General features: G+C 44.2%; 2 protein-coding genes across 6 annotated transcripts; both read right to left on the reverse strand.

The window, feature by feature from the left end:
• Window positions 1-3,689: 3,689 nt before the first annotated feature.
• Window positions 3,690-100,317, reverse strand: LOC148507512 (uncharacterized). Of its 3 annotated transcripts, XM_088445993.1 has the most exons (14): window positions 100,010-100,317; window positions 83,132-83,222; window positions 80,345-80,411; window positions 78,512-78,566; window positions 71,580-71,711; window positions 65,837-65,971; window positions 63,737-63,776; window positions 59,357-59,412; window positions 50,751-50,839; window positions 47,361-47,453; window positions 41,053-41,133; window positions 27,853-27,960; window positions 25,239-25,338; window positions 3,690-3,897 (listed from the first exon to the last, which is right to left on the reverse strand). In XM_088445993.1, the coding sequence occupies exons 1-13, from the start codon at window positions 100,122-100,124 to the stop codon at window positions 25,261-25,263; spliced, it is 1,140 nt and encodes a 379-aa protein (XP_088302119.1). In that variant the 5' UTR covers window positions 100,125-100,317; the 3' UTR covers window positions 3,690-3,897; window positions 25,239-25,260. The 3 variants fall into 3 exon arrangements, with proteins under 3 accessions (XP_088302119.1, XP_088302120.1, XP_088302121.1); XM_088445994.1 differs by lacking the exon at window positions 47,361-47,453; XM_088445995.1 differs by lacking the exon at window positions 27,853-27,960.
• Window positions 100,318-171,985: 71,668 nt separating this feature from the next.
• Window positions 171,986-419,166, reverse strand: ACSL6 (acyl-CoA synthetase long chain family member 6). Of its 3 annotated transcripts, XM_088446003.1 has the most exons (22): window positions 419,030-419,166; window positions 300,998-301,218; window positions 275,671-275,785; window positions 270,165-270,229; window positions 263,535-263,636; window positions 263,348-263,447; window positions 259,118-259,296; window positions 255,754-255,786; window positions 254,732-254,783; window positions 252,659-252,732; window positions 240,016-240,093; window positions 239,873-239,950; window positions 236,373-236,507; window positions 230,268-230,402; window positions 216,711-216,806; window positions 201,021-201,093; window positions 188,718-188,806; window positions 186,006-186,122; window positions 184,950-185,093; window positions 184,539-184,640; window positions 182,293-182,364; window positions 171,986-172,620 (listed from the first exon to the last, which is right to left on the reverse strand). In XM_088446003.1, the coding sequence occupies exons 1-22, from the start codon at window positions 419,100-419,102 to the stop codon at window positions 172,480-172,482; spliced, it is 2,274 nt and encodes a 757-aa protein (XP_088302129.1). In that variant the 5' UTR covers window positions 419,103-419,166; the 3' UTR covers window positions 171,986-172,479. The 3 variants fall into 3 exon arrangements, with proteins under 3 accessions (XP_088302129.1, XP_088302128.1, XP_088302127.1); XM_088446002.1 differs by lacking the exon at window positions 240,016-240,093 and having other exon boundaries at window positions 419,030-419,164; XM_088446001.1 differs by lacking the exon at window positions 239,873-239,950 and having other exon boundaries at window positions 419,030-419,164.
• Window positions 419,167-576,716: the final 157,550 nt, after the last annotated feature.

The raw sequence follows: 576,716 nt of genomic DNA on the forward strand, positions 1-576,716 counted from the left end.
GTACTCACCGCGTTAGGCTGACAGCAGACTCTCCAGCTGCATCTTCTTCCTGCGCTGCTTCCTGTTGCGGCTCTGGGCGGCTCTTCACAGCAGTACAGGACTTGAAAGCAGTATGCCGGCTTAACTACAGAGGGTGCACCAGAGCCGGATTAAATAAACTTTATATTGAAAAGTGCAATTTGCTTGCTGGAACTCGGGCCCCCCCTAGCGGCGGGCCACATAGCAACTGCACCCCGTGCACCCCCTGTAGTTACGCCACTGACACTGTATCCAGCCTGCACTGTATCCAACCCACACTGTATCCCATACTATATCAGACCCGCACTATGGCCCTGATTCAGAGCCGCTCACAAAAAGCGAGCGCTTGCTCTGAATCAGGGTGGTCGCTTTTTTGGGGGGAAAACCGGCCTCCTGGCCGCTCGCTAAGCTGTCACCCACAGCTTTTGCGAGCGGCCAGGTGATGGACATGACCATCGGGCTTGCGACAAAACCCTTGTGGTAGGGTCTTGTCTGCCACAAGCCCCGGTGAGTTTCTTGCTCTAATAGAGCAGGAAGCTCACTACTGACATCACAAGTGATGTCAGTAGGGCCACCCCCAAATGGCAGGCGTTCCTTCGGGAATGCCTCAGTTTGGCCAGCCACCCCCCCGACCCACCTACAAAATGGGGCGAGCTGTTGATCAACATCGACAGGAGCCCCGTTTGTAGTGAGCCCCGGAGCGAGTGAATTTCTCACTCGCTCCGGGGGTCGCGTGCGCAGTGCCCCACCATCGACCCACTTGCGAGCGGGTCTGTATGAGGCGCTATATCCAACCCACACTGTATACTAGACTGTGGGCCTGATTCAGAGCCGGGCTTTTTTTTTTTTTTGGATCAGCATCTTGGCCACTCGCATAGCTGCCGGTGACCACCCACAGCTATTGCGAGCGGTCATGATGATGGTCGCGATGGTCAAGACCACCCACAGCTATTGCGAGCGGCCATGATGATGGTAGCGATGGTCAAGACCATCGCGACCATCGGGCTTGCGACGAGACCCTTGTGGTAGGGTCTCGTGGCCGCAAGCCCCAGAGAGATTTCGGCTCTAACAGAGCCGGAATCTCTCCACTGACATCACTTGTGATGTCAGTGGGGCCGCCCCCAAACGGCAGGCGTTCTCATGGGAACTCCTCTGTTTGGGCAGCCACCCCCCCGGCCCACCCACCAAAGGGGGCGAGCTGTCACTCAACATCGACAGCTCCCCCCCTCTTTGGTGCGAGACCCGGAGCGACGGATTGCCCGTTGCTAGCCGGGTTTTGCGCATGAGCGCGACGGAGCTCAGCGCTTGCAACCGGGTCTGCATCAGGCCCTGTATCCTGCACTATATCTGACCCGTAGGTATGGAATGCCGTTTTTATGGTTGGGGAGATTTTGGGGAACTGCTCAACAAAAAGGCTGATTGAACGAGGCATTACATGGGCATAGAATGAGTCATCAGTAGCCCAGCACCCCCAGGAGGAAAATACAGATTGGGCACTGAGAATAGGCATGTGCTGGGGGCACATGTCTGCTGTTGCTATTTACACATGGTTTAGGGGTTTTTGTTTGCTGCTTGTTAACTACGACTACTTGTTTTGAGTAAGGATTTCAACGCACGATTTTTAGTAAATTCCTGTGTTGTATTGTTTTCTATTGAACATACTTGCGAGTTAGTTTGATTGGCTATTGCTAATACATTATTTCTGTTTACAAATGTTTTGCAAATTAGTAACTACCAAATGTTTGTGCTGCTCTGTTGGTTGCTTGGTTTAGCCAGCCAGCCTTTGGCCTATGTTGGTGAACATTATTGTGATCTGAGAAGTGGTCAAAATTAACTGGAAATTTAGGTTATTGAGGTTAATACTACTGTATGAGCAAAAAAAGGCCCAAATTATGTGATTTTAGCAGGTTTTATAATTTTTGGAAGAAAATACAGATCCAAAACTAAAACACGCAAGGGCAGTTTTGCAAAACCAAATCCAGATCTAAAACCTCAGAGGAGATACAGATCCAAAACACGGGGGTCAGCGCACATCCCTAGTATTTTATGGTGTTAGGTCTGGTTTCATTTATTTGTTGTGATCAGCTGTCAGTCACTGATTATTTGGTCACAATTTATTTTACATGAAGTCAGCAGATCTGAAAAAGGGTCACATTAAAAGGGGCCTATCCACTAGGCGACCTGAAAGACTGAGCGTCTAGCGTTCAGACCTTCAGGTCGCCGAGGTGCGGTGCCCGCACTGAACGGCGTTCACTGAAAGTCATTCAGAGAAGGAGCCCGACCTCATATCTCTGAACATGCCGAACCTGACGAGCATCGCTGGTCCTTGCCGGCTATTCATTATCCGACTTTGAGAACAATGCGACCAAAACCTCCTGGGCAATGGATAGGCCCATTAGGGAACACAAACATTTTACTCACTCAACAATTTTGGTTTCCAACTGTTGGTATCCGTTAGGACTTTACTCTTATGTTGTATTTCCAGAAGAAATGCATTTACCTCATACAACTTAATATAAATTTTATATATTTTTTTTTTTACAAACATGCATTTTACTGTGAACAGAAACTGTAAATATATTGTAAGAGTTATAAAGTGCAGCTTAAATGTTAAGTCTTCGATTCCTGGATTTTTCTCAGGTAGGGAGGGACAAACAAAGTGCTAAATGTAGAACAATGAGAACATTTCAATGTTCTGCTGGAGAAATATACACGGGTTACAGACACCCAGCGTGATTAGTCAGTCACTTAAACAATGTCATTTAATTTGCCCACAATAAGATTAGATCACTTTGAATTTAAATCTGTCCATTAATTTTTCTTATTCTCCCCTCAGCAGGAAGTGACTTATTGAATGAAATATTGCTACGTGCACATATGTACGGCACCCAATCTTACAAGTGCAGTTTTAAAATTAAAAACAAAATGGGTTACAGCATTTATGCATTAAGCATTACCTTAATAAACCCAACCAAAAGGTGAATTTCCACAATGAGTCCCCTCAATCCTTTTCTTTGGAAGATGATACAGCATTCCTCTCAATCCAGCAGTCCCCCAGGTATCGGTCTACGCTTTCCTCACTTCTGTAAATAGTTTGGACATAATGCCCATCTCAGTGAGCTTTCCATTTGTTTTGATGGGAAGTTCACAGAAGAAGAGTTTAAACGTCACCGCTGTTAGATAATCAGCAGAAGCAGGGATGAAGCCATTGTGGACCTAGGGGGATTTGCCCGGTCAGGGGGGTGATGTAGCTGATGTAATAATGGTTATTGTTCATTAAGATTAACAATAGTAATAAGTGCTTGAATGCATGGTCACATAGTCTCTATGTCAAGTCAGTCCAGTCTTCATGGATTGTTAATGAACCAACATTTTCTGATAGATATGAATGCTCTTATATGTTGTTGGTAACAGTTTTAAACTATGCTTTAGGGGAAAAAGTGTCAAACATGTGGACCAGTGACCCACATACCTGTTTATATTTGTCTCTCCACAGGAAGCACATTGGAGACAAACACACCTAAAATTGCTTAGACAAAAGTTATGAATAGTGCATTACGGGTACAGCAAAACAAACTATGAGACATCAGTGAGTCCCATGCGAGACTGCCCGATGTTTTAACGTAGCAGTCTCTTACTAGGCAAAACCAGGTTGATTTTTGCCTACTAAAAGATTGCTATCTTAAAACATCAGGCAGTCTTGCACAGGACGCGCCAAAGTCTTAAGGCCACAGCTTATTACATTTAACCCTATATCTATTAGCAGATTGACTGGAGGAGAAGGCGTTCCTTTCACTATATTGTCTTATATCTTGTGGGGCCGAGTTTCTCATAATCCTAGGTACTGCAGGTGATGGATCAATTTGGTTGAATGCTAACCTAAAAATAAAATGGAGAACTATCAGGGAACTCCCCCTACATGATGTGTTTCAGCTTAAATGCAAATTAGTACATTTTCAAATAAAATAAAACAATCATTAGGCACTTAAATTGAGTACCTAGTGATTATTTTATATGTAAATTTGCTCCATTGTAGACATATAGGAACTACAATAAAGGCAGCTGAAAAACTTTAAAAAACACTTAAAAACACAACATTTTTTATTGATTGCATATTAGTAAGATGGCCGCTATAATCACATCCAAACTTAAAGTTACAGTAACAACTACCATTTAACAATAATTAGAATGGACTCCACCATCTTAGCCATAGGAATGTGTCTGGCCATTCTCCTCCTGGGTTCATCTAGTACCTTATACAAACTAAAATGTACATTTGTCAGGATGTGTGTAGCATATACAATCAATGACAAGAGACTTTGGGGGGGGCGGGGAATCTAAGATGGGCACTTTCAAGAATTGCTTCAGTCTGAGCTCCATTAATCAATCACCATCTCGTGATCTACAGATCTGAAAACTAAAGTTGGGCACACACTGGAGCAATGGACATTCGTTCAGACGGAACAAATGCAGGTTAACAGTGATTGTGCGTCCACACTGGACGACATTAATGAATAATGTAATGATCACCATTACGTCCCTCATTAACAGTACATTGGCTGGTAGCAATATCGCTAGGTTTGATGTGCAGCACATCAAACCTGGCGACCGTCACTAGCGACTACGGAAACGTGCAATTGCCGGTACACACTGGGTTATGTAGTTATATAGTCCCGACATTGCACCAGTGTGTACCTAGCTTTAATTCAGGAGAGAAAGAAATGAGGAGTGTGGGTGGTGTACTGCCAGACCAATTGTATGGGGATTTGTTCAACCTTTATTATTATTTACATCATAATATACACACACATACTCCTTTCATAATTTTGTTTGTATACACTGCTTCTGATATGGTCTTTACGTCTGTCTGATGGCTGACCGGGAGGGCACCTGCGTTTATTTGGCTAATAACCAGACATTGAGGAGTGCTACCTGCTGTAGGACATTATATATACACAGTGTGTATATATATATATATATATATATATATATATATACACACACATATACACAGTATTATAAACAGTATATATACACACACATATATATATATACATACACTGTATATAAATAATTTATTTATTTAATTATACAAGAAGCAGATGGCGGGACACTCACAGGACTTGAAAATATATATTTATAAATATACACGTGCTCGGTTTTACCCATATTGTACATGGTACCAACTGCATGGAAGTCAGGGCCGGTACAAAGCGCTCAGAACTGGAGAGGCGCTGCCGCTGTCTACTCCATTTGCCGGGGGCCAGCTGAGATTTTGTTACCAGCAGACGCCTGCCTCCCTGCCTACAGCGGCAGCCAGAGACTGGAGCTCACTCCTGAGCTCCATCTTCTGGCTCCCGCAGTGGTTGAAGGGAGAGACGTCATGACGTCTCTCCCATAGTTCCGAGGAGAAGTCTTATAGCAGTGAACGCAGGAGCAGGGCTTAAGGCAAGTATAGTTTTTTTGTGTAAGGGGCACTACTACTGGGCCATTGCATAAGATGCACTAATAATGGGGGCATTACTACTGGATTGCATTAAGGGCCCCACCATTGGGGGCACTGCACTGCACAAGGGGCACTACTACTGTGGCCATTATGTGTATTAGGGGTACTACTACTGTTGGCATTGTGTAAAAGCAGCACTACTGTGTGTCATAACATGAATAAAGGACACTACTATGTGGTGTAATGTGATTCAGGGGCACTATGTGCGTTGTAATGTGAATAAGATTGTAGTACAGTGTGGTTTAATATGAATTGGGGATACTATGTGACCACACCCCTTTTGTGGGGCACGTTATCCCTTTATTGAAAAAGGGGAGGGAGGGCGAAAATTTATAGTCTGCAGGGGAACGTCAAACACCCTAGCACTGACCCTGATGGCAGTATCAATGCTATATACTGGTATGTATACAAAAGAAAGACTTTTGCTATTGGCGCTAACAATAATATACTGTAAATCTGAGTATCTAGCAAATAAAAGTATGGGAATTTAGTTCATATTTTGATCAAATCATTTGAACTTGCAGGCCCCTAAAAAGTGTAAATGTTTTGATAAAAATATGAACTAAATTCCCATGCTTTATTATGTTGACTGCAGAGCCTCTGTGATTTTTGTATAAACCAGTGGTTTTCAAACTGGGCGCTCTGCCACCCTGGGATGCCACAGGTCACTTGCAGGGGTGCCGCGGGTTAATGGTCTAATACCAAATCACTGCCATAGGCAAAACCAGTGATGGTGGCTGCCAATCGTGACATATGTGGACAAACAGAAGTACAATCTTGTCCCCCACCACATAACGGACCTTAAGGATGACAGAAAAGCATAAATTACTTCATTTATTCATTTATGGCAAAATAAACTTATGTACCTTTTTAATGTGTGTATTGTTTAAAGCTTTAAAAAGTTGAATAGAAGGAGGAAAAATTACAGATAATGTATGGGGCATGAAACAGGAATAAAAATATAATGCTATGAATTGTCTGAGGGAGGGGGCCCCAAACTGGGATATTGCATAGGGCCCCATGAGGTCTAAATCCAGCTCGGTTTCGAGACAGTACAGAGGCTCTCTGCTTTGTACAGTTAGTTATCTTTCCTTGTTGCTTTTGTCTGATAACGGTTCTTAAATCTGGTCTATTATTCATTAATGGACCTAATGCATTATTCATATTGTTGTCAATTTGATTTACTTAGAGAGACTGTTTATTCATTTATTTGCAGTAAACGCAGCCCTTAATATGGTCTATACTATCTCCATTAACGCCCTATATTTATGATGCGAGTAATACATTTCTTATTGATATTTTAGAACCTCCAGTCCTTATCCTCTCCCAGGAACTGGACACCGTATTATAGGCAAGTAATACTATTCTATAGCTACCTTTAATAGTTAATTTTTCTAATCCTTAATTCGGAAATAATTTCCGGGGCATTAATAACAGTTGATCCTTTAGATTTCAGGATTCCATAATCTTCCATCTTTATTTGCAATGTTTTGCATTGTACAGCGTGTGAATCGTAGCTCTCTTCGTATACAGGTGGACTACTTAGTGCATTTGTAAATAGTGATTAGTGTATGTACAATTGCCCTGATTCAGGTACAGACAGTAGTGAGTATATTAATGCAATTTTCCATTTAATCGTAAAACAGCGCATGCACAGAACCCGTTCTACACATGCACAGAACAGGTTCTGCGATCTCGCTCACAGATCCCCCATGACTGACATGCTGCAGCGTTTGAGGGGCAGAGTGGCGGGCGTGTCTGCCAAGGCCGGGGTCTGTTTAGCAGATTTCCTGGCATCTCAAGCTGCCAGCCTGAGTATGCTAAAGCTTGCTAAGACTGAAAGGAACTGCCGCTAACAAGACAGACGGTCGCGATGGTGATCCGATGCAGCATCTATGGAAGCTGCACTCTAATCACTATTGCTGTCAGGCGGTGTCTGCTTCCTCCTGCAGTATTTACCACACATTACCAGGGCTCATTAACCCACACTCACCCTGCTAGCACTCATTAATTGGAATTGGACTTGATTGTTGGTGTCTTTAATTATTCTTTGGTTCTCCTTCCTACTTGTATCAATTTAACGGAACATTTATTCCAATAATACTGTATGGTCATTGCCTTCATTAAAACAGTGAAGCAACATTGTTCATCACGATTATCAACTGGGTCTGGTGTTTCTATAGTTTTAGTATTTTCTCCCCTTAAATTCCAACATAATTGCTATGGACCAATCAGTCTCTGATGTTTGGTGTTTTTTTTCAAGTTTATGTTATCAACCAGTTATTTGTTAAATTGTCACCTGTTTTGAGGATGTTTCAATAGTTCTGTAATTAGGTCTGAATACTGTATCTCTTCACTATTTGCAAAAACCTCTACGTGAAGGGGCGAAACATATTAGAGGACCCCTGAATATCAGCACTCCCAAGTGTGTCAAGTGCACTGGAGTACTGGAATACTTTCTGGACTTAGAAAAGATACAGCAAGTCGTTACTCCAATCCCACTGGGCTGTTATTTTATTCTGGATACACACACGTGGCTTTATCAGCTGTTCAAGAACGGGAGGCAGAGAGACTGCTGGTGCAGTGTATCCCGGCTCAGAATGCCACTCACTTAACGCCGGATAACCTAAATGGATCCAAGCGTGGTAATTATACAGGATTTGGGATAAGACTTTTTATACCACCTCGTTAATTCTGTCTTAAAAAGGAACTGAATGCTTCGTTTATATTCCATTCCACACGGATTTCCATTTACCTTTGGACTCATTTCTTTATGGATCAAACACCAGCCTATTAGAGTCTATTCCAGAAGGCCCTACAAAGACCTTTTAAGGTCATTATTATTGAGATATCTATATAACTGTGGATATTATTAGTTATATTGTTATTTTTAAATGAATGTGATGTGTGGTCAAATATATGCAAAAATTAATAATTTAATCACATTTGATATAAGAAGCCCTGACTCATATTTCTGCCATCTTACAGTCTGGTAGTGTGTTTTTAATCAGCGCAGTCTTGTTTGGTTATTTGCATTTTTGTTTTTCTAGGGAATCACAATCCCTGGAGTTTAGATTTGCAGCTGATTGTTATATTACCTCCACTTGCAAAGTGGAAGGACAAAGAAGCACTTAGTCAATTGTAAATATTCTTTATGGTTCATTAGCGCCGATGTCATTGGTTGGTTAATATGCAGTTTGTGGCAGTCTTTTTCTGAACAGATCTATTATTATGTTGCCATCATCTGTTATTAGGACCATTAGATCCAGGGAGGGGAAAGTTTTTTTTACTTATTTTAGAAGTAAGTCTTTGGTTTAAGGAGTTGTTAATCTTTAAATTCCATAAGGAAACTTTTTGGTCCCTCCCAGATGATCTTATTCATCTATATAGCAGATCCATGGGTTCATATGTTTGGTATAATGAGTGATAGGAGAGAGAATTTCTTTAACGAAACAAAAAAACCAAAAGGTACAGGTTGGCATATGTGGGGGCACAGTTCTCCTCCATCGCTGTACCTCATATATGTAGGAGAAACCTCTCATTAAAAACAAAATAACTTTATAAAACAACTAATGGAGTGTTTATTGGCCCCAAAGTTATTAAATTCATTTTATTGCTCCATACTTAGAAAATACTTGATGACATTGATTCCTGCTCCTTTGTAGATACTGGTATAAAGTAGGGATGTGCAGGCTCGGATAGGTTCGAGTTTGCACGTGGAGTTCGGATTTTTCCCTCCAAAAAAACAGAACTCAGAAAGAGGCAAAACGTCATCTTACATGGACGAACATCATAATTCCTGGACAAAAGTCCAGGAATGATGATGTTCGTCCATGTAAGATGACGTTTTGCCTCTTTCTGAGTTCCGTTTTTTTGGAGGGAGAAAAAAGAAATCCACGTGCAAACTCGAACCTATCCGAGCCTGCACATCCCTAGTATAAAGTGACTCTACATCATATCTGCAGAAGCATGTTTCTGTAATTTCTCTCAGGTCTTGTATTTTGTTTATGCAAAGTGTCTTTTGCATATGAAGTTTTATTAAATAATCCCCAAAGATGTAAATCATCAAGTTTACTCACTTTCTTGGTGAGCCCTCCTATATCGGACACTAAAGGCCTATCTGGTGGGTGGGTGTTGTTTTCTCTATCTTTAGTAAAGTGTGGGTGTAGAAGGTTGGCATTTTAGGATTTTCCACCCAGCGGAAGTCATCTTTGTTTGTTATTCCCTTTTTAATCAAATGCCTGTTTTTAATTATTTAATAATTTTTCCAGTAATTCTCTGTGGGGTTGAATATTATATGTTTATAACATCAATCAGTTGGCTTTAGATCTCCTTTATGATCTCATCTGCATATAGCATCTAATCTGAGAACAGGATAAGGCTCAGAGCACATTCATACTACTATTTGGGCTGTGGAAAGTCACTCTCTTTCCCCAGGGACTATCTCTTTTACCAAGATCCAGTAGGGAAACTTGGGGATGATAAAAGGTTGCACGCAATTCCATTTTGAGGGCAGGTTGCGTGAATTTTGTGTATAATCTGTACCGATCATATGCAGTTATGAGAGAAGCTGAGTAGTACACATCTCAGTCACATCTCCACTTGCAGAACTGGGTGGCAATGGAGTTTGCACATGGGCTAAGTGCAGTGAGGGTGTGTAGGTGGAATTTCAGGCTATGCTTAGTTGTGCATAGGTACAGATTTAAGATGTAGCTCTTGCACCTGGTAAGGGTCTGGTGCAAGTTTGCTTTGATAGTGATGATGGCTACTTTCACCAGTGGATGAATAAAATGTGTGAAACTTTGTATACAGGCAAATATCTGAATTTCTTTCAGTGCGTGCAGTGTGAGTGCAATTGCAACTGACTTGCATTCTCCATGTGTTTAACATCTGGTTAATAATAAAATATTTGCACTCATATCCAGCATAGCTCCAAGTCAATGGCAATGGACAAACACTTACCCTTGAGGACCACTATTTGCCACACAGTATTTGTATATGCATTGCCAGTAATAATCACCAGCTAGAACTACTCAATTTTCACATTGCTGACTTATTTTATGGAATTTCCAAACTATAAATTGGTAAGTTAGCCATTGGCCTCACAGGGGTGCATACAGCGTTCAAATTCATTTGCATTAAAAAAAAAAAAAATGCTCACAGAACAAACACAATGCAAAAAAACCCAACAAATGTAGGCATAGTGGGAAAAAAAGGGGCGATTCAATTCAGCATGATGTAAATAGCGCTAGGAAAAATTTTACTGGAGCGATTCAATTGTCCCCATCACGTCCAGCACTCAGTCAGGAGATGTCTGTCACCGCAGGTGTTTAGTTGCGACAACTAGCATTCTCCGAATTAAGTGCTGGCCTCGATGTGGTTAGCGGCATCCCGCCCTTAAGTCGGATATCTGGTCGATCCTCAGGAGGGTGCGAGCAGAAATCCTTTAGTCAGTCTTAACAGTGCAGTCAATAGAATATCTTTTCACATCACAATTAATTGAATCACCCTCAAAGAAAGCAATATAGGTTAATAAATATCATTTGCTTATAGAGTACTATTTCCCAGTCCAGTCATAGCTGATAGTAGATTATTCCATATCATGTAAAATGGGTTCAGTGACTAAATGAGCACTAAGCATATGAGTAACAGCCTCCGAGGCAATAGGCAAGTCATGATCTGCCACAGGGGAATGAATAATGGAACAGAAGTACATGGAGGTATCTAAATGAGAGAGTTAGACTTGAACTCCATTTTGTGTACTAGTGTTACCTGAGGTATATACACATCATGGAGTGTAACTGCTCACTACAATACATTGGGAGGACAATAAGACCCCTGAAGAACTGCATATCAGAGCACTTAGAATATGAGAAAAGATATTGCTGACCACAATATTTCAACTAGTACCACAAATAAATCAGGAGGAAAGGCAGAGGGGGATTACATTAGGACTATGAATAAAGAAAAAATTCTATTGATTTACACACTGGGCATTGTGTACTATGTCACTCAAAGGCCTAAACATTGACAATGAGGCCAACTCCTTCATTACATCACGCCACCTGATGCTCATCTTATATCTACAATCACTGCCCCATGTCTATTTGCCCCCTACCAAAAGAGGGTGCAGAATCACCATATTTTGCCACATTCAATCCAGAAACCATGATCCTGGCCCTATATTGACCACCAACGGCACTATGTTGCCTATCATGCCGCCACCTTATTAATCAGATGCTCTACAGTTAGTGAGAATTATATGCATATCTAGACACAGCGGACACAGATACAAACAATATAATGTCATACTGATCCCGACCAACATTTACCTATCCCTGGTGGGTCACCATCTCTAATTGAGAAGTCAGACCTGATCAACCTCATGACAATACACACCAAGATTTTCCAAAGGATCTCTATTCATATGGATTAAACTTCCCTGACCTAAACAGACTGTGTGTGTGTGGGGGGGGGCACTTATAGACTAAATAATCAGTAACTGTGTATATAAATTGAAATGAAATATTTAAAACAAAAATGATTGGGACTGCTATGCGGAAGCTAAAACACAACATGGCCATGTTAAGATACCGTGTCATTGACCATGTACCACCGTCTTTGCGGAGGGAGGTCAGGTCAAAGAAACTTCTACAACTGGAATGTAAGTGGATCTTTCGGTTGGATACAGTGAGTCCGAGAGGTCTTAATGAAGCTTTGAGTCTAAGTTGTTTCTTATAGATATATTTATGTTTGTCATTCATGTTTGCTGGGCTAAGTGGGGGCAAGAGATGTTTATGAACTAGGAGACATAAATAGCAGTCCCAATCATGATATAATTGCCACCATTTTTGCTTACACTAAATATTTCAGTACAGGTGACATAGATCACCTTGAGACTGTAGTGCTTTAATAGTCTGGTATGTTAGAATATACGAGCACCAAGCTAGCTAGCGGCGTTATTCAGAGTTCATAGTCCTAGAATAACACTGCAGTAAAGTATGATACAGGTGGGGTGCATAGGTCACATGTTTCAACACAGATCTGTTTTTAAACATGATGCACTCAGTACTGGATAGAAATAGTTAAAGATATTACAGGTATGGTCTATACAAGTTTTCCAACACTATATGTATATGTTCACAGTTATACATCATAGATTTTATAACTAGCAGTTTTTCACATCCAGATGGACAATACCTGTTCTAATAGATGCAGGATGTATTTTAAATATTTTTAGAATTTCGTAGTAAATTGTTGTGTTTAGATTGGTGTCCTCACACTTTATGAATAGTGTCTCACTGCACTGCAATGTTTTTGATACATGGACATGTAGTTGTTGTATAGTTTATTTTGTTAATCATTTTTAATGTTTCTAAAAAATGTTTCACCTTGTTCACAGCGTCCATGGCTCACGTCTGTGGGACTGTGTAGGTATTCGTTGCTATGGATGCGTAGACACCATGGAAACCCCTGCTCCCCGGGTCAGGCCCGGATGACGTAACTTCCGGAGAGACTTCAGTTCCAGGACCAGAGGCGCGGCATGTGCAGGACGCCGGAGACCCGTGGGAGGACAGGTGAGTCTTTATTTGTTATGTTATATAATGTGCACTGTTTTTATCGCAGTTGTGTGTCCTGACGAAGGGGTGACTTACCCTGAAACGTTGGTCCCCAATACACGGTTTTTCACAAGTCTCGGAGTGCCTCCTCATTTGGTTGGATGCAGTGGGGGTATATTATCCCAGAGAAAGGCACCCAAGCCGGTCATTGAAAGGTTACAGCTGCCTTCAGAGTGCCAGGTTTTTGGATTACTTACACATGCATACATACTATATACACACATATATATATATATATATATATATATATATATCTCCTGACGAAAATCTTTATGATTGAAACATCGAAGTGAAATTAGAGGTTTATTTAACCCTGCTTTAATTGTATTTCTTCCGACGAGTGCCGCTGCCTCTTTTTGTGACAGAATGTTTATACCTTATGCGGAGGGCACCGACTTTACATTTGGAATCTGAGTGCCAGGCCTTTGCTACTCATATATATATATATATATATATATATATATATATAAATATATATATTTTTTTTATTTTTATTTACAATAAATACAATAATGAAAAGCCATTCAGTTGTTGAACAGCCATTGAAAGTACTGATTCTTAATATGACACATAACAGAAACTAATAAATTATGTAAAAATCATAATGGTATAAAATATGCCAGTGTATCCAAATCTTAAATAGGAGAAACAGTCTGGGATGAGTTGTTATATATTCATCCGTATAATTCAGTTTATTTATTTATTTATTTTAATTCTCCAGAATTTCTATGCCCTTACTATGGGATAGTAACCCACTCACCTAAATGTAGTTCGGAATCGTTAACCTGGTGTATAACCAGTGGTTAAATAGTTAATTTCTACATAAGTATATAAGTTGTAACACACACCTATACCCCTTGCTAAGCCTCTTTGAGCCTTGAAAAGAGATTGTATTCATATAGTTGCAGTCTATGGACAGAATTGTTAGATATAACCTTTTGGGGTCAAATAAGCCATAATTTGAGGGGCCCTAGCTTGTACCTGCCATCTGTATAATGAGCCATTCATGCCTTACATGTTCTTATCAGTAGTTAGCCACATTCCATTGTAAGATGTGTAGAGGTGCTAAGCATTATGGGTAACTGTTAGCGATGTCCATATTCTACACAAAGGAGCCTTGAAACAGTTCATCTCCAGACATTAGGATACGTCATTACTGTATTTCTTTGTCTGGTAGTATATATTTTAGTGCTTATGGAGCATGTGCAAGAGAGATAAGTTTGGTCAATGCTACGTTGGACCATTCAGTGCTTGGTACAGTACCTAGTTTGTAACTAGTATGGGCTTAATAACCGGAAAGTCACCTCCCCAGACTAGGGTACATAAATCAGAGGTACACAAAGGTTCTTAGCTCGTGCATGGATCTCTAAGGCTGCAGTTAGGATGCCTGCAATGTAAATTGAACTACCTGGGCGTTATTGAAACGAGGGCTCCCCAGATAAGTAGAAGTACATCTTATATTGGAGATGATGATTTACCAGTGTCATCTGAATACATAGACAAAAGTTGAGTATACTGTATACTTTGTATGTTGTTTGTTTGTTTGTTACTTGTAAATAAAGTGTGTTCATTTGTACCTCACTCATATTGGTCACATGTGTAACTATTTATTTCGATCAGAACAAAACCCACAGTTATGCACTGGTGTATACAGGTTAGCTCCTCCACTTCCCCCTTTGTCCTTTTAAATGTCTCTCCTTGCATCCTGGAAGAACACAATTAGTAGGACATTCTATAGGACATGTAAATTATCGGTGAGTATAATCCACTATTTTCATCTTCGTTACTCCATGGCAGCCCTTACTATGGGATGTACCCAAGCAGTATACTGGGAGGGCTAATAATCAGTTAAGGCAAAGTATGTGCCCACTCAAGTGTAATTTATTTAACTGCCCAATGAAGAACTCTACTTCCAAAGTGGGTGTCCATAGATGGCTTTCAATCATGCCCGAGCCTTCTTTGCCCATGGGGTCTACACAGCCCTAGTCTAGTGTTCCTCAAGAATTTTAGGTACCTTACGTCCTTTTATTTTATAGACAATTTCATTTTAAAGTGGTTTATTTAGTTGGTCCGCAGCCTTTTCTTATTCCTACTGGGAGAACAAACAGGTTTGTCTTTCAAAAATTCTTTTACTCTAAATAGGTAAATAAATATTGCCCTTACAAGATCAAACATATGTAATTGCTTCTCTTCATCATCCTTTGGCTGAGTGAAAACAGATGGTAGCTGTGGCCGGAGGCAGGCCACACGGGGTTAATGGCTGCCACAGCACTGAAGGGGTTAACCCCCGTGCTGTGCCGCCATTTTTAAAAGGACAAAAAGGCGCCAGGCGCCCACTGTAATGCGCTGAGGGTTGATAAGCGTGTTTTTTAATGTTTTAAATGTCGCGGCCAGGACCTGCTGCACTTGGGGAGTGTAGGTAGAGTGTGTCATGGCCGTTGCGGGACAGGGAGAGCCAGCTACCACTGCGACCAGCGCTGAAACCGTTAAAGTGGACAGTTTAAAAGCACACTGCACATGGTTCATAGTAAACTGTATTAATATACACATTTTGCGGTAGAGCACTGCATCTGCAATGCATTGGTGTATAAAGTGAAGTAGTATAGTCTATGACATGTTTGAATATATTTTTTGTATATAATATGGGTTTAAATGCACTTATAGAAATGTAACATGTCCTGACCTTTGGAGACAAACTGCTGGTTAGACATCCTCACCTAGGGATGGATATGGTAATTACCCTAGCCTGGCAGTGGAGGGTTAGGTGTTGACTGAAGAAGCCTTTCCTTTGAAATGCGGGCTAGGGAGACACCTGTGTGTCTGTGTACAATACCCCCGCAAGTTTGGGGAAAGCAAGTTGTTTGTGTTTAGGAAGCTTCTATGTTGTATAAGAGCTTAGAAGGTGCTAAGACTTAGAAAGCCCAAACTGGTTTAGTCATAGACATGTGAAAAGACGAAGGCAATAGGAATTTGCATTATATATACCTTTTCAGAAACAGTATATGCTAACGCCGTTTGTGCTTAGGAAACCAAATGTTTTTGGGTGGTATCAAGAAAATTGATTTAATTTCTGTGAAATGTAAGACGTATTTATTTATGTTTTCTGAGATAGCCTGATTGGCTAGAAGGAACACAGGGTGGATTTGCCCCCCTGTGATGTTATGTGTAAGAAAGACATAAAAAGAGGGACTGTGAGCCCTGTATGTGTACAACCCTGTAACTTCTTTGAGGAGAAGAGCTGCTGATAAGATTCCTGTATGTGGTACATCCTTGTGAATCCTGTGTGGAGAAGAATTGCTGTAACATCTTGTATTGTATGCTGAAATTCTCCTTCAATCCGAAGGGAGGGTCTTTTTTAAGACTGAGAGCAATAAACACCTTTGCCTTTAAATTCTATTACATCTTTATCCTGCGACCAACAGAATTGCGCAAAACGCTATTCCGTTCTCCTGCTGATCTGGGTAAGAGCTCCGTGTCTCCAAGTTCAAGCCCTCTGCCAAGCTACCGTGCAGACCTGGTCCATTGCGAGGGATCAGGTGGGAACAGCCGACACCAAACAGGAGGTGTGTCCGCAGTTAGTCAACGCATACACAGCAGAAGTGGTTCCAGGTGCCTAGGCAGGAGCCTGATTGTACGTAAAAAGCGGTTCCAAATGCCGATGGTAGAGTTTGGTGGTGGCAGCATCGTTACACGCCCACAGCGCAGTGGGTGGAATCAGTGACAGGCGGTCACTGACGGTGAGTGGGAGTCCAAAAGCGCTAACCCGTGACCAGGGACGGCCTAGGCGAAAGGCGTCCGGTCACAGTAGCATAATCTCCTAATTTAGGTGGAAAGAGGATACTACTTTAGGTAATAAAATTGGATTTTCTCTCAGTACAACCCTGTGTGGCATGATATTCAAAAAAAGCCTGTAATTCATTAATTCTCCTGGCTGATGGCTGATGCGATCGCAACCAAGAATACCACCTTCCAAGTCAGGTATTTCAGAGAAGTTTCCTGCAAGGGCTCAGAGATTACGTTAAGGCATTCAATTAAGTTTAGATCCCATGGGGCTAAAAATGATCTTATCTGTGGCCACATTTGCTTTTTTGGCAGATAGAATCTTTTAATGAACTCTTCCTCTGCTAGCCTCCTGTCCAGAAGGATATGTAGAGTGGATATCTGTACTTTTATTGTTGATGTGGCTAGTCCTTTCATAAAGCCTGTCACGCTGGGAGGGGGTTTTCTGGAAGCTGAGGCCAGAGGCTGCGGGAGGAAATGGAGGCGAGGGGCCTGAATGTACGACCTCCGCATCCACAGGTCTTGGTCGTTGGCGAGACCTAGTCAAAGGTGCGGAATCTAACCCACGAGATGGTGTTCACCAGTGACCCCACCAATCGGGATATGGGCTTGAGCTGCACCTCGTAAGCAGGTTGCGGTCCTTTGACTAGGTGACCAAAGCCTGCGGGAAAAAGGAGAGACGAATACTCGTGGCCCAAAGGGTCTGTGCCAGTAAGGGGCACGTAGGGACACTGTACTTGAGGTACAAGGAAGTGTGCACTGCGGACACACTCTACCGGGTTGTCGGTTAGAAAGAGTGCACCACGGTGCAATACTGTAACACGTAGGTAGGGACCACAGAGTCCAGTAACGAAGTGGGTAGTGGTACTGGAGCCAGCCAGAGATTATGACACTGGAGAGGTGGGTACATATAACTACACTCAGGCTGTGATGGTAAAGCACTGGTGAAATGGATAGTATACTGCACACAGGCGGCGGTGGTAACGCACTGGTGGAATGGCGGTATACTGCACACAGGCGAGGTGGTAACGCACTGATGAGATGAATGATATAGCTGTACACAGGCTGAGATGGTAAAGCACTGATGAGATGAATGGTATAGCTGCACACAGGAATAGATCACTGGAAGCAAAGGAACCTGGAACGAGAGACCACTAGTAACACTAGCAGCGACAATGGTTGTTCAGGCAACTACCTGATACACAGGAGCCGGATATATACCCCTGGAAGCCCACTGATTGGTCCACAGCGTCAGCTGACCAGCCAGACTGTCAGGGAAGGAAGGATAGTCAGAGAAGGTAGTGTCATGGCGGCGCCCATGACAGGAACTCCGATCCCCGTGCACCAGGCCGCCCGAGACACCAGCATCAGGGAGAATGCTCAGCACCTCCCACGTCGCCGCACCAGCCATCCGACTGCCCAGGAAGTCAGAGGAAGCCGGCGGGACGATAAGGGACGGCCAATCCCCGGCTGAACTCTGACAAAGCCATAATGCAAGAACTGCAGGACCTGTGAAGTCTCTGCTTTCATAGGGTCAACCTTTGCTCCTGTCCAGCAAATACAAGTTTTCCAAATTCTATGATATGCTTGTGAAGAGATTCTCTTTCTTGCCTGTAACATGATCTGAATTACTTGATCAGAAAGTTCTTTGTGTTTCAGCAATATATGCTCAACGTCCAAACCATCAAACTGAGGCCTGCTACATTCAGATAAAGCAGCGGCCTCTAATGCAATAGGTCTAACCTTATTGGTAACACCCAAGGTTCTTTTATTGCCATTTCTAGAGCAATTGAGAACCATGCTCTACTCAGTCAGTTCCTGTTCTTCCCTGATTTTCTTCAATGTGTGCGTTATCAAAGGGAACAGAGGGAACGTATAACCTAGATGAAAAGTTTATCTTGGTGAGAGAGCATCTATGTCCTGTGTATCTGGTAGATGATACCTGGAGAAGAATTGAGGCAGCTTTGTATTCGAGTTTGTTGCTATTAGGTCTATTTCTGGACCACCAAACCTCTTCACTATGGCCTGGATGATGTATTCAACTCCAATTCTCCTGGAGGAATCTGCTTTCAGCTATGAAAGTCTGCTATAACATTTTCTGTGCCTGACACAGAGTGCTGTACGAGAACCCAGGTATTTCTCTGCCCATACCATAATTTTCGTTACTTCACCAATGAAACTCTGGCTCTTGGTACCACCTTGGCGATTCAGGTAGGCTACTACTGCCACATTTTCTGAAAACACTTTGAGATTTGCTCCTTTCAGATGATCTTGGAAATGACTTACTTCTTTCCATACTGTTCATTTCTCACTGGTTCAAGGAGAGCAATTTCTCTTGTAGGGGTCCACCATCCTATGTGCCGGTATGCAGTTGGGAAGCCAGCGGACCTAATCCCATCAGCCGGCTTCCCGACTGTCATATCCCAGCAAGGGTCTGAAGACAGGCGTCGATATGCCGATGCCTGTCATTAGACATACGCCGGGAGCCTGATGCCCAGCATCCAGATCGAAGCAATGCCGAGCGCGGATACCCACTGGGGGGGTTAGGTTTAGGGTTCCTGGGGGGAACTTAAGGTTAGGCACCCCCCGGGAGGTTAGGGTTAGGCACCCCCCCTGGGGACTTAGGCTTAGGCATCAGGGAAGTGGGGGTTAGGTCTAGGCACTTATAGGGGGATTAGGGTTAGGTACTGGGGGGGAGGTTAGGACTAGGCACCCCTTAGGGAGGGTTAGGGGGTAGAATTAGTTTAGTTAGGGATTTCCACTGCTACCGGGATGCTGGTGTTGGGATTCCAACCGCCGGACATACCGATTCCGATGTGCCACCCATCCTAATAAACTTGCATCTGTTGTTAGCGAAATCTATCTGTTTTTTCATTTTACGCTTCTCCACCAAGGAAGGGACGTCTTTGTGGATCCTTCAATCATATGTGATAATATAGAGGCAGTTTTTTGCAACTGTACTTTAAAATATTCCACTGTATTGCTCTCATTTGCCATTTTGCCCATGGAACTATGTCTATAGTTGATGATAGCATGCCCAGAAGACAAAGTTTTGTGCGAAGTTGGATTTTGTAGCACACCTGCACTAATATGGATAGTTCCTAGATTTTCCTGTAATTCCATATTGTAAAGTATCTTTACACCTATAGTAGGAGTTGTACCTGTGGTATTAGTATTAATGGTCTTTTTTCCCAATTTATAATCCAGCCTTAGAATTGTAGAAATGTTAAAGTACTATTTGTCTTGATTTTCCCAAGACTAGTATATCGTCGAGATATGGCCAGACTGATATTTCTTGTTTTCTTATACATGAGCCATGAGAGAGTCACAAGAACCTTTGTGCATATTCTTTGTGAGGTCACCAATCCGAATGGTAGGCATGTAAATTAGAAGTAATCACCTAGTACAAAAAATCGTAGGTAGCTCTGATGTTGCTGGTTGACTGGCATGTTACAGTAGACATCCTTCTAATCTTTTTAGGCTAGAATTTCTACTTTCTTTATTTCCACTAAAATAATTTTCAGTGTTTCCATGCAAAATTGCTTTACTAGGACAAATTAGTTTAGATCCCTCAGATCCAATATTGTTCTGAAGAGGGTTTTTACTAGGAGCAGAAAAAATAGAATCCTCTTCCTGGGAGGTACAGGCTATCGCTGTGGTCGACTGAGTCTGCAAACAAAGCACAATGGACCTTGGTGTGGAAAGAAGCCATGGCTGCTACATCAAAGCACTTCGTATGCAGATTCAGACATACACATATACAAGTGTCGCATATCAAATCAGTGCAGGTTATTGCATCAGTTTGTGTCCAAGACACATTTTTGAGCTACAAATATGCATAAAAATATGCTTGGCGCAAGCAGAGTCAGACGGGTTCTGGTACACCAAGAAGGGTTGTTTGATGCGGCTGCAGCAATAGTGTATGAGGACACATCTGTAGGTCTGGTGAAAGGACTGCCTCATCATTCCGGAGTAATACATTCTATTGTACTGGCAACCTGAACTGTAACTTCTGGCCATCCTAAACTATTGTCTTGAAGTCGGCAAAGGATATCTAGTCCACTTATCTTGTTGTAGTCTAGTAGACCTGCCTCCTGTCATGTTTTTGTAGCATGCAGATGTGTCCACATACATCTATCTTCTGTGCGCTACAACGCATGAGTGCCATGTGACTCGTAGCGCCAAGCATCTTTGCGTGCATACAGTATCATTTTGATCAGCAATAGCGGTCTGTGCATCCTATTTGCACAACTTTGCAAATAAGACATTTTAAAGTGAAAAAGTTGCCCGAAAAGATGCTCGGTGCTACGGAGTCAGTTATTTAACACGCAATGAGGCTAGTTGTATGTGAACACATCTGTAGAGTCAAGTTTGTTATCAAATAGCAATAAACCTTCATAGGGTAGTGTTGCTTCGAGTGTGATAAGTGTAGCCATAATGCTCCACTAAACCAGATGCCTCAGATCTTGCCAAATTTTTATCTCATCAAGTGAAGCCTCACATAAATATTCAATAGTTTTCTGCATTCTCTCTAAATTTCTGAGCAAGTATTGTTTTGAAATTCTTTCTAAATCTGTGCGCATAGATGAGCTCTACAATCTTAAAGCCCAGGAAACTGAAGCATTACCCCTTCCCAAGTTCTTCTTTAGAGATATGCAATTTTTTCATCGTTCAATCCATTGCATCTTTAAATAACGCTCTGTCCTCTAGAGAAATGGTTGTTCTAGACATCAACTCTGCAACCACAGCATCCACTCTGGGTACTGCATACTGATTAGGAAATTTCTCATCCTTCACAGGATACATGCGTTCAATCCCAGCAATACCGCCCTGCCGTTTATCTAAATTCTGCCAATCTTTAACCACAATTTCTTAATTATGTTTACCAGAAATACTCTACCTCTTTTTGATCTATTCTCAAACAGGTCCTGTTCATCAGAGACATCTTTATAGTTAATGGCTCTCAAATCCCCACAAATTTCCTGATTGTTCACTGGAAAAATACTCAAAATCTTGTCCTAGACCAATCTCTGAGCAAGCTGCACCATATTCATAATCAAGGCTCGTCTGGGACCTGGATTTTTAGACTCTTGTAGAGCGAAGAAGACTACCTTAGAGACCAATTATCTTTTCAGCCACTCCATAAGCTCCTGAAGCTGGCTAGCTGGCAAACAGATGCAGGATCCTGTATACATTCATCACAGAACACCATTTCCCAATCTCCAGTTAAAGATTTATCACAGGCTGCACATCTATTTGTTACATTCTTCATCTTTAACAATTTCTTTTAGGTACCATTGCTACAGGAACACCGTAGATTAAGACATACTAGCATCTCAATATCCTTCACTAATCTAATAACACATCTAAGTACCCATCTAATGAGGATTTAGCTCGCTTGGAGGCTGACTGGTTGTTGGGGAGAAAGCTCGTTGTCCATTGTGCTTGCTTGTATCACAGGAAACCACTGTGTATATATCAGAGGACCAGAGGCAGCTCATTTCCAGTGTGTGACGCCATATTTATTGCCCTCTGACCTCAGTCAGTTTTGGCGCATGCGTAGACTGCCCCACAAGGTCTGCCTAAGTCATCGGTCACCTCAGTGTGCTGCTGTGCACTGTTGCAGACATCAAGTATGATTGGGACCGCTTCTTCTGACACCGGCAACCCAGTTGCTGAGTGGCAGGACCCAGCGCCATGCAGGCCTCCACATCAGACAGAACCAGGGACTCCAGTTCCGCCCCATCATATCCAGTGTGATGCCCCTGGGGTGCTACCCCACCACAGACTACGGCACTAGAAGGTGCATTGTTGGGCAAAATATATGAGGCAAGTCCTAACAGAAAACTAACAAACTTCTCTACTCTACTGCTAGTGATACAGGAAAAGAAGACAGAGGGGGTAGAGTAGGAGCTACCCTAAATACACCAGGAGTAGCAGTCTCTGTGGAAAAACTTCCTGTCTACATCTAGGTGAATGGGTTACTACCCATGCTAAGAGGTGCCATTGAGGAGTGAAGAAGAAAAAAAAACGTATCTCTCAAATCTGTTACTGATATTATAAATACACACAGATCCTGGTTTGATACCATGTCAAGTGTCAATCACCCAGTGTAATAATGATGATAATACTATCAAAAGACATTACTAATTTCCATGTTCTTTATGTGCATACTGTATTAATCAGATCAGTGTAGCAATGTGTGTAGATTGTATAAAGCTGACTCTACAATAGTGCAATTAGAGTAGTATAGAAGTCTGGGGGTGATCATGTCCTTTCAGTTTTCCCTCCTGTATGCAGTCTGGATAGGAATGTAGATAACAGCACTTGTTCTAGGAGTAATTGCGTCCACTCAGTAGTTGCATGTCGTCTGGATAAATGCTGCTTAGCCTTAAGGAGATAGTTAATCCATATGTGCTGATGGGATCTGTTTCCATAATCAATGGGCATCGGAGAGTGCACCAAAAACCGAATAGTCAAACAAAATGGGTAGTCCAAGACTGGACTACGATTAGCATTTCTTGGACCCTTTAGGAGTGTAGACAACTTATATTGACACTAATAAATTCCCCTGCTGCAGACATACAAACTTTCTCGTAGGAAAAGTGTATGTAGTAAGAGCTGTAATGCGTTGGAGCCAGAATAATCCTACGGTTCTACACGAGGAACACTGTTACAGCCACGATACATCATTATGAACTGCTAATATGCCCCTACAAAAGGTGCCAAGGTTGCAGTACCACTCTGATTTGAGTTACCCACAGCCAAGCAAGGGCTGGGAAACGACTGTGATAAAACTACCACCCACCAGCTAAATTGTACCTGCTTACAGCAGCAGTGCCCTTGCTGAGGGCTGCAGTATTACTCTGATTAAGGTCACCCATAATTGAATGCACTTACCGATGCCGGCACCCCCACCAGCCACATCCAATATCTGTGAATACACACAGCGGCTAGTACATGGGTCTTCAGCCTTTGGCCCTCCAGCTGCTGTGGAACTACAGATCCCAGAATGCCCTGCCACAGTTTTAGCATGCTGTTATATGAAAACGGTGGCAGGGCATGCTGGGATGTGTAGTTCCACAGCAGCTGGAGGGCCAAAGGTTGAAGACCGCTGGTCTAGTGTGTATGAGCCTTAAGACTTCTCGGGTCACAAGGGGATGGATACAATACAATCAGTTGGCGGATTCACATCGGTCACACTGAGACCCCTACAGGTCAGCCAGTTATCACCGTCAGAATACAAGACAAGTGCCCTAAACCCCTGATTATCAGATGAATTTTATGGTATATTTGTATGTTAATTCCTATATAGTTACATTGTTTACATCCAGGTTGCAAAAATTTAATTCAATTAAACTGCAATTTCCTCAATTACAACTTTCTTTGGTCTGCGATATTTTGTATCAAGGGTTTCATTACACAAGAACTGCTGTTGCATATGATATACTGTAACGATACTCATGTGATACAAAGTTCACAAAGGGATCAGTACATTGTATCCCACCCTGCAATAAACAACTGGTAGCAGTGCTCAGAGGACCACCAGAGATGTGACCAGAGAGGCTGGGCACCTCATTGCACTCTCAGCCGCTCCCCTAACTGCCAAGTAACACAAGCACAAACAAGAAAAGCTAAGAAGCAGAGTTCTCACTCTCACTGTTCAAATCTCTGTGCAATGTTTAACAATTGATAGAGTGGTGCCCCATTAAACAAACAGTAAGGAACAACCCCAGAACACCAACAAATACCAGAAATTGTAAATTCTAAAATAGAAGGTAGCAAAATAAGAAAATAAAAATCTGCATAGGTACTTTCAAAGGAAAATAAAATACAATACATATGTATAATATAAATTAAATATTATATATACACACATACATATATACACACACACACACTGTATGTGTATATATATATATATATATATATATATATATATATATATGTGATTTATTTTTTTCTTTATTATTTTAATTAAGTGTTATACTTCTGGCTAATTAGACCCATAGTAATAAAATTTCACCATATTTAAGGCAGGAGCTTCCAATGAACCTATGAGTCAAATGACAGGATCAAGCCTCATACACAGATGGCCAAAGCAGACCACTGGGCACTAAAGATGAATGGCTGGATCACTTTCAGTGCAGCCTGTTTATGACACTGGAAGAGGACTTCACACGCAAAAGGTTAATAGCAGTAAAATTCTAATGCCATTTTCCACCATGTAAGCTAATGATTCTACATATTTAAGTAGTAAGCAGATCACATTTATTATTCAATTATTAAGAGTCGTGTGGATTTATTTACTTTACCTATTATTTATTTGCAGTTGAATCACTTTTTAGGTCTTTTATTCAGGACACGAGGCTTCACAGTAGGACTGCAGCATTGTTCTCTGGGAGTACATGGCTCCTGAAAGTAAAAAAAATGAAAATGACATGTCTGTTGCCTGAGGCTTACCTACTCTGGTATTTACTGTAGATTGCAATCACCTTCAGTGACATTTATGAGAGAAGAACAGAAGACAGCAACACAGTCAGTGGTAACAATTATTATGCAGTATCATATTTTTTATGTGAGTCAGTTTACACGAATGTCTCTCAATGCATTTACGTGCAGCCTTTAGTGATACAGACACACTTGGGACACATGAAGTAAACTGTGCTGTTACTCGGAATATCATCTTTCTAACACATTATAGAAAAAGAAAGTAACCGAATAGCTGCTATAGGCAACACAACAGTTTCCATTAACCCATTTGCTGCAGAGGATGCATACTGTATACATTAGGACTGCAGAGGATGCATACTGTATACATTAGGACTGCAGAGGATGCATACTGCATACATTAGGACTGCAGAGGATGCATACTGTATACATTAGGACTGCAGAGGATGCATACTGTATACATTAGGACTGCAGAGGATGCATACTGTAAACATTAGGACTGCAGAGGATGCATACTGTAAACATTAGGACTGTAGAGGATGCATACTGTATACATTAGGAGACTGCAGAGGATGCATACTGTAAACATTAGGACTGCAGAGGATGCATACTGTAAACATTAGGACTGCAGAGGATGCATACTGTAAACATTAGGACTGTAGAGGATGCATACTGTATACATTAGGAGACTGCAGAGGATGCATACTGTAAACATTAGGACTGCAGAGGATACATACTGTATACATTAGGACTGCAGAGGATGCATACTGTATACATTAGGACTGCACAGGATGCATACTGCATACATTAGGAGACTGCAGAGGATGCATACTGTAAACATTAGGACTGCAGAGGATGCATACTGTATACATACTGCAAAGGACTAGGCCCACTCACCCTGAAAAATAAAAAATAGAAAATGAAAATCACCTGTTACCCATTGTGCCAGACTGACTGATGCGGACTGCATGCAGCTACATCCAGTAATTGGGAAGTGACACCATCACGCAGGCATCACTTTTCAAGGAAAAAAAAAAAAGTATGGAAAAGGGTGATGGGTGGAGGACTTTATCTATAACTCCTCCACTCTGTTACCTACAGAGATTGGAGACCCCTTATTTCAAAGAGGAAAGTCCCCACTTTCAAACCAGGTGCCCCGATAATAACTAATGTCTGCTGATCAGTATGGTCATCAGAAACTAACCACTAAACGATGGAAAAATGGAGTCCATGGATCAAGAAAGATCTCGCAATCGGGGGCACCAACTTCAGAAAAAGAAGATTATCTTTCAAAGATCACCAGACAACAGTATGAAAAAAAATTTATTTTCCACAGATGGGGGAATATAAAACCCAGATCTCTCCCATCTAGTGTCAAATAAAAAAGGATCTCTCTTATGGTTTTCTAGCTTAAAAAAATAGTAGCGCTAGTTGTTGGGCTACCATATTATTGCTATACTTAGTAAGTGTTAAAGTCAATATGTAAAAAAAAAAATAAAAAAATTTGAGTTATAATTTTAAAGTGCCGATTTATTTTTGTGAAAGCTTACCCCATGAATCCTGCTTATTGCTATTTTGGAAAGACAAATTAATATTGAAGCAAGTGTTTAATAAAAAAAAATAAAAAAAAAAGTTTACTGTTGATTCACTTTCTTTAAATTTCACTAAAAAAAACTTTTTTTTCTCCATTTTGGTTCCATTTTAAATTGATATGCAAAAAGACTAGAAGGTACTTTTTGAAAATGCAATGTAGTCTGAAAAAAAATTAAATAACACATGCTTTTTTTTTTTATAAAAAACAAAAACATCAATATTGAAATATAACGAGCGCAAATGTTGAGCAAACCCATCATTAGTGAAGAGTTAACAGTCCTGCCTATGTTCTCACAGTTTACAACAGGGATGGGGAACCTTTTTTCTGCCAAGGGCCACTTTGATATATATACCATTATTTGTGAGCCCGATGTAGGCAACACCCCCTCTGTGTGACATCACATGGGGGCGGGGCCACAATTGCCGGTTTATACAGCAATGCCCGGAGCATTGCAAGGGCAGTGGTGTGACCGTCTAAAGCATCCTAACGATGCTCCAGGTGGCACAGCTGCATAGATTCTGGCTGCAGGGTGCCATTCTAGGCACGCTGTTAGCCAGAGGGCCAGACCAAATGATTTTGCGGGTCTTACACAGCCCCTCAGGCTGAGGTTCCCCATCCCTGGTTTATGACAAACTATGTGACATTATTGCAGCAATTTGGAGCCTTTTCCATTTGCATGGCGTTATTAAAAGACAGAAGTTGCCATACACACTTTTAGGCTCTACCTCTAATGGAGTATGTGAGGCTGTCTTAATGCCAGGTGTATTTAAAACCTTTATCATTTAGAGTTAAACATTATAGGTCTAATTATTTGTGTTTTCATCCAATTATGTGATGTATAATAAATTGTGTTGCAATGTGAACTTTTTAATGAGAAAACTAACCTTACAAACATTTTTGCCAGATTTACTTAGCAAACGGATAATAGGATGATGGATGAACATCCCAGTACTCTTTTCAGACAGTTTTTTTAAAAGAAGCGATAATTCAGCCTGTAAAGCACAATTACACCTAGAGTTAAAGATTGCATACAAACAGCAAACAAATTTGACATACTGCATATAATATTTATTATATTATTAAACCACTGGTAGGAAACCGGTTTCACTTCAGAGGCCGCAAAGTGCAGCCCTCTAGCATTCAAAAAGGTTGTATGTTTATTTTTAATCTTAAATTAGTAAATTTGACAGAAGTCTAGAACATATCAGCCTGTATTTTAAAAAAGCATTATAAGCTATAACAAACAAATATGCCAGCAAAGCAGAAATGAGCTGGGGAGGCAAGTCAGAAGGCCATATGTGTCTCCAGGCTGTATGTTGTCTATCACTGCATTAAACAGTAACTCAGTCTACATAATGATTAATATAGATCTAAAATCTTGGATTTTTGTGTTTAAATTATTTTTTCAAATTCCCTGGGGGACACTGGAACAGTGGGGTACAGCAAACAGTGCAAGAAGCTTGGACACTGTAAAATATCCACACCCCCACTATCTCCCAATTCACTGTTTCATGTTTACATTTTTTGTCTAAGAAAGCCCCCCAAAAAAGAGAGAGACAGAAGGGGAGAAAGAACATTGTCTAATCAAGAATAAAACAGATAGAAGAAAACAAGAGAGCGTCCAATGTGCCCTAAGGAATCAGAGAAAAGCATTTAATTGAAGTACAAAAATCCCATTTTCTCTTTCATTATTCAAGGACAATGGAATGTGGGGACGTTCTAAAGCTCTCTCTAAGGGTGAGAGTGCTATTGTGCAGTGAGCATTTCCTTACACCCGAAACTGGCATCCCTGTATGTAAAGGTATTAAAACTATAGAATTTTGTGAACATGCACACACACAAGACCAGGTGGCCGCTCTGCATGGCCAAAGCCTACTGAATTGTCACCCATGAAGAGACCACCAATCTAGCAAAATGGGCACTAACAATGCATGCCAAAAAATAGCTAGGGCGCCAGTAGACGTGTATGGTTCACTCTATCTGCTGGTGTTCAAAGCTGCACACTTGGGTCTTGCCAAACCACCAACAATCAGACAGAAAAAGGAAAGAAATGATAAGTGACGCTAATATCACACAGCAGATGGCATAAAAAATGAGTTTAAAAATTAAATAACCATAATCATAATACACATATGCATAAAAATAGATTATCCCTTATGAATTCCCGGGAATTATTATGATTATGTGTATTTATTGAATAAATTCATTTTTTATGCCATCTGCTGTGTGATATTAGCGCCACTTATCATTTCTTTCCTTTTTCTGAATAACAATGCATGCCCCTGATGAATGATCAAAGTAATCCAACAGGTGGTGGTCTGCTTAGAGTCTAGCCAACCCAATTTATGACAATAATAAAGGACAAAAAGATTGTCCGAACCAAGTTAGTCTTGCAGGCAGAAGTCTTAAGCATGCAGACAATGTCTAAAGATTGAAGAGAGCCCTCTTCATCTAGAACCAGCCAAAACTACTACTTCCTGATTCATTTAGAAACTAGAAACCATTTTTGGCTGAAATTATGGTATAGCCCTGAGAACAGACCTATCCTCTTATGTAACACCAAGAAGGGTGATCGGTAGTAGAGAACTTCTAGCTCCTACACTTTTCCTTGTTGTGGAATAGAAACACTATTTTCCAGGTAAGTAGCTGTAATTTCACAAAGTCTAGGGATTCAAAGGGTGGATGTTGCAGAGCACTGAGAACAAGATTCAAAGGGAAAAGGCTAACACCCTGATTCAGACCCACTCGTGAGCGGCTGTCCGCTCGCAAGTGGGTCGATGTTGTGCACTGCGCATGTGCACGACGGCGGGAGCTCCGTCGTGCGCATGCGCCAGACGCGAAGAGCGAAGGACTTTCCTTCACTCGTTGTGTCTGATCAAAGGGGGCGTGCTGTCGATGTTGATTGACAGCACGTCCCCTTTGGTGGGCGTGCCCGGGGCGTGCCTCCCTGACGGGGGCGTTCCCAAGGGAACGCCTACCGTCAGAAGCCGGCCCACTGACATCACTAGTGATGTCAGTGGGAGTGATTTTGGCTCTGATAGAGCCAAAATCACTCCGGGTCTTGCGGTTGAAAACCTCAACCGCAGGCTCCGGCTCGCAGTTTCGATGGTCGCGATGGTCACGACCATCGCGGCCATCAAACTGCACGCTCGTATAGGCTGTGGGTGGTGACCCACAGCTATACGAGCGTCCAGGAGGACGCTCCAGAATTATGGAGGGCGGCCCTCATTCAGAGCGTGCGCTCTGCTCAGAGCGTACGGCTCTGAATGAGGGCCTAAGATCTCCGTCGGCAGGTGATTTCCTGGCCTCTTTGTTGCAGATGATATGATGCTGCGCACTTGGACGCAGCTCGCATAAGTAATGCATGGAGGAAGCATGACCATAATAGTGCTATCGTAGCTGCTAACATGTAAGCAGCTGCTATAGCACTTGCGTCCTTTGCTGAATCACCCTCAAACTCTCTGGAAGATCTGTAACTTTAAGAAGTGGAGGTATAATCATGTATCCAGTGCTTCTTGCAAAAAAAAAAAAAGAAGCACTACCAGTCACAATGATGATGTCGGGAACTCCTTTCATTCCCACCAGCAAAAAAAAGTCATAGTTCCTTGCAGAAAATGGCTTCCTTGCATTTAGTATAATTTGGACGATGCTATCTGACAACCTCTTGGTTGTCAGGATTGTTACCTCAATAGCAATTCCATTAAGGATGAGACAAAGCCAGGTGCTGGCAGGGCTATGGCTAAGCCGATCCAGTCGCAGGCGAACACGCCACAGAGGAGCCTCTACCATATCCAGAACGTCTGAATACCTGGATTTCATGGGCCAGTCTAGGGCCACTAGAATGATGCAGGCTTCCTCTTTTTTATGGATTTTGTACCCTTCATAGCAGTGCTACAAGAGAGAATAAATCAATCACAGGAAATAGGGAATGCCTACCGTCAGAAGCTGGCCCCACTGACATCACTAGTGATGTCAGTGGGAGTGATTTTGGCTCTGATAGAGCCAAAATCACTCCGGGCCTTGCGGTTGAGAAACTCAACCGCAGGCTTCTGCTCGCAGTGGTGATGGTCGCGATGGTCAAGACCATCGCGACCATCATCCTGCACGCTCGTATATGCTGTGGGTGGTGACCCACAGCTATGCGAGCATCCAGGAGGACGCTCCATATTTATGGAGGTGGGCCCCGATTCAGAGGGAGCGCTCTGGTCAGAGCGTCCGGCTCTGAATCAGGGCCTTAGCCCTGTACACAGCTACTGCCTCAGACTCTGGCTCCTAGAGTCTGAGGTAAATCCATGGCTGGCTTTCCAGGATTAGAAGGACATCAAGAAGGAGGATGTGCTGTTGTCATGGTAGCTTCTCCTTCTTGGATCCAGCAAGGAATGGAGCTCACCAAGAAAATCACTCTCAGGAATCGTCCACCTGCCTACGGGGGCTTTTATGATTGGTAAGCCACTTTGCATTGTAGCGACAACCAGGTCTTCATCTTTAACACTAACTTCCAGCACCATAAGAGGTGATTTTAATCTTTATTGGCTCCCACCTGCAGCTGGATAGGGAAGCCACTGACCATGCTGCCTCCTACAGAGCGTAGTGTTGAGCAGCAGGTTAGAGACTCATGTACATGAGAATATGCATCTATTTATTTTTTTTTAAAGTCAAATTTTTATTGGCTTTTTACATAGTCAACAATCAAATACATTGAACATGACAATGAATGTGAAATAAATCATATCTAGATTATAGGTACAGATACCATTCAATGTCATTAAATACACAAAAGATGAAAGATAACACAATGTGATATACAGTCAACAAATAAATGTTGATTGAAACTCTTCCATAGCTAGCATAAGCTGATGAGTATCATTCAAATTTTGCCATTTAACCAAAGTATAGCAGAACAAAATGAGGGGAGGGGAAGGTGGGTAGAAAAAGAAGAGATACATAAGGGATGATATCGGTTTAAAATTACAACTATATGGGACAATGTAAGTGTTATGAATCACTGGGAAGAGTCACAGGAATTAAAAGTTCATCATTAGAGGTGTGAATTGATTAAGAAGCTTTGAGGAATCGATTGATGAGTCAATTAATAAAGAAGCTTTGGAGGACTTGACTCGAGTGTGGCCAAATGGCCAAGTTGCAGCCTTGAGGGCTGATATAAACTTGGCTGGTGGCAGCCGTGAGGGCTGATGCATACTTGGCTGGTAGCGGCCTTGAGGGCTGATGTATAGCAAGGAATCTACACAGATGCTAGAGTGTGGCAGAGGGCTGTATTCAATTTGTGGTGAAAACATCAGTTTTCACCAAAAAACAGTTGGCAACAGCAACAGGTAAAAAAAAACTTGGAGAAAAAAAAAAAGTTTTCTCCATCCCAGACCAGGAGAAAAAAAAAAGCAAAATCCCTATTTTTGGCTAAAACTGTGGGGATTTCTTTCAGAACCCTTTGGACACCCCTCCCTAATGATAAATTACTGAAAAAAAATTGTAAGTTGCGTACTTTGGTGAAAAATTACCGCACAAATTTTGGTCAAAAAAGAAAAACATAAAAAAAAATATAGAAAGCTATTTTTTCCAGGAAATTACTGTTACACGTAAATTGGGGGTACGATAAAATGGGTGCAAGTATATTTTCATTTCGTAAAAATGCAATTTTAAATTTTTTTAAAAAACAGCCTGCGACTGTGTGCGATATTTAAAACATTTAACGCATCCATACTGCCCCCTCAAAAAAATCAGACCCAATACGTTAAAACCATTTAACAATTTTTTCCTCCCAAAATTTGCACAGCAGTTTTTTTCCGCCAAAGTGTGCAACTTAAAAAAATTTTTTGGCAAGTCAACTTTTTTTTTGGGGGGGGGGGGGGTGTTCAAAGGGTTCTGAATGAAAGAAATCCCCACATTTTTAGGCAAAAAATTGAGATTTTGCATTCTTTTTCTCCTGGCCTAAAATTTTCTCCAGTTTTTTTCCGCCTGTTGCCGTATTTTTTATTTTTTTTTAAACTGCCGTTTTCGCCTCTAACTGAGTACAGCCCAGAAACTGCTCTGATGTGAATAATTGAAATTCCATACAGACTCAGTAGTGCAGCAGAGATTGCTGTGATGTTAATAATAGAATGTAAACACAGATGCAGTGCGATAGGGACTGCTGTGATGTACTAGTAGAAAGTCCATATAGACAGTGAAGTGCGGCAGAGGCTGCTGATATAATTAGCGGATTGTCCACCCAGATGCTGCAGTGTGGCAGAGATTGCTGTGGTGTTACTAGCAGATAGTCCACACAGACGCTGAAGTGTAGCAGAGACAGTTAAGATACACGTTGGACACGAGGAGCTGGAATATACAGGAACATGAACTCACTCACAGGAACCGCAAGCTACATACTGAACGCTATAGCCGGCATCAGAGGAGAGAATCAGCGGAGGTAAAAAAGGAAGAAGATCCAAATCGGTGCAGGGAGGAGGTGACGGAGCTATAAGGTAGGAGGACCTCATGGAGCAGCAGCCGGGCGTCCTAGTCTCCTAGCATCAGGCACGAGAGAGCCACCTGGAGTACTGGGCCATGATGCACTAAACGGAAAATGCAGTAAAACCCCTGTGTAACGCATTTTCCGTATGCATTAATCACCTGGCCACCGGGCTTCGATGTGGAGGGTAACGCCAGCTTTAGGTGGCGTTACCCTATAGAAGCCTATGGGCTTCTACCGCATCTCGCTGCTAGGAGGGATCCGATCAGATCCCTCCTAGCATGCCCCGCGGCTGCCGCGTCACTCTGCGCATGCGCAGATGGACTCCCGGGTCATAAACCCGGAAGTCCACTGTGCAGCAGAGATCGCTAAGGACAACTCTTATCGGAAGAGCTGTCCTTTGCTGTACTGATCGCATATGTGGGTGCATATGCGACCAGTACCAAAGCGATGTCCGGCGGTGTTAGGCGGTAAGTGTTACTGCATCCCGTCCCTGATGTCAAACAAGACATTACAGCGGCTTATGACAGTAAGAAAAGAAGTCTCACATACTGTGGCATTTATTTATAATAAATGGAGCATGACTGGAGTTTGACTGAAGGTTATGTTGTAGAAGTAGGGGGAAGACCAGTTTAAGAAGTAGGGCTTATACTATGAGAAAGAAATACATTAAAGAGTGAGTCAAATGTTAGCTTCAAGGCATCTATATAGAAATCAATCTGTAGATTCAAATACAGGAAATATATGTGGTTTTGCGTAGAGATATCTAAGCTTTCTATAGATTTACCCCATTTGTTATAAAAAAATCTTCACTCCTTTGTTTATATCAGGAAGTGTAGATATCGAAGTAAAGTAACTGTAGAAGTTTTTGTTGTAATTCCACAATAGTGGGAGCTGATTTTTTCATCCAATTGTTGATTATTAATTTCTTTGCAACAGTCATTACTGTTGTTAAAAAAATGAATTTTTTTTTTTTTTTAAGTGTACCTAAACACCAGTTTTGAAAGTTAGCACAAAAACAAGCCAAAAGTGTCCAATGTAAAGTGTAAATTAGAAATATCATTAAGAAAAAAAAAAGAAATTGTTACAAAATCTTGAGGAGACCGGGTCTGATATAAAGACGAGCATGTCGTCCACAAATTAATGAGACTTTCAGCTCGATATTATTAACCAAGATTCCTCTATACAATGTAGATACTCATAGGGTAATTGGCAAGGGGTTCAATGGCAATTGAAAATAACAGTGGGCATAGGGGACAGCCTTGATGTGTTCCTTTCTGAATAGGAAATGGTGATTATAAATACACATTGCAGGACATTTCTGACATTGGATTTGTATATAGCTTTTGCAGGAAGTTAATAAATTGTGAAGGGAAGCCAAAATCAGATAGGGATTGAAATAAGTGAGATCAATGAACTATATCAAAAGCCTTTTCAGTATCAAGAGATAATATAACCTTAGAGGATGTCTCCGATGTCATCTAGGTATATTGCATGCCTGATAACACTCTCCGGACATTAAGTACTGAGTGGCGCCCCCATATAAATCCGGTTTGATCGGGGTGGATTATATGTGGTAAAATGACTTTTAACCCGTCTGCGAATATCTTAGTTAGCAATTTGTAATCTGTATTTAACAGAGAAATTGGGCGGTACGACCCTGGTAGAGATAAGTCGCGGCCAGGCTTCGGTATAACCTTAATTATTGCAGTGTTAAAATATAAAGGCAGAATATTGTGATTTAAAATGTGGTTAAATACAGATACCAGGGTTTCCTTTAGTTGAGGTAAGAGGAGTTTGTAAAAGTCATTCCCCAAACCATCTGGTCCAGGTGCTTTAGCCGGTTTGAGAGCTTTGATTGCAGCAGAGACTTCCTCTAATGTAATCAGATTTGTTAAGGAATCTAGTAAGTCTGATAGTACTTGCGGATATTTTAATTTAGTCATGTATTGCCAGTCAAAGGGTCATCTAGTTGGTTTGGATCTATTGCCAGGTTTGGGGTTGAATATATATTTTTATAAAATTCTTTCATAATGCTGGATATCTGACTATTCAATGTTGTAAGAGTGCCCAAATCTGTTTTTAGAGGGTGAACTAGCATCGGGGTGAGACTTAATAAGCAGTCGGACAGTTTTATTTCCAAATTTATGGTATTAGTAATTAATCGAAAATAAATGTTGTCTCCCAATGTTTGTAATAACTTCAAAGTGTATTTTGGCTAGCTGATATTGGTGTCTATGAGTAGGTGTCTTGGTTTCCTTATACTTTGCAAAATATTCCGAAAGAGAGACTTTAAGTGCCAAATAGGAAGAAGAGCATTTATTTTTTACAGAGGAGACATAGGATATTATAGCTCCACATATTACTTGGCAGATTGCAAAATAAAGGTGGGTCTGAAGTGGCGTAGGGGGTAAATTATTCATCTTATACTCATCCCATATGTATTCTATTTTTTGTTTAAATTTGAGCGACTTGGGTCAGATATGAGGGAAATCTCCATGTACCATAGGAGATTTTCTCTGCAGAAATTCGGAGAGAAAACCAGAGCAATGCATGATCTGAAAATTATGATTGGTTATATATTCGTTTCAGTTACCTGTGGGAAAAGTGTTGTAGAGATCAGGAGATAGTCAAGAAAGGGTATAACGTGCAGCTGATAAGCATGTATAATCTTTTTCAGTGGGATAACACGCCCTCCATATGTCTATTAGTTGCAATCTGGCTGAGAACATAGAAACTCAGAGTTTCGGAAGGGGAGGAGATTTTTTTGAATTGTGGGATTTATCCAATTGAGAGTTAGAGATTAAATTAAAATCACCACATATTATAAGATTTTCAGAGGCATGTGCAGTTAAAGTAGAAAGTAAAATTTGGAAGAAATGTTTGGAGTAGCTGTTAGGTGCATAAACATTACATAACACATACTATATATTATGAATTTTAGATGTGTAAGGTGCAGATGATACCACTACCCAATTCAGAATTTGCAATTTTACCATTTCAGAGGGGACCAAATGTGTCTCTTGTATAAAAACGATGTCTATATCATGTTTAGACAAGTATACCAAAATCTTTTTCCTTTTTGTTGGTGAATTTATACCCCCTACATTCAAAGAGCCTACTTTTATCTCAGTCATATAGCAGTAAGATAAACAAACATAGATCGTCACCAATAAACACATCAATATTGGTAAATATTGGCCATGAGGGGTAACACAAAAGGAGAGAAGACGAACAAGACAAGATCAGGGGAAGGAACATGAAAGAAAACATAGTACAGGTTGAGTCTCCCATATCCAAAATGCTTGGGACCAGGGGTATTTTGGATATCGGAATATTCCGTATTTTGGAATATTGCAAATTATAATGAAATTACTTGGGAATGGGACCCAAATATACACACAGAATGCATTTATGTGTTATATACACCTTATACACACAGCCTGCGGGTCATTTTATGCAATATTTTTTATAATTTTGTGCATCAAAAAAAGTTTGTGTACATACATGAAATTCATTTATGTTTCATATACACCTTATACACACAGCCTGAAGGTTATTTTATACAATATTTTTAATAATTTGTGCCTTAGACAAAGTTTATGTACATTAAACCATCAAAAATCAAAGGTTTCATTATCTCAGTCATGCTGAAAATATTCCGTATTTCGGAATATTCCGTATTTCGGAATATTTGGATATGGGAGACTCAACCTGTAATAGCAACAACAATATAAAAAGGGAGGATAATTCAAGAACAGGAACTTTGAGTGGCTATTTCCATCAAAAAGGGTGAAATAAACCTTCCAACTACTGTATATAGATCAAATAAATCCGGGTAGCATCATTCCGCATTCCTTTCCCGGCTAAGAAATGAAGCTAAGGACTTATATTAGGGAAAGAAAGCAGTTAGGATCTAACAACTTGTATTACTAGATATCAATATTTTACACAGAGAGTCAGCACTTAGAAAAATAATAGTTGTCAACAACTTAGTAGATAAAAGAGATACAGGTTGAGTCTCCCATATCCAAATATTCCGAAATACGGAATATTTTTAGCATGACTGAGACAGTGAAACCTTTGCTTTTTGATGGTTTAATGTACACAAACTTTGCTTAAGGCACAAAATTATTAAAAATAAAGTATACAATTACCTATAGGCTGTGTGTGTATAAGGTCTATATGAAAGATAAATTAATTTCATGTATGTTCACAAACTTTGTTTGAGCCACAAAATTATTGAAAATATTGTATAAAATTACCTTCCGGCTGTGTGTATAAAGTGTATAAGAATCATAAATGCATTGTGTGTTTAGATTTGGGCCCTATTCGTAAGACATTTCAATATGGTATACAAATATTCCAAAATATGGAATATTCCGATATCCAAAATACCCCTGGTCCCAAGCATTTTAGATATGGGAGACTCAACCTGTAGTAAAACCACAACGTGTAGCCAGTAGATATACTGATCATGGTCTGTTCCTCATAAAGAAGAACGTGTGTATATGGAGATAGGCAGGATTAGAGGAGAGGTCCGTGGGAATATCTAGTACAGTTCTGCCATATTATCTTAATTCCAAGATAACAGGACTCTTCGTATGTCAAAGGTATAGAAGAAAAATGAAAAACGGAGGATGAAAATAAGTCAAGCAATAGGCATTCAGGATAGAGTCGGTGAAGGATCCGATATGTCATAATTATTAGCCTGACTTTCTTCCTTTTAATATGTGTAGGCATCATCAGGTGAGGTAAAATCCTTAAAACGTATCACCTTCAAATATGCGGAGTTTGGCCGGGAAAAATTTTTTTTATTACATGACCAAACCTGAGCATATGGGTGAAAATGCCTTGCGGGCTCTGGTGAGCTCTATATAAAAATCCTGAAACAAAGTTTGTTTCCCACCCAAATTATAGATTTTTTTCTTTATGGAGACTGTCCAGAATGATAGTTGAGACATCTAAATAGGGTTACCCTCGGACGGGCATTTGGCGTCTTAGGTGGTGGTCTTACCCTGTGTACTGGTTCCACCACAAGGTCTTTACATTCTTCCACTATCTATAATAAGGATGGAAGAGTGCGCTGCACAAAGTCAGTCAGTGCGGGCCTTTAATGGATGCAGGTAATCCCACCAGCCTAATGTTGTTCCTGCGGGAAGGATTTTCTATATCGTCTAGTTTGTTCCATAGTTGGAAATTCTCCTTCTTTAATCTGTGTACTGCAGACTGAACATCTGCCAAATCTGTGTGTGAGAGAGCTTGTAGTTGTGATGTAATGTCTGAGACGGCCTGCGTCAACAGTGGCCCCATAGTTGTTTTAATTGCCTCTACAATGTCTGCAAATGTGACAGGAGAGTCGAGTGAGCATCGTACCTAAGGCAGGTCTGTGGTCTCTTGAGCTGCTGCAGCCTTCTTTGCAGCTGGGGAGTTAGGAGCAGATCCAGTGCCCGGCGCCATTTTGGGATCGGCCCGGCTTTGCTCCTGGCAAGGCGGTACTTGCTTAGCAGGTGCTGCCGATGAGACGTAGTATTTCTCCATGTGCTTTTGAGCATAGGGGGAACAGGTGTCCTCAGCGTAGAAGCTGCTGTGCAGCCTTGACAAGGAGTCTGTGTCCCGGGGAAGGAGTGGAGTTGCTCACTCCATGCAGCCGGAACCGGAAGTCCTAGTATATGCATGTTTTTACAAAAGAGATGCCGTCACTGCATCTCTGCAGCCCACTTCTTACATCCCAGAAATATCGGAGAGGTGTTCAGTAAACTGCATTGCAATAAAACAGAAACCATAAAAGAAAATAAATGTAATATTACTTGGGCACTTGAATGAACTGAAGAACGAACAAGCCAATCTGGGTATAGGGGGGATGAGACCGGGTTTAGGCAGTTATTTAACAATATAGCCAGGAGCCTTGCACCGTATTCGCCAGAGTCCCCCATGGATGAAGAGGAACATATATGAAATAAACGGGATGTAGTTCAAAATCCCCGTGCGCACAGGGCCAACGGTCGCAATTTCCGACGCCGGAATCCCGACAAGAGTCAGAAGCCCGGCTCGACAATCCCGGCAGCTGCAATCCTGAAGGTAAATTTTAGAGTTAGGATTACGGTTAGGCACTAGGGGGAGGGTTAGGCTGCGGGAGTAAAGGGTTAGGGTTAGGCTGCAGGAGTAGAGGGTTAGGGTTAGGCTGCAGGAGTAGAGGGTTAGGGTTAGGCTGCAGGAGTAGAGGGTTAGGGTTAGGCTGCAGGAGTAGAGGGTTAGGGTTAGGCTGCAGGAGTAGAGGGTTAGGGTTAGGCAGGGGGCGTGAAGGTTAGGCTACAAGAGCGGAGGGTTAGGGTTAGACTGCAGGAAAGGTGGGTTAGGGGTAAGGTTAGGGTAAGGGTTAGTTTACAAAGAACAGTTAACAAACAAATTAACCAGGCAGCCTCCCATGTATAATCTCATTATTCAGCATAACAATACTATTATCAGGAATACATAGGACCTGTCACTTTTGAGGAAGTCAATTCATCTAGTGCACTGTATAGGTGCTAAAAGGTTTTCTTCTTTTGTTTATGCTCAGGAGAGCAGTGTGTGCTATATGCCAACATTTCACATTGATGCTGCTATACTAGGGCTTGACAAATTTTTCTAAAACCTAGGAGCCAGGATGAAATTGTAGAAGCCAGACCCCCCCTTCCTCCGGGGCAGCATTACTGAGCACCTACACCCCAGGCAACCAACCCCCATGGCCACACCACTAACTGGGTACCCCAGGTAAACCACCCTCCCACAGCCACATTATTGGAGTAGCTAACCCGCCTCTCTAGGCAACCAGCCCTCCGCAGCCAAAAAACCTGGCCAAGCAAAGCCACTACCGGCAGTGGCCGAACTAGAAAGTGGTGGGCCCAAATGCAAGAATATGCTTTGGGCACCTCTATGCAGTTCCCCCAGTAGTGGTCCCCCTATGCAATGCCCCCAGTAGTAGTCCCCCCCCTCTGCAGTGCCGCCAGTAGTAGTCCCCCCCGCAGTGCCCCCAGTAGTAGTCCCCCCCTCTGCAGTGCCCCCAGTAGTAGTCCCCCTATGCAGTGCCCCCAGTAGTAGTCCCCACTATGCATTGCCCTTAGTAGCGCCCCCCTATACAGTGCCCTAGTAACACCCCCCTTAATACAGTGCCCCAGTAGCGGCCACACACCCCCGTACAGTGCCCCCAGTAGCGGCCACCACCCCTATGCAGTGCCCACAGTGGTGGTCCCCATATATAGTGCCCCCAGTAGTGGTCCCCCTATGTAGTGCCCCTTTAATCAGTGCCCTCAGAAGTGGTCCCCCCTATGCATTGCCTCCAGTAGTAGTCCCCCTTATACAGTGCCCCAGTAGTAGTCCCCACTATGCATTGCCCCTAGTAGCGGCCCCACCCTGTACAGTGCCCCAGTAGTGGCCCCCCCATACAGTGTCCCCAGTAGCGGCCACCCCACCTATGCAGTGCCCCCACAGTAGCGGCCAGAGAGAGGGGGTGGAGGGGGGGAGAGAGGGGAGAGAGAGAGAGGGGGAGAGAATATTTCTTGATTCAAGTTAAGATACGTCACGTCGGAATGTGCAATCTGTTACCGTACATGTCAGAGAACGGGCCATAACCACTTACTCTAGTTGGAATGGTTTCAGTATCCATGTGAAAGCAGAAATTTTCCTCCTCCTCCTCATTCTCCTCATTCTCGTTAGTTATCTGTAAAACAAATTAGTTACCAAGCTGATAATCATGATTGTTAAAAAGTCGCATTAAACCACTGCAAAAATGCACACTGGATTCCGGCATCCTGTGCGGGGGTCATGTAACTACATCCCATGCACACTCATAGTAGGGCAATCTATACACCATAGTGCATACATTTAATACAAAACATATATAGGATTAGTCCAAAAGCAATATGCAATCCAAAACTTGGATTTTGTTTTTATCTGTGTATTTATTAAATTAATTAGTTTAATCTCTTAGATAATTTGTTTTCAGTGGACAAGTGGAGCCTGACAAATTACTCAGAATAAATAATTAGTCTGTTTGTGATCTATTAGATCAGAAATAGGTACGAGGAGCTCATGGACAAATACGTGGCACAGACCTATTTCCATACAAAGGCCGATGAGAAGGTGATCTAAAATTAACAAATTCAATAACTACAACTCTGAAATTAACTGAAAACGTTAATGCAATACAGTGCGCTCTATAATTACTGGAGTCAAATTGCTGTTGACTTAGGCAGCTAACATAAAAAAAAGTAAAAAAGATGCTAAAACCAATATATGCTTTAATGTTTCATATTAACAGCACTTTATACTGAATCCCACTATCTGAAATTGGGCGGAGTAGGGATATCGGCTTCAGGCTAAATGTAGTAGCCTTAACTAAGATGAAGACACGTCTATGAAAGTAAGCTGCTTGGATGCTTAAATAAAAGCACAATTTAGTCAGAGCATTGAAACTGGCTATATACAAAACCTTTTTGGGGGGTTTACCAAAGCCTTGTTCAGTCAAAGCAATCTGCTATTCATGACATACAATATATTGTAAGACATCCGTCAATGACCTCACTAATAATCTTTATAGTGCTGGTGTTTTGGCATCACAATTATTCACAGAAGGCTTGAACTACAGAATCATAACAGTCGGATTGCTAGGTATGTGGGTGCTTGATACTATATTTGTGCTGTTTCTAGACATGCCTATGCATAGCATTTTTGAAGTTTATGGTAAATGTAGTGTGAGTACTAGCAATAATTTTTTTTTTAAAAGTGGCTCCCACTTTGCTAGGCCTAAACACCAAAAATAGAAAGACCAAAAAAAATGTTCAGCAAGCAGAGGTCTAAAGTATTATAAAAGATTGTGATTGCTGAAAGTCTGGAAGAAAAAAAAGTCAAGATAATCCAAAACATGATCCGATCATTTATTACTTTTGTTTGACACTGGCTCACTGGTCTTTATCAATGATATAATAATCAAATGATTGTATCAGCAGAATGACTTCAGAGGTATAAGAGACTACTTGCCCGCACAAGTAAATGTCTCCTGACTCTCTGGCCAGAGCTTCATGCTTCAAGACAATGAAATGACCCAAGGAGCAACTGAAGTGTCACCCTTTCCATTGCCTTGTAAAAACTAGCATCATTTTTTTTGTATGAGCTGTGCGCACTTTAATAGATAAATATTTTAATCCTTCAACAAGATAAACACCATTAGCTTAGACCAGGGGTTCCCGACCACAGTCCTCAAGGCACACTAACTGTCCAGGTTTTAAGGATAGCCATACTTAAGTAAAAGTGTCTTAATTAGTACCTTAGTTATTTTGTGCTCAAGCAAGGATATCACTAAAACCTGGACTGTTAGTGTGCCTTGAGGACCGAGGTTGGGAAACCCTGGCTTAGATTTTGCTTCAGGCATGTCACTTTTTAAAACTTTTTTTCCTGAAAACATGTTCACTTCCCCGTAATTAAGGAGCTTTTTTAAAGTTAAATTAATCTAGAAATAACACTTCATTTTGCCAACAAGCATGTAATTCAAGATAAAATAATTTGTGTCCCTGTAAAAGTCAGGGTGCAGCATAGGAATGGTTTAAAGTTTGTGAACAAGAGAGAAGAACGTGCTTTGCCAATGTATATAACAAAATTAGATTTTGTTACTCACACCTGGCTACAGAGAACTTATGCTAGTGTGCCCAGCAAGCCATATTATACGCAGTCCTTTACTCTTCCAATGTGCATTCACATCTTAAATGTGTGTGTCCAAAGCATGAAAATGCAATGGTAGTAATTCACAACGCACAAAACTGCCTAAGAAACAGTGCAAAATTCAGTTTCCTGCCACTGCATAGTTCTGTGAGGAAGATGGCAGGGTTTCTGGAGGTGTAACAGTTTGGGATAAGTTGGGCGAGCGAGGGTGTTTCTTGCAAAGTGTGCACAGCCATTTCCGCTCAGCAAAAACACTTGAATTTTGCACAAACTCAAAGCTGTGGAAAATAAGGTATAAAATCTCTTTCTAATAAAAGTTTAATGAAAGCAATGGTTTCAAAGTTGTAGGACTTTGATGTGATGTGACATTTACTATATCATAGGGGTTATTTTTACATTTTTCCAACTGCCCACAATCTAATTCAATCCAGTATTAGGGCATATATATTGAGTTTATACTGCTGCTTTTTCTTGAGGGGTTTCTACTCTACTACTGCATGCTAGTGACCCAGTTTAGGCCTCCTCCTCTCCCTTCACCTATCATAGTTACATTACTATTGGTTGTTCTCCATGTTTGTTTTTCTCTTTGAGAACACTGGCCATGCACATGGGCAGCTTGTACATCTTATTATGTACAGTGATTATATGCGTTTTAAGCTTACTGCTCCATATTTTTGTGCTGCTTTATCCACCAATTTGCATCTGTGCTGAATGTATGACCAAACATGGTTTTGCATTTTGAATAATTTTAAATAAACGCATTTAACAAGAAAAAAAAGAAAAAAAAGAAAAAAAGTACCACAGCTGAGCAGTAAAGGTGCATACACACTAGACGATATGCTCCCTGAGCGATATCGTCTAGTGTGTCCCCGGCAGGCTGTGCTCAATGTCGTTTATGACATTGAGCACAGCCGCTGAACGATATCATTAACGATATCGTTCAGCGCCGGGCTCTCTCCCCCATTCCCTGACATGCAGCAACCTGACGAGTTCGTCAGGTTGGCCTGCATGTCAGCCCGATGAACGATGATGACGAACGACCCGCGGGAACGCGCATCGACGTCATCGTTCATCTTTTTGGGCTTAAAAATGGACGATAAAGTGGACGACTGAACGATAACGATATCGCACCATAAGAGAAAAAAAAGGCACTTGAATATTACTAAATCAATCATACTGTTAGGCCTTCCGCTGCTCTACTCTGCAGTTGCTGCTTTCACATTCCATAAATGTGCATAAGTGTTGAATGGTCACTGATGGGTGATAAGGATGTGTGTGCTTCGGTGATGCCTTATGATCAATTTTTTAAATAATAATTTCCTGTTACCTCACACGGTGATGAACACATTAGTTTGTCTTTCGACTTCTGTTCCACCTTTTTCTCCATCCCATTCACCAAACACAACCTCATTTAATGTAGCCTCATCTTACAGTATCTCAGGCTTTCCCTGAACCAACACTAACTGCTTGTGACATGATCCACTGCTCATCTTCACCAAAACTGCTCCTCTCCCCTGCCCTTCACTGCGCTGGCTGCCCTTTAACTTGCAAGCAAACCTAACCTTCTCTAATATTCATAGTTTTGGGCTGCCATCACAGTTACAAATCTTCAGTATGAAACTTAATGAAAGAAAACTCATAAAATCTATTACAAATGGTACTTTCTACCATCCAGACTACAAAAATATATGGAGTACAGTATCATCACCTCTCTGTTGGAGAAATGGTGGATCCTCTCTGCGTATGTAGTGTTCTTGTTCGAAAATAAAAAAAGATTATAGGAATTAAGGGCTGGACTCAGATCCGCTCGCTAGATGCGTACACTCGCTCGATGTGTATGCAAATTTGGCTAAGTGACAACAAGGTAGGTGATCGCACGGCAAGGCATAAGCATGCCCACTATGTCTTGGCCTGCGATCGCCCTGTGTATGCAGACGCCCACCAGCCTGTCTAAAGACGTCCACTTGCGCATCAGTATATCGAGGACCATCAAAAGCGATCACAGCGCTTGTGGTGGACTATACCCTAACACTTCAGTGTGAAATACATCCAAGTGACGTGTACTATGACGCTGCCTCTTAATTATGCACGCCTCTGAAATGGCGTTAAGACGCTCAGGCACACCTGCGTTCACACCTGCCCGTTACCACCCACAAACGGCTTCTCTTGTTACTCACTCTGCTGGGCTGTCTACGCGTAGTGAGCGAATGCTTCCCGATCTCTGGCACTTGTTTGCGCACTGTGATGCATATGTACAATGCGAAAATCAGCCGGCTACGAGCGAACGCATCCTAGCGAGCGGGTCTGAATCGGGTCCTAAGTTTCCAAACTTTTCAGTTAAATTAGAATTGGGACATTCTCATGAAACAATGGGCCGTATTCAGAGCGCAATTTCCGAATCAGGATTTCTAGCAAACTGATCAAGCCTTGCAGTCTGCACATTAAGCTTAGAACAATTCCGGGCAATTAGGATAGTTCTCACATACATATGGCTGGATGGGTGGTACTGGGAGACAATAGGGCATTCGCAGACAGAAGCGTCAAATGAGCGTGTAGATATAGTTGTGGCCTCCTGCACCTCACAATTATCTGCTGGTGCAAATGCCGATATTAGTTAGGATGACAAGCAGAGGGCTAAAGACAGCGCAGTCACATAGAATACAGGCAGAGGTTCGCATGGGATTTCCGAATCAGAATCAGGCCCAATGTCATTTAGAGTTGATTACCATGGCCCAATCTCAACAGAAGAGATTACATTTATCTATCCCATTATCACTGACTACCTTTTCTTTACCCATCCTTATCCCCCCATTCCTCTTCCAGGACCAATAAAAGTTTAACATTCTATATATAGTTTGAAATACGAAAGTTTATATGATTTGTATTTAAACCATTTTTACAGTATTTTATGTTTGGAATACAAATAGAATTAAAATAAATAACATAAAAGACAACAGCTATAGTTTAAATGCTGTCACCAATGAATTTATTTACTAAACAGCAGCTTTATTGGGATTTATGCCTACAGAATTAAAATAGCATTACTATAAAGTGCAAAGCACATCTGGTATTGCACTTAATATTATTGCCGATAACAGTTTAAAGAACAAAGTATTGTAAAACTCTGTCTTTATTTTTTTTTTTATATAATTTATTTCTTATATCTAGAACGCATAGCTTAGTTTACCATGATGATTGGTTTGGGAGTCACTTAGTTCAAAGATTTTCACTAAATACAATAGTTAGTGTGGCAAAACGTTACTATTAATAGAACAAAAACCTTTTTTTTTTTTTTTTACACCTCTTATGATGATGTTTCGGTCTTAAAGACATTCAACCAATGACTGTATGAATGGTAAATTAGTGCCCTTTTATGTAGAATTATTAATGTTGAAAGCATAGTCAGTTAAAAAAATAAATAAGCCGCAATTTATCATGGTTTAGATCAGTCCAGGACCATTAGTATAGTATAGGATTAAAACTTTGCTAGACATCTTCAACAATTTATGTTGCATTAAGTTTTTTATATATAGTGCAATTATATTATGCTGTACATGGAATCTTAATAATTCACATCTGTCCTTATCCCACTAGAACATACTTAAATTCTCCTGCACACGTACAGCAAGGGTCCTTTTTTCAGCAGCCAGTTAATCTACCAGTTTGTTTTTTGGACTATGGGAGTAAATCTGAGTAACAGAAAAAAGCATAGCGAGAATATACACCACAGTAGAACTCCATACAGTTCTGGTCAGAATGGAAACCATGATCACAGTGCTGTGCCACCATATATCATTTCTTCTCTATACTATAACACAGTGGTTCTCAAACTCGGTCCTCAGGACCCCACACAGTTCACGTTTTCCAAGCCACCCAGCAGGAGCACAGGTGTATCATTACTCACTGACACATTTTAAATGATTCACGGGTGGAGCAAATTATCTCACTTGTGGTTCTGTGATGAGACCTGGAAAACATGCATTGTTTGGGGTCCTGAGGACTGAGTTTGAGAACCTGTGCTATAACATATGTGTGTGAGAGTAGGGGAATCACTGACCTGTGTGACATTTTTAACAGTCAGTATGTTCTGGCCAACTGAATTGCTTAGGACGAATAGCACTCTTTTATTCCTTTCTAGCATTAGATAAGGGTGGTGATCCCAGGCCATTCCCCCCATTTCTCTGCTACATGTAGCAGAATCTATTTTTTCTTTATTTCCGTATCACTTACTTCAGTGCGTGGGATTACAGTAGCCAGGGGACTGCCGAAGGTCACCATTTTCTTGGCTTTGTCCATTTCTTGAGGTGTTAATGTTAGCAGATTCTACAGGAGTAAGAGAGAACACAAAAGGCCTACAATCCCAATTTTGTTCTCACATCTAATAACTTTTTACCTTCAAGTACTAGTATTAGAGATGGAAAAAGTGAGAGGAAAGCACATCAGCATTAAGCAGAGCTCCCACATGGATGACCAAGAAACCAGGTGCACAGAAACATCAGGCTGGATGAATTGCCAGAGACCATGAGAGACAAAAGCTGTACTTAGAAAAATGTTTGAGTGGGTCCAGTACTTCCCTGCCATCAGACACACTGGCCTGACCACTCTAGGTACCATCCAGGCTTTGAACTCCAACTCTGCTGTACCTGATCTAGGGTGCAGTGCGTCTTCTACACTAGGCCCTGGCTTCAGCCTAGCTAGCTATCCACCTCCTCCCTGGTTCCTGTCAAGCCACCCAAATTCTGTTGTTCACCAGTGCCCAGCTTGCAGGATCCTGATGCCACCTCTGGAGTTCTTATCTACCTGTTCCCGGTTTCTTCCTGGACTCCATCATCTGCACTCTGTAAGCCCATGTTCTACTTCCAGATACTGAACCCTAGAAACAGTCAAGCTGGTGTCTGCATTAATGGTCACTAGCCTAACACCCAAACTCCAGGAATCCCGTCAACATACTACTCAGTTTCTCGTTCTTGCCCTTCAGCCCATTTGGTGTAAGCTGTAACCATCCTCTTTTTTTTTCTATTGTGTATGCCCGCGTCATTTTTTTATTTTCCAGCATTGTATACTCTATTTTACCATTACCTTCACTGTACTGCTACATTTATACTGTATTACCTTTTTTTTGTCTCATTTCCTTCTAAGCCACCCTGTCCCCCCACCCATCTCCCTTACAGTCACTTTTCACTTAGCTCTCCCATCTATATTCTCCTCCTAAACTCACTGCTCCATCTCTGGTTTGCTCCCAACACTGCTCCATTTCTTCCCCCTTCGCCATTTGGCCTTTCCTTCTCTCATTGATCTCTCTTCCCCCATAGTCACTATAATTTAGTGTCAGCACTGTCACAGAGATTGGACTGTACCTTGAGACCACCATGTATGTGCCACAGCGAACAGTGCCCAGGAGCTCCCTAGATTTCTATGGTGCGAGCAGTGATTGTTATGGCCTATGTCTTCACTATTACAGGAACGTTTTGCCCTTCGTTTGTTCTGCTCAAACTGATGTAATGGCAGGGGGCACCCAAGGCCGGCATCAGTGTTACTGAACTCGGATAGAACTGTATCATTCAAACGAATTTCATTGTAAGTGAGAAAATGAAATTTCACATAAAATGTGCATGTTTGACGCACACAACTTTTTTACGTATTCTATTTAAAATTGAAGTATAAGTACATTTAATTAGTTCATGAAGGAGGAGACATTTAGCCATAGAAACATTTGTCACATTGCCAACATTCCGCTCATAGGGCCTCAGTCAACAAGGATAGCTAATGTGATCGCAACTGCAATTGTGCACAGTTCTGCTGCGAAAGTATGCTAATAATTGTAATCAAAGCATTCGCACGGACAACATGCAGACACCACTTCTCCTCTCGCACATCCATAATACCTTTCAATCCATCCAAAATATTGGTATCAAAGACCTCACTTATAAATTGCTAACTTTCCTGTACGCAGTGAGCACTCAAGCTGCATATGCCGTCGCAGGGGCTAATTTATGCATGCCACTGTAGCGGTGTTCAAACACACTGGTACGCCTGCGTTTCTCTAACCACCCCCGTCACCACCCCCAAACACTCTCTTCCAGTCAATCACTGTACGATTGATCTGCGTGATTGCAGTGAAGCATTTGCGCGCTGCAATGCATATGCAGTACACAATAATTGCCCATCTGCGTACGCGATTGCAATAGCGATCCTTGCTGAATCAGGCCCATAGTCTCAACATTGAGTGCTCTTGAAGGACAAGATGACCCTGCAGGCTTCACATACTGTACATCTCTGCCCCACTCAGGGGCATTTCAAGAGAGGAGAGAGCCCATGTGCAGTCTCCATCCAGGAGCCAATCCATTCTCTCCGCTGGCTGGCAGCGCCACTGTGGTAGATTCTGGGCTCTTGTCTGTGCCCAGACTCTACAGTGCATGCGCAGGTGAAAATGGCGCAGCAGCCATTTTCCCGGTGTTTCCAAACTGTGCATGTGTCAGGAAAATGGACTCATTGGACACTTTCCAGTTGTTTTTTACAGCGCTGACACCGGCGCTGACATGGGACTCCAGATTGGTAAGTATAATATGGTTACACCGCACACCCTGCACCCATTATAAATATGCCCCTGGCCCCACTCCATCTCATCTAGATATTTTTCACTTCTTGACTAATAGGAACAGTTTTACACAAGCTTGACATATTCATATCCCTGAGATTACTATTTGAAAAATTACAACTGACTGTTTTTGCCATTCTTAAGCTAGGTACACACTAGGATGATGTCGGCCCGATATGTTGTTTCTTGCCGAATCGTAACAACATATTGGCCGGATCGTCCAGTGTGTACGGACTACCTGCGCTCTCCCACACGATATCATCCAGCCGGCCATGCTGCACGGCCAACGATATTGCATGCGGCACCGTTGCAGGTAATGAAGGATGGAACGAGGGAACGCTCCGTCGCTCATTACATCGCTAACTGTGCACCCAGCTTAAGTTGCTTGGGCAGAGGTCATAGATTTGGGCTTTTTGTTATCAGTCTATTAGGTGTTCACACAAACTGAAAGAGTAACACTAAAAGTGGCCAGAATTACTCTTTGAGCTTGATATCCCCTTTATTTTGGTTTTAGGAAGTCTTTGAGGGGCTCATCTGTCACACCTATGTCCATAGGTCCTAACAAAGCTTTCCTGATACATATTTTGAGGAGACTACATATCCACAGTCTGGCATTCGTTTCTCTATAGCCGTCTGCACCAGCTTGTGTGGAGATATAATTTCAAAAGAATGTATCTGAAACCAGGGTGCCTGACATTACGCGACTTTGGGTGGTTGGGAGTAGCAACGGTTACACTCTAAATTTATTTTGACTAGAGCTCTTCAACTCTGAAATAGACAACTAAATTAAAAGTGAACAGGTCTGCCAAGTCATACAAGCCAAGTTTCATAGATAACTTTTTTCTTCTGTGATTAGATATAAAGAACCAAATCAGAAAATTGTCTAAAAGAGACTTGTTCTAAAGTTGCAGAACACAAATGCTGGAAAATTACAAGAAAATAAAAACCATTATACGTCCTTGGGTGCCTTTTACTGGAAATTATTAGCACAGTATGCATTTCCAATAATAAGAAAGAAGTACCTCTATTGTAGACATTGCCCCAGGTAAGGGACTGGACCTCTCTTTTGCAGTGTTTTTTCCTTTCCTTTTAAATTTACATAATGGTTTGCCTAAGTTAATAAGAAAAAAAAAAAAAAAAAAATTTAGCGGTGATCACAATTTTGGTAATAATAAATATTCCAGCAAAACACTTAGTGGTGCATTTCAGTTTTAACATTTTACATTATGACATTTAACAAAATCAAATCTGATGCTTTTTGATGCTTATTTTCCTTATAATGCTTAGCATTGGACAGAAGATCAGATGAGTACAGTTTATATGCACCATACATACAGACCAAATGGACACTTATTTTGGTGTTTAAAGGATGTGCAGGCTCGGTTCTACTCGGTTCCGTTCGTTTTTTTACCGAATCTTATTGGGTATCAGCTGTCACGAGTTTTGGATAGCCAATAAGATTAGGTAAAAAAAACAAAACGGAACAGAGCCTGCACATCCCAATCAATTACCTGTTCTTTTTATTTGAGGACAAAAATATATGCTTTTTCTTCTCATCTACTAGCTAAATGTTAAAAGGGAAAGATGGTCTCACCTTTCTAGTGCCCAGATGCCAATGCATTGCATGTTATACCCCTTTCAGACATACTGAGATACTGAGATTCCCGGGATTTTGGCCTGCCTCGGCCAAAATTCCCAGGTCTCCTGTATGTGTGAAAGGTACCTACCCAGGAACATGTTCCCGGGTACCGACCCTGCAATTGACCAGGGTATTTCCCGGGTCTTAAGTCCCGGGAAGACTACCCTGCTCTAGTGTGAATTGTGCAACCCGGGGATTTTACTCCCGGGCTGCACCAGGCAGCTTCTGATTGGCCCTGGCTCGGACTGAGCCACCGGGGAGGCGACACCAGCGGCGGTAACAGCGCCCGCACCCCCCCTTCCCATACTCAGCGCCGGCAGCACTGAGAGCAGCGGCCCCTGCGGTCCCTGTAATTACCGGCGCTAGCAGCGCCGCCGGTAACAGCACCTGCACCCCCCCTCTTCCCATACTCACCGCCGGCGGCACTGAGATCAGCGGCTCCCCTGTCCTCAGCCCCAGCGGGGGAACTTTCCGGCTGTCACCAGGCAGAAGTGGAGGGAGAGATTACAGCCTCCCCATATTCTCACTGCTGCACGGAGCTGCGCTGGGAAACTACAGGTACAGGGAGACTGCTCTGCTCTTTCACACATGCTGCATACGGGAGAGGGGCTGGGGGGGGGAGAGGGAGTAGGAGCAGATATTTTCAGTGACCTGTCCCTCTGCCACTTTCCCCACCTGTCCCCAGGGATGGACTGGCCCACAGGGGTACAGGGGAAATCCCCGGTGGGCCCCTCTGCCTGAGGGCCCAGCTTCCTTCTCTAGGTGGCAGGTTCCAGACCTCAAATCATACATTGTTACTCTATTAGATGGTCAGTTACCTGGTGGAGTAGTAACCACTGATCAACATGGGTGCTTGGTTCCTTTATATAGATACTACACAAAGATTTGCCTATTGGTTAACCAAACATCTGTGGTGAATGGCCACACCCCTTAAGAATGGGCCCCTACCACTGCATTCCCCTGGTGGGCCCTTCATGCCCCAGTACGACACTGCCTGTCCCTCTGTCACTTTCCCCATCTTTCCCTGCCACTTTCCCCACCTGTCCCTCTGCACCTTACCATCCACTTTACTAAAACTGTGTAAAACTCTGAAAAACCCAGCTCTTGTCTGAATGGTGCTACCCGGGAATTTCCTGGGTAGAAACTATATTGTGAAAGGGGGGTCTAGACCAATTACCCGGGATTTGTCACAGGATTCCCGGGTCTGAGCAGGATATTTCCCGGGTTGTATGTCTGAAAGGGGTATTAGGGTCACTTCCTGGCTGTAGTTTCTTTTGTCAAGGAAACCCCGCTAGTGTCCTCCTCTTATCCAATCCACCCCTCTCGCAGGTGTAGTGGTACTGTGCTGATAGACAGCACTCAGTCTATTAGTTAAGGTAAGTTTAAATAGCTTGCTTGATAGTTCACCTACACTGGTGTAAGTTCCTGCTTCAATGTACTCACCTATGCTCCTGAGGTCTACTCATTGTTGCCGACCGTTCGCTTTTTCCTATATCCTGACTAGTAATTCTTATCACTATGATTTGTTTGCTGCCAGTCTCGACCCCAGAATCTTTAACCTTATTCAGTTGGTTTATAGCCCTTGACTTTGGCATGTACAAATTAGAATGGTTTCATTATATACAATTATTATTGGTGTATATATACATGTTATCCTTTACTGCAGCCAGATTTCACCATCAGTGTGTATTCTATTATAGCTGCACGTATAGGATTCTTTAATACATAACTGTTATGCACCTACAGTTTAACTGACCGCTGCATCCCATCTGTGCACTTCTAGTTGTTGCTATGCTGATAAGGGGCCAAGTGTTATCATATTTTCTGCCTGTGTTCATATTGGACTTATACATCTGATAACATCAAAAAGACACAGTGTCCTAACTACCTACAAACCACAACGATACCTTATTAGTGATAAACATCTAATACTTGGAGCTGAAGTCCTGAGGGCATGCGAGTACCAGTAAGCATGATCAGTTTTAAGCTGGGTACACACTAGGTCAACGGGTCACACTTACCAATTAGTCTGCCCGATGTGCCAGACTTGACAGCTCAAATCGCCTGCCTAGTTGAGCTGTCAATCACTCCCGGGTACCACAACATGTGTACGGGCGATAGGCAGGTCGACCGTACACACCAACAGATGACAGATATATCTTTCAGATATATATCGATCATCTGCTGTGCTGCACAGCAGATCGGATATGTCTGAACGACTTCGTTCACACACATATGTGCTGTATACACCTGGCAATGTACTATAGATATATTGGCTGCTCAAATGAGTGAGCAATAGATCTATCAGTGTGTACCCAGCTTTAAGGCAAAGGCAGCGGCTATAAATAAAGACCTCTATTATTGGCTCTAGAGGTCTTATGAACAATACTTGAGGAGAAGTGATAACATAAAGACAACAAATCGCTGTTTTCCTGAACTGAGAAATTCTACTTCCTCCACTTTAAAGAGACACTATACAGGACACACGGATTTACACTATTTTTTTAAAGTAAAAACAAAACAAACATTCGGAAGACTGTTTGGCAAATAATACGATTTTTACTTAACATAAAATCTCTTCCTTGGAGTCCATCTGGGGGATGCCTTACATCTGGGTTATGTATAGTGGTGGGTGGAGTCAGACACTAGCTAATTGAAAACTGGCTCCACCCCCTATATAACCCCTCCCTTTTCACCGTAAGCTCAGTGTAATATTTAACAAAGCCGGAGGAGAGCCACAGAAAGAACTGAGAAACCAGATATCAGCAGGTGCTCAGATTTTACAGTAAGTAAAAATCGTATTTCATTTATCATCCATGCCTTACAACTGGGTGGTATACCAAAGCAAGCCAATTAAGGGGGGAGGGGAGCATCGGAACCAACTCTTCTAAGAATTCTCCGCCCAACACTGGCATCTCTTGTGCCAAATGTATTGAAGCGGTAACATTCTGTGAAAGTGTGTACGGATGACCAGGTAGCTGCTTTGCAGGGCTGCTCAACCGAGTCACCATGCCATACAGCCCAAGAAGCCCTGACAGCACGAGTCGAGTGGGCCCGAATTGAGGTTGGTACCATCCCATTCGAGGACAAATATGCATGCCTAATGGCAGAACAGCTTTGTTAATGTGGATAGCTGATACCACCTTTGGCAGAAAGGAAGGTTTAGGGCGTAACACTACTCTATCCTCATGAAAACTGATAAGCGGAGCTTTACAGGAAAGAGGTGCTAAATCAGATACCCTTCTGGCTGAATCAATGGCCAAAAGAAAAAAACCTTCAGAGTGAGATATCTCAATTCTACGGACTCCAAAGGCTCGATGGTGCCTTTTAGAGTGCCTCCAAAACTAAATTCAAATCACAAGGAGGAACAGATAGGACATAAGGAGGCTGTATGTGAAGAACTCCCTGCAAGAAAGTCTGAACTTCGGGAATTGTGGCCAATTTCCTTTGAAACAGGATTGATAAGGCCGAAATTTGTCCCTTAAGAATGGATAATTTCAAACCCTTATCCAACCCCTCTTGCAGAAAAGACAAGAGAAGAGACACTCAGAACCTTTCAGGTTTGAACTTGTGTTGTTCACACCAAGAAATATATATCTTCCATATCCGATGATAATTCTGGGAAGTAACTGGTTTACTAGCATGTATCATGGTTTTCACCACAGACTCTGAAAACCCCTTGGCCCTCAGAATTTTGGATTCAAGAACCATGCTGTCAAAGCCAAGCGATGCAAATTGGGGTGACAACATGGACCCTGAAGCAACAGATCTGGATGCAGAGGTAGATGATACGGAACGTCTGTCAACATGGTCCGAAGAATTGTGTACTAATGATGGTGTGGCCAGTCTGGAGCCACCAGAAAGACCAGCCATGCCACCTGTCAAATCTGCTGAATTACCCTTGGTAACAGTACCAGAGAAGGAAAGATGTAACTCAGCTGGAACACCCAAGGTGCTGTCATGGCATCCACCAGAAATGCCTGAGGATCCCGGGACAGAGATCCGTACCTTGGTATCTTTTTGTTGAGACAAGAAGCCATTAGATCTATGTCTGGAGATCCCCATCTGGCAACTATTTCTGCAAACACCTCCTGGTGTAATTCCCATTCCCGTGGGTGCACACTGTGGCGAAGTCTGCCTCCCATTTGTCCACCCCTGGAATGTAAATTGCTGAAATAGTCGGGACCCAATTTTTTGCCCAATGAAGGATGTGTGAAACCTTCCACATTGCTAACCAGCTGTGTGTGCCACCCTGCTTGTTTATGTAAGCAACTACTTTGGCATTGTCTGAGTGAATTCGTACAGGTAAATTCTTTAGAAAGCATTGAGCCTGAATCAATGTATATCAAATTGCCCTTAGTTCCAGTATATTGATAGGAATAGCGGTCTCCTGAACAGACAAAGGGCCTGATTCAGACCCACTCGCGAGCGGCTGTCCGCTCGCAAGTGGGTCGATGTTATGGACTGAGCATGCGCACGACGGAGGGAGCTCCATCGTGCGCATGCGCCAGACGCGACGAGCGAAGGAAAGTCCTTCGCTCGTTGTGTCCGATCAAAGGGGGCGTGCTGTCAATTTTGATTGACAGCACGCCCCCTTTGGTGGGCGTGCCGGGGGCGTGCCTCCCTGACGGGGGCGTTCCTAAGGGAACGCCTCCCGTCAGAAGCCGGCCCACTGACATCACTAGTGATGTCAGTGGGAGTGATTTTGGCTCTGATAGAGCCAAAATCACTCCGGAGCTTGCGGTTGAAAACCTCAACCGCAGGCTCCGGCTCGCAAATTCGATGGTCGCGATGGTCTCGACCATCGCGACCATCACAATGCACGCTCGTATAGCCTGTGGGTGGTGACCCACAGCTATACGAGCGTCCAGGAGGACGCTCCATGAAAATGGAGCCCGGCCCTCATTCAGAGCGTGCGCTCTGTTCAGAGCGTACGGCTCTGAATGAGGGCCAAAGTGTCTGTCCAGAACCACCGCCCCCCAGCCTGTTAGGCTGGCATCTGTGGTGACAATGGTCCAGTCTTTTACCGACAATTGGCAATTGTTCAGATTTGCATCCTGCAGCCCCACCGGAGAAACATCCGGGTCTGCTGTGATAATCTGAACATCTGATTGTTTAAATCGAGGGTCTGGTTTTACCCATCGATGAAGCAAATGGTTCTGTAGAGGTCGGGTGTGAAATCTGTCAAAAAAAAAAAGTTTCTAACGAAGCTACCGTTTTTCCTATTATCTGCATAGCCCCTAGAACTGAGATATGAGAAATCTATAAAATGGCCCTGATTCGGGATTGTAGATCCTGAATCTTTGCCTGCGACGGAAACACTCTGTGACCGAAAAATAACATCTTCTGATATGGAACTAAATTTGAATTGGGAAAATTGATGATGCAGCCCCATCTCTGGAGCATGCCTATTGTAATCTGAAGATGTTGTTGCAATAGAGCAATTGAGGGAGCCATTAGCAACAAATCATCCATATAAGCAAACACATTTATCACCCCTCTCCTGAGTAGGAATGTCACGTGTGCCATAACCTTTGTAAATACTCTGGGGCTGTGGCCAACTTGAATGGCAGTGCTTCAAACTGAAAATGCATATTCTGCAAACCGCAGAAGATATGGATTACCATTCCTTATAGGCATCCTTTATATCTATAGAAGCCAGAAAAACCACTTCCTCCAAAGAACAAATGGCTGACCTTTTTTGACTCCATCTTGAATTTCTCTAAGTGAAGATAAGCATTCAACCACCTGAGGTTGAGAATGGATCGTAATGACCAGTCTGGTTTGTCTACTAAGAAAAGATTGGAGTAGAACCCCAGGCCTTCCTGTAGTACTGGAACCAGAATAATTATTCTGTAGTTGGAAGCGTAGAAATTGCTTGCAAGAGAGCCGTCTTTCTGCAACCATCCACAGGGAGAGGAGTGGAAAAGAAACTTTTTTGAACAGTACCCTCCAAATCCAAAATGTAACCCCTGGTGACTATTCAATTTACCCAAAAATTTGGATTGGAAAGGATCCAATCTTTCCGGAACTTGAATAAGTGACCTCCCACCAGAGGACGGGTCCCAGTCCCGTCACAGTCATGTGGATCTACCTGCAGGCTGACTGGTGCCAGGGCCACCACGTCCCCTAAAAGTCCCTCTTTGGGGACCCTTATGTGCACCTCGGAAAGCCTGAAGGCTTCCTTTGCCTTCATTCCGAAAAGAACAAAACAAAAGTTTTTGTTTTAGGTGTAGTTACAGGAAGGTACAGACTTTTTCCTCCTGTAACCTGAGATAATTTTAATTAACTCTGGACCAAACAAAGAACTGCCTTAAAAGGCATTGCCTCTAAAGCAGGTTTTGATTCTACTGTATGTCTACATTCCATGTTTTAAACTATAGCGAACGCCTGGCAGAAACAGCTAAGACTGAAATATGAGACTCTATTTGAATCGTATCTAATAAAGAGTCACCTATATAGGTTAGAGCTTCTGAAATCTGATCATCTAAGGAGTTAGCTTCAGATTCATCCCGTTTGAAAACCAGTAATCATCCGATTTATCCAGGGACAGATAGCCTTTATCATCAAGATGCTGTCCAGAATTGGCCACAGCGAGACTCCTGACAAGGTGAACAAAGATTTCAGAACAGCCTCATTCTTTCTATCCATACGATCTTTTAGAGTTACAGACTGAGTAGTGGGAATAACCGTATTCCTGATCAACCTAGCAATAGGAGCATCTACCACTGGAGCTTGGTATCCGCTTCCGAAAAAGGATAAAGACTCTTAAATTTTTCGGAATACGAAACTTGGAATCAGGCTTTAACCATGCTTTAATATTCTTTTAATATTTCCTCAAAGGGAAAAATTCTGGGAAAACCGAAACACGTTTAAAGAAATAAAACTGCACTAGTCTCTGGTATAGCTGCCTCCTGTAACTGCAGAGTTTCCCTGATAGTGTCTATCAACATAGAAACTCCTGAATCTGACTGGGAGTCACCCTCTCAGTTTGACGTGTCCTCCCAGTCATAATCCAATTCCCCTTCTTCCTGTGAAGAAGTTGCTGAAGCTTCTTCTTCAGGAAAATCAATAGAGGAATGTGAACGTCATTTAATGGCTGTAACCCCTGCACACGGTATAATTTTATTTAGAGATGTTACCATCTGAGCAAGACATCGTCCCATATTCTGGGCTCTACTGACGGATAAGAGAGGAGGAGCTTGAGTACAGGGAATCCTATTTTTCCTGAAAGTGTCATAATTCACCTATGGTGTCTGCCATAGGCCTAGCCGAATCAATCATCACCGACTGTTCTGTCGATCATCCTGGTGATTGTTTTCCCTGTAAACAACTCGCAGTAGTTATATAGTATAACCAATGATTTGTTTCTTAGAACCCTTGTCTAGCTTATCCATACTGAAAAAGACAAGTCTAGTCCAAACAGATAGCTACCTAAATTCTTATAGAAAAAGTGTAGCCCTGAATGAATAGAAAATACAGAGATTAATGAAGACTCCTATTCACCCATCTGTGAATAAAAAAAAAAAAAAAAGACCAAATTATTTGCCAATAAACCAAAGGTAAAATAAAATATGTCTCACATACACCCCTTTATATTAATGCCTGACTATCAGAAAAAACAGTGCATTTATATATATATATTATATATATACATATATACATATATACACACACACACATATATATACATACACACATACATACACACAGTTATAGTGTCAGACTCCCCCACCACTTACACAGCCCTGATGTAAGGCATTCCGCCAGGTGGATGATAAAGGAATATGCTCAGCTGTAAGAAAAGCAATGAATACGGATGGTCAAAAAGGTTATTTACAAGTTACTTCTAGGTGCAACTGAATAGTCCATACCAGCCGGACTTTAATGTTCAGTTTCCAACCCAAACTAAATAAAATTAATTGCCAATTGGTTACACATTTTTATATTTTCCATTGTTTACAGTATAATAACTTTACTGTTCAGTACCTGATACGAAGGTGGACACAAGGTGCTTTTGAGAATTTTGCCACTGTGACAGACGACTGAAAATAAAGAAAAATGCTTTAATTGTTGCTTCCATCTGCTCGAAAATCTCAATTATTTTAACACCACATTTTACAGATTATGTTAAATGTTATTCCGGAAAATAAAGTCCCTTTCACATAAGCAGGAGATGACATTTTAGTAAATTCCCTTAAACTTGAGAATTTAATTTCCTATGTGACAACTTTTAAAACTGGAGCACAGGTGAAAAATGTGCTTTTACACACAGGAATCAGATTATGTAATATTATAAAGACAGTTTAGAAAATAAAAGCCAAGCCAAAACTCATTGCCTGCTATATATTACACCATTTTGCATTGATCTTACTAAAAAGTATCAAAGTCAAAGTTAATTCATAACACAGAACAATTTAAAGTTGATCATACAAAACAGAAAATGTTACTGAAAAGGTTGTTGTGATATAGGTTACAGCAGTGGTTCCCAAACTGGGTCCTCAAGGTAGCCGAATGGTCCATGTTTTAAGGGGGTTAGGAGCAGGATCTGGGGATCTCGGCGGTCAGAATCCAGACGCTGGCATCCCAGCCAGTTCAGAATGATGACAACCCTAGGTAAGTAAGCCTAACCTAACCCTACCCATAACCCTCCCTAGTGCCTAAACCTAAGCCGACTAACCCTCCCCCAGTACTTCCCTTCAGGATTCCAGAGGTCGGGTCGACGGCGCGGGTATTCTGACCTCCAGAATCCCAGCAGTCAGCATTCTGACCGCATCCGATTTTAAGGATATCCATGGTGGAGCACAGATGGTTACATCAAAAGACTGAGGTGCTAATTAAGTCAGCTGTACCCAAGCATGGTTATCCTTAAAACCTGGACTGTTAGGGTGCCTTGAGGTCTGAGTTTGGTAACCTATGGGTTACAGGCATGATAATATTACTGTGTGAGTTCATTACATTATGGTTTGCATTTATAGCTGTGACCACTAGAGTGCAGTCCCATCCCACATGCATTGACAACAGAAATGTATGGGAAACGGATTAAATAAGAACACTTTCCTATATAAAGCTCTGTCCATCAGTAGAAAGGAAAGGAGACAAAACAAAATCCAAATTGAACAGAAAAACAAAAAATACACACTGATAGAACACTTTTATGAAGAGTGTTCTCCTGACAACTCGTTAGCCCAATGCAGCCATGGCCAATGGAGGTTGATAATTGAAGCTCCCAAGAAATACCAGAATGTAAGTAAACATGATGATCTGTGGCCTGGAAAATAATATAATGAGCGCACGTGGCTCATTTCTTTGGTCTTTATCTTAGAAACACAACATAATCCTGGTATTGTGGGAAGACATAGTACTCAGGTGACACCGGTAGCGAGATGTGATCATTATTAGAGGGAACTCTTCCAGCAGTAGGGTGACCAGATATTCATATCTTAGTAGCTTTGTTAACATTTAATTATTTAGAAAGTCATATTGTTCCAAGAAACCCTCATATGTCTACACAAGTTGGCCTCATGCTTCTTCATGCAACAAAAATGACCACAATTGTAATTTAGCTTACCCCTTATAGACTGCCCTATGCTGTATACCCTGCATCCTCTCGTTACTCATCCACTTATAGCCCCCATTCCCTTGCCACCGTCCCGGAGGGTCACATCCAGCCATTCCCTATATCACTGCCATCCATCAGAAATGTATTCGGTGTCTTGCCCAGTGCCCTGGAATAACCACTAAGTGGTCTCCATTAGATTAAACCTAGCTGCAGTGGCTCCCAAAGTTTAAATAGACTCTGGATGAGACCATCTTATTATAGCAAAAAACCTTAGGCTAAAAGATCGATGCAGACAAAACCAAAGTGCATAACATAAATTAACTTACCATTCAGAAGGCAAGCCCATAGTCTTAAATACCTGGATGTCCTTATTACCAGGGGTCATATCCAACTAAATGCTTCTAACCACTCATTGCTCAAAGTCAATCTGAAAAATCTTACCGAGATGGGAAAACTTTACATATCTTGGACTGACTAAGTTGCATTAGTGGGGTGACTACTGTTAAGAGAGACTTTTAACAAAGGGCCTGGTTCAGCAAAGATTGCAATTGCAAAGCTGCACGCAGGCAGCTTTGCAATGCAATTCTGCAAATGCAGCAGGAGGTGTATGACACCCCATGCTGCATTTGCCGTGACCGTGGTAGATGGTTGAGATGGAGGAAGGCCGGCCAGCTGAGTTAGGGCTATTTCACACCAGCTGGTTTTCACTGGCCGGCAACAAAACAAGCCAAAGGCCGACCGTTTTTTGTGTGAAAACTGGCTGGTGTGAAATAGCCCTAAGCCTCAGCTTACTCAGGCTGGCCAGCTTATGTGCCCAGCAGACTGTGTACGTCCATGCAGTCTCTGGTCTGGCCACTCCCGGAAAACGGTGTGGACGCGCCCCGTTTTCGGGAACCGCGCCTTAATTGTCTCTGCCCGTCAATCAGGCAGAGGCACTCAAGGGCTAGAGTGCGTGTTAGCAGGACCATTCTGCACACTTGCAGAATGGGTCCTGCGCATGCGCAGATTCCCGATGATCTGGAATCTTGCGTGCACTGCTGAATTAGCCCTGAAGGCAGGACCGGGATTCCAGATTTTAACAAAAATTATATATATATATATATATATATATATATATATATATGCACATCTAGCACAGTCTGCCATGTGGCACATATTTCACTTCACTAGATTGTGGGTCCATATAATGAAACCACCTTGACCTTCAATACTTTGGGTGCAGAGATCCTACAGATCCCTAATAGTTAAAAGCAGTCTCTCATTTTGACTGATAGTGGGACTAGGAAATAACAAGCTAACATCTACACCCTCCCGTATGGTCCCCATGATGTGAAATCACTCAGACTATTAAGTGAAATGTAAGATTTGTCAAGAAAAGACACTTCCTCTCACCTCCATCATTACTACTGACTGGTACAAAAAAAGCAGGCATAGTATAAAACTTGAATGGGGTTAACCTTTCAGAATTCACTCATTGAGATCTATATACTGTATATTACTAATAAGTCCTTACCAGTTTCTATAAATAGAACAGTAAAATATATGCTATCATGTAGCACGGATGACTAGTCAAAGGATGCTGTTCATAAGCATCATGGGTTTTATGTCTCAAGGTTAAAAGAAACAGCAAGTTTATATCACCTTACATTACACAAAAACAAACACTGATCTCAAAGTAGTGATAAACATCAGCATTCTGTGTAATCAAGAAGGGCACAAGGGCACAAGGGCACACAGCCAATTCTCCTAATAATCCTTGGCAGTACAACAGAAACATGTTACGTGGGTCTATTTCAGAAGCTCTTTAAAAAATTAAAAGTTTAAAAATATGAATTGCTCCACCCTCTAGTGGCCAAACCTATATATTGCAATAAAGAGTACAGTTTTAGTGAATACATTGTCATTCCCCTTTGAAATCCATGAGGAGCAAGAATTTAGTTTGAAAATGACATAAGGTCCTACTGTACAAAGGGCCTGATTCAGACCCGGACGCTATTTGCTGCCGCTCGCTGGCTAAAAGGGACCGGCTATTTAAATCATGCTCTCGCACTGTGTCGCATAAAGCCGCCCACTAAGTAATAGCTCCCGGCCGCACTATGCGCTCGCACCTGTATAAAGATGCCCCTTTGCCACTCGTAACACACGTCATCTTCGGCAGTTGTAGAATTAATCGGGAACATCGAGAGCCATCGGAGCTACTCGCAGCGCTTGTGGTAGCCTTTTCCCACCACAACATTGCGAGCAGTTCAGGCTAAAATACAACCAAGTAACGTGTGTAATGACGCTACTTTGCTAATTATGCACACCCATTAAACGCCGTTCTGAAGGTCGGGCACGCCTGCGTTCGCACATCCACACCCCCGTTTTCAAGCACCTTCCCCTGTTACCACCCACAAACGGCACTGTCACTTAAAATAGCGGCCCGACTGCGGGCTACGGGCGAGCACTTTCCCATCGCAATGACTGGTTTGCACACGCGCATTGCGACTCATATGCATGCGCAGATTGCGAAAAATCGCTCACTGCGAGCGAACGCAGCATAGCGTCCGGGTCTGAATCAGGCCCAAAGTTCAGTCACTTGCATATAATGCTCCAGACTTCTGAATACAATGCAGGATCAGACTGTCAGAGTTTTGAACAATAGATGATCCATACTGTATGATGCATAAAAGTAAATTATACTACAGAACACATACAATCCAGAAAATAAATCTTAAATTACAGCAAGTGTCTCTACAGGGTTTTGTTTAGTTTTCTTTTAAATCTTGAAAGGTCTTTATGAATGACCTGAATTTGCTCTCAATTACCTTTTGTTTGGATCAAGGGAGGAAACTTTGGTAATGGGACCTGAATATGAAACATAACATACCAAATATATCAGAACAAGAATTTTAAGTTAAGAACTGCAGTTATTTTGCTTTCATTCTTAAACATCTATACAAACCCAACAATACATAGGTTAACTTCTCAAGTGACATTCATAATTACATACAATTGTGTGAATTATAACTACTGTAATTCTAAAGCTGGCTACTCACTATACGACTTTCGTCCAATAGATCGTTAAAACGTGGATCAGAACAATATATCATACATATTGAATAATGGTCCTGAAACAGATGGTTTGCGTACTATTCCGATGTTAGAAGATCAGTGCATGTGTAGAATCTGTACTGCATATGCGCTGGTCTTCTGCTGCTAAATCTCTTGCAGTTCCCCAATGAAACCTTTTGGGGGCGGGGTGGCCAGCGTTAGGGATGTGTCACTAGGTCTGATGCGCACTGTATATGCCGAAAAGGGGGTGTGGTCTAGAATCAGGGTCACAAGCCGTCGTTGCAGCTTGTTACCTTTGCGAGTTCCTACTGTTGCCCGTCTTCCGGGACACCGCATCCTCCAGCCGCAGGGTCTGACATCCTTTTCGGTTGCCAGGGAACGTGGACTGCGGTTGCTGGGAGACCAAGAGGTACTGCAGGACAGACGTACAGCTGCCGACCATCAATCTCTTTACCTGCACGACATTGGTGGAGGAACTTTTATTAGTTTGCCAGACTTGCGTCACCTTGCTGGTTATAGTTTACTCTTTTAATGTAAACCACGATTCCCGTCTGCTCTGTCAGAATTTCTCTTAGCCTGTATTCTGTCGGTTCCTGCAGTCATCTGTCCTCCAGCTGTAATTCCTGCTGAACCACCGCCTGCTCAAGTATTTGCTGCTATTACCATCTGCAGCAGCAACTGCTGCAGCAGCCTCTGCTCGCGGCACGAGTGCTCCTGCGGCAACCACCTGAGCTCACATCTCGGCCATCAGGGCAGCACTCCAGTCCTCAAGGCCGCACCTCGACCATCAAAGTCGCACCTCAGCTGGCAAAGCCACACCTTGGCCATCTAAGTCGCACTATTGTCTTCCTGGCCACGTCTCTGTGACCTTATCTGCACTGCGACCATTGTCGTGACCAGTCTTCGCCTGAAGAACCATCAACCGCTCACCAGAACAGTCGTGGAGGCCTCTACTGTCCCGAGTTGGTGGGAACCTAAGTACTGGTGAGCACAACTAGCTCTATGGGAACAACGGGGGGCTATTATTGGCAGAAGACCTCACCAGTGCGACTCTAGAGGTCTTACACGGCGACTTTCTGGTGATTATAACACTCAGCTACGGTTCTGAGATGGCCATATGAGTAACTTGGACGCAGCTGTGGATCACACAAGCATGCAGGAGACGCCTTCTGCTGCATTAGCATAAGTTACCATCGCTGCCGAGTCCCTAACAGTGTTCAACTCTGAATCAGGCCTCGTGTGTACGCCTGATCCGCCGTTCATTGAATCGTCCCATCTACTGTGCTGTAACATCAGATGGGAAGACTTCACAGCATTGTTACATGCAGCATGCAACAATACATCACACCGCCATACGCTAGAACATGTATTGTGTACGGCGGCACAATATATTGTTGCATCGCATCGCTAGGTTGCAACACAGTATGGTGTGTACCCAGCTTTAGAGATAGTCTTACTTCAACGTCCCCTAGCAACACTTTTTAAAACTTAATAAAGATAATATCCTAAAATATTTACAGATTCTGTACAAAATACACAAAATCGTCTGTAGTGGCGCTAAATATGGTATACAGGAAGCAGATAACGAATATTAGACAATGCTTCTCCCAACCATATAGAAGTAGACCAATTGTGGTTGCAATAGCTCTATTTTAGATTTTGGTCATCTCATATAACCAAATGTGTCAGGGATTTGGCTATATGGTGGGGTGGCAATCAGCACTGCAAAAAATACTGTACTGAGACTCACGGGGAAAAATAGTGCGGTTTACTCCAGAAGCAAAAATTATAGTAAACAAGAAGGTTTTCAAATAATACATTTATACATGATTGTAATAAATACAATGTCTCACTGATCATAGAAATATCTGCTGGTACAATCAGCTCATTGATTGGCATTGCTTTGCTTATTTCCAGAAGTGTAGAATTCTTCTTTTTCCACCTTGTCTGGTCAGGCAGGTCTGCAGCAGATTCACATACTGACTCATCTTCAGTTAAAAAAGATAGAAAATATAGGTTTAAAAAAAAAAAAAAAGTGTCTATTGGTAATGGAATATATACTCTATTAAATAAAAATGTATGCATATAGAAATTAAAAGACAAGCACGTCAAACTATGATGCGTACTAGAATATGTGTAAAAAAATATGTAGAAAATCAGCTCAGAGCCACATGGTAAAGCATGCAGCAAACGACAACCAGAAGCAGTGTGAATAGAAGGGCTTATAGTGACCATCACAGAAACCCAGGGATTAAGCAAGTAGTAAAACCTAACAAAAAATATTTTTAGGTTTCTAATTGGTGAGTGGTTGGCCAAATAATGTTCCAAAAAACAAAAAAAAGAGGCAATCGTCTATGGTCAATAAAACAACAGTAATAAGTGCAAGATATTTATATTTTGTATAAGTCCTTCAAACTCAATTTACTAGAATTAATCATATTTCCCATGGTTAATTTAATATTATTCTAATGACCATGTCATGGAATCATTGCAGTCACGTCTCGTGCCTGTATCCATTATGACATTTGATTTTCCACCGTTAAATAATTGCCTCTTCAATTCTAAAAACATACTTATGTATACAGGTACAGTTTGAAAGCCCCTGGTATATCCTAAATTACAGAACATAGGAAGATGGTCACCTTTGTTTGAAACTAATTATAAGATATTGTTTGGTGAATCAATATGAACGTCAGAAGATAACCCCTACACTAGAGAAAAAAAAATAGAGGCCAAGGATCTAGTAATTAAGGGGCACCCACATTTTTGTCCAGTGAACATCAGCCTGTTTGTCTGCTCCTCCCATTTAGAATGTAAGCTCTTGTGAGCAGGACCCTCTAACCCTTTTGTGCTTCTCCTTACTTTATATTCATATACTTCTTTCACCCCACTAGGGCACCTAACACTTGTTTGCTTATGTTCTGTTGCTTATTTGGGTGCTATGGTCACCAATGAAGCAATGTATATCCATGTCCTTGCCCTACTTTGTATTGGATTGTACTGTAAGTCACATTTTTGTTTATGTACACTTGTAGCGCCATATAAATAATCAATGATATCCTGCACTAAAGAAAACATGCATTTTCTTAATATGGTCAGGAGGGTGCTACATTCCCCATCAATCACATAATGACACCTGCACCTGTGGGATCCCCTCTTTCAAATGATGCAGCCACCAAATAGCAATTTTCTGCGTATTATTACTCTACAGAAAACACAAGTTGTGCCTTGTCACACCAGTACACGTGGGGGCACTCGCATACAAAGAGGAGAGTCCCATCTTTCAAATGATGCAGCCCCTTAGCAGATACGGATTGGTGATCAGACAATTTCACTTCGTGTTAGGCAAAACTTTTATTTTCCATAGGTGTGGGAAGGACACATGGGCCCTCATTCAGAGCCGTACGCTCTGAGCAGAGCGCACGCTCTGAATGAGGGCAGTCCTCCATAAACTATGGAGCGTCCTCCTGGACGCTCGTATAGCTGTGGGTCACCACCCACAGCCTATACGAGCGTGCAGTTTGATGGCCGCGATGGTCTTGACCATCGCGACCATCGAAACTGCGTGCCGGAGCCTGCGGTTGAGGTTTTCAACTGCAAGGCCCGGAGTGATTTTGGCTCTATCAGAGCCAAAATCACTCCCACTGACATCACTAGTGATGTCAGTGGGCCGGCTTCTGACGGTAGGCGTTCCCTTAGGAACGCCCCCGTCAGGGAGGCACGCCCCCGGCACGCCCACCAAAGGGGGCGTGCTGTCAATCAACATCGACAGCTCGCCCCCTTAGATCAGACACAACGAGCGAAGGAAAGTCCTTCGTTCGTCGCGTCTGGCGCATGCGCACGACGGAGCTCCCTCCGTCGTGCGCATGCTCAGTGCAGAACATCGACCCACTTGCGAGCGGACAGCCGCTCGCGAGTGGGTCTGAATCAGGCCCATTGTGCGCTCTCTGCATACTGACCTGTACACACTTGCTTGAAAGAAGGGGGGGTCTCCTATTTTAAAAAATGTGCCCCACTAGTAGTAATTGTCTGGAGATCCCCAGATGACAAACCATATACTAATAACAGGATTTTTTTACTTCATTAAATCCCTTTCTCTGATCCATCTTGTGGACAATGGGCCTCATTCAGCTTGGATTACAAGTCTGCAATCACACGCACCCGTGTGCTGCAAATGAATGTGATTGCAGTGCAATAGCAGCACTATACCAAAGGCGCCTACCAGCTTATAAAGCCACCCACTTCCCATTACATACATCCGCAAGTCAGCGAAAACATTGGTAACATCGGACCCATACGCACAGTTGTGGTTGAGCTTGACCTGTCTCACAAACTGCAAAGCTTCCTGTCGCCATCTAGATCTCTGGCAGCGTATGCCGTCGCTGGTGCTTAATTATGCACTACCCTGTAACTGTGTTCAAATGCACAGGCACATCTGCGTTCCTTCTACCACCCCCCAATGGAACTTCCTGTCAATCATATCCCAGTGGCTTTTCATGTCCTCTGAGTTTGCTGTAGCGATTGCAGCATCCGGTGCGTGCACATGCGCAGAAAGCAAACATCGATCGGGTGCGTACAAACGCAGACTTGCGAACCAAGCAGAATGAGGCCCACTGCCCACCATAGGTTGCTAGAGGGGTCTGAAGGAGCTGGCACATATTAGACTACTAAAACTTTAAAGACAGAAGTTCCTCCCTTCTGCAACCCCTGGTCTTCAGTAAAACTTTAAAAGTAACCCTAAACCAGTGGCAGATCCAGGGTGGGGGCGATCGTCCCCAGCAACACACAGCCACTGTGTACACAGGGCCTGATTCAGAGCCGCTCGCTAGATGCGATCGCTCGCACGATGTGTATGCAAATTGCGTAGGCAGGGCTATTGCACAGCAATGCATTAGCACGCCCAGTATTTCTTACACAGCGATCACATAGTGTATGCAGACACCCACCACCCTGTCTTAAGACGCCCACTTGTGCATGTCATGTCCAGAAAGTGTATGCAACCATCGGAACATCGGGTAACATCGGATACAATCACAGCGCTTGAGGTTGACCATACCCTGCCGCAAGCATTTTGAGCACTTCAGTGTAAAAACAAGCCAGGTGACGTGTACTATGATGCTGTCTTATAATTATGCACACCTCTAAAACGCCATTGAGATGCTCAGGCATGCCTGGATTTGCACCTCCACTCCCACAATTTTAATGGCCAGCCCGTTACCACCTACAAACGGCTTCCCCTGTCACTCTCTATGCTGGGCTGTCTATGCGCAGCGAGCGAATGCATTGTGAACTTTCGCTAAGGTATGTGCACACGCACTGCGATGCATACACACTGCATACCATCGGCAGCAGCGAGCGTTTGCATCTTGGAGAGCGGGTCTGAATGAGCTCCACAGTACTGGCAGCCTCCTTCAGCTATGGTTTAAGTGATCTGCTCAGAGTCAGGACAGGTTACCTAATGCAGTGCACACAGATCGGAGGAGCCCAGGGACATGTCGCACCACGCTGCAAAGGTGCTTAGGTCACGCCCCTTCTCCTTGTTCCTGGTATCAGGAACAAGTAAGTTGCTGGGGCATGTCTGTGTGGGAGGAGGAGTTGAGATAGATAGCCCAAGCGATTGAGCCTCCCAGTGACTGCTGGATTGTGGGTGCTGTCATTAAGGAGATAGATGCATACAACCACGCAGGGCCGGTTCTACCATTATGCATGGTAAGCAGCTGAGTAGGGCGCCACATAGTGGAGGGAGCTTCAGCTGCTTACCATGCGCGCCGCAGGCAGACTGTGTCTCTGTGACACAGCTGCACCGCGTGTGTAGTGCTGACCGGACGGAGTTCGGTCACCACTACACAGTGCCAAACACACAGCCGCCGGTGCCTAATTAGCAGCCAATGAGAGTCTGCCAGACTCTCATTGGCTGCTGCGCCCACTGCCGGAGCCATCTTCTGGCTCCCGCAGTGGGTAATGGGAGAGACGTCATGACATCTCTCCCGTAATGCAAAGCGGCCCGGGAGGACGGACGGAGGAGCCGATAGCGGCTGGAGCAGGAGCAGGGTTTCAGGTAAGTGGTTTTTTTTATTACGTGTGTCTCTACTGGGGGGGGGGGCACTACAAGGGGGGACTACTACTGGGGACACTACAGGGGGGGCACTAGAAGGGGGGGAACCTCCACTGGGGGCACAACAATGGGGGGACTACTACAAGGGGCACTACAAGAGGGGAGACTACTACTAGGGGCACTACAAGGGGGGGACCACTACTAGGGGCACTATATAAAGGGCAATACTGGGTGTATTGTGTCCCAGTTACAGATGGAAGGTATTACAATTGTACCCTACTTGGATGATCTCCTGGTCAAGGGGGACTCTGCTTTCTTGCTGCATAGTCACTTCGGTCGCACTGTTCAGGTCTTGCAGGAACATGGCTGGAGACTGAATTTCAAGAAGTCCCATCTGGTGCCATGTCAATGCATGCTGTTCTGGGTTTGATTTTTGACAACGGTCTTCAAGGGTGTTTATCCTGGAAGACCAGGCCTGTTCCTTTCAGGGTTTGGTCCAGAAGGTTCTGGCATTGGCTCACCCCTCAGTCCTATTGTGCATAGAATTGATTGGGAAGATGGTCTCAACCTTCGAGCAGCATTATCATATTTGCACACTACAGCCGTGTCCAAATTTATTTTGCAGCAGGACAAAAACCCCAAATATACAGCCAATGTCATTAAGAACTATCTTCAGCGTAAAGAAAAACAAGGAGTCCTGGAAGTGACGATATGGCCCTTAAACCTCCTGTCATTTCCTCCTGGCCTTTACCCCCTCCTATATTTTTCTCCTGGCATTTACTCCCTTGTGTTATTCCCCTTTGCCACCTCTTGTTAATTTCTCCCTGGCCTATAGTGAGTTGTGTAATTTCCCCCTGGCTTACACTTCCTTGTGTTATTTCCCCCTAGGCTTTATCAGTTCTTGTTAGTTTCCCCCTGGCCTATACTACTTTTCTCCTGGCATTTATCCCCTTGTGCAATTTTCCCCTGGCCTTTACCGCCTCTTATTAATTTTACCCTGGGCCCTGATCTATACCTCCTCATGTTATTCCCCCTTTCGGCCTTGCAAGTTTTTCTCTAACAAAAACATGGTGCATTGTATACGGTTACAAATATCATATAAGTGATATCACATTAGGGAATCCACATATATATCATATTACAATGTACATTTTTAATAGCTTTGGAAATATTGCATACATGCATGTAGGTAAGAAAATCCAATGTCTGCATTAGTCATATCATTATCCTAAAGGGGATGCCGACGCTTACATTACCGGCGCCATAATACGGACGCCGGTCAGAATCCCAGTGCCAGCATCCTGACCGACCACCGGGATGCTGAAGCTAAGTAACGGGGTTAGGGTTAGGCACTAAGGGAGGAGGATTAGATTTAGGGTGCGGGGAGGGGGAGGTTAGGGTTAGGCACCAAAGAGGGAGGGGGTTAGGGTAGAGAGAGGGGGAGGGTTAGCATACCGACCAATATGTCCTACAAGTTGCATATCAAAGTAAACTTTTCTGCAGGAGATAATATTGAAAAGAGACATTTTTTTTCCTTTTACCAAAAGGATCAAATCCACGGACTGTTTCAGGAGATGAATAGTAACTTTGTGCATCTGAGGAGTCCAGGAGATCGGATGCATCGTATGAAGAAGCCGGTGAAACAGAAGACAAATTGCTTGGCATAGTGAGTCCTATGGGAACAGAGGGTTTTCTAGTTACTGGGCATCAATAGTCAAAATATAAAATGTGAAAAATGAAAGCATAAAAATGAATTGCATATATTAAATAAATTGTACAAATTGGCTTATATTAGTGTTATCATCATCATCATTCACAAATATACTATACATAAATATTTCAGGAATTTATGGTAAGTGCAGATATCGGAGATGAAGTTGTGATATGAACAGCACTGCAGGGGAGGAGAGTCACAAAGGATTAGTGAATTTCTTTGGAAAAATAGCCATGAGACTCAGACCTTGTCAAAGGTAACATGTCTATATTGGAGACATTACATGATATTTTTCTATGCGGATGATGAACCAAGCATAGGAGATGAGGGAAGAGACAAGGGAGTTGTGACTATAAAGCAAGGTTACAGCACCCAGGGGAGATTATCCCTCCAAAAACAGTAAGACCAGATGAAGGGATCGGACCTTCTGCATTTGTTGAAAACAACGTGCACATTTTCAAGTGTCTATGGATTTCCCATTTGTTCAACATTTCTGCCCATAGTTCATTTAAAAACATCACTTTTGTGAAGAGCTCTAGGATAATTATCGTTCTGATTAGAACAATAAATTACTAGTGTGTACACTCAAAATCTGATGTTCTCAAGTTCGTTTCATCGCTAAGAATATCACAAAGTTGGTCAGATCGCGAGTGAAATTGTTCAGGTGGGTACCTAGAGAGTCAGATTAAGCATAAGGTTGTGGCTGAGTAGGTTAAGGTCAATTTTGCAATAGGTGTTATTGGTAGGGGAGTAGATGGTATAATACAGAGACGGGGCATACCTGATCTGAATCAGAGCTGGTGCAGTTTCCTGAAGCCCTCTCTTTCTCTCTCTCGAGCTGTACAAGTCCCATCTATCCTACAGGTGTGTCCTACACTATTGCTGCCATCATGTCAAACAGCCCTTCTCTGCACGCCAGGTACCATCTGACTCTGCTTGTGGCGAGCATCTTTCTCGCCCGAAAATGCATCTTAGATATAAGCTACCACAGTGCCAATAAATAAATGTGTTAGTAGATCACCTCCTCTCCAATGTGGAATCACATCTCACTAGTGCCCCCCTTCCAGTGGATACAGACCCTTCCTCCAGTTACTCTTACCACACCCCCTCTCCTCATGCAGAGGGCAGCGGAGCAGGTCACAGGGGGAACTGATCATCAGTCCCCCAGGTAATATTTGCACTGGAATTTTATTTTACTTTCCAGTGCATGTGCTCCAGAATAACCCATTCTGGGGTGCAAAATTGGCAGTGACGCTGGCAGGGGGCTGGGCATGCAGCAGGAAATTAGTTGTGCACTTGTACACATTGGACCGTATTTCCATATTTTGACATTTCTAGGGGGCGGAGGAGCATGGCACGGCCACATAGGACGAAACCTGGTCATGGAAAGCCCTTCTGGCAGTGGTAGCATCCCATTGGCCATGCCAGTTAAGTGGTTAAGGAACATGTGTGAAAGGACCCCAAATTTCTTAAATGATGGGTCCCTGGGAAGGAGAGATCTACTTCTGCAGTCAACAACCTGCACCAATGTAACTCAGAAGCAAGGTACTATAAGGTTCAGAGAAGAGGTAGTACAGTAAACAACAAAATTAGACTAGTCTAAGCTAGACCTTAGAGATCAGGTGAATGATGGTTAGAAACACTTGAAACCATAGACCAATCTTTCCTTGGAACTGTGAGGTAAACTAGCATCACATTGTTAACAGGCCGTTAGGATTCTGGCAGATTTCCTGGGGCCAGGCCAATATTATGAGGCTTCAGAGAGGTATATCGCCGAAAGGTGATGATCCTGATACTAGAAAAATAAAAAAAAATCAGAAGCCCCAACAATAATGTATGTTGTTATGTCTGAGGGACATAGTCACTGGCTGAAGCTCTCTCTACGTCTGTGGAGATTGGTTGGTGAAGCATCTGAAATATTACTGCCTTCATAATGTAAGGTTTGAAGCTTCAGACCATTACAAATTTCAATAATATCTCCCAGCCACCTTGTTTCTGGTATCACTGAACTAGAACAGAGATCATTGGGATCATTAGGAGTAACAAGCCTGTTCCCTCCAACATTCTTTCTAAATTCCTGGTTTGACAGTACTTCTGTGCCGCAAAGAATCTCATGCTTGTTGATGAACAGGTAGTTTAAACATAAGTGTTATCCAAGGCCCTGATTCAGCAGCGTACGCAATTGCAAATACACATGCATATCACAACTGCGCATGCGTAAAAGCCGCACTGCACGTGCGCTGAGATCGCACTGCGATTTCGCATGCACAGAGGAATCCATCGCAGAGTGAGTGACAGGCTGTCAGTGTTTGGGTGTGGTGACGGAAGAGTGGTCATGGAAACACAGGAGTGTCTGTCCGTTCAATGGCCATGCATAAATTAGCCACTGCGATTGCATACGCAGCTTGAGTACTCACTGCAGTTTCTGTGGCTGGTCAGACCTGGTGTAAATTGTGCGTGACGGGCCAATGTCCGTAGATGGTACCGATGTATACGCAGGAGTGTGAGGTATTATGGATGTGAGAAAGCAGCAGTGGGCATCTCTATGCCGGATGAGTTATGGCAGGCATTAGCATACATTCGCAGCTGCGTATGCAATAGCGATCCTTACTGAATCTGCCCCCAAGACTGTAAAGAATGACATATAATCTGGATTTAGATAAGGGATCTCCTATCCACAGACACATCTAAATAGTGCTGAGGTACAGTTACACTGGTAATCTACTGCTTTGCATAAACCAGAGTGCACAGGGCAATTCCATGTGTTTTTCCCACCTTGTACCATTCTCCCTCAGTTTCCTATCAAGTGATCTTATTTATGGCTTAGCAGTGACTTAGTGATTCATCATTAATGTATACATACTTAAAGCGGGTCAACAAACACATTCATTTTGATGTTGTACAGTACAGACTACACCATTAGTAATAATTTCACTTAGTCTTCATGTGTAAGATGTTCAGTATGTGCATTCTGCCATTCTGTTGGAAGTGTAGCTGCTCCCATTATGGTACCAGAGGTTACAGAAGAGCAGACAAGTCTCCAGGAACTAGATCCTGCAGTCACATGCAACTGATCAAACTGTACTGCTAATAAATGTAACCATGGCCTTATGTTATCTATATAATAAGAAAGTGTGTTTCTATTTGTCCTTTATGCACGGCCAGAGTTTTGGACCTAACTCCACCAAATTTGACATGGTTGTGTAGTTTGACCAGGATTAGATTTTTGCCTAGGTTTAAACTTCATCAGGGCCACACACTGTCAAACAATCCCTAAAAATGGGGACACTATTCTGGGGCTGGCTCAAGTGGAAATTGGCAGTCTGCCAAAAACCTGCATGAAAGCTACAAAAGTATCCTCTTTAAACTCATGGTCTGTGCAAGTCTCAAACTTTAGGATTCATGCAAGTTCATATTAAATCCAGAGTTAGTCGATTTTTAAAGTGACCATATATATTAGTCAGCCCTCTGTTTGCACAAGGGTGTAACTAGAACTTTGTGGGCCACATAGCAAGATCTGAAAGAGGACCCCCCCGCCAGATGCAAACCCCCCCCCCCCAAAAAAAAAACATTTGCCCCCACAGAGCCCATTCAGTGCCACACAGTAGTACCCATTATACCACACCGTAATGCCCTTTACAGATTATGCCACATAGTGGTAGTGTCCTATATAACACATGTGGCAGTATCACCAGTGATGGCACTGGTGAGCAGCAGATTCTGTGTGGGGCAGGAGAGATCTGCCCACACAGGGTAGAAATACTAAGTTTTGCCACACCTATGGGCTAACAAGGCAGACCTACAGTCAGGCTGCATGTGGAATCAGTCCAAGGAGGACTGGCAGCTATAGAACCCAGTGTGCCTGGAGGCCATTGGGGGCCTAAGTCCAGACCTGTAAGAGGCAGGAAGGACCGAAAACTCAGACTGTACATTGAAGGACATTAAAGCAGCTAAGCTGCAGGTTAAGGAAGCCAGAGCCTAAACCTGTAGGAGACAGGGAAGGCCACAAAGATTGACTGATTTTTGCGTAGCCGTGGCAGCCAAGCCAAACCAGGCTGGAGCCGGCGATAGTCCTGCATAGAAGCAGGCAGAGACTTTATTTGCAGACTAGCTGCCCATTTATTTGCAGAATAATCCACTCATCTACCATGCTAATTACCCTGTCATCACACACATTATTCCACACAATAGTGTCCCTTACACATTAAACCCCCCCCAGCAACTCACCTCACCATGACACTCCAGCAGCCTCTCGCCTCCCCCTGCGTACCATCAGCAGCCAGCAGGTGTGGATTTGGTGCTGGGACACCAGCTAATTGCAGCTGGTGCACCAGCAGGCAGTGTAGACATGGACAGACAGCGCCGGCGCAATTTAAATCTGGCTCCAGTCGCGAGCCAATCGGAGCTTGCAAACTGGCAGCCAATTAGGAGCCACCACTGCTGATTGGCTGCTGGTCTGCGAGCTCTGATTGCCTTGCGACCGGCGGCGCTGTCTCACCATGTCTGCCTTTAATCAGCTGGTTTGCCGACACCAAATTAACACTGCTGACACCTGCCCCCTCCCAGTGCCCCTGACTGGATTGACGCCCACCTTGTGTGTGTGACTGAGTGCAGGGGGAGCGGTGGGCCACAGAGGCAGCTCGGGCTCCATAGCAGAACCCCTTGCCCCCACGGTAGTTATGCCATGGTTTGCATGCTTGTTAGCAAATAGTGAGGTCCTTTTCAGGATGACTGGAATGGGGTTATAGGTGAGTACAATGCAAACAAACAAATAAAAACTGCAGTTGTACTTAAGGGTCCAGTCTTCAACACGGGTAACACTGGGTATCCCAGCTAGTGTTAAAATAAAATGGAGCAAATAATGCACAAAATTATTCCAGGATATGCAATGTTGTACAAAAAAAAAAAAAACAGTGTCTCAACCATCATTTAACTGTCCAGATCCTACACCGAAATTGCATGGTTATTTTTTTCAAAGCACTGAAATGTAAAACACAATGTCACATATAAAACATCATGGTACAAACAAATAAAAAAAACTTCAGTATGGTGTTAAAGCATTGAATCCCTGTGTTGTGGTAATACCCAATTTTACACTGGTGAAAACAATTGCAAAATGAGTCCACAACTGTCTTACAATTGCCCATTCATAAGAGAACTATTATATTATACTTTTTCTTGAAGAAAATACCATTTAGGGTATGGTATTATTGAAGTTAGGATCTGAAAGACAGCTGTGAAAATGAAGACTACAGTCTTTCAAAGAAGTTGTAGACAAAGTAATACAAATACATAATTTAGGAGAAAGGTTAAAAAAATATCCAAAATATTTGGATGTCTCAGTACACAATAACAAAAGCTCTGCACAACACTGGCCTGTAGTGTAAAAGTGATACAAAAGCAGCCATTACTCAAAGTGAATCATGTAAAATCACATCTGGTGTTTGCCTATAATATTATGATAGATCAATAGATAGATGTGACCCTAGTTTAGATGTGGGAGAAAATGCTGTGGTCAGATTAGCTTTATAAAAGCAATGTATGGTGCAAATATAACACTGCACACATATCAAAACACAACATACCTACTACAGTGAAGTATGGAGGTGGTTGCATTATGCATAATCTTCACTAATGGATTTGGACAATTTGTTAAAAGAGAGAGGTGGTGCAAATGACATATTGCAAGAGAGCCTGTTTTTGTTTATTAAAAACTGAAGTGTCCAATTATGTAGAGCGAGTGTCCAATTATGGCCCAGGCACGGCAATGATTACAAATTAATTGAGAATAACTAGCTTTATTTGAAAATTGGGGTGAACAAGCATCATTCCACTAACCTGAACAGCCTGGAGCAAATCTGCCTGGAAGAATGGTTCAAAAACACTCCCAAACAGTGTGCAAAGCTCGTACTTACTTATCCCAAAAGACTTAAAGCTGTGTTTGCGTGGAAATGTAATACTTATGCAAACAGCACATTTCAGTTTTCTACTCCTATTAATGCTGGGTACACACTAGACCATGGGTCTTCAACCTTTGGCCCTCCAGCTGCTGTGAACTACACATCCCAGCATGCCTTGCTACCATTTTGATATAACAGCATGCTAAAACTGTGGCAGGGCATCCTGGGAACTGTAGCTCCACAGCAGCTGGAGGGCCAAAGGTTTAAGACCCCTGCACTAGACGATATGATGTACGATCCCGTGGATTGGATCAACACATCGGGTACATCATCTACAGTAGTGTGTATCCATGATATGCGTGCCCTGACCGGTCATTAGCGACATCGGCCGTCGGCCCTACTGCAGGGCCGAAGGGGGATATCGGCAACGATTCCATGACACATCTCTCCCCCCAACAGACCCACCATCGGCAAGTGTGCACTTGCCACATGCCGGGTCCTGTCGCCAGCGATGTCGTGGCTGTGTACCTAGCGTAAGAGTTTTTGTTTTTTTTTTACAAAAACTAGTGTCACATTAAAAGAATTAGGCATCCCAGCATTTTGAAGTACAAAATCAAGTTATTGTAGGATGTGCTATACAGAGTATAATGAGATCATTGTCAATGGTCTGAATAGTTTTGCGAGGCATTGTATATTCTGTAAATGTGCACGTCCTGGGGAGATATTCTTAGTATTTCATTGGTACATTAATAGCATGGAACATATTAGTATATTTGTAGTTATGAGCAGTATGTGATCTCTCTCCAGTACCCTATTGACTAACTAGATTACACTTTACAGTATAGTTTTGAACACAAACCTGATGAGGTCTCGCTGTTAATAAGACTTGTTGTACTCGGACTCTTCTGGACTTTCTACAAGCAACACCAGCATAACCGTCAAATCACAGGAAATACATGCTTTTAATTAAAGCAAATAATAGCAAGCCGTGGGGAAAAAAATAATAATTAGTTTTCCTTTATCAAGAGTCAATAGTGATTTTAGCTGCCCCCTTGTGTTTGGTACTAAGCATTACAAAAGTTCTGTGAATTTTCTAGTCAATGTTGCGCCTTTTTTAGCAATACATCTAAACCCAAATAAGCAGTGGGAGAGGGGGTGCTATGCACTTTCATCATCCTCTACATGTCATTACAAAAGATTTGTAACGTCAAGACTTTAAGTGGATTGATTTGACTTGATCTATAAAACTCAGACTATTTTATTACAGTCAACTACAACACTGAACGCGGTGTTGCCGAACATATGAGAGAACTGACACTAAGGGGTAAATTTACTAAAGTGAGAGTTTTTACAAGCACGTTTTAAAAGTGATGTTGCCCATAGCAACCAATTAGATTCTAGCTATTATCTTCTAGAAGGTGTTAGTTAAATGTTAAGTAGAATCTGATTGGTTGCTATGGGCAACATCACTTTTAAAACTCACTTTTAAAAATGCTCACTTTAGTAAATTTACCCCCAGAGGTGAAAAACATAGTATGGATAAGGCATAGTGGAAGGTATAATATGCTGAGACCCATGTGGTAACTATTCAACCATGAGGGATTCTATCTGCTTGAATTTTGTATCATTAGATGTATGATAATTTGCTTTCCTTTGTGTATTCGCTCTAGTTTAGGACTTCTTTGCTGTGACTTGTCAACATTTAAAAATCACTGGGGCCAATATAATATTTCTTAAAGCAGACAGGACATCCTAAATCCAGGAACCAGAGAAGTGTAATCCCCAGAACATTTTGACTTTCAAAGCTTCTTCACATCTCATCACTTAAGCATCAACCAAAATGCTTTATTTAGGTAAATTATTTCTATTGTATGTACAATATGTATGCTCTTGACATGTTATTGTTATATTGTTGCTTTAATTGCTCTTTAAGGGGTCTATTTACTAAGCATTGAACGGAGATAAAGTCCCCACCAATCAGCTCCTACCTGCCATTTCACAGGCTGTGTTTAAAAATTACACTTAGGAGCCGATTGGTTTAGAACTTGATCTCCGTACACTTTATCTCCATCCAAGGATTAGCAAATAGACCCCCAAAACCATTGTTGTTCTTCATCTATTAGACACTGTCACAGCATATGATCGCATGCTTTTTTTTTTCTTTTTTTAAAAGAAAAGCTATAGGTTTGTTTAAAACCTCTATTACAGGGGTTCCCAAAACGGTCCTCAAGGCACACTCAAACCTGGGTACACACGTAAAGATTTTCTGTACAACCATCCAACTAGATGATTGGTTGTTATTAAAATCTGGTAAGGTATGAAAGCAAATGACAATCAGCAATTTGTTCCCAAACGCCGGAAAATGGACAAAAACTGTTTGAACAAATTGTTTAGATCAAACATTTAACAAACTTGTCAGACGACCATTTTCATCTGTTTTCTGGCATTTAGGAGCAGATTGCTGATCATCATTTACATCATTTACCTAAAAGTCCAGGTTTCAAGGATAACAATACTTAAGCACAGGTGTCTTAATTAGTACCTCAGTTATTTTGATTTAACCATCTATGCTCAAGCATGGTTATCACTAAAACCTGGACTGTTGGTGTGCCTTGATGACAGAGGTTGGGAAACACTGCTCTAATATAAAGCATCTTATTTAATTAGTTATTTGTGCTCTCTTAATACTTACTTCAGCAACATGATCAGGGCTTAATGGCCTGCCTTTCCACCGCACATTTACTGACTCTTCACTTTCACTGCACAATACAAAAATATATTCACAGGCATGAATGCAAATGAGGTTACAAACATCTATTTATAGCAGTGGTTCTCAAACTCAGTCCTCAGGACCCCACACAGTTCATGTTTTCTAGGTCACGTATCAGGTGCACAGGTATAGTCATTACTCACTGACATTTTAAAAGATCCAAATGTGGAGCTAATTATTTCTCTTTTGATTCTGTGAGGAGACCTGGAAAACATGCACTGTTTGGGGTCCTGAGGACAGAGTTTGAGAACATGTGAATTATAGTATAGGACTTCTTATAATGTACAGTGTAAAAACATTGCAGTTCCATTTGTATTCTGTCACCTGCTTGCCTATCAAAAGTATAAACTATTTTTTGTATTCATTAGTTTTCAGCTTTATTTTATTGTTACAGAAGTCTCATTGACATTGACCAGTGCTCATATTTAGCTTCAGTAAGCCAAAAAGCCTAATTAAATTTTAATACTGTTTCTGTGTCCTGACACACGTATTTATGCACTATGGAACTCAAGACAGTGATCAAGCACCCAACACTAAGGTAGGAGATCAATAGTTCTTAGGATTTTAATGATAGAACAAATTATGCAAATTTTCAATTATTTTATTTATGATGAATCGTCCGGTGAATGGTTAAGGGAATTCTCTTAGGGCCTGATTCAGAGCTGAACGCTCTGACCAGAGCGCTCGCTCTGAATCAGGGCCCTCCTCCATGAAAATGGAGCGGCCTCCTGGCCGCTCGTATAGCTGTGGGTGACCGCCCACAGCATATGCGAGCGGCCAAAAAGATGGTCGCGATGGTCTTGACCATCGCGACCATCGGACTTGCGACAGAGACCCTGCGGTAGGGTCTCCCTGCCACAAGCCCTGGAGTGATTTTGGCTCTATCAGAGCCAAAATCACTCCCACTGACATCACTAGTGATGTCAGTGGGGCCAGCTTCAGACGGTAGGCGTTCCCATGGGAACGCCTCCGTCTGGCAGGCACGCCCATCAAAGGGGGCGTGCCGTCAATCAACATCGACAGCACGCCCCCTTTGGTGCGAGACCCGGAGCGATGGAAAGCCCGTCGCTCCCCGGGTCTTGCGCATGCGCACGACGGAGCTCCCTCCGTCGTGCACATGCGCAGTGGGGAACATCGACCCGCTTGCGAGCGTCCTGATGCTCACGAGTGGGTCTGAATGACCCCCTTAGTGTATGTAGAAAATACCAAAAATTATTTTGAGACCATCATCATTACTTTTGCTTATAAAATGTTAGTTCAAAGACTGAAGTCAAATCAGGGCCGGTAATAGGGTGGTTCTATAAATTTGCGCCCTCCTCACCTCTGTCAGGGACACTCAGCTGCCAGCTGTCTCTCTCACTCACTGTTCGGTGGGTCCTCCTCCTGGCATTGCGGTGCACAGCTCCTCCATTGTTCCTCTTCTTAGGCATAGCACACACACACACACACACACACACACACACACACACACACACACACACACACACACACACACACACACACAGAGAGAGCAGGTGGTCACGAGTGGCGTGACATCATCTAGTAGATCACACATGTATACTGCTGGTGCACATGCTATTGCTGGAAGTGGCACTGCTTAGAACATCATAACAAGGATGGAGAACGAACTAGCTCCTCCCACTCAGGGCTGGGCAAAGAAATCAGTTCCTGACCAGGGGCAGCGGACAAAAATTAATTCAGGCAGATCGCCAATCCGCATAAATTTAAGTGTAATTAATGTGCGCAACCACCTGCCCACCCCTTAGTTTTGCCGTGCCACAGGTTCAGCAGTGCAGCTGTAAAGGCGCTCAAAAAAGTAAGCAGGGAGGATGTTTCTCCAGCTTTGCGCCCCACCATGCAATGCTTACCCCACGGACTGCATTGCGCCGGCCCTGGAAGTAAAGCAGCGTACTAACAAACAATGGTTTATTTCTGTATAAAGACTTTTTCTGTGATTAGATAAAACAGCAGACATGCGCTTTATAATCATTAGCTATCCAAAGTCAGAGCCCTGTTGTAATGGTCCACATATCTCTGCATCTGTACAGTGGATGTGAAGGAATTTTAAGGATAAAACAACATTTTTAGTTTTTGGTGAAGTTTAGTGGAGTTCACAGATTTCATATAAAGTTGGACAAACTGAGGATGTGCCATTCACCATAACACACCTCTCTCCTGATACAATTTGGCATGTGTGTGTGAAAGACCAAAGTGGAGGAGCACTGTCACCTGCTCACCCTGCGAGAATGGGAGAGAGAGGAGAGGATTGCAGCGTGGGGCATTTATAGCTTTCACTGATCCCGATGTATTCAAGTCCTATTTGATTTTTCTAAATTAGCCAATTAGAAAAAACAAAATAATTTTCTGGATATTTTTTTCTTGTGCAGTTATTAAGTCGTTAATGGATATTTAATTAGTGACAACGTTGGCATTACAATTATTTCGCAATAGCTCATGACCACCAACATCGTATCTCACACCCTATGCAGGTACGCAGGAAAATATGGGATGGTTTTGTACCATAATTATGGGTGATGTGTGCAGCCGCAAATTGGCAATAACTGAATACCCCCACATATACGGATTCAACCTTTCCACCTAAATGCAATGTATGTAGAGGAGACCCACTGTATATTTTAACACTGCTTTTGCAATAAATAAATAAATAATAACAATAATAATAATAATAATAATAATACCACCACTAACCTTGTGCTTGGTTGGACAATATTTTCCACATTGCTTATCTCAACAATTTCTTTTATTTTCTGTAGTTTTGTACATATTGCATTTTTCCCCTCTAAAAAATTAAACAAGTTGATATTGAAATAAATGAATACTATTTAAAAATAAATAAATACAACAGAGGTTGGGTACTAAAGCTAGAAACCTGGGAGATAGTATACAGAGGACGTGGAGGGAGTCGAGGTTTAGTGATCTGTGGGTGTAGGAGGAGACATGACAACAACATGCTAAAGTCCACTACAGGAAACCTCAAAAACTTTGTGCTGGGTGTTAGATATTAGAAAACAATGTGTTCCAACATACCAGTCTCTCTATTTTAAAGCCCAAGTTGTGACATGAAATCATGCGGTGTGGAGTTACAGGGTTAGCGGGAATTGATCAATGATTGCAGTAAAACCACTATATGTACACAAAGAGTACAAATGCTGATATTTAGTGTAACAAATTGCTTAGTTCCGGTGTTCGGTCACACAGCTGAGTGCCTATGTTTCAAAGAAATCTGGTATGGGGCTACCGTATATCAGATAAGATTAAGATAAGATTAGCTAGCCACCATGTTTATGACCCCACCTCACAGAGGCCAAGAGACGGAAGGTCCCTTTTAAGTCACCAATTTGGCAGCTAAATGTGATGTACAGTATGTTGGATATATCTATTAACACATCAATACAATATAAAGGTAACGGGCCATTCATCATCAGTGGCCCAATAGGAACACCGGATATTCAGCAGACTCAGAAAACGTAAAGTTTTCGGAGTTTGCTTGCGAGAACAAGTATCGCTTCAGATATCGCTTGTTCTCACAGCCCCACTCCTTCCTATGGGAAGAAGTTCTGAATATGCGAAGAGGGATCCAAGCGGATCCCTTTGGCGCCTCCTCACTGACTCCCCGGCAGCTTTGCGCATGCAGGTAAGTAACGCGGCTACTTCTGTAGCAGAGCTACTAATCACGGGGACAGCTGCTTTTTGGAGCAGCTGTCTCCACACAAGGGCAATGATGAATTGCTCTGGTAATAAGTATCCCCCTGCGGCGAGGTGGATACTTCATCATTGGGGGCCATACGGCCCCCAATGATGAATAGGCCCCTAAAGCTGGGTAAACACCTTACAGATTTATCTGCAGATCACGTGATCTGCAGATGATGGTTGCTCATACACACTGAACGGGATGTAGTCAGCATCCTGGCGTGTGGGATGCCGACGGTCTAAACCGTTGGCATCCAGAAGATAATTATCGAGGTGTTAGGGGAGGTTAGGAATAGGGTGCAGAGTTAGGGCTAGGCACTAGGGGGAGGGTTAGGCACCACGGAGGGAGTGTTAGGATTAGGGTGCGGGGAGGGGGAGGTCAGGTTTAGGCACTGGGGGGGTGGGGGAGGTTAGGTTTAGGGCAGGTGTATACACACACAGTGTAACGATTTTGTTACCAACGAGATTATCTGTCATTCTGACACCACAGCCAGCTTACACCAGAGCTCTTCATTCCTGCGGAGAACTCGGTCGAGCCTTGCTGCTTCCAGAACCCTCTCTACCCACCACCCGCAGGGCCGCGCTGGGCATCACACCTAGCAAAGCCCTTCGCACCTCTCTTGATCACCACTCCACCTGCTAGACCCAGGCGACCACGCACCGCCCCCTGGGAGCAACCAACACCAGCTCCACTCACAGCTGTTCGTCCAGCAGCAATCCCTAAGCGATCCACACCAGCAGGCACTCACCAGGCAGCGGGAACAGAACGCCAGCAACGCGGTGCACCAAGCCCCACAGTGCACCAGCAAGCCACTACCACACACAGAGCTTCCTCCAACCGCTGACACCGCAACAGCCATCCTACCACGCATCTGCAAAAGGAAACTAACACCAGCTACCAGCAGCCCAAGCCTTTTTCACCAACAAATCCTACCGGTAGGTAAGTGACTCCGAGACTTATACCCCTGCGCGGGACGCCGCCAGGGTGTACATCCACAACCGCCAGACCCGCTGCCAACCCACCACTCCCCTCCCCCCGAGACATCCTAAGCCTGTTGACCAAAGGTCCAGCAGGGGTAACGTGCCGGTCTATTGAACTGCACGGAAAGGAGCCCCCTAAAAGGGTCCACTCACCTCCCCAGTCTCCACCCACACACACCCCCAAGTGGATCGCTCACCCCACCTGGGTGCCTGGGACCAAACAGGATTAGTACTGTCTTTTTCCAATAAACCCTTTGGCCCCCATTTCTGCCTCTGTCTTCATTTCCTCACCCACCACCTCCAGTCCATTAGACCCCCTTCCCTCCCTACACCCCATCACTCCACAAACAACATCGAACACAAAAGACCACAACACACTATTACTCCAGCATTACACCCATAGGGCGAGCGCACCCTCCGCACCCTCTACCCCATTATATCGTTACACAGGACCCGGTACTCCTGCTTTTAGGAAGGTGCAGCACCCCGACACAAACAATACATCTCACATCCCATCTGCCCATACAGCAGAGCGCAGTTCTAACCCATCATTTGCAGTTCCCCCAGTGGTAATCCCCCCTTTTAGTGCCCCCTGTAGTAATCCCCCCCTGGTAGTGCCCCCTGTAGTAATCCCCCCCTTGTAGTTCCCCCAGTGGTAATCCCCCCTTTTAGTGCCCCCTGTAGTAATCGCCCCCTGATAATGCCCCTTGGTAGTGCCCCCTGTAGTAATCGCCCCCTGATAATGCCCCTTGGTATTGCCCCCTGTAGTAATCGCCCCCTGATAATGCCCCCTGTAGTCCCCCCCCTAGTAGAGAGAGACGTGAAAAGAATAAAAAAAAAATAAACACTTACCTTAAACTCCCGCTCCTGGTCCCGCCGCTGTCCACTCCTCCGGCCGCTTTGCATGGGAGAGACGTCGTCATGACGACGTGTCTCCCATCACCCACTGCGGGAGCCGGAAGATGGCTCCCGCAGTGGGAGCAGCAGCAGCCGCTGAGAGTCTGACAGACTCTCAGCGGCTGCTGATTACACCAAACACGCAGCTGCCGGGCTCCGGCGGCTGTGTGTTTGGCAGTGTGTAGCGCTGACCGAACTCCGTCCGGTCAGCGCTACACTTGACTCGAGTATAAGCCGAGGGGGTACTTTTTCAGCACATTTTTTGTGCTGAAAAACTCGGCTTATACTCGAGTATATACGGTACCATAGTTATTTTGGGGTACATGAAAATGGGTACTAGTATATTTTCATATCTCTAAAATGAATATTTAAAAAAATATAAAAAAAAAAAAAACTTAAAAATACACCTACTGCAGCCTCCTGTAATCTCAAAAACACCTGTCTCATCCATATAGCCACCAGAATACCAGGCCCCCACTTTTTAACCATTTTCCAACACTTTTTATATTTTCACAAGTCATTTTTTGGGGTGTTTAAAAAAAAAAATGTTTACGTTTTTTTTGCCCAATTAGTCATTAGGGTGGGGAGGGGGGTGTGTGTGTCCAAATACCCACATTTGCACCCCAAAAATATGAAATATGGTAAGAACTTACCTTTGTTATCTCTATTTCTACGAAGTCCATAGGGTTCCACAGGATACCTTGGGGGTATAGGTGATGACGTCAGGCATCGGGCACCATAGAGTTAAGTTTTCAGCCTCCCAGGATGCACTAAGGTCCCCCTCCTATACCCCACCCCCGAGCCAAGGCATCTCTGTTATGTACCAAGCCATAGGCCAGAGGAGGAGAAGCAAGAGAGAGAAAAAAAAGATCTGGACACACACAAAAATCACATTTTCACCAGAGGGAGACGGAAAAAAACCGGTGACCACAGTAAAGCCCATCTGCTGCACAGGTGTGACAGGGCGGGAATCTTGTGGAACCCTATGGACTTCGTAGAAATAGAGATAACAAAGGGAAGTTCTTACCATCTCTCATATTTTCTCCATGAGGGTCCATAGGGTATCCTTTGTTGGGAAAGAAAAGGGAGTTGATGATAGTGGGCGCACAAGTAAAGTGAATAACAAGATAAAATGTAACTTTTAATGGTTATTACCTAAAATGAATATCCCCAGTAAGGGGGAATATACAGTGAAATATAAAGTTTAAAAGATTGATATCAAACCAAACACACATACAGATAAAAGAAAGGCAGATCCACTGATGTGTTGTTGTGCAATATCTACTAATATCCAAAAATATATGTAGTTGGAGGGAATCCTTAAATACAATAATTACTAGTATCAATTAATTCCTCTCCATTGTAGATGCTATAAAACATATGCGGCAAAACACTCCTTACCCTCGGATTGTTAAATTTGAATTAGTATACATTATATTTAACATGTCATACTTAATAATCCGTTGTCATAAGGTTGGCAGATCATAGCTTTGATATTATCATACTTATCCAATAAATATGACCTCTGCTGTAATGAGTGTACCACAGAAATAGATAAATTGATTATATTATTATCATCTGTGCGTCACTTCAAGTTTATCATAATGTTACTGCTTACACCTCTTGGCTGGTGCCAATATATCAGGGTGTTGTGTCTCACATCAATAAGGTATCTCTTATTTTACCATTATCATAATCGTTCAATTAGAGTAATACCTATATTATTGTAATAAGGTGGTTATTTCCCAAATATCAGCAATTTGCTGCTAGTATTGCTAATTGTTTTACACCCAAATGAGACATCGACAGCTTTATATACTGTCTTGTTAACTTTTATTATAGGCTGTTTATAATCCAGTCCACAATGGTGTCGGTAGTTTACTGCTATTAATTATATTACATTATAAATAAACAATCACAGCACTATGTGTCATATATTAGCATAAGATCCACATTAATTCTCAATAAAGTGGTATCAATTTATATGCTCCTATAGGTTAGGAGAAAGTAGTGGATTATTTTGCAACAATCTAACACATATCAGCTTGTTAAAGTGTAACATAATTCATGCTACATGTGTCATTGAGGTTACCCTGTATGAATTTTTGTCCAGGGCACACTGCACTCTCCACTGTATTAATGTTACTTTGTCAGTTCAGCCATATATAGAGCTAACTGGATAATAATTGGTATCAAATATATATTAAAAGACTATCTGTTTATTGGCATCCTAGAGCAGTGTAACATACGAAACGGTAATTAACAACGTGCACGCCGCTGTATAGCATCATATATCATTATAATAGAATCATGATTTTGGTACACAACACACAAACAACATGGAGCTGCCAGTAACGCCGACGCGCACATTTCACTGTAAGCAGCTTTTTCAAGGCTGAACCCGATTGTTCAGCTCGACCAGCTATTTATTCAAAAATGAGCCTCCAACCAAACCATATGATCAAAAGAAAATTATGAAGAAAGCTACATTTTTCCCAGATAATAAGATATGCCCCCAGTTCAGGTCTATCTGGACCTAGGACCCGATTCAGACCCGCTCGTGAGCGCTGAGCGCACGCAAGCGGGTCGATGGTGCCCTAGCGCGCATGCGCATGGCAGAGGCTGCTCCGTCATGCGCATGCGCGAGACCCGGCTAGCGACGGGGAAGCCGTCGCTCCGGGTCTCGCACCAAAGGGGGCATGCTGTCGGTGGTGAGTGACAGCACGCCCCCTTTGGTGGGCGTGCCTGCCAGACGGAGGTGTTCCCATGGGAACGCCTACCGTCTGGGTCCGGCCCCACTGACATCACTAGTGATGTCAGTGGGAGTGATTTTGGCTCTGATAGAGCCAAAATCACTCCAGGGCTTGCGGTCACCGAGACCCTACCGCAGGGTCTCGTCGCAAGCCCGATGGTCGCGATGGTCTTGTGATGGTCACCCACAGCTATGCGAGCGGCCAGGAGGCCGCTCCAAGTTTAGGTAGGAGGGCCCTGATTCAGAGCGAGCGCTCTGGTCAGACCGTCCGGCTCTGAATCACGCCCCTAGTATCTAAGGATTTAGATCAATTATTTCTCCGTAGGAGACTTTACCCTGATAATGTCAGTATAGGCAAAAGAACAGCCTTACGTGAAATTTCAAAGTGGCAAGACGTAATAATCAAGCCATCTGATAAAGGTGGGAATGTGGTGTTGTGGCCCAGAAAAATGTATCTTGATGAGATTGAGAGGCAACTCAATGAGACTTTGTGTTATAGGAAACTAATATTTAATCCCATACACAATTATCTGAAACAATAGAATGTAATGATTCAAACAGCATTTAATAATGGCATAATCAATAAACAAGATCATGAATTTTTGAGAACAGAAAAACCTAGGACTCCAACCTTATATCTTCTTCCCAAGGTCCACAAAAATGATAAACAACCACCTGGGAGACCTATTGTCTCAGGTACAGGGAGTCTAACTGAGAAAACCAGCATATATGTGGACCAATATTTAAGAAAACATGTTATTGCATTGCCCTCGTATACTTGTGACACCATGGATGTTTTGACTAAACTCCAAAATCTAAGTGTCAATCCAGGGTTATGGCTTATTTCATGTGATGTTGAGAGCCTGTACACCAGTATCAATCATGATAGAGGTGTAGAGGCAACGAGATACTTTCTCAATATGGAAGCACATTGCAAACATAATGACTTTCTGATTGAATTATTGGAATTTATTTTAACTAAGAATCATTTCACTTGCAATGAATCCCACTACCTCCAGGTTAGAGGGACAGCTATGGGGACAGCGTGTGTGCCCACATATGCTAACCTCTACCTGGGGTGGTGGGAGAAGGCTATAGTCTTCCATGAGGCGATGGAAAGATATACGGACAACATTTTGATATATTTCCGCTATATCGATGATATCCTGATGATATGGGAAGGGCCCTCAGAAGATATCATTAAATTTATGTCCATTCTTAAACCAAAATTGAGGTGTAACAAAGAGGAACCTTTAAGATTTGTTGGTACCTTTAATATCCATTGGAAAAATATTAATAGCATTCTTCAGAAGCACTGGCCAATACTTAAAATGGACCAAGATCTTAATAGAATTCTACCTGACAAGGTTCAAACATGTTGGAGGAGATCTCGTAATATTAAAGATCATCTTGTTCACAGTCACTTCTCTACAATATCGCACAACAGTCGCAGCAAAGAGGGATCTTATTGCTGTGGTTGTTGTAAGGCGTGTAAATATATGGCTCCAAAAGGATGGTTCTATGATAAATACAACTGTAAGTGGTTCATTTCTTCCAACATAACATGTACTACTGTGGGCACTGTATATTGTATGGAATGCCCATGCCATATGATTTATATTGGCAAAACATCAAGACCTTTGAAGGTCAGATTATTAGAACATGTGGGCAATATTCGTAACGCCAATAAAGATCAAGCTAGGTTTAGAACCTTAACATCGGTAGCTAGGCATTTTCATAAATTTCATAACAGTGATCCCACTGGCTTGCAAGTTTATGGTATGAGACACATAAGACTTGGAATTAGAGGTGGAGATCTGGACAGGGAATTGTTGAAATGGGAGACAAAAATGATTTTTCTCATGAACAGCATGCATCCAGTAGGGTTAAATAAAACCAATAGTTATGTCCCCTTTCTTTAATGCATAGATAATTGGTGTTATCCTAATCCTTATATATATGTGTGAACTCGATTGGATTAATAAGGGCACGTTTTTGACACATTTTCTAGTTGGTTTCACGTATTTAAATTTTTTTTTGGTTGAATATCACTTCACCCCTTTTTTCACATACATTTTTAATTGATCACTTTAGGTTGACTTTTAAGTCTAAATATATCCTATTTATTTAAGATTTACTTATGATTTTTTTCACTATAATTACATAGCTGTTTTCCTTCTTGTTTTTGTATATGAAAAGAGGGCATCACATTCACACATTTTTCACTTTATAATTATTATTATTCACTTTGAATCTAATATCACAGTCACCTTTTAGGTAGGTACTTTATTACACACATTCAGTACACTTATTTACATCACATTCACATTTCCAATTGATGAAAAGTTTTTGCAATTTATTTTATATATTGATATTAATCAATTAAGTAAGTCTTTTTTGTAAGGTTAATTTTAATATACACATTAATAAAATTATTATATTTGGATTACGAGTTTTTTGAATGACATTTTGATGGGGATATGGATTGATGATGCTGACTAGTTCTAGTATGGACCATTAAGTGTTAATAGCTGGATGACCCCTCTCTTTTTTAACTACATGTATATCTAATCTTTACTTATTACATCTTCTTTCTTATGTGATGTATTCCGATCATGTGATCGGGATTAATGGCCGATACCCATGATATGCACAGGCATATGTATGTATGTATGTATATATATATATATATATATTTACTTGCTTTTCCTGTGTATTTGTACTCGATTGGGGAATACATATTGGACCCAAGATGTCCATGTAGTTCAATATGTCCCTTATACCATGATATACATCTCTTAGGATTCTGTATATCATTTTCTATATTTTGATCGATAGTTGCAAAATATATGTAATTGATAATCTGATTTACCTACTATCAGATGAGCAATCTTTCGTTGTAATTGGTATATATAATAGATATAAAGAAATATTCTTTCATCCATTGGATGAAATTCCGATCATGTGATCAGCACCAAAAGGAAGAGATTCACTACATTATATCACACTTGAACATTGTAGCAAACTACCCTCCAACGATCGGTGATATACTATGACATACCTCTATTATTGATTGATATCCGCAGGTTATATGCGATCGTTAGTCCCCGCAAAAGTAATAATTGACTATAGTTATACGTTTATACAATAGTTAAAACAAATACATCTCCGTATTCATTTGCCAGATGAATAATTTACTATAGTTATATGTTTATACAATAGATAAACAGACACACCCCCTCATCCATTGGATGAAACGCCGATCACATGATTGACATTAAGGGGGTGGGACTCACTACATAACACCATACTTGAATATTGATGTTAATTATCTTCTATTGGCTGGAAATTACATGTGACTTAGGACACTAATTTGATTGGAGGCTCATTTTTGAATAAATAGCTGGTCGAGCTGAACAATCGGGTTCAGCCTTGAAAAAGCTGCTTACAGTGAAACGTGCGCGTCGGCGTTACTGGCAGCTCCATGTTGTTTGTGTGTTGTGTACCAAAATCATGATTCTATTATAATGATATATGATGCTATACAGCAGCGTGCACGTTGTTAATTACCGTTTCGTATGTTACACTGCTCTAGGATGCCAATAGACAGATAGTCTTTTAATATATATTTGATACCAATTATTATCCAATTAGCTCTATATATGGCTGAACTGACAAAGTAACATTAATACAGTGGAGAGTGCCCTGGACAAAATTTATACAGGGTAACCTCAATGACACATGTAGCATGAATTATGTTACACTTTAACAAGCTGATATGTGTTAGATTGTTGCAAAATAATCCACTACTTTCTCCTAACCTATAGGAGCATATAAATTGATACCACTTTATTGAGAATTAATGTGGATCTTATGCTAATATATGACACATAGTGCTGTGATTGTTTCTTTATAATGTAATATAATTAATAGCAGTAAACTACCGACACCATTGTGGACTGGATTATAAACAGCCTATAATAAAAGTTAACAATATAGTATATAAAGCTGTCGATGTCTCATTTGGGTGTAAAACAATTAGCAATACTAGCAGCAAATTGCTGATATTTGGGAAATAACCACCTTATTACAATAATATAGGTATTACTCTAATTAAAGGATTATGATAATGGTAAAATAAGAGATACCTTATTGATGTGAGACACAACACCCTGATATATTGGCACCAGCCAAGAGGTGTAAGCAGTAACATTATGATAAACTTGAAGTGACGCACAGATGATAATAATATAATCAATTTATCTATTTCTGTGGTACACTCATTACAGCAGAGGTCATATTTATTGGATTAGTATGATAATATCAAAGCTATGATCTGCCAACCTTATGACAACGGATTATTAAGTATGACATGTTAAATATAATGTATACTAATTCAAACTTAACAATCCGAGGGTAAGGAGTGTTTTGCCGCATATGTTTTATAGCATCTACAATGGAGAGGAATTAATTGATACTAGTAATTATTGTATTTAAGGATTCCCTCCAACTAAATATATTTTTGGATATTAGTAGATATTGCACAACACATCAGTGGATCTGCCTTTCTTTTATCTATATGTGTGTTTGGTTTGATATCAATCTTTTAAACTTTATATTTCCCCTTACTGGGGATATTCATTTTAGGTAATAACCATTAAAAGTTAAATTTTATCTGGTTATTCACTTTACTTGTGCGCCCACTATCATCAACTCCCTTTTCTTTCCCAACAAATGATTCATTTCAGTTGATTAGGGCTGCACCCCCACAACTATATGAAGCATTATATCAAGATCATATAGGGGTTTAGAATCATATGATAGAGTGCAGGTATATTTTGTTCCATTCTTTCCCTTTTCCTCTGATAAAGAATCCATAGGGTATCCACAGGATACCTTGGGGATGTCCCAAAGCAGTATCCTTTAAGGGCGGGGACGCTCCTGTGCTGAAAGGAGAATCCGCCGCCCGAAAGAAGCATTCTGAGAGGCAAAGGTGTCAAACGCGTAATACCTCACAAAGTTATGGACAGAGGACCACGTGGCAGCCTTGCAGATCTGGACTGCAGAGGCACCACGTCGAGCTGCCCACGAAGGACCCACAGACCTAGTGGAATGAGCCCTCACAGAGGATGGAACGGAAGGCCTTCATGAAGATAAGCTTCTGAAATTGCCGTACGAATCCAACCTGCCAAAGTTTGCTTTGAAGCAGCCGAACCCATTTTACGGAAGCCATAGAGGACAAACAAGGCGTCCGACTTCCTAAATGAAGAAGTGCGGTCAACATAAATCCATAAGGCCCGCACAACGTGGCCTCACCCACTGAAAGATCAGGTGAGTTAAAAGCCGGCACAACGATTTCCTCGTTGATATGGAAACTTGAAACAACTTTGTGAAGGAATCCAGGACGAGTGCGCAGCATTGCCCTGTTCCTATGAAAAATCAGGAAAGGGGGTCTACAGGAGAGAGCCCCTAGGTAAGAAACACGTCTGGCCGAAGCAATGGCCAGAAGGAATATTGTTTTAGCTGTCAGCCATTTAAGATCCACTGAGCCCAGTGGTTCAAACGGGCGGTCCCTGGAGCGCCCTCAGGACCACAGCTAAATCCCAAGGTGCCACCGGTGGAACAAAAGGTGGCTGAATGCGAAGAACACCTTGCATAAAGGTGCGCACATCAGGGATCGCAGCAAACCTACGATGGAACCAGACTGACAGAGCAGACACCTGCACCTTCAGAGAAGCAAGGCGAAGCCCATGGTCTAGCCCCGCCTGTAGGAAAGCTAACACTCTAGACAGACGGAACTCCCGAGGGGCATAACCTCTCGGTCGACACCACTGGAAGAACATATGCCACACACGATGGTATATTCTTGGAGAGGATGGTTTCCGAGCTCTTAGCATGGTTTGTACCACAGAGCTGGAAAACCCCCTGGACCTTAACATGGCCGTCTCAACAGCCATGCCGTCAACGACAGCCGAGCCAGGTCCGGGTGAAGACAAGGACCCTGTGATAGCAGGTCCGGTCGTAGCGTCAACCGCAGAGGAATGTCCACGGACAGACTCTGAAGGTCTGAGAACCAGCGCCGCCTGGGCCACGCGGGAGCTATCAACAGGAGTGTACCTCCTTCCTGTTTGAATTTCCGGATTACCCGTGGAAGAAGGGAAAACGGAGCATAGAGATAAGCAAACCGGAACATCCACTGGACGGACAGGGCATCCACCAGAGACGCCTTTTCGTCTCTTGTTCGAGACCCGTACACCGGCAACTTGTTGTTGTGCCGAGACGCCATGAGGTCCATCTCTGGAAGACCCCACCTGTCCACCAGAAGTTGAAAGACGTCCTGGTGCAGAGACCATTCCCCCGGATGTACGTCCTGGCGACTGAGAAAATCCGTCTCTCAGTTGAGGACTCCCAGGATGAATACTGCTGATATAGCCGGGAGATTGCGCTCCGCCCAGACCAGGATGCGGGACACCTCTACAAGTGCCGCCAGACTTCGGGTTCCTCCTTGCCGATTTATGTAGGCCACGGTGGTGGCGTTGTCTGACTGGACCTGCACGGGGTGACCTTGGAGAACCCGATGTGCCTGCTGGAGAGCATTGAAAACCGCGCGGAGTTCCAAGATGTTTATTGGAAGCTCCTGTTCTGCCAGAGTCCACCTGCCCTGGAACAAGTGTGGATGGACCCGTGATAGCTCCCCAGCCCCGAAGACTGGCATCCGTTGTTAACAGGACCCAGTTTGCCACCCAAAATGGACGACCCTTCTTGAGATGAGTCGTCTGCAACCACCAGGCTAGAGACAGGCGAACCTTCGGAGTGAGCACCATCATCTGGGACTTTAGACTCTGAGGCAGTCAATTCCATTTGGACAGGATCAATTTCTGGAGAGGTCTGGAGTGAAACTGGGCATATTCCACCTTGTCGAAAACTGACACCATGGAGCCCAGCAACCTCATCGCCGAGTGCAGAGACACTCGGCAACTCTGTAGACAACTGCGTACCCTCAACTGTAAGGCAGAGATCTTTTCCTCCGTCACAAAGATCCGCTGCTGTCTGGAGTCCAATAAGGCTCCAAGGTGCAGAATCCTCTGAGATGGGATCAGGGTGGACTTTTGCCAGTTTATTAACCAGCCGTGACGTTGCAGTACTGCAATCGTCAGGTCCAAATGGCGTAGAAGGAGCTCTGGAGATCCTGCCACCAACAGAAGGTCATCCAGGTACGGCACATGCGGACTCCCTGCAGCCGCAGGTAAGCCGCCATGACCTTGGTGAACACTCATGGTGCTATTGCTAGGCCAAAAGGTAACGCCCGGAACTGGAAGTGATTGTTGCGGATTGCAAACCTGAGGAACTGCTGATGGCGCAAAAGAATAGGGACATGCAGGTAAGCGTCCTGTATGTCCAATGACACCATGTAATCCCCAGGTTCCAGCGCCAGAATGATGGACCGTAGGGTCTCCATCCAAAACTGCGGCACCCGCAAGGACTTGTTGAGGGCCTTGAGATTGAGAATCGGACGGTACGACCCATTGGGTTTCTGCACCAAAAATAGATTGGAATAGAAACCCTGGCCCCTCTGGGAGAATGGAACAGGCACTATAACTCCAGCCTGGAGCATAGTGTGCAAAACCTTCCGCAGTTCCAAGGCTTTGTTCCGGTCTAATGGAAGGCCCGTGGTGAAGAACCGGGATGGGGGCCTGTGCCGAAAGGAGAGGGCATACCCGTGAGAAACCACCTTGTGAACCCAATTGTCTGTCGTGGTTATCGACCAACACTGGGCGAACTGCAGCAGGCGGCCTCCCACTTTGGGATCCCCCAAAGGGAGGCCCGGACCGTCAGGCTGCAGGTTTGTCATCTGACTTAGGGGCCGGATGTCTGGTACTCCAGGCCTGTTTCCTGGGCTTGGCCGATTTCTTGGGCCCAGCCTGTTGGGGAAAAGACTGTGCTTTAGGCCTACCCTGGGCCCTGTAAGGCCGAAAGGACGACGTACCCGAACTTGAAGGGACCGCAGCAGACGGGATGCATGCAGATTTGGCTACCGCCAGAGTGGCTACAATTTTGTCCAGATCCGGACCAAATAGGACTTCTCCATTAAAGGGCAAAGCTTCTAAGCCCTTTTTGGAATCAGCGTCCACCTTCCAAGATCGCAACCATAAGGTGCGATGAGCAGCAACAGCTGCCGTAGAAATCCTAGATGTGAGGATACTGATATCCAAGGCCACTTCATTGATGTAAGTGGCCGAATCCCGGAGATTGTCTACCAACTCGGCCTGTTCAGCCGAACAGTCGGAATCCAAAGACGCCTCCAAACTATCAGCCCAGCGCTCCGTAGCTCTGACTACCCAACATAAGGCCATAGCCGGTCTGGATGTCCCCCTCCCCCGCAAGGGAATAAAAGGACTTTAGGCAGATCTCCACCTTCAAGGAGGACATGGAGGGCATGGGCAAGGTGGCACTTCCCCTCCACTTGTGGAGGGGATTCCCACTTAGAAAAATAATTGTCCGCAAACGGATAAGCCACAGCTAAGCACCTCTGAGGCCGATACCGTTTACCAGGGTGTTTCCATGCCTCCTCTAAATGGTTTACTAACTGACCCAAAAGATGAAACACTGTGGCGTCACCCTTAATATCCTTAAAAAAGGCATATTTGGAGGATCGTCATCCTCAATAACTAAAGCCGTGCAGACTGCCCGAATATGGCCAGGAATATAAACCTTGGACTTAGCGTCCGACTCTTTAGTACGAAGAGGTTCTTGGTCATATAGATCCAGAATATCCCCATCATCGGACGTCACGTCGTCATCCTCATAAGGAGCAGACAGAGACACCACAGGCCGCAACACAGACTCCCCTTGTAACACGTCCGACAAATGCTGTACTGAATTTGTCAGTGAATTAACCCACGCAGGCTCCTGTGAAACCTGGGGAGGGGAAATAGGGAGACTGTGGGGTACCATCAGTTGTCTCGGGAACCCCTGCATGGGTGACGACACCACTGACTGCTGGGACAATCCCATCTGGGAAAACGCAGGTGGCGGAGCTAACTGGCCCACTAGGGTTGTAAGTGCTTTAGCGAAACAAGCCCAGGGCGGTTCCTGTACCGGAGCCGTGACAGTAATTGGCCGCGCCAATAAATAACACTTCCGACATAGCCCCTCCGCGTTACCCTCCCCCTCCGCTATTGGTACATTGCACTTAGTACACATAAGCTGGAGAGGAAATTCACTCTCAGACATAATGGTAAGTATGTGACCCCCCTCACTGATACTCGTTAGCATAGTGGGAGAACCAACCTGCAATCACCGCACCGCAAGGGCTTTAGCAGAGGAAGAGCAGGGACAGTAAAATGGCTGACAGTAGAAAGTGAAAGTACAGGCAGCAGACGCTAGCAGAAGTCACATACAATGCAGAACAAATCAATCCCTGCACTATCAGCGCTGTTCCTCAACTACACAGACACAGAGTCTGGTAGAACACAGCGCTGCATACACAGACCTGTAGTCAACGGAAGAGAGGTATGCCAGGGGACCGCGATGCCACCGATCAGCAGCTTCCAGCAGCATTCACCATGCAAATATGGCCACCGAGGAGCAGAGAGGAGGCCGGCCTGGGGGAGGAGCGCTGCCACAGGACCAATCGGGAGCGCAGAGAGGGCTGTGTGCAGCGGGGGAGGCACCGGCTGTGTACAGGGAAGGCGCGCTCCCCTGGCATGCAATTAACCCCTAAGATGCCGCAGTGCTTGCCGCTCAGCTGCGGCCCGCTGTCCCAGGGGGGTAGTGGAAGCGCAGGTTAGTTACCTGGCTCCACACTGCAGCCAGTCCCCAGGGAGCCCCCTGCCTGGGGACTGTGGACCATGTGCTCAGCAGGGACCCACCGCAGGACCCCCGCTGCTTACCTGCTCCCCTTGAATCCGGCCATGGTCTGAAACATCTGGGGTCACCGCTAGCCGTGACCCCAGATGCTTACTAGCATCCCCGGATCAGTACCGGCGTTCTGGTACCGGCGGGGTGTAGGGGAGACAGCATGGACGTCAGCAGTGACTGTCCATGCTGTACTCCCAGATGTGCAGCCACAGCTGCCTTGAAGAAAAGTTCAGGGGCTATTCTTAGCCCAACTCTAAACATGTGCTCCAACTCCGAGCCGGGCACCAACGAAACTGAGATGCCTTGGCTCGGGGGCGGGGTATAGGAGAGGGACTCTAGTGCATCCTGTGAGGCCGAAAACTTAACTCTATGGTGCCCGATGCCTGACATCACCTATACCTCACGGTATCCTATGGATACCCTATGGACCCTGATATAGAAATAGCGATTTTGCACTTCCAATTGGCCTGCCTATATGTGGAGACAGTTTTGGCCTATTTTTCCGTGTAAAGTTTTCGTATAGGCGACAGCGTCCTGGAACCGAATACGGAGAAAAGTAGAAAACAGGCGAAATGCGCAAATTTGTGAAAACTTTTCTCCAAACAGCAGCCGTGCAGCCCAGTTCTAGATAACGGCAGAATATATCGCATGCGGCCCAGTCACAGATAACGAAGGACGGAACGAGGGATCGTTCCATCGTTCATTAACTCATTCTGATGTGTACCCAGGATCCAATATGTTGGCCTTTCAGACTGACATATCGGATAGGTACACATCACTCAGTGTATACCCAGCTTTAGTTAATATAATTAGAACTTACTATATGGGGAAGATTCAGTTAGCTGAGAGGGTCAGTTGAAACCTGTGGAACATTTAGCTCCATGCATATTTATAGGAAGAAAACCTCACAAACTAAAGGTACAGACACAAATAACAATTCAGGTTTTCTTGCCCATATTGTATTACCACACATGACAGGGAACATTGTGGCTATTTGAATGTGTCATATTAATGTCAGCAGGAAGAATTTGGAAAACAGTGAATTATGGATGATATAGTGTAGTGAATATTGAGCCCAGGTCACCGGATAAAGTTTTTCCACAACTGCATTAGGAAGTAGTCAGCATCACAGGCAGGAGGGAGGTTTTTATTTACTATGCTTCTCCTGCAGGACTCCCTCTGCAGCTGTGGACACTAGAGGGGGAAACATCCCGGTATTTGGACGCTAGGGGGCACAGTCACCAGAAACAGTGGTCACCAGTGTATGTGTACTAGTAATGTCAGAGAATGAGACAGGAGCACGTGGTGCAGATAGGTACAGGTGTCTGTCTGTCTGTCATGGGTCACTCAGTGGAAGAGAGAGAGAAGCGATGACCGGTGAGTACTTATAGTCTGCAGCGTCCTTGCCAGTCTGGGTCTCCCGCCTCTTGAGGGTCCGATGCGGGGATCGGGGGATGACCCGCCCCATCTCCGGTTACGCACACCCGCGAACCTGGACATCACTGTGTCAGCCAGGGACCGCCGCGATACTGACTACCCAGGAGGATCGCACGTTCCCGGATCGCACGTTCCCGCCGCCGCACACCTGCCGCAGGTTATATTTCCAATCAGCCCACTGTCTGGGTGGTTGTACCGAAAACCTGGTAATGTGTGTGCGAGCTAACGGCAAAGCGCCATCTCCTCCCAAGTGCAGAAAGACGGACACAGACAGGTTGGTTACATCTCAACGGATTTAACCAACTTGTTTCAACGCCCATTTTCGGCCGTTGGACACTCGCTCTCTCATACATCGTGTGTGTGTCTGTGTCTGTGTAAGCTGCTCCGGGTGGGCGGCCATGTGCATGCGTGATTTAGAAAAAGGTCGCCAGGTATGTACTGTGGCGGCCGGATGGACATCGGAAGCCCACCTGATGGTTGGGCTACCACCATTGAATCTTTCGATGTGATTGTGATGGTAACCACATCAAAAGAATTCGAAGGCAAAAGATATTTAAATGACTGGTGCTATGGGGCGGAGCCTGGTGCTATGGGGCGGAGCCTTGCGGTTCCCCGTATACGTCACTCTAGGGGTGTGCACAGCACTTTCTGAGTTGCTGGGCAGTCCCCATGCTCCCCCGATACAGTAGGGATGGCCATCGGCAGTGTCCAGTGTGAGTGTGACTGGTGATAATCGCTGCAGAGCCTGCATGTGTCACCTACATCACACACAAGGGATACTTAGATTAGGAAGATGTAACTATTGCCCTGATGAAAAATACATAGGGCAGGTGGACTATTGCTGCGATATTCTCTCCTTTACCACGAATGACCATTGCCATATTCAACTAAAGGATAATGGGTTATATACGTTTTTCAAAATTTAAATTTGTCACCTTTGAACATCACTTGGGGGGATGTAGTATTAAGCCACATATTGTGCCGCCAAAGCTGCTTCTACTTCACTGCTTATCAAGGAAACAGTAATGCAACTTTGACACTGCAGTGGTGTTCTCAAACTCAGGACCAGGGCTGTAACTAGGGTAGTGCCACCAGTGCCATGGCAAAGGGCACCGCAGGGCACTGGGCCTGATTCAGAGCCGGATGCTATTTGCGCTCACTCGTTCAGAAAAAGGGGCCGGATATGTAAATAGAGCCCTCGCTCTTTGCTCTCTGTTGCCGCCTCTATGTCTGAACGAGCGAACGAAACATGCGCTCGCTATTTTTTTAAAAACGCCCCCTGGCCACTCGCATCCTACGTCATCTCCGCTATTTATTAGATTAATCGAGTACATCGAAAGGCGTATGAACTGCTCGCAGTGCTTGTGGTAGCATTTTCCAACCGCAATCATGCGAGCAGTTCAGGCTAAAATACAACCCAGTGACGTGGTCGATGACGCTGCTTTGTTAAATATGCACACCCTTAAAACGCCCGTTTTGACCATTTGGCACGCCTGTGTTCGGATCTCCACTCCCCGTTTTCAAGCACCTTCCCCTGTTACCACCCACAAACGCCTCATTCTGTCACTGAAATTAGCAGGCATTCGCTATTTTGCGAGCACACAATTTCTGACTGCAATGATTGGTTCGCGCATGCGTATTACAACCCATGCGCAGTTGTGCGAACATCGCTCGGAGCGAACGAGCGGCCGCTTACGAGCGGGTCTGAATCAGGCCCACTGTTTGGGTCTGTCAGTTTTCCTGTTTATTATCATTCTCACTTGCAGCTTCCTCTTCTTTTATCCTCAGCATCTCCTGGCCTCCCCAATCTCTTCCCTGGCCCTTCCCCATGAAGCCGTGGCCCTTTTTTATGTGCACTATCTTATGTCCCTATTTAAAAAATGCTCTCTCTGGCACAGGGCACCTGAAAGTCTAGTTACGGCTCTGCTCAGGACCCCAAACAGTGCATGTTTTCTAGGTCTCCGCACAGAATTGCAAGTTAAATAACTAGCTACACCTGTGGATTTTTTAAAATGTGTCAGTGAGTAATGACTACACCTGCAGTGATCGCGCTGAGCGGCAAAATATGTGTCCCAGGGACCCGCCACTTTAAAAAAAATGGGGTCCTACCTGCCCATTTCTGGGTCCCATCATAATTTATGCTTTAGAGCTCCCCATATGCCCCTCAGACCTCTCCACATGCCAACACACTTTCTCACATACCCCTAGAATGCCCGTCTGACTGCAGTACCCATTGACATTAATGGGGACTGCAGTCTGCTGCGGTAGTTAGCCTTCTGCAGGAGATTTCTGTGAAATCTTCTGCATTAGACTGTTCTTACATAGCAGTGATACATAAAATTATGCAGAAACTATAGCTTCTGCATAATTTTTTGAAAAACAGTGAACGTGAGTAGGAGGTGGGGAGTCGGGAACAGGAGGATTCGGGGAGTCAGATTATAGGTGAGGGGAACTGGGGACAGGAGGAGTAGGCAGGAACAAACAAAGGGGCTGGGATGTGGAGGGGAGCCACGTACAGGAGAAGGAGGAGGGTAGCTAGGGACCGGAGGAGTAGGCAGGGAAAGGAGGAGGGTCTGGGTGCCAATGGGTATTGGAGGTGGAGGGGTAGGCAGGGACATGAGTAAGGGTTCATTTTATTTCCCCTTCATCCTAAGGACCTGGATGTGATGTGGAGTGAGGGCGGAAGTGCAGTTCCAGACCCACACAGCGCTGATATGTTGTCTCAGCTGGAGTATCTGGCCACCGATGGTAGAGATTTGTACCCTCGCGGAATCACTTCGCTCGCCACAGGCTTCTATTCGCTTAAAGCTAGATCCCCTTCAGTTTCTATATCCTGACGTCATCAGCTACTGTTCAACGTCATTCCCTACCATCCAAGTGGGCACAGAGGGTGAATATAATTTTGTGGTGAGCGCAGCGAGCCCGTGAGGGGACAAGTTTCTTTTTTTTAGTGAACTGTGGGCAGGGAACCGCTCTTCTGCCCTCACTAGACGTCACTTCCAGGTTCAAGTACAGAAGGGGAAATATACCTTTCCGTTTCTATTCCCCCTCTATGCCCACGTGGATAGTAACTGATGACGTCAGGGTCCGTTCGGTGAAGAGCATCTAGAAACTACCCAGGATAAGGGGCTGGGTGCCACCAGGTATTAGAGGGGGAGAGTAGCTGCAGACAAGTGGAGGGGTAGGCAGGAACAAGAAAAGGGGCTGGGTGCCACTGGCTATTAGAGGGGTAAAGGAGCTGCAGACAGGAGGTGGAGGGGTAGGCAGGGACAAGAGAAGGGGCTGGGTGCCTCTGGGTATTAGAGGGGGAGAGGAGCTGCAGACAGGTGCAGGGGTAGGCAGGGACAAGAGAAGGGGCTGGGTGCCACTGGTTATCAGAGGGAGAGAGGAGCTGCAGACAGGATGAGGTGGAGAGGAGCTGGGGATGAGGAGTAAGCAGGGAAGGCAGGGATTAGAGGTTGAAAGCCGGGGACAGCTGAAGCCAGGCCCGCTGCTGCACTCTACCAACACATTTACAGCAGGCGCCCGGCTGGCTATTGACAGAAACTGTCACTGATGGAATGTCTCCAAAATGCAGGGAGGGGGCGGGGCCTCGTGTCTGCATGGCATGCACTTCTGCCTCGACAGTGGTACATCTGTTATAACCCCCCCCTCACCAAGCCCACCCTTAGCGCTACCTGCTTCAGGGTGCCGGGTGTCATTTTCAAGCCGGTGGCCAGGTCGCGATCTTCACGCCGGTGAGGGGAGGCGGTCCACAGTGTTCTTCGGGGAGGGGAGGCGGCACGCAGTGTTCTTCATGGCTGGAGGGAAGGCATCGGCGGCCCGCTGTGCTCTTCATGCTGGGGAGGGGAGGCGGCACGCAGTGTTCTTCAGGGAGGAGAGGGGAGGCGGCCCCAGTATTTTTAATGCCGGGGCAGTCGACTCGGAGTCGCGCTGGCGCCGCTGACTGCTGAGTGAGCTGCTGCTGCAGCATCTAGGGACATGTAATGGCTGGCTCCACTTCCATTTTGTTGTCTCCCCTGTAGCCGGACCAGGGGAGGCATCAATCATGTAACCAGGAGCCGGGGAGTGGCTGACAACGGAGCCCATTCTGAAAAAGTGAGTCCCCTGTCCTCATTAGTGGGTAAAATACACGCTATAGCGCGTATTTGCGAACACTGCACCTGCGCACCTACTGGGTGACCTGGAAAACATGACCTGTGTGGAGTCCTGAGGATTGAGTGTGAGAACCACTGGTCTAGAGACAGCTCCTTCTGCAAGTCCCATAGCTCCTCAGCACCATGGCCGGCCAGCCCCAAAGCCCGTGTGTGAGATCTTATTTGGCACAGAGTTGGGACAGACGGCACAAGTGTCCTGACTCCTGGGTGCCTTCCCAGTGAGTTACCACTGGACACAGTAGAGATATTGGTCAGGCAATCCTGTCGTTATGTGAAAAACAAGCCAGTAAAGTTAGTTTTTTAAGCTGGCATACCTTCACACAATATGTGCATCAGGTGACAGATCTAGGGAAGCACCAGCAGGGGTTCCATAGTAGCAGCTATGGATGGGCATCAGTATCCGTTTTCCACAGTGGCATCACTACTGGGGTGCGTACCACATCTGGTGACACCAAATTAGCCTAGCTGCTCTGAAATTTAGCTGTCGTCTCTTTGGATGGTATCACCAAGTGGTGGGGATGGATGACTTGTGCATGCACGTGTCATCCAAACTGTTCCAGGAGTCTGGAGAGTGCTGGGTAAGCCCCTGCATGATGAGAATGGGGGGGGGGGGGGGGGAAGGACACCTGGTTGCTGACATGAGACCATGCCGCAGTAACGCACTGGATGATACCACCACCACTGGCCTTCCCCCAAAATATAAATTTCCCGCAATGATAGAGTGATATTTTAGTTGTTTCGGCTGATCTGATCTATGACATGTGGCGTTTCTACTGCTGTAATATTCCATCCTGACTCTTCGCACAGAAGCAGTCTGGTGCCTGGACCTGCTGTAGACTGCAGCTGCGTATGAGCAGCAGCACATATCAGTAATAAAAAATAATATTTTCGCAGATAGGTTTATGTATTGCTTCGGATATGGTGATCCTTTATTGACCTAAAATATTGATATGGGACTTCTGATTGGCCCCTCCTAGTTGTTGCTGTGATGCCTGAGAGCAGGGAGGGCAAACAGCTCACATGGGCCATGCTTTGCAGCAATAGGCTGCATGGCTCCTGTCTCTGCATGGCCCCGCTACTCCTGACTAAGGATGATTAGGAACCATTGATGGACACCAGCCAATGTTAAATAGTTTTACCATTGATGGTGGAGAATTAAATGGTTTCCTGCCATCGATGGTGACCGTGGGTCTAATGGGTATTTTACTTTACTCTTGCTGTACTATTTGTAAGAGCCGGGGCGGTGCTGGGCTGCTGACTGACAGCTGAGCCTGTCAAGTCAGGTATAGAGCGAGATAGCCCATCAGCATCCCAGCACATTGTATGTGTGTGGCACACATACAGTGTGTCAGGATACGGCCGGCCTCAAAAGCAGACTTGACAGGCTCAGCTGTCAGTCAGCAGTCCAGCACCACCCCGGCTTTCACACAGATACAGTGTGTTGGGATGCCGGTGGCCTGCCTCACTCAATAGCTGACTTGACAGGCATGGCTATCAGTTAGCAGTCTAGTACCTCCCCGGTTCTGACACACATTCAGTGTACCGCTATGCTGACCGCGACTCCTCTTCCAGTCCCTCCCCCGTGTCAGAAGTTGAACAAAGCTGCCCGGCTGCAAATGAAACTTCTTAGTTGCATGGGCAATTCTGCACATACGCAAAACTTTAGATAGGCATAACAATCGATAGTAACAAACAATGCGGTTAGGTACTGTCAGTGGTTCATGTCACTGGATGGCCTTGAATATATTCAACATGAGAGTTCTCCAACAGGTAGGTGGGGAGTATAGGGATGGGGTTTAGGTATAGTTTATGGTAGATAATAATAAGACTAAGTGGGTGGGGTAAGTGGTTAATTATTTAATAGGGTTAAATTGGATTACATTTTTTGTTTATGAGACTGAGGGATGTAATTAGGACTTTAATGTACGTAATTGTAATTATATTATGGCTAATTAATGAGATTATGAATAATTATTGCAGGGGTTAATTATATTAAATGGGGTTGTTACTATAAAGCTAAAATAGTTAATGATTTTTGGGAAGGGTCAATTATTGATTTTGGGAATGATAGTTGTAAGGCAATCCAAAATATTTTCTGTATTGTATGACAGCCACACTCCACTTTATATGGCGGTTAGTGATGCTTTATATATTGTATGGCGGCCACTGATGCTTTCGGCATTATATGGCAGTTACTGCCTTCTGTATTATATGGCAGTCACAGTGATGCTCTTGGCATTATATGGTAGTCACTGACGCTCTCTGTATTATATGGTGGTCACTAATGCTGTCTGTATTATGTGGCGATCATATAGGTAGAGGGTGACTGCTGTCGATGAAGGGGAAAAGTGGTGGTCACTTATACCCTTTTCACATTGCAACCGTCTGAAACCCCTTTCAGACTGGAGGCCCGACCCGGCTTATTGCCGGGTCGATGACATCATCACCATCACATGTAAAACTGGCGCTTTGAGATGAGATCATCTCCAAGGGCCGACTCTTCCTATACTGTGAACGGGACCTGGGTCACATTATTACCTGTTCACACTGCATCGCTCAACACGGGTTATTTCAACTGGGTCCTTTCACACTACACAGTGCAATAACCCGGGTTATTGCTGGCAGTGTGAAAGTGGTATTAAATGAATCTTTGCCCTGGGTGAAAGAAAGCCTAGCTTCACCATTGCTTAACAACTTTCCAAACAAGGAATTTGAACACCAACAGGGATCTGTAATATTCTGCAACCTAGTTTCGCCCTCACTTCGGGTAGACTCATCGCAATGTTGCCAATGCCTCCTATATACAGTCAGGTGCATAAATATTGGGACATTGACAGAATTTTCATATTTTGGCCTCTATTCAACACCACAATGGCTTTGAAATGAAACATACAAGATGTGCTTTAACTGCAGACTTTCAGATTTAATTTGAGGGTAATTGCATCCAAATCAGGTGAATGGTGTAGGAAATACAACGGTTTCTATATGTGGCTCTCACTTTTTAAGGGGCCAAAAGTAATGGGACTATCAATTTAAAAGCTATTTCAAGGACAGGTGTTGGCTATTCCCTCATTATTTAATTATCAATTAAGCAGGTAAAAGGTCTGGAGTTGATTCTAGGTGTGACATTTGCATTTGGAATCAGTTGCTGTTGACTCTCAATATGAGATCCAAAGAGCTGTCACTATCAGTGAAGCAAGCCATCATTAGGCTGAAAATCAAAACAAACCCATCAGAGAGATAGCAAAAACATTAGTTGTGGCCAAATCAACTGTTTGGAACATTCTTAAAAAGAAAGAATGCATCGGAGAGCTCAGCAACACCAAAAGACCACGGAAAACAACTGAGGTGGATGACAGAAGAATTATTTCCTTGGTGAAGAAAAACCCCTTCACAACAGTTGGCAAATCAAGAACACTCTCCAGAAGGTAGGTGTAAATGTGTCAAAGTCAACAATCAAGATAAGACTTCACAAGAGTGAATATAGAGGGTTCACCACAAGATGTAAACCATTGGTGAGCCACAAAAACAGGAAGAACAGATTAGAGTTTGCCAAACAACATCTAAAAAAGCCATTACAGTTCTGGAACAACATCCTATGGACAGATGAGACAAAGATCAACTTGTATCAGAGTGATGAGAATAGTATAGAGAAGGAAAGGAACTGCTCATGAACCAAAACATACCACCTCATCAGTGAAGCATGGTGGTGATAGTTTCATGGCGTGGGCATATATGGCTGCCAATGGAACTGGTTCCCTTGTCTTTATTAATGATGTGACTGCTGACAAAAGCAGCAGAATGAATTCTGAAGTGTTTCGGGCAATATTATATGCTTATATTCAGTCAAATGCTTCAGAATTCATTGGCTGGCGCTTCACAGTGCAGATGGACAATGACCTGAAGCATACTGCAAAAGCAACCAAAGAGTTTTTTAAGGCTAAAAAGTGGAATGTTATGCAATGGCCAAGTCAATCCCCTGACCTGAATCCAATTGAGCATGCATTCCACTTGATGAAGACAAAACTGAAGGGAAAATGCCCCAAGAACAAGCAGGAACTGAAGACATGAGCAGTAGAGGCCTGGCAGAGCATCACCAGGGATGAAACCCAGCATCTGGTGATGTCTATGCGTTCCAGACTTCAGGCTGTAAATGCCTACAAAGGATTTGCAACAAAGTATTAAAAAGTGAAAGTTAGATTTAGGATTGTTTAGTTTGTCCCATTACTTTTGGCCCACTAAAAAGCGGGAGGCACATATAGAAACTGTTGTAATTCCTACACCGTTCACCTGATTTGGATGTAATTACCCTCAAATTAAATCTGAAAGTCTGCAGTTAAAGCACATCTTGTTTGTTTCATTTCAAAGCCATTGTGGTAGTGAATAGAGGCCAAAATATGAAAATTCTGTCAATGTCTCAATATTTATGCACCTGACTGTACCAAGTTCATCAGTCACATCATTGAAACTTTCACCAGCCCTTTGCTAGGTGCAGATCCTCCGTCTGAGTATGTCCTCCAATATGAATGATTCAGTGTCTCTATACGCAACAACTTTCAGCAACACACCCATACTACATTACATCAGAGTCTGATTAGTCAACCCCCAGTGAGAACGTAAAACATTTCTAATCTACTTCTTGCTGTGCACATCTGAATTTGTACTGTAACTCTGTATGGACACCATTAGGAACGCATGCATGGAGCAACTCAGATGCAAGCACAGACGAGAAACATAGCACAAGAAAAACAATAAAACACATTGGCCTCAACAGGAAAAAAAATAAAATACATAAGCCTCAATAAAAAGAAAAGAGAACACAATGGTCCTGGACAGGAATAAATATAACAATGGCCCCCACAGGAAAAAACTAAAACACCTTGGAAGAAGAAAATACACATTAGCACTGGGAGACAATGGGGAGTGTATGTTCCTGGAGACATAACAGTCGGGGGGTGGGAGGTTTGAGTGTATGTCTCTGGGTTTCGGGGTACACTGTGTCTAGGGGCTGGGAGGTACGGTGGGGAGTATGTTATGGGGCGGAGGGTGTTTAGTGTATAAAGAGGACCAAGGACAGTCTTAGTAGAAATAGACATTTGTCTACTCTAACAAGAGAAGCACACTGTATACTCTTCCCTTGTTTATAGTGGACTTCAGTTTACCATAGGGAATTGGTGCTTCCTGCAGCTTAGATTGACTGCACTGCTGCAAGTTATTAACCCCCAGAAGTCTCACAAAAGCAGTGCTAGTAACAGGTACCAGCAGCTACAGTATATACCTGGTCTGACTAGCCGGTATCCTGAGGCTGTGAGTAGAAAGCGGCTAAATGCTGGGTTCAGCTGGCTCGACTCTGCTGCCTTATAGTGTCCACTGCCGCTTCCAAGCACCAGAGGGGAGAGGCACTGCTTCTGTAAGCTGCTGACGCCGGCTTGTCAGCACGCTGAATGGGGGTCCCTGGTGCAGGACGCTGTGTGCAGGATGCTGCCACTATGAAGGAAAAGGAGCAGCAGCGCTAACCCTATGCTGCTGCTCCCAGCTAACGCCACCTGGATGTGCCTGCTAGCTGGGAGCCGATGAGAACTTCCGGTTTGCGTTCCACAGTGTGGAACGCAAATCCCGGAACTGCGGTAACCACTCAGGCAGATACATAAATGAGCCTGGGCTGGTGGGCCGGCCTGGTAGGCAGGATGGGCCGGCCCAGCAGAGGGGGGAAAGGGACCGGCCCAGCGGGAACTTACCCGCTGTCCCGGTGGCCAAATCCGCCCCTGACTGCAGAACATTTTTTTCCTGCCGCAATTACTAGTCTATAAATTCTTAAATTTCTACTTCAGGGTCCATAGGGTATCCACAGGATACCTTGGGGTATAGGTGTGACGTCAGTCGCTGGGCACCATAGAGTTAAGCTTTTCAGCCTCCCAGGATGCACTAGGGTCCCCCTCCTATACCCCGCCCCCGAGCCAAGGCACCTCAGTTTAGTTTGGTGCCCGGCCGGCGTCGGGTGCACCTATCGGAGTGGGGGCTAGAAGAGCCCCTGAAGCTTTCTTCAGTGCAGCTGTGGCTGCACATCTGGATGTACAGCATGGACAGTCAGTCCTGACGTCCATGCTGTCTTCCCTACACCCCCGCCGGTACCAGAACGCCGGTACCGATCCGGGGATGCTGGTGAGCATCTGGGGTCACAGCTAGCGGTGACCCCAGATGTTCCGGACCATGGCCGGATCCAAGGGGGACAAAGGTAAGCAGCGGGGTCCCGCGGTGGGTCCCCGCTGGTCACATGGTCCTAAGTCCCCAGGCATGGGGCTCCCTGGGGACTGGCTGCAGCGTGGAGCCAGGCGACCAACCTGCGCTTTCCACTACCCCCTGGGACAGCGGACCGCAGCAGAGCGGTAGCGCTGCGGCGTCCCAGGGGTTAAATGCATGCCAAGGGGAGCGCGCCTTCCCTGTCTCACAGCCGGCGCCTCCCCCGCTGCACACAGCCCTCTCTGCATGCTGCCGACTGGTCCTGTGGCAGCGCTCCTCCCCCAGGCCAGCCTCCTCTCTGCTCCTCGGCGGCCATCTTCTCCAGAACGCATGGTGAACGCTGCTGGAAGCGCTGGACGGAAGCATCGTGGTCTGGGTCCCCCCGCATACCTCCTCCGCTGTGGCTCAGGTCTGTGTATGCAGCGCTGTGTCCTACCAGGCCCTGTGTCTGTGTAGTTGAGTGATCAGCGCTGTTAGTGCAGGAATGGTTATTTCTCTGCATTGTATGTGACTGTGCTAGTGCTGCCTGTAACTTTTCTTCTCTAAACTGTCAGCTGTATTACTGTCCCTGTTTTTTCTGCTAAAGCCCTTGCGGTGCGGTGCGGTGCTGCAGGGTGGTCTCTCGCCTATTTGATACTTAATTGGTGAGAGAGGTCACATACGTGGTGCCATCATGTCTGAAAGTGTACAGTGTACCACGTGCAAAGTACCATTAGCGGAGGGGGAGGGTAGCGCGGAGGGCCTTTGCCGGCAGTGTTTGTCCATGGCGCGGCCTATTACGGTTACAGCACCGGTACAGGAGCCGCCCTGGGCTTGTTTCGCTCAGGCGTTAACAGCTTTAGTGGGCCAGTTAGCTCCGCAGCCCGCGTTTACTCCGATGGGTTTGTCCCAGCAGTCTGTGGTGTCGTCACCCATGCAGGGGTTCCCACGACAATTGGTGGTACCCCACAGTCTCCCTATTTCCCCGCTCCCGGGTTCTCAGGAGCCAGCGTGGGTTAACTCCCTGACGAGTTCTGTACAGCACTTGTCGGATGTGTTGCAAGGGGAGTCTGTGATGCGGCCTCATAAAAGGCCGGTGGCGTCTCTGTCCGCTCCTTATGAGGATGACGAAGGGACGTCTGATGATGGGGAGATTCTGGATCCTTACGATCAGGAACCTCTCCATACTAAGGACGCTGATTCTAAGTCCAAAGTATATATTCCTGGACTTATTCGGGTGGTCCGCACAGCCTTGGTGATTGAGGACGAAGTTCCCCCAGCGGCTAAATCTAAGTATGCCTTTTTCAAAGATGTGAAGGGCGATGCCACAGTCTTTCCTCTTTCGGGTCAGTTGGTGGACCATTTAGAGGAGGCGTGGAAACAACCTGGCAAAAGATACCAGCCGCAGAGACGCCTGGCGGTGGCTTATCCGTTCGCGGATAATTATTTTGCTAAGTGGGAATCCCCTCCACAGGTGGATTCTCACGTGACCCGTCTTGTCCGTAGTGCCACATTGCCGATGCCATCCATGTCCTCCCTTAAGGATGCTACGGACCGCAAGGTAGAAATCTGCCTGAAGTCCGCTTATTCCCTTGCAGGGGGGGCAGCACGGCCGGCTATGGCCATTTGCTGGGTTGCCAGAGCGATGGAGCGCTGGGCGGATTCATTAGAGGCTTCTTTTGAATCCGACTGTCCGGCCGAACAGGCGGAGTTGATTGGCAATCTCCGTGATTCGGCCACCTACATCAACGAGGCGGCTCTAGACATTAGTACTCTGGTGTCTAGAATTTCTTCAGCAGCGGTAGCTGCTCGTCGCACCTTGTGGCTGCGATCCTGGAAGGCGGACGCAGATTCCAAGAAAGGTCTGGAAGCGTTGCCGTTTACCGGAGAAGTTCTCTTCGGTCCGGATCTGGATAAGATTGTGGCCACGCTGGCGGCAGCCAAATCTGCTTGTCTCCCGTCGGCCGCTGCTCCTTCTGGTTCTGGACCATCGTCCTTTCGGTCATCTAGGGCCCAGGGCAGGCCCAAACCACAGTCGTTTCCTCGACAGGCTGGCCCTAAGAAATCGGTCAAGCCCCGGAAGCAGGCATGGAGTACCAGACGTCCGGCCCCCAAGCCAGATGACAAGCCTCCGGCCTGACGGTCCGGGCCTCCCTTTGGGGGATCCCAGGGTGGGAGGCCGCCTGCTACAGTTCGCCCAGTGTTGGTCGACCACTACGACAGACACTTGGGTTCTGGAGGTGGTTTCCCACGGATACGCCCTCTCCTTCCGGCACAGACCCCCGGCTCGATTCTTCACCACGGGTCTACCATCAGACCGGAACAAGGCTACGGAGCTGCGGAAGGTATTGCACACTATGCTCCAGGCTGGAGTTATAGTGCCTGTTCCATTCTCCCAGAGGGGCCAGGGTTTCTATTCAAATCTATTTTTGGTACAGAAACCCAATGGGTCATATCGTCCGATTCTCAACCTCAAAGCACTCAACAAGTCTTTGCGGGTCCCGAAGTTTCGGATGGAGACCCTACGGTCCATCATTCTGGCGCTGGAACCTGGGGACTACATGGTGTCATTGGACATACAGGACGCTTACCTGCATGTCCCTATTCTTTTGCGCCATCAACAGTTCCTCAGGTTTGCAATCCGCAGCGACCACTTCCAGTTTCGGGCGTTACCTTTTGGCCTGGCAACAGCACCACGTGTTTTCACCAAGGTGATGGCGGTCATGGCGGCTTCTCTGCGGCTGCAGGGAGTCCGCATGTTTCCGTATTTGGACGACCTGTTATTGGTGGCAGGATCTCCAGAGCTCCTGTTACGCCACTTGGACCTGACCATTGCACTGCTGCAACGGCACGGCTGGCTAATCAACTGGCAGAAGTCCACTCTCATCCCGTCTCGGAGGATTCTGCATCTTGGAGCCTTATTGGACTCGGGACAGCAAAGGATCTTAGTGACGGAGGACAAGATCTCTGCTTTACAGTCAAGGGTGCGCAGTTGTCTGCACAGCCGCCGGGTGTCCTTACACTCGGCGATGAGGTTACTGGGCTCCATGGTGTCGGTGTTCGACATGGTGGAATACGCCCAGTTTCACTCCAGACCTCTGCAGCACCTGATCCTGTCCAAGTGGAACGGGCTGCCTCAGTCTCTGAAGTCCCAGACGATTGTGCTCACCCCGGAGGTTCGCCTGTCCCTTGCGTGGTGGTTACAGACGACCCACCTCAACAAGGGACGTCCGTTCTGGGTTCCAAATTGGGTCCTGTTGACAACGGACGCCAGTCTTCGGGGCTGGGGAGCAGTTTCGGGTCCACACTTGTTCCAGGGCAGGTGGACGCCGACAGAAGCGGAGCTTCCAATAAATATCTTGGAACTCCGTGCGGTCTTCAATGCTCTCCAGCAGGCACAGCGGTTTCTCCAGGGTCGCCCGGTGCAGGTCCAGTCGGACAACGCTACCACCGTGGCCTACATAAACAGGCAAGGAGGAACTCGCAGTCGGGCGGCTCTCGTAGAGGTCTCTCAGATCCTGGTTTGGGCGGAGCGCAATCTTCCGGCCATATCAGCGGTCTTCGCCAGGACGTTCATCCGGGGGAATGGTCCCTGCACCCGGATGTTTTTCAACTACTGGTGGACAGGTGGGGTCTTCCAGAAATCGACCTCATGGCGTCCCGGCACAACAACAAGTTGCCGGTGTACGGGTCTCGCACAAGAGACGAAGGGGCGTCTCTGGTGGATGCTCTGTCCGTCCGGTGGACGTTCCGGTTCGCATACCTGTTCCCTCCGGTCTCCCTTCTTCCACGGGTAATCCGGAAATTCAAACAGGAAGGAGGGACGCTCCTGTTGATAGCTCCCGCATGGCCCAGACGGCACTGGTTCTCAGACCTTCAGGGTCTGTCCGTGGACAGTCCTCTGCGGTTGCCGCTACGACCGGACCTTCTGTCTCAGGGTCCTTGCCTTCACCCGGACCTGACTCGGCTGTCTTTGACGGCGTGGCTGTTGAGACGGCCATGCTGAGGTCCCGGGGGTTTTCCAGCTCTGTGGTGCGTACCATGTTACGAGCTCGGAAACCGTCTTCCGCGAGGATATACCATCGCGTGTGGCATACGTTCTTCCAGTGGCGTCGACCGAGAGGTTATGCACCGCGGGAGTTTCGTCTGTCTCGGATTCTCGCCTTCCTGCAAGCGGGACTGGATCATGGGCTTCGCCTTGCTGCTTTGAAGGTACAGGTTTCGGCCCTATCTGTCTGGTTTCACCGTAGGATTGCTACAATCCCGGATGTGCGCACCTTTATGCAGGGTGTTCTCCGCATTCAGCCGCCCTTTGTTCCACCTGTGGCGCCTTGGGATTTGGCTGTGGTCCTGAGGGCTCTCCAAGGACCGCCGTTTGAACCACTGGGCTCAGTGGATCTTAAATGGCTAACAGCTAAGACTGTTTTCCTTCTGGCCATTGCTTCGGCCAGACGTGTTTCTGAGTTAGGGGCTCTTTCTTGTAGACCCCCTTTCTTGGTTTTTCATGGGAACAGGGCAGTGCTCCGCACTCGGCCCGAGTTTCTTCCCAAAGTTGTCTCCCAGTTTCATGTTAACGAGGAAATAGTTGTTCCGGCCTTTAACTCACCGGGTCTTTCCGTGGGTGAGGCCTCTTTGGATGTTGTGCGGGCCTTAAGGACTTATGTTGACCGCACTTCTTCGTTTAGGAAGTCGGACGCTTTGTTGTCCTCTATGGCTTCCGTAAAAAGGGTTGGCCTGCTTCAAAGCAAACTTTGGCAGCCTGGATCCGTATGGCTATTTCTGAAGCTTATCTTCATGAAGGCCTACCGGTCCCTCCTTCTCTGAAGGCTCATTCCACTAGGTCTGTGGGTCCTTCGTGGGCAGCTCGACGTGGTGCCTCGGCAGTTCAGATCTGCAAGGCTGCTACGTGGTCCGCTGTCCATACCTTCGTGAGGTATTACTGGTTTGACACCTTCACCTCTCAGGATGCTTCCTTCGGGCGGCGGATTCTCCTTTCTGCACAGGAGCGTCCCCACCCTTAAAGGATACTGCTTTGGGACATCCCCAAGGTATCCTGTGGATACCCTATGGACCCTGAAGTAGAAAATATGAGATATGGTAAGAACTTACCCTTGTTATCTCTATTTCTACGAAGTCCATAGGGTTCCACAGGACTCCCGCCCTGTCGCACCTGTGCTGCAGATGGGCTTTGCTCTGGTCACCGGTTTTCCGTCTCCCTCTGGTGAGAATGTGATTCTTGTATGTGTCCAGATCTTTTTTCTCTCTCTTCCTTCTCCTCCTCCGGCCTATGGCTTGATAACTAACTGAGGTGCCTTGGCTCAGGGGCGGGGTATAGGAGGGGGACCCTAGTGCATCCTGGGAGGCTGAAAAGCTTAACTCTATGGTGCCCAGCGACTGACGGCACACCTATACCCCAAGGTATCCTGTGGAACCCTATGGACTTCGTAGAAATAGAGATAACAAGGGTAAGTTCTTACCATATCTCATATTATTTTTATTGTGCTTTTTAATGTAATTTTATTTGACTGTGAGTTTCTTGCACCAAATTTTTTGCTGATTTGTAATGTGGATGTGATAATAAATTTTCATTGATTGAAACCCGGGATGCAGATATGCTAATAATGCGATTTAAAGCATTTTCATAGTCTGCTTTAGAACTTTAAACATGATGCTTTACCATGGATGTGTTTCAGTAGATCAGACGCGTCTTGATCGAACATTAATAGGTCGACAACTTTAGTCAGACATTTAATTTAGATAGACATAATATAGATCGACAGTAACAATAGTCAGACATTAGTATAGTCGAACGGTACATTAGATCGATATGTAATATATCGAATATTTAAGATCGAAAGGTATTTAAGGATGACACATCTTAGATCAACAACTAATAGACAATGATCCATGATCTAAACAAAACAGTTAGACATTTATTAGAACGACTTTTAATAGATCGACAGTACACAAACAGACATCAACAGATCGAAAATATTTAGATCGACAGCAAATAGTTCGACATATCAAAGATCGAACAGTATTAGATCGAATTAAAATAGCCCTAAATGATTTAGATCGACATATAATAGGTCAACATTTATAATAGATCGACAAATCAAAGATCAATACATTAGTTTTAGATAATCGAAATAGTAATACACGCTGCACGCTAAAAGCGCCTTTCCCGACTCTACTTTCCATCTGTGGAACCACAGCTCCCATCCAGCCCTTACATCCATGCACGTGCAACTGGTCATGCCAACCCCCTAAAGTCACCCTGCACCCCTTGGCTGTAATTGCTGGATGCCCCCATCTGCTGGAACGCACCCCATCATCCACTGCTCTCATCCCCGCTATCCCTGACGCCTGGACATGGGCGCATCCGTCTAGTTTCAGACGCTCCCTCTAATATCAGCTCTCCCCACTCTACATCTGTGGAACTACAGCTCCCAGCCAGCCCTTACATCCATACACGCGCAACTGGCCATGCCAATCCCCTAAAGTCATCCTGCACCCCTTGGCTGTAATTGCTGGATGCCCCCATGTGCTGGAATGCACCCCCTCATCCACCGCTCTCATCCCCGCTATCCCTGATGCCTAGTTTCAGACACTCCCTCTACTAGCAGCTCTCCCGACTATAATTTATACCGTGGAACCACAGGTCCCAAACAGCCTTTACATCTATGCAAGCGCTCGTGGCATTGCTAGCCCCCTACAGTCAACCTGCACCCCTTGTCTCTAATTGCTGGATGCCCCCATGTGCCGACCCTACTTTCAACCCTAATCAAACTAAAGATATATGTTTTTCTACCTTCACATGTAATTTATTTTAAAGACGTTAATTATTATAACCTAGCTATAGATATCATTTAAGTTTTTCATTAAATCAGCAAGCCATTGTTCCTGATTTATATTTCACTACTTGTTAGTTTGAACTTTTAACATTCCATCAATCTCACCTATACTATCAGCCTCCAAATTTGTTATCAGTGTGTGTGAATGTAACCTTAGAATCAATTGTATGCTCCAAGACCTTTATTTACTTTTCTGTACACTATGTTAAAAGGCTGATTTAAAAAGACATATTTTCCCTAATTGAATGTTTAAATAATATGAATAATTTTAGACTCGACCTTTAGTATTGAATTGAGTCTTGCTATTAAAGAAGTTAACTATATTTACAGTCAGGTGCATAAATATTGGGACATTGACAGAATTTACATATTTTGGCCTCTATTCACTACCACAATGGCTTTGAAATGAAGCAAACAAGATGTGCTTTAACTGCAGACTTTCAGATTTAATTTGAGGGTAATTACATCCAAATCAGGTGAACGGTGTAGGAATTACAACGGTTTCTATATGTGCCTCCCACTTTTTAAGGGGCCAAAAGTAATAGGACAAACTAAACAATCCTAAATCTAACTTTAACTTTTTCTCTTTCATCCACTAGGGGACACTGGAGGTGCTTATGCTGGGGTATAGAGGCGTGGTTAGCTGGAGCTGGCACTAATTAATTCAGAAGTGTGAGGCTCCTCCCCCTCTATTCCCCACCAGCCCTCAGTTTAGAAAATGTGCCTTAGGAGAAAATGTAATGCTCCAGCATTACATTTTATTTTATTATTTTATAGCATCTTTTACACAATTGGGTACCCTTCGCCACCTATACCAAAGGTGGGGTCCGGGTACCTGGCGCCCTGACTTTTCTAAAGTTCAGGAAGGAGTGCACAGTGCTTATTCTAAAAGCAACTGACAGCTCCTTATCGCCACAGCACATCTCCACAGCAAGAAGAGGAGAGTGCTGACCTGCCGAGAGAGACTCCAGGGGAGCGCAGTCAGTATGTAGCTGCGCATCCCCCGGCTCATCCACGCTACCAGCACTTGTAGCGTGAGACACATTCTGTATTTTTACAGAGTGCATGGTTTATTAGTGCACAGCGCTGCTCCCTGCCATACCTCTTAAGGTGCCCACACACATCGCGACATTTTACACAATTTGGCCAATTTCGACGAATCGGGTAAAAAAAGTACAAATCGTGAGTTTATACTCACGAGCAGGATGCCGATGCGCATCCCCGCTAGTCGTATATCGCATCTTCTGATCTGCCGTGCTGTAGGCAAATTAGCCAACCATGAACACGATGGACGCCGATCGTGAGGGTTTTTTTCCTCACGATGAATCGTACGATTCATCACACAATGCGGAATTTGACTGACCGAAGCCTGGACACGCCCCATCGCCATCTTGTGCAGCATCGTGTATGGAGCAAGACAGTCACACTTTGGGAGCCTGCACACTGGATTTTTGTTTTGTTGTATATTTGGTGAGTATTTGTACAGTTTAAATGCAACCACACTGACCACCAATATGTGCTCCCCACTGCCCACCAATGTGTGCCCCCAGGTAATAAATGCATGACCCAGCCACCGCCCGCCGTATTGAGGTGGGCGGTGGCTGGGTCATGCATTAAGCTCCCACTGCCCACCAATGTATGCCCCCAGGTAATAAATGCATGACCCAGCCACCGCCCGCCGTATTGAGGTGGGCGGAGGCTGGGTCATGCATTAAGCTCCCACTGCCCACCAATGTATGCCCCCAGGTAATAAATGCATGACCCAGCCACCGCCCGCCGTATTGAGACGGGCGGTGGCTGGGTCATGCATTAAGCTCCCACTGCCCACCAATGTATGCCCCCAGGTAATAAATGCATGACCCAGCCACCGCCCGCCGTATTGAGGCGGGCGGTGGCTGGGTCATGCATTAAGCTCCCACTGCCCACCAATGTGTGCCCCCAGGTAATAAATGCATGACCCAGCCACCGCCCACCGTATTGAGGTGGGCGGTGGCTGGGTCATGCATTAAGCTCCCACTGCCCACCAATGTGTGTAATACCTCAAATAAATAAATAAATAAACACGTTTTTTACAAAAAAAACACCATACATTACATTTAAAAACACACATTATTTAAAGCTGGGGGTCTTCTACCTTTCGGTCTCCAACTGTTGTGGAACTACAGATCCCAGGATGACCTGCCACCCACCTTTGAAACTGTTTTTAGGGCATCCTGGGATCTGTAGTTCTACCACAACGACAGGCCCAAAGGTGGAAAACCCATACTGTCAAACAAAGAAAAACATTATATTACCAAGCAATAAACACATAACATTCCTGTAAAAGAAAACATGATTAGAATACCATAACAAACCTTTAAAAACCTGTAAAAAAGAAAATATTAAAACATTAAAAATGTGAACTATAACAACATTACATTTAACAAAACTAGATAATGTCCATGGATTCAGAACGTGAATTCATTACAGGATTCATTGAAATCCTGCACTCGAAAGACTGTCTGTGGAAGATCAGTTCTCGGAAGTACCACAATAAGTCGCAGAAGTTGGCCGCACTCGAGGAACTGTATCTGATTCAGACCTGAAAACTGTACGGCAAAAGATACAAAATCTCAGGACAGTATACATCAAAGAAAAAAAGAAGGTGGATGACTCCAAAAAATCAGGAGCGGCTACAGATGAAATATATACTCCTGCGCTGTGGTACTACCAAATGATGTCATTCATCAGTGAACAAGAGCCTCAAACGGAATCAATCATCTTGATGTCTGAGCGTGAGGGAGATGAGGAGGTTGCAGAAGTCTTGGTAAGTAGTGACACAGTTTAAACCAAAATCCTTAATGTTTTTGTTGTTAAATCCCAAATGTCCAATTTAGTCAGTAGTTCACAGATAGTCCTCCTGCCATGGTACAGCACCTGGTCCATTGAAATATGTCATGTACTCCTCCCTCACTTCTTTGGCACGTGCGGTGGATGTTGTTGTAGTTGTTGGTGCAGACACAGATGTCAAATGTTCATTGTCCTCCAGGGGTCCTACATCTTCTGGTCTAGCTGGGACTGGTCCTCGTTGAGTAAATTTTCTTCGCAGAAAGTTGTGCAGCACACAGCACGCCATCACGACCCAGTCTATCTTCTCCACATGTAGATTGATGGTGGTGTGGAAAATGCGGAAGCGGTTGCTCATTATTCCAAACGCATTTTCCACAATGCGCCGTGCCCGGGATAGACGGTAGTTGTATATCCTTTTCTCTCTGGTCAGGCCCCTGTGTGCAAATGGCTTCATCACATGTTCATGTAATGCAAAAGTCTCGTCTGCAACGAAAACGTAATTTAGGCCGTGCTTTTTCTGGTCCAGTGAGGGCAGGTTGAGGGTTTTGTTGGCGAGTCTCTGGTAGAAAGCCGTCTTTTTGAAGGACCCACCATCCGAAGCACGCCCATTCTTGCCGACATCCACAAACAGAAATTCGTAGTTGGCATTCACCACTGCCATGAGAACAATGCTGAAGAAACCTTTGTAGTTGTAGTAATATGATCCGGTGTTGGCAGGTGGGTTGATGCGGATGTGTTTCCCATCGATGGCTCCGCCGCAGTTAGGGAAATTCCAACGTTGTTCAAAATCTTCCGCGATGCTGGTCCACTCCTCCACGGTGTTAGGAAACTGTAAAAATAGTAAAAAAGATGTTAAAACATGACTATAATATTTTTTATATCTTTTTTCCCTATATAGACTCCCACCCAAGACCCTGATTTAGCATCCACACCGGACCTCAGTCTGCTCGGTGGCGACAGTGATCCGGAGAATAGCACACAAGTGGAAAGTCAAGTTCCACCTGGACCATCATCTTCTCAACAACCCCAAAAAAAGAAAAAAAAACAAGGCAGAAAGGAGAATTTGACAGAACGTGAGGACCATTTTTTATAAAACGCAGAACGGCTGCTGCAGAAACCCCCAGATGCAATTGATGATTTCACAGCTCATGTGAATAGCACATTGAGAAATCTGGATGCAGATATCCAAAGAAATTTTTTAAGGTTAAACTACGACCTCTTGAGTCGCTCTATGAGCAAAAATATCTCAAATTCGACATACATTGCAGATCCAATGCTATTTTCCCCTGCCCCAAATAAGTATGTCCGCCCCCCCCCCCGCTGCCCAGTTAGATATTACTCCCCCACCAAGCACCAGCACCACCTTGTATAATGCTCTGCTGGATGCAGCAGATGAGTCGCCCCAATATACAGAGATGTAAATTTTTTCTTGATTTTAATATCACCAAATTTTATGAATTCTAATAGGTGCTTGCTGCATGGGATAGGGTGGTGATGACACCATTTGAAGAAGGTCACTACGCACATGGCACAAGTACACATTGCTGGAAGCCGGGGCCGCAATGTGTACTTGTGCCATGTGTGTATTGGCCTGTTCAAACTGGCGTCTGACCCTCCCTATCACATACAGCCAGCTACCTATTGGGATTCATAAAATTTGGTGATAATGTTCTTTTGTAAAGTTGTAATAAAAAAAGTATTTTGCACACAGTTTAATGCACACTTTCAGTTGCCTGCAGGTCAGTGCACATTGTACTAAAAGAAGGCAATTTTTTGCTTTATGTTGAGTAAAAAATAAAAATTTTCTTTGCACAAGAAACCAATGTGTAGTGTTTTTTTTTAACTTACCTTGCAATACTGGTACTGTAGCACTTTTATGTTGGCTTTGCAGGTCTCCGGAATGATGACGCCCAAGGACTGAGGTGAGATGAGTGTCCCAAACTTTAGGTCTTCCAGTGACCTTCCTGTAGCCAGGTATCTCAGGGTAGCCACCAGTCTGTCTTCAGCAGGGATTGCCCTCCGCCACCTTGTGTCCTGTCTCTTGATGTGGGGGGTCACCAGATGCAGCAATTCTTGGAAGTTGGCGTCATCCATGCGCAGGTAGTTCCGATAGTCCTCCGGGTTGTTCTCCTTGATCTCTATCAGCAGGGACATGTGAGAGCGAGTATCCCTTTGTAGCAGCCACTCCTTGGTCCAGCATGCTCTCGTCCTTCTTCGCTGGGCCCTCTTCCTAATCTCCCGGACCCCGGCTTCAGCAACCAACACTCTATACTGATAGGGACGCATCAGTACAGAATTCAGGAACAGGATAGAATGCAGGTAGGTAGCACACACTTGCAGGTAGAATAAACTTTGTGTAAGGCAAGCCAAATACAAAGAGCACAGTAGCAATGTACAGGATTCAGCAGGAATACACCTAGCCTCATCTAGTAGCAGAGCAGAATGTACACAGAGTTTAGGGTGCCTGCTTTTTTTTATACTCCCAAGCTAGCCCCTTCCATTGTTATGGCTATTTAAATCTCCCTCCAATAGTCAAGAGCCTGTTTTATTTATTTTTTTTCAACTCATGATTTGTTATGGCCAATCTCACGATGCGTACGATCCGATAGATCGTGAGATCGTAAGACAGATTGGGTGTCTTTTTTCCAAAATCGTGATCACGACGGCAAGGGAGCTCCCGTGAAAGTTCATGAGGAAATTGGCCATAAAATCGTATCGTGAGCACATCGGTATGTGTGTGGGCACCTTTATACTCTCAGCCCCCAATGGATAGCGCAGCACAGCGGGGCTGACACAGGGAAAATGCAGAAGCCATATTGGACAGTCAGGCAAAGCTTTCACATAAAGAAGGGGGCGGAGCCTATATCCGGGCGGGCTCTCTCTCTCCATACTAGTGGCATACAGCTGTAGCAAACAGCGTGTCTGCCGTTTTCAAAGCTTAATGCAACCTCCGCTGCCCAGCGCTTGTAGTACAGGCTGTGTACATACATGGCACACAGCGCTGCTCCCTGCCTTCAACTCAGCCCCCGCTGGACACGTGTTTTGCTGAGGCAGCAAAGCGGGGCTGACAGGAGATGGTAATGGCTACATAGAAGCCACTTTAGCCACCCGTAGCATGTAAAAGGGGGCGGAGCCTAATCAGACGCTCTCTAATCGGCATGGAGCTGTTACAAACAGCGTGTCTGCCGTCTTTATTAATGCATGCCTGCATCTCTCCCTTTTTAGGTAGTGTTGAATTTGAGTAAAGTGAAGGCTGGATTCTCCTTAAAAGTGAAACAGCTCTGTGGCTCAGAGAGCTAATGCTCAGTACACAGTGTGTGAATGTCCTGGGTTCAGATCCCAGCGAGATAAATTATATACACTAGAAGGTGTATAGTGAGCAGGGGAGCTAATCTGTAGGCTGTGGAGTTGTTTCTCCTCCTCTGTTTCCCACCTATAGTCTAAATACAGTCTGTGTATATTAGTGTCTACATAAATGACAAGCAATAGGCTTCTCAAAAGCGGTTTTGGTTGTTCTAATATAATAACAAACAAACTAAGCCACATGCTACTGGCTCCACATTATGTCATCCTTGTTTAATAATAGTCCCTTCCATGGCTATTTCTGCTTCACCATGGGCCGCTGACGTGATAGCAGTAATGAGTAGGTCTCAACCTCCCTGGGAGCGGAAGGGAAGCACACTGAGTGCGTCACATGCATGTGAGGTTACTTCCTCCGTGCCTCTGGGAGGGGGAAGAGATAGATTCCTTTCCATAATTGTACAATGACGTCATCTGCCAGTGTCCAACGTCATTCCCTACCATCCAAGTGAGCATAGAGGGGGAATACATCCTTGTGGTGAGCGATGTGAGCCACCGTGCCCGCAGCGTGGCGAGCGATGCGAGACCGCAAGGGGCCGACTTTCTTTTCCTGGAAAGTGTGGGCAGAAGCCTCCACTTCTGCCCTCACTCACGTCACTTCCAGGTACAGCTACTGAAGGGGTTTTATGCTCTCCCCTCTGGAAAGGTCTGAGACGAGCCTCTTGCTGCCCTCACAGGGCATCATCTGTCAAAACCAGAGGATATAGGTACTGCGGCTACTGTACCCTCCATTTTCTATTACAAAAAAAAAAAAACCTACTCAAAAGCGTCCTCTGACGACTGTCCTACAGTCAGAAAAGTCAGACGAGGAACTCCACGTTCATGAGGATCCGTGAATCAGAATTTAAAATCTGTTCCTGCTACTCAGAAATTTTTAATCTTTTTGGTAACCAACCAAAAAGGTTGGCTGTTTTTCCTTTCTCACAACAGTTTTTCGTATGGTTTTCAGCGACCTTGAAACAACCGGATAAGAGGTTACAGATTCCTCTTCGTTTCCCCCCCAGTTACCCACTTTTCCATCATAGATAAGGAAAAGAATAAGATATTCTTCGGTAGATGCGTCTGTTTTTCGTCTTTCTAAGAAAACTACGCTTCCAATGCCGGGTGCTACGTTACTTAACAAACACCTCTACACCTCTCTGGCGGTCTGGCAGGTCCTAAATCTACCATGGGGACCCCCTTCTTATCGTAGTTGGAACAACACTGCGATCTATTTATACTACAGGGGTGGGTGGGTTAAACTTAGATCTATATTTGTTAGCGCCTGGATTAACAAAGTGGTAGTTGGCTGGGCGGAGCAGTTGAATACGAGCTTGGACTCCGATACATCCAGAGCATGCAGTCAGATCAGTACTCTCATATCCGCTTCTCCCATTTCTGCCCGCAGAGCTCTCTGGTTGCGCTCTTGGCAGGTGGACGCAGAATCCAGAAGGGCTGTTGAAGATTTACAGTTCACTGGTGATATGCTTTGGATCCAGGAGGCCTTACTCTGGTCCCTCGTCTCAGTCTTTTCATGCGCCACAGCCCTTTCATGGTAAGGGCCGAGGTGCTCCCAAGTAGGCACGGGGTGGCAGAGGTAGAGGTCATCCACAAAAGGTTGCACGACAGGTACAGAACTCGCTTAAGGTCTTTTCAACAGGCTTGGTCAGCAAGAGGCTGTCCAGTCTCTGCAACAATCAACTGTGCTTGTTCCGGTTCCAGTGCATCAACGTGGTATGGGGCTTTACTCAGACCTTTGTGTTATGCCCAAGCTGGATGGTTCAGTCAGAGCCAACTTAAACCTGAAGTCTTTAAACTAGTATCTGAAGATGTATCGTTTCAAAACGGAGTCACTTCAGTCTGTCTTGCGAGTTGGAACCAGCGGAGTTCCTAATTTCCCTGGATATAGTAGATGCCCATCTCCATGTTCCCATTGGGGAACCGCATCAGGCTTTCCTGCGTTTTCCAATTTAAAAAAAAAAAAAAAAATCACTAACAGTTTTGGGCGTTGCATTTTCACCTAAAAGCCTATTATTCAAGGCTCCATCAGAATCTCTTTTCTTGGACCATGCCTACCTGACATACCAGACTCTTATCCAACATGGTTGGATAATCAATTTCTAGAAATCCAACATCAGTCCGTCCCAGAGACTCCAGTTCTGGAGATGATCCTGGATACAGCATTGCAGAGGATTTTCATTCTGGTAGGCTAAGCCAGGATATCCGGTAGCTAGTCCTCAGACCAAAGAGGGTGTCCATGCTTCTTGGTTTACGTCTCTTGGGGAAGATGATAGCTGCTTTCGAGGCATTACAATTCGGACGATTCTACTCCAGAGTGTTCCAGCTAGACCTGCTATCAAAGGGGTCAGGTTCTCTCCTGTATCATCGACGGATCCATTTTGTCCCGGCTACTGGTCTACTCTGGTGGACACAATCCAACAATCTCTTGGCGGCCTGGAATTTCAGAAAGTAACTACAGACGCCAGCCTCAGAGGCTGGGGAGCAGTGGTCCTTGACTATCACTTTCAGGTTCGTTGGTCCCCTCTGGAAACAGTGTGGCCCATAAGTGAGTTGGAGTAATTTACTGTGCTCTGCTACAAGCAGCAAAGTTGCTAAGGTCTCTTCCGGGGAGAGTTCAGTCAGGCAAAGCGACGGTAGTCGCTTACGTCAACCGCCAGGTCTCATGGCCATGCGAGAAGTAACTCAGATTCTCTGGTGGGCCGACAGTCAGTCAGTAATCCTGTCGGCAGTATCCATCCCGAGAGTGGACAACTGGAAAACATTACCTAAGTCGCCAGGACATCCATCGCTAGGGGAAGGGAAGCTTTATCCAGACGTCTCCTACGCACTCGTGCGTCAATGCAGTCATCCTCAGGTGGACCTCCATGGCGTCCAGATTGAATCATCGGCTCCCAGCATACGTGTCAACTACTCGGGATCCGCAGGCGACGGCAGTCAACACGCTAGCAGTCCTACAACTTGGATTACCGGTTTACTCCGATTCCACTAATTCCTTGTTTACAAAATAGAATAAAACACAAGTAGGCCTCAGTCTTCTCGTGGCTCCGAACTTACCTCGGAGTAGTTGGTTCCCGGACCTTCAGTCTCTCCTGGCAAAAGTCCTCTTCCTCTTCGCCCGGACCTTCTGCAACAGGGTCCTTTCGTCCACCCCAAATGAGCACAACTGCATTTTACGGGGTGGCTCTTGAACCGATATTTTAGGACGCAAAAGCATCAGACTCATTTTTATTTTTTCCCACCATGTTTTGCGCCAGGAAACCAGTTACGTTTGTGCATTATCATCAAATTGGGTGGTCTTATATGACAGGGGTACCGGTCGAGGCTTTCCGTCTAGGACTCTGCGGTTGTCCCGTTTTTTGTTTTTTTTCTCCAGACCAGAATAGCTTCTGGCCTGCGATTGGGATCTTCTAAAGTGCAGGTTTCTGTTCTTATTTTCTTTCACCGTAAGTTGCGCCTCATACCTGAGATGCAGCCATTTCTTCAGGGGGTGTTGCGGGATCAGCCACCTTTTCTACCACCTGTAGCTCCTTGGGGCTTCTCTTGGCTTTGGCGTGCAGTGTTTCGGAATGAAGGGGCTCTGTCCTATAAGAGTCCTTACTTTGTGTTTCATGCATATAGGGCAGTACTCAGGACGGTAGCCGCTTTCCTCCCTGAGGTGAGGTCGGCTTCCCACACAAACCAACCTTTAGTGGTGCCTCCTTTGGTAGACGGCTCGGGTGTGTCTTCTACCCTTGATGTGGGTTGAGCTCTCCGTAGTCAAGTGATGTCAGTAATGATAGTCGGCCCCACACGTTCTTTGGGTGCAGGTGCCTCCATTTACAATGGTGCCGTGCGGCCACTTGGTCATTGGTTCACAAGTTTTGGCCGCCTTGTTCTGCAGGTTCCTCAGAGTGCCCCCGCCCGTGGGGAAAACTTTGGGACGTCCCCAGCGTAAGCACCTCTAGTGTCCCCTAGTGGATGAAAGAGAAAATGTGATTTTGGTACTTACCGGTAAATCCTTTTCTCTGATTCCACAGGGGACACTGGATGCCCACCTCAGCACTCTTCACCTGCCTGTTAGTTCCGTATGTTGTATGGTTTTGTTGTGTGATATTTCTCCTTTTTCACTCCTGTTGTTTTCCATCTCCTCTCGGTCTTCATTTTCTAAACTGAGGGCTGGTGGGGAATAGAGGGGGACGAGCCTCACACTTCTGAATTAATTAGTGCCAGCTCCAGCTAACCACGCCTCTATACCCCAGCGTAAGCACCTCCTGTGTCCCCTGTGGAATCGGAGAAAAGGATTTACCGGTAAGTACCAAAATCCCATTTTAATACTTTGTTGCAAATCCTTTGCAGGCAATTACAGCCTGAAGTCTGGAATGCATAGACATCACCAGACGCTGGGTTTCATCCCTGGTGATGCTCTGCCAGGCCTCTACTGCAAATGTCTTCAGTTCCTGCTTGTTCTTCGGGCATTTTCCCATCAGTTTTGTCTTTATCAAGTGAAATGCATGCTCAATCGGATTCAGGTCAGGGGATTGACTTGGCCATTGCATAACATTCCACTTTTTAGCCTTAAAAAACTCTTTGGTTGCTTTTGCAGTATGCTTCGGGTAATTGTCCATGTGCACTGTGAAGCGCCATCCAATGAGTTCTGAAGCATTTGACTCAATATGAGCATATAATATTGCCCGAAACACTTCAGAATTCATTCTGCTGCATTTGTCAGCAGTCACATCATCAATAAATACAAGGGAACCAGTTCCATTGGCAGCCATACATGCCCACGCCATGACACTAAAACCACTGATGTGGTATGTTTTGGATCATGAGCAGTTCCTTTCCTTCTCCATACTCTTCTCTTCCAATCACTCTGGTACAAGTTGATCTTTGTCTCATCTGTCCACAGGATGTTGTTCCAGAACTGTAATGGCTTTTTTAGATGTTGTTTGGCAAACTCTAATCTGGTCTTCCTGTTTTTGTGGCTCGCCAATGGTTTACATCTTGTGGTGAATCCTCTATATTCACTCTTGTGAAGTCTTCTCTTGATTGTTGGCTTTGACACATATACACCTACCTCCTGGAGAGTGTTCTTGATTTGGCCAACTGTTGTGAAGCGGTTTTTCTTCACCAGGGAAATAATTCTTCTGTCATCCACCACAGTTGTTTTCCGTGGTCTTCCGGGTCTTTTGGTGTTGCTGAGCTCACCGGTGCGTTCTTTCTTTTTAAGAATGTTCCAAACAGTTGATTTGGCCACACCTAATGTTTTTGCTATCTCTCTGATGGGTTTGTTTTGATTTTTCAGCCTAATGATGGCTTGCTTCACTGATAGTGACAGCTCTTTGGATCTCATATTGAGAGTCGACAGCAACTGATTCCAAATGCAAATGTCACACCTAGAATCAACTCCAGACCTTTTACCTGCTTAATTGATAATGAAATAACGAGGGAATAGCCCACATCTGTCCATGAAATAGCTTTTGAGTTGATAGTCCCATTACTTTTGGCCCCTTAAAAAGTGGGAGGCACATATAGAAACGTAATTCCTACACCGTTCACCTGATTTGGATGTAATTACCCTCAAATTAAATCTGAAAGTCTGCAGTTAAAGCACATATTGTTTGTTTCATTTCAAAGCCATTGTGGTGGTGAATAGAGGCCAAAATATGAAAATTCTGTCAATGTCCCAATATTTATGCACCTGACTGTATGTTTGTGGATTAATATATCTGCAGTGTATAGATGGAGAATGTTTAGATTGACACCATTTGTCCTAATAGTTTAAATGGTACACAATTTAAATCTAGATAATATAATAATGCCTTTTTTTATTTTAGGCATAAACAATAAATGTAACATTAAAATATATAATATATTATGTAATAAATATATAAGGTGTACACTAAATAATTAGAGAGTATAAATGTTACAAAGAGTATCATCTAGTAAAAATATAGTCTGTAAATTGAAAGTCCACACATTTCCATTATTATTATTTTTTTTTAAAATTATATATACAAAATATAGACTGTTAATAACCAATACTCTTAGATTATTGATATAAGAAACATACACATTAGATAGATATTTGAAATTTCAACATTCAAATTAATAAATGACAAAATAAATGAACAGCAATTCAGTTAAATATATTTAATAATGTATGTAGGTAGCTCACACACTCATCCTTTTAACTAAATGATGATTTCTTTTCCAACTGTTATTAACTCCCCCACCCATTAACCTGCCCACGCAGATATTTTTCTACACTGTACCCTGTTTTTACGTTAAACCTCACAATACTAAGTGATTAGCACTAGACTGATCTGTTTACCACACCGTCAATTGCGCACAGGTCTAGGCGATACCGTCCGGCAAAAACCCCCCTCTCCTCGGTAATAGCAGCTACTCCTGTGTATATTTTTAAACGGATGTGGATCATTAGATTTATACTTGGTACTCCAGTTACCAGAATGACAATGCAGGACAGCGCTTCCTTCTGTCATTAACTACTCCACCATGCAACCTGCCCATGCAGATATTCATTTACACTGTACCCCGTCTTCACGTTAAACCTCACCCCACTAATCGACTAGCGCTAGACGGATCTGTCTACCACACAGTCAATTGTCTGCTATCAGGTCGAGGTGAAAGGTGTCCCTCCACCCGTAATAGTGGCTATGTCTGTCTCCAACCCCCACGCCCTTTGCCTCCGCCCAGCTATACGCGCTGCCTGGTTATATCAGCTGCAACATCTGTCAATAACTCTCCAATCCTCCCCCTTTGACATGTCATCTGATCTGCCCCTGTCAACACCCCATTACCATGTTATCTACGTAATATGGTTCCACTGACAACTACCAATCAAATCATAAAATGCAGGCTCCTTTTTCCCGGGCTTTTCCATGCAGTATAAAAGCTCATTTCCGCCTTAGGTTAGGCGCCATTTTCCTAAGATTGCTAGCTGCCTTTACACGGTGTAACAGCATCTTGGAATTGGCTTTTGACAAGCTCATAGCGTGTGTGCGAAGGACTCGATTGCATACGACACAGACAACTATACGACGCCCATTCCTGAAACTCTCCATTGAAAAGGTAAGTACTTATTAAAGCACTGCTTTTTCTGTGTACCTTTTTTCAATATTTAATCAGTTATTTGTATGTATACCCAATGCAAATCCTTGAATCTTGCGTTACCGTAATCAATTAAATTTGGGGTATATGAAAACGGGTGCTAGCATATTTCAAATGTGAGAAATTAAATGTTAATAAACTTTAAAAAACACCCCTTCAGCAAGCACCTGTAATATAAAAAAAACCTCCCCCCCCCCCATAAAGGCAATTATTTTTTTTTTCTTTTGTACCTCCACTTTATTAAAAAAATAAAAAGGCAATATGTTTTATACTCTTTATTGTGTTTTTGTGTTGTATTTTGTTTAAATTTGCGTGAATGTGTTCTCAAGTTTTTTTGTGTTTTTGCTGAAAGTTTGCAGCTGAAAAAAAAATTGGTGGGGTCCTGTGTATTCATATACAAAACTTCCCTTCATTACAATGTGCAAACTTTATGTTAATTGGCATGTATATACTCTCAGCTACTGTTAATGTGGGTTGTGGTTCACTTTCAAAACTGTCATTGCCATGTTTTCATCATTGCCAGGTTTGAGCTCACTTCAGCCCATTTGCAGGTCCATGCAGAACATGGATTCCCAGGGTTGTGGCCTCTACCTCGGCTATCCTGAAACATGCCTTTTAAGTGTCTTTCCTGTCTTTGTGTTGAGTCTAGCATTGCAAGTGTAATGTTTGCTTTTTTACACCAGCATTTAAATTTGCCACCTGGTGAGGACTTACTGGCCTGTATTTACTCTCAGCTACTGTTAATTTGGTGTTGTGGTTCCCTTTCAAAACTGTCATTGCCATGTTTTCAGCATTGGCAGGTTTGAGATAAAAAATTTTTAATACAAATATTTTTTATATTCAAATTTATTATTATTAAAACACTATTCATTTTTTAAGGAATGTCTAGGGAACAAAGAGACACTCCTGCTTCATTGGAGGAAGACAGACCCAACGTTCCACTGTTGAGGAAGAACAGCAGACGACGACTTCAACACAGCCTGCTAGTGGGTCCGAGCCACGATCTGTCAATCCATCGAATGTAGTTGAAGACCCGAATGAGGGAACAAGCAGCAGAGCGCGTAACTTCACAGAGGAAGAAACCAAGGCGCTTATCGATGCAGTAAGTATGCACAGTTCTCTTCTGTTTGGTGCACAGGCAAAGAATCCACAGATCAAGATATCTACTTGACAACAAATTGCTAAAACTGTGATGGACACTGGAGGAATAGAAAGGAATATTGACAGCTGCAAGAAGAAACTTCGTGATTGTAGGAGGATGACCCAATTGAAGATCAACTTCAGACCAAAGAAGCTGAAGGAATGGGAGAGGAAGACTAAGGAGTACTTTCAGCTTGTTAAGGAAGAAGAAACTCCTGCTAAGGACAGTGCGAAGACAACAACCCGCTCAAGAAGGGAACGAAGGCCAAGTTAGAAAACCAGAAGATACAACACCAAACAAAAGGCGAAGACTCTTCTCTACTGTCAAGAGGCCTGTGGAAGAAGGTATTGCCAGGCCTGTGGAAGAAGGGATTGCCAGGCCTGTGGAAGAAGGGATTGCCAGGCCTGTGGAAGAAGGGATTGCCAGGCCTGTGGAAGAAGGGATTGCCAGGCCTGTGGAAGAAGGGATTGCCAGGCCTGTGGAAGAAGGGTTTGCCAGGCCTGTGGAAGAAGGGATTGTCCGGCCTGTGGAAGAAGTGATTGTCCAGCCTGTGGAAGAAGGGATTGCCAGGCCTGTGGAAGAAGGGATTGCCAGGCCTGTGGAAGAAGGGATTGTCCGGCCTGTGGAAGAAGGGATTGTCCGCCCTGTGGAAGAAGGGATTGCCAGGCCTGTGGAAGAAGGGATTGTCCAGCCTGTGGAAGAAGGGATTGCCAGGTCTGTGGAAGAAGGGATTGCCAGGCCTGTGGAAGAGTGCATCAGCACTGTGGATCAAGAAATTAGAGATTGGCGACGCAACATTCCACTGAGTCAAGAAGAAAGACTTGATGAAAATGTTCCACAAGTAGTCCCAGCAAATCAAGATTCACATCCAGCTGAGCACCAAGCAACAGATCGTGAATGGATGGAACATCAATTCGAAAGACTGTCGCAGAGGATGGAAGAAAATTTTGTTACATTGTCACAGAGGATGGACCGCATTCAAGAAACACAGACTCTACATGCCCAGCTGATGGTCACAATCGGAAGATCAATCGATTTTCTTTCAGCACCACAGGCTCAGTGGAATCAGATAGAGATGACACATTATGGAATCCAGAACATGCTTATCTGGCAACAACAGGTGAATGTCAACAGCACACTGATTGCCAGCAACATCCAACAGATAGCACGAGATAACAGAAGAGAATTTCAATGGTTAAGCACCATACATCAAAACATGACTACAACTTCAAGACAGGACGTGTGTGAGGATCCAACTCCGAATGTGCCAAGGGAACCTTTCCATACACCGCCAGTGGACGTGGAAATAGGAGATCGCTTGATGAGGGAATACCAAAGATTCAGAGATTCAAGGCCTCCGGAATGGGATCAAGAGCCAGAAGAAGATTGCTGAACAAAATTATGATGTGAAAATCTAAAATCATCAAATTAAGGTAGGTATTATGAAACCCAAATCCATTAAAACCAAAAAATATAAAAATATGTGTTTTTGGTTTATCTATAAATTATTTTTCACACCGCCAGCAATATATTGTATCCGGTAACCAAAGGGCGAACTGCAGTAACACAGCATTGCGGATGGTAAATACCTTTTTTATTTTTGGGTGTATTGTCTTTGGGCCTGATTCAGACCCACTCGCAAGCGGCTGTCCGCTCGCAAGTGGGTCGATGTTGTGCACTGCGCATGCGCACGACAGCGGGAGCTCCGTCGTGCGCATGCGCCAGACGCGACGAGCAAAGGACTTTCCTTCGCTCGTTGTGTCTGATCAAAGGGGGCGTGCTGTCGATGTTGATTGACAGCACGCCCCCTTTGGTGGGCGTGCCTCCCTGACGGGGGCGTTCCTAAGGGAACGCCTACCGTCAGAAGCTGGCCCACTGACATCACTAGTGATGTCAGTGGGAGTGATTTTGGCTCTGATAGAGCCAAAATCACTCCGGGCCTTGCGGTTGAAAAACTCAACCGCAGGCTCCGGCTCGCAGTGGTGATGGTCGCGATGGTCAAGACCATCGCGGCCATCAAACTGCACGCTCGTATAGGCTGTGGGTGGTGACCCACAGCTATACGAGCGTCCAGGAGGACGCTCCATAATTATGGAGGGCGGCCCTCATTCAGAGCGTGTGTAATAGTGTGCGGGGTGGAGAAACGCTTTGTTAAATCACCCTGTAAACACCATTTCTACTTCAGGGTCCATAGGGGGTCCACAGGGTTGACCTTGGGGTATAGGTTGGGAACCAAATCCGGGCACCACGCAGTTAAAGCTTTTAGCTCCCAGGATGCACTTGAGTCCACTCTCCCTATATCCCCTCCCCCCAGCCAGAGGCAACTCAGTTTAAGTTTGTGCCCGGCCGGAGTCGGGTCACCGTTACTGCAGGGGGGCTGCTTAGCAGCCCCTAAGCTTATAATTTATTTTCTACTTCAGGGTCCATAGGGTATCCACAGGATACCTTGGGGTATAGGCGATGGCGGCAGACATCCAGGCACCACAGAGTTAAATTTTCAGCCTCCCAGGATGCACTGGGGTCCCTCTCCTATACCCCGCCCCCGAGCCTCAGGCCACTCAGTTTTCGTAGGTACCTGGCCGGACCAGTCGCACCGTACAGAGGGGGGTCTTTTTAAGGCCCCTGAATATTTCTTTGCAGCTGTGGCTGCACAACTAGAGTGCTCCAGCATAGGACAGTCAGTATTGACGTCCATGCTGTCACTCCTACACCCCGCCGGTACCAGAACGCCGGTACCGATCCGGGGATGCTGGTAGGTAGCTGGGGTTACAGCTAGCGGTGATCCCCGGCTACCTGGACTGTGGCCGGATGCACGGGGAACAAGGTAAGCGGCGGGGTCCCGCGGTGGGCACCCGCCGGTAGCACAGTCCTGTTTGGTCCCCAGGCAGGGGGGGCTCCCTGGGGACCGGCTGCGCATGGGGCCAGGTACTGATCCTGCGCCTTCCACTAGACCACCAGGGACAGCGGGCCGCAGCATGTGCGGTACAGCGCGGCGTCCCAGGGGTTAATAGCATGCCAGGGGAGAACGCCTTCCCTGTCTCACAGCCGGCGTCTCCCCCGCTGCACAGTGCCATTCCACAGCGGTCTGAGCGGGCTGTGTCAGCGCTCCTCCCCCGGGCCCTGCCTTCTCTCTGCTCATTGGTGGCCATTTTCTCACTACATGTGCTGGGGATGGCAAACGCTGCTGGAAGCTGATACAGATGCCATTGCGGTCCGGGTCCCTCGCATACCTCTCCTTCAATTAAGGTCAGTGTATGCAGCACTGTTTCCTACCAGGCTCTGGTCTGTGTAGTTGATTGCAGTGCTTGTAATGCAGGATGTTATCTGTGCATTGTAAGTGACTTAAATGCTAGCGCTGTTTGCCTGTACTTTCATTTCTGACTGTCAGCCTTTTCCTATCCCTGTTCTTCTGCTACAGCCCTTGCGGTGCGGTGTTGCAGGGTGTTTATTACCTCACAGTAAACGTGGTTTTTCTGTGTGGGAGGTCACATACGCTCCGTTCACACTCCTCATGTCGGAAAGTGAACGAGGATATCCTCTTCCAGCTATAATGTACTGATATCATGTGCAGTTAGCGGAGGGATATGTAGACGCTGAGGGTTTATGGAGGGCATGTTGTATTATATATCACGCCCCATTTCTGTCACTGTGCCTGCACAAAAAAGGGGACCGCCCTCGGCTGGCTAAGATGCTTACAGCCTTTGTGGGCAACGCCCCCTGCGTTTCCCCATAGGGGTTATCGCAGCCTGTGGTGGTCTCATCACATGCAGGGGTCCCTGGACAGTTGATGGTACCCCAGTGTATCCTGTTTTTCGCCCCCCCAGGTCTCGCAGGAGCCTGTGTGGGTGAATTTATTGTCCAGATGGTATAGCACCTGATGGACGTTTTACAGGGGGAGTCACCATTTCGGCCTTCTAAACGGCCTTTCGGGTCTCAGACGGGTTAAGACATGACGTCTGATGACGGTGACATTATTGACTTTTTCAGACACGAGCCGAGGCGTAGTCTGGGTCTAAAGTCTATATACCTGGCCTTCTACGGGCAGTCCGTGCGGCTTTGGTTATTACATATCCCCCGTGGCTAAATCCAAATATGCCTTCTTTAAGGATAAGGGTGTTGCCACTGTAATTCCTCTATCTGGTAAGGTGGATCATTTAGAGGAGGCGTGGAAAATCCGGGTAAGCGGTTCCAGCCTCAAAAACGGTTGACCTTTTGCATACCCCTTTTGCGGATAATTACATTTCCGAATGGGAGTTACCTTTACGGGTAGATTCTCATGTTACACGCCTAGTGAGGAGTGCTACGTTGCCCATGCCCTCCAGGACCTCTTTGAAGGAGGTTCCAGATTGCAAGGTGCAAATATATCTAAAATCCAATATTCCCTTGCTGGAGGGGCTTCCAGGCCGGCTATGGCCGTGTGCTGGGGGGCCAGAGCCATGGAACACTGAGTAGGTAACTGGATCTCTGCACACTGACTCTCCAGCAGAGCAGGTGGATAGTGGCAAATTCTCAGAGACTTTGCCACGTTCATAATGAGACGGTCTTACATATAGCCTACTCCTTTCCAGAATCTCCTCGGCAGCAGTAGCGGCTTGCCGCTCCCTGTGGTTGCGCTCTTGGAAAGCGGACGCAGATTCCATTTGCAATGCTTTGCCTTTTACAGGACAAGTCCTGTTTGGCCCTCGTCTGGACGCAATTGTGGCCCTGCAGGCAGTAGCTACGTCTGCGTGTCTACCATCGGCTACAGTCCCATCAGGGTCTGGGGCTTTGTCTTTTCGGCCCTGTGAGGCCAGGGTAAGTCTAAAATACAGCTTTCCAAGACAGTCAGTAGCCAGGAAATCTGCTCAGCCATAAGAACAGGCTTGGAGTACAAGACGTCCTACTCCCAAGTTGGACTATAAGCCTTCAGCCTCACGGGACGGGCCTCCTCTCGGGAGCCCCCAGAGTTGGAGGCCGGCTTCTCCAGTTCGCCCAGTGCTGGTGTCTGACCACCACGGACACTGGGGTAAGAGAAGTATTTTCTTGAAAGTATGTCCTCTCCTCCCGGTAAAAGCCTCCCAGACGGTTTTTCGTTACAGGTCTTCTGTCAATTCAGGACAAGGCCCTGTAATTTTTGAGGGTGTTACACTCTATGCTCCAGGCAGGAGTTATAGTACCTATACCGTTGCCCCAAAGGGGGAACGAGGTATTACTCCATCCTCTTTCTGGTACAGACACCCAATGGGTCTACCAGGACATTCTCAACCTCGAATCCTTCAACAAATTCTTAAGGGTTCCTCGGTTCGGGAGGGGGACCCTGCATTCCATCATTCAATGGAGCCTGGGAATTTTGTGGTGTTGTTGGATATATTCTGGGTGACTACCTGAATATCCCTCTTTTCTTAGCACACCAGTGTTTTCCTCAGGTTTGCAGTGGTCGATAAGCATTTCCAGTTTCTGGCATTGCCCCTTGGTCTGGCCTCCGCGCCTCACGGTTTACCAGGGTCATGGTAGTTATGGCAGCCCACCTGCGGATGCAGGGGGTCCGCTTGTTACCCTATCCGAGTGACCTCCTGTTGTTACCACGGTCTCCAGAGATACTTCAGTGCCATATGCAACGGACAATCTCTGTGTTGCTACGTTAGGGCTGACTGATAAAATGGAAATGGTCCTCTCTGAGTCTTCACAGAGGATGCTCCATATCCCAACATCTGAGGATCTTTGTGATTGAGGAAAAGATCTCTGCATTACAGGCAAAGTTACGCAGTTGCATGCAGAGTCGCCGAGTGTCTATTCACTTGGCAATGTGGTTCCAGGATGTCGCTGTTCGACATGGTGGAGAGTACCCAGCTTCACTCTAAAGAACTTGGGCCCTCATTCAGAGCCACTCGCTATTTGCGGTCGTTCGTTCTAAAACAAGGGGTGGCTATTCAAATGAACCGTTCGCTGTTTGCGGTCTGTTCACGCCTCTATGTCTGAACGAGCGAACAAAACTTGCGTTCGTTTTTTTGAAAAATACGCCCCCTGGCCGCTCGCATCCTACGTCATGTCCGCTATTTATTAGATTAATCGAGTACATCGACATGGGTATGAACTGCTCGCTATTCTTGGGGTTGGTGTTTGCTACCACAATTTTGCGAGCAGTTCTGACTATAAAATAACCCAGTGACGTGGTCAATGACGCTGCTGTTTTAAATATGCACACCCATAAAACGCCCGTTTTGACCTTTAAGCACGCCTGCGTTCTGATTTCCACTCCCCATTTTCAAGCACATTCCCCTGTTACCACCCACATACGCCTCTTTCTGTCACTCAAAATAGCAGGCATTCGCTATTTTGCGAGCACATGAATTTCGGCCGCACTGACTGGTTAGCGCATGCGTATAACGATCCGTATGCATGCGGAGTTGGGCTAACATTGCTCGGAACGGACGAGCGGCCGCTTACGAGCGGCTCTGAATCAGGCCCTTGATCCTCTCCGGATGGGATGGGTTGCCCCATAGGATAAAGTCAATAGGCTTTCCCCGGAGGTTTGTCTCTCTCTGGCCTGGTGGCTGCAGAAAGCTCACCTAAACAAGGGACACCCCCTTTGGGATTGCGGACAGGGTCCTTCTGACGACGGACGCCAGTATCCGTGGCTGAGAAGCAGTGACGGGTCCACACTTGTTCCAGGGCAGGTGGACACCAGTAGTTTTTTGCGCTTCCCATAAACATCTGAGAACTCTGAGCAGTATTCAAGGTTCTCCAGCACGCAGGACAGGTTCTCCACGGAAATACCGTGCAGGTACAGTCTGACAACGCCATCATGATGGCTTATGTAAACCACCTAGGAGGTTCCCGAAGTCAGGCGACACTAACAGTTGTGTCCCGAATTCTGGCTTGGGTGGAAGGCTATATCCCTGCCGTCATCGGCAGTGTTCATTCAGGAATCCTCAGATGGAAAGCAGGCTTTCTCAGCCGTCAAGACGTGCATTTAGGGAAATGTCCTCTTTATCAGGAGGTGTTCAATCTTCAGGTGAACAAGTGGAGCCTTTCAGAGATGAGACTCTTCTGATAGACGTAGGTAGGTCCAGTGGACCTTACAAGTTGTGTACCTCGTCCCTCCGTTATCCCTTCTTCCTCCAGTAATAGCAAGAAGGAGGCACGCTCCTGCTGATAGCTCCAGCGTAGGCCAGATGGCACTATTACTCAGATCTTCGGAGCCTCTCAGTTAACACTCCGAAGCTGTTGCCTCTACGCCCGGACCTGTTGTCTCAGGATCCTGGCTGATACCCAGACCTGGGTTGTCTGTCCTTGACGGTGTGGCGGTGGAGACTGCCCTCTTAAGGTCTAGGAGTTTTTCCAGCTCTATAGTTAACAGGGGCTCTGTCCATGCTAAGAGCTCGGAAGTTTTTATCTGCAAGAATTTACCATTAGGTATGGTATACTTTTCTTTCAGGTGTCGCCCTAGAGGCTAGGCTCCTCGGGTATTCCGGATATCCAGAGGTTGGCTTTCCTACAGGTGGGCTTAGATAACGGTCTTCGCCTTGCTTACCTGAAGGTGCAGGTTTCTGCCCTGTTAGTATGGTTTCAGTGTAGGATTGCTACTCTTCCTGATGTCCGCACCTTTGTGCAGGGTGTACGTTATATTCAGCATCCCTTTGTTCCACCTGTGGCTTCTTGGGATTTGACTTTGGTCCTTAGGGATCTCTGAGGACCGCCATTTGATCTACTGGGCTCAGTGGATTTCAAATGGCTTACGGCTAGGACTGTATTCCTTCTGGCTCTTAATTTGGCCAGTAGGATCTCAGAATGGGAGGCTTGGTCATGTAGACCTCCCTTTTTCTCATCTTTCCTAGGAACAGGGCAGTGCTTGCCTTTACTTCCCCAGTCCTGTCTGCTGGTGAGGCCTTTTTGGCTGTGGTACGAGCGCTAAGAATTTAAGTTGACCGTACCAGTCCATTTAGGAAATCAGACTCTCGGTTTTGTCCTTTCTGGTTTCCATAAAAAGGGTTGGCCTGCCACTACGCTAACTTTGGCAGGATGGATTCACAGGTCTTCCTGTTCCATCCTCTATTAAAGCTCTTCCACTAGGTCTGTGGGTCCTTTGTGGGCAGCTCGACGTGGCGCCTCAGCGGTGATTGGCAGCCACGTGGTCATCTGTCCATATTTTTGTAAGGTATTATGCTTTTGATACCTTCGCCTCTCAGGATGCTTCCTTTCGGCGGTGGATTCTCCTTACAGCACAGGAGCGTCCCCACCCTTAAAGGATACTGCTTTGGGACAGCCCCAAGGTATCCTGTGGATACCCTATGGACCCTGAAGTAGAAAATATGAGATATGGTAAGAACTTACCCTTGTTATCTCTATTTCTACGAAGTCCATAGGGTTCCACAGGACTCCCGCCCTGTCGCACCTGTACTGCAGATGGGCTTTGATCTGGTCACCGGTTTCTCTGTCTCCTTCTGGGAGAATGTGATTCTTGTGTGTTTCAGACTGTCTTCTCTCTCTTTTTTGCTCCTGCTCCGGCCTATGGCTTGTTACGAAACTGAGTGGCCTGAGGCTCGCGGGCGGGGTATAGGAGAGGGACTCCAGTGCATCCTGGGAGGCTGAAAATTTAACTCTGTGGTGCCTGGATGTCTGCCGCCATCGCCTATACCCCAAGGTATCCTGTGGAACCCTATGGACTTCGTAGAAATAGAGATAACAAGGGTAAGTTCTTACCATATCTCATATTTTAAAGAGTTTTATTTTATTATTTTTTACTACTCTTCAGAGCGGCAGCATCAGACTGTCCAATGGACGTCTAAGCTGCCGCTCCTACACCCCGCCGGCGCTGCGACGCCAGAACAGATCTGGGGATCGCAGCGGGACCCCAGAGTCTGTACTAGCCGGGCTCTGGAGGACTCCCTGGGCTGCTGCCGGATCGACGGGGACAGATAAGTCGCGTGGTCACCGCTTGCGGTGACCCGCGTGTACATGCAGCCTTATGCCTCCGGTCTCTGGGGACAGACCGGAGGCGCTAGCGGTGGCGGCGGGCACCCCCTCCATGGAGGCATACCCCGCGTGTCCACAGCCCACCAGGGATTATAGCGGCAGCTTGAGCCGGCATCCCGGGGGGTTAATTGCTAGCCAGGGGAGGAATCCTTCTCTTTCTAGCGGCTCCTCCCCTCAGCTCAGCGCGCCTTTCAATACTACAGTCTGGCGTCGCTGAGCTGCTTCCTCCGCGGGCCACGCTTCTTCTGAGGTCTCCAGCGGCCATTATCTCTCGGTGGTGCTGCAGAACTCCTAGGATGTCAGTGAGCCCAGTCCCCCTGCGTACCTGGCCATTTTGGGTGAGTGTACACAGCGCTATAGCCTTCCCAGACACTGAATCTGGGCAGTTGAATGTAGCGACATTGTGCAGTATATTATATGTCATGCTTATGTATGTACAGTATATATGTCTGCATTGTATGTGACTTATGCTAGTGCTGACTGCTTTTTCTCTCACCTGTCAGTGTATATCTTTTCCTTTTCTTTATCTGCCCTAATACAGGTGTACCTGGGGTGGTTCTGAGACCTCACATATATATACTTGTTAATATTTGTGAGGTTTGTCACATACTGTTGCGTGCTGCACGTTGCCATATTATAGATGGAACTGTGTGTTGCATACGCTGATAATGGGTCCCTGCAGCTACTCTTAGCGTTAGTCAGGACCGGTATGGCGCTGCTTAATATTTCCGTCAAGATAGTCAAATATATCTGACCAGGAGATTGCACACGATACTGCACCCAGTATTGCTATCCTACAAGTCATAGCCTGCAGGAATTAGTTCGGAGGATTTTAACTCAGAAAGGTTTATGTATGTGGCGCCATCTGGTGCCGGGCCCCTTGCACGACCCCCTTAAAGGGCGGTTTATTTCTCAGGATCCTCTCCTTTGAGGATCGCCGGGCGGGCCCCATTGTCGTCACTCGTTTGGAGTTACTTCACCATACTGCCCTTTTCAACTCGGGGTATCTCGCAATTTCTTGCAGTTTACCCCTGTGTCACAGACTATCGCTCCCTGCCGGGGTTTTTCACAGTACATGAATTACCTCCGATATCACATCGGTCTGTCATTGCCCTTGCAGGGATTACCACAACGGCCACCCTGGTGGATGTCGTTTTCTACGAAATACTAAATGGCGTGATATACGCCCTGTGGTTACTTCCCAGTGGCTCTGCCGTGAACTGGATGGTGTATTTGGCTCTTTCCCTCTCACATGGGGGGAGCCGATTTCAAGTATTATTATCCCTGCTTTGGGGCTGGTAGCCAGGTTCATTCTGGATATAGATATCCTGCACCTGTATCATACATTTCCCGTTTCTGCCCAGCGGGTGGATCTCATGGCGGGAGTCTGGCTGTCGCCAGATACGAGGAGTCACAAAGGCCTCCTGTTTCCCATTCCCTGAGGGTCCTCACAAGTAATGGAATCTCCTTCTGGGGTGGATTTGTATGTTAATCATCGGATTAAAGGCATTAATACGCCTCCCATTCCAGCCTGGACGGATTTTATGGATCCGTAGGTGGTAGCTTTGCCTGAAATCAATGTACTCGTTTTCAGGGCCTGTTGCCCGTCCTACCATGGCCATCGCATGGTGATGCTTTTGTAACGTTTTTCCACTCCAACACGTCTGGGGTTCAAATGTCTTTTGCCGCTCACATAAAATATGCAGTGGTCGTGTGGGATTACCTACATGGGATGCCGGTCTTCTAACTTTCAGGGTTTCGGCTGCGACTGTATCCGCCACAATACCCTATGGCTACGTTATGGGAAAGCAGAGGTGCAGACTCCTTCCATGGGGAAGATCTTGTTTGGTCCTGACCTTGACAAGATTGTTGCATCATTGGCAGTATCACTAATGGAGAGATACTGTCTTTAGCTACTCCCACTACATTCGGACTAACTCTGTTAAGTCTTTTTGTCCTCAGGGTCAGCCTAAAGGCCTGTTTTTTCCTAGGCTGTCGGCCTCCACGGGGGCCACCATATCCAGTACCGAGCAGTCCTGGACTTACGGACGACCCTGCTTCTACGCCTGAGGATAAACCTTCAGCCTGACGGGACAGGTCTACATCTGGGGAATTCCAGAGTGAGGTACTGATTCTCAACGGCCTCTCATTGCTCAGGCGGCCTCCTCACAGGCGTTGTTCCACGGGCCCTTCTTCAGACGATCAGGGCCTTACATTCCCAGAAAGCTATACAGTCTTGGCGGTAAGCAGAGCTATTTCGGCCAGCCTCACTATCTCAGCGAGGGACTGGTTGTTCTACTTTCTTTCTGGGGAAGTGACCGACTGGTCCTCATTTGCCTATACTCTGTCTCAAATCCCTGAATCAGATTCCAAGGGTGCCTGGACTCAGGTGGAATCCTTCATGCTCCATCATCCGACATTTGGAACCTGGGGATTTTATGGTATATCTGAGTATTCAGGATACGTACCTACGGGTACATACAGAGCCCTCTCATCAGCATGGGTTCAGGTTTGCTGTGCCACAGCAGCATTTGCAAGTTTTGGGCTCTGCCTGTTGGGACTGTCCTCAACTCCACCGGGGTTTACAAGCTTTATGGATTTTCTGACAGTTCACCTGTTCAGTGTATCCGAATTCTCCTTTATCTGGGCGGCCTCCTGCTTTTAGCAGGATCACCGAGGTACTTTACCGCTAGGTCAGGCTAACCATGGCTTCTTTTCGGCACAGATAAGTAGTCAACGGAGAAAAAGTCCTCCCTGCATCCCTCACAGGGTATTCTTCATCTGGGAGCACTGCTAGATTCTCAGAATCTTAGAATTTTTCTGGCGTAAGACAAGATCTCAGCTCTTCAACTTGGAGTGTGCAGATGTCTACGCAGTCGACATATGTCATTACTCTTGGTGATGCGCGGTCTACCAGAGTGTCTACCTTTTGGTAGGGTGGAATGTGCTCAGTTACATTCCAGGCCTTGCATAATTGACTCCTCTCCGGATGGATCGAGTTTTTCTTCCATCGGATCGCTGTTCGCACGATGATGCTCTCTCTGGAGGCAAGTCGGTCTCTGTCCGGGTGGCTATGGCCATCTCGTCCAGGGTATTCTTTGCTACAGACGGTGTCTGGTCCGCATTCGTTTCGGGGCAGCTGGACGTCTGTCGCTTCCGCCCTGCCACTTAACTTGTTGGAACTTTAGGCTGTCTTGGGCCTTCACTCTGGTCTAACCCATATCTCACGGTGAACCTGAATAGGTTCAGTCCGACAGTGTCACAACAGTGGCTTCCATCTAGGTAACACTGGTAGTTGGGTGGCAATGACAGGAATGTCATACATTCTGACGTAGTCCAAGGGTCTTCTCCTGGCCAACTCTGCAGTGTTCATTCTGGGAGCTCTCCGTTGGGAAGCAGGCTTCCTCAGCCGTCACGACGTGCATTCCGGGGACTAGTCTCTTTTCCAAGACAGGTTTCAACTCCTGGTGAGCAGAGGGGGCCTCCCTGAGGTGATTGATCCTTATGGCCTTCTGACTCTATCACACATTGCCGGTGTTACAGTCCAGCTCTAGGAGTACTGAAGCTACCTTCAGTGACTCTTTGTCAGTGAAGTGGTCCTTCCACTTTGTGTACCTGTGTCCTCCGGTCTCCCTTCTTCCTCGAGGTCTTCGGAAGTTTAATTAGAGACGGAAGGGCTTTCCTTCTGGGGGCTCCAGTTTGTCCCAGACATCACTGGTACTAAGATTTTCGGAGTCTCCTCATCGATGCTCCGTTCCTACTGCTTCACTATCTGGACCTGTTGTCTCAGGGTCCTTGTTTTTTCCCTAGACCTGGATTGTTTGTCTGTGACTGCACCCCTACTGTGGTCCCTAGGGCTTCCCTGGCTCTGTCTTCATTGAGATGTTTAGAGCAGATAGGCCAAACTTTGCTGGCATCTGCCACGGACTGTGGCATACATAATTCTTATGGTATCGTACCTGTCGATACGATCCTCCGGTGTCCAGGATTTCCAGATATTCTGGCATTCCTTCCGGCTGGCTTGGGTTTCACCCTCGGCATGGCCTTCCTGACAGTGCGGATCTCTACACTGTCAGTATGGTTAAGATGTGGAATTGCTCCACTCTGGTATCCAGTTCATCCTTTGGAGTGTTTTTGTGGATTATGCTTCCATTTATCCTCCCTAGGGGCTCCTTGGGAGTTAGTAGTGGTTCTTCGTTCCCTCCGGGGACAGTCAATGGAACCGCTGGTTGTGATAGCCATTACATGGTCTATTGCTTTGGCTCTCTCTTTCTCTCAGGGTGTTTATATCGACCAGGTGAGTGTCGGAATTGGGAGTGTTCTCATGTGGCTCCCTCTTCTGGAGGGCATCATGTCAGGGTGTGAGTTGCTCTCGCCCTGTGTTTCTTCTTAGTGATTTTTAGGTTCCATATTATTCTGGAACTTATGGTACGGCCATTCAGTCCCCAGTCCTCTCGGCTGGTGTGGCCTCATTGACTGTGGTCCGGCCTCTGTGGGTTTATGTGATCCGTTCAAGTTCCTTACGGAAATCGGACTCCTTATTGGTGGTCTGAGATTTCTGGTTTTAACAGGAAAGGATGGCCGGCCTATGGCCAAATGTTGGCTGGATGGCCTCGTATGTCTTCTTCAGGGGCCTACACATGGGTAGGCCTTTCTGTTGTTGATGCTTGTTTTTTCTCGGGCCATGTAACCCTTGTGGGCGGCTCGCTGTGGCGCCTTGGCTGTTTTGCCTTGCTAGGTGGCCACGTGGTCTTCTGTCCACACCTTTTTTTTTTTTAAGATTCTAGGCATTGGTTTCCTTTGCCTCTCAGGATGCTTCCTTTTTGGCGGCGGATTCTCCTCTCAGCACAGGAGCGTCCCCACCCTTGGTTGAACTGCTTTGGGACATCCCCAAGGTCAACCCTGTGGACCCCCTATGGACCCTGAAGTAGAAAACAAGAGATATGGTAAGAACTTACCTTTTATCTCTGTTTCTACGAAGTCCATAGGGTCCACAGGGCGCCCGCCCTGACGCACCTGGCTTCATATGGGCTGTGTTACTGGTCACCGGTTTCCCGTCTCCTTTTCTGTGAGAATGGTTCTTGAGTGTTCCAGTTTTCTCTCTCTTTTTCTCTCCTTCTCCGGCCTTTGGCTACTTACAAACTGAGGTGCCTCTGGCTGGGGGGAGGGGTTATAGGGAGAGTGGACCCAAGTGCATCCTGGGAGCTAAAAGCTTTAACTACGTGGTGCCCGGATTTGGTTCCCAACCTATACCCCAAGGTCAACCCTGTGGACCCTATGGACTTCGTAGAAACAGAGATAACAAAGGTACGTTCTTACCATATCTCTTGTTTTTTTTCCGCGGAAGAATAGACGTAATGCATTGAAGATCCCTTTGATGGGCGAACTAGGAGAGGCCTCTCCCAAGATCCACGCAGTGCTAACAGCTTTACGGTAAATTTCCTGTCATAACACGGTGATTTTGTATTATCACAGACTGTTGGATTTATTTACATATCGCCAGCCATGAATTACTAAATAGATCAATTATTCATTAATTAAACACACTAGTCTGCAAAACTGTTTATCATAGTTCGCTGTACACACTGATTCCATTTACTGTCATTTAAGGACACATCATACAGTGGCCAGATTTATAGTTTTAAAGACATTGGACAAAGTAAAATATACTCATATACCAACATATATTTGAAAACCCATTTTTGTATGCATGCTTACATTTACTTAATGTTTTCCTGTGGACATAGTGCTTGTTTTGTTAGTTTTATTGTAATTTATCAATCCCTTACGATCTGATAGTGTTTATTTATCATGCATTGCTTTTATTTAACTTCGGGATTTTTAATAAATCTTAGCCATTATGGCTCCAAGTTTTTGATCATTTAAATATGTTTCATAGGTGTTAGCCACTCCTCCCTGGTGAGCTGCTTCTAGGTCCATTTATCCTTCTTAATTGAAGCGCCTACCCTTTGTTTTGTAATCTTGCATAATGAGATTGCTGTCATTCACAAAATGGTGCAGGTGATATTTCACATAATTGTGGATGTCGGAAAACAGTTGCAAAGTTTGTGGGGACAGCGAGATGAATGGTGATAGAGTGACATAAACATGGGAAGACAGAGCAGTGCAGATGGTTGGAGACCTATTGTTGTGGATAAGAGTATACAGACCAGCACAAATTAGAGAACACACAACAGTAGGAATTGGTGAAGACATTAGTGCGGTTGAGTTGAAAAACAGAGTGGGGGGAGGAGGCAAAGATTCACAGTTGGGGGGGGATAGAGTGGTGCAGATGGAGAAAGATAGAAAGAGTGCCAGAGAGGATAGGAAGACAGTGTCAAGGCTTAGGGGAAGGCAGTGGTGCCGAAACATAGTGGCAGGGATACAGTGCTTTGCGGATTTACAAATACAGAATGGTGCGGATGAGAGAACACAGACTAGCATAGTTCGTAGACCACACAGCAGTAGTGATTGTGGAAGACAGATTGTTGTGGATGGGGAGGAAGATATTGTTGCGGCTGGTGGGGATAAACAAGTTCAGACATTTGGGGGCCAGAGTAGTGCAAATGAAAGAAGAGTGTCACAGATGATACAGACAGCAACGTGGCTGTAGAGAAGGCACGGATGCAGTGTGGATGTGGATAAAAATTTAGTTGCGGATGAGGGAAAACACATGAGCACAGTTGGGAGACCAAACAGGAGTAGGGATTGGGGAATATATAGCAACATATAGGCAGATAGGGGAAGAAAGTATACATGCATAGACAGAGTATATTTTTAATTTAAGGGAGCAGAAGTTTTTAAAATTATAAAAATTATGCAGTTACAAGGATATTAGAAACCTGTGAGAATGTTGTGTTGATTAAATTTGAATATTGTGTTAACTCTGTTGAATGTGTGAGCTAAATAACTGCTGAAACTTAAGTTGCATACACTATGGGCCTGATTCAGAGCCGGACGCTCTGACAAAGCGCTTGCTCTGAATCAGGGCCGGCCCTCTGGTTTTGCAGAACTGCCTCCTGGCCGCTCGTATAGCTGTGGGTGATCACCCACAGCTATAGCGAGCGGCCATGATGATGGTCGCGATGGTCAAGACCATCGTGACCATAGGGCTTGCGACGAGACCCTTGTGGTAGGGTCTCGTTGCCGCAAGCCCAAGAGTGCTTTCGGCTCAAACAGAGCCGAAAGCACTCCCACTGACATCACTTGTGATGTCAGTGGGGCCGGCCCCAGACGTTAGGCTGTCTGGGCAGCCACACCCCCGGCCCGCCCACCAAAGGGGGCGTGCTGTCACTCAACATCAACAGCACGTCCCCTTTGGTACGAGACCCGGAGCGATGGTTTGCCCGTCGCTATCCGGGTCTCCCGCATGCGCACGACGGAGCACACAATTCTGTGAATTTTCCCATTTTGTCAGTGACTGCAATCGCAATCTGTGAGTTATGAATGTAAGGTTAACCACAGGGTGTGATGGCATACTATACCTGTATTACAGAACGAATACTTCCATTAAGGCGTGCACCTACATTTTTTTATTCACTATGAATTTAGGAGTGTGAAATTACTACGGTGATTTATTTAAAAAATTTTATGGATAAATTAGAGTAACGTTATTTTCTTTTTTCCCCTTAAATGTATCTTTCAAATTAGGAACATCTGGAATCATGACTGCTTGCGAGGACGGCAATGAGGAGTAGACAGACGGCTTAGGGTCCAGCCTGCAAGGAAAGAGAAAATTAGGCTGGCACAGAGCAGTCAAGCGATCATAAGCATGTAAGCGTCTTTTTTTTTTTCTATTTTCAAGTGCAGGGGGGAGGGTGCTCTGCCGATACTTGTGATGAGCGGGAGCTGAAAGTGAAGGAGATGGCAGCGTGGAGTCACAAGCGACCCGCACTGCCGGAGTGTGAACGCGCTCTGCTGGTGTTTATTATGCTGGCACAGTGGCGAGTGGATTATCTACCATTCTACCATTTACTCCAACACCAAAGGAGTTAGATTAAACCAGATTAAAAACCAAGGGTTAATTGCAAGCCAGTATTTCGTAAAATATGTGATATTCCACCTAAGGGAGTGGTGAGTGACATTGCTAGCCAGTTCCATCTGCCGGAGATTACCCCCCTGGAGGTGGGGAAAGGTTGCCAATACACTATTATATATGGTGTGTGTATATACATCTATTTTTAAAGAATTAAATCATGTACTCATACATCTTGACAAACCGGACAATTTTTTAGTGTGTATGAGTCATTATTCAGATACACATTTTTTATGAGTTGGGACTTTCTTTTTGGATACTCATTTTAATCATTACTCACTGCACTGATTGTTATAGTTTTTCAGTTCACCTAACATTGTATTTAATATCCTAGGAACTGCAGTTATATTTTGATGATTTTCTGATTACTGTGTTGCCAATAAATTGTCAAAACAGCTTTTAAGGAGTACTTTTGATAGTGGTTGTAAGCGCAGACATTTATTCCTTGTCCATTTGCTTTTCTTAAGGGGTTCTGGCAGTATTCCTTTATGTCAGGCTAGTAATCCAATTATGATCCCTGGTTATAGGGCGCACCACTATATCACTTTTTCTTATTTATATACCATTTAATAAGCTTATGTGTTAGCATATATGTAAAATATATTTGAATATAAGAAACATTTAGTGAAATAAAAGAATATTTAAAAAATTATGTTATGGAGACGTTCTGGGCTCAGATTAGCATGTATTGGGCTCTTTGATAGATTTAACCATCTAGCCAATTGATGCCATCATCATGTCCCATGCATATTTTAAATACATACATGCGCATGTATTTCCTAAATATAGCGTCAATACATTTTTTTGACCTGGAACACTTCGAAAGGGGGTTAGCTTAAACGAAAGAAAATCTGAACAGTATTAGAAATATAAACATTAACATGATAACTGATTTAAATTTTAATAAAAACAATTTTAAACATTTTAAAAATAATTAAGTACCACATTTAGCAAATAGTCACCATGTCGATAATATAGGGTAACATTGTCATTTGAAAAATTTTAATAATTTGTCTGCTATGCAATAATTTTAGCAGGGACGCAAATAGCGGAAACACAAGTTATGACCTAGATTACACAAGCCATTGTTTTTTACATAAAAAATTAATTTGGTTTCTGCTCCTGCACATGCTCAATTATGAATTTTCATCAGTTTCTGTTCGTGCTGTAAGGTAAACACTGACAGGCAAGTACAACTGAAAAACCAGAAAATTTATGTGTCTACAAAATTTCTAATTGCTTTTATAATTTATATTTTTGATATTTTATATTTAAAATACAAATCAATTTTAAATATAATAGCACAAAAATATACATATATACAAAAACCCCAATATATTTTTTATGATTTCACATGTTTAAAGACTAATTAGATGTCGCATGTCACTAGTAAGCAAGAACTAATATAGGGGGGGGAGGGGAGAAATACTTAATGTAATTATTGTAAGTACAGCAAGATAATCTTATTATGATGCTACAACAATTTTCCCGTGTGGAAATGGAGCAGTGTATCAGTTAAGGAAGATCCAAGGGATAGAGCCTCACCACCACTGATACATGAGCTGGGCGTACCATGAACTCACATCTGTCAGGGAATGGAAATATGTATCAAGGTATCTTTCAAAATGGGTGTACCCCAACTCACGTTAAGAAGTAGAGGTGATCCACATATAATGGTATTTTTAAGTCCATTGATCTGATGATCTTTTTTAATCCAACAGGAATCACGTAATCAATATAATCAAATTGTAGAAATTTTATTCCACATTTTCACATTTTTGTTATTGCCTTAGAACTCTTTCCCCATTTTATCATTTACCTTTCTTTTTGCCTTTATTGGGAAGGCACTTGGGGAACAAGATTGGGCTGACACTTTTGTTTGCGCCAGGATTCTACTTAACTTTTGATATATGTTAGCAATGTATGAATGTATATTATCCATGTCCTTCTCCTCCATTGTATTGTATTGTAAATAACTTTTTCGGTTATGTACTTTGTAATGCGCTGCTGTACACTTGTGGGGCCATATAAATAAACTATAAGAATAATAAGCATGAACTAAACATTTTATGTATAATGTTATTGCTCTAGACAATAAATAAATATTTTTTTGTTTAAAAAAGATCACTGGGTATAAATTATTTTACATAGAATACAGAAATATTATTTAAAATATTATATGAATTACTTGTGTTTAAAATAACACACAAAAAAACATGTTTAAATATAATATATTTCTTGTCTTAATTTTTGAAACTTACCTGTGGTGGTGATTTCAAGACATTGGATCATTGAATTTTTTTTTTTCTTTTTTTGGAATTTTTTAAAAATGTAACTTTAAAAAAAAAAAAAAAATAGTTCAGAACAACTAGGACAACTATCATCATTTGCAGCTGGATGATGTATTAAACAAACTTGAGGTGGAAGGCTATGGCCCTTAGATATTCCATTAGATCCACGGTACCATATTGGGAAACACATCTTTGTAGGGCATCTTCACGGGCCTTGTTTTCACGCTTTGGGGGTGTTCGCATCACATTACATGTAACTTTTTCCATTAGGCTGATTGTCACTAGTTGCTCCTTGTGCATAGCCAATATATTAGCTTTAGACCCCTAACTTTTTCTCTCCAAGGATAATGTTCCACCTTCTATGCCAGCCTCCCAACTTGTTTTGTGTCGTTGGAATACCACCAAGCATATTTTCATGGACTGACCACATGCAAGGTGGAAAAATTGGGGGAGATCTTGTTACATTTCTGGTACGGTCTCTAAGACGACCCAATACATAAGTCTCCTTATAATAGTTCATTAATGGTGCTGCATTAGATGGCATTTCTGACTTTAAAACTTCAAATGCAGGAGGGATGTCATCTGTGGGTAGAAATGCTAGGGCTTGAATGTGCCTTAATTTAATTGAAAATCCATGATCCCGTCCATACTGTGAGGCAAGTCCAAAGGCTTGGATCTTTCTCCAAATATTTTGACCGAGATGAAACAGGCAACACTTATGGGTGCTCTCTGGAAAAACTGTCTTTGCAGCTTGGATTGCCGCATTTTCAAAATCAGTTAGTATGAACTGGGGAGCAAACTCTATTTAAAATTAATGTCCATAGTCCTGGAGGTCTTCTAAAAATCGGACATAGCAATTTAGACTTTTGCTACTTAGTAATCCATACACCAGTGGAACAAAACGTTGGGTGCTTTCATCTGTGCCAATCATGGCATGTATAGAGTAGAGTTGTCTAAATACAGTGGGACAAGTCTTAAAAGTCCCATCCATAACCCAAAACGATGCTTCATGAAGTTTCCTCATGTTGGCTTCTGTCGAAAATAAGTGTTCCTTCGTTATGGAAATTGTCACACGCCGCCCTGGAGACCCCAGAATCAGACCCCGTCACTTACCTTTGCGGGCGCTGACCCACGCTGTCTTCCGGCTCCCGCGCTGCGCGCTGCTTCCTCCTCTCTCAGGGCGGTCTTCGCTGTTGTCCTCTGGCGGGTCCCCCTGCTGTGCTCCTTCCACGCCGGCTCCTGCTGATCGCTGGTCCCCGCTGACTGCTTCCACGAAGCGCTGTCCTCCGGTCCATGGGCGTGGCCATCTTGGATTGCCCATGTGACTCCACTACCACGAGGAGTCGTCTTCTTCTCTCTCAGCCTGTCAGCTCCCAGCGTCCACTATAAAAGGATCTCCTATGCTAACACAAGTTGCCAGTGCAACTAGTTTTCTTAGTTTACTAAGTGAGCCTTCCCACTGTGCTCCAAAGGTATTTACGGCTACCCAGCCGCTCCACGTAGCTTCCCTGCTACCAACATCTCCACACGGCTACCCAGCCGCTCCACGTAGCTTCCCTGCTACCAAAGTCTCCACATGGCTACCCAGCCGCTCCACGTAGCTTCTCAATTACCAACGTCTCCACACGGCTACCCAGCCGCTCCAAGTAGCTTCCCAGCTACCAACGTCTCCACACGGCTACCCAGCCGCTCCACGTAGCTTCTCAATTACCAACGTCTCCACACAGCTACCCAGCCGCTCCAAGTAGCTTCCCAGCTACCAACGTCTCCACACGGCTACCCAGCCGCTCCACGTAGCTTCCTAGCTACCAACGTCTCCACACGGCTACCCAGCCGCTCCACGTAGCTTTCCAGCTACCAACGTCTCCACACTGCTACCCAGCCGCTCCACGTAGCTCCTCAGTTACCAACGTCTCCACACGGCTACCTAGCCACTCCAAGTAGCTTCCCAGCTGCCAACTCCTACCCACAGCTATCCAGTCGCTCCACGTAGCTTTCACGCTACCAACTCCTCTACTCGGCTATCCAGCTGCACCAAGTAACTTCCCCACTATCTGCATCCCTATAGGGCTCCTTAGTCACACCGAGGCCCTGATTCAGAGCCGGACGCTCTGACAGAGTGCTCGCTCTGAATCAGGACTGTCCCTCTGTTTTTTTTTTAGCGGCCTCCTGGCCGCTCGCATAGCTGTGGGTGACCACCCACAGCTATAGCGAGCGGCCAAAAAGATGGTCGCAATGGTAAAGACCATCGTGACAATCGGGCTTGCGACGAGACCCTTGTGGTAGGGTCTCGTCTGCCGCAAGCCCTGGAGTGCTTTCGGCTCTGTCAGAGCCGAGAGCACTCCCACCGACATCACTTGTGATGTCAGTGGGGCCGGAACGCCCATCGGAACGCCTCCGTCTGGCCAGCCACGCCCCCGGCACGCCCACCAAAGGGGGCGTGCTGTCACTCACCATCGACAGCACGCCCCCTTTGTAGCGAGACCCATAGCGACGGCTTGGCCGTCACTATCCGGGTCTCGCGCATATGCACGACGGAGCCGGCTCCCTCGTGCACATGCGCACTGGGCCAACATCGACCTGCTCGCGAGCGGGTCTGAATCAGGCCCGTAGTTCCTACCACATTACTTCAATTCCCTAACAGCCTTCTGCACCCTCTCATGCGGAGAAACTTCATCAAGCCTAGTCTCCTCCAGCGAGTCCCTGTGCCGACTAATACTGATCCAAGGCCCAGCCCGGGAACACAGTCTCAAAATCCCACGATTGTGACACAAATTATGTGATACATCGATCTCATCCCGGGAAGTGGGCTCAGCAAGACAATCTTCTCACCTCGATCTTTTAACTAATTGACTGAGAGAATCTCTGTTAGGCATACAAGGTGCGCTAGTAGAGGGCATCTCAGCGATAACAGATTGAATAATTTGCGAGGGTGGATCATTAGATTCTCGAGCCCGTTGTTTGATGGCTGCCTTGGCAATGTTGACATCGTTTTTTTCCGGTTGAGGGGCATGATTATGTTCCCCATGGGTATTCAAATGATGCTCTCCGTCCACAATCGTTGTCTTTGCAAAGCAAGGACAAGGGCCTGTCTTCCTCTCAGTGCAGTGCCAATAAACCACGTCCCCACGATGCTTATTCTTAGCCAGAAGATAGCTGTCTATGTTCAATAACATTCCTCTACGGGAAGGAACCAAACGATATACTGCTTCTTCTGCCATTGCAGAAAATTTCACGAAGGATAAACCAAAATATACTTGATCCGTAGAATGGAAACAGGTAAATTGTATACATGTATGGAAAACTAAGCTTTTTATAACATTAAAAGAAGGTGGAGTTAAGAGCTCCATTTTGATTATTGGACCAATAAAATTAATTTACTTGTAAAACAGAATGTTCCAATAATTATTTGGTGTGGTGGATGGATTTAAAAAATATTTTTTCATTGGCTTTCCAAAAATAGACTTCTACTAGACATACTGACGCCAGAAATAAAAAAAAATTCCATTGACGAGAAAAGGGTGGACTGGGGGTGGGGTTAGTGGATCAAGGTGTCCATTCCAGCACATGGGGGCATCCAGCAATTACAGCCAAGGGGCGCAGAGTGACCGTAGGGGGCTACCAATGCCAGGAGCACTTGCATAGATGTAAGGGCTGGCTGGGAGCTGTGGTTCCACAGATGGAAGTAGAGTGGGGAGAGCCGCTATTACAGGAAGCGTCTGAAACTAGATGGATGCGCCCATGTCCAGGCATCAGGGATAGCGGGGATGAGAAAGGTGGATGAGGGGGTGCGTTCCAGCACATGGGGCATCCAGCAATTACAGCCAAGGGGTGCAGGGTGACTTTAGGGGGCTGGCATGGCCAGTTGTGCGTGCATGGATGTAACTTTTTTGATGGGCCTCGCTTTGTGCATCAGACCATTGTCATGCTACTACTGAAAGTCTTCCCAAAACTGTTGCCCCAAGTTGGAAGCATAATATTCTCTAGAATATTATTATATGCAGTAGCATTTATATTTCCCTTTGCTGGAGCTAAAGGACCCAATCTGAACCTTGAAAATCTTCTCCAGTCCATTATTCCTTCACAAAATTGTACAGTTTGCAGTATGTATTCTAGCTGGATGTGCTCTCCTGGCTTCTGCAAAACCTAGATTTCTCCATCAGACTGCCAGATGGTGAAGTGCAATTCACCATTCCAGACAATACATTTCCATTGCTCCAGAGTTCAATAGCAATATGCCTTACACCACTGACTCGCATCGGCCCATACCACTTCTTCCCACAGATGTGAAAATCCTAGCAAAAATACTGGCCTCCAGGGTTAATCAGGTTATAACCCAACTGATTCATCCTGATCCGACAGGATTTATGGTGGGTAAATCCACAGCGGTAAATCTTCGTCGCTTATTCACACACTTACAGGTCCAGCGTGGGGATGCACAAACTTCTATTATTGTGTCGCTAGATGTCGCTAAGGCGTTCGATTCGGTGGAGTGGGCATTTCTATTGGAAACCATGAAACGATTTGTCATTGGCCGGGATACATTAAGTGGGTAAAGTTACTATATTAAGCTCCAGTGTGTCATGACCAGGGTTTCATGGCGTGGAGGTTTCGGTCCTTGCCGGTGGGGGCGCTGTGGCCAGTGAGGGAGCTGGTGCATGGAGACTGGCAATGTGTGTGTGCGGGGGTCTGCCAGCGCCGGGTCATCCTGGCAAGGGTAAGTCTAGCAGTGTCTCAGCATCACAGGTACATGGGAGCGGCCATCTTGCCTCAGGTCATGTGACATAGTGGGCCTATCCTGATGCGTCTGGTGATTTCTCCAGCCACTTACGCTCTGCTGCTGGGTACTTAAGGGGGTTTGGAGCTCCCTGTAGTGGCCAGTGCAACGTGTATTTCAGCATCAGCTATGAGAGAGTTCCTGCGCTCCTGACCTTAGTCTTGTGCTTCAGTGCTTGCCCTTACTCCTTGTTGGTCCCTGGCTCCCTGCAAACCTGCACCATGTTACCCTGCCTTGCTTCCTGCTGTGGATCAAGTCCTGCTCCTTCTATCTACCCACTCCTCCCTGAACCTGAAGTTCCTAAACCTACCCATTCCTTCCTGAACCTGTTGTTCCCAATTACCTACTCCAGCCTGTATCTGAGTTTTCAGCAACTATTACAGCATTCCCGGATTACCCTGTGCAGTCAACTCTCAGCATTTTTGGATTTCCTTTCAGCCATTATCACAGTATTTCCGGATTCCCTACCCTGCTATTACCACTGACTTACTGGACTTTTACTTCAGCTCCACAGTTACCTCAGTTAATCAAGACTTTATTTTAGTTCTGTCACTGATCTGGACATGCATTTGTTGCATTACTATTGTTCCTTCGGTCACAGATGTTAATCAGTATTCTTGTGCTTGTCTACTAGTATTTACATTAAACAACCCACCTTTCAGTTTAAATCTGTTCCAGTGTCTGCTCCTGTTTCCACCCCGGGTCCACAACAAACACAGATCCTAACACAGTGGCAAGAGTGTCTATAAACGGATTTATTTCTTTGTCGCTTTCACTTTTTAGAGGAACGAGGCAGGGGTGTCCTTTGTCGCCAATTCAATTTGCTATGGCCATTGAGCCTTTGGCATTTATGATTGGAGCCAGCTCTGCTATTTATGGGTTCCAGGGTAGATAAAACTGCACTGTACGTGGACGACATATTACTCTTTATCACGCAATATGATGTTTCTATGCCTAATGTCCTAGATGTTATTGATTTGTTTGGTAAATACTCAGGTTTATTCAGGGGCGGATTGGGCCACCGGGATGTCAGGCCAGTTCCCACTGGGCCGGTCCCCGTGGTGGTTGGCGGCTGCACAGCCCAGCCCTCACCCTTCAATGACTGACCCCCCTCTGGCCCTCCCCCGTAGCGCAGCCGCAATCGGAGCTTAGCTCCTATCTGGCAGCTGAACTGTGCAGCAGCAAGGCCCGCCCTGCAACAGTTTGTCCTCCCTTCCTGCGGTCTTCTCTACGCCAGCAGTCCCACTGCTGCGATTGCTTAGCTGTTGCACTGTGCACAGCTGCTGCGCAAGTGCAGAAGCTTAGTGACACTGTTGCCTGACGGGGGAGCTGCTGCGAATGCCCAGCCGCAGCAGCTCCTCCCATAAGCCTTTGCGGAGCCTGGGCCATGAACACTGACGGCCCTTCCTCCAGCCCCTCTGCAGCCCGCCTCCAGCCTCCTACACATGCACAGACGCAAACCGGAAGCTGCTCTATGTGCAGTGTCCCCCTCCCTTAGCCTCCGTTGCCTGCCGTCAGGCCTCTCTTTCTTTGGACCATCTAATCCTGTTGGGGCTGCAGAGGATGGGGTGTGTGCAGCTGTTCCTGGGACTGAGAGAAGCGGCCCGGGACACGGATGGCAGCGGCTTTCCCAACACACTCTGGATGTCAGCGCAGAGAGAGAACAACGTCGGTGAGCTGAGATGACCCTGGAGTGGAGGTGAGTCTTGTTCATCTTTTTTCACTCCTATCCAGCCCACTTATTTTCACCTCCACTCCCATCCTGCTCCCTGCTCCACACCACTACTCCCATCCTGCCTCCTGCTCCACACCACTACTCCCATCTTGCCTCCTGCTCCACACCACTACTCCCATCCTGCCGCCTGCTCCACACCACTACTCCCATCCTGCCGCCTGCTCCACACCACTACTCCCATCCTGCCGCCTGCTCCACACCACTACTCCCATCCTGCCCCCTGCTCCACACCACTACTCCCATCCTGCCCCCTGCTCCACACTACTACTCCCACCCTGCCCCCTGCTTTCCTCTATTACTCCTGTCCCGCTCCCTGTTCTGAACTACTACTCCCAGCCTGCCCCACACTACTACGCCAAGCCTGCACCTGCTCTGCCATTACTACTACTACTCCCATTCCACCCCCTGCTTCCCACTACTACTACTCCCATCCTGTCCCATGTGTCCCACTACTATTACTACTCCCATCCTGCTTCCCACTACTGCTACTCCCATCCTGTCCCATGTGTCCCACTACTATTACTACTCCCATCCTGCTTCCCACTACTACTACTCCCATCCCAACCCCAGTGGTGGCAGAGTTTATGACATTTGTGCTCCTGGTGCTAGTTCTGGTGGGGGCGTATACTGCCCACCATATTTTTGTTCTTGTGGAGGACAATGTGTTTGTATTTTTACCTCTGGGGGCCAATGTTAGTTCTCTGTAGGGGCCAATGTATTTGTTTATTTCTGTGGGAGCTGGTGTGTGTTTTCTTGTTGAGGCTAAAGTGTTTTTTGTTTTGTTTTTTGTCATGTGGGGCCAATGTGTTTTATTCTTTTCCATGGAGGCTATGTTTTTTCTTTTTTTTTTCGCTGTCGGGTGTCATTGTGTAATTTTTTTTTTTACTGTGGGGGTCAATGTGTTTCTTTTTTTTGTGAGGGCCAATATGTTTTTATTATTTTCCTGTGGGGAATAATGTTTTTTTTTTTTCCTGTCTGGGTTCAATGTGGGTTTTTTTTTTCTGTGGGGGGCAAAGTGTTTTATGTTTTTCTTGTGCATTGTTTTTGATCTGCACATGTGTCTGAGTGGCAGTGCAGGTACAGATGCATGCACCAAGTAGTGTGTTAGAAATGTGTTAGGTGGTTACAGGGGGTTGGCTACAGAGACGCTGAATTGCTCACATTGGAGGCCATACTTAGATGGATGATCTGAGCCTAGCATAGGGCTGTTGAAAGTTCCAATGGTGCGACCGATGGTGGTGTCTAAAGTCTTAGGGATCTTGATGGACCCCCACCTCCTCAAAAGCCGCACCCCCATTAGGGCTGCTTCCATAAATTTCCCGGGCAGGTTTTCCGTCCCAATCCACCCCTGGGTTTATTGATTAACTGGGATAAATCGTGCATTCTTCCCTTCAAAGGAGCTTGTCCCATTAATCCCATTATAAACCTTCCACTGAAATGGGTGGACTCTTTTAAATATTTAGGAATTTGGATATCTAATGTTCCTCAACAATATGTGCCATTGAATATTATGCAGCAGATTGCTTACCTCAAGTCCCGTGTTCCAATATGGGGTAGATTACCATTACCTTTAACGGGTAGAGTTAATCTTCTGCAACCTAAAATCTTGTATATCTTGCATCACTCCCCGGTGTATATCCCTCAGATGATTTTTAAACAAATTGATGGATTACTGTCTAAATTACTTTCGGTTAACAAGAGGGTTAGAATTAAGTTAGACACTTTGACTAGACCTTGTGATTTTGGTGGTCTGGCGTTAGCCCTTTTCAAATTTTACAACTACACTACACAATTAGCACATATATGGGAATGGATTAATGATAAAGCTGCTGACTCTTTTCCTGCCCTTGTTTTGGCTCAGTCCAAATCAGGTTTGTCGCCGTTACAGTTACTCTTAAGTGACAACATGCCCTTAGTTAGGCAAGCCATTATTATTTGGAGCGTTGTCTCGCATGTTTGTGCAGGCAGAGGGCATAGATCTAAATACTCTGCTTGCTCATGCCAGTAGTCTCTTTCTGCTCTACAGGTTGGTGAGGCCTGGGGACGATGGGATGTAGTATCTCATGAACAGTTATTTCACGCGGGAACCCTGAAGTCCTTCCATCAATTACAGCTAGAGTTTAACATGCCCAAATATTTTTTTTTTTCGTTATCTTCAACTCAGACATGCTATTAATGCCCAATTTTCTGATGCTCCTCCTATACAGGAATCTCCTATTAAAACTCTATTACAATCTGCTAGTTCTAGTCGTTTAATATCTGTGATTTATTCTACTTTATTGAACAACCATCATAATTCTGTATTATTATCTATTAAACAACAATGGGAAACTGATATTGGGGCACTTGCAGAAGAAGTTTGGAAAGCAACTCTTGCTAGTCCCCATCTAGCCACCATGTCTGTAAGATATCAGCAGATGCAATTTTTTATAATTCATAGGGTATACATGACACCAGCCCGTTTACTCACAATAGGGGGAAGGACCAATTCAAAATGCCCCAAATGCAATTCATTTGAGGGAAATTTTTGGTATCTTTTATGGTTGTGTCCTGTAGTTAATTATTTTTGGCTAGATGTATTACGTGTTATTGTTTCCATGGGTATACCTCAAGATATTCTTACCCCTATATCATGTAGTGTGGCTGTAATAGATGAAGACACAATTGACAAACACGCTATACGTTACACCCCCAATCATTGCACGCGTGCTAAGGTATGCATAGCAAGGGAATGGATGGTGACTAGTGGGCCGAACTAGTGGTTGCCGCATAAGAAAAATATGTTTATACTGCTAGAAATACTGTGCGTATTATGATGTATGGGCTAGATGGCTAGACTCTCCATATAACCGTACAAGGACAGACTTGTCCAGATTTCTTATGCCTATTTCTGGTGCAATATGATGGATATGTTTCTATATGTATGCAACAAGATTTATGTCTATTTCACCTTGAATACCTTTTTTTTGGCTGGAAGCCCTCATATAATACTGAGTTTCTTAATATTATTAATGTATTGTGTGGCAACCACGTGTTTAAATTGATTGTTACGGCTATAAAAATAATTTTCTTGTTTTTTATTTCTTACTGTGCTGTCTAATTTGGTAAGAATTGAGACCACACATGTACAGTATCATTATATTTGTATTTCTCTTTATTATATACCATTGTAAGCAATACTGTACAAGCGTTTTAACTACTAGTATTGTTTTATTTTGATGTTTCTTTTATATGTATAAAAAAATTAACTAAATTTATTGGATTAAAAATAAGAAAAAAAAATCTAAAGTTAAGTAAGCTTTAGAGAAACAAAAAATTGGCAATATGCCATTCACTACACGAAGTGGTAAGGAAAGATAAGGCCTTTATTTATGACTGGTGGTTCTAGTTGTGATGATTTTAGCCCTTCTGCTTGTAGAAGAGGTACAAAAAAAAAAATTTAATTGTCTCCGAAAAGTCACAGATCCCTGAGGAGAGTCCAAGTGTGTCCGCGGTTGCCATGTGTAAGCCTGACCTTTCTAATACTGTACTTGAAGAGGATCCTCCTTCCACCATTTGTGTGCCCTCTGCAAATGTGGGGATGAGCAGCACAAGTCAACAGGCTGACGTAGAAATCGAAGATGCTTCTGTGGAATTGCACCAGGAGGATGAGGAGGATATTTACATAGTTGGCGATAGCAACAAGGATGATGAGGATGTTGATGATGATGAGCATGTTGATGGTGAGGATGTTTGTGTAAAAACTGTAAATCAGGCAACAGTTGTTGCCCATGGTGGGAAAAATGCCATTGTTGCCATGCCTGGGCAAATGACCAAAAAATCTGCTTCTAATGTGTGGAATTATTTCCACCCAACTTCAGACAACCTTAGCCAAGCCATCTGTAACCGTTGCCATGTAATAGTAGAGGTAAGGACCTTAACCATCTAGGAACCTCCTCCCTGTTACATCACTTGCAATGCATTCATGAAATTGGAAAGGGTATTTAAAATGATGAAGCTTTGGGGACAAAAAACTGAACAACAATAAGTCAAGTGTCACCTAGCTACTCCCTTCTATCTGGATCCAAGCACCTGCAATCACTACCAACATCTGCATCATTATCAAAATCCTCATTCGCGATCAGAATTTGTCCTGCATCCAATTTCATAAGCATGACTGACTCCTATCCGTGATTCCTCAAAAGGATCCTTGAGTGCTATACCTGCTGCTGCTGCTGGGGGTGAATCTTCATCCCAGGAAGGGACCAAGAAGACTACTACTAGTAGTAATTTAAAATAACAATTGACTATTAAACAGTCCTTTTGATAGAGGAAGTAAGTATAACAGCGGATCACTACCACCTTGATGGCTGTGCTAGTATTAGATAGTGAAATAAAAGAAAATGAGGATGATAGTGAGGAGGAAGTGCAAAAGGAGGATGAGGGGGATATTTGTGTACTATCTGACGCTAATGAGGATGTTGATGATGAGGATGTTGTTTGCGTAAATCAGCCACCAGTGGCAGCAGTTCTTGCTCATGATAAAATGAAAGCCAGAAAAGCCATGTCTTGGGTGTGGAATTATTTTAATCTAAATTCTGTCAACAGTTATGAAGGCATCTGTTCCATTTGTAAAGCCAAAGTTAGCAGAGGAAGGGACGTTAACCATCTAGGTACCTCCTCCCTGTTATGTCATTTGCAGTGAGTTCATGCAATTTGTTTAACAAAATTATAATAATTTGAAAATTAATAACAAGCAGTCCAGTAACAGCTACCAGCAGTTTGGACAAGCACATGCAATCTTCACCACCAACACCATCAACCTCCTCCTTAATAATTGAAGGTAGTCCTTCCAAAAAATGTTTTGTGGGGGCCCAAACAAACCAACGAGTTCAACCACGAAAGTGTCAGTCCTAGTGGCTAAAGTGCTTGGTTTGTTAAACTGTGCATGTCCCTTTTAATATCCCACATAAGAGTGGGTGAGAGGGACAATTCCATCTGCACCTCTTTCCTTTACATTTGGCACAATTTGGGGCATTACCGACTGACATTATTATAGTTTATTAAACTGCCATCCAGTCTGCCACTGCTGTGTGGTAATGTTTCATTGATGTCCTTTATTTTTTTTTAAACTGCTGTGCGTTGTGCCGCTGCTCTGTCGCTTACGTTAGCCAGCCAGCTCACTGCAGCCTTTGGCCTATATTGGTGAAAAATAGTGAATTCAATATTGTGAGGTGGTGAAAATAAAAATGATTGTTACTAAGGTTAATAATACTGTAGGAACAAAAACAGGCCCAAATTATGTGATTTTCGTTTATATCATTTTTTGGAAAAAAAACAGAACCAAAACCTAAAAACAAAATACCAAGGAAAAATATCCAAAACTAGATACAGATCCAAAACCAAAACTCGGGGGTTGGCGCACATCTCTAGTAACGATCCATCTAGAGCAAGATTGTGAGGGTTGCAGATTGCTTACAAGAAGAGTAAAAGGCCATGCATTTGTGTCTGAATAAAGCCAAGTGACTCTTGCTAGCAAACAGAGACTGTTGTAAATCTGGAACTGTACTGCAGGGAAAGGTGGCTGCTCTATGCCATGCTGTAATGTTTTCCTGGTTTGTGTTCAGTTATAATTATGCAATGTGCATGTAAGAAATGAAGATTGATATTGCCATTTAGTAAAAGGGTTAATAAACCTTACCTAGCTGATGTTATGCTCCCACAAGTAACAGTGAGCAGTACTTATCCATGCCAAGCTTGCAACATATTGTGAATATAGCACAAATGCAACATTTTGGAGACCTTTTTGCAACATTTTCTAGCCCCAAAGAAGACACATAGTAATCAGTATAGACTGGGGGCCTGATTCAGAGATTTATGTAATGCTGATATTTTCGCTGATCGAGCTATTGTCTACCTTTGCGCATGCGTGTAGGCTGCCCTGCACACACGCGATTGGTGGAGGTAATTGGGGGTGGTTAGGCAAATGCAGGCACGTCTGACCGTTTAAATGGCGTTTCATGGGAGTGTATAAATTAGTATATGGGAAAGATTTCTGGACTGCACAACCTGACTATATATATGATGGGAGGTGCTACCTGATGAGACTAATTGCAGGCACAGAAACAGACAAATCTCAGGTACACAACTCCAAATTATTAATAATATATATAAATGCAATAACATTTTGCAATCAATAGAGGTTTTTAGCATAATCATGGCCAAGGTTATGGGCCTACCCACCATATCCAGGTAACCTCTTTGGGGTAGGTCCCTAACATACTAGGGTTCAAATCCAGAGCGCAGGACCCCCCCAAAACCGGCCCAGCCAAGCTGCCCCAGGGCACCACCATAGTAAGAAAAGTGCAGTGTAAAGAGATAGTTAGGAGCAGCTGCATATATGAGCATAAAAAACTAAATTCAATCATGATATCAATTATTTTTTTAATCGTTGAAAAAATAGTATGCAGCCAACATTGCTGATTACATGTTTTAATAACAAGTTAAATACAATATTGCTCGTTTGTACAGAAAAACTTGCAGTTATCTACAATGAGAATGTTTCTGTTGTTACCAAAGAACACAAATAAATGTATACCATAAAATGTGGGCACATACAGGCAGGGAAGTAATATGTTTCTTGCTGAATTATGTGCTATATTAACTCTAAGAAAGTATTTATTTTGTTTATGTTTTGATACGATTATCATATTATTGTTGTTAAGTAGAAGCAACATGTAAAAAAAATAAAATGTTTTAACAATAAACTGCTTCCCTACGGACTGATCTGTGCTTGTAGTCTAAAACGCTTAAATTATCTTAGTATTTCTACCTAGTGATAGGAAAAGGAGATATAGCACGTGTGAATATTGCCTCATATAGTTACTGTGTGTAAATAAAGCTGATATATCTGGGCTCATTGCATTGATGTTTATTTTGTTATTTTTATAATTTTTTTAAGGAGTTATCCACATTTGTATGTAGTAGAAACAAAAGTGAATTATCTCTTTGCAAGTGCAAAAATTACTACAACAATTGGTGCAACTAATTGTCCTAAGCCACTCAATTATTTTAAAATGATAGAAATAAGTCATTTGTTAAATTTGATAATGTATTTGACTAACATTTCTGTCCTTAAACGGCCCCCATAAATATCAAAGTCAGATGTCACATTTATATTTTAGTAAGATCAGAAACAAACTATAGATACTGTAGCATGTTTAATGACTAAAAAATGCAAACTGATATATTAAAAATGGGGGAGAAATCTTGTGTCTTATTTTCACTAATTAAACATTAATTATTTATCTTATGTCACTACTTATTTTTCATTATCAGTTACTAAAAATTCAAATGACACCTTACCAAAAATGAGTCTACTGTTTGCCTTAAGATATAATAATGTCTTAAGGTGCCCATACACGGTGCGATAAAGCAGCCGATCCAACGGATTGGTACGATTTTGCTGCTCTATCGTACCGTGTGTGGGCATGATATCGGACAGAGCGCGCACCCGTGGGATCGTACATCGCACCCCCTGATCAAACTGCAGGTTCAGTTGATCTGGGGATGTGATCTGCGATCCCATGCAGCACTATGCGGGTGAAGGAGTGGGGAGCCTGCATAACGGGCGGTCGGCCACCCAATCGCTCCATGTGTGGGGACCGCCTGATATGTCGGATGTCTGATCCCCCGTTGCGTCGCACGGTGCATATCGCACAGTGTATGGCCGGCTTTAAAGTGGAAAATGTTGATATAGGTTAGATGTGTAAGTCATATTCTATGTCTGGAAATGCTTCATTTTTGGTATTCCTTAGCTTAGTATTTATTGTTTCATTTTACATGGAAGGAACTGATATTACATATATATGTTATATACATATACATTTCTGCAAAATATAGTGTAGACATAACATATTTACATAACAGATTTTTTCTAGTAGAGATTTACATGCTAATGTATATAAAACCAATACAAAAAGATTGTTACTTGTACAGAAGTGTGGTATGTGATGTATTACACCCTCACTATCATGCCGTACAAGATTGAATTCATTATCAATAATTAGAAAGCCAGTTGCCAAGTAACTATGGCATAAATCAATCCTTGGACATGTGCACTAAACAAATGCCCATTTCAATGTAAAAGACTGACCAGGGGCATATTCTAAATACTGTGGTTTTGTACATACCCTGAGCAATCTAGTCAGCTAATGTTTTTCATAATGATCATATTATACACATCGATGTAATGTACAGATTAATGGGTTGCTCGAGTCCATTAGGGAATTCAGAAGAATGTAAGATAATGGCATATAAAACTTCACTTACAATGGGCCTGATTTAGGGTAAAACATACAAATGTGACTTGTGTACAGGACAAAATGCGTCTGTATCTATGGCGGTATTTTGAGTTGCATATATCTGAAAATATGTACAACTGTAAATCTTGCGCATAGATGTGCCTGTTGCAAAGATGCGTCCCTCATCCTCTTCAGGATACACAAAGACACCGCTCCCAGAAGCTCGTCTCTAGGATATTTGTAAGTCTAACCAGAAGTATTTCTAAGAGGAGTGGGTGACTTGTCTTCATGCACTTACTGTGCTGAACTTACTCATGAATGCCCCAGACCCACCGTGCAAAGTGTAACTGTACACAAGTACATAATACACTCAATTCAACATATAGGCATTTGTTGTACACAAATTCTCAGTACAACATCTTTTCCAACCTCCTCTAATCAGACTCAATGTGTGGATATACTTTACACACACAATTTAAATTTGGAAATGTGTTGGGCACGACAACATATTTGAGAATAATGTTAATAAATACATGGCTGAGCCCATAGCTGACCTTTCAGTTCAAGTAGAGATATTCTACCGGCATTACTATGACTGAGGTTGCTTTAGAACCAGTTAGAAGTTCATGTTTCAGAACACTTTGGTCATTTACAACTAGTAAACATGCAATTGAGTACTGCAAATCCCATTTCCACCCATTTTCCACATTAGTGTCTGTTTTTAAAGAGTACAAAACCATAAATGTAGAAAGATATGTCACTTAAAGATTATATGACACATTATTTTTGGGACTTATGCAAAAATTATGTAGTAAGGACGAGGGGGGGGGGATAATGGAGACAGTGCATTATATGTCGGCATTCACAATTTAAACACATGCATAAAGTTACTAAAACATCTATAAGATGAAAATTGGAGGTGTTGCCCACAATAAAATTTTAGTTAGCACTTTCTAGAATGTACTAGATTAATGAAATCTCAAATGTGGTTGCTATAGGCAACAACTCGTCTATTACTTAAAAAACAGGATGCCTTTTGTCCCCATAGGCCGACATAAACCAACATAATCTAGCGTTCCTGCTAGACTGCGGGCAGGTCAGGGTACGGTAGGGAGCCTCTGTGTGCTCCTGAAAGGGCGTGGCCAGGTGGTGAGGGGCATATCCATGTGACACGCCTCACGGTGAATAGATGTCATGCGCAGTGGGAACACTAAACTCTGATTCTGATCTGTCTCTGATTTTTCTATTTTAAGATTTTATCATAGTAAAATACTGTCATTATGGGCCTGATTCTGAGTTGGGCGCGGCTTTTGCTGCAGCCACATCTGCGTCTTATGCCAATTCCGCAGCCGACTGCGACGTCTCGTCGGTAAATCCATCCTGGTGCGTCTTGAGCAGGTTGTTACTCTAGCAGTCATTGTTTAAAAATGTACAGAAAATGTGCACTGAGGATGAGCAGCCAAATATGTGCTCCGTGCCTCTGTTATTACCCCCACTGAAAGGATTTATATTTCATGGAAAAAAAATATTTTTTTCTATTTGGATTCTAATACATAAAGTCTCTATACAAATAAATGGCAAGTGTGTTTCCCACAAGTGTACAAGGCAGTATCAAATATTATGTTATGTAGCAATACAAATTGAATTGAGTGACCGAGAAAATGTTTGAACACAAATCCGTCTTAAAAGCCAATTGCATTAGGAAACAAGTAATTACAATACTGGATTTGCAGTAGGATACAATTTAACATTAATGAAACCATTCATATCCAGATAGATGTTTTCAGACAAGTTGATTCTGGAACCCTCAAAATCTGATGCTGGGTACACACTAGCAGATATATTGGCCGATCGGCTATTATATCTTGTGTGCGTCGGCCAGTGTGTACCAGTGATATGTCTGTGAAAGACATTGTTCACAGACATATGGCATCGGCTGCGCTGCACAGCCTATTCCCGATATACTGTATCTGTAGATATATTGGGGGCATCATGCTGTGTGTACGGGCGGTCATACGATATCCTGTACACTTGCTTTAGAGGCCACGGAGGGGGACGCGACAAGCCCTCAGCCAGCGGGACCAATGGCCAGATGACAGATGATGGTTGTTCAGTGTGTATGAACAACCATCATCTGCAGATATATCTGTTCGGTGTGTACCCAGCTTTATACTGTGTAGCTGTATTATCATATTAGGCAGACGTTACCAAATATTAAGCACAACTTGTTAAATCACTGAAAACTAGAAAATAAAATGTTATGTAAGTACCTCAAATAATGGAGTGAACAGGGCTTCTGACATTAGCCTTTGTGGACAACATGGAGCAGGTAAAATGAGTTGTGTGCACAATAAGAATGGTAAATACACATTATACCAGCAAGAAATAACTTAATCTGTGGTAAGATTTGCTGTAGGCTTTTTAATACAAACTCAATAGCAGAGGCAATTTTGAAGCAGGGGATATAAATACATTGGTAGCAGTAAACATACCTTGCATAATGGTGCATATGCATGGTCAGATTTGCTAGATCATCGATAACGATATTAATGATTTCATGAACGATGAACAATTTCTGACAGTATTTAAATGAATGATAACGTCCAAATCTGACTGCAAACACAGTCTATTACAGTTATCGTTATCTGACATGAGGGCACGCGCATCGTTCGTCGTGCATGCCAAACATATGAATGATGTAACGATTTTAACAATCGTTATCGTTCATATCTTCCAGAAAATCTGACCGTATGTACCCTCCATTAGATATAACATGAAACTAACATCACAAGAGGCAGACACTGCTGTTTCTGATAGTAAGCACAATTTATGCAGTGACTGATGGGTAACAAAGTGACCTCTCCGAGTGTAACATTGAGGAGGGTCTGTGATGCATGGTTTATTTTGGAAGGGATTCTACCAGTTCATTTATCCACCACGTGTATGTCATGCTACAGGAAGGAGCACCATCTGTATCACTGACACCATGCCATACTACCAGTAACACTGCCCGCCAAGCATGGTTCCAGTCTACAAGTGGATGACTGCTCTAAACCACCTTTCAAAAAAAAATGTCAACACCTAAATACTCTATTGATGTCATTTCATGTGAAGATCCACACTATACACATTACTGCACACAGACACTGACCCCATCTGATCAGTACTGGCCAAGCCATCTGCCGTCTGTTCCTACAGCAGTGGTTCTCAAACTCAGTCCTCAGGACCCCACACAGGTCACGTTTTCCAGGTCACCCAGCAGGTGCACAGGTGCATTCATTACTCACTGACACATTTTAAAAGATCCACAGGTGGTTATCATTATTTCACTTTTGATTCTGGGCTAGAGACCTGGAAAACATGCACTGTGTGGGGTCCTGAGGACCTTGAGAACCTGTGACCTAAAGCAACAAACATATTTATGCGTATACTCTTTTCAACACAAATAATAATTATTATATCTTACAACAAGGTTGTAACCACTAATCTAGATTTTTGCATTAAAAAAGTTAATATTTTTCTAATAAAATTATGTATGTTTTGCTCTCCCCCAAACAATTCTGATGCCTACAACTGCCTATCTTCCCTTCTCAACTCAGTCTACTGAGTAACCATGTTTATACAAAACAGGGGACACCAGAACTTGCTTTACCACACCTTGATGTGATGCATCCACTCATTACACAATAATATGCTCCCTATATAGTATGCTCGCTATATAATATGCTCCCTATATAATATGCTCACTATAAAGGGCTTAAACTTGCTGACATTCAAAAATCTTGTCTGTACAATAGTTTGAACCAGATCAATGTTTTTCTTATTTCAGGTTACTTGTCTACTACAAGCACTAATATGTTTTATTAGAGGGCCAGAGCAAAGCAAAACTCTTAAGTACACAATTACTAATCACCTAATGGCACGTATCCACTACACGAGAAAAACTAGTGATTGAACAATTACGACATCGTAATCGTTCATTAATTGTGCAGTGAATATGCTGGCAACGACCAGTGATGTGCGCTCCCGCTGATCCTTGTCGGCATTCGTCATCGCCTGAACATGCTGGCCAACCTCCCGATAATGACAGGGTGTGCATGTTCGGGGATGAGGGAGGGTGCCTGCACTGAGCGACATATCGTTCAATGTGGGCACATTATCCACTGCACAGGGTGATGAACGATTACAATGTTGTACTCGTAGAGTCGTGCCACTCTCGTGTAGTGGATACGCACCTTTACACTCATAGTTATCTTTCACTGAGGTTAAAACAGTATACTATGAAGGGTTTTGAAATGAATATGTATTATATAAATATACTAACTTTTCATTTACTTGTACATCAGGAAGAATATGATTACTTGCTTTCACACATTAACAAAGCAGGAAACACTGAATTTAATAAATTACAAAGCTCAATTATACTTAATTTTATTTTTTCTAATTATATCTTGACCCCATCCCTCCAGCATGTTTATGTATAATTGTTAAAAAATGCTAAAATCTTTAAGATGTATTAAAAATTGTGTTAGACGTGTTTACTGTAAGACTAAAATGACAGTAGCCAGAGGGAAAAAAACTCACCTACTGCCATTGTCTATTTCATAAAAAAAAAAAGTTTCATGAGAGTATTTTAAATTACCATAAATAAGTAAATGTTTTAATTTCTCATGTATAGCGCCCAGAGATCCTATCACCACTGTAAATAGCTGCCAGTAAGAAGCTGCAATATTCTTATTGGTTCATTCTGTCAGACCCTAATCACAGCTTCACACAACTCCAGCTGTCATCCAGAGTGTGGGAAGAATTACAGAGCACCAGGAAGATGGCTGCATCCTGGACTGGGAGATTCAAAGGGCAGGTTTACTCTTTCTACTGCATTCCTTCAAAAGTTCCAGCATCAACTGTAGGCTCAGCTAACCACATAGCACTCAAGTTTTTACCAAAATCACTATTCATCAGGCTGTAGGACTGTATCTCCTGTGTACTGCCTTGACATCTTTGCTTTGTTGTAGTATATGGTGTGCTTTTATCATGTAACACATTATAGCAATGTAAGGATGACTGTCACACAGTCGTGCCCATCATGACTGTAGACCCAGGAGGTGAATACAGTAGAAAATATATGTGTTGCATTTAACCATATTAAATATATAAACTTACAAAGGGAAATGATTTGAGAGATATTCATTAAAAATATGTCACTACAGCAGTAATTAAGCAACGTGAGCCCTCCAGCTGTATACTGCCAATTAATGATAATGTTTTAAGACCCAAGGGTTGCCTAACTATACGATGCTTCATATACTCAATCATCAAACCTAAAATATCTACTAATACCATTGACAAGTGTATACTATACATATACAATTCAGGGAGCTTATTAGTATGGAAAAGATTTCACATACATTTTGATTGTGGGGGAATATTTTTCCTATGCACAGCAGATGCCATTGTAACATAGTGATCAGCGTATTTTAGCAGAAAATAGCTGATAGCAGGGAACGATAGTTTACACTCTTTAGAAATGCAAATACAATGTCCAATATCACTTTCTTAGTATAATAACTTGCGTAAATATTTGTGATTTCATTAGTAGATTTTGTGTGTGTGGCAACTGTGGTACTGTTGAAAACACCAAGACCTTTCAAGTTTATGGATTTTAGTAAATGTAAACATATGTTATTCATAGCTATTTATGGTGCATACACACGGTCAGATTTTTCTTCAGATCTGAACGATAACGATTTAAAAAATCTTTCATATCTGAAGGAAATCTGACATGTCTGAACGATGCGCATTCCCGATGGTCAGATAACGATATCTGACATCTGATGTGTTTGCAGTCAGATTTGGACGATTCCATTCATTTTAATGCATTCAAAAATTGTTCATAGTTCAAATCGTTGGTCAAATCGTTCATCAAATCGTTCAGATCGGAAATCTGACACATCTGACAAATCTGACCGTGTATGCTCCTTTACTTACACTTTCTAAACGTTTCAACAAAAAAATTAAGCAAAATGTTGATATTGAAATACTGCTTTTGTCAAAAGCAACCAAGTTTTGTAGCAATTGTGGAAAAAATACAATATTTCCAGTTCTCATCATTACCATGCTTGGTATTGCTGATGCAGCAACTTGACTTTAAAGGAAAGAGCAAATCAAACTGTAAATTATATCATTATTATAGTTATTTTATTGAAAATTATTATTTTTTTAATATTTAAACATTTTACACAGCATTTGCATAATGCTATATATAAAAAGGACACCTTTGTCCTTGCAATCCAGGAAACAGGTCAATGTGTTGCTTTGCTTACATTTCGTGCAATGAATCTGACATTATATCATTATTTAACAGTAACTTATTTCTAAAAATACTTTCTGTCCAGAAAAAATAGTGTCCTTATCGGAACAGTGTTAACTTACTGTACTATGTATATTAGTCTTTAGTCTGATGTACAGTAAAACACTGTCGTACCATTAATGCTGTAAAACAATAACTGGTTAATTTAACCTCTGTAATCACTTTTATGCATTCCAAGTACTCTGACAATGAATGTGTTATAGAAGATAAAATCCAAACAGAAAAATATTTGTAACAGATGTTGTATCATATCTGCATGACAACAGACATTTTACTGGCAATCTCCTGTATCCCAGCTTGTTACACAGAAACAGAAGCATAGAGCTCCTCTATCTCTTGCTTGAAGGAATCTCTCAGTTCAGGTCTTTTTGCCTTGAGCGTTGGTGTCAACAAACCGTTCTGTACTGTGAACGTCTCTTTATGGATGTGAATTGCTTTCACCTGGGACAAAACATACAAATTCAATATCCATTTGTGAAGTGTTACAATGTTAAACAGCAGAAATACAATTAGAAAGGTAAGTAGCAGTTTAATTGTTTGCAGATGAGATTTCAAGGTTTTATTGATAAGACAACAAGTATTGTTCAAAAGATTTATATAAAATAAAAATATATTGTGGCATTTGGCAAAGTAAGGATAGGATGACTCCCATGAAAGCAGGTGTTACCCCTGTCGAAGCCGGATAATTGGCTGAGACAGGATCGGTTTAAAATTAAATCTGCGCGATGCCATTTTGCGATTGGCAATTAGACGCCATTTTGCGACTGGCCGCCCAGCGCCATTTTAGTGAATCTCGCCCATTATAAGTACATACGGCGATGCTATTATTTAGCGTCATGCGATTCCCACGCAATAGAAAGAAGTTGAAAGTCCTCACCATATAAATACAGTCACTAAAACATATAAAATGATCAACCCTGCAAAACACGTACCATGGTGTACTCCACAAACACGTAGTCGCACAACGATAACTAGCGTCTTTTCCCAAAACCCCAATACTTACACACTGCACACTTACATAAAAGGTTCCCTAGTATTAAAGTGTGAAATTCAAAGTTTATTCAGTATTATTAATGTTGTGAAATAAATGTAATTTGATATCTAAGGGTTAGTACATGGTAGCAGACCGTGTTTGGTGTTGTACTGATCCACCGTGTCTTTGCAGATTTCCGGTACCATCGGTGAGAATATCGCAACATATGTCTGCAAACTATGGACTATAGAGAGTTAAAGATTAAAATGTACTCTGTAATGTAACCATCTTACAATTAGTATGCAGCGGGAAAAAGGACACAAAGGGCTGTTGGAGGCTGGTTTGTGTCCATTCGAAGTGACCTATGAACTATACTGTAACAGAAGAACCAGGAAGAAGAACCAATGGAATCATGCCAATCATGCTGTTCTATTGTATTGCCTATCCCTGTAAGAGTATATATGTGGGCTATCTAAACTTGGATGCCATTCTTCTTGCCTTGCTGTTGACGGAGGTTTTGTATATTGATGCCGGTATCTGGGTCCAGAGCGCGTGCGTATATAACAACTGTACCTTGGGTCTGTATGATTTATTTGCGCTAATTGTATTTAGATCACAGCATGTAACCATCTGTTTTTATATTGAATAATAACTTTTTGTGCTTTGGAACCACACACAAAGTCTGAAAGCATTTATTTCTTGTGCGACTCACAACGCTAAATAGCGACAATTTTAGAAGGTATAGGTAGGTAGGAATCGATAGGTATTCATACCCCTGTAATAAAATCCATTCACCTAATCTGTATATATTTGGAATCCACCCTCTGAAATCTCTCTCTTGCATAGGGGCTGTACATTTTAGGCATATAAACAGTAAATTTTGTGGTGAATTGGGTAAAATAATGTAAATTATCTTTTTTCCTATATACCATATATACCAAGTTGTCTGCATATAAGCAACTGTTTCCTGGAAACAATATTGTATTCTAATAATCTCATAGTAGCTCACAAATTCATAATGTAAGACCTAGAACTATGTACTTTTCTCCTTGATCCACTAGGGGACACTGGAGGCTTCATACAGTGGGGTATAGCCGTGTGCTAATTTGTCACTAAATTTTAAGTGTGACTAGCTCCTCCCCCTCTATACCCCCCTACAAGCCCAGTCTTAGATCGTGCCCGAGGGGAGCTGGTTGTGTTATACACTTCTCCCACGGGTTTAGTATTAGAGTTAATTTTAATAGTGCTGCTGCGCTGAAGAATAGAAAACTCAAGCATTGTGGAGGACAGGCAGCAACTGCCACTGCCTGTCTACATTGTTGGAGCTGCTGGGGGGACCCACTCGCAACTGCATGTAGTTCGCCTGGGGTCCTCGACTATAGAGACCACAGTCTCTGGGGGTTCGGCTTGCCACTGCATGCAGCATGCATTACGGTCCCCCTAGTCAAACCGCCACTGGCAGCAGGGGCAGTTTAGTGAGTATGCCCTGGCTCCCCGTTTAGCAGGTTAGCCAGGTTTAAGAACTGGGTGTTTTTTTTATAGCAGCAACCATGTGCTGCAGTGATCAGTGTCTGCACTGATGGCTCTAATGAGCGAAGCAGTTCAGCGGTAGTAGCGATGTGTGGGGTCTCCCTCACACAGTGAGTAATCAATAATGATGAAGCTTATGCTCTGCTATAGCAGGAGCAAGTAGCTTAGTGGTTAAGGTGTCTGACTACAGTACACAGCTAGAATACAGCGCGCTTGTAAGCGCCATAGCAGGGGGGGCGGAGCCTAACTCCAGATTCCTGCATCTTCCTCCCAGCTGCCTCAGCGCTTCTCTGAAGTGTGCTGGCAGCCATTACACAGAGGGGACACTGCCTGCTGATAAAGAAAGCTGCTGCATTAAGACTGAGAGCCTACCCGGACTCTGAAAGTGTACAGTGAGGTTTAAGCTTGTCGGGAGAGCATTTAAGGCAGTATAGTAACTACTTTCACTTTCAGTTAGTTACTAGTTGTTATGCCTGGCGTTTCTTAGCACTGCTAGGAGTGCTGTTTGGGCAAGTGTGACCTTATCTGACCTTCTCTCCTGCCTCTCTACCTATCTCAGTCTTTACCTATTAACTCTTTCCACTGCATTTACTGTTGTCTGTGTGGGGTTTGTATGTACAAGGCTGGAAGAGGCTCAAAAGCATCTCAGAAGTCGCCTTCACAAATTGTGCAGACCAGTTTACGCATGGGCAGTCTTCTAACTCCCTATTGTGTGTCAATTGTGATACTAATTAACAACCGCCATCTTGGATGACGCAGTTTACATAGGTTATGTTGCATCTGTCTGTTGAGCTGGTGGCCTCTCGCAAGAAGGAAGCTTCCAGGTCGGCTACTCTAGAGGAACCAGCAAAAGCTATGGCTTTTTCCCATGCCACGGCATCGGGACCCTCTCCACAAGTCTCAAAACAGAGACTGTTACTCTCAGTTCTCCAGTCGGATGATTCAGAGGAGGAAGAGTTGCCCGCTCTAGAAGAGGGCGAATATACAAAATTTGCCTGAAGAGCTCCAAGAGGAGTCTGAACCTATGTCTGAAGGGATAGAGGTGTTATTTTCTGCAAAGGACAAGACGGACGTCTTTTTAAAGAAACAAGGGCAGGCTACTTCTTTTCCAATTTCAGAGGAACTGGATTCTCTTCTGATTTCAGCTTAGGAACATCCGGATAAAGAAATTTCAGATGTCCCGATGCTTATTACCTTCCTATGCTTTTCCTGCAGATAGCAGAAAATCTTGTGAGACTTACTAAGGTAGATCCTTCGGTCTCTCGTCTAAGAAGACTACGCTACCGGTTCCTGGAGCCACATCCTTGAAGGAGACATCGGACAGGATATTAGAGAATACTCTAAAGTCATATTTGCAGCTATAGGTGTGACTCTTCATCCTGCGATATAAACTGCTGGATTAACAGAGTTATTTAAGTGGATGCAGACACAAAATAGGCTGTTGAAGCTCTTCCCTTCATGGGAAGTGTCTTATTTGGGGCGGAACTACATAAATGGATTTCTCAAGCTACTGGAGGTAAGTCCACTTATCTTCCGTCTGCTGCTCCTCCTCCTAGAAGATCCTACTCTGGACCCTCCTTGTGGTCCTTTAGTGCCCCAGGAAGTTCCTGTGGTCGCTTCAGAGGAGGACCTACAACTTCCTGTAGTTACAGAGGACATGGAAAAGCCGCATTAACATCTGCACATCAGGAGGTAAAGTCCACTACCAAACCTAGTGCATTATGGGCTTATCTCTCATCTTGAGGATCGTCTTCTTGACTTCAACGAAGTGTGGACAGACTCTTGTACGGATGCTTGGGTTCGAGACCTCATCACCCACGGAGACAAACTCAATTTTCAATTTCAGCCTCCCCCTTGGTTTTTCTCCATTTGCCAGTTTCCAACGACAGGAGTGTCGTATTACTAGAAGTCCTAAACAAGCTTCTATTCGCACAGGTTTTTGGTCCATGTTCCCAAGTTGCAGGCCGGGCAAGGTTTCTACTCCAGTTCGTTTGGGACTCCGAAACCGGATGACTCGGTCAGACCTGTTCTGATTTCAAGGATCTCAATACCTTCTTGAGGATATTCAAGTTCAAGATGGAATCCCTTCAGTCCATTGTTGCGGGACTGGATGAGGGAGATTTTATGGTATCTCTAGATATCAAAGACGCCTACCTTCACATCCCTATCTGCCTACCTCATCAGGCTTTTCTGAGGTTCGGCATTTGGAACTCACACTTCCAGTTTAGACCTTACCCTTCGGCTTTTCATCAGCCCCCTGGGTATTCATGAATGGTCATGGCGGTGATGGGTCTTCTACGGAAACAACGGATCACAATGATCCCTTACCTGGATGATCTTCTTCTGAGACTCTCTCCAGAGAACAATTACTGCAGAACATTGCAGTGACTCAAAAACTCCTCGTAAGTCAGGGGGGATATTGAACTTTCCCAAGTCTCATCTGCAACCGATACAGAGGCTCCAGTTCCTGGGAATGACCCTGAACACTCTCTGTCAGCAGGTTTTCCTTCCTCAGGAAAAGGCAGCCTCCATTCAGGAGATGGTGAGGACTGTCCTTCGACACCGTCAGGTATCTGTGCATGTCTGCATTTGACTACTGGGGAAGATGATGGTGGCTTTCGAGGCAATTCCTTATGGATGTTTCCACTACAGACCGTTTTCAACTAGACCTTCTCTCCCAATGGTCAGGACCCCATCTTTTTCTTCACCTGCGTGTGAGGTTATGTCCCAAAACTCGGATATTCCTTCTCTGGTGGCTGAACTTAGCATTCCTCTTGGAGGGCAAGCGATTCAGAATTTGGGATTGGACTCTCTTGACCATGGACAAGTCTGAGAGGAAAGGTTCTACGCTCTTCAGCTAGCACATCTCCTGTAGCGGGGCTGAGCAGTCAGAGTTCAGTCGGACTACGCACGGCAGTGGCGTACATAAATCGGCAGGGCGGCACCTGGAGTCGGGCGGAAATTAAAGAAGCCGCATCCCGATCTGGGCAGAAAAGTTTGCAGTGGCGATTTCAGCAGTCTTTATACCAGGCGTCGACTTTTGGGAGGCAGATTATCTCAGCCGACAGGTTTTACACCCAGGAGAATAGGCGTTCCATCCTCAGGTGTTTTCATCAACTTGTCCTCTGGTGGGGTCTTCCGTAAGTTGACCACATGGCGTCCAGAATCATCTATCATCTAAGCGTTCCCTGAAAACTCACCTCTTCAGACAAGCTTATCAGATTCCAGAACCGACCACATAACCTTCATAGCTTCCATGTCTTATCACATCCCCTCTCACAGTCCACACATAACCTCACATATTGTCTTTCTTTCACATACTCCTGACATTTTGACGACATTCCTGTGTGACTGGATCATGCAGCCCACCAAGAAACTCTGCATTCTGGCCAGACCAAATTGCAATATATATAGCACCTATCCTTGTGTATCAATGCCTGTTTCCCTATAGATTGTAAGCTTGCAAGCAGGGACCTCTTACCTCTATGTCTGTCTGTTATTACCCTGTTTTGTTCTATCAATGTTTCCAATTGTAAAGCGCAACGGAATATGCTGCGCTATATAAGAAACTGTTAATAAATAAATAAATAATAAATCTATTACCTCAGTACTGCTCTCGGATAAGAGACCCCGAGGCAGTGGCAGTGGACACACTTTCAACAACGTGGAAGTTATGATTTGTCTATCTGTTCCCCTTCTCCCTCGGATTCTACAGTGCATCATACGGGAGAGGGGCAAGGTTCTCTTAGTGGCTCTGGATTGGCCTCGCAGAGCTTGGTATTCCATCATTCAACGTCTGCGGCTCGACGATCCGTGGCCCCTACGTCTGAGAGAAGACACAGGGTCCTTTAGTCTATCCAGACTTAAAGCGGCTACGTTTGGCGGCATGGCTGTTGAAAGGGCCTTCTTAAAGCGTAAAGGGATCCCACCCAGGGTAATCCCTACTATGCTCAGAACCTGGTAAGAAGTTACTTCGAAACATTACCACCGTATTTGGAAGGTTTATGTTTCAGGGGGTGAATGTAGAGGATCTCCTCCTACAGAATTCAACCCAGCCAGATTTCTGTGTTTTTTTCTGCAAGCAGGTATTTCAGCCGGTCTGGGTTTGGGTTCTCTGGAAGTTCAGATTTCAACTCTGACGGTTTTCTTCCAAAAGAAGATGGTATTGATACCGGAAGTGCAGACTTTCCTGCAGGGTATGATACGGTTACAACCACCCTTTGTTCCTCCCATGATACAGTATGATACGGTTACAACCACCCTTTGTTTCTCCCATGAGATTTGGATCTCGTCCCTTCCTTCTCCTTATAGTCTTCTCTGTTCGAACCTTTGGAGTCTATAGAGTTAAGATTCCTTTCGTAGACGGTAACATTTCTTCTCGCACTGGCCCCAGCCAGGACGGTGTCGGAACTGGGAGCTCTATCCTGTCGTCCTCTATACTTGGTATTTCATGAGGATAGAGCGGGCATCTGTATAAGAATGGATTTTCTTCCTAAGGTGTTTTCAGCTTTCCACATCAACCAACCTTGTGGTACCAGTTTCTTCCACAGGATTCACCTTCATCAAGATCCTTGGATGTTGTTTGGGCTCTTTGTATCTATGTGGAGAGGACTGCAGCCATAAGTAGAACAAGCACTCTCTTTGTTTCGTAGGATGCTGCTCATCCTGGTTGGACAGCTTCCAAACAGTCGCTGGCCTGCTGGATTCGTCTGAACATCAGACAGTCATATAGGGAGCCTCTGCCTTCTCTTACAGCCACTCGTTCAGTGGCTTACTCGTGGGCGGCCGTTCGCGGTGTTACCATGGAGTTACTTTGCCGGGCAACTACTTGGTCTAGCCGGCATACCTGTATTCGTTTTTATAGATTTAACATTGCGGCCTCTGCAGCGCAGTATGGCCGGTCAGTTTAGCAGGGTTCTCAGTGCTCTCCCGTCCGTGAAGAAGAAGGAAACAGGATTTTGGTACTTACCCATAAATCCCTTTCTCCGATTCCATAGGGGACACTGGACGCCCACCATGCACTGTTCCTTCCAGTCAGGGTTGTGGTAATTTTATCTTATGACTGTTAGAGAACTGTTTGACGTCTCTTCTCTTGTTGTGTTACTGTTATTTTCAATGTTCTAAAATGTTCTGTGTTGCTTCACCTCCTCCTCTTCCGTTTGTCTTTTTCTCAGCTCCCCTCGGGCACAGTTTCCTAAGACTGGGCTTGTAGGGGGATATAGAGGGGGAGGAGCTAGTCACACTTAAAAATTTAAAGTGCCAGCTCCCATTTAGCACATGTCTATACCCTTCTGTCTGTAGCCTCAAGTGTCCCTTATGGAATCAGAGAAAGGGATTTATCGGTAAGTACCAAAATCCTGTTTTAAAGAGGACATGTCAGGTTTCAAAATTTGTCTTTAAATAACATATACGGTATGAAACTATGTGGGGAATCAATTAGCAGCAAGGTTATCCAGGGGGTTCATTGAAAACTCCCTGGCCTTACTGGATGAAGTTTTCCTCTCATAATGACCTGTATATATGTTAACTACACCATAAAACACCTTAATGTTCATCAGTGCAATTTGATGGTCCTTCCCGTACACAGTAAGTTCCTTGCCCATCTCTGCACTCAGGGGCAGCTTCTGCCTTTGTGTGCAGAGAATGGAAACAACCTCATACCCATTTAGTTCCACCCATTTTAATTGAATAATGTTTTCTGTTTTTCTTATAAAATTGCTCAGTGTTGAATTATTTATGGTTTAAATAAATCATGAGAATGAGGGGACATTTCATTACATTTGTCACTTTAGTGTGTTTAGTTTGTCAGCCACACCATCTTCGTCTAGGCCTTAAGCTGTAATGAGAAGGTCTACCCTTTGTGTCAGTTTGCTTACGGAATCCCAGCGGTCAGAATGCCAACAGAATTTATAAGTATCATAACCCTTACCCACACCCTCCCTTTAACCCAATCCTCCCGCAGACTAACACTACCCTCCCCACCCCCCTCACAGCCTAACCCACCCCTCCCACAGCCTAACCTTAAGTCTCCCCCTAAACCTAACTCTGACCCTCACCATCAGGATGTCAGAGGTTGGGATTTTGGAGCTGGGAATCGGACTGCTGTCGGGATTCCGGCGCTGGGATCCTGACTGCTGGCTTCCTGACCATCAGGATGCTGACTACATCCCTTTTGTTTCATGTCTGTAATGAACACGAATAGTGTCTAGTTTCTAGTTACTCTATTCCCTCACAATGCCATCACCAATGCTAAATGCAGCCCAGACATTCTGTACATACAGGTTAATACGTACATATATTTGCAGTAAACAGGGACGAAGAGAAGGGGCGGCAGGTACTAAATAGCCAGGCTTGTCCAAGGAGCCCGGCGGGGGCATGGGTGCGCTGTTGAAGAGGACAAATACACCCCTTTGCAGGTGTACATAGTATTTTCCTTTTATTTTTTTCAGTGTGTGTGGCTACACATGTCTGATTTGGCCACACCCCCTCCGTATCACCTGTCATTTGTCATGATGGCCCTGGTAGTAAAACTAATACTTGTAGTTTAAGTTAAGATTCACCAAAAACACACTGAGCATGTGTGAAGTTGCCATTACTGTCAAGCGTGTCATATACACGCTGAAACCTGTATTCGTATAGCTGAAACCTGCACTGCACTGTTACAGAGTCTCTACTCTGTCCTACACAAGAATTTTACGAATACAGGCAAAAGGTGCAGCCATGTGGTGATGGGAGGATGACATCGTTGTGATGAGGGCATGGTTTCATCCCTTCTAAAGAGGTAGGCCCTCCTCTACCCTCCCCTAAAAACAATTTTGAATTGCTGCATGCACCAGTATTACTTGCACATGTCACTCATGTACAGTGAAAAGTGGGACATTCTTCCCAAATTCTAAGCTGTTGGGACAAAGGTCCTGACTGTCAAGAGTGTTGGGACAGTCCATCAGAACTGTGTCTCGCCTATAATTGGACAGGTGGTAGGTATGAATTAGTAACAAAGGGCCTGATTCAGAGCCGGACGCTCTGACCAGAGCGCTCGCTTTGAATCAGGGCCCTCCTACGTGAAAATGGAGCGGCCTCTTGGACGCTCGCATAGCTGTGAGTTACCACCCACAGCTTATGCGAGCGTCCATGATGATGGTCGCGATGGTCAAGACCATCGCGACCATCGGGCTTGCGACGAGACCCTGCGGTAGGGTCGCGCTGCTGCAAGTCCTGGGGTGATTTTGGCTCTATCAGAGCCAAAAGCACTCCCACTGATATCACTAGGGATGTCAGTGGGGCCGGACCCAGACGGTAGGCGTTCCCATGGGAACGCCTCCGTCTGGCAACCACGCCCCCGGCACGCCCACCAAAGGGGGCGTGCTGTCAGTCACCATCGACAGCACGCCCCCTTTAGTGCGAGACCCATAACGACGGCTTGGACGTCGTTATTCGGGTCTCGCGCATGCGCACGTCGGAGCTCCCTCCGTCGTGCGCATGCGCATTTGGGTACCATCGACCCGCTTGCGAGCATCCTGCGCTCGCAAGCGGGTCTGAATGAGACCCAAAGTTCATGGTGATCTGTACATATGCATACATAGCAATTTATTCATAATAATAATAGTTACCTGCTCAAAAGAATGGAGTCCACTCTCTTTTCCTAGTCTCACCATATCAGCCATTATTGCTTTTTTTAGTTCCTATAAAACATAAACTCATAATTTTAAGATTTGATTGCTTTATTTCAATACTGAATTAAATGTTATCTTAGATAATAAGTTTATATACCAATAATTTTTTTTTTCTGGATCTTTGATAAAAAAAATATTTGTAATAAAATCAATAATGTAAAAAAATTTAATACAGCATTCAGCAGAACTTGGTTTATTACATAACAGTTAAAGTGTTTAAGCTGGACAATAGGTACAGGAGAGGAGATGACAGTCTAAGTTAGAGTACCTCTACATGATTGAAGGGGGAGGCAAGGCATGTCTACAGTCACCTTGTCGACGGTGACTCTAGACACGAGAAAGCCAGCGCTGGGATCCCAGTACTGGCTTTCTTGTGCCTACAGAGTGATGGCGCACATCCACTACCCGATATTAATGAGCGATTGCACGATTATGACATCGTAATCGTGCAATCGCTCATTAATTGTGCACAAATCCTGCACTCTTATGTCAGAAACGACCAGTGATGCGCTCTCCTGCAGGACATCAATCATCAGGTGAACATGCCGGTCAATCTGTCGATAACGACAGATTGACCATGTTCACAGATGATGGAGGGTGCCTACACTGAATGACAAATCGTTCAGTGTCGACACTGCAGGGGAACAGCAACGACTGTACGATTACAATGTTGTAATCGCCTAGTGGATGTGCGGCTTTACTGTTAACATAGTGACTGTAGACATCTGAACTGCATCCTGTACTCTCTCCATTCACACCCTGAAGTTGGCTAAACAACGGTCGGGTGGATCAAACCCCTTTGAACACCCAACCGAATGATCAAGACTTTCTCTCAGCTGTTTTCAGGCTGTGAATGATCATTACCATACTCTGAATGACAATCTTTCAAACCAGTTAAGTGAAATGCTTTGCACAATTATCGTGCAGTGTTTGGCCAGCTTAGCTCTTACAGCACTTGCTTTGCAAATAGAGATTGATTAGACACTAACTGCTGAATTTATATTTGGAACTAAAACTGTGGTAATATGAGCTAGAATAAATCGCATTCAGCATAGGTTAAACTGTTACGGATCAGGCCGAAAATATTGTCAAAATCGCATTGTGTACGCAATTGGTTGGGCCATGCAGGCCCCCGTTTGGTCGTCAGTCACATCGTCAGGTTGTCCCTACATGTAGGTCAATCTGACAATGGGACTGACGACCCTATGTAGCGGAATGCGTCTGATGCCGACATATCAGGCGGTCGGGCACCGGATCATGTATTGTGTACCAGCCGTCCAATTTGTCGCCCATGCGATCGTCCGTCGCATCACTGGGTACACACATCGTTTAGTGTGTACCCAGCTTAAGATAACACAAGTTCATGCCATATTTATACAGTATCACATGTTCACATGCTATGTAACAGAAAATAGGATCATGCATTTAATGTCAAATACATTTGTGCTGAGGTCTCAAGATAGTGTGATAACTTGTGTAATAACGATCAGCAGGTTCCAAAATAAATCCTTTTCTCCCTAATGTCACTGTGTGTTCTATATATGAAGCCATCTCCTGCTTATTTTAGAAACTTGTTTTCATTTCTGTATTTTGTCCTGTGAAAGAAAGTGGTGGTTCTTAAACACCTAGGACATAGCTTTGTGTTCCCATTTAACCCCATGACACCCAATGACACTGGAGGAAACTCACAATAGCTAATCAAGGATACAGCCAGTAGGGACCCACTTAATTCAGACCTGCAAGTTCAGGTCTATATCCAAAGTTTCAGTATCTTTATTAAAGACTATCCCCCCCCGAGGAAAGTCTTTAATAAAGAGACTGAAATGTCGGATTAGACAGATATAGACCTGGTGTTGTTTTTATAATCCTTATAAAAGTCCCATGAGTGCCACCTTAATTGTGACTGTATCTTTGGAATATTTATCCCAGGAGGGCACCTGGGCAAGTGTCATCTATCTATCTATCGAAAGAGAGAGGTTATGTTGTGTAACAGTTTATACATTATTATTTCCTCATTTGTATTACAAATGGCCTTAAGTGTCTGTCCTATATAGTAATAGTTTGTTTTCTTTGTTCTATTGAAGGCTACCTCCAAATTTGACAACATACATTTCTAGGTTACTTTTTTTTTTGGTAGCTTAGATAAATCACACTTTTCTTTTTAAAAATACATAGTTTCATACCAAATTGTTGCATAGTTCAACAAATGACCCTTCAAAAGCTCTCTTCTTTGCCCATCCTGGCATCACCTCTGCATCCGGAACAACAATGCCAACTAGAAAGGCCTAAGAAAGAAAGTGTTGGGAAAGAATGAGAACTGCTCTGGTAGTCAAAGGGCAAGTATAACAAAGTTATATTCTTTAGGGAATAAACATATTTTGAAATGTACACATTTGAAACTAGGCCATTTTTTCAACATGTCAAATATTATTTGGAAAACCTTTTTTTTTTAATAAAACATATTTATAATGGAATTTCCAAGAGGATTACAAAGAGTTTTGTTATTATTTTATTAAAAAAAGAAAAATATATTGTACAATCCAGTAATGAAATTAGATCTGAAATGCTCCTACATGAATATGTCACAGACTTACTTGTAGACTGTCCCCATGGACATAAATTTGGGATACAGGTTCACTGCGAATATAGATATTCTCAATTTTCTCTGGCGCTATGTACTCTCCTTGTGCAAGTTTAAATATATGTTTTTTCCGGTCTATGATCTTTAGAGTTCCATTCTGTATGAAGCAGGCAGAAAAAAGACAAAAAAAAGTTTAACTTAAGGTTAAGAGGTCAATGCGTAACATAAAATATGTACAGTAAGGTAATGGGCAATACATCCCTAAGGTAATGGGCAATACATCCCTAAATGACTGCAAGCTACCACCCATCAACATTAAATCTAATTTTTCTAATTCAGTGCAAAGTATAATGCCTTTGTGTGCCCGGTCCACCTTGTTTCCTACCACTGTAAAGTGCACTTTTGAAGATGCACAATGTAGGCCTGCAAGGTCATGCACTTATCTTGAAAACAGGTGAATTTGTAGTAGTAGTAGATAGGTGACCTCATATAAAGCGGTTGCACGCCGCTTTTCAAAATGAGCTTTGCTGAATTTGATTGGCAGAATCACTGCAACATAATGAGACATGCTCATTTCATCATTTGGATACCTCCCCCCCCCCCCCTCCCCATCATTTGGATACCCTCCCTTCATTCAAATTTGCAATGGACAATAGGTGGGCTCTGAGAGCGGGATGATGGTAAAATTAGCATATGGGACAATTTTTTCCAATATTTTTTCTACAATATTGGGAGATACAATATGTACTTGTTTTCTAAATTAAAGGTTATTTATTACCTTCACTAGTTTGGGAAGTTATACTATCCCCAATTAATAGATCAATAGGTGTGGGCTCAGCACCTAGGACACCTTTGTCATTGAGAGCAGAGTTAGGAAACGTGAATCCTACTTGCATAGCATCCAATGGAATAGTGATGTCGGCTGGGTCTTTATAAAATGGATAAAAGTGACGGTACAGGTGCTACACCTGGTCAATAAGAGTTCTGCGCACTGTTATATTAGGGAATATCAAAAAAAAATTAAAGAGTAAAAGAACTGATAGCTCCCTTAATAATAAAAGTGACCTACCGGTAACCACTTCCCAATGTCTCCGGTGTAAAGCCAACCGTCCTGATCTAAGGCTTCCACTGTCTTTTCTTTATCTTTAAGGTAGCCTTTAAAAACATTGGGTCCTTTTACGCATATCTGAAATAAAGGACGCACACTGACTCATTGCCCAGTTGTTCATGTTTAATTTTGTAAGGAAACTTATTTGTTTAGTCTGTCAAAATAGCAGGTTAAAGTCAAAAAGTAGAAAAAGAAGAAAAGGGCAAAAAAGTTAAAATAAACTCAAAACTCAGAGGAGATGGCAACTAGCACTGTCAAGTCATGTAGCCCGGAAGACAAATCAATGATGGTCTTGGATGTTAATGAAGAAACATTTGGGGCTGATTCTGAGTTGGGAGGAAAGGAAAAAAAAAAAAAGTAAGTTTGCAACCAGACAAACTGTTGAATTCAAGGGGTGCAATTATTTATTCATTTATTTATGTTTTTGCATGCAGGGTAAATACTGGCTGCTTCTGCGTGCAGCCCACACTTGCTACACAGCTTTATTTGTAAACTGCAATTTAGATTTGAGTTTGCGCACGCCAATCCCAAATGTAATCTCTGCACATCTTACATGTGCTCCACCTGCAGTGCAGCAGCAACACGGTTTGTCCTGGTGTGAAGTTACTTGTTTTGTTTTTTTTGGCTTTGCTCCCAACTGTTTTTCTAGAATGGCTTTTGATTAAAGCCCTCCACAACAAGCGTTATGGGACAAAAAGGTTCCTATATATGCTGTGATTCTGACACTGTAATTCAAGACCAAATTTTTACATTAAAAAATCATCTTCTATGGGGCAGAAACAAGCACTATCTTACAATTTAGAAAAACGTGTATAGACCAATGTGTTCAATGCTCAGGTTAAGAAGCTATTTGTGTCTATGTATGGGCTCCATTAGCCTGTGTACAGTAAGACACAGCAAGAGAAAGTGAGATACAGTAAGCGGTGTCCAGCAGTAATATGCTCTGACCAATGCAAAAATGTCACTATAAGTGGATACATTTACTGTATGACACATTTGGGATATTTATGACAACTGTTCCACCTTTAGTTGTGTACTTAATATTTATTTGCCCGTAGCAACCAATCAGATGCTCCCATTTTTGTAGGGCAGGTATAAAATAACATTATCTGTTTGTGATGGCCTAACACTAAGGGCCTGTTTCAGAGGTGGGTGCGGTGTCGATGTTTGTGCAGCTGAGCAATTATTTGCTACTGCGCATGCGCAAAAAGACACAAACCCCTACGGTGCATGCGTACCACTGAGTGTATTCAGAGATTGCGGTTACCTATAAGATCTCACTCATTTGAGATGATGGCGGAAAGGAATGAGCGTTCCTGGGAGGGGGCCTGAAAGGAACGCAAATAAAAGGCTATCGCAGGGGCATGTCATGGTAGTGTCACAAAGCGGCTGCGTTCTCAAATGCAGAGCCGCAGCCACAGAAGCCATCTATAGAAAAGTTTAGAAGGAGACACTGCGCCAGCTATAGGGCATCGTAAGTATCAATGGTCATCGCAATGGGGTGCCGATGATGGAGTGTTTGATCCACTGGCGGATTTCCACTGACTACGGTCATTGAAAGTGGGGAGCTTGCAATCTCTGGAATATGCAATTACAGAAGGAGATGGCAGAAACTAGTATTTACATATTTCGCATCAGCGAATCCAAAGGAAATCGAAGCCACACATGCATTACCATCCACCACTGATTCAGGCCCTAAGTGCATTGTTTATTGATTTCACAATTGTATGTCTTTATTAGATTCCCAGCCATTGAAATACTGAGTGAAATTTGATGCTGTGTGTCATGTACCTTTTGGCTAAGATCAGGCATAGTATATTTTGATTCTCTGGCCAGAGAGCTTAAGAAGCTTTGCTGAGTGTATCCTGCCAATGGATAACTCTGAGGTGTGGGAAAATGCACAGTAAAGTCAATCAATCATGGATGACACCAGGCAACTTTTTTGATTGAAAAAGATGAAGCAATTTAAAAATACCAGCTGAAAAGCTAGGGCCATACTCATGACACAAATGTATATTGTCAAGGATGATAACTATGGCACTTATTTCTAATTTGGCAAGGCTCCATTTCTTTTTTGCTGTCATGGACATTTGATGGGTTGAACATTTTGGATATCGCCTCTCTAAACTGTTTAGAGGTTATACTTTACGGGTAGTGGAAGATCTGCTCCAGGCAATAAGCTGTGACTGAATCAATGGAATATATAAAAATCACTGTTCTTGGAGTAGTCATAAGGAGCGTGTGAACAAAGGGAGGGCACAAAGACCTGTGACCGGGCATTTGGTGTAGAAAGGCCACACTACCTTTTGAGAAATGGTCAAATGTTCTGAACCCCAGAAAAACTTCTTTACTTAAAAAAAAATGGATAAAAGCACCTTGGGTATTTACTAAATTACGTTTATTTTTATTATGTAATAATTAGAATAAGATCCTTTTCTATTTTAAGCAAATTAACCTGACAACATATAAAGGTTTATCAAAATGTAGACATATAATATATCAATGGCACTTAGGACTGGATGAAGTTTCTTTATCTTTCTACAGTTACGTAAAGTCTCAGAATGATGAAACTGCAAGGTATTTGTGTATATATAAAAAAGAACAATTTTAGCCACTCATAAGTATGTATTGAAACAAATAAAAATGCTTAAAGCGTCAGAAGCTTTTACATACCTCCCCTTCTCCTTTAGAAGCAAAATAGTTCATCTCCTCCACATTGACTAGCTTGATATAATTACACGGTAGTGGTGCACCAACATGTCCTGTGAATAACATGGATGTTCTGCACTGTATTAGATACAAATATTATATACATGCACAGTATAATTCATGTAACTGACAGTGTTGTATTTTCTACAGCAAAATATCACTTGGGTAAGTCTTGTATGAACCAAACAGTGGTCTTTTGTTCTCAGACTGTAGCAGATTACAAGAGTGGCACCCAATTGCAATACTAGATACACACCTGAACGATTTCACTCACAATCCAACAAACTTTTGCGATTTTCAGAAGGACTAAATAGTATTGAGAACATCAGATTGTGAGTGCACACACTAGTGATTTATCGTTCCAATCCGAATTGTCCTAACATCATCACAAAGGTCGTTTTTAAGAAATGTCAGATTATTTGAAATTCATAGAAACTACAAAATGTGCACAATATCGGCTCATCATTTTGGAGAAATACGTGCAGCAGGTCAGATCAAATCATCTGATCCGACTGACTTTGGAGCGATAATTGGCTCCAGGTGCGGCGTACGCACTCAGATTATCAGACCAAACAGCTGACAGAGGGCTGAGCAGCCCGATTATTACATAAGGAAAACATAAGGAAAAGCAGGGTGGCCAGTGTACAGGTAGAAGGTCAGCAAAATCAAATTAATAATGTTTATAGTTCTAATGGAGAGTGAAACATCACTTGGCTAGGCTGACTGGTTTACACTATTACACTACAGGAATAATAGGTGGTGCACATGAAGTTGGCTAGCTAGTGTGACGCTGAACTACCCCAAAAGCATTATGGATAATGGAGCCTTAAAGTAGACTTACAAAAACACTTGGATGGTATCTGCCTTTTTATTCTTAGACCCTGGTTGATAGGCGAAGATCAGAAGTAGGTGCCCTAAGATTAGCAAGATTTAAAATGTCTGACATCTTGATTGTATTCCTGTACCTTGAGATCCATAAAAATTGATACAAGAAACTTGGCTGATTCCTATCAATGTTTTCATTCTTCTAAGACCCATTTCTTTGACTTTTTTAGACTTTACTATTTGCATTTTCAGTACCATCATTTTTCTTGCAGCAATGAATGTCATAAAATGCCCAATTACAACAGAGACATTTTCCTATACCAGGAAAAGTAACTCTTGGCCTGATTCAGATTTCCAAATAGAGTAGGACATAGCAAGTATGGTAAAACCATGCTGCACTGCAGGTGGGGCAGATGTAAAATATTCAGAGAGATTTAGATTTGGGAGGGGTGATTCCAAACTGAAATCTAAATTGCAGTGTAATAATAATGCTGTCCAGCATTTGTGAGCTACATGCAAAAGCAACCAGTATTTACCCTGCATCTTATGTGTGTAGGTATTCCTGTGTCTGGGTATTCATGTGTAGGTATTCGTGTGTAGGTACTCGTGTGTCTGGTTATTCGTGTGTAGGTACTCCTGTGTGTCAGTACTCGTGTGTAGGTATTCATGTGTAGGTACTCGTGAGTGTCGGTACTCGTGTGTAGGTACTCATGTGTGTCAGTACTAGTGTGTAGGTACTCGTGTGTGTGTGTGTCGGTACTCGTGTGTGTCGATATTCGTGTGTAGGTACTTATGTGTGTAGGTATTCGTGTCTGGATATTTGTGTGGAGGTACTCATGTGTGTCTGTACTCGTGTGTCTGGTTAGTCGTATGTCGGTACTCGTGTGTAGATATTCGTGCTTAGGTACTCATGTGTGTCAGTACTCGTGTGTAGATACTCATATGTAGGTATTCATATGTAGGTACTCGTGTGTCTGGGTATTCATATGTAGGTACTAGTGTGTATCGGTACTCGTGTGTAGGTACTAGTGTGTAAATATTTGTAGGTACTAGTGTGTAGGTATTCGTGTGTAGATTTTCGTGTGTAAGTATTCGTGTGTCTGTACTAGTGTGTAGGTATTCGTGTTTAGGTACTCATGTGTGTCGGTACTCGCGTGTGTGTCGGCACTCATGTGTAGGTACTAGTGTGTAGGTACTCATGTGTGTCGGTACTCGTGTTTAGGTACTCGTGTGTGTCGGCACTCATGTGTAGGTACTAGTGTGTAGATCTTCATGTGTAAGTATTTGTGTGTAGGTTCTTGTATTTATCAGGTCTTCTGCAGTCTCCCCAGGGAGGATTGCAGGCAGCAAAAGAAGATGTAAGTAAATAATAACAATAGTGAAATAAGCCAGCTCAGTTACAGATCACAAACTGTAAAGAAAGTTAATGGTAAAAGTAAAAGATCAGCAATTAAGAATAAATAATGCTAATAGCTCTAATTAAGTAACAAGGACAGTACTGTACATCGAACAATAAATAAGTTGTGTTCATGCCAATATAATCCTTTGATTTGGTTTTTGCTGGCAAAAGGAGAAAGGTCCCCAAGGCACTTATCTACATTCTTCAGCACTTTTGGATAGACACTATTTACATGTGAGTTCATTTTTTATACAATTCTTTTACAGCTTTGCCTTAATCAATCAATGCATGCTGCAGACCGCACACACTTAATCACATGACCGTGCATTATTTCCCAACGACCGAACACTTCCCAGCATGACCACACACCTGAACTACTTCTCACTACTTGAGAGAATACTCAAAGCATTTAATCAATGCCTCACTCTGACAGAAATGCACAATTTAAAAAAAATGGCAGAATTATCACATACCTCAAGGGACCTGACATCAACCCTCACCACAGATGACTGGTACAATGATGATCTCGTCAAAGAACTTGAAAAAGACTTACCTTCAGAATCCGGCACAGCAAACAGTTAGTAGACATGCCAGCCTTGACCCTGAAGAAGCATTAAGCACTTCCTGCCAGTACAATTAACTGTTCAACACATGTTTTCTTTCCAAAATGAACCACTCTTAAAGTGACAGTCATTAATGTTCAACTGTTGCACAGCCTATTCTGAATGTTCAACTGTTATTTACTGTTTATCCAGTTAAATGATTATTCATTAAAAATAAATTCCAATTAAACAGCCTAGTATTAACTATTTTTTCCTCCTATTCTGTATCTGCTTCACCCTACATCATCTCAATGTAGAACAATTTAATCACACCAGGGGTCTTTTTATAAGATAGATGTACCACACTCGGGAGTGCCGTCACACTGTGATACAGGGCCGGACTGGGACTAAAAATAGGCCCTGGCATTTTAAAACACACAGGCCCACCTCAGCGACAGCATCTGGTTCCTGGCACAGACCCATCCCTTTACTATTCCAGACTCCTCCCACTGCTTAGTCTATGCTCTTACACATATAAGTAATATTAGAACAACATAAAAGTGTACAACATTCTCTGCATTAAAATACACACAAAAGAGTGCATCCTGCAGGGGATTTAATCATGTGCCATAGTCAGACATTTGGTATTTGGTTGGCTCTGTTAGGTAAAGCTGGTACTTCATTGGTGTAGATCACACCCAAAGAAAAGGGAAGGCATTTTCCCAATTGACCAAGCACTAGCTTAGCAGTTGTAGAGTATTAGATAGTGATCACTGTAGTATTTTTTTAGGGTAGGGGTGCTGAACACAGAGGACACATTTGTGCACACCAAAGCAGAGCTGTTACTACAGATTTTGGTGCCCCCCTCCATAATAGAAGCACGGATGCTGCCCGCCGAAGACGAGCGCTGAAAAGAACCCAGGTGTGGACTCGCTGGGAATGGGCATGACCACACAATAGCACCCCCATTCAAATTATGCCACACAGTAGTGCCCCTTCATCACATTACACCACACAGTAGTGCCCCTCATTCACGGTACATCACACAGTAATGCCCCTTACGCCATACTATGCCCCACACAGTAATGCCCCTGTTACATTCTAGGAACGCCACTGAAATGGCATCTCTGCGTGTCTAAATTCGTTCTCCATCTCCCGGGACACATGTGCAGTGCATCTCTGATGCATACGCAGGCAGAAGATATCATCCATTTGTGTGCGGTATGGACATAGCACTCACCTCTGAATCAGACCCACTGACTTTTGGTTAATTCTGTCTCAGGAATATATACTAATAGTGAGAAAGTACATTACATACAACAACAATGTGCTAATAATACAGACTACCTTATATATCTGACATAGTTAGAGCTACACTGGATTACTATACTGAAAATAAGGCAGAAAATAGACAAAGATGTACATCATAATGCGTTGAATAAAATATTTATTATATAACGTTACTAATGTCAGCCTAGTTAGCGTTCCCGCCAGGCTGTTTCAGCGGGGCGCGGCGCCCTGCCCTCCTTCTGGAGGGCAAAAAGCACCCTGCCCTCCAGGAGGAGGGCAAAAAGCGCCCTGCCTTCACAGCCTGCGGGAGCCGTTCTCACCCGCGGGTCGCAGTATCCTGCGGGTGGAGAAACATGCGGTGACCAGGTCACCGCCGGAGAATAGACGCCGGGCGCATGCGCCCGGCATCTATTCTCCCTGTCTGCAGGGCTTGGGGGCTGCCCGGCGTGTCCGTAAGTGCCGGGCACGCCCCCAAGAGTGATGAAAAGGGGACACGTCTTATAGACACGCCCCCTTTTCCGATGACCACGCCCCCTTCTCGGTCGCGCGCGCGCCCTCTCTAGCTCCGGCGCCCTGCCTCCCGCCGGTGCATGTGATGAATGATGCATTCCAGCGATAGGAATGTATCTTGCAATGCGATCATGAACGGTAATGTCATGCCCAGATTACATTGCAATGGAGATAATAAATGGAACCCCAAATAAAGTCAAAAGTGGATCTGGAAATTAAAGTGGCCCTGGAAAAATTTCCTGAAGGTGCTCCATGTAGACAAGACAAAATCAACTGTAGGTGGGGCCCAACAAAAAACGTTAGTGGGACTAGCAAATTGTTACCCTAGCAACATTACAAGATGTCAATCATCCCAACAATAGCTTTAAACTACATATGTGGTCAAACACTTCCGATAATCAACAAAAACAACGTCTTAGATAAGTCACTAATGGCAATATATATATATATATATAACAGTAAGATAGTTCTCTAATAGACATGCATCCAAAAATTATGAGTCCTAAAAGCCCTCTATGCCAAATATATCACATCCTTGCCACTCTTAAGTACCCATTACAAGAGCACAGAAATAAAAATAAACACTCTAAACAATACACATCACATATCAATTAAAAATGTTCACATAGAAGATTTATAAAATTTACACTTAATATATGATAACATACCGGAATACCTGGATACTTTATATCCAAAATGTCATTAGATTATTTATATTCCGGTAATATGCAAAACAAAGGGTGTAGGTAAAAGCCAGATCCATGCAAACTATATTGAAAAACCTGATCCAGAGGAAGCATTGAAAAGTGATGTCAGTGGAGAGATTCTGGCTCTGTTTGAGCCGAAATCTCTCTGGGGCTTGCGGACACGAGACCCTACCACAAGGGTCTCGTCGCAAGCCCGATGGTCGCGATGGTCTTGACCATCGCGACCATCATCATGGCTGCTCGCAATAGCTGTGGGTGGTCACTCACAGCTATGCGAGCGGCCAGGAGGCCATTCTAAAAAAAAAATAAAGACCCGACCCTGATTCAGAGCGAGCGCTCTGTCAGAGCGACCGGGTCTGAATCAGGGCCTAATTTCCAACACGTGCACACCCAGAAAACCTGGATCCATACTAAATATAAAGATGGTTCCATACTGAGGACCTGATTCTGAGCCACACACTATGCCGATAAGAATGCAAATGTTTTTTCATGACCGCGCACGTGTCCTGATTGTCTTCCCACAGAGACATAGTATAGGTTTGTACACAGGGTGACAGAATTATATTAAGCATTCGTGTGCAGTGACTGGGAAATAACACGGGCGTGGCAAATCCAACACGTGCAGATGTTGCGTCTTATAGGAGTGTCGCTGGAAGCGGCTACGTACAGAGACTCAGCAGCTTACATAGGAGGCCTTACTCAGATGAGCAGCTTACATAGGAGGCCTTACTCAGATGAGCAGCTTACATAGGAGGCCTTACTCAGATGAGCAGCTTACATAGGAGGCCTTACTCAGATGGAGAAACTGCACCTGCCGTAGGTAATGTAGCAACTTCAGATGCTGCAAGTGGGTGTCTCAGTCCTTGTAAATTTGGGCGCATGCTTGTACACCAGGAAAGAGATTTTTAGCAGCATAAAGATGCAGACATAATTGCAGCAAATGATACAAGAACACCAGCATCTGTGTCAGTTTCAGGGAATGGGAATGTTTAGCCGCCGGTTCAAATTCCGACAGCGGATGCCTGACAGGAGGAGATCCCAACTGGGGCAGGTAAGTATCCTAACTCTCCCCTGTCCTCCTCCTTAACCCTCCGTTAGTAGTGCCTAACCCTCCCCCTAGTGCCTAAGCCTAACCTCCCCCCCAGGGGTGCCTAAACCTAACCCCCCCTCCCAACACCCTAAACCTAACCCTCCCAGGGGGGTGCCTAACCCTAACCCTCCCCCCTAGGGGTGCATAACCCTAATCTCCCAACCCCCAAACCTAACCCTAACCATGCTAGAGTTCCAAATTCTAACCCTCCCCCCCTGTGGCTAACGCTAAGGGCGCCCCAGACTTACCTTCGTTCGGGCTGGCGTCCTCTGCGTTCTGGCATCGGGATTAACATAGGCGTCGGTATTTCGATGCCTATGTTAAATCCCTTGACGGGATTCCGCTGTCAGGATTGAGACCGTTGGCCATGCGGCCGCCGATCTCATAACTACATCCCAGTTTCAGAATCAGGCCCTAAATATATAGAAAAAGATGGATCTATACTAAATTCATAGTAATTCCTCTGTTTCTCCTCCTCTATTTCCTCTTCTAATTCCATCTCTCACTTACCGTTCTCTCATCCCCATATCTCTCCCCATCACTATTTCTCTTTCTTCCTCTGATATTCCTCACCCTCTGTCTCTGATCCCGCTTCTATGCCTCTTCTATCCCTTGTCTTGCTCCTTTCCCCCTCTCACTCTCCTGTCTTTCTATGTCCAAGTCTTTGTTCCCATCTTTCTTATTCGTTTTGTGTGATGGAGAAAACTGAGGTGATTGTGTTACTTGCACTGGGCGTTTTGTGTGATGGAGAAAACTGATGGTGCTTGTGTTACTATACAATTATCTGGCCAATCCACTTAATATCAACTGATCAGCCAGATAATTGTACAGTGTTTGCAAGCAACCGATCAATAAATATAGAATGGTCAGACATGCCAGTGGAGTTGTTACGGGGAGGGTGAGGGTTGGGACACTGGGGATTACAGGGAGGCTAAGGATGGGGACACTGAGGGGGGTTACAGGGAGGCTGAGGATGGGGACACTGAGGGGGGTTATTGGGAGGCTGAGGACGAGGACACTAAGGGGGGTCACAGGGAGGGTGAGGGTGGGGACACTGAGGGGGATTACAGGGAGGCTGAGGATGGGGACACTGAGTGGGGTTACAGGGAGGGTGAGGACACTGATTGGGGATTACAGGGATGTGAGGGTGGGGACACTGGAGATTGAGGATGGGGACACTAAGGGGAGTTACAGAGAGGCTGAGGACGGGGACACTGAGGGGTGGTTACAGGGAGGCTGAGGACGGGGACACTGAAGAAAGTTACAGGGAGGCCGAGGACAGGGACACTGAGGGGGGTTACTGGGAGACTGAGGATGGGGACACTGAGGGGGTTACAGGGAGGCTGAAGATGGGGACACAGAGGGGTTACAGAGAAGCTGAGGATGGGGATACTAAGAGTGGTTAGAAGGAGGCTGAAGATGGGGACACTGATTGGGGGTTACAAGGAGGGTGAGGGTGGGGACACTGAGGGGGGTTACAGGGAGGGTGAGGGTGGGGACACTGGGGGTTACAGGGAGGGTGAGGGTGGGGACACTGAGGGGGGTTACAGGGAGGGTGAGGGTGGGGACATGGGGTTACAGGGAGGGTGAGAGTGGGGACACTGATTGGGGGTTACAGGGAGGCTGAGAGCGGGGACACTGATTGGGGATTACAGGGAGGGAGAGGGTGGGGCCACTGGGGATTACAAGGAGGTGAGGGTGGGGACACTGGGGGTTACTGGGAGGCTGAGGACGGGGACACTGAGGGGAGTTACAGAGAGGCTGAGGATGGGGACACTGTGGGGTGGTTACAGAGAGGCTGAGGACGGGGACACTGAGGGGTGTTATAGGGAGGGTGAGGGTGGGGACACCAATTGGGGTTACAGGGATTGTGAGGGTGGGGACACTGATTGGAGGTTACAGGGAGTGTTAGGGCTGGGACACTGAGGGAGGTTACAGGGTGGGTGAGGGTGGGGACACTGATTGGGGATTACAGGGAGGGTGAGGGTGGGGACACTGGGGGTTATTGGGAGGCTGAGGACGGGGACACTGATGGGAGTTACAGAGAGGCTGAGGATGGGGACACTGTGGGGGTTACAGGGAGGGTGAGGGTAGGGACACTGATTGGGGATACAGGGATGGTGAGGGTGGGGACACTGATAGGGGATTATAGGGAGCGTGAGAGTGGGGACACTAATTGGGGGTTACAGGGAGGGTGAGGGTGGGGACACTGATTGGAGGTTACAGGGAGTGTTAGGGCTGGGACACTGAGGGGGGTTACAGGGTGGGTGAGGGTGGGGACACTGAGGATTACAGGGAGGGTGGGGACACTGGGGATTATTGGGAGGCTGAGGACGGGGACACTGTGGGGTGGTTACAGAGAGGCTGAGGACAGGGACACTGAGGGGTGTTACAGGGAGGGTGAGAGTGGGGACACTAATTGGGGGTTACAGGGTGGGTGAGGGTGGGGACACTGATTGGAGGTTACAGGGAGTGTTAGGTCTAGGACACTGAGGGGGTTACAGGGAGGGTGAGGCTGGGGACACTGAGGGGGGTTACAAGGAGGGTGAGGGTGGGGACACTGGGGATTACAGGGAGGGTGAGAGTGGGGACACTAATTGGGGGTTATAGGGTGGTGACACTGAATGGGGGTTACAGGGAGGGTGAGGGCTGGGACACTGAGGGGGGTTACAGGGAGGGTGAGGATGGGGACACTAATTGGGGGTTACAGGGAGGGTGAGAGTGGGGACACTAATTGGGGGTTACAGGTTGGGTGAGGGTGGGGACACTGATTGGGGGTTACAGGGAGGGTGAGGGCTGAGACACTGAGGGGGGTTATGGGGAGGGTGAGGGTGGGAACACTAATTGGGGTTTACAGGGAGGATGAGGGTAGGGACACTGGTTGGGGGTTACAGGGTGGGTGAGGGTAGGGACACTGATTGGGGGTTACTGGGTGGGTGAGGGTGGGGACACTGAGGGGGGTTACGGGGAGGGTGGGAACACTCATTGGGGATTACAGGGAGGATGAGGGTAGGGACACTGATTGGGGGTTACAGGGTGGGTGAGGGTAGGGACACTGATTGGGGGTTACAGGGTGGGTGAGGGTGGGGACACTGATTGGAGGTTACAGGGAGTGTTAGGGCTGGGACACTGAAGGGGGTTACAGGAAGGGTGAGGGTGGGACACTGGTTGGGGGTTACAGGGAGGGTGAGGGTGGGACACTGATTGGGGGTTACAGGGAGGGTGAGGGTGGGACACTGATTGGGGGTTACAGGGAGGGTGAGGGTAGGGACACTGAGGGGGGTTACGGGGAGGGTGAGGGTGGGAACACTAATTGGGGGTTACAGGGAGGATGAGGGTAGGGACATTGATTGGGGGTTACAGGGTGGGTGAGGGTAGGGACACTGATTGGGGGTTACAGGGTGGGTGAGGGTGGGGACACTGATTGGAGGTTACAGGGAGTGTTAGGGCTGGGACACTGAAGGGGGTTACAGGAAGGGTGAGGGTGGGACACTGGTTGGGGGTTACAGGGAGGGTGAGGGTGGGACACTGATTGGGGGTTACAGGGAGGGTGAGGGTAGGGACACTGAGGGGGGTTACGGGAAGGGTGAGGGTGGGAACACTAATTGGGGTTACAGGGAGGATGAGGGTAGGGACACTGATTGGGGGTTACAGGGAGGGTGAGGGTGGGACACTGATTGGGGGTTACAGGGAGGGTGAGGGTGGGACACTGATACAGTGATTTTATATACATAACTGCCAGAGACCAGAACTCCCTGCACATATAAAGCTGTCGGGTAGATAGTAGCAGATTTAAAAGAAGAAAAACTGCACTCACTTACCTGACTTTTTGGTAGCTTTCTTCTCTTCAGAGTCCAGGACATGCAGCTGTCGCATTGGGTCTCCTCCCCTGCTCCTGCAACAGCGCGCTGCTGATCTTCCTCCGCACTTCTAGTTCTTCACACAAAGCCAGGGGGCGGGGGCCTCGGTCTGGGGTCTGATATGGCCACTGTCAGCAGGCCGCTGTAGCAGGAACATTTCCTATATAGCAGCAGCACAGATGATGGTAATCCTCTGTAGGGGGCGTGTTAGACCTCTGTTACTAGAGGTATCTCTGGCCCTCTAGTGTCTGCTGGCAGAATATGGCCAGTGAACACATTCAGTTGTGAATGTAAAACATTTGTCTTTCCTCAGGCGGCCATTTTGGGAAAGACATTTTCTATAGTATACATGCGAGCGTGCAGAGCAGACCGGCCCACCTGACCATCGGCTCTTCTAGCATATGCCAGAAGTGCCCGATGGCCAGTCCGGCCCTGCTGTGATATATGCACGCCTTAGGTGGTTGAACGCTCACCAAGGCATGCGTATATCAGAGCGCAACCACACACCCAAGAGTGGTATATCTATTACACACACACAAACATATATATATATATATATATATATATATATAGTCATGCAGGGGACTTGAACTCCCATCCTCATACCCCACAGTCAGAAACTCAGCAAATTAGCTATATGCTCATACATAGGCAGCCTTGTAATGCTAACTAAATGACGCTAATTGTAACTGTCAGTTAAAACCATTGGTGATGACAAACATGCCCAGCCTGAGTTCATTGTTGCCAGTGACTGAGCAATGTGTCCAGCTTTTTGGTTGGTGGCACTACATGACCATGTACTCAGCTCGAGTATTGTTTCCAGTGAGAAACATGCCCAAATGAAGAGTACTAGTGATGATGAGTTACTTATGAGTCCACCCAGAGTTTGTAAAATACCAATAGCTGTCATGAAGGTGAACCAACTGATAATATTATTCACTTTTATTTGTATGACAAATTATACGCATTCCCGTACAGAGAAAATAAACAAAACACTAAACATTAACAGAATATAAGATCTCAAATACAGTACACAGTGGAATACTGTAGCATAAATACCAAGCATTCATTTCCTGCCAGAGACTGAGTAGGACAGATGAGGCATGGGTAGAGCAACTCACTGACGCTAGCAGGACTCACAGATGGGAAATAAATCAGTACTCTGTTCCTGTACCCAAATAGTAATGAGCAAGCAAATCAGGGCTGAAGGGGAGCAGGAGATAAGGTAGAGGAAGACCTGGGTGTCCTAGGGAAGAGGAGGGCAATGCCCATAGGAGCTTACATACTAAGTGTGAAGCGAAGAACAGTTTCAGGGTAAATTGGGAAAGATATTGGTGGAGGATTGGAGGAAAATTGATTTAAGAGGAGGACTGGTGCACTTTAATAAAAAGGTATGATTTAAGACTGGGGATTATCCTATTACCTGTGGTAATTTGCCACACAGAATATATGGGCTTTTATCGGGATAAAAGGCCGACGCTGATTATCGGGCTAATTAAATTATTACCATTTCTCGCCCCGAAAATACATAGGATCAGCAAAAAGCTGCGGACCTATGTAATTTTGCGGCAGTGATAGCCGAAAAAAACCTTACTTGTCTGAGATTTGGTTTCACCTGCCCAAGGCAGGCGAAAGAAAACCCCCTGTTAAGTGCCGGCATCTGTGTGAGAGGAGGTCACCATGGTGAAGGAGAGGCGTTGGTCAGAGGAAGAGTGGAGAGGACGAGACGCAGTGCGGATAGCGATGAAATTGAAAATGTAATAGAGGAGCAGTGGTTTACGGCTTTGTAGGTTGAGGAGTTTGAACTGGATTCTGAGTGCGATACGGAGCCAGTGAAGCATGTATCAGAGAGGAATGAAGATGCCTAATGCCACATAGACACACTTTTTTTATCTGACAGTTTTAATAATACAAGTTAATTTCTAAAATATCAACAAAATTATGTGTTATGCAGGATTTCTCTGTGTGTGGTTATGCCAAAAATGTAGGGTCGTGTTTGAAACCCTATGAACACCCGTGATACATTTAAAAAAAAAAAGTCTACCTGATGTCCAGTCCCCAGGTGTGGTAAAAGTGCAACCAGCGGTACATTCTGTCTGTCCGTAGCCTTCATACACCTATGGAAGACATGTTTCTATTAACGTTTTATTTAGTACTAAGCCCCACATATAAATATAAATATATATATATGGAATTGAGAGCAAGAAAGAAGGGGTGCGACATAGTGCATGAAACTGTAAAACAGATTTTATTGCAGACAGCGGATATAAAACTCGATCAATGAATATGCGTACCACAATCAGCGGTCAGATACCACCGCAAGTAATAAAAATGAAGAAGCCTGAATATCATCCGAACGTCTCCGGGGACTCCGTCGGCTATTCGACAAGTAATGGAAAGCAACGCCAAACCACGGCCCAACGCGTTTCGTCATCGACTTCGTCAGGAGGCTGGTTTGGCGTGAATAACTATCATCCCATCTACTTCCACAAGTGTTTTATAATTAGATACTTAAACTAATCAGTATTGGAAACACTATAGGGAAATAGTAGCAGATGTTACAATGTGGGTACTTTAAATCCTAATGCATACATTGCACATTGCATAACATTTATAATTAAACATAATAAATTAAAAAGCCAGCATTTAAATAAATGCAAAAAATACAAAAAATAAATTGTAAACATAATGAAATACTTTTGCTTAAAAATACAAACATAATAGTACAATAAATATGTGCAAAATGCATGAGATAAAATTCATGAGTTAAAATTAAAATAAGAAATACTGGGATATAAAGGAATATGGAATAAAAAATAAGAGATAAACAGCAAAAGATAAGCAATAGATCTACAACAGCAGGCCAATTAATCGCTTAAAAAAGGTGTGATATCATATCCCTCATTTAACCCATTAGGTTGCAAAGTATTCAAAATTATAATCCAAAAGGATTCTCTCTTTGCCAATAAATTATCTCTATTGCCTCCTTTTATATCAATCAACACATGTTCTAATCCCATAAATCTCAAAGTAGTGGGGTTACTACCATGACACTTTTTAAAATGTCTGGGGACACTATGATTATCCTCACCATTTTTTATATTCCGCAGGTGTTCTAAAATTCTGACTTTCAGCACCCTTTTTGTTTTTCCTACATACATTTTACCGCAGCCACGAACCAATAGATATATAACATAAGTGGTGATAAAACCGGATCCATTTTTATCATCAATTACGCTTGATAAGCCTGAAATTGTATTTAGAAGAGCCCGCACTTTAACCACTTAACTGACGAATTCTCTCTCCAAAAACCGCTCCGAAATTGTCGTTTTTTTTTATGATTGAATTAGGTCAGGAACAGCTTTGTAAAACTTATCCAACACGATTTTCTAAAAAAAAAAAAAAATTTTTAAGCGCTGTATACCATAAAAATGGCAATTTTTATGCTATATAGTACAGTTGGCCATCGATAGAAACATCGATTGTGACCACAGCTACCGATGCTTCCTTAACATCGGTTGGGGGCTGCCATCTATATACGTGTGTATATATATATATATATATATACATGCATATATATATATATATACGTGCATATATATATGTATATATATATATATATACACACATATATATATATAGATATACACACACACACATATATAGATATATATATATATATACACACACATCTGTGTGTATATATATATATATATATATATATACACAGATATATATATATATACACACAGATAGATATATATATCTGTGTATATATATATATACATATATATATATCTGTGTGTATATATATATATATATATATATATATGTATATCTGTATATAATATATATATATATATATATGTATATTATGGGCAGTGCTTTTATTTATGGGGTGGGGTTATCGTCAGTGGGGAGAGGCTGCTGATAGAGGGGGTGGAGTGAGGGAAGGACAGCGCTGATAGCGCTACCTTCCCTGCCCGGCGGCTGCTGCTAGCCGGAGTTGGAGGGAGAGAAGGACAGCGCTGTCTTCTCTACCCTGTCCTCTCGGCAGCCGCCAAGGGGGGGTGGGTTCGCCGGTGCTGGGCTGGCCGATCACTGGAGTGATCGGCCCACGGGGAGGGGCAAAGTGTGCAGAGGGACCAGGAGGTCCCTCTGTGATTGGCGGCTGCTAGAAAATGATTTTCCAGCAGCCGCCCATAGAGCTTTTCTGACTGGTCGTATCAGATACGACCATGTCAGGGAAAGCCCAGTCTGGTATGGTCGTATCTGATACGACCATGCCAGGCAAGTGGTTAAAAACAGCCCTGTCACCCAGCCTATTACCATTGTTAAATGAAGGAAAATTAGAGAAATCCTGTCAGTTTATGAGACTGCAGGCTTCTATACATGTGGCAGGTGTAAAGTCTGCCCTCATGGTTTGAACAAGGCAAAATTTTTTACCAGCAGTACAGGGAAAGAATTCAAGGTCAAACATATTATAAATTGTTTGACCACTTATGTTATATGTTTATTGGTTTGTGGCTGCGGTAAAATGTATGTAGGAAAAACAAAAAGGGTGCAGAAAGCTCACTGGGGCTTGCGGGAACGAGACCCTACCACAAGGGTCTCATCGCAAGCCCGATGATCGCGACCATCACCTGGCCACACGCAAAAGCTGTAGGTGATCACCCACAGCTTAGCGAGTGGCCAGGAGGCCGGCTCCAATAAAAAAAAAAAATGCCCTGATTCAGAGCAAGCGATCTGAAAGAGCGTCCGGCTCTGAATCAGGGCCTAGGTCTTTAACGAGTTCTGTTCATTTGGCTGGCTGAAATATGAGGCATCAGACATACCGTATTTTCACTATTGTTGCTGCATAAAATTTAGAGGGATTTTACACAGATCTCTTATTTAAGGTAATACGGACTAGATTTAGAAGTGACTGCACTTGTGTGACCTAGTTTTGAAACACGTTGCTAGAACATTTCTTCATAACAATAAGATTAGACTCAGGGAAACACTGTGGAAATGATGCACAAGGACCAATGAGTCAACATTTCTTGCTTTGATAAGTGTGATGCAAATTAGACTCATGGGAGCAAAACTAATCCATACTGACACCTGAATAATGTACCTTAGTGTCCTGGAAAATTGCAGTAACTCATTCATTTCCAGGGGATGTACTAGAAGCAAAACATGTGGAACTATAATCCTACTAATGAATCAGGTTCAATAACGTATAATATATTGATGTCAATGTTGGCTGTCTTATGTTATAATAGTCTTTATATGTGATTAAATCATTTTTATTGTTTATTGTAATAAATGTATATAAAACATGTTTAGCACTCATGTTGTGAAGGTATTTACAGCAGATCATTGGCCTATACAGTATTGCTTATGAACTGTTTACCCAGCAATCTAGGAATTATGTTAATACATTGACAAATGTGATTTATGTGCGGATGAACAACTGTGTGTCTCAGCAAGTGTCTATTTTTGCATATACTTGTGGGTTTGTTACTGTGAATTTAGGTCACTGTTGTGTTATTGTTTGTTCAGGCTGTAATTTATTTTTAAGCCAGCTGTATAGCTGCTGTCTGCTAGATTTACCTTTACCCTTCCTAAAGAGTACCAGAGACAAAACAGCAAGAGGGAAGATAACTCTATGATACAGTCTAAGAGTCGTATTCAATTAGTTTTGCACAGTTTTCCGCATGCTGGACTTTTCGCCGTCTTCGCAAATTTTCTGTGCGAAAAAGTATCGCGCACATCCCAGCGTATCCCCGTATTCAATTACAAAGCAGCAAAAATGGGCGCGGCGAAACTCAAACAGGCGAAAAGTCCTGTCGTTTTTGGGGAAATCAGCCTGACACCCCCCAAAAGATGCTCTGACATGGGGGTTCACTATGGGTACCCCCAATTAGACCTGCTGAAGGTATTTGAGGTCTTTGAATGGTCTCAATAGGTGCTATTTAGTGTCTGCCAGCAAGTGGTGAAGAATAGCATTTTGCAACTTTTTTGGAGAAAATAAGTAGTCCCATCAAATTTGGGGTACATGAAAATGGGTGCAAGCATATTTTAAAATGTGTAAAGTCAAGCATTAAATAGCGCCAAAAACGCACCTTCAGCAAGCACCTGCAATCAAAAATACACCTCCCCCATACTTGCAGACCCTCCCAAATGCTATTTCGCTAGTTTTTGTGCTTTTTTGGGGTGTCCTTGTGGGTTTTTTGACGCAGTTAGCGTCAAGGGAGTGTAAAAAGGGCTATGGGGGATTGCCGCAATTTTGCACCCCAAAACCCCAATGCTGCACTTTTTTCCACCGGGTGTTCATAGACGAAACTTTTTTGCCTATTGTTATTGATGCCGGCGAAAAGACGCTGAAATTGAATACGGGGATGAATTAAATTGGCAAATTTTCCGGCATTTTGAGCAGCTACAGACATCCGACGCGGGACTTCGGAGAGGTCAGTTTTAGATACTATGGGTGCAGGGTGTGCGGTGCACACGAGACCCCATTATAGATACGCCCCTGTTGAAATTTCTGAGGTGAAAAAATTAAAAGTGTTGGAAAATAGCTTTAAAGTAGTGGGTCTGGTTCTTAGGGGGGCTGTATGGATAGTATGTCTGTTTTAAACATTGCAGGAGGCTGCACCTGGTGTATTTTTTACACTTTGTAAAAGTGCACTTTTTTTACTCAAAAATATAGTTACACCCATTTTATTGTACCCCCAATTTAACGGCAGCATTTATTTGGCCCCAAAAAATGCTTTTTATCGTTTTTCCACTTTTATACAGATATGCATATACCAGCCATTTGACACAATTTAAGAATCCCAAATACTTTTATTACGGCCACTAATACTCTTTTAAAGTGATTTCCTATGTCAGTTAGTGGTCTATTTATCAAGCAGTGAAAATTGTGGAGAAGTGGACCAGTGGAGAAGTTGCCCATAGCAACCAATCAGCTCCTGCCTATTAATTTAAAAAACTGTACTTGATAAATGCTACTTCAAAGCTGATTGGTTGCTATGGGCAACTTCTCCACTGGTTCACTTCTGCACTTTTCACTGCTTTTCACTGCTTGATAAATAGACCCTAAGCCTTTTAAGGGGACACAGACAGATTTCCCCAAAATGTACAGTACTTTTCGCAGTTTACTCCACAAACAGTTTTCATGTGAATGTGTTTTTGCGTATGTTGTAATTGTAATAGGATAATGCGAAAAACGGGAGCGCACATAGACAAAAGATGCAAAAATATCACACCAAAACACACAAAGTGTGTGAAAACTTCACTGACGTTAGCTTTTTGCTTTATTGCATCTAACTGAATTCCCCATAAAGGTGTGATCTGTGGTGTACAGTTTACTAGTACTGCTAATATTTCTCAGTAATTAGGTAATGTTTGTGGGTTGGACCACTGGTAATGTGCCTTTGAGACGCTGACTAACACCTGAAACTGCATTAACTACAGGATGAATGATTTCCTCTGAGGTCATTCCCACCATTGGTTTCTAAGTTTTTGATATCCAGCATGACCGGTGTTAACAAAAGACTGTTCTGGTAAAGTTGCAATGCATGTACAGATGTGTCCACATACATCTTACCTCCGTGCACTACAAGTCACGTTAAACATAACACGTGAGCGGCGTGTGACTCGGTAGCGCTAAGCGTCTTTGTGCGACTTTTTACCTTGAAATGCACACAGAATACAGGCATGCCACATACTTGTGTGTCCTATCTGCATCACGCTACAGAGTCATGGCATAGTGCGACCGAAGGGCTGTTTAATGCGTAAAGAAGTAAGATGTATGTGGTGACATCTGTAATATATATATACTGTATATATGATATAAGCGCGTCACTAAAATGCTTATAAAGTAAATGTTAGTTTCCAGGTGTTTTTATCTATTTTACCTGCACATATATGTGAGCGAGCCATGAATGTTGGCTCATTGGAAAAGATGAAGAATTTAATTGATGTTTCCTTCTGTGTAACAAGGAATCTCAGGGGTAAATTTACTAAGTGGTGCTTTTCAAAATCACCACGTCTTTGGTGGTCTCCATGGGATTTAAAGAGACAATAAAATTAAATACTAAACCTTGCATGTTTTGTATTTAATATTACTGCAACTTTAGATCCAATGGTCAAAACCTCCAAAGACACTGGGACTTTGAAAAGCTCTGCTTAATAAATCCAGGGGGAGATGTATGATGCGGCCGGCTCCAGATCATGGTGAAGTATTTCCTCTTAATGGCTGCATGTATTAAAAGTAGGGGTGAGCGGGTTCGGATTTCTGAAATCCGAACCCCCCCGAGCCCCCCCGATCCGAGTCCGATCCGAGTCAGGCTCGACTTTTCCCGCCTGACTCGGATTCTGAAATCGAGGCAAAACGTCATCTTCCCGCCTTCCGAGTCTCGCGGGTTTTGGATCCTATATAAGGTACCCACGTCGGCGCCATTTTCTCACTCGGCTGTGGACAGTGAAGAGGGAGGGTGGGAGTTAGGGCTGTGTAGTGTAGTGTAGTGTAGTGCTGCTGTTGTCCACTACTTCAAAGTCCATAGGGGCTGGCTGTGTTGTGCTGTGCTGCTGTTGTTAATAGGGGCTGTGTCCACTACTTCAAAGTCCATAGGGGCTGGCTGGACTGTGTTGTGCAGTCAGTTCTCCATAGGGGCTGTGTCCACTCCAAAGTCCTGTGCAGTGGCCCAGTCCTAAAGAGGTGCTGTAGTGTTGTCCAGGGGGTGCTCTGTCCATCAGGGGTGCTCCTCCCAAGTGATAAAAAAATAATATATTTTCTGTGTTTGTGAATTGTGTGCGCAGTAGCCGCACGTGCATCAACAAAGTAGTGCCAAGCGTGCGCCTGTGTCATAAGTAAAGGGCCGGCTGGCTTGACCGTTAAAGGGTGCTGTAACCCCCGAAAGTACACTCCAGTCCAAACCAAAAAAAAATTATTTTCTGTGTTTGTGAATTGTGTGCGCAGTAGCCACACGTGCATCAACAAAGTAGTGCCAAGCGTGCGCCTGTGTCATAAGTAAAGGGCCGGCTGGCTTGACCGTTAAGGGTGCTGTAACCCCCGAAAGTACACTCCAGTCCAAACCAAAAAAAAAATTATTTTCTGTGTTTGTGAATTGTGTGCGCAGTAGCCGCACGTGCATCAACAAAGTAGTGCCAAGCGTGCGCCTGTGTCATAAGTAAAGGGCCGGCTGGCTTGACCGTTAAGGGTGCTGTAACCCCCGAAAGTACACTCCAGTCCAAACCAAAAAAAAAATTATTTTCTGTGTTTGTGAATTGTGTGCGCAGTAGCCGCACGTGCATCAACAAAGTAGTGCCAAGCGTGCGCCTGTGTCATAAGTAAAGGGCCGGCTGGCTTGACCGTTAAAGGGTGCTGTAACCCCCAAAGTACACTCCAGTCCAAACCAAAAAAAAAATTATTTTCTGTGTTTGTGAATTGTGTGCGCAGTAGCCGCACGTGCATCAACAAAGTAGTGCCAAGCGTGCGCCTGTGTCATAAGTAAAGGGCCGGCTGGCTTGACCGTTAAGGGTGCTGTAACCCCCGAAAGTACACTCCAGTCCAAACCAAAAAAAAAATTATTTTCTGTGTTTGTGAATTGTGTGCGCAGTAGCCGCACGTGCATCAACAAAGTAGTGCCAAGCGTGCGCCTGTGTCATAAGTAAAGGGCCGGCTGGCTTGACCGTTAAAGGGTGCTGTGACCCCCAAAGTACACTCCAGTCCAAACCAAAAAAAAAATTATTTTCTGTGTTTGTGAATTGTGTGAGCAGTAGCCGCACGTGCATCAACAAAGTAGTGCCAAGCGTGCGCCTGTGTCATAAGTAAAGGGCCGGCTGGCTTGACCGTTAAGGGTGCTGTAACCCCCGAAAGTACACTCCAGTCCAAACCAAAAAAAAAATTATTTTCTGTGTTTGTGAATTGTGTGCGCAGTTGCCGCACGTGCATCAACAAAGTAGTGCCAAGCGTGCGCCTGTGTCATAAGTAAAGGGCCGGCTGGCTTGACCGTTAAAGGGTGCTGTAACCCCCAAAGTACACTCCAGTCCAAACCAAAAAAAAATTATTTTCTGTGTTTGTGAATTGTGTGCGCAGTAGCCGCACGTGCATCAACAAAGTAGTGCCAAGCGTGCGCCTGTGTCATAAGTAAAGGGCCGGCTGGCTTGACCGTTAAAGGGTGCTGTAACCCCCGAAAGTACACTCCAGTCCAAACCAAAAAAAAATTATTTTCTGTGTTTGTGAATTGTGTGCGCAGTAGCCGCACGTGCATCAACAAAGTAGTGCCAAGCGTGCGCCTGTGTCATAAGTAAAGGGCCGGCTGGCTTGACCGTTAAAGGGTGCTGTAACCCCCGAAAGTACACTCCAGTCCAAACCAAAAAAAAATTATTTTCTGTGTTTGTGAATTGTGTGCGCAGTAGCCGCACGTGCATCAACAAAGTAGTGCCAAGCGTGCGCCTGTGTCATAAGTAAAGGGCCGGCTGGCTTGACCGTTAAAGGGTGCTGTAACCCCCGAAAGTACACTCCAGTACAAACCAAAAAAAAATTATTTTCTGTGTTTGTGAATTGTGTGCGCAGTAGCCGCACGTGCATCAACAAAGTAGTGCCAAGCGTGCGCCTGTGTCATAAGTAAAGGGCCGGCTGGCTTGACCGTTAAAGGGTGCTGTAACCCCCAAAGTACACTCCAGTCCAAACCAAAAAAAAATTATTTTCTGTGTTTGTGAATTGTGTGCGCAGTAGCCGCACGTGCATCAACAAAGTAGTGCCAAGCGTGCGCCTGTGTCATAAGTAAAGGGCCGGCTGGCTTGACCGTTAAAGGGTGCTGTAACCCCCGAAAGTACACTCCAGTCCAAACCAAAAAAAAATTATTTTCTGTGTTTGTGAATTGTGTGCGCAGTAGCCGCACGTGCATCAACAAAGTAGTGCCAAGCGTGCGCCTGTGTCATAAGTAAAGGGCCGGCTGGCTTGACCGTTAAGGGTGCTGTAACCCCCGAAAGTACACTCCAGTCCAAACCAAAAAAAAAATTATTTTCTGTGTTTGTGAATTGTGTGCGCAGTAGCCGCACGTGCATCAACAAAGTAGTGCCAAGCGTGCGCCTGTGTCATAAGTAAAGGGCCGGCTGGCTTGACCGTTAAAGGGTGCTGTAACCCCCAAAGTACACTCCAGTCCAAACCAAAAAAAAATTATTTTCTGTGTTTGTGAATTGTGTGCGCAGTAGCCGCACGTGCATCAACAAAGTAGTGCCAAGCGTGCGCCTGTGTCATAAGTAAAGGGCCGGCTGGCTTGACTGTTAAAGGGTGCTGTAACCCCCGAAAGTACACTCCAGTCCAAACCAAAAAAAAATTATTTTCTGTGTTTGTGAATTGTGTGCGCAGTAGCCGCACGTGCATCAACAAAGTAGTGCCAAGCGTGCGCCTGTGTCATAAGTAAAGGGCCGGCTGGCTTGACCGTTAAAGGGTGCTGTAACCCCCGAAAGTACACTCCAGTACAAACCAAAAAAAAATTATTTTCTGTGTTTGTGAATTGTGTGCGCAGTAGCCGCACGTGCATCAACAAAGTAGTGCCAAGCGTGCGCCTGTGTCATAAGTAAAGGGCCGGCTGGCTTGACCGTTAAAGGGTGCTGTAACCCCCAAAGTACACTCCAGTCCAAACCAAAAAAAAATTATTTTCTGTGTTTGTGAATTGTGTGCGCAGTAGCCGCACGTGCATCAACAAAGTAGTGCCAAGCGTGCGCCTGTGTCATAAGTAAAGGGCCGGCTGGCTTGACCGTTAAAGGGTGCTGTAACCCCCGAAAGTACACTCCAGTCCAAACCAAAAAAAAATTATTTTCTGTGTTTGTGAATTGTGTGCGCAGTAGCCGCACGTGCATCAACAAAGTAGTGCCAAGCGTGCGCCTGTGTCATAAGTAAAGGGCCGGCTGGCTTGACCGTTAAGGGTGCTGTAACCCCCGAAAGTACACTCCAGTCCAAACCAAAAAAAAATTATTTTCTGTGTTTGTGAATTGTGTGCGCAGTAGCCGCACGTGCATCAACAAAGTAGTGCCAAGAGTGCGCCTGTGTCATAAGTAAAGGGCCGGCTGGCTTGACCGTTAAAGGGTGCTGTAACCCCCAAAAGTACACTCCAGTCCAAACCAAAAAAAATTATTTTCTGTGTTTGTGAATTGTGTGCGCAGTAGCCGCACGTGCATCAACAAAGTAGTGCCAAGCGTGCGCCTGTGTCATAAGTAAAGGGCCGGCTGGCTTGACCGTTAAAGGGTGCTGTAACCCCCGAAAGTACACTCCAGTCCAAACCAAAAAAAAATTATTTTCTGTGTTTGTGAATTGTGTGCGCAGTAGCCGCACGTGCATCAACAAAGTAGTGCCAAGCGTGCGCCTGTGTCATAAGTAAAGGGCCGGCTGGCTTGACCGTTAAAGGGTGCTGTAACCCCCGAAAGTACACTCCAGTCCAAACCAAAAAAAAATTATTTTCTGTGTTTGTGAATTGTGTGCGCAGTAGCCGCACGTGCATCAACAAAGTAGTGCCAAGCGTGCGCCTGTGTCATAAGTAAAGGGCCGGCTGGCTTGACCGTTAAAGGGTGCTGTAACCCCCAAAGTACACTCCAGTCCAAACCAAAAAAAAAATTATTTTCTGTGTTTGTGAATTGTGTGCGCAGTAGCCGCACGTGCATCAACAAAGTAGTGCCAAGAGTGCGCCTGTGTCATAAGTAAAGGGCCGGCTGGCTTGACCGTTAAAGGGTGCTGTAACCCACAAAGTACACTCCAGTCCAAACCAAAAAAAAAATTATTTTCTGTGTTTAGCCGCACGTATATATCAAATCGATATAACATAAATGGAGGACCAAACTTTCTCCGATAAAAATAAAATAGAGAAAGATCAAGAACCACTTCCTCCTAGTGCTGAAGCTGCTGCCACTAGTCATGACATAGACGATAACATGCCATCAACGTCGTCTGCCAAGGCCGATGCCCAATGTCATAGTAGAGGGCACATACAATCCCAAATGGCAAAGTTCAGGAAAATGACCTTGAAAAAGACATTTAAATCAGCTGAAGAGAAACGTAAACTTGCCAATATGCCATTTACGACACGGAGTGGCAAGGAACGGCTAAGGTCGATCCCTAGTATGTTCATGACTAGTGGTTCAGCTTCACATGACGATGGAAGCCCTCCTCCCACTAAAAAAATCAAAAGAGTTAAGCTGGCAAAAGCACAGCGAAGAACTGTGCTTTCTAAGAAGATATCACAAATCCCCAAGGAGAGTCCAAGTGTGGTGGTGGTTGCGATGCCTGACCTTCCCAGCACTGGACGGGAAGAGGTGGCTCTTTCCACCATTTGCACGCCCCCTGCAAGTGCTGAAAGGAGCACCCACAGTCCACTTGCTGATATGCAAATTGAAGATGTCACTGTTGAAGTACAACAGGATGAGGATACTGGTGTAGCTGGCGCTGAGGAGGAAGTTGGCGAGGAGGATTCTGATGGTGATGTGGTTTGTTTAAATCAGGCTCCGGGGGAGACAGTTGTTGTCCGTGGGATGAAAAAGCCCATCACGGTCATGCCTGGGCAGAAGACCAAACATTCCACCTCTTTGGTCTGGCAATATTTCTATCCAAATCCGGACAACAACTGTCTTGCCATATGTACCATATGTAAAGGTGAAATAAGTAGGGGTAGGGACGTCAACCACCTAGGAACATCCTCCCTTATACGGCACCTGCAGCGCGTTCATAAAAAGTTACTGTCAAGTTCAGAAACTTTGGCTAAGACCGTAAGCAGTCCAGGGACACCTAAATCCCGTTGTCCTGTTGTATCCAAGCGCCTGCAAACCACACCGTCAACTCCCTCCTCGTCAATTTCCTCCTTAGTCAGGATCGGAAGTAGTCCTGCAGGCCATGTCACTGGCATGACTGACTCTCCTATCCGGGATTCCTCTGGAGGATCCTGCATTGCTACGTCTACTGCTGCCGCTGCTGCTGTTGCTGCTGCTGGGAGTCGTTCATCATCCCAGAGAGGAAGTAGGAACACCACTACTTTTACTAAACAATTGACCCTCCAACAGTCCTTAGCGAGGAGGATGAAGTACGACAGCAGTCATCCTGAAGCAAAACGTATAACTGAGGCCTTGACTGCTATGTTGGTGTTAGACGTGCGTCCGGTATCCGCCATTAGTGCAGTGGGATTTAGACAATTGATGGAGGTAGTGTGTCCCCGGTTCCAAATCCCGTCTAGATTCCACTTCACTAGGCAGGCGATACCGAGACTGTACAGAAACGTCAGAAAAAGTGTCCTCAGTGTCCTGAAAAATGCCGTTGTACACAATGTCCACTTAACCACGGACATGTGGACAAGTGGAACAGGGCAGACTAAGGACTATATGACTGTGACAGCCCACTGGGTAGATGTATCACCTTACGCAGCAACAGCAGCGTCACCAGTAGCAGCATCTCAGAAACGCCAGCTCGTTACAAGGCAGGCTACGCTGTGTATCACCGGTTTCAGTAAGAGGCACACCGCCGACAACCTCTTAGAGAAACTGAGGGAAATCATCGCCCAGTGGCTTACCCCACTTAGACTCTCCTGGGGATTTGTGATATCTGACAACGCCACCAATATTGTGCGGGCATTACATCTGGGCAAATTCCAGCACGTCCCATGTTTTGCTCACACAATAAACTTGGTGGTGCAGAATTTTCTGAAAAGCGACAGGGGCGTGCAGGAGACGCTTTGGGTGGCCTGAAAAATTTCTGGCCACTTTCGCCATTCAGCGACTGCGTGCCGAAGACTGGAGCGCCAGCAAACACTCTTGAACCTGCCCCGCCATCACCTGAAGCAAGAGGTTGTGACGCGGTGGAACTCAACCCTCTATATGCTTCAGAGGATGGAGGAGCAGCAAAAGGCCATACAAGCCTATACATCCACCTATGACATAGGCAAAGGAGGGGGTATGCACCTGACTCAAGCGCAGTGGAGAATGATTTCCGTGTTGTGCAAGGTTCTCCAGCCCTTCGAACTTGCCACACGTGAAGTCAGTTCAGACACAGCCAGCTTGAGTCAGGTCATTCCCCTCATCAGGCTTTTGCAGAAGCAGCTGGAGAAAGTGAAGGAGGAGCTAAGACGGAGCGATTCCGCTCGGCATGTGGGACTTGTGGATGAAGCCCTTCATTCGCTTTGCCAGGATTCCAGGGTGGTCAATCTGTTGAAATCAGACCACTACATTTTGGCCACCGTGCTTGATCCTAGGTTTAAAGCCTATGTGGTGTCTCTCTTTCCGGCCGACACAAGCCTGCAGAGGTGCAAAGACCTGCTGGTGAACACACTGTCAGCTGAAGCGGAACGTGACACGTCAACGGCTCCTTCTTCATTTTCTCCCGCAACTGGGGCTGCCAGGAAAAAACTTAGGTATCCTAAGCAACCCGCTGGCGGTGATGCAGGGCAGGCAGGACCAAGTTTGGACATCTGGTCCGGACTGAAGGACCTGGCAACAATTTCTGACATGTCTACTGTCACTGCATATGATACTGTCACCATTGACAGAATGGTGGAGGATTACATCGGTGACAGCATCCAAGTAGGCATGTCAGACAGTCCATACCTGTACTGGCAGGAAAAAGAGGCAATTTGGAGGCCCCTGTACAAGCTGGCTCTATTTCACCTGAGTTGCCCCCCCTCCAGTGTGTACTCCGAAACAGTGTTTAGTGCAGCCGGGAACCTTGTCAGCGAAAGGCGTAGGAGGTTGCTTCCACAGAATGTGGAGAAGATGATGTTCATCAAAATGAATTATCAGCTCTTCCAGGGAGACCAGCCTCCAGAAGGTACAGAGGGACCTGTGGTGGTGGATTCAAGTGGGGACGAGTTAATACTTTGTGAGGATGAGGATGTACACACTGAAGAGGGTGAGGAATCGGTGGATGAGGAGGATGAGGATGACATCTTGCCTCCGTAGAGCCAGTTTGTGCAGGGACACATTAATTGCCAGCTTGTTTTGTGGGGGCCCAAACGAACCAATCATTTCAGCCACAGTTGTGTGGCAGACCCTGGCGCTGAAATGATTGATTTGTTAAAGTGTGCATGTCCTGTTTATACAACATAAGGGTGGGTGGGAGGGCCCAAGGACAATTCCATCTTGCACTTCTTTTTTTTCTTTGCATTATGTACAGTTTGGGGCCTAGTTTTTCTAACTGCCATCCTGTCTGCCACTGCAGTGTCACTCCTAGATGGGTCACGTGTTTGTGCCGCCCACTCGTGTCGCTTAGCATAGTCATCCAGCTACCTCGGTGCAACCTTTTGGACATGAAAACACTATTGTGAGGTGTGAGGTGTTCAGAATAGACTGGAAATGAGTGGAAATTAAGGTTATTGAGGTTAATAATAGCATAGGAGCAGAGAAACCAACAAATTCTGTGATTTTAGCTGTTTTTATGCTTTTTTTCAAAAAAATACAGATCCAAAACACAAAACCCAGAACCCAAAACACGGAAGGGTGGTTTTGGCAAAACCAATCCAGATCCAAAACACGAAGAAAGATCCAGATCCAAAACCAAAACACAAAAAGTGGCCGGTGCACACCCCTAATTAAAAGTACTTTGCCGAAGAGGGAGAGTGTTAATTCACCTGTTTGGCGAATTGCTTTTTTTTTATTTTGTATGTTGGAACCGACAGCCAGGGACAGTGCTATGCATGCGGTAAAGAGAGCTGCAGCTGTAAAAATCGATAGCTACTGTACAGCTGTCAGAACGATCAGTACCACTGACCGTTCATACATCTGCCTGCACATCGGCTTTCTTATCCTGCTCGCTTCCCTGCATTACTACAGGCAGGAAAACCATAACTGCAGCACTTAACATGCACAGTTACCGTTTTGCCCCCTATCGTCCCTTCATATACCTCCCCCCAATATCTTATACCCAAATACTGACACTCCACTGTTCAGTTCTCTATTTTAACCCCAGTGCATTCCTCCTATGTTTCTAATGCAGAGTCTCAATTGTGCCCCAAAAATGCAGTTTGTTTTCTATAAATAAGCCACAGGTGCGGTTATATGCAAAGTGATAACTATCTTACTGGTGGGCAATAGTATCATAAGTGCCTGGTTTATGCCGAGGACAAGTCATATACATTTACGCTCCACTTGAACTATTTATTTTATTTGCAACAATTGTGGCATTCACTAGGAAATGGTCCAGACACAGGAGGGTGACCTGCTCTCCCGGGAATCCAGAGTATTCCCTCTAACTCCAGAGTCTCCTGGACGTTCAGGGAAGTATACTGTAACTCAGCTGGTCATAAGTGCACAATGCGTCTCAGCTGGCATAGCTACGGATGCACAGGTGTACATATGCCAAAAGTAGCTGTGGGGAAAAAGTGCTGGTTAGAGGTTGGGGGAAAGTTTGTAGAACAGCACATTCTTTCCAATACGTGGTAATGAGATCATTTTGTCATGTGCAGTAGTTGTTTTACACTGTTTTGCATTCGGAGAAATGTGTACATATATGTAACAATAGTGGGTGCAGGAGGTGCTGTTGCTATGGAGCCAGGAGGCTTAGATGTTGCCTCTAGTTTTGAAGTGTTCGGGTGACAGTTACTTGTTACTGTGCGGAATATCCCCCCTGTTTGCAGATGCTCTCCCTCTAGATGTATCTGCAATTTCTAAGGCCATTTCTATATGTTGCAATATGGCCCACAAAGTTCTAGTTATTAGGTATATTCCACTTGTAATATTTAAAAAGAGATAAAGTAGTCTCTGTTACCTGGCATCCCAGAGCTGCCCGTAGAAACGCCAACACTGTGGGAGATGCAGGTGCGGCTCCTGTTACAATCATCCTAACTCGTCCCCCAAGACTGGCCTGTACAGAAGGATAAAAGAAAGTTTAATACAGTATTCTGACCATAATACAAGCGTTTCCACAACCAAATCTATCCTGATGTCCCATATAAATCATTGTGAAGTCAGTCAGATGACAGCTAGAATGTTAAAACTTCATGTATCTAGTGGCAAATGTGTAAGTTATCAATAATTCACACAGAGCTTCACACATGTAATAAAAACCGTACGGATGTCGCCTTTCTCTCCTGACATATGCTATAAATACAGCTAAGCCAAGCAGTAAATTAAGAACAAAATAAATTAAGTGGTAATAGTTTGGACTTTAAGGTGATGTTTCACTCTTTCCACTGTTAATAATCAGATGTACAGTATCAACAACCCCAGTTGGGAACAGATTGATTTTGCAGAAGCAGTTCCATGAACCCTGAAGTGATGGTGCACACACCTAAAGTAGCATTGGGGGTTCTCACTTTGTGTAGTTCGCAGCTGACCCTAAATAACTTTTATTATTAGTTTGTGAAGTAAAGACACGTTCTGCTGCAGTGTACAAATAATGACTATTGAACCACAATAATGAATAATGCAGGGAGATTTAGTGTAATAACAGTCACTAAATAATACAGCACCACAATTATGCTGTGCTGAAAAAATATATATAATTTTTTGGATTATGTTTTGTTGTTATTCCTAAATATATGTACACAAATATATAACAGAGTACTTCTCTTAAAAAGGAAAATGCAATCCCTATACCAGAACTTCAATACAGGTTGAGTCTCCTATATCCAAAATGCTTGGGACCAGGGGTATTTTGGAAATCGGAAAATTCTGTATTTTGGAATATTTACATACCATAATGAGATATTTTGGGAATGGGTCCCAAATCTAAGCACAGAATGAATTTATGTTTTATGTACACCTTATACACACATCCTGAAGGTAATTTTATACTATATTTTTAATAATTTTCTGGCTCAAAGTTTGTGTACATACATGAAATTAATTTATCTTTCATATACACCTTATACACAAAGCCTGAAGGTAATTTTATACAATATTTTTAATACTATAATTTTGTGCCTTAAATAAAGTTTGTATTCTTTGAACCATCAAAAAGCAAAGGTTTCACTATCTCAGTCCTGCTAAAATAAAATTCAGTATTTCGGAATATTTGGATATGGAAAACTCAACCTGTATTTATTAGGTTCTTTGAATCCAGTTGTATAAATGTCATAAGGTCTATTTAAATTATGTTTTCAGTACACAAACTTCACGTGAATTAATCTTTGGGGTGGGCGAGACAGCAGAGGACACTCTTGAATAGATAATTTAATAAATGGTGCACAGTCTAATATCCATGGACCTTATTTATGAAACACATTAAATCATAGTTATCTACGCTTCCAGAGTGTCCGCAAGACTCCCACACAGGCATGCTAGGCTTCCGGATAGTGGGGGAGTGAGTGATGGATGAGGAGCATGTACACTACGTAGACAAAAGTGATTGGACACTGACAGCAAATAGATCAACAAGATTTTATTGACATCAGTACTTTGTAGGTCCACAATGTGCAGTGATTACTGCAGACACCCTTCTTGGCAAACTGTCCACAAGTTCTCGGATCACAGCAGGCGGTATGTTTTGCCATTCCACCTTAAGTACAGTGACCTACTGTGACACTGAATAAGGTCAAGTCTGCCTAGAACGCACCCATCTCGCTCCAATTCATCCCAGAGGTTCTCAGTGGGTTAAGATCTGGACTCTGAGCTGGCCAGTCCATCCGGGTTACCGAATTTTCCAGCATCGCCCTGGAAACATGACATGTGGTTTTGTCGTCCTGATAAAAACATTTGTTATTTCCATAGAACTGCAAGTGCATGGGCCTCCCACTAAGTGTCCTTGCTGAAACCGCCACATTAGTGGCCATTTGGAACTTGTGTGCAATGGTATACATTTAGCTCATGCGGGGGGTGTCCAATCACTTTTTCTTACAAAGTATATAGGGGGGCCAATCCTGGGTCGTTTTTTCAAACCCCGGGATTGGGTTGTTCAATGGGGCAGGGGGGCGAGTAAATGGGCGGACAGGCGTGGAGCTGCGCAGCGTGTCCTTCGACGTCACGTTAAGCACAGCAGGGGGACGGGGCAGCGTCTGAGCAAGTGCTCAGCGCTGCCTGGCATAAAAAAACAACTAAAGAGCACGAAAAAACTCTGCGCTCACTAATCCCTAAATGCAGGAATTGGACGCTCCAATCACGGGTTTCAAATCCCGGCAATATTAGGCCAAAATGGCGGGATCCTGACGATCCGGGATTAGCGTCCCTAACAGTGTATAACACTGACTAGAGACCTGAAAAGGTGACTGATGGAAAAAAGAGTTCTGTAGAAGTGTGCGGTGGTGGGGCACTATGCAGTGTAAGCATAGATGGGGAGCAATGAATGAAATTATAGCAAGGATTTTTTTCTTTATTGTGGGGAGTGACTGGGGTATTGAGTGCTCCTCGGTAAGGACATATTTGTCTACTCTTCTGGAATATCAGGAAGCCTTATGGACTACTGGGGAGGCAGGCAAACCTCTTGTCTCCCGCTGTGCCTTCTAGATCTTTTTTTTTTTATGTTGCCCAAACAACATTTATCACAATGATTTTTTTACTTTGCTCTATTTATTCAGTAACTCATCAAGTAGTGCGGCAGTAATTTCACTGCTCTTTTGCTGCTTTTCTAGCACTGTCATTATTATAACTTTTACAATAAAATGAAAATGATGTTAACTTTAGCCCTGCTACACAATACAGTCACTGGCGGCAACACCCCGGTACACAAACCTCCTCGGACACATAACAAACATCTTTCCTGCACAATATCATTCTACATACTGAAACTAAGGGGCCTATGTATTAATAATTGAGGCAGTGCCTCGAATATCATTCCGTATCGCAACAGACTTCTTCATTTCTAACAAAACTATCCCCTCTGTGACCTACAATTAACTCGCAGGGACAGAGTTTGTGAGAACCGCTGTGTTTGCAAGTTACATCCCGGCCACATCAGAGCAGTATTTCATATTTTCTTAAGACTCTGACTGAGAATCTGACACTGCACATGCGCAGAGTGTCTATTTCCAGAAACCAGACAGGAGATGGCTTGTAAGATAAACCGGTAACGCCATCTGAGAATTATGTAGTAAACCAACAGGGGCCAAACTCCAAAAAAACAAAGCTTTTTGGAGTTTTGTACATAAGACAGACTTGCCTACTCTCCAGGGACAGTGGATCATTACATGTTCCGACCTGAATCTCGTCATCGTAGTCCCGCTCCTCGCATTACAATGATAGTAATTTCGGCTATGATAGTAGACGGACGTTTGTAAAGATGGTCACTTCAAAAGGATAAGGGCTTTGGTGTAAAGATTGTCCAATGTCTACTATCAATCTACAAAGGGTAAGTTCACATACATATTTTATCACTCTGTACATTTTTCATACATATTGAGTCAAATCCTCTTGAACACTTATTAGTGACAGTTAAGACACGTCTGAGCGACCTGTTCTATTGTACACTATATTGAGGAATCCTGTTGAAGGATTCTTGCTGTTCCTGGCTGCATACTTAATCAGCCATCCCTCAAGATAATCTTTGTGCAGGACTTCTCTCTTCATCCAAAATTAAATTTAAGCATCGGGCAAACTAATCCTGCAAACTGCAGTCCCCATTAATCACAATGAGGAGTGCAGGCTGGGCAAAGCCACAATATTTAACGCCATCTTTACTGACATTAACTGTGCTAACCCTATGGGGAGAGCATTGCCGGAGACTGAGGGATCGTCTGATACCTGTCCAGCATGCCGGATGCTCCTCTCCTTCCCTCTGTCACAAATAGGTTCTGCACATCTGCAAGGTCAGAACTGGAAATAAAGTGAAAGTAGTCACGTTTTCATTAAAAAAGTAAAAAAAAGTATTTATTATCGTTGAGATATACGGCAATAAAAATATATATATATATATATTGTGGCCCACTGCCATTAATGATAAAGAGACCTCACAATCTCATCATTTACCTTATAAAAGTACCTTTTATTGATGACCAGTTAGAGAGTTATCTTTTCTGAACAAAAGAATCTGTAGTATTTGTTTATTCTTAAATTGACAATATGGACTGTAGTTGTTCAGGAAATACTTACAATAACTTGATGGTATCCTAATATAGGAAAAAAGGGGGGGATGGGCTGCACATCCTAATTACAACATAATAAGAGGTGCTACCATGCTGAGACCTGTAGTTCTATTGCAGAAAAAAGGGGGGAAGCTGATGCACACTCTAAGTACTAAGAATAATAAATATAAAAAATATATATAATAAACTATCAATTAACATGGTGTTATATAGAGGTTCTTAGTACATGTTTGTCCAAAGATAGCTAGCCCAGGAGAAGGGGTCTCACACCTTCAAGTGTACTTTAACCACTTGCCTGCCTGGCACAGTCGTATCAGATACGACCACACCAGGCAGGGCTTTCCCTAACATGGTCATATCTGATACGACCAGTCAGAAATACCCACTGGGCGGCTGTGGGAAGCCCTTCTCCTGGGCTAGCACTCCTCCTACCTGCCCCAGGTGATTATAATTAGTATGGGTAATTGCATTGCAGTACACACATGTAATGAGCACTATTACAGGTAAGTCCTAGATACATTTATACAATGTGTCAGTATTAGGGATGTTAGGGACCCACCTGATGAGGTCACCGTGACGTGGTAGGTGGGCAAACATCTTTGGCCAAATATGTACTAAGAACCTCTATAGAAAACCATGTTAATTGATAGTTTGTTATATATAGTTTTGATATTTACTATTCTTAGTACTTAGAGTGTGCATCAGCTTCCCCCCTTTTATCTGCATTAGTATCCTAATATCACTGTAAAAAAATGTAGTTTCTTCAGAAAGGCGCACAGTTCTGCCTGATTGTTACATTATAGATTTACATTTAATATGCAATCTTCATTTTTATTAAGCAGCCTTCATTCCTAGAGAACAGACTGGTTACACTATGTACATTTTGTAATTATTTATTGATTAACCGACTGGCTGAGAGGACAGGGAATAAATGACAAATTCTCTGCTGCTTAAATTATTTACTAAGGCTTTAGCAACAAATGAGATTTTAAAACCTAGAAAACCTGAATTTAATTTCAAACTAGTTTAACATTAGTCATACTATATATCGATCTGGTCAGGCAAACTCTAAGCAGGAGAAGTAGCCTCTCTAGTGTCATGGTGGGACAATGGAGAACATTGAGATTTCAGTTAGTCAGCCGCATTCGGTATGAAATCCCGGCTGCCGCATGGTCGGCAGTTCGATTCCCGGCAGTGGCAGCCCGACAAAAGAGGAGAACCCGGCAGCGGAAGCCCGACAGCGCTGGAGATCCCGATCGTCCCTAAGGTAAGTAAAAACTAACCTAACCAATCCCCCTAACCCTCCTTAAGGGTGCCTAACCCTATCCTCCCCCCCAAGTGCCTAACCCTAACCTCCCCCCTCTAAGTGCCTAACCCTCCCCGCTGCCTAAACCTAAGTCCCCCCAGGGGTGCCTAACCCTAACCCTCCCTCCCCCTAGCCTAACCCTAACCCTCCTGGGGGGGTGCCTAACCCCCCTCTAAGTGCCTAACCCTAACCTTCCCCGCTGCCTAAACCTAAGTCCCACGGGGGGGTGCCTAACCCTATGTCCCCCCCGGGGGTGCCTAACCCTAATCCTCCCTCCCCCTAGCCTAACCCTAACCCTCCCGGGGGGGTGCCTAACCCTAAGTCCCCCTCGGGTGCCCTAAACCTATCGCGGCTGTCGGCTCGCGGCGCCCGGCGTCGGGAAAATGGCAGGCGTCTAGATTTTAGACTCCTGTCATTTAACCCTAGGCGGGTTAGAGGAATCGGGAAGCCGGTGGTCGGTATTGCGGCCGCCGGCTTCCTAAACGTATCCCAGTCAGCCTTACGATCCACAGGCATTATCCTTACTGATGTTTTCTTATTCATCTCTGCTTCAGTGATTTATATGAGCCAAGGCGAGGCGGCTGCTTGTGTACAGATCATAACTCTTAATGTAAAAAATGGACCTACGGATGGTACACATGAGCCGCCTATACAACAGATTACTGGAAATGGACAGGAGATTACTGGACATGTTCTGCATTTTCCATTCCTTTTATTATGAAACACATCTTTACAAAAAAATGTTTTTAAAAACTGGAGCCTGCGTTGCCCAAGAGACTGTAGATTGTAGATCCCAGACAGAATGGGATAATTTATGGGTTTTTATGCATGGGAACCACGGGCCTGATTCAGTACGGATCGCAAGAGTGCACACGCACGCACCCGGCCACTGTGAAATTATGCAAATTAATGCGGTTGCAGCACTATACCAAGACGCCTACCACTGTATAAAGCTGTGGACTTTGCAAAAATACGACTCAGCCCTGTCTTGTGTACAAAGACGCCCACCGCCGATGTCTCAAATCCATCACTAAGTACAAAAGATGGAACATCGGTCGCACCAGTGTACTTCTGAGCAGCCCTATAATGTTTTGAATCTCCGTCTCAACTAACACGCCTGGGCCAGTCCAAATGCAAACGAATTTGCAATGGCTGACTAGGACACACCTATAAAATGGCAACACGCCTGCGTTTTTGTAGCCACCCCCCGTTACCTCATCCTGTCACTCTCTTTGTGAATAAATCCCTAATCAATTACTGCATGTGCGCAATGCGACTGTGACACATGTGCAGTGGCAAAAAACTGCTCCACTTTGTCCGACATTGCATCCACCTCTGAATCAGGCCCTTTGTCATTAATTATACGTATGTGTTTCATTCACCTTATTCTCATAAAAAAATCCATGCCAGTCTTGATTATGACTTCTGAAACCATCAGCTAATAGTAGACAGTGAAGGCCATATATAAAAATAATACATTCCCGCTAAACATCAGGGGTGTATCTAGGGGTCCGAGTGCCCCTGGCAAAGTAAGGCACTGGCGCCCCCCTCAAATGATTCAATGAATGCTCCCACAGGAAATAAAATAATACAAATTGATTCGTTGCCCCCACAGCAAGAAAAATAAAAACAAACCTTGATTCCCCCCATCCCCCTACGGAAGACTTAGTGACCTCACCTGCTGGGCTATCACAGATCGCTGTAGAGCCAATGGCAGTAGACCAGCCTCCAGTCACTTCAGAAAGTACAGACCAGTGATTGTCTCCCTCCAGAGAGTCTAGACCAGGCCAGTGGGTTGGAACTTGGCCCCACTTCCTCCTCAGCCCTCAGCCCCTCATCACTGTCCTCAGCTCCTCGTCACCATTTTCAGCCGTCATCACCATCCTCAGCCCCTCATCACCATCCTCAGTCCCTCATTACCTCCCTCAGCCCCTCATCACCTGCCTCAGTTCCCACCACCTTCTTCAATACCATCACCTTCATCAGGCCACATCACTTTCCTCAGCCCACATCACCTACCTCGCACACATTACATTCCTCAACCCCATCACCATCCAGCCCCATCACCTTCCTTAGCCAGCCCCTATCACCTTCTCAGCCCTAAGGCCCATCACCTTCCTCAGCCAGCACCATCAGCCCTCATCGCCATCCTCGCACCTCCCTCAGCCTCTCATTACTATCCTCAGCACCCATCACCTACCTCAGCCCTCATCTCTATCCTTAGCACCTTCCTCATCCAACCCCCATCACCATCCTCAGCACCTCCCTAAGCCTCTCATCACCTCAGGCCCCATCACCTTCCTTAGTCCCAATCATCTTCCTCAGCCCCCATCACCATCCAGCCCCCATCATCTACGTCAGTACCCATCACCGCCCTCAGCCCCCGTCATCTTTCTCAGCCAGCCCCTATCACCCCATCACAGACAGATCCCAAATTCCCTGGCCTGAATCCTCACGCTGCTGTACACCGTACTTCTGTGCTCACCCCCGCAGGTCCCGACGCCGCAGTCAGCAGTGCACCATGTGACCTGACCGCGCCCTGACTCCTACTGCTACATTAGCATGTGTCTTCTCCTCTATTCTCTGTCACAGCACGCATGGTGTGACGTCACACACCACTAAGGGGTCAGTCACGCTACCGCCCGGGCCACCCATCGCTGCCAGATCCAGGCTGATTCTGTCACTCTGTAGTGATTGTGACAGACTCAGTGTGTATGTGTATACTAAGCGCCAGGCAGCCGGGAAATCAGTGGGGCGGGCAGCGGGAATCGGCATGCCCACAAAGGGATGGAACTGCCCGTGGGTGGCGGCACCCCCTCTCATCCGGCGCCCCTGGCGAGTGCCAAAGGAAGATATGCCCCTGCTAAACATATCCATTTTCACACCTAGTGTGTACCCTCCACTATATGTATAGCATTCCATTGAACACCATTACTGAAAAGTCCTTGAATGCCCCAAGATGTTTGGAAGCCTTAATACCAAAATATATGTATTTTCTTAGACAAAGTTTAAAATAATCAGATTCATGTCCACATTTAATAATAGCATGATGGTATTAGGTGCAAAATACAGACAAAAAGCAGAATGCAATAGGAAACTGATTAGGAATGATAGTTTTACAAAGCAACCATTATTTTGTATTAATGTTCTGAGAGGCATGGATGGGACCAACATTGTAAGGGTGTGCTGGTTCCTGTGGTGCTATTTGGAGTTCTCTGGGGTACTAATTTAGTTGGGTCCCGATTTAGATATGTTAATGTTTGTGCGATTATCATGTGGCATAACAGTATGCAATTATATGACCCAAAGTGGGTGCTATTATCAGTTAGCATTAAGAACACCGGTACAGTGACGCCTTGTCGTGGCCTGGTGCTTAAACACAGTATCTCTGGAAATGTATGCAACAAAGATCTCTAAATTTCTATTATGTATTATTTAAATCGTATTACTGGACGTTTGCAGTGTGCTGGGGGAACATTTTTTAAATTTTGTCTAGTCTTAATTAATTGAAAAATAGATATACACCTGGGCCACTCCCGCGACAGGGTCCCTATGCAAAGCAATACAACTAGAACACCTCAAATAAGAAAATGTTGGCAGAAGCGATTTCATCATGGACCAAGTAGCTAGTATTTTATATACGGGACACAAATATAATAAAGTTGCTGGGGAGACGGAGTTTCTCTACAGAAAATCTTTATATTCATACTCTGCAAGATCCCATATTTCCTACGGAGTTGTCCTTATGCTGGGCACACACTATACAATTATCGGGACAATCTGCCAGATCTCGTATTGTCTCGATAATTGTACTGTGTGTGTGGCTGACCAATGTTAAAATATCGATTGGTTGGGCATGCCGGATCGTCTAGCATGCCTGTCCGATGCAATATTCTGTAAGTTAAATGTCGGCCGCATCGGGCAGTGTATGCCCAGCCAGCTGCAGCCAACTACCATACATTTCCTTCGCAGGGAAGGAATGGGGAAATGTCGGAGCGCAGGTATCGGGGCCAATACACTGAGATATCTCACAGTGTATGCCTGTGATATCTGCAGGCTGTCAGATAAAGGGGTCTATTTACTAAGCAGTGTTAGGAGACAAAGCAGTGTTTAGGAGACAGAGTGAAAAGTGATAAGGTGCCAGCCAATCAGCTCCTAACTGCCATCTCACAGGCTGTGTTTGAAAAATGACAGTTGGGAGCTGATTGGCTGGCACCTTATCACTTTTCACTCTGTCTCCTAACACTGCTTAGTAAATAGACCCCAAAATGTCTGCCAGTCTGACAGGCATTTTATCTGGAAATATATGCCCAGCATTAGTAATTAATTAGTAATTAACTGGTTTACAAAGATGGCAACTTTGCTAACTCTATCTAGCTCCTTCTGAATAGTTAAAAAGATTATCATACCTAACAAATGAAATTTCCAGCTCACAAATGGGTTAGAGAATAACAAAAACTAAATCAACAGACAGCAGCATTAAAGTTGAAGCATTGTACCATTTAAGGTGTCCAACATCTCTTTAAGGCTGCTTGGTTTATTAACCCCTTCCAAGCTTGAGACAAGTGGAATTCATCCTCAGCACTGCAAAGGTTCAAAGGGTTGTAGGGGGTATGGCCTAAAAATCTCCCCATACAGATACTATCACTCAGACCTGGATGGGGGAGAGGCTTGATGACATTATGCCTCATCTGTCCAGACAAAACACTATCGACATTTTCAAAAGCCAGGACATGGGGGAGAGAGCATTAAATGTGACCAGCACTCATCGGGGCCAGCTGTGACTTATTGGTAGCTGGTCCCATAGGTAGGTATGCATCCTGATGGCTGACCCTTCCAAAGGGAAATCCACCTTACTACACAAGCAGCACGGAACAGCCCATAGCTGATCAATCTCTCCCCTTCTTCCTCTTGAAGTAGATACATTAACACATTAAAACACAGTAAACGAATTTGAAACTCAGACGCAAGCTATTTATATAGTTCTAACCATGAACTCAGTAACAGGCAGCATCGGAAACACTATTAGTGGATTGTTATAAGTCAGTATTACAGAACACTGCTAAAGCAAATGCTCTGAGAGCAAATCTAACCTACTGTATGCCTAGACTACAATGATTGTTTTGCAAAGGAAACAAAATAGTGTTTTGACATTTCACATTTGCTATAAGTGATCAAATTATGTAAAACTCTATAAGAGTTCTTTCATTCATTGTACTTTATCCGCAGTGCAAATGTAAGCATTTTTTTTCCAGTTAAATACAGTTTTAGTCATCATAGCGATCACTGATCTATATGACCAATAAGTTAAAACCATACTGTCTTTTCCCTCTTGGGTACACCAAAAGTGCCAGCACATACTGTAGTCATACTAATCACTAGTACTAGTTGTCATGATTTGTTTTTGTGAATAGTTTTCACTGTTTTTATTCTGTAAGTTAGGTGAACATTTAAAAATGAAGGATGTGTGTGTGTACTGTATGTGTGTGTGTGTATATATATATATATATATATATATATATATATATATATATATACAGGTTGAGTATCCCATATCCAAATATTCCGAAATACGGAATATTCCGAAATACGGAATATTTTTAGCATGACTGAGATAGTGAAAACTTTGATTTTTGATGGTTCAATGTACACAAACTTTTTAAGAATAAAATGACCTATAGGCTGTGTGTATAAGGTGTATATGACACATAAATAAATTTCATGTATGTACACAAACTTTGTTTGAGCCACAAAATTATTGAAAATATTGTATAAAATTACCTGCAGGCTGTGTGTATAAGGTGTATATAATAAATCATAAATGCATTCTGTGTTTAGATTTGAGCCCTATACCTTAGACATTTTAATATAATATGCAATTATTCCAAAATACGGAATATTCCGATATCCAAAATACCCCTGGTCCCGAGCATTTTGGATATGGGAGACTCAACCTGTATACACATATATATATACACACACACCAGGGAACTTGAACGGACTTATCACACAGAAAACATGATCTAGCTTCCGAGCATGAGTCTGTTGGAGTGCCGCTTGTTCCCTGGTATATCTTCTTTTATGCAGTGCACCTTGGCTGTTGCTATCAGTATTGGAGTGTCATTCCGTATTGTATATACACAGGGCAGAACTATGGGAGACAATGGAGGCACCTGCCGCCGGGCTCCAGCTCTGAAGGGGCACCTCCTCCATTGTTCACAACATATTCACCCCACTTAGGGCTATAACTATGTACCCAGAGTTTACCGTCACGGCTGCCCAAACCCTGGCACCCCTTCCCGGCACCTGAGAAGCCACCATACACTAGTGGAGAGCTCCATGTCAGACCATCAGCTGCTGCCTTTGTCTATATATAGCCCGTCTGCATGCAAATTGCTACACTACAGTATCATCGGCTGTGACGGGGGGGGGGGGGGGGGGCACAAAATTATAACTTGCCTCCGGGCGTCGGGGATGAACTTACGCCACTGTATATACAGTATATTTATATTTATTCACAGTATTATACAGCAATAATTTTGATCCTCTCTGCTTGCTCAATATACTGTATGGAAGTTAACAGCGTGCTCTCTATCTGTACTGTATGCTGGTCACTAGGATCCTGCCATCTTCGTGCTTGGGGTACACTTGTTTCAAATAATGTTTAATGGCTGATGATCTCCAACCAGTAACACCCTATAGTAAAGAAAGTGTTGAGAATTGCAGAGATGGAGGATGTTCTAATCCAGATCATTAGTAAACTTAGGGGTCACCTCTATTGATGAGGTAGGTCATCTAATTTTCAAAACGGTATCCCCTGTTGGGGTATAATTCCTACATATTTTACACATTTCATTCAAACTTGTAGAAAAATACAGCATTATAAATTTGCAGATTTTAAAGTGCAGATTTTATTTTAAAAACATATGTGTAGAGCCCAGATATTTGCTATTTGTAAAGGTCTATTAATGCTAAAGCAAGAATCACAAAGTATTTATTGCTAGTGGTTAGAAAAAAATATACACAATTGCACTTAGGGCCTGATTCAGAGCCGGACGCTATTTGCGCTCGCTCGTTCAGAAAAAGGGGCCGGCTATTTAAATTGAGCGCTCGCTCTTTGCGGTCTGTTGACGCCTCTATGTCTGAGCGAGCGAACGAAACATGCGCTCGCTATTTTGTAAAGACGCCCCCTGGCCGCTCGCATCATACGTCATCTCCGCTATTTATTTGATTAATCGAGTACATCGAAAGGCGTATGAACTGCTCGCAGTGCTTGTGGTAGGATTTTCCTACCGCAATCATGCGAACAGTTCAGGCTAAGACACAACCAAGTGACGTGATCGATGACGCTGCTTTGTTAATTATGCACACCCTTAAAACGCCCGTTTTGACCGTTTGGCACGCCTGCGTTCGGATCACCACTCCCCGTTTTCAAGCACCTTCCCCTGTTACCACCCACAAACGCCTCATCCTGTCACACAAATTAGCAGGCACTCGCTATTTTGCGAGCGCTCGATTTCCGAGAGCAATGACTGGTTGGCGCATTCGCATTACGACCCATACGTATGCGCAGATGTGCGAACATCGCTCGGAGCGAATGAGCGGCCGCTTACGAGCGGCTCTGAATCAGGCCCTTAGTTAATTTCTTGCTATTTCCATAAAAAAGCACTTTTTTGACCATTTTGGATAAATTGTCTTTAGTGTGAGGAGAAATAGGCAAACTAAGGATATTTACTAGAAGTTCAAAGTCTTCTTGTAAAATAATTACCGATATTAATGTTGGAATGTGACCTGTGCAAAAAGGGACAAAATAGGCTCAGCGGTGAAAGGGTTAACAATTTGCTACAAAATAATGTACAGCCGGCACTTTATAACTGTAAAATATGATTATGGTGCATTATGAAAAACTGAAGGATTAAAAAATTCTGCCCTGTAAATTTAGTCCTGATGGTAATAAGTAAAAAACCCCAAAACTGTAACTTTGCCATCGCCGTTAGGGTACCTGGACTTTATTGAAGAGTAGTTTGTCCCACAGGCTGTTATTTCGAATGACTCCTCGCCGTACTTCAGCTTCCTTCCTTCGAGATGCAAATTCAAGAATCCATCGCTTAATGGGTGTATTTGCTTGGCTAAAGATCTAAAACAGAGTAATAGAAAAAAATAATTCTAAAAACAGACACTTCCAATTACATGAATACAAAGACAATTGCTCCTCATACAGTGCCTCAGTGTAGGAGTACATTCAGATTGAGGGCAAGATGTACTAAACGCTGTAATGTGGTAAAACCCTCGATAATGCAGTTTTCTGGGATTTTACCGCATACCCCATATGTTCTAAGCACTGGTGCTTCGTCCCGATGGGTATCGCCATTTTCAGGTGGCATTACCCAATAGAAGCCTGTGGACTTCTTTTTGGGACGCTACCCCGCAGAGGGATCACTCCCATCACCCCCCTGCATCCTCCTGCGCATGCGCAGCAGGACAGCAGAAGGACTTCTGGGTGTTAAATCCAGAAGTCCCTCCTTCCAGGGGCACGGAATGGACAGCTCTTATCAGGAGTGCTGTCCTTTGTGATATTCTAAGTACATACTGCGGTAATCAACCACGATATGTACCCGATGAGAAGCGGGATATACCGCATCGCGAATGCGATGCTTACTACATCCCGCCCTGAAGGTGCAAATAGGTGTAGTGTAAAAGATCGACAGACCTTTTAACTGTTGACTATTTGACATTGTCGACCATCTGGTGTAAACCTATTGTTTGTCTATCTAGACACTAGATCCTCCACCCGGATATCGGTGCAATTTGGAAAATCCATATTGTACCGGGGTGTGTGTGGGAGAAGGTTAAAACATTCAGACAGAGTTGTAGTTGGGCTGGAGAGTCCTGTCACAACTCTAAGGGGTATATTTACTAAAGTGAGAGTTTATAGAAATGGAGATGTTGCCCTTAGCACCCAAATAGATTCTGCTTAACATTTAACTAGCACCTTCTAGAAGATAATAGCTGGAATCTGATTGGTTGCTCTGGGCAACATCTCCACTTCTAAAAACTCTCACTTTAGTAAATTTACCCCTAAGTCACAGTGATACATAATAGCTACTAAGCATTTGTGTGCTACATGGAAACAAAGCTAATAATTTCCCTATATGCAGAAAAAATTGTATTTTGGCAGTCGCCTACCTGTGACTTATGAAAATGTTGCTACAGTCCTTTCCTGGTGCACATCCATGCGTATGAATTTGCAAGGACTGGGACACCCACTTGCAATATTCATAGACACTGTAATACCGCCTGCTGCATCTTTAGATGCCGCCATCGAAACTCGCACCCGCTCTATGGCAAGTGCAGATTTACCGTCTGAGTATGGCCTCCAAAGTGAACAATTGAGCGTCTGAGTATGTAACCAGTTCAGTGACATGCCCACAATAAGCCCATAACACGACCATAAGATGGACAATCTCCTTGCATTTGTTTAGCCACCTGACGGCCACCGCCCATGAACGCGCAGCACTTTTCCAAGACATCGCTGGTTCCATGCGTTTCAATCGCAACAGCACCGTTTGGTGTAATGCATGCGCCTTAGACTCTTGGATTGGTGAATGTGTTTCGGCACCTTTCCATTCCAAAGAAAGAGGCGTTGCTATTATCTTTCATAAAAGACTGTAATACTCCATTCAGAACAAGTATTTGGATCCTGGAGGTAGGTTCATACTCTTAGATAGATGTCACTATTGGTACTGCGCCTTCACCCTGGTTAGTGCCTAGGAACCCAACTTACCTAACCATGATTTCTATACTACTATCTCTGCACTGCTGTTGCAAAGGCCTACTCCTGATTTAATAGTGGGAGTGGACTTTAACACTGTTGATAACCCTCATCTTGATAAATCATCCCAATCCCTTTTTTACTACTCTTCCCAATGGGAAAACAATCTTCTCCTGAGAAGCAGATGCAATATGTCTGATCCCTGCTGTCTGCTCAATCCCTATGACCGCTCCTACATATTTCACTTACCTGTCCACCACACATTCTCCAGGACTGATTATATATTATTGGCTAATAACTTATTTTCTAGACTTTGTTCAATGGCCATTCATGATATTATCATATCTGACCATATCTGGTCTCTGTGACACTTGGGGGTCTATGTACTAAGCAGTGATAAGAGACAGAGTGAAAAGTGATAAGTCTGTGACAAGTGGCAGCCAATCAGCTCCCAACTGCCATCTCACAGGTTGTGTTTGAAAAATGACAGTTGGGAGCTGATTGGCTGGCACCTTATCACTTCCTTATCACTTTTCACTCTGTCTCTTATCACTGCTTAGTACATAGACCCCTTGGTATGGATATGGTGCGGGTCCTCCTTCTTGGAGGTTTCCGTCGTAACTTTCCTCCTTCTTGGAGGTTCCATCGTAACTTCTTGGAGGTTTCCGTCGTAACTTTCTCAGCCTGATACTTTTTAGGATACTTTGAGCATTCTTTGGCTTGACTATGTGGATGATAATCTGTCCCTGTGGAATGATCCTATCCTATTTTGGGTCCCGAGAGGCCACATATTTTCCTACCAGGCCAAGCGTCAGAGAGAATACAGTATAAAGAGAAATACTCCCCCGAAAACATTGCTATGTCCACCGCGTAGGGGTGGCCATGAACCATAGATGGTTTAGCAAACATGAATGGTCTGTGGTCAATGGTCAGTATTTTCACTATTGATGGCCAGCCACCAATACTATAATATTGATTGCTGAGCCCGATGATGAATCACAAATGTGTTTTGCATGTGCACGGATGCAGACTACACATGTGCAAAGCACAAACAGTCAATGGCTCACTGTAGATTTCTCAAAAACTGTTTAAACTGACATACTGTCTATGTGTAGAACTCAGGATAATATATCAGATGTATCTGTATGATAATAGATATGATAATGACATCTGCATAGATTGAATTTCTATTTTTCTGAAGATAATAACCTTCTCAAGAGCTTTAGCACTTCATTCATGCATGAATATCACATCTGAGCTCAGCAGCCAACATTAATATTTATGGTTATAAATTTAAGTGTTAGACTGTTAATACATAATAATTTGGGGAGCACGAGAAAATTGATTGAAACAGTTACTTGCAAAATGTGCTAGACACCTAAAGCAAGAACAGATTATCTATCAAGCTAATTTGGATAAGCTTAGTGAGTCATATAGTAGAAGGGCCTTGGTATTTATGCGACCAGATGTCCAGTATCAGGATAATTTGTTATTGTGTTGTTTTTTTACCATTAATGTATATCTGCCACCTCTCTTGCTGGAGGGACTTATATATGTTCAGATGTTAGCTACAGAACCCTACTGTACAGTGGTTTTAAAAAGTATTCAGTCACATTGTAATTTTTCACATTTTATTTTCTTATAATTGCTTGTGAGAGGTCTTGTAGTTGGTTAGTGCATTTCCAAAGATTCATCATGAAGATCATCTGAAAAAAGGTTATTGAAAAGCACAAGTCTGGGAAAGGCTATAAGAAGGTTTCCAATACTTGTTACATCCTTCACAGCACTATCAAGTCAATCATAAAGCAAATGAGAGAACATAGTATAAGGGGAAATTCATCTTTAACAGTTCATCTTCCAAAATGGAAAATCAATATGAGAAATGCACTTGTAGACCAGGCCTGAACAATGTGATCCTCTTAACATGCTGTGAAACTTCAAGTCACAGCAAGCTCTTGTTCCTGTCAAGGTATAATGGGGCTTATAGTTTCACCTGTAGTAGACCATCTATAGATAGCATTAGCCTGTTGTAGCCTATGGGCTACACTCAAAATTTTTTCGGGAGAGAGATGCCTCTGCTGCCCATACACACATACGTCACCAGACATTGGCGAATGCGCAGCTGGCCGAAACAGAGTTAAGTGATCGCGGACGCCCTGTCCCAGCAACTCAGTAATAATACATTTAGGCGAATAAGGATTCCTTCTTGCTGCGAATTGCGGCTATAAGATATCCTTATCATCCGAGGCTGGCCGCATCTATTAATAAATATGGCCTAAAGTCTTTAATGGCAGAGATGGGAAAAGCTGTTCACCCTCACAAGTTGGCAAAAAAACATTGTTGAAGAACATAAAAATTAGCTTCAGTTTGTAGGACAGCAAGTGGGAAATCCACGCACTGAGTGGGCAAATATTCTACCATATAAAGGGGATGATTCAATTCAGCGGGAATTGAATATCACCGGGAAGGAGCTCCCTGAGCTATTCAACTCAGCACTCTGTTTAGTCCAACTAATGATTTCTTCCTCAGTAGGGTGCGTGTAGAAATCCGACCAAGGTGTCGGCCGCGAGGATGTTTTCCATTAACTGCCTCGCGGCCAGCACTTTATTCGGAGAATGCCCGGTTCTTGCCACTAAACACCCAGGCATTCTCCGACTTAAGTACTTCCCGTCGGAGTAAACATTGCAGTAAATTGAATAGCTCACGGAGCTACCTCCTGGCGCTATTCTACTCCCGTTGAATTGAATCACCCCCAATGTTTGGTGTCAGCCTAAAGCTGGATACACTCTAATACCACTTTCAGACATACGACCTGGGAATTACCCTGCTCAGACCTGGGATTTTCTCCTGTGCAGAATCCAGGGTTTTTGGTCGAGACCCCCTTTCACACAACCCCTTTCAGAAATATAGATGAAGCTGCCATTAACATCCAATTAGCTTCTAGCTATCATTTTACAGAATATCATACATGATAGCTAGGTGCTGATTGGTTGCTATGGTTTGCTAAATCTCCAGAAGGAAAAACACCCAGAGCACACAGCACTATGCACATTATAGTGGTATCCATACAAACACTGCAGGAACAATGAGGAGAAATTGCTGTAACCAACTGAGCAAAGCCAGAAGGCAGATACCCATATGGACTCACTGCTATCTACTAAGGGGCATATTCAATTAGACGCGAAAAGTCCCGTGCTTTCCGTATGCTGGATTTTTCACCGACATCGCTGGTTTTCCATGCGAAAAAGTATCGTGCTCGTCCCAGCTTATTCCCGTATTCAATTAGAAATAGTCGAAAACGGGACCTGGCGAATTCAGGCCTGGCGAAAAGTGCTGTCAGATTTTGGGGAAATCAGCCTGACACCACCCAAAAGATGCACTAATATTGGGGATCACTATAGATACCCCCGAATAGGCCTGCTGAAGGTATTTGGGGTACTTAAATGCTGTCAATAGCTGCTAACTAGCGTCTTTACAGAAGTGGGGAAGAATAGCATTTAGCAGGTTTCTTTGCAGAAAATAAGTAGTCCCAGCAAATTTGGAGTACATACAAATGGGTGCTAGTGAAGTTTTAAAAAATTTACAAAATCCACCTGCCGCAAGCATCTGCAAACTTAAAAACACCTGGGGCATCCTTGGGGAACCCCCCTGGAGTCTATTTCGATAGTTTTAAAATATGTCCCCCAACTTTGGACTTTTTCGCCCCAAAACGAAAGTACTTTTTTGGGGTGATCTAACATATTTTTTTAAACTTTTTTTTACGCAGTTTACCTTTGGGGACTGTCCCAAGGGTGCAGGGGGGTTTTCCGAGGTTTGGAACCCAAAACCCCAATTCTGCACTTTTATTCGACACCTGTTCAAGGCGAAACTTTTTCGCTGGTTCCATTGCATTGAGTTTCCGCACCGGCGAAAACTCCCCGGAATTGAATACAGAGGAAACTTTTTGCATGGCGAAATGATGTCACTCGCGATACTTTTCCACAGAAAATGACTTTTCGCACCTAACTGAATATGGCCCTAAGTATGAAAGCAAGGGGGATGAATACTTTTATAATAATTAACTGTCTTTTTAGCTTGGAAGAATATCTCCTTAGTGTCCAAGGAGAAGAACTAGTTAATATAGTAATATTACAGCCTTCCTGCTATTGTGTGGTGTTTTCTTCCATAGAGAAGGGAATAAAATAATACGTTATGGATCATTAATCTCTACTCTACCTGTTTATCTGCACTATATCATGTAACTAAAATAAGCAAATACGCATGGTAATGGCATTATTCTACATTGACAATTTTCCAATGATTAGAACTTAGATTGATCAGAAAATGAAAACACACCTTGTCATACATTCTATTTAATAGTCTTGGTACAACTGGGAAAATGGTGGGCCGCAAAGTCTTCATGTCATCCGATAAAAGACGAATGTCACCTTGGAAGAACCCAATGCGTCCCCCGTGACAATACACCACCGACTGTTAAGAGAAAAGGATAACAGTGAATTGTAAATATTAACAACTTGTTATGCTAATTGTTAGTAAATAGTGCCATGTACATGTGTAGATACAATACGGTTATATAATGTATCTAGATTTTTCTGCATGGGATCAACCCACTAAAATATACTAGCCATGAAGGAACACTCATATTAACTGAAGTTTACATACTGTTGTTCAAACAAAACTATGATCTCACTTAATGTTTTGGGTGAATTATCTATTAACTTAATTATTATTACACAACAGTATTTAATCATATGAGTATAATTAAAAAATATAGTAGTAGTAAATATAAAATCTGTTTAAAAATGTAAATATACCATAAGCAGCATGTATAGCCACTGCTTTCCGGCGTGTTTTGTATTGAAAAGTATTGCTGTTTAAAATTTCCTGCTTAAAAATGCTGAAGAACAAATGACAGCTGGATTCAGCTCGATGAAGATGTGAAACAACCTGAATAAAGCTGGACACACACTATACGATGTATATATAAAGCGGTGGTGCCATGTAACAATACATTGTGGGCACCGCACACACTGCACTATGCGGTGCATGATGGCGCAAGGTCATTCATTGCATCGTCCCATCTGCTATGGATCGGGGTACACACTATACAATGTGTACGATATATACCCAGCGTAACACTCACTTTGCTTCTGTGTGCCGATTAGTAGGGTCTATGCATCTGGTCCATGCTGTATGCATTACCCTGGATTCAGCTGTGCATCCATGGTGACCCACAAATAATCCAGTATCACAATAGCCTAACTATAAAGTGTGATAATTGTTAGTAAGAAGTGTGCATTAGTGTTTAATAAACACACTAAATATTTTACTTCAATCAGAAGTTGTAAATTTAAAGGGAAACCATTACCTTTCCGAAGACAGACATCTAAGTTTTGATGGCTAAAAACAACATTTGAATTATGTAGGCCAGTGGTGTCAAACTCGGGCCCTTCAGATTTTGTGGACTACATATCCCAGCATGCCCTGCCACACTTTTAGCATGTCCTAATAGCAAAACTGTGGCACTGCTTGCTGGGACGTGTAGTTCCACTGCAGCTGGAGGGCCCGAGTTTGACACCATTGATGTAGGCTAACTGCTTGGAAAAAGTCACATGACAGGCGGAGTCACATGACGGGCAATTCATTTTTGACTGTGTGAATTCTTAAAATGAGCACAACTTTAGTGTGAAATTATTCTGATATTAACAGTGCTGGTGTCTCTTCACAAATAAATATCCAGGAAACCAGCTCGTGGCATTTAAATTTTTTTTTAAGGTGGAGCAGGGGGGGAGAGGTATTTTTTTTAGTAATATGGTGCTGGGTTGTGTCATCCTTGTATGACTCCCCTGAAATTTCCCTTTGCATATCTAGGCACATTTTCAGTATACAAATTTCTTACTTTAAGTACAGATGTGTCCACATACACTATTGCTGCAGTTGCACCAAACAGCACTTCACGGAGCGGCAAGTCCCATACGACTCGGCATGCACAGAGCGTATTTTTCGCATCTTCATAGCCAGAAGGTGCGTCTTAGTCTCAATCCGATGCAGCAAAACCGCTTAACGAGACTGTACTGATTAATGTGATATAAAAAAGAAGTCCACCAGCACTCAGCACATAGGTCAGTAAAGAGATTTGCATCTTATATAATAATTGTAATTGCAGAGATTTCAGGGCCTGATTCAGCAAGTATCGCAACTGGAAGTGAGTGATGACCTTGTCGGGTAGTCGGTGAAACAACGGTGTGCCAGTGCGTTTGAACGCCGTTGCAGAGGCGTGCATAAATTATCCACTTCCTTGCCATAGGCAGCTAGAGTACACATAGCAGTGCGCTGAGGTTAGCAATTCCTGAGTAGGGTCAGACCTCGTGCAAGTGTGCGTGAGGCTCTGATTGTACTCTATGTTACCGATGGTTTCACAGTCTTGCTGCGACTTTGTGCATATTTAAAATGAATTCCTGTGGTGTCTATGATTGAGTGTTGTTTCGCTACGTCTGTGGTGCAAATAATACGCAAATTAAAGTAAAAGACGCTACGGTACATTGCTCGGCACGACTCTTTCTAGACGCATGACGTATTAAAACTTTATGTATGAGGACACATCTGTATGAAGGAGCAATAGTTTATGTCAGATATTCAAAAACTTACAAGTTTGCTCCTACCCATTATTGGACAGCCACAGACATTGATGATGTCCTTCATTTATTGGAAAATTGCATTATGGGGCAGGAAAATATGTTTCACCTATTTATAAAAGTGCTATTTGTCATTAACATCACATTAATGGTGAAAATGAGCTAGAAGTGTCTGCCTGATGTCCATGGAGCAATTGCTGCCAACAGAGCAAAAATAGGCTACAGGCAATTGAAATGTTGCCGTGCTCAAGGGAAGGGATGTGTACAGGACATGTAACTTATTACTCCCCTTTGTTCACTCATTCCGTAGTAGATAAATCCATCTTTGTGGATTCTTCCAATAAACATATAGGGCACAAAAGTCCTAATTGTAAACAGAATACTTATACTATCTTTAATCTTATATCTAATGAGTACCTCTTGTGCCCGGGCATGCACTGTAAATGGACGGCTGTATGCTGTCCTCTGAATATGCCCGTTACCCTACCAATGCATTATATGCCCATATTTAGTTGGTTGGAGCAATATGTCTACAATGGACATACCCACAAAATTCCCAACCAACGCAGATGGCTATGCTATTTACATAAGATCATTGGGTTTTAAAAAAAACAAAAGTCCTCAAAAGACTAATGGGCCCGATGCTGAGTTGAAATCAGTGACAGATCCATGGGGTGGGAGGGCGATCATGGCATGAGGAGGCAAAGCCGAGCTCTCAGCCCCGGGTAAACCAGAGCTGCGTTGAAACATCTCCCCAAGTATAGGCTGGTGCAAGTCCGCTCTGATGATGATAAGTAGCAAACCAGGTATCTAGATAGGGGCTGGTGCACTACAAATGCGCACAGCTATGCACAGGGGCAGATACACATTTATTTCCTTGCACGCAAAGCGGGAACATCTATGACCGATTTGCATTCAACTCAACATCAGGCCCTAGTGAGTGTTGTCAGTGTCATATCGGGTGCAGTTGTTGTATTACACATCATTATAAAAAAAGAGATTTTGCGTATAGCCATCAATCATCTTCTAATATTGCCTAATGTTAGTCCCCACATCTAATAATTGGTTTTAGTAGTGATTTTACATTTAATTTCAGGTGTTATATTGATCTTTCTGTTACCAGTCATCTCAGATCATTAAATTCAGCACAACTGTGTTCTTGGTGAGAGTGTCACTGCTGTCACCAATATAAAGACCTACCTGCACCATTCTCTCAAACATGTGTGCTAAAGGCAAATAGGATATGTGTACATCCTCAGATGTTGGGGACCACTGACTCTGGAAAGAAAAAACAAAACATAGGCAGCCCAGCGAGGCCAAGTCAGAGCAGGCAAAAGGCTTACCTGTATTACTCTCTCAAACATGTGAGCCAGAGGCAAGAAGGAGATGAGCACATCGTCCTGTTTCGGAAATATCACTTTCTGCAGGTGAAGGGCGTGGGAGACAGAAAAGGAGAGAAACACTGACAGGAAGACAACGAGAAAGTCATAAAACAATAAAGAAGAAAAATGGTGCAAAAAGGGGAAAGGGTGTCAAAGAGAAACAGGTAGGTAGAAGAGAGCAGCAGCATACAGAGTATAGTGTTAGGGCACAAGGCCAGTGAAGCTACAATATGTTAGCAGGAGTAGTAAACATTAGGGCAACACAGATACAACAGGCCACACATTGGTTCCTACTAGTAGAAACCAGCTTTGGATTGGCTGATGTGCTTCTGTTGTGTGAAGGAAAGCAATTGGTTTAATTATTGTTCCTTTACTTCTTCACTACCATGCGAAACAAACTGGCCATGATGACATCATACTTGCAAAATTATCATCAGTGTGAGTTGAACGTATACAGATGGAGAATAATTTATTGCAGTGAATGATCCTTCACATAATCCACAGCTACAGTACAATATGCACTGCAATAAACACCACTTAGAGGGGTATTCAATATGAAACGTTAACTTCACTGTCGAAGTTAACGTTTCATATCGGAGTTTTTACCTGCGTTAAAGTATCGGGCGCGCTCCCGCTTATCCCCGTATTCAATATAAAATTAACGAAAACGGGAAACTCCGAAGTTGGATTTGCGTAAAATTACGAATTTTTCCTTAAAAAAATTGTAAGACCCCCCTAAAGTTGTAAAAACATGGGGGATCACTATGGGTACCCCCGTTTTAGCCTTTAATTGAAAGTCGGGGATTTAAATAGCCGCAGCAGGTGTTTTTTTTCCAACATTGAAGAAGTGATGCAGAAGAGCACTTAGGTTATTTTTTTCGTTTTTTAAGTGGTCCCATCAAATTTGGGGTACATGAAAATGGATACTAGCATATTTTTATGTCCCTAAAGTAAGTTTTTAAAAATTCTGCATTTGTGCACCTGCCGCTATAAATCTATTCTAGAAAACACCCGCCGCATACATGCAGAATAGCCCTGAACCTATTTCCATATTTTTAAACAAATTTTTCCCATTTTTTTTTTTCACCCCAATTTTTAAATTCATTTTTTGGGGTGTCCCTATTTTTTTTTAAAACTTTTTTTGACACAGTTATTTTTTAAATGTCTTTCCCAGGGGTGCAGGCTATTTTTTTTTACGCCTGCACCCCTAAACCCCAATTCTGCACTATTTTTCGACACCTATTCAATGGTGAAAAGTTATCCCCGTTTTTTATCAAAGTCTTTTCAAAACTGCGATAAGTCTTTGAAATTGAATACGGTGTAAAAGTAAAACCTGCGATAATGACGTCATACCTCCGATATTAACGCAAAAACGATGTTATCGCTCCCATATTGAATACCCCTATTAATCTGTATAGTTGGCATATGATGATATCCTACTCTCAACTCTATCATGTATCCAAAACATGAAACTATATTTTCGGAGCATAAGTCAAACTTTATGTGATCGGCTCGCACATGGAATTGCGCACAAAGCAAGTCTTCAGCGCTGTGTTTTGGGCATTCGGCTGCAATGTGGAATATGTTGCATGTTATGTGTAATTGTGTGCTGACCCATAAGCAGTGGGAGTTCTGCAGTACAGGATATGTAAATGATCAGGAAGAGATGGTACATAAGGATTTCCTGATTTACAGTACATTTTTCATCAGTCAGAATGCTAAGTGCAATAAATGCACAATCCACATAACATGAGCAAGTAAAACCAATGCACCTAAAATATATATGTAAATAAACACTGTAGAATATGAGATTAGTGACACTACATAATACAGGAGCTCTTTTGGTTGCTGACGAGCCCCTCATTTGTTGTAAGAAATTATTTTCTCAGCAAAACATTTAGTGCAGTGTTGGTCGGAAATGGGGCACGTGTGTATTATCTAATTTATGCAGAATTGTACACATCACGAGACACGACCAACCCCTATATGTGCACATGGTGTGCTACTAGTCGCCAAAGTCAGAGCAACTTGCATCTACCTCATACTAGATGCAAAATATACGCCTGCATTTTAGCTCACATCCTAGTCCGCGGTTGTGCCGACACACCTTCACTGTACGTCTCCTACATGAAGACACCCTGTCGCAACCCAGGTGTACATTCATTTAGCATCAAGACCATAGTGGCTCAAAGCGCTTACAGATGTGTCCTCATACTCCTGGCGTGATTGAGACACTCTGAGAGGTTTAGAGGTTTCACATCTTATTCACATGGCAGACACAGCAAAACACCGCTCACAGGGCCTGATTCAGCAAGGATCGCAACTGCAAAGATACAAGCAAGCTGCACACATGCGCAGAACGGGTAAGGCGCCTGCGCAGATTCCCGATTATCGGGAATCTGCGTTATTATAATGATCATTTATTAATTTATTTGCTTACTAGCGCGCACTGCTGAATAAGACCCACGTTGTACCAGAGACGATGAGCTGCGACTTTAACTGCACAGAAATTTGTTTTAAATACGTAAAAATCGATGAAGCACAACGGAACGTGAGGAAAAGCTGGAGCCCGTCTTACATAGATTCAGACTCAGTCGCACATAGATGTAACAATGCCCCACATCAAATTGATCAGTGCAACCTAGCAAATTAGTTTTGTCGCTCCCAGATGTTTACTTATGAAATAAGAGGCACACTTTGAGTGAGAAAGACGCTCGGCTCAGCCGCGTTGCCCAGGACCTGGCATGCCGAGAGGGGCTATTTGGCACGACTAAAGCCGCAGTATATGAGGGCACACCAATATACCCGATTCATTGGACTTTCATTTTTTTTTTTTTTTAAATAAAGAGCCTTAATGTACTTGTAGTTTTAGAAAATGGAAATAAAGATGAAACAAGTAGTATATTGGGAGAAAAAATACAATTTATTAGAGTGAGGGGTCGGATGTGACAGTAGGTCATGCTTAGCAGTGACCAGAAGGGGTATATTTCCGAAAGTGAGATTTTTTTTTTTAGAAGTGTAGATGTTGGCCATAGCAACTAATCAGATTCCAGCTAATATCTTCTAGAAGACATGTAAACATGCGGCCCAAATCCACATTTTATGTGACCCGACAGTGTGGGCCCAAATACACATATTATGTGGCCTAACAGGGACAGTGTCACGTGATGACGCACTGCGCTGCCGGGGAGAGACGCCACACCCAAGACCTGCGCTCCCAGAATCCCACCTTCCGACAGTAACACGCTGCCGGGGAGAGTTGCCACACACCAGAAGACCTGTGTTCCCGCAAGCCCGCCTTCCGGCAGTAACGTGTTGCTGACTAGAGATGCCACAAGGCTTACCACTGCGCTACCAGCTGAATCTCTGTTGCACACCCAGACTTCGGTATGGAGAACAGGACAAGTGCTGCAGCTGAGACTGGAGTCACACCTGTAAGTACTGCCTGGTGCTGCCATACTCTGATTAGTGCCACTGTCTGTGCAGTCACACAGCTGCTGCCTACCTTTCCCAGATATAGAATTGGAGGCAGCGTGTGTGTGAGGCTATGGATGCAAATGGAAGCAATTGAGAATCAATGCGATTCAAATTTGAGCTCAAATTCAACAAAGTTGGTGTACCTGACATAAGTATTTGCCTGCAAGATTTGTAGTTACCGTGTACGGAAGTACTATACCTACCAGTGTGAGCAATTATTCTCATTAATGAAAAGAAACAAGTCTTCTGCTAGGTCCAGATTTACAGACTTTCATCTTGGTTCAGTTTTAAAAGTTATCACATCCAATGAGATTTCTCCTGAAATTGGAAAATTTGTGACAGCAAAAAGATGTCAAATATCGGGAAGAAAACATTAAAGTTAAATGCTTTCTACCTGATACTTGACATCTCTTTGCTTAAACTTTATTGTTGGTTTTTCTTCATAATAAACCTTTCAAAAATGTTTTTTTCTTGCGGTCCACACACTCTTAGGATCTCATTCAGAGCCGGTCGCACAGAGTGCGCGGTCGGTCTGAATGAGGGGAGGACGTCTTGAATTTTCAAGACGTCCTCCTTTGCGGTGGTAAGGCTGTGGGTTAACACCCACAGCCTTACGACCGCCTAAGGTGATGGTCGCGATGGTCAAGACCATCGCGACCATCGGGGCTTACGATGAGACCCTAGGGTAGGGTCTCCCTTGTCGTAAGCCCCGGAGAGCTTTCGGCTCTGTCTGAGCCGGAAGCTCTCCACTGACATCACTAGTGATGTCAGTGGGGCCGCCCCCAAACGGTAGGCGTTCCCATGGGAACGCCCCCGTTTGGGCTGCCACCCCCCCGGCCCGCCTTCCAAACGAGGCGAGCTGTCAATCAACATCGACAGCTCGCCCCCTTTGGATTGAGACCCGCTACGGCGCTGTCGGTCGTAGCGGGTCTCACGCATGCGCACGACGGCGCCGTCGTGTGCATGCTCTGTGGGGGGGCCATCGACCCGGTCCGAGCGCATCGGCGCTAACGACCGGGTCTGAATGACCCCCATAGTCCTTGAATATTCGGCCCAGTTGGGATTTTGAGTTTGACATGCCTGTTCTAGTAGGTGCTAGATAAATGTTAAGTAGAATCTGATTGGTTGCTATGGGCAACATCTCCACTTCTAAAAAGTAAATATACCCCTAAAGCTGCATACACACACAATGATTTTTTGAATGATTATCGTTAAACGATATCATTTAACGATAATCGTTTGAAAAAATCATTCACTTTCTGAGTCAAATGATGAAAGATTATCGTTCATGCTCGTTCACATTTGTCGTTCAGTCAGACTTGTCAACTCAACGATTTTCAGTATGGGAATATGCAAAAATCGTTTGTAGTTCTAAAAAATCGTTCATTACATTTAAATGAACATAGTAAATGAACAACTTTAGTAAACGATTTTAGTTAATTTTTTCAAGGGAGAAAATCGTTTACTAAAATCATTCATTAACTAAATCGTTGTGTGTGTATGCAGCTTAAGAGTGCAATGAGTAGTCTCACCTAATGGATGTTGGACAGAAGCATGGTTTGGGTGGATTTTATTATTACTTCATTGCAACTATACAGAGCAATAAGAGTTACCTAGTGCTTTGGAGCTCTCAGTTCTGAACTATTGCTCATGCACTGGAAGCCTGGTTTGAGCTTCCAGTTCCACTTCTATTACAAAGCAGTAACAAAAATAAAAGCTTAAAAAAAGAAAAAAAAAACAACCAAGAAAAATGTTTATATAAAAAAAAAATATAGCAGTAGATATAATTTATGAACATGTATGACAAGGAGGGGTGGTATTTAGTGTTAGTGAGGATGCCAACCTATTTGCTTTGATTGGTTCATAACTATTACGGTGCCATGTTTTTTGTCATTGAAACCTATCTATCAAACTCTTCTCAGACAATATCTGTCAATGGCATGTAAGGCTTGGGGAGTTTACAAACCCCTTAAACCAGGTTAAAGGTTTTATTGGATAACGGAAATTTGGTTAATTGGATGATTTATTTATCAAGAGAGCATGAATTGCTGCTCTAATGTAAATATTAGATTTGTCATCAGCAGCAAAAAAAACTATAATAAATCCCATATTTGAAATCACTGATTTAATTAAATCCAGAATTTGTATTTATTCAAATCATAGGGATTTTCAGCAAAATTAATCTTCCGCCAAAAACTTTAGGTGGACTTAACTAGCCAAATATGAAATTTGATTTCCCAGCAATTTTATATGTCAGAATAATTTATTGCTTCTCTATGCTGGAAAGATTACATTAGATTATTTAGATCAAATCTGCTTAATTTGAATATGTATTTGAACGTTTACAACACTTTAAATTTATTTCCAGAGACCCTTTGCTGTTGAGCCTGTGTTTCCAAGCATGTGCCATTCCGTCTTGGATGTCATCTCGTCACCTCAAACTCAATACTGCCCCACATTCAATAATGTTGCTTACATCTAATAGACATATCCAGAATATGCCCATATCTCACACAAGACATTGGAATAACTAATTCATGCACCAATTATCTCCCACATTGATTATAGAGCCTAATTCAGATTTGGGAATAGAGTAAGACAGGGGTCTTCAACCCGTGCCCGTGGAGCTGTTCCCCGTGGCCCCCCACAGCAGCCAGCATTACAATAAGTCACACTGACTTATTATTTTGTATGCCACTGTGCTGCCCGCCGCCAGTGCTGCAGCCACGGCCTGAACACTGTTGGTGATTGACAGTCCAGACACGGCTTGATGGGGAGGAGAGACTGCTCACTTTTCTCCTCCCCTCTCAACTCCTCCCCCCGGAGTGACTCAGACTTACTGGAGTACATGCCCAGCTGGAGGGGGAGGAGGGGCCGCGTTCTCCCCTCTCCTTCAGCTCCTCCCATCTCCACCTTATGTTCCCTGGCTTCTACCTCTCTAAAAGGCTGTGCTTGGGTGCCGGGGATCTGACGTCTTGATCTTGTGACTGTCCCCGGCGTTACATCCAACGAGGAGCCACCACTCTCTCTGGCACCAAGTGCTGTCACCCTCTCTCTGTATAAGGACCCTATAACACACTGCATACATTTTGATGTGGGGGCCTATGTGTGTGTTTAATTATTTTTCATGTAGGGGCCTATGAGTTTTTTTTCTGCAAAGCGCTATTTATTTTATTTTTACGTCGGGCTAATTTGTTTTTTCTTTCATGCAGAGCCTATATGTTTGGTTCTATCCATGTGTTTTATTATTTTCATGAGGGGGCCTACATGTTTGATTTTTTTCATGTTGTGGTCTATGTGTGTGTGTGTGTTTTTCATTTATAATGTGGGGCCCCTTCGCAGTGGGGGTTAATGTGTGTGTTTTTTTCCCCTTTTGGGGCCATTGTATATTATTACTAATGATTCTGTATGGTCTGAGGCCGGAGAAGGTCCATATGGGGTGACACCATTAGTTACTGCACTCGGTTACACCAACCCTTTTGACGCCACTGAGCATAGTATTAAATTATAACCATATGTAGATCTTTTGATCTCGAGATTCCCTTTTGTAATTGTTACATTATTACATGTACATAATTGTTTGAGGATGGGACAGAGTCTAAATACCGCAGTATAGCTTAGTGGCCCTGGACTTCGTTGAATTTTTTAATGTGACCCACACTGTCTTAAAGGTTGAAGACCCCTGGAGTAAGATATAGCACGTACAGTAACTGTGCATCTCAGTAAAACCATGTTGCACTGCAAGTGGGGAAGATTTAACATGTGCAGAGAGACTTAGGGCCTGATTCAGACCCACTCGCGAGCGGCTGTCCGCTCGCAAGTGGGTCGATGTTATGGACTGAGCATGCGCACGACGGAGAGAGCTCCGTCGTGCGCATGCGCCAGACGCGACGAGCGAAGGAAAGTCCTTCGCTCGTTGTGTCTGATCAAAGGGGGCGTGCTGTCGATGTTGATTGACAGCACGCCCCCTTTGGTAGGCATGCCGGGGGCGTGCCTCCCTGACGGGGGCGTTCCCACGGGAACGCCACCCGTCAGAAGCCGGCCCACTGACATCACTAGTGATGTCAGTGGGAGTGATTTTGGCTCTGATAGAGCCAAAATCACTCCGGAGCTTGCGGTTGAAAACCTCAACCGCAGGCTCCGGCTCGCAATTTCGATGGTCGCGATGGTCTCGACCATCGCGGCCATCAAAATGCACGCTCGTATAGCCTGTGGGTGGTGACCCACAGCTATACGAGCGTCCAGGAGGACGCTCCATTTTCATGGAGGCCGGCCCTCATTCAGAGCGTGCGCTCTGCTCAGAGCGTACGGCTCTGAATGAGGGCCTTAGATTTGAGAGGGATGTGTCCAAACTGACATGTAAATTGCAGTGTGAAAATAAAGCTGTCCAGCATTTGTGGGTTACATGCAAAATCAGCCAGTATTTACCCTACATGCAAATTTTTTTTTATGTATTTGCACCCCTTGCAATGCAAAATGGTTTGTCCAGGTACACAGTTACTTGCTCAATCTTACTCTAGTCTCAAATCTGAATCAGGCCCATACAGGGGTGAATTTATAAAGGGCGCAGGGTGTGAGCGGTCCAAGGGGGGCCTGCACCGCACAGACTGCACCCATACTTTTTTTTCTATACCTCTCCGATGTCACACGGGGAAACGCTAGGAAATCACGAGAAAATGGCTGCCGCGCCATTTCCTTAATGATCTGGGCATGTGCAGTAGACACCGGGCACACGCCTGTGCCTGGAGTCTTCTGCTGCTGTCAGTTCGCTGACAGCAGCTGGGGAGAGAGGAGGACGGTGAGTGAACACTGACTCCCTCTTCTCTTAATACGCTCCTGGGCCCATAGTCTCCTTACTAGAATTTCCCCCCTACAGTCTATTCTAAATGTAACTGCTCGGTTAAACTTTTTTTTTTTTTTTACCAAATTCAATCTAAAATACTTAAGTTTATACATAAGACTATCAAAAGACACCAATATACCTTGTACATATCTTCGTTTCGCTTATCTCAAAATATGACCCCCAGGCCCACGGCGGGCCTGGGTAACAGGGGGCGTGGCCTAATTGCGGGAGGCGTGGCAACGCCCCCGTCGAGAGAAAAAAAGTTTTACAGGGAAGCGGCGCTGCGCGCTGGCGAGTGTAATCGCTCCCCCCCACAGGCATAGGAGACTGCTATGGCTGCTGCTCAGCAACAATGAGCAATCTCCCACTGCAGCTCAGCACACGCTGTGTGCTGGGCTGCTGTGAAGGAGGGGGGAGCGGCGCCGGACCCGGGCCCCCGCCGGGCTCCTGAGGAAGCCCGGGCAATTTGTACCCGTTCCCCCCCCGGGCGCCCCTGCTGACCCCTCAACTCTGTGCAAGATCTGTCACTCTCATCCACATTCACTGCCTTCTCCCAATCATGGTTGCAGGACTTTTTCCGGGCTGCACCCATTCTATGTTTCACGTCAATGGGAAATTGTTAATTCGGATCAGGACTCCCAGGACTAGCTATAGCTGCTGGTGACTAAACAAAGCTAGTGGCCTAATTATGCTTCTCCTTGTGTAAGTTTGCTCGCAGATGAAGACTGATGCTGGAGATTGGTATTGAGAATAGATGAAGCAGAGTGTAGAATGTTCAGTGGCAGACTGCAATGAACTACAACTGGGTGCCAGAAGCACAACTGGGGCAGACTCCAATAAAATATGCAATGAAGCAATATCGAGGCAGGTTTTCAGGATAGCACTGTAGCCAAATGCTTGTGATTTAATTAGTGACGCAGGTGTGCTGGAAAACAATGAGGCAGAATGCTGAGAAGTAATGCTGGTATAGGTTTTCTGGATAGCAGAAGCAACACTGGAATGGGTTTTCTGGATAGCATTTCACAGGATACTGAGACGCAATGCTGCAACAAGTTTTCTGGAAAGCACTGGACAGAATGCTGTGAATCAACACTTGAGCAGGTTTTCTGGAATACGCTAAACAGAATGCTGTTTCCCGACAGCACTGGAGCAGAATGCTGTGAAGCAATACTGGAGACAGATGAATGGACAGATGCAGGATACAAACAGAACCAGTATCAGAAGTTGTTCTGGCAAAGAGTAGCCAGCAGTTAATTGGTTTAAATAGGGCGCCCTTAGAACTGATGATGAATCATATGACTGAAGTTGCTGGAGACTAGTTTGTCAGAGCGGATCATGTGATACCCTCCAATATGGTGGTGCAATGATGCAGAACAGCAGGAACTGTACATTTACAAATAAGTGATTACAGGTCTCAGGGATGTCACAGGCGGCCAGCGGGGTCACAGTTGACCATGAGATGACAGAGCTGGACCTGGTAATGAGGACTAGGACCCCAATGTACACTGTAAACACTGAACACTGTAGAAAGCCCCCCATCGCATAACGAGACTATCTTCTAGTCTCCAAACCTTCAAGCATTCCCTCACCTCTTCAGACAGCTTATCAAATCTTAGAACCACCCACACAATCTATGTATGCTATTCTACTAATTACCATCCTACTACACCAGGCCTGGCCAACCTGTGGCTCTCCTGCTGTTGTGAAACTACAAATCCCAGCATGCTCTGTCACAGTTTTGCTATTAGGGAATGCTAAAACAGTGGCAGGGTATGCTGGGATTTGTAGTTTCACAACAGCTGGAGAGCCACATGTTGGCCACGCCTGCTCTACACAGTCCACAGATACATATATAGAACCTATTACATATGTTTTCTTTCTACACTTACACATTCCACTGACCATAGGCCAAGGTTCCTGTGTGACGGGATCATGCAGCCCACCAACAACATCTGCATTCTGGCTGGACCAATATGAAATATGTAACACTTATCCTTGTGTATGAATGCCTATTTCCCTATCGATTGTAACCTTGCCAGCTGGGCCCTCTTACATGTTTGTCTGTTGAACTATCCTCAAATCGTGCCAAATAGTTCCGTCTGGCTTGCCATTGACTTTGTGACTTAGCTGGACCAGGCAACTTTTTCTTAAAATATGTGTCTTAATCTCCTACTGTATTCCAAACCCTTTGTGACAAAAAATAGTAATCCTATCTACTTGGTGCGCTATTATCGATTTAGGGCTTGATTCAGAGTTCTATACATACCCGATGGCTTATATACAACTCATACAACTCAGATGGTTGCTGATAGGATCTGTGCTGCACATGTGGTGATCTGTGTCTGCGATGACGTTTTGCAGTGCCCCCGAAGCCGTAGCATGATTGACATGCTGTGGCTGTTTTGGGGAGAAAAAGGGGCGGCGACAGCCAGCGTCCCAGAAAATGAGGGTGTGTCGGCCCTGTTTTTGGGCGTGACAAAGGCCAGTGTCTGCGTTTTCCGACGCAGCTTCACTGGCTGCAGAAGCATGAATTTTATGGCATCCGAGTAACCTGAGGGCAACTCAGATTGCTGATGTTCACGCAAGTGATCCTATGGCTGCGTCCTCGGACAAAGTCGCAGAGGCTGTGCAGTAGCGTACAACTAATCAGGCCCTTAGTACAATATTAGTTAATTAAGTTGCAAACTTCAGGAAAAAGTACTCATTTACGGGAAGAGCAGCCCATGGCACAGTATCTAATTTACGCCAGGTGCCTTGATCCAAATAGCACAAAAAGGATACTGCAGTGTATGAGGACACAAGTAACTGTTTCACATGCGGTGAAACTTGGAGCACTTCAATCCTCCATCATGTCATATTACCAAATTTACTTATATAGGTAATATAAGTATTTTTTATTTCACATATCAGACTTCACAATATCAAAACCAATTTCAATAGCGCAAATTATCCTAAAATAACATTATTCTGTGTTACTACAGGTTGAGTCTCCCATATCCAAAATGCTTGGGACCAGGGGTATATTGGATAACGGACTATTCCGTATTTTGGAATATTTGCATACCATAATGAGATATCTTGGGAATGGGACCCCAATATACACACAGAATGCATTTATGTGTTATATACACCTTATGCACACAGCCTGCAGGTCATTTTATACAATATTTTCAATAATTTTCTGGCTCAAGCAAAGTTTGTGTACATACATGAAATTAATTTATGTTTCATATACACCTTATACACACAGCCTGAAGGTAATGTTATACAATAGTTTTAATAATTTGTGCCTTAGACAAAGTTTGAACCATCAAAAATCATTGAACCATCAAAAATCAAAGGTTTCATTATCTCAGATGCTAAAATTATTGCGTATTTTGGAATATTCCATATTTAGGAATATTTGGATATAGGAGACTCAACCTGTATATGCTGACCAATCAGGTCAGTGTGTAGGAATAAATCTTTCTTTATGTTTACAAGCATATAGAGGTATTTTTTGCTGCTGGTTGTTATAAACATCTATAGAGTGTATATTATATGCTATAAAAAAAACAGCGCTCGAACATACTCTTTTTCTTTTTTTAAATATTACCAAATGTGGTTCTAAAGTATTATTTGCATTTAAATATACCTGTACTACACGTATTAACTTATGAAGCTTAGATAATAAGAACTGATGACAATATATATTTCCAACATGCAGTAGTTTGTGTATGACATTTTATGTTTCAGAATTTTTCTAGACTAAAGATTGGGGTAAGAATGGACTAATAGGTGAATGAAATAGAAAAATAAAGGGAATCGGTAAATTGGAAATGAATCGCTGATCCCGCAGTCTGTTCATATCAGGCTTGTGATTCCGATCCCAGGATTCCCTTTTGGTGTATGAATGGGAATAAGCCTATGGTCACATGGCTGAACTTTCCTTTGTTTATCTAATTTTCCTTTTGAGAAGAACATCTATCACAGAGGCATCAGCCTCCCAACAGCTCTATACAGCAATACTGCATATTACATATACTTATATCAATACAAGTCCCAGGGTATAGCAGTGTTGCAGTGTCACACATACACCTTTGTAATATGACAGTGTTATAAGAGTAGTTGCAAAGGGACGTTTTCAATAAGGATATTTTTGGCATTAAGACAAGTGATAGTCAATGTCAAAAGCCTGTACACAACAATGGTTAAGAGTATTGTATAATACATATGGGACATGGGCAGCAAACACAATATGCGCTCATGTCTAAGTTGGCCTAAATCACATTCCAAAGTATTCACCTCTGTCACTTTCAAAAAGCCGGAAAAGTCAGCCACTACATTGCCGTGGGTCAGCATGGCACCTTTGGGATTGCCTGAAACACAAATCAATTTTGAAATGAGTATTAAGGTAATACAAGTACAGTAATTGGCATCAATTATTTAGTGCATTCAAACCAAACTGTCCTCTATAAACCACTTAATAAGAACTGAAAGACCCTGAACATGTCAATGAAATCTCTACACTTTGGTGGAAATAGAATGAAGTGTTTGGCTCTTTCAGCGTCAGTCAGAGCACATACAGTGCCACAAATGCATCTCTGTCATTTATCTATCAAATCCTGGGCTGCTGCCTTTATAGACACTGTGACAAACTGCAAGTGGCTCCTCCTGTTATCTTCAGCTGGATAAATCACTGGATTATAAAAGGAAAATGTAATTTTCTATGTTTTTTCAATGTAGTATGCCTGCTTAAGGTGCCCATAAACTCAACCATCAGTTATTTGGATTGATGGCTGAAACAAAAAGACATATGGCTGACTTGCAAAGATCTGGGCATAGTAAAACTCTATGGGGTAATGTAACAGCCTGCGAGTTGCAGGCAGCCGCTAAATGTTGGCGATTTAGCCACATGATTTAAAGCGATGATTTTATAAAAGGCAAAACCAATCTGGTTTTGCCTTTGAATGAATTTTTCGCTTTAAATCTAGAGGCTTAGGGGTTTATGTAGCAAGCAGTGTAAAGCGTGGAGAAGTGGACCAGTGGAGAACTTGCCCATAGCAACCAATCAGCTCCTACCTATTATTTTATAGACTGTACTTGATAAATGTTACGTCAAACTGATTGGTAGCTATGGGCAACTTCTTCACTGGTCCACTTCTCCACACTGTTCACTGATTGATACATAAACTCCTAAATCCCGAGATCTGGAGGCTACGTGCAACTCACTGCCTATTACATATACCTCTATATCTCCATGAGTAGATAACCACACATATGGCACTGTGGTCATCTGCCAAATAGATTTCCCAATCACAATTCGATCAGGCAGATGTCAGTGCTATGGAACACGTGTGGCAATCACAGTCCAATCTGGTAAAAAGCAAGCAATGAATCCACCAGCTGTCTGGTCACTGACTTATGGTTATGGTGAAAATTACAATTCAGTTCTCCAAATTAACAGAGATTTGCAGATGAGATGATTTCCAAAACAATTCCATGGTCGCACCAACGTTATTACAGAGTCTATAGACGCTCAAACTGGGCGTCTCAGTCCTACTGCTGGTAATAACCCAAATAATATATTGGCCCTCATTCAGAGCCACTCGCTAGCGGCAGTACGCTCGTTCCGAGCGATGTTCGCACATCTGCGCATGCGTACGGATCGTTATACGCATGCGCGAACCAGTCAGTGCGGCCGAAATTCATGTGCTCGCAATATAGCGAATGCCTGCTATTTTGAGTGACAAAATGAGGCGTATGTGGGTGGTAACAGGGGAAGGTGCTTGAAAATGGGGAGTGGAGATCCGAACGCAGGCGTGCTTAAAGGTCAAAACGGGCGTTTTATGGGTGTGCATAATTAATACAGCAGCGTCATTGACCACGTCACTGGGTTATTTTATAGCCAGAACTGCTCGCAAGATTGTGGTAGCAAAAACCAACTACAAGAATAGCGAGCAGTTCATACGCTGGTCGATGTACTCGATTAATCTAATAAATAGCGGACATGACGTATTTTTAACAAATAAACGAGCGTATGTTTTGCTCGCTCGTTCAGACTTAGAGGTGTGAAAAGACTGCAATTTGCGAGCGGATCATTTGAATAGCCACCCCTTGTTTTTGAACGAACGACCGCAAATAGCGAACGGCTCTGAATCAGGGCCATAGTGCGCAGTGCATTATAGCCCGTTGAGGCTGCTGACAACAGAGCTTTTTTGCTATTTGGTAAATCTGCCATTACTGTTAAAGTAGTCATCAGCTCTAGAACATGTTATATTGAGATAGCATGAAACAAACACAAATAGACAGACAAATAATGAAACTGTAATAATGGCGCTGTGTCAGTAATAAAGAAGTGGACTGATAACCACTCACCTGTAGTGCCACTAGTAAAACACACAATAGACAGATCCTCAGGTGTAGGTGGCTGTTAACAAAATAAAAACAGCTTTTGGATAAAGCAGGCAGATAAAGAATATATACAGTAAATAAAAATACATTTACAGCCACATTAATTTAAAGTTGATGTGCAGTTAATGACAAAGACCGTCACATACTGTACTGTAATTCCTTTTCAAACCAGGGGAGAAGCTAAGGGTGTGTGGGAGAATAATGTGCTCTGGGCTCAGCAGCAGTAACGGAGAAAATATTTACAGCCTCCAGGCAAGTTCTTGTTTTTACAGATGATAGCCAAAGGATGAGAGGTGTAGCTCCCTTCTATACTGATAAATAGTGGCACTTATAGACACAGTATATGCATCAGCTGTCATAACAGGAAGCATATTATATATATATATATATATATATATATATTATAGGTGTGTGTCAGTTTATGACACAATGGTGGTCAAAGCCTCCAAAGGTGGTAAAGCTGTAGCATACTTATTAATTTAGTGATAATTTTACTCAATTGTTTCATTTATTACACTATTTCATAGTATAGTCAAAGCTTTTTAATAAGAGTATAGAAGGGATGTGAAGGTACTTAGATTTGGGTGTTCTTTAGCCCAATAATCCAAGAGTGGAATATAATGATACATGTTGGTAATGTAACCTTACCTTGGAAGGAATCTTAATTACAATCCCAATTATATGTTGATTATGGTTTCCAGTATTGGCGGAAAGTCATTTATACATCAAATACAGCTCAAATAAATGTGTTAATGTATTATGGAGTAAGCAGGGCTAGGTCTAAAAATGTAATGAGATATCCCCTCACTAATGATGATGTAGATTATTCTACATTGTTGAATAGCGCTTTTAAATTAAATAGAATCAGATTGCCCAAGTGACCAGTTACATAATATGTTCAGGATTATTTATGTTTCTAGGGTTAGAACTATAGTTCTCAACATACACAACATATACATACAAGACGGTGCTAGAGATGCACTCACATTTGGGGGTCTTCTGTTTTTCCTCCCACATTCCTAGACAAGAAAAAGATCATTTTACATTGGTATTCCAGTATTAGTAATGTATTCTCGTATACTCCCATCATCTTGCTGGAAAAAGAAGTCAATAGCTATAAGGTTACTATAGTATCTCCCACTTAGCACAAGGGATGAATTAAAAAGTTAACACACAAGTACTGACATTAGGGCCATTTCCAAACTACAATTCTGCTATATGAGAATCATCTGAATGTCATGGTCACAGCTCTATTCACTGCTTACATATTCTGCAAAATGCAAAGTTAGAGATACAGGGCCTGATTCAGATCTGGGAACAGAGTAAGATAGAGACAGGAAGTCTGGGCCTGATTCAGGTTGGATCGCAAGGCTGCGTTTGCATGCAGCCAGCCGATGTTTGCTTTCTGCGCATGCGTATAAGACGCAGTGCGCGTGCGCGAACCGGCCACTGCGATCAAGATGCGATCGCAGTGAGCATGCAGAGTCTTCACAGTGATAGACAGGAAGTGACCATTTGAGGGTGGTGATGGGGGATGGTCAGAGAAACGCAGGCGTACCTGGGCGTTTAAATGTCGTTACAGGGGTGTGCATAATTAAGCCCCTGCGATATCATACAGTTTGTGCGGTAGGGTCAGGTCAACCACAACTGTGTGGATGGTTCTGATGTTACTCGATGTTACCGATGTTTTCGCTGACTTGCGGATGCATGTCATGTGAAATGGCCAGGCTTTATGCAGTGATGGGCGTCTTGGTATAGAGCTGCGGTTGCCGTGCAATTGCATTCATTAGCATATTTTCACAGCGAACGGGTGCGTGCAAACGCAGCCTTGCGAACCAACCTGAATCAGGCCCTCTGTACCTCGACAAACCATGCTGCAATGCAAGTGGTGCAAATACATAATTTTATTTTTGCATGTGGAGTAAATACTGATTCTGCATATAGCCCACACATGCTGGACAGCTTTATTTTTACATTGCAAATTAGATTTCAGCTTGGACACAGCCCTCCCAAAATGGCTTTGGTGACTTGCACATGTGCAGTAGGGATGTCCCCAGGAATAAGGCGTAGGTGCTATATTCCCAGAGACCCGTACATGCGCAGTAGGGATGTCCCCAGGAATAAGGCGTAGGTACTATATTCCCAGAGACCCGTACATGCGCAGTAGGGATGTTACCAGGAATAAGGCGTAGGTGCTATATTCCCAGAGACCCGTACATGCGCAGTAGGGATGTCCCCAGGAATAAGGCGTAGGTACTATATTCCCAGAGACCCGTACATGCGCAGTAGGGATGTTACCAGGAATAAGGCGTAGGTGCTATATTCCCAGAGACCCGTACATGCGCAGTAGGGATGTCACCAGGAATAAGGCGTAGGTGCTATATTCCCAGAGACCCGTATGTGCACAGTAGGGATGTCCCCAGGAATAAGGCACAGGTGCTATATTCCCAGAGATCCGTACATGCACAGTAGGGATGTCCCCAGGAATAAGGCGCAGGTGCTATATTCCCAGAGACCCATACATGCACAGTAGGGATGTCCCCAGGAATAAGGCGTAGGTGCTATATTCCCAGAGACCCATACATGCGAATTAGGGATGTCCCCAGGAATAAGGCGTAGGTGCTATATTCCCAGAGACCCGTACATGCGCAGTAGGGATGTCCCCAGGAATAAGGCGCAGGTGCTATATTCCCAGAGACCCGTACATGCGCAGTAGGGATGTCCCCAGGAATAAGGCGTAGGTGCTATATTCCCAGAGACCCGTACATGCGCAGTAGGGATGTCCCCAGGAATAAGGCGCAGGTGCTATATTCCCAGAGACCCGTACATGCGCAGTAGGGATGTCCCCAGGAATAAGGCGTAGGTGCTATATTCCCAGAGACCCGTACATGCACAGTAGGGATGTCCCCAGGAATAAAGAGTAGGTGCTATATTCCCAGAGACCCGTACATGCACAGTAGAGATGTCCCCGGGAATAAGGCACAGATGCTATTTTCCAAGAGACCCATACATGCGCCGTGGATAATGGCACTGTGCTGCCAGAGTGGAAGAGGCCTGCATTGACTGCACACGGGCCCTTTCAGCTCTTAAAATGCCCCTGGCCATACACAACCCAGTGTCTTCTCTACTCGCGGCTGAAGGGGCATACAAGGGTGCATTCTTACGTACAGTGGGCTAAGATGAGTTAGGGCGTGTTGTGGTAACGTAGGTGGAACGGCAGGCTCTGCTGAGTGTTTGTACGCAGCTATCTGTCTGTTTTTACATAGATCTATTACACAGGGACAGGGATGGTGCAATATGAGCACTGATAATGATGACAGCTATTTCGGGACAGAGCAGTCCTACAGAAGCGTGCAACTCGGCGGCATACAGACAAACATCTGGATTTAGTTTTGTGCATGTGGTGTGACCACAATTGCAGATAATTTGCATGTAACTCTGCTTCAGGCCCATTATGTTTTCATTTGCCTTTAGTGCCCATGGCTGTGGGGGTGGCTGCTGCACAGAATATGATTATACAAATATATAGTTGCTCATTAGGGGGATGATGCCAAGTTGAACAGACACCTGTTTGTAGAGCGTATTTAGAAGGCTTTGGCATTGTGCTGGCTCCGGATCAGAGTGAACACAAATACGGACAATGCAGAGTCATATCGCATCTACACTTATGACTAAAGGTGAAACTGGGCTGTACTACAATGCCCAGCGCGGGTGTGTCAAAGCAACAACGAGATATGCAGGTGGATGTAAGCATAATGACACCTCTTTGAAAGCATATCTTAGAGTAGGTGCAAGTGCGTATGGATGATGATGACCAGTAACATACCAAGCACACATATAGGGGGCAGTCACACTGCAAGAACTGTAGGCGGAGGGAAGATGGGCTTGCTATGGGAAGAGCAAATCACAGCGCCATCTTTGGGTTGGGTATATTTATGCACTTTGAAGACAAGCACACAAGTATAATGGGAAATAACAGGTACAGTATGTGCATTGTTTAGTGTTCTGCTTTTAGCGAATGTTTGTGTACACAGAGGCCTATTTGCCATGATGTCAGGCAAGGACCTCATCTCCGGGGGCAGCAAGAAGGAGGTTGAATTTATTATAGAGTCGGCTCTATGCAACACTTTTATGACTGAGTAGTAAGACAGTGTATGGGACATGATCAGCCTTGCCCTTATTTAGTTTGAAGCTGCCCTTTAAAGAGACCTATTTAACTTAACATTATAATTACATGTAATATATTCCTTAATTGCAGAAATGATTGTTGTAAAAGAGCTGGTGCTGAAGCTGCAGGCATACTGCCCCCTGTAATGTGATGAGATGAGTGTGATTGTATAGAAATATCACCTCCAGTTCTTGCATAGTCTGAATGCGAACAGAACAATCCCGTCCTCTCTCCACCAGTTGCTGATCCACCGAGTCTATGATAACTACATACTTCAGCCCTGGGGTCTCTCCTTTTTCAACATGTTCCAGGAGGACTCTCGCTTTCTCCGGTTTGTCACATATTACTGTTGAAATATCAGCTGCCAAAAATATATTAGTGTAGTCATAAAATATATCCCACTTTCCACAAGAAACACTGTACTGTCATCTAATATTCATTGGTACTTAATAGGCTACTATTAGAATAGTGTAAGCTGAGCACTCTATGGCCCTGATTCAGAGCCGGACGCTCGCTCTGAATCAGGGCGTTTTTTGTTTTTTGTTTCAGCGGCCTCCAGGCCACTCGCATAGCTGTGGGTGACCACCCACAGCTATTGCGACAGGGCAGGATGATGGTGGTGATGGTCAAGACCATCGCGACCATCGGGCTTGCGACGAGACCCTTGTGGTAGGGTCTCGTGGCCGCAAGCCCCAGAGAGCTTCTGGCTTTAATAGAGCCGGAAGCTCTCCCACTGACATCACTGGTGATGTCAGTGGGGCCGCCTACAAACGGCAGGCATTCGCATGGGAAGGCCTCCGTTTGTGAAGCCACCCCCACGCCACGCCTCCAAAACGGTGTGAGCTGTCGATCAAAATCAACAGCCGCCCCCTTTTGGTGCGAGACCCGGAGCGACGGAGCGCCCGTCGCTAGCCGGGTCTCGCGCATGCGCACATCAGAGCTGGCTCCGGCGTGCGCATGCGCAGTGGCCTAACATCGACCCGCTCGTGAGCGCATAGCGCTTGCGAGCGGGTCTGAATCAGGCCCTATGTGCCTATGTATTGCGTGTGGTGTTTACACTATAAGGTACAGACATTTTTTCTTTTTAATTAGAAATTAGTGGTATATAAAAAAAAAATAATAGAAAAGTAAATAACCAAAAACACAATCATTATATCAGAGTATTATTGCCTACAAACATTTACAGATGCGTGCTCATACTCCTCTACGTTTCGCACATATTCTCATTCTGTCCACTTTCTCCTCAATTTTGCTACTGTTTCTCTAATTTTGCGCCTTAGTTTGCATATAGTGTACTAGGTACCTAGGCAGGGCCGAAACTTGGGGGGGCTGGAGGTGCACATGTACCGGGTGCCAGAATGCAGGGGGTGAAAAAGGGATGACTCACGGTGGCTTGGGGGCTGTAGAGTCAGAAAACGGCCATCCAAAAATGGCCGCCGCCAAGGAGGAGACAGATGCTAGAGGTCCTTACTGGACCTCTAGTGTCTGTTAGGCCAGCGCAAGTGCCCGGAGAAGATGCTGAAAGCTGCATCTTCTCCCGTGAAACCCCATGGCAATGAGCATAAACCCCATGGCAACGAGCATGTAACCCCTGGCAATGAGCATAAACTCCATAGCAACGAGCATGAATCCCCCTGGCAACGAGCATGAAACCCCCTGGCAATGAGCATGGAACCCCCTGGCAATGAGCATAAAACCCCTGACAACGAGCAGGTCATTTTAAAGTAATTAGAAGCCTTACTGTGGGGCATAAAATGGTGTTGGGCAAATATGTAAGTTATACTTTGGTAATAGGCATTACAGTGTGTGGCATAATGTGTAATGGGCATTATTGTGTGTGGAATAATGTAAGTCACTATACCAGGGACATTTGACTAGTGCACTGCCTTATGGAGGAGCAAGGACAAAATCCAGGTACGGGAAGGGAAGGGGCGCAAAATTGCTACCTTGCACAGGGTGACAGATATCCTAGTTTCGGCCCTGATCTAGGATACATTTTTCTGTTGCACAGCAATTAGTATAAACTTACAGATGAAGCATAATGCATGGCGCAGGTCACTAATATCAGACCTGTCTTTTACTTTTTTACACAGACTGCAGATTTTACCTCAATTTAAGCCGTTTTCCTAAACTTTGCGTTTTACGGTACTTTGCTTACAATGCGCTAGGTACTTAGGATTAGTATTTTTCTAGCAAACAAATTGATGTAAAGTCTCAAGATGAAGCATAATGATGCATTGCATGGGCCACTTGTATTGGACCTGTTTTTTGTCCTAGATTATGTAAGTTTTTCTCAAGTTTCCTACTTCCTATATTGTGCTACATTATCCTCAATTTTACATCTTAGTTTGCTTATTGGGCCTATTTCAGAGTTGTATGCAAACCCAATGGTTTGTGTACAACTCCGATATTTGGAGATCTGCGCATGTGCGAGCTTGCTTTTAGTACCCAGATGCCACAGCCTGATTGACTGGCTGGGGCCGTTTGGGGGTGGCATTAGGCAGCTCTCCAAGATATGGGGGCATGTTGGCCTCGTTTTCTGGACATACTGTAGCCAGTGGCTGTGTCCTTGACCGAAGCTTCACTGACATCAGCTGCGTGAAACCACCAGCCATCCAGAGTAACTTGAAGGTTATTCAGATGACCGATGGTCATGCAGAGTGAACCGATGGCTACGTCCTCAGATCACAAAAGTTGTCAGGCGCCTGTGGAATTAGCAAATTATTGCACAGTAACTGCGTCCAAAGATGCAGCTACTGTGTATTAGTATACAAATCTGAATCGGGCCTATAATGTACTAGGTCATTAGGATTAGTGTTGCTACTTCAGTGTCTTTGAAGCCATGAATGTTCAATACTACAGATGTGCCCACATACATCTATCCTCTGTGCCCTACAAGTTGTGCCACACATAATGCGGGAACTCAGTGTGACTCAGTAGCGCAGAGCGTATTTTCGTGTGTCTTTTTACCTTCAAATGTGTCTTATTTGCACAGCAATGTGAATAGATAGCACAAGTAGCTTCTGTTGATTAAAATGATATGCAGCATGGCTATGTTCCCTGAACGAGTGTGGGTGTATCTGCATGCTAAACACTACATTATAGTGTTGCAGCCGCTGACATGTAGCATTTCACATGCAGATACACCCACACTCACTAAGAGAACATAGGCATGCTGCATATCATTTTAATCAGCAGAAGCTGATTGTTCTATCTATTTCCATTGTTGTACAAATAAGACGCATTTGAAGGTAAAAAAAGATGCACGAAAAGACGCTCAGTGCTACCGAGTCACGCCACGGCATGCCGCGACTAGAAGGGCTGTTTAATGTGCCAGGAGGCTATATTTATGCGGACGTACTTTTATTTTTACATACTGTATATGAAATATTATTAGTAATCACATTGTTCTTGCTTTTTATTTTAAATATATTTTCAGGGATTGTGGTACAGTGATGCTACACTATTGATAAGTCCTTTCTGTAATAAAATTTATCTTGGTTTAAAAATGAAAGCAATTGAAATTTATAACAAAAAAATGATTTTTTTTTTTGGTCTATCGATGGGGAGCAACTGAAACATGTTATCACAAATTGCCTATAAACACCGCCCATATGTATTTTTGGGTGTAACACGCAATCACAACAGGAAACCATTGCCACTAATTATGTGACTTTAGGTCACTATTAGGCTGGAAAGTAACACGTTCTCATTATTTATGTCTGCAGGTAAGAGAGAGAGCTTGTCTCATGACATGACATTGAATATTACAAAACAATGGCCCTCATTCAGAGCCGTACGCTCTGAGCAGAGCGCACGCTCTGAATGAGGACCGTCCTCCATAACTATGGAGCGTCCTCCTGGACGCTCGTATAGCTGTGGGTCACCACCCACAGCCTATACGAGCGTGCAGTTTGATGGCCGCGATGGTCTTGACCATCGCGACTATCGAAACTGCGAGCCGGAGCCTGCGGTTGAGGTTTTCAACTGCAAGGCCCGGAGTGATTTTGGCTCTATCAGAGCCAAAATCACTCCCACTGACATCACTAGTGATGTCAGTGGGCCGGCTTCTGACGGTAGGCGTTCCCTTAGGAACGCCCCCGTCAGGGAGGCACGCCCCCGGCACGCCCACCAAAGGGGGCGTGCTGTCAATCAACATCGACAGCACGCCCCCTTTGATCAGACACAACGAGCGAAGGAAAGTCCTTCGCTCGTCGCGTCTGGCGCATGCGCGCGACGGAGCTCCCTCCGTCGTGCGCATGCTCAGTGCATAACATCGACCCACTTGCGAGCGGACAGCCGAATCTGAATCAGGGCCAATATCAGTTGTCCATTGCACTACTACAATGGTAAGTCTTATGAATTGCAATATGTGTTTGTATAGTCTGGTATGCTACAATGCATGCCCTTACCTGTGTTAATAATATAGCGGATTGCACCAGGCCCCAGTGTGTCGTACAAAGGAATGACTACCATGGAGTATGTATAGCAAGCAAGCTCAGAGATGATCCACTGTAAAGAGACAAATCACACTCTGCTTCACGACACTGAAGAGGACATATCTAATTTCCAGAAAGGGGAAGTGGAATTAATTATTACCTCTGGGCGGTTCTGTGCAAAAACCCCTATGAACTGATCAGATGAAGGCTTGCACCCCTGGTGTAGTAATCCCGATCCTAAACATTCTGCTCTGTCTGATACCTGCACATCATTCAGGACAAATGCTTTGTTAATAATACTACATGCTCCTGTTTGTCTGATACATAATGCAGTTTATCCAGTTGACATTAAATGTTTAATTTTCAAAATACCAAATATCTCAATTCATTTCCAGAAATACCAGAAAGAAAATGGTTATCAGTTTGTACATTATCAACATTACATAATTTCCAACTCTCCCTGGTTGTCAGGGAGACTCCCTGAAATGGTAGCAATCTCCCTGTCTCCCTGAAGAGTCTACCAATCTCCATGATTATCCCCATTATGAAACTGGTATATTAGAACCCTCCCCCCCCCAGAGATATATACATTCAAATGGGATGATTAGTATCTTTTTCCTGCATTGGATATAAGGTACAATGATCCCTATGGCTACATGCATTTTCTGAAAAGTATCAGTGTACTTTCATCAACAAATAGATCTTGTTTACATTTGGATATAAGTGAATTTTATGACACGCCTCTCACATGTAACAGTACACGCCTACTTTACCGCCGCGCTCATAGCTGGTGCTTTCACAATCTCCCTGAAAAGCTTTTACAAAAGTAGGCAAGTACAGATTACTGGAAGTAGTTAATATATTTACATATGTTTTCTTTTTGGTTAAAAGAGATCTTTAATAGGAAAAACCTACTGCAAATAAATTATTATTAATTATTATTATTATTATTTGGGAAGAAAAACATCCTCAATCCAGAGTTACTGCATACTTGCCGACAATCAGTTCCCTCCTTCCGGGAGGGAGCTGATTGTCAGCTAACAGCGGGGGGCGTGCCCGGCCATGATGTCACTTTTGGGGGCCGAGCCAGGGGTGTAGCTGCGCGATTGCGTCATCGTAGCCCCGCCCCCTCTTCACAATGCCATCATTTTTGGTATTGTGAAGCAGGGGGAGGGGCCACGATGACGCGATTCAGCGCGAATCACGTCACCGGTCCCCTATGCGGGGTTTTTTCGTTTATTCTTGGGGGTGGTCGGGAGGGTTGCCGGCTGTCGGGAGGCTTGCCTACCTTTCCGGGGGTCCGGGAGCGGCACCCGAAAAATCGGGAGGGTAGGCAAGCCTGATACTGTGAATACTGCACCATAGCACTTTGATGACATTTAAACGTTTTCATACAAGACACTGATCCTGGTAGGAACTCTCTGGGGGGAATTCAATAAGCTACAAGTGCCAAAAGCTATTCAATTGCATAACTGCACCACACACTGGGACTCAGAACATGGTTTCTTCACTACAATTCGTAGTAAATTAAGTAAAAAGCAAAATAAACAAAGACGGCTCTACCTTAATACTAGTGCAGCCTACATTTTGGGAGGGTTCATCGGAGCCTCACACTACTGCATTATATTTATACTGTTTGTATATTTATTTTACATTATGCTGAATGAGCTATGTGTACTTCAGTGACACTGTATGCACCTATTCCCAGCTTTAGCCATTAGATAGAAAACCTGTGCATGGCAATAGGATTATCAGTGAACATATTTCATATCACTAGCACCCAGAAACACTAGACATTGTTTGGCGACTCTAGCCTTATGGTTAGTGTGTTGTATCTAAATTAGTGGTCTAGTTTACTTATTTTTTTGATTACACAATGTTAATAGACATTGATGACTAAAGCTGGGTACACATTAGACGACCTGAGTACCCAGCCGACCAATGATGTGACGGACGACATATCGTGCGGTCTGTACACGCCGCACGATCTGGTGAATTACCGCACGATATGTCGTTTGCCAGCCACATCCACATGCATGGGGTCATTCATCACATTGACAGATTGAGCAGCATATACTGCAAATCTATCGATGCGATGAACAATGGGCAAACATGGTGCGTACACACTTGCCGAAGTCGACTATATGTTGGCTAAATCCGCCGGATGGGGTGACATATCGTCTAATGTGTCAAATTGTTAGCTGGAGCTGGATGATTTACTTAATCCTCTACTGGCCACTGCTTGGAAGAAACACCTTACATCGAGGGTCTTTGGACACAGGTGCATCTGCTTCTTTATGCACATGACGTGACTGGTTTCTTCAAAACTGAGACGCCCACTTGTTGACAAATCCATCTAGGTGCATCATTAGACGCATCATAGAAATGTGCACTATCCCTATGGCAGGTAGAGTTTCTCCATCTGAGCATGGCGTACTGTGAGTGGTTGCCCGTCTTTAGATGGAGCCACTGTCAGAGACACGCCCACGTCTGCCTAGTCACCCCCTGTTGCTTCCCAAGAATGCCCACAGAATTCCACACTCCCTACACCCAAACGTGTTCTGCGTCTCGGTGCGGTAACAATCGGGACACGTGCCGTGTGCCTCAGATACATGCGCAGTACTTATTACACCAGCCAGCTGTGTGAATTTCGGCCTGGCGTGTGACTCTGAACCAGGCTTAATGTGTATTTACTAATTGTTTCTTGCATCCTGTGCGTGAAAAAATGAGCCACAAATCTTTACCATAATAGGTGGTAGTGTGTGGAGCAGGGCTTCGCAGTTATGTCCAGTGACATATTGTGGGTATTGAATGTCCCACTATGAGAGTCGTTTCTCCCTTCCCCAATCTGGTCAGAACGGGCTGGCTACTCTGTGGTCTGAGCAGACTTAATTGACAGTCACTTGTACTTTTGCACTTTCCAGCCATATTTTAACTTACCGACAGTATAGTCACCCAGCGTTAAAAATCAGTGGTGAGTGCTTCATTTGTCGAGAATTCTCTCACTTCAGCCTGTGACTTACATTGCTCCTTAACTGGGACAATTGGTGATATCTAAAAGCTGTACTTTTGCTGCTAATAGCAGCCACAAACATTTACACTGCCGGGTTCTGTCCCATCAGTGTTACACGTGACATACTCTGAGAGTGATTGTAGGCTAAGGAATCTAAACGGATCACTCTTCAGACTGTGAGAGCTTTTCCAATAAGATAGAGCACAGGTGCTCAAACTCAGTCCCCAGGACCCCATACAGTGCATGTTTTCAAGGTCTCCTCACAGAATTACAAGTGAAATAATTAGTTCCATCTGTGGATCTCTTAAATTGTGTCAGTGAGTAATGAATACACCTGTTCACATGCTGGGTGACCTGGAAAATGTGACCTGTGTGGGGTTCTGAGAACCGAGTTTGAGAACCACTGGGATAGAGCGAGCTAATTCTTGCCCAAAAAAACACTACTTTGGTGCTCAGCTTGTCCCTATGGGACCCCGATGCTAATGACAGACATAGAGTATAGCCTGTCATTCCAATTGAAACGAATGCGCGTGCCAGCTGTTTAAGCATGAGAACAGCCGATCAGACTTGGAGTGTGGTGCTTTATATAAATAAAATTATTACAACATTGATGTGTGTATGTGTTTTTTTTATAGTTTTATTTTATTTACAGGTGCCCTGGCAGCCATTACACTTGGGTATGACAGAGTTTGCTGAGACCTAAAAAAGTAATTTTATTTCTCACTTAACAATGTGTATTGCCACAACACACACAGCCCAACTGGGATAATCCTAGTGCTATCATGGGCTGTTTTTTTCTACTGGGAGGGAGCATTTATTTTGCGGGATGCTCCCCCTATAGACTACAGTCATGTGTTGACCGGCCTAGGGATGGTCAGGAGGACTCTTTGTCCCGTCAATTTTTCCACTATCATCCTTGAATGAGGTGCTAGTGCTTTTTTTTTTTTATAATAATTTTTTTTAACAATATCAATTTGCAGGTACATTATAAGATGGGTAAATACAGAACCGATACAAAACAGAACAGTGTAAATTGGAACAATATCAGCAGGGTACTCAAAAGACGAAGAAAACAATAATAGCCAAACAATAAAAGCCCAAACAGTGTAAGCATACTACCAGAAGGTCCCGCGAAAAGCCAGGAGCTAATCTGTCAGAATGAGTGGACATAAAGGGGACCGAACTAGGGTAATATGAAGGGAATATAATAGAAAAACAAGTTGGACTAAACAGAAAGGGGAGGGGGAGTAAAATGGAAATGAAAGATCAGAAGAAGAGATAAAAGAAAAGGACGTTTTTCAGAGGCCAGGAAGAGGTGAGGATTGTATACGATACTACAGGGACGAGACTTTATGAAAGGTAGCCACAGTGTCATTTTGTCAGCTCGAGATGTACTGTATTCCATGGAGGCCACAAAATGAGCACGAGCAAGGAGGGCTGTTAATGACGGTGCTACTGAAGATTTCTAATTTTTGTCAATGAAAGATTTTTCGTCATTACAAATATGGACTATGAGCTTGTCTTGGTTTGCTAGCGGACCGGACTGGGGCACTCAAGAGCGCTACAGTATCCTCTTGTGGCAGAGACATGTCTGTGACTACCGATATCAACTTCCCCACTTGCTCCCAGTAATTAGTACCTGCTCCTCCCCCCTCTCAGCACCCCTACTTGCTCCCAAGAAGTCATAATTATGGGAGTAAGAACACCATGTTGAAAAATTTCTCCAGCAGGAGTTATGAGTCAATAGAAATAGGGTGTGAAGCTTAGACGACATCAGGTACCATCCCATATATAGCAGTTCTGGATCTGCAGTAATGGCAGACCAACCCTCGTCATCAATAGGGGCTGATAGATTACATATGCATTTTGCATTACATTTTCGCTGACGCATTGTATGTGGATGTGACAATAAATTGATTTGAATTTGATTTGATTTGATTACATCGGCCTCCCAACCTAATCTCCATGAGGTTCAGGAAGAGTCAGGGCGAGAATGGTGTCATAGTATGGAGATGTTGCCTTTCTGACCGATCGAATATACACAAAGGCGGTGGGGGTTCAAAATAACAATCTATATATATATATATATATATATATATATATATATATATATATAAAAAAAAAAAAAAAAAGCTTGGATCCGTACCTACTACAAAGCCACCACAAATAAACGGATTTGTGGTGAGGTTGATGCTGGGAACTTGATGGTGGGTTCTGTTTAGAAGGTACCCGCAGTCCATTTGCATGGAACCCATTTTACAAACTCTGGCTAACCTGCCTCTTAGTAAATCTTGCCCTATAACTTTTAGACTTGGCAGAACCCAATTTGCCTTTATCCTGTCCAGTAACTTAGTAAAAATATTCCCAGTTCCTCACCATCCCCGCGCCCCCACCCCTTCCCTGGCTTTTTTTTACTGCGCTTTGTCCCACAAATGACTGGGTGGGAGTGAGCTTTGATACCCTAAGCTGATGAAAATTTCAAGCTGGATAACACCCCCCCCTGCCATATTGATAAACTTTTCCCTACTTAGAGCGACTGAGCACAGTATTGTAGAACTCATTCACTTTGGGAATGTTACTAAATGCCCCTTTATACAGGAACAACTAGTTTCCATGTAATCATGTTCTGCAATATAAAAGCTATTCACTCCCACCAATGTACTATTTGCATTGCATTTGCTTACTTCAGTGACAGAGTTCAGCCATAAACCCCAGGCTCTGCTTTTATAGTACCTGTACGCTAGTTTTTACACTTGATCTCAATGTTTTTTAGTAATTGAAAGTAAAGAAGACAATACTTTAATGGTAGTGAAAAGCATTTAAGTCACTGCTGATCGCCACAAATAAATGGAAACACAAGTTTGGACTACAAAGTAATAGGCTACAAAGCAAATAGTGATTTTCTATGATTCTTGGCTGGGAAATTGAAAATCCTCATGTTTTGGCTGATTAATTGTAACAGCAGAACATGTGCAGGTATTCCTCCCTGACAGGCAGGATATCAGAGCACTCATTGCTATGGGGATATCTGTTCAGTACGGCCTTTATCTTTCAGCAGTAGATACCTTCAGAGGCTAATTGGCTAGAGTGGAAATTATCATTATTTTGTAATTTTTCATGCTTATTCATTTACTATGTAAGGATGTAGTGAAGCCCTCTAGATCAGCAGATATATGCATAATTAAGATATGGCAAGTAAGTTTAGAGGACTGTCCCGCTGATCTACAGTCAAGACTTTTTTGTGCTCTCTGCAGTGTGTTTTAAGAGGAGGAGACATTATTATTACCAGTTATTTATATAGCGCACACATATTCTGCAGCGCTTTACAGAGAATATTTGGCCACTCACATCAGTCCCTGTCCCAGTGGAGCTTACACTCTATATTCCCTATCACATGTACACGCACACATACACACTAGGGTCAATTTGTGTTGGGAGCCAATTAACACACCAGTATATTTTTGGAGTGTTTGAGGAAACCGGAGCACCCGAAGGAAACCCACGCAAGCATAGGGAGAATATACAAACTCCACACAGGTAGGGCCGTGGTGGGAATCGAACCCATGACCTCAGTGATGTGAGACAGTAATGCTAACCATTACACCATCTGTGCCTAGGGGTTGGCAGTGGCCTATAGGGGGACCTGGGATGCTCCAATGTGATGCAGCCACACAGAACAATGGCTCAAACTGTCACAATAAAGAAAATGTAAATGTTGGCAGGTACATACATTGTTTAAAGCTAAACTTGTTGCTACAACAAAACAACGATTCTCACCTCCTTATATGATAGCCATTCATAAGGCTGGTTGGGTTTCCTGGATCCTAAACACGGACCATTTTCTAGAAGACAAATAAAAATATTACATAGTTCTATCATTAAAAATGACAAATATACAGTAAATTCTAAAATGGAAAACACATTATAGATTATGTAGGACATTTTACACATGAATAGAGTGACCATCCCCCACAGACATATGCATGCTGGGTGTGCTGTCAATCAACATCGACAGCACGCCCCCTTTGATCAGACACAATGAGCGAAGGAAAGTCCTTCGCTCGTCGCGTCTGGCGCATGCGCACGACGGAGCTCCCTCCGTCGTGCGCATGCTCAGTGCAGAACATCGACCCACTTGCGAGCGGACAGCCGCTCGCGAGTGGGTCTGAATCAGGCCCTTTGAGTCATGCACTGAAAGCAATTTCCCATATGTCCTTCATCGGGTATGCTACTGGTGTCCCCTGACACAGACATAGGGCCAGATTAAATTACCCACGATAAAACGAAAACTTAACGCCGGAGAAGTTTTCGTACTATTCACGTGTTTTGGTGAGATATTTTTGTGTCTTTTGGTAATGTGCGCTCCGGTTTTTCGCCTTATCCTATTACAAAAGACACGAAAACGCATACGTGCGAAAACTACGCATTGTGAAACCAGTGAAAAGCACAGCACATTTTGGGGAAATCAGTCTGTACCCCATAAAAACCCTATTTGACGTAGGATATCAATATAGAAGTGTACAGGTGGAGTCTCCCATATCCGAAATGCTCGGGACCAGGAGCATTTCGTATATTGGGTTTTTTCGGTTTTCAGAATACCTGAGGCCAGGGTGCTGTGTGAGTCTGGGAGTGTCACGGGAGGCCTAGCGGGAGTCGCGGGGGGGTCCGGCGGGTGCCGCAGTGGGTCCAGCCTGTGGTGCAGGTGTGACAGGAGGGTGGACGTATGCTGCAGGGGCTCTGGCGAGTGTCAGAGGGATTTCCGGTGGGTGCCGCTGCTGTGTAACAGGAGGCTGCAGGGGGTCCGGCGCTTGTCACTGGAATTTCCGGCGAGTGCATTGGGTCCGGCGGGCGCTTCGGGTATCACTGGAGGATCCGTTGAGTGACGTGCTGTCTGGAGTGTACCGTGGTGGAGATCCGGCATGTGGAGGAGAAGAAGACTCATATTTTCTGGTGAGAAAATGCCTCTGAAGCCACACCCACCTTCTAGTCATTGGCCATTGACACTAGTGACGTCATGACGTCGGGTCACGTCATGACGTCACGGCTGCCCCGAAATATTCCGGTTTTTGGAATATTTCGGTTTTTAGAATATACAGTTATGGGAGACTCAACCTGTACTAATAGCCCTAATAAAAGTATTTTGTATTCTGAAATTGTGTCGAATGGCTGTTATATGCATATTTGCTTAAGTGTTAAAAAATGATAAAAAGCAATATTTCTTGGAGAAAATAATTACTGTAGTTAATTGGGGGGTACATTAAAATGGGTGCTAGTATACTTTTGTGTCTATAAAGTGCAGTTTTATTTAAAAAAATTTAAATACACCTGCAGCAGCCACCTTGCAATCCTAAACACATCTGTCCCATCCATACAGCCCCCAAAGTACCTGACCCAGTACTTTAAATCCATTTTCTACTACTTTTATCTTTTTCACCCCAAAATTGTCAAATTAAGCTAACTAAAAATCAATTTTTGCCAAATTAGTCAATAGGGGGAGTGTCCAAGGGGTTCTGAACCAAGTCCCTACATTTTTAACAACAGGATTGCACGATACGTAGTTTTGTGCAAAAAGTTTGCACCTGCGAACGCTTTTTGCCAAAACGCGGCTTTACGTGGCTAATTGAACCTAATCCATAGTCGGTGATGCGACACCAAGGGTCTATTATATTATCTTACAGACAGTTATTAACATCAAATTAAATAGGTGTACTTTCTGTAATCAAAACTTGTTGGGCAGATATTGAATGATGCAGTACATGTAATAATCTCTGCCACCCACCCATATTATTGCTATTAGTTACTTCCATGTGAATTTCTGTCTCCAAATACTTCACTACAGTACACTCCCGGTGACATGTTTCCACCTACAGACACAGGGACCACCGATAAATTCACTGGTAACATTAGTGGGTAGCTTAGGTTTTGTTAAATTCTTTTATAAAGGTTCAGGGTTGTTACTAAGCGCTATAGCTATGTCAGGACTACATAAGGTGTTACAAATATTGGGATCACTTTCCCTTCTCTCTAATTAACATGTAAATTGTCCAAAAATGATTTTGCTTTTGTTCCCTTTTTCAAAGAGAGTTATGTTCAGTGTTGGACTGGAGCATGGAGGGCTCATCAGGGGATTGTAGTGGTAGGGGCCCATGCTTTGGGGTTAGGTCAGTTACCACAGGGGATGAGGACAGCCCCCACAGGCTTGGGTAGACATTAGAGACCATGTAACTGACCCTCTAATACCTCTTTTCCACCTAAAACCCAGGTCCCACCTGGGTTTTTGGACATGGTTCCAACTCTGGTCAGACCCAGGTCAGACCCATTTACACTGCACCTTTGATCTGGGTTACTCCCAGGTCAGCCCTGTTCACACTGAACTCAGGTCTGCCCTTCTAAACCTGTGAGGTCATAAAAAGTGGGAGGTGAATGCTCCACAACCACCAATCCGCTCATTTTAGGCATGATCCAGGTCAGATAACCCGGGTTGCACCGTTTACACTGCACCATTACCTGGGTCCAACCCTGGTAGCTACCTGGGTTGGATTGCAGGGTCACTTGACCCAGGTTATTTTTCAGGGACCCTTTTACACTGAGCTGCGACCTGGGTAGACCCAGAAAAAACCCAGGTTTTTGCTCTGGTGTAAAAGGGGTATAATAGAGTAATTCAAGTGCAAACTCTGGAACTTTATATTAGGGCAAGTATTGGGGCCCTCAAACAGTGGGGCCCACCGGGGATTTCACCTGTACCCCTGTGGGCCAGTCCAACCCTGGTTATGTTTTATAATGATTACACAAACTTTATGTCATCACTTTTAATATAAATGTATTTAGATTCACTCACTTACAACCCAAAATCATTTGCAGTTGTTTGGACATTATTTGTGATCTTCATTTCATTATGCTACTCTAGGTAAGGGCCCTGAGCAGTCCCTCAGGGACTGCGTGTGCTGCTGCAGGCTTTCATCTTATTCATCAGACTCTATATTATTCTACTGTGGACAAAGTTATAATATAGGTCAGTTGGGAAAAATCAGCTGTTAGAGAAGGTTAATTTAATTTGCTCTGATAAGCAGCTTGAAGCTTACATACACAAAAGCTGAAGCAAGTAACGCTAGGCATAATTACACAAAAGTTCAATTTATACATACAAATGTAGCATGTGTCAAATTGCCTTTTAATGCTGGGGGATTCTACCATTATACTGTACAAAGTTATTTTATATTTTAAAGTTAAAATGTTAAAAACCAAATCAATGGTTTTATTTGCAATACTATGGGGTCTATTTACTAAGGAGTGTTAGAAGACAGAGTGAAAAGTGATAAGAAAGTGATAAGGTGCCAGCCAATCAGCTCCCAAATGTCATCTCACATGCTGTGTTTGAAAAATGACAGTTGGGAGCTGATTGGCTGGCACCTTATCACTTTCTTATCACTTTTCACTCTGTCTCCTAACACGGTATGCAGTCGGGAAGCCGGCGGACCTAATCACGACAGCCGGCTTCCCGACTGCTTAATCCCGGCGAGGGTTAAATGACAGGCGTCTAAATCTAGACACCTGTCATTTTACTGACGCCGGGAGACCGGCGCCTGGCATCCCGTTCAAAGGGACGCCGGGCGCGGATAGCTCCGGGGGGCAGGGAGGATATAGGTTTAGGGTTCCCGGGGGGAATTTAGGGTCAGTCACCCCCCCGGGATGTTAGGTTTAGACTAAGGGAAGGGGGTGGGTTAGCGTTAGGCACCCCGAGAGGGACTTATGGAGCATACACACAGTCAGATTTGTCAGATCTGTCAGATGAACGATTTTACCAAAGATTTGAACGATTTTTGACTGCATTGAAATGAATGGAATCGTCCAAGTCTGACTGCAAACACATCAGATGTCAGATATCGTTATCTGACCATCGGGAACGCGTATCGTTCAAATCGTTCATCTGACAGATATGTCAGATATAAGATTTTCCTTCAGATATGAACGATTGAACGATTTTTTAAAACGTTATCGTTCAGATCTGAAGAAAAATCTGACTGTGTGTAAGCTCCATTAGGGTTAGGTACCCCCCCGGGGGACTTAGGTTTAGGCGGTGAGGAAGGGGGGGTTAGGTTTAAGCACTTAGAGGGGGGATTAGGGTTAGGCACCCCTAAAGAGGGTTAGGGTGTAGAATTAAGTTAGACAATACTTACCTTGGACGATCGGGACTTCCTCCTCTGCCGGGATGCCGCTGTCGGGATTCCAACCGCCGGGCATGGGTCCGGCGGTAAATCATACCAATTCCCCTAACACTTCTTACTAAATAGACCCCTATGACTGACTGCAGTTTTTACTGTCAAATCATTGTATGAGGTTGCAATGATAAAGTAGAAGAGCTGCTGCAACGGCAGCCGTAATCTTGTTAATTAACACATGCCCCAGAGCTCCAGAGCTGGAGGGGGTGAGAAAAACACTAGGGCGGGTAGCTTCTTATAGTGGAAATCAGCAATGGCTGTTTAGCATTGGGGTTGGCTTAGGGAGGGTGCACATTGCCTGTTATTGCATTTATTATAGACAGTATCCGTGGTTTGAGCATCTGAGCATAGGCATTGGTCTATTTCTATCTCTCTTTTGAGCTATTTTTTGTTTTCTGAAGATAATTGACAGTTACCATTGCTGCATCTGTAGATGCATCTGATACATTAACTTAAGGTAAGATGTGAACATAGCAATTAGAATTACAAAGCACAGTTTGCATGTGCTGCATACTTTCCATTCATCCAACATACATAGTACATTTTTCTCAAAGTGCCATCGGCTGGCATAAAAAAGTATTATAGGGAATTTCGATATTACACCTTGAAGAATGCAACTGACATGATCAATGTGTTTCCTCAAAGGGACAGCTCACAAAGAATAATGTCCTTCCCTGTGTGCTACATCTGTATGCCACTACTTCAACTATCATTATAAATACAATAAAATATATATCAGTGTATCAGTGCCCCATAGAAACCTTTTCTCGCCCCACACACCACAAATACAAATATATTTTTTGGTGAAATGTTTACTGACCCTTCAGCCGATCCACTTAAAATGGTAAAAAATGCTGTGCTCTCAATTTCCCTATTACCTTTCCCATTGCAGTGACCTGGTCTGATTAATGAATTAATTAATTAATGGGGAAATAAAATGCCCTTCTCGTCAATCAAAGGTTTCTTGGTATAGTGAATAGATTTGCCAAATAGAGAAAAATACATTTTAATTTAGATAGGTTTTACTAAATCTGCTCCAAACACATATAATTATCCTATATTACCAGATATGTGCCGTCCTCTCTGGAACACCTCATACATTGTCCTTGCATCATCATAGTAGTGTGTAAGCAGGGGTGGGCCGTCTCCTAGCACAGAATGGCGAGCACCGTCACTACCCTACAAAGAAGATGGGAAAAAAGAAGTATGAAAAGAGATACTGATACAGATGTGTCCTTTCTTATCTAGCCTCAATACGCCATGCAGCACGATATAATACAATTCAATGGGTCCAGCGCTTGGTTTATAGGGATGGTGTGTATTAATCTCTATGGATGGTAGTATAAATAAATGATAAGCAAACTAATCTGGTATTAAAAGTATTCTGGTACTGTTTTACTTTCATTCTACACAAGAAATGAATATTTAAGTAACAATCATCACAGAAAAAAACAAGTGTAAAGCATGATATAGAAATGAAAATAAAAAAATATTAATATTGATTGATAATAATAATATGTGGTTGCAAGGCTAAATAGAATGAGCGTTCCCAGAGTCTGTAGGGAGAGGTCAGTTCCGTGTCGTGTAAATGGCAGAGTCCCGGGATGGAAAATGTGGCGTCCCGCTACTGTGTCTGAGTCACTATGCTTGTTAATCAGTTACCGGTCTGTCTCGTGGCGTCTAAGGTATCTAAAGTAAAGCGGGCAGAGTATGGAAAGTGCTGATCCGACACTGCTCTGGAACGTGCCGCCCTGCCTGTACACCTAACTCCCGTTGGTGGACCCGTCCAGGGTCGTTCACGGTACAGTGATTCCAGGAACTGTGGACAATGCTCTCAGGGGTGGCGTGCTCAGTAAGTGCTCCAGGGAGACAGTTACCGAGTGCCACGTCCCTTACAGAGGTTCAGATTGCTGACACTTACCATAAGCTCTGCTGCGCTGTGTACCTGTGTTCGTTGTTTTCTTTCTTCTGGTGCCGCTGCTCCATTCCTGCAGTGTTGTTCTCCGTCAGTGATGCTGCATACACCTATTCTTTGGGAACCTCGTCTTGTAGCCTTTTGTGATAAGAATAGGATCCTTTTGGGGATGATGATGGATAATGCCTCTACGCGTTTCAGCCCTCAAGTCTTCTTCTAGCAGTTTCATGTTGTTCTTTTCCAGATATGTCAGCTGGGTTTGGTACACAGGGCCTGATTCAGAGCCAGATGCTCTTTCAGAGTGCTTGCTCTGAATCAGTGCCCGCCTATTGAATTTTTAGAGCGGCCTCCTGGCCCCTTGCATAGCTGTGGGTGACTACCCACAGCTAGTGCGAGCGGCCAGGATGATGGTCGCGATGGTCAAGACCATTGCGACGATCGGACTTGCGACGAGACCCTTGTGGTAGGGTCTCGTTGCCACAAGTCCCAAGAAGTCCACCCACCCCATGGGGACGCCTCCGTCTGGGCAGCCATGGCCCCGGCACGCCCACCAAAGGGGGTGTGCTGTCACTCAACATCGACAGCACGCCCCCTTTGAAGCGAGTCCCGGAGCGACGGCTTGTCCGTCGCTATTCGGATCTCGCGCATGCGCACGACTAGGCCACCTCCATCGTGTGCATGCGCACTGGGCCAACATCGACCCGCTTGCGAGCGCTCAGCGCTCACAAGCGGGTCTGAATCAGGCCCACAGTTCACCTAAACTACCATTAACCTGCTTAATTACTGTTGGAATGTAGAGCATGTGTTTTTATGGCCAACTACATAAATGAAATAAGTAAATCACAAAAAAAGACTCCTATTCATCTACACTCCGAATATTAGAGTTGCCTAGATTTAGGGCAAGAAATTCCTACGGGCAACCAAAAATTAATGAGCATATTAATGCCATCAAATAAATGATAGAATTAACATAAACATTGAATAGTAAGTGCCCCATATACAAGGTAATGCTCTGGTCATATTAATCTGGATCTTGTGGTGGAAGAGGTTGTGTGATGTCAGATCCATAGGTTTGGATTGCTGTTTTGCTTATCTGGAGACTGTCTAGGACAGGGGTCTTTAACCTTGGCCCTCCAGCTGCTGTGGAACTACACATCCCAGCATGCACTGCCATAGTTTTAGCATGCTGTTATAACAAAAAGGTGGCAGTGCATGCTGGGATGTGTAGTTCCACAGCAGCTGGAGGGCCAAGGTTGAAGACCCCTGGTCTAGGAGATCATACTTCTGCAGGTCTTCTGCTGAATACCCACTTATGCCAGCTGGAAGAAATGGGCTGTGACTGGGAATTCTGGACTGTCAGCAGCCAGCTTTCGTTGGGAAGCAATGGAAAAGTCATAGATGGTAGACCCCGAGCAAGTAGCCACCATACCAAGTGCGGAGTTTGTTACCTGGGAGTTTGAGACTACAGAACTTGGGTGCTGGATATGTAATTGGTACAGACTGCCATCAGCAATCATACTTGTATACATTGCAGACTGGCTGAAGATTTAGAGGTAATGGCCATGGTGACTAATAGCACTATACCTAGCGCTGTGGTAAACCTCTGGCATTGTTAAGATGTAAGGTAATTACATTTTAAGTGTAAATTATAATAAAGCAAATTTATCCTTTCATGCATTTGCCTGAGGGATCCGAGAACCCTGTCTCCTCACAGTATATGTAAAGTATATATACATACATACACACACACACACACACATATATATATATATATATATATACTAGGGGTGAGCGGGTTCGGATTTCTGAAATCCGAACCCCCCCGAGCCCCCCCGATCCGAGTCCGATCCGAGTCAGGCTCGACTTTTCCCGCCTGACTCGGATCTGAAATCGAGGCAAAACGTCATCATCCCGCCTTCCGAGTCTCGCGGGTTTTGGATCCTATATAAGGTACCCGCGTCGGCGCCATTTTCTCACTCGGCTGTGGACAGTGAAGAGGGAGGGTGGGAGTTAGGGCTGTGTAGTGTAGTGTAGTGTAGTGCTGCTGTTGTCCACTACTTCAAAGTCCATAGGGGCTGGCTGTGTTGTGCTGTGCTGCTGTTGTTAATAGGGGCTGTGTCCACTACTTCAAAGTCCATAGGGGCTGGCTGGACTGTGTTGTGCAGTCAGTTCTCCATAGGGGCTGTGTCCACTCCAAAGTCCTGTGCAGTGTCCCAGTCCTAAAGGAGTGCTGTAGTGTTGTCCAGGGGGTGCTCTGTCCATCAGGGGTGCTCCCCCCAAGTGCTAAAAAAATAATATATTTTCTGTGTTTGTGAATTGTGTGCGCAGTAGCCGCACGTGCATCAACAAAGTAGTGCCAAGCGTGCGCCTGTGTCATAAGTAAAGGGCCGGCTGGCTTGACCGTTAAAGGGTGCTGTAACCCCCGAAAGTACACTCCAGTCCAAACCCCAAAAAAATTATTTTCTGTGTTTGTGAATTGTGTGCGCAGTAGCCGCACGTGCATCAACAAAGTAGTGCCAAGCGTGCGCCTGTGTCATAAGTAAAGGGCCGGCTGGCTTGACCGTTAAGGGTGCTGTAACCCCCGAAAGTACACTCCAGTCCAAACCAAAAAAAAATTATTTTCTGTGTTTGTGAATTGTGTGCGCAGTAGCCGCACGTGCATCAACAAAGTAGTGCCAAGCGTGCGCCTGTGTCATAAGTAAAGGGCCGGCTGGCTTGACCGTTAAGGGTGCTGTAACCCCCGAAAGTACACTCCAGTCCAAACCAAAAAAAAAATAATTTTCTGTGTTTGTGAATTGTGTGCGCAGTAGCCGCACGTGCATCAACAAAGTAGTGCCAAGCGTGCACCTGTGTCATAAGTAAAGGGCCGGCTGGCTTGACCGTTAAGGGTGCTGTAACCCCCGAAAGTACACTCCAGTCCAAACCAAAAAAAAAATTATTTTCTGTGTTTGTGAATTGTGTGCGCAGTAGCCGCACGTGCATCAACAAAGTAGTGCCAAGCGTGCGCCTGTGTCATAAGTAAAGGGCCGGCTGGGTTGACCGTTAAAGGGTGCTGTAACCCCCAAAGTACACTCCAGTTCAAACCAAAAAAAAAATTATTTTCTGTGTTTGTGAATTGTGTGCGCAGTAGCCGCACGTGCATCAACAAAGTAGTGCCAAGCGTGCGCCTGTGTCATAAGTAAAGGGCCGGCTGGCTTGACCGTTAAGGGTGCTGTAACCCCCGAAAGTACACTCCAGTCCAAACCAAAAAAAAAATTATTTTCTGTGTTTGTGAATTGTGTGCGCAGTAGCCGCACGTGCATCAACAAAGTAGTGCCAAGCGTGCACCTGTGTCATAAGTAAAGGGCCGGCTGGCTTGACCGTTAAAGGGTGCTGTAACCCCCGAAAGTACACTCCAGTCCAAACCCCAAAAAAATTATTTTCTGTGTTTGTGAATTGTGTGCGCAGTAGCCGCACGTGCATCAACAAAGTAGTGCCAAGCGTGCGCCTGTGTCATAAGTAAAGGGCCGGCTGGCTTGACCGTTAAGGGTGCTGTAACCCCCGAAAGTACACTCCAGTCCAAACCAAAAAAAAAATTATTTTCTGTGTTTGTGAATTGTGTGCGCAGTAGCCGCACGTGCATCAACAAAGTAGTGCCAAGCGTGCACCTGTGTCATAAGTAAAGGGCCGGCTGGCTTGACCGTTAAAGGGTGCTGTAACCCCCGAAAGTACACTCCAGTCCAAACCCAAAAAAAAATATTTTCTGTGTTTGTGAATTGTGTGCGCAGTAGCCGCACGTGCATCAACAAAGTAGTGCCAAGCGTGCGCCTGTGTCATAAGTAAAGGGCCGGCTGGCTTGACCGTTAAGGGTGCTGTAACCCCCGAAAGTACACTCCAGTCCAAACCAAAAAAATAATTATTTTCTGTGTTTGTGAATTGTGTGCGCAGTAGCCGCACGTGCATCAACAAAGTAGTGCCAAGCGTGCACCTGTGTCATAAGTAAAGGGCCGGCTGGCTTGACCGTTAAGGGTGCTGTAACCCCCGAAAGTACACTCCAGTCCAAACCAAAAAAAAAATTATTTTCTGTGTTTGTGAATTGTGTGCGCAGTAGCCGCACGTGCATCAACAAAGTAGTGCCAAGCGTGCGCCTGTGTCATAAGTAAAGGGCCGGCTGGCTTGACCGTTAAAGGGTGCTGTAACCCCCAAAGTACACTCCAGTCCAAACCAAAAAAAAAATTATTTTCTGTGTTTGTGAATTGTGTGCGCAGTAGCCGCACGTGCATCAACAAAGTAGTGCAAGCGTGCGCCTGTGTCATAAGTAAAGGGCCGGCTGGCTTGACCGTTAAAGGGTGCTGTAACCCCCGAAAGTACACTCCAGTCCAAACCAAAAAAAAATTATTTTCTGTGTTTGTGAATTGTGTGCGCAGTAGCCGCACGTGCATCAACAAAGTAGTGCCAAGCGTGCGCCTGTGTCATAAGTAAAGGGCCGGCTGGCTTGACCGTTAAAGGGTGCTGTAACCCCCGAAAGTACACTCCAGTCCAAACCAAAAAAAAATTATTTTCTGTGTTTGTGAATTGTGTGCATCAACAAAGTAGTGCCAAGCGTGCGCCTGTGTCATAAGTAAAGGGCCGGCTGGCTTGACCGTTAAGGGTGCTGTAACCCCCGAAAGTACACTCCAGTCCAAACCAAAAAAAAAATTATTTTCTGTGTTTGTGAATTGTGTGCGCAGTAGCCGCACGTGCATCAACAAAGTAGTGCCAAGCGTGCACCTGTGTCATAAGTAAAGGGCCGGCTGGCTTGACCGTTAAGGGTGCTGTAACCCCCGAAAGTACACTCCAGTCCAAACCAAAAAAAAAATTATTTTCTGTGTTTGTGAATTGTGTGCGCAGTAGCCGCACGTGCATCAACAAAGTAGTGCCAAGCGTGCGCCTGTGTCATAAGTAAAGGACCGGCTGGCTTGACCGTTAAAGGGTGCTGTAACCCCCGAAAGTACACTCCAGTCCAAACCAAAAAAAAATTATTTTCTGTGTTTGTGAATTGTGTGCGCAGTAGCCGCACGTGCATCAACAAAGTAGTGCCAAGCGTGCGCCTGTGTCATAAGTAAAGGGCCGGCTGGCTTGACCGTTAAGGGTGCTGTAACCCCCGAAAGTACACTCCAGTCCAAACCAAAAAAAAAATTATTTTCTGTGTTTGTGAATTGTGTGCGCAGTAGCCGCACGTGCATCAACAAAGTAGTGCCAAGCGTGCACCTGTGTCATAAGTAAAGGGCCGGCTGGCTTGACCGTTAAAGGGTGCTGTAACCCCCGAAAGTACACTCCAGTCCAAACCCAAAAAAAATTATTTTCTGTGTTTGTGAATTGTGTGCGCAGTAGCCGCACGTGCATCAACAAAGTAGTGCCAAGCGTGCGCCTGTGTCATAAGTAAAGGGCCGGCTGGCTTGACCGTTAAGGGTGCTGTAACCCCCGAAAGTACACTCCAGTCCAAACCAAAAAAAAATTATTTTCTGTGTTTGTGAATTGTGTGCGCAGTAGCCGCACGTGCATCAACAAAGTAGTGCCAAGCGTGCACCTGTGTCATAAGTAAAGGGCCGGCTGGCTTGACCGTTAAAGGGTGCTGTAACCCCCGAAAGTACACTCCAGTCCAAACCAAAAAAAATTATTTTCTGTGTTTGTGAATTGTGTGCGCAGTAGCCGCACGTGCATCAACAAAGTAGTGCCAAGCGTGCGCCTGTGTCATAAGTAAAGGGCCGGCTGGCTTGACCGTTAAGGGTGCTGTAACCCCCGAAAGTACACTCCAGTCCAAACCAAAAAAAAAATTATTTTCTGTGTTTGTGAATTGTGTGCGCAGTAGCCGCACGTGCATCAACAAAGTAGTGCCAAGCGTGCACCTGTGTCATAAGTAAAGGGCCGGCTGGCTTGACCGTTAAGGGTGCTGTAACCCCCGAAAGTACACTCCAGTCCAAACCAAAAAAAAAATTATTTTCTGTGTTTAGCCGCACGTATATATCAAATCGATATAACATAAATGGAGGACCAAACTTTCTCCGATAAAAATAAAATAGAGAAAGATCAAGAACCACTTCCTCCTAGTGCTGAAGCTGCTGCCACTAGTCATGACATAGACGATAACATGCCATCAACGTCGTCTGCCAAGGCCGATGCCCAATGTCATAGTAGAGGGCACATACAATCCCAAATGGCAAAGTTCAGGAAAATGACCTTGAAAAAGACATTTAAATCAGCTGAAGAGAAACGTAAACTTGCCAATATGCCATTTACGACACGGAGTGGCAAGGAACGGCTAAGGTCGATCCCTAGTATGTTCATGACTAGTGGTTCAGCTTCACATGACGATGGAAGCCCTCCTCCCACTAAAAAAATCAAAAGAGTTAAGCTGGCAAAAGCACAGCGAAGAACTGTGCTTTCTAAGAAGATATCACAAATCCCCAAGGAGAGTCCAAGTGTGGTGGTGGTTGCGATGCCTGACCTTCCCAGCACTGGACGGGAAGAGGTGGCTCTTTCCACCATTTGCACGCCCCCTGCAAGTGCTGAAAGGAGCACCCACAGTCCACTTGCTGATATGCAAATTGAAGATGTCACTGTTGAAGTACAACAGGATGAGGATACTGGTGTAGCTGGCGCTGAGGAGGAAGTTGGCGAGGAGGATTCTGATGGTGATGTGGTTTGTTTAAATCAGGCTCCGGGGGAGACAGTTGTTGTCCGTGGGATGAAAAAGCCCATCACGGTCATGCCTGGGCAGAAGACCAAACATTCCACCTCTTTGGTCTGGCAATATTTCTATCCAAATCCGGACAACAACTGTCTTGCCATATGTACCATATGTAAAGGTGAAATAAGTAGGGGTAGGGACGTCAACCACCTAGGAACATCCTCCCTTATACGGCACCTGCAGCGCGTTCATAAAAAGTTACTGTCAAGTTCAGAAACTTTGGCTAAGACCGTAAGCAGTCCAGGGACACCTAAATCCCGTTGTCCTGTTGTATCCAAGCGCCTGCAAACCACACCGTCAACTCCCTCCTCGTCAATTTCCTCCTTAGTCAGGATCGGAAGTAGTCCTGCAGGCCATGTCACTGGCATGACTGACTCTCCTATCCGGGATTCCTCTGGAGGATCCTGCATTGCTACGCCTACTGCTGCCGCTGTTGCTGCTGCTGGGAGTCGTTCATCATCCCAGAGAGGAAGTAGGAACACCACTACTTTTACTAAACAATTGACCCTCCAACAGTCCTTAGCGAGGAGGATGAAGTACGACAGCAGTCATCCTGAAGCAAAACGTATAACTGAGGCCTTGACTGCTATGTTGGTGTTAGACGTGCGTCCGGTATCCGCCATTAGTGCAGTGGGATTTAGACAATTGATGGAGGTAGTGTGTCCCCGGTTCCAAATCCCGTCTAGATTCCACTTCACTAGGCAGGCGATACCGAGACTGTACAGAAACGTCAGAAAAAGTGTCCTCAGTGTCCTGAAAAATGCCGTTGTACACAATGTCCACTTAACCACGGACATGTGGACAAGTGGAACAGGGCAGACTAAGGACTATATGACTGTGACAGCCCACTGGGTAGATGTATCACCTTACGCAGCAACAGCAGCAGCGTCACCAGTAGCAGCATCTCGGAAACGCCAGCTCGTTACAAGGCAGGCTACGCTGTGTATCACCGGTTTCAGTAAGAGGCACACCGCCGACAACCTCTTAGAGAAACTGAGGGAAATCATCGCCCAGTGGCTTACCCCACTTAGACTCTCCTGGGGATTTGTGATATCTGACAACGCCACCAATATTGTGCGGGCATTACATCTGGGCAAATTCCAGCACGTCCCATGTTTTGCTCACACAATAAACTTGGTGGTGCAGAATTTTCTGAAAAGCGACAGGGGCGTGCAGGAGACGCTTTGGGTGGCCTGAAAAATTTCTGGCCACTTTCGCCATTCAGCGACTGCGTGCCGAAGACTGGAGCGCCAGCAAACACTCTTGAACCTGCCCCGCCATCACCTGAAGCAAGAGGTTGTGACGCGGTGGAACTCAACCCTCTATATGCTTCAGAGGATGGAGGAGCAGCAAAAGGCCATACAAGCCTATACATCCACCTATGACATAGGCAAAGGAGGGGGTATGCACCTGACTCAAGCGCAGTGGAGAATGATTTCCGTGTTGTGCAAGGTTCTCCAGCCCTTCGAACTTGCCACACGTGAAGTCAGTTCAGACACAGCCAGCTTGAGTCAGGTCATTCCCCTCATCAGGCTTTTGCAGAAGCAGCTGGAGAAAGTGAAGGAGGAGCTAAGACGGAGCGATTCCGCTCGGCATGTGGGACTTGTGGATGAAGCCCTTCATTCGCTTTGCCAGGATTCCAGGGTGGTCAATCTGTTGAAATCAGACCACTACATTTTGGCCACCGTGCTTGATCCTAGGTTTAAAGCCTATGTGGTGTCTCTCTTTCCGGCCGACACAAGCCTGCAGAGGTGCAAAGACCTGCTGGTGAACACACTGTCAGCTGAAGCAGAACGTGACACGTCAACGGCTCCTTCTTCATTTTCTCCCGCAACTGGGGCTGCCAGGAAAAAACTTAGGTATCCTAAGCAACCCGCTGGCGGTGATGCAGGGCAGGCAGGACCAAGTTTGGACATCTGGTCCGGACTGAAGGACCTGGCAACAATTTCTGACATGTCTACTGTCACTGCATATGATACTGTCACCATTGACAGAATGGTGGAGGATTACATCGGTGACAGCATCCAAGTAGGCATGTCAGACAGTCCATACCTGTACTGGCAGGAAAAAGAGGCAATTTGGAGGCCCCTGTACAAGCTGGCTCTATTTTACCTGAGTTGCCCCCCCTCCAGTGTGTACTCCGAAAGAGTGTTTAGTGCAGCCGGGAACCTTGTCAGCGAAAGGCGTAGGAGGTTGCTTCCACAGAATGTGGAGAAGATGATGTTCATCAAAATGAATTATCAGCTCTTCCAGGGAGACCAGCCTCCAGAAGGTACAGAGGGACCTGTGGTGGTGGATTCAAGTGGGGACGAGTTAATACTTTGTGAGGATGAGGATGTACACACTGAAGAGGGTGAGGAATCGGTGGATGAGGAGGATGAGGATGACATCTTGCCTCCGTAGAGCCAGTTTGTGCAGGGATACATTAATTGCCAGCTTGTTTTGTGGGGGCCCAAATGAACCAATCATTTCAGCCACAGTTGTGTGGCAGACCCTGGCGCTGAAATGATTGATTTGTTAAAGTGTGCATGTCCTGTTTATACAACATAAGGGTGGGTGGGAGGGCCCAAGGACAATTCCATCTTGCACCTCTTTTTTTTCTTTGCATTATGTACAGTTTGGGGCCTAGTTTTTCAATGCCATCCTGTCTGCCACTGCAGTTTCACGCCTAGATGGGTCACGTGTTTGTTCCGCCCACTCGTGTCGCTTAGCATAGTCATCCAGCTACCTCGGTGCAACCTTTTGGACATAAAAACACTATTGTGAGGTGTGAGGTATTCAGAATAGACTGGAAATGAGTGGAAATTAAGGTTATTGAGGTTAATAATAGCATAGGAGCAGAAAAACCTTCAAATTCTGTGATTTTAGCTGTTTTTATGCTTTTTTTCAAAAAAATACAGATCCAAAACACAAAACCCAGAACCCAAAACACGGAAGGGTGGTTTTGGCAAAACCAATCCAGATCCAAAACACGAAGAAAGATCCAGATCCAAAACCAAAACACAAAACACGAAAAGTGGCCGGTGCACACCCCTAATATATACAAATAACAGAAATGTTCGGCACTCATGCAAACTCAAAAGTTGTACAAGGGTTGTCCAAAAAGTAATGTCTAAATGCTCATAACTCTGAAGTAATATGCAGCATTTATTTGAAATTTTGTCAGTTTGTAGTTTAATATGTCTGCTAGCTATATATGTATTTTTGTTTAGGTAGTCCAAGAAATACCATGGAATCAAAGATGAAACAAAGAGCCATCATTGAATTTCTGGAAAAAGAAGGCTGCAGTGCTACAGAAATCCACAGAAGACTGAAAAAAGTGTATGGTGAGCATACAATTGACTATAGCACTGTCAGAAGGTTGATGAAGTTTTTTTAAATCGGGAGAATCGTCCATGTGCGACAAATCTCGTGGTGGCAGACCATCAACTGCAGTGACAGCAGAGAACCAACACAAAGTCGATGCCATGATTCAGAAAGACCGTCGTGTGACCATCAGAGATATCAGTGATGAACTTGAATGTTGCCATGACACTGTAGAAATACTAATCAATAATTTGGGATATTGTAAAGTGTGTGCTATATAGGTTCCAAAGCAATTAACCAGGGATCACAAGGCCCAGAGGGTGGAAGTGTGCAATGATATTTTGACCAACTTTGAAGCCAACCCTGAGACGTTTTTGGAAAATGTCATTACAGGAGATGAGACCTGGGTATTCCTTTATGACCCAGAAACAAAGGCCCAATCAAAACAATGGAAACACCCAAGTTCACCTAGGACAAGAAAGTTTAGATCACAGCAATCCGTAAACAAAGTTATGGTCACATTCTTCTGGGATTGCCAAGGTGTTATTCTCATCGATTACTTGGAACCAAACCAATCAATCAACAGTGATCGATACATTATTACACTTAAGAAGCTGAAAGAAGCCACCCGCAAAAAAGGTCAACAATTTAACTGTCAAATGTCATCTTACACCACGACAATGCCAGACCTCACACTTCGAAGGCAACATCTGCGGCCATTGCCAAAATGGGGTGGGCAATAATGCCACATCCACCATAGAGTCCTGATTTGGCCCCTTCTGACTTTCATATGTTTGGCCCTCTCAAATACTGTCTCCGGGGTCAACATTTTGAAGACATAGAGGTTGTTAAAATCGTCATACGTTTCTTGGTTAAACAGCAACCACTGGAATTTTTCCAAAGTGGATTCACAGCTTGGGTTGAGAGGTGGAGAAAATGTTTGAGGGCAGATGGTGAATATTTTGAGTAGAGTCATTTTGTTACTAAGACTTCAAAGTATTTTACTGCAAATTTTCAAATCTGTATCTATAATAAAATTTTAGTTGTGAGCATTTAGGCATTACTTTTTGAACAACCCTCGTAGGTGCCTTGGTGCCCTCCCAAAGGTAATGCACAGTAATGGAAAAACGGGTGGCACTCAGAGGGCTTGTATATGTATAACACAGCACACAGTCACAGTTAGGTGCGTCCGGACATTTTAATAACCTTCTTGTTGAAGTATGTTATTAAAACCGAAATGTCGGACACACCTACCTGTGACTATGTTATATATATACAAGCCCTCAGAGTGCCGCCTGTTTTTCCATTACTATATATATTTATATATATATATATATATACACACACACACATACCAGTGAGGTGAGGAAAATGGCTGGGGAGGCACTGGCTAGTATCAGAGCCAGATTTACAGATACATATATGAACCTGAGGGTTCCTGTGAACATTATACAAAGGTGCAGCAGTATATAGTGCTGGAAATTTTGGTGAGTTTTGATCAGGGTGCCTCACCTGCCATACACTTTTCACTCTTGAGTTTTGACTATAAATATGATCACCTGAGAATTGAGAGATTTAATTAGACATGCCAAGTCGCGGTACTCATGCCAAGGGTGCGACTTTTCTATAGAATGTGACCTGGAAGAGGTGCATGAAAAAATGGGGAAACCACCATGAACCCCCAAAAAATGGTAACTGAGATAGCAGAACCATATAGAATGCTGTTAGTGGCCATAAAACAAAGGACCTCATTCAGAGCCGCTCGCAAAAAGCGAATGCTCGCTCTGAATGAGGGCATCCGCTTTTTTTTTTTAAGCCGGTATCCTGGCCGCTCGCTAAGCTGTGGGTGACCACCCACAGCTTTTGCGACCGCCCAGGTGATGGTCGCGACCATCGGGATTGTGACGAGACCCTTGTGGTAGGGTCTCGTCTGCCGCAAGCCCCAGTGAGCCCCTGGTGATGTCAGTGGGGCTGCCCACAAACGCAGACGTTCCTTCAGGAACGCTTCCGTTTGTCCATCCAACCCCCCCTCCCCCGCCTACAAAATGGGGCGAGCTGTCGATCAACATCTACAGCCGCCCCGTTTGTAGCAATAATTTCTCACTCACTCCGGGGCTTGCGCACGCCGTGAGTGCGCAGTGCCCCACCATTGACCCCATCGACTCCAATGTACTGGAGGTTTTAAAGAATTGTCAAATAATAGATTTTTACACTATTTATAAATGGTGGAATGAAAGCAAAAATTATAGCAAGCAAGTGTATTTCATCAAATTAAAGTCTTACCAGCATTTTGTGGTACAGAAAAAAGAAGAGTTATGGTAAAACTTACCCTTGTTTACTCTCTTTCTTCAAAGTCCATAGGGTCCACAAGGAGACAATGGTGTGCAGGTGGGACCTTGGAGGACCGGACACCAACAGCAAAGTTTTTCAATCCCAGGATGCTCCGGTCCTTCCTCCTATACCCCGCCTACAGCCTGAGGGCAACTCAGTTTTGTTGGTGTAGGGCAGGAGCTAGGTCACCATTTTTAACAGTGGGGCTACTTCAAGCTGACCAAGCTTATTTTTATGATTTAATTTTTATTTCTAGTGTTTTGGAAACATCTGTGCTGCTCCATCACCCCTCTGCGGCGCTGTGACAGCTCTTGGGGGCCCGCGTCTTTGCGCAGTCTAGCCTCCGGGCTCAGGAGATGGACCAGAGGGCAGCTTAATTTTGTTAACAAGTCTAAATCAGGAGCAGGAGAAGAGAGCAGGAAAACTGGTACACTGAAGGTTCACACTCTCACACAGAGAAGAAAACAAGTGACCAAGAGAAGAATCCTATAGAAGCCAGGAGCATCAGGGCGGGTGCCCCGTGGACCCCATGGAATTTGAAGAAAGAGTTAACAAAAGTAAGTTTTACCATAACTCTTTTCTTCTTCAGGGTTCATAGGGCTCCACAGCGAGTCAATGGGGATGTCCCAAAGCAGTTGTTTTTCAGGTGCGGGAACGCTCCAGAGCTGATAGGAGAACCCTACACCCGAAGGAAGCATCCTGTGAGGCAAGTGTATAAAAGGCATAAAACCAGAGAAAGAAGTGGACAGACGACCAGGTGGCCATCCTGCATAGCTGTTCAGCTGACGCACCACGCCAGGCTGCCCACGAGGGACCCACAGAGCGAGTAGAATGAGCACATACTGTAGCCGGCACAGGAAGGCCTGCCTGCATGTAAGCCTGTGAGATAGTCATGCAAATCCATCTGGCCAGAGTCTTTTTAGCTGGCCATCCCTTCTTGTGGAATCCATATAGGATGAAGAGGGAGTCCGATTTCCTGAAGGAAGAATATGGTCCACGTAGATCTTTAGAGCATGGATCACATACAAAGAGGCCTCACCTGCCTAGAAATCTGGTGATTGAAAGGCCGGAACCACAATTTTCTCATTTAGGTGGAAACGAGAAACCACCTTAGGAAGGAAGCCTGAGCGTGTTCTAAGAACTGCCCTGTCCCTATGAAAGATTAGTAAAGGGGAGCAACATGAAAGTGACCCTACATCCGATACCCTATTGGCAGATGCAGAGTCTTCGCAGTGAGCCACTTCACATCCGCTGATTCCAGGGGTTCGAATGGTTTTCGAATGGAGGTTCCTGAAGTGCGTGAAGCACCACTGACAAATCCCATGGAGCCACAGCAGGGACAAAGGGAGGCTGTATACGTAGAACACCCTGCAGGAAGGTGTGAAATTCCAGTATAGGAACAATTCTGTGCTGGAACTAGATGGACAGAGCAGAGACGTGTACTTTCAGAGATGCTAGGTGGAGCCCTAGATCTAATCCAGCCTGCAGAAAGGCAAGTATTCTAGAAACCTTAAAAACTTGAGGGTCATAGTTTCTAGGAGCACACCACTAGAAATATGCATGCCATATTCGGTGATAAATCCTGGCTGAGGCCAGTTTATATGCTTTGAGCATAGTCTGGACCACAGAGCTGGAAAATCCCTTAGCTGTTAGGAGGGATGTCTCAAGAGCCAAGCCGTTAAAGACAGACAGGCTAGGTCCGGATGTAGACATGGACCCTGAGACAACGTCTACTCGTAGAGGAAGTTGAAGAGGAACGTCTATGAGAGACTCTGAAGATCGGAGTACGAATGGCGTCGGGGCCAAGCCGGAGCTATGAACAGGACTGTGCCCCCTTCCTGCTTGAACTTCCAAGGAAGTCGAAGGAAGCAGGGATATTGGGGGAAAGAGGTATGCTAAATTTAAGGTCTATTTCACTGACAAGGCATCCACGAAGACTGCATTGGGATCCCTTCTCCTGGTTCCATATACTGGAAGTTTGTTGTTGTGTCTTGAGGTCATGAGATCCACATCCGGCAGACCCCATTTGTCCACCAGGAGCTGAAAGACTTCTGGGTGTAGAGACCACTCTCCTGCATGCACGTCTTGACGGCTGAGTAAATGTGCTTCCCAATTGAGAACTCCTGGCATGAACACCACGGAGACGGCTGGGAAATGGCGTTCGGTCCATGTGAGAATGTGGGACACTTCTGCCATTGCTGCCAGACTCCGAGTGCCTCCTTAGTGATTGAGGTAGGCCACTGCCATGGCGTTGTCGGACTGTACTTGTACTGGCCTGCCCTGAAGAATATCCTGAGCCAGCATGAGCACTCTGTATATAGCTCAAAGTTCCAAGTAATTGATTTGTAACTCTGCCTCGAACGGGTCCAACAGCCCTGGAAGGAGTGTTGGCCGGTCACTGCACCACACCCTCGGAGACTTGCATCCGTGGTGAGGAGAGCCCAGTCCGGAATTCAAAAGGGGTGACCCTTGTCTAAATGGAATGTCTGTAGCCACCAGGCTAGGGACAGGCGAACATCTGCCTATTGTCTTGGATCGAAGTAGATGGGGTAGCCCGTTCCACCTCGAGAGGATCATGTGTTGAAGGGGCTTGGAGTGAAACTGAGCAAACTCCACCATTTCGAAAGTGGACACCATTGATCCCAATGTCTGCATTGCAGCATGAATTGACACTCGGCAACTGCATTTTGAGTGATTGAGGTGTGATTTTCATTCGATTTGTATTCAATTTTGCTTTTGGGTATTTACTAAAGACCAAATCGAATGTAAAATCGAATTTCAAATCGAATTTTAGTCAAATCGGCCTCAAATCGAACATCGGTAAAACATTAGTACTTTTACAAAACACAAAACCCTTATTTACTATCATTCGATTTGAAATCGACCGCAAAATCAGACTTCAAATCGAATTTCAAATCCCCAAATGAATAGACCTGCTTCATGCTTTCGATTTGAGAATGAGCATGTCGGATTGACACAGATACATGCAGACATCAGTGAGATGCCTGCATGTATCTCACTGTAAAAAGTAAATAAAGAGTTAAAAGTTAAAAAAAAATGACGTGAGGTCCCCCCCCCAAAACAGAACCAGCCCCGGACTGTTCAAACCCAGTTCTGGTTGACTAAGTACAGGGAAAAAACTGCGTAGGGTCTCCCTGCACTCTGTACAACCAGCACTGGGCTATGGGAACCACGGCTGGTTCTGGAATTACAGAGAAAAATTTGCGTAGGGTTTCCCTGTTATTCACAGAACCAGCCCTGGACCCGTTCTAACGGGGGACTGATGACACACACAGGGGAGCACTATCACCGGGCCCCCCAGCCGCAGAATCAGCCCTGTCAGCTAGTCAGACCAGGCCAGGGATCCCAGGGGAGTTGTAGACCCCTCCAGTAAAGGGGTCTCCCTCTCCACGGCACCCCTAGCCTAGGCTGATAGCAGGGGGCTATCCCCGCCACCTCTGGGCGGTGGGTGGCGGGTTGATTGTGTTAGTGTAGTGTAAAAATAGAAGAATAAAAACATTTGTCTTTAAAGTAGAACTGCAGGTCCCAGCAAGCCTCCCCTGCACCCCGCATGTTGGTACTTGGAGAGCCACAAGTACCAGCATGCGGTGCATTAAGGGCCCACTGGGACCTGTAGTTCTCCTGTAAAGAAATGTTGAAAGAAACACACACACACACCTTACACAGTATAAGTTTAATATATACATACAGTCAGGTGCATAAATATTGAGACATTGACAGAATTTTCATATTTTGGCCTCTATTCACCACCACAATGGCTTTGAAATAAAACAAACAAGATGTGCTTTAACTGCAGACTTTCAGATTTAATTTGAGGGTAATTACATCCAAATCAGGTGAACGGTGTAGGAATTACAATGGTTTCAATATGTGCCTCCCACTTTTTAAAGGACTAAAAGTAATGGGACAAACTAAACAATCCTAAATCTAACTTTCACTTTTTATGTTGCAAATCCTTTGCAGGCAATTGAAGTCTGGAACGCATAGACATATTTATGCACCTGACTGTACATACACACTCGCACAATACTCACCTATATTACCTCCAGTGGTCCCCTTGTCCATTAGCATCCATAGGTCTTCTTACAATAACAAAACGATAAAACCGGACCATCAAACTAAGCAATATTCATCCTAACCAGGCTGAATATTCCTTCCCGAATGAAGAACTCAGACGTGGCTTCCTCCTTTGTCTGTGAGCGTTCATTGGCTGAGAGAGGTCATGCCCCACCTCTCAGCCAATGAACGGCTCCCTCCATTGAACTTAATGGTGGGAGCCGCAGGGTAACTAAATTGAGTTCCCTTGAAGCATCAGGGGGAAAAGTCTCTTCTAGGGCCTCAGCCCAACTCCCAATGGCTTTTGCCACCCAGGCCGTAGCCCTAGCAGGACGAGTAATAGCTCCTGTAAGAGAGGTCATGGATTTGTTACAAGTTTCTATACGCCTATCTGTAGTCTCCGTCAAGGAGATTGCAGTATGAATGGGTAAGGTGGCATTGTTAACCAGACGTGTTACATGAGAATCCACTGCTGGGGAAACTTCCCATTTAATGCAATCCGTAGCCGGAAGAGGGTAAAAGAAACTTAAACGTTTTGGGATTTGAAACCTTTTGCCGGGCATATTCCATGCTTCACTCATGTGATCAGATAGCTGAGTGAGAGAACTCTGGTAAAACTACCTTCTGTTGTTTAAAAAGTGGTTGTTTTTTCTTAGTAGCTCTCACAAGAGCAGGTATATTTAATTTAGAGGGTGGCTCCTCATCTCCTGAGACGGAGTCAGAGTGAGAGAGGTCTACGTCTTCTGCCTCCCCAGATGATATATCAGAATCAGATAACTGGGTAAGAAGTTAACAATGCAAGTTTAGTAGTTTTAGTAGGTAAAGGCATTTGCTGATAAACTGTAGAGGTATTAGCCAAACTCTGTAAAGAGGTAGAATGTACGTCTACCCATGGTAGAGGCAAAGGATTTGCAGGGAGTACATGCTGTGGCCATCCCACTGGGGGGGCTACCACGAGGACTGCTAAGCGGTCCGCAATCTTTTTTTGTTTGTGGTCCGCAATCTTTGTCAGCACCTGAGAAAAGGCAGACCAGGGTGGGTCCTGAGGAGGAGACACCGGAGCTGAGGGGCCAGAGTCTGTGCAACAACTAGTACAAAGACCATCCTGAATGAGGTCCGCTGGGGCTAAGCAGGACTTACAAGACATCAGAGTAGGAGCGGCAGCATCAGGCTGCTTGTTATTCTTTCCTCAGACATAGCCACAAGAGTAATATAATACACAGTATGATACAGTGCAATGAACACCCTGCAGTATGTGTAATATGGCACAGTGTAGTGTGCAACCACGCTGTATAGTATATGACAGCCCTCATTAATATATAGGAGATGTGAGGTGCAATGAACCCCCTATACCTTAGTAAGTCAGGGTAAATTAGAATAAAGGGAAAGGTATAAGCTGACAGTATAGAATGTATAGATCAGCGCTAGTACAAGTCACATATAAACGCAGAGAAAAACTTTATTTATCTGCAATTGGCACAACAATCAACTACACAAACCGCAGTGACTGGTAGAATATAGTGTTGTTTAACCTGGCCAGTGGGAAAGGTATACAGGGAGACTGGACCCAGCGTTCCTGGAGACCTGTGAAGCAGAAAATGTCTGCAATGCGTCTTTGAGGAGGGAGGAGCAGCTCAGGGAATGACTAGACAGCAGTGGAATGGCGCCCTGAGCTGGGGGAGGGGTGACAGGGAGAGCGCCTTCTTGCTGTGCTGACGATAACCACCGGGTCCCCTGGCCTGTAAATATGCCTCTGCGCCAGTATAATAATGCCCCGGTGGTCTAGTGGAGTCGTAGGCACACCAGTGTCCACATGAGCACCTCTGGTCCATCTCCTGAGCCCGGAGGCTAGACTGCGCAAAGACGCGGGCCCCCAAGAGCTGTCACAGCGCCGCAGAGGGGTGATGGAGCAGCACAGATGTTTCCAAAACACTACAAATAAAAATTAAATCATAAAAATAAGCTTGGTCAGCTTGAAGTAGCCCCACTGTTAAAAATGGTGACCTAGCTCCTGCCCTACACCAACAAAACTGAGTTGCCCTCAGGCAGTGGGCAGACTATAGGGGGAAGGACCGGAACATCCTGGAATTGAAAAGCTTTGCTGTTGGTGTCCGGTCCTCCAATGTCCCACCTACACCCCATTGTCTCCCTGTGGAGCCCTATGGAAAGAAATGTAATTAAAGAGATTTTCCAATGTTTCTTTTCATACATCTATAAAAAGTTGGAATAACTACTTTTACCATTCATCTACAAGTTAAAATATCCCTCTACCATTAATACAACACCTCCACATACCTGTCCCACATCATTTACACCCCCACATACTTTTCTCACATCATTTACACCTCCACATACCTGTCCCACATCATTTACATCTCCACATTCCTGTCCCACATCATTTACACCCATATACCTGTCCCACATCATTTACACCTCCACATGCCTGTCCCACATCATTTACATCTCCACATGCCTGTCCCACATCATTTACACCCCCACATACCTGTCCCACATCATATACACTCCCATATACCTGTCCCACATCATTTACACCTCCACATGCCTGTCCCAAATCATTTACACCTCCACATACCTGTCCCACATCATTTACACCTCCACATACCTGTCCCACATCATTTACATCTCCACATGCGTGTCCCACATCATTTACACCACCACAGACCTGTCCCACATCATTAACACCTCCACATATCTGTCCCACATCATTTACATCTCCACATGCGTGTCCCACATCATTTACACCACCACAGACCTGTCCCACATCATTAACACCTCCACATACCTGTCCCACATCATTTACACCTCCACATACCTGTCCCACATCATTTACACCCCCACATACCTGTCCTGTATCATTTACATCTCCACATGCCTGTCCCACATAATTTACACCTCCACATACCTGTCCCACATCATTTACACCTCCACGTGCCTGTCCCACATCATTTACATCTCCACATACCTGTCCTGTATCATTTACATCTCCACATGCCTGTCCCACATCATTTACACCTCCACATACCTGTCCCACATCATTTACACCTCCACGTGCCTGTCCCACATCATTTACATCTCCACATGCCTGTCCTACATCATTTACACCACCACATACCTGTCCCACATCATTTACACCCCCACATACCTGTCCCACATCATTTACACCTCCACAAACCTGTCCCACATCATTTACATCTCCACATACCTGTCCTGTATCATTTACATCTCCACATGCCTGTCCCACATCATTTACACCTCCACATACCTGTCCCACATCATTTACACCTCCACGTGCCTGTCCCACATCATTTACATCTCCACATGCCTGTCCTACATCATTTACACCTCCACAAACCTGTCCCACATCATTTACATCTCCACATACCTGTCCTGTATCATTTACATCTCCACATGCCTGTCCCACATCATTTACACCTCCACATACCTGTCCCACATCATTTACACCTCCACGTGCCTGTCCCACATCATTTACATCTCCACATGCCTGTCCTACATCATTTACACCACCACATACCTGTCCCACATCATTTACATCTCCACATACCTGTCCCACATAGTTTACACCTCCACATTCCTGTCCCACATCATTTACATCTCCACATACCTGTCCTGTATCATTTACATCTCCACATGCCTGTCCCACATCATTTACACCTCCACATGCCTATCCCACATCATTTACACCTCCACATGCCTGTCCCACATCATTTACATCTCCACATACCTGTTCCACATCATTTACACCCCCACATATCTGTCCCATATATTTGCAGGTATATTTGCAAATGTATGTAAACCAATACCTCTGAATTTCTATTACCATGTAGGATTCAAGTATTTTTGATTTATCTGCAGTGTGCTGGGGGGCAATTTTCTTTTTTCTGTGTTCAGTGTAAATCCCGCCCTTTACAAGCACCTGTAATATATCATTAAGCTGGTTGAGCAACTACCATATTTTTTGCTTGCAGTTTGGAGGCATAAAGGGAGTCAGCATTAGGAGGAGGTGCTGATCCTTATAGTGCCATGTGGAGGTTTTTTGGGGTACCTCCAAGGTAAGTTAGCTCTCAGCTCATACATATACTGTTATCATACAGTATACCAATTTGTAATTATATGACCCAGAGTGGGTGCTACTATTATGTAGCAATAATTATTTTGTGGTGAGCGTTTGGGAGTGAGGCCCCCGGGGTTGTTCTGGCTGGACCTTTCTCATGGCATCACCACTTAATTCACATAGAATATTTTTTTCACTTCTCTATTCGTTTGTATATTATTTATGTCATTTTAATTCTTTTACATTTCATTAACACTTATTGATTTATCCTTACACATCTATTCTTTTACACTTCACTATCACCTTTTTCCCCTTTTCATGTGATGCCCTGGGGATGGTCCTTGGCTGGAATTTTTTGGGGTGCCTTGCTTCTCAGACGTGAACTCCTTAATGTTAGGGACGCTGGTATAGAGGAGCCTTGATGTCGGCCCAGCGCTTATTCATATATTAGCAAATGTATGTAAACCAATACCTCTGAATTTCTATTATCATGTAGGATTCAAGTATTTTTGATTTATCTGCAGTGTGCTGGGGGGAAATTTTATTTTTTCTGTGTTCAGTGTAACAAGCACCTGTAATATATCATTAACCTGGTTGAGCAACTACCATATTTATTGCTTGCAATTTTTTATCTCCACATACCTGTCCCACATCATTTACACCTGCACATACCTCTCCCACATCATTTACGTCTCCACATACCTGTCCCAAATCATTTACATCTCCACATGCCTGACCCACATCATTTACAACCCCACATACCTGTCCCACATCAATTACACCGCCACATACCTGTCCCAAATCATTTACACCTCCACATGCCTGTCCCACATCATTTACATCTCCACATATCTGTCCCATATCATTTACACCTCCACATGCCTGTCCCACATCATTTACATCTCCACATGCCTGTCCCAAATCATTTACACCACCACATACCTGTCCAAATCATTTACATCTCCACATACCTGTCCCAAATTATTTACATCTCCACATACCTGTCCCACATAATTTACATCTCCACGTACCTGACCCAAATCATTTACACCTCCACATGCCTGTCCCACATCATTTACATCTCCACATACCTGTCCCACATCATTTACATCTCCACATGCATGTCCCCCATCATTTACACCTCCACATACCTGTCCCACATCATTTACACCCCCACATACCTGTCCTGTATCATTTACATCTCCACATGCCTGTCCCACATCATTCACACCCCCACATACCTGTCCCACATCATTTACATCTCCACATACCTGTCCTGTATCATTTACATCTCCACATGCCTGTCCCACATCACTTACACCTCCACGTGCCTGTCCCACATCATTTACACCTCCACATGCCTGTCCCAAATCATTTACATCTCCACATACCTGTCCCACATCATTTACATCTCCACATGTGTGTCCCACATCATTTACACCACTACATAGCTGTCCCACATCATTTACACCTCCACATACCTGTCCCACATCATTTACACCCCCACATACCTGTCCTGTATCATTTACATCTCCACATACCTGTCCCACATCATTTACATCTCCACATGCCTGTCCCACATCATTTATACCTCCACATAACTGTCCCACATCATTTATACCTCCACATGCCTGTCCCACATCATTTACGCCTCCACATGCCTGTCCCACATCATTTATACCTCCACATACCTGTCCCACATAATTTACATCTCCACATGCCTGTCCCACATCATTTACATCTCCACATACCTGTCCCACATCATTTACGCCTCCACATGCCTGTCCCACATCATTTATACCTCCACATGCCTGTCCCACATCATTTACATCTACACATGCCTGTCCCACATCATTTACATCTCCACATACCTGTCCCACATCATTTACGCCTCCACATACCTGTCCCACATCATTTACGCCTCCACATGCCTGTCCCACATCATTTACACCTCCACATACCTGTCCCACATCATTTACGCCTCCACATGCCTGTCCCACATCATTTACACCCCATATACCTGTCCCACATCATTTACACCTCCACATACCTGTCCCACATCATTTACGTCTCCACATACCTGTCCCACATCATTTACACCTCCACATACCTGTCCCACATCATTTACACCTCCACATACCTGTCCCATCTCATTTAACCCATTATTGAGATTTTTAGGGAAATTCACCTAAAAACTGACATTTATTGGCCACATTATTCTATTTAAACCCCTGCAAATGCAGGATCATTAATTGGGGGTGATATACCAGAGGTTCTGCACTGTGCCCTGACATTTTTACCTTAAAATAAAAATGTTCCCTAACTTTCACCTGTTCAGGGGTCTGCGCACAAAAAAACACTAATTTAGTGGGAAAATACAATGTGAGTTTGCAGTTGAATTGCAAATTTGTCCTGAAAAAGGCTCGCAGGACCCAACTCGCACCGAACTGAATTGACCACTTATAGTACACATGTAAAACAAAGTATTCAACACACCTAGGCAATTTTATGAACACGAATACACAGTAATCCTGTGGTTTAGTCCTTAGCAACCAATTAGATGGTTTATTTTATCTTCTTAATTTCTTAAATTACAGCTGGAATCTGATTGGTCTCTGCAGACACTATGGGGCTAATTCTGAGTTGCATGGAAAAGCAGCAGTGTGTATCAGAGGTCCCTCGTCTGCGAGCTTATGCAAATGAAATACAAACTCCTTCCCTTGTGTACATTCATACAGCCAAATGTGCAAGGCCTGGTCGCCCTCTATTAGCGGCCATGCACGCTGTAATAACGATAGGTGTGACCTTAAACGCCACCAACTGTCGCACCATTGAAATTTGCACCAGCCCTATGGCAGGTGCAGTCCCTCCATCTGACTTGACAAGGGCTTTCAATGCTTGCAGCTTGAATGAAGCCTCTTGCATTGACACGCCCACAATACTCCGACTGAATAGACCATTTTTGTGTGTACTAGTAGTCACCTCCTGGTCACCCCCAGGTGAGGGTGGTGCTGGCCTCCGATCCAAAAAACAGCGGCATGTCGTCCCCATTTTCTTGGAGTGCCGAGGCCAGGGCCTGCGTCTCTCAGTCAAACCTACTGACCTTGGCAACGGAGCTGCGATGGGCAATCAGGCTTAGTCACATGGTCGATGGTGTCACAAAAGATCCAATGCTGCATCTTAGGATGCACCACTCGGAAGAGTAATGCTGTCAGGAGGCGTCTTTTATATTCAGACACCTCCTGCTACATTAGCATATGTAAGCATCGTTGCTGCGTCCACAGTCGTGGAAGTGATGTTAACAGCATCCACCTCTGAATCAGGCCTTGTGTCTCTCTCTGAGAAATAACAGGTGTGAAAGAAGTGGTGACTGGATTTATGTGTACACTATCATTCAGAATCAGACATATCGATGATCCCGCACAGACTGTGGCATGTATTGGGCGGTGGCTATACAGATGCTGGCAGATATTCCTGCTAATGGGCGTTTTGTGGGATTGTCATAGGAGTGGTTTCTGACTCAGACCCATATTCGTGTACATTGGAGGCCGTACTCTGATGGAGATTCTGCACCTATCATGGGGCTGGTGCAAGTCCTGATGGTGCTTTCAATGGTTGTGACCGCAGCCACTCAGCCCTTCCTCATTCAAGTATACCAGATAAGGGCTGATACTAGCATTAGCATAAATTCGCAGGCGTGACCACAGCAAAAGACCCTAATATGGTCGTAGCAGCGTCCGATTCAGAATCAGCCCCATAGAACCACTTTATGATGTTGCACTTTTTTTTTACATTTTATTACAGCTATAATAGGTGACCTAAGCGTCTTCGAGCAATGCAGACATTGGAGTCACACTTTTATTTTCTTAATTTAAATGCTAAAGCACCCAGCACAGCCCATGATCTGTATAGAGATGTACAAAATTCCCCTGAAATGAAAATATCACTCGCATTGCTTACCTCAACTTCTTCTGACTGCATTAGGAGGTTGCATGGTGGTTTGACGGCTTTGGGCCGACTGGCAAACCAGTATGCGATGACTGCAGCAAAGGCACCTAATCCCACAAACGTGGCCGCTGGTACACTGTGGAAGAATCTGCTAAAGTCATCAAACTCCAGTAGCCTCAAACTCCGCAAGATTTCTTGTGCCTGCATCTTCTCAAGTATGGAAACGGCAAACTCTGCAGGATATGAGAAAGAGACCATAAATAATGACACAGGCTCAGATCAGGCTCACCAACATCACCACACTCACAATGAAAAGAGAATTGTGCTATAATAGCAAACACCAAAACGGCAACCAAGTATCTAATTCCAATGTACAGTTATGGCAAGAAAACTTTGAAATTTACATTGTTTTTAATATTTACATTTATATGTTTTATATAACATCTCTAAATTCTTAAAAATCATTTGGGGCAGATGCAAAGTCGGCATAATTCTTCTTCTTTATGTGCATAGAACTAAGGGCCGCAATGCTAATATTTACACAGTTGAGTGACTGGTCACGGCAGCACTGCGCACGCCTCAAGGTACCTTAGCGATTCTGCTTGCAGTGAGGATTTCTTTGCAAAGTGATTGATATTCAGGGACTGTTTGGGGGCAGTTATGGCAAAAATGCAGGTGTGTCGCAGCCATTTATGGGGAATGTCTTAGCATACAACTGTGATTGCGTACAAAGAAACCTTGGCGCCAGCATCTTCAATTCTGCGGTTATTCTGCGTGACAATAGGATTACTCTGATAGTCAATTACTGAAGGTTCTGTAACCACCGCTGTGTGTTTCCATGCACTTGCTGGGCTTTGCAAAGCCGCTGGTGGGCGTCTCAATTAATATCCAGATGGCTGCATGCATTAGCATATTTTCACACAGCAGCTGCGATTGCATTAGTGTACATGCGTTTGTATATAATGCTGCATCGCCCGTACTTACGCATGGTTATAGTGCATTCGTAGAGCGAAAACAGGAAAGATACACTCTGCAGACAGACTTGTGTTCAAGCCTGCATCTGTCCCATTTAGCTGCATAATATATTTTTCCAGGGAATGAGTTTAATTAGAAATACACATAAAAGAAATACAAGTTACCAATTTATTGCTGTCACTACCTTTTAATATATTGATGTGATCTTAGCTGAAATGTTTGAAACCTACTTTACAATTTTCAACAGTTTTGCCGTGGAATTTAAAACTGCAATGTATTACATTTATAACTCTCACTGCAGTGTATTACATTTATAACTCTCACTGCAATGTATTACATTTATAACTCTCACTGCAATGTATTACCTTTATAACTCTCACTGCTATGTATTACATTTATAACTCTCACTGCAGTGTATTACATTTATAACTCTCACTGCAATGTATTACCTTTATAACTCTCACTACTATGTATTACATTTATAACTCTCACTGCAGTGTATTACATTTATAACTCTCACTACTATGTATTACATTTATAACTCTCACTGCAGTGTATTACCTTTATAACTCTCACTACTATGTATTACATTTATGACTCTCACTGCAGTGTATTACCTTTATAACTCTCACTACTGTGTATTACATTTATAACTCTCACTACTATGTATGACATTTATAACTCTCACTGCAGTGTATTACATTTATAACTCTCACTGCAGTGTATTACCTTTATAACTCTCACTACTATGTATTACATTTATAACTCTCACTGCAGTGTATTACATTTATAACTCTCACTGCAGTGTATTACCTTTATAACTCTCACTACTATGTATTACATTTATAACTCTCACTGCAGTGTATTACATTTATAACTCTCACTGCAGTGTATTACATTTATAACTCTCACTGCAGTGTATTACCTTTATAACTCTCACTACTATGTATTACATTTATAACTCTCACTACTATGTATTACATTTATAACTCTCACTACTATATATTACATTTATAACTCTCACTACTATGTATGACATTTATAACTCTCACTACTATGTATTACCTTTATAACTCTCACTACTATGTATTACCTTTATAACTCTCACTACTATGTATTACATTTATAACTCTCACTACTATGTATTACCTTTATAACTCTCACTACTATGTATTACATTTATAACTCTCACTACTATGTATTACCTTTATAACTCTCACTACTATGTATTACCTTTATAACTCTCACTACTATGTATTACATTTATAACTCTCACTACTATGTATTACATTTATAACTCTCACTACTATGTATTACATTTATAACTCTCACTACTATGTATTACATTTATAACTCTCACTACTATGTATGACATTTATAACTCTCACTGCAGTGTATTACATTTATAACTCTCACTACTATGTATTACATTTATGACTCTCACTGCAGTGTATTACCTTTATAACTCTCACTACTATGTATTACATTTATAACTCTCACTACTATGTATGACATTTATAACTCTCACTGCAGTGTATTACCTTTATAACTCTCACTACTATGTATTACATTTATAACTCTCACTACTATGTATTACCTTTATAACTCTCACTACTATGTATTACATTTATAACTCTCACTGCAGTGTATTACATTTATAACTCTCACTACTATGTATTACATTTATAACTCTCACTGCAGTGTATTACATTTATAACTCTCACTACTATGTATTACATTTATAACTCTCACTGCAGTGTATTACCTTTATACCTCTCACTACTATGTATTACATTTATAACTCTCACTGCAGTGTATTAACTTTATAACTCTCACTACTATGTATTACATTTATAACTCTCACTGCAGTGTATTACATTTATAACTCTCACTACTATGTATTACATTTATAACTCTCACTGCAGTGTATTACCTTTATAACTCTCACTACTATGTATTACATTTATAACTCTCACTGCAATGTGTTACATTTATAACTCTCACTACTATGTATTACATTTATAACTCTCACTGCAGTGTATTACATTTATGACTCTCACTGCAACGTATTACCTTTATAACTCTCACTACTATGTATTACATTTATAACTCTCACTGCAGTGTATTACATTTATAACTCTCACTACTATGTATTACATTTATAACTCTCACTGCAATGTATTACCTTTATAACTCTCACTACTATGTATGACATTTATAACTCTCACTGCAGTGTATGACATTTATGACTCTCACTGCAACGTATTACCTTTATAACTCTCACTACTATGTATTACATTTATAACTCTCACTACTATGTATTACATTTATAACTCTCACTGCAGTGTATTACATTTATAACTCTCACTGCAACGTATTACCTTTATAACTCTCACTACTATGTATGACATTTATAACTCTCACTGCAATGTATTACATTTATAACTCTCACTGCAATGTATTACATTTATAACTCTCACTACTATGTATTACCTTTATAACTGTCACTACTATGTATTACATTTATAACTCTCACTGCAGTGTATTACATTTATAACTCTCACTACTATGTATTACCTTTATAACTCTCACTACTATGTATGACATTTATAACTCTCACTGCAGTGTATTACATTTATGACTCTCACTGCAACGTATTACCTTTATAACTCTCACTGCAGTGTATTACATTTATAACTCTCACTGCAATGTATTACATTTATAACTCTCACTACTATGTATTACATTTATAACTCTCACTACTATGTATTACCTTTATAACTCTCACTGCAATGTATTACCTTTATAACTCTCACTACTATATATTACCTTTATAACTCTCACTACTATGTATTACCTTTATAACTCTCACTACTATGTATGACATTTATAACTCTCACTGCTATGTATTACCTTTATAACTCTCACTGCTATGTATTACATTTATAACTCTCACTACTATGTATTACCTTTATAACTCTCACTACTATGTATTACATTTATAACTCTCACTACTATGTATTACATTTATAACTCTCACTACTATGTATTACCTTTATAACTCTCACTACTATGTATTACATTTATAACTCTCACTGCTATGTATTACCTTTATAACTCTCACTACTATGTATGACATTTATAACTCTCACTGCAATGTATTACATTTATAACTCTCACTGCAATGTATTACATTTATAACTCTCACTACTATGTATTACCTTTATAACTCTCACTACTATGTATTACATTTATAACTCTCACTGCAGTGTATTACATTTATAACTCTCACTACTATATATTACCTTTATAACTCTCACTACTATGTATGACATTTATAACTCTCACTGCAACGTATTACCTTTATAACTCTCACTGCAGTGTATTACATTTATAACTCTCACTGCAATGTATTACATTTATAACTCTCACTACTATGTATTACATTTATAACTCTCACTACTATGTATTACCTTTATAACTCTCACTGCAATGTATTACCTTTATAACTCTCACTACTATGTATTACCTTTATAACTCTCACTACTATGTATTACCTTTATAACTCTCACTACTATGTATTACCTTTATAACTCTCACTACTATGTATGACCTTTATAACTCTCACTGCTATGTATTACCTTTATAACTCTCACTACTATGTATTACCTTTATAACTCTCACTACTATGTATTACATTTATAACTCTCACTACTATGTATTACATTTATAACTCTCACTACTATGTATTACCTTTATAACTCTCACTACTATGTATTACATTTATAACTCTCACTACTATGTATTACATTTATAACTCTCACTGCAATGTATTACCTTTATAACTCTCACTACTATGTATTACATTTATAACTCTCACTACTATATATTACATTTATAACTCTCACTGCAATGTATTACCTTTATGACTCTCACTACTATGTATTACATATATAACTCTCACCGCAATGTATTACCTTTATAACTCTCACTACTATGTATTACATTTATAACTCTCATTGCAATGTATTACCTTTATGACTCTCACTGCAATGTATTACATTTATAACTCTCACTGCAATGTATTACCTTTATAACTCTCACTACTATGTATTACCTTTATAACTCTCACTGCAATGTATTACCTTTATAACTCTCACTGCAATGTATTATATTTATAACTCTCACTGCAATGTATTGCCTTTATAACTCTCACTGCTATGTATTACATTTATAACTCTCACTACTATGTATTACATTTATAACTCTCACTACTATGTATTACATTTATAACTCTCACTGCAGTGTATTACATTTATGACTCTCACTGCAACGTATTACCTTTATAACTCTCACTACTATGTATTACATTTATAACTCTCACTGCAGTGTATTACATTTATAACTCTCACTACTATGTATTACATTTATAACTCTCACTGCAATGTATTACCTTTATAACTCTCACTACTATGTATGACATTTATAACTCTCACTGCAGTGTATTACATTTATGACTCTCACTGCAACGTATTACCTTTATAACTCTCACTACTATGTATTACATTTATAACTCTCACTACTATGTATTACATTTATAACTCTCACTGCAGTGTATTACATTTATGACTCTCACTGCAACGTATTACCTTTATAACTCTCACTACTATGTATTACATTTATAACTCTCACTGCAGTGTATTACATTTATAACTCTCACTACTATGTATTACCTTTATAACTCTCACTACTATGTATGACATTTATAACTCTCACTGCAATGTATTACATTTATAACTCTCACTGCAATGTATTGCATTTATAACTCTCACTACTATGTATTACCTTTATAACTCTCACTACTATGTATTACATTTATAACTCTCACTGCAGTGTATTACATTTATAACTCTCACTACTATGTATTACCTTTATAACTCTCACTACTATGTATGACATTTATAACTCTCACTGCAGTGTATTACATTTATGACTCTCACTGCAACGTATTACCTTTATAACTCTCACTGCAGTGTATTACATTTATAACTCTCACTGCAATGTATTACATTTATAACTCTCACTACTATGTATTACATTTATAACTCTCACTACTATGTATTACCTTTATAACTCTCACTGCAATGTATTACATTTATAACTCTCACTACTATGTATTACCTTTATAACTCTCACTACTATGTATTACCTTTATAACTCTCACTACTATGTATTACCTTTATAACTCTCACTACTATGTATGACATTTATAATTCTCACTGCTATGTATTACCTTTATAACTCTCACTACTATGTATTACATTTATAACTCTCACTACTATGTATTACCTTTATAACTCTCACTACTATGTATTACATTTATAACTCTCACTACTATGTATTACATTTATAACTCTCACTACTATGTATTACCTTTATAACTCTCACTACTATGTATTACATTTATAACTCTCACTGCAATGTATTACCTTTATAACTCTCACTACTATGTATTACATTTATAACTCTCACTACTATGTATTACATTTATAACTCTCACTGCAATGTATTACCTTTATGACTCTCACTACTATGTATTACATATATAACTCTCACCGCAATGTATTACCTTTATAACTCTCACTACTATGTATTACATTTATAACTCTCATTGCAATGTATTACCTTTATGACTCTCACTGCAATGTATTACATTTATAACTCTCACTGCAATGTATTACCTTTATAACTCTCACTACTATGTATTACCTTTATAACTCTCACTGCAATGTATTACCTTTATAACTCTCACTGCAATGTATTACATTTATAACTCTCACTGCAATGTATTGCCTTTATAACTCTCACTGCAATGTATTACATTTATAACTCTCACTACTATGTATTAAATTTATAACTCTCACTGCAATGTATTACCTTTATAACTCTCACTGCAATGTATTACCTTTATAACTCTCACTACTATGTATTACCTTTATAACTCTCACTGCAATGTATTACCTTTATAACTCTCACTGCAATGTATTACATTTATAACTCTCACTACTATGTATTACATTTATAACTCTCACTGCAGTGTATTTCCTTTATGACTCTCACTACTATGTATTACATTTATAACTCTCACCACAATGTATTGCCTTTATAACTCTCACTGCAATGTATTACCTTTATAACTCTCACTGCAATGTATTACCTTTATATCTCTCAATGCAATGTATTACATTTATAACTCTCACTGCAATGTATTGCCTTTATAACTCTCACTGCTATGTATTACCTTTATAACTCTCACTGCAATGTATTACCTTTATAACTCTCACTGCAATGTATTACATTTATAACTCTCACTACTATGTATTACATTTATAACTCTCACTGCAGTGTATTTCCTTTATGACTCTCACTACTATGTATTAAATTTATAACTCTCACCACAATGTATTGCCTTTATAACTCTCACTGCAATGTATTACCTTTATATCTCTCAATGCAATGTATTACATTTATAACTCTCACTGCAATGTATTGCCTTTATAACTCTCACTGCAATGTATTACATTTATAACTCTCACTACTATGTATTACCTTTATAACTCTCACTGCAATGTATTACCTTTATAACTCTCACTGCAATGTATTACCTTTATAACTCTCACTGCAATGTATTACATTTATAACTCTCACTGCAATGTATTTCATTTATGACTCTCACTGCAATATATTACCTTTATGACTCTCACTACTATGTATTAAATTTATAACTCTCACTGCAATGTATTACCTTTATAACTCTCACTGCAATGTATTACCTTTATAACTCTCACTACTATGTATTACCTTTATAACTCTCACTGCAATGTATTACCTTTATAACTCTCACTGCAATGTATTACATTTATAACTCTCACTACTATGTATTACCTTTATAACTCTCACTGCAATGTATTACATTTATAACTCTCACTGCAATGTATTTCCTTTATGACTCTCACTGCAATATATTACCTTTATGACTCTCACTACTATGTATTAAATTTATAACTCTCACTGCAATGTATTACCTTTATAACTCTCACTGCAATGTATTACATTTATAACTCTCACTGCTATGTATTACCTTTATAACTCTCACTGCAATGTATTACCTTTATAACTCTCACTACTATGTATTAAATTTATAACTCTCACTGCAATGTATTACCTTTATAACTCTCACTACTATGTATTACATTTATAACTCTCACTGCAGTGTATTACATTTATAACTCTCACTGCAATGTATTACATTTATAACTCTCACTGCAATGTATTACATTTATAACTCTCACTGCAATGTATTGCCTTTATAACTCTCACTGCAATGTATTGCCTTTATAACTCTCACTGCAGTGTATTACCTTTATATCTCTCAATGCAAGCAGCAGAAAATATGCAGATGTTTAGTGGTTTGCAAAAAGAATAAAGATAAAAGTAACACAATCCTGAATATTGTACTAAATTTTATGCATCTATTTCATGATAAAGTTGGTTGCTTCTTATTTTATTATTAGTGTTAAATCATAATAAAAGAAATACGGTATAGATGAAATAATCGATAAACCCCAAATGAGCTCTTTATTAGGTGCACTGAAGAGAAATCAATGTTATAACAAAAATCGCATTGTATCCTCGCTGACATCAATAGACTGAGGCGGATTCTGAGTGACTGCTTTAGTATCTTTTGTCGTAGTCACATCTGTGACTTTATGCTAATGCTAGTATCAGCCCTTCCCCTGGTGTACAGCCATGCGTCTGACTTGGCAAGGACTGACACGCCTGCTTTGTGAGTCTTTAGATGCAGCAATTTCGCTTGGAAGGGGGCAAATTTAGTGCTCAATATTATTGGATGCCCACTCCCCCCATCCTGCAGACTTCTGGAAGACTCCTTCCCCTCCAGCTACCTGTTTTTGGGCTTATTGTGGGCTTATATCGTGGGTTAAGAACTTCCTCTTCCAGGATTGCACATGTGATAGTTTCTGAGACCACTACACACTAGGCGATCCGGTGCCTGACCGCCCAATATACCAGCTCCTGCCGCATCCCGCTGCATGGGGTAGTCAGCCGCATCGTCAGGTTGGCCTGTATGAAGGGCTGACCTGGCGATGCGGCTGACGACCCCACGGGAGCGCACACCGCATGACATAGTGTGTACACAGTTGACGATTTTAACAATTTATTGTTCCGAGCTATGGGATACCGGGTTCGCAGCACCCCTCATGCTCCAATAGAAATCCACGTTTAAGGGCCTGATTCACTATGGATTGCAATATTGCGTATACACACAGTTCAACTGCGATAGAATGCTAATACACTGCGATCGCAATGCAAAGTGAGCACTACATAAAGACGCCTACTTTACATTGCACACATCCGTAATACTTGCACAAGCTCTGACCTTACTCAGGAATTGCTAACAGCCACGCATGCTATGAATCCTCAGAGTACGTATGGCACTGCAGTGTCTAATTTATGCACGACCCTGCAACGGCGTGCAAACACGCCTGCACGTCTGCGTTTCCCAGACCACCACCCATCACACCCGCAAACGGTGCTTCCTGTCAATCACTCTGAGGGGGTCTGCGTAGCCTTTGCGATCGCAGTCCTGATCGCAATAGCTAGTTAGCGTACACTCATTGCAATGCATGCGCAGAGCGCAACAATCGGCCGATTACATGTGTAATTGTAGTTGCGTACGGTTATGAATCAGAAACACAGATTGCAAGTAGGGGCCTGGTCCCCATTCTGAACTCCAAAAAGTTGGGAGGTATGCTTTTCTTCATATAATAATAATAAGTGTGACATCATTGGGTAATGTATGCATAAGACAGCAATTAAATGTATAAAATAGGCTTCTTACTTTTCACAAAAAAAAAAAAGATAAACAAGAGAGCACCAATCTGTTCCTGAAACGTTAATATTTATTTTTATTGTGTAATAATGTAATATGTCTATATATGAAGAGTGTAAAGGTGCCTTAATAAGACATCTCCCACTGTAGCAGAATGACCTGTGAAAGGTATATGACTGTTATTTTGCTCTCTTATTCCACTTTCTACCATTTAGAAAAACTACGGTAGCTAAACCCATCAATATAACAAATGTACATACTGTAAGTAACAGAACGTACTAACATATTGTACACATGTATCAAGCCTACAATTATACATCTACTATTATATTCCAAACAACAAAATCCCTATCATCCGCTAGTACATAGAAATTAAATGTGATGGAGTCTCTTCGCTTTTCACATAATCCTGGTACCAAGCCTTGAATTGACGGATAAATTACAATATAGTCATTGTCTCAATGCCTTCAAAAACCTCTTTGTTAAAATAACATACTGCATTAGATGGCTGATATCAAAACAACTAAAGTCATGTACAAAAAGGCCCAAGTCATTCTCTGATGGGAAATCATTAACCATTTACTTTGCACAATGTCGTAGAATTATCCATAACATCCATACATAGGGAAGGACAAGTAGACAATGGGCCTGATTCAGATGTGGACACTATGTCAATGTTCACGCAGTTGAGTGATTATCGGTGAACTGCGCATGCAGCTTAGCCGCAATACCCTCTGCAGCGATTGAATTGCGATGAAATGCGACTACGGTTGTAGAGAGGGTTTATTCACAAGTGACTCACAGACAGAGGCTGTTTTGTGGTAGGTAACAGGGAGTGGCGGCAAAAACGCGAATGTGTCATGACCGTTTGCGGGGCATGTATCTGCCCACATCTGTGATCCCGTACACAGAAAATATGCTGCCAGGGTCTCAGTTTTCAGTGCCATCGGCCATTCTATGTGACCATTGGGTTACTCACATGGTCGATTATCGAATGATCTGCGACCACTCAATAGCCATAAGCATAATTTTACACAGCAGTTGCATACACATCTGATTCAGGTCTATGCCTACAACTGACAAACAAACAGTTCAACAGCCACAGATGATTGAATGACCCTTCTTGCCAGACATTCAGAACTTAGGGGTTGGTGTACAATATCACGCAGTGAAATAAGTGAAAAATTTAATCATTTGAGTAGTTGCCCATATCAACCAATCAGCTTCGAAGAAGCATTTAGCAAGTACATTCTATAAAATTATAGATGCTGATTAGTTGCTATGGGCATATTCTTATTGCCCATAGTTGGTGATCACTTCACACAGCCATACAGTACCTTCTGTCACCAGTTAATGACTCTGGGCCTGATTCAGAGCCGGACACTCTGACCAGAGCGCTCGCTCTGAATCAGGGCCCTCCTACCTCAACTTGGAGCGGCCTCTTGGACGCTCGCATAGCTGTGGGTTACCACCCACAGCTATAGCGAGCTACCATGATGATGGTCGCGATGGTCAAGACCATCGCGACCATCGGGCTTGCGGCGAGACCCTTGCGGTAGGGTCTCGTTGCCGCAAGCCCTGGAGTGATTTTGGCTCTATCAGAGCCAAAATCACTCCCACTGACATCACTAGTGATGTCAGTGGGGCCGGACCCAGACGGAATGCCTCCGTCTGGCAGCCACGCCCCCGGCACGCCCACCAAAGGGGGCGTGCTGTCACTCACCATCGACAGCACGCCCCCTTTGGTGCGAGACCCCAAGCGACGGCTACCCCGTCGCTCGCCGGGTCCCGCGCATGCGCACGACAGAGCTCCCTCCGTCGTCCGCATGCGCATTTGGGTACCATCGACCCGCTTGCGAGCGTCCAGCGCTCGCGAGCGGGTCTGAATGAGACCCTCTGTGCCTACATAGTATACCTGTAATAGTTAGTGCCTACATAATATACCTGTAACAGATGGAACGTTATTTGCGATGCACAAAGGGCCTGATTCAGACCCACTCGCAAGCGGCTGTCTGCTCTGCGCATGCGCACGACGGCGGGAGCTCCGTCGTGCGCATGCGCCAGACGCGACGAGCGAAGGACTTTCCTTCGCTCGTTGTGTCTGATCAAAGGGGGCGGGCTGTCGATGTTGATTGACAGCACGCCCCCTTTGGTGGGCGTGCCTCCCTGACGGGGGCGTTCCCACGGGAACGCCTCCCGACAGAAGCCGGCCCACTGACATCACTAGTGATGTCAGTGGGAGTGATTTTGGCTCTGATAGAGCCAAAATCACTCCGGGGCTTGCGGTTGAAAACCTCAACCGCAGGCTCTGGCTCGCAGTTTCGATGGTCGCGATGGTCACGACCATCGCGACCATCAAACTGCACGCTCGTATAGGCTGTGGGTGGTGACCCACAGCTATACGACCGTCCAGGAGGACGCTCCATTTTTATGGAGGGCGGCCCTCATTCAGAGCGTGCGCTCTGCTCAGAGCGTATGGCTCTGAATGAGGGCCAAAGTGTCTTAATCTCTCTTGTGGCACTGTGCACGGGTACTCCCAGGTCTGCACTGCAGTGCATAGAACAAGATTTCATTTTGTAACAAAATGAGAAAAAGTTATGGAGTGCCTGTCCTTGCTGTAGTGAATGACATCCTACAGCATTTAGAACTTTGTACCAGCTCAGAGCTGGTGGAGTTTCCTATCATTTTAATTTAACTTATTTTGCGCCTGCCAGTTGTACTTCAGCTGAGAAATGCGTTTCTAGGGGTACTTTACCCAGTGGAAAAACAAACAAAAACAATACCCCATCGTTACAAGGATTATTTTATGCCATGAATGAGGCTAGACGCAGAGAAATGGATAAGGTCAGTCTAAGAAGTGAGGCCATAACGTGCTAGGAGTTTGATGTAACACACTATGCCACACGGTGCCAGCACAGGCTAAACTACTGTGATAAATACAACCACAATTGCCATTAAGTATAATCGGTTTTCAGTACAATATCTTTTTATAATGTCTCTTGTACAGACAGGTTCTTTATAAATATGAGTAATGGTGCGAACACACTACGATCAGTCAGCGATAACGATATAGCTGACTGATCGACCTGCACCTTCCCGGAGTGCTGGATGATCGATATCGTACTGTGTGTATGCACCATAAGTGTAAATAAACAAGTTGAACCAAAACTAATTTGTTTCATTTTTATTAGAAATATGGTTTACATATAATCTGCATGTATTCCTCATACCGTATATAGGGGGTCTATGTACTAAGGGGCGAAAAGGGGTAAAAATGCTAAAGGCAGAGAAAATCCCTGTACATACCGCTTCTCAGTATGTACTAAAGGGATTTTCTCTGCCTGTAGCCTGCCAGCGCTAAGTGCAGGCTACAATATCGCACTGGACCTGGGGCACTTAGCGCTGCCATAAACACCTATGGCAGCGCTAAGTGCTGCTATCATACATCTACCCCATATTCTTTGTGTGACACATCTGGCTTAGTATTGTGACTCACACGTCTATCGTGACAAACTTGTGCTGCTCTAATCTACAGGGTGTTTCACCCGCTACTGGCCCTAAAGTTTTTCTTATAACTTTTAAAGTAATTTACGTAATGTGATACAGACATACCTTAGTCTACGAGAAATATGAGAAAGTCAAAGCAAGTGTTCGCCATTAGCATCCAGGCCAGCTGTTCCCGCATGCGCGGAGTGAAGGCCAGCTGTTCCCCACCCTAGTCAGCAGCACAGTCCAACATTCAAATTGGGGGCCAGTGAGGATGCCCCAGCTCTGGAGCCGCCACTGCTAGTCAGTAGGTATTCCTGATTCTGACAGTGGTGTTGTGTACTAAAGCGTCCATATTCATCATGTCTGTGTTACATGCCGATATGAGCTTTTATCAACTAAGTTTTCCAGTATGACTGGACAATAATTGCGTATTGTTCAGCTGTGTTCTGGTTCATATAGGCACGTAACACACAGACACGAGGTGGGAGCTATGGGCCTGATTCAAAGCCGCTCGCAAAAAGCGAGCGCTCGCTCTGAATCAGGGCAGGCGCTTGTTTTTTAAGTTGCGGCCTCCTGGCCGCTCGCATAGCTGTGGGTGACCATCGCGACCATCGGGCTTGCGACGAGACCCTTATGGTAGGGTCTCGTGGCCGCAAGCCCCAGTGGACTTCCTGCTCTAATAGAGCAGGAAGTTAAACCTACTGACATCACCAGTGATGTCAGTAGGGCCACCCACAAACGGCAGGCGTTCCTGCAGGAACGCCTCCGTTTGGCAAGCCACTCCCCCTCCCCGCCTACAAAACGGGGCAAGCTGTCGATCAGCATCGACAGCCGTCCCTCCTATCTTTTGGAGCGGCCTCCTGGCCGCTCGCATAGCTGTGGGTGACCACCCACAGCTATAGCGAGCGGCCAAAATGATGGTTGTAATGGTCAAGACCATCGCGACCATCAGGCTTGCGATGAGACCCTTGCGGTATGGTCTCGCTGCCGCAAGCCCTGGTGTGCTTTTGGCTCTATCAGAGCCAAAAGCACTCCCACTGACATCACTAGTGATGTCAGTGGGGCCGGCCCCAGACGATAGGCGTTCCCATGGGAACACCTCCGTCTGGGCAGCCACGCCCCGGCACGCCCACCAAATGGGGCGTGCTGTCAATCACCATCGACAGCATGCCCCCTTTGGTGCAAGACCCATAACGACGGCTTGGCCGTCGTTATTTGGGTCTCGCGCATGCGCACGACAGAGCCGCCTCCGTCGTGCGCATGCGCACTTGGGCAACATCGACCCACTTGCGAGCGCTCAGCGCTCGCGAGCGGGACTGAATCAGGCCCTGTGCACATAACACACAGACTGGGAACTGTGGCCCTGATTCAGAGCCGGACGCTCTTTCAGAGCGCTCGCTCTGAATCAGGGCGGCATTTTTTTTATGTGAGTCGGCCTCCTGGCCGCTCGCTAAGCTTTTGGTGACCACCCACTGCTTTTGCGAGCGGCCAGGTGATGGTCGGGACCATCACGACGACCATCGGGCTTGCGATGAGACCCTTGTGGTAGGGTCTCGTCCATCGCAAACCCCTAATAGAGCCGGAAGCTCACTACTGAGGCCGCCCCCAAACGGCAGGCGTTCCTTCGGGAACGCCTCCTTTTGGCCAGCCACCCCCCCTGCCCTCCTCCAAAACGGGGTGAGCTGTCAATCAAAATCGACAGCCGCCCCCTTTTGGTGCTAGGCCCGTAGCGACGGAGTGCCCGTCGCTGGCCGGGTCTCGCGCATGCGCGCGCAGGAGCCAGCTCTGGCGTGCGCATGCGCAGTGAGGGACCATCGACCCGCTTGCGAGCGCTGTGTGCTTGCGAGCAGGTCTAAATCAGGCCCTCTGCACGTAACACACAGACACGAGGTGGAGCTGTGCACGTAACACACAGACACGAAGTGGGGCTGTGCACGCAACACACAGACACGAGGTGGGGCTGTACACGTAACATAGACACAAGGTGGGGCTGTGCACGTAACACACAGACACGAGGTGGGGCAGTGCACGTAACACATAGACACGAGGCGGGGCTGTGCACGTAACACTCAGACACGAGGTGGGGCTGTGCACATAACACACAGACACGAGGTGGGGCTATGCACGTAACACACAGACACGAGGTGGGCTGTGCACGTATCACACAGACACGAGGTGGGGCTGTGCACTTAACACACAGACACGAGGTGGGGCTATGCACGTAACACACAGACACGAGGTGGGGCTGTGCACGTAACACACAGACACGAGGTGGGGCTATGCACGTAACACACAGACACGAGGTGGGGTTGTGCATGTAACACACAGACACGAGGTGGGGCTGTGTACAATTTCACTAAATTATGTCATTTACTTTCAAAGTTGTAAGAAAAACTTTTGGGCCAATAGCGAGTGAAACACCCTGTAGGTTTAATAATGCCTAAAAGCTTTAAAAGAAAAAAGTGCGCACTATACAGTATGGTCTAAAACTTGGGACTTAATAATGATAATGCATCAGCCCTGCTAAAGACACTGTTGTTCAAGTCATTGTTAAATGAAGACTTTGCCGACAGCCTGTAGCTCCGCTTCTGACCTGACCTACAGCTGGCGCTGTTCTACTTTTGCACATAAAGGAGCTGATTCTGACGCAAAGTGACTGTATTTGCGGGCAGCCAGATTTACAACCTTATGCTAAAGCGAGTGTCAGGAATCGTCCTTACCCTCGGGGTCATGCTGCTCTGTCTTGGTGGGGTCCAGGCCTGGAGGTTCCCAGAGTGTGCCGGCTCCGGACTCTGGGCGCCGCCATGTTTGTCCCGGCCAGCTGACTGCTAATCTCCAACGGCAGCCAGGCTGGTGTCCACCTGACCGCACCAGCCAAACTCTGTGAGAACCAGGGAATAAAGATCTTCCACCTACAAAACATTCCCCATAATCGGGAATCTGCGTTCAGCTGAATCAGGCGCACGGTGCAGTATACCAGTAATGTTGATATAACGCTATCTGGTATTCCAGCAATAGTAAAATAAAGCTAACCAGCTTGCCACCCAGGGTCGGATTAAAGGGGGGACGACAGGGGCGATCGTCCCTGGGTCCCCACACCTGAAGGACCCCCACACCCAGCCATCGGGGTTAAAGTGAATCGTAGGAGATGGAACCAGTTCCGCCTCCTCCGGACACCTAACCCCGGTGCCGCACGGAGACACCAGGCGCCCGCTGAGATTGTAACCAGCGGCGCCCGGCTCCCTCCCCACAGCGGCAGCCAGAGCCGGAGACTAGAGCTCACTCGTGAGCTCCGGCTTCCAGCTCAAGCTATGGGAGAGATGTCATGCGTCACTGCCAGGATTATAGTCATCAAGGAAAAGCCATTAGTTTAGTATTGTGTAACCCTATCACTCATCATGTGAGACAAACACAGGTTAGCAGGTATTACACTCCTTTCATAGTTGCCAGCTATGCCCAATTTCCACTGGCTGTCCCAGACTTTAAAGATTTGTTCCTGGAATTGTCTGTAATTGGAGATATCATTATTTTTCAACATTGACCACTACACTAACGATGTAATACACACATTATTTGCCACCTGTCCTAAGGAAAGACATTTGAGGGCTCTGGGCCTGATTTAGAGCCGCTCGTAAGCGGCCGCTCGTTCACTCCGAGCGATGTTCGCACATCTGCGCATGCGTATGGGTTGCAATGCGCATGCGCCAACCAGTCAGTGCGGTCGGAAATCGTGTGCTCGCAAAATAGCGAATGCCTGCTAATTTGAGTGACAGGATGAGGCTTTTGTGGGTGGTAACAGGGGAAGGTGCTTGAAAACGGGGAGTGGAGATCCGAACGCAGGCGTGCCAAACGGTCAAAACGGGCGTTTTAAGGGTGTGCATAATTAACAAAGCAGCGTCATCGACCACGTCAATTGGTTGTCTTTTAGCCTGAACTGCTCGCACGATTGCGGTAGGAAAATGCTACCACAAGAATAGCGAGCAGTTCATACGCCTTTCGATGTACTCGATTAATCTAATAAATAGCGGAGATGAAGTATGATGCGAGCGGCCAAGGGGCGTCTTTACAAAATAGCGAGCGCATGTTTCGTTCGCTCGCTCAGACATAGAGGCGTCAACAGACCGCAAAGAGCGAGCGCTCAATTTAAATATCCGGACCCTTTTTTAGAACGACCGTCCGCAAATAGCGTCGGCTCTGAATCAGGCCCTCTGTCCCATCCGCAGAAATTTTCGTTCCACTGATAAGAAAGTTGAGAGGTATGACCTGTGCTGCTCCTCTTTCAGGGATTTGAAGAGCTATACAGTAGGGAGGTGTGCATAACAGTGGCTGGAAGTTGTAGTGCATAAAAGTTCATCTAGTCAGTAACGCAAGCAACAAGCCCAGATGCGGCTGGAAAATGTCAATGAAAATTAACTGAAATTGTTGTTATGTATTTTATAACTTCATGTACAATACCAATTAAATGATAGCAATAAAACCAACCCTCAATTTAGTGTAATCAACACACATTTCAAATGCTAGTAAATTAAGTGCCTGATTCAACACGGATCGCAAACGGTCGATTGTTGCGTACTGCGCATGCATATGCATCGCAGTGCGCGCGCAGCCACAGAACTGCGATCGCACTGGGATCACGCAGCTCACACAAAGCCATCACAGAATGAGTGACAGGCAGTGAGCGTTTGGGGGTGGTGACAGGGGAGTGGTCGGACAAATGCAGGCGTGCTTGTTCGTTTGAACGTCATTGCATGGGCGTGCATAAATTAGCCACTGTGACGGCATATGCAGCTTGAGTACTGCATGTGACGAGGTTAGCGATTTCTGAGTAAGGTCAGGGCTGCTGTAAATGTGTGTGAGGGGGCCAATGTTACTCGATGTCCCGATGTATATGCAGGACTGCAAGGTTTTACGGATGTGAGATAGCGGTAGTGGGCATCTCTATGCTGGCTGTGCGATGGCTTTGCGATTGCAATCATTAACATATTTTCGCAGCAGAACTGCGTGCTTATTCGCTAACGGATCGCAATAGCAATCCATAGTGAATTGGGCCCTAATTCAAGTATTTATATATAGTGCACAAACTAGTGTTTAAAGGCATAATACAGCCACAATGGCCAATGCAATCTTCTATTTCCTTTCTATTATCAGAGTAAGTGCGTATGAATAGTTTAATATAGTTAACGGTTAAACAGCAAATGCTAGAAGTACATGTAATCATTAGTGACTCCACTCACAGGAAGTGTCAGGGAAACTCTTTATTTCCCTGTACGATACTAGTTAGGTCCATTATATATTAATTTTTCTGCGGAAATAGCACAAATGAAAGTTTATTGTCCTCATTGGAGCCATAACTGTTTTACGCTGCTGATGTACTGTAACTGTTTATCCCTATCTCTACTTCAATGATATAACAATACAATTATTACCATACAAAGTAATGTATATGAAAAATGTAAAAGGCACATTTTTAAAAAAAAGTCTTTCTAAAGCAGAGGTTCCCAAGAATATCCATGCTTGAGGACAGGTGACTTAATTAGTACCAAAGTAAATTTGATTTAACTATATGGACTCAAGCATGGATATCCTTAAAGCATGGACTGTAAGGTCGGGAGTTTGGAAAACATTGCTCTAAAGTAACCAATGCTGCTCAGGGCCAGTGAGTGGGTTGCGGATGAGGCAGGAACCACCCAATGTCCCCTCTCACCCATACTTGTCTGGGAGACTCCTGAATTTTGGGAACCTGTCTTACACTACTCAGAGAGTAGACCAGCCTCCTGGAACTTGGAGAAGAGGGCGGTCAGGGGGGATCGATGATGTAATTTGCATTTAACTGCATCATTGAGGACCCACTGCGCATGGTCATGAATTGTGGTATTGTAGAGTGCGCGGGTGAGGCCATGATGTGATTAGCAATGCCACACCATCCCTGCACAGTCCACCTGGACAACCCCTCCAGGAACTCCCGATTTGTCATAATGCGAGATGTGTACGAGTCTCTATATGGGCGCAAATACGGTATTTTATTACAGTAGTGTAAATAATCCCCATTTTGCCAACAATTCTGTATCAGCCGCATTATGTCATGGCTACAGTCTGACATTATATTCAGCTATGTCATTTTATGCTGAAATCACATTTAGAAATATCACATGTTTTAATGACAGATATGACCAATGCTTTCCTTTCTGGTGGTAATCAGTACTGGCGCATTTGATTTTTTTGTCTCATTTTAATTCTTATAAATAGTTTAGTGAAATAATTTTCAAAATTAATAAAATAATCATCTAAAGTCTAAAGTAAATTGGCTATACACTGCACATCCAGCTAGCTCTTTTGCCAGGGCAGGCTGACACTTGTGTTTATTCAAAAGCCAGCATGCCCTGGCAGCCATTTTTTGTCAACCGGACCATACTGGAAATTGTAGCTTGCCAAGGGCAAAGTGTTTTTTTTAATCTACTTTTTACACAATGAACCCCGTTCCCACCGGAAGATTAGTGCTATTGGCACTTGGGCTGGTCATACACTGGAGGTGGGGAGGCCCCCCTGGGGAAACCAGCCATGGGAGAGGGCTGGAATCATGGTTCCCAGGCTGCCAAAGTCTAGTGCTGGTTACCGTGAAATCAGGGGAGACTCGCCGGTTTTTGCCTTGATTGTGAGGTGACTTAAACTAGGTTGAAAACGCTAGAGCTGGTTACAAATTGGAGGGATGCTGCTGTTCCTGAACTAATGTCGAAGCCGGATGATTGGCTGAGACAGAATCTGTTTAAAATCAAAATCTGCGAATGGTCGCCCAGCGCCATTTTAGCGAATCTCACAATATCAGTACATACGGCGATGTTATTATTTAGCGTCGTGCGATTACCACGCAATGGAACACTGTTAAAAGTCCTCTTTATATGAATACATACATTTATTACAACATATAATAGGAACAACCCTGCAAAACACTTCACAAACACGTAGACGCACAAAGCTAACTAGCGTCTTTTCTTAATATCCTTACACCTACACTTTGCACACTTACATAGGAAGGGTCCCTAGCATTTAAGGTTAATATCCAAGGTTATATTCATTATTAATTATGTAATAAAGCGACTGTATTTAAGATCTAAGGTTTAGCACATGATAAGCAGACCGTGTTTGGTGCCATTCTGAACCACTGTTTATTTGCAGACTTCCGGTTCCATCGGCAGGGAGATCGCAACATGTGTCTGCAAATTATGGATCATAGAGAGATAGGCATTAAAATGTACTCTGTGAATGTAATGTTATTAGCCAGTTTAGACTTGTTCTTCAGTGGGAAAATGAACACAAAGAACTGTTGGAGGCTGAACTATTACAATACAAACTGACCTATGAACTGCATCGTAACAGAAGAACCAGGAAGAAGAAACATTGGGATTATGCCAACTTGTTCTATTGTATTGCCTATCTCTGTAAGAGTACATAAGCAAGCACTCTGAATCTGTTAGTTAGTCATCATTTTCTTTCTATTGACGGAGGGTTCACCTTTGATGCCGGAAATCTGGATCCAGAACGCATGCGTATGTATTCGACTGTACCTAGTGATTGTATAATTTGTTTGCGCTAATTGTATTTAGATCACAGCGTGTAACTATATGCTTTTTGGTGAATAATATCTTTTTGTGCTTTTCAACCACAATCAAAGTCTGGAAAGCAATTATTTCTTGTGCGACTTACAATGCTAAAATAGCGACATTTAGGGTGCATAGATCATTAGGAATTCATACTACTGTCTACATTTTTCCTTCATTACGGTGGTGATACTGGTACCGGAGATTGCTAGCTTAAGGGCAAGTACCCATTTTTCTGATTTACTATAAAAAAAAATATTGGCAATTAAACTACACAGCTCTAACATTTCCTCTGCCAAGACCTGTGTGTTCCATAAATTCAACACAATGCACCTGCCTTTGCCACTTACACATCTCCCCCATTCAGCCTTTGGCAATTATACATATCTGCCATTTTCTGCCACATACACATCTCGCTGTGGAAGCTGGGGTAACTTACGCATTTCAATCTGTTAACCAAAATTACATATACCTTATACTCTGCTAGCCAGTGTCACAAGTAGGTCTCATTCAGCCAGCTGAGGCAACATATACACATCACACTATGCCAGTTGGTGCCACGTATACACATTACATTCTTTGCCATTGTTATGCAGGGGCGTATCTACCCCTTGGCCAGGATGACACTTGTCAGGGGAGCCGGCCGAGATGGGGCTCCGTCTGGCGGTACCACCAGCGGAAAGGGTGTAGAATCAAGAAGGGACTGCTAAAACTGAAGTCCGGAGTATGCCCCTGGCTCCTTGATGTCCAGGGCTGGGCAGCCACTGGCGCTTGCCGGCAGCTGCCTGGTGCAATGAATGAATAAAGTTTATTTATTTATTTGTTTTGAGAAAAGGCTCACGTGACGTCTCACGTGCCGCATCGCTACACTGAGGAGACGGCCACAACCAGAAGATGACAGCAGGGGCTGGATGTAGGGGGCCAGGGGCTGGAGAGACAGAAGGGAGGTTGGCTTGGGAGACAGAGGGGGGGTGGCTGGGGAGACAGAAGGGGGGATGGCTGGGCAGACAGAAGGAGGGATGGCTGGGGAGACAGAAGGGAATTGCTGGGGAAACAGAAAGGGGATGGCTGGGGAGACAGAAGGGAGGCTGGCTGGGGAGACAGAAGGGAGGCTGGCTAGGGAGACAGAAAGGGGCTGGCTGGGGAGACAAAAGGGGGATGGCTGGGGAGACAGAAAGGGGCTGGCTATGGAGACAGAAAGGGGCTGCTCGGGAGACAGAAGGGGGATGGCTGGGAAGACAGAAGGGAGCTGGCTAGGGAGACAGAAAGGGGCTGGCTAGGGAGATAGAAAGGGGCTGGCTGGGGAGACAGAAGGGGGGTGGCTGGGGAGGCAGAAGGGGGATGGCTGGGGAGACAGAAAGGGGCTGGCTGGGGAGACAGAAGGGGGATGGCTGGGGAGACAGAAAGGGGATGGCTGAGGAGACAGAAGGGGGATGGCTTGGGAAACGTTATAAGTACAGAGTGTACAGAGTACAGAGTGTAATTAGTTAGAAAATATGGGGGGCACCAGTCTATTACTTTGCCAGAGGCGCTCGGACCCCTAGATACACCCCTGTTGTTATGTTTTAAGGAGGACTGAGATGGGATAATCATTTTCCTTCAGGTGCCTTAATTAATCTGGAAAGATGCTGTATATATTTTTTTAAATTTTTTCTATTTTTTGAGGAGCTTATTTTATGCTCTATAATATATTCTGAGCTTTGAATCTATAAATTAATTGTAAAACTTCAACCTCTGAGGTGCAAGCTACGGATGTGTCCTCATACATCTAACCTCAATACGCCATGGGGCTAGAGACTGATCCCAGATGCATATGCTGGTCTTTTTCACCTGAAAATGTGTCTTAGTCACAATGTGATGTGACTAGGACGCACCAGGAGACTGTGCTGATTAATGTTATATGCGCACTTGTGCACTGTGTGCACCTGAGTCTGTATACAAAGCACAACGGAAGTTGGTCTGGAAAAGAGCAGCAGCCGCTGTGCTGTGGCACATCGTATACAGATTCAGTCACAGATATACAAGTGTCACATATCAAATTAATCAGAACAGTCTCCTGGTGCTTCCTAGTCACATCACATTGTAAATAAAGGTGCCCACACACATAGCAATGTGCTCACGATCAGCCGATGTGTACGATTTCCCTTGAAACTCTCCCCGGCAGCTCTGCACACGATTTGGTATCCAATCTTCATACGATCTCTCCTGCATCCAGACTTTCACAGTGCTTTCCTAGATAGTCAGATCTGCCCTACAGCACGGCAGATCTGACGATGCGATGTGCGACCAACGGGGACACGCATCACATCGTGATCGTGAGTGGGAACTCCCGATTTTGGCATATTTTACACGATTTGTCGTCACGATTCGTCGAAATCGTCCAAATCGTGTAAAACATCGCTATGTGTGTGGCCAGCTTAAGACGCATATTCGGCAAAATATATGCACGTCCACTAGCAGACCTGCACTGGTCCTGGCACGCCAAGGGAGGATGTTTTGCGCGACTGCAGCAAAGCTGTATGATGACACATCTGTATGCCAGGCTACTAAGCGCTACAACTAAACCACAAGCATAGTACTGCGGTATAGAAAACAACAAATAATAACCCTTTTCAGTAATAGTCCCTAAATTTGTACATTATTTCTTCCATTTATTCTCCATCTATTTGAAAGGCATCGAAGACATTTAGCTACACAAGGCGTTTATTATGCTTTCATAGAAAATGTAATGAGCTGTAGTTGTGAATGTAAAAGGCACACATCAGGAACAACATGTCTCATACAGTACAGCAGTAATTGCTAATAACTGCCACAATATGTGGTGATGGTGGCCCGTGGATTATATTTGTGAGCCAGCTATGAGAGTATCCTGGCAGCTACGTACAGCAGTGTGCCTGCTGACATGCTGCAGTATGACAACCTGAACATCGACAAACGCATAGCATCTGCATTGTGCTGGTGTAGATGCAAGTGATCACATTTATAGGTATACAGGTTTATTTGGGATGGTGGACACAAGCCATGTTATTTAGGACAAAATATACATATTCGTACAGTGCATGCACACCACAAATGTGGATGCCTACTTCAGTATTAATATTTTTGCATATCCCCTATACCTGGGGAGAAGGAAGAGTGGAAGTGAGCGTAAGCACAGGCAGAGTGTATAAAGGCATTTTCACAGTGCATGTAAGGTTATTAGAGGTTGAAGCAGCTGCAGTTATGGCTGTCGGGAGGCTTATCTGGTGCAGGTGCTCAGACTCTGCGACAGTGGTGATGATTACTAGTATGGACATTTGCAGCATAAAAAAATAATACGTTTAGAAAACAAAATCGAGTGGTCCTCCCCAAAGAAGTGATCCTTTAACCAGATCCTACCCAGCCACAATATTATTAAGGGTTACCACCAAACTATACCCCTGGCTATCCTATTCGGGGGTACAATTCTCCTGGTATAAAATATTAAAGGGAGTAGTGATATAACCACCAAGATATATTTTCTTGGCTGCCTCTTCAAGTGGAAAGAAGAGATAAGCTGAGCCATGTCAAGTAGAGGGATATGAAGCATCAGTGTTTCTGATTGTAAAATGAATCCTGTAGCCAGACACTATGCTGTAATAATCTATGATCCTGTAGAGGTTTGGGAGGATTACCAGCGGTTGGGTGAGAGTAAGGAGGATGTCATCCACAAAAATTTTGTAGTCTAGCAGTCAGGGGTAATGTTTCAGCTGGGGACATTACCCTGTCCGCTAGAAAGGGTCTGGTGCTGGTTGTGGAAATTACAGGGGAAACCTACGCATTTTTTCCCCTGTAATTCCAGAACCAGTACCGGATCAGAGCCTGGTGCTGGTTGTGCTAAGTACAGGGATACCCTACGCAATTTTTTCCCTGTACTTACACAATCAGGGCTGGCTATGAAAAGTCCGGGGCTGGTTGTGTATTTAGGGGGGGACCCTACATAATTTTTTTTTTAACATTAACTCTTTCCAAACTTTTATCACTGATGTATACATGTATCTGTGTCAAACTGAACTGCTCATGCTGAAAAACGAATGCATGAAGTTCTATTCATTTGGGGATTTGCAGTTAGAGTTTCAGTTAATTTTTAATTCGATTTACAAATCGAGTGTTAGTAAATTAAGGAATCCTATTGTCCTCTATGTGAAAACATTGATGTTTTTCAGAAATTCGATTTCATTTCAAATTCCTTTTTCTGTTCGATTTGACATTCGATTTTGCCTTTAGTAAAGCCTTTCATAATTAATCAAACCAAAATCTAATACAAAATCGAATAGAAAACAAAATCGTACTTTAGCAAATTTATCCCCTGGTGACTTAACTGGGGGTTCAATCATGAGGGCAAACACAAGCAGAGAAAGGGGACAGCTTTGCCTCGTGCCGTTGAGGATGTCAAACATTTGTGATGTAAAGCTGGTAATTAATACTTTGGAAGTTGGAGAATCATACAAATATTTAGTGCCTGTGAGTTAAGTCACCACAAAGTTTTGGAATGGGCGAGAATTTAAATTTATGGTCCTTCTCGTGTTGTCCCTGGAGTGACGACCAGGGTTTAAGCCCACTTATATCCCTTTTACACCAGAGCAAAAACCTGGGTTATTGCTGGGTCTAACTAAATACTCATTGTAGTATTATTGGCATAAAAGATACCAATGATACTCAAAAAGGGAGGACCCTCTGCGGGGGCACTGCTTGTCAGTGTGCAATAATATCGTAAAAAGTAACTTTTAAAGTTTTATTAAAAATAGAAAAAAAGACGATAACCACATGCAGAGACTTCTCACTGAGAAAAAGATAAATAAACTAACAGTTATCTAAAAAAGAAAAGGAAAACCTATATTATTTATAAATATTGGTAGGTATCTACACAAGGGATTTGGCTAAAATGTATTAGTCAAATTCCCAGTGGGGTGAATTGATATTTTAAATGCAATGGATAACTTTTTTCATCCAAAAACATGCTAGATAGCTTTTCTCAATCATAAATTAGAGTCTAATACTTTAAAGTGAGAAAAGGGTTAAAGGAGGCAAGAGAAAACCTATTATCCGCTGAGACACATATGTGTAAGTATACACACTTATCTCCGCAATTCTCCAGGAGATAAGGACAAATAGTACATGTATTTCCACAATTTTTGAGCATTCAAAATAAAAAGATGTCTCCGGTATTTGGCATTTATCATTGGAATACAGTTGATATTCCCATACACACATAGGCAAAAACAATTTGATTAGATACAGTAAATAGGTATAAAAGACTGGTCCCCCGAATTCACACCAAATTAATTCTGTCCATTAGGATAATGAAAGTACAGTGGAGATACAGATGTCTCTGTGGCTCCACAATCAATTGGTTTGTGATGTTAGATAGAAAAGATAAGTATGTGACCACTGTTGTCGCAACCTCCTGGACTTGGCTGTGTGCCTGGAAGGCAGTGATCAGGCAGCCGGAGGGTCAGGTAAGTAGTGATCACAGATAGAAGAAAGGGACAGTCACCTCTGCTGTCCGTGTAGATAGTTAACCGGAGTGATCCCTGATGCCTGGCATTGTAGAGTGTCACAACCGGACCAGATGAGAGGGTGACTAGCGAGAGGAAAAAGGAATACCGGTGTGTGAGCGTGGAGCTATCAGCGGAGTTCTCCGATGCCACTAGTTAGATTCCCGTCGGCTCTGACGGGAGTGACTGGACACGCGTTTCACCCTCCAAAGTGTGGGCTTGTCCACCAGTATCAAGCCCACAAATTGGAGGGTGAAACACGTGTCCAGTCGCTCTCGTGAGGCTGAAGCTGGGATTACCTGTTCGATAGTTACATATGTTTACAAGGTAAGAGTGAGCTGGTAGACGTGGAAACTGAGCACAATAATATGAAGATTATGAGGGAATCTGTGCTGATTTAATCAGCAGTTAGGGAGTAACTAATACCAGTGACCACATACATCTATCCTCCACGTGCTCTAAGTAGCGTTACACATAATGTGTGAGCGCCATGAGACTTGGTAGCGCTGAACGTCTTATGCCCTAAAATGCATCCTATTCGCAAACTGATGCGAATAGGATGCAAAAGCAGCTTCTGCTGATTACAATGATATGCGGCATGCCTCAATTCTGTGTGCGACTGCGGGTGTATCTGCATGCAAAATGCTACTTTACAGCATCAGCAGCTGCGGCCACAAGTTCTCAGGGAAAGTTCCTCCCAATTATTCACCTATAACATTCAGAACTGCTAAGTACAAATTATACTTCAGGAAGTTGGTGATAAAAGAAACAGCAAAAGAGACTTGCTCGTCTTCTTGTGATGGAGTCCCAGGCTTTTTTCACATAAAGTATTAACAATAGAGCAATCCTACAGTAGGACTTCATCATTCTCCATCATTCTTATTTTGTTACTATAATCTTTTATACAGCCGCACGAGCAGATTTCTGTGTTCACGCATTACTGGAATACATTAGCAAACAGTCTATTCTGTAGGCAAAACTGTGATAAAACTGCAGCTGAGGATTTTGCTAAATACCGGAACTCTTTATACTGCCAAAAGAATACAAGTCAATAACAATACATACAGCTGTCCATTGTCAGTACTAGAAGATTCATAAAGGGAAGACTGCACAGTAATACAGGTATAATCTGTTCCATCAACTCTTTACATTTAGTTTCATGTATCACTGAAACGGCCTGAGCTGGTCACCCTGCTAGTACATTTCTCCCCAGCAGCATAGACCTGCCGGACTTCCTACACTCTCAGCAACTGTGTGTAAGTTGGATGAGTCAGAACAATGCACCTGATCTGATATGTGTCACCCACAATGCTCTGCTCTACATCATCTTTGCTGGATAAAGACACCTTCTAACATCTGTGGAGGACACCAGCACGCCAGTGTGCAGTAGTGTAACTCAGGGCCGTAACTAGGTTAGTACGACCTGTGCCATGGCACAGGGCACCACAGGGCAGGGGGCGCTGTTTGGGCCTGTCAATCTTCCTGTTTATTATTCTAACTTGTAGCGTCCTCTTTTTTATCCCCAACATCTCCTGGCCTCCCCTATCTCTTCCCTGGCCCTTCCCCATGAGGCCATGACCCTTTTTCAGGTGCACTATCTTATGTCCCTATTTAAAAAATGGGTTGGGGAGGGGGCGCCAATGCTCTCTCTGGCACAGGGCACCAAAAAGTCTAGTTATGGCTCTGGTGTATCCATCGGTGGTGCAGGGATGCAGCCGATGATACCCTACCAGAGGGGGGGCAAGGGGGGAAATATCCCCGAGCCTCCGGCTGGCAGGTGTTTCAAAAATTTCCGGCATATTGTTTTTGTGTTCCGACTTTATTTTTTTATATATATATATATTTATCCATTTGCTAATTTAGCAATTTCCATATAATAAAAGTTCGAACCTAGCGCCTAAACATGTTCATTGGTTAAACTGGCATAATGTGCAGTAGCGCATGCACTTACTGCTCTCTCTGTGCATGATGCATCTATCCACAGAGACACATGAGAACGTCACTTATCCTTGAGATTGGCCGGGGTGAGTGACTCACAATGTCGCAAGGGAATAGTTTCTTTTTTTTTTTTAAACATTAAATTTTTATTGTTTCAAAATTATTAGGGTAGGATCTGGGGTACAGAAATAAAAAAGGGAAGGGATCGGGGAAACAGAAATAGACAAATAGGTACAATATTTGCATAGATACTAACAGATACATCCTGGCATTATTGATACCGGCCGGAACAGGCAACCGTTTACATTAGTTAATATATGATCACATTATTTTGATCTAGTAATTCCAAATTGTAAACAACTAAATTGACAAGATATAAACGGCGAGCTATAATAATGTCTTCCAGATGGTCAAGTCATAGAAGGGACAAAACAACTCTCCCCGTAACCTCCAATGATAAACTCAGGCTCGGTTATATATCCAAAGTTTAATAGTTTGGGTCACTGGGTTCAGGTTTTGATGACCAGTATTCAGACCAATTCAGCCACTGAATTAGTGGATTGGATGATGCTGCGGAATAGCTTACTCCAGCTGTTTCAAACTCAAAGTGAGATTGGACCTTTTTTTCTATATCTTCTATTGTGGGGATTATAGAAGTTCTCCAATTTTGGGCCAACATTAATTTAGTGACTATCAGGACGTGTCCCATTCATTAGAGGTCATATCATCATTGAATATATGAAAGATAGCTGTAACCGGGTGCGGAGGATAGTGATCTTTACAATTTTTTTAATTAAAATAAATACCTCTTTCCATAGTGGAGTGATTAAAGGGCAAGTCCAAAATATGTGGAGTAAAGAGCCGACAAGGCCACAGTTCCGCCAACATAAATTGGAGTGAGATGATGAAATAGTATGCATTAGTTTAGGCGTAAAATATTGTCGATGGAGTAACCTATAATATTGTTCCATATGTGATATGCATTTGGAAACTTTATGACTAGTTTTATACATTAGACGGCAGTCCTCTTCAGAGAAGGTACAAGAGAGATCTGTTTCCCATTTCACAATCGTTACCGGTTTGCTGAATTCTGTGGGAGTCGTTAATTGAGAGTACCACCATGAGATGGCTCCTTTGTTATTAACTTTATTTAGTTGATTTGCTAAAAGTTTAGGCAAATCTTTGATGATGTATGGTGGTGGAGTTGTACTTTGAAGCCAGTGTCTTATTTGCAAATATTTATAGAACTCTCTAAAAGAGGTGTGAAATTGTGCATTAATTTGGGTAAATGATTGAAGGGTGCTAAGTGTAGTTATATCTTTAAGGGAAAAAATACCTTGGGATTTCCAGGTCTCAAAGCTTAAATTCGGTATTAGGGCGGCCAGTCCCTCAAGAGAAAAATCCGTGGAAGGAAGACCTATTTCTGGTGATGCAGTAACCATTTCTAACCAGGCTTTCCTGGTTGTGGATATCGTCGTACATTTTTCGATCCATGGGATCTTAACCTGAGATGGTAACCAGAGGCAATCTGTGAGTGGGAATGGAGTAGCCATATCCCATTCCAGCTGAACCCATGGCATCAATTTCCCTTTTGCTAGGAGGGAAGCTATTTGGTACTTGCGGAGGTCCGGGAGTCCCATGCCTCCCTCTGTCTTAGGTAAGGACAGTAGTTTCCTTGCTTGTCTAGGTTTCCTATCCTTCCAAATATAGGAAGTAAAAAGTTTTTGAATTCTAGTGAGTACATATTGGGGGATTAATATGGGCAATGTTCGAAAAAAATATAATATCTTTGGTAGTACAACCATTTTTAAGGCCGAAAGTCTGCCCATCCATGATATATCGGACATCATCCAATCCTTAAATAATAATGACAGTTGTCGAATCAATGGCAGATAGTTAGCTGCTATTATACCATTAATAGTGGCCGTTAAATGAATTCCTAAATATTTAATAGAATGATTCTGCCAGGCATATGTGTAATTCGCTTTAAGGGATGCCAATAAGTGTTGTGGGAAATTAATCGGGAGAGCCTCTGTTTTAGAGCAGTTTAGTTTATAGTAAGAGACCCCAGAGAATGCTCCCAACAGACTATGTAAAGCTGCTAAGGAGTTGATCAGATCTGTTAGTGTCAGCAGGATGTCATCAGCAAACAGGCTTGTTTTGTACATTTTGCAAAAGAGGATAGGGCCTGCGATGTTATGGTCCTGTCTGATGGCTTCTGCCAATGGTTCGATCGCCAGAGCAAACACCAGTGGAGACAAAGGACATCCCTGTCTCGTACCATTTGTAATCATAAATGGGGTGGAAAGTATGCCATTAACAAAGACTCTGGCCGAGGGGGAAGAATACAATGCAAGTATTGACGTGAGAAAGCTGCCCTTTATTCCGAATGTAACCAATACTGCTTTTAAATATTGCGAATTCAGTCTATCAAACGCTTTATCTGCGTCTAATGATAGAAGTAGAAGGGGTTGGTCAAGACTGGAGAAAGATTCAATAATATTGATCACCTTCCTTGTATTATCAGGTCCCTGCCTCCGTCACAAATCCTACCTGATCTTGATGTATTAAAATCGGTAACAGTGAATTAAGTCTGTTTGCTAAAAGTTTGGCAAATAGTTTTATATCCGTATTGAGAAGTGCGATTGGCCTATAGTTAGCCATGACGGACAAATTTTTACCTGGTTTGGGGAATGCTACTATTCTCGCCTCTAGCATTTCTCTCGGGAAGGAGCCCTTTGATGAGACATCATTAAACAGGTGTGCTAAAATGGGAGACAAAGTGTCTTGAAAGCATTTAAAAAATGTATTTATATAACCATCTGGACCCGGAGCCTTATCGAGAGGAAGGGATCTGATAACTGATAGAATTTCTTCCTCGGACCAGGGTTCCGCTAGTGCAGTTAAAGCATCAGCATCCAGGGAGGGAAGATCTACTGTACTAAGAAAGTCATCTATCTGGTTTAATGAGGGTTGGGACGTCATAGGTTCGTCTTTCAGATTGTAAAGGGAGGAATAGTACTGCGCAAAGGATTCCGCTATAGCAAAAGGATCCGTAATTTTGATACCCTTGATATTGGAAATCATTCTTATGCTTTCTTTTGCTCTTTTCCCCCTTAACTTTCGTGCTAGCATTCGGCCTGCCCTGTCTCCCTGAATATAGAACTTTTGACGAAGCTTAAACATCGTCTGATGAACTTTTTTAAGGGCTAAACTGTTCCATTCTGTTCTGGCATTAAGTAGTTCCCTATAAATTACGTCATCCTTCGGATTAATTTTATGTTTAGCATCTAAATCTGCCAATCGACATTCGATATTAACTTGTTGAAGAATAGACGCCTTATGTAAGCGAGCCGCTGCCTGAATAGCTGACCCCCTAATTACTGCTTTAAGCGAACACCAGAAAGTGAACGAGGAAGTATCCTCTGGTTTGTTGGTTTCCAGAAACAAGGAAAGGGCATTGAAAATTAATTGTTTATATTCAGTATGGGTCAGAAGATATTCTCCCAAGCGCCAGGGACCTGGGGGAGACCTCAATCTATTGATATCCCAGTCTATGGACATTGCCGCATGATCCGAACAGGCGACTGGCAGAATTGATGATTGTTTAATATACGGTAAAGACCATTTATCTGCCAATGCCAGGTCGATGCGGGAATAGGATTTGTGTACCTGAGAATAAAAGATGTAGTCCCTCTCACCTGGATGCCCTGCCCTCCATACGTCATATAACTCGTATTCACTTAGGATTCGTCTGAAGCTCTGAGAATGATTTAGAGAAGGTTGCGGGTTAATTTTTGATTTGGATGAGGATTTATCCCACAGCGGATCTGGAGCTATATTAAAATCTCCCAATAATAGTAAAATCCCTTTTTTATATGTTTGAAGAGCCGTGCAAAATTTCCTAATAAAGGATATTTGTTTCGTATTTGGTGCATATATTGATGCAAGTGTCACTGGAACATTATCTAATTTACCTACGAGTATAAGATATCGGCCTTCCTTATCATTTATTTGTTTATCTAAGATAAAATTACTTGTTTTAGAAAATAGAATTGCCACACCAGCTTTTTTGCAAGGGCCATTGGAGGTGTAGCAAATAGGGAATTTCAGATTGGAAAATTGAGGTGGGGCGGATTGTTGGAAATGGGTCTCTTGGATAGCGATGATATGAGCCTTACATTTAGCAAAATATCGTAGTGCCAGCTGTCTTTTATTGGGAGAGTTGAGTCCTTTAACGTTAATAGACAATATGTTAACCATTTGGAAATATCACTACTCTGCTAAGCATTAATAGTACTGAATCTAAGGGTGCTAAAGACAATACCGGATTGCTGGTAATATGAAGTACCTGAAGACTATGTAAAACAAAAGAAAACAGAAAAATAAGAAAAAAAGGAAAAAATGAATAGTTCCATAAAGAAACTATCAGGGACCACCTTCTTAGGTGATACATTGGGGTAAGTGGTCACTAGAACATCGATCCCCCGTCGCCCGGGGTCGGAATACTTTACATTAAACTTGAGTATTCTATCGAACAGAAACTGAAAACATATACGACTTACATCTATCACGCAAATAGAGAACAGAGAGAAAGGTCTCAGATGTATATAGATAAGAAAAAAAAAAAAAACCAAAGAAAGCAATATGCACCCACCCAGCGTTCCAAACTGTAAAATAAACGGTACAGGAACAAGATGCTCCGTTTTGCGGCTTTAAACTGAAAAGGTAGCTCTATTTTAAAACTAACTACCTCTATGCAAGTCACCCTAATGGTAACATATCCCAAACTAAAGAGAAGAAAAGGAAAAAAGAGGAGCATCATATAACGAAAAATCAGTTAAGTATAGAAACACTAGGTGGGCACACCGCTATACGAAAGGATACAAACGGCCTGAAAACCATTAAGTCCATTCCTGGTTCACATGTAGATTGCTTGGTAGCTTCTGTGATATGTCTTCTAAGTTCCAAGACACTAGTAGCTGGATACCTGCCGCTGGATCCGATACAACTGTGGTAGAGCCATTCCTATTGATTATCAATTTAGTGGTGAAGCCCCATCTATAATTGATGGAAGCCTTTTGTAGAGCTCTGGTGACTGGTAGAAATGATCTTCTCAAAGCTAGAGTTGCCGCAGAGAGGTCACCAAAGATTTGGATTTTTCCCATAGTGGAAGCATCTGCAGACCTTGCTGCACGCAGGATTGCCTCTTTAGTGTGGAAAAAATGGACTCTCGTCAGAACATCCCTAGGAGCATTGGTAGGAGCATTACGGGCTTTAGGCAGTCTATGCACACGGTCCAATAAAAAGTCCGATATCTGTGTAGTTGGTAGAAGTTTTGTAAATATATCCGTCACATGTGCTGTTAACTCTGAATTTGAAATAGTCTCCGGAATTCCACGAAGCTTGAGATTATTTCGCCTAGACCTATCTTCCAGGTCTGCGGTCTTAATCCTCAGAGATGTGACCTCCGACTGCAACTCCTCATGAAGATTGATCAGTTCATTATGTGATTTTACAACCTCTTCCAACTTGTTCTCCAAATGATCTGTGCGGGATCCCAACTCGTCCACCAAGCGTTGACAAGATTGCAAGGCTGATTTAAATTCAGAAGTAATATCGTCCATGAAGGAAGCCAAGAGCAACTTCATAGAGCCCATTGTAAGTGGGGCATCATCCGCGACTTCCAGTTGTTTGGAGGAAGCTCGTGGAAGGTCGTCAGAAGGGGAGCCTAAAGTAGACGGATGTTTACTGCTCTTATTAAATGATGGGCATGCTTTATCGGTTTGTGAGGGAGATGCTTTGAAGAACGATACTTGTGACACAGACGAAGGCTTTGGGCGTTTTGGTGCCATCATGAAAGAGCTAAAGGCCCACTGTTATGTGTTAGATATCAGGTATGGCGGCTTATATTATTTCTCAAGAAGCATACGGGCGACGGAGGGTCAAATTGGACTTAGCATAGATAAGCCCACATTTCGGCACAATGGTATTTATTACTTGGGAGGTAGCCTATCAGTTGCATAGGCGTAGATCTGGTAGAGGTGGATTATCTTTTGACAGTGAGCCCGGGTTCCTGAGCTGTTGGATATAAAAGTGCTCTCGTATGGCTCCGGGTCCCCCGCCAGCCCTTGAATCCCGTCCAACGGTGTGGGTCTGGAGAATACTGAGGGGTCGCAGATCCGACTTGCCGCGACATCGCGTTACAGCAATATGGAAAATGGCGAATGGCAACCACCCGCGATTTCGCGGGAGTTTCTGAGGGCTCCCAGGGAGTGAGACTGGTCCCTTCTTGTGACCGGGCAATCCGTGCAGGTCTGAGGGGTGCTGCGGTATTGCGGCTCCGTCCAGCGGCCGCCGCTACAACCCCGTTCCGCGACGCTCTAATTAGAATCGGCGACCCTCCTCACCGCACTCACTTCACCGCGCTCACCTAATTAGATGCGGCGGGCAGCGGCTACCTCCCCGGGCTCTCTGGGGATTGTTGGGAGGGTAGAAGAGGTACCTGTGAGATCCACGATGGTGCGGTGTTGTCCGCGACGTCACTGAGGAGGCCGCGATGGTCCGCCGGCGGCGGCGGGTATCACCCGCAATCGAGGCCGCGGCTTCAGGCAGGATGTAGGCCACAGACGAACCGGAGCCCAGAAGCTGCTCACCGGGGACAGACAGACCCCCCTCGCGTGCTCACAAGGTACAGCAGATCACCGGCTGTAATTGAAGAGGTCTTGTGCGCCCCTCTTATGTATACAAAAGGGGGGAATAGTTTCTTTATAATTAGGAAACTGGACTGGACTGTCTGATGTTCAACGTTTACTCGAGGAATTACACAATTGACGTGTTAGGTAAGTTAATTTCATTAATGTTTTATTATTACAATACTCATGCTTGTATAGAGAAAGTTTTGTTTTTATTATTACATTTTAAAATATCACTTTTTTACGAGAATAACTGAAATTTTTTAAAGGTAAATAGCATAAAATTAGGTAACAGGGCCATGGGCGGTGCGGCCGGTGCCCTAATACAGACTGCCCTGGGGGCAGAGTAGGCAAGTTTCCCAGATCCGCCTGCCACCCTGCCGCAGCTGCCCACTTCCCGAGTGAAGAGGGTGGTCTGGACAGCCAATAATGCCTATCACATTGAATTGCATCATCGTGGCTCAACTCCCATTTCATAATGCTAGTAATCACAGCATTGTATAGCGGGGGCAGGGCCACGATGACGCAATCGCATCATCACCCCCGCCACAGCTGCCCACACAGTGCCACGGCCCCGCAGTGCCAACGTAGATGCCCCCTCCACAAAGAAGCAGCCTAAAGGTCAGCAACTATGCATTTACCTTATATAACTCCTTGGAGTTAGAAAATACTTAGGAAAATGTATAAAATTTTCCAAAGAGTGGAGAAGTGGACCAGTGAAGAAGTAGTCCATAGCAACCAATCAGCTTCTACATGTCATTTTATAGACTGTACTTGACAAATGCTAGCTAGAAGCTGATTGGTTGCTATGGTCAACTTTTTCACTTTCTATAAAGTTTGATACATTTCCCCAACTGTCTCCTAGTGCACACCAAAAGCCTGGGAAGACATTCTAAAAGGGTTGGGTACGGTGGATCCCGGCAGTCAGCATCCTGACACCAGCATCCCGACAGAGTTAGGATACCGACACCTGTCAGTAAGTATCCTAACCATAACCCTATCCCTAAACCTAACCCTTTCTCCTCTCTACCGAAACATAAACCGGAGCCTCTCCCCCCCCGGGGCCTAACCTAACCACCTCTCTAGTGCCTAACCCTAACCCTCCTATAGTGCCTAACCCTTAACCCTAACACCCCCACTAAACCCACTTCTTACTGTCTGGATGCCGGCACTGGGATTCTGACTGGTGTCGGGATTCCGATGCCAGCATTACGAGCGCCGGTACCAGCCTGGGATTTAAACAACATCCCTTCTAGAATTGTGAAAACATATGACAGTTACAGCTGGCTACACACTATACGATGTGTGTACCATGGAACAGTGTTGTGCGTTGTAATGATACATTGCGCGTGCCATACACACTGCATGATCCGGTGTATGACAGCGTGATGTATAGTTACATGCTGCATGTAACTGCACCAGGTCCTTCACCACATGCGCAGCACAGCAGATGGCATGATGCAATGAACGACCATTGGGCGTATACACTATATGATGTGTACGATATATCGTTCCAATCCGTGTCAGGACAATATATTGTACAATATATAGTATAGTGTGTACCCAGCTTTAGTATTGTGGATTCCATTCAAGTAAAATTCTATACAAAAGATTTATATCTAGGTTTCTGAGTAATCCAAACACAATGACTCGCACAGGTATTCATACGAATCCATCATGGAGATACACAACCTCAACCATCATTTAGAACAATATAAATCACAGGTAGCACTTTGATAAACAAAACATGCAGAGTGTCATGCAAATTGATTTTAACTTATAAGGGATCACATTCTTAAGTAAATTAAATTCTGCAATTGAGTATCAGGATGATAAGCATTACATTTAGAAGTGCACATTGGGACATCACTCTCAGGTGCTGCCCATATGGGGTATGTCCCCCTTATTAGCATTCACCAGAAGTAAAAACAGTTTGACGATACCTCAAAGTAGTGAGAATCAATCACTATGAGTAATGCATTGCCCAAACCCACCGGCCTGCTGTATGAACCAATAATGGCTGCATTCAGGGTCCATCTATCATCCAGTCAGTATAGACAAGCACCATGGGCCTCCCCCAGAATAGAAATGTCCTATACATGAAAGCACAACTTCTACACTGCAATATAATTTAATGATGATATTATCACTTCTAACAATACATTGGAAGAATAACAAGATCACTCAGAACGTGAATACTAGATCACATGAATAATAATAAAATAATAAAGCTAAGAACACTTCAATGCCATTGGGGGTGACACACTAGATAAAAACGTGACTTGCAGAAAGGGGAGGAAAGAGATGTACAGACAGAAGCTTCCAGTGGGATACACACAGCGAGTTTACTAAGCCCCCAAAAGGAACCAGCCAGCAGAACAAAGCAGAGTGGATCCTCTTTGCTTGCTATGCAGACAGATGAAATCCTGTTGGTAAATGTGGAGGAAGGGGAGACTTTAGTGGTAACTAGAGAAACATACTGAGCTCGGAGGCCTGACATAGACAGAAGGTGAGAGTGAGTGACGTCATGTCCACGGCTACGGCGGAACATAAAAAGCACATTTGCCTTTTTCCAGCGAGATACGTTGATGTAACCCCACCGTACACACCCATTTTGGGCTGTGATGTGGTTACAAAAGTGGTTTATTATTCAATACTTGCAGTTGTCCTTATTGAATCATTGTATATTGTTGAATTGTTACTACTATCTTTATTGTGTCATGATATATGAATTGCTGTGTTTAAAAAAAAAAGTAAAAAGACGCAACGAAAGAGTGTCGACATCCATCCTCTGTGCGCTACAATGGTGTTACACATAATGCTGTACGACTCGGTAGCACTGAGCTTCTTTTCAGGTCACTTTTTCCCTTAAAATTCGTCTTATTCGCAAAGCAAACAGGACGCACAAGCAGACAACGCTGATTACATTACACTGTCAGTGGCTGTGACACTGTAACGTAGCATTACACATGCAGACACACCCGCAGTCACACACAGAATCTAGGCATGCTGCATATCATTGTAATCAGAATAAGCTGTTTGTGTGTCCTTTTTACACCGCTCTGCGAATAAGACACATTTTAAGGTACACAGTTGCATGAAAAGACGCTCGCTGCTACCAAGTCATGCCACTGCATGGCTCAACTAGTAGGGCTGTTTAACGCGCAAGGAGCCTATATGTATGTGGACGTATCTGTAAGCGTCACATGCAAAAATCCTCCCTTTCTGGCCAGACCTACTATTAAAGTAAATATAAACATGCATCTCTATGCTGGAAATATAGGACGCAGCTCGGATCAGTAAAGCATGCAGGAGGCATGACGTCTGCGCTACATTATCATAATACAGCTATCGCAGCTGCTAACATGTTAGCAGCTGCGATAGCTAATGCATCCTCGGCTGAATCAGGCCCTGAGACATGCTAAGCCAAGCTTTTTGGAACTTGCTAAAATACATCATATCGCCGTCCTCATAGACAACTATGGGAACAGTTACTGCAAACTATTTTGTACTGAACGCAGGCGATATCTCCTATGTCTCCAATGTTACAGAATTACTTAATAGCGTTGCTTCTATACTTTTGCCCTAAACAGCAGATCCGCTTGCTTTAAGGACAAAAACATTTGATAAATACAATTTGTTCTATTTACTTATGGAGCCAGTGAATTGCCTATTATGAGGCAACCTGCGGCAACAGGGTGTGGAAGGCAGAAAAATTTATAGAATTAAATCACAATATTCTTTGTTTTGCTGATTTATTTTTATTAATTTAAAACGTCTAATTATCTGTTTTGCATTTAGTTGGCAGATACTTTATAAATTATAATATTTCTTAAACCTTACCTCCACCAAAGACAGCTGTGTTCACCGGAGATAAGGCTTTTCAGGGCATCATAAATAGGCTCCTTAGGATAATAATGTCTTAGTGCTGCACTTGACAAATCATTTCTGCACACTAAATGCTAAATGCTGACTAAAGCTATTTGTTCCTTTCAGATAGTCAGCAGTCCAGCGAGCAGCCTTGTCTGTTTTACAGTAAAATACTGACTCACTGCTTATTTAAAATTGATGGAAATAGATCGATAGGGTTGCTGGAGTGAGGATGTAATTACTAAGATGCAAAATATGGTCAGCAGAACATTGTCAGGAACTGTGTACACTATGCACACCATACATAGAATTACCCCTAGTGAAGACCGGAAAATGAAAAAAATATACAGTCAGGTGCATAAATATTGGGACATTGACAGAATTTTCATATTTTGGCCTCTATTCACCACCACAATGGCTTTGAAATGAAACAAACAAGATGTGCTTTAACTGCAGACTTTCTGATTTAATTTGAGGGTAATTACATCCAAATCAGGTGAACGGTGTAGGAATTACAACGGTTTCTATATTTGCCTCCCACTTTTTAAGGGGCCAAAAGTAATGGGACAAACTAAACAATCCTAAATCTAACTTTCACTTTTTAATACTTTGTTGCAAATCCTTTGCAGGCAATTACAGCCTGAAGCCTGGAACGCATAGACATCACCAGACGCTGGGTTTCATCCCTGGTGATGCTCTGCCAGGCCTCTACTGCAAATGTCTTCAGTTCCTGCTTGTTCTTGGGGCATTTTCCCTTCAGTTTTGTCTTCATCAAGTGAAATGCATGCTCAATCGGATTCAGGTCAGGGGATTGACTAGGCAATTGCATAACATTCCCCTTTTTAGCTTTAAAAACTCTTTGGTTGCTTTTGCAGTATGCTTTAAAAAAAATCTTTATTTTATTAATCAAGAACAGCTTTATAAACATTTTATCATCATCAACATTTAATGATATAGCACCAACATACTCTGCAGCGCTTTACAACTGCAAATAAACACAACAATAGAACACGACTGAGTAGGAACAGACAACCAAAGAGGTAAGAAGGCCATGCTGGCAAGCTTGCTATCTACAGTATAGGAAAATAGGAATATGATACATGAGGTTAAGTGCCCCAGAATGCCTATTGATCCAGCTAGATTACAATGGGAAAAAGTGCTTAGTGCAGCAAAAGGATCCGATCACAAAGCAATGTTGGTCAGAAGGTTGGTTAATCATACAAAGGAAACAAATATAAGTTTTCAGTGAACTGTGCTGGGTGCTGGTAGACTGTAACACGGCGGTTACAAAGATGGTTCAGCATTTATTGATTTTAATGTTATTGACGTTTCAAGGTAATAAAGAAAAGTGTTGAAATGTTCCTATGAATGTATTAAGGGAAGCACATGGCCATCAAGGTGGCGTCTGCAAACTTGGGTGTAGCAACTGATGTGAGGAGTCTGGTGGATAGAGGTACCTATGCCCCCTGCAAAGATTACATTTCGTATTGCAGGATTAGAAATGTAAATGGAAGGGTTGTAGAGGCTGTAGGCATCAGCATTCATTTATCACCTCAGTAAATGAACTATCGGAGCCAGTTTGTTACTAAAGTTTAATTTCTTCAGTAATATAATAAACAAGAGCCATCTAGTCAATGTCGGAGAGCTTTCGCTGACCTATGTGAATTGCTTTTCTCTCATGTTTTCATAACTCCACATTAACAAAAACACTTATTCGGTTTTATTTCGCAGTTGGACAATCAACCCCTATAGAAGTTATTGACATTTTTTTTTGTAATAAGACAATACAGATGCTGCATAGCTGCACTACAATTCATTATATTTATAATATATCCTGTATATCAGAGGAGAAAGCAAGTAACTCATTCAAATGCAAAATGTTCATTTTCTTTATTTCATACATTGCTTCTCATCCAGCAATCACAAACTCCTGTAGTAGCCCTCACTAGCTCTATAGAAGGGATGTAGGTATCCTCTGTACTGCAGCAATACGAGGACAGAGCAGTTGCAAATTTGCAGTCAGTCATATGAAACAAGTATATGTATGTGCTGTTAGTTATCACACATGCCTTGTCTGTTATTTTACTATGCAGATATGCATCATACATTAACTAACTGCAGTTGGAATTATACATCATATCTATTTAATATATGTCTGGTTTTTATAATGCTAGTCCTACAACTCTCTCTTAGGAGCAGTGAGGACACCAGCTTTCCTTACTTGTCTACAGCATGTCTTCTCTTTCCTCTCTAAGGCCGGGTACACACCAGGCCCGATATGTTGTTTTGTAGCAAATTGGAACAACATATCCTGCGGATCGCACAGTGTGGACACTCGATTACGCGCTCCAGTGCATCATATATGATATCTCATGGTTGGCCGTGTTGCATGGTCAATCAGAAGATAACGTGAATGATGTGGTGCACATCGTGTAGTGCAGCGATTTTTAACCACTGTGCCGAGTGTTTCTCAAGTGTTCCGCGGGGTCAGGGCAGTCAGAGCCAGCTTTACCTGCGCTCAGGCCTGGGCAGTGCTGAGCCCTTTTAGGAGGCTCAGATGTGCCCAGACCATGACCTATGGAGACACAGCAGTGTGTCATCATAGGTCACATATGCTGCATTGCCCGCCTGCATGCCCACCAGCTGCTCTCAGTTCTGCAATGTGTGCCCAGCTGATGAGGGACAGGACAGGGACAACAGTGAGCCTCCTCAGCTACTAACAGGTAGGGGCCAAGTGTTATTTTATTTATTCTGTGGGAGCCAATGCGATTGTTTTTTTTCTGTGGGGAGCAACTTGATCTTTTTTATTCTGTGGTGAACAATTTGATTGTTTTTTTTTCTTTGGGGGACAGCCATTGTGATTTTTTTGTGGGGGCCAATGTGTTTTACATTTTTTTCTGTGGGGGCCATTGTGTTTTATTTTTGTTCTGTGGGGCCATTGTGTGTATTTGTTATTCTGTGGGGACCAATCTCTATTCTTTTTTCTGTGGGGGCCAATGTCTTTGCTTTTTTCTCTGTGGGGGCCAAAGTGTATTTTTTCCTGATCTGGCCAATGCATGAGTGATTTTTTTTCCCATGGAGGGCAATGTGTGTGTTTTTTCCTGCGGGGGCCAATGTGCATGTGTGTGTTTTTCGCCAATGTGTGTGTTTTTTTCCCCATGGGGGTCAATGTGTGTGTTTTTTTTCCCCGTAGGGAACTGATAGTGTGCCTAAGCCATTTTAATCTTGTTCTGTGTGCTGCGATTTGAAAAAGGTTGAAAATCACTGTTGTAGTGTGTATGGCCAATCGAACGACCAGGTGATATGTCGTTCTGATTTGGGCTCTGAAGACATCACTTCTTGCCGGTGATCTTAAAAATGGTAGTTCTAGCGTGTACAGGACCATGGATTAATCATATACTATGAAACAATGCGTTAAATGATTCTGACGCTTGAAGGATTGCACAGTGTGTACACTCAATATCATTTGTTCTGGGATGAAGGGAAATAGGAACGACCATGGCGTTGTTTTGGCATCATTCTGATGTGTACCCTGCCTTAGTCTAAAAGGCCCAGTGTGAAATTATTAACATTGCTAGCCCTGCTTTTAATATAATTCCTGGGATCACACACTAAACATGATGCTCTTCAACAGGTCTGGATTTTTTTCTACACAGTTTTAGTAATCTACATAGAACACACTGCTGCAGGTTTTTTATTCCTAAAATGGCAGGGAACTACGGCAGATTATGTTTAGACATCAAAACTGACCTTTAGTAAATACTATAATGTGACATGAAAACCACCATCAATTGACAGCAGTTTCCTGCAGGTTCTAAAAGACACCAAACCCGCCGCTTAGTAAATTTAGCCTTTACGATCTATTCAATTCATATTAATATATTGATATTTTATAGAAACACCATTCAATTGACATCATATAAATAGACCACTGCGGATTAAACTTTTTTCATGCTACTATCCAGTTACTGAATTCTCTACCATGTCCAATCAGACTCTTTCCTAGCTTTTACAAAATAAAAGAAGTACATGTGAAATATATTGCGCCTTGGCTGCTCTAGTTAAACCCCTTTAAAGAGGAGGTATCCAAATTCACCTCTCAAAAAAATGTAAAACGATAAAAAAAAGTAGTCACACCTGAGCGCCCCCTAACAAAAATAATGTAAAACAGAAAATTACTTATCCTCATTAATCAAATACGTAGATATTCTTCTGGGATCTCTTCCATATATATTGTGAATGATTTGAACATATAACATGTAAGGAAAAAAGTAAATGGAAGATCTAGTGTAGATGGTTTCCACAATGCAATGATTCCAGCACATCAACTTCCGGTTTGATTATACTGTGACGTCACTTCCGGTTCTTACTTCCGGTGACGGCTCCAGGCGGGGAGCTAGAGCACGTGGAAAGGAGGACAATGTTCTGGGCTGCACAGGAATAAAACCTATATTTATTTATGGACTCAAATTGTATTCTGCATTAGGAACGCGGACGGGAAGCGGGGCGGGTCAGGCGACTTCCAGTGTTCTGTTTTTTATTAAGTATAGAGTTGCCTTTTTGCGAATAGTGACATTATTTTGTAATAGCTTTTTCCTAGCTTTTGTACAGTATCTTTCCCCTCTTTGAAAACCCACATCTTTACCAAAGGCTACCCTACTCCAATCTACAGATGCGCCCAGGTTCATTGTGGCAGATCGCGCCACAAGCTTGCGCGCGCATCGCGCTATGTGCCACAATACGCTATGGCGCATCCCCAATCGCGGGAGTGCATCTCCATTCAATCCTATGGAGATGCAAATGCGCGTCTCCGATTGCGGGAGTGCGTCTCGTGCCATGCATGGCGCGATTCACTGCGCTACAGGCAAGGATGTAGCTGGGCATATCTGTATACTACCCACACTGGTACACTCTCACATACAGCCTACTCCCACCTATACTACTAACACTGGTGCACTCTCACACATACCCTACTCCTATCTATACTACTCACGCTGGTACACTCTCAAACACACTCTACTTCCACCTATACTACCAACACTGGTCCACCCCCACACATACCCTACTTCCACATATACTACTCACATTGGCACACCCTCACATATACCCTACTCCCATCTATACTACTCACACTGGTACACTTCTTTAAAACATACCCTATTCCCATCTATACTACTCACACTGGTACACTTCTTTAAAACATACCCTATTCCCATCTATACTACTCACACTGGTACACTTCTTTAAAACATATCCTATTCCCATCTATACTACTCACACTGGTACACTTCTTTAAAACATACCCTATTCCCATCTATACTACTCACACTGGTACACTTCTTTAAAACATACCCTATTCCCATCTATACTACTCACACTGGTACACCTTCACACATACCCTACTCCCATCTATACTACTCACACTGGTACACCTTCACACATACCCTACTCCCATCTATACTACTCACACTGGTACACCTTCACACATACTCTACTCCCATATATACTACTCACACTGGTACACCTTGACACATACCCTACTCCCATCTATACTACTCACACTGGTACACCTTCACACATACCCTACTCCCATCTATACTACTCACACTGGTACACCTTCACACATACTCTACTCCCATATATACTACTCACACTGGTACACCTTCACACATACCCTATTCCCATCTATACTACTCACACTGGTACACCTTCACACATACCCTACTCCCATCTATACTATTCACACTGGTACACCTTCACACATACCCTACTCCCATCTATACTACTCACACTGATACACGTTCACACATACTCTACTCCCATATATACTACTCACACTGATACACCTTCACACATACCCTACTCCCATCTGTACTACTCACACTGGTACACCTTCACACATACTCTACTCCCATATATACTACTCACACTGGTACACCTTGACACATACCCTACTCCCATCTATACTACTGACACTGATACCCCTTCATACATGCCCTACTCCCATCTATACTACTCACACTGGTACACCTTCACACATACCCTACTCCCATCTATACTACTCACACTGGTACACCCTGACACCTACCCTACTCCCACATATACTACTCACACTGATACCCCTTCACACATGCCCTATTCCCATCTATAATACTCACACCAGTACTACCTCACACATACTCTACTACCTACTCCAACATATACTACTCACATTGGCACACCCTCACATACACAGTACCCTACTCCCATCTATACTACTCACACTGGTATACTTCTTTAACACATACCCTATTCCCATCTATACTACTTACACTGGTACACCTTCACACATACCCTACTCCCATATATACTACTCACACTGGTACACCTTGACACATACCCTACTCCCATCTGTACTACTCACACTGGTACACCTTCACACATACCCTACTCCCATCTATACTACTCACACTGGTACACCTTCACACATATCCTACTCCCATCTATACTACACACACTGATACACCTTCATACATGCCCTACTCCCATCTATACTACTCACACTGGTACACCTTCACACATATCCTACTCCCATCTATACTACTCACACTGGTACACCTTGACACATACCCTACTCCCACATATACTACTCACACTGATACCCCTTCATACATGCCCTATTCCCATCTATAATACTCACACCAGTACTACCTCACACATACTCTACTCCCACCTATAATACTCATACTGGTACATTCTTCCACATACTATACTCAGACCTATACTACCCACACCGGTACATTCTCTTTTTCATATGTGCATTTATTGTATGTATTTTGTAATTCCCTGATTTATACTGCCTGGGTTCCCAACTATTTGGCTCTGTAGTATAATAATGCTAATAAAAAGAATTCTAAACAAATCACATATTACTTTCATCACATCCTGCACAATAAGATTAATGGTGCATACACACGGTACGATCTGTACCACCGAGTTGAAAGATATCTTTCAGTGAAGTCATCCTGCCGCATCTCTCAACAGGCAAAGTTGACGATATAGTCCAAGTTGGCCTGCATGCATGGACGATGAAAGATGTCTTTATCGTCCATGCAGGAACGCGCATCGTTGGTCATTGTCAGGATGGTAACTGCATAAAAGTGAACGATATCGTTATCGTTCATGAAAGTCGTACCGTGTGTACGCACCATAAGAAACATGGTGTTGGACAACCTAATACTTGACCTTGTAAGAAAACAAAGTACAAATTAAAGTCAAAGCTTACTTTTAGAACAGGGGGAAAATTTACAGCAGACTATAACACCCCATATGCTATCACTGTGAGCAGTATTTATTTAATAGAATTTCATATAAGGTCTTTAGAATATATATATGTCAATGACATTATGAACAAAACCTTTTTTTCTGTATCGCTCCAATGAAAGCTCATTACTAGTAGTCTACCTGAGCTTGTTTCTATCACTGACCTTTATAACCCAAAGTCTCCTACTAAGCTAGTGGGAATCTCAGAGACCTGTCAGAGTTATACAGAGGGCTCAGCATGTGGTGTTATGAGGTATACAGATGTCATATTACTGCTAAGCAACAGCCTACAGTGAGTCTGCTATGTGCTGTGCTGTACAATAGATGCATATAGGCTTTTAAGGAATAGGATTGTTTCCTGTTTAAATGCTGTATGAAGGAAGAGCTTGTTATTTCCAGATAAAAGTAATAGATATAGGGGCTTATTTATCATTGGTGCCTGTGGGGCCCGAAAAGTATTATTCCATACTCTGATGATAAAGAATTATTTTTCAGTCTGTTTAACAACATACCCTTACTTGGACAGTGGTTGTGCTATTGCTATCACATTTCTGCCTGTTCTGAAACTGCACACGTGTGGCCATCAATCCATGCATGCACACAGTGGACCTCATTCAGAGTCGGTCGTTGCGGCCGCACGGTCGTAGAGGAAAGGGGCCGGATATGCAAATTAAGCGATCACAAGTTGCGGTCCTAAGATGAGATCGTTAGCTGAACGACCGAGGGTAAGAAGTGGGCGTAAGACTAAATAACGCCCCCTTCTCGTTCACAACACACGTCATCTCCTGGGATATAAGGATTAATCGCGAGCATCGGGAACCATCGGAGCTGGTCGTAGAGCTTAAGGTTGACCATACCCTCTCTTAAGTACTACGATCAAGTCAGTGTAAAAACCTCCCATGTCACGTGTGCCATGACACTACTTTGTTAATTAATTAAACGGTTCAATCTGTCACTCAAACTAACGACCTGGCTGTGTTCAAGGAGAGAGAAATTTCTGATCGTAACAGCTAGTTTGCGCACGCGCATTGCGAACTTTACGCATGCGTAGTTTAGCGAACATCGGTGGCGTACGACCGTGCAGCCGCAACGACCGACTCTGAATGAGGTCCAGTATCCTTTAGTGATAACTGGCCGGGGAGGAGCCCAGGGCCTGCAGAGGAGGGATCTCCTGACATAGCTAAGCTTTATTATTGGGCCAGACTGTGGTCTGCAGAGTTAGTTTTATTAACACAGGAGATATCACTGTTATCTCCGTTACTCAGGCTTTATTTAAATACACTAATAATCAGCACAACTACAGGGATCCTGTTTCAGTCATTAGCTACCATTAGCGTTTGTCTTTTAAATCAATGAGTAAAAATGTATAGCAAAAAATATATTGAGATGTCTGCTGCTTTCTTGATAATTTTTCCTTACACAAGTAAATGAACAAAAACATTGCCAAAAACTCATTGAACTAGTGATCAAAATAAAATCTCAGCCTGTTTGCGCCTTGGAACACAGCAGGGGAGTGACTCCTATGCTGCATAGCTATAGAAAAGCAAATACGAGACAAGCAGCTGTACAAGCTATCGCTGAACTTCAAACATCTTCCATGCTGGCCAACACAAATTGGAGTAGGAGTGAGTTATGTCTTTTGCACTAGATATTTGATCTGTCAAAATACCTATTTATTACATATCTAAGACGAGTGAATACAGTGATAGCATTTACACATTTATTAAAATACTATTGTTGCATTATTTTAGCATGATACTAATAAAATATAGGGCCTGGGTCAGAGTCTGTTTTGCAGACAAGTCTGCATGTGTCCCAGCCGGGCATACGTAACTCTGATAAATGACATACGTAACTCTGATAAATGACATATGTAACTCTGATAAATGACATACGTAACTCTGATAAATGACATATGTAACTCTGATAAATGACATACGTAACTCTGATAAATGACATACGTAACTCTGATAAATGACATACGTAACTCTGATAAATGAAATACGTAACTGATAAATGACATACGTAACTCTGATAAATGACATACGTAACTGATAAATGACATACGTAACTCTGATAAATGACATACGTAACTCTGATAAATGAAATACGTAACTGATAAATGACATACGTAACTCTGATAAATGACATACGTAACTGATAAATGACATACGTAACTCTGATAAATGACATACGTAATTACAGGCATTATGCATCCCAGTCAAATTTCAATTTGTGGATGCATGGGTGTAACTGGGTATAGCTGGGAATTTGCACATAGGCTAAATGTACCGAGAGCGTGCCGTGGACGTGTAGGTGGACCTGCAGGCTACGCAGAGTTCACCTAATGCAGAGATCTGTCCCATTCAGAGGGATCACTTACACAATGTATAGGGCTGGTGTAACTGCGTGCTGATAGTAATGACGGTTACTGGAAGTGAATGGATATGGGGCGGTCCATCCACATAGATGCAGCCAACTGTGAATACAGACAAAGATCCGCATTTATTTTTGAGCTGCAACCAACTTGCATGCAACTCTGAATCAGGCCGATAATGTACAGACAGGTCTGTATCCACAATTCAGGGATATTGTATTAAGTAAATTAGAAAATATACAATACACACATGAGGAATGATGCAACTTTTGCCATGGGGCAGAATTTGTAGCTAAACTAACCCTGTTGTACTGAAAGGGGTGCAAATGCAAATTCCTATCTTTCTTGTTTAGGACTCCTGAATTTTGGTGAGTTCCCCCAGGAGAGTAGCCTCGCCAGTGAAGCGGGCTGTTATTATAGTCCCACCCACACTGTGTGATGCTGGAAATTGCTGCAGTGGGGGTGTGTGCAATGACGTATCTGTAATGGGTGCAGGGTGTGTGGTGTCCACACCACACACCCTGCACCCAAATATAGCTATACTTACCTCTCTGCAGTCTACAGAGTGCTGCTCTGCAGTGCCAGGCCGGCGCTGCAGAGCAGCAATAATTACAAGGTAAATGGCGGCTGCCATTTTCCCGTTGATTGGCGCATGCGTAGTAGACATGCCCCCGGGAATAAGGCATGATTATAACCATAAGAATAACCCAGGTCACGCCATTCACAATTTAGCGTATCGGGGTTGGTCCCGGGAATAATCCTGGTCATGACCAGGGTCCAGGATACATAACCCGGGTTGAACCTTTCACACCAAGCCTGGATCCGGGTTGCCACGGCAATATCTTGGTTCAAAGGCTCAGTGAGAAAGGGGTATAAGTTGTAAATTGTGCAGTGGAATTCCAAAAGTAGTCAAGTATGTGCTCTGCAGAACACAAAAGGAGAGAGTCTAAGAAACTGATATAATGACTGAATTGCAGATAGACATTGCAATATATTTACATAAATTTAACTTCATTGATACACAAAATTATGAGAAAATGTGATTCAGTTCAAGATCTCTCCATCTTAGCCTTGGATAAAATAAATAGATATTAGATATGATTTCACAATCCTGCAATGTTAGGGATTCCTAAGAACCAAGGTTAAAGACAATTATTGGATTGAGATATGCTGCAGATATATTCTGATATAAAGGGGTAATTTAGTCATTCATCATCTGACCGATATTTGCAGACCAGTGAATCATTTTACCCCACCGAGTTCATATCTCTCAATTGTCCCGATTTTGGTGGGGACAGTCTTGGGCAGAGGATCTTGTAACGGACGGAGTTTTGCCCATAAGTGGGCATTAGTGGACTCATCAGAATGGGGTTTGGGTGTATCGGGCAAAGTTTGAGTGGGTCGGAGGTGAAGCTTATTTTCTCTGTCTAGATTAGAGACGTGTGCAAACAAGAACAGCATTTTCCTCCGAGACACCAATATGAATATTACATCTCTCCTTTCCAAATTCTGCATAACTACATTTTTATTGTTATACTCTAAGTATACTTGAGTTTAACGAATGCTGTTTAGAAAATGACTGCATGTCTGTTACACAGTGTGCTCATCAAAGAGTGTATTTTTTCACACTGAACAATGTCTTGCTTTTAGTAATTACTTTTGATTGCGGTCACCAATTTACTGAAAATGTTTGGTAGTGTGTGATATGGTAAATATGAATTTGATTAACATTTTTTTTAGTTCAGACTGTAATTGGTATAATCTCACTTGTGTGGATACATTTTGGCGCTGAGCTGAGAGTAACAAGTAACATCTTGGTAAAACCATGCTGCAGTGCAGGTGGGGTAGATGTAAAATGTGCAGAGAGAGATATAGATGTCAGAGGGATGTGTACAAACTGACATCTAAATTGCAGTGTAAAAATAAAGCTGTCTAGCATTTGTGGGCTACATGCAAAAGCAGCCAGTATTTACCCTGCATGCAAGTAAAAAAAATTTATTTACAGCCCTTGCATTGTAACCTCATTTGTTCCACATACAAAGAGCCTGATTTAGATATCGGACGCATCGGACTTGGAAAAATATGCTAGTGGCGCAGCCGCTGTCTTGTGTACATAGACGCCCACTGCCAGCGTCTCAGATCTGGCCCTTACATACAAAAGATGTAACATGTGGAACATCGGTCAGACCATTGACTTTCTGAGCGACCCTATGCTGCATCAGAATGTCCGTCTCAACTAAGACACCAGGGCAGTCCAACTGTGAACGAATTCGCAGTGCCTGACTGGGACACGCCCACAAATGGTGACATGCACCCAAAAAGTTGTCACTCATTCGAGAAAAAATCCTCAGTACATCCTCAGTTACTCATCAATTACTACATGTGCGTAGTGCGGCTGTGAAGCGTGCGCTGTGGCAAAAAATCATTCCACTGCGTCCAACATCGACATTGCGTCCACCTCTAAATCAGGCCCAACATTATTTGCTTTCTTTGCATTATCAGACTCTGAGGCTTCTGTATCCCTCTTCCTATGTTTTTCTTTGGAATACCTCCAAAATCCATAAACATACTGCTAAGTTACCTGGTTTCTGAAAAAAAATGGTACAAATCCCCCAAATGAAAGGAATTAATATCAGGCTATAACCGGCGTCCCGCCCAGCAAGGGGAAAAAACTGTGCTTGAGTCACAGCGGCTCAATATCCGACCAATGGGGACAGAGCACACACAGGCCCTGATTCAGAGCCGGATGCTCTGACAGAGCGCTCGCTCTGAATCATGGCGTCTTTTTTTTTATGGAGCGACCTCCTGGCCGCTCGCATTGCTGTGGGTTGCCACCCACAGCTAATGCGAGCGGCTAGGATGATGGTCGCGATGGTCAAGACCATCGCGACCATCGGACTTGCGACGAAACCCTTGTGGTAGGGTCTCGTGGCCGCATTCACCAGGGACCCTCGCAAGAAGATATGGACTTGGCTGCGTCCGACACACTGGTCGCGGCCCTCAGGATAGGTTCTCTTATACAGGTGCTGGCAAATTCTGGATGGAGCGGAGAAGACGTATTGCTTAGTCGACAGGCCAGGTCAGAACCAAATGGACTAGACGGTAGCAGGGAGCAGGCGTAAACAGGTCCACAGGGATTAGCCGAAGTCGAAACCAGATATCAGATACAGAAGTCACAAACGAAGCCAAGGTCAGGACAGGTAATGGAATATCACAGGAACACTGGAGTATGGTAAATGAGCCTATACTCTGGCACAGGAATGCTCTCCTAGACTTCCTTAAATAGGCAGGGCTTGATTTTGGCGCCTTCTGAGGTTACCCTAAATTGTGTGCATGTCCCTTTAAATCCTATGCAGAGAGGCGCGCTCGTTCCTATGGACGCCGCGGCCGCCTGCACACAGCCACCGGAAGAGGAAAGGGAGCACAGCTGACAGCGGGCGCCGGGGATGTCCCGCCCGCTGTCCCACGCCAGCCCAGAGTCCAGCGTCGCCAGACCAGGTAAGAGGTACCTGGATTCGACGGTGCTGTAACATATATATATGCAGGGCCGTAACTAGGGTAGTGCGACAGTGCCATGGCCCAGGGCAACGCAGGGCAGAGGGCGCTGTTTGGGCCTGTCAATTTTCCTGTTTATTATCATTCTCACTTGTAGCTTCCTCTACTTTTATCCCCAGCATCCCCTGGCCTCCCCTATCTCTTCCCTGGCCTTCCCCATGAGCCCATGGCCGTTTTTCACGTGTAGAATCTTATGTCCCTATATAAAAATTAGGGGGGGGGGGCCCAATGCTCTCTGGCACAGGGCACCAAAATGTCTAGTTACGGCTATGTATATATGTGTGTCTCACTTGAATTGTCCACATTCCTGTGGGATCAGCTTCCTCCAAGGGAGTCTAGAGTGAAGCCTGTCCAGTTTGCTGCAGCAAGGGAGATTTGGAACTCCGGGTTTTCACAGTTGCACAAACCCAGCTGGAATAATCACTGGAGAACAGGAAGAATTTAAAACTCATCTGCCTGATGCTCTTGGCACTGATGCTGAATAGCAGCCAGTTTAGTAGGTTAGAGTGTGGTAGTGCTAGGGACCAAGGGCTATTCTGGGAGAGCATGGCCGATTGTGGCTGCAAGCCACTGCTGACTGCTAAGCTCGAGGAATGCTGGAACCTTTTATTGGAATTTGTTTGTGTTGTATGCCTGTGTTTCCAGGTCTAAGCCCGAGTATGCTAAAGTGCAGGGTCTGCTGCTATTACAAGATACTGCTTTACCTAGTACCTGCATGTCTGAGTCCTCATTTCTACACCTGTGTTACAATATATATATACAGTATATATATATATATATATATATATATATATTGTGGCAGTGTCACCAGAGATGGCGTTGGTGTGCAGCAGATTCTGTGTGGGGTTGGAGAGATCCTCCCACACTGGGTATTAATACTGATTTGTGATACACCTGTGGGGTGCCTTGTGGGGAAAGCTCAGGTGTGGGCTGATGAGGAGACAGACCAGTCAGGCTGCTGTTGGAAACAGCCTATGTGGGACTGTGGCAGCCAGAGAGCCCAGTGAAGCTAAGCGAGCCATTGGGGGCCAGGAGGCCTGCGTCTGGACCTTTCAGGAGGCAAGGGGGGACCATAAACCTCTCAAACTGTGTTACATTGAAGCAGCTGGGCTGCAGGCTGAGGAAGCCAGGGCCTACTGTATACCTGGAGGATACAGGGAAGGCCACAAAGACTGACGATGTTTGTATAGCTGTGCAAGCCAGGCTGGAGCTGGCAATAGACCTGCAGAGAAGCAGGCAGAGACTTTATTGGCAGACTAGCTGCACCTTGATAGAGAGGGTTCAAGAAGTGAGCTAGTGCCCTAAGAGAGGGCTAGGTTGTTTGTTATTTTCTATTTTTGTTTCCTGATTACCATGCTGAAGTAAAGCACCATTTCCTGTATTTTACTGGAATGCCATGTGTGGACTCTAATTCTGCACCTAATCACTGCACCACTGACCCCAATCTACCGAGCTAATTACCCCAAGTTATCACATGATATATATATATATGTATATATATATACATATATAAAAACAATTAGCACTGAAAACAATGTATACAACGAGAATATAAGTGAATAAAAAAGTCCAAACTGTGATCTTTTTGAAACAAAGTCTATACGATATGTAAGTGCACAGGAAAATCCAAGGGTAGGACGGCCAAGCTCTTTGTCAGGATCCACACCACCCCCTAAAAATCTGAAATACAATAAATGACAAAGGTGCCTCCTAGTCCAAACAAGTGCAAATGCCACCAAAGTGAATAAATGCAAGCTAAGAGTAAACCCGTACCATATTGATAAATTAATTGGGCTTATCTCAAAGTATTTTAGGTCCACACGAAGTCATCCACATAACGAATATTTTTCATGGATTTAATAGAACTCCAAAAAATACATACAAGAAAAAACAAACAAACATAGTGCAGATGATTTTTGCAAATAATATTAGCACATAAGAATATAAAGTTGCTCGTACAATAATTTAGAGAAAATAATAGCTTATCTGAAGATTAGACGCGTTTCGTCCGGATAGAGTAATGTCTTATCTCATGGACTTACTCAGGGGTAATTCATGTATTTTTTTGAGTTCTATTAAATCCATGAAAAATATTCGTTATGTGGATGAGTTCGTGTGGACCTAAAATACTTTGAGATAAGTCCAATTAATTTATCCATATGGTACGTGTTCACTTTTAAGTTGCATTTATTCACTTTGGTGGCATTTGCACTTGTTTGCATTAAGAGGCGCCTTTGTAATTTATTGTATTTCATAAATATATATATATCTTTTGGCGTCCGCGTATAAACACTGATCCTCAGTACACACCGGCCGACATGGATTCAGTTTGATGCGGTCGGCGGTTCAAATCCCGACAGCGGTACCAGGTACCCCCCTGATGGCGGCCGTCACCATCCCACATTTACTCCTCAGGGACTTCTGTGTTAGCAGCACATGAGAACCACTTCTGTCACCTTACTCTCCTCCACTAAGGACATTGATAAGTAAGAAACATTTTAGCTTACATCAGCGCAGGCAAAAACATCAGTGAAATGGGACAAAAAGAACACTGCATAGATGCAACTCATTTCTAATGAAATCCCTGTTCTCTAATGCTATTATTATACCCGTTTTTACCTTCTATCCTAAGAAAGGAATTGGGGCTTATCTTTGCGAATTGGTAGTGATACACTTATGAAGCAATCTGCACATAAATCTCATCATGTCAGCATTTATTTGTGTCCAGCATCAATGTGCCTTACATACAGTATCTAATAACTGGTGGCAAGTAAAAAAGGTAGCATCCAATCAGTCGTTTCATTTCACTTTCTCCTCTGCACTAGGAATCTGGTTGCTATGCATACCAGCGCCCCTTATCCTTGGACCAGATATTATGGCCCCCATTCATTTAGCATGTTATAGTACACATACATCACACTCATCAGGTAAGAACTGGATGGAACTAAAAAAGTGTAAACTGTAATAAATATTGTTCTTATAGCTGCCCATAGATAGTTATTACTGGGTAACATTATTGGAGAAGCTTAGTGGAGGTTCCCCACCAAACAAAGCTTAGAATGTGCTGTTTCAAAATGTTATTGAGGCAACAATGTATCAAAGCTAATATAATGATTCCAACCTGTTCCTACTACTGGCTGAGCTATAGATGTACAGTATGTAGCAACTCAATAGATTCTGTGCACAGCATGACATCTTCCAATCATTAGTTATGTATAATCTTACTATTTTCATATTACAAAATTGTCTTTTATAAATACTATATAAATACAGCAGTCAGCAACAGTCTGTGTCTGTCACCAGAATTACAGTACTGCCTTTCCTTTGTCATCCATCAGATAATACAAAAGCAAAAATCAGCCAGCAAGTGACTTACATCTAGTAAACCCACATAAGCTAATGACGACCAATGCTACAAATAACAGCAGTAATAGAGTACCGTACCTTAGTTGTGAAAGTTTTCACCACAGATTGTTGTAAGAATTCATCAGCCAATTTAGGTTTCCATATACAGAACACGAATCTGACCCATTCTGCACAGTAAGTTATGTTACACACAATGAACTATCAGGGGAGCTAATTATAAGGGCGCTTACTTTCCGTTGTTACAGAGGGATGCTTGCTTGAAACAGCTACAGGTTTCCTAAATCTTAAAGAGAAACTGCATTAATCTGGACAGTCCACTCCTCCCATTCACAATCTGTAAACTGTCCAAATGAGTTAATCTTGGCTAATGTTAGCTTAGGCTGCTTTACAGAAAACAGAAGCATTCAGAGAGGTAACTCTTACAGTGCCTGTGATTATAGAGCACACCAATCAATGCTTCTAGTGCTTTGCATTAAGTCATATGTGGATGGATGGATGGACTATGCCATACATTTTATCCTGAATCATTAGCTGTAACTTAGTAAAAATGTAAGAAAGTGCAGTAATGTCCTGTTCATTACTCCAGATTATTAATATATCAAAATGATGCTCATATCTATGACCACTAACAGTTTAGACAATTACAAATTACAATAGTGGGACACATTCTGCACAGAAGATAGACAGACTGATATACACTGTATTGGTCAGTGTTATATGGTCTCATGTGAGTGGAGCAAATCACATGACAATCATCATGGGAAGCAATTAATGTAACCAATGACAGTATAGGTTAGATTCTTTTAGTTTTTATATCAAGGACAGACACACTGCCAGATCACTGAACAGCAGTAATAGAGTGGTTAATGCTGATATAATAGACAAGGGTCTGTACTGTATATGTGTAGTACTTGGGTCTGTACTGTATATGTGTAATACTTGGGTCTGTATATTCAGTACATGGGTCTGTACAGGCAGCACATGGGTCTGAACAGGCAGCACATGGGTCTGTACAGGCAGTACTTGGGTCTGTACATGCAGCACATGGGTCTGTCCAGGCAGCACGCGGTCGATTATAGGCAGTACTTGGGCCTGTGTAGGCAGCACTTGGACCTGTGTAGGCAGCACTTGGGCCTGTGTAGGCAGCACATGGGTCTGTACATGCAGTACTTGGGTCTGTACTGTATATGTGTAGTACTTGGGTCTGTATATTCAGTACATGGGTCTGTATAGGCAGCACATGGGTCTGTACAGGCAGTACTAGGGTCTGTACAGGCATCACTTGGGTCTGTACAGGCAGCACATGGGTCTGTCCAGGCAGCACCCGGTCGATTGTAGGCAGTACTTGGGCCTGTGTAGGCAGCACTTGGGCCTGTGTAGGCAGCACTTGGGCCTGTGTAGGCAGCACTTGGGCCTGTGTAGGAAGTACTTGGGCCTGTGTATGCAGTACATGGATCTGTGTAGGCAGTACTTGGGTCTATATAGGCAGTACTTGGGTCTGTGTAGGCAGTACTTGGGTCTGTATAGGCAGTACAATGGTCTGTATCGTCTGTACATGGGTCTGTATTGGCAGTACTTGGGTCTGTATAGGCAGCACATGGGTCTGTATAGGCAGTACTTGGGACAGTACATGGGCCTGTATAAGCAGTATGTGGGTCTTTGTAGTCAGTACTTGGGTCTGTATGGGCAGTACGTGGGTCTTTGTAGTCAGTACTTGGGTCTGTGTAGGCAGTACATGGGTCTGTATAGGCAGTACAAGGGTCTGTATATAAACATAAGGATATATAAAATACTGGAAATGTGGGCCTGCGACGGAGACCCTGCGGTCTATCAGAGCCAAAATCACTCCCACTGACATCACTAGTGATGTCAGTGGGGCCGGCTTGAGACGGTAGGAGTTCCCATGGGAACGCCTCCGTCTGGTAGGCACGCCCACCAAAGGGGGCGTGCTGTCAATCAACATCGACAGCACGCCCCCTTTGGTGCGAGACCCGGAGCGATGGTGAGCCCGTCGCTCGCCGGGTCTCGCGCATGCGCATGATGGAGCTCCCTCTGTCGTGCGCATGTGCAGTGGGGAACATCGACCCGCTTGCGAGCGTCCTGCCGCTCGCGAGTGGGTCTGAATGACCCCCTGTATACTACTGCGCTACCATGTTTATAGGCCACACTAAACATTTACCTTTACTCTGTACTTTGGGCTCGATTCAGAGCCGCTTGCAAGCGCTGTGTGCTCGCAAGTGGCCCGATGGTTGCCCACTGCACACGCGCCACGCCCGGCGTGCGCGTGCCCCGCTGAGCGACTCAAATTCATTCGCTACAGGGGTCGCAACAAGACGGGGTGGCTGTCGATGTTGATTGACAGCTCGCCCCATTTTGTGGGCAGGTAGAAAGGGTGGCCGGACAAACGCAGGCATTCCCTTAGGAACGCTTGGCATTTGTAGGAGGGCTGTCTGACATCATTACTGTCAGTAGTGGACTTCCTGCTCTATTAGAGCAGAAAGTCCACTCGAGTTTGCAGCTAGACCCTACCACAGGGTCTCTATGCAAGCCCGATAGTCTCCTGGCCGTTCGCACAAGCTGTGGATGGTCTCCCACAGCTTTGCACGCGGCCGAAGAAAACAAAAACGCCCACATTCAGAGCGAGCGCCCGCCAGCAGTGAGTGGCTCTGAATCAGAGCCTGTGTGCCCAAAATATTTACTTTTCGCTAATCTGCGTGTTGCAGATGTTTATTCAGTTTATGTTTCTACAGTATTGAATAAAATATCACTTTGGCCCATTTCATATATTATATTTAATATTTCCTAAAGAACTACAAATCCACTTAATTAAATATATCACTTTACCAATGCACAATGATGAATACTGACTGTGGATTGACTGCAGTAATTCCAATGTTATTTTTTTAGTAATTTTTTTTTATTGTTTATCCAAATTTCTCACTGTGCCACTGAACAGACTATAGACCTAGGATCGCAATTGCAAAGCTGCACGCAGGCATTTTCTGCATTTACGATCCCAGCCATGTGACGGCGGTCACAGGCTGGGATCACCATCGCGACCATCGGTGTTCGATGGTCGCGATGGTGGACGGCGTCAGGTGACCGGCCAGCTGAGTAAGCCTCAGCTTACTCACTGCCTGATTCAGCACTACATGCAAGTGCATTGCTGAATGCAGATTCTCGATTATAAGAAATTTTGCGTGCGCAGGACCCAGCAGACTACGCAGTCCATTGGCTGGCCACTCCCGGAAAACAGGACAGATATGCCCCATTTCCGGGCATGCCGGCCGCCCCCGCCCTGCCCCATAAATGCCTCTGCCTGTCAATCAGGCAGAAGCATTTAAGAGCTTGCGTGCGTCTTACCAGGACCCATTCTGCACAATCACAGAATGGGTCCTGCGCATCAGGAATCTGCGTTCAGCAGTGGACACTGAATCAGGCCCTATGACAGTTCGATTACATTTGCTACATATACATTTAGGAAGGAAGATTGCACCATGTATATTGCACATTTACTACAATCCACAGTCAGTTTATAAAACAAACAGCAGTTCAACTGTTAAGGTGCGTCCACACGGTACGATCAGCCAGCGATAACGATACCGCTGACTGATCGTCCTGCACCTTCCCGGAGTGCTGGATGATCGATATCGATCATCCAGCACACCACCAACGACCCGCGATCAACGATCGCATGTCAGTATAGTAACCTGGTCGATATAGACCAGGTTGGCCTGCATGCATGGGCGATGGACAATATCGTTATCGTCCATATGTGTCTGCGCATTGCAGGTCGTTGGTGGGTTGGAAGGGACCAAAAAATGCACGATATGAACAATAACGATATGATCGATATCGTTATCGTTCATATCAAGCATTTTAATCGTCCCATGTGTACGCACCATTAGACTTGAAGAAGATATCTACACTCTGGTTTGTGACACTTAAAGCAACAAATGTTTTTTTTTTCATTTTTGTTTTTTTTTAACAACTGTAGAAGTCACTTGTGTCTGTCCATATCCATATGTCACTTATCAGATGAAACCTACTAAATAAAACACAGCCATACTGTATAATTTATGATGACATTAGAGCTAGCACGGTGCTTTAAGCTCTCAGCTTGTTTTGTGTGTGTCTACAGAGAAAGAAAGATATATTTGGTGTTCTACATCCAAACTTTACACCGTAGTGATCGTTTATCTCACACTCTTTTTATATATCTTTTTGTGGTTATTATTTATAATGCATATGTTCATCCTATTTAGGAACACTGTCAACGGAAAATAAAATTAGGCAATGTAACACCGCATTTATCATAAGACAAAATATAATCTGACAGCACTTTTCTCTTCATCCAACTATGGCCCTCATTCAGAGCCGCTCGCTAGCGGCAGTACGCTCGTTCCGAGCGATGTTCGCACATCTGCGCATGCGTACGGTTTTTAGTACGCATGCGCGAACCAGTCAGTGCGGCCGAAAATCGTTTGTACACTATATAGCGAGTGCCTGCTATTTTGAGTGACAGAATGAGGCGTATGTGGGTGGTAACAGGGGAAGGTGCTTGAAAACGGGGGAGTGGAATTCGAACGCAGGCGTGCTTAAAGGTCAAAACGGGCGTTTTAAGGGAGTGCATAATTAATACAGCAGCGTCATTGACGTCACTTGTTTTTTTTTAACTCAGAACTGCTCGCAAAATAGCGGTTGAAAAAACCAACCACAAGAATAGCGAGCAGTTCATACGCTGTACGATGTACTCGATTAATCTAATAAATAGCGGACATGACGTATGGTGCGAGCGGCCAGGGGGCGTTTTTATCAAATAAACGAGCGTATGTTTTGCTCGCTCGTTCAGACTTAGAGGTGTGAACAGACTGCAATGTGCGAACGGATCATTTGAATAGCCACCCCTTGTTTTTGAACGAACGACCGCAAATAGCGAACGGCTCTGAATGAGGGCCTATGTACATAAAAAAAGGTCACAGCCACATAGGGGTAGATGTACTAAGCCTTGGAGAGAGATAAAGTGGATGGAGATAAAGTACCAATCAATCAGCTCCCAACTTACACTTTACAGGTTATGTTTGAAAAATGACAGTTAGGAGCTGAATGGTTGGTACTTTATCTCCATCCACTTTATATCTTTCCAAGGCTTGGTGCATCTACCCCTAATAGAAGAAATCAATAAAAAGACACAATGCAAAGACAAAACAAAAAAATAGTACTTCATATAATATCATAAGATGGCTAGTTAGTAGAATATAAAGCATTAAATAATATACCTTAGTAATAACTAGTAAGCCTAGTATCTCCTGGCTTTAGTGCATGGCAGGCATATTTATTGATGATATTTATATCAGTAAAGTTTTAGGCACCTTAACTACTAAATTCCTGGAACATTCAGAAGATATAGTCTGCAGCTTAGTCACTTAACCCGAAAAGGTGCTACAGCAGGAAAGTGGTAGTGAATGGGTTAAAATGCTGACCTAATCTCCCAAGCGCTCCATTCTTCAGGCTCAGTGGTCGAGAACTTTGCTTCTTCAGTTGTGTATGATCAGGATGATGTGAATGGGGCATATGCAAATAGGCACTGCCGAAAAGGAACACCAGACTGGGATGTTATTGGCAATTCCCTGTGTCACACCACCCAAATCAGCCTCTCCGGTGAGAGGATGGTGCTGCTATTCAAAGGACTAAGTGAAAAACTGAGCTGGAAGAGAAGCTTCTCAGCTCACAAAGACTGGCGCTGTGAAACAAAACAAACCTTTCAGATGTAGAGAATTATCAGGGACCTTGGACTGGGGTTGCATTGGGATGTTATTGTAGTGCAACCCATCAAAGCTTTCAAAGTATGTGCAATGTGTTGAGTGTTTCCTGTGCTCTGATTGGCTGGAATGTACAGTATAAATCACAAAAATATTAAGGGCAATCAATACTTTTGCGCAAAACTGGATATAAGCAGCCTCATAAAACACCTTATTGACGGAAACACCAACTTCACAGACTAGTAAAGAAAATAAAATTATGTAGGTGCAAAGGAATGACGCTAATGCCTCAGGTGGATGAAGAATATATACAGTATGCATCCCAATCAAGGATAAAGCAGAGAACAACATTTAAAACATGTATAAATATATTCCATAAAATCAATATGACATAAATAAATGGGGTAACCAGAAAACAATGCTACCCGGTTTTCTTTGTAATCGGAGGTGACGTTTGGGCATAGCGCCTGTGTCACTTCAGGTGGCCGGAATTAAACACGTGGGCCACAAGTGTCACTTCCAGTTTAAGTGACTGCGAAAATTGATTTTGAATAATTTTGAATATATTTGAATATTAATTGTGAGTACCCAATTAGATCACTTCTGGGGGTATATATATCACCACAATCTGAACAGCATGTTATCCACATCTGAAGAAGAATTGATCACAATTCGAAACGCGTTATGGGCTACATGCTACAAGGGAACCTCTGACTACCAGCAAGCCAGGACAATTTACATTCTCTGCTGCCGAGCTTCATTGCACGGGACCTCTTGGATTTTGCTTTGTTTGCATCAAGCCCACCGCAGCCTTGTCTAATGGTGAGAAGCTTTACTGGAATGTACAGTATGTCATCACACAACTAGACCAGCATGCCTGAAAGTTCATGTATGGTATATTACTGGCCATTGACCCTAACCCAAAGTAATTTTTTCCTGTATTAAAAAAAACTTGTTCAACTCCCTTTGCTTAATTACTTGCCCCACTTGCAGTTCTTCCCGTCTGGATCCATATCCCTATCCCCCCATCCTCTCCCCTCCATCCATGTGGATTGTCACTGCGTCCCCTATGTATACTCATATTACACATTTGATACATCACTGTCTGGCAACTGGAACTCTTTGTTCTTCATATACTGTTTATATTATTATTTTTCTTGTACTCTATTGGTGATTGTATCACCTCATTAATAAAGTCTTTTAATGAAAAACTTTAAAAATACACCAAACTAATAGGTCACAAAATCAGATGTTCTGAGCGAATCGTACTTATAAATGACAAATTGGTTTCATCCAGAAAGGGAACATCCTGTCTCTGTAGTCCATTCATGTGTTCCACTCACAATGCTGACTTGTGGATTCTATTTCTCATTTCACTTCTAGTTATGTTGGCCGTGTTACAGTAATAAAGATCACCTCTCATAAAATGGAGGAGATTCCGCCACACAGCATAATGCAAATAGCTCACTAGACCTTTGTGAAATACCTGGGGGAATATTTTTTTTTTATTAGCATTGTTTTTTATTGCAAGAGACAGAATGCACATACAAATATAAGAAACATATCCAAAAAGCACCAAAATGAGATAAACAAAGGGATCACAGGACCTCATTCAGACCCGCTCGCTAGATGCGTTCGCTCGCACAATGCGTATGCAAATTTGGGAAGGCAGGCGATCGCACGGCAAGGCATTAGCATGTCCACTATGTCTTTGTCGTGCGATCGCTCTGTGTATGCAGACGCCCACCAGCCTGTCTTAAGACGCCCACATGCGCACGTCATTTCCAGGAAGTGTATGCAACCATCGGTACATTTGTTACCATCGGATGCGATCGCAGTGCTTGTGGTTGACCATACCCTGCCACAAGCACTGCGAGCACTTCAGTGCAAAATCCAGCCAGGTGACGTGTACTATGACTCTGCCTCTTAATTATGCACACCTCTGAAACGGCGTTGAGACGCTCAGGCATGCCTGCGTTCACACCTCCACTCCCCCGTTTTTAATGGCCAACCACAAACCGGCTTTTCCTGTCACTCACTCTGCTGGGCAGTCTTTGCGCAGCAAGCGTGCCATAAAAAGGTCAGGTTTCAAATGGAGCGCTCCTCTGTATCTGACACCTGCACCTATCAGCCAGATGCTTTTAATTACATGTGGAAAAATTTGTGTAAAACACTGTGTCAAAGAAAGCGCTGTGATTTTTTTGTTTGCTCTCAGAGGCAAAAAAACAACTTCAATATATGTTCAATAATAGTCTTAATGGACAGATGATGCTCCTCAGAAAAAAACGTGAATGGAAACGACAAAAAAAACAGACTCTGTCTTCAAATAGTAATGTTAATAGTAAACTCAAAAGAAAATCCAGAAGTATTACTATTCCATAAAAGGCGATCTTTAATGTACAAACTTCACAGATAAAAGTTAAAAATTATTATTCTTTCCAATCTCTTTAAAAATAGTCACAATATCCTCAAAAAGGAAGAAACTTCTATCATTCAACTATATTCAATCTATATATGCAAGATGCAAGGTGGGCTTACCGGACCTGCAGGGACCCCACATACATGGCACAAAATATGCTCCGTCTCACAGGATGAGTGTTTGTTCAAAAGGAAATCCTATAACACCTGAGGATAATCAGGATGGTATCTCCCTTGTGCGGTGGATGTAAATGTGGACTCGGCTCTCACCCGAGACCGTCACTGATTCTCCAGACACTCTCCTATGAGTGCTCGTGACTCTCACTCATGGCTGTTGTTAGCGGCTCTCACCCGCAGCTGGTAGTCTATGTGCGCTCAAAGATGTGCGGGTCCTAGATGTTCCGACTGACAGCTCTTACTTCTCCGCTTTATCCCCTCTTATCTAGCATATGGGACAGCAAACGTGGGATGTTGAATGATGTGCGCCCTATTTCATGTCAGCTGCCGACGCGTTTGTACCCTCCATGGGTCTTTCTTGTGCAGCAAGCGAACGCTTCCCGATCTCTCACAGTGGTTCGCGCACGCGCATTGCGATGCATATCCATGCGCAAAATGCAAAAATTAACTGCCAGCATTCAAACGCTTCCTAGTGAACGGGTCTGAATCAGGTCCACAGACCCAAGCATGAGAGTACATACATAGGTGTATGGAAAATGCATTTGACACATTATCAAAAAAACAAAAACAAATAAAGACCAAAGGGAAGGAAAACAGAAAGGAAGACAGAGTAGGACGGGAAACCATGCTTCAGAGCGGGAGTGCTGAGACTATTTCTATTATTGCATTTCATTTATAGAGTGCCACAAGTGTACTGCAGCGCCGTACAGAGGGTAAAACAATAAGACAAGGCAGGGTAAAAGAGTACAAAGTACAGGGCAAATAGCACTACAAATCTCGACACAGCCACATATGCAATGTGTGAAATTCAAAAGCACAGCGTCAGCTGAAACCTGTAGCTGTCAGGTGGGCGCAAAAGACAGGTCTAGTTCATCTGAAAAAAAAAAAAGATGATTTGGCTCCAGGGGAAGAGATCCCAAGAAGAATGTGTGGTAGGTGTGCAAGAGTAGTAGATGATGAGAACAGGAGGATGGAAGGCCCTGCTTATGGATCTTACAGTCTAAAGTGAAGGAGGAGACAATTAGAGGACATAAGGAGTGAGCCAGTGTAAGCAGAGGAGTAGCGTGGAACCATGGCGCCCGGAGAAAGCGCATGTCATATCGCGCCCCCCCCCCAGGTCTGAACTGTGCCAGTGGGGTATGGCCAGCCTGTGGAGAAATACTGAAGTGAAGAGAAAACAGCCAACAGTGGCAGTATCATGTTGGGCATTGAGGTCCCACTGGGGGAGTAGAATGCTCTGGTGATGCACTATCTGACATTAAGGGGTAGCTCCTTTGACACTGCTTTATTTATGTATAGCACCTAGGATGTGACTTTTATCTCCTTTGAATCATTGTTATTAGTCAGTAGAGGAGATTGTATTATATTCTGATCATTTAACTTAAACTGACAGAATACATGTGTTAGGGTGAGATTCCACAGGGTGCACAGCTTATTACTGCAATTACTGCCCCAAGCAGCTTTCACTGGAGTGGGAACACCTATGGGAAGCTTCCTTCTCAGCTATGCTCCTACTTCACAAATATACGTTGTACCTATATTAATGTGAGTACTACTAATCATGTTCTGTCTACCACCATTATTATTATTTCAGGTCTCCTAATATTTTTTAAAAGACCTTTCAAATAACACTGGCCACGCCTGGGAATACCTCCATTACTTTATATAGCAAAGCAGTGACTCTTTTTAATCTCATACCTTGTAATTGAAGTTTAGGATTTTACCTCAGATGTGTAACTATTAAGTCCATTGAAGCACAATGAATGATGAATGAACGATCTCAGATCCATAACTTTTTTAGGATATAGAGCAAACAAGCCGAGATAAAGCCGTCATACTGTGCAGCGCCCCATGAATTCCAGAACCCTGGATGGCGCCCTCTGTCCATTTTGGCGCCCGGTGCTCATGCTCCACTGGAACCACCCTTGCTACTCCCCTAAGTGTAAGGGGAGTTAAGGACACAAAACAGGAATGACAATAGTGCAAAGGGGTGAGGTAGATTACGTGATGACATGGTTAAGTGGTGGACGGATAAGCTTTTATGAACAGGTGGGTTTTCAGGGCCCACTTGCAGCAATGCAGACTGGGGGATAGTCTGATGGAACGAGGGAGATTGTTCTAATGGTGGGGGTCGGGTCAGCTCAGGCGAATCTATCAAATAGGAGAAAGATGTTAAACACCCCATATATTTACAATCATGTAATGAAGCTAAAAGCCTGCATCATTAGTTTAAATACACAGGACATAATGAAATAGACTGACTGGGGGTACCATACCTAAAATATGATATAAAATAAACTTTATGACCAGCCATAACCAACATCTCTGAGGAAGAACCTCAAGCATCAGGAGTAGAGATGGTAGTAGATGTAAACCAAGACTGGTCAAATGTATCCGCTTTATCATAAAGGACAGTGATAATCCTTTCCATATTAGCAATAAACCAAATCTTAGACAAAACCATATGCATAGGTGGGGGAGCAGATTGCTTCCAGCATTTAGCCAGCACACATCTAGCGATGGAGCACATTTAGGACGAGTTTATTGGAGGAGGTGTTGAAAATAGAGACTGGTAACCCCAACAAAGCCATCCAGGGACTCAAAGGGACTAGGGTTTGAAAAGTATCCCCCAGAAGAGACTTATTACCAGCCCAATAAGGGGAAACCTTACGGCATTGCCACCATACATGGATAAAGTCCTCTACCTGGCAACAACCATGCCAACATAATAGGAAGGATAAAGGGAAGATCTTATGTGATCTTGTGGGAACCAGATACCATCTACCTTAGATTTTGTAAGAATTTTTCTTAATAAAGGATGACATAGAAGATCATGCCACATTTTGCCTAATAATCCTCCATGAATCCTTGCATGGGGAGGTGATCCAGATCACTCTCCCAGCCACTTTCATAAGTGAGAACAGGATCTGAACCTAAGGAGCAAAGCATATTATATAGAATAGAAATAATACATTGTTTTATGGGAGAATAATAACATAGTTTCTCAAAATGCAAATCATTGCCCTGGGCAAAGAGTTTAGATAAGAGCAAAGTTGTAAATATTCATAAACTAGGGGCCGGCCTATATATTTATGAGATAGAGAGTCTAAAGAACACCAAGAGAACCATCAATGAGATCGAAAACAAATCTAGGACGGTCAAGCAGCTGAAACCAGGAATGTAAGCAGAGGATAGAGAAGCCCTGTGGAAAGTCTGGGTTATCCCATAAGAGAGTATGTGGGAAAGGGAGGGAGGTAAGGCCAAAACGTCTGGTGCAGAGAAGCCAAACTGATCCAAAGAGCCTGGTAGCTAGGCTGAAATCATGAACCCTGCAACCAAAGTTAACCGGAAGGAGAAGACAAAGTTAATGAGGATAATTTAGTCTGCAATTTCAATTAAGTAACTATTGGAGAGAACAAGGTGAGTAGCATAATAGTATTTCCGTAGGTCAGAGGGGATATTATTTTAATACAGATTATGATGTCAAATTTAAAGGAGAGGCAGTTGCCTTGCAGTAAATAAGTAATCCTTTCCTAAGTGTACATCTCAAGATTTTCAGCCCAACCTTCTGTGCACAGAAGACAAATCTACAGCTCATAGAAAATACTTACCCCCATAATGAGCTGGTTGTCTCAGGTACCTCCTAACAACTTAAACATATTTCAACAATACTAATAATTATGTATACATACCTCACAACTCTCCCAAATAAGGTGGACAGTCCGCATTTTGAGTGGACCGACCTGCCAATCAGAACTTTAATTCTAATTCCAATTCCGCTAATGGGATCTGCAAACATATGCTTCTGGTGCACACATTACTGACAGGGCGTATTTTAGTAATGGGGTTCAGAGTGGCACGCCATTCCCTGTGATCCTGTCCCTTAAAAGCCTCCTATCTCCATTATTTAATATGAAAACAAGACTCTGGAGTTGATGAGGTGTTGAACACAAGTCCATCTGCAAAGCATATTTTGTATTTTATCGCACTGAGCATGCTCTGGAACCAAGCATACACAACTACAAGTTGTATACATTTCATTCATCTCCACTAGCGACCTAAGGGGCATAAGTGAGCTGTAAGTCGGCATTCTCACTCAGGCTAAAATCAGAGAGGGTGTGTTGATGGAATTGTACGTATATGTAAATATATCTATTTTTATATACATCTTTTGCATCAAGAATAGATCTGATGCAAGAGTGGACTGATGATGATGATGGTTATGAAAGCAAGCGTACATATAGGGGCTGTTTAGCCACAGATATTTGTACAGCTCTGCATATGCACGAAAATCCACATTTAGTTCCATGCACGCAACGTGGGAACAATAGAAGCCGCTTTGCATCCGTTTGCTGATTTTATCCCTTACCACTGAAAAACATTTTATAAAAGGGAAATAAACACATAGGGGGCAATCCAATTAGGTGCAAGTTGGCTTGTGCGAGCTGTTCTCATGAATTCCAAACTCACAATTTTTTTTTCCAGAGGAAAATTGCATTTAGAAGATTTCAATTACCTTAATTGGCCCAATAAATAATAATAATAATGTCATTTTTGAGCGTTAAAAAAAATTACTTCAAATTACCCCAAAATAAACTTTTTCGTTAGTTTAGGCACCCCAAATTTAAATGCAAAAAAAATAGCTTTTATCATTTTTTTTTATTTCAAAGTGGTCTTAAATTAACACAAAATCACCTATTTCTCAAAATTTTTTGCATTTTTCATTTGCGATTAAACAAAAAAGTTTGCTTTTTATTATTGTTTAATGTTTTGTTTTTTAAATGCACAAATCAGCCATTTGACACCATTTAAAAACCTCCCGTACTTTTCTTATGCCCACTAACAGCCTTTCTATATGATTTTGCTTAAGAATTTGTCACTTTTCCAGGATGGACACCCCACTTTTTCATGTACTTCTCCCAAGTCGCATGCTATATAAATTTCATACACCCTCACCGCAAGTAGCGCAAATAGGCATTTCTCTGGAGCGCGCATTTGTGTGATGTTTGCAAGTTTCAAACTTACCTTTGCAAACTCGCACCTAGTTGGATTCCCAAATAAGAAACACTAAACACTTGAGGCCCTAATTATAAATAAGAAAAAAGCAATTATACATATTTACACTATATATTTCCCTTTAAAGTATTAACAAATTATCAAAAGAAAATAGACATTAGAGTGATTAGAATTCAGTTGTAAGAAGTCTGAAATATGTTCTCATTTATTTCCTTATAAATAATACATTATGTTTATTTTAGATTCAAGAAAAGTGCTTATAAAAACATTAATGTTTAAATATTATCCTAAAATTGCACAAATGCATTAAAATATTTCCATTTTGAAGACCTCAATATAATCTCATTACATTTTTGACACACTATTTTCTGACATCAAATATCGTTCCAAAATGTCTTTTTGTTATGGAACCTCTTACTCAGACGCTCGTTATCTGGACAGTTCCAATAAACAGAAAGATGATATAGTAAATGATTGTTGCTCTATTGTGAAATGATCATACACATAGAAGGGATCACAAGGTGCCTTCTCCTGCACTCACCAAGAGGAGGAATAAGGTCCTGATTCAGGGTTGTACCTAATGTCATGGGAGCTGCAAATTTGTATGACACTGCTATGCGAAAATATGCAAATGTTGCAGTCACCAGGAGATTTATTGAGATGCCCACTTGCGGCTTTGCAAATCCAAGCATCTGCGTACAAAGATGCAGCATCGCTTACAGATCATTCCATTGTTGCAGTCCTGAGTGAGTCTATGGTCCCGCAGAATGGCCATATGAATGGAGACTCCAGAGCCATATTCCTTCCGTACGGGATTGCAGTCACAGGGTTTGACAACTCACCTAAACAGTCGGGACACGCCTGTAATCTTTCCTGACACTTCCCGTAACATCCCCCAAAAGCTCCCTGTGAGTCACACTGCGAATAATCGCTGCAAACAACTACAGTAATGGTCCTTGATGCATGCAGAATGCATTGGCGGGTCACTGATAATCTCAGATCTATTAATGTCGGAATAGAGTACAACTCTGAATCAGGCCCTGAGTTGGGTAGTCTTTACATGTACTGTAACTTTCTATATTTTAGGGACGGTGCTCCAAAATATAGACAAAAACCTTTTCAAAGAATTTCAGATAATAGATCCCATACCTGTACTTTAGTGCTTTGCTCTCTCAGTATCAGATAATAGATCCCATACCTGTACTTTAGTGCTTTGCTCTCTCAGTATCAGATAATAGATCCCATACCTGTACTTTAGTGCTTTGCTCTCTCAGTATCAGATAATAGATCCCATACCTGTACTTTAGTGCTTTGCTCTCTCAGTATCAGATAATAGATCCCATACCTGTACTTTAGTGCTTTGCTCTCTCAGTATCAGATAATAGATCCCATACCTGTACTTTAGTGCTTTGCTCTCTCAGTATCAGATAATAGATCCCATTCCTGTACTTTAGTCCCCTGTTCTCTCGGTATCAGATAATAGATCCCATACCTGTACTTTAGTACTTTGCTCTCTCAGTATCAGATAATAGATCCATAGGCAAACGCAGGGGGGGTTTACGTCTGCCTGGAAACCCCCCTCCCCAGCACATACCATGACCACAGTAGAAATAGTAATACAATAGAATTTTACTAGTGCTACATGTTCTTCTCAGTATCACAAATTAAATAATTAGCACCACCTGTGGATCTTTTAACATGTATCAGCCAGTTATAAAATAACCTGTGCACCAACTAGGAGATCTGGAAAACATGCACTGTTAGGGATGCACTGCTATAGAGCCCAATATGTACATATATGTCCAGGTAAGTGCTAGGTTCTTCTGCTGCTCCCCCAGACTCCCGGACTTGCTCCCATGCTCTGGAATGGTGCTCACATCTAAAATAAAAACATTCAGCTCAGGCAGGATAGTTTACTGCCGCATCAAATGACTTACTGTGATCCTGTATATGCTGGAATTGATACACAATCCACATTGTATGACGCATATTAGAGCTGGATAAGTACTAATTATGCCCTCTTCATGGACTGGCCACACTCGCTCTAAAATCAAGCATTTGGAAACCCCCCTCTAGAAATCCTGTGTTTGCCACTGAGATCCCATACCTGTACTTTAGTACTTTGCTTTCTCAGTATCAGATAATAGATCCCATACCTGTACTTTAGTACTTTGCTCTCTCGGTAACAGATAATAAATCTCATACGTGTACTTTAGTACTTTGCTCTCTCAGTATCAGATAATAGATCCCATACCTGTACTTTAGTCTCTCTTGGTATCAGATAATAAATCCCATACCTGCACTTTAGTCCTTTGCTTTCTCGGTATGAGATAATAAATCCCATACTTGTACTTTAGTCCCCTGCTCTCTCGGTATCAGATAATAAATCCCATACCTGTACTTTAGTCCCCTGCTCTCTCGGTATCAGATAATAAATCCCATACCTGTACTTTAGTCTCTCTTGGTATCAGATAATAAATCCCATACCTGTACTTTAGTCCCCTGCTCTCTCGGTATCAGATAATAAATCCCATACCTGCACTTTAGTCCTTTGCTTTCTCGGTATGAGATAATAAATTCCATACTGTACTTTAGTCCCCTGCTCTCTCGGTAACAGATAATAGATCCCATACCTGTACTTTTGTCACGGCCAGGGTATTTCAGCATGATGCTAGGCGGGTGTTACCTGTGAGGTCGTTGTGGCGTGGGCTGTCTGGTGGCGGAGCTGGTGTCTGGCGGTGGGCTTTGGCTGCGCAAGTTGTTGTGCGGGCCTGTTGTCACTCTGGTAAGGCCTGGCGGCGTCTCCGTTCCGTTTGGCATGGGCGCCGCCATTTTGCCTTCTGGCCATGTGATGCGGCTGGCCAATCCTGGTGAGTCACATGTTTCCTCCGGCCAGTAACAGCACGGCATGGGGTATTTAGGAAGGGTCCGTGCCTTCCTTCTTTGGCAGTGCAACGTGTATCTCAGCCTAGCTGAGAGGGAGTTCTCTGTGCTTATCCAGTTCCTGTGAGATACGCTGTTTGCCTGTCAACTCCTAGCTTCCACTGGACTACCCCGCTTCCTCCACCACCCTTGCCCATACCTGAGTGCCTGAGCCTGCTGACATCCTGCTCATTTGCCTTATTTCACTACCTGCATACCTGGCTTATTATTTTCCTGCATCACTACCTGCATACCTGGTTGATTATTTCAGTCTCACTACCTGCACACCTGGACAGTTCTAATTGTTTCTACTTGGACATTAACCCATTACTCCCACCACAGAACTCTAGTGCACGTTTATATATACCTGGACTTTTATTTACTGCCATATTTTATGTCTACTCAAGCACCTATTAAAAAACCTAGTTTTATATTCAAACCCGCTTCTGTGATCACTCCTGCTACCACCCCGGGTCCACAAACAACCCAGAACATAACAACTTTAGTCTCTCTTGGTAACAGATAATAGATCCCATACCTGTACTTTAGTCTCTCTTGGAATCAGATAATAAATCCCATACCTGTACTTTAGTCTCTCTTGGTATCAGATAATAAATCCCATACCTGTACTTTAGTCTCTCTTGGTATCAGATGATAATAAATCCCATACCTGCACTTTAGTCCTTTGCTTTCTCGGTATGAGATAATAAATCCCATACTTGTACTTTAGTCCCCTGCTCTCTCGGTATCAGATAATAAATCCCATACCTGTAGTTTAGTCGCCTACTCTCTCGGTATCAGCAGAGATGGATCTACTGTGAAACTAATGAATCTTAAGCTTCAGGGCCCCTAACCCCAGAGGGGCCCTGAAGGAATTTTTTTAATGAGTGAATTTTTCAACAAAATCAATGGAGTTTTTTAAGTGTTATTAAGAGTGTGTTATTAAAATAAGGTTATTTTAGTCATAGAGTCGTAAGCCAATGGGTTGAAGTAATTGATATTGACCTTACAATATGCTCTACAATAGTGCATGTAGGGGGGTTTCTTTTTTTTTTTTTTAACTCAAATAATTTTTATTAGTAGAACAAGAAAATCCAATATACATCAGATAAGACAATAGTAAACAGTAATTTACAATCATCATAATATAAACTTTATATTTTTGAAATTTTATACAAATAAAATAAAATAAAAAAAATAAATAAAAAAATATAATACAGAAAAACATATAAACTAGACAAATTATATAATATAAAAAAAAGAAAAGAAAAATATAGCAAGTATTACATAGAAAAACCAAGTAATACAAAACATTACTATAAATTATAATAGACAAAACAGAACAGTACAATACATACAACCATTAATTGTGGGAAAACATGTGTGGTCTGTCATATTAACCTTTTCCATATCGAGTTGGGGCAGTGTTAAAGCTAGCCAATTATGGATGTCGTGTGAGAAGATGATTCAATAAAGGCCGACCAGGGTCGCCATTTTAGTAGTGGGGACGAGGATGATGAAGAATATTTAAATCCAGAGGTTTCCATTTCAAAACTTCTCTGAATTTTGGATATTATTATCGAGAGAGATGGGGGGTCAGGTCTCTTCCAATATTGTGCTAGAGCTGCCCTTGTAGCTATCAAAATGTGTCCAACAACATACTTATTATGTGATTGTATTGTAGGAGGAAAATAATGTAGGAGTGCGATTTCTGGAGATTGGGGAAGAGGCTCCATAGTGACCTGAGCTATTAATTGAAATACCTCTGACCATAAGGAAAATATATTAGGACAAGACCAAAAGATATGTATCAGAGTACCGTCTAACCCGCAATTCCTCCAACATAATTTAGAGGAGTCTGGCCAGATTCTATGCAACTTGACCGGGGTGTAATATAAGCCGTGAATTAGTTTATAAAGCATTTCAGAATGGTTCAAACATTTGGACATTTTGAAAATGTTCATAAATAGAATAGACCAATCTTCTTCAGTTAGAGATATATTAAGATCCGACTCCCAATTGAATTGTATAGAAAGTTTAGACTCCTCTATCGGAGTCATAAGCATATTATACAACATAGAAATACCACTCTTATGGCCAGTAGTAGACAGTTTAGAAAGTATATAGGGAGGTGGGGTGGGAAGGAGATGATTTGGGCCAGAGTTAGAAAATACCCAGTGTCTCACCTGCAAAAATTTAAAAAAGTCAGTTTTGGGAATACCATATTGATCCTGTAATTGTTGAAAGGATTTAAATTGATGGTTAGTATAAAGATCTCTAACTGTTATAATACCTTTCTCATGCCAGGGTGTTAATACTAGATCCTGGATCAGTCGAGAAAGGGCTAATATAGAAATGTGAGACGAGGGAAGAGAAAATTCTCCATGTGTGGAAATCAATTTGTCCCAAGCTATAAGGGTATCAGAGACGCTCTTTGGAATAAGGGATTTATGGGGTCTATCAGCAGTTTTAGTCCACAAGATGTCCTGTAAGGGGAGAGTTTGAGATACAGAGATTTCAATAGATACCCATGGCTTAATCGGTAGAGGGGCTAGAATTGGTAGAATTCGAGATTAGGAGCCGCTAGTCCCCCTCTAGATTTGGACCAAAATAGTCGAGTCCTAGCTATACGAGGACGTTTACCCTTCCAAATATACGTAGATAGAACTGCATAGAATTTGTTTAGCAGGGTAAATGGAACTAAATATGGAATGGCTCTAAATAAGTACAGAATTTTTGGAAGAAGCATCATTTTTGCAGAAGAGAGACGGCCCATCCAGGAGATTTCATAATTAACCCATGCTTTGGTAAGTGCTGAGAATTGTTCTAACAAAGGCTGATAATTATATTTAATAATATTTTGAGGATTTAAAGGGATATTGTTCCCTAGATATTTAAGAGATGATGTCTGCTAGGCATAAGGGTATTGATTCTGGAGACTATCTAGGGAAGCCTGATCAATATTGAATGCTATTGCTTCTGATTTTAAGGTATTTAGTTTATAGTATGAAGATGCAGTATATTCTTGAAGTATATTGTGAAGAGCAGGTAAGGAAATGTCTGGTTTCGTGACGAATAGCAGGACGTCATCAGCAAAAAGACATATCCTATGCTGCTTATGGCCAATATTGAAGCCCACAAAGGAGGAGGAGGATCTAATTTTTTCTGCGAGGGGTTCCATAGCTAGTGCAAAAATTAAAGGTGAAAGGGGGCACCCCTGTCTAGTCCCGTTAGAGATATTAAAACCGTTGGACAAAAACCCATTACTGTATACTCTAGCTGAAGGGACAGTGTAGAGATTCAAGATAGCCTTCAAAAACAAGCCAGAAAAGCCAAACTTAACCAGGACCCTGGACATGAAAAGCCAGTGTAGCCTATCAAAGGCTTTTTCCGCGTCTAAGGACAATAAAACCATAGGCACGGAACAAGCTGCTTGGGCTTCCAGAAGGGAAAAAACTCTTCTGGTATTGTCTGGCGCTTGTCTCCCTAAGATAAAGCCCACCTGATCAAAAGAAACTAAATTAGGGAGAATAGGATTCAATCTATTAGCGATTATTTTTGCATATAATTTGATATCTGAATTTAATAGAGCTATTGGCCTATAGTTTGGGCAAAGTGTCGGGTCCTTGCCAGGCTTCAAAATAGTGATGATTTGGGCTTCTAACATTTCTTTAGGAAATGATTGAGTAGAGACATCGTTGAATAAATTTACTAAAATAGGGGTCAAAATGGTTTGAAACTGCGTATAGAAACTGTTAATGAATCCGTCTGGGCCAGGTGCTTTATCTTTTTTAAGGGATTTAACCGCTCTTAATACTTCGCTATCACTCCAAGGGACACATATTGCTTCTGCTTCTAAAGGGGAAAGACATGGAAGATTAATAGAATCTAAGAATGAATTTATCACAGATTCAGAGGGCTGAGGTATATGGGTATCTTGAGAAAGGTTATAAAGCTTTTCATAGTATAAGGCGAATTGTTGAGCAATATCTTTAGGATTTGATATTGAGGATCCATTGGGGTTAGAGAGACTTTTAATTCTATTGATAGCATTTTTCCCTCTAAGCTTGCGGGCTAGCAGTTTATTGGCTCTATTTCCAATAGAGTAAAACTTCTGATTTAATTTAGTGATAGCACGTTGAATTTGGGAGAGGTGTAGATTATTTAACTTCTTCCTGGCTTCTAATAGGGCAGAGAGGACAATAGAATCCTTTGGATTTTGTTTATGTTGTGTTTCTAATTTTAAAAGATCAGCTTGATATGCGAGATATATTTCTTGATTCGATTTCCGAATCTTAACTGCGGATTGTATAGCAGCCCCCCTCATTACCGCCTTGAGTGCACACCAATGATTCGTGGCTGAAGTGTCTTTGGGAGAATTTAGTTCTACATATGCAGTCAATGTGTCAGTCATGACACGCGAGCCAACATCATCTAATAAAATATATTCTTGTAAACGCCAAGGTCTACAGGTGGGAGACGTGGGAAAGGGGGTCCAAGACCATAGTAAGGGAGCATGGTCGGACCAAGTAATTGGTAAAATATCAATCCGGGGAATGGACTGGAGAGACCATTTATCAGTCAAGAGAAGATCTATTCTAGAGTATGATTTGTGAACTGCTGAATAGAAGGTATAATCACGTGTTCTTGAGTGTTTGATTCTCCAAACATCATAGAGGTCATGTTCAGCCAACAAGTGCAAGAAGGAACGAGCTAGGGAGGAAGCCACATTCAATGATTGTTTATCGAGAGAAGAAGATTTGTCCAATTTAGGATCTGGTGCAAGATTAAAGTCGCCCATAATGAATAAAGCACCCTTTCTAGTCTCCTGTAATTTAAGTAAAAACTTTTTAAGAAAACTAGGTTGTCTTGTATTAGGGACATATATTGACACTAGAGTGATGTATTTAGTACCTATCTTCCCCACCAAGATAATATATCTACCACTGCAATCCACCCATTTACTTTCTATTTTAAATGGGCATGATCTGCTCAAAAGTATGGCTACTCCATTCCTCTTAAATGGGCCACAGGAGGTATAGCAAGTCGGATAGGCTTTATTAATAAACTGAGGAGTAGAATGTAATGGGAAATGCGATTCTTGGATTGCTACTATATCAGCTCTTTGATCTAAGAAGTATTTTAATGCAAGACGTCGCTTGTGAGGTGAATTAAGGCCCTTAACATTTATGCTTAAAAAATTGACCATGGGGAGGAATCAGATAAATGTGGTGTGGAATTTTTACAAATAGACCTGCACAAAAATGACAAATACAGAGATTGTATGCATAAAAAATTAATAAATAAAATAACAAACATATAAAACAAAAAAACAAAACAAACCGAAATAGCATCCATAAAGGAGCTAGCGTTTCTGTCATTGAAACAGAACATGACAGAAAAATTGAAAGTATGGGGGGGGAGGCTCAAAGAGAAGACCACCTAATACCCCTCGTTTCAAATAATTCCTTCAATTGTAATATTAACAACATAGTTAGCAATCAAACACAGCCATATTTGATACAACCTATCAAATATCATTTATGTATATAAAGAAAGGAGAAAAAAGAAAAAAAAAAAGGAGAAATGAAATGCAATGTAACCACCACTAAAGACTGAAAGACTGTAGAAAGCAGTTCCCAAATTATATGGAAGACTCATATACTACCAGTTATCCATTAAGCTATCTATCGGTCCACCAATAACATTGAGTATATTCTTCATCAACCCAATCCACTAAATAACCACGCAAATATAATATATGCCCTTAGCTGTGAAAGGACTGAATGAAAAATCTTAGATAAAGTACATCATAAAGCCGTAGACCTATTACACATAGAAAGTACAGGTAAAAAAAATAAAAAATAAAAACAGAAAGAGCATATTGAATAACAAAATACTAAATATAGCTTGGAATGGTAGAACTACAGCCAGTAACTGTAAAGATACTTCACCCCAAGGGATCACCTCGGCACTGTGGACCATTCTTGGGGTATAGGTTTAGGAGGCATATTGGTAGGGTTAGTAAGAGCAACACCCCATTTTTGAAGAATAGCCGGCCCATCTTCTGGAGACTGTATGACTGTATACGAGCCATTTCTTGTTACAATCAGTTTCGTCGGGAATCCCCATCTGTACTGAATATTTTCTTTACGCAAGGCCAGTGTAATTGGGAGGAAAAGACGTCTTTTTGCCAGAGTCGCTGGGGAAATGTCAGGGAAAAGTTGGAGATTGTCCAGACATTCAACTGTGGAGGAGGAAGGGAGAGTAGCCTTAAGTATACGCTCCTTAATATGGAAGAAATGAACTCTAAGGAGGGTGTCTTTAGGTGCTTGGGCTGGAGCTTGTTTGGATTTTGGAAGTCTATGGATTCTGTCAATCAGAAGATCAGAGGGTAAGGCATCAGGAAGAAGTTTCTGGAATAATTCCGTGGCATAATCATATAACTCAGCATTTGTGACGGAGTCCGGAATACCTCTTATTTTAATGTTGTTGCGTCTGGAGCGGTCTTCCAGATCTGTTACCTTGTCTCGTACAGAGGTTAATTCCTCCTGCAGAGAGTTGTGTGCTGAGATTAGGTCGTTATGTGATGCAACCAATTCTTCCATTTTAGATTCCAAATGGTCGGTACGATCTCCGATTTCACTAATATCAGCTCTCAGAGATTGAATGGTAGATTTTAATTCCGAGGTTATATCCACCTTAAATGACGTTAACATACTATGAATGGAACGCAGGGTAACTGGACCATCTAAACTGTCCTCATTTTCCTGAGAAGGTACAGGAGGACCACTTGCTTGTCTAGGTGGGGATTTTGGAGACGTAGCAGACTCAGGTGGTGATTGTTGAAGACGACTTTTAGTAGAGGTAGAAGAGGATCCAAAAAAGTGAACAGGTGGGGCTGATTTGGCCGCTTTTATTCTTTTTGGAGCCATACCGATGAGATCCAATGAAGCGGCACCTCCAACTAGTGTCGAGCAGATACAGGTACTGGTGATGTTTAAATTTATGATCGGTGGTTACATTGAGAAGGAAAGATTAAATCTGCATGTTGATAAGTTTCAGAGAGGCATCAGGGTCAACGCGGAAAGCTGTTTCAGAGAGACATAGTGAGTCACAACTAGTAACGACACTTCAGTAATCCGCCCGGGCTCCTGGAGAACAAGTAGGCATAGAGAGCAATAACCATAGAGGTGACTGATTTTGGTATTATATGTTTGCACAGAAGATCCAAAATGGCGTCTGCTATAACTCGATTACTCTCTGAAGAGGGTACTGCAATATTAAGGAGACCAGAGTCAAAACTGCAACCCAGGGCCAGCCGACAGGTCACTCGTCACGGCCACCTATAGCTGCCTGCAGTATCTCAATGTGTACTCAGGGAGCAGATTTAAGGGAGTCAGGGATCAGGAGCCACAGTTCAACACAGGAATTAATTTGATATTATCATGTACCTGTGTATAGAGGTGGTTGGTCAAAGGGGCCCTGGTAAGGTGTCCTCTTTACTCCTGGTGTCAGGGTCTCCCAAGCGGCAGATGTTGAGGTAATGCAGGGGGAGTTATAAAGGAGCCAAAATGGCGCCCCCCCGCGATTCGCGGCTCCGTTTACCGGACCTTCCTGGGTTCCCCCGACTCCACAGGCCACCGAGACCGCCACTCCAGTCAGGCAGAGTGGGGTCCAAGGTGACAGGACGGCCGCGGGAAAGTCCGGCCGCGATCGGCGGCAAGTGCGGCACCGGCGGGCCCGGCTTGAAAATCGAGGCCGGGGACTCTGGAGACGGAGTAGGCCGCAAAGGCCCCGGAGGAGATAATCCTTCGCGATCTCCAGCCGGGGGGATCAGCGGAGCCCAGAGGGGGTAAGTATGCAGGAGAGGTCTCCCCAAACAGCGAGGGGCAGGCGTAGCAGGGCAATCTATGAGGGTTTGTAGGGAGCTGAGGTGCAACACGTCTGCCCTGGTATCCAGTCAGGCCACGCCCCCCGTAGGGGGGTTTCTTAGTACCCAGAAACACCCCCTGATCAGTACTGGCCGGCTTTCAATCTATCTACAGCTTCGACCAGAGTATGGCTCTGATGAGCCGGCCTGGAGCAGAATAGAGACCTGCTGTCTGTGTCACTGTTGAGTGCAATACTACCAGGTGCCACTAGATGCTCCCATCTCCATTTGTGCTGTACCATCTGCCAGAAGTCGGCCCTGCAGTGCTGACCACAAACTGAAAGCTGAGCTCAGAGGCAGGAGCACGCAGCGTGGGGGAGAGACATGACTCAGGAGTATTCCTGAGATCCCACTCAGGAGGATCAATAGCTGGGATCCTTCAGAGGAAGTAAGTTTTTGTTTTGTATGTGATCTATCTACAGTCTCCCTCTCTGGTGGGTTTCTAAATTCTATTTATCTATCTACAGTCTCTCACTCTCTGGGGGTGTTCTACTTCTATCTATCTACAATCTCTCTCTAACTATCTATCTACAGTGTCTCACTTTCTGGGGGTTTCTACATCTATCTATATATCTATCTATCTACAGTCTCTCACTCTCTGGGGGTGTTCTACTTCTATCTATCTACAGTCTCTCTCTTAACTATCTATCTACAGTGTCTCACTTTCTGGGGGTTTCTACATCTATCTATCTACTGGTATCTATCTATATATCTACAGTCTCACTCTATGGGGGGTTTCTACATCTATCTATCTACCTATCTACAGTCTCTCACTCTTCCCTGCTCTCTTGGTATCAGATTATAGATCCCATACCTGTACTTTAGTCTCCTGCTCTCTTGGTATCAGATAATAAATCCCATACCTGTACTTTAGTCCCCTGCTCTCTCGGTATCAGGTAATAGATCCCATACCTGTACTTTAGTCCACTGCTCTCTCGGTATCAGGTAATAGATCCCATACCTTTACTTTAGTCGTCTGCTCTCTCAGTATAGGAAAGGGATATATGGTGGAAATTATCTTTTTGAAAGATTAATGAGAAAAAAAAAAATAAGAAATCTATATTACAAAGTTATGGAGCCCATACATCAGGAGTGTATCGGGCCAATCGACATTCTCCCGATGGTGGGGTATTGGCAAAACCAACATGTTGGATAATCTCGATTTGCCGATTCTGATCATTTTTGGGTCTGGATTTTGCCGATTCTCCGACAGATCGGCGGAACGGTTTCGGCAGAAGCATAAGCCTTCAGTTTAAGATACATTATATATACATGGACTGTAACTACATGAGATTTACGGTGCGATCCAGCACTTGCTATAGTGAAGACAATTTGGATTCCATACTGTGGGCCTGATGCTGAGAAGAACGTACGCCCATTTGCGGAGCATTGCTTACATGTTCTCGCAATGTGCATGCTCTGGAACTGAGCAATGCAGAAACGTACACATTTCAGTTGCGCATCCACTTCGGACTAAACTAAGGGACCTGTAACAGGGCGTTGTCACGTAGACCATGGTCAGTGAGGGTGTGTTACTGAAACGGCGGACTAGGCAGAGTAGACAGAAGCATAAATATGCTGATTTTCATGTATATCATTAGCACCAAGTATAGGCTAATGATGACAAGCAGTGTTGGCTCTAGGGGTCGGGCTGCAGCGCAGTTTAAAATTCAAATAGGAGAGCCACTTTAACTGCCAGTGAGTCCCCGCCATTTATGTTTGGCAGCATGTGAAATGATAGTTGGTGTGATTCCCCTATTTGAATTTTTGATTGCGCTGCAGCCCCACCTCTGGAGCCAGCCCTGATGACAGTACTAAACCAATCATACAGACTGCAAAGATTTGTACAACTCTGCAGAATAGAACCAGAGAGGATTGCATACAGCCGGAGTGAAACCGCAGGCTTGAACCAGAATGCGAACGGAGAAAGGAGACAATTGCAGCCAACCGGAGTGGAACTGCAGACTTGAACCAGATTGGGACCGGAGGTAACAGTAGCTGAGCTGAACTGGGACTGGTAGTTGAACACAGGCTGGTAGGTGCAGGCTGGAAGCAAGATACAACACAGTGCTGCAGTGACTCAGTGTCAGGTGCAGGCTTAAATAGGGAACTCTTTTCAGGGATAGGATGAGGCAGTCATGTTAGCGCAGGAGACAGGTATAGGGCCGTATTCAATTAGTTTCGCACCGGCGATACTTTTTCGCATGCCGGACTTTTTGCCTAAATCGCATGTTTTGCCTGCTGAAAAGTATCCCGCTATTCGCCATATTCAATTAGAAAGGACGCGAAAACGGCACCCGGCGATACTGAAACAGGCGAAAAGTCCTGTCAAAAATGGGGAACTCAGCCTGACACCCCCCAAAAGATGCACTACCATTGGGGATCACTATAGATGCCCCCAATTAGCCCTAATGAAGGTATTTGGGGTGCTTAAGTTGTGTCAATTGGTGCCAATTAGCGCATTAACACAGGTGGTGAAGAATAGCATTAAGCAGTATTTTTATGTGAAAATAACTATTCCCAGCATATTTGGGGTACTTGAAAATGGGTGCTAGCATATTTTTAAGTTGCTAAAGTGAAGTTTAAATTACGTTAAAAATCCACCTGCTGCAACCACCTGAAATCAAAAAAACACCTGCCTCATACTTGGGGACCCCCCTGAAGTCTATTTCGCTAGTTTTTAAGTTTGTCCCCCAAATTTGCACTTTTTCGCCCCCAAAATGAAAGTACTTTTTTGGGGTGTTCTAAAGTCTTTAAAAAAAAAATGACAGTTTATCTTGGGGGGACTGTCCCACAGGTGCAGGGGGGTTTACCGAGGTTTGCACCCCAAAACCGCAATTCTGCACTTTTTTCCGCCTGCTATTCATAGGCTAAACTTTTCCGCTGATTATATTGCATTGACTTTTCGCCTGTAATTGAATACAGCCCATAAACTGGATACTAGTGTTCGTCTGATTAAAGTCAACATGGAATGAAGTGACAGCACTTTGGTAGAGAGTTGCCCACTATAATGAAGCACCGCAGAACAGGGAAAGAGTGACTAAGTCCTGGTTTCGTGACAATGTCATCATTCTTTTCTATATAATAAACATTGGCCAAATTAAAGAATATTGTTATTTGCCATAATAAAGCCATTATTAGCCTCTCAATTTCATTATAGTTGCCCATTAGACAAATTACCATATAAACAGAATGCTTTTACTTAACCACATTTCCAGTTCTGCCTGCACCTGCAGCCGGGAATGAGAACATTATGACAAGCCGCTCCTGTATTAAACATGCTCCTTGAATCAAATCCTCAAAACATAGCCCCTGTTAGGGTTACTTGGGGGTTGGAGTCAGTGTCAGACTGGGGCATGAAGGGCCCACCGGGGAAATGCAGTAGTAGCCACACCCAGTAAGTTTAAAGGATGTAGCCAGCCACTAAGGGGAGTGTGGCCAGCCACCACAGAGGACATAGCCTGCAGACAACATGGATACAGCAGTGCATGGTCTGGGCCCCTTTATAAATACATATAGTACATACAGAGAGTTCATGCAGTATAATCTACCAGATTAACCACTGTAGTGAATACACAAACCAAACAACCATGTTCATCCATGTTCCTGTTCTACCAGGTAACAGGTGCCCACCAGGGATTTCCCCTGTACTCCTATGGGCCAGTCCGACTCTGGTTGGAGTTGAGAACCATTGGTTTACAGTAATTTGGTGACAATATATATTATAATGTTGGTTTACAGTAATTTGGTGACAATATATATATTATAATATTATAATGTCAATATTTATACCTGCCTTAAAGATTTCCAACTTTATGCAGGCCTATAAAACATCACTTTTAGTAGCCAAAATTATGTAGATATAACATACATGTTACACTTCTATCTATATGTTGTCTGTTCAATTATCTGTTTAACATGTAGGTGAAAGTCAATAGATGATTTAATATTGTTGGCTGATAGCTTTGTTGCCTTACAGAAGCCATGCACACATGTTCTCCCAGTGTTGGTTTTCTCCGGCTGCTCCATTACACTCAAACACTTGAAAAACATAAGGATAAGGTTAAATGGCTGCTAATAATAATGCACCCTAGTGTGTATGTAATTGTATGGCAGATGTTAGTCTATAATCTCCAATGGGGAAGGACTGATGATACATAACTACATATCTGGTCAGAAATTAAATTAGTTATTATGTATTCAATGTTCTCCAGACATCTTAGATTTGGACAGGGTCATATTTATATAAATGTTCCGTTATTTCTTTAATATATTATTCCTTTCTACTGTCAGGTGAATGGGAAGTTCTTGGTACGGGTTGGGTACGTGATCCCGACGGTCGCGATGACGTTGGTCAGAATAAATACAGCAGCATCCCAACATATTTCTGTAATGCTGGGTACACATTAGATGATGTGCAAATGATGCGATGCTCATCTCGATTTCCTTTCATCCACAGAACAAACGATATAGTGCATATGCACTGTGCAATCCTCCAAATGACCGAATGATATATCATGAATCATTTGGTTGTTAGAAATTTAAGATATAACAATAACATATCACCTGGTCGTCTGATTGGGCAAACACGCTTCACGTTTTGCACAAAATCATTAAAGATATCTTCTCATCTGCTGTGCAGTACAGCAGATGAGAAGATGCGAGGAACGACGCACGGCAGTGCACAATAGAGTATACACATTAGATGAAGTGGATGATTTGTCGTTCCAATTCGTCTCTAAAAATGAAAAATCATCCAATTTTTTGTCTAATGTGTACCCAGCTTAAGTATTATAACCCTTACCCTAACCCTCCCTACAACCCTACCCTCACCTTCCGTACCCTAACCCTTCCGTCCCGCAGCCTAAGCCTCCCCTCCCACAGCTTAAGCTGTCGGGATGCCACTGTCAGTATTATCACAGTTGACATCCTGACTGTCGAGGTGTTGACTCCATCCCCTTGGTACTGACACCCTTGTATGAAACAAGATGAGATAAAGATGAGACCACTGAATTAAATGCGGACCACAGGAGGTGCTGCTAATAACATGGATGTGTACACTTTTTTTTTATCTATCTTCTATATTTTGGGTGGAATTATCATTATATCATAGTTAGTAACTAAGCAGTCGTTTCTCCATAGATTGACTTCAAAGTACAAACAACAGTTAAACATGTAGAATGTAATCAGTATTTGATGTCCATTGTATACTTGTATTTGTTTTCTATTCCATATCTAATCCAATTTAGTAACCAATTTAACGTTTTTCAACAGTTCTTTGTGTAGGGGAAAATATAATTTCACATTAAACAGATATTTGGTTCAAGGTAGTTTTCAGTCTATTTAGTTATGTGCAGCAAACAATGAGGTCAGAAGACGTTTATTATAAGACATTGGCCTGTGGATGTGTATTGCTTTGATCCCCTGGCAAATTAAACTGATGCTGAATGCTCATTAATTTTGGTTTACTCGGCTGCTCTGTGCACTTTCAATCTGTCTCAGTATCAGCCGCCCCATATAATACATTCCAAGCATCACAGTGTCTCTAATTTCAATATATTCTATTTTAGAGCTGCACCATCACCTATAAAAATGTTGTCCTAAGTTCCCCTTACCTCTGGCTGGAGCCCTGGGGGCTGCTACATGCAGCTGTTTTTTTCCATAGGGATCTATGGGTTTCTCTCATACAGAACTAGCAAATTAATGTTGTTAACCAAAATTCATTGGCAGCAGAGAAGAGGTGTGAGCAGCAGAACCAATCTCTTGATTGGATCTTTTTATTAGTCATCCCGTCCCCCCTTTGCCTGGTGTTGGCTGTGATAGAAATGGACTGACCGCAGGGCTAGAGGGAAAGAGTGCAGAATATATTCATAGGTGATTATACTGTTTTCATCTGTATAATTCTCATCAACAAGGACAGCGGTTTTCATGGCAAATTGGCTGGATAGGCAGAAATCATGTGGAGTTACAGACGTGTCCTCATACAACTAGATTCAATACGCCATGAGGCGCGAGATGAGTGAGCAAGAGTTTTTCTTGAAATTTGCACCTTATTCGCACCACAGACGCAGCGAAACACCACGCAATCTGTACTAGAGAGGCCGGGCTGCAATGTTAACCACACAGGAATTAGCTTTAAATATGTACAAGGTGGCAGATGAAGCACAATGGAATTTAGCGTGAAAAAAAGCCCCAGCCCCGCATAGTAGCATTTCGTATACAGAGTTATGCGCACACAGATGTACAAGTGTTGCATATCAAATCAGTGCAGTCTCGTTAGGCAGTTTTGTTGCATCACATTGCGACTAAGATGCAAAAAAGATGCTTCACGCAAGACGACTCGCATCGGTCATGACGCGCTGAAAAGGGATGTTTGGTGCGACTGCAGCAATAGTGTATGAGGACACATTTATATAAAAGTAACAAATGCTATAAATAAAATGCCAAGAAAATATGATCATTTATTTTCTACTAAATGTACAGGGAGGGCCTGATGCAGACCCGCTCGCGAGCGCTGAGCGCTCGCAAGCGGGTCGATTGTGCCCTAGTGCGCATGTGCACGATGGAGGCTGCTCCGTCGTGCGCATGCGCGAGACCCGGCTAGCGATGGGGAAGCCGTCGCTCCGGGTCTCGCACCAAAGGGGGCGTGCTGTCGATGGTGAGTAACAACACGCCCCCTTTGGTGGGCGTGCCGGGGGCGTGGCTGCCAGATGGAGACGTTCCCATGGGAACGCCTACCGTCTGGTAGGCCAAAAATCACTAGTGATGTCAGTGGGAGTGATTTTGGCTCTGATAGAGCCCAAATCACTCCAGGGCTTGCGGTCACCGAGACCCTACCGCAGGGTCTCGTCGCAAGCCCGATGGTCGCGATGGTCTTGACCATCGCCACCATCTTTTTGGCCGCTCGCATATGCTGTGGGTGGTCACCCACAGCTATGCGAGCGGCCATGAGGCCGCTCCAAGTTTAGGTAGGAGGGCCATGATTCAGAGCGAGCGCTCTGGTCAGAGCGTCTGGCTCTGAATCAGGCCCGGAGTTCGGAACGTCCCTCCACAGTGACTCTGTGCTAAGTATGTGACAATCCAAAATTCAAATAGGGGAGCCACACCAACTGCCAGTGAGTCCCAGTTGGCGCTGTTTGGCAACATTTAGGGTGGCAGTTGGTGTGGTCCCCCTATTTGAATTTTGGACTGCACTGCACAGAGCCCCAACTCTGGATCTACCACGGTCTGTCACACACTGATCAAACAATCACTGCGGAGGGACCATTCCCTTGGTATTTCAGACGCTCCAAGCCACTTGGATCCTTATTACCTGAACTATAGAGTCATTAACTGTAATGTAACTTTTTAGCATGTTCAGTTCTCACAGTGAAAACGCGCCTCCAGTCGTACTGCAACTGCAGAAGACCCATGTACATTGCGAAGGGAAGGGAGCCGCAGCTAAAGTCTTGCCAATTCCAACAACTCTGAAATATTTTGCAAGATTTCAACTTTTTGTTCAGACACATTTTGAATAAGGCTGAGTCCACACTCACCATATTGGTCATGTCAGAAAATAAATGCTAATACCATTTGAAGTTCAAAAGGTTAAAAATACATGAATAGCTCCATGTACAAGCATTCAAGGATATATAATGTAGTAATGTCTATAATATTGTACTGTAAAGTGAATCCTTGATGTGCTTGGCTACTACAGTAAATACGGGTTTGCACAGTGCAAGTGTTAGAGCTGTCACTCCCTTCAGCCTTCATTCAGAGTTTTATTCCATGTGTGGGTACAACGATTGGTATCTCCTCTACAATTTTTGCTACTGTATGACCATACACCACAATGTCGACAGGTATGTCGGCACTGTCAAAATGTTGACAGGTAACTTGTCGACATGCTCGCAATGTCAACATGTGAAATGCCAACATTGTCGGTATTAGGGTTAGGCTGCAGGAGGGTTAGGGTTAGGCTGCGGGAGGTGGTTAGGGTTAGGTTGAAGGCAGGAGGGTAATGGTTAGGTTGCAGGAGCTAGATAGGGTTAGGCTGAGGGTGGGGGGAGGTTAGGATTAAACACTAAAGGGAGAGTTAGGGTTAGGGATTAGGGATAGCAGAAAATACCCATCCACTGGGGAATTGGAAGTCTGACCTGGAAGTGACAGTCACATGACCGCAGGACCAGCGGGAAGCATCGCTGGAGCCGCTGCAGCTGCCCGGAGCACGTAAGCCACATTCTAACATGTCGTCATTTCACCACTATCTACATGACGTATGTCAACATTATGACCATCAACATGTCATACCACACCTGGAAAGAATGTAATAGGAAGCTAAGTGATATAAACCTGTACAAACATAACAAATGTGTACTTTGCCAAAGGTTTATCGGGTAACATACTGTAAATAACACTGATACCCTTTCATCATGAACGCAGACATTTCCTATCATTACCGTATATACTCGAGTATAAGCCGAGTCAAGTGTAGCGCTGACCGGACGGAGTTCGGTCAGCGCTACACACTGCCAAACACACAGCCGCCGGAGCCGGCAGCTGCGTGTTTGGTGTAATCAGCAGCCGCTGAGAGTCTGTCAGACTCTCAGCGGCTGCTGCTGCTCCCACTGCGGGAGCCATCTTCCGGCTCCCGCAGTGGGTGATGGGAGACACGTCGTCATGACGACGTCTCTCCCATGCAAAGCGGCCGGAGGAGCGGACAGCGGCGGGACCAGGAGCGGGAGTTTAAGGTAAGTGTTTATTTTTTTTTAATTCTTTTCACGTCTCTCTCTACTAGGGGGGGGGGACTACAGGGGGCACTACCAGGGGGCGATGACTACAGGGGGCACTACCAGGGGGCATTATCAGGGGGCACTACCAGGGGGCGATTACTACAGGGGGCACTACCAAGGGGCATTATCAGGGGGCGATTACTACAGGGGGCACTAAAAGGGGGGATTACCACTGGGGGAACTACAAGGGGGGGATTACTACAGGGGGCACTACCAGGGGGGGATTACTACAGGGGGGGATTACTACAGGGGGCACTAAAAGGGGGGATTACTACAGGGGACACTAAAAGGGGGGATTACCACTGGGGAACTACCAGGGGAGGATTACTACAGGGGGCACTACCAGTGGGGGATTACTACAGGAGGCACTAAAAGGGGGGATTACTACTGGGGGTACTACCAGGGGGGGATTACTACTGGAGGCACTGAAAGGGGGGATTACCACTGGGGGCACTACAAGGAGGGATTACTACTGGGGACACTACCAGCTGCTGCCATTTCCCACACTAGGCTTATACTCGAGTCAGTAAGTTTTCCCAGTTTTTTGGGGTAAAAGTAGGTACCTCGGCTTATATTCGGGTCGACTTATACTCGAGTATATACGGTACTTTAACTTAGATGAGTAACATTTTATATATTAATTCATGTTACAGTTGTGTAACCTTGATAACTAAATTAGTAAAAACATTTTTCTTCATGATAAAAGAAAGTGACCAGATTGTGGATAATAAAAGTACAGATGGGCCCAGCTAGTTTGTCGCTCCATACGCCATGTAGCGCGCAACGCATCTCGCGCCATAAAAAAATATTTAGAGGGATGAATCTAATCATGATTAGGAAATAATATTGTGCTGTGGTGAGATTTGAACCCTGGACCATGGCAATGTAAAACCACCACTTTAACACTAGGCCAAGAAGGATTTCACATCCATCTACTGAATCCTTGTGCGCCATTAGGGAGGGTGCAGTAATAATATTGATAATAATAATAAAAATGTGTCTTCCTTTTCAAAATATTATACTAGACCATGTAAACACAGTATCCCACCATTAGTGAATAATTCATCCCGTCTCATTGAAATCTGTGCGTGTGTCTCATTGATGTATCGTCATAACAACACGGCAATTACACTACCGTACAGTATGTGTACTGATTTGTGTCCCGTTCAACGAACTTCTGAGATATTATTAAAAAGATTGGTTGTGCGAACATGCAACATGCAAATACACTGCGTGAGCGTGATTGGCCCGCTTGTCAGTGATATCCATTCACTTCTACAGTATGGTATTCAGTAGTATAAATTTCATCAGTGGAGCACTCGCCACCCAGTGGTTAAGCGGTGTATTGCATGTCTTGGATTCTCTTACGTTGTAGAATACCATGATACGCAACATTACAGCCATCATGCAACGTTCCAAGGTGCGACTCAGAAGCCTGAATGTCGCGCTATGAGCAACAAACTAGCTGGGCCCATCTGTAGCAAATGTTAAATGAAATATTGTTTAAAGTGGAAAATTCAGTTTTGTTAAATAAATATTTCTGTATTTGATACAGCTGTTTTTATTATTATAATTTTTATTATTATCCTTTATAATATGTACCACAAAGGATCTGTAGCACAATACACAGAGGAAACACACAATTCCTGTTTCCCATTCCCACTAAGGCCTCACATTGGGCCTGACTCATAGTTGTACACAAATGCCACGGCCGCTGCAAAGGAGTACGCTGCTGCCAAAATAGACAATGTTGCAGCCACTGGGAAATGTATGACGACGTCCACCTGCGGCTTTACAAATCCAACCCTCTGCGTATAAAGACGCAGCATCAGTCGGAGATGATTCGAGGGTAGCGAACCTGAGTAACTCTGTGGTCACACAGAATGGCCGCCTGAACTGAGACACCAGATGTGCCATATTTTGTGCGTACGGGATTGCAGGTGCAAACATCGACATGCCCCGAAAACCGTCGCAACGCGCCATCAATTCTGGCTTCACACCATGTAATCAACCCCAAACAGCTCTTAACTGTCAATCACTCTGCGAGTAAAGAGTCGCTGCTGGCGACTATGGTAATGGACTTAGACGCATTCATAGTGTGGCTCAGACGCATGCACAGACGGCCCACATTAACTCAACTGTGAAAACACTGGCATAGTATACAGCTCTAAATTAGGCCCACTGTTAGCAGATAGTAGCACAAATGAAAATGCTCAGGGTTTAAATGATGCAATCGCTGGATTCTACGTGAATGGTGGAGAAGGAATGTAAATAAGAAACTGTGCTCCTGACTGGCTCTCTTTTAATGAGAAAGCATATTTTCTTCCAAATATGTTTAACCTGGTGTCATTGTGGTTGGGTCATAATGACCTGCGTCGTTTTAAATTATGTGTATCTTTTTACTTAGTTATGCGACGCTGCCAAACCTCTCAGTAGCTGGAGTTAAGACCCGTTCCTACCCGTTTCCCGCTGCCACTCAGACAGCCGGCGTCAGCGCAGAAAACAGACGAGCGCAAACTCCAAAAATGTTATTATGACCCAACCTCAATGTCAGTGTGCTGAGGGCCTGATTCAGACCCGCTCGCGAGCGCACAGCACTCGCAAGCGGGTCGATGGTCACCCACTGCGCATGTGCACGTGGGAGCCGGCTCCGGTGTGCGCATGCGCGAGACCCGGTCAGCGACGGGCGCTCCGTCGCTACGGGTCTCGCACCAAAGCGGGGCAGCTGTCGATTGTGATTGACAGCTTGCCCCATTTTGGAGGCGGGCAGAGGGGGTGGCTTGCCAAACGGAGGTGTTCCCGAAGGAACGCCTGCCATTTGGGGGCGGCCCCACTGACATCACGAGATGTCAGTGGTGAGCTTCCGGGTCTATTAGAGTTGAAAGCTCACTGGGGCTTGCAGGAACGAGACCCTACCACAAGGGCCTCGTCGCAAGCCCCGATGGTCGTGACCATCGCGACCATCACCTGGCCGCTCGCTAAAGCTGTGGGTGGTAACCCACAGCTATGCGAGCGGCCAGGAGGCAGTCTTTAAAAAAAAACAGGGACATCCTGATTCAGAGCGAGCGCTGTCAAAGAATGTCCGGCTCTGAATCAGGCACTGAGTCCGAAGACCCAACATCGGATCACCATCATAGTCATCGCCCATCTGAGTACGCTTAAGCAGGTGAGTTTAGCTGGGACCAGGAAATCTGCGTAAGAAGAAGCAAACCCTGGTCCCAGCGACTACAAAATGGGGGCAGCGCTCCCCCATTTTGAAACCCCCCCGCGTCACCCCCAAACGGCCACAGTATGTCAATCATGCTTCGGCTTTGGGGACACTGCGTGCGATTTCGTAGGACCCATTCTGCCCGTGCACAGAACAGGTCATGTGCATGCACAGTCCCCGCGCCATTGGACATGTACGCAAATCATTGGGTTTGTGAACATCTCTTATTTAGGCCTTCAGTGCGGATCTGCCTCTATTCGTAATAAGGAAAATATCTTAAAGATGTATGTTCCTGAAAATAACACAGGCACAAAAATATATACAGCCCTATATCTGCGTATACGCAATCAGACATATTTTATATTAACACAACTCCTTAATGTCAAAAGTGATAAATAGGATGGTATCCCAAAATTCCATAGGCAATACTAAATATAATAATAAAACAACATACAAGTTTTAAATATTGCATTTCAATTTAAAAAATACAGAAAACTGTCATGTGTCAGATTATACTGTAACAACATAAAATTTGAAATAACTAGGTATAATGCCAGACATGTAAAATGTAAGATTTTATGTCAGAAGCAAAAGTTTACACACTATAATCAGCATTAATATGATTAAAATGTCATTCTAAAAAAAGATCAAAGAGAACTGATATAAATATTAAGAATAGTAATAATCATTTGCTGAATAAGTACATGATTATGTCCCTAATAACATTAAAATTATACGAAAGGCAAACAACTTTCCCAAGATAGGATCTTGAGAAACTTTTCTTACATCAGCACTAGTGTCAGATCTGTCCATGAATAAATAGATGTGTGTTTAATTAGTATATGCTGACTCACTGTTTGTGGAATGGGTACACAACCATCAAATGGAAAACGGCCAACAACTAGGAATACTGCCCTCTAGAGGTATAACTAATATTAGCCCACATATTGTAGCTGCACCAGGTCTATAAGTAAAAGCAATTAATCTAATAGCAAGTGACAATACTATTCATTGAATATTACCATGTTTTATTCAAATTATTTATATAGAAACTGCTAACATTATCACATGGAGTGTTATTACAGTCTAGTTCAGTATCTGTTGTGATTTACATAACTGTAAACACAATGTATAATAAATATAATGCTGGAAATGTATTTGATAATTTTCATCCTCTGCAGTCACAAGCTGTTTGTTGAATTAATCAGGTTATTGATGGTTAATTGAACAAGCTGCGTTGAGAACTTTTATCTTCTGCTAATTTTTGTTTGGAATATTGTGTTTATTGAAGAAACTGTAAACCTGACTGAAAAGTGTCTACAAATAAGAAGCACTTGTTAAAATAGAGTACTGAGGTTTATATACTGTGCCATACACATCTCATGTTATGTACGGCTCCGGGTCAGTCAGCACACTCTATGTGCACTACTTACACCAGTCATACATCCTGTAAACACAAACACTAAAGAAAGCACCTGTTAGCGTCATCGGTGCATTTTCAACAGTCAATCACAAGCGTTTCTCTAGCGCTGGTGACCATCATCTCATCATCAGTGCATTTGTACCATCCACAAATAAATAGCCCATAACCACCCACAAATAAATAGTCCTGGACCACCCACAAATAAATAGCCCCTCACCACCCAAATAAATAGTCCCTGACCACCCACAATTAAATATCCTCTGATCACCCACAAGAAAATAGCCCCTGACCACCCACAAATAAATAGCCCCTGACCACCCACAACTAAATAGCCTATCACAACCCACAAATAAATAGCCCCTTACCACCCTCAAATAAATAATCCCTGACCACCCACAAATAAATAGCCCCTCACCACCCAAATAAATAGCCCCTGACCACCCACAAATAGTCCCTGACCACCCACAAATAAATAATCCCTGACCACCCACAAATAAATAGCCTCTAACCACACACAAATAAATAGCCCCTGGCCACTCACAAATAAATTGTCCCTGACCACCCACAAATAAATAGCCTCTGACCACCCACAAATAGCAACTGACCACTCACAAATAAACAACAACTGACCATCCACAAATAATCCCTAACCACCCACAAATAAATAGCCCCTGACCACCCACAAATAGCTTCTGACCACCAACAAATAAATAGCCCCTTAACACCCACAAATAAATAATCCCTGACCACCCACAAATAAATAGCACCTTATCTCCCACAAATAAATAGCCCCTGATCACCCACAAATAAATAGACCATTATCTCTCACAGATAAATAGCCCAGTACCACCCAAAAATAAATAGCTACTGACCACCCAAAAATAAATAGCCCCTGACCACCCACAAATAAATAGCCCCTGACCACCCAAAAGAAAATAGCCCCTGACCACCCACAATTAAACAGCCTATCACCACCCACAAATAAATAGCCCCTTACCACCTACAAATAAATAATCCCTGACCACCCACAAATAAATAGCCTCTCACCACCCAAATAAATAGCCCATGACCACCCACAAATATTCCCTGACCACCCACAAATAAATAATCCATGACCACCCACAAATAAATAATCCCTGACCACCCACAAATAAAAAGCCTCTCACCACACACAAATAAATAGCCCCTGGCCGCCCAAAAATAAATTGTCCCTGACCACCCACAAATAAATAGCCTCTGACCACCCACAAATAGCAACTGACCCCCCACAAATAAACAACAACTGACCATCCACAAATAATCCCTAACCACCCACAAATAAATAGTCCCTGACCACCCACAAATAAATAGCCCCTGACCACCCACAAATAGCTTCTGACCACCCACAAATAAATAGCCCCTGACCACCCACAAATAAATAATCCCTGACCACCCACAAATAAATAGCCCCTTATCTCCCACAAATAGCCCCTGATCACCCACAAGTAAATAGTCCCTGATCACCCACAAATAAATAGACCCTTATCTCTCACAGATAAATAGCCCAGTACCACCCAAAAATAAATAGCCCCATACCACCCAAAAATAAATAGCCCCTGACCACCCAAATAAATAGTCCCTGACCACCCACAATTAAATATCCCCTGACCACCCACAAGAAAATAGCCCCTGACCAGCCACAAATAAATAGCCCCTGACCACCCACAATTAAATAGCCTATCACAACCCACAAATAAATAGCTCCTTACCACCCTCAAATAAATAATCCCTGACCACCCACAAATAAATAGCCCCTCACCACCCAAATAAATAGCCCCTGACCACCCACAAATAGTCCCTGACCACCCACAAATAAATAATCCCTGACCACCCACAAATAAATAGCCTCTCACCACACACAAATAAATAGCCCCTGGCCACCCACAAATAAATTGTCCCTGACCACCCACAAATAAATAGCCTCTGACCACCCACAAATAGCAACTGACCACCCACAAATAAACAACAACTGACCATCCACAAATAATCCCTAACCACCCACAAATAAATAGCCCCTGACCACCCACAAATAGCTTCTGACCACCCACAAATAAATAGCCCCTTACCACCCACAAATAAATAATCCCTGACCACCAACAAATAAATAGCCCCTGATCACCACAAATAAATAGACCATTATCTCTCACAGATAAATAGCCCAGTACCACCCAAAAATAAATAGCTACTGACTACCCAAAAATAAATAGCCCCTGACCACCCACAAATAAATAGCCTCTCACCACACACAAATAAATAGCCCCTGGCCGCCCACAAATAAATTGTCCCTGACCACCAACAAATAAATAGCCTCTGACCACCCACAAATAGCAACTGACCACCCACAAATAAACAACAACTGACCATCCACAAATAATCCCTAACCACCCACAAATAAATAGCCCCTGACCACCCACAAATAGCTTCTGACCACCCACAAATAGCCCCTTACCACCCACAAATAAATAATCCCTGACCACCCCCAAATAAATAGCCCCTGATCACCCACAAATAGCCCCTGATCACCCACAAGTAAATAGTCCCTGATCACCCACAAATAAATAGACCCTTATCTCTCACAGATAAATAGCCCAGTACCACCCAAAAATAAATAGCCCCATACCACCCAAAAATAAATAGCCCCTGACCACCCAAATAAATAGTCCCTGACCACCCACAATTAAATATCCCCTGACCACCCACAAGAAAATAGCCCCTGACCAGCCACAAATAAATAGCCCCTGACCACCCACAATTAAATAGCCTATCACAACCCACAAATAAATAGCTCCTTACCACCCTCAAATAAATAATCCCTGACCACCCACAAATAAATAGCCCCTCACCACCCAAATAAATAGCCCCTGACCACCCACAAATAGTCCCTGACCACCCACAAATAAATAATCCCTGAACACCCACAAATAAATAGCCTCTCACCACACACAAATAAATAGCCCCTGGCCACCCACAAATAAATTGTCCCTGACCACCCACAAATAAATAGCCTCTGACCACCCACAAATAGCAACTGACCACCCACAAATAAACAACAACTGACCATCCACAAATAATCCCTAACCACCCACAAATAAATAGCCCCTGACCACCCACAAATAAATAGCCCCTTACCACCCACAAATAAATAATCCCTGACCACCAACAAATAAATAGCCCCTGATCACCACAAATAAATAGACCATTATCTCTCACAGATAAATAGCCCAGTACCACCCAAAAATAAATAGCTACTGACTACCCAAAAATAAATAGCCCCTGACCACCCACAAATAAATAGCCTCTCACCACACACAAATAAATAGCCCCTGGCCGCCCACAAATAAATTGTCCCTGACCACCAACAAATAAATAGCCTCTGACCACCCACAAATAAACAACAACTGACCATCCACAAATAATCCCTAACCACCCACAAATAAATAGCCCCTGACCACCCACAAATAGCTTCTGACCACCCACAAATAGCCCCTTACCACCCACAAATAAATAATCCCTGACCACCCCCAAATAAATAGCCCCTGATCACCCACAAATAAATAGACCATTATCTCTCACAGATAAATAGCCCAGTACCACCCAAAAATAAATAGCTACTGACCACCCAAAAATAAATAGCCCCTGACCACCCACAAATAAATAGCCTCTCACCACACACAAATAAATAGCCCCTGGCCACCCACAAATAAATTGTCCCTGACCACCCACAAATAAATAGCCTCTGACCACCCACAAATAGCAACTGACCACCCACAAATAAACAACAACTGACCATCCACAAATAATCCCTAACCACCCACAAATAAATAGCCCCTGACCAGCCACAAATAGCTTCTGACCACCCACAAATAAATAGCCCCTTACCACCCACAAATAAATAATCCCTGACCACCCACAAATAAATAGCCCCTGATCACCCACAAATAAATAGACCATTATCTCTCACAGATAAATAGCCCAGTACCACCCAAAAAAAAATAGCTACTGACCACCTAAAAATAAATAGCCCCTGACCACTCACAAATAAATAGCCCCTGACCACCCAAAAAAAATAGCCCCTGACCACCCACAATTAAACAGCCTATTACCACCCACAAATAAATAGCCCCATACCACCTACAAATAAATAATCCCTGACCACCCACAAATAAATAGCCTCTCACCACCCAAATAAATAGCCCATGACCACCCACAAATAGTCCCTGACCACCCACAAATAAATAATCCATGACCACCTACAAATAATCCCTGACCACCCACAAATAAAAAGCCTCTCACCACACACAAATAAATAGCCCCTGGCCGCCCAAAAATAAATTGTCCCTGACCACCCACAAATAAATAGCCTCTGACCACCCACAAATAGCAACTGACCCCCCACAAATAAACAACTGACCATCCACAAATAATCCCTAACCACCCACAAATAAATAGTCCCTGACCACCCACAAATAGCTTCTGACCACCCACAAATAAATAGCCCCTGACCACCCACAAATAGCTTCTGACCACCCACAAATAAATAGCCCCTGACCACCCACAAATAGCTTCTGACCACCCACAAATAAATAGCCCCTGACCACCCACAAATAAATAATCCCTGACCACCCACAAATAAATAGCCCCTTATCTCCCACAAATAGCCCCTGATCACCCACAAGTAAATAGTCCCTGATCACCCACAAATAAATAGACCCTTATCTCTCACAGATAAATAGCCCAGTACCACCCAAAAATAAATAGCCCCTGACCACCCACAAATAAATAGCCCCTGACCACCCACAAATAACTAGTTCTCTTCTTCGTATCTTCTGCATCTTTTTTCTGTTCTGTCTGTTTTTGTAATTGCAGATGCCCCGGACATCACTGTCTCACCTATCCAGGCTAGGGGAAGAGTTTGCATGGTTGGATATGCGTGTCTCTCTGTTCTGGGCAAGCACATAATCATGTAATTTATGCTATGCAAGCTGGCATGGTAGTCACTCTGCATGGGCTCTAACTATCCATTTGACTAACATATGTGTAGCAAGCAAACTGGAACATTTTTACTGTATAATAAAATGTATTTACTAAGAATATTGGGGTTTATTCAGAGTTGGATTTTCTGATTGTTATCACTGTGAATGGTCCGTGGCTGAATGACGGCAACTATGAGTAATCAGAGTCATATGCATCTGTGACATATAGACGTGTGCTTGAACAGATGTAGTTGGCATCAAATGTGCACTTGCATCTAGGCTAAGTGTTCTGAGGGTATGTAGGTGGAACTGCGGGATAAGCTGGGTTGAACATACAGACATATCTGTCTAATGTCGGGTGCATCTCTTACACCAGGTATATGGATGGTACAGATGCATGCTGATAGTAATGATGGCTATACAGGTTGAGTCTCCCATATCCAAATATTCCGAAATACGGAATATTCCGAAATATGGAATAATTTTGGCATGACTGAGATAATTAAGCCTTTGATTTTTAATGGTTCAAAGTACTCAAACTTTGTCTAAGGCACAAAATATAAAAAAATATTGTATAAAATACCTCAAGTTGTGGGTATACGGTGTATATGAAACATAAATGAATTTAATTTCTGTACACAAACTTTGCTTGAGCCACAAAATTATTGAAAATATTGTATAAAATTACCTGTAGACTGTGTGTATAAGGTGTATATAACACATAAATGCATTATGTGTGTACATTGGGGTCCCACTCCCAAGATATTTCATTATGATATGCAAATATTCCAAAATACGGAATATTCCATTATCCAAAATGCCCCTGGTCCCAAGCATTTTGGATATGGGAGACTCAACCTGTATTAACAAGTAGATCTGGGTATATTATTTCCGTACAAGGAACGTGACCATGCTTGAAAGATAAAGGAAAATCAATGATTAGACTGCAAAAAGAAAGAAAAACTTTGACTGGTTAATAATTGTTTTATGCAACAAATTCATACATAAAATAATATATAAAAAATATTAAGTGGAAAATTAGATTCCTCTCTATATGGGGAAAAAGGAGGTGATCTAAAGTTGGAAACAGGTACATATACGTGTTGTAACGTGCTGAATTATCAGCTGCATGTATCTAAAACTTGCAGCATCTTGCACTTTGGGAGGCGGATATGGCGTGTTCACATGTAAGAGACTAAGGGTAGTGCAAGTTCAGTACAGTAAGGGTGTGCATGTGCAAGTTCAGTACAGTAAGGGTGTGCATGTGCAAGTTCAGTACAGTAAGGGTGTGCATGTGCAAGTTCAATGTATAATAAATATAATGCTGGAAATGTATTTGATAATTTTCATCCTCTGCAGTCACAAGCTGTTTGTTGAATTAATCAGGTTATTGATGGTTAATTGAACAAGCTGCGTTGAGAACTTTTATCTTCTGCTAATTTTTGTTTGGAATATTGTGTTTATTGAAGAAACTGTAAACCTGACATTAAAAGTGTCTACAAATAAGAAGCACTTGTTAAAATAGAGTACTGAGGTTTATATACTGTGCCATACACATCTCATGTTATGTACAGCTCCGGGTCAGTCAGCACACTCTATGTGCACTACTTACACCAGTCATACATCCTGTAAACACAAACGCTAAAGAAAGCACCTGTTAAAATAATATATAAAAAATATTAAGTGGAAAATTAGATTCTTCTCTATATGGGGAAAAGGGGGTGATCTAAAGTTGGAAACAGGTAGATAATATATACGTGTTGTAATTATCCTAAGGCCAGAATTATCAGCTGCATGTATCTAAAACTTGCAGCACCTTGCACTTTGGGAGGCGGATATGGCGTGTTCACATGTAAGAGACTAAGGGTGTGCATGTGCAAGTTCAGTACAGTAAGGGTGTGTATGTGCAAGTTCAGTACAGTAAGAGTGTGCATGTGCAAGTTCAGTACAGTAAGAGTGTGCATGTGCAAGTTCAGTACAGTAAGAGTGTGCATGTGCAAGTTCAGTACAGTAAGAGTGTGCATGTGCAACTTCAGTACAGCAAGAGTGTGCATGTGCAAGTTCAGTACAGTAAGAGTGTGCATGTGCAACTTCAGTACAGCAAGAGTGTGCATGTGCAAGTTCAGTACAGTAAGGGTGTGCATGTGCAAGTTCAGTACAGTAAGGTTCCCCCAGAAATAGAACGATAGTTGGTGAATATCAAATAGTGAAAACTCCATTTTCTTTGAGCAGTATTGCTTTGTGGGAGGACCAGGGCATGGCATGAAAGTGATGTCAATTCGGTCTGACATAGAGTTTGTCATACACACTGCATGATAGGCTCAAAATCGATAGTGAAATCGCTAGGTTTGATGTGCAGTACGGACAACCAGTGACAGTTGGTAGCGACCAGCGGGAGCACGCAATCATGCGCACACACTGTAGGCAATATGTCGTTACTAAATGGCATATTGGCCCGACACTGCTCCAGTGTTTACCCAGCTTTAGGGTGTGCACGTGCAAGTTCAGTACAGTAAGGGAGCGTGCACATGGAAGCTTAGTACAGTTAGGGTGTGTGCACATGGAAGCTCAGTACAGTAAAGGTGTGCACATGCAAGTTCAGTACAGTAAGGGTGTGCACGTGCAAGTTTAGTACAGTAAGGGTTTGCACAGGACCGTACCTAGGAGTGTGTGAGTGGTGCACAGGCCGCAAGGCCCTGGGAGTGGCACCGTTGCTACCACACGTCACCTGTATGTGGCTTGCAGGATGCCTGTAACCGTAGCCCTGAAGCTATTGGTGCTACTGCAGAGCCGCCTGCTCCAAGGGATATTCCGGGCAGGCACTCTGCAGCCTGTGGAGCTGACTGGAGCATCCTTAAGACAGGCAGTGTTCTACTTCCTAAAGTCGTGACATTACGGGTTTAAGGGACGGGGCCGACACAGGGCGCCCTGCTGTTCTGTTACAGCGCTGGTTGTGCACATGCAGGTTCAATACAGAAAGGGTGTGCCTGTACAAATTCAATACAGTAAAGGTGCCTATCCATTAGGTGACCTGAAAGTCTGAACGTCTAACGTTCAGACCTTCAGGTCGCCGAGGTGAAGTGCCCGCACTGAGCGGCGTTCACTCAGTGAAGGAGCCCGACCTCCTGTCTCTGAACATGCAAAACCTTATGAGTGCCGTCAGGTTGACGGGCATATTCAGTAGATAGTCGGGGTCGGCAAGGACCCAGTGTGCATGCGCATCGCTGGTTCTTGCCGGCTATCCATTACCCGACTTTGTGAACAATGTGACCAAAATCTCCTGGTTTTGGTCAGATTGTTCACAAAGTCGGGTAATGGATAGGCCCTTTAAGGGTGTGCACATGCAAGATCAGCATAGAAAAGGTGTGCATGTGCAAGTACAGTACAGAAAGGGTGTGCATGTGTTATTTAATTCTACCCCTTTGCATCTTATTTTGTGTTACATGTATTTATAAAATATATTTCTTACCAAGCGTAAATCCTGTACCTACAGTTTTCAAGTTGCACAGGACACATCTATACACTATTTTTAAAGTTGCAAGTATCTAAAAAGTTACTCAAAATGCAGAGAAGGAAATATAAGTATACAGATGTAGTTTGTGTCTATAGGGAATCAGTAATATTTTTTGTTCAACTCTAAATCACCACCTTAATGTCAAAAAGCAGACAGCAGTAAAAAGGGTATTATCCCAATGTTCGTTATGCAATATTAAATAGATTAATCCAATACACCACAGGGTGTATGGTGTAGCATTTTAGATTATTGCCATTTTAAATCCAAAGAAATACAGAAAACACATATTTATTAAAAACCAATATTAGAGTTATTAAAATAAGATAAAACGGCCATGTATCAGATTAGGCTGCAACAAATAAAAGATTAAATAACAAGAAAGAATGCTGAAAACACATAAATCATAAGACTAATAACAAGTCAAATTTTACCCACAATAAACAGCATTAATATTATTCAAACATTATTCTAAAATAAAATAAAGAGAAGAAATATAAATTCAAACTGTAAAATGTAAGTGTGACAAACTGGCGTTTACATGTATGCCCAAAGTGTACTACCAACCAATTGTACATCTATATACACTGCACAAATCTCAACATACGTTCAGGATTAATGTGAAAACTGGTATAAAGGGGAAAAAGTGGTGTTGCTATTAGCAAACATTCATACACCACCCACTGCGCAAGGACAAGGGGCTGGCTCAGTTGTTGACATGGTGGCACCTACAATCATCTTCTGGGGTACCTTGCTAAGCACCCGGCTATCTGTGAAGTTGGAGGTGTGCCCAAGGCACAAAAATGCCCTGGTACGGAACTAAACAAGGGAATTTAGGCGCAAATGAGGGACGCTTAAGAGATATGTAACCTATGAAAGAACAGAGCATTTATTCTAAACTGACATAACTAGCACTTTGCACTCATACAGTATGTGCAGCTTAGACAAAGACATCTCTCAGATTGCTGTAATGCAGTTCTCTTTCCTGTGCTTATAAAGCATCTATACTTGTTCTTTTTCAACAACGTCAATTAGAATTGTACCCACTGTGAGCTTTCTTACCCCCACGCAACACAGCATCATGTCAGTAGAGAGATGTATTATTATAAAGCTCCATAACACACATAGGGCCTGATACAGAGCCACATGTAATCCCGGTGTTCACGTATTTGAGTGAACATTTGTTTATGTGAAATATTCTAATATCTCTTACAATGCATGCGTTAGAGTGTATGTACATAGGTGCTGATAGGGTCCATTCAGACAGTGTCAGAAGTGTGGCAATTGTGCAGGCAGCTACTCATTCATTATCTATGTAATAATGGAGAAACGCATGTCCAGAGACGGAAAATCGCATTCTGCCACTGCCCTCTCTGCCAACGAGCCATTGCCTTGGCAGAGAGGGGACAGACCAGCAGAGGTGAACCATGCACAAGCATGGGAGGTATTACAGGGGGAGGGGTGGTCTGAGGTGACTACTAATCTACAATATAGCTTAATGTGTTTTGTACAGAATAGGGAACCTATCTCTACCTTTTATTGTGTTCACTGCTGAGGAAGATTGGGAATTACCCTGCAAAATAGTCTTAACTATACAGAGGAGATATTCCCAGCAGAGAGGGGCCCAGTTTATGTCATGGAAAGCTGCAACCCCAGCCATGTCCTTCTGGTGATTCATCCAATATGACAACGACAAGAGGAAGTGATGTTTCTTACATACAAGCTTTATAAAGACTAATTAGTGTTCAGAATCCCATTGACTTATTATTAACTTCTTCATATGTTTGTTTAGGTAACCTAAAAATACTGAAATGTTTTTGTTAATATCAACTGTGACGGTTAGCCTCATAATGACCAGAAGTATTTGGCATCCCAATGATCAGACCCTTTTGAATGTTTTTGAGATTACACCACGAAAAAAAAGTCCAAAATTATTATTTATTCCAAATTTTACTAGTTCTCTTTGAGGAGAATGAATCCCAAATACGTGTCCGTTTTATTAGCTGTTTTGGGGGGGTTATCATGGAGAATCATATTAGGATTTGTACTTGTTTTGTAATTAAAGATTCCAGTATCTAAAGACTGGCAGAATGCAAATGTCCGTCCCTGGCCATGCGTTACTCCATTATTACATAGAATAATTGGATCATAATTGGATCATTATCGGGCATGGAGGAAAATGTAGCCAAGTGATGACTGAATAGCTACCTGCACAATATCATGTGTATATGCTGGAGCTTTATGCCGCCTTTCTGACCCAATGCTAGAGTTTCTCATCTAGTAAATCTATATGTAAAAAGGAAATGGATCTGCAGAAAATAAAATGGGAATTTTAATCTAAAGTAACTTTCCTGCTACAGGAAAACAGTAATTAGATCATACAAACAATATCCAGACTTAAAGATTATAAAGCAACTAGTCAGCAGCCCGTCAAAATGTCGGGACATTGTCATACTCGCGAAAAGTCCTGTTTGAGCACTGAAAGGGGTCACTTTTCGGTCTGCTCGCCAGTTCGGGGGGCTGCAAGTAGAAATGCCAGCGCCGGCGGCTGTGCAATCTATATTCCCCATCACAAGTACGCACACACATACACACTAGGGTTCATTTTTTTGTCAGGAGCCAATTAACCTACCAGTATATTTTAGGAGTGTGGGATGAAACCCAGGCAAGCATGGGGTGAATATACAAACTCCACACAGTTAGGGTCGTGGTGACAATGGAATCCACAACCTCAGTATTGTGAGGCAGTAACCATTGCTAACCATTACACCATCCGTGCTGCCCTATTTATTATATATTATTAGTAAGTGCTTCATTGTTTTATCATCTTAAATTTGTTTATTTTCTATGATTCTGTAGCAGAAAAATCATTTTAGATTAGAATTCACATTTTATTTGTGGCAGATCCAATTCCTTTAAGCAGAATTTAGTTAGCCTATGTGTCATCTTCAGAGCACACTAATAGGCTGTAAAACCAAAAGTGACCACCCAATGTGGTCAGGGAACAATTCTACTTTACCTATGTCCTTGACAACAATGGGGTCTATTCACTAAGCCTTGTAGAGAGATAATATGGATGGAGATAAAGTACCAACCATTCAGCTTTTCAAACACAGCCTGTAAAATGACAGTTAGGAGCTGATAGGTTGGTACTTTATCTCTCTCCACTTTATTTCTCTCCAAGGCTTAGTGAATAGAGGCCAATATGCGCATTGATGGACAGGCTGTGGGTTTCCCTCACTCTGGCAAGTGCTCCCTGTCTGCATAGCACAGCACCTGTACTCCCCAACTGCTCCCTGTCTGCATAGCACAGCACCTGTACTCCCCAACTGCTCCCTGTCTGCATAGCACAGCACCTGTACTCCCCAACTGCTCCGTCTGCATAGCACAGCACCTGTACTCCCCGACTGCTCCCTGTCTGCATAGCACAGCACCTGTACTCCCCAACTGCTCCCTGTCTGCATAGCACAGCACCTGTACTCCCCGACTGCTCCCTGTCTGCATAGCACAGCACCTGTACTCCCCAACTGCTCCCTGTCTGCATAGCACAGCACCTGTACTCCCCAACTGCTCCCTGTCTGCATAGCACAGCACCTGTACTCCCCAACTGCTCCCTGTCTGCATAGCACAGCACCTGTACTCCCCGACTGCTCCCTGTCTGCATAGCACAGCACCTGTACTCCCCGACTGCTCCCTGTCTGCATAGCACAGCACCTGTACTCCCCAACTGCCCTGAGTCTCTCTAGCATTAATCCCACTAATAGGGCAGCTCCCCGTTTTTCACTGAGGGTAGTGGTAGTGGGGGGGTTAATGTAGCACTATGAGGGGGGGGGGGTGCTAATTGTGGAACCCACAAGGGATAGGGCTTATCAGTTAGTGTTTTTAAGACTTGATGGAGAGAGACAGTGAGTAGGAGTGCAGGTTACACACATACACATGCGTGGCTATCTAATTGTTATGTGTGTATCGCTGTGCTAGTGCTGTATGAGCATTTCTCTGTTAATGCTGCATGTAATAGGGCCAGGGCAATGTGCTAATGCAATTGAATAAATCCCTGCATAGATCCATCTTGTGATGGGTTCTAGCTTCCTTATGTAGCATTCAATCACAATTGCTGTGTTTCAGATATATTAATATAGATACACATAATCATGTAAATAGACATCCAGTAAGTAATGGTATACACAATAATGATTGTACCTTGAAACATAAAACAGAAAGTAGATGCCTATTTCACCCCCACTTTTAGAGGATGTGTGTGTTTGGAGTTGTCACATGTTTGCACTAGTTATTTTAAATATTGCTGGCAAAATGTCAATCTTTCGAGAGTTTTGACCTTACACCTAAATTAAACAATTTGTGCATTTGTTGAATGTAAGAGTTTAAATAGTCTTAAGGAGCTCAGAAGATTAGCTCTGTCCAAGGTGCTAAAAGTACTTGTGACCACTCTGAGCAAACGCTTTGTAAGAGCTGGCTTGCTACAGGACACAGTACAACTGGCTACACTTAGTCTGCCCCTTTCTAGACCTATCCCAAATCTGCTATTTTACTGACTGGCCAGTAAGTACAGTACCTGATACCACCATATAAAATCTGCAATAAACAGCTTGGTGACTTATTACCCGACGTACACCTAAAATACATAATGACTAGTGTAAAACCTAGGTGATTTTGTGCAAAAGAAACACAAGTTTAGAGCTTATGGAATTATTTTAAATATATAATTGTTTAATTTTAAAAAGTACACTATTATTTATCAACAAATGTGCCACAATAAGTAGGGCTCTTCAGTCTGTCAGTAACAATGTTTTATCAGAAGACCCTGTTATAAAGAAAAAAATGTTTTTCCTTTCTTAGCTAACCATAGTACTTTAAAACCACGATTTATCAAAAGGTGAAAATAATTCCTAGAAGAGAAAATAATTCACAAATACCCATCTGCCTGCCTAATTATCTACTGGCTATGATGCACCCATAAACTACTTACCTTTCAGCAGGGCTGGATTAAATGTTTGTGGGGTCCCCTGGGCAACTTACTTGTGGGGACCCCTACAGACAAAACTGTCAATATGATATGCTGGCGATGTTATTAAAAAGCATAATCATGGATAAATACTCCCAGCACCACAACCCGGTTAAACAAACTAGTGCCTCCAGTTCTCATTATTAAACACAGAAACTGTACCTCCCAACCATCCTGATTTCAGTGGTACAATTCCACTTTTCGGGCACTGTCCCTCATGTCGGCATGGGGCAGGTTGGAAGGACACTCTGACACCTCTGCATTGCATAGCAGAGTAGCAATGAATGGATGACATGAGTATTGTGCCATGATAGGTTGGGGAAGCCCAGCAGCTAATGAAGCGCTGGGCAAGGATCCAGCGTGACAAGAAACAGGGGAGTGACATGCCTTAATGCCCCCAAAATGACATACAACAGTGGGCATGGCCTATCAGACACTAGACGGCGGCCACACTGCCTTAGTATGTGGAGGCCCTTGGTCGATGGCCGACTGTCCTGTTGTTAATCCAGCACTGCCTGTCAGGTTAATGAGCAACTCTCAGTCATGAAGGATATCCCAGCTGACCTCATGCCTCCCTTGTTACTTTTGATCATAACGAAGTTAATTAGATGAAGACGATTTGATGTAATGACTTGCAGCTGATGTACATTATTTCAGATGTAAATACTGTAGGACTTTGTTAAAAATACAGTTTTTTAACCCCAAAGTTTGGAGATAACATGTGACACCTTTCTCTCAGTATTGGGGCTGAACCTGGCTCTTTTTCTGCACATTTCTGTGAAACTTTTTTTATTCATTAGCAAATAAAAATGTAAAGTGGGAATGAGGAAAGATCATGGATGTTGGTTACTCAATTGGGGTCTCAATTGGGTATATTTACTAAAGTGCAGTATTTAGAGGTGGAGATGTTGCCCATAGCAACCAATTAGATGCTACTTAACATTTATCTAGCACCTTCTAGAAGCTAATAGCGAGAATCTGATTGGTAGCTATGGGTAACATCTTCACTTCTAAAAATCCACACTTTAGTAAATATACCCCAAAGAGTTGATGAAAAAATGATGACATTCAGCCCTGTGACAAAACAATGAGGTTACGATAATGTTTAATGTAGAAGATTTAGTAGGCGGAGTGAGGATTAAGGTGCTTAATGTTATGTTTCTACAGTGATATAAAACCTCCCTTTACAGAAGCTTAACTCAGGGACCAGCAATGTATTTGAATTATTTAATTCTGAAAATTATTATGTCAGTTCAACACACACATTAAAGTGAGGTCAAATTCACCAGATATCATGGGAGAGTCAGCTGCTTTTATGTCACAAACTAATCCCTACCCGGCCAGTTTGATACTGCAGAGCAAAGCAGTGTACGTCATATTGTCAGCTGAAAGCCCTGATTGGCGGAGAATGTGATCTGATTCATTTTTGGAGCATGAATAAATCTCTGCTCTATAATGACTGAATGCAGTGAGCCTGCCTGTGTCCGCTCTGCTCCCACAGTGGCAGAATACGTGTGCAGCGCAGCCTACAATGACCTAACATAGCCTACAATACATTATCTTCAGGTCGTTCTTCTTTATCATGCTTTCTCTGCATGGCCTTAATCCACACTAATCTTCTTTTTTTATTATAGGATGTCATATGCAGTTATCCCTGTAGTGGCATCCACTCAGAATATGAGAGCAAAGCTGAGAGCCCACAGAGATTTAATGATTTGTAATGAATTGCAACTAATTATTTGTAATCAATTCAAAGCTGAAGAAATCACAGCAGTTAATATATCTGTATAATGCACAGTCATTTTTATTTTGTGAATATATCTATAATGTAATATACTATGGAATGCAACAGTTAATGGTATTGTTGATAAAGGGTTTGGTGTTCTGTTCAGCAATACAATTTCACATTTCCATAGTGTAACAATTTTTTAAAAATATATTTTTAAGTTTATTTCTTGCATTTAGAAAGTAAATGGTATTTGGGACCATGAAGAAGGTAAGGCACCTAATGGGATATTGAAGATCCTCTCATCCTTCCCTGAAGAACCAGGACATATGTTTGGGTTGTAACCCTCACAGGCCATTGCTGTGGTTGAGAGAAAAGTGCTAATGAAGCGTTTGATGCACAAAGCAGCTCATATAATACAACCTGACAGTCCATGCACCAGGTAGTACGGCATGCCCCCCACACACAGGTTCATAAGTCACGTGTTTATATTCAAATTTATGTCCTGCCATTCACCGCACAGCAGACATCGTTCCCTCATAATATGCCCTTGAATTAAGGTCGTTCCTTAGTAAAAGACTCCTACTTTCTGACTACTGCTCCTACATTCAACATAAATACATAAACATAATGTTTTGAAATGGTTTAGCTTTACTTAGTGTTTTGTTATTATATACATTTCTACAATGTATCAAACTATTTGCCCATGAAGCATATAAGCAGGAGTGCTTCTGTTTGTGCTGCCTTGTAATGGGAGAACACAAACACTAATACATGTTTTCCTTTTGAAAATACTGGCATTCCTGTCTGAAAGACATTTAGTTCAATGCTTTTGGCAATACAAGTAAGTGCTACTGTGGTAAATAGCTGGCAGTGTACAATTGTTGTATGGGGCAGCATCTCACTGCATTACTGGAGCCAGAAATTTACCACCTTCAATTTGTTTTTATTAAGTCCAAATACACAGAAACAATTCTTGAATCATTAAGGACCTGGTGGACGGAGGTGCAGACTGTTGTCGTATCCTCTACTGCAAATTTATACTAATGCCGCAGCCAATGGGCTTCCTACTGAGATGCCCACCGGCTACAGATATAATCCACTGCGGTGCATTAAAAGTCGCACCACTGAGCAGACATAGGGCCTGGCTATTCTGCTAATACGCACGCAACGCAGTTGCTAATATCAGCGGTGATATGCAAATGACTGCATTCACATTGCGATCACAGCCTGACATAAGGACGCCCACTTCCCCTTACACACATCAGTATACTATAGCAACAAAGCAAAATAATCGGTAACATCGAGTAACATCGGACCCATAAACACACTTGACAAGACCAGACATTACTCAGAAATAGCTAACTAAAACACATGCTATGAGACCTCACACTGCACGTAAGGAATCGTAGTGGATAATTTATGCATGCCCCTGCAACGGCTTGCTAACGCACTGGCACGCCTGCGTTTCCCCGACCACCTCCCAATCATCACCCACAAACGGTGCTTCCTGTCAATCACTCTGCAAGGGGCCTGCGTAGCCTTGACGATCGCTGTCTCGATTGTAATAGCTAGTTCACGCACTGCGATGCATACACATGCGCAGAACATAACAATCAGTTGACTGCGATCCTTGCTGAATCAGGCCCATAGTCTGCACCATCAGACGTTAGAGCAACCCTATGGTTGCGCAGAATGTCCGATGGTAAATGACCGCCGGTACCAGTGGAACTGAGACTTTCAACGTAGTCCCTTCCACCGGCAAACCCCTGACAACCTTACCGATGAAAGTCAGCTCCAGTCACAGTCCACGAACGCATATAGAAATTGCAGGAATCCCCATGTAATTCTGATATGTGTCTGCTGACGGTAACCATCGGGAGGGAAGCCTGTGCGTCTCAGACTTAAAACAACTGCTGTTTGCACCCGATGTTCTAAATCCGTCCACCTCTGAATCACGCACTAAATTAAAATAAATGACATGTATCCCTATAAACTATTTATACTTCTTCTGATCCATATATATTTTGGGTAGTGTGCATGATGGACAAACATTACTTTTATGTACATACAGAAGGCTGGTAAGCAGTACTTGCACTGGCAGCTGGGGGTCTGTCAATGGAGGATACTATATTGACCGCCTTGACTTACTTGCAGCGAATGTGAGCAAATGGGGCATGCAGCCATAGGCGTGCGCAGAAGCCCCGGAATGCGATACGTTGCAGGGCTTGGATACGGTGGACAATGACATTTTTAGATGGCGTTGCCCAATAGAAGCCTATAGGCGTCTTTTCTAGACACTCACCAGGGATGGATCCAATTGCATGCGCAGAAGGGCACCAGAGGGACTTCTGGGTTATCTGGAAGTCCCTCTATCACAAAGTACAGCTCTTACCAGGAGAGTCCTTACCAGGAGAGCCCTTACCAGGAGAGCCTTTACCAGGAGAGCTGTCCTTTGTGATTGTATTCATGCATAAAAGCGTTATTTACGCCAGTAGGCATGCGATGAATGGAGGGGTGTGTCTCATGCAAAATGTGATGCTTGAGGCATCCCGCCCCCTACATTAATTCCAGTGTGTCTATCTCTTTCTCATCTTGCCCATGCCTGATATATAGGTGTGTGACAGTTTTACTTCACCAGTTATTTAGTATAATAAACATGTTAAGGGGCAACACAATTTCAGTCATGAAGGATCTAAATGGACACGGGAAAAATTATGTGAAGACCAGAAAGAATATATCATAGAAAATCATTTTCCCCTGACGCACCGCGGCCCAGCCATTCAGGCTGCTGACATAACAGAAACCTGCTGACACTTTCCTACTCACTGGCCATTTTACATTCTCTTACACTATATATGTACAGTATGCTCCGCAGCCAAAACGGCAAAGCTACATATAAAGATGCAGCATACGGATGGATCAGTGACTGCAAGAAGGAGGAAGCAATGCAATTACACTAATGGGGCCCTAAATCAAGGACAAGCTTGTTTCATTAATATAGTACAGCATGCAAAAAACACTTCAATAGGACCCACGGGTATTATACAGAGAGGAGAAAGGATTTTTATGCATTGTCAGTGAATACATGTCAGTATAGTATGCCCATCTACCTGATATTCTATACAGTTATACCTATTCCCTGCCATTTCTCAATGATATCATTTTATTCAACAAATTGGCAAATACACTGAATTCCTTTATATCTGTAACAAAGAGGACATACTGTTCCCCAGTAGTTTTACAATTTATAACTGCTGCTCAGCAAGATGGCACTGAGTGTCTCTAAAAGTGTCAAGAAATGTTCTCCAATTCAGTAATAAGAAGGATGTATATACAGTATATATGATAGATAGATAGATAGATAGATAGATAGATAGATAGATAGATAGATAGATACACGGTCCGAGACAGCACTCACAGCAATGTGATAAGAATGGTGCAAAAGTACAGCAACACTCACCTCATCCCTTACAGACAAGGTTTACGATCAGCACTCGGTAGATAATGCAGGGCTTTATTCAGTATAACATCATGTTACAGGCAATGACAGGGGGCAGATGCCCAACAGCCATTTCAACTGATCACCGTCAGTGTTATGGTGGGTACACACTGGGCGATATTACTGAGCGACTGCATGATTATGACATCGTAATCGTGCAATTGCTCAGTAATCGCGCACAAATCGTGCACTTTTATGTCGGAAACGACCAGCGATGCGCACTCCCGCTGGTCATTTCCGACATTGTCCATCGCCTGAACATGCAGCACAATCTGACGACCTCGTCAGGTTGCTGCATGTTGGGGAATGGGGGAGAGAGCCCGGCGCTGAATGATATCGTTAATGATATCGTTCAGCGGCTGTGCTCAATGTCATGAACGACATTGAGCACAGCCTACCGGGGACACACTACACGATATCGCCCTGGGAGCATATCGTCTAGTGTGTACGCACCTTTAGGCCCCTGAGGAAGACTGACAGTGATCAGTTGAAATGGCTGTTGGACATCTGCCCCCTGTCATTGCCTGTATCATGATGTTATACTGAATAAAGCCTTCCATTATCTTCTGAGACTGTGGGCCTGCTCAGAGACGGACGCTCTGAAAGAGCGCTCGCTCTGAATCAGGGCGTTTTTTTTTTTTTGTGCGGCCTCCTGGCTGCTCGCATAGCTGTGGGTGACCACCCACAGCTATTGCGAGCGGCCAGGATGATGGTCGCGATGGTCAAGACCATCGCGACCATCGGGGCTTGCGACGAGACCCTTGTGGTAGGGTCTCGTGGCCGCAAGCCCCAGAGAGCTTCTGGCTCTAATAGAGCAGGAAGCTCACCACTGACATCACTGGTGATGCCAGTGGGGCCGTCCACAAACGTCAGGCGTTCGCATGGGAACGCCTGTTTGTGAAGCCACCCCCTCGCCACGCCTACAAAACGGGGCGAGCTGTCGATCAACATCAACAGCCGCCCCTTTTGTAGTGAGCCACGGAGCGAGAGAATTTCTCTCTCGCTCTGGGGCTGGCGCACGCACAGTGCGGCCGCTGCACGTGCGCAGAGCACACCATCGACCCGCTCGCGAGCGTTCAAGCGCTTGCGAGCGGGTCTGAATCAGGCCCTGTGAGTGCTTGTCGTACACTTGGGACCTCATTCAGAGCCGCTCGTAAGCGGCCGTACGCTCGTTCCAAGCGATGTTCGCACATCTGCGCATGCGTACGGTTTGTAATACGCATGCGCGAACCAGTCAGTGCGGCCAAAAATCGTTTGTTCGCTATATAGTGATTGCCTGCTATTTTGAGTGACAGGAGGAGGCGTATGTGGGTGGTAACAGGGGAAGGTGCTTGAAAACGGGGAGTGGAATTCAGAACGCAGGCGTGCTTAAAGGTCAAAACGGGCGTTTTATGGGTGTGCATAATTAATACAGCAGCGTCATTGACCACGTCACTTGGTTGTTTTATAGTCAGAACTGCTCGCAATATAGCGGTAGGAAAAACCAGCCACAAGAATAGCGAGCAGTTCATACGCTGTTCGATGTACTCGATTAATCTAATAAATAGCGGACATGACGTATGATGCGAGCGGCCAGGGGGCGTATTTTTCAAAAAAACGACCGCAAAGAGCGAACGGTTCATTTGAATAGCCACCCTCTTTTTCTGAACGAGCGAGCGCTAATAGCGTCCGGCTCTGAATCAGGCCCTTGGTCTGTAAGGGATGAGGTGAGTGTTGCTATAGACAAGACAGACAGACCAATCGATCGATCGATCGATAAAGTAATAACACTCAAAACGAAAAAACTATAGCTAAAAACATACACAGGTTAAATGGTGTTAAATGAAATTATGCTTTTATCTATGGCCAATTTAATATTATATTTAAAGAACAGATGAGCATTTTGGATTTTGACTTGGTTGTTCTTTTTGCCGAATCAGTGCAAGTTCAGATTTATTTTATCGGCTATCCAAGACACGTGAGAGCCGGATAGCCAATAAGATGTCGATTTTGGATCCGAACATAACGATGTAAAACCGAACCGTTCATCTCTAATTTTCAGTTGCTTATAGCACAGGATATATAAATGCAAAATGTTAAATTGTTAAACTTTCTGAGCACAAGACCACTGTACATACATACACCAATATACGCCAGTACTTCCACCAGCAAGAGAGCGGCAGACATTTTTTTTCGTGGACAGATAGCTGTTTGGAATTAAGGCCCTGATTCAGACCCACTCGCAAGCGGCTGTCTGCTCGCAAGTGGGTCGATGGTCTGCACTGAGCATGCGCACGACGGAGGGAGCTCCGTCGTGCGCATGCGCCAGACGCGACGAGCGAAGGAAAGTCCTTCGCTCGTTGTGTCTGATCAAAGGGGGCGTGCTGTCGATGTTGAATGACAGCACGCCCCCTTTGGTGGGCGTGCCGGGGGCGTGCCTCCCTGACGGGGGCGTTCCCAAGGGAACGCCTCCCGTCAGAAGCCGGCCCACTGACATCACTAGTGATGTCAGTGGGAGTGATTTTGGCTCTGATAGAGCCAAAATCACCCCGGGCCTTGCGGTTGAAAACCTCAACCGCAGGCTCCGGCTCGCAGTTTCGATGGTCGCGATGGTCACGACCATCGCGGCCATCAAACTGCACGCTCGTATAGGCTGTGGGTGGTGACCCACAGCTATACGAGCGTCCAGGAGGACGCTCCATTTTTATGGAGGGCGGCCCTCATTCAGAGCGTGCGCTCTGCTCAGAGCGTCAGGCTCTGAATGAGGGCCTAAGTGTTAAGCAGAGTATCCACTGGTGGGTTCCACAACCTGCTGGACACCGGTATATCATGGGAAACAAGATTCACTGCATGCCCCAAGCCATCATATTAAACCCTCTTATGCATGTTATAAATTATGTGACCAACCCATAATACCCATTTTAATTTGGCATGTAGAATCTATGTAAGTCATTAAACTTTGGGTTTCAATATGCCTTAGTGCAGTGGTTCCCAAACTTTATTGAATCACGGCACGATACAGTAGCAGCATTTTTTTCATGGCGCCCCTAGCCCGAAAGTTTCTTATTGAGAAATTCAGCGAAAATTGTTACATTAAGTAAATTGTGCTTACATGCCATCCTTAGGTCCAGCTATGGGGTGGTGGACAGAGTTGTGCTTGTTTGCCCACATATGTTATGAGTGGCAACCACCATCACTGCTTTTGCCTATCACACTGACCATAAATCATTTGATTCGGCCCTGCACCACAAACTCGTGGCACCCCTGCAAGTGCCCCGCAGCACCCAGTCTGGGGATTTACTGGTATTTAGCAAAGACTCAAAGTCCTAAATCCTGTGAAATGGGACAGCTATTGTTGGCTATTGCAGGGGCATTAGGCAATGCTTTCCCAGGCAAAGCACGAGGTCACATTTTTATCACTGACAGCTACATTAGGTTACATCACTGTAGCTGTTCTATGAAAGCTACCACAATATCAGTGTGGCATTAGTTGTGGTTCCTACAGGAAACAATTTTCTATTATTATAATATAGCATATGTTCTTTTTAATTTTTTACATTTGTTTTTATTTCTTTTCAGTTCTGTAAAATATGTTTCATTGATAACAAATATTATTTTTGTATAAATCTGGAACAGGAAGCACAAGTGGTGGCTACTAGTCCCAGCACACATGTTGAAGCAGGTAAGCCGGCTCAGGCATGTGCTCTGCAATACTCCTCAGGGGCAAGCACTAAGACTGCTATTACCACTCCAGCCTGTGTCACCTAGGAGCTACGCATAACTTAGGTGCACCAGTGACTTTATAAATCGTAGTAAAGAATTTTCTATCACAGTGATGAACAGCAATAAGAAACTTTTAATTTTGCAGGGGATTTAATGAACAGATCCCTTAAGGGTTTATTTACCCCATGTTTTGCTAATAAAAGCCTTGCCCTTTTAAATTTTCGGTTTAAATCTGCAGGGAAGGGACTGCTTTTACAAGCCGCCACTTAGTAAAGAAACCCCTTAGTGTTATATGCTATGCCCTGGAAATATTTCAGTTGAAATGCTAAAATTCCTAGAATCTGGTTGCATGATGGACCTGTGCTGATAGCAAAGATGAAGCTATAAACAAGCAGGCACTGGGCAGCGAATAGGAATAGTGAGAGCTGGTACTTTAAATCTGGTTAATTTTCTCTAAAGCATGGCTCTTATCTAGTTAAATTAATTTGCAGTCATTTAAAAATGCCTCTTGGTTTTGATTACTGCTGCTAATATAATCATTCTATTACTAAACCACTTCATTGATAAACAGCATTTAACTATTACTCTCTACTAATATACAAATATGACATTAAACATTGATAAGTACAAGTGTGCCTACATACAGTGCAAGCACAAGTGTGCCTACATACAGTGCAAGCACAAGCATGCCTACATAGAGTGAAAGCACAAGCGTGCCTACATACAGTGCAACCGCAAGCGTGCCTATATACAGTGCAAGCCCAAGTGTGCCTACATAGAGTGAAAGCACAAGCGTGCCTACATACAGTGCAACCGCAAGCGTGCCTATATACAGTGCAAGCCCAAGCGTGCCTACATACAGTGCAAGCCCAAGCGTGCCTACATACAGTGCAAGCCCAAGCGTGCCTACATACAGTGCAAGCACAAGCGTGCCTACATACAGTGCAAGCACAAGCGTGCCTACATACAATGAAAGCCCAAGCGTGCCTACATACAGTGCAAGCCCAAGCGTGCCTACATATAGTGCAAGCCCAAGCGTGCCTACATACAGTGCAAGCACAAGCGTGCCTACATACAATGCAAGCACAAGCACAAGCGTGCCTACATACAATGCAAGCCCAAGCGTGCCTACATACAGTGCAAGCACAAGCGTGCCTACATAGTGCAAGCACAAGCGTGCCTACATACAATGCAAGCCCAAGCGTGCCTACATACAGTGCTAGCCCAAGCGTGCCTACATACAGTGCAAGCCCAAGCGTGCCTACATACAGTGCAAGCACAAGCGTGCCTACATACAGTGCAAGCACAAGCGTGCCTACATACAGTGCAAGCACTAGCGTGCCTACATACAGTGCAAATACAATTGTGCCTACATACAGTGCAAGCACACATGCCTACATACAGTGCAAGCACAAGTGTGCAAACAAACATGTGTCTACATAGATCGCAAGTACAAGTGTTTCTACATACAAGTATGTGTCTACATACACTACAAGTACACTTGTACCTACCCTACATAAAGTGCACATACATGTGTGGCTACTGGCTACATACAGTGCAAGTACACAAGTTCCGGCATACAGTGTAAGTACACATGCACCTACATACAGTGTAAGTACACATGCACCTACATACAGTGTAAGTACACATGCACCTACATACAGTGTAAGTACACATGCACCTACATACAGTGTAAGTACACATGTGCCTACATACAGTGTAAGTACACATGTGCCTACAGACAAGTTCCCATCACACCAAGAAAAAAAAACAAATTAAGCTGAAAGCTAGTAGCAGATACTTACTGTATATAGAAACTGTAATGACTATAAATGTCAGTGGGATTCTTACAGAGTAGTTGTGGTATATGATCTGACAGTGCCTATTAAATTTATCCCAGCATTGGAAATGCCGCATGACCCATCATCACCCACCCAGCTGCGGTACAGGGCACATGAGTGCAGGCAAAGCCACTAGGATACTGTAGCGTGTATGCTCTATGAGAAAGCCGCATAAGGAGATGCCTCAGAGAACATTTTGTAATACAGCAGCCTCTATACTGCGTATGCAGAACACCTCACTGCACTGCAGCTACTAATATCTACTGTCAAATGAGATCATGGTTCCAATACACATCATGCATGCAGCAGTATCACCGGTATAAAGAAAGCGCCATAAAATAGATGTACGCTGTAAAATACCAACATTGGTACCCAGTCGCTGCAGTCCCAATGACACCAGCATTAGCTTGACATCCCATACTTCCAATTAGAGATCTCATACTGAAACACGGAGGATGGAAGCTGGTGTGTGGGGTGTAGTGGGGGGGACCAGCAGCAAGCCACTTACCCATAAGCAGCCAGATGGAGCCACCAGACACTAGGAGGAATGTCAGCATGTCTCCCTGTGCCGGCTGCAGCATTGACCACTCACTCAGCTGGAGAGAGAGAGAGAGGGAAGGGGGCGCCGCAGAGCAGGCACTGCAGTGAGCAGTAGCAGCAGCGTGATCACACAGAACGCAGCAGTAGGGCAGTATTTTTAGCCTCCTATCTTGTGGGACCTCCCGCATAATGATGCTGCTGCTACCTCACTGACTGCCCCTCCTGCTGCAGGGACCCAGCCAGTAGCACGTGTGTGTAGTGCACGATAGTAACCTTTCATGTGGCTGCTCTGTAGTGTGCAGTTTGTGGGTTTGCTGTGTGTGTGTTTGTGTGTACTATGCACGTGTTTCGTGTTGGCGTGTGTGTGTCAACACTATGGATAGGGTTGCTATATTTCCCCACCAGTAAAACGGGACACATTCGCTGGGATTCCGCCGGTGCAGTCAACCCACACCGCACCCTTTTTGGGGGCATATTCAGGCCATTTTCGGCGGAAAAGTATCACGGGTGACGTCATTTCGCCAGGCGAAAACTTATCCCCGTATTCAATTACAAAGACTTTTCACCTACGTGGAGAGTCAATGCATTGGTATAGGCGAAAAAGATTCGCCTATGAAAGCAAGCGGAAAAAAAGTGCAGAAGTACGGTTTTGGGGTGCAAAGGTGGGGAAACCACACTGCACCCTTGGGACAGGCCCCCAAAGGTTAACTGCGTCAAGAAAAAAAAAAAAACACAAAAAATTACTTTTAAAAAGGGGGCGAAAAAGTAGGGGTGCAAACTTAAAAACTAGCAAAATAAGCTTTTGGAGGTCTGCAAGTATGGAGAGGTGTTTTTGTGTATGCAGGTGCTTGCTGAAGGTGCGTTTTTAAGTTTTTTTAAAACTTCACTTTTGTGATTTTTAACCATGCTTGCACCCATTTTCATGTACCCCAAATTTGCAGGGACTACAGTACTTATGTTCTCCAAAAAAGCTGCTAAATGGTATTCTTCACCACTTGTGCAAAGATGAAAATTAGCAGCTATTGAGAGCATTAAAGTACCCCAAAAAGCTTCAGCAGGGCTATTCGGGGGCATCTTCATTGATCCCCAATGTTAGTGCATCTTTTGGGGGGTGCCAGGCTGGTTTCCCCAAATCTGACAGCACTTTTTTGACTGTTTGAGCTACGCCGGGTCCCATTTTCGTGTCCTTTAGAATAGAATAGAGTGAATAGCGGGGCCGTACACAAAAAGTTTTTGCCTCCAAAACACGCGAAGTTGGTGAAATGTATGGCAGGCGTAACCTTTCCGACTTTTCGCGGCTAATTGAATATGCCCCATAACTCCATAATATGGCTATTACAATGCCATGAAGGCAAAATGGGTTCACTTTAATTCAGTATTTGTGTCCCAGTCACACACTGACTTTGGATTCACTGAAATTCCATATTCAGCATTTGCAGAAATAAAGTGTGCTCGTGTTGTTGTTAAATTGTGTCCCAGGGGCCAATTTATTTCTAATCGCATTTGCAATGTGATCTGGGTGTGATATTAACGCCCATGATCGCATTGCAGGATGCAATCATAGCACCCGAATGTATCAAATTGCACCTGCAGGGAAAGGGACTCTGTCCCTGCAATGTGCTGAGAGTGAAGTGACCGTATCAGCAGTCTCTTCACTCGTGTGTCGTGGACCCTGTGTATGTGCGTATTACTGACCATTGCTGGGGGAGATGCAGATGCAAAAACCTGTCCACAACCACATAACCAAACCTAAGGGTGACAGGTAAGCACAATTTACTTAATTTTACTACTTTACTACATTTTTTTCAGAATTTTTCAATAACAAACTTTTGGCTTAGGGGCGCCGTGAAAACAATGCCGATACTCTTGGGCGCCGTGATTCAAAAAAGTTTGGGAACCACTGATATAAGTATTTATATATATATATATATATATATATATATATATATATACATATGTGATATGTGTGTGCATATACAGTATACTGTATATATATATATATATATATATATATATATATAAAATCAGAAAACCCAGCACTCACCATGTTTAAACACTCACAATGATGTATAAATAAATAATGGGGATTTGGTTCGTGGATTGATCAATGCATTTAAGCCCGCAGCCCACATCACGGGACCCCACTTTTCTGCAGGTCCTACACTATCCGTCACACTGATGGAAACCTGGTAGCTGCTATCACAAGGTTAGACTGAAAAAAAAGTTTTAAACCAGGTAACATTTTTTCAGTCTAACCTTGTGATAGTAGCTACCAGGTTTCCATCAGTGTGACTGCAGAAAGTGGGGTCCCGTGATGTGGGCTGCGGGCTTAAATGCATTGATCAATTCATGAACCAAATCCCCATTATCTATTTATTTATTTATACATCATTGTGAGTGTTTAAACATGAGTGCTGGGTTTTCTGATTTTATTTATTTAAGCAATGTGGTCACAGGCCACTTGCACCCAAGTCCTGGGAATGGCGAGTGCAGGTCTGCACCCCAAATCTAGGGGTGGCGAGTGCAGTGGATTTCTGACTTTATATTTATATATATATATATATTTATAACACATTTGTATATTTATACATGTGTATATATATATATACACTTGTGCCCAAAATTGCGGACACATTTTGAAATATGAATGTTTTTCAACTTGGAATGCTTATAAAAACTTTTTCACTTCACGCAGTGCAATGATTCATACATCAAATGAAAATAAATGTAATGCTGAATTCAACACAATAAACAGAGGTTAAATATTTGCATTACAACAAGGGAAGTTATGCTACTTTCAGTCAGACAAAGAAGCACAGATGTGTGAGATTCAAGAAGCGGATTGTAGTAACAGCTACTACCAGCCAATCGGAATCGTCGTTCTGAGGACCAATCAGCTGTCGTTTATGAGCAGGTGCAAGGTCATGTTCAAAGGTGGGAAAGGTCAGTTTGGCTGTTTCATTTTGCAGAATAAAGTTGGTTACTGAAGTGCAATTACTGTTGGATGTTTGTGTGTATTGTTTAGTGCAATTGACGGTGTAAAAAATAAATACAACAATGTCGTCCAGGCAAAGTGGTGACTGGTCACCCAGGAAGAAATCCAGGATTGTGGTGTTACGTGAAAATGGTCTTTTGTATGCAGCAATTGCGAGAGAAGTTGGTGGGAATGTGACATCACGAGTATGAAAGTTTTGTTTATGTTATCAGGAAACACAATCTATACAGCTGTTGATGATAGGAGAATAAAACGAATTTGCATCAGGGACAGATGGATGTCATCTGCGGCCATTAGCAGTGACCTGAGTGCAACTGGTGTTTTTGTCAGTGCAAGAACGGTATGGAGAAGACTAACGGAGGTTGGTCTAAAAGGTAGGATGCCCCGAAAAAGCCATTGCTGAATAAAAAGCAGTGGCAGAAACGAATACAGTGGGCAAAAGAACACATTGCATGGACAGAAGGTCAGTGGAAACAAGTGAAATGGAGTGACGAAACTAAGATATCGATATTTCGTAGTGATGGGAGAAAATATGTGAGACGTTGCATCGGGGAAGAGGTACATCCAGATTGCATTCAAGCAACAACAAAGAATCCTACAAGTGTTATGATCTGGGCATGTATGACAGCAGATGCTGTAGGCCGCCTTTATGTTATAGATGGCACACTGAACAGCAGAAAGTACATTGACACCATCCTACAACCAAAACTTCTACCTTCTATCAGGGATCTTTTTCCAGATAATGCCCCATTTTTTTCAGCAGGATTCAGCTCCCTGCCACACTGCATGGATATGCAAACAGTGGTTCACGGAGAATGACATACAGGTGCTGGGATGGCCAGGAAACAGCCCAGACCCGTACCCCGTAGAACTTTTGTGGTTCCGTGTGAAAAAACTGGTACATCTGAGGCGTCCATCCAATAAAAGACAATTCATTGAGGCTATAATTGTCTCATGGCACCACATAATAAAGAAGGAAGAGCTCCAAACATTGGTTGGCTCAATGCCACATCGCTGTGCTGCTGTCTTGAAAAATAAAGGATACCCAACGAAATACTGATAGGACAGTAACATCATAAGTACACAGGGATTTTCACCCTAAGTGTTGTTTTCACTGCATAACTTCCCTTGTAATGCAAATATTTGACCTCTGTTTATTGTGTTGAATTCAGCATTAAATTTCCTTTCATTTGATATATGAATCATTGCACTGCATGAAGTGTAACAGTTTTTATAAGCATTCGAAGATTAAAAACATTCAAATTTCAAATAGTGTCCGCAAGTTTGGCCACCACTGTATGTACATATATATTAGGGGTGTGCACCGGCCACTTTTCGTGTTTTGTGTTTTGGTTTTGGATCTGGATCTTTCTTCGTGTTTTGGATCTGGATTGGTTTTGCCAAAACCACCCTTCCGTGTTTTGGGTTCTGGGTTTTGTGTTTTGGATCTGTATTTTTTTGAAAAAAAGCATAAAAACAGCTAAAATCACAGAATTTGTAGGTTTTTCTGCTCCTATGCTATTATTAACCTCAATAACCTTAATTTCCACTCATTTCCAGTCTATTCTGAACACCTCACACCTCACAATAGTGTTTTTATGTCCAAAAGGTTGCACCGAGGTAGCTGGATGACTATGCTAAGCGACACGAGTGGGCGGCACAAACACGTGACCCATCTAGGAGTGACACTGCAGTGGCAGGCAGGATGGCAGTTAGAAAAACTAGGCCCCAAACTGTACATAATGCAAAGAAAAAAAGAGGTGCAAGATGGAATTGTCCTTGGGCCCTCCCACCCACCCTTATGTTGTATAAACAGGACATGCACACTTTAACAAATCAATCATTTCAGCGCCAGGGTCTGCCACACAACTGTGGCTGAAATGATTGGTTCGTTTGGGCCCCCACAAAACAAGCTGGCAATTAATGTGTCCCTGCACAAACTGGCTCTACGGAGGCAAGATGTCATCCTCATCCTCCTCATCCACCGATTCCTCACCCTCTTCAGTGTGTACATCCTCATCCTCACAAAGTATTAACTCGTCCCCACTTGAATCCACCACCACAGGTCCCTCTGTACCTTCTGGAGGCTGGTCTCCCTGGAAGAGCTGATAATTCATTTTGATGAACATCATCTTCTCCACATTCTGTGGAAGCAACCTCCTACGCCTTTCGCTGACAAGGTTCCCGGCTGCACTAAACACTCTTTCGGAGTACACACTGGAGGGGGGGCAACTCAGGTAAAATAGAGCCAGTTTGTACAGGGGCCTCCAAATTGCCTCTTTTTCCTGCCAGTACAGGTATGGACTGTCTGACATGCCTACTTGGATGCTGTCACCGATGTAATCCTCCACCATTCTGTCAATGGTGACAGTATCATATGCAGTGACAGTAGACATGTCAGAAATTGTTGCCAGGTCCTTCAGTCCGGACCAGATGTCCAAACTTGGTCCTGCCTGCCCTGCATCACCGCCAGCGGGTTGCTTAGGATACCTAAGTTTTTTCCTGGCAGCCCCAGTTGCGGGAGAAAATGAAGAAGGAGCCGTTGACGTGTCACGTTCCGCTTCAGCTGACAGTGTGTTCACCAGCAGGTCTTTGCACCTCTGCAGGCTTGTGTCGGCCGGAAAGAGAGACACCACATAGGCTTTAAACCTAGGATCGAGCACGGTGGCCAAAATGTAGTGGTCTGATTTCAACAGATTGACCACCCTGGAATCCTGGCAAAGCGAATGAAGGGCTTCATCCACAAGTCCCACATGCCGAGCGGAATCGCTCCGTCTTAGCTCCTCCTTCACTTTCTCCAGCTGCTTCTGCAAAAGCCTGATGAGGGGAATGACCTGACTCAAGCTGGCAGTGTCTGAACTGACTTCACGTGTGGCAAGTTCGAAGGGCTGAAGAACCTTGCACAACACGGAAATCATTCTCCACTGCGCTTGAGTCAGGTGCATACCCCCTCCTTTGCCTATGTCATAGGTGGATGTATAGGCTTGTATGGCCTTTTGCTGCTCCTCCATCCTCTGAAGCATATAGAGGGTTGAGTTCCACCGCGTCACAACCTCTTGCTTCAGGTGATGGCGGGGCAGGTTCAAGAGTGTTTGCTGGCGCTCCAGTCTTCGGCACGCAGTCGCTGAATGGCGAAAGTGGCCAGAAATTTTTCGGGCCACCCAAAGCGTCTCCTGCACGCCCCTGTCGCTTTTCAGAAAATTCTGCACCACCAAGTTTATTGTGTGAGCAAAACATGGGACGTGCTGGAATTTGCCCAGATGTAATGCCCGCACAATATTGGTGGCGTTGTCAGATATCACAAATCCCCAGGAGAGTCTAAGTGGGGTAAGCCACTGGGCGATGATTTCCCTCAGTTTCTCTAAGAGGTTGTCGGCGGTGTGCCTCTTACTGAAACCGGTGATACACAGCGTAGCCTGCCTTGTAACGAGCTGGCGTTTCTGAGATGCTGCTACTGGTGACGCTGCTGCTGTTGCTGCGTAAGGTGATACATCTACCCAGTGGGCTGTCACAGTCATATAGTCCTTAGTCTGCCCTGTTCCACTTGTCCACATGTCCGTGGTTAAGTGGACATTGTGTACAACGGCATTTTTCAGGACACTGAGGACACTTTTTCTGACGTTTCTGTACAGTCTCGGTATCGCCTGCCTAGTGAAGTGGAATCTAGACGGGATTTGGAACCGGGGACACACTACCTCCATCAATTGTCTAAATCCCACTGCACTAATGGCGGATACCGGACGCACGTCTAACACCAACATAGCAGTCAAGGCCTCAGTTATACGTTTTGCTTCAGGATGACTGCTGTCGTACTTCATCCTCCTCGCTAAGGACTGTTGGAGGGTCAATTGTTTAGTAAAAGTAGTGGTGTTCCTACTTCCTCTCTGGGATGATGAACGACTCCCAGCAGCAGCAGCAACAGCAGCAGCGGCAGCAGTAGGCGTAGCAATGCAGGATCCTCCGGAGGAATCCCGGATAGGAGAGTCAGTCATGCCAGTGATATGGCCTGCAGGACTACTTCCGATCCTGACTAAGGAGGAAATTGACGAGGAGGGAGTTGACGGTGTGGTTTGCAGGCGCTTGGATACAACAGGACAACGGGATTTAGGTGTCCCTGGACTGCTTACGGTCTGAGCCAAAGTTTCTGAACTTGACAGTAACTTTTTATGAACGCGCTGCAGGTGCCGTATAAGGGAGGATGTTCCTAGGTGGTTGACGTCCCTACCCCTACTTATTTCACCTTTACATATGGTACATATGGCAAGACAGTTGTTGTCCGGATTTGGATAGAAATATTGCCAGACCAAAGAGGTGGAATGTTTGGTCTTCTGCCCAGGCATGACCGTGATGGGCTTTTTCATCCCACGGACAACAACTGTCTCCCCCGGAGCCTGATTTAAACAAACCACATCACCATCAGAATCCTCCTCGCCAACTTCCTCCTCAGCGCCAGCTACACCAGTATCCTCATCCTGTTGTACTTCAACAGTGACATCTTCAATTTGCATATCAGCAAGTGGACTGTGGGTGCTCCTTTCAGCACTTGCAGGGGGCGTGCAAATGGTGGAAAGAGCCACCTCTTCCCGTCCAGTGCTGGGAAGGTCAGGCATCGCAACCACCACCACACTTGGACTCTCTTTGGGGATTTGTGATATCTTCTTAGAAAGCACAGTTCTTCGCTGTGCTTTTGCCAGCTTAACTCTTTTGATTTTTTTAGTGGGAGGAGGGCTTCCATCGTCATGTGAAGCTGAACCACTAGTCATGAACATACTAGGGATCGACCTTAGCCGTTCCTTGCCACTCCGTGTCGTAAATGGCATATTGGCAAGTTTATGTTTCTCTTCAGCTGATTTAAATGTCTTTTTCAAGGTCATTTTCCTGAACTTTGCCATTTGGGATTGTATGTGCCCTCTACTATGACATTGGGCATCGGCCTTGGCAGACGACGTTGATGGCATGTTATCGTCTATGTCATGACTAGTGGCAGCAGCTTCAGCACTAGGAGGAAGTGGTTCTTGATCTTTCTCTATTTTATTTTTATCGGAGAAAGTTTGGTCCTCCATTTATGTTATATCGATTTGATATATACGTGCGGCTAAACACAGAAAATAAATTTTTTTTTGGTTCGGACTGGAGTGTACTTTGTGGGTTACAGCACCCTTTAACGGTCAAGCCAGCCGGCCCTTTACTTATGACACAGGCGCACTCTTGGCACTACTTTGTTGATGCACGTGCGGCTACTGCGCACACAATTCACAAACACAGAAAATAATTTTTTTTTGGTTTGGCTTTGGACTGGAGTGTACTTTCGGGGGTTACAGCACCCTTTAACGGTCAAGCCAGCCGGCCCTTTACTTATGACACAGGCGCACTCTTGGCACTACTTTGTTGATGCACGTGCGGCTACTGCGCACACAATTCACAAACACAGAAAATAATTTTTTTTTAGGTTTGGACTGGAGTGTACTTTCGGGGGTTACAGCACCCTTAACGGTCAAGCCAGCCGGCCCTTTACTTATGACACAGGCGCACGCTTGGCACTACTTTGTTGATGCACGTGCGGCTACTGCGCACACAATTCACAAACACAGAAAATAATTTTTTTTTGGTTTGGACTGGAGTGTACTTTCGGGGGTTACAGCACCCTTTAACGGTCAAGCCAGCCGGCCCTTTACTTATGACACAGGCGCACGCTTGGCACTACTTTGTTGATGCACGTGCGGCTACTGCGCACACAATTCACAAACACAGAAAATAATTTTTTTTTAGGTTTGGACTGGAGTGTACTTTCGGGGGTTACAGCACCCTTAACGGTCAAGCCAGCCGGCCCTTTACTTATGACACAGGCGCACGCTTGGCACTACTTTGTTGATGCACGTGCGGCTACTGCGCACACAATTCACAAACACAGAAAATAATTTTTTTTTTGGTTTGGACTGGAGTGTACTTTCGGGGGTTACAGCACCCTTAACGGTCAAGCCAGCCGGCCCTTTACTTATGACACAGGCGCACGCTTGGCACTACTTTGTTGATGCACGTGCGGCTACTGCGCACACAATTCACAAACACAGAAAATAATTTTTTTTTTGGTTTGGACTGGAGTGTACTTTGGGGGTTACAGCACCCTTTAACGGTCAAGCCAGCCGGCCCTTTACTTATGACACAGGCGCACGCTTGGCACTACTTTGTTGATGCACGTGCGACTACTGCGCACACAATTCACAAACACAGAAAATAATATTTTTTTTGGTTTGGACTGGAGTGTACTTTCGGGGGTTACAGCACCCTTAACGGTCAAGCCAGCCGGCCCTTTACTTATGACACAGGCGCACGCTTGGCACTACTTTGTTGATGCACGTGCGGCTACTGCGCACACAATTCACAAACACAGAAAATAATTTTTTTTTTGGTTTGGACTGGAGTGTACTTTCGGGGGTTACAGCACCCTTAACGGTCAAGCCAGCCGGCCCTTTACTTATGACACAGGCGCACGCTTGGCACTACTTTGTTGATGCACGTGCGGCTACTGCGCACACAATTCACAAACACAGAAAATAATTTTTTTTTGGTTTGGACTGGAGTGTACTTTCGGGGGTTACAGCACCCTTAACGGTCAAGCCAGCCGGCCCTTTACTTATGACACAGGCGCACGCTTGGCACTACTTTGTTGATGCACGTGCGGCTACTGCGCACACAATTCACAAACACAGAAAATATATTATTTTTTTAGCACTTGGGGGGAGCACCCCTGATGGACAGAGCACCCCCTGGACAACACTACAGCACTCCTTTAGGACTGGGACACTGCACAGGACTTTGGAGTGGACACAGCCCCTATGGAGAACTGACTGCACAACACAGTCCAGCCAGCCCCTATGGACTTTGAAGTAGTGGACACAGCCCCTATTAACAACAGCAGCACAGCACAACACAGCCAGCCCCTATGGACTTTGAAGTAGTGGACAACAGCAGCACTACACTACACTACACTACACAGCCCTAACTCCCACCCTCCCTCTTCACTGTCCACAGCCGAGTGAGAAAATGGCGCCGACGTGTGTACCTTATATAGGATCCAAAACCCGCGAGACTCGGAAGGCGGGAAGATGACGTTTTGCCTCGATTTCAGATCCGAGTCAGGCGGGAAAAGTCGAGCCTGACTCGGATCGGACTCGGATCGGGGGGGCTCGGGGGGGTTCGGATTTCAGAAATCCGAACCCGCTCACCCCTAATATATATATATATATATATATATATATATATATATATATATATATATTTGGGACCACAGACCCAGGCTCTCCAATTTTGGACTTTGTTACCTGCAAGGACTGGGCTACCTTTGTAAAAGATAAGCAAACTCTTTAACTACTTTATTTGTGTTTCCTAAACTATTCCTTTGTTATTGTACCCAAAATAAAACCCTTGTAAAATGTGCTGATGGGGGATCATTTCTATTTGGTTTGAAGCCCGCCGTGCACCCATCCTGTTCGTGTCTATGGAATACTAAAGGGATACCAAAGGACTTTCTGAAAATATACTACTACCTGCTATAACAATTGCAATATCTGGTACACAGTCCTTTTTCTATTGCCACAATATCTGTGTAAAAAATAATACACTATATTATTTTTTCCTCTTATGGGCTGTATGAGCTCCTCTAAGGTTATCCAGCCGACTAGATCCAGACTTCACTCCGTTTAGTGAAAATCCTACAAACTGGATTCAGATAAGCACTAAAGTTTTTTGTTTGATACACACATTTGATTTGAGCACCAGTTGCCACTTTTTTTCTATCAATAATACATTATTAGGCGCATGTATTTTTAACCTTTGTTTACATATATTTAATAGAGATGAGAACCGGACCCACCTGAACTTCGCAATTCAGGCAGGGGTCCGAGTCCTCTGCAAATGTGGGGCACAAGTCCACATGCTGACAAAGAAATCGAGGATGCTCCTGTGGAAGTGCACCAGGATGATGAGGACATTTGTGTAGCTGACGCTAATAAGGATGTTGATGAGACTGTTATTTGTGTAAATCAGGCCCCAGTGAAAACAGTTGTTTGCCATGATAAGGAAAAGCCCATTGTCACGCCTGGGCATAAAACAAAAAAATCCACTTCTTATGTGTGGAATCATTTCTACCCAAATCCGGACAACAATTGTCAAGCCATCTGTACCCATTGTCATGCCAGAGTAAGTAGAGGTAGGGACCTTAACCATCCAAGAACCTCCCTGCTACGTTATCTACAGTACATCCATCAAAAGTGTTTGCATAATTCAGAAACCTTGGCTAAAAATGTAACAACACGCAGTACAGCATCAGCTAGCTCCCTTCTCTCTGCTAGATCCAAGCACCTGGCATCTTCACCACCAACACCTTCATCAACAATATCCTCAATCAAATCATGTTCAGAACTAGTCCTGCATCCAATTTGATAAAGCTAACTCAGGGCCTGATTCAGACCCGCTCGTGAGCGCTGAGCGCTCGCAAGCGGGTCGATGTTGCCCAAGTGCGCATGTGCACGACGGAGGCGGCTCCGTCATGCGCATGCGCGAGACCCAAATAACGATGGCCAGCCGTCATTATGGATCTCGACCCAAAGGGGGCATGCTGTTGATGGCGATTGACAGCATGCCCCCTTTGGTGGGTGTGCCGGGGGCGTGGCTGCCCAGATGGAGGCATTCCCATGGGAACGCCAACCGTCTGGGGCCGGCCCCACTGACATCACTAGTGATGTCAGAGGGAGTGCTTTTGGCTCTGATAGAGCCAAAAGCACTCCAGGGCTTGCAGCAGTGAGACCATACCGCAGGGTCTTGTCGCAAGCCCGATGGTCTTGACCATCGCGACCATCATTTTGGCCGCTTGCTATAGCTGTGGGTGGTCACCCACAGCTATGCGAGCGGCCAGGAGGCCACTCCAGAAAGGAGCAGGGACGGCCCTGATTCAGAGCGAGCGCTCTGTCAGAGCGTCCGGCTCTGAATCAGGGCCTCAGTCCTCCCCTATCCTGGATTCCTCTGAAAAATCCTTGAGTGCCACGCCTGCTGCTGCTGGGAGTGGATCTTTATCCTAGAAGGTGACCAGAAAGACTACTAGTAGTAGTTCAAAAAATTAATTGACTGCTAAACAATCCTTTGCAAAGGGGCACAAGTATGACAGCAGTCACCAAGTTACACAGCGGATCACTTACGCCATAACATCTATGCTGGTATTAGATGTGCGTCCGATATCCGTCATTAGTGCAGAGGGTTTTAGATAGTTAATTGAAGTCCTGTGCCCCCGCTACAAAATCCCATCTAGGTTCCACTTCACTAGAAAAGCAATTCCCAGCCTATACAGGGACGTTAAAAATTGAATTAGTGTCCTCCAAAATGCTGTTGTACCCACTGTCCACTTAAACACAGATATGTGGACAAGTGGAACAATGCAAATTCAAGATTACATGACTGTAACAGGCCACTGGGTGGGTGTATTGCCTTTGGTGGCACCAAAAGCAGCAGCATCTAAGAAAAAGCAGCTCATTCAGAGGCAGGCTATTCTGTATATCACCGGTTTCACTAAGAGGCATACCACTGACAACCTCTTAGAAAAACTCAGGGCAGTCATTGCAAAATGGCTTACTTTGTTTGGACTCTCCTCAGGATTTGTAATTTCTGACAACACCACCAAAATTGTGAGGGCATTACAGCAGGGTGAATTCCCACACGTCTCATGTTTTGCTCACACAATCAAGTTGGTGGTTCAAATTTTTTTTAAAAATTACAGGGCCATGCAGGAGATGCTCTCTGTGGCCCACTGGACATTTTAGCCATTCGGCAGGTGCATGTAAAAGATTGCAGCACCTGCAAGAAATGTTGAATTTGCCCTGTCACCAGCTGATGTAAGAGGTAGTTACAAGGTGGACTACACCCTTTATATGCTTCAGTGGATGGAGGAACAACAAAAAGCCATCCAAAGCTACAAAACGAGCTATGACATAGGAAGAGGAGGGGGAATGTACCTTACTCAAGCTCAGTGGAAAATACTTTCCATGTTGTGCAAAGTGCTGAATCCCTTTGAAGTAGTCACCTGTGAAATGAGTTCACACACTGCCAGCTTGAGTCAGGTAATTCCCCTAATTAGACTGTTGGAAAAGCAGTTTGAGAAACCAAAGGAGGAGCTGAAACAAGCAATTCCACTAGTATTTTGGACTTGTAGATCTAGTCCTTTTTTTGCTTCGCCAAGATCCAAGGGCTGTCAGGATCTTACAATCGGATCAGTACATTTTGGCGACCGTGCTGGATCCTAAGTTAAAGTGGTACATTGTGTCTTTCTTCCCAGCGGACACAGATCTGAATAGATGCAAAGAGCTGTTGGTAAGGAAATTGTCAGCTCAAGTGGCTTGTGATGCAGTGATGGCTTCTCCTTCAGTTTCTCCAGCAAGTGGGGCTGCCAGGTAAAAACTAAACTTTCCCATAAAAAGACCCACTGTTGATACAGATGAGTCAACACAACCAAGTCTTGACATCTGGTCGGGTCTACAAGAATTGCCTACAATTAATGAGACCTCTACCGTGACTCCATACGGTCACCATTCAAAGAATGGTTGAGTACTATTTTAATGATAGCATCCAAATTGGCATGGCAGACAGTCCATTTGACTATTGGCAGGAAAAAAGGCATTTGGAGGCCCTTGCACAAACTGGCTTTGCTTTACTTGAGCTGCCCACCCTCCAGTGTGTACTCCGAAAGAGTTTTCAGCATAGCCAGGAACCTTGTCAGCGATCAAAACGTGGAAAAGATGATGTTCATCAAAATGAACTACAAATTCCACGAGGAAGACCTTTACCACTAACTTCGTCCAAAAATTACAGAGGCACCTGAGGCTGCAATGGTGGATTCCAGTGGGGATGATTAATATTGTTTGAAGATGATGTACACACTGATGAGTGTGAGGAATCGGATGATGACGTAGACAACATTTTGCCTCTATAAAGCCAGTTTGTGCATGGAGAGATCATTGCCAGCAATGTCAGCTGCCCATTAGTAGCTTTTTTTGTGGGGGCCCAAATGAATCAATCGCTTCAGCCACAATTGCCAGTCCATGTTGCTGAAGTGATTGGTTTGTTAAACTTCGCATGTCCTATATACAACATAAGGGTGGGTGGAAGGGCCCAAGGATAATTGCATTTTGCACCACTTTTCTTTGCATTATGTGCTGTTTGGTGTTTGGTGCATTGCCGCCTGACATGTTAAATATTATAGTTTATGAATGTCCAGAAATTGTTATGACCACAGACAGCATCTCATGTATGCCCCTGTTGGAGAGTATATAATTATTAATCAATCATTATATATATATATATATATATATATATATATATATAGTCAGGTGCATAAATATTGGGACATTGACAGAATTTTCATATTTTGGCCTCTATTCACCACCACAATGGCTTTGAAATGAAACAAACAAGATGTGCTTTAACTTCAGACTTTCAAATTTAATTTGAGGGTAATTACATCCAAATCAGATGAACGGTGTAGGAATTACAATGGTTTCTATATGTGCCTCCCACTTTTTAAGGGGCCAAAAGTAATGGGACTATCAACTCAAAAGCTATTTCATGGACAGGTGTGGGCTATTCCCTCATTTTTTCATTATCAATTAAGCAGGTAAAAGGTCTGGAGTTGATTCTAGGTGTGACATTTGCATTTGGGATCAGTTGCTGTCGACTCTCAATATGAGATCCAAATAGCTGTCACTATCAGTGAAGCAAGCCATCATTAGGCTGAAAAATCAAAACAAACCCATCAGAGAGATAGCAAAAACATTAGGTGTGGCCAAATCAACTGTTTGGAACATTCTTAAAAAGAAAGAATGCATCGGAGAGCTCAGCAACACCAAAAGACCCGGAGGACCACGGAAAACAACTGTGGTGGATGACAGAAGAATTATTTCCCTGGTGAAGAAAAACCCCTTCACAACAGTTGGCCAAATCAAGAACACTCTCCAGGAGGTAGGTGTATACAGTATGTGTCAAAGTCAACAATCAAGAGAAGACTTCACAAGAATGAATATAGAGGGTTCACCACAAGATGTAAACCATTGGTGAGCCACAAAAACAGGATGACCAGATTAGAGTTTGCCAGACAACATCTAAAAAAGCCATTACAGTTCTGGAACAACATCCTATGGACAGATGAGACAAAGATCAACTTGTACCAGAGTGATGGGAAGAGAAGAGTATGGAGAAGGAAAGGAACTGCTCATGATCCAAAACATACCACCTCATCAGTGAAGCATGGTGGTTTGTTAGTTTCATGGTGTGGGCATGTATGGCTGCCAATGGAACTGGTTCCCTTGTATTTATTGATGATGTGACTGCTGACAAAAGCAGCAGAATGAATTCTGAAGTGTTTCAGACAATATTATATGCTCATATTCAGTCAAATGCTTCAGAACTCATTGGACGGCGCTTCACAGTGCAGATGGACAATGACCCGAAGCATACTACAAAAGCAACCAAAGAGTTTTTTAAGCCTAAAAAGTGAAATGTTATGCAATGGCCAAGTCAATCCCCTGACCTGAATCGGATTGAGCATGTATTTCACTTGATGAAGACAAAACTGAAAGGAAAATGCCCCAAGAACAAGCAGTAGCTGAAGACATTTGCAATAGAGGCCTGGCAGAGCATCACCAGGGATGAAACCCAGCGTCTGGTGATGTCTATGCATTCCAGACTTCAGGCTGTAATTGCCTGCAAAGGATTTGCAACAAAGTATTAAAAAGTGAAAGTTAGATTTAGGATTGTTTAGTTTGTCCCATTACTTTTGGCCCCTTAAAAAGTGGGAGGCACATATAGAAACCGTTGTAATTCCTACACCGTTCACCTGATTTGGATGTAATTACCCTCAAATGAAATCTGAAAGTCTGCAGTTAAAGCACATCTTGTATGTTTCATTTCAAAGCCATTGTGGTGGTGAATAGAGGCCAAAATATGAAAATTCTGTCAATGTCCCAATATTTATGTACCTGACTGTATATATATATATTGTGATAGAAGCACTGGAACAGTTTTGAATGGCTTCTATGTCTGTCCCAGATTCCTGTCCTATGTGTTTTAAAATCCCCAGGAGAAGTCTGTTTGGAAAAACACAGACTAGAAATGTCGGCTTTAGTAAAAAGCCGAAATGGGTCCTGGGGGTGTGGATGTGAGGAGAGGGAGGGCTCCATCCACAGGCCACTCCAGGTGTTGGGCTTTTCAGCCTGGTAGCAGGCTCATTAGGGCTTGCACCTGAAAGTGGCTCAGATAAGCTGGGTTTTGTTATAGCTGAGTGTCTCATACCTGGGAGGGCAGGCCCACAGGCTAGTTTGCTCTGAGACACTGGGCCTGATTCAGAGCCGCTCGTAAGCGGCCACTCGTTCGCCCTGAGTGATGTTCGCACAACTGCGCATGCGTATGGGTCATAATGCGCATGCGCAAACAAGTCATTGCAGTCTGAAATCGTGCGCTCGTAAAACAGCGAGGGGCTGCTAATTTGATTGACAGAATGTACCGTTTGTGGTAACAGGGGAAGGTGCTTGAAAACGGGGGAGTGGAGATCCGAACGCAGGCGTGCCTAACGGTCAAAAGGGCGTTTAATGGGAGTGCATGATTAGTAAAGAAGCGTCATCGACCACGTCACTTGGTTGTCTTTTAGCCTGAACTGCTCACAGTGATAGCGGTAAGAAAATCCTAACACAACCACTGTGAACAGTTCAGATGCCTTTCGATGTTCCCGATTAATCTAATAAATACCGGAGATGACGTGTGATGCGAACGGCAAAGGGGCGTCTCTACAAAATAGCAAGCGCATTTTTCGAACGCTCGCTCAGACATAAAGGCGTCAACACACCGCAAAGAGCGAGCGCTCAATTTAAATGTCCGGCCCCTTTTTTAGTTCGACCGTCCGCAAATAGCGTCCGGCTATGAATCAGGCCCACTGTGTGATACCACCTGTAAGTACTGTGGACATGAACTTATTTAGTCTTCTGTTATTGAGGGAACCTGCTGTCTAGTTAGAGCCCAGACGGGCTAGGACTTTTGTTTGTGTTTTGTTTTATATATGTGTCCAGTACAATAAAGACTGGCTCCGACCAGCTTGCACAAGAACCCCAGAATTGTGTCCTGTTTCTCCGGCTGCTGTGTGTGTAAAGAGGGATTCCATCTACCCAGGAGAGGGACCCCTATCCTGACTGTGTCACAATTGGTGGAGAATGCGGGGAAGCACACACTGAAATTGCAGCAAGGGAGAAAAAATTTCCTTTAAAATTTAAAGGAACAGACATGTAATTGTGGAATCCATGAAGGTGGCATCAGCAGATGCTTAGAGAAGCCAGATTCAGCTTTCAACCTGCACCTAAAGATAACATGGATGACATTGTTAAGGCCTTGCTCCAAGCTATGGCAGCTCAGCAGGAAACAAACAAACTTCAGCAGGAGCCTACCAGAGCTCAGCAGGAATCCACTAATGTGCAACTGTTGGCCCTGGAGACAGCCCAGAGGCAACAACAAGTCACTATTGGGGAAACCTGCCAGGCCTTAAAAGAGGTAGTACAACACTTGGTAGCCCGGTCTGGAGATGCATCCACTGACCCTACAACCCACACTTGCTAAATATGTGCCAGTCATTTTTTACAGAAGATGACTCCAAGTGATGATGTGGAGGCGTATCTCACAGCATTTCAGAGAACCACAGAAAGGGAGAGTTGGCCCAAGGAATAGTGGGCAAGTCTTATGGCACCCTTCCTGTCTGGAGAACCACAAAAGGCCTACTATGATTTGTGCCTGGCTGATGCAAAGGACTATGAAAGGCTAAAATGGGAGATCCTAAATCGCTTGGGGGTCACCTCGTTTGTTCGTGCCCAACGAGTCCACCGCTGGGAATTCCAAATGGAAAAGCCTCCACGCTCACAGATGCATGACCTCATCCATCTAACCACAAAATGGCTACAGCCCAAGACGCTGACAGGACCACAGATCGTCAAAAGAGTCATGATGGACCAGTATCTGCGATCACTACCTGCATCTCTGCGCAAGTGGGTGAGCCATGCAGACCCTAAGTCCGCAGACCAGTTAGTTGAACTGGTGGAGAGGTATGTGGCGGCTGAGGAGCTGTTGAGTCTGCCCCATCGAGCCCCGATGGCGTGTCGGCGAACTCCCATCGACACGGGTACGACTGTTCCAGGGGAGCAGGGTGCTGGGCAATGGAATGTACTTAAGATTGAGGGTGTGGAACCTGGAGATAGGCCAGCCAGGGAAGGAAGGTTCCAGCCCCGTAAAAGACTAGATAATAATGGGATTCAGTGTTTCCGATGTGGTGGTTTCAGCCATATTGCGGCTAATTGTTCACTTACCTCTGAACCTATGCAATGTGATACTGCTCATGTCAACCGCAAGGGGCCGGCCTGTACTGCTGACCGGCAGGCTGAGACAGATAAACACATGTGTGTACTCACTGAAGAAGGCAACCGAGTAGAGGCTCTGTTAGATTTGGTAGCCTGGTTACACTTTTGAAAGCTGAACTGGTGAACCCCTTGAAGCGTAAGGGGAAAACTGTTGGTGTGACCTGCATACATTGGGATACTCAGTATTATACTACTGCAGAAGTGAACATCGAGACACTATGTGGTTCTGCGATAGTCTTTGTGGGTTTGGTACATGGCTTAATGTATGATACAATTATTTATTTATTAACAGTTTCTTATATAGCGCATCATATTCCATTGCGCTTTACAATTGTAAACATTAATAGAACAAAACTGGGTAATAACAGACAGATATATAGGTAGGAAGGCCCTGCTTGCAAGCTTAAAATTTATACTGAAATAGGCATTGATACACAAGGATAGGTGTTATATATTGCCTTTTAGTCCGGCGAGAATGCACAGTTTCTTGGTGGGCTGCATGATCCATTCACACCGGAATGTCGGCCAAATGTCATGATGATGTGAGAGAAAGACGATGTGTGAGGTTGTGTGTGTGAAAGGGGATGTAGTTAGCTATGGAAGCTATGAAGGTTATGTGGGTGGTTCTGGGATCTGATAAGCTTGCCAGAAGAGGTGAGTTTTCAGGGATTGCTTGAAGGATTGGAGACTATAGGAAAGTCGTATTGTGCGTGGTAAGGCATTTGATAGAGTGGGTGCAGCCCGAAGAAAGTCCTGTAACCATGAGTGGGAGCAAGTAATGTGTGGGGATGAGAGATGTAGATATTGTGCTGAGCGGAGAGGTCGGGTAGGGAGATATTTTGAGATGAGTGAAGAGATATATTGGTGTGGTTTGGTTAATAGCCTTATGTGTAAGTAAGAGTATTTTGTATTGAATACGGTAACCAATGGAGGGACTGATAGAGCGGGGCAGCAGACGATGAACGTTTGGCAAGGAAGATAAGCCTTGCAGCTGCATTCATACCTGATTGTAATGGCGATAGCCTGTTTTTGGGAAGACCAGTAAGGAGGCTATTGCAATAGTCAATGCGGGAAATAATAAGTGCATGGCTTAGAGTTTTTGCAGTGTCTTGTGTGAGATATGGTCGAATTTTGGATGTTTTTTAGATGTATGTAACATGATTTTGAGACAGATTGAATGTGGGGAACAAAGGACAGTTCAGAGTCAAGGATGACACCGAGGCAGCGAGCTTGTGGGGCAGGGTGGATTGTCGAGTTATCAACAGTGATAGAGAGATCAGATTGGTAACTGTTAATGGCCGGTGGAAATATAATTAATTCTGTTTTAGAAATATTTAGTTTCAGGTGGTGAGATGACATCCAAGATGAAATGGCAGAAAGACATCCAGTGACACGGACCAGTACAGATGGTGATAAATCTGGGGAAGATAGGAAGATTTGAGTATCATCCACATACAGATGGTACTGAAATCCAAAAGAGCTGATTAGTTTGCCAAGAGAGGAGGTATAGATTGAGAATAACAGAGGACCTAAGACAGAGCCTTCCGGTACTCCAACTGATAGAGGTGGCGAAGAGGAGGCAGAATCAGAAAAACGAACAATAAAAGAGCGATCAGATAGGTAGGAAGAGAACCAAGAAAGAGCTGTGTCCTTAAGATCTAGGGATTGTAGTGTTTGTATGAGAAGAGAGAGGTCAACAGTGTCAAAAGCAGAGAGAGATTTAGAAGAATTAGGAGTGAGTAATGGCCTTTAGTCTTGGCAGTGACCAGATCATTTACTACCTTAGTCAATGCTGTCTCTGTGGAGTGTTGGGAACAAAAAGCCGGACTGAAGTGGGTCCAATAATTTGTGTGAGTTAGGAAAGTGTGCGAGGCGAGTGTAGACAAGTCTCTCAAGTACTGCAAAGAAATATGGTAGTTGCTCAAATCAGCTTAATTGCATAACACAGGTGCTTGTAGAGGGCGGAGTTTACACTGAACACAGAAAAAAGAGATTTGCCCCCCAGCACACTGCAGCAAAAACAAAACTTAAATCCTACATGATAATAGAGATTCGGAGGTATTAGTTACATACATTCAAATATATGAATAAGCGCCAGGCCAATCGTCAAGGCTCCTCTATACTGACATCCCTAACATTAAGGGGTTCACGTCCAAGAAGCAAGGCACCCAAAAAAATTCCAGCCAAGGGCCATCCCCAGGGCATCACATGAAAAAGGGAATCTCTATTATCATGCAGAATTTAAGTATTGTTTTTGCTGCAGTGTGCTGGGGTGGGAAATCTCTTTTTTCTGTGTTCAGTGTAAACCCTGCCCTTTACAAGCACCTATTTTATGCAATTAAGCTGATTTGAGCAACTACCATATTTCTTTGAAGTATGGAGAGGCATGAAGGGAGTCAGCATTAGGACGATGTGCTGATTCTTATAGTGCCATGTGGAGGTTTTTTGGGGTACTCCAAGGTAAGTTAGCGCTCAGCTTATATATGTACTGTTATCATGCAGTACACCAATTGTAATTATATGACCCAGAGTGGGTGCTACCATAATGTAGCAATAAGTATTTTGGGGTGAGCGTTTGGGAGTGGGGCCCCCGGGGGGGTTCTGACTGGGCCTTTCTCATGGCATCACCACTTGATTCACATAGAATACTTTTATCACTTCTCTATTTGTTTGTATATTATTTATGTCATTTTAATTCTTTCTCATTTCATTAACACTTATTGATTTATCCTTACACATCTTTTCTTTACACTTCACTATCACCTTTTTCCCTTTTTCGTGTGATGCCCTGGGGATGGCCCTTGGCTGGAATTTTTTTGGGGTGCCTTGCTTCTCGGATCGTGAACCCCTTAATGTTAGGGACGCCAGTATAGAGGAGCCTTGATGATTGGCCTGGCGCTTATTCATATATTTGCAAATGTATGTAACTAATACCTCTGAATCTCTATTATCATGTATGATTTAAGTATTGTTTTTGCTGCAGTGTGCTGGGGGGCAAATCTCTTTTTTCTGTGTTAAGTCTCTCAAGTAGCTTGGAGGGGCATGGGAGCTGGGAGATAGGACGGTAATTTGAGAGAGTGTTGGGGTCAGAATTTTGTTTTTTTCAGAATAGGAGTAATCACTGCATGCTTGAACAGTGATGGAAAGTTGCCAGTAGAGAGAGAGAGAGATTACAGATTTTAGTTAGGGTTGGGATAAGCACAGGAGGCAGAGCTTTACTGATTTGTGACGGTATAGGATCTAGAGGAGAGGTAATAGAGTAGGAGGATGAGAAAGAGTGTAGATAATTCATCTTCGTTTGTGAGATCAAATGAAGAGAATGTGCCAGAGGATTCAGTTAGGGAATTGAGCAGGTCACTAGCTGAGGAAGAGTCTACCATTTCATTTCGGATCTCATCAATCGTGTCCCTAAAATAGGAAGCAAAATCTTGCGCACAGATAGTAGCAGGTGGTTTGGGTGAGGGAGGGGTAAGAAGCAGTTTAAATGTATTTAAAAGTCGCTTGGGGTTAGAGGTTTGAGCAGAGATTAGAGATTGGAAATATGTTTGTTTGGCAGTGTCCAGAGCAGTACGATAAAAGTTGTAGATAGTCTTATATGTGAGGAAGTCACTTTACGTGAGAGTTTTTGTAGATGCCTTGTTAAGTTAGAATGCCATGGTCGACGTCTAACTCTACGTGGTGTGTGATGTGTAGCTGGAGCTACTTCATCGAGAACTTTTTCTAGAATCTGGTTTAGGTGTGATGCATCAGTCAAAGGAGAAGTGAATGTCGAAATTGTTGAGAGTTGTTGTAGAGAGGTAGATAGTTGTTGAAAGTTAATAGCATTAATATTTCTGCGGGTTTTAGGTTTAGGTGGTTAATTTCAATGACATTGATGTAATGGAGGAGAGTGTGCAGGTGATAATTAGGGAGAGACTTTGCTCACTTCTGGAAGTTGTGGGAAAGCCGATTTTGCATAGAGGTACATCACCCTGACCCATTTGAGAAGGTTACTGGTGTAGTAGCAGAGGAAGTTTCTTCAGAGTCAGAGATGTTCCGTTTTTCTAGTATGATTGGCAAACTAGAGAATGCGGAGCGTGATGGTGGCTCGCCAACTGATGTGCCTCCTACTGAGGTGGGAAGTGTTGTTGAGCCAGTTGATCGTCTGCCTGATTTAGAGTTCAGAAGAGATGTCTTTGCCGTGGAGCAGTTAAATGACCCTACTCTGGTAAAAGCCAGGGAGAATGTAAAAGTGATCGATGTATCAGGTGACTAAGAAAGGGGAAGATATTGTGGAACAATTAATAGTTCCCAAAGCATACAGAAGAACAGTGTTAGATCTGGCCCATGGTCATATAATGGCAGGCCACCTAGGGGTAGAGAAACCACTGAGCAAATTTTGCAGAGGTTTTTCTGGCCTGGGGTTGTGCATCTTGCCCTGATTGTCAGTATCATGCTCTAAGGCCACATTTTAAAAGTCCACTAGTCCCATTACCCATTATTGAGGTACCATTTGAAAAAATAGCAATGGATTTGGTTGGACCCTTAATGAAGTCTGCCCAGGGCCATCAATATAGTCTGGTGATAATGGATTATGCTACCAGGTACCTGGAAGCGATACCGTTGGGCAATACGTCAACCAAGACCATTGCTAGAGAGCTAGTCCATGTCTTTAGCAGGTTGGGAATAGCTAGGGAAATACTGACTGACCAAGGTACCCCATTTATGTAAAAAATCATGAAAGAGTTGTGCCACCTGTTCAAAATCGAACAGTTAAGAACTTCGGTCTATCACCCCCAAACCGATGGGTTGGTGGAGAGGTTTAACAAGACGTTAAAACATATGCTAAGAAAAGTAGTCGACAAGGATGGTAGAGATTGGGATTACTTGTTGCCTTATTTGTTGTTGGCCATAAGAGAGGTACCATAATCCTCCACCGGGTTTTCACATTTTGATTTGTTATATGGGAGACACCCAAGGGGGTTACACGACATTGCCAAAGAGACATGGGAGGGGCAGTCCAGTCCGTATAAAACAGTTATTGAGCATGTTTCCCAAATGCAAGAAAGAATTGCGGCGGTGGTGCCGATAGTAAGAGAGCACTTGGAACAGGACCAGCAGGCACAGCAAAGGGTATACAACCGCAATGCTCATTTATGCAACTTTGCTCCAGGGGACAGAGTGTTGGTGTTGGTTCCCACAGTAGAAAGTAAACTTTTGGCTAAATGGTAAGGACCCTTTGAAGTCTTAGTAAAAGTGGGGCTGGTCAATTATAAAGTTTGCCAGCCGGGGAAAATAAAGCCAGAACAGATATACCATGTAAATCTTATAAAACCCTGGAAGGCTAGAGCAGCACTGTCAGCCGTCGGAGCCCCTCCGGTAAACCCAGGGCCCATGGTTCCTGAAGTGACAGTGGCAAAAACCCTGTCAGCAATTCAACAGCAGGAAGTTAAGAAATTTCTGATCAGAAATAGGGTGCTGTTTTCTGACATATCAGGGAAATCCACGGCCATTAAGCATGACATAGTCACTGACTCAGGGGTTAAGGTTAACCTAAAACCCTATAGGTTACCAGAAGCCCAAAGGGAGTCAGTATCTAAAGAAATGTAAAAAAATTTAAAATTGGGTGTCATGGAAGAATCGCATAGTGAGTGGTCAAGTCCCATTGTGCTTATTCCAAAGCACAACGGGAGTGTGCGTTTCTGCAATGACTTCTGGAAATTGAACAGTGTGTCAAAATTCAATGCCTACCCAATGCCTAGGATGGATGAACTAATTGAAAGGCTGGGGACAGCCAGATATTTAATCACTCTTGACTTAACCAAAGGGTATTGGCAAGTGCCGTTAACTGAGAACACCAAAGAAAAGACAGCTTTTTCTGTACCAGAGGGGTTGTTTCAATACAAGATGTTGCCCTTTGGGCTACATGGGGTACCTGCTACCTTTCAAAGAATGATGGATAGGATTCTAAGGCCCCATAGACAGTATGCTGCTGCTTATCTGGATGATGTGGTCATTCATAGTCCTGATTGGCAGTCTCACTTGCCCAGAGTACAAGCAGTGTTGGACTCCATCTATAAGGCAGGTTTGGCAGCCAACCCAAAAAAGTGTTGTCTGGGGATGGAAGAAGTAAAGTATCTTGGATACACCATTGGCAGAGGTTTGATAAAGCCACAGCTCAATAAGATTGAGGCAATACAAAACTGGCCACGACCCCTGAATAAGAAGCAGGTGAGATCCTTCTTAGGGATCATTGGGTATTATAGGAGGTTTATAAGCAATTTTGCCACCATTGCAGTCCCAGTGACTGACCTTACAAAAAGAAGAAAACAGAAAGTCATGGTGGAATGGAGTCCTGAAGCAGAGAAGGCTTTCCAGGAGTTAAAAATAGCTTTATGTACCCAACCAGTTCTGATGACCCCTGATTTTGACAGAGAGTTTGTTGTACAAACTGATACATCACATGTAGGCATAGGAGCGATCCTTTCCCAAAGCAAAGAGGGTGATGAACACCCGATTTTTTTCTTAAGCCGAAAATTAAATGTACATGAGAGAAACTATGCTACAGTCGAGAACGGAGCATTGGCCATAAAGTGGGTGTTAGAAACTCTCAGGTATTACTTGGTGGGAAGGAAGTTCAGGTTGATAACTGACCAGGTGATGAAGTGGATGTCAGAAAACAAAGGCAGCCATGCGAGAATAATGAGGTGGTTCTTGGCATTACAAAACTTTAAGTTCACAGTAGAACACAGGCCAGGAAGCCAGCTGGCCAATGCAGATGCTTTGTCACGTGTCCATTGTTTGGGGGCTGCAGTTTTTCCACCCCACAGGTTGAAACAAAGGGGGGGATATGTGATAGAAGCACTGGAGAAGTGTGGAGTGGCTTCTATGTGTGTCCCAGGTTCCTGTCCTATGTGTTTTAGCCCCCAGGAGAAGTCTGTTTTATAAACAGGTTTGAGTGTCGGCTTTTGGTAAAAAAACAGAGAATGGATCCTGGGAGTGTGGATGTGAGAGAGAAGGGAGGGCTCCATCCACGGGGCCGTTTCAGGTGTTAGGCCTTTCAACCTGGTAGCAGGTTCGTTAGAGTTTGCACCTGAAAGTGGATCAGATAAGCTGGATTTTGTTATAGCTGATTGTCTCACACTGGGGAGAGCAGGCCCGCAGGATAGCTTGCTCTGTGACACTGTTTGCTACAAACCTGAAGGTACTGTGGACGTGAACTTATTTTAGTGTTCTGTTAGTGAGGGAACCTACTGTCTAGTTAGAGCCCAGATGGGCTAGGATTTATTTTATGTTTTGTTTATTTGATTGTTGGTGTTGCACAATAAAAACTGGTGTCGACCAGCTTGCACAAAAACCCACGACTGAAGTGTTGTTTCCTGGCTGCTGTGTGTAAGGAGGTGTCCATCTACCCCAGGAGAGGGACCCCCTACCCCGACCTTATCACAATATATATATATATATATATATATATTAAAAATGGCAGACACTTGATCATCGGAAGGCTATGTGCCAGCACAAAACAATTGTGATTGCAGTGTTCAGCCCACCTACACCTTGACTCTAGTGTACAGGTGTAAAAGCACCAATGTCCATGTGTCAGTAGCGGACCGCTGCTCCTCTCTGTCATAAGGAATCCCAGATCCCACGGGTCAAGCATCTAGTAAAAAGAAACAAAGAGAGGGCGCTCTATAATGCATAACAGTTTATTTGGCATACACAATTAAAAGGTTGTGATCACTGATGTACTCGTACCCAGTATAATAACTCTGTGGGCTGGTTACCACATGACATGTATAAACATAATCCAGGCACCAACCATCCTCCAAGGGTATCACCGGGAAATATGCCTCACGTTGATAGCTGCTGCAGGACACTGCAGCATTCTGAAACCACGGGGAGCCATGGTACCTGTGGGAGATGCCGGGCACTTGGAGATAACGTCACTAGTGACCCTCGGCTCCCCGTGGTTCCAGCACACTGCAGCGTCCTTCAGCAGCCATCAGCATGATGACTTTCAAATAAACTTTCATGCACTATGGAGTGCCCCCTCCTTGTTTAGTTTTACTATATACATTTGGGATTATGTTGTGTAGATTACTGAATCTATAGGATTACAATGTATCTCAGAGTACCCTGTAAATAGTTAATATATTTTTTCTTTGTTACTAGGTAGCTTATTTAGATGATAGTATGTAATAGGGATTACATTCTTTGTACTATTACTTTTTCTCCACTAGATGGTGATCTTTCATCAAGTAATTTCTCTAGTAATAAATAGATTACACTTCTTTAATTGTTATCGATGCACTTTATGATAATATGTATTAGGGATATAGGGCCTGGTTCACTGTCGATCACAATTGTGATTGCAATAGCGATTACGCACGCAGTCTCACTGCAATAGTATGCTAATCCATTGCGAACGCTATGCCACCGCAGCACAACACCCACTTTACCTTACACACATCCGTAATGTTTAGCAAGACTGCAAAACCTTTGGTAACATCGAGCACCATCGCAGCCTCACGCACACTTGCACAAGCTCTGACCTTACTCAGGAATTGCTAACTTCATCGCAGGCTGAGTCCTCAGGCTGCGTAGAGCATTGCAGTGGCTAATTTACGTATGTCCCTGCAACGGAATTCAAACGCCTTGGCACGCCTGCGTTTCGACAATCACCCACAAATGCCACTTCCTGTCAATCACTCTGCAATGAGTCTGCGTAATTACTTAATGATCGCAGTGGCCAGTTCATGCACTGCGATGCATACGCATACGCACTATGCAACAATTGGCTGATTACGTGCGTATTAGCAGTTGCGGATCTCGAGTTCTTCCGGAGCGTGTTTCCTATGTTCTTCAACACATTAGAAAGATAACAGAAAAAAATGGTCATACATCAGTAGTTTATATTTAATTATTTTCAGGGTTATTTGACACACAAATCAGAAGTGTAGAGACGTTTCGCTGATGGGCTTGGTCATAATCAGAACGGTCCCCAAAAAAAAAAAAAAAGTAACATCAGTAAAATAATAAGTTCAAATTATATAAATTACATTTACTATAAGGTTAGTAACTTATGCACCTTATATCACACCATCGACAAATCATAATCAACAATTTTTTGAGGCATGCTTTTATGACTATGTATTATATATGTTTAATTTAAAACAATTTTTTATTTTAATCTTTGTCTTTTATTGCAAGTTGCGAATAAAAAATTATTTTTTTGCTATTGGAATTGGACCTCTTTATGGAAAGTATTTCTCAAGTCTATGGCCTGTCAGACATTTCCACTTAAAGATACCTTTTGATGAACGTAGTTGCTTATTATTAGGTGAGTGTTATACCATTGAGCATGTTATATGATGTCCTATGAATAAGGATGTATTACAGGGAAGATCAAGAATACTTTTTGATGAACGCATCTTTTTGATTCGGGGTGAGTCTGGTGGTTCTGACAAACCCTGATAAAAATAAATAAATATAAACTACTGATGTATGACCATTTTTTTCCTGTTATCTTTCTAATGTGTTGAAGAACATAGGAAACACGCTCCGGAGGAAAGTGAGATCCTCAACTATTAGCCGACCCTAACTGCGCTTGTGAACCACTGTTGTATATCTGTCATTTATGTTATTGAGGTTTGGTGCACTCGTGAGTTGGTGCTGAGGGCGCAAGTTACCGCTCTGTATTATATTTGTATTAGCAGTTGCGATCTATGCTGAATCAGGCCCTTAATTCTTTGTACTATTACTTTTTCTCCACTAGATGGTGATCTTTCATCAAGTAATTTCTCTAGAGCACAAGTTCTCAAACTCGGTCCTCAGGACCCCAAACAGTGCATGTTTTGCAGGTCTCCTCACATAATTACTAGTGAAACTCTTAGCTGCACCTGTGGATATTTTAAACGGTGTCAGCGACTAATGAATACACCTGTGCACCTGCTGGGTGATCTGCAAAAAGTGAACTGTGTGGGGTCCTGAGGACCGAGTTTGAGAACCACTGCTCTAGAGTCTAGTAATAAGTATATTAGACTTCTTTAACTGTTATCGATGCACTTTATCTAGACATTTAACTTTGATATTTCTTTTTGTTGTAACTAGTAAGCTTTGTTGTAACTGTTAAGGTTTAACTACTATTAGTGCATTTTAGTATAATGTATTATGTATAGTTTGGGGATGTGGTAGTGGGTGCACGAGGTGTGACATCATCGGGGGCGCACCTGCTGGAGGAACCCACTGGAGGAATCAAACATGGTGAAGGAGAGCATATTTAAGTGGTGAGTACACATATGTTCTTTGTCCTGACAAAAATTTTTTTTCTAACATTGAAACGTTAACACTTTGCTGCATTTGTTTGAAAACCCTGAGTACCACATTTATTACCTGGTTTTATATATATAGAGAATATGAGAATTTCATTAGAATGGAGCACACTTACCATGTACTCTCTTACAGTTCTTCTTGTTGTTTGACAGTGCTGCAGACTGCTTCTGTGGCTGTCTCAGGGATGGGGAGGGTGCTGAAGTCAGCGGAGCAGACAGTGGTGCTGCAGCAGCTTGCGTCTTGGGCTTGCAGCCAGATCACGCTGTAAGCTTGCTTTCACCTCCTTCTCTTTCTGGATGGTCACAGTGGCAGTGACTGGGACAGAAGACTCGGTGCAGTGCTGCGGCATCATTCAATACTATGGTGCATGCGCATCATGCAGCAGGTGACGGGGTAGCTTAAATAATTGGGGGCTATGCAGTCTACTTTGTGCCCCTTTGTACCATGGGAACCTCTGAAAGTCAGGGCCCGGGACAGGTGTACCCCCTGTTGCCACTCCTTTTTTGATACTGTCTCATAGCTTTCCACCCATCTAATTCAGCACCACTTTGGCAGACTTATTTTTCATGATTAAGAGCCACTTCCTAGCCACTCCAAGTAGCTTCCGTGCTACCACCATCTCCATATGGCTTCTCAGCCGCTCCAAGTAGCTTCCGTGCTACCAACATCTCCACACGGCTTCTCAGCCACTCCAAGTAGCTTCAACGCTACCACCATTCTCCTACGGCTCCCTAGCCACACCAAGTAGCTTCCACGCCACCACCTTTCACCTCACGGCTTCCCAGGTGCTCCAAGCAGTCCATATTGTCACCTTTCACCTCACGGCTTCCCAGCTGCTCCAAGCAGTCCATACTGCCACCTTTCACCTCACGGCTTTTCAGCCGCTCCAAGCAGTCCATACTGCCACCTTTCACCTAACGGCTGCCCAGCCGCATCAAGTAGCTTCCGTGCTACCATCACTCTCCTTACGGCTCCCCAGCCACATCAAGCAGTCTCCGTGTTGAACCAATCTCTCCACCAGTCTTCTGCACCTTCTCATGCGGAAAAACTTAATAAAACCAAGTCTCCTCCAGAGAGCATCTGAGTTGAGTAATACAGGTCCAAGGCCCAGCCCGGGAACAAGCCTCAAAATCCCATGACTATGACAGTTTGCACTGGCCCAATGGACTCAGCAAGTGGTCAGGGATCTGGAGTGGATTCTTCTGAAGATGTTCTATCTCGTCTGAAAAGACAAGAGACTTCACAAATTCAGCTTATTCAATTTATCCAGGACATGTCATCGCACTTGGATAGCATTCAGGCTTTGTTATTCAACCCCGCTGCAGTAAACATTCACATTGCAGCCCCTTCTTCTGTGTCACCTCCTACCTTTGCACCACCTGCTGCTCGACTCCAACTGGCACCCCCAAGCAAGTTTGATGGCAACCCCAAACTATGAGGTTTTCTAAACCAGTGCAAGATCCATTTCGAGCTTCAGCCGACCAATTTCCCAACAGCAAGGACCCAAGTAGCCTACATAATTTCTTTGCTCTCCGGGCAAGCACTCAATTGGGCTTCACCTCTCTGCGAGAGATCGGATCCTCTTCTTGCGAACTACTCAGAATTCGTTTCCACATTCCACAGGATCTTTGATGAACCTGGGAGAACCACTTCTGCCTCAGCAGACATTTTACACCTTCGGCAAGGCAGCAAAACTGTAGGACAATATGCCATTCTATTCCAGAACCTGGCGTCAGAACTCAATTGGAATGAGGACACTCTCATTGCGGCCTTTTGGGTTGGGCTTTCTGAAAGACTCAAAGACAATTTGGCTTCCCGTGACCTTCCACCTAAACTGGATGACTTAATTTCTCTCTGCAACAAAGTGGATCTCCGGCACCGAGAGCGTGCCATGGAGAGGGGCAGATTCAACTGTGGAAGACCACGTCCAGTTCCTCGACTGCATTCACCACCCGTGGGTGAAGAACCCATGCAGTTTAATCGCTTCCGTTTGTCTGCTGAGGAACGACAGAAAAGATAGAGACAGAATCTCTGCATGTATTGTGGATCATCTCAACATCTAGTCAAAACCTGTCCCATTTGTCCGGGAAATGCCTCCTCCTAACTTATGACAGAGAGGTTAAGTTAGGAGTTGCCATTGATTTTCCTAGGAAGTCAGATTCCACCATCCAGGCTCAGTTGAAGCTTCCACGAGGTTCTAGAGCTACGCTAGCTCTTTTGGATTCCGGAGCTGCAGAGAATTTCATGACTATGGACTTTGGGGGTCATTCAGACCCACTCGCGAGCGGCAGTACACTCGCAAGTGGGTCGATGTTCCCCACTGCACATGTGCACGACGGAGGGAGCTCCGTCGTGTGCATGCGCGAGACCCGGCGAGCGACGGGCTTTCCATCGCTCGGGGTCTCGCACCAAAGGGTTGATTGACAGCACGCCCCCTTTGGTGGGCGTGCCGGGGGTGTGCCTGCCAGACGGAGGCATTCCCATGGGAACGCCTACCATCTGAAGCCGGCCCCACAGACATCACTAGTAGAGCTGATAGAGCCAAAATCACTCCAGGGCTTGTGGCTGGGAAACCCGACCGCAGGGTTTCCCTCGCAAGTCCGATGGTCGCGATGGTTAAGACCATCGCAACCATCTTTTTGCACGCTCATATATGCTGTGGGTGGTGACCCACAGCTATACGAGTGTCCAGAAGGATGCTCCATTTTAATGGAGGAGGGCCCTGATTCAGAGCGAGCACTCTGGTCAGAGCATCCGGCTCTGAATCAGGGCCTTTGTCTGAGAACATCGGATTCCCATTGAAGCTTTACCTCGTGTCATCACTCTAACTGTGGTAGTCGCATCACCAGCGGTACCGTCACTCATCGCACTAAACCACTTAAACTTACCATCGGTGTTCTCCATTCTGAAGAGTTATCCTTCCTAGTGATTCCCAAAGCCTCTCACTCTCTAGTTCTTGGATTACCCTGGCTACAGAGACATTCTCCCCAAATTGACTGGTCGACTATGCAGATCATCTCCTGGAGTTCTGATTGTTTTAAGAATTGCCTCCATCGGGTTGTTTCTGTTCGAGCCTCTGATCTACAGCTTCAGGCAGGCCTGCCAAAATTCTACTGTAAGTTTCTAGACATTTTTAGTAAACAGAACGCAGATGTGTTACCTCCTCATCGTAACTGGGATTGTCCAATCGATCTGATCCCAGGGAAGAACCCTCCCAGAGGTCAAACATATCCTCTATCTCTTTCCGAGACTCAAGCCATGTCAGACTACATTGAGGAGAATCCGAGTAAAGGTTTAATTCGACCTTTCATGTCTCCAGCCAGGCTGGATTTTTCTTTGTCAAAAAGAAAGATGGAGGGCTGCGCCTGTGCATTGATTACCGAGGTCTCAATGACATAACCGTTAAAAATCGCTACCCTCTTCCCCTCATAACTGAATTGTTTGACAGGGTCAAAGGGGCCACAGTTTTCACCAAACTCAACTTAAGAGGGGCCTACAATTTAATTCGTATTCACCCAGGAGACGAATGGCAAACAGCATTCAACACCAGGGATGGGCATTATGAGTATGCCCTTTGGCCTTTGCAACGCCACAGCTGTTTTTCAATTTTTCGTCATTGAAATTTTCCAAGACCTTCTGTACAAAAGTGTGGTTGTCTACTTGGATGACATCTTGATTTTCTCTCAAGATTTGGAAAGCCAGAGGAAACAAGTTAAAGATGTCCTTTCTAGGTTGCGCTCCAACCAACTCTTCTGCAAGCTGGAGAAGTGTTTTATTGAGGTATCAAGTGTACCATTTCTGGTATACATCATCTCCGGAGCTGATCTTCAAATGGATCCTGCCAAACTCCAAGCTGTCCTTGATTCGTCTCTTTCAACATCTCTGAAAGCCATACAGTGGTTCTTAGGCTTCGCCAACTATTACCTCAAGTTTGTGAAGGGTTTTTCAACATTAGTAGCACTCTTCTCAGCCCTCACCTGCAAGACTGCAGACCCAATCAAATGGCCTGTTGAAGCCACTTCCACATTCCAACTCCTCAAACAAGCACTCATTTCCGCTCCAATTTTGAAACAACCAGATCTAACTCGACCATTCATTCTGGAGGTAGACGCCTCCTCTATAGGGGTTGGAGCCATCCTATCCCAACGATTTGAAGATGACAAACTTCATCCCTGTGGATTCTTTTCCCGAAAATTCTTGCTGAAAGTAACTATGCTATCGGTGACCAAGAACTGCTTGCTATAAAATTAGCACTTGAGGAGTGACGTTACCTCTTAGAGGGGGCTCAATACCCAATCACCATCTACACCGATCATAAAAATCTGTTATATCTAAAATCTGCAAATTGTTTGAATCCTCGACAGGCTAGATGGGCGATGTTCTTTTCGAGATTCAACTTTAAGCTCGCCTATCATCCTGAGTCCCAAAATAGCAAGGCCGACACTGGTGGCCTTGCTATTCACTGAAGGGTGGTCTTGAGTCTTCCCTGGAACAGCCTCATCCGAACTTGGACCCCACTATTTTTTCCACTATTAATGTGACCCCGATTCCACCTGTTGGAAAAACATTTCTTGCTCCTCATCTCAGCAAGAAGTTACTACAGTGGGCTCATGCTTCCCAGTTCTCTGGTCACTTGGGAATGGACAAGACTCTTGAATTCATCCAGCAGTCCTATTGGTGGCCCTCAATGAAAGGGGAAGTTAGGTCTTATGTATCGTCATGTGTCAAGTGTGCCCAGCACAAGGTATCCTGACAAGCTCCACTCGGACAGCTCCAACCACTAGCAATTGCATTTACACCATGGACCCACTTGTCAATGGATTTCATCACTGATCTTCCTCCATCTCGAGGCCACAACACAGTCTGGGTTATCGTGGACCAATTTTCCAAAATGGCCCATTTCGTACCTCTTACTGGGCTTCTGTCTGCACCCCTACTTGCCCAAAACTTTATAAAAGAGATCTTCAGACTTCACGGTCTTCCACAAGAAATCATCTCCGACAGAGGAGTACAGTTCGTGGCGAAGTTCTGGAGGTCACTCTGTTCGGCCCTTCAGGTGAAACTTAAATTCTCCACCACATATCATCCCCAGACCAATGGTCAGACCAAAAGGGTCAATCAGGACAGCTCCTTCGTACCTTTATCTCCTCATCCCAAGATGACTGGATTGAGCTTCTCCCTTGGGCCAAATTCGCTCACAACAACCATTATCACACATCCACCAATTCAACTCCTTTTCTTACAGCATTTGGTCATCATCCTTGGGTTCCAGATTTCCCTCTTCTTCCAACACTGGATGTGCCTGCCGCCAAGATTTCTCTTCAGTGGTTCTCCAACATCTGGAAAAAGGTTCGATCCGCTCTCACTAAAACCTCAGCCTGGTACAAGAAATTCGCTGATCACAAAACACAAGCTGTTCCAAGTGTTCAAACTGGAGATATGGTCTGGCTCTCTACTCGAAACCTAAGACTCCGAGTACCCTCAATGAAATTTGCCCCACGTTATATTGGTCCATTTCCAATCGTCAGAGTCCTGAACCCCGTGGCTTACAAGCTAAAGCTACTTCCGTTTCTTCGCATTCCTAATTCCTTCCTTATTTCTCTTCTGAAACCATTGGTCTTAAACAGATTCCAGAAGGATCTTCCTAAGGCTTCTAGTGTTTAGACACAGCAAGGAAAGGAGTTCGAAGTTGACAGAATTCCAGATTCCCGTTGTCGATACAACCGTCTTCAATACCTCATCGACTGGAAAAGTTATGGTCTGGAAGAATGAATCTGGATAAACGCTTCCGATGTTCATGCTCCCCATCTAGTCAAGGTGTTCCATATGAAATTTCCTCATAAACCAAGGATAAGTGTCTGGTGGCCACTCATGAAGAAGGGGGTGCTGTCACAAGCCACAGCAGAGACCCCAGGATCAGACCCCATCACTTACCTTTGCGGGCGCTGACCTGTGGTGTCTTCTGGCTCGCACGCTGTGTGCTGGTGCCTTCTCCTTCAGGTGCGGGTCCTGCTGCTCTCCCGCTTCCACGCTGGCTCCTGCTGACTGCCTTGTCCCTGGTGCTCACATCCAGGAAGCGCTGTCCTCCGGTCCATGGGCACGGCCATCTTGGATTTGCCCATGTGACTCCACTACCATCAATGAGGATGCTTCTCCTCTATCAGCCTACCATCACCCTGCGTTCCCTATAAAAAGATCTGTACTGATGACACAAGTTGCCAATGCAACAAGTCACTTAGTCTAACTAAGTGAGCCTCCCCACTGTGCTCCGTAGGTGTTGCCACCATTCTCATACGGCTCCCTAGCCACACCAAGCAGCCCGTGCTGCCACCATTCTCATCCGGCTCCCTAGCCGCTCCAAGTAGCTTCCACGCTACCACCTCCTCAATATGACTTCTCAGCCACTCCAAGTAGTTTCCACGCTACCACCATTCTCCTACGGCTCCCTAGCCACACAAGGTAGCTTCCACACTATCACCTTTCACCTCACGGCTTCTCAGCCACTCCAAGCAGTCCATACGGCCACTTTTCACTTCACGGCTTCCCAGCCGCTCCAAGCAGTCCATACTGCCACCTTTCACCTCACGGCTTCTCAGCCGCTCCAAGCAGTCCATACTGCCACCTTTCACCTAACGGTTGCCCAGCCGCATCAAGTAGCTTCCGTGCTACCATCACCCTCCTTATGGCTCCCCAGCCACATCAAGCAGTCTCCGTGTTGAACCAAACTGTCCACCAGTCTTCTGCACCCTCTCATGTGGAGAAACTTCATAAAACCAAGTCTCCACCAGAGAGCATCTGAGTTGAGTAATACAGGTTCAAGGCCTAGCCCGGGAACACAGCCTCAAAATCCCATGACTGTGGCACTTATGCTCCTCTTAGGTGGCACTGGCTGCAGGGAAGGAGGCATAGACAGAAGGGCCAGCGCAGCATTGTGCATAATGATGATGATGCTTCATCATAGTCATTCATTACTATGGTGCATGCGCAGCATGCGCCGGGGGAGGGGTCACTCACCAGGGGAAGGGGTCATTGTTGGGTTTACCCTGGCCAGCTTCACTCTTTGTGTTTCTGTCTAGTTGTGCCAGATGGACAGATGTAAATGTAAATTTATGTAAATCAAATTTAGGCATTGCAGCTTTGTGCCCTTGAACCTCGGGGCTCCTCTAAATCTTGGGGTCTGGAATGGGAGGGCCCTTTGTACCCCCCTGTTGCCAGGCATGGCTGTAAATGTGCAGACACACTATCGGTGGTCATCTTGGTTAGGGAATGAAGTTTCCCTGCAGGAGATATTTTGTTGGAGACTGCACAGTAGTGCACTCCACTTCTAAGAACCAGTGAACGCGCTAAGTGAAAAAAAATTGTGGGTCCCAGGGACCCCTCCTTTTAAAAAATTGGGGTCCTACTCCACAGTTTCTGAGTCCCATCACATTTTATGGTGGGTAAGGGCAGGCAGCAGGTTGGACAGTGCTGGGGCAGGTATCAGTTGGGGTAGAGTATAGGCAGTTGGGATTTGGGGTAGAGCTGGGGGTAGAGCTGGGGTTAAAGGTGAGTAAGGGCAGGGGTAAGTGCTGATAGCAGTTATGACAGTGCTGGGGGGCAAGGAGGGGGCTAAGGGCAGGCAGTGCTAGGGGTAGGGAGGGAGCAATGATAGAAAGCAGCTGGCGCTGTATTGGGAGGCAAGAAGGTTAGGGGCATGCAGTACTTGGGGAATGAAGTGGGCAAAGGTAGATAGCAGCTAGGGCAGTACTGGGGGCAAGGAGGGGGCTAGAGCCAGGCAGTGCTGGGGGTAGGGAGGAAGCAAGGGGAAAAAGCAGTCAGAAAGTAAAGGGGAATTAGTGAAAGAGAGGAGTACTGTGTGACTGAAAGAGGAGTGCTGTGCAGACAGGTGTACTGAACTTCCTACCATAGGTCTGTTCAACAATCTTGTCAGTGTGGATAATGGTATGGTGCCGCTGTTGTGGGCCCAGGGGTGTGTTACCTGGACTTCTTCTGGTTGCCGTGCTGTGCTGAGTGCTCTGCTCCCGGCTCTGACCTGCTCCGAGTTCAGCCGGGAGCCGGGGTGGGGTTGCAGGGCTACAGACGCTGCCATGCTGCTGCTACTCCTGTGCAGTGGGCAGGGCTTGGCATTCCACGGACATTGTCGCTGCTCCCAGAGAGTGGACGGGGCCGGGACGGGATGGTTGGGTGGCCGATGTCTGTGGTTAGCTATTGGGTGAGGGCTGAAGGGGAGGGAACTAGTTGTGGAGATGCCGGCGGCTATTGGTTGAGGAGATGTCACCGATAGCAATTGGCTGCTGCGGCACTGCCAATAGCATCGGATCCCCAAGTACCTGTAGCGCATAAAAACGCACTATAGCGCATATTTTGCGAACCCTGAGAACTAACGAGTGGTGGGCCCAGTTGCAAAAATATGCTTTGCTAACTGGCATACCATATAGTAATGACGTGTAGAAAGTTATCAGTGCTAAGATGAGACAACTCTCATGAGACTTGTGATAATTATGGAATGGGCCCAGTCTGGACCATTATCGGGACTGTAGATGTTATTTGTAAGTGTACAGTAATTATAACAACCCCAACATTCTAATAACCCGGTGCATGTGTGAAAGGGGGCATGGCCTTGTGTCCCATGGTGTATGTGGCAAAGCAAGCAGAGCCACTATAATACATCTCCCCTTATGTTCATAGCCATCAGGACACACTGGGCCTGATTCAGACCTGAGCGCTCGATGGTGACCCACAGCGCATGCGCACGACGGACGCTTCTACGGGTAATCCGTCGCTTCGGGTCTCGCACCAAAGGGGGCGAGCTGTCGATGTTGAGTGGCAGCTCACCCCCTTTGGTGGGCGGGCCGGGGGGGTGGCTGCCCAAACGGAGGCGTTCCCATGAGAACGCCTGCCATTTGGGGGCGGCCCCACTAACATCACGAGTGATGTCAGTGGAGAGATTCCGGCTCTGTTAGAGCCGAAATCTCTCTGGGGCTTGCGGCCACGAGACCCTACCACAAGGGTCTCGTCACAAGCCCGATGGTTGCGATGGTCTTGACCATCGCGACCATCATCATGGCCACTCGCTATAGCTGTGGGTGGTCACCCACAGCTATGCGAGCGGCCAGAAGGCCGCACAAAAAAAAAAACGCGTCCGGCTCTGAATCAGAGCTTCTGTTCTAGCAACTGGAGAGGATGGATTTTACCCACGGATACAGGTACATGTTGGATGTCCAGCACGAGTGGGTGCCTCGCTGCCTACACCTCAGGGTGAGAATTTTTTTTAAATGTAACCAGAGTGGCCATGCCACCAGACACCACCAGGCCCTGTTATTTATCTCCCCCCCAAAAAAAACAACAACAAAGAAACAAAAAACAAATGTCTGTTTTCGGGGAATATCCCACAAATATTCATTTCATAGATGTCTCATACGCCAGCTAGTACACTGACAACACTGTATTTAACTCCCTAGGAAAAATGTAGCTTTAGACTAGCAAGTAGGTTCTATTGAGGAATGTTGTAATTGACAGTCTTGTTAGATAGATGGGGCGGCACTCTGAAGTGCTGAACAGTCTCTCTCTCCCCTGTGTGCAGTATACTGTATAAGGGTTGTCCTTTAAGATTATCTTGTCATCTCAGGAATAAGATCTTCCCTCTGCAAGCAGCTGTACTCACTGATCCCTCTTCTTATGCTGCTGGGCAGGATCAGCGCCGTGGCCCCTTCACCTCAGGGCAGCTTTTACATGCTCTATTTATTGTTTTATTCTTTGTACTACTTATATGAATCATTTATACCTGTACTTTGTGCTGTCTTTCCTGGGCAGATTGTAAACCACTGCAATATATAACATAAAAAGTCATACCTTGTGTCAGTTATTTATTACATATTATTATATATTAGTATAATAGGAGCTAATATAAATTGAGAAATGGGTAAGAATCATACTTGCTTACTTTCCCCAGAACGGCTGGGAGGTTCCCAAAAAGAGGGTGGTGCTTCCCGTGCCAACCCGGAAAGTGGGCAAGTCTCTTGGCCGGCCGCCATCCGCCCACATACCCCCCAAATTCCCCCGCATCCCCACAGCAATAATGCAATTTGTGCTGAATTGCATCATCGCGGCCCTGTCCCCTGCTTCACAATGCCGGTAAGCCCCTAATGCCGGGTAATGTCTATGGCCACGCTCCCATATGCCACGTCATGCCCCCCCCTCTGTATTGAGGGCAGCCAGAATGTCGGCAAGTACTATATAATTATAACCAGTGTATCTTTTTAGCCCAGTTTACAATGGCTGGTGCAGGGTATGGATTGCACTTGGCGTTACACTGCCATTTATTTATTAGAAAAGGCAAAAAGTGGAAGCACAGTGTCACTAGCAGGACTGTATCAATAAATTAAATTATACTTAAAAAGCTATATTGAAAAATTAAATAAAGTTTAATAAAGCTAGGTGGAGCTGAGATCATAAAATAGACATAAAAACATATACAAACATAAATACAAATTAATAATATAGGTCAGTAGGATTTAGATGCAAATAAAGCATTCAATCAAGACATCATGATAAGCAGGAGTAACAATTGGATAGTCTCATGGTGACAAATGTAGCAAAGTAGTGAGTAAACTTTGGTAGAATGTAACCTTCAATTGATATGATATGAAAGAGTCCTAAAAGATTCTTTCATATCATCTCAATTGAAGATTACATTCTACCCAAGTAGAATAAAAAAGAATAAATGTGGACAAATGCAGTCATTTCAGTAACATTATCCTGGCTATTGTCTTTCTAAAGACCAGAGAAAAAAAATTACTAAAGGGTGGTCTTGCAAAGCTGCATTTTTTTTGCCTATTTTTTTAAAACACCAAATTTACCAAAGGCAAAACTGAGTGACAACCACTGAAAAATACCTGTTTTCAAAATCATTGCCCCAGGTTTTTTATATGTTAAGAAAAATACAAACCACCATATTTTTCAATCGTCAATTTGTAAAACCACAGAAGAAAAATGGCACAAAAAAACACCAGAAAAATGATGTGATAGAGATAGGCGAGATACTGCAGTTTAACTGCATGCAGTTGAGCTATCTTGTCTGATTACTATGATTGGCCTCATAATAATTGTATTAAGCCTCCTCATGTGCTGATTGGACAGATGGCTTTTTTGCAGTCCATACTCACCGCGAAAGATACTGGAAGAGGGATCCATTGGATCCCACCCCTGCACGCATCTGAATGGTCAGCAGACAATGCATGCGCAGTAGTGCAGCCTGCCCCGCAAAATTAAAATAAAGAATTTAGATAACAATTTTACTGGGTTGGGTACAGGATCCTGATGGTCGAAATACCGACAGCGGCATTCCGATGGCCAAAATCCTGATGGATTTTGGTAAGTATTTTAATCCAAATCTTAACCCAACCTAACCCTAACCGTCCCATCCAGCAGCCTAACCTTAACCCTGCCCTTCTGCAGCCTAACCCTAACCCTCCCACTAGTGCCTAAACCTAACCCTAATACTCAGTGGTGTCACAAGAGGGGTGCGGGCCTCACTGGGTATCACCCTCCAAGGGGATGACACCAAAATCCTCACACTCCTGCACACACCCCGCCCCCACCGCCACACTCCTGCCCTCACCCCCCCTACAGGCTCCATTTGCCGGGCGCGCACTGAGATTTTGTTACCAGCGGGCACTGGGTTCCTTCCCCACAATGGCAGATGGAGCCTGGAGCTGACTCCTGAGCTCCGGCTTCCGGCTCCCCCAGTGCGCACTATGGGAGAGACATCAAGACGTCTCTCCCATAGATCCAAGGAGCGGTTGGACCGGACGGCAGCGGACGCTGGAGCGGGGCTTTAGGTAAGTATTTTGTTTATATTTAATTTTTTTTTTTTAGAGGCACTACCAGTTGGGACATTACTACTGGGGGCACTACTAATGGGGGCATTGCTACTGGGGGCATTACTAATGGGTGCATTACTACTAGGGGCACTACTATAGGGGGCATTACCACTGGTGGAACTACTAATGGGGGTATTACTGCTGGGGGCACTACTAATAGGGGCATTACCACTGGGGGCACTGCTAATGGGGGCATTATTATAGGAGGCATTACTACTGGGGGCACTACTTATGGGTGCATTACTACTGGGGGCACTACTAATGGGGGCACCACTACTGTGGGAACTGCATAAGGGGCACCACTACCGGGGGCATTGTGTAAGGGGAACCACTGCTGTGGGCGTTGTATAAGGGACACTACTGCTGAGGGTATTGTATAAGGGGCACTACTACTATGGGCAGTGTATAAGGGGCACCACTACTGTGGGCATTGTGTATAAGGGGCACTATTGTGGGCATTGTGTAAAAGGGGCACTACTGTGTGTCATAACATTAATAAGAGACTACTGTGTGGGGCAATTTGAATTGGGGATACTACTGTGTGACCATGCCCCTTTATTTCAAGACCACGCCTCCTATTTTGCACCGCACATCTTAGACGCACACTGTAATTTTATAGAAAAATTGCAGAGGAAGGGGGGGTTCCACCACGTCTCTAGGACCACTTTAAACACTGCTAACTAGAATGCCACGACGTCATGCCCGTCAGTGCGCCTGGCATTTTGGGAGAAGCACAGTGTGACTGCTGGACTGGTAAGGGTGGAGATTTCATGGAGCTATGCAACTTGGTCCCAATTTGTTTTCTTTTGGTGGAGATAGGGGTGTCACCGTGCTTTACAGCGCCTGGTGACACCAACCCTAGTGACGACTCTGCTAATACTTACCGTCTAAATCTTTAAGGATTGTGACAGTCGGGATGCTGCTGTCTGTATTGTGTCCATTGGTATTCTAAAGGTCGGGATCCTGACTACCTTCCATTTTACTCACTGTGATGTGATGCTGTACTAAATCAAACAGTGGAGTTGTGACTTTGACTGCAGGCGAGAGTCCTCGTCTGTACTTTCCTCAGATACTGTCCCTCAGACAATGACTGTGGTCTGTATCACCCTCAGGACATGGTATTTCTCCTCAGAAGTTAATGTCCCTAGTTCCTATTCTCCCCAGATATCGGTCCTGGCCCCACTCTCTCCTTTTTATATAATATGCCCCCTGCCACCATCCTACAAGATTCATCCTCATATACAGTCCTAAATGCCTCAAAGAATAGGGCCTGATTCAGAGTTATTCAGAGTTATATGCAAACCCGATGTTTTATGTACAACTCCGATGTTTGGTGATCTCCGCGTGTACTGGATCTGTACTGCGCATGTACAGATTAGTGTCTGCAATGACAGTGGCAGTACCCCATGACTGACATGCTGCGGCCGTTTGGGGGTGGGGAAGGAGTAGCGACAGCCAATGTCCCCACAAGTACAACAAAATAAGAGCTCACTAATTCTTTGCAAATAGAGAAAATTGCCATGATGCAGACAGAAGCCTATAGAAGGAAAAATATGTGAATATAAATATGTACAGTATGTATACAGAGCTGTGTATACAGTCCATGTAGTGTTGTCAAAACATCAACTGCCTGTGTCTGTTTTTAGATGTTACATACCGTACAACATGCTTCAGTATACTGTATATACAGATATGATGCGCTTCACTACAGTTTCTATATATTTCGTATATATATATATATATAAAAAAAAGTCCAGAAACAAACACTAGTAAAATCATTTGAGCACAGAGGACAATACAAATCCAACCTACACATGCAATATGATAGATACTGTACAGAGCCTGATTCAGAATCGCACACAATTATACCGCCCCTGTGGCTGAATTGCGTGCTCGATAAAAAAGGATATACAGTAGGTGACATCCCGGGTGTCGGGATGTCGGCGTTCAGAATACCGGTGCCCGTATTCTGACAGCAGTTGGAATCCCAACCATCTGCATCCTGGTGGTAAGTAGTAGGGTTAGGGGGAGGGTTAGGAGTTAGGGTTAGGCACTAGGGGGAGGGTTAGGCCGTGGGGGGAAGGGTTAGGCTGCGAGGGGAGGGTTAGGCTGCGTGGGGGAGGGTTAGGCTGCGTGGGGGGGGTTAGGGTGGTGGAAAAGTTGAGTTAGGTTAGGGGGAAGGTTAGCCCACTTACCTTTGGGTGTCAGGATTCTGGCTGCTGGCACCCAACCAGTTACTTGAACTGGCTGCTTGGCCAGTCAGCAGTCAAGTTGACCTAGTGTGTACCCAACGTTATACTTACCTGCTATTGCCTGCCCAATGTTCATTGTTTATTAATTTTATTTTTATATAGTTTCACCACTAGATGGCAAACTTTCCTCATCTGTCCATTTTACTATGTAGCTGATAACAAAACTGTTCTGATTTTCAATAAATCAGGTGACTTAGAAAATATGAGTTATGTTTTCCTGTTTAATAATAAAGTTAAATAAAGAGACAATCATTGTCCTTATCTTTGTGCTGGGTGTATGCATTACAAGAGTTTTACAACACTTCAGGAAAGTATAATAACATTCTCCAGTTAGCAGATGGCATAACATGTTGTAAATAAGGTTTTTCCGTGTATTGCTGCACAGCTATCACATAGCACAGGAGCATATAAACGTTTATCTTGGAGTGCCATATTACGGTAATGGCCTCCATCCTACAAGATTCACCCTGATATACAGTCACAAGTGCCACAAGGCATAGGGCCTGATTCAAACTTGTATCTTACATGCCGACTTTCTGGCAGCGCTTTCCAGGAGGGGGCTGCCAGCTCGGTCCAGCAGGGAGGGTGCGGGTGGCTGTAAAGGGCGGAGCATTTGCGTCATCGCGGCCCCGACCACTTTATAATGCCAATATTACCGGCATTACAGAGCAGGGGGCGGAGTTACGATGATGTGATTTAGCGCAAATAGCGTCATCGTCACCCGAGCCGCCCACTTTTTCATGCGGTCGCGGGGGGCGGCAGACGATGCGGGAGACTTGCCGCCTCTTTCGGGGTGTCGGGAGCCGTACCCGATTTTCGGGAGGCTCACGACAGTCCCAGGAGAGTAGGTAAGTATGACTTGTTGGCAAACCCGATGGTTTACGTACAACTCTGATGTTTGAGCCACAGCATGACTAACATGGGGGCAGGAAAGGGTTAGCAAAGGCCAACAACCCAGAAAACGTGGGCATGGTGGCCCCATTTTCTGCTCTTATACTCAACTTCACTGGCCTCGGCAGCGTGAAATACATGGTCATCCTGAGTAACCTGAGGGTCACTCGGATAACCAATGTTCATGCAGCTGATCTGATGGCTGCCTCTCCGGGCGTGTGATCGGATCAGATCAGAGAAGCCGCCTGCAGGTTTTGCATATTGTACCTCAGCCACTGCATACAAAGACCTAGTGGCTACAGCATCCATCTCTGAATCAGGCCTATAGTTCCTTTTCTCCTCAGAAGCATCCTATGGGCCTTGACTGCCCTGTTTCTGACTCTGTGGCTAGGAGTCGGGGGATGGCCTAGGAGGGAGATAACTGGAGAGGCTACTCCTTCCACTCGGGGTGTCCCCTTAGTTTTGCCTGTCTCTCAGGCAGGGTGAAGCACATTTCTCCTCACTTTCAGTGGTGAAGGGAAAAGCAGTCGAGAAGCCGACGGACGGAATCCCAACTGCCGGCTTCCCAACTGTCTAATCCTGGCAAGGGTTAAATGACAGGTGTCGTAACCCCAACGCATGTCATTTTACCTACACCGGGAGCCCGACACCCGGCTTTCCGATCGAAGGTAAGCCGGGCGTGGACAGCCACGCGGGGGAAGGTTAGGTTTAGGGCTCCCGTGGGGGACTTAGGGTTAGGCACCCCCCTGGGAGGTTAGGGTTAGGCTAGGGGAAGGGGGGTTAGAGTTAGGCACCCCCAGGGGGAGGTTAGGGTTAGGCACCCCCCCGGGGGATTTAGGTTTAGGCGGCAGTGAAGGGGGGTTAGGTTTAGGCACCCCTAAGGGAGGGTTAGGGGGTAGAATAGGGTTAGGAAATACCTTGGACGATTGGGATTTTCATGGCCGGCGGTAAATCGTACCAAACCCGGTGGAGGTGCCGGGATGTAGCAACGGATCGAAGACTCCAAGCTGTGGTCCGGTCAAAGGGCTGCATTGGAGCAGGAGGTCGTAGCAATTGGCACAAGGGTCATAGTTTGGACGTCCCTGACATAGAAGCACATACACAACACATAATCATTTTGTAAGATATGAGAGTGACTAGCTTCCTCCTGTTATCAAATACAACTAAAAAAATTTAATTGTTCAGTATAGTGTTTATACATTTAGAGGCGTCATGCTGTGATCTGTAATCCAGTGGATCTTAACCTTGCAGAAATATTAAAAACCATTTAAAAGAAGTCACAGACTAAAATGAAAATGCTGAGATTGCCACACAGATCATATGGTGTAAACATAAAAAGGAAATGAATAAAAGAGGAAGTGAACACAATAGGTAGTGGTTAATGTGAATATAACATGTCACATAAAGCTTAAATGAAGATTGCGATTGGTTTTAGTCCTCTGCACAGATGCTAAAAATTAACAAAATATTTTTGATGAGGATAACAAAATCTTATTTATTCCAAGTACCTTCGTAATAATGTATGAAATCTTTATATATAACCAAAAGTGGGAGCCTACAGCCACTCCTGTATATTTCAAGTACACTAGTATCAACGTATGAAAACTTCTGTAGCTGAAGTGGAAGCATTAAACCAAACAAATATCAAGTTTTATTGTCTTCAATAATCACAGAAGGAATGATAACACATACATCAGGATATTCTCATTATGAACACATTTTTCCATTCACAGAGAAGGGGTATGAGAATATCAATGCATCCTGAAAGATGACAATGTTTATGAAATGGAGAGTTAGTAGCAGCTCCTACATACTGTACAGTATATAGGGCTCTATTTATTAACATTATTTTTACTAAAATAAAGTGAAAAGGGTGTTTTCTCACACCCTTTTCACATTATTTTAGTATCACCTACAGTTACTAAAGGGCTACTGGAGTAGAATTCGTAAAATTCTACTCCAACCCCTAAGTATCGCTTATTTTTAGTAAGCAGATCGCATTTCCCATAATTGTAATGGGAAATGTGATCTGGCCAAAGTTGCTAAAAATAAAATGTGAAAAAAAACCGGGGAAAGCCCTGTGATAATAACACCACCTGGAGGTGGCGTTATCCAGGGTCTCCCCCGGTTACTGGACTCCTGCTCCGCTCTAAGAGGCAGAGCAGAGCCCGGAGCCGGCCCCAGTGATCAGCTGTGTGGTCTAAACAGACCACATGCTGCTACACTGTGAAAAAAAAGTAAAAAAACCCCAAACTTACCTGACTCCAGGGACCGGAGTTCGGGGCTCCGGTGATGTCCTCTCTCTGGTCAGCTGGTCTCCCATGCTGCACTGAGGCCCGGTCGTCACCTGACAGGGTCCCAGTGCAGTATGGGAAGTCAGCTGGCCGGAGGACATCACCGGAGCCCGGATCATGCAGGTAAGTGTAATTAAGGGAGAGGGGGGGCCGTGGAGTGGGAGGGAGGGTCATGGGGGTCCGCGATTGTGGGGGGTGGGGCTTGGCGACAGGGGTGGGGTTTAGCGTGGTGCGGGGTAGCAGCAGCGTCCGGTCAGCGCATGCGCGGGGCACTTATCACGGTATTTTTTTGCTAAAATACCGTGACTAGTGTGCGGAGGGGATTCGCAGGGACAGAGCTTTCTCGCAAGCTCTGTCCCTGCAAGGGATTTGTAGTAAATCCCTGTGATATTGCCTGAATTCGCAATGCGAATTCAGTTGGTAATATCACACTACAATCTGCATTACCAATGCGGATTGTAGTAAATAGAGCTCATAGAGAGAGACACAGTAACATATAAATGTCTGCAGATAAACAACTGATTTAGCAGGTCCTGTTTGGTATCCTGCTTACAATAATAAAGCCTGTATGCACTTTTAATGGATCTGAAACTTTGATCAAACTGATCCTCGCTAAAGACGTTCTCCCATCTCTTAGTTGAAAGGCAGGGCTAGAAAACAGCTGCAAATATTAAGTATCCCCCAGATGTACTATGAAGAGATTGCAGCAGACATCTCCCATATCTGCCACAGTCCCTACATTTTCATCTGCAAATGCTGTTGAATTTACCAAGCTCCGGATGGCATTACCCTATTGTAACCTATTGGCTACTAAACCAACTTCTGCCCAGCTGCAGCAGTCTCTCTCATTGCCCAATGTGCCGCTGTTGAGCTATACAAACTTGAGTGCAGCGATAATGGGCAGAGGGGAGAATTTTTATGGTGGGAGAGATCGCCGACATGGGATCCCACCAGGGCCCTCCAACTGGCCTGGGCCTGGGTGAGTAGTACCTGCTCCCCCCTCTTGATGCCCCTGCACACAGCATCTGAAAGCAAACAGAAGAATGCAAATGCTATGCAGAATAAGAAGTGCATAGCAGTAAAGTGCATAGCAGTAAAGTGCATAGCAGTAAAGATGAGTCTGCTTAGAGTGAGCCAGACAGCCGCAGAAAAGATTGCTGGTATATTTACTCAAGTGCAGGGACAAATTAATGCCAGAGGGGATCTGTGTGCACCTCCTCTGAGCAGCGGGTCCCTCTTAGCCGCACATCTTACCCACTCCTTCCCCACGGTGCCATCTTCCCAGTGACATCTTTGGGAAGATGGCACCACAGAGAAAGAGGGACATGCTTGCTGGCACAAGGCGAATATAATCTGTGGACAGGGCGTGCAGTGCGGGGCCTGCACCCTGCACCCATTATAAATATGCCTATGCTCAGGTGCTACCAGGCAATTTAGTTGCAATGCAGAGTTTTTCACTACATTGGCCACGTCTGATTCTCTAAGAATCAAATGAATTGAAGATGAAGTACTTAGAGCTATCAAAGTTGGGACAGTCACTACTTGTTTAAAAATAGGAACTAAAACCATAGTCACAGAAATCCAAGATGTGCTTTATGTACCAGATATGAGGTCACAGATTCCAATTTGCAAAATGAAAGTGCATTGTATGAAACAGAAGAGGGAATGAAATAGCAACAGGTACCAGGTGCCATCAATTATATATCCTTGGCACACAGCCGTGACTGATACAGAAAAGCCCATGGGTATTAATGGGGAAAATGTGGTAAAAGCCCCGAAAATTTTGATTTGAGGGTTTTACCGCATTCCCCATATGTCCCGGTGGCATTACCCAATAGAAACCTATGGGCTTCTGATCGGGACGCTTTGACATCACCTCCCCCGGCCCATGTCCTTCTGCACATGCGCAGAAGGACGCCAGAGGGACTTCTGTGTAATAAACCCGGAAGTCCCTCTAGCCGGGGGATCGCAAAGGACAGCTCTTATTGGGAGAGCTGTCCTTTGAGATATTCTAGGTACATACCGTAGTAATGAACTGCGGTATGTACCCAAAGACAGGCAGGATGTATTGCATATGCAATGCTTAGTACACATCCCACCCCATGTGTGAAAGCTGTATAATAGTCGAGGTACATTTTCAGGCTCGGCAAGTAGAGCTTGCTGATTCTGGAAACGGACTGGAGTTGATGTGTGTGGTCCGATGGAAGTTAAATAATGACATGGATACAGATAATTCATAACGTTCATAGATTATTTCACAAGAATGACACACGATTTCTTCATCAAAGGCTTAGTAAATAGACCCCTGACAACCTTGAGCTCTGATAATTCAGGAGAATATCTAAACAAGGATGTGGAATTCTTTCAATAGAAGCATGGAATTGAGTATCAACTGACCATCTCGATCACGTCAGAACAAAATGCTGTAAGTGAGCATACAAACCATACATTAGTGGGAGAACCCAGATATATACTGAAGGATACAGGTCTAAACAAGCCGTTTTAGACAACCAGTATCCACAGCAGTTTAATGCATCCGAATACTTGAATAAGTTTGAGGATAGATAAGCACCCTGTTTGATATGTAATTTTGGGCCTGATTCAGACCCACTCGCGAGCGGCTGTCCGCTCGCAAGTGGGTCGATGTTATGCACTGAGCATGCGCACGACGGAGGGAGCTCCGTCGTGCGCATGCGCCAGACGCGACGAGCGAAGGAAAGTCCTTCGCTCGTTGTGTCCGATCAAAGGTGGCGTGCTGTCAATGTTGATTGACAGCACGCCCCCTTTGATGGGCGTGCCGGGGGCGTGCCTCCCTGACGGGGGCGTTCCCACGGGAACGCCTCCCGGCAGAAGCCGGCCCACTGACATCACTAGTGATGTCAGTGGGAGTGATTTTGGCTCTGATAGAGCCAAAATCACTCCGGAGCTTGCGGTTGAAAACCTCAACCGCAGGCTCCGGCTCGCAATTTCGATGGTCGCGATGGTCTCGACCATCGCGGCCATCAAAAAGCACGCTCGTATAGCCTGTGGGTGGTGACCCACAGCTATACGAGCGTCCAGGAGGACGCTCCATGAAAATGGAGCCCGGCCCTCATTCAGAGCGTGCGCTCTGCTCAGAGCGTACGGCTCTGAATGAGGGCCTTTGTTAGGTAAGTTAAGGGTTAAAAGCTGGAGGGGGGTGCGGTTAGTTATTGGTCATTTGAGGAGTATAAGCCTATGGTAGGATTTCTGGGAGGGCTTAGAGGTCCCATATAAATAGTCTGGGGAAAGGAGCCATCTTCCTCTTTCCAGTTTATTCAACCAGGCTGGCTAAGTGTCATTTATATATTATATTTAATCTGCCTGTCTTTCCCTTGCCCATCTGCATTTTACACCTCATTTATCTACCCTTTTCTTACACCCTCTCTAGCTCCTGTCAGTATTTCTTTTATTGTTTATCTATTTTGCTTCCTTTTAGACTCTGTTCCACATTTTCCTCCTCCCTCCCCTGCTTTTGTGTTCATCCATCCCCTGTCCCCTGCCAGTATCTTCTCAGCCATGCCCAGCCGTTCAGCCGCCCCCCACCCCCCGCCCGCCGCCTTATGTAAGCTCCCAGGCCTCTCGCCCTGCGGCCCCCTCGTCCCCTTCCAGTACCCCCCTCAGTTACTCCCAGGCCCCGCCGTTCAGCCAACGCCCTCCCCCCCGCCGCCTCTCACCACAGTGGCTTCCTTTTAGCGGGGCGCGCCCTGCTATAGGCCGCGACCACGCGCCTGTCTGCGCTCCCGCACATGGCCCAGATCATGGCCGTCTGGCTCTCTGGCGGCGCCGCGAGTAGCTCAGGTGGCCACAGCCCCCCGTCCCAGCACCGCAGATGACGGCCAGCCCGCTCCCTGCGCCGGCGGTTGGCCCCGGCCACAGGGTCACGGCAGCCATTTTATATATTTTCGGCCTACGCAGGGAGCCCTGCTTGGTCCTGTTCCCCCCTTCATCTGCCCCCTCTGCTCCAGGAGCAGGGCCCCCCCAGCACTCCCCGCTGTTCTTTAGTAACAGGGTTTTCCAAGGCCCCAGGTGCCCCACCCAGCAATCTTTCCCCTGTTGTTTGCCGGCACCCAGGGGCGGGAGTTATACCACTTCGCCCCGTTTCTGGCTCAGCAGTAGGACAGGTCCCCATATTTATACACCACCACACTACACGCAGAATGCCCTTGAAATATACTGCCCCTTACCATCCTGCCCCTTCCGTGTACCATCGTGTACCGTGTACCCCCTGCTGCAACTCCAGACCCTAACCCCCTTTTACAAGGTTTTTGCACCTTCCTATCAGGTTTTTTCACCCCTTTTCCCTGCCTCATGCCCCCGCACCTGCATATTCCCAAACTACACATATGCTGCAACCCCCCCTTCTGTCCACCCTGCCTTCCCCGCAATCTGACCACGCCCCCCACTGCCACCCATTGCCCCCCCTGTCCCCCATTCCGCAGGCACAGTTGCTGTGCGGTCCAATTCACCAGTTACTGTTTCAAGCCCCCAGGTAGGAGTTTCTGATCTTTCCAGTAGCGTTATCGAGGTCCAGCAGATGGATGATGCAGTGGTATCAGCGAGTCAAATCGTGGTGGGCGCACCATGCAGCGAGGGACAGTTGGCGAACGCTCAGGAGGAAATGTCTGGTCCTTCGGCGGCAATTTCTGGTGAGCATGGTTTTTCTACATTTCGCAGCGCACATTTATCTTCCACTGATTCTAGCGATTCTTCGAGTTCATCTGATAGGCCGCGCAATCTCAAGCGTTACTTTGCGCAAAAAAATAAAATAAAATAAATAAATAATAATAATAAATAAATAAATAAAAAATAAGGCAAAGCGGGGGAGCCATAAGAGGTCTAACACAGTGTCGGCAACTAAGGTGCCGGATGCATCGGGAGATTAGGTTCACTGCGCGAATATGGCTATCCTTAAGGGTTTAAGTTCTAAATTTAGGGAGCAGATCAAGAAGAGTAAATTTGTGCATATGTTTGCGGTTGCGGATTACGCAAGTAGGTCTTTGGATCGGACTTAGTCAGCTGGGGTAGTTGCGGAGGCGACATGTCGTTCTTACCAGAATTCGGTGGCGCGTGTATATGTTTTTGCGGCACGTTCCTTAAATCCAGGCCTGGGGAGTATTATGAATGTGCTAAAATACATGCACATGGTACACGGCTTAAACTAGTCAGCTAAAGGTACTGCTTGGCGGCAATACGACGCATTTAGGACACAGCAGGAGGGGGTGGCAGTATTTTAATTCGGTTTCAAGGACGTCGAGGTTTGGCTTGCAGTCAATCAACTGCCTAACGCGCCTGCAGATTCCTCGGCTGGTCTGAAGCAGCCTTTTCTGATCCGCCCTGGATCTGCGGGCATCAGTTGCGTGCCGTGCTGCGCGTGTAATAACACGCAGCATCATGAGGGGCAGGCTGTGGATATTGGCATATCTGCATGCTCTGCGGGAGTGGTCACCCAGCCAAGATGTGCAGGGGGTCTGCGGCGCAGGAACAGGTTGAGGAGAATAGGGCAACGAGCATCGCGGAGGTGTTCAATGAAGCGCCGTTTCTGAGTAATTTGGGGGTTTTGAGGAGTTGGTTGGGTCGTTATCCCCTTGGGGAGGAAGCAGCCTTTTTTGGGGGGGGCAAGGTTTTGGCGTGGGTTGGTGTTTACCTTTGACATGGGCGATATCTGGGTTTTCTAGGAAGATTCTGAAATCAGCGCATGTCCATCTGGAAGTCGTTAGGTGTACGGTGGAGGCGGAAGCCAGGTTAGGGCGCATGTGCGGCCACCTTTTTGCATCCCCCCCTTTTCTGAAAGTTTAGGTGCACCGCCTTTAAGGCGGCACCGTAGAGGGAACCGAGTAGATTTGGGTTGATACAGCATCTCTCTTGCCCAGATAGAAGGGTTGGGCTCCCACGCATGATGTCCATCAGATTGTCGTGTCGTTTGCCAATCTGTTTATAAAAAAAAAAAAAAAAAAACGCCCTGGAGATAGTACAAGGTTTCGGGGGGAGGGCTCTACTAGCTAAGGCGGATATAGAATCCGCTTTACGGCTGTTGCCCATTCACCCCGAGTCCTTTAGATGTGTGGGAATTAAAGTAGTAGAGCTCTATTACGTAGACTGATGTCTGTCGATGGGCTGTTTCATTTCGTATACTTTTCGAGGGTTTCGTTACTTTTTTGCTTGCCGGCCTTGTTCGTCGTTAGTAAGGTCTACTTATGCGCATATATTACTTGGATGTAGAACCCGATACCTCGATAGGGTTATGCCACTTGTCTATGGAGAGGGCGTGGCATTTCGGGGGAGTTGCTAGAAGCGTTCATTTCGGTAAAGAAGGTTTAGTTAATGTAGTTGCAATCGCTATTGGGTCCCCTCGGTTTCGCGTTTAGAGTCATACCTAGGAGTTGTTTTTTTTTTTTTTCAGCAGATGGCTAGGAGGAACCTCAGCGGGGGTTAGGAAGCCTCATAACCTCATTCTGCATCTCTTTGGAGCTGAGTGAGGTTCTGCGTTTTTGGTTGGTTGTTTATGTGCGAATTCAATGGCGTAAAGATATGGCCTCCGGCATCTGTAGCCAATTCGAACTTCAACTGTTTACAGATGTGTCCGGTTCCTTAAGTTTTGGTGCATTTTGTAAGGGTGTGGTGCATGGAGCCCGGGCCGGTTACTTATGGGTTTCAGGGCCTAAACAAGAACATCCTTCTTTTAGAGAGTGTTCCCAATGGTAGGTAGCTGTAGGAGAGCAAGATTTGCAATAGGCGAATTCCCTTTTGGATAACTTAAGCGTGGTGTAGGTCGGTGCTAATCAGGGACGGACTTAGATCCGGCCTTATGGTTGTTGATGTATTTTACACTGCTAAGTGGGTAAGGAATATTGAATTTAGGGCATGGCAGGTTTCAGGCGCTGCAAACGGTATGGCGGACGCCTAAAGTCTTTTTCAGTGGGACAGGTTCATTTTATCGTGCCTCCTGTTTAAATGGTTTAACCTTCCCTTTCCATGCCCGGCATTTCATTGGGCTGGCATCAAGGACCTCACACTGAAGTCATTGACGCCTAGTACATTAAAGACCTACACGGCGGTTTGGTACGATGGGCAGGGTCTTAGCTTCCAAGAGCGGGTGAGGTAGGTCGATTGATGATTATATAGCAGAGTTTGTCTGGGGCATGCCACGAAAGGGGTCATTCCAAGGCGGTTTGTCTTCAGCATTATCAAGTATCTCTAAATTTTTCCAGGCACGCCGTGGGCGGATCTGGCCAATTACATTATACTAAGCATGGGCAAGCTAGTTGCTGCTAATAAGCTTTATGCGCTAGCAGGTTTAAGGTTTAATAAGGTGGTTATTAAGCAGGTATTGATCTTATGCTAATTACATAGGTTTAAGACAAATTAGCTGGCCAGGGGGCGTTGCATTTCTATTCAGGCGCTTGCATATCTCGTGAATTTGTCCAGTTGCTCAGGCAGGGTGCTTTAATAATGTTCGCCCTCCAGGTGGCGGGCACTGGTTTATCCTTGCTAATCTAACCCCCTTTGTCCAGGTGGCAGTTTATGAGGGTGTTTCAGAATTATCTGATTGCTTTAGGTATAGCTACGGAGCTTTGCAGGACTCATTAATTTAGTTAGGGGCAGCAGCTTGCGCAGCGTGGACAGGTGTTTCAGTCGACTTATTAAAAACAGTTAGGGTGGTGAGGTCGTATTGAAAGGAGGATAAGTTGCACTAGGTAGTTGCGCTCCTTGCGAGTTTGTTGGGAAACCTAGGGGCCTTATGCCTACTGCCGCTAGGGATTCTGAAAGGATTTTCAGCTTTTGCCCTCAAAGAGGTTTTGCTGTTTTTCATCTTCAGATGGGTCACCCAACTATTTTGTTTCCCTTTCCTTGGGGTTAAATTGTTGTTGTTATTATTACATACCAATTTCTGTCTGTATTAAATTCCAATATCTGTCTGTATAAATGCCAATTTATGTCTACGTGAACTCTCGGACAGGTTTGTCCGGGAATGCTAATTGTCGGGTGTGGGTAAATTCCTATTTTTTACTGGGCTAGCCAGCACCCCTTGGATTTGCAGGTCCAATTTTTTGTTGTGAGTGGGTAAGTTGCAATTGTTAGGATTACGAGAAATGCATTGGAAGCGCCTGCTAGATGCCCTATGGGCAGCAGACGAGACGTTTGGGGCCCCACTTGGGAGGCAATGATTTGGGCGCATGCATGGGTATTGAGCGGATATGGTCATTGCACACTTGTCATTTAGCGTTGGCGGACGCGTCATGCAATACCCAAGTTTTTTACGTTACAGGGCGGAGAGCTTTCATAGACCCAATGGGGCTAAACTCCTGGGCGCGGGGCTAGTGTGGTTGATCAGGGACCTCTGCAGTTTCCCTTTATTTTCAGGAAGGTCACAGTTTGGTGGCGGGCCTGGTTCTGCGAACCGGGCTTTGGCGGGAAGCAGTGCTCACGGGCGGCCTATTATTAGCGCAGGAGTGCCTGTGGTAGCATCTTTCCTTTGAGAGCGGCCAGTTTGTCACCGCCTAAAGGGGGGACATGGTCTTTGTTCCAAGGGAGGGGCCAATGCTGTGCCAATTAGGGGAGGATGGTACTGCCCCAGGTCAGTCTGCGCAGGGCGGGGATCCGCCCCTATTATTTAGTATTGGTATCCATCGGGCTGTGGCCTTGGAGCACTGCTTTCTTCTTGCCACCTATTCTAAAATTTCAATTTGATCAATAAATTCTGGCTGTGACCTCTTTTAATTCCATACATGTGTCAGTGTGTTTATTCCTAGGTTTAGGATTAAGTTAAATTAACAAAAGGGAATAATAAAACAAATGGGTGACTTAATGCATCCGAATACTTGAATAAGTTTGAGGATAGATAAGCACCCTGTTTGATATGTAATTTTGTTAGGTAAGTTAAGAGTTAAAAGCTGGAGGGGGGTGCGGTTAGTTATTGGTCATTTGAGGAGTATAAGCCTATGGTAGGATTTCTGGGAGGGCTTAGAGGTCCCATATAAATAGTCTGGGAAAGGGAGCCATCTTCCTCTTTCCAGTTTATTCAACCCCAGCCACCCACCCGTTTAAGCTGGTTTCTATCATCCTTATTTATGTTGGATCGTGCTTTTGTCTGTGATTTCTCCCAACAGGTAGAGGTGCAGCCTGGCGGGAAGCAGTGCTCACGGGCGGCCTATTATTAGCGCAGGAGTGCCTGTGGTAGCATCTTTCCTTTGAGAGCGGCCAGTTTGTCACCGCCTAAAGGGGGGACATGGTCTTTGTTCCAAGGGAGGGGCCAATGCTGTGCCAATTAGGGGTGGATGGTACTGCCCCAGGTCAGTCTGCGCAGGGCGGGGATCCGCCCCTATTATTTAGTATTGGTATCCATCGGGCTGTGGCCTTGGAGCACTGCTTTCTTCTTGCCACCTATTCTAAAATTTCAATTTGATCAATAAATTCTGGCTGTGACCTCTTTTAATTCCATACATGTGTCAGTGTGTTTATTCCTAGGTTTAGGATTAAGTTAAATTAACAAAAGGGAATAATAAAACAAATGGGTGACTTATCTGAATAATCGTGTTTCCAGAGTTGCCTTAATAGGCAAAACACCAATTGAATCGAGGTCTGGAAGAAAGCCAAGTGTTAGACATCACAGGTGGTTTTTGGGAGTACCGCCTATGGGTGTGTTTCAGAGGTGGAAGCCACTGCTGCGTGCAAATATGCTAATACTGCAGGAGGTGTCTGTGTTAATAGAAGAAAGAGATTGCACAGTCAGTGAGAAGAGTGATATCCTTTTCAGGAATTGTGGACAAGAATTATCTAAAATGTTGATACATTTCTGCTTAGTGAACCCTCAATTTTTACAGGTTGCTACAGTAAAGCTGAAAGTAAAAATTGTTTGTGTAACATGAAGAAGCTTGTAGGGGAGGCAATCGGAAAGCCGACTGCCTAAATACCGGCAGCCGGCTTCCTGACTGTCTTATCCTGGCAAGGGTGAAATGCCGGGCGTCTAGATGTAGACACCCGCATTTCCCCGACGCCGGGGGACTGGTGCCCGGCATCACGATCGTAGTGATGCCGGGCGCCGCGAGCGGACATCCGCGGGGGGGAAGGGTTAGGTTTAGAGCTCCCGGGGGGGACTTAGGGTTAGGCACCCCCCCCCGGGAGGGTTAGGGTTAGGCTAGGGGGAGAGAGGGTTAGGGTTAGGCACCCCCGGGGGGGACTTAGGGTTAGGCACCCCCCCGGGGGACTTAGGTTTAGGCAGCGGGGAAGGGGGTGGTTAGGGTTAGGCACTTAGAGGGGGGATTAGGGTTAGACTCTTGGGGGGGAAGTTAGGGTTAGGCACCCCTAAGGAGGGTTAGGGTTAGGGGGGTTAGGTTAGTGGATACTTACCTATCCACGATCGGGATTTCCAGCGCTGTTGGGCTTCCGCTGCATCGCACTCTGCTCCTGTCGGGTTGCCGCTGCGGCCGGCGGTATTTCATACCAATTCCGCTTGTAGAGAGGGGGGTGTTGAGATATGGTGTGTGCTTCTGTGCAAGCTCTGTGATGCTCCTTTAAGGAGGCATCAATTTATAACCAGGATGTGTGGTGCCATGTTGTCTCTGTGAACGACAACACAGTGGGGCGTGTTCCACATACCGTAGCTCTGTGAGCCCCTGCGATATCCTGCATTAGATGCCCACTGTCACTGTTTATACATGACCCGCTACCCACATACAGTCCTCAGCTTGTGACATGTATGCTCCGCACAAGCTCAGCTTAATGCAAGAGTCTGTATATGCATAACTATGACTATGGCTGTACAAATCACATTACTGGTTAAATAAACCACCCCACTGGTTACGTATTGTTCTGTTCTGTGACTTGAGTGATCCGTTGGTGTGTACTATTAAACTGATATTACCATCACCGATAGTACACACATATCTCTCAACATATGCCCTAGAGTGTAATACCTCATGGAATATTTACCAATATAAATGGGGGTTATAGAAGAAGATAGACCAGATTTGTGGGATGGAATGCCTACCCCGTTCTTATTATCCTTTATTTATATGTAGCCACACGTGGCCTGCAGAGCCTTTCCAAGTACATAAACAGAAGCAGTGCTAATATGTCACGTAAAAAGTGCAAAGACATAGGGGCCTATTCATCATCACTTAATTTTGACAAAAGAAGGTGAAAAAGCACATTTTCACCTGCAATTGTTAAAATTAAGTATTCGGGCCATTCATTAAGAAGGTGAAGCAGGAGATATCACAGATATCTCCTACTTACCTTCTGTTTTCAGAATGGCCCGCTGTCCTCATACACTAGTATGGGGACAGAATTCATTAAGCTACGAAAATATTATATTTTCGGAGCTCGACTGCAGGGGCATTCGCCATCTTCAGATGGTGAATACCCCCGCTTGTTCTTCGCCACCCGCTCTTCCCTATGGGAAGAGGGTCTGGCTTGCGAGAAGGGATCCTTTCGGATCCCTCCGCCCCTTTCCGGCTCCATCCGCCGGACGTCGTCACTGCTCCGACAGGAGCAGTGAAAAGATTCACTGCTCCGAAAAGGAGCAGTGAAGCTACTTACGGGGACAGCTAATATCACATCACCTGCCACCGTGCCGGAGCAATGATGAATTGCTCAGGTGGCTGCGGCAAATTAGGGTGTTAATTATCGGGGTTCGTTCGGACCCCGATAATTAACATCATGAATAGGCCCCTTAGCGCCTGATTCAGATTTGAGAATAGAGTAAAGGCGCATATCCACTACACGATTCGCTACCATGAGCGATATCGTGTAGTGTGTCCCCGGGAGTAGTGTGCTTAACGTGCTTGGTGTCCTTAACAACATTGAGCACACAATGAATTATATCATTCACGATATCGTACAGTGCCGGCACCATCCCTCATCCCCTAACCTGCACAATTTGATGATATTGTCAGGTTAGACAGCAGGTTCGGGCAATGAACAACGTCGTCAACGACCAGCGGGAGCGTGCATCACTGGTCGTTGACGACATATCCACTGGACGATATAATGAATGAACGATAACGGTATCGTTATTGTTCAATCGTTCATTATATCGTCTAGTGCACAGGTTCTCAAACTCGGTCCTCAGGACAAACAGTGCATGTTTTCCACGTCTCCTCACAGAATCACAAGTGAAATAATTAGCTCCACATGTGGATCTTGAAAAATGTGTCAGTGAGTAATGGATACACCTGTGCACCTGCTGGGTGACCTGGAAAATGTGACCTGTGTGGGGTCCTAAGGACTGAGTTTGAGAACCCCTGGTCTAGTGGATACACTAACTGGGCATCTTGATAAAAACCATGCTGCACTGCAGGTAGGACAAATTTAAAATGTGCAGAGAGATTTACATTTGGGAGTGGTGTGTCCAAAATGAATTCTAAATTGCAGCATAAAAAATAAATATGTCCAAGATTTGTGGGCTACATGCAAAAACAGCCAGTAATGTATGTATTTGCACCGCTTGTATTGCAACACGGTTTGTTCAGGTACACATGACCTGATTCAGAGCCGGACGCTCTTAGAGAGCGCTAGCTCTGAATCAGGGCATCCCTGTTTTTTTTTTATAAGGACCACCCACAGCTTTAGCGAGCGGCCAGGTGATGGTCGCAATGGTCACGACCATCGTGACCATCGGGGCTTGCGACAAGACCCTTGTAGTAGGGTCTCTTTCCCGCCCCCAAATGGCAGGTGTTCCTTTCGGGAACTCCTCCGATTGGCCAGCTGCCCCCCCTGCCCGCCTCCAAAATGGGGCAAGCTGTCAATCACAATCGACAGCTGCCCCGCTTTGGTGCGAGACCCGTAGCGACGGAGCGCCCGTCACAGGCAGGGTCTCGCACATGTGCACGCCGGAGCCGACTCCGGCATGCACATGCGCAGTGGGAGACCATCGACCCGCTTGTGAGCGCTGTGTGCTCGTGAGCGGGTCTGAATCAGGCCCACAGTTACTTGTTATTTCTTACTCTATTCCCAACTCTGAATCAGGCCCTCATAGTACAAAACATTGCAGAACATAGAATACAGACTATATAAACATTGCTTTTTATGCAGTCATAACAGCCACAAAAGCTGCACCTGGGGAGAGGGTGCAGTGGGGAGGAGATGATGGTATAAGTAAGGGAAGAAAAAACACAATGGGCCAAATGTAATAATAGGGTGAGAATTTAGAAAATGCCTATACCCCACCATGACCCCTTCCCTTCCAAAATGCTCTACTCCTGGACTTCCAACCTAATTGATGCAGGGCCGGCCCGAGACTAATATATTTGGTAAGCAAATATATATTTTTTGGTGGACCACAAACACAGATCTGTGATACCCCTAGCCTGGGAGTATCATTCAGGTATCATATTACAAAATCATAGGCATAGTGAGTCATATACATATATATTAGAAGGATGGAGGGTATTAATGCAGGTGGGTGAGAGGAGGGAGGGTATTATTGCAGGGTGGGTGAGAGGAGGGAGGGTATTAATGCAGAGTGGGTGAGAGGAGGGAGGGTATTAATGCAGGGTGGGTGAGAGGAGGGAGGGTATTAATGCAGGGTGGGTGAGAGGAGGGAGGGTATTAATGCAGGGTGGCTAAGGGGAGGGAGGGTATTAATGCAGGGTGGCTGAGAGGAGGGAGGGTATTAATGCAGGGTGGGTGAGAGGAGGGAGAGTATTAATGCAGGGTGGCTGAGAGTAGGGAGGGTATAAATGCAGGGTGGGTGAGAGGAGGGAGGGTATTAAAGCAGGGTGGGTGAGAGGAGGGAGGGTGTTAATGCAGGGTGGCTGAGAGGAGTGAGGGTGTTAATGCAGGGTGGGTGAGAGGAGGGAGGGTATTAATGCAGGGTGGCTGAGAGGAGGGAGGGTATTAATGCAGGTTGGGTGTGAAGTGGGAGGGTATTAATGCAGGGTGGGTGAGAGGAGGGAGGGTATTAATGCAGGGTGGCTGAGAGGAGGGAGGGTATTAATGCAGGGTGGGTGAGAGGAGGGAGGGTATTAATGCAGGGTGGGTGAGAGGTGGGAGGGTATTAATGCAGGGTGGGAGAGAGGAGGGAGGGTATTAATGCAGGGTGGGTGAGAGGAGGGAGGGTATTAATGCAGGGTGGCTGAGAGGAGGGAGGGTATTAATGCAGGGTGGGAAAGAGGAGGGAGGGTAATAATGCAGTGTGGGTGAGAGGAGGGAGGGTATTAATGCAGGGTGGGTGAGAGGAAGGAGGGTATTAATGCAGGGTGGCTCAGAGGAGGGAGGGTATTAATGCAGGGTGGGTGAGAGGAGGGAGGGTATTAATGCAGGGTGGCTGAGAGGAGGGAGGGTATTATTGCAGGGTGGCTGAGAGGAGGGAGGGTATTAATGCAGGGTGGCTGAGAGGAGGGAGGGTATTAATGCAGGGTGGGTGAGAGGATGGAGGGTATTAATGCAGGGTGGGTGAGAGGTGGGAGGGTATTAATGCAGGGTGGGTGAGAGGAGGGAGGGTATTAATGCAGGGTGGGTGAGAGGAGGGAGGGTATTAATGCAGAGTGGCTGAGGGGAGGGAGGGTATTAATGCAGGGTGGCTGAGAGGAGGGAGGGTATTAATGCAGGGTGGGTGAGAGGAGGGAGAGTATTAATGCAGGGTTGCTGAGAGGAGGGAGGGTATAAATGCAGGGTTGGTGAGACAAGGGAGGGTATTAATGCAGGGTGGGTGAGAGGAGGGAGGGTGTTAATGCAGGGTGGCTGAGAGGAGTGAGGGTGTTAATGCAGGGTGGGTGAGAGGAGGGAGGGTATTAATGCAGGGTGGCTGAGAGGAGGGAGGGTATTAATGCAGGGTGGGTGAGAGGAGGGAGGGTATTAATGCAGGGTGGGTGAGAGGAGGGAGGGTATTAATGCAGGGTGGGTGAGAGGAGGGAGGGTATTAATGCAGGGTGGCTGAGAGGAGGGAGGGTATTATTGCAGGGTGGCTGAGAGGAGGGAGGGTATTAATGCAGGGTGGGTGAGAGGAGGGAGGGTGAGAGGAGGGAGGGTATTAATGCAGGGTGGGTGAGAGGAGGGACGGTATTAATGCAGGGTGGGTGAGAGGTGGGAGGGTATTAATGCAGGGTGGGTGGGAGGAGGGAGGGTATTAATGCAGGGTGGCTGAGAGGAGGGAGGGTATTAATGCAGGGTGGGTGAGAGGATGGAGGGTATTAATGCAGGGTGGGTGAGAGGTGGGAGGGTATTAATGCAGGGTGGGTGAGAGGAGGGAGGGTATTAATGCAGGGTGGGTGAGAGGAGGGAGGGTATTAATGCAGGGTGGCTGAGAGGAGGGAGGGTATTAATGCAGGGTGGGAGAGAGGGGGGAGGGTATTAATGCAGGGTGGGTGAGAGGAGGGAGGGTATTAATGCAGGGTGGCTGAGAGGAGGGAGGGTATTAATGCAGGGTGGGTGAGAGGAGGGAGGGTATTAATGCAGGGTCGCTGAGAGGTGGGAGGGTATTAATGCAGGGTGGGTGAGAGGAGGGAGGGTATTAATGCAGGGTGGCTGAGGGGAGGGAGGGTATTAATGCAGGGTGGCTGAGAGGAGGGAGGGTATTAATGCAGGGTGGGTGAGAGGAGGGAGAGTATTAATGCAGGGTGGCTGAGAGGAGGGAGGGTATAAATGCAGGGTGGGTGAGAGGAGGGAGGGTATTAATGCAGGGTGGGTGAGAGGAGGGAGGGTCTTAATGCAGGGTGGCTGAGAGGAGTGAGGGTGTTAATGCAGGGTGGCTGAGAGGAGGGAGGGTATTAATGCAGGGTAGGTGAGAGGAGGGAGGGTATTAATGCAGGGTGGGTGAGAGGAGGGAGGGTATTAATGCAGGGTGGATGAGAGGAGGGAGGGTATTAATGCAGGGTGGGTGAGAGGAGGAAGGTTTTAATGCAGGGTGGCTGAGAGGAGGGAGGGTATTATTGCAGGGTGGCTGAGAGGAGGGAGGGTATTAATGCAGCGTGGGTGAGAGGAGGGAGGGTATTATTGCAGGGTGGCTGAGAGGAGGAAGGGTATTAATGCAGGGTGGGTGAGAGGAGGGAGGGTATTAATGCAGGGTGGGTGAGAGGAGGGAGGGTATAAATGCAGGGTGGGTGAGAGGAGGGAGGGTATTAATGCAGAGAGGGTGAGAGGAGGGAGGGTATTATTGCAGGGTGGGTGAGAGGAGTGAGGGTATTAATGCAGGGTGGCTGAGAGGAGGGAGGGTATTAATGCAGGGTGGGTGAGAGGAGGGAGGGTATTAATGCAGGGTGGCTGAGAGGAGGGAGGGTATTAATGCAGGGTGGGTGAGAGGAGGGAGAGTATTAATGCAGGGTTGCTGAGAGGAGGGAGGGTATAAATGCAGGGTTGGTGAGACAAGGGAGGGTATTAATGCAGGGTGGGTGAGAGGAGGGAGGGTGTTAATGCAGGGTGGCTGAGAGGAGTGAGGGTGTTAATGCAGGGTGGGTGAGAGGAGGGAGGGTATTAATGCAGGGTGGCTGAGAGGAGGGAGGGTATTAATGCAGGGTGGGTGAGAGGAGGGAGGGTATTAATGCAGGGTGGGTGAGAGGAGGGAGGGTATTAATGCAGGGTGGGTGAGAGGAGGGAGGGTATTAATGCAGGGTGGCTGAGAGGAGGGAGGGTATTATTGCAGGGTGGCTGAGAGGAGGGAGGGTATTAATGCAGGGTGGGTGAGAGGAGGGAGGGTATTAATGCAGGGTGGGTGAGAGGAGGGACGGTATTAATGCAGGGTGGGTGAGAGGTGGGAGGGTATTAATGCAGGGTGGGTGGGAGGAGGGAGGGTATTAATGCAGGGTGGCTGAGAGGAGGGAGGGTATTAATGCAGGGTGGGTGAGAGGATGGAGGGTATTAATGCAGGGTGGGTGAGAGGTGGGAGGGTATTAATGCAGGGTGGGTGAGAGGAGGGAGGGTATTAATGCAGGGTGGGTGAGAGGAGGGAGGGTATTAATGCAGGGTGGCTGAGAGGAGGGTATTAATGCAGGGTGGGAGAGAGGGGGGAGGGTATTAATGCAGGGTGGGTGAGAGGAGGGAGGTTATTAATGCAGGGTGGGTGAGAGGAGGGAGGGTATTAATGCAGGGTGGGTGAGAGGAGGGAGGGTATTAATGCAGGGTCGCTGAGAGGTGGGAGGGTATTAATGCAGGGTGGGTGAGAGGAGGGAGGGTATTAATGCAGGGTGGCTGAGGGGAGGGAGGGTATTAATGCAGGGTGGCTGAGAGGAGGGAGGGTATTAATGCAGGGTGGGTGAGAGGAGGGAGAGTATTAATGCAGGGTGGCTGAGAGGAGGGAGGGTATAAATACAGGGTGGGTGAGAGGAGGGAGGGTATTAATGAAGGGTGGGTGAGAGGAGGGAGGGTGTTAATGCAGGGTGGCTGAGAGGAGTGAGGGTGTTAATGCAGGGTGGCTGAGAGGAGGGAGGGTATTAATGCAGGGTAGGTGAGAGGAGGGAGGGCATTAATGCAGGGTGGGTGAGAGGAGGGAGGGTATTAATGCAGGGTGGATGAGAGGAGGGAGGGTATTAATGCAGGGTGGGTGAGAGGAGGAAGGTTTTAATGCAGGGTGGCTGAGAGGAGGGAGGGTATTATTGCAGGGTGGCTGAGAGGAGGGAGGGTATTAATGCAGCGTGGGTGAGAGGAGGGAGGGTATTATTGCAGGGTGGCTGAGAGGAGGGAGGGTATTAATGCAGGGTGGGTGAGAGGAGGGAGGGTATTAATGCAGGGTGAGTGAGAGGAGGGAGGGTATAAATGCAGGGTGGGTGAGAGGAGGGAGGGTATTAATGCAGAGAGGGTGAGAGGAGGGAGGGTATTATTGCAGGGTGGGTGAGAGGAGGGAGGGTATTAATGCAGGGTGGGTGAGAGGAGTGAGGGTATTAATGCAGGGTGGCTGAGAGGAGGGAGGGTATTAATGCAGGGTGGGTGAGAGGAGGGAGGGTATTAATGCAGGGTGGCTGAGAGGAGGGAGGGTATTAATACAGGGTGGCTGAGAGGAGGGAGGGTATTATTGAAGGGTGGGTGAGAGGAGGGAGGGTATTAATACAGGGTGGCTGAGAGGAGGGAGGGTATTATTGCAGGTGGCTGAGAGGAGGGAGGGTATTATTGCAGGGTGGGTGAGAGGAGTGAGGGTATTAATGCAGGGTGGGTGAGAGGAGGGAGGGTATTATTGCAGGGTGGATGAGGAGGGAGGGTATTAATGCAGGGTGGCTGAGAGGAGGGAGGTTATTATTGCAGGGTGGGTGAGAGGAGGGAGGGTATTAATGTAGGGTGGGTGAGAGGAGGGAGGGTATTAATGCAGGGTGGGTGAGAGGATGGAGGTTATTAATGCAGGGTGGGTGAGAGGATGGAGGTTATTAATGCAGGGTGGGTGAGAGGAGGGAGGATATTAATGCAGGGTGGGTGAGAGGCGGGAGGTTATTATTGCAGGGTGGGTGAGAGGAGGGAGGGTATTAATGCAGGGTGGGTGAGAGGAGGGAGGGTATTAATGCAGGGTGGGTGAGAGGAGGGAGGTTATTATTGCAGGGTGGGTGAGAGGAGGGAGGGTATTAATGTAGGGTGGGTGAGAGGAGGGAGGGTATTAATGCAGGGTGGGTGAGAGGAGGGAGGTTATTATTGCAGGGTGGGTGAGAGGAGGGAGGGTATTAATGCAGGGTGGCTGATAGGAGGGAGGGTATTATTGCAGGGTGGGTAGAGAGTAGGGAGGGTATTATTGCAGGGTGGCAGAGAGGAGGGAGGGTATTAATGCAGGGTGGCTGAGAGGAGGGAGGGTATTGATGCAGGGTGGGTGAGAGGATGGAGGGTATTAATGCATTAGGGTATTAATGTAGGGTGGGTGAGAGGAGGGAGGGTATTAATGCAGGGTGGCTGAGGGGAGGGAGGGTATTAATGCAGGGTGGCTGAGAGGAGGGAGGTATTATTGCAGGGTGGCTGAGAGGAGGGAGGGTATTAATGCAGGGTGGGTGAGAGGAGGGAGGGTATTAATGCAGGGTGGGTGAGAGGAGGGAGGGTATAAATGCAGGGTGGGTGAGAGGAGGGAGGGTATTAATGCAGAGTGGGTGAGAGGAGGGAGGGTATTAATGCAGGGTGGGTGAGAGGAGGGAGGGTATTAATGCAGGGTGGGTGAGAGGAGGGAGGGTATTAATGCAGGGCGGCTGAGAGGAGGGAGGGTATTAATGCAGGGTGGGTGAGAGGAGGGAGGGTATTAATGCAGGGTGGCTGAGAGGAGGGAGGGTATTAATACAGGGTGGCTGAGAGGAGGGAGGGTATTATTGAAGGGTGGGTGAGAGGAGGGAGGGTATTAATACAGGGTGGCTGAGAGGAGGGAGGGTATTATTGCAGGGTGGCTGAGAGGAGGGAGGGTATTATTGCAGGGTGGCTGAGAGGAGGGAGGGTATTAATGCAGGGTGGGTGAGAGGAGGGAGGGTATTATTGCAGGGTGGATGAGGAGGGAGGGTATTAATGCAGGGTGGCTGAGAGGAGGGAGGTTATTATTGCAGGGTGGGTGAGAGGAGGGAGGGTATTAATGTAGGGTGGGTGAGAGGAGGGAGGGTATTAATGCAGGGTGGGTGAGAGGAAGGAGGGTATTAATGCAGGGTGGGTGAGAGGATGGAGGTTATTAATGCAGGGTGGGTGAGAGGAGGGAGGGTATTAATGCAGGGTGGGTGAGAGGCGGGAGGTTATTATTGCAGGGTGGGTGAGAGGAGGGAGGGTATTAATGCAGGGTGGGTGAGAGGAGGGAGGGTATTAATGCAGGGTGGGTGAGAGGAGGGAGGTTATTATTGCAGGGTGGGTGAGAGGAGGGAGGGTATTAATGTAGGGTGGGTGAGAGGAGTGAGGGTATTAATGCAGGGTGGGTGAGAGGAGGGAGGTTATTATTGCAGGGTGGGTGAGAGGAGGGAGGGTATTAATGCAGGGTGGCTGATAGGAGGGAGGGTATTATTGCAGGGTGGGTAGAGAGTAGGGAGGGTGTTATTGCAGGGTGGCTGAGAGGAGGGAGGGTATTAATGCAGGGTGGCTGAGAGGAGGGAGGGTATTAATGCAGGGTGGGTGAGAGGAGGGAGGGTATTAATGCAGGGTGGCTGAGGGGAGGGAGGGTATTAATGCAGGGTGGCTGAGAGGAGGGAGGTATTAATGCAGGGTGGGTGAGAGGAGGGAGGGTATTAATGCAGGGTGGCTGAGAGGAGGGAGGGTATAAATGCAGGGTGGGTGAGAGGAGGGAGGGTATTAATGCAGGGTGGGAGAGAGGAGGGAGGGTATTAATGCAGGGTGGCTGAGAGGAGGGGGTGTATTAATGCAGGGTGGCTGAGAGGAGGGAGGGTATTAATGCAGGGTGGCTGAGAGGAGGGAGGGTATTATTGCAGGGTGGGTGAGAGGAGGGAGGGTATTAATACAGGGTGGGTGAGACGAGGGAGGGTATTAATGCAGGGTGGGTGAGAGGAGGGAGGGTATTATTGCAGGGTGGGTGAGGAGGGAGGGTTTTAATGCAGGGTGGCTGAGAGGAGGGAGGTTATTATTGCAGGGTGGGTGAGAGGAGGGAGGGTATTAATGTAGGGTGGGTGAGAGGAGGGAGGGTATTAATGCAGGGTGGGTGAGAGGAAGGAGGGTATTAATGCAGGGTGAGTGAGAGGATGGAGGTTATTAATTCAGGGTGGGTGAGAGGAGGGAGGGTATTAATGCAGGGTGTGTGAGAGGCGGGAGGTTATTATTGCAGGGTGGGTGAGAGGAGGGAGGGTATTAATGCAGGGTGGGTGAGAGGAGGGAGGGTATTAATGCAGGGTGGGTGAGAGGAGGGAGGTTATTATTGCAGGGTGGGTGAGAGGAGGGAGGGTATTAATGTATGGTGGGTGAGAGGAGGGAGGGTATTAATGCAGGGTGGGTGAGAGGAGGGAGGTTATTATTGCAGGGTGGGTGAGAGGAGGGAGGGTATTAATGTAGGGTGGGTGAGGAGGGAATGTATTAATGCAGGCTGGGTGAGAGGAGAGAGGGTATTAATGCAGGGTGGGTGAGAGGAGGGAGGGTATTAATGCAGGGTGGGTGAGAGGAGGGAGGGTATTATTGCAGGGTGGGTGAGAGGAGGGAGGGTATTAATGTAGGGTGGGTGAGTGGAGGGAGGGTATTAATGCAGGGTGGGTGAGAGATGGGTGACTATTAATGCAGGGTGGGTGAGAGAAGGGAGGATAAGGATACTGACTAGTAAAAAGCTAGTGGCAGGGTAAGAAGTGAACAGGCATACAGGATGGGAGGGCCGGAGAGCAATGCCGGCAGCAAGGACAGAGGTGCATGTGGGCAGGGACAGGGAGAGATGCTGGCATCCAGGCTGGCTCCTCCTGGGCACAGGTGCTCTGTACGCCCTGGGTGACAGTTGCTGGGCCCAGTGGTGTGGTACTGTGACCCTGCATGTGCTGTTCCTGCCCCGGCTGGTGATCCTGGATGTTCTCCCCCATGCGCGGCCGTCACTTCATTAGCACAAGCCCCTTGGCTTAAAGGTAGAGACACAGCGTGGCAATTGGAGGACAGCAGCATGTCATGGCCAGCGACAGCATTGTCTGCCTAATAGATGGCCCTGAGTAAACACCCCCCGGCATGTTCTGCTTGTGTTGTGGTGCGCTGTGGGCTGGGGCGTCCTCCAGGTGGCTCTGCATCCCAGTACATGCCTCCGGGGTCCGAGCAGGGCCGGTTCTAGACATTGTGGAGCTCAGGGCGAAAGTTCCCAGTGACACCCCCCCCCCAAAAAAAACAACAACAACATTTAGATGGCGTTCCTCTGTGCGTGCACTTCTGGAAAGGGGGCGTGTCCTTGCGGAACACTCCCAATTAATCACACTGTGGGGCATGCCCAGCACTTACGAAGGTGCTGAGCTTCCCCCAAGCTCTCCCCTTGTGGCGAATTATTGCCATGTGCTCTAAAGTGCCTTATACAGTAATGCCCTTTATAACACATTACGCCACACGCAGTAATGCCCTTTATAACACATTACGCCACACGCAGCAATGCCCATTATAACACATTACGCCACACACAGTAATGCCCATTATAACACATTATGCCACACACAGTAATGCCCTGTATAACACATTACGCCACACGCAGTAATGCCCTTCATAAAACATTACGCTACACACAGTAATGCCCTGTATAACACATTACGCCACACGCAGTAATGCCCTTTATAACACATTACGCCACACGCAGCAATGCCCTTTATAACACATTATGTCACACACAGTAATGCCCTTTATAACACATTACGCCACACGCAGCAATGCCCTTTATAACCCATTACGCCACACGCAGTAATGCCCTTTATAACACATTATGCCACACGCAGTAATGCCCGGTATAACACATTACGCCACACGCAGTAGTGCCCTTTATAACACATTACGCCACACGCAGCAAAGCCCTTTATAACACATTACGCCACACGCAGTAATGCCCTTTATAACACATTACGCCACACGCAGCAATGCCCTTTATAACACATTACGCCACACGCAGTAATGCCCTTTATAACACATTACGTCATACGCAGTAATGCCCTTTATAACACATTACGCCACACGCAGCAATGCCCTTTATAACACATTACACCACACGCAGTAATGCCCTTTATAACACATTAAACCACACGCAGTAATGCCCTTTATAACACATTACGCCACACGCAGTAATGCCCTTTATAAGAGATTACGCCACACGCAGTAATGCCCTGTGAAATACATTACGCCACACGCAGTAATGCCCTTTATAACACATTACGCCACACGCAGTAATGCCCTGTATAACACATTACGCCATACGCAGTAATGCCTTTTATAACACATTATGTCACACGCAGTAATGCCCTGTATAACACATTACGCCACGTGCAGTAATGCCCTGTATAACACATTACGCCACACGCAGTAATGCCCTGTATAACACATTACGCCACACGCAGTAATGCCCTGTACAACACATTACGCCACACGCAGTAATGCCGTGTATAACACATTACGCCACACGCAGTAATGCCCTTTATAACACATTACGCCACACGCAGTAATGCCCTTTATAACACATTACGCCACACGCAGTAATGCCCTTTATAACACACTACGCCACACGCAGTAATGCCCTTTATAACACATTACGCCACACGCAGTAAATGCCCTTTATAACACACTATGCCACACACTGTAATGCCCTTTATAACACATTACGTCACACGCAGTAATGCCCTTTATAACACACTACGCCACACGCAGTAATGCCCTTTATAACACACTACGCCACACGCAGTAACGCCCTGTAAAACACTTTACGCCACACGCAGTAATGCCCTGTATAACACATTACGCCACACGCAGTAATGCCCTTTATAACACATTACGCCACACGCAGTAATGCCCTGTATAACACATTACGCCACACGCAGTAATGCCCTTTATAACACATTACGCCACACGTAGTAATGCCCTTTATAACACATTACGCCACACGCAGTAATGCCCCATTACGCCACACGCAGTAATGCCCTTTATAACACATTACGCCACACGCAGTAATGCCCTTTATAACACATTACGCCACACGCAGTAATGCCCTTTATAACACATTATGCCACACGCAGTAATGCCCTTTATAACACATTACGCCACACGCAGTAATGCCCTTTATAACACATTACATCACACGCAGTAATGCCCTTTATAACACATTACGTCACACGCAGTAATGCCTTTTATAACACATTACGCCACACACAGTAATGCCCTGTATAACACATTACGCCACACGCAGTAATGCCCTGTATAACACATTACGCCACACGCAGTAATGCCCTGTATAACACATTACGCCACACGCAGTAATGCCTAATGCCCTGTATAACACATTACGCCACACGCAGTAATGCCCTTTATAACACATTATGTCACACACAGTAATGCCCTTTATAACATATTACGCCACAAGCAGTAATGCCCTTTATAACACATTACGCCACACGCAGTAATGCCCTTTATAACACATTATGCCACAAGCAGTAATGTCCTTTATAACACATTACGCCACACGCAGTAATGCCCTGTATAACACATTACGCCACACGCAGTAATGCGCTTTATAACACATTAGGCCACACGCAGTAATGCCCTGTAAAACACATTTCGCCACACGCACTAATGCCCTTTATAACACATTACGCCACACGCAGTAATGCCCTGTAAAACACATTTCGCCACACGCACTAATGCCCTTTATAACACATTACGCCACACGCAGTAATGCCCTGTATAACACATTACGCCACAAGCAGTAATGTTCTGTAAAACACATTACGCCACACACAGTAATGCCCTGTATAGCACATTATGCCACACGCAGTAATGCCCTTTATAACACATTACGCCACACGCAGTAATGCCCTTAATAACACATTATGTCACACGTAGTAATGCCCTTTATCACACATTATGTCACACGCAGTAATGCCCTTTATCACACATTATACCACATGCAGTAATGCTCTTTATAACACATTATGCCACACGCAGTAATGCCCTGTATATCACATTGCGCCAGATGCAGTAATGCCCTTTATAACACATTATCCCACAAGCAGTAATGCCCTTTATAACACATTACACCACACGCAGTAATGCGCTTTATAACACATTACGCCACAAGCAGTAATGCCCTGTAAAACACATTACGCCACACGCAGTAATGCCCTTTATAACACATTACGCCACCGCAGTAATGCCCTGCATAACACATTACGCCACACGCAGTAATGCCCTTTATAACACATTACGTCACACACAGTAATGCCCTGTATAACACATTACGCCACACGCAGTAATGCGCTTTATAACACATTACGCCACACGCAGTAATGCCCTGTAAAACACATTACGCCACACGCAGTAATGCCCTTTATAACACATTACACCACACGCAATAATGCCCTGCATAACACATTACGCCACACGCAGTAATGCCCTTTATAACACATTACGTCATACGCAGTAATGCCCTGTAAAACACATTACGCCACACGCAGTAATGCCCTTTATAACACATTACGCCACATGCAGTAATGCCCTTTATAACACATTACGCCACAAGCAGTAATGCCCTTTATAACACATTACGCCACACGCAGTAATGCCCTTTGTAACACATTACGCCACACGCAGTATTGCCGTTTATAACACATTATGTCACACGCAGTAATGCGCTTTATAACACATTACGCCACACGCAGTAATGCCCTTTATAACACATTACGCCACACGCAGTAATGCCCTTTATAACACACTACGCCACACGCAGTAATGCCCTTTATAACACATTACGCCACACGCAGTAATGCACTTTATAACACATTACGCCACATGCAGTAATGCCCTTTATAACACATTACGCCACAAGCAGTAATGCCCTTTATAACACATTACGCCACACGCAGTAATGCCCTTTATAACACATTACGCCACACGCAGTAATGCCCTGTACAACACATTACGCCACACGCAGTAATGTCCTGTACAACACATTACGCCACACGCAGTAATGCCCTTTATAACACATTACGCCACACGCAGTAATGCCCTGTATAACACATTACGCCACACGCAGTAATGCCCTTTATAACACATTTCGCCACACGCAGTAATGCCCTGTATAACACATTACGCCACAAGCAGTAATGCCCTTTATAACACTTTACGCCACACGCAGTAATGCCCTTTATAACACATTACGTCACACGCAGTAATGCCATGTATAACACATTACGCCACACGCAGTAATGCCCTGTATAACACATTACGCCACACACAGTAATGCCCTGTGTATCACATTACGCCACACGCAGTAATGCTCTTTATAACACATTACGCCACACGCAGTAATGCCCTTTATAACACATTACGCCACACGCAGTAATGCCCTTTATAACACATTACGTCACACGCAGTAATGCCCTTTATAACACCTTACGCAACACGCAGTAATGCCCTTTATAACACATTATCCCACAAGCAGTAATGCCCTTTATAACACATTACGCCACACGCAGTAATGCCCTGCATAACACATTACGCCACACGCAGTAATGCCCTTTATAACACATTACGTCACACACAGTAATGCCCTGTATAACACATTACGCCACACGCAGTAATGCGCTTTATAACACATTACACCACACGCAGTAATGCCCTGTAAAACACATTACGCCACACGCAGTAATGCCCTTTAGAACACATTACGCCACACGCAATAATGCCCTGCATAACACATTACCCCACACGCAGTAATGCCCTTTATAACACATTACGTCACACACAGTAATGCCCTGTAAAACACATTACGCCACACGCAGTAATGCCCTTTATAACACATTACGCCACACGCAGTAATGCCCTTTATAGCACATTACGCCACAAGCAGTAATGCCCTTTATAACACATTACGCCACACGCAGTAATGCCCTTTATAACACATTACGCCACACGCAGTAATGCCCTTTATAACACATTACGTCACACGCAGTAATGCCCTGTATAACACATTACGCCACACACAGTAATGCCCTGTATAACACATTACGCCACACGCAGTAATGCCCTGTGTATCACATTACGCCACACGCAGTAATGTCCTGTATAACACATTACGCCACACGCAGTAATGCCCTGTGTATCACATTACGCCACACGCAGTAATGCCCTGTGTATCACATTACGCCACACGCAGTAATGCCCTGTATAACACATTACGCCATACGCAGTAATGTCCTGTATAACACATTACGCCACACGCAGTAATGCCCTGTGTATCACATTACGCCACACGCAGTAATGCCCTTTATAGCACATTCCGTCACACGCAGTAATGCCCTTTATAATACATTACGCAACACGCAGTAATGCCCTTTATAACACATTATCCCACAAGCAGTAATGCCCTTTATAACACATTACGCCACACGCAGTAATGCGCTTTATTACACATTACGCCACAAGCAGAAATGCCCTGTAAAACACATTACGCCACACGCAGTAATGCCCTTTATAACACATTACGCCACACGCAGTAATGCCCTGCATAACACATTACGCCACACGCAGTAATGCCCTTTATAACACATTACGTCACACACAGTAATGCCCTGTATAACACATTACGCCACACGCAGTAATGCGCTTTTTAACACATTACGCCACACGCAGTAATGCCCTGTAAAACACATTACGCCACACGCAATAATGCCCTGCATAACACATTACGCCACCCGCAGTAATGCCCTTTATAACACATTACGCCACAAGTAGTAATGCCCTTTATAACACATTACGCCACACGCAGTAATGCCCTTTATAACACATTACGTCACACGCAGTAATGCGCTTTATAACACATTACGCCACACGCAGTAATGCCCTTTATAACACATTACGCCACACGCAGTAATGCCGTTTATTACACATTACGTCACACGCAGTAATGCGCTTTTTAACACATTACGCCACACGCAGTAATGCCCTTTATAACACATTACGTCACACGCAGTAATGCCCTTTATAACACATTACGCCACACGCAGTAATGCGCTTTATAACAGATTACGCCACACGCAGTAATGACCTTAATAACACATTACGCCACACGCAGTAGTGACCTTTATAACACATTACGCCACACGCAGTAATGCGCTTTATAACACACTACGCCACACGCAGTAATGCCCTTTATAACACATTACGCCACACGCAGTAATGCCCTTTATAACACATTACGCCACACGCAGTAATGCCCTGTACAACACATTACGCCACACGCAGTAATGTCCTGTACAACACATTACGCCACACGCAGTAATGCCCTTTATTACACATTACGCCACACGCAGTAATGCCCTGTACAACACATTACGCCACACGCAGTAATGTCCTGTACAACACATTACGCCACACGCAGTAATGCCCTTTATAACACATTACGCCACACGCAGTAATGCCCTGTATAACACATTACGCCACTGTATAACACATTACGCCACACGCAGTAATGCCTTTTATAACACATTACGCCACAAGCAGTAATGCCCTGTATAACACATTACGCCACACGCAGTAATGCCCTTTATAACACATTACGTCACACGCAGTAATGCCCTTTATAACACATTACGCCACACGCAGTAATGCCCTGTATAACACATTACGCAACATGCAGTAATGCCCTGTATAACACATTACGCCACACGCAGTAATGCCCTGTATAACACATTACGCCACACGCAGTAATGCCCTTTATAACACATTACGCCACAGGCAGTAATGTCCTTTATAACACATTACGCCACACGCAGTAATGCCCTTTATAACACATTACGCCACACGCAGTAATGCGCTTTATAACACATTACGCCACACGCAGTAATGCCCTTTATAACACATTACGTCACACGCACTAATTCCCTGTGTAACACATTATGCTATACGCAGTAATGCCCTGTGGAACAGATTACGACACACGCAATAATGCCCTGTGTAACACATTACGCCACAGGCAGTAATGCCCTGTGTAACACATTACGCCACAGGCAGTAATGCCCTGTGTAACACATTACGCCACAGGCAGTAATGCCCTGTGTAACACATTAAGCCACACGCAATAATGCCCTGCATAACACATTACGCCACCCGCAGTAATGCCCTTTATAACACATTACGCCACAAGTAGTAATGCCCTTTATAACACATTACGCCACACGCAGTAATGCCCTTTATAACACATTACGTCACACGCAGTAATGCGCTTTATAACACATTACGCCACACGCAGTAATGCCCTTTATAACACATTACGCCACACACAGTAATGCCGTTTATTACACATTACGTCACACGCAGTAATGCGCTTTTTAACACATTACGCCACACGCAGTAATGCCCTTTATAACACATTACGTCACACGCAGTAATGCCCTTTATAACACATTACGCCACACGCAGTAATGCGCTTTATAACAGATTACGCCACACGCAGTAATGACCTTAATAACACATTACGCCACACGCAGTAGTGACCTTTATAACACATTACGCCACACGCAGTAATGCGCTTTATAACACACTACGCCACACGCAGTAATGCCCTTTATAACACATTACGCCACACGCAGTAATGCCCTTTATAACACATTACGCCACACGCAGTAATGCCCTGTACAACACATTACGCCACACGCAGTAATGTCCTGTACAACACATTACGCCACACGCAGTAATGCCCTTTATTACACATTACGCCACACGCAGTAATGCCCTGTACAACACATTACGCCACACGCAGTAATGTCCTGTACAACACATTACGCCACACGCAGTAATGCCCTTTATAACACATTACGCCACACGCAGTAATGCCCTGTATAACACATTACGCCACTGTATAACACATTACGCCACACGCAGTAATGCCCTTTATAACACATTACGCCACAAGCAGTAATGCCCTGTATAACACATTACGCCACACGCAGTAATGCCCTTTATAACACATTACGTCACACGCAGTAATGCCCTTTATAACACATTACGCCACACGCAGTAATGCCCTGTATAACACATTACGCAACATGCAGTAATGCCCTGTATAACACATTACGCCACACGCAGTAATGCCCTGTATAACACATTACGCCACACGCAGTAATGCCCTTTATAACACATTACGCCACAGGCAGTAATGTCCTTTATAACACATTACGCCACACGCAGTAATGCCCTTTATAACACATTACGCCACACGCAGTAATGCGCTTTATAACACATTACGCCACACGCAGTAATGCCCTTTATAACACATTACGTCACACGCACTAATTCCCTGTGTAACACATTATGCTATACGCAGTAATGCCCTGTGGAACAGATTACGACACACGCAATAATGCCCTGTGTAACACATTACGCCACAGGCAGTAATGCCCTGTGTAACACATTACGCCACAGGCAGTAATGCCCTGTGTAACACATTACGCCACAGGCAGTAATGCCCTGCGTAACACATTACGCCACAAGCAGTAATGCCCTTTATAACACATTACGCCACACGCAGTAATGCCCTTTATAACACATTACGTCACACGCAGTAATGCCCTTTATAACACATTACGCCACACACAATAATGCCCTGCATAACACATTACGCCACACGCAGTAATGCCCTTTATAACACATTACGTCACACGCAGTAATGCCCTTTATAACACATTACGCCACACGCAGTAATGCGCTTTATAACACATTACGCCACACACAGTAATGCCCTTTATAACACACTACGCCACACGCAGTAATGCCCTGTATAACACATTACGCCACAAGCAGTAATGCCCTTTATAACACATTACGCCACACGCAGTAATGCCCTTTATAACACATTACGCCACACGCAGTAATGCCCTTTATAACACATTACGCCACATGCAGAAATGCCCTTTATAACACATTACGCCACAAGCAGTAATGCCCTTTATAACACATTACGCCACACGCAGTAATGCCCTTTATAACACATTACGCCACACGCAGTAATTTCCTGTAAAACACATTACGCCACACGCAGTAATGCCCTTTATAACACATTACGCCACACGCAGTAATTTCCTGTAAAACACATTACACCACACGCAGTAATGCCCTTTATAACACATTACGCCACACGCAGTAATGCCCTTTATAACACATTATGCCACATGCAGAAATGCCCTGCATAACACATTACGCCACACGCAGTAATGTCCTTTATCACACATTACATCACACGCAGTAATGCCCTGTATAACACATTACGCCACATGCAGTAATGCGCTTTATAACACATTACGCCACACGCAGTAATGCCCTGTAAAACACATTACGCCACACGCAGTAATGCCCTTTATAACACATTACGCCACACGCAATATTGCCCTGCATAACACATTACGCCACACGCAGTAATGCCGTTTATAACACATTACGTCACACGCAGTAATGCCCTGTATAACACATTACGCCACACGCAGTAATGCGCTTTATAACACATTACGCCACACGCAGTAATGCCTTGTAAAACACATTACGCCACACGCAGTAATGCCCTTTATAACACATTACGCCACACGCAATAATGCCCTGCATAACACATTACGCCACACGCAGTAATGCCGTTTATAACACATTACGTCACACGCAGTAATGCCCTGTAAAACACATTACGCCACACGCAGTAATGCCCTTTATAACACATTACGCCACACGCAGTAATGTCCTTTATAACACATTACGCCACAAGCAGTAATGCCCTTTATAACACATTACGCCACACGCAGTAATACCCTTTTTAACACATTACGCCACACGCAGTAATGCCCTATGTAACACATTACGTCACACGCAGTAATGCGCTTAATAACACATTACGCCACACGCAGTAATGCCCTTTATAACACATTACATCACACGCAGTAATGACCTTTATAACACATTACGCCACACGCAGTAATGCGCTTTATAACACATTAAGCCACACGCAGTAATGACCTTTATAACACATTACGCCACGCGCAGTAATGACCTTTATAACACATTACGTCACACGCAGTAATGCGCTTTATAACACATTACGCCACACGCAGTAATGACCTTTATAACACATTACGTCACACGCAGTAATGTCCTTTATAACACATTACGCCACACGCAGTAATGCCCTTTATAACACACTACGCCACACGCAGTAATGCCCTTTATAACACATTACGCCACACGCAGTAATGCCCTTTATAACACATTACGCCACACGCAGTAATGCCCTGTACAACACATTACGCCACACGCAGTAATGCCCTGTACAACACATTACGTCACACGCAGTAATGCCCTGTATAACACATTACGCCACACGCAGTAATGCCCTGTATAACACATTACGCCACATGCAGTAATGCCCTTTATAACACATTACGCCACAGGCAGTAATGTCCTTTATAACACATTACGCCACACGCAGTAATGCCCTTTATAACACATTACGCCACACGCAGTAATGCGCTTTATAACACATTACGCCACACGCAGTAATGCCCTTTATAACACATTACGTCACACGCAGTAATGCCCTGTGTAACACATTACGCCACATGCAGTAATGACCTGTGTAACACATTACGCTATACGCAGGAATGCCCTGTGTAACAGATTACGACACACGCAATAATGCCCTGTGTAACACATTACGCCACAGGCAGTAATGCCCTGTGTAACACATTACGCCACACGCAGTAATGCCCTGTGTAACACATTACGCCACAGGCAGTAATGCCCTGTGTAACACATTACGCCACACGCAATAATGCCCTGCGTAACACATTACGCCACACGCAGTAATGCCCTTTATAACACATTACGGCACACGCAGTAATGCCCTTTATAACACATTACGCCACACGCAATAATGCCATGCATAACACATTACGCCACACGCAGTAATGCCCTTTATAACACATTACGTCACACGCAGTAATGCCCTCTATAACACATTACGCCACACGCAGTAATGCGCTTTATAACACATTACGCCACACGCAGTAATGCCCTTTATAACACACTACGCCACACGCAGTAATGCCCTGTATAACACATTACGCTACAAGCAGTAATGCCCTTTATATCACATTACGCCACACGCAGTAATGCCCTTTATAACACATTACGCCACACGCAGTAATTTCCTGTAAAACACATTATGCCACACACAGTAATGCCCTTTATAACACATTACGCTACACGCAATAATGCCCTTTATAACACATTACGCCACACGCAGTAATGCCCTTTATAACACATTACGCCACAAGCAGTAATGCCCTTTATAACACATTACGCCACACGCAGTAATGCCCTTTATAACACATTACGCCACACGCAGTAATTTCCTGTAAAACACATTACGCCACACGCAGTAATGCCCTTTATAACACATTACGCCACACGCAGTAATTTCCTGTAAAACACATTACACCACACGCAGTAATTCCCTGTAAAACACATTACGCCACACGCAGTAATGCCCTTTATAACACATTACGCCACACGCAGTAATGCCCTGTATAACACATTACGCCACACGCAGTAATGCCCTTTATAACACATTACGCCACACGCAGTAATGCGCTTTATAACACATTACGCCACACGCAGTAATGCGCTTTATAACACATTACGCCACACGCAGTAATGCGCTTTATAACACATTATGCCACACGCAGTAATGCCCTTTATAACACAATACGCCACACGCAGTAATGCCCTTTATAACACATTACGCCACACGCAGTAATGCCTTTTATAACACACTACGCCACACGCAGTAATGCCCTTTATAACACACTACGCCACACGCAGTAATGCCCTTTATAACACACTACGCCACACGCAGTAATGCCCTTTATAACACATTACGCCACACGCAGTAATGCCCTGTATAACACATTACGCCATACGCAGTAATGCCCTGTATAACACATTATGCCACAAGCAGTAATGCCCTTTATAACACATTATGCCACACGCAGTAATGCCCTTTATAACACATTACACAACACGCAGTAATGCCCTGTATAACACATTATGCCACAAGCAGTAATGCCCTTTATAACACATTACGCCACACGCAGTAATGCCCTTTATAACACATTACGCCACACGCAGTAATGCCCTATATAACACATTACGCCACACGCAGTAATGCCCTTTATAACACATTACGCCACACGCAGTAATGCCCTTTATAACACATAACGTCACACGCAGTAATGCCCTGTGTAACACCTTACGCCACACGCAGTAATTCCCTGTGTAACACCTTACGCCACACGCAGTAATTCCCTGTGTAACACCTTACGCCACACGCAATAACGCCCTGTGTAACAGATTACGCCACACGCAGTAATGCCCTATGTAACACATTACGCCACAGGCAGTAATGCCCTGTGTAACACATTATGCCACATGCAGTAATGCCCTGTGTAACACATTACGCCACATGCAGTAATGCCCTTTGTAACACATTACGTCACACGCAGTAATGCCCTTTATAACACATTACGCCACACGCAATAATGCCCTGCATAACACATTCCGCCACATGCAGTAATGCCCTTTATAACACATTACGCCACACGCAGTAATGCGCTTTATAACACATTACGCCACACGCAGTAATGCCCTTTATAACACACTACGCCACACGCAGTAATGCCCTGTATAACACATTACGCTACAAGCAGTAATGCCCTTTATAACGCATTACGCCACACGCAGTAAGGCCCTTTATAACACATTACGCCACACGCAGTAATTTCCTGTAAAACACATTATGCCATACGCAGTAATGCCCTTAATAACACATTACGCCACACGCAGTAATGCCCTTTATAACACATTACGCCACACGCAGTAATGCCCTTTATAACACATTACGCCACATGCAGTAATGCCCTTTATAACACATTACGCCACAGGCAGTAATTTCCTGTAGAACACATTACGCCACACGCAGTAATGCCCTTTATAACACATTACGCCCCACGCAGTAATTTCCTGATAAAACACCACACGCAGTAATTTCCTGTAAAACACATTACGCCACACGCAGTAATTCCCTGTAAAACACATTACTCCACACGCAGTAATGCCCTTTATAACACATTACGCCACACGGAGTAATGCCCTGTATAACAAATTACGCCACTGTATAACACATTACGCCACACGCAGTAATGCCCTTTATAACACATTACGCCACAAGCAGTAATGCCCTGTATAACACATTACGCCACATGCAGTAATGCCCTTTATAACACATTACGTCACACGCAGTAATGCCCTTTATAACACATTACGCCACACGCAGTAATGCCCTGTATAACGCATTACGCAACATGCAGTAATGCCCTGTATAACACATTACGCCACACGCAGTAATGCCCTGTATAACACATTACGCCACACGCAGTAATGCCCTTTATAACACATTACGCCACAGGCAGTAATGTCCTTTATAACACATTACGCCACACGCAGTAATGCCCTTTATAACACATTACGCCACACGCAGTAATGCGCTTTATAACACATTACGCCACACGCAGTAATGCCCTTTATAACACATTACGTCACACGCACTAATTCCCTGTGTAACACATTACGCTATACGCAGTAATGCCCTGTGGAACAGATTACGACACACGCAATAATGCCCTGTGTAACACATTACGCCACAGGCAGTAATGCCCTGTGTAACACATTACGCCACAGGCAGTAATGCCCTGCGTAACACATTACGCCACAGGCAGTAATGCCCTGCGTAACACATTACGCCACAAGCAGTAATGCCCTTTATAACACATTACGCCACACGCAGTAATGCCCTTTATAACACATTACACCACACGCAGTAATGCCCTTTATAACACATTACGCCACACACAATAATGCCCTGCATAACACATTACGCCACATGCAGTAATGCCCTTTATAACACATTACGTCACAAGCAGTAATGCCCTTTTATAACACATTACGCCACACGCAGTAATGCGTTTTATAACACATTACGCCACACGCAGTAATGCCCTTTATAACACACTACGCCACAAGCAGTAATGCCCTTTATAACACATTACGCCACACGCAGTAATGCCCTTTATAACACATTACGCCACACGCAGTAATGCCCTTTATAACACATTACGCCACACGCAGAAATGCCCTTTATAACACATTACGCCACAAGCAGTAATGCCCTTTATAACACATTACGCCACACGCAGTAATGCCCTTTATAACACATTACGCCACACGCAGTAATTTCCTGTAAAACACATTACGCCACACGCAGTAATGCCCTTTATAACACATTACGCCACACGCAGTAATTTCCTGTAAAACACATTACACCACACGCAGTAATGCCCTTTATAACACATTACGCCACACGCAGTAATGCCCTTTATAACACATTACGCCACACGCAGTAATACCCTTTATAACACATTACGCCACACGCAGTAATGCCCTTTATAACACATTACGCCACACGCAGTAATGCCCTTTATAACACATTACGTCACACGCAGTAATGCCCTTTATAACACATTATGCAACACGCAGTAATGCCCTTTATAACACATTATCCCACAAGCAGTAATGCCCTTTATAACACATTACGCCACACGCAGTAATGCGCTTTATAACACATTACGCCACAAGAAGTAATGCCCTGTAAAACACATTACGCCACACGCAGTAATACCCTTTATAACACATTACGCCACACGCAGTAATGCCCTTTATAACACATTACGCCACACGCAGTAATGCCCTTTATAACACATTACGTCACACGCAGTAATGCACTTTATAACACATTACGCCACACGCAGTAATGCCCTGTAAAACACATTACGCCACACGCAGTAATGCCCTTTATAACACATTATGCAACACGCAGTAATGCCCTTTATAACACATTATCCCACAAGCAGTAATGCCCGTTATAACACATTACGCCACACGCAGTAATGCGCTTTATAACACATTACGCCACAAGAAGTAATGCCCTGTAAAACACATTACGCCACACGCAGTAATGCCCTTTATAACACATTACGCCACACGCAGAAATGCCCTGCATAACACATTACGCCACACGCAGTAATGTCCTTTATCACACATTACGTCACACGCAGTAATGCCCTGTATAACACATTACGCCACATGCAGTAATGCGCTTTATAACACATTACGCCACACGCAGTAATGCCCTGTAAAACACATTACGCCACACGCAGTAATGCCCTTTATAACACATTACGCCACACGCAATATTGCCCTGCATAACACATTACGCCACACGCAGTAATGCCGTTTATAACACATTACGTCACACGCTGTAATACCCTTTATAACACATTACGCCACACGCAGTAATACCCTTTATAACACATTACGCCACACGCAGTAATGCCCTTTATAACACATTACGCCACACGCAGTAATGCCCTTTATAACACATTACGCCACACGCAGTAATGCCCTTTATAACACATTACGCCACACGCAGTAATGCCCTTTATAACACATTATGTCACACGCAGTAATGCCCTTTATAACACATTATGCAACACGCAGTAATGCCCTTTATAACACATTATCCCACAAGCAGTAATGCCCTTTATAACACATTACGCCACACGCAGTAATGCGCTTTATAACACATTACGCCACAAGAAGTAATGCCCTGTAAAACACATTACGCCACACGCAGTAATGCCCTTTATAACACATTACGCCACACACAGAAATGCCCTGCATAACACATTACGCCACACGCAGTAATGTCCTTTATCACACATTACGTCACACGCAGTAATGCCCTGTATAACACATTACGCCACATGCAGTAATGCGCTTTATAACACATTACGCCACACGCAGTAATGCGCTTTATAACACATTATGCCACACGCAGTAATGCCCTGTAAAACACATTACGCCACACGCAGTAATGCCCTTTATAACACATTACGCCACACGCAATATTGCCCTGCATAACACATTACGCCACACGCAGTAATACCGTTTATAACACATTACGTCACACGCTGTAATGCCCTGTATAACACATTACGCCACACGCAGTAATGCGCTTTATAACACATTACGCCACACGCAGTAATGCCCTGTAAAACACATTACGCCACACGCAGTAATGCCCTTTATAACACATTACGTCACACGCAGTAATGCCCTTTATAACACATTACGCCACACGCAGTAATGCCCTTTATAACACATTACGTCACACGCAGTAATACCCTTTATAACACATTACATCACACGCAGTAATGCCCTTTATAACACATTACATCACACGCAGTAATGACCTTTATAACACATTACATCACACGCAGTAATGACCTTTATAATACATTACGCCACACGAAGTAATGCCCTGTAAAACACATTACACCACACGCAGTTATGCCCTTTATAACACATTACGCCACACGCAATATTGCCCTGCATAACACATTACGCCACACGCAGTAATGCCGTTTATAACACATTACGTCACACGCTGTAATGCCCTGTATAACACATTACGCCACCCGCAGTAATGCGCTTTATAACACATTACGCCACACGCAGTAATGCCCTGTAAAACACATTACGCCACACGCAGTAATGCCCTTTATAACACATTACGCCACACGCAATAATGCCCTGCATAACACATTACGCCACACGCAGTAATGCCGTTTATAACACATTACGTCACACGCAGTAATGCCCTGTAAAACACATTACGCCACACGCAGTAATGCCCTTTATAACACATTACGCCACACGCAGTAATGCCCTTTATAACACATTACGCCACAAGCAGTAATGCCCTTTATAACACATTACGCCACACGCAGTAATACCCTTTTTAACACATTACGCCACACGCAGTAATGCCCTTTATAACACATTACGTCACACGCAGTAATGCCCTTTATAACACATTACGTCACACGCAGTAATGCCCTTTATAACACATTACGCCACACGCAGTAATGCCCTTTATAACACATTACGTCACACGCAGTAATGCGCTTAATAACACATTACGCCACACGCAGTAATGCCCTTTATAACACATTACATCACACGCAGTAATGACCTTTATAACACATTACGCCACACGCAGTAATGCGCTTTATAACACATTACGCCACACGCAGTAATGACCTTTATAACACATTACGCCACGCGCAGTAATGACCTTTATAACACACTACGCCACACGCAGTAATGCCCTTTATAACACACTACGCCACACGCAGTAATGCCCTTTATAACACATTACGCCACACGCAGTAATGCCCTGTACAACACATTACGCCACACGCAGTAATGCCCTGTACAACACATTACGCCACACGCAGTAATGCCCTGTATAACACATTACGCCACACGCAGTAATGCCCTGTATAACACATTACGCCACATGCAGTAATGCCCTTTATAACACATTACGTCACACGCAGTAATGCGCTTTATAACACATTACGCCACACGCAGTAATGCCCTTTATAACACATTACGTCACACGCAGTAATGCCCTGTGTAACACATTACGCCACACGCAGTAATGACCTGTGTAACACATTACGCTATACGCAGGAATGCCCTGTGTAACAGATTACGACACACGCAATAATGCCCTGTGTAACACATTACGCCACAGGCAGTAATGCCCTGTGTAACACATTATGCCACACGCAGTAATGCCCTGTGTAACACATTACGCCACAGGCAGTAATGCCCTGTGTAACACATTACGCCACACGCAATAATGCCCTGCGTAACACATTACGCCACACGCAGTAATGCCCTTTATAACACATTACGTCACATGCAGTAATGCCCTTTATAACACATTACGGCACACGCAGTAATGCCCTTTATAACACATTACGCCACACGCAATAATGCCATGCATAACACATTACGCCACACGCAGTAATGCCCTTTATAACACATTACGTCACACGCAGTAATGCCCTCTATAACACATTACGCCACACGCAGTAATGCGCTTTATAACACATTACGCCACACGCAGTAATGCCCTTTATAACACACTACGCCACACGCAGTAATGCCCTGTATAACACATTACGCTACAAGCAGTAATGCCCTTTATATCACATTACGCCACACGCAGTAATGCCCTTTATAACACATTACGCCACACGCAGTAATTTCCTGTAAAACACATTATGCCACACACAGTAATGCCCTTTATAACACATTACGCTACACGCAATAATGCCCTTTATAACACATTACGCCACACGCAGTAATGCCCTTTATAACACATTACGCCACAAGCAGTAATGCCCTTTATAACACATTACGCCACACGCAGTAATGCCCTTTATAACACATTACGCCACACGCAGTAATTTCCTGTAAAACACATTACGCCACACGCAGTAATGCCCTTTATAACACATTACGCCCCACGCAGTAATTTCCTGTAAAACACATTACACCACACGCAGTAATTCCCTGTAAAACACATTACGCCACACGCAGTAATGCCCTTTATAACACATTACGCCACACGCAGTAATGCCCTTTATAACACATTACGCCACACGCAGTAATGCGCTTTATAACACATTACGCCACACGCAGTAATGCGCTTTATAACACATTACGCCACACGCAGTAATGCGCTTTATAACACATTATGCCACACGCAGTAATGCCCTTTATAACACAATACGCCACACGCAGTAATGCCCTTTATAACACATTACGCCACACGCCGTAATGCCTTTTATAACACACTACGCCACACGCAGTAATGCCCTTTATAACACACTACGCCACACGCAGTAATGCCCTTTATAACACACTACGCCACACGCAGTAATGCCCTTTATAACACATTACGCCACACGCAGTAATGCCCTGTATAACACATTACGCCATACGCAGTAATGCCCTGTATAACACATTATGCCACAAGCAGTAATGCCCTTTATAACACATTATGCCACACGCAGTAATGCCCTTTATAACACATTACACCACACGCAGTAATGCCCTGTATAACACATTATGCCACAAGCAGTAATGCCCTTTATAACACATTACGCCACACGCAGTAATGCCCTTTATAACACATTACGCCACACGCAGTAATGCCCTATATAACACATTACGCCACACGCAGTAATGCCCTTTATAACGCATTACGCCACACGCAGTAATGCCCTTTATAACACATTACGTCACACGCAGTAATGCCCTGTGTAACACCTTACGCCACACGCAGTAATTCCCTGTGTAACACCTTACGCCACACGCAGTAACTCCCTGTGTAACACCTTACGCCACACGCAATAACGCCCTATGTAACAGATTATGCCACACGCAGTAATGCCCTGTGTAACACATTACGCCACAGGCAGTAATGCCCTGTGTAACACATTATGCCACATGCAGTAATGCCCTGTGTAACACATTACGCCACATGCAGTAATGCCCTTTGTAACACATTACGTCACACGCAGTAATGCCCTTTATAACACATTACGCCACACGCAATAATGCCCTGCATAACACATTCCGCCACATGCAGTAATGCCCTTTATAACACATTACGCCACACGCAGTAATGCGCTTTATAACACATTACGCCACACGCAGTTATGCCCTTTATAACACACTACGCCACACGCAGTAATGCCCTGTATAACACATTTCGCTACAAGCAGTAATGCCCTTTATAACACATTACGCCACACGCAGTAATGCCCTGTATAACACATTACGCCATACGCAGTAATGCCCTGTATAACACATTATGCCACAAGCAGTAATGCCCTTTATAACACATTATGCCACACGCAGTAATGCCCTTTATAACACATTACACAACACGCAGTAATGCCCTGTATAACACATTATGCCACAAGCAGTAATGCCCTTTATAACACATTACGCCACACGCAGTAATGCCCTTTATAACACATTACGCCACACGCAGTAATGCCCTATATAACACATTACGCCACACGCAGTAATGCCCTTTATAACACATTACGCCACACGCAGTAATGCCCTTTATAACACATTACGTCACACGCAGTAATGCCCTGTGTAACACCTTACGCCACACGCAGTAATTCCCTGTGTAACACCTTACGCCACACGCAGTAATGCCCTGTGTAACACATTACGCCACAGGCAGTAATGCCCTGTGTAACACATTATGCCACATGCAGTAATGCCCTGTGTAACACATTACGCCACATGCAGTAATGCCCTTTGTAACACATTACGTCACACGCAGTAATGCCCTTTATAACACATTACGCCACACGCAATAATGCCCTGCATAACACATTCCGCCACATGCAGTAATGCCCTTTATAACACATTACGCCACACGCAGTAATGCGCTTTATAACACATTACGCCACACGCAGTAATGCACTTTATAACACACTATGCCACACGCAGTAATGCCCTGTATAACACATTACGCTACAAGCAGTAATGCCCTTTATAACGCATTACGCCACACGCAGTAAGGCCCTTTATAACACATTACGCCACACGCAGTAATTTCCTGTAAAACACATTATGCCATACGCAGTAATGCCCTTAATAACACATTACGCCACACGCAGTAATGCCCTTTATAACACATTACGCCACACGCAGTAATGCCCTTTATAACACATTACGCCACATGCAGTAATGCCCTTTATAACACATTACGCCACAGGCAGTAATTTCCTGTAGAACACATTACGCCACACGCAGTAATGCCCTTTATAACACATTACGCCCCACGCAGTAATTTCCTGATAAAACACCACACGCAGTAATTTCCTGTAAAACACATTACGCCACACGCAGTAATTCCCTGTAAAACACATTACTCCACACGCAGTAATGCCCTTTATAACACATTATGCCACACGGAGTAATGCCCTGTATAACAAATTACGCCACTGTATAACACATTACGCCACACGCAGTAATGCCCTTTATAACACATTACGCCACAAGCAGTAATGCCCTGTATAACACATTACGCCACACGCAGTAATGCCCTTTATAACACATTACGTCACACGCAGTAATGCCCTTTATAACACATTACGCCACACGCAGTAATGCCCTGTATAACGCATTACGCAACATGCAGTAATGCCCTGTATAACACATTACGCCACACGCAGTAATGCCCTGTATAACACATTACGCCACACGCAGTAATGCCCTTTATAACACATTACGCCACAGGCAGTAATGTCCTTTATAACACATTACGCCACACGCAGTAATGCCCTTTATAACACATTACGCCACACGCAGTAATGCGCTTTATAACACATTACGCCACACGCAGTAATGCCCTTTATAACACATTACGTCACACGCACTAATTCCCTGTGTAACACATTACGCTATACGCAGTAATGCCCTGTGGAACAGATTACGACACACGCAATAATGCCCTGTGTAACACATTACGCCACAGGCAGTAATGCCCTGTGTAACACATTACGCCACAGGCAGTAATGCCCTGCGTAACACATTACGCCACAGGCAGTAATGCCCTGCGTAACACATTACGCCACAAGCAGTAATGCCCTTTATAACACATTACGCCACACGCAGTAATGCCCTTTATAACACATTACACCACACGCAGTAATGCCCTTTATAACACATTACGCCACACACAATAATGCCCTGCATAACACATTACGCCACATGCAGTAATGCCCTTTATAACACATTACGTCACACGCAGTAATGCCCTTTTATAACACATTACGCCACACGCAGTAATGCGCTTTATAACACATTACGCCACACGCAGTAATGCCCTTTATAACACACTACGCCACAAGCAGTAATGCCCTTTATAACACATTACGCCACACGCAGTAATGCCCTTTATAACACATTACGCCACACGCAGTAATGCCCTTTATAACACATTACGCCACACGCAGAAATGCCCTTTATAACACATTACGCCACAAGCAGTAATGCCCTTTATAACACATTACGCCACACGCAGTAATGCCCTTTATAACACATTACGCCACACGCAGTAATTTCCTGTAAAACACATTACGCCACACGCAGTAATGCCCTTTATAACACATTACGCCACACGCAGTAATTTCCTGTAAAACACATTACACCACACGCAGTAATGCCCTTTATAACACATTACGCCACACGCAGTAATGCCCTTTATAACACATTACGCCACACGCAGTAATACCCTTTATAACACATTACGCCACACGCAGTAATGCCCTTTATAACACATTACGCCACACGCAGTAATGCCCTTTATAACACATTACGTCACACGCAGTAATGCCCTTTATAACACATTATGCAACACGCAGTAATGCCCTTTATAACACATTATCCCACAAGCAGTAATGCCCTTTATAACACATTACGCCACATGCAGTAATGCGCTTTATAACACATTACGCCACAAGAAGTAATGCCCTGTAAAACACATTACGCCACACGCAGTAATGCCCTTTATAACACATTACGCCACACGCAGAAATGCCCTGCATAACACATTACGCCACACGCAGTAATGTCCTTTATCACACATTACGTCACACGCAGTAATGCCCTGTATAACACATTACGCCACATGCAGTAATGCGCTTTATAACACATTACGCCACACGCAGTAATGCCCTGTAAAACACATTACGCCACACGCAGTAATGCCCTTTATAACACATTACGCCACACGCAATATTGCCCTGCATAACACATTACGCCACACGCAGTAATGCCGTTTATAACACATTACGTCACACGCTGTAATGCCCTGTATAACACATTACGCCACACGCAGTAATGCGCTTTATAACACATTACGCCACACGCAGTAATGCCCTGTAAAACACATTACGCCACACGCAGTAATGCCCTTTATAACACATTACGTCACACGCAGTAATGCCCTTTATAACACATTACGCCACACGCAGTAATGCCCTTTATAACACATTACGTCACACGCAGTAATGCCCTTTATAACACATTACATCACACGCAGTAATGCCCTTTATAACACATTACATCACACGCAGTAATGACCTTTATAACACATTACATCACACGCAGTAATGACCTTTATAATACATTACGCCACACGCAGTAATGCCCTGTAAAACACATTACACCACACGCAGTTATGCCCTTTATAACACATTACGCCACACGCAATATTGCCCTGCATAACACATTACGCCACACGCAGTAATGCCGTTTATAACACATTACGTCACACGCTGTAATGCCCTGTATAACACATTACGCCACCCGCAGTAATGCGCTTTATAACACATTACGCCACACGCAGTAATGCCCTGTAAAACACATTACGCCACACGCAGTAATGCCCTTTATAACACATTACGCCACACGCAATAATGCCCTGCATAACACATTACGCCACACGCAGTAATGCCGTTTATAACACATTACGTCACACGCAGTAATGCCCTGTAAAACACATTACGCCACACGCAGTAATGCCCTTTATAACACATTACGCCACACGCAGTAATGCCCTTTATAACACATTACGCCACAAGCAGTAATGCCCTTTATAACACATTACGCCACACGCAGTAATACCCTTTTTAACACATTACGCCACACGCAGTAATGCCCTTTATAACACATTACGTCACACGCAGTAATGCCCTTTATAACACATTACGTCACACGCAGTAATGCCCTTTATAACACATTACGCCACACGCAGTAATGCCCTTTATAACACATTACGTCACACGCAGTAATGCGCTTAATAACACATTACGCCACACGCAGTAATGCCCTTTATAACACATTACATCACACGCAGTAATGACCTTTATAACACATTACGCCACACGCAGTAATGCGCTTTATAACACATTACGCCACACGCAGTAATGACCTTTATAACACATTACGCCACGCGCAGTAATGACCTTTATAACACACTACGCCACACGAAGTAATGCCCTTTATAACACACTACGCCACACGCAGTAATGCCCTTTATAACACATTACGCCACACGCAGTAATGCCCTGTACAACACATTACGCCACACGCAGTAATGCCCTGTACAACACATTACGCCACACGCAGTAATGCCCTGTATAACACATTACGCCACACGCAGTAATGCCCTGTATAACACATTACGCCACATGCAGTAATGCCCTTTATAACACATTACGCCACAGGCAGTAATGTCCTTTATAACACATTACGCCACACGCAGTAATGCCCTTTATAACACATTACGCCACACGCAGTAATGCGCTTTATAACACATTACGCCACACGCAGTAATGCCCTTTATAACACATTACGTCACACGCAGTAATGCCCTGTGTAACACATTACGCCACACGCAGTAATGACCTGTGTAACACATTACGCTATACGCAGGAATGCCCTGTGTAACAGATTACGACACACGCAATAATGCCCTGTGTAACACATTACGCCACAGGCAGTAATGCCCTGTGTAACACATTACGCCACACGCAGTAATGCCCTGTGTAACACATTACGCCACAGGCAGTAATGCCCTGTGTAACACATTACGCCACACGCAATAATGCCCTGCGTAACACATTACGCCACACGCAGTAATGCCCTTTATAACACATTACGTCACATGCAGTAATGCCCTTTATAACACATTACGGCACACGCAGTAATGCCCTTTATAACACATTACGCCACACGCAATAATGCCATGCATAACACATTACGCCACACGCAGTAATGCCCTTTATAACACATTACGTCACACGCAGTAATGCCCTCTATAACACATTACGCCACACGCAGTTATGCGCTTTATAACACATTACGCCACACGCAGTAATGCCCTTTATAACACACTACGCCACACGCAGTAATGCCCTGTATAACACATTACGCTACAAGCAGTAATGCCCTTTATATCACATTACGCCACACGCAGTAATGCCCTTTATAACACATTACGCCACACGCAGTAATTTCCTGTAAAACACATTATGCCACACACAGTAATGCCCTTTATAACACATTACGCTACACGCAATAATGCCCTTTATAACACATTACGCCACACGCAGTAATGCCCTTTATAACACATTACGCCACAAGCAGTAATGCCCTTTATAACACATTACGCCACACGCAGTAATGCCCTTTATAACACATTACGCCACACGCAGTAATTTCCTGTAAAACACATTACGCCACACGCAGTAATGCCCTTTATAACACATTACGCCCCACGCAGTAATTTCCTGTAAAACACATTACACCACACGCAGTAATTCCCTGTAAAACACATTACGCCACACGCAGTAATGCCCTTTATAACACATTACGCCACACGCAGTAATGTCCTTTATAACACATTACGCCACACGCAGTAATGCGCTTTATAACACATTACGCCACACGCAGTAATGCGCTTTATAACACATTACGCCACACGCAGTAATGCGCTTTATAACACATTATGCCACACGCAGTAATGCCCTTGATAACACAATACGCCACACGCAGTAATGCCCTTTATAACACATTACGCCACACGCCGTAATGCCTTTTATAACACACTACGCCACACGCAGTAATGCCCTTTATAACACACTACGCCACACGCAGTAATGCCCTTTATAACACACTACGCCACACGCAGTAATGCCCTTTATAACACATTACGCCACACGCAGTAATGCCCTGTATAACACATTACGCCATACGCAGTAATGCCCTGTATAACACATTATGCCACAAGCAGTAATGCCCTTTATAACACATTATGCCACACGCAGTAATGCCCTTTATAACACATTACACCACACGCAGTAATGCCCTGTATAACACATTATGCCCCAAGCAGTAATGCCCTTTATAACACATTACGCCACACGCAGTAATGCCCTTTATAACACATTACGCCACACGCAGTAATGCCCTATATAACACATTACGCCACACGCAGTAATGCCCTTTATAACACATTACGCCACACGCAGTAATGCCCTTTATAACACATTACGTCACACGCAGTAATGCCCTGTGTAACACCTTACGCCACACGCAGTAATTCCCTGTGTAACACCTTACGCCACACGCAGTAACTCCCTGTGTAACACCTTACGCCACACGCAATAACGCCCTATGTAACAGATTATGCCACACGCAGTAATGCCCTGTGTAACACATTACGCCACAGGCAGTAATGCCCTGTGTAACACATTATGCCACATGCAGTAATGCCCTGTGTAACACATTACGCCACATGCAGTAATGCCCTTTGTAACACATTACGTCACACGCAGTAATGCCCTTTATAACACATTACGCCACACGCAATAATGCCCTGCATAACACATTCCGCCACATGCAGTAATGCCCTTTATAACACATTACGCCACACGCAGTAATGCGCTTTATAACACATTACGCCACACGCAGTAATGCCCTTTATAACACACTACGCCACATGCAGTAATGCCCTGTATAACACATTACGCTACAAGCAGTAATGCCCTTTATAACACATTACGCCACACGCAGTAAGGCCCTTTATAACACATTACGCCACACGCAGTAATTTCCTGTAAAACACATTATGCCATACGCAGTAATGCCCTTAATAACACATTACGCCACACGCAGTAATGCCCTTTATAACACATTACGCCACACGCAGTAATGCCCTTTATAACACATTACGCCACATGCAGTAATGCCCTTTATAACACATTACGCCACAGGCAGTAATTTCCTGTAGAACACATTACGCCACACGCAGTAATGCCCTTTATAACACATTACGCCACACGCAGTAATTTCCTGTAAAACACCACACGCAGTAATTTCCTGTAAAACACATTACGCCACACGCAGTAATTCCCTGTAAAACACATTACTCCACACGCAGTAATGCCCTTTATAACACATTACGCCACACGGAGTAATGCCCTGTATAACACATTACGCCACTGTATAACACATTACGCCACACGCAGTAATGCCCTTTATAACACATTACGCCACAAGCAGTAATGCCCTGTATAACACATTACGCCACACGCAGTAATGCCCTTTATAACACATTACGTCACACGCAGTAATGCCCTTTATAACACATTACGCCACACGCAGTAATGCCCTGTATAACACATTACGCAACATGCAGTAATGCCCTTTATAACACATTACGCCACACGCAGTAATGCCCTGTATAACACATTACGCCACACGCAGTAATGCCCTTTGTAACACATTATGCCACAGGCAGTAATGTCCTTTATAACACATTACGCCACACGCAGTAATGCCCTTTATAACACATTACGCCACACGCAGTAATGCGCTTTATAACACATTACGCCACACGCAGTAATGCCCTTTATAACACATTACGTCACACGCACTAATTCCCTGTGTAACACATTACGCTATACGCAGTAATGCCCTGTGGAACAGATTACGACACACGCAATAATGCCCTGTGTAACACATTACGCCACAGGCAGTAATGCCCTGTGTAACACATTACGCCACAGGCAGTAATGCCCTGCGTAACACATTACGCCACAGGCAGTAATGCCCTGCGTAACACATTACGCCACAAGCAGTAATGCCCTTTATAACACATTACGCCACACGCAGTAATGCCCTTTATAACACATTACGTCACACGCAGTAATGCCCTTTATAACACATTACGCCACACACAATAATGCCCTGCATAACACATTACGCCACACGCAGTAATGCCCTTTATAACACATTACGTCACACGCAGTAATGCCCTTTATAACACATTACGCCACACGCAGTAATGCGCTTTATAACACATTACGCCACACGCAGTAATGCCCTTTATAACACACTACGCCACACGCAGTAATGCCCTGTATAATACATTACGCCACAAGCAGTAATGCCCTTTATAACACATTATGCCACACGCAGTAATGCCCTTTATAACACATTACGCCACACGCAGTAATGCCCTTTATAACACATTACGCCACACGCAGAAATGCCCTTTATAACACATTACGCCACAAGCAGTAATGCCCTTTATAACACATTACGCCACACGCAGTAATGCCCTTTATAACACATTACGCCACACGCAGTAATTTCCTGTAAAACACATTACGCCACACGCAGTAATGCCCTTTATAACACATTACGCCACACGCAGTAATTTCCTGTAAAACACATTACACCACACGCAGTAATGCCCTTTATAACACATTACGCCACACGCAGTAATGCCCTTTATAACACATTATGCCACACGCAGTAATACCCTTTATAACACATTACACCACACGCAGTAATGCCCTTTATAACACATTACGCCACACGCAGTAATGCCCTTTATAACACATTACGTCACACGCAGTAATGCCCTTTATAACACATTATGCAACACGCAGTAATGCCCTTTATAACACATTATCCCACAAGCAGTAATGCCCTTTATAACACATTACGCCACACGCAGTAATGCGCTTTATAACACATTACGCCACAAGAAGTAATGCCCTGTAAAACACATTACGCCACACGCAGTAATGCCCTTTATAACACATTACGCCACACGCAGAAATGCCCTGCATAACACATTACGCCACACGCAGTAATGTTCTTTATCACACATTACGTCACACGCAGTAATGCCCTGTATAACACATTACGCCACATGCAGTAATGCGCTTTATAACACATTACGCCACACGCAGTAATGCCCTGTAAAACACATTACGCCACACGCAGTAATGCCCTTTATAACACATTACGCCACACGCAATATTGCCCTGCATAACACATTACGCCACACGCAGTAATGCCGTTTATAACACATTACGTCACACGCAGTAATGCCCTGTATAACACATTACGCCACACGCAGTAATGCGCTTTATAACACATTACGCCACACGCAGTAATGCCCTGTAAAACACATTACGCCACACGCAGTAATGCCCTTTATAACACATTACGCCACACGCAATAATGCCCTTCATAACACATTACGCCACACGCAGTAATGCCGTTTATAACACATTACGTCACACGCAGTAATGCCCTGTAAAACACATTACGCCACACGCAGTAATGCCCTTTATAACACATTACGCCACACGCAGTAATGCCCTTTATAACACATTACGCCACAAGCATTAATGCCCTTTATAACACATTACGCCACACGCAGTAATGCCCTTTATAACACATTACGCCACACGCAGTAATGCCCTTTATAACACATTACGCCACACGCAGTAATGCCCTGTACAACACATTACGCCACACGCAGTAATGCCCTGTACAACACATTACGCCACATGCAGTAATGCCCTGTATAACACATTACGCCACACGCAGTAATGCCCTGTACAACACATTACGCCACATGCAGTAATGCCCTGTATAACACATTACGCCACACGCAGTAATGCCCTGTATAACACATTACGCCACATGCAGTAATGCCCTTTATAACACATTACGCCACAGGCAGTAATGTCCTTTATAACACATTACGCCACACGCAGTAATGCCCTTTATAACACATTACGCCACACGCAGTAATGCCCTTTATAACACATTACGTCACACGCAGTAATGCCCTGTGTAACACATTACGCCACACGCAGTAATGACCTGTGTAACACATTACGCTATACGCAGGAATGCCCTGTGTAACAGATTACGACACACGCAATAATGCCCTGTGTAACACATTACGCCACAGGCAGTAATGCCCTGTGTAACACATTACGCCACACGCAGTAATGCCCTGTGTAACACATTACGCCACACGCAGTAATGCCCTGTGTAACACATTACGCCACACGCAATAATGCCCTGCGTAACACATTACGCCACACGCAGTAATGCCCTTTATAACACATTACGTCACACGCAGTAATGCCCTCTATAACACATTACGCCACACGCAGTAATGCGCTTTATAACACATTACGCCACACGCAGTAATGCCCTTTATAACACACTACGCCACACGCAGTAATGCCCTGTATAACACATTACGCTACAAGCAGTAATGCCCTTTATATCACATTACGCCACACGCAGTAATGCCCTTTATAACACATTACGCCACACGCAGTAATTTCCTGTAAAACACATTATGCCACACACAGTAATGCCCTTTATAACACATTACGCTACACGCAATAATGCCCTTTATAACACATTACGCCACACGCAGTAATGCCCTTTATAACACATTACGCCACAAGCAGTAATGCCCTTTATAACACATTACGCCACACGCAGTAATGCCCTTTATAACACATTACGCCACACGCAGTAATTTCCTGTAAAACACATTACGCCACACGCAGTAATGCCCTTTATAACACATTACGCCACACGCAGTAATTTCCTGTAAAACACATTACACCACACGCAGTAATTCCCTGTAAAACACATTACGCCACACGCAGTAATGCCCTTTATAACACATTACGCCACACGCAGTAATGCCCTGTATAACACATTACGCCACACGCAGTAATGCCCTTTATAACACATTACGCCACACGCAGTAATGCACTTTATAACACATTACGCCACACGCAGTAATGCGCTTTATAACACATTACGCCACACGCAGTAATGCCCTTTATAACACAATACGCCACACGCAGTAATGCCTTTTATAACACATTACGCCACACGCAGTAATGCCTTTTATAACACACTACGCCACATGCAGTAATGCCCTTTATAACACATTACGCCACACGCAGTAATGCCTTTTATAACACACTACGCCACACGCAGTAATGCCCTTTATAACACACTACGCCACACGCAGTAATGCCCTTTATAACACACTACGCCACACGCAGTAATGCCCTTTATAACACATTACGCCACACGCAGTAATGCCCTGTATAACACATTACGCCATACGCAGTAATGCCCTGTATAACACATTATGCCACAAGCAGTAATGCCCTTTATAACACATTATGCCACACGCAGTAATGCCCTTTATAACACATTACACCACACGCAGTAATGCCCTGTATAACACATTACGCCACAAGCAGTAATGCCCTTTATAACACATTACGCCACACGCAGTAATGCCCTATATAACACATTACGCCACACGCAGTAATGCACTTTATAACACATTACGCCACACGCAGTAATGCCCTTTATAACACATTACGTCACACGCAGTAATGCCCTGTGTAACACCTTACGCCACACGCAGTAATTCCCTGTGTAACACCTTCCGCCACACGCAGTAATTCCCTGTGTAACACCTTACGCCACACGCAATAAAGCCCTGTGTAACAGATTACGCCACACGCAGTAATGCCCTGTGTAACACATTACGCCACAGGCAGTAATGCCCTGTGTAACACATTATGCCACATGCAGTAATGCCCTGTGTAACACATTACGCCACATGCAGTAATGCCCTTTGTAACACATTACGTCACACGCAGTAATGCCCTTTATAACACATTACGCCACACGCAATAATGCCCTGCATAACACATTCCGCCACATGCAGTAATGCCCTTTATAACACATTACGCCACACGCAGTAATGCGCTTTATAACACATTACGCCACACGCAGTAATGCCCTTTATAACACACTACGCCACACGCAGTAATGCCCTGTATAACACATTACGCTACAAGCAGTAATGCCCTTTATAACACATTACGCCACACGCAGTAAGGCCCTTTATAACACATTACGCCACACGCAGTAATTTCCTGTAAAACACATTATGCCATACGCAGTAATGCCCTTAATAACACATTACGCCACACGCAGTAATGCCCTTTATAACACATTACGCCACACGCAGTAATGCCCTTTATAACACATTACGCCACATGCAGTAATGCCCTTTATAACACATTACGCCACAGGCAGTAATTTCCTGTAGAACACATTACGCCACACGCAGTAATGCCCTTTATAACACATTACGCCACACACAGTAATTTCCTGTAAAACACCACACGCAGTAATTTCCTGTAAAACACATTACGCCACACGCAGTAATTCCCTGTAAAACACATTACTCCACACGCAGTAATGCCCTTTATAACACATTACGCCACACGGAGTAATGCCCTGTATAACACATTACGCCACACGCAGTAATGCCCTTTATAACACATTACGCCACACGCAGTAATGCGCTTTATAACACATTACGCCACACGCAGTAATGCGCTTTATAACACATTACGCCACACGCAGTAATGCCCTTTCTAACACATTACGCCACACACAGTAATGCCCTTTATAACACATTACGCCACACGCAGTAATGCCCTTTATAACACATTACGCCACATGCAGTAATGCCCTTTATAACACACTACGCCACACGCAGTAATGCCCTTTATAACACACTACGCCACACGCAGTAATGCCCTTTATAACACATTACGCCACACTCAGTAATGCCCTGTATAACACATTACGCCATACGCAGTAATGCCCTGTATAACACATTATGCCACAAGCAGTAATGCCCTTTATAACACATTATGCCACATGCAGTAATGCCCTTTATAACACATTACACCACACGCAGTAATGCCCTGTATAACACATTATGCCACAAGCAGTAATGCCCTTTATAACACATTACGCCACACGCAGTAATGCCCTTTATAACACATTACACCACACGCAGTAATGCCCTTTATAACACATTACGCCACACGCAGTAATGCCCTTTATAACACATTACGTCACACGCAGTAATGCCCTGTGTAACACATTACGCCACACGCAGTAATTCCCTGTGTAACACCTTACGCCACACGCAGTAATGCCCTGTGTAAGAGATTATGCCACACGCAGTAATGCCCTGTGTAACACATTACGGCACAGGCAGTAATGCCCTGTGTAACACATTACGCCACACGCAGTAATGCCCTGTGTAACACATTACGCCACATGCAGTAATGCCCTGTGTAACACATTACGCCACACGCAGTAATGCCCTGTGTAACACATTACGCCACACGCAGTAATGCCCTTTATAACACATTACGCCAAACGCAGTAATGCCCTTTAGAAACACATTGTGCCACACGCAGTAATCGCCTTTATAACACATTGTGCCACATGCAGTAATGCCCTGTATAATACGTAATGCCATACGCAGTAATGCCCTGTATAATACATTATGCCACACACAGTAATGCCCTGTATAATACACAATGGGCCAACAAGTGGTCCCCTCCATACAGTGCCCTCATTAGTAGTGCCCACAGTGGTAATGCCCCCAGTGTTAAGGCCCCCAGTAGTAGTGCCCCCATTGGTAATGTCCCCTATAGCTGTGCCCCCATTGGTAATGCCCCAAATAGTAGTGCCCACAGTAGTAATGCCTCTATAATAGTGCCCACAGTTGTAATGCCCACATTAGTAGTTCCCCCAGTAGTAATGCCCCCTATTGTAGTGCCCACTGTAGTAATGCCTCTATAATAGTGCCCACAGTTGTAATGCCCACATTAGTAGTGCCCCCAGTAATGCCCCCTATAGTAGTGGCCACAGTAAGAATGCCCCCTATAGTAGTGCCCAAAGTAGTAATGCCCAGTTGTAATGCCCCCATTAGTAGTGTACACTGTAGTAATGACCCCTATTGTAGTGCCTCCAGTAGTAATGCCCCCTATATTAATGCTCCCATTTGTAGTGGCCACTGTTGTAATGCCCCCATTAGTAATGTCCCCCTATAGTCGTGCCCCTAGTAGTAATGCCCCCTATAGCCATGCCTCCAGTAGTAATGCCCCCTATAGAAATCCCCCCTATAGCCATGCCCCCAGTGCTGGTGCTTCTGAAAAAAAAGCAAAAACAAATGCAATACTTACCCTAAGCCCCGCTCCTCCATCCGCTGCCATCTGGTCTGACCGCGGCTCCGCCACGGATCTATAGTGCTCTCTGCCGGAGCTCAGGAGTGAGCTCTGTCTGTCGGCTGCCGCTGCAGGGAGGGAGGTGGGTGCCCGCTGATAACAAATATCAGCGGGCGCCCGGCAAATGAAGCCTCCCGGCGGAAGCTAGCGGGGGCGGACTGGCGCATTTTTTTTTTCTGGGATTTTTTTCTCTCTTCCTCCTGGGGACTCAGTGGCGCCCTCTAGGGGCCGGCGCTCCGGGCGACAGCTCAGGTAGCCCGCCCCTAGAACTGCCACTGGGTCCGGGCAGTGCCAAACCTCCTCTGAGTAGAGGAGTCAGTGTCCGGGACAGCCGGGGGCCAAGTGAGTGACTCACACTGTCAATTGCCAGGCAGCGGCATGTCGGCGCCCACTAAAGTGTGGCGCCCTTCCCAGTCCCGTACCCGGCGGAATGGTAGGGCCGGCCCTGAATTAATGTTTGCAGACACCTGTGTTGAGCTAGTTTGTGTGTTTCACCACAGGTGGCTGCAATCATCAATTAAGAGAGAAATCCAGGAGCTGAGCATTGTGTACTGGGTGGAAGGGGTCATGTTGGAGGGTCTGAAAATGGGAGAATTTTCAGTAGACTCTCAAACTTTTTAACCTCGACCATTGTAATAGAGACTGAGAACATGTAAACTCGCATGTTTTTCAGACTCAAAAAACTCTCACGATTTAAACTCTCATCCAGATGTTTTCCCATTTTGAAGATAAAACTCTACCAATGTGAGAGTTTACTGCTAAACTTTCACATTTTCTAAATTCTCACCCTATTACATTTGGCCCAATGATGGAGAGGGCCGTGCTTCATGAGAGCTTACAATCTATATGGTAGAGGCTTATGCATACTTTCAGATGGTCCTGTCAGGTTTCCTGATAGTCTTCCGATTGTGTTGCAGCATGGAATAGCTGCTATTCAGTATTCCCCTTCTCACCTGATGGTTTAATTAGGGTGCTATAGTCAGTATTTCTTGTACTCCACATATCATATAATATGTAGAAATAAAGAGCCTGAATCAGAGCCGCACGCAGTGACAGTATTCATGTAGCCGAGCGATTTTTTGCTACTTCGTGTTCGTGAAAATCTCTACAAACGTCTATGGCGCATGCGTTACTCAGTGTGTATGCACAAAGTCACTGTAGCGATTAAGTTGCACGTTATTGGACAAGTGCTAGGCGTTCCATCTTTTGTATTGAAGCCTGGGGAGGAGAAGTAGGTGGGCGGAGTTGGCGGCCGGCTTGCACCATTAAGCCCCGCCCCTTCACTGGAATTCGACATGGATGTTGTATATTTAAAATAGGGCAGGGCTAAATGACGCGATTATAATAGAATCGCGTCATTAGGCCCCGCCCCCAATGCACGGACCCGCCGACCCCTGATAATATTCTCCCCATTCTACCCACTTCTCTAGGAAGTGGGCAGAATGTGGGAGAAGTGCCTACCTTCCAGGGGATGCAGGGCGTTACCCAAATAATCAGGAGCCTCCTGCGACTTCCGGGAGGGTAGGCAAGTATGGTCTATAAATAGGGGCACAGCGGATGTGGAAGTGACTGTCAGGTCACACAGAGAGTCCTTAACCCGGTTGCTGGGTTTAATGGTAAACAGCAGATATTTGGTATGAAGGAACAAAGTGGTAATGCAGGGGTTAACAGTAGTAACTAGAGGTAATGTAGCAGTCGTACTAGACAGTAGTAAATGCAGGTATTAGGTGTCTCACCTATGGGAGCCAGGTACTGTGTGTCTACACAGCACTGTATTACTCTACAGTAAAGAAGATGGCGGCAGTCTGCAAATGCGCAGTAGCACATCAGGTCAGAGTTTGGGCTTGATACTAAAGGTCGACAATTAAAAAAAGTCAACACTAATTTGGTCGACACCAAAAGGTTGACATGAGAAAAGGTCAACAAGAAAAAAGTTATACAGTACAGAAGGTGAACAAGTACAAAAGGTTGAAATGGAAATGATCAACATAGAAATGGTCAACATATATATTTTTTCTAACCCTTCCCTTTTGTGCCTAAACCTATCCCTCCCTCCTGTTGTCTAACCCTAAACGTCGGGGTAAATGCCTAACCCTAACCCTCCCCTTTGTGCCTGACTCTAACCCTCTGGTAAATGCCTAACCCTTAACCTAAAAATAAAAAAAGGTGTTGACCATTTCCATGTCGATATTTTGAACCTGTCAAACTTTTGTCATACGACCTTCTTCCATGTCGACCTTCTGGTGTCGACTTTTTTTTAATGGAACCTGGAGGTTGCACCTCCCTGCAGTCTCTGGGTCATAGTGCCCAGCATGTATGCAAAGAGAAGAGACAGCGTAGTGTGCTGCTCTCCCATTATGGTTATGTTATGGGGGTGTCTCGGTCTTGTTGCTGAAGTGGTTGCATACACAGGGCCTGATTCAGAGATGGATGCTCATCTGATCACAGCTGCAATTTCATACAGAACGCAGCTGCGAAAATATGCTAATGTTAGCAAAGATCACCCGAGCATAGGGACGCCCACTGCTGCCTACTTACCTGCGTATGACGTTGCTTACCTACATAAATATTGGTATAATCGGCGCACATCGAGCGGTCATCTTGCCCTTGCGGAAGGTCTGACAAGCCGCAGCTCTCCTGTCACGCAGAGGTTTCTCATACGAGATCGCAATGGCTAATTTATGCACGCCCATGTAACGGCGTTTAAACGGTCAGACACGCCTGCATTTTCTGACCACCCCCCGTTACTACCGCCAAACGCTGACCACCTGTCAGTCACTTTGCAATGGGATCCTCTGTGTGTCTGTAATCGCGATGCGATTGCTGCGTATGCACAGTACGGATTATATGCATGCACAATGGCAAACAATCGCTCGACCTGCGTGAAAATCGCATTACCGTCCATCTCTGAATCAGACTCGCAGATGCTCAATCACTCACATTGGAAATTCTGCACCTGCCATATGGCTGGTGCAAGTTTTGATGGTGCGACTGATGGTGGTTTCGCAAGACGCACCAGGTGCTATTCAGTCTACAGATGCTCTACAGTCCTTGGGCAGATGTGTACCAGGGAAAGGCTTTGTAGCAGCATTAGCATAAAGTCGCAGATAGGCTGCTGCACCTGCGTCCACCTCTGAATCAGGCCCAAAGCAAGAAATACTGAGCGCAATATTGCATGAATACTTTTATTACCGTAAAAAAACAAACAAAAAATCTATAAACCATTAATTTAATGGTAACAAAAAAAGAAACAGTTTGTTCCAGTAAAGTATTTGCCATATCAGACTTCTGGTAACATATAACATGACATTAATAGACAGCGCAGAAAGACGCCTGGTAGTTTCTCTGATGGGAAATAGGCAGCATTTAATCACAAAACAAGAGGGAGTGACAGAGAGATCTGTACATACATAGGTATGCATACACTGCATACATAGGTTTTACACTTTATGTGTACAAAAATGAGTGGTGTCAATCTCATAAACTAAGTCATGTATGAAGACTAAAGTTTCACCAGCAGTCTGGAGGGAGCTTACAGATGGTGAATATTGTGCAATAAAAGTGATAGTTAATAAACTCACAACTCCACAGTAGCAACCAAATAACGTAAAATGTTCATAAATGAAAACAATAGCATCTCCCAGTCAGGGCCGGCAACAGAAATCATGGGGCCCGGAACACCTTTTTAGGGTCCCTGGCAGGTATCTTCAGCTATGACTCATAACTGTCCCCCTCCTCACACAATTATGTCCCATAACTGTCCCCCCACCACAATTATAATTATGTTCCATAACTGCCCCTTTCCTCCATCAATTATGTCTGATAATTGCCCCCCTCCTCAAACAATTGTCCTATAATGCTCCTCCTCCTCCCATACCTCTCCACCTCCCTTCCCATCTGCATAAAGGAACCATTTAAATTCAGGTCTCAGATCTATGGGGGCGGCCATCTCCTCCTGCTGTGCTGTCCCCTTCCTCTCCCAGTGCATTTGCAGTTTCCTCCAATTGGTAGATAGCTCCAGCCACCCATTAATTAATGCTTAGATACTCACACAATAGTGATTGGTGGATGGCCAGGTCAAGACTCTTCTCACACCTCAACGTAGATTTCATATTATTTTCTAAGATAAGACCAGGTTAAACTCCTCTATATTATTTAAGTGTATTTACATAGGCCATTATTTAAACAAATTATCTATTTACAGATTATATGCTTTTGTTTGTTTCTGACCCATCCACATCTCTCCCAACCATCATGGACTCTAAATCCTTTGCAAGGGGGAGCAAGTATGACAGCAGTCATCCAGTTGCATAGCGGATCACTGATGCAATAACATCTATGCTGGGATTAGATGTGCATCCAATATCCACCAATAATGCAGTGGGTTTTAGACAGTTAATTGAGGTACTATGCCCCCGCTACCAAATCCCATCAAGATTCCACTTTACTAGAAAAGCAATTCCCAACCTGTATAGGAACATTAAAAAAAACGTAATTAGTGGCCTACAAAATGCCGTTGTACCCACTGTCCACTTAACCACATATATGTGAACAAGCTGAACAGAGTAAACACAAGATTTAAGATATAAGGTTTAAGTCATACGTTGTGTCTTTCATCCCAACGGACACAGATCTGAAGAGATGCAAAAAGCTGTTGGTAAGCAAAGTGGCACATAATGCAGCATTGGCTTCTACTTCAGTTTCACCAGCAAGTGCATCTGCCGAGAAAAAACTAAACTTTCCCAAAAGACCCACTGGTAATGCAGATGAGTCAACATAAAACACAAAAAACTTTTTGGATGGATGCGCTGCAGATGACGTAACAGGGAGGAGATTCCTAGATGGTTAAGGTCTCTACTTACTCTAGCTTTACAAAGGGTACAGATGACTTGACAGTTGTTGTCTAGATTTGGGTAGAAACAATTCCACACAAAAGAAGTGGATTTTTTTGTCTTGTGCCCAGGCATGACAATGGGCTTTTCCTTATCATGGGCAATAACTGTTTCTACCATTGGTGCCTGATTTACACAAACAACATCCTCCTCAACAACATCCTTATTAGCGTCAGCTACACAAATATCCTGCTCATCCTGGTGCACTTCCACAGCAGCATCCTCAATTTCTATGTCAGCATGTTCACTTGTGCTTAAATCATCATAAGACGAAGAACCACTAGTCATAAATAAAGACACTTCATGCGGTAAAAGGCATGTTGCCAATTTTATGTCTTTCTGCAGCTAACTTTCCCTTTGTTGTTTTTTTCTTTACCACTGGAAAAGATTGGTTCTGGATTTTAGATGCCCTGATTTAAGCCCTGTATGCCCTTGGGCATCGGCTTTAGTAGATGATGTAGATGGACTAGTATTGTTATCACTTGTGGCATTGGCATCAGCTCTAGGACTAGTATGTGGCTCCTGCTCTCCTCTCAACTGATCATTCTCCATATCAACAAACACGAATGAAGTGGGGTACAGCACACACGTCAATTTGTACCAATTTTAAATATTACACTGCAGTATCAATGACCTACAGTGTCACAAGATTTTTGTATGAATAAGAAAATAATAACACACTGCGCTGCCACTTACAGTGTCACAAGATTATTTATGAATAAGAATAACACACTTTTTTATACACTGGGCACCCTTGGATGGACAGAGCACCCCTGATTTCACACAGCAGCTCCTGCCCCTGGATGGACACAGAAACCCCTGGATGGACACAGCAGCCCCTGACCTGGATGGACACAGCAACCCCTGCCCTGGACAGATACAGCAGCTCTTGGATGGATACAGCACATGCATTCACTACACTCTCCACAGCTAGAGTGACATGGCGCCGATGACCGGGTACCTTTATAATATCCAAAACCGTGAAAATCTGACAGCAGGAGGATGACGTTTTGCCTCGTCTGACACCCAGATTTCTAGTTATAAATACCATACACCACAAGGTGGGGGCCTTGCTTGTGGGAACTGGGCACTTCTATGGACATGCATATTAGCCAGAATTCTGCATACAAACATAAACATCCCTGGGGAATGAGCATGCTATTACCCAGGGTAGAGTGAGATGACACTCACCAGGCTAACTTCATTTTGGAGTTTTACTATGAAAAGGACAAGCCCAAAATGTATAATACCCCATAATGTTACCATTATATACAGTCAGGTCCAGAAATATTGGGACATTGACAGAATTTTCAGATTTTGGCCTCTATTCACCACCACAATGGCTTTGAAATGAAACAAACAAACAAGACATAATTTAACTGCAGACTTTCAGATTTAATTTGAGGGTAATTACATCCAAATCAGGTGAACGGTGTAGGAATTACAACGGTTTCTATATGTGCCTCCCACTTTTTAAGGGGTCAAAAGTAACGGGACAAACTAAACAATCCTAAATCTAACTTTCACTTTTTAATACTTTGTTGCAAATCCTTTGCAGGCAATTACAGCCTGAAGTCTGGAATGCATAGACATCACCAGACGCTGGGTTTCATCCCTGGTGATGCTCTGCCAGGCCTCTACTGCAAATGTCTTCAGTTCCTGCTTGTTTTTGGGGCATTTTCCCTTCAGTTGTGTCTTCATCAAGTGAAATGCATGCTCAATCGGATTCAGGTCAGGGGATTGACTTGGCCATTGCATAACATTCCACTTTTTAGCCTTAAAAAACTCTTTGGTTGCTTTTGCAGTATTCTTCGGGTCATTGTCCATCTGCACTGTGAAGCACCGTCCAATGAGTTCTGAAGCATTTGACTGAATATGAGCATATAATATTGCCCAAAACACTTCAGAATTCATTCTGCTGCTTTTGTCAGCAGTCACATCATCAATAAATACAAGGGAACCAGTTCCATTGGCAGCCATACATGCCCACGCCATGACACTACCACCACCATGCTTCACTGATGAGGTGGTATGTTTTGGATCATGAGCAGTTCCTTTCCTTCTCCATACTCTTCTCTTCCCATCACTCTGGTACAAGCTGATCTTTGTCTCATCTGTCCATAGGATGTTGTTCCAGAACTGTAATGGCTTTTTTAGATGTTGTTTGGCAAACTCTAATCTGGTCTTCCTGTTTTTGTGGCTCACCAATGGTTTGCATCACTCTTGTGAACTCTTCTCTTCATTGTTGACTTTGACACATATACATCTACCTCCTAGAGAGTGTTCTTGATTTGGCCAACTGTCATGAAGGGGTTTTTCTTCACCAGAGAAATAATTCTTTTGTCATCCACCACAGTTGTTTTCCATGCTCTTCCGGGTCTTTTGGTGTTGCTGAGCTCTCCGGTGCGTTCTTTCTTTTTAAGAATGTTCCAAACAGCTGATTTGGCCACACCTAATGTTTTTGCTATCCCTCTGATGGGTTTGTTTTGATTTTTCAGCCTAATGATGGCTTGCTTCACTGATAGTGACAGCTCTTTGGATCTCATATTGAGAGTCGACAGCAACTGATTCCAAATGCAAATGTCACACCTAGAATCAACTCCAGACCTTTTACCTGCTTAATTGATAATGAAATAACGAGGGAATAGCCCACACCTGTCCATGAAATAGCTTTTGAGATGATAGTCCCATTACTTTTGGCCCCTTAAAAAGTGGGAGGCACATATTGAAACTGTTGTAATTCCTACACCGTTCACGCGACTTGGATGTAATTACCCTCAAATTAAATCTGAAAGTCTGCAGTTAAAGCACATCTTGTTTGTTTCATTTCAAAACCATTGTGGTGGTGAATAGAGGCCAAAATCTGAAAATTCTGTCAATGTCCCAATATTTATGGACCTGACTGTAGTTGTTGGAACATGTGCTAGCAGTCAGAATGGAGTATACATAAATCAGACAGCCTCTGTCTCACATATCATCTACTTAGACAAATAATTACATACATATAAAGGTTAATTGACAGGTCATCCTGCTAGTAAAAAAAACCCATGAAAGTATTATACTGAATTGATGAGCCAGGCATAATCAGAGTGTATGCTTCTCATTCATTACAATCTTTGTGAAGGTAACGGGGTCTGGTATTGATCTCTGAGATTAGCACTTTCCCAGAAAGGGACAGAAAATAAGATCTCCACCCAAAATTGAATTTCCTGCATAGGAAGTATTCCCCTCAGGTTGGGGCTGGTTGGCCCCCGCCTCCTACCCCCCTATTTTTAAACTCACTCTAAACTATCTGCAGGTTCTGCAAAAGCATACTTACCTACCCCCATCCCCCCCGACTCAGCCGGGAGCCTCTCAAAAATCAGGTGCTGCTCCCAGCCCCCCGTAAAGGCAGGTAAGCCTCCCGGTCCCAGTGAGCTAGCTGTATAAACCCTGGCAGCAGGTGGCGGCGGTGACACGATTCGCGCTGAATCGCGTCATCATAACCCCGCCCCCTGCTTCACAATGCCATTAATTTCAGCATTGTGAAGAGGGGGCAGGGCCATGATGATGTGATCGCAATGTCATGCCCTATGCCTCATCCCAACAACGCAGTATGCTCCAGGCCACACACCCTTTTCACCGCTACATGCCCCCGTGTGGTTTCATGACAGCTCCCTCCCGGAAAGAGGGAGCCAAATGTCGGCAACCCTGTGCAAAAGTGGTGCTGTCATGCAAGATTCAAACCTGCCAATAAGGATGGAGCACTTGATGCATTGCCATTGCATCTGTAAATTTGCTGTATACCGATGAGAGAGCACTGAGGAGAGCAGGTAAGTGATACTTGAATAGGAGCACTCGCTCTTTCTCAGGACGCAAGTAAGGGACCCTGTATGCGCATTACAAAGGTCCCATTTGTGGTTATGAACTATCTGGACAGTAATCCAGTAGCGGCCATTACCGAATTCAGAAGCATACTGCGCTGCGGTATATATGTACCTGGCACTCTCATTGACCATTTCAAAGACTTAAGGATAAAATGGTCCAAAGTAGAAGCTGGAAATATATAAATGGAGCTCTTTTTCTATACTTTCTGAATCTATCTTGTGAATATACATGCGTAATAGAATAATAGCCTATATTAGTGGTTCTCAAACTCAGTCCTCAGGACCCAGGGCCGTAGCTAGGGTAGTGCGGCCGGTGCCATCGCACAGGGCACCACAGGTCATGGGACGCTGTTTGAGCCTGTCAGATTTCTGTTTATTGTCATTCTTGTTTGTAGCTTCCTCTAATTTCATACCCAGCATCTCCTGGCCTCTCCTATCTCTTCCCCATGAAGCCATGGCCCTTTTTTGGGTGCATTATGTCCCTTTGAAAAATGAGGGGGGAGCCAATGCTCTTTCTGGCACAGGGCACCAACAAGTCTAGTTATGGCTCTGTCAAGACCTCACACAGTTCCTGGTTTCCTAGGTCACCTAGCAGGTGCACAGGTGTATTCATTACTCGCTGACACATTTAAAAAATAAATAAATCTGTGAGACCTGGAAAACATGCACTGTTTGGGGTCCTGTGGACCAAGTTTGAGAACCTGTGGCCTATACAACTGTGTAACCAGTGGGTTAAATAGTTAATTTCTACATAGGCATATAAGTTGTAACACACACCTATACCCCTTGCTAGGCCTCTTTGAGGTTTGAAAAGAGATTGTACTATAGTTGCAATCTTTGCATAGAGTGGTCAGATATAACCTTTTGAGGCCTAGCTCAAAAATATTGAGGCCTAGCTCTACCTGTCATTTCTATTGCAACTAGAAGTATAATGAGCCATTCATAGCTTCTATGTTCTTATCAGTAGCAGCTACATTCCATTGTAAGATGTGTAGAGATGCTAAGCATTGTGGGTAATTAGCAGTGATGTCCAGACTCTACACACAAAGGAGCTTTGAAACAGTTCATCTCCAGCCATACTAGGATACGTCACTACTGTATGTCTTTGTCTGGTAGTATATATCTTAGTGCTTACAGAGCATGTGCAAGAGAGATAAGTTTGGTCAATGCTATGCTGGACCAATGAGTGCTTGATACCTAGCACTGTATGTAACTGATATGGGCTTAATATCTGGAAAGCCAACACACCATTTTAGGGTATATAAACCAGAGGTACACAAAGGACCCATTAGCTTGTGTATGGACCTAAGACTCTGCAGTAGAGGTGCCTGCAATGTAAATTGATTATCTGGGCGTTGTGAAATGAGGGCTCCCCAGAAGAAGAGAAGATAAGATGAAGTACATCTTATGCTGAAGATGATGAATTACCGGTGTCATCTGAATACATAGACAAAAGTTGAGTATACAGTATACTTTGTATGTTGTTTGTTAATTGTTTGTTTGTTACTTGTAAATAAAGTGTGTTCATTTTTACTCACTCATATTGGTCACATGGGTACTATTTCATTTCGATCAGAACGAAACCCACCGTTATGCACCATGTCGAGAAGTGGGATCGGAAGGGTTAATTAGTTTGTGACCAATTGACTGATCCTGTAAAAAAAAAAGTGCAAAATTATGTTTTGCTTTTTCTGTGCTGACCTGTATATTGCATTGTGTATGTTTCCTCTGTCTCATTCCTATGAGAAAAAATATTGTGATTTTGCTTAAATCACACTGTATGTTGTTTTGTCTTTTTCTTTAAAAAAAAAAGAAAATTGAGAAAAATGCTTTGCAAACTTTTGAAATGTGAAAAATGCTAAGGGTAGATTACAGAATAAGTTCAAGAAATTTCAGAAATGTGTTAAAAAATCTCAGTTTAATCCAACTTGTTTTGGGACGCCTTTACAAAGTTGTAGTTATTTGAGGTTTTTGAAAGCTTCTGATTTTGAATCAGATGAAATGCCATTTTGTGTTTCTGATGATTCTGCCAGTCTGCCTTTGACAAATTCCATAGGGAGGGGAAGAGAATCCCCACACGCAAGAGTTAAAATGTCAACTGGTGATTTATTACACACATCTTGCGTAGAAATTTGTGAGCTTGAAATACAAAGAGAAGTGTGTGAAGTTACGCAGAAAGAACTTGAAACAGAAATGAAACAATCTATTCACACTACAGAAAATTTGTTTGATCAGAGCAGTTATTCTGTGATGAAAATTTCTGATGATTTCACAAAATGTGAACAAAATGTTGAAATCCATGAATGCAAAGAATATGTCCAGAAATCAGAGTAATATTTGAATGCAGATGAGGTTTCTGATAACATGCCATTGGTTAGTGATACTGTTGAGGTGAATGATGGTATGCATGTATTGAATAGAACTGTCCTGCTTGCCATGCAATTTGAAATGATTGAAAAAAAGGATGTGTTTGCATGGCCATTCAGAGGGGTGTTGCTAAGTGAAGGGGTGGTGATGATGCCTTTTGCCTTGCCCAATGAGGCAAAATGCAAGGGGTGGAAAATGGGCAGGATTGCAGTTATAGACCATGCCCCTGAGACTGAAGACTTCCCCCATGACAACATTAAATTTACATGGCATGATCAGCGTGTCATTGTTGAGTTTGAAAATGCAAAAAGTGTTCTTATCAGTAGCAGCTACATTCCATTGTAAGATGTGTAGAGATGCTACACACTCTACACACAGGAGCTTTGAAACAGTTCATCTCCAGCCATATTAGGATATGTCACTACTGTATGTCTTTGTCTGATAGTATATATCTTAGTGCTTACAGAGCATGTGCAAGAGAGATAAGTTTGGTCAATGCTATGCTGGACCAATGAGTGCTTGATACCTAGCACTGTATGTAACTGATATGGGCTTAATATCCGGAAAGCCAACACACCATTTTAGGGTATATAAACCAGAGCTACACAAAGGACCCATTAGCTCGTGTATGGACCTAAGACTCTGCAGTAGAGGTGCCTGCAATGTAAATTGATTATCTGGGCATTGTGAAATGAGGGCTCCCCAGAAGAAGAGAAGATAAGATGAAGTACATCTTATGCTGAAGATGATGAATTACCGGTGTCATCAAAATACATAGACAAAAGTTGAGTATACAGTATACTTTGTATGTTGCTTGTTAATTGTAAATAAAGTTTGTTCATTTGTACTCACTCATATTGGTCACATGGGTACTATTTCATTTCAATCAGAACGAACCCCACCGTTATGCACTTGGTGTCGAGAAGTTATATTATAAGTATACTGGGATGCTTTAGAGAATGATTAATAATGTTTTGTAAATAATTTGCCTACTTCAATTTGACAAATATGTGACACTTGTACATCATAGTGTCTCAGTCAGCTTACAAAGTGCTACGATGTAGCTACGTAGGTGTTTTCCACACTAAGTTCTGTTTCCAGACTCAGGTGCACACAGATATACAAGTGTCACATATCAAATTAATCAGCACAGTCTGATGGTGTGTCCTAGTCACATAGCAATCACATTGCAGCTTAGACGCAGTTTCAGCAAAACAAGATGCCTGATGCTAGCTGAGATGCACGGGGCCTGGCGGCTCACTCACGCCAGGCACATTGCACCACATGGCATACTGAGGCTAGATGAGCAAGGACACATCTGTATTAATAAAGGTTAAGTTTTATACTATTGCTGAGAGTGCCCCAGCAAATAGATACATTACATTGTTTAAATTGATTCATTACTCTTCGTAGCACCACTGGTTTGTTTAAATTCACCTCCTTATCTAGGCATTACATGCCATAATTTGGTACATACTGTATTTGATTACTCCATTATACCGGTATATTAGATACCACTGTTCAGTGGAAGCGAGTGTGCCTACCTACCAATAGTCTCTGGGACCCTTAACAGTGCTGCCTGATATCTTTTTTTTTTGTGGCCATTATGTTCTTTTTTTTTTGCTATCTGGCAGGGGTGGGATGGCTACCTCGGACTGGAAGTGTGCTAAGCATTAGAGATGGCTAGTGAGTGAGTGTCTCAACACACTGACTCGAATCATTCAGATGAGTGAATGATTAGAGTCACTCAGTGTTTGGTGAGTCGAGACACTCACCACCTAGCCTCAGGTATACTGAGCGTGAATATATGAATAACTTCATACATGAATAACTTTCACATTAATGTAAAGGTAACTGTTTAGGGCTATTGCTATAATATGGGGGAGCAGTATAACCTATTTCAGTAATAGGAAGGAGTGGGGGTATTACTGTCATGTGGCAGAATTGCCTTAATGTGAGGAGAATTGGTGATTTCTGTAATGTGGTTGGACTGCAGTAATGTTTTGGGTATTGTTGATTGCTGTAGTGCATGTGTGTAGGGTTATTAATGTAATGTAAGGGGTAATAATTGATTTAATTTGGTTTCAAATCATGTGTTTACATGTAGATATTTGAAATTTTACACCCTTGTACCTGTGGAACCTGTTTTTCTATTTTTGATCCCCCTTACGTCAAAAGTTGCCTATACCACTGGCAGCCTTCACTCACTTTTTTGTGGCAGCAGAAAGAACATGGTGGCCTGGGCTTCTCAGACATTCTGGCACTTTCCAGGGCTTTCCTGTTTAGGTCCAATTTGGACTGACTTCTGAGAACTGAATATTACACTGAAAGCGACAGCTGGAAGAAGCTTATTTTTACCCCTACTCACCTGTCGCTCTACTTCACCTTCCAAAATCACTAATCTCACATCATTTGCATGACCATATTTTCCTTTGTGCCACTTATACAGCCCCTTGTAAGAAATGTGGTAGAGCGGTGCGATATTTACCTCTGGGGCCACCTGGAAATTTTCCTTTCCTGTCTGAATACTGCCTTTTTGTGTGGAAAGCCAATGGCATAGTGGCCATAAAGGATCCTAAAGGCACCATATATAGTTTTCAGTAGCTGCAGGATAAATTCTCCCTGCCCAATTCCCATTTCTATATGTACCTGCAGGTAGATCAATATGCCTCTACCTCCCAGCTCTAGGTTTTTACCACAGGCTAATAGTACGGAATCCCTGATAACTTTTTCCTGTTCAATCACATTTCAAATCCGCCATATATAACTTCACTTTCTTAGCAACAGTGACGACCACCTCTGGACCAGATAGTGGACCGCATAGTGAAAGGACTGTCCTACTCTATCTGATCCTAAATGAGTCTACGCTCCACAAAGCATACTAGAAAGGCCCTCAGCTCTGCTCAGCTACAGGAAGTCCATGTTAAAATCATTATCATGACCTATGTGTCTCAGACACAGAAGAAACCACATGGTCATAGTGGAGATGGGATTTTGTCCAAACTGTAAAGTGAGGGAAGCAACATTTGTACATAATGTCTGGTACTGCCCTAAGGTGGTTACATTTTGGCACAAGCTCATTTCTTTCTTGTACGACTGTCTAAGGACCCTGAAGTATTGCTCTTCACACATGTCGATTCTTGGAGCTCACACTTTCCCAACAAGTCCGAATGGTCATAACTACCGATGGTAATCACATTGGTACAGAAAAGCATATTAAGATATTGGACCTCTCTGGCCTCCCATACTTTCAGTGGGCAGGATGCATCAAAACTTTGAAAATGCCAGTTTCGAAGATTTTACCGCATTCCCCATATGCACTAACCTTGGAAAGTGAAACTTTCCCAAGCTTGAACCCGACAGGCAAATCCATCTATAGATGGTGTTGCCTTATAGAAGCCAATGGTCGTCTTACCGCACAGTTCCCTGAGAGTGATCCAATCCCAGTGTACCCCATGGCTTGCTCATGTGCAGTGCTATGGCTGTGCAGAAGGACTCCAGCCAGGGCCAGATTAACAATGGAGCGGGTGGGGTTGCAGCTCAAGGCCCCATATCCCACAGATCTGATCCTGCTATGTGCTGCTGGAGACAAGAAAACTGTTTTCCACCCTGTCAGCAGCGGCCATCTGACACCCCACCCCCTCAAACAGCACGCCCCTCCCTTCTCCTCGCCAGCCGGTCCGGCCGGGGGTTTAAATACCAGGCATAAACACAGTCACATCTCCTGCACCTAGCATGGGGTAGTGATCAGTTACCTGAGGGGGCTGCCGCTAGTCTCTGGCCGTGGCCGACCGGGTCCTGGCACCTGAGCAATAAATCTGGCAGGTGCGGGATCAGCGCATGCGCATAACACCGAATTCTGGGGACTGCATTGTTTGCAGCCTGAGAAGCCCTGTAGGGCTGCCCATGAGGCAGAGCAGCGGATTCCATTGGAGTCTCTGCTTATCACAGCCCAGACTGGTAGTCCCAGGGGGAGGAGATACCTCCCCTTGGGTCTGCCTGTCCTGTGCATGACTGGCAGGTGGCGCTTAAAATCTGAAGCCACCTCTAGTCACAGTGTAGCCAGTGCAGCTCACTGACTGCACTGGCTCACTGAAGTGGAAGATTTTACTGGGGGGGCAGCCACTAGTAGTGATAATGTTGGAGATGTAGTTAGGTTGGGGTTAAGTACCCCCAGGGGTGGGTTAGGGTTAGGCACCTCTGGGGGGGGTTAGGCACTAAGGGGGGAAGGTTAGGTTTTGGCACAAGGGGAGAGGGTTAAGTTTCAGCACTAACAGGAAGGGTTAGGGTGCGGGATGGGGAGGGTTAGTGTTTGGATGCAGGAAAGGAGGGTTAGGGGGAGAAGGGGGGAGGGTTACTAAACTTACCAGACCCTTGTTGGGATCCTGAGCATCGTGATGCCGCTGTCAGTATATTGACTGCAGGCATCTCAACTGCCGGGATTTCATACCAATCCCTAATGACGGAGCCTGACAGACCGAAGAATTGCGATTTGCAATTGCATAGATCTATATGGCTCAGATTGTGTGCATAGTCGCATTAGCATTCCGTTTGCATTTTTATTCGCAGCTGGTGTTGGGTGCGCATTATGTGCCACCCAAAGTGTCAAGTAATGTGCAAATCATATACAAAACTATATAGAGCTCAAATTGGCTTCTAACCTGTGGTGAGAAATGACACAATGACACAGTTTTATGATAAGCTAAATTATGTCTTAGGGCAGCTTGCTGAGGGTAGCAGCTTGATGTGGTTATGCATTAAGTGGTTAAAATCAAGTGTGCTTTCTGAACAATTAAAAAAACAGTTGAAAAACATTGACCAACATCTATTACCAGGTAATTACAAAACCATTACTTAACTTTGTGTTTTTTATTAGGAGAAAAAATGCTTCACAAACTTCTATTTCTTATCTCACTACATGAAATCATCTCTAAGGCTACTACATCCTTTACTCTCCCTGAAGCTCATCCTTCTGTACATATTGCTATCTCATTAATCTTCTCTCCTCTTACACATGAGCTTTTAAATTATCTATACACATTGACAATGACATCCACAACCTGTCGCCATAAAAATCTATCATACAAATCCCACCAATATATTTATATCTCTCTCCTTCTGCTTCTATTAGCTGGTGACATATCACCAAATCCAGGCCCAACACACATGCCACACCCACAAAGAGCTATAAATCCAGCTAACCTCATAAACATTGCATGCCTCCCTTCACCCTCCAAGTCACTAAAATGTGACTTATGGAATGCACACTCTGTCTGCAACAAACTAACATCCATCCATGACCTCTTTATTTCAACTAACCTCAACCTTCTGGCAATAACAGAAACATGGCTCACACAATCAGACACTGTCTCTCCTGCTGCACTTTCATACGGTAACCTATACTTCTCACACACCTCCAGGCCTGGTAATTGTAAAGGAGGTGGGGTAGGAATATTACTCTCCCAATCTGTTACATACACAGTCCTCCCACAGGTACCTTCACTCACATTTACATAATTTGAAGTACACTGTATCAGGACTTTCACCCCTTTCTCTGTGCAAGTTGCTATTATCTATCGCCCACCTGGGCCACCTCAACAATTTCTGGAACATTTTTCTGCCTGGCTCCCTCACTTCCTATCATCAGACATCTCCACCATCATTCTGGGTGATTTCAATATCCCCATTGACAGTCCACAATCTCCTCATGCCTCCAGACTACTCTCTTTAACATCCTCTCTTGGCCTCTCCCAATGGACTGACTCCGCTACTCATCAGGAGGGCCACTGCCTTGATCTTGTATTCACTCGACTATGCTCAGTTTCTGATTTCACTAATGCTCCTTTCCCTCTCTCAGATCACAATCTTATCACCTGCACACTCTCCTCCATTACATCAACGTCCTTGAAATTAACCAAACCTAAACCTAAAACCCACATAAATATTGATGCTATTAACTTTCAACAACTATCTACCTCTCTACAACAACAACTCTCACCTATTTCTACATTCACTTCTCCTGAGACTGCGGCATCACACCTACAACAGATTCTATAAAAAGTTCTCGATGAAGTAGCTCCAGCTACCCATCACACACCACGTAGAGTTAGACGTCAACCGTGGCATTCTAACCTAACAAGGCATCTACAAAAACTCTCACGTAAAGTTGAACGTCAGTGGCGAAAGTCTCATACTCCAACTGACTTCCTCACATATAAGACTATCTACAACTCTTATCGTGCTGCTCTGGACACTGCCAAACAAACATATATCCAATCTCTTATCTCTGCTTAAGCCTCTAACCCCAAGCGAATTTTTAATACATTTAAACTGCTTCTTACCCCTCCTTCACCCAAACCACCTGCTACTATCTGCGCAAGATTTTGCTTCCTATTGTGGGGACAAGATTGATGAGATCCGAAATGAAATGGTATGCTCTTCTTCAGCTAGTGACTTGCTCAATTCCCTACCTGAATCCTCTGTCACATTCTCTTCATATGATCTCACAAACGAAGATGAAGTATCTTCCCTCTTCTGTTCCTCCTACTGTATTACCTCTACTCTAGATCCTTTACCCTCACAAATCAGTAAAGCTCTATCTCCTGTGCTTATCCCAACCCTAACTAAAATCTGTAATCTCTCTCTCTCTACTGTCAAATTTCCATCACTGTTCAAGCATGCAGTGATTACTCCTATTCTGAAAAAACAAAACTTTCACCCCAATCCTATCTCCCAGCCCCATGTCCCTCCAAGCTACTTCAGAGACTTGTCTACACCCGCCTCACACACTTTCTTAACTCACATAACTTATTGGACCCACTTCAGTCTGGCTTTCGTTCCCAACACTCCACAGAGACAGCACTGACTAAGGTAGTACATGATCTGGTCACTGCCAAGGCTAAAGGCCACTATTCACTCCTAATTCTTCTAGATCTCTCTGCTGCTTTTGACACTGTTGACCACTCTCTCCTCATGCAAACACTACAATCCCTAGGTCTTAAGGACACAGCTCTTTCTTGGTTCTCTTCCTACCTATCTGATCGCTCTTTCACTGTTCATTTTTCTGATTCTGCCTATTCTTCAATACCTCTATCAGTTGTAGTACCGCAAGGCTCTGTATTAGGGTGTCTGTTATTCTCAATCTATACCTCCTCTCTTGGCAAACTAATCAGCTCTTTTGGATTTCAGTACCATCTGTATGCGGATGATACTCAAATCTTCCTATCTTCCCCAGATTTATCACCATCTGTACTGATCCGTGTCACTGAATGTCTTTCTGCAATTTCATCTTGGATGTCATCTCGCCACCTGAAACTTAATATTTCTAAAACAGAATTAATTATATTTCCACCAGCCAATAACGGTTACCAAACTGAACTCTCTATCACTGTTGACAACTGGACAATCCACCCTGCCCCACAAGCTCGCTGCCTTGGTGTCATCCTTGACTCTGAACTGTCCTTTGTTATTATTATTATTATCATTTATTTATATGGCGCCACAAGTGTTCCGCAGCGCCTTACAAAGTACATAGACAAAAAAGTAACCATTGACTTACAATACAATACAATAAAAGACATGGATAAACATTGCTATATTAGTGACATTAACGCCCGCATAAGCAGCCAAGTGTTAGTTGCCCTAGTGGCTAGTAAGAGATAAATTAAATTACAGTAGGGAGAAGCACAAGAGGGTAGAGGGCCCTGCTCGAAAGAGCTTACATTCTTTAAGGGAGGGGAAGACAAACAGGAGTGACACAGAATGGGGTGGGCCGGGAGAAAGGAAGATGTAGCAGCAAGTTAGGATGAGAGCTGGAGTAGTGGGTCTTAATAGCTCGTTTGAAAGATGATAGAGAGGTGCAGAGTCTGATAGGGAGAGCGAGGGAGTTCCAAAGGTGAGGAGCAGCACAGGCAAAGTCTTGGAGGCGGGAGTGGGAGGAAGTAATCAATTGGCATGAAAGGCGGCGTGTATTAAGTGAGCAAAGAGGGCGGACAGAAGAGTGAAGGGAGATGAGATCAGAGATGTAAATGGGAGAGGAATGGGTGAGGGCCTTTTAAGTGAGTGTGAGAACCTTGAATTGGGTTCTGAAAGGGAATGGGAGCCAGTGGAGGGCTTGCAAAAGAGAGGAGGCAGATGTAGAGCGTTTGGAGAGGAAGATGAGCCGAGCAGCAGCATTGAGCACAGACTGGAGAGGAGAGAGATGGGATTTGGGGAGGCCAGCTAGGAGAAGGTTACAGTAGTCCAGTCTGGACATGACCAGTGAATGTACAAGGGTTTTGGTAGCATCCTGGGTGAGAAAGGGTCTGATCTTGGAAATATTCTTGAGATGGAAACAACAGGACTGTGAGAGGTTCTGAATGTGTGGTTTAAAGGAGAGGGAAGAGTCCAGGATGGCTCCAAGACAGCGCACTTTGGGGCTAGATGAGATAGTAATGCCATCTATTAATAAAGAAATAGTGGGACATGATGCTATATGGGAGGGTGGGAAGACTATCAGCTCAGTCTTAGACATATTAAGTTTGAGAAATCACTGGGACATCCAGGAAGAGATAGCAGAGAGACAGTTGGAGATACGAGTCAGTATAGAGGGGGAAAGATCAGGTGAGGAAAGGTAGATCTGAGTATCATCAGCATAGAGATGATAATGGAGGTCAAAAGAGCTGATGAGTTTACCTAGAGAAGACGTATAGAGAGAGAATAGGAGGGGTCCAAGAACAGAACCTTGGGGAACACCTACTGTAAGAGGCTGAGGGGGGGAGGAGTCGCCATGAGAGGAAACAGAGAAGGAACGGTCAGAGAGGTAGGAGGACAGCCAGGAGAGACCAGTGTCACGTAGACCAAAGGAGTGAAGTATATGCAGCAGTAGAGGGTGGTCCACAGTGTCAAAAGCAGCAGAAAGATCAAGGAGAATGAGCAGTGAGTAGTGGCCCTTGGACTTGGCAGCAAGGAGGTCGTTGCTGACTTTTGTGAGGGTAGTTTCAGTGGAGTGGAGAGAACGGAAGCCAGACTGAAAAGGGTCAAGGACAGAGTGGGAGGAAAGAAATGTGGTGAGGCGGTTGTAAACAATACGCTCCAGGAGTTTGGAGGCAAAAGGGAGGAGAGAGATTGGACGGTAGTTAGAGAGAATGTTAGGATCAAGGTTAGGTTTTTTAAGAATGGGGGAAACATGGGCATGCTTGAATGCAGAAGGAACAGTGCCAGATGAGAGGGAGAGATTAAGGAGGTGGGCAAGATGGGAGCAGGCAGAAGGAGAGAGGTAGCGGAGGAGGTGGGAGGGGATAGGGTCGAGGGGGGAGGACTGGATAAGGGCCTTAACTTCCTCTCCAGTCACAGGGGAGAAGGATGTCAGAGTCTGTAAAATGGATGGGGAGGGGTGATCTGGGAAAGGAGGAGGTGGAGAGCTGGGGGACTGGTTGGATATGATGTCCTGACGTATGGAATCAATTTTAGATGTTAAATAGGTAGCAAAGTCAGTGGCAGAGAGCAAGGAGGGGAGACGAGGAGGGGGTGGACAGAGGAGGGATTTGAAGGTGGAAAAGAGACGATGGGGATTTGAGGACCGGGAGGAGATGAGATTATTGAAATATGACTGTTTAGAGAGGGAAAGGGCAGCACTGTAGGATGACAGCATGAATTTGAAATGGAGAAAATCTGCCTGAGAGCGTGATCTTCTCCACTGTCGCTCGGCAGTTCGTGAACATTTTTGCAGGTATCTGGTGCATTTGGAATGCCAGGGTTGAGGTGTGAATTTGCGAGGGTGAGTAGTGATCGCCGGAGCAACAGAGTCAAGAGCAGAAGTAAGGGAGGTATTGTATAGGGAAGCAGCTTGTTCAGCGCATTAGAAAGAGAGCATAGGAGAGAGAAGTGAGTCAAGTAGGGAAGAAAAGAAAGCAGTGTCGATGGCTTCAATGTTACGCTTAGTGATGGTGGCTTTTGGAGGTAGTGGAGGGGAAGGAGAGAGGGATAGGTTAAAAGAGAGGAGGTGATGGTCAGAGAGGGGAAATGGGGAATTGGAGTAAGCAGAAATATCACAACGGTGAGTGAATACCAGATCAAGCAAATGCCCACTCGCATGGGAGGGTGAAGAGGTCCATTGGGAGAGTCCAAATGAGGAAGTGAGGATGAGTAGTTTGGAGGCAGCAGATTCTGTGGGGATATCAATAGGAATATTGAAGTCACCGAGGATAATAGAGGGAAGGTCTGAGGAGAGAAAGTGAGTGAGCCAGGAAGCAAAGTTGTCAAGGAACTTGGAGGGAGGGCCAGGGGGACGGTAGATGACAGCTACTCTGAGGTGTACTGGTTGGAAGAGGCGTATAGCATGAACTTCAAATGTGGAGAATGTAAGGGATGGTTCTGATGGTATATGTTGGTATGAGTAACCAGGGGATAGAAGGACCCCAACACCACCACCATGATGACCCCCGGACCTGGGGGTTTGGGAGAAGTTGAGGCCCCCATAAGAGAGAGCTGCAGGAGAAGTGGTGTCAGAGGGTAAAATCCAGGTTTCAGTAATGGCCAGGAGATTCAGGGAGTTGGAGATGAAAAGGTCATGGGTGGGGGCCAGTTTGTTACAGACTGATCTGGCATTCCAGAGGGCACAGGATAGAGTGACAGAGTTGATAGGAGAGATGTGAATGAGATTATCAGGGTTGCAATAGCGTGGAGATGAGAATACTTTGGGAGACCGAGATGAATAGAGTGTAGGGATCATGCGTGCTCCTGTGCTAGGAGGGGACCCTTTAGGAAGTGGGCAGGGAGGGACGTTAAGGAGACGTGAATGAAAGTGGGGCGAAGTGACAGGGAGATAAGTAAGGGAGGAAAGATTACCAGTGGGGTAGTAGGATCCTTGGGGGGTATAAGAGAAAGAAAATGGAGTAATGGGAGAAGAGGGGGAGGAAGGCAGAGAGAGAAGGGGAGATAGGAGGAGGTGGAGGAGACCAGGGGGAAAGGAAAGAGGTGGAGTCAGAGGGAAGAACAAAAGATTAGTTAGAAACTGAGTGAAGGGAGGAGACAACATGGTCATGGTAAGGATGAGGTACAGTGTCAGCACAACAAAAATATATTATTGAGTTTAGAAAAAGTGGAGATAAGATGGGAGCAGACATTGAATATTAGAGTAGAGAGTAGCAGTAGCTAGATCATGTAAGACTAGACCAAAGTGCTAACATAAAAAGTCATTATTACAGAGTTAAGCTGATATTAACAGTATTCAGTAAGATTATCTGTTAAGCACGGAGGCAGCAGAAATAGTAGCAAGTGATGGGCAGAGTTTTTGTAGCAACCAGAGTTCAGTTTTGAAAGTCCAGGTTATGCAGTCAGCAGGAGTTTGTAGCAGTGAGTTTTTAGAATTACCTTTGTTGATGGTTTTTCTCCAAATCTAGATTAGGTTTTTTGAAGTGCAGATCGGTTGTTTCCCTTCTGTTCCACTTCGGTTCAATGCTGGTGTAACGCTAGTATTAATCTTAAAATGCACTTTTGAATAGTGCACTTCTGAATGGGGCTATTCCAGCCTACTAATGATCAATATGTAGGAGACCTAGCATGTTAAATTACTGATTGCTTACAAGCCCAGCACCCTCCCACTAATATGGCTAGCAATAAATTGAGTTAAACAAACACACAGCACATACCACTAGGCTAATAACAGGCTCAATGAGCTAACTAATACCCCTTTTACACCAGAGCAAAAACCTGGGTTTTTGCTGGGTCTACCCGGGTCGCAGCTCAGTGTAAAAGGGTCCCTGAAAAATAACCTGGGTCAAGTGACCCTGCAAACCAACCCAGGTAGCTACCAGGGTTGGACCCAGGATGGACCAAGGTAATGGTGCAGTGTAAACGGTGCAACCCGAGTTATCTGACCTGGGTTATGCCTAAAATGAGCTGATTGGTGGTTGTGGAGCAGTCACCTCCCACTTTTTATGACCTCACAGGTTTAGCAGGGCAGACCTGAGTTCAGTGTGAACAGGGCTGACCTGGGAGTAACCCAGATAAAAGGTGCAGTGCAAATGGGTCTGACCTGGGTCTGACCAGGGTTGGAACCATATCCAAAAACCCAGGTCGGACCTGGGTTTTTGGTGGAAAAGAGGTATAACAAAGAAACTAAAAACATCAAACTAATATACTATGCAGTGATATGCTAAATAACATTGCTTATCAGCAAAAGTCTGAGACTTGTAGTCCGTTACCTAAGTTCTCAGCCTGGCCAATATATATTCAGTATATTCAGTATAGCAAAAGTCTGAGACTTGTAGTCCGTTACCTAAGTTCTCAGCCTGGCCAGTATATATTCAGTATATTCAGTATAGCAAAAGTCTGAGACTTGTAGTCCGTTACCTAAGTTCTCAGCCTGGCCAATATATATTCAGTATATTCAGTATAGCAAAAGTCTGAGACTTGTAGTCCGTTACATAAGTTCTCAGCCTGGGCAATATATATTCAGTATATTCAGTATAGCAAAAGTCTGAGACTTGTAGTCCGTTACCTGCAGATTGCAAGACAATAAAGGATGCATCAATTCAGCAGCAGAAGCAGCAGTAGATATAATTGAGAACACTGGTGTAACGCTAGTATTAATCTTAAAATGCACTTTTGAATAGTGCACTTCTGAATGGAGCAATTCCAGCCAGGCTATTCCAGCCCCATATTCAATCTGTCTCAAAATCATGTTACATACATCTAAAAAACATATCTAAAATTCGACCATATCTCACACAAGACACTGCAAAAACTCTAATCCATGCACTTATTATTTCCCGTATTGACTATTGCAATAGCCTCCTTACTGGTCTTCCCAAAAACAGGCTATCTCCATTACAATCAATTATGAATGCAGCTGCAAGGCTTATCTTCCTTGCCAAACGTGCATCGTCTGCTGCCCCCACTCTGTCAGTCCCTCCACTGGTTGCCGGTTTTCTACCGTATTCAATACAAAATACTCTTACTTACACATAAGGCTATTAACCAAACCACACCAACATACATCTCTTCACTCATTTATAAATATTTCCCTACCCGACCTCTCCACTCAGCACAAGATCTGCGTCTCTCATCCCCATGCATTACTTGCTCCCATTCACGGTTACAGGACTTTCTTCATGCTGAACCCACTCTATGGAATGCCTTACCACGCACAATACGACTTTCCTCTAGTCTCCAATCCTTCAAGCGATCCCTGAAAACTCACCTCTTCAGGCAAGCTTATCAGATCCCAGAACCACCCACATAACCTTCATAGCCTCCATATGTAATTACAGTACATCCCCTTTCACAGTCCACACACAACCTCACACATCGTCTTTCTCTCACATCCTCATGACATTTGGCCGACATTCCGGTGTAAATGGGTCATGCAACTGTGCATTCTGGCTGGACCAAAATGCAATATATAGCACCTATCCTTGTGTATCAAAGCCTATTTCCCTATAGATTGTAAGCTTGCGAGCAGGGCCTTCCTACCTATATATCTGTCTGTTATTACCCAGTTTTGTTCTATTAATGTTTACAATTGTAAAGCGCAACGGAATATGCTGCGCTATATAAGAAACTGTTAATAAATAAATAATAAAATCATAAATGTAATCAGGATCCACCACTACTTTTTTTTAAGAAGGAAGGTATCAGACGTAGGTAATATCTCTATGGGGATTATGGGGGACATTTAATAAAGCTTGGAGAGAGATAAAATTGGAGATAAATAGCACCACCAATCACCTCCTAACTGTCACTTTACAGGCTGTGAGCCGTATTCAATTTGAGGCAAAAAGCTGTTTTCGCATGCTTTTTGACGTCATTTTCGCCTATTTTGGTTTTACTCTGTATTCAATTTGAAAGACTTTCCGCCTAGGCGGAAAGTCAATGCAATGTAATAGGCGGAAAAGTTTCGCCTATGTATAGCAGGCGGAAAAAAGTGCAGAATTGGGGTTTTGGGGTGCAACGTTGTGGGAACCCCCGTGCAGCCTTCAGACAGTCCCCCAAAGGTAAACTGTTTCAACATTTTTTTAAAAAAGACTTAAGACCACCCCAAAAAATCACTTTGAATTTGGGGGCGAAAAATGTTGGGGGACAAAGTTAAAAACTAGCTAACTTGCCTCTGGGGGGGTCCCCAAGTATGCCCCAGGTGTTTTTTCATTGCAGGGGCTTGTGGCAGGTGGATTTGCATGTTTTTTTTCAATTTAACTTTAGCAACTTTAAAATATGCTGACTCCCATTTTCAAGTACCCCAAATTTGCTGGGATAAGTTATTTTCTGCAAAAAATACTCCTGAATACTATTCTGCACCACTTATATAAAAATGCTATTTAGCAGCTATTGAGCCCGTTTAAAAACACCAAATACCTTCAGCAAGCCAAATCGGGGGGTACCATAGCTAACCCCCATGTCAGAGCATCTTTTGGGGGGTGTCAGGCTGATTTCCCCAAATCTGACAGTACTTTCCGCTTGTTTAAGTTTCGCCGGGTCCTGTTTTCGCGTACTTTCAAATTGAATACGGGGTAAAGCGGGCACGTGCGCGATACTTTTCCGCCTACAAAACACGCGATGTAGGCGAAAAGTCTGGGAGACGGAAAAGTATCACGGGTCCGCTCAAATTGAATACGGCTCTTAGTTTGAAAAATGACAGCTGATTGGTTGTTGCTATTTATTTCCAATTTTTTCTCTCTCCAAGCTTTATTAAATCTCTCCCTAAGTATTAGGGTTCGAGCAGGCGCCACTGCGGGAATTCATGCGAGTGTTCCCGTATTTTTAAAGTGGCAGTCATTTTAACGTCAAAACCAGCTTGGTTTTCCCTTTAAAATGATTGCTGCTTTAAAAATACAGGAGCACTCGTGTGAATTCCCACAGCGCCGCCAGCTTGCACCCTATTACATAAGCCGCCATATGTTTCATGTAAAAGCACAATAAATTATAATTATAATAAAATTTACTTTTGGCCATGTTACACCAATAAGATAATAATATTCTGATACGGGACAGGTTAAACCCTAATATTTCTAACAGTATATTTATTTTACCTGTGCATTCCAGTTGTCTGCTGTAAGAAAGTGAAGACTTGCAGACACAGGCTTCACAACGGCTGTTAACTGTTGTCAGATTTGCTATCTATGACAGGAAAGTATGGCTATAAGGCATATTACAGTATAACTACTGTTTGCAGCTTCGGTGACTTTTATACAAGGCCTAGGCTATTCTTATTGCGAGTTACTATGGAGGGAGAGAGAAAAGAGACACAGAGGAGAGAGAGAGAGAGTGAAATGACTGCACAGGTCTTTCTTTTCTTGCTGTTAAAATATAAGTATGAGGGGAGTGTGACGGGGGCTGTGGCCGCATCGCGGCCTGTGGAGTGTACAGGAGCCGCGGCCTTGAGTTCTGGGCTGTAGCCGCGCCGGTGCTCGGCGCTATCGCGGCTGCCGCCGGACATCGCGACAGGACCCCCCCGAGTCTTAGTTCTTTACTGCCTGTCTGGGGACATAGGGGGCAGCCTTAATATCCCCTGGAAGACCTGGTAAGCGGCGCTGAGTGGAGCCGCGAATCGCGGGAGGCGCCATTTTGAGACCCACTACATCTTTATGTGACTGTGCTGATGATTCAGTGGTGACGGGCTAAATCTATACTGGGCATTGTCTTCCCATTTTGCTCTGCTCATCCATTCCTGCATAGCTGCCTCTGTGGATACCCTGCTAGGTCTGCTGCTGGCTCTGGCCTTTGTCTCCCCACTGGCACAGCTTCTGAAATTGGATGGGTGGCTGTCCCATACCTTGTGGATGCTGGAAGAAGTAATCCATGTCCCAACAGCAGCTGCCATGAAATAGCTACATAATGGTGAGGGGAATGTGAATTATGACACCCAACCTACGCTATGCCTAGAAGTCTATATATTGCTTTCTCTGTATATCTCTTCTAATATGTTTCTTCATGGGTAAACGGGGCACAACCAAACGACCCGCAGTCACTCCAGCTAAGTCTTCATCGAATACTGCATTTAATACCCTTTTTGGTGTTTCTACGTCTGCCGCTGGTGTTTCCTCGGGTCCTATTTCTCCACATATGGCTTCTGGGAGTTCGGATGGCGGCTCTACCCCGGAGTCTCGCTCGCCACATTTAACATCATCCATTCCTGCCAGTTCCTCCGATATAGGTGAGATATTGCAACATTTAAAGTCCTTACCGACTAGACAGGACATTCAGCAAGATTTACAATCACTGGAAAAGAGGATCCAGGAAACAGTCCAGACGCATGTCGCCTCTATTCGGTCGGATCTTAACCAAGTGGCGGAGAGGGTAGTTTCGCTGGAGGAACACAGGGAGACTGTTGACACTCAACTTGGGGATATCCATGGTTTACTTTCACGTCACTCCCGTGTATTGATAGAAATGCAAAGACGTCTGGATGATGTCAACAACAGGGGCCGACGAAATAACCTGCGGGTACGTGGGATTACTGAAGATATCAATCAGTCTGGTATTGAAGATGCCCTCACTAAAATATTTAATGACCTTCTTCATGCTGACCCAGACGCCAGAATCCAATTTTGACCGAGCACATAGAGCTTTGCGCCCTAAAGGTATGCCTTCTGAAAAGCCCAGAGACATTATCTGCAGATTACATTATTATACAGTGAAAGAGGAGATTTTGAGAAAAGCTAGACAAGTAAAGGAAATTGAATTCAATGGGTGCCCTGTGCAGATTTTTCAGGACCTATCCTGGAACACACTCCAACAGAGACGCCTGCTCCGGCCGCTCACAGAGGAACTTCACAGACGAGACATTAAATTTCGTTGGGGATTTCCCCTGAGCATTCAAGTTATGCATGAGGTGAGGCTTCATATACTAAGGGAACCCGACGAGGTGCCTCAGTTTTGCTCCTCTCTCAATCTGTCTGCTGTCTCGGTACCTAATTGGCTAGTCCCTTTAGATATGCACGTTCCCCAACCGCCTCGCAAAGAGACTTGGCAACGTACCCGGAATTCCAGACGTAGACCCGGAGGAAACTCTGTGGCTGAGGGCGAGGATATTACTTGATTATTGTCTCTAATGCTGTTTTGAGTATCCTTTTTAGACTAGCAGTGTTATAAATGGCATATTTGCTAATTCTATGCTTTTTTTTCCTACCTTATCCTGGTTGCAAGTAGATACTATACCCTGCTGAGGATGGCTATTCATTGATATTTATGCTCTGCTAAATTTCGCATATCTACTCTGTTTTGGGATACGAGCTCTTTTGATTGTTTTTGTTTGCGTATTCTCAAAAATATCTTGCTGACTTAGGCAATCATTGTTTATGTAATATTTTGTTAGATGGGTCCCAATTTTATGTGGACCTGTTTGGTTGTCATGTTCACTATGTCCCTCCCATTCCCCCTAACTCTGTTGTATATATATTGTCCATGGACCCGCTAGGGGTTTCCATGGCCTTTTCTACGGAGTCATGTTATTTTATTATCTTCATCTCTAATTTACAATATAATATGAGGTTAATATGTATGTTGTTAGATATGGTTTGTTCCATGTCTATCCTTCTTCTTTTCTTCTTTTCTTTCATCTCTCTTTTTTTCTTTGTCTTTTCTTTTCTCATCCCGTACCCCTCCCTTCCCTCTCTACCTGCAGGCGGACACCACACACATTCAGGTAAACGACCACGGCATCCAACGACACTGGTATCTTTTCCTTTTTTCAAATATTGACTATGGCTAAACTACTTATTTTTCTAATAATGTAAAGGGACTTAATATACCTGAAAAAAGGTCCAGTCTTCTACATACATTGCATTTGGATAGGGTAGACATAGCTTTTCTTCAGGAGACGCACTTTAAAGAGGGTATGGCCCCGTCTCTTAGATCTCGATACTTTCCGGTGGGTTACTTTAATAATTTCTCTGAAGCCAAGGCTAGGGGTGTAGCTATTCTGTTTGCTAAACACCTGAAGCTTACCAATGTTTCAGCTGTCCCTATTGGGAACGGTAGAGGACTATTGGTTAAAGTTACCATAGATGACCAAAAATTTTCCCTTGTACCTAATCAGGGTCAATCTGCTTTTTTGCATAAATCGTTGGAATTAATAGAGGATCAATTGGAAGGGATCAGAGTAATTGGTGGCGACTTTAACTGGGCTTTGGAACCTTCTCTTGATACTTCCTCTGAGATTCCACGCACCTCCATTAAAGAGACTAGGAAGTTTAGGCTGATCTTACACGATTTCCAACTAGTAGATACATGGAGACTACTACTTCCAGTAGAGAGGGATTACACCTTCTTCTCTTCTCCACATAGGTCTTATTCCCGCATAGATTACTTTTGCATTGATCACCCCCATTTAGATCTCTTGGCGGAAGCTACTATTGGGCAGATTACTAGCTCTGACCATGCCCCGATATTTCTGACATTATATCTATGTGACCCTCCCCCGCGCCAGTGGCACTGGAAGCTTAATGAGCAATTCCCTAGGGATCCCTACTGTAAAACTCAAATTGGGGAGGCCCTGGAAGACTACATTTCTCACAACATCACTGATGATGTGTCTCCTATTACAGTATGGGAGGCCCATAAATGCGTCATTAGGGGTAAATGTATTCAACTAGGGTCTTATCTAAAAAAAAAGAAAACGAATGTAGAGATGCTTTATTGTCTAGAATTCAGTTATTAGAACTTACCCATAAATGTAATATGACCTCTGATGTTTTGGTTGAACTTCAAAAGGCTAGATCTGATCTTAATAATCTCTTAAATGAGGGTGCCCGGAGAGGATTTCGGAGATGCCGTCATAAACATTACCGTTGGGGGAACAAACCAGGTAAAATGTTGGCTAGGGCACTTAGAGCCCAGAGATCTTTGACTTACCTTCAGAGTATCAGAGACCATAAGGGTAATCTCTGCCACACAGATAAAGCTATTGCTGCGGTGTTTCAGAGCTTTTATTCTGGGTTTTATAATTTAGGTCCGACCCGTTCGAGCTTGGATCTGGCGGACCGGGAATTAGAAATCCAGAATTATTTAGAGGAAATTGATTTCCCTACTCTCCCTGAAGCAGTGACACATTCTCTCGAATTCCCATTTACAGAAACAGAACTATCCGTAGCTATCAAAACCTCCCCGTCTGGGAAAAGTACCGGCCCTGATGGGTTTACGGTGTCCTACTTTAAAACATATCAAGATACCCTCTTGCCATTGTTATTACGGGCATGTAATGCTGTATCAGAGCATAGTCCTTTTTCCAATCAGTCGCTTGGGGCACACATCACAGTAATACCCAAGGAGGGCAAGGATCCATCCCTATCAGCGAGCTATTGCCCGATTTCTCTACTTAATGTGGATATAAAGCTATACGCCAAACTTATAGCCAATCGTCTCAAACCATTTCTCCCGATTATCATCCACTCTGACCAGGTGGGCTTTGTTCCAGGTAGAGAGGCTAAAGACAACACCACCAAAGTCATTGATTTGATACACCATGCAGTGGCCTCTGATGTTCCCATGATACTCCTCTCCACCGATGCTGAAAAAGCTTTTGATCGGGTGGACTGGAGTTTCATGACATCAATACTAAAGCGCTTAGGCCTGGGCATACATTTTTTATCAAAAATTTTGGCCTTATATAGAGCCCCTTCAGCCCAGATTCGTGTAAACGGGATTTTATCAGATCCAGTGCATATAGCCAATGGTACTCGGCAGGGCTGCCCTCTCTCTCCACTGGTTTTCATTCTATGCATGGAGGCACTGGCGAGAGCTATCAGGGTTAATCCAAACATAACAGGGCTCATGGTGGGTTCGCGGGAGTATCGCCTTGCCCTCTTTGCGGATGATCTATTAGCGATTGTCACTAACCCAGTCACCTCTCTCCCCAATTTAATGAAAGAATTCCAACATTTTGGCAGTCTCTCAAACTTTAAAATTAATTACAGTAAATCTATGGCATTAAATGTCACCGCTTCAGCTGAGACTATATCTGCCCTTGGAGCTTCTTTCCCATTTAAATTCCAGACTTCCTATATTAAGTACTTAGGGATACTCATACCTAGCCGTCTACAGGATTTGTTTACTCTTAATCATACACCTTTATTAAGTTCCATCCGTAAGGAATTAGACGAGTGGCTCTTAAAAAAGTTCTCTTGGTTTGGTCGTCTAAATATTGTTAAGATGAAAATCCTCCGACGTCTCTTATATCTCTTACAGACGACTCCAATAGGTCTCCCTCCAGGCTTTTTGACTGAAACACATAATCTAATACGAAATTTTGTTTGGGGGGGCAGAAAACTCAGATTTAAGCATGATGTGTTATTTAGACCAGGATGTCGAGGTGGGCAGCAATTGCCCATGTTATCCACTTATTATCAAGCCATAGTGCTTAGTAGAGTCTTGGATTGGACCCGGGGTAGCTCGGGTAAGCAGTGGTTTGATTTAGAGGCGGATTCATCCAGACTTCATTTGCGCACACTGCCGTGGTGCTCTAAAATCGCTCGCTCCCCACATCCAACAGTGGGCCCTACGTTAGAGACATGGAAACGACTGCGTACTAAACCTGAGATATCTTCTGTGATATCGCCACTTACCCCTATCCTACATAATCCCCTTTTTCCCCCTGGGACTTTAGGACCTTTCATTTCTAGATGGTCGAGGGCTGGGATTGTTCGAATGAGTCATCTGCTGGCAGATGGTAAATTTATGTAATTTCCAATCCTATGTGCTAATACTTCCCTTACTGAGGAATGCTCTTGGGCCTACATTCAGGTACGATACTTCGCTTCATCTCTTGGGAGCCCTTCAGTATTTACCAGAGAATTGACGCCCTTTGAATCTATGTGCTATCATCGTACTCCTCCCACACATATTATCTCAGGTATTTACAAGATCTTGTTACACGACATGTTTTCTACTGATCCTCTTCTTGTTGAGGCCTGGGATAGGGATTTTTCAAGTAAGGGTATTCAAATTAACTGGGACAAGGTCTTTCAAATCACCAAGGTGTGCTCAGATAGTCTGGAGGTTCGGGAGACACAATACAAAGTGTTGACAAGATGGTATCGCTGTCCTGTCTTCTTACATAGATGCTTCCCATCGGTGTCCCCTCTCTGCTGGAGATGTCTTCAGGAAACAGGAACAATGATACATATTTGGTGGGACTGTCCATTAATTTCTCCCTTCTGGTGTAAGATAATAGCCTTGGCTTCTGAGATGTTAGGATTTACTGTTCCAACGGGACCTGATTTTTGGTTACTATCCCATACGTCTTTCTCTGTCTCTGCATATAAAAAATCATTACTTAAACATATCAACAATGCTGCAAGGGCAGTGCTGCCAGTTCGCTGGCGCTCTCAGGTTCCCCCTTCGTTATGGGAATGGTGTCAACGTCTCGACTTCTACATGACCATGGATGATATCCTCTATTCAGCCCCTGAAAAACATTCAGAGTTTATGACTCTGTGGTGCAATTGGATTGAATTTAAATCAACTGCTTCGTACGCAGCCCTTATCCCACGAACCTAGCTCATTTATTTACTGATTTTACCGATGCCTGGTGTCGGAAGTTGTATTCTTAGCATGGGTCGTCTGCCTTGTCCCCCCTTCCCCCTCCCCATCTTTCCAAAAATTTCTTTCTCTCTCTTTTTCCCTTTCTTTAATTCTTCTGGTCTAATTTGTTATCTCTGTGTTTTATTTGAGAAAATGTGGTTTTTGCTGTCCATACGGTTGTCTGCAGAAGATTTAACTGTGTGGATACAACTCTTTTCTTTTCCTTGCTGATATTTAATGTTTGTTTTATTGTTTCGAATTTTCATCTGCAAGGTTTACATGTATTAATGTTGAGAAAATAAGGAAAAGGTATAGATTTCGTATCACTATTACTTGATATAACAAGATGTTTTTCTCTGAAAATAAAGAATTTATAAAAAAAAAAAATATAAGTATGAGCTACATAGAATACGACATAATACATTATACTGAACAACAAGTATATATTTCATTACTATTTTTTACATGCAGTTACCAATAGTCACCAGAACTGATTGGTCTATTTATGTACCTTCGTCTTCAAAATGCAGCAGTAACTGTTACATTGTACAGCTGCTTCCCGTAAAGCTACCAATGAGTTACTTCTGCAATTCAATAAAGTTCAATCCCGTCTGCGAAACCATCCGTAAACATGCCACCTGTACCCGTGATTCTCAGTGTAGGTTGTGCTGCCCCCTTGGGGGAGAAAATCGATTGCCCTAGGTGGGCTGTAAGAGGCAAAGGGCATTGGTGGTGTAGGATGTTTTGGTACTAATACATGAGGATAAGTGCCATGCTTTGCATATTGTTTCAACCAGACTACAGTGGGGAAATGTGCTTAGTGCTATATGATCTGGTCACACATCACTGTTGGTCTAGGGCTCAGTGAGTATTGTCAGGGATCCAATAGGTATCCCTGATTTGGCACTAAGTAGGACACAGCCAATGACTATATCACCCTAACTGGTATTACACTAGCATCAGGACTGCGACCGTGCACATCCCTAAGTACTTATGTAGTGAGGGCAGAGCTTAAAGTAAGCCCACAAGTCCTCTAACACTCTGGGGCCTATTCATGATGTTAATTAGCGGGGTCCGAAACGGACCCCGATAATTACCATTCTAACTCGTCACGGAATCTGGAGCAATTCATCATTGCTCCAGTGCGGTGACAGCTGATGCTAAATCAGCTGTCAACGCCAGCGGATCCAGTGCTCCTTTTCGGAGCAGTGACAGGAGTGCGCATGTATGACTTATAGGTCACGCATGCGCACAAGAGCCCCAACATCCGGCAGAAGGAGCCAGAGAGGGATGAAGAGATCCGAAAGGATCCCTTTTCGCGACCCGGGACTCCTTCCCATATGGAAGGAGCGGGTATCGGGAGCATTCGCCATCTGAAGATGGCGAATGCTACCGCACTTAGGGCCTGATTCACACCCGCTCGCAAGCGCTATGCACCTGCAAGCAGGTCGATGGTGGGGCATTGCGCACGCGCAGCCTGCGCAATGCGCTCGCCCCGGAGCAAGTGAGAAATTCACTCACTCCAGGGCTCGCTACAAACGGGGCAGCTGTCGATATTGATCGACAGCTCGCCCCGTTTTGTAGGCGGGGAGGGGGGTGGCCCGTCAAACAGAGGTGTTCCTGAAGGAACGCCTGCCGTTTGTGGGCGGTCCTACTGACATCACGAGTGATGTCAGTAGTGAGCTTCCGGCTCTATTAGAGCCGGAAGCTCACTGGGGCTTGCAGCAGACGAGACTCTACCACAAGGGTCTTGTCACAAGTCCGATAGTCGCGACCATCACTTGGCCGTACGCAAAAGCTGTGGGTGGTCACCCACAGCTTAGCGAGCGGCCAGGAGGCCAGATTTTTTAAAACAAAGCGGCCGCCCTGATTCAGAGCGAGCGCTCGCTTTTTACGAGAGGCCCTAAATCAGGCTCTTAATCTCCGAAAATATTGTATTTTTGGAGCTTGATGAAGTCTGTCCCCATACTAGTGTATGAGGACAGCAGGCCATTCCGCAAAATTAATCTATGATATCTCCTGCTTTACCTTTTTGATGACTGGCCCGAACACTGTTATTTTCACCTGCTTTTATAAAAATTAAGTGATGATGAATAGGCCCCTATATAGCAAATGCACAGGCTTAGTAACACAAACTACCATGCAGTTAGTTAATTTCCCCCTGCTTCTAGCAATAAATAATAGTTATAGCATAATCTCAATGATTTAATAGTTTCCTCAAACACTTTATTTACTAAAGGCAGTACTCAAAGTGTGACAGAATAAGTAAAATGATCCCATAACATTTATCAAAGGTCCCACTCATCCCTACCATAGTGATGTCATGCCCAAGACCCTGATAACTGGCTTGTTAACTAGCCTAGGGAACATAGCAGGACCGCTCCATGTAACTTTTAACCTAAGTACAAATAACTGTACATAATTTCCCCTCTGTAATAGCCACATGAAAAACGTGATGTTCACATTAATCTCTATTCTTTAAGCTATAAAATGATTGTAAACATGATGGCCATGGGTTGTGTGATTGGCTAGATACCTCCTTTCTCTCCAACCATTCACCCTAGGGACTCTCAAATCACACCGGACCAGTGTATAGACTTTTTATAATTTTGGAAGCTCTGATCTGTGGTGAAAATATAAATTTTTAGTCAAACACAGATAAAATACATTGAAGTCTTTGATCCCTGTGTATCTTCAGTCACACCTTGTGTTTAATATTGAATACTCCTGCTGTCCTTTGGTGCCAGCTACGTATACTCATGTAATCTATATGCATACCTAGATAAAAGGCCTTTTTTACCAATCTCCTCTCCAGGTAATTGCCTTTCTTGCTCACAGGCCACCATAAGAAATGTACATTTTAACATTTTAGCAAAACTACACCAACCTCCCTCTGATTTCCTGAATGTGATTTACATGCTAATTATAAACCTTTTATGTGCCCTACATCCAAAAAAATTTATATTCCTAGATCCCCCTTATGTGGGTGATCCACAGGATGACAAAATCTGACAAAAAGGCATTCAGATTACCTGCCCTAAATGACCTTACATTTACAAATAAAAATAAACAGTTTATAGCTACAGTTATCATTTTAGCAATAGCTGAATTATTATTAATGGAAGATATTTTCCTCTTTACAATGCCCTGATTGTCATACATATGAATGAAAAATAAACAAGTTTGCGTGAATTGTGCAGAAGGAGAGCTAATTGGGTAGAATGGATGGGGGGTTAATCGGGTAGAATAGACATTGAAGATCTTTGATAGAATGGAGTGGATGTGAGAAGAGTTACTTATATAGAGAGAGGCACAAGAGTGCCAAGTGACAGAGTACTTTTCCCTGCACTGAATGTGGGAAGGGTTATCCTGCCAGCTGTATTGTGTATGGCTGGTGTTTTCACGCTGCTGGGGCCAGCGAATCTGCATTGGAAGACGCAGATACTGGCCTTGGCAAAGCCTTGAAAACGTGGTTGACATGCCTCCTAAGCCGCAGCATGTTAATCAGTCTGCAACTTAGGGGGCAATGTGAGCAATCTTGCTGAATGAGTTCTGCCCATGCACTATGCGGCATCTGTGTATGTGCTTATCTCACACCATCGGAGATGTACGTAAACCATCGGGTTTGCGTACATCTCTGAATTAGGCCTATTGTCCACAGGAAAGTTTCTCATGGTTAAGGAACACTTCCATTGGTGAACTTTGGGCCTGATTCAGAGCCGGACGCAAGTGGCTGATCGCTCGTTCGACGAACGAGCAAGAAAATTTAAATTCAAGCGCTTGCTCGTAAGTTTGCTCGTAGCTAATCTTCCGCCCCAAAGACTCCCAACCCCTCCTCTAGCTAACGAACGAGGAAAATTGCGAACGTCCATCTCCAAATTTGGTTGCAGAGAACGCTCGCACAAGTTCAAACCGGAAGTGGGCCTGTCAGATTTCGATTACCTGCTCATTCATTCTGCATACATACTTTAATCGTTTCATGCCAATCAATATATTAATTAGCTTAATTGCTCTTCACATGTTTGCAATACGTTTTTTTTTTCATTTTCAATAAACTTTATTCTTGTCCGTGTGTCATTTTTCCCGCAGAATACGTACGGTTTCAACAATGTTTAACTTTATAAAAAATACATGTTTGAACCAATGATCCTATTGTTTTCATGTGTTTGTGATAGGCATATTTTAGTTTTTTCATTTCTTTATTTAAATTACCTTACGAATGTCACTGCATCAAGCCTATCATAACTCACATTATATTTTTTAGGCTGGAGGACACATGACTCATACAATAACCAATAGAATGGTTCCTGTTAATTTACCAACTACATTAGCCAATCAAATTTTTTCTCTGGCCTTTATTAAAACTGTTTGTTGTAAAAAAAAACATTGCCATCATGAGAGCCTCTGCATTTACCAGGCGGGAGCTTTTGGTCCTAACGGAGGTGATTGACCGGCGGATCACCAGCCAGCCTCCCCCCATCAGCAACCGCCAGAAGCGATCCGCCTATGCGGAGGTTTGCCACCGCCTGCGCTCCTTCGGCTCACGCAGACAGATCGGGCAGCTAGAGCGCAGGTGGTCGGATCTGCGCCGCCGCACGCCACGCTTGCTGGCCTGTTTTCGGCAGCGGATAGCTGAAAGTAAGTATTTGTTTGTTTATTTTCCTTTCTTTTTGTGCGGCCCTATCTGCGTGTGCATGTTTTCACTATAGCCCTGTTGGTATTTTTTGGACAGGCCAGCGTGTGCATGTTTTCAGTATAGCCCTGTTGGTGGTTTTTGGACAGGCCTGCGTGCGCATGTTTTCAATTTTTTAAATGTTAGAACATTTGTGTAGTTGTTAATTTGGGGCCAAACCCCCCCACCCCAAAAAAAGACTAAACATTTTTCTCAACTCATTTAGGGGCTGAACGCAGAATCCGCCCTCGCCGCAGGGACAGACGCCCTCAGTCCGACGCAAAGCCCAGCAGCAACTCCCCAACTTTCCCCCAATTCCCCCTCCACCCCTGACCGGCCACTACCTGAGGCCCCTCCCTCTGGAAATTTGAGCCCACAACAAATTTCACCCTCCACTCCACCCCCCCTTCTCTTTTCTTCACCCTCCCCTCCCCCCCCCGGCGCTTTTCATCGCCATCAAGCAGCTCCCAGATCTCCCCTCCGTGGAGCCTACAGCACTGTACCACATCCAAGGAGGAGGAGGATGGAGGGCCTACAAACCCCCAAATCCCTATGACCGGTAGGTTTCCCTTTTATAAATTTGAAAACTTGTATTGTTGACATTTTTATTTTGATAGACAATGTATTGGATTTTTACCAATGATACATATCACACATGTCCAAACACTCATACTTGGGTAGTTATTGTTTACCCTAACAAGGGTACTTCTTATTTTTTGTGGTCACCTTTTTGTGTGTTCATTTGTAATTTAGTATTTATGACATCTTTGCATTTGCCAGTACTTTGTTTTTTTCATCACAACTGGATCTTTGTTTACACTATTTTTAGATTAGGAATTGGTTTTTTAAACTTATAATGTAAGGTTTTTGTTTTTTTCTCTTTTTTTTTTCCAACAGAGGACCAGAGGCGGATGCATTGTTTGCAGGAAGGTTTGGCCGCTTTGCGTGGCCACATGATTTCGATGTTAGTGGTCCTTGACCACATGGCGGCGGCCCTTCGGCGATGATTTTTTATTTTCCTGGTTTGTTTTTTTCAAATTATTGTTTGGCAATTAAAATTTCTTTGTATTTTAATGAGTCTCATTCATTGTCTGAAACAATTACATTGTTTAACCTTCCATCAGTCCACTATTTGATCATGTTCTTTAAAGTAAGGTAAATTATATTGTACAAAGCGCTAGTAAGTATGTAAGCTGCCACATTAAACACCTCACCATACCAATAGGTTATTACAAATTCAAACATTTTCTTGTTTTTCTTTGGGTGGGTAATGTAAATTTTAAAAAAAAGCAGCTTAGGCCTAGTTTGGCAAACCTACTGAATCAACATAATACCTTTGATGTTTTTGTTAAGCCACAAAGCATGTTCAAAGAATTAAACATTTCACACAATACAGGATTAGGCATTACGAAAGTTGGCCTTTTTTGTGCCAGGTTACACGTGATTCGAATTTTGAAAAAAAACAGTCTTTTTAACGTCAAACAAAAATTTAATACACACCAAACACATACAGAAAGTGAATTGTGACAAGCAATTCACACAGTGAAAAAACACTCCAAAAAACAACCAACACCAAAAGCAAACAACAAAAGAAACAATCAAGAACTGATGAAATAAGTAGCAGGCCAACATAAAGCCACAAATGAGGCGATGAAATAATTGATTCCAAAGTTAGATCCAATGTGGCCACATGTACACAATTTAGTGGAGCAGGTAGTAGGCATTGTTTTGTCGAGCTGTGTAAAGGAAGACAAGAAAAGTTAAAAATAAATTAATAATTTCAAAAAGGAACATTACAATGGTACATGTCGACATTGTGTCAATTAAGTAAATGTTTGACAATAATTACCTGAAAAATCTGGCCACCACATCATCGTGTATGGCCCCCCCACATACTGACCTCCGACCAACCTTGGGGGGGCCATCCTCAGGCAAGGCATCCTCTGGCTGCATTGGGACAGGGCCGGATTGATGGCCACATGGGCCTGGAGCTGAAAATGACCAAAGGGCCTATTATGAGAAGCAGAGGAGGCGTGACTAGTGCTGTGTGGGTGTGGTCAGTGCCATGTGGGTGTGTACCCCCTATACTCTCTGCTCCAATGTCTCCCTAAATATGTAAAAGGAAAAAAATCCTTAATTTTGTGAGGTAAATAGAAATACAAATTTTCTACTTATGATTTATAGAACAAAAATAGTACATGATAACCAAAAAGCGCTCCCCACTCAACATGTGTAACAAATGGGACACCACTGTGTTTTCACACAAAAAAAGGGACAATAGTCACCAATAATAATGGCAAATAGAGATTCCAAGTCCTGGATATTCACTAATTAGACTTCTCTATTGAAGTGCTGGTCAGTTTTCCCTTAGAGTAAATCCATATGCATGGAGAAAAAGAGAAAGGATAATAGTGCAGTATGTCTAAATTAAAAAAAACTTTTAATGACAAATTTGCACTTACAATCACGAAATAAATATAAGGCATGTAACAAATATAAGACCACATCCAGCCCCCGTCCACGTGTCGACATCCACACCCAGATGTACAAAGGAAATAGTGGTACCACTACTCCGGATATAGGGATCCACTAGGATGAACTCCACAAGAGGAGGCTGCAGATATTGTGGTTAGTTCACAGGGTGAGGCCCGCTTAACGCGTTTCGGACATCAATTCGTCCTTCGTCAGAAGCGTGGCATAATCACCCAAAGTCTTACTTAAATACCCTGTAAAAAATACACTCACATGATTTCAATTAATGTATGTTTATGTATGTTTACTGAGTAATATTTAGGTGTTTACTCCTGTGCATTTAACCCAGCAGCACCTCCCTCTTTATTTGCGCTATTTTTCCTTCACTTACGTTTTTACTTATGATTTATGGCTGACCATGTGGAGAGCAGATGACCAGTCAACATCATGTTGTCATGACAATGGGCCTATTTTTATGTGGAGGCCTGGAGCTATAGCTCCATCCACCCCATTGTTAATCTGGCTGCATTGGGACACCACTCCTTATGGCGATGTTGTGAAAGATCCCACACAGGACCACAATTTTCGAAACCATAGCCGGCAAATACATGAGTTCGCCACCAGAGCAGTGGAGGCATCTGAATCGGCCTTTTAAAAGGCCAATACAGCGCTCCACCACCTGCCTGGTGTGGAATTATACTCACTTTGTGGCCCTGGTGTGGGAGCCAAATAAGGAGTGAGCAGCCAGGGCGTGCAAGGGTAGCCACTGTCTCCTGTGAAAAAACAAATACAACAATCAGGATCACTGTGTATCATGCTTTGCATTGGTTTCAACTAAAGGTCTCCACTTACCCAGAAGCCACGCATCACCAACTTGTAGGTTGTCTAATTTATGCCAAATCCCTGATTGCCGGATGACAAATGAGTCATGTGCACTCCCGGGTAATTTGGCATTCAGGGACAGGATCTGGAGGGAGGCATCACATACCACCATTACATTCAGTGAGTGATAGTGCTTGCGGTTCCTAAAAATTGCCTCCAGCCGTGCTGGAGGCTGAAGTGGTATGTGAGTACCATCCACAACCCCTATGATGTGTGGGAAGCCAGCTATTTGGTAAAAATTGGCCTTCGTCACACTAAGGGAACCCATATCCAATGGCATTTTAATAAAATGATGGAGGTGCTTGAAAAGGGCCTCCATCACTGCCCTCAGGATCCTTAAAAAGGAGGATTGGGAGATTCCGGCCACTATTCCCACCATGGTTTGAAAGGATCCTGAGGCACAGAAATGTAACACCGCCATTAATTGCGTAAGTGGTGGTATTGCTGTAGGACTGACAATTTGCCGCTCGAGATCACTCTCTATTAATGAGAGAGTGTCTATGATGATTTGTGGAGGAAGACGGTATCGTCTTAAAACCTCATCATCGGGCATTCCAAAAAGGGTGACACGTGTTCTATATATCTGGGGCCTAGCACGCCTACGATGCCTACGCCTGGGACGAGGTTGAGGTTGGTCGGGTTCCGGAAGCATGGCCAAAATAATACGACCAACATCAACCTGAAATGGTAAGCCAGGTAGTTAATGTTTGATGAAAATGTAAAATCAAAAATATACTTATCTTTGCCGCAAAATCCAAAGATGCTTACATGCCGGGGTATTGTCATGAGTGCAACAACCTACATTTCCAAATTAAAAATTTGTGTTAGAATTTTTGGGGGACAGATTGGAATCTTAAAAATTTGGCAAATGCGTTAAAAGATAGGGGGGAGCACACATTATTGAAAATGCACCCTACATTGAGTGGACAAACAAGAATGCCCAAATTTATACTAAAAAAACATTAGTGCGCTAAATAGTTTGCATTTTTACATGGGGAATAAGGACACATTAGTGCGCTAAATTGTTTGCTTTTTTACATGGGGATTAAGGAAACAGTGCGCTAAATAGTTTGCTTTTTTACATGGCAAATAAGGAAACATTAGTGCGCTAAATAGTTCGCTTTTTTACATGGGGAATAAGGACACAGTAGTGCACTAAATAGTTTGAATTTTTACATGGGGAATAAGGACACATTAGTGCGCTAAATAGTTCGCATTTTTACATGGGGAATAAGGACACATTAGTGCGCTAAATAGTTCGCTTTTTTACATGGGGAATAAGGACACATTAGTGCGCTAAATAGTTTGCATTTTTACATGGGGAATAAGGACACATTAGAGCGCTAAATAGTTCACTTTTTACATGGGGATTAAGGAAACATTAGTGCGCTAAATAGTTAGCTTTTTTACATGGGGAATAAGGACACATTAGAGCGCTAAATAGTTTGCATTTTTACATGGGGAATAAGGACACATTAGTGCGCTAAATAGTTTGCTTTTTTACATTGGGAATAAGGACACAGTAGTGCGCTAAATAGTTCGCATTTTAACATGGGGAATAAGGACACATTAGTGCGCTAAATAGTTCGCTTTTTTTAGGGAAAAACAAAGGAAATATATTTGGCTAAACATTACGCTATATTTAGTGTTAATACATGATTGATAAAATTACAAATAAAATATTACTGGCCAAAACATATGCGAACACCAACAAATCAAAATTTGAAAATCATGAAAAAAGAAAAACTTACCGAAATTCGACAAATAAGTCACAGTCCAAAAACTTCAATGGGGCCCAGCCAAAATAACTGTAAAAAAATAAAAAATAAGAACATTTGGTTTGTAGAGCCCTTATTTATTCAAGGAGTTGTAAAAAATACTTACTCAAAAAATAACCAACAAAGAAAATAACCGCCAAAAAAAAGCGAACAGAAAATCCAAAAAAACAAACAAGAACCAACTCCAACCAACTCCAACAATCCGCCTCAATCCACTAATCCCGCCAACAATCCACTCCTACAAACGAAACCTCCAACAATCATCACCCGCCACCTCGACTCGAGTCGCCAAAAGTCATAAATAGTCTTTATTTTCCCGCTCAAATTAAGGACGGATCATAGGAGCGCACAATCAATGATGCGGACGAATAATAAGGACGCATGTATAAATACGTCACGGAAATTCACAAACGGTCTGCTGTAGTTCAAGTTGTTGTGCTCAAAATGGCTACAGACCAGCAAAACAATGGCCAAGAGGCGCCCGGTAAGTATTTGTCTCTTTTGGATTAAAGGATTATTTTGAACCCGAATTTAGAGAAAGTTTGACATCTAAATTTAACCAATGTTTTTGAAAAAAGGTGTTGAGGATGCCATGGAAGAGGCTGCTGGGCCGAGTAGGCCAACAAAAGAAACCAAAAAAAAAGGCAGCCACAATTCACAAGAAAGGAGGTGGAGGTTTTGGTACAAATGTGTGTTGACACCCTGCCACAGGCAGATCGGAATATGGGTGCAAGCCAGAAGTGGAAAATGTGGGAGGAGATAGCCAGTGCTGTCAATAGGGTGGGTGAGTTTGAAAGTCTACCGCGGGATGTCAAACGCCGGTACGTAAAAACTACATTTTATTAAAAAGTGGTTACAGGGCCAAATACTGCAGGAATAATGCAAACATTTCACCCACAGATGGACCGATTTTAAATATCGGCTGAAACAAAAACTGGCAGAGAGGGCTAGGCATGCAAGGGGGACAGGTGGGGGTCCCACCCCTGTGTCATTGGAGCTTAATGACTTGGAAGAGCTGGCACAGGGGTGTGTGCAGTATGAGGAGGTGTTTGGCGTGTCCAACATGGATACGGACATGCCAGACTTTGCGGCTCCTCATGTTGTCCCAGGTAAATGTTGTTATGTTACCAACTCTGAAATGTGTTTGTGACAATATGTAGATTCTAATGTTACTCTTTTCTCATTTTTCGCACAGAGACACAGGCGGATGAGTCTGCTCCAGAGGGGAGCCTTGGCCGCAGAATTTCTGCTGGCTCTGCAGGGGAGGAAGCAGTAGATCCGGCTGGGGACCCTGCAGAAGCCAGTCCAGGGCAATCCCCCTCGCAGGCAGTGGCCCTCCTCTCGGATCTCAATTTTAAATCGGATCACCACATGGAGATTCTGCTGAGGATGGACGCCAGTCTGCTACGGGTGGCGGAGGCCATGGAGCAAAATGCTGCGGCCAACATGACCATTGGTCAGGCCCTGTCCGAAAATACCAGGGCCAACATCCGAATTGCCAATGCCCTGGAGCAGCTCGTTCGCCAGCACATGGTGGAGCCGCCCTCCCTTCCTGCCGAAACATCAGGATCCTCCACCTCTGGCACAACAACAGCCATCCCTCCAAATGTGCCTAGCCCTCTGCCTAGTCCAGAGGCCCCAACATCTGCCTCTGGACAGGCCAGCCAAAGGACATCCCGGACCCGGTCTGGCTCCCACCCTACCCCAGCCAAACGGGGCAAAAAGCGATGACAGCACTGGCTAATTTTCCCACAATCCTTCTGTGCTTGCCCCATATTCCTTAAGGGACAAAACTTCCCTCTCCTTTCTTGTGAATTGTTTTTAATGTGTGTTATTTTCTTTTGGGCAAATGCCACTATTGTTGTGTTTGTATTTTTTCTTTCATAATTTTTGACGTTAGCCAGAACTGAAAAATGGCAAATGCACATGAAAAACTAAAAATGTGTGTAAAAAATAAAAACATTTCAAAATCTGCTCCATTGTATTGTGACATTATTCTAAAAATGTTTTTTAGGCAATCCCGGCCCCCCCAAAAAAACAACAAAAAAAACATTATTTTTAATTCAGACTCCAAAGGGTTACAAACCATTTAGGAGTTTAAAGGAACACTTTGCCAAAACAAAATGGATGCAAATTTTCCGTGACCATTAAAAATGTTGCTAAAACACAAACATGATGACAATATTGTTGCAATAACACAAAACCAAAATTAAAATCCCCCCCCCCCAAAAAAAGAAAAATTGGTACACTAATTGATTGTCTAATCCAGAAATTAGCAGCTGAGTATTTCACCTGTGTACGGTTTTGTGCTACAAAAAAAAAACTACTTGCTAAACACATTACAAGCAAGTTTTCAATTCTAAGTTGATTGCTTTTCTGGCAAGAAATGATAAATCGATGAAACATCGAAGAGGCACGGGAAGGAGGACGAGACCATCGACATTGTGGTAGAGTATACCAGACCACAAGCTGTGCGAGCAGTTTGAACGGAAAGTGGATCAGACAGTGACGTATGACTTGTTCCGATCACATTTGCCGTTCGCATGAGATCATTTATGTACGCCCAAAAAATGCCTCGACACGCCTGCGTTTTCCCATCTCCACCCCCGTCACCGCCCAAAAACGGCCTGTTCTGTCAATCACATTTGACATGTCACTTCCTGTTCGCTATTCGACGAACGACTAAAAAAAAGATCGCAATCAGCCGTACGCACATGCACAGTGTAACACCGGCGCATGCGTGGTTTCACAACATCGGAACACTACGAGCGTACTGCCGCTTACGAGCGGCTCTGAATGAGGGCCTTTGTCCTTAAGGACTACAAATTAGCCTTTTAAAGTTATTTCTATGTACAAACAATATATTATTTTTATTACTAGTGAGTTAGTTACTTGTAAAATCCTACATTATATATTACCCTTACCCGGTTTCCTTAATTATACTGTTTGAGAAGTGGGGAAATATTAGGATTTCTATAGAAAAGCTACACTTTTATTTTACCCTAATATTAATTTTATAAATTATATAAATGTAATATTATTTACCCAATATGCTATATTATAGTATCTGGATTATTTCACTGACATAAGCCAGCAATACTTAATGCAGGCAATAGCACCCTGCATATATAGGATGAAGCCAAAAAAGTCCAACTGATACAGCTAGAACAGCCCTATCCATTTTTAAATAGGACACAAAAAATAAACCTTTAAATGTGTGTTCTTATAAGCTCAAGGGGTCTATTCATCATCACTTAATGGCCTTTTACACATGCGGAAACACTAGTGTTATGTAACGGGCCCATTCACTATTACGGACCCGGTAGGGCCACCTTGTACTCAACAAACTCCGAAAACTGAACATGTTTAGCAGTGGCAGAACTAGGGCAGGGTTGGGAACGGCAGTGCTGGGTGCCGCCGGACACGGTACAGGCCCGCCCTAGTCAGCCAGTGTAATGCAGACCACAGTGAGTGCAGTCCGTACTACACTGTTACACACACATCACGATATGTGTGTTTCAACAGACAATGAGAGTCAGACAGACTCTCATTGGCTGCTGTGCCCACTGCTGGGGCCGGGCTGGGGCTCACTCAAGAGCTTCGCCTTCCGATTCCGGCACTGGGTTATGGGAGAGACGTCATGATGTCCATTTTTCATATTGCCCTGGGCTCCAAATACCCTAGTTACGCCACTGGTTTTTACAGTTTGCTATCGAGAACCAACGATATTTTCAGATAGCGTTGGTTCTCAGAGACCCGCTTCTTCCTATGGGAAAGAGATCCAGGGTTGCGTTGAGGGATCCAAGCGGTTCCCTCCACCACCTCTGCACAGCGCAACTTTTGGCTGTGCGCATGCGTGATCTCAGATCACGCTTGCGCAGAAGGCCGGCACCTCCGTGGTAAGCATCACTGCTACCTTTGTTGCAGTGTTAGGAGACGGCCTGGACAGCAGGTTTTCGGAGCACCTATCCCTGCACCGTATTAAATTGCTCCGGTACTTAAGTATCCACCACCGCAACTTGCAGCGAGTTGGATACTTAATATAGGCCCCCAGGAGTTAATAATGTCCTATATTGGGGAAACATAGGTAAATGTGTACAGCCAGGATTACAAACAATCAATGCAGAGGAGTATTCTCCCAAATTCTGCAGCTTTCTTACACTATGACATACTGTATGCTGCAAGCATCGCTCACAGACAGGAAGGGTGTGGGTGTGAGATTTTTACGGTTATATTTAAAACCACATTATAATAGAAAGAACAATTGCAGCTGTCACCAAAGTTATCTCACATTTACAAATGAGCAGCACAACATCTATAGAGCAGAGGTAACCACAAACTTCCTTTGCACACAGATGCAGGGGAGAGATGGTATAGAGAAGGAGGTTAGACACAGCAGTGGGGGCCACAGACGTCTGCGGCTGTGGCGTGGGGTGGGGGTCACCGACGGCGTCTGGGAAATCCATAGGACATGGCAGGTGTAGGGGGAAAAGAGCAGCTTTTCGGAAGCGATACTTTTGTTAGTGAGGCATGATGAATGTCTCCAAATTGTTTTTTAAACTCCAAACAGTTTTTTAAACTCTCCAAACAGTTTTTGAAACAAGTGATAATTATGTAATAACGAATAGACCGACTTGCTACATCTCCCCCATAACTCATGCTCAGTTTTCAAATGTTGTACCATTCTTAGGGGACTATTCATTATCCCTAAAGTTCTGCAAAAGTAGTTGAATATAGCTGAATAACATTTTGTAGAAATTAAGTAATGGGGTTATTCATCACAAAAGTAATGCAGGAAATATCACAGATATCTCTTGCTTACCTTTCAGTCCTGATGTGGCACTCATGGCCTGATTCAGAGCTGCTCGCAAAAAGCGAGCGCTCGCTCCGAATCAGGGAGTGTGTGGTTTTTTTTTGTTGCGGCCTCTTGGCCGCTCACATAGCTGTAGGTTACCACCCAAAGCTTATGCGAGCGGCCATGATGATGGTCTGGATGGTCAAGACCATCACGACCATCGGGCTTGCGACGAGACCCTTGCAGTAGGGTCTCGTTGCCGCAAGCCCCAGTGGACTTCCTGCACTATTAGAGCAGGAAGTCCACCTACTAACATCACTAGTGATGTCAGTAGGGCCGCCCACAAACGGCAGGCGCTCCTTCAGAAACGCCTCCGTCTGCTCAGCCACCCCCTTCCCCGCCTTCAAAACGGGGCAGCTGTCAATCAACATCGACAGCTGCCTCTTTTGGATGCGAGCACCGGAGCGAGTGCTTTTTGCGCTCGCTCCGGGGCTCTCGTGCGCACTGGGCCACCATCGACCCGCTTGCGAGCGCATAGCACTTGCGAGCGGGTCTGTATCAGGCCCTCATTTCCCTAAATTCATCAAGCTCCAAAATACTACCTTTTTGGAACTTGGTTGCAGGAACTGATGCAATCATGTAGAAATTCATTGGGGGAATTCAATAGTTTTTTCTTGGCTGATCTCCCCAAACAGCATTTATGCCCGTATTCAATTTGTCGCTGATGACGTCATTTTCACCTATTTGAAATATCCCCGTATTCAATTACATTGACTTTTCGCCTTGGGAATGCCCCCTTAAAACGAAATGTGCAAAAAAAAAAAAAAATCGGAACACCCCAAATAAATTATTTCAAATTTTGGGGAGAAAAAAAAAATAGGGGAACAGTGTTTAAAAATATCGAAATAGGTTCAGGGGTATTCTGTAAGTATGCGGCAGGTGTTTTCTAGAATAGTCTATTAGCGGCAGGTGGTTTTTTGCAGAATTTGAAAAAAAATAGTTTTAGGGACTTACAAATATGATAGTACCCATTTCATGTACCCCAAATTTGATGGGACCACTTTTTAAAATGAAAACAAAAATCTAAGTGTATCATTTCTTCAATGTCGGGAAAAAAACACCTGCCGCGGCTATTTAAAAATGCAGAACACATTCTGCAGGGCTAAACGGGGGTACCCAGACTGAATCCCCATGTCTGGACAACTTTAGGGGGGTCCTAGGAACAAAACCCGAAAATATACATGATTTTTCGCCAATCTAGGTTTTGCCGGTTCCCTATTTCGCCTACTTTGGAATTGAATACGGGGAATAGCGGGCACGAGTACGATAGTTTTCAGCCTGGAAAACAGGCGAAGGAGGCGAAAAGTCCAGCAGACGAAAAGTCTGGACTTTTCGCCTCAAATTGAATACGGGCCTTAGTGTCCAAAACACTGTGGACTATTTCATAGAAAGAAGCATCACTACAAGCAGTTGTGACATTCATAATGTCGACATGAGAATGTCTACATGGTTGTTATGTTGACATTCAGCATGTCAACACTGATGAAATGTCTACATAGAGGTAAATAGATCCCTAATTTTAACACTAACATTAACACTAACGACTAATCCTAATCCTAAACTTATGGTCAACTTTTTTGACAATGGCGACATTTCCTATGTCGGCATTCTGTTCATGTCAGCATTTTCCAGGTGTCATGTCCAGCAAATTAGGAGAGAACTATTCGTCTAAATGGCAAGTTAGTAGAACAGCAAGCAAGGAGGTTAGTAATTGGCAATTAGTAGGTGTGCATTCAGGAGAAAGGAACAAACGTCAGTACAGGTATAACCAGATTCACAGGTATAAGTTAGTTCAGACAGCTAACAGCATGTTCATGGACACTGGCAAAGGTTTGGTCAAGCAGCAGACAGAGTAGTTGGGGTCACAAGCAAGAATCAGATACTAGGCAGCAGACAGAATACAGCACAGTAGCAGGAGTACATAATTGCTAGCATGTGAATGTTGTTATTGGAAAGAAATGTTTGATACAGGTGGCTATTTGGTAGTGTATAGATCCCCTTCGGTAGATGTACCTGGAAGTAACATGGAGTGAGTGCAGTACCAACCCCATAAAGGCCACCAAAAGAAGAAATCTATCCCCTCCCAGGCTCGCTTCGCTCGGCACACTTCAGGCACAGTGGCTTGCTTTGCTCACCACAGGTTTATATTCCCCTTCTATGTCCACGTGGATCATAACTAATGATGTTAAACAGTAACTGATGACATCAGGGTACATCTATGGAAGGGGATGTATCTGCTACCGTGGCCATTTAAGGCAGCTGGCACCATTGAGAATTATGTGAGTGTCAGCCCCCATTTGGCATAATAACATGTGACCGCAATCACAAGGTAACACAGTAGATATAAAAGGAAAAGTACTCTCTGGTGCTGATAGGAGCACTTACAAAATGTATTTACAAATCCACCATAGAGAGTGTCTAGGACATTGTGAGCCTAATTCTGAGTTGGACACAGCAGCATTCAAGCCTGCGTCTTTTGCCAGTTGCATATCTGTAACTGTATGCAAACACCATTACAAGCCCTTCTCTGGTGTACAACCATGCATCTGAACGCATAAAGACAGACCCCACTTTGAGCCTGTTTAGATTGTGGCTCATGTACTGATGACCAATCAAAGCTGACCTTAGCTTGCAATATCATGGCTCTGCCCCCTCACTTTGGCTATTATTAACCAGGAGTGCAGTGTCAGCATGGGACCAGAGAAGAGCTTCTGAAGATTACAATGAAGAAGAGACACCAGGGAAGAGAGAAGATCCGGTGGGAAGAAAATAAAAGACTACGGAAGAAGTGTGGTACCCCCATAGTTATAGGGTTATCCCTTACACAGTTAGGGCTTCATTTAGATACTGCAACCTGTCAGTTTATTATTTTTTTTGCAGTTTATACAGTACCATTAGCCCATAGGCAGATACAGTGAACTTTTATTGACCCTACCCCTGTCAGCCCCTACTGAGCATGTGCAGAGGAGGGGGAAGAATTCATCCATTTTTGCAGGAAAATCCTGCCCCACTCATTGGTAGCCAGGGTGTCCAGGCAGAGATCCTTGTAGGTGGCCTGTTGCTGGGGGTGCCCTGTCCACTCAGAGAATCTGAACAAGCAGGGAGGAGATAGAGGGGAAGGTTCTAAAATAGCAATCCCCTGGAGGGGAGAGGATGTCCTGATGGGAAGTAACTGGGCAATAGGAGCTGCCATGTAGCATGTAATAAGGTGTACCAGCAGAAGGGGAAGTGGCTGAGGGCACTCAAAGCTGCCACAGTGTAATGGTATTCCGGCTGCGTTGAAGCTGGCGCAAGACCCCCCTAATCTACAAGGACTGTAGCTGTTCTGGAGCCCTAATGGGAAGGAGTTGGGCAGCAGGAGCTGCCATGTAGCAGGGAAAAGTGATTCAAATACCTGCAGGGGAAAGAGGAGGGGGTGTCCTAGCCAGTAGTAACCCAGATGGAGGTCAGCAGCTGTGGTGGAAGCCAGAGCGCTGCCACTGTGAAAGTATCCCAGCTGCGAACAGCTGGCGCAAAGACCCCACAAGAACTCCTAGCTGTAAGGACCAGTGAAGAACTGGGAGGATCCCCCAGTATGGAAGAGCCCCCTGCTAATTATGAGGGCTGCGCTGTCGCTGTCTGCTGTTTAGAGGAGTACCCCACTGTAGTGTTATACCAAGCCCCTACAAGTGCCTGAGGTGTAATTACACTCACCCTGGAGGCTAAAGAACCCTGCTGAGCCTGCCCCTGCAGGACCCCCTAAAGTAATCACCACTGCACCAGGAGAAGACTGCTGCTGCCGGGACTTGCTGGGAGAGCCGTAGGACCCCTTATGCTGTGGGCTGCCCAGAGAAGTGCCCGAAGACACAGAATATCGGTGAGGAGGAGCTCCCTGCGGGATCAAGGGGAAGGACCCTGCACCGCGACTTGTCCACCAGCGCTGACCAGAGGGGATGCCCACCTGGAGCAAAGCTACGCTGGGAGGACCCGAGGACAGTGTACAGAGGAAGAGACAACCCCAAAGGAAAAGGCTCAAGGGCTCCTGGGCTGCAGTAACTTCGCTGCCAGACAGAGCCTTGAGAAGGGGAATTTCCTCTGTAAGCATCCCTGTGTACTGACATCTGAGGACTGCTTCTTGGAACTCTGGTCTTGTGCTTAGCATCCCGGAGCTCCACTGAATTTCGTGGAGGCTAAACAGCCATAGCTTGGGGTGAGACCGGTGCATTTCCTGGGTACCTGCCCATGTGTCTTTCCCCCTACCTTCCTCCTTTACTACCTCCCTCCACCCTCCATGCCACCAGTAGTTTTGTCCCAGAATGAGGGATTTCTTTTCCACTTAGCACGCAGCCATGTTTAATAGTTAGTGAGTAGTACACTTAAGTGCCTGGGTTTGGTGTGTGATAGTACCTAAGCAGTTATTAGGGGGGAAAAAGGGATATGATTCCCCCTTTCTCATATTCATTGCTTATCTGGTGTATTATCTTTCTTGTGAACATCCAGTTCATGCTGGGAGGGGACGTGATTTGGGTTATTGTGTCAGCTCATGTCTGATGCAATTGTAATTGCTGTAAATGCTGGTTTGATTTATTGTAATGTATATCCATTCTGGCCGGTGCCTCATTTGAATGTTGTATTTCTCAAAGCACTGTGTTTTTCTACTGTTATACATTTTAAATGCTGGGTCTGTAATGCAATGTATATGAATGTAATGTTTCTTTAACCCTGTGTAACCCCAGCTGGCACCTCCTGTGCTAATAGTGTGTGGCACATGCATTCATGTATTTTCTCAGCAAAGGCTCAAGGACTGTGTTTAAACTATTGCAAGTTGCTGGTGAACTACTGCTACCAGCATAGCCTAACTGTTGTCCCTATTTTCTCAGCAAAGGCTCAAATACTGTGTTTTAAAGTATTGCAAGTTGCCGGTGAACTACTCCTATCAGCATAGCCTCAGGGCTTGATTCAGACCCGCTCACAAGCGCTATGCACTCGTGAGAGGGTCGATGTTTGGCCACTGTGCATGCGCACGCCGGAGCTGGCTCCGATGTGCGCATGCGTGAGACCCAGCTAGCGACGGGCGCTCCGGGTATCGCACCAAAAGGGGGCGGCTGTCGATGTTGATCATCAGCTCGCCCCATTTTGGAGGCGGGCAGGGGGGGGTGGCTGGCCAAATGGAGCCGTTTGGGGGCGGCCCCATTCACATCACGAGTGATGTCAGTGGTGAGCTTCCGGCTCTATTAAGAGCCAGAAGCTCACTGGGGCTTGCGGGATTGAGACCCTACCGCAAAGGACTCGTTGCAAGCCCCGATGGTCGCGATGGTCGAGACCATCACCTGGCCGCTCGCAATAGCTGTGGGTGGTCACCCACAGCTATGCGAGCGGCCAGGAGGCAGCACAAAAAAAATCCCTATTTTTCCTCCAAGGCTCAAAGACTGTGTTTAAGTTATTGCAATTTGCTGGTGAACTACTGCTATCAGCATAGCCTCAGTGTTGTTCCTATTTTCTCCAAGGCTCAAAGACTATGTTTAAGTTATTGCAAATTGCCGGTGAACTACTGCTACCAGCATAGCCTAAGTGTTATCCCTATTTTCTCAAGGCTCACAGACTATGTTTAAATTATTGCAAGTTGCCGGTGAACTACTGCTACCAACATAGCCTCAGTGCTGTCACTGTTTTTTTCAAAGCAAAGGTTTAAAAACTGTGTTTTTCTATTGTGACCTTTATTTGCCAGCTGGGGTCACCGGTAGAGGACAGGGAGGTTTTAAGTAGTTTTCTTGGTATTAAAATGTGCAAGATGTTATTCTGTCTATGGTAAACTTTTTGTATCAACTGTATGTGACTTAACTTGGGTACAATAAAATTGCGTTGTACCATCCTCATTGTGTCTGCCATTGTGTCTGTTTAAAAAGGGAAATGCATTGCTTGCCCCTCTGATCTAATACGAACCTGGTACCTGAGTTTTATAGGGACATTACAGAAGTAAGAAGAGAAAACATGCCGGAAGGAAAAGACACCTGGTCAAGCCTGAAGACTCCTAGACACCTAAGTCCTGGCGGCAAAGGGGCTCTTGAGCAAAACAGCTGACATTTGCTCCCTTGCTGTCAAGGTGATGTCCGGCGAGAGTCAAACAGCCAATGGCAACAATCCAACGCCAAGAGAGAATACGGCATTTGGCAAGTTGATTAGCAGCAATGAGCCCTGTGGGAAGAGCTGACGCAGGGCAGATATTGCCCTCTGGTTAGCTGGGCGCTAGGCTTGTGGTGCATTGGGCACTATGCCCCTCATATTTATTGCCCTGGTTAGGTGGGCTATAGTGCTATGGTGCATAGGGGCACTAGGACCTACACTAGTGCACCACATACAGATTCCTTTTCCTTTTCTCCCAAACTGTATGCTTCTCGGATCTGTGGTAGCACCCCCATTAATAATACTGATTACTACTATTATTTGGGGAACGTTTCTGGCAATGTCATTGTATTGATTTTCCTGTGCAACAGGTCCTTTTCTTTCTCCTTTGCCAATGATGCAAGTCGGTGCTAAGACAGACTGGGGTATTCCCTGTGGGTTGTCAGGTGGGTGCTGCCGGTAACTGTCACCACAGCATGCCAGTGCACATAGGAGATTGCTGGGCAACTGAGGTACTAATGCCGAGGATGATGATAACCTAACCCACCTACTGAATAGACAGATTCTTTTTTGCTGTCCATGTTATACCAATGTAGGTCATTTCCTAGGCCTCATCTTTTACTTTTCCCAAGAGGTAAGCACACGACTGTACTGTACCACAACCAATGCTAGTACTTCACCAATCTTACAGATGGAATCAAAGAGAGCAGTCCATCGCCCCTCAATGGGAAATTTGACTGAATTTTAACAATTCTGCAAGGAAGAATGGGCAAATATTTCCTAATCTAGGTGTTCAAAGCTGGTAAAGACATTCAAACATACTGCTGGCTGTATTACTGCTAAAGGTGACTCTACAAAAGTATTAAATCAGGGGACTGATCACTTTTCTATCTTTGTTATTCTAGTTTTTCATTTTCTATTAATTTTGAGAACTGTTGCCATTTTTTTGTTAGTTGAATGTTGTAAGGTGAAATGTGTAAATAAAGCTGGACGAAAATTGATTTAATTTATTTTCCATGATGTAAAAGTTCAGATTTTGCCATGGTATGATGATTTTCTATAGGCACTGTATAAACAGCAATGCACTAATGTGTGACTGGGAAATAACACTCTTGGTTTCCACAACATGGTATAGCAATAATGTAGGTTAGTAACAGTGCTAACAACATACGTACATGTAGGTCAGGCCTTCTCCCTCTTGCGCTTAGCCAGTAATGAGAACTTGTTTACATTTGTTTCAACAGGAAATAAGAGTTCCCCAACATGTTACCATGGAAAGCCTTACACACACGCCCATCTACATCAACCTCCCTATAGTGAGGCCTCATTGGTAGCTGTAATATGAGGTGCACAATGATGGCGCTCAGTGCAGAGGTGCTAGGGTGTATTGTATTAATGCCACTATAGGTACCACTATCATAGATACTTCTGGCGGGGGGGGGTTCTATTTACTAAGCCTTGGATGGAGATAAAGTGAACAGAGATAAGGTACCAGCCAATCAGCTCCTAACTGTCATGTCACAGGCTGTGTTTGAAAAATGACAGTTAGGAGCTGATTGGCTGTTACCTTATCTCTGTTCACTTTATCTTCATCCAAAGCTTAGCAAATAGACCCCCAGGAGAGCTGATGGTCCTTCTCAGCGAGTCAAACATTCTCTGCAAATTGGACATTTGAGGCAGGAAGATGGTTCTGTCTATCTCTCATCCGCCCCTGGCTGCCAAGGTGGTGCATCTGGTGCCTGACTCCACTCAACTTGTATTGAAAATAGGTCAAGTCATGCGCACAGCCAAAAGTTGCGTTGTTCAGAGGTGGTGGAGGGAACCGCTTGGATCCCTATTTGCAACCGTGGATCTCCTTCCCATAGGAAGAAGCGGGTCTCTGAGAACCAACGCTATCTGAAGATAGTGTTGGTTCTCGCTAGCAAACTCTAAAATCTTTTTAGTACTATTATAGGACTCAGCAATATTGGTTGCAGAAGGAAACAGCAGGGCAAATTTACTGTCAAACTGATCCCAACGGGCAGATTGCAGTCTAAAAAAACAGCATTTACTACATGAACCATTGTGAACTGACCATCAGCCCAGCCCTATTCATTCCTATGTAGAGTGTTACTGATTGACCTCTTATTCGCGTCTGGGACCTGGAGGAGCAGTAGCAGTGTTTTTTTGTTTTGCCAACATTCAGGACATGGACCAAAGAGGACGTGAGCCCCTACATTTTGCATAGGCGAAACTAGACATTTGGTAATGGGTGGTCCCAGTTCCAAATACCTAGAACTTGCATAAAGTCACAGTTTCGACTATGACCACAGATGCAAAGCGCTTTCGGCAACCTGCGACTCACAATCAGGAACTATTTTTTAAAACCTTTTTTGTACCATAATTTTCATTTAATTATTCACACTTTCTGGTCCTAGGTTAGCAAACATTACTGCACCATGCAAGCACACTGGGCTTGATTCAGATGGATGCAATTGCAGCTGCGATCTTTATGCAAATGCCACAGATGATGGCCTTCCTACGCTTTAGATTTACACATATACCTCCTAATGTTACATAAGTCAAACATACTATCTGACTGCACCTATAGGAGAAAAATAAA

This window comes from Taudactylus pleione, unplaced genomic scaffold, assembly GCF_031769625.1.
Source record: "Taudactylus pleione unplaced genomic scaffold, aTauple2 ptg000392l, whole genome shotgun sequence".
Classification (NCBI taxonomy): domain Eukaryota; kingdom Metazoa; phylum Chordata; class Amphibia; order Anura; family Myobatrachidae; genus Taudactylus; species Taudactylus pleione.

What these genes read in the sequence shown, in the direction of transcription:
- LOC148507512 (XM_088445993.1), bottom strand. Translation starts at nt 100,124, where the DNA reads ATGTCCAGGTTCGCGGGTGTGCGTAACCGGAGATGGGGCGGGTCATCC. An exon ending in ATTGTCCAACCAAGCACAAG is followed by an intron (nt 80,412 to 83,131) that starts GTTAGTGGTGGT and finishes TGTATTGTGCAG; the next exon opens with TGAAAGTGAAGAGTCAGTAA. An exon ending in TCCCTTGATCCAAACAAAAG is followed by an intron (nt 59,413 to 63,736) that starts GTAATTGAGAGC and finishes CTTTATTTTCAG; the next exon opens with TCGTCTGTCACAGTGGCAAA.
- ACSL6 (XM_088446003.1), bottom strand. Translation starts at nt 419,102, where the DNA reads ATGCTGCAGCCGGCACAGGGAGACATGCTGACATTCCTCCTAGTGTCT. An exon ending in CTTCTAAAGGAGAAGGGGAG is followed by an intron (nt 186,123 to 188,717) that starts GTATGTAAAAGC and finishes CCTTTATTTCAG; the next exon opens with ATATGCGTAAAAGGACCCAA. An exon ending in ACATTGGGAAGTGGTTACCG is followed by an intron (nt 185,094 to 186,005) that starts GTAGGTCACTTT and finishes TGCTTCATACAG; the next exon opens with AATGGAACTCTAAAGATCAT.